This window comes from Hemitrygon akajei, chromosome 14 (assembly GCF_048418815.1).
Source record: "Hemitrygon akajei chromosome 14, sHemAka1.3, whole genome shotgun sequence".
Lineage (NCBI taxonomy): Eukaryota > Metazoa > Chordata > Chondrichthyes > Myliobatiformes > Dasyatidae > Hemitrygon > Hemitrygon akajei.
In genome coordinates, this window is record NC_133137.1 from 22,527,139 (window position 1) to 22,992,881 (window position 465,743).

At 42.0% G+C, this 465,743-nt stretch overlaps 4 protein-coding genes and 1 long non-coding RNA gene across 26 annotated transcripts in view; 2 read left to right on the top strand and 3 right to left on the bottom strand.

Moving 5' to 3' along the window:
- Positions 1 to 92,170, top strand: part of cux2b (cut-like homeobox 2b) — a 381,872-nt gene extending 289,702 nt beyond the window's left edge. For all 9 annotated transcript variants that reach the window (XM_073065643.1, XM_073065644.1, XM_073065649.1 and 6 more), the window contains 15 exons: positions 376 to 442; positions 17,403 to 17,451; positions 21,039 to 21,137; positions 24,190 to 24,381; positions 26,164 to 26,222; positions 27,905 to 27,953; positions 28,184 to 28,286; positions 46,335 to 47,003; positions 49,616 to 49,717; positions 51,403 to 52,169; positions 55,669 to 55,828; positions 59,127 to 59,402; positions 69,029 to 69,217; positions 73,463 to 73,736; positions 86,973 to 92,170. In XM_073065643.1, coding sequence (XP_072921744.1) covers positions 376 to 442; positions 17,403 to 17,451; positions 21,039 to 21,137; positions 24,190 to 24,381; positions 26,164 to 26,222; positions 27,905 to 27,953; positions 28,184 to 28,286; positions 46,335 to 47,003; positions 49,616 to 49,717; positions 51,403 to 52,169; positions 55,669 to 55,828; positions 59,127 to 59,402; positions 69,029 to 69,217; positions 73,463 to 73,736; positions 86,973 to 87,813 — 3,896 coding nt within the window. In that variant the 3' untranslated portion in view covers positions 87,814 to 92,170. The remainder of the gene's footprint in view (positions 1 to 375; positions 443 to 17,402; positions 17,452 to 21,038; positions 21,138 to 24,189; positions 24,382 to 26,163; positions 26,223 to 27,904; positions 27,954 to 28,183; positions 28,287 to 46,334; positions 47,004 to 49,615; positions 49,718 to 51,402; positions 52,170 to 55,668; positions 55,829 to 59,126; positions 59,403 to 69,028; positions 69,218 to 73,462; positions 73,737 to 86,972) is intronic.
- Positions 92,171 to 130,124: 37,954 nt separating this feature from the next.
- On the bottom strand, positions 130,125 to 140,309 carry pheta1 (PH domain containing endocytic trafficking adaptor 1). 2 transcript variants are annotated; one of them, XM_073065641.1, is made up of 3 exons: positions 140,172 to 140,309; positions 139,587 to 139,642; positions 130,125 to 136,124 (listed from the first exon to the last, which is right to left on the bottom strand). In XM_073065641.1, the coding sequence occupies exon 3, from the start codon at positions 136,112 to 136,114 to the stop codon at positions 135,230 to 135,232; it is 885 nt and encodes a 294-aa protein (XP_072921742.1). In that variant the 5' UTR covers positions 136,115 to 136,124; positions 139,587 to 139,642; positions 140,172 to 140,309; the 3' UTR covers positions 130,125 to 135,229. The 2 variants fall into 2 exon arrangements, with proteins under 2 accessions (XP_072921742.1, XP_072921743.1); XM_073065642.1 differs by lacking the exon at positions 140,172 to 140,309 and adding an exon at positions 139,763 to 139,850.
- An 11,291-nt stretch (positions 140,310 to 151,600) lies between these two features.
- On the bottom strand, positions 151,601 to 152,730 carry LOC140738405 (uncharacterized). The gene is made up of 2 exons (XR_012101370.1): positions 152,619 to 152,730; positions 151,601 to 152,429 (listed from the first exon to the last, which is right to left on the bottom strand). It is a non-coding gene; the product is annotated as an uncharacterized lncRNA (long non-coding RNA).
- Positions 152,180 to 331,097, top strand: sh2b3 (SH2B adaptor protein 3). 8 transcript variants are annotated; one of them, XM_073065654.1, is made up of 9 exons: positions 152,351 to 152,488; positions 156,049 to 156,169; positions 163,870 to 164,694; positions 285,870 to 285,971; positions 294,776 to 294,882; positions 306,071 to 306,165; positions 311,835 to 312,049; positions 312,882 to 313,053; positions 327,119 to 331,097. In XM_073065654.1, the coding sequence occupies exons 2-9, from the start codon at positions 156,158 to 156,160 to the stop codon at positions 327,409 to 327,411; spliced, it is 1,821 nt and encodes a 606-aa protein (XP_072921755.1). In that variant the 5' UTR covers positions 152,351 to 152,488; positions 156,049 to 156,157; the 3' UTR covers positions 327,412 to 331,097. The 8 variants fall into 8 exon arrangements, with proteins under 8 accessions (XP_072921754.1, XP_072921759.1, XP_072921755.1 ...); XM_073065657.1 differs by lacking the exon at positions 152,351 to 152,488 and adding an exon at positions 152,688 to 152,702; XM_073065655.1 differs by lacking the exon at positions 152,351 to 152,488 and adding an exon at positions 152,910 to 153,046.
- A 4,130-nt stretch (positions 331,098 to 335,227) lies between these two features.
- atxn2 (ataxin 2) lies at positions 335,228 to 461,091 on the bottom strand. Of its 6 annotated transcripts, none has more exons than XM_073065664.1 (25): positions 460,811 to 461,091; positions 432,363 to 432,399; positions 412,551 to 412,610; positions 405,548 to 405,619; positions 399,454 to 399,613; positions 392,846 to 392,860; positions 386,142 to 386,263; positions 380,575 to 380,666; positions 378,781 to 378,978; positions 377,487 to 377,665; positions 372,016 to 372,213; positions 364,487 to 364,663; positions 354,218 to 354,439; positions 353,672 to 353,770; positions 353,246 to 353,316; positions 352,110 to 352,426; positions 350,910 to 350,976; positions 346,995 to 347,147; positions 346,744 to 346,816; positions 341,809 to 341,996; positions 341,352 to 341,481; positions 339,786 to 339,934; positions 337,296 to 337,523; positions 336,324 to 336,495; positions 335,228 to 335,840 (listed from the first exon to the last, which is right to left on the bottom strand). In XM_073065664.1, exons 1-25 carry the CDS (start codon positions 460,897 to 460,899, stop codon positions 335,812 to 335,814), a joined length of 3,297 nt encoding a protein of 1,098 aa, XP_072921765.1. In that variant the 5' UTR covers positions 460,900 to 461,091; the 3' UTR covers positions 335,228 to 335,811. The 6 variants fall into 6 exon arrangements, with proteins under 6 accessions (XP_072921765.1, XP_072921764.1, XP_072921763.1 ...); XM_073065663.1 differs by having other exon boundaries at positions 346,750 to 346,816; positions 352,110 to 352,432; XM_073065662.1 differs by having other exon boundaries at positions 352,110 to 352,432.
- Between the last annotated feature and the right edge of the window lie 4,652 nt (positions 461,092 to 465,743).

Below are 465,743 nucleotides of genomic sequence, written 5' to 3' on the forward strand. Positions count from 1 at the left end.
GTGTGTGTGTGTGTGTGTGTGTGTGTGTGTGTGTGTGTGTGTGTGTGTGTGTGTGTGTGTGTGTGTGTGTGTGTGTGTGTGTGTGTGTGTGTGTGTGTGTGTGTGTGTGTGTGTGTGTGTGTGTGTGTGTGTGTGTGTGTGTGTGTGTGTGTGTGTGTGTGTGTGTGTGTGTGTGTGTGTGTGTGTGTGTGTGTGTGTGTGTGTCCGTCCCCATGCAGTCTAAATCTGATGCCACAGCAGACAATATATCCAGCCCCTTTAAATATGTAGAGGCATCTAATGAAATGAACTATGCAGCTTTCTATATGACAGTAATTGCAGATTTAAGTCATGTGATTCTTTACCATCATTTTGCTTCATTTATCTACTGTTCAGCTTTGAAGACAACACAAACAGAGCTCCTGGACCTGAAGTGTAAATATGATGAAGAGGCGGCAGTGAAGTAAGTAATCGCAACTCGTGCAATCTTTCCTTCCTAAAGCGTGCTCGCTCCGAGAGGAATTGAGGAATATTTCACCCAATAGTGGCTTCAAGAGAAGAATTATTAATTTAATCAGCCAAGCACAATGCTAATATTGCATTATTAAAAGTCATACAAGCTTCCTCTCTTTCCCATATTAATCAACTTCCAGAAATGTTGAGTAATTCATGTAATTGTAGAAGTATTGTAGCCACTAGATCAGCTCACATTCATGAGGAGGGAAGGGTCAAGATAGTTCGAAGACGAGCAACCTTATACTTGTCAAACTTTGATAAATGGGGAATAACATTCTTTGACATGCTGTTGGAATGCAAATTGCACTGTTCCCTCGGGTCTTCACTCAGGAGGGAGGGAAACGCTGCCCAGGTATTGCTTCGGGGCTTTGTGCTACTGTGGTCCAGAGTCGCATGAGCAAAGGTAATAGCTGCTACTCACAGTATATTTGCGTTTATTGCTCGTTTGCACTTCCTTTTGCCCCATTGTACCTGCTCTGTTTGGCTCTCTGAGTGGCATCAGTCAGAATTCCTCAGATCCCTCGTGGGTTACTTTGGGTATAATGGGAAAAGTTCTCTGTAACTTAGCTAAATGAGATCAGCTCTGACCCGGGACTCGAACTCTTTTTTTGGTGATTAGATAGTTTCGTTAAAAACTGAGGTATACCATTCACATTGGAAACAGCTGCCCGGAGGTTCTTTGACTTTGCTGTGACATGGGGCCATCATGAATTATGATTTGCATCTCATGTCACACTCAGCAGCTTTCTGTATCTGTACGCAATTCTGTCAGTATGGATCTTTACCTTACTGTCTGCCAATATAGCTTTTTATTAATGCCTTGATGTCAGACAGATTACACGAACGATATTGTGTTGGGTGGGCGTGAGGTTGACAGTGGCCTGCCTTCCAATGCAAGCTGTCCTCAGGACTGTGTTTATTAAATGACCCTGCCTCAGAAGTCAGACTCTCTCATGCTGTAAAAATACATTTTGGCATTCAGTCAACATTTTTTTTCTGTAGGTTTATTTTTAAACATGAGCCGGTGAAACTTGTCCCAAGTAGTAACTTTCTTTATTAAAGCACTTATTATTTAGGTTACATCTGACACGAAATAGCATTGTTGCTGAGTCTTGTTATTTCAACGGTGTTGGATCGGTTATGCCTCTATATCTGTTCTGACCGGTGTGAAGGTTAAAAGAAGCCCATGGGGCTTTAATAAAAGATCCCAAATAATTCATTCAGTCAAAAAAATGTGGTCCCTTTTTAATTCCTTTTTTAATTTCACAATTTCGTCTTCCTCAATTTACTTTGAAAGTTTGACTCTTTTTAATTCCAAGTGACATTTTATAAGCAGCTCCCTGTTTGCCAAAGACGTGCAGCTGCTTTAAATAACCACCAGCAGTCCGCTACAGAATGTTGACATGGACCAGAGAAAAGGAAGTGGGATGAACCCTCTTAATTGCAAAAGCCAGGAACACATGTTTCTGTAATCACACAAGTTTTTCCATCGTGAGCCTGCTGCCTTTAAACAGAGGACTTCATGCTTCACCATGAGGTACAGCACGGGAGCCAAATCCCACCCCCTTCCCTGGCAAAGCCATGATGGTGCTCTGCATCAAAATAGCCCGCTGCTAGTTTTCATCTTCCCTTCGTCTGGAAGCATTCCCTTCTGGCTAAAACCTCATAGAGAACCCCAGCACAGAAACAGGCCCTTCGGCCCATCTAGTCCGTGCTGAAACCATTTGAACAGCCTAGTCCCGTCGACCTGCCCTCCATACCGCTGCTATCCATGTACCTAGCCACACTTCTCTTACACATTAAAATCAAACTCACGTGCACCACTTGTGCTGGCAACTCCGTTCCACACTCTCACAACCCTCGGGGTGATGAAGTTTCCCCTCATGTTCCCCTTAAACTTCTCGCTTTTCACCCTTAACCCATGACCTCTGGCTGTAGTCCCGCTCAACCTCAGCGGGAGAAGTCTTGCATTTACCTCATCTATACCCTCATAATGGTGTTCACCTCTATCAACTCTTCCTCAATCTTCTACATTCTAAAGAATGCAGTCCGATCCTATTCAATCTCTCCTTATAGTCAGGTCCTCCACTGTCCACCTTGTGAATTTTCTGTCTACTCTTTCAACCTTGTTTGAATCTTTCCTGTGTGTAGGTGACCTACAGGAAAATGTCGTTACTTTAGCTGCAGTTAATGAGCCCTGTGATTTCAACCTTTTTGGCTGGATGTTCAGAATCACTCCTCTATGGGGTGGTTATTTCTCCAATGTCCACTGTCGAATGATGTGCTGTTAACAGACAATATATTAATAGCAGTATTAATATTATATTTATAACAATCCAAGAGAAAATATTTAAAAATCAGCAAAAATGGAAATTTCATAAAACAGGTCACGCCCAATTTTTGGGTGGTTCTCTGAGACTTCTTGAACCATTACAGAACTCTCTGTTACTATAGCTGAAATGGCCACTTAGAATCCGCTGTGAAATTAATGTGCTATGCTGTACTGTGTTCACTGTTGGTATCCTAACTTAGGTGGACATTTGCCTGTGGTTCCAAAAGTTCAGCACGTTGATTCTTCATCGTTTAATGGCCCAGGGTCCCTTTATTGAGTGAACTAAATGGATTTCATTACTCGATTTAAACTCTTGTCAGCCTCTTAAGGCAGGGCTTGAGGGACTGTTTTCCCATCTGGAGACCTGGGAGCCGGGGATGACTAGCCTCAAAATGGTTTAGGATTGAGATGAAAATGGTGGTGAATCCTTGGGAATTGAAATCCCAGGATCCTGTGCTTTGAGACCAGTGGATATTTGGATTCCAATGGGATCAGTTGATGTGGGTTTAGAGTTGGAAAGTGAAATAGAAGGTTAACTAGATGATTTTTGAGAGGTAGATCAGGCGTGAGAGACAGCAAAGCCCGACCTTATTCAGATTATTGTAACAGTAACCAGGAAAGCTACGTGACTGAATGAATGCTGGCGAGAGGTGTGACATATGTTCAAGATTTATTGCAGTGTAATTTCCTGTGACAAATCCTATATCTGTCTAAATGATTTGCTACCCAGTTAGCATTGTTGTACATATATTTTCGGTGGAAGGCAAGAGTGAATTGCATTGCAACTAACAAATTGAAAACAAAAGTGGGAGAAACAAAACTTAGTTCAAGGAGGACCTGATCGCCTTCAGTGTGTGTCTACTGCCCATCCTTTAGAGCGGGGTAAGACAGGTGTGGGGAGTGGAAGCTTAGGAGAGGCCAAGGATCCCAATGTACAGAACTACTTGGGCAATTTTTAAGCTGTATTTTCTTTTTGCCCTCAGCAAATTACCTGTTCTAATTAAGGAGCTGATTGGAAATTAGCAACTAACCTCAGGACGCGACATTCTGTGCGTTATAATTAAATGTCACTTATTAGTTTAATAAAATAAAGTCTATAGGGATATCAGATTTAACAGAAACAACAGGTCGGTGCTTCTTTCAATAATCAGAAGTCAGTGCCGCAGCTCTGTAGCCAGTTACAGGACTGGCCAGCATATCATATTACAAGTCTTTGCCTGGAGCACGCTGCCCGGTATGGTGGTAGAGGCAAGTACGTTAGAGGCTTTTAAGAGACATTTGGATAGGCACGAGGATGTGAGGAAGATAGAGGGATATGGACATTGTGTATGTAGGAGGGATACGGACATTGTGTATGTAGGAGGGATACGGACATTGCGTATGTAGGAGGGATACGGACATTGCGTATGTAGGAGGGATACGGACATTGTATGTAGGAGGGATACGGACATTGCGTATGTAGGAGGGATACGGACATTGCGTATGTAGGAGGGATACGGACATTGTATGTAGGAGGGATACGGACATTGTATGTAGGAGGGATACGGACATTGCGTATGTAGGAGGGATACGGACATTGCGTATGTAGGAGGGATACGGACATTGCGTATGTAGGAGGGATACGGACATTGCGTATGTAGGAGGGATACGGACATTGTATGTAGGAGGGATACGGACATTGGGTGTAGGAGGGATACGGACATTGCGTATGTAGGAGGGATACGGACATTGCGTATGTAGGAGGGATACGGACATTGCGTATGTAGGAGGGATACGGACATTGCGTATGTAGGAGGGATACGGACATTGTATGTAGGAGGGATACGGACATTGGGTGTAGGAGGGATACGGACATTGCGTATGTAGGAGGGATACGGACATTGCGTATGTAGGAGGGATACGGACATTGCGTATGTAGGAGGGATACGGACATTGCGTATGTAGGAGGGATACGGACATTGTATGTAGGAGGGATACGGACATTGCGTATGTAGGAGGGATACGGACATTGTATGTAGGAGGGATACGGACATTGTATGTAGGAGGGATACGGACATTGTATGTAGGAGGGATACGGACATTGTATGTAGGAGGGATACGGACATTGCGTATGTAGGAGGGATACAGACATTGTATGTAGGAGGGATACGGACATTGTATGTAGGAGGGATACGGACATTGTATGTAGGAGGGATACGGACATTGTATGTAGGAGGGATACGGACATTGGGTGTAGGAGGGATACGGACATTGCGTATGTAGGAGGGATACGGACATTGCGTATGTAGGAGGGATACGGACATTGCGTATGTAGGAGGGATACGGACATTGTATGTAGGAGGGATACGGACATTGGGTGTAGGAGGGATACGGACATTGCGTATGTAGGAGGGATACGGACATTGCGTATGTAGGAGGGATACGGACATTGCGTATGTAGGAGGGATACGGACATTGCGTATGTAGGAGGGATACGGACATTGTATGTAGGAGGGATACGGACATTGCGTATGTAGGAGGGATACGGACATTGCGTATGTAGGAGGGATACGGACATTGCGTATGTAGGAGGGATACGGACATTGCGTATGTAGGAGGGATACGGACATTGCGTATGTAGGAGGGATACGGACATTGCGTATGTAGGAGGGATACGGTCATTGCGTATGTAGGAGGGATACGGACATTGCGTATGTAGGAGGGATACGGACATTGCGTATGTAGGAGGGATACGGACATTGCGTATGTAGGAGGGATACGGACATTGTATGTAGGAGGGATACGGACATTGCGTATGTAGGAGGGATACGGACATTGCGTATGTAGGAGGGATACGGACATTGCGTATGTAGGAGGGATACGGACATTGTATGTAGGAGGGATACGGACATTGTGTATGTAGGAGGGATACGGACATTGTATGTAGGAGGGATACGGACATTGCGTATGTAGGAGGGATACGGACATTGCGTATGTAGGAGGGATACGGACATTGCGTATGTAGGAGGGATACGGACATTGTATGTAGGAGGGATACGGACATTGTATGTAGGAGGGATACGGACATTGTGTATGTAGGAGGGATACGGACATTGTATGTAGGAGGGATACGGACATTGTGTATGTAGGAGGGATACGGACATTGTATGTAGGAGGGATACGGACATTGCGTATGTAGGAGGGATACGGACATTGCGTATGTAGGAGGGATACGGTCATTGCGTATGTAGGAGGGATACGGTCATTGCGTATGTAGGAGGGATACGGACATTGTATGTAGGAGGGATACGGACATTGTATGTAGGAGGGATACGGACATTGTATGTAGGAGGGATACGGTCATTGCGTATGTAGGAGGGATACGGACATTGCGTATGTAGGAGGGATACGGTCATTGCGTATGTAGGAGGGATACGGACATTGTATGTAGGAGGGATACGGACATTGTGTATGTAGGAGGGATACGGACATTGCGTATGTAGGAGGGATACGGACATTGCGTATGTAGGAGGGATACGGACATTGTATGTAGGAGGGATACGGACATTGCGTATGTAGGAGGGATACGGACATTGCGTATGTAGGAGGGATACGGACATTGTATGTAGGAGGGATACGGACATTGCGTATGTAGGAGGGATACGGACATTGTGTATGTAGGAGGGATACGGACATTGCGTATGTAGGAGGGATACGGACATTGCGTATGTAGGAGGGATACGGACATTGCGTATGTAGGAGGGATACGGACATTGTATGTAGGAGGGATACGGACATTGCGTATGTAGGAGGGATACGGACATTGTATGTAGGAGGGATACGGTCATTGCGTATGTAGGAGGGATACGGTCATTGCGTATGTAGGAGGGATACGGACATTGCGTATGTAGGAGGGATACGGTCATTGCGTATGTAGGAGGGATACGGACATTGTATGTAGGAGGGATACGGACATTGTATGTAGGAGGGATACGGACATTGTATGTAGGAGGGATACGGACATTGTATGTAGGAGGGATACGGACATTGCGTATGTAGGAGGGATACGGACATTGTATGTAGGAGGGATACGGTCATTGTATGTAGGAGGGATACGGTCATTGTATGTAGGAGGGATACGGACATTGCGTATGTAGGAGGGATACGGACATTGTATGTAGGAGGGATACGGACATTGTATGTAGGAGGGATACGGACATTGCGTATGTAGGAGGGATACGGACATTGTATGTAGGAGGGATACGGACATTGTATGTAGGAGGGATACGGACATTGCGTATGTAGGAGGGATACGGACATTGTATGTAGGAGGTATACGGACATTGTATGTAGGAGGGATACGGACATTGTATGTAGGAGGGATACGGACATTGTATGTAGGAGGGATACGGACATTGTATGTAGGAGGGATACGGACATTGCGTATGTAGGAGGGATACGGACATTGCGTATGTAGGAGGGATACGGACATTGTATGTAGGAGGGATACGGACATTGTATGTAGGAGGGATACGGACATTGTATGTAGGAGGGATACGGACATTGTATGTAGGAGGGATACGGACATTGTATGTAGGAGGGATACGGACATTGTGTGTAGGAGGGATACGGACATTGGGTGTAGGAGGGATACGGACATTGCGTATGTAGGAGGGATACGGACATTGCGTATGTAGGAGGGATACGGACATTGCGTATGTAGGAGGGATACGGACATTGTATGTAGGAGGGATACGGACATTGTATGTAGGAGGGATACGGACATTGCGTATGTAGGAGGGATACGGACATTGCGTATGTAGGAGGGATACGGACATTGTATGTAGGAGGGATACGGACATTGTATGTAGGAGGGATACGGACATTGTATGTAGGAGGGATACGGACATTGCGTATGTAGGAGGGATACGGACATTGCGTATGTAGGAGGGATACGGTCATTGCGTATGTAGGAGGGATATGGACATTGCGTATGTAGGAGGGATACGGACATTGTATGTAGGAGGGATATGGACATTGTGTGTAGGAGGGATACGGACATTGCGTATGTAGGAGGGATACGGACATTGTATGTAGGAGGGATATGGACATTGTGTGTAGGAGGGATACGGACATTGTATGTAGGAGGGATACGGACATTGTATGTAGGAGGGATACGGTCATTGCGTATGTAGGAGGGATACGGACATTGTATGTAGGAGGGATACGGACATTGTATGTAGGAGGGATACGGACATTGCGTATGTAGGAGGGATACGGACATTGCGTATGTAGGAGGGATACGGACATTGCGTATGTAGGAGGGATACGGACATTGTATGTAGGAGGGATACGGACATTGTATGTAGGAGGGATACGGACATTGTATGTAGGAGGGATACGGACATTGCGTATGTAGGAGGGATACGGACATTGCGTATGTAGGAGGGATACGGACATTGCGTATGTAGGAGGGATACGGACATTGTATGTAGGAGGGATACGGACATTGCGTATGTAGGAGGGATACGGACATTGTATGTAGGAGGGATACGGACATTGTATGTAGGAGGGATACGGACATTGTATGTAGGAGGGATACGGACATTGTATGTAGGAGGGATACGGACATTGTATGTAGGAGGGATACGGACATTGCGTATGTAGGAGGGATACGGACATTGTATGTAGGAGGGATACGGACATTGTATGTAGGAGGGATACGGACATTGTATGTAGGAGGGATACGGACATTGCGTATGTAGGAGGGATACGGACATTGTATGTAGGAGGGATACGGACATTGTATGTAGGAGGGATACGGACATTGCGTATGTAGGAGGGATACGGACATTGTATGTAGGAGGGATACGGACATTGTATGTAGGAGGGATACGGACATTGTATGTAGGAGGGATACGGACATTGTATGTAGGAGGGATACGGACATTGCGTATGTAGGAGGGATACGGACATTGTATGTAGGAGGGATACGGACATTGTATGTAGGAGGGATACGGACATTGTATGTAGGAGGGATACGGACATTGTATGTAGGAGGGATACGGACATTGTATGTAGGAGGGATACGGACATTGCGTATGTAGGAGGGATACGGACATTGTATGTAGGAGGGATACGGACATTGCGTATGTAGGAGGGATACGGACATTGTATGTAGGAGGGATACGGACATTGTATGTAGGAGGGATACGGACATTGCGTATGTAGGAGGGATACGGACATTGCGTATGTAGGAGGGATACGGACATTGTATGTAGGAGGGATACGGACATTGCGTATGTAGGAGGGATACGGACATTGCGTATGTAGGAGGGATACGGACATTGTGTGTAGGAGGGATACGGACATTGTATGTAGGAGGGATACGGACATTGCGTATGTAGGAGGGATACGGACATTGCGTATGTAGGAGGGATACGGACATTGTATGTAGGAGGGATACGGACATTGTATGTAGGAGGGATACGGACATTGTATGTAGGAGGGATACGGACATTGTATGTAGGAGGGATACGGACATTGCGTATGTAGGAGGGATACGGACATTGTATGTAGGAGGGATACGGACATTGTATGTAGGAGGGATACGGACATTGTATGTAGGAGGGATACGGACATTGTATGTAGGAGGGATACGGACATTGTATGTAGGAGGGATACGGACATTGTATGTAGGAGGGATACGGACATTGCGTATGTAGGAGGGATACGGACATTGCGTATGTAGGAGGGATACGGACATTGTATGTAGGAGGGATACGGACATTGCGTATGTAGGAGGGATACGGACATTGCGTATGTAGGAGGGATACGGACATTGTGTGTAGGAGGGATACGGTCATTGCGTATGTAGGAGGGATACGGACATTGTATGTAGGAGGGATACGGACATTGTATGTAGGAGGGATACGGACATTGCGTATGTAGGAGGGATACGGACATTGCGTATGTAGGAGGGATACGGTCATTGCGTATGTAGGAGGGATACGGACATTGCGTATGTAGGAGGGATACGGACATTGCGTATGTAGGAGGGATACGGACATTGCGTATGTAGGAGGGATACGGACATTGTATGTAGGAGGGATACGGACATTGCGTATGTAGGAGGGATACGGACATTGTATGTAGGAGGGATACGGTCATTGTATGTAGGAGGGATACGGACATTGCGTATGTAGGAGGGATACGGACATTGTATGTAGGAGGGATACGGACATTGTATGTAGGAGGGATACGGACATTGCGTATGTAGGAGGGATACGGACATTGTATGTAGGAGGGATACGGTCATTGTATGTAGGAGGGATACGGTCATTGTATGTAGGAGGGATACGGACATTGCGTATGTAGGAGGGATACGGACATTGTATGTAGGAGGGATACGGACATTGTATGTAGGAGGGATACGGACATTGCGTATGTAGGAGGGATACGGACATTGTATGTAGGAGGGATACGGACATTGTATGTAGGAGGGATACGGACATTGCGTATGTAGGAGGGATACGGACATTGTATGTAGGAGGGATACGGACATTGTATGTAGGAGGGATACGGACATTGTATGTAGGAGGGATACGGACATTGTATGTAGGAGGGATACGGACATTGTATGTAGGAGGGATACGGACATTGCGTATGTAGGAGGGATACGGACATTGCGTATGTAGGAGGGATACGGACATTGTATGTAGGAGGGATACGGACATTGTATGTAGGAGGGATACGGACATTGTATGTAGGAGGGATACGGACATTGTATGTAGGAGGGATACGGACATTGTGTGTAGGAGGGATACGGACATTGGGTGTAGGAGGGATACGGACATTGCGTATGTAGGAGGGATACGGACATTGCGTATGTAGGAGGGATACGGACATTGCGTATGTAGGAGGGATACGGACATTGTATGTAGGAGGGATACGGACATTGTGTGTAGGAGGGATACGGACATTGGGTATGTAGGAGGGATACGGACATTGCGTATGTAGGAGGGATACGGACATTGCGTATGTAGGAGGGATACGGACATTGCGTATGTAGGAGGGATACGGACATTGTATGTAGGAGGGATACGGACATTGTATGTAGGAGGGATACGGACATTGCGTATGTAGGAGGGATACGGACATTGTATGTAGGAGGGATACGGACATTGTGTATGTAGGAGGGATACGGACATTGTATGTAGGAGGGATACGGACATTGTGTATGTAGGAGGGATTAGGGGTCTGGGAGTTTTTGATTTGGTTTTTAGCTGGTTTGGCAACAGCCTTGTGGGCAGAAGGGCCTGTTTCTGTGCTGAACTGTTCTATGTTCTATGCTGTCTACTAGACGGTCAGCTAATAGAGGTGCGTAACAATATATGAAGCTCTGTGGTGGTGTGGCCAGGTTTGATTGGAGTACAGTTGTGCAGCGCAGTTGGATCAGTAGGAGGGAACTCTGTGTTTAATAATCTTTGTGCTTGACTGCTGCAATATTTAGATCGGAACAAGGAGAAAAGGCGTTTAATATGTTGACCCCACATGCCTACAAGCGATCGCACTCAGCATGTTTTATTTCTGGTTGCGTCAGGAACATTGTAGTTTAGCTTTTGCAGAGCGAAATTAATTGGACAGAAAGCTGCAGGTGCTGGAAGCACTGCCTTAGCCAGATACACTGCCAGCGCGTGAGGCTAGTCTTGTAGGAGGATAGGGGTGAGACGACTAGCAGGGGAATGAAGATGAGATCACGCATTGAATGAGAGGCTGGCTTTGTAGCCTAAAGATGCTGATGTAAAATGAAAAAGGGAAGAGAAATGGTAGAAAAAAGAAGCTGATATTGAGGTGGGCAGGGAATTGTAAGAGACGTTGGGGTGTGTTTGTTGAAAGACGACTGGATGAAAATACAGGAAGTTTTCTGTCCTTTGAAAGTAGCTGCACTTTCACAAGGTATTAGTTTTCTGCTGCCGATGCATTTAGGAATTACTGAACAATGGAAATTGTCCAAACCTCCTGAACTAGTTTGGGTCTGGAGATTGTTCTCCTAATCCTCGAGTGCAGAGAATTAATGAGCATCTATTAACAAATGGGGCTGAAAATGCTAATGTGTGAAATTGGGCTGTAAAATAAAATATTTTAATTAACAGTTGCAGCACGGCTATAAATAGTGTAAGCATAACTGGAGATTTCTGTTTTCGATGTTTAGTTTTTAACTGTTAAACTGACCAGGAGTGAACTCCCGCCTTTTAGCGTCCAGGACACACAGATCTGGCTTTCCGTTGCAGAATTAACGGACTGGGTATGCAGGGTAGCGGCAGTTCATTTCCTCAAGCTCAGGCCCACTTAAGTAGTTATGCTGAGTTCCCTGTCCGAAGCTTTCGCTGCGAGTTGTGGGTAGGAATCGTGTGTCAGTGGTGGTCGTCTGTCGTGTCCGACGATGACAGAAACCGTGTTCGGGAGAGTTTTAAAGCGGAAGAGCCTTTGCACTTGGGCAGCTCCATTCTCTCGACCTCGGAAGTCCGGCTCCATAGGTACAAACAGGCGTCACCAACTGGGATCTTCCTCGGTTGCAGTCGACGCCCATCACACCTGCTCCGCTCTCCGCGTTCCTGGCCGTTGGATCTCACAGTAGATCTCATCTGCCCTGTCCGCCAGAGCTGACTTCGCGCGCTAGGACAGGCGTGTCCCCCGTCTCACCGGGGTCTGAGGCCCACCAGCTATCCTCACCTGGTTTAGCCCGCCTGTCCAAGCTGTGTACTGGGACATGGTTGTTGTCGCATTCAGACAGCTACGTGGAGCCACAGGTGAGAGCTGAGTGTCCGGTGGGGACCAAAGGTGAGTGAATGGACATGACAAGCCCCCTCACCAGAAGGGCTACCCCTCCCGGGACGTCCCATACACCCGAAGGTTCTACTATATGTCAATAACTCATTAAAAAAGCAAAGCAGGGTAAAATCTGAAGGATGTAAAGTTAGAGCGGTAAAACTAACTTGAAGTAAATCATAATTGATTTTTCTGCCTTTACCATGGTGATGTGGGGGTTGGGAGAAAGGATGTTGGCTTCAAAGCTTCCATCAGAGTCGAGGTCATTCAGAATAAAAGTGGAAGCAAAGGGTGGGGCAGATTCTAGTTTGGGGCTGGCCATGTGGAGGGGTTGCTGCAAGTGGTGAGAGAGGGAAGATTTTGCCCTGATTCAGAGGCCAAGACAAAGGTCCGGAGAGCGGGATGTCTGACAGGAGGGCTGGTGTGGCAACGGGCTCTGATCAATGGACAAAGCTTGGGGACGGGTGCCTGCAGAGGTGGCACTCCTGAAAGACCTTGCCAATTTCAGATTATCCAATAGCAGCACGTATCCTACAGGTAGCACGTGGCGAGAAAGCACCTGTTTATTTACAGGTTTCCCCCACTGTCCAAAGGTAGAGCGTTCCTGTGAAACCGTTTGTAAACCGAAATGTCGTAAAGCGAAGAAGCAATTACCATTAATTTATATGGGAAAAATTATTGAGCGTTCCCAGACCCAAAAAAATAACCTACCAAATCATACCAAATAACACATAAAACCTAAAATAACACTAACATATAGTAAAAGCAGGAATGATATGATAAATATACAGCCTATATAAAGTAGAAATATTGTATGTACGGTGTAGTTTCACTTATCAAAATCGGCAAGACAGCGAGCCAAAATCGATTTGGAGAAAAAAGATCGGCACGTACACGCATGCGCAAACAACTGCCCACACAAGGCTTCACGGTCATTGTAGTCTTTGTTGGGGTAAACACACGTATAAAGCAGGCGCCTTTTTTTCATAAAAGTGAAAATCCTCTTTGGTTGGCGAAAACAGGTTCTAATGTAGGTCTTTCATAACAGCGAGTTGTCGTAAAGCGAACGTTCGAAAAACGGGGACGCCTGTATTTATTGGGGTACAGTGCAGAGTAAGCCCTTCCGACCCTTCAACCCTCGCTGCCCAGCAATCTCCTGATTTAACCCTCGCCTAGCCACAGGACAACTTACAACTCCTTGGTCTGTGGGAAGAGACCTAGAGTACCCAGAGGAAACCCACTCGGTCACTAGGTGATGGTACAGACTCCTTACAGGCAGCAGCGGGAATCCTAGTTTTACGCTTCTTCCAGTGGTAGAGTGGCCACCCAAAATTGAACATGTATATCCAGTTTTGATTGGCATACCAGAAACCACAGGAAAGAATTGGGTTCAGGGTGGAATAATGTGGAAATCAAACAGGATTTTAAAAAATCCTGTATGCTGTCGAGATTCTTATGTAGTTGTTAGTGTTTGCATGCAGACTGTTGCTCATTCTATATAATCTCCTTGTGGAGCCACTTTTCAGTCTTCACCACTTCAGCCATGAACGTGCAGTTAGAGACCGAGCAAGACATCTCTGGAGATTCACAAGGTTAATTCCTGGGATGTCCGGACTGTCTTACGCAGAGAGGTTAGAGAGACTGGGCTTGTACACACTGGAATTCAGGAGATTGAGAGGGGATCTGATTGCAACATATAAGATTATTAAGGGATTGGACAAGATAGAGGCAGGAAATATGATCCAGATGCTGGGAGAGTCCAGTACCAGGGGGCATGGTTTGAGAATAAGAGAATAAGAGAATAAGAGAATAAGGGGTAGGTCATTTAGGACAGAGTCATTTAGGACTCTCCCAGAGAGTTGTGGGGGTCTGGAATGCACTGCCTCGGAAGGCAGTGGAGGCCAATTCTCTGGATGCTTTCAAGAAGGAGCTAGATAGGTATCTTATGGATAGGGGAATCAAGGGATATGGGGACAAGGCAGGAACCGGGTATTGATAGTAGATGATCAGCCATGATCTCAGAATGGCGGTGCAGGCTCAAAGGGCCGAATGGTCTACTTCTGCACCTATTGTCTATTGTCTATTAGAGCTGACCTGAATGGACGTTGGTCCTGAGCAGGTCATTGGTTGATCACTTACTTACTGCCCGTTAAGCCGCTGGCGTTTAGGGCAGCAATGAAGGTCCTCCATCTCTGGCAGTGTTCAGGTCTTCCTTCATCGTGTCAGAAGCTTCCTCTCAGTTTTCACTGCTGTCAGCCATGCAAGTCCCGGGTGGACAGTCAGGAATACTGCCATGCTCAGATTCTCCACAGCTCTTTCCATAACAGTTTTGTTTGACCAGCCCGGAGCTGAACCCCTTGAGCCTGAAGGGCCGGTGGACCACTCTTAGTCTGACTTCTACCCTTTGACCTGTTCGGCATGGGTGACCCCACCAAGAGCCAAAGCACAAAGCCCTGACTCCAGGCAACATTGCTCTCCGAGTCATTGAGGCACACAGGCCTCCAAACCCCTACGACAAGGTTGTGGCCCTCTTGGATGGCACTGGTTGATATTTTCACAGTAATTGCTCATAGATCATTGTCAGCTCTATCATCACTTTACAGTTCTGATGAAGATTCCTAAAACTAATAAGCTTCTTGGGAGTTGTTCTCAACAGAAAATAAACACAGCCCCAAGTCAAAAACAAGAGCAGAATAGAATAACTTTTAAAAAGATTAGCACAAATCCGGTTATTTGCAAAAGATCAGGAATGTTTCTCAATTGGTTTTACCAAATGCTACACTTGAGTTTGACATTTAGCAAATGCAGGTGAATTGATCAACTGTTTAGGAACTGTGAAATTTATACTATCAAACTAATGTGAAACAACTAATGTGGTTGACTTGTTTAGTTTAATGTTTTTCTTACATATGATAAATTATAGATAGAAGTAGGTTGTTAAAATCTTAACCATACACAGAAAGCAGGCAATTTTTATTTTTATTTTAGAGATGCAGCATGGTAACAAACCTTTATTTAGTTATCTATGTATTAATTATAGAGATAGTGCAGAATAGCCCCTTCCAGCTGTGTCCAGCAATCCCCCGATTTAATCCAAGTCCAATCATGGACAATTACAATGACCAATTAACCTGTGAACAGGGACGTCTTTGGACTGTGAGAGGAAACCGGAGCACCTGGAGGGAGATGTTAAAAACTCCTTACAGGCAGCGGCAGGAATTGAACCTGGGTCGCCTATACTGTAAAGCGTTGTGCTAGCCACTGCGCTACCGTGCTGCCCGACTTATGAAAGAAGGTAGGCTACGTACAGCCCAACGAGCCTGTGCGGCCCAAATACACCCTTGCGACCGATTAACCTACTAACCCGTACGCCTTTGAAACGTGAAGGGAAGCTGGAGCACCCGGAGGAAACCCACGCAGGCCCAGGGCGAACGTGCAAACTCCTTACAGACAATGGCAGGAATTGAACCCGCACCTTTGGCGGTGCAGTAGTGTATTGGCGTTGTGAAAGGTGCAGTCCTTAAATATAACACCGGCTGCTTGTGTTGAGTAAATATCCGAAATAGCAACTTGTCCGTTCACTGACGACATCGTTGATGCTAGCATTGACAGTTTCTGTTTCTCTGTTCAAACTTTAGTCATCAATTTAAGACTCTTGGGCCCCCTGGGTTTCAGTAATTAAGAAGGAAAACCACCTCACCTTTTAGGCTCTCCAAGTGCTGTTTTTGTTTCTTGATGGTGCTCAGTCAGAGTGTGGGGTAATGTAATGGTTGGAAACGTGTGTAATTCACGACCACCAATATTCACTTGGGGTTCACTTTAAGAGGCTGGTCTGACGTGATGACGTAATTAGGTGAAGTTTTTTTTACAGCGCTTTATGTTCTGTGTTTGGTTGGCAGTACAGGAGCTGTTACGGTCTCTCTTAAACTTAAGATGCCTCTGCCGTTTTATTCGTGAAAACCTACAGGAGCAGTTTTCTTGGTTTTGTTCTGGCCGAACAATTCGATAGCCCCAAGCATGGGGATCAGACGTGCATTCCGTTGGGGAAACCTCATACGGAATCAAATCTGCCAAGGGCTCGGGAATAATGGAATAGGTTTTCATGTGTAATTCAACTTGACCATCAGATAAACAGGAGAAGAAAATTGAATTGGGGTCCAGTTTCCTACTTGAAGCAATTCACTGTTTGTTGTAACACCAGATGATTTTGTATGCGTGTGTCAAAAATCTATAGTGATAACAGAGATTTGAATGTCCGTGTTTTCATTTAGTTATGATTTACAGTCTGCCGGGTATCATACGTAGCCACTTAATTATCTACAGCTTCATTTAACGTTGAGCAGAGTGTCATCAAAGGCAGAATACAAGTGAAGCCACTGCTTTGTGACTACTAAGCAATGTGACTACTAATATACACTGTAACACGATTCTCGGTGCTTTGGAGCGTAATATCGATACAATTGAAATTCCCAATGGTGCATAGCACATTACGTTTTTAAATTGCAATTCTCACAAAATGTACAACAACATGCAAGTTGATTTAACCATATTAAGATTTGTTCCTCGAAACTGAACTACATTTCCTAAAAATTTCTGGTACTTCAGTAGCCCGAGCAGTAATGTGTGCCTGGCCAGCAGTATTGCAAAGTGTAGCATCGTAGGTGTTGAATCAACTGCGGCAGTAAGTAATGAGTTGCTATTTTGCAGCCTATTCACATGATTGTAGGTTGTTTCCTGTCAAACTGACGTTTTGCATCTATTTTAGGGCAGATGAAGTTGGGATGATCATGACCAACTTAGAGAAAGCTAATCAGGTAAGAAGCAGAATCCAGCTTGTAGAGGGAAAAATATCAAGCGTGTAAGATTCTATTTTAAAAGGAATGCGCATAATAAATTCAAGAGATTCTGCAAATGCTGGAAGTCCAAGGTAATGCGCACACACACAAAATGCTGGAGGAATTCAGCAGATCAGACAGTCCCGATGAAGGGTCTCAGCCTGAAATCAGGAACGCAGAGTACGCAGGGCCCTTAGTATTATCAAGGATCCCGCCCATCCTTCCAGCATCCTCTTTGACTTTCTACCATCAGGCAGGAGACTCCGATGCATGAAGACAAGAACGGTCAGGATGGGAAACAGTTTCTTCCCTCAGGCCACTAGGCTCCTGAACACCCCACTGCATCACATTCGAAGTGGCACCGGTTAATCTGTTCTGTACCCTACAATATTTAATTTATGCACTTCAGTTTATTTATCTATGCTTAATTCATCTGTAGATTTTATCTTTGCTTTCCCAAATTATTGTGTCTTATATGTTTTGTGGTGCTTTGCACCCTAGTTTGGAGAAACATTGTCTCATTTGACAGTATACAAGAATATACTGTAGTTAAATGACAATAACCTTGACTAGAAACTTTCCATCAATGTTGCCTGACCTGCTGAGTTCCTCCAGAGTGTTTTGTGTGTATGTGTGTGTTAATCTGCATAGTAAAATGGTATAATTTATTGATTAATTAAATCTCATGGGTATTTGCATAATGCAGCTTTATGCATTAGTTTTGCATGTTTACAGTTGCTAACTGGTGTTATAACTATCAGGGGATTGCAATGTTGTGTATTACTGCACGGCGTGGAGGAGAGCGGCAGTATTTCTGTACTGTTGGAAATGGCCCTAATGAAATTGGAGATCGGCAATTAACTTGACATGAGGTTAAGTTGCTGTTCTTCAGAAATTATACCCTGCTTGTACTGAAGACCCAAGTTTACCTACAGCCATAAAAGAGCAGTAGAATCCATCATCAAATTGGTCCATCTGGTGGCAAAACAACAAATCACAACCGATATCTTTATTTGACACACGCACATCAAAACGTACTGTAAAACGCGTTGTTTGCGTCAGCGACCGACGCAGTCCGAGGGCGCGCTGGCAGCAGTCCACGCGTGTCTCCCCGCTCCCAGCGGCAGTGTGGCGTGCCCGCAACGTAACAAGCCTAACCTGTACACCTCTGGAATGTGGGAGGAGACCGTACAGATTCCTTCCAGACAGCGGCAGGAGTTGAACCCCGGTGGGTGGCCGGCACTGTAAAACTCTACACTGCTGAGGAGATGTCTGGGATACCACGCCCGGGGGAGTGGGGTGTGAAGGGAGTTTAGAGATTTGCGACCAGAAGTGTCCCACCAAGGATAAAGAGACTCCCCACAGGAAGCACCGTGGCTGGTGACACCAGACAGGTCTGTTTTTAGCTCTGAGGAGCTTTGGACCACGTGTCTAGCATCACCATGAGCACCTTTTTTTCCAGCAACCTGATACTTCCCAACGCTTGGGACTGAATACTCTTGAGCTGGCCAGCCTGCCAGCATCACGGGTTTCACCGGTTCTTTTCAACCAACGCCCTCCTGCCCTTTTGACTGACATCACTCCCATTTAAACAACGCATCAACTTGATGAATTTCGAATAATATCTCCTCGGCCATATCCCACCCACCACCTCCCCCCCCAGCAGTCTCCAGTCCTTAGATCGCACATACTCCTCCAATTCAGGTATTTGTTGATCCTCCCCCACTTTAAACATGCAATCTATGGCAACCACCCCCTTCAATTGTTAAGGCCCAAACTTTGGAATTCCTCTATGAGCCCTCTAAAATGGTCCTAAATATTGAATTATGTAGCTGCAGAGCTTTTACCATTAAAGTTGGCTTTTACTGCTCCTAACCAGGCCCCACCCACCAGCTTTACGAACGACAGGTCATTTGTTAAGGGCACCCCTGGCCTGCAGTGTGCCATGTGGGTTCCCAGCCTGAGGTCCATGGACCCCTTGCTTAATGGTATTGGTCCATGACACAAAAAAAAAGGCCGGGAACCCTTTTCGCTAGACAGTGAGCTTCAGGAAGCTCTTCAGTCTGACTTGTAGGATGCAAACTGTATATAAAGTCATGGAGGCTCTGTCAAATTGTCTCCCACCAGCAAACCTGCTTTTCCAGCCTCCCCCATTGATTTATCTGTCTGCCCTCCTGATGCCGTCTTTTCAACCTTCAGATGTTTTGCTTTACACACCTGGAATGTCTGGCAGAAATATTTGAAGAAACCTTTTTAAAAATAACTATTTCCAGCCCTTGAGATCGACCTTCAGCCCCTGGAAATTCTGGCAACCCTGAATTCACCGTGTGGCATCACAGTGAAATCCCTTAATTTTCAACTCTGAAGCCCCCTGATATAGTTCTGCCCAGCAGAGTTCACCTGGTGGTGACTGGAAGCAGAGAATACTGTCTAATATGTGTAATGTCATTAACACCAAGATTACCAAATCTCAGTAGACCTTGAGAGCCTCTGTATGGCTTTCAGTTGCGTTATTTTGATTTACTGAGACCGCTAAAGCTTTACTTTTTTTGGGGTGGGCCCACGACAAGAGACGCTCTTATAGTAAAAGTATGCAGCATTAATACTAATGGTTGCAACATATCTGTTAGTAAGCAGAACTGTGACTGAAGTAGAATTTTAACTGAATCGGAGAATTCAAAGATCGGTAACTGCTCTGAAGAGCTTGGTATTTCTACTGGGAGCTGGTTATTAAATCTCAACTGCATTCTAAGAATTTAGAAATAATCAAGACTTTAGGCTTACCCCAAGTTGCTCCATCTGAGGACTGGTTTGGATTGTTGTCCACTTCAATCATTTGCATGATTTGTATTTTTTTCTTTCTCTTGAGTATCGAGTGTTGATCTTTTTTCTCTTGTTTAATTGGGTTCTTTCGGGTTTCTTGCTTTGTGGATATCTACGAGCAAAAAAAAAAATCTCAAGCTTGTATAATTTATATATTCTTTGATAATAAAAGTACTTTGAACTTTAAATAATCCAGTTGGATAACTTTTCCCTGAGATGTAATATTTACGTGTTCCCAGTTAAGTAAAATATGTGAACGCACGTTGATAAAATACTTCTGCTGAGTTCTTGATTTCCACATTGAACCAAATTGAATAACTTTGCTCATTTACATTTATCATGATATTGCACTGCAGTATCTTCTATTTGATGGATGGTAGTGTGAAATTTTATCTAATTGTCATTTACTAAATGATAAATGTTTGCAATACAATGTACAAGCTTGTGCTTTGGTTTTGATCTTTCAAGTACCCCGAACCCTCAGTTGGTACTCCACATTAATGTGTATAATTAGCGCATCAAGAGAGGTATTTGAGCTTCTATTTGAACTTTCCTGAAGTATGAAATCCAATAGTTCAAAGCCCACTGCAAATTATGCACTAGATGGTTGTTTTCAGTTCTGGTCCAGAATTAATTTATAACTGAAGTCAATAAGCAAGCAAAATAAGAACAAAAATGAGAAGAATCACTGATGAACTGTGATGTTGGAATTCAGTTTTTTTTTAAATTTTTGTCTGTTTTAGAGGGCTGAAGCTGCTCAGAGGGAAGTGGAGAGTCTTCGGGAACAGTCTGTGAATTGCTCCATTCACTTGGCCTGTCGTTCTCCACGGATTGGTACAGTGGTAAGGATCTGGGAGCGAAGGAGAATTATTAGTGAATAACAGCCTGTGTGAATTCAGAGCACACGAAGACACTGCCCGACTGCCCAACTTGAGGAGATAAATTTTTGAAAAGCACAAAAGGCCAAAGTAAAATTTATTATCAGAGTGCATACACGTCTCCACATCCAGCCCTGGGAATCTTTTTCTGCCGGGCATACTTAGCAAAACCGTAACTGTAAGCTGGATCAATGGACGACAATCTGTGCAAATGCAAATATAAATAAACAGCATGAAATAATGAGGGCAGGAAATAAGATAAAGAGTCCTTAAAATTAGACCATCAGTTGTGGGAACACCAGAAGTAGAATGAGTGTAGTTATCTTCTTTTGTTCAAGAGCCTGATGGTTGAGGGGTAGTAACTGTTCTTGAACCTGGTGGTGCGAGTCCCGAGGCTCCTGTACCTTCTTCCTGATGGCAGCAGCGAGAAAAGAGCATGGCCTGGGTGGGGAGGATCTTTGACGATGGCGGCTGCTTTACCCCAGCAACGTTCCCGATAGATGTGCTCAGTGGTTGGGAGGGCTTTCAAAGTGTCTTGAGGCAGAACTGATAATTAAACTTTAAAGCAGTGGACTCTTGAATACTGAATGAAAGAGAATTTTTGCTCACTGAAAGAGGCAGGTACTTGTGAGATCGAGAGTCCTTGGAGTGGGTGTGCTCCAGTGTGCAGCTTGGGGTCAAGTACTCCTCTCACATGCATTGGAAGCTTAGCTTTAGAAAAGTAAAACTATTCGAAACAAAAAGTGTGTAAAGAATCTACAATACAGTACAATACTGCATACAAAAATTGTAAAAGGGTGTCGGGAGGGGTTTGAAGTATACAGCCCGCTCAACAACTCAACCTACTGCCAAAATCTTCAAACCCTACAAGCAGGTAAATGGCAGATTTAGAAATCTTCAATCCCTACAGGCAGGTAAGTGCCAGGTTTAGGGCTAAAACTCTTGTGGAAGGAAGCAGCCGATGTAGGAAATCAGTGTAGGTCAGCAGTAAAGATGGAAATCCAGAAATTACTTAAGAAACAATTAGATGACAAAATGGGGAGTGGGGAGGGGGCAACTGTAGGAAGCACGGATAAAATCGAATGACCTTGGTCATGCTGTCTCAGGCTTGATCTTGTCGGCCAGTACTGTTCTTCCAGATCATCTGTTTGATGGTAGATGTCAGAAGCTGGAACATGTTATCTGATATATCTGATTTGAGTTAAATAATGTGATTTGAAACACAATAGTAGCTTTTTCTTTTGTTGGGTCTTTGAACTTCCCATGTGCTTAAGGCGCTACAGCTGGATTTTTTTTCTCTCTATCATGTATCATTGCTTTTTTTGTGATGTTTGCAAGATGTTGTTCTAAATTTAAATGCTCAGTATTTTTGGGGGCATTTTTGTATCAGCACCAAAGCTTTATCAAAACATTTACAGAGAAATGGAAAACTGGCGTTGTGCAACTCATGAAAAGGAAATGCACACGATCGTGGTTAAGCTCTCCATTATCACAGATCCACAAAGTGGCCTGTCTTTTAAAAGCTGAGGCAATAATGTGGTGCTTTGGCTCTAAGTTACTTGCCAATGGTATTTTTTTCAAGACTAAATATCCAGCTGAAAACCAATGCAACTCTGTACATGTGCTCTAAATAATAGATTGCCTTACTGGGATTCATCATCAGGCCAAAAGAGGAAAAAAGTGCGAGTAACATATTCAGTTCAATTCGCGTTATTTTCCATGAGGAACTTTGTGCAGTGGTAAGGGCTACATCACAGAACTTAGATACACAACACCACACTGCATATAGTTAAACACGATATAAAAGACTCACAATGGATAATAAGTACTAAAAATTAATGCATGCAATTTAAAATACAAATACACATACTAAAACTGACTGTTTTTACTGTCAAAGGTGCTTTGCATACTATATATTCAAAACTGGGGGTTGAGAAGGTGACTGGAGGAAGGCACAAAACTGGATAAGGCTGTCCTGGTGCTGATGGGCCGGGACCTGTAGCGGCGTCCAGATGGCAAGAGAGTGTAGTGTATGCATAATGTCCTCTACTGTTCGTTGAGTTTCTTTCTTGTCCGTCTCTGATGGACGCTGCCGAGAGATTCTTGTTCCTGGCCAATGAGTTTGCCGTTTATTCTGACAATTCCGTTGAGTGGGCTGAGGTTGACAGTGCTCATTTGCTCTGAACCATGCCGTGATGTTGTAGTTTAATACTGAGTCAAAGAAGCATTTATAAAATGTCCGGAGAATCGACGGCTGGACCTGAAGTTTCTGCATCTTCCTAAGGAAAAATAGCCATTAAAATTCCAGTTAGCATGGCCCTGTAACTAAGCTGATTTTATTTACAGTATAAACTCTAAAACATCATGTTTGCAATATAATAGACTGTGGTATCAGTTTGGTATCAATGACCACATTTCATTCACATCAAAGCATCCTGTGGAATAAAAGCAAAAGCTGACTCTCAAAAAACGAAGCCTTTTTCTCTGGTGCTGAATTACCTAACACAATGCATGTCTGTTTGCTTTAACAATGAAATTCCTTGACTGGTGTTTCTAAACTTAACCCTGACATTCAATAAACCTACTACGTTGTTTCTTCATTAATTTCACTTACTTTTAAAAATCCAATTTTTTTTCCCTCTATAAACTTGCATTGCATAAGTATTCACCTTCATGGTAGTGAAATTAAACTTTAAGGAACAAGCACATGAGGAAGTCCGTAGGTGCTGGAAATCCAAAGCAAAACGCACAAAATGGTTGTGGAACTCAGCAGATCAGACAGCATCTCTGGAGATGAATAAACATTCGATGTTTCAGGCCGAGGCCTTTTTTCAGGACCCATGGTGAGGAGGGGAAGACGCCAGGATAAAAGGGAGGTGGGAGGGCTAGCTGGGTGGGTAGGAAAGATATGTAAGGTTACTCCTAGTTTGGATCTGCAGTTGTTCCATAGTTTTCCAATGAAGTCTGAGGAAAACACTGTATAAGGTGCTAAAGGATTCTTTCTTTTCCTATCCAGGATCAAGCAAATGTTCTGATGTGCCCTGGTTCGAGACTGGAAACAGCATTGGTTGCTAAAGACCGAGAGATTATCCGACTGCTGAAAGAGATTCAACACCTCCAGACTGCATTCCATGACCTCCAGGAGAGCTCAGCCAATCAGATTGCAGAGCTGGAGCAGCAGCTAGCTCTGAAAACCGAAGCTGTGGAGGTGATCGATTGACAAGTGCAAACCGTTGTATATTCTGACACAGCTTTCTAGCCTAAATGAAGTTCTCAGTCAGGGGTTCCCAACCTGCAGTCCATAGGTCCCTCAGTTAATGGTAGGGGTCCATGGCATTAAAAAAAAGGTTGAGAACCCCTGTTCTCAAAGAATGGCTGGAAAATATCTGTTCTTGTGAACGGCATCACTGGCTGCTGTGAACCAATGGGAAGCACGGTAGCGTAGTGGTTCAGCACTGTGCTGTACAGTACAGGCGAACCAGGTTCAATTCCCACCGTTGCCTGTAAGGAGTTTGTACGTTCTCCCTGTGACCGCGTGGGTTTCCTCCCACAGTCCCAACGGCCGTCTGGTTGGTAGGTTAATTGGTCATTGTAAATTGTCCCGTGATTAGGTTAGGATTAAATTGGGGGACTGCTGGGTGGTGTGGGTTGAAGGTTAATTGGCTGGTAGGTTACTTGTTAGGTTAGTTGGCCGTTGTAAATTGTCTCGTGATTAGGCTAGGATGAAATCAGGGGATTGCAGGGCGGCGCGACCGGAAGGGCCTACTCCATGCTATATCTCAATCAATAAGTAAATAAATTTGGGTGTTTATTTCAGTCTGAATGATTATCACCAGTGTATTTCCAGAACATGCAAGCAGTTGTTGAATGTGACGGACCTCATCTTTTGAGTTACCTCAGTGCTATCAATATATCCTGTATCATTTGAATCCATGAAACATAACATTGCAGTTTTTATGTATTTTAATACTTGAATCAATTGCAAGAAAAACTTAACCTCATGAGGAATTGGGCTGGACTTGTTTAACTTTCAGCCTCACAACACGGAAGGGCAAGGAGAGAGCTATTGTGAAATTGTAAATTTTATTTTGAAATAGCTGCTCCTATTAAATCTAGCAAAACATGGATCCGTACTTGAAATAAACCGACAGAATTGGTAGCTAGTAAGATGGCCACGGTGTGACGTAACACTATGTCGTGAGAGATGTTGAGGGCAAGCCTACCACGTCTGGGAAGGAAATAATGAGGGCAGCAAAGTCATTATAATGGAGTGAAATGCAAATTGTGGCTGGTCTTCATGGAAGAGTTAGGTGCTCAGAGGCTATTTCCTTAGGCTAGCAAGTGGTGGGACATATCTACAGAGTAAGGACCCCACCAAGTACAGGCTTTTCTCAAAGATTCATGAGCCTATGGAACCCTCCCCAGAAGGTTTGCAGGTGCTCAGGTGCTGAATCTCAAGGCCCAGGTTAATTTAGGTTTGTGTCACGGGAATAAAGGGAAAACAGGGGGTAGAAATTGGACTTGCAGTGGACAAGAGGAAGTGAAGCAGGTGTCTGTGGGTATGTGCCATTGGTGGGATTTGATGTCATTTTACTTTGCAGTGTGGCCAAGGGCCAGGAGGCTTAATAGCGTTTTTCTCCTCTTCCAAACCCAGAAACCAAGATGCCATCACTTCACAGAATGAAAGGGAAGGCTTGAGGGGTCATAAAGATGTCTTGTAGTTTTTTTTTGTCAACCACGATCCCACAACTCACTGAAGGGTTCAGGAAATGTTCTTTCTCCATCTCAATCAATATAATTTTTCTATAATCCTTTTTCTCATGTATCCTGTTCAGTTGATTGTTACAGTCAAGAAGCTCTTTTGCCATGTTCGCCTTTCTATCCATATTGCCACCTTAGCTTCTTTCTTTAGACTTCCAGAGGTTTGTAGCATGTGTTGATTGTTACCTACTGTATAAATTTTTAACTGCTACTCTCTCCTTTTCTCCAGAAGTTAGAAAAGAAATTGTGTGCGCAATTGGAACATGAAGAACATAAAACCGAATCAAGGTAAGTGTTTTCCAAACGGCCTGCTGTCCACAAAATTAATTAGAACCAAGATGGTAAGGTTTCAACAGAAACGTTGCAAGTTTTTAAACTCATGATTAAAACTGGGAGAAATGACAGCTTTTCTGGTTGAACCAATAAACGGAAGTGTGGCCTCGTGAACTAGTAGCTCACATTCTTGCTCACTTTATTGGGCCATACGTATTTAACAAAAATTAAATTTTTAAAAAAATGCCTAATGTGATTTTTGTCAGTGGACAGAGAATGCTGGAAGAACTCAGCAGGCCAGGCAGCATCTGTGGAAACAAATAGACAGTTGACCTTTTGGGGCAGCTGTCAACTTCAGGATGAAGAGGGTAGATGTCAGAATAAAAAGCTGGAGAGGAGGGGAGGGGAAGGAGGCTAGCGAAAAGGTGCTAGGTGAAGCCAAGTGGGTGAGGAAAGGTTAAATCTTGTTGATTTAAGATACTTTTGCATTTTGAATCCAATTTAATCCATAGAGACCAAATACGCAAAATATTCAGCATGTCAAGCAGCATCTGAGAAGAGAGAAACGGAGTCAGAGTTTCAGATCAGTGACCCCTTACCAACATTCGGAGCTTTTCATTATGTTTGTTTAAGAGAGGAATCATTTTCCTTTTGATAGTCAATGACATAACTTAACTTAACACTAAATCAATGCTAACTGAATCATTACACCTCAATGGTTACATAACTACAGAAAGACTCCAGATTCTTAAGTACAGATAAACTCTATATTCATTATGATTATATTTGATCCTTATAGTTTGGCCAGAACAAATATTCCTCTTTCTGCAAGGTTTGATAATCATTACTATGGTCTCCATATCAGAATCAGGTTTAATATCACTGGCATACATTGTGAAATCTGACTTTGTGGCAACTATACTTTGCAATATATAATAGAGAAAAAAAAGAACTGCAGTAAGTGTGTGTGTGTATATATATATATGTATATGTATATATATGTGTGTATATGTATATGTGTGTGTGTGTGTGTGTATGTATGTATGTATGTATATATATATATATATATATATATATATATATATACACACATACATTTTTAAATGGTCACATAAGCAGTGCAAAAATAGAAATAAAAAAGTAGTGGGACAGTTTTCGTGGGTTTTCCGAAATCAGATGGTATTGAGGAAGAAGCTGTTCCTGAATCACTGAGTGTGTGCCTTCATGCTTCTGTACCTCCTCCCTGATGGTTGCAATGAGAACAAGGCCTTTTTATTGTGACCTCTGTGAAAGTAATGCCTTCTTGCCTCAAAATTCGAGCACTAGCTACCTATTCTGTCGGGGTGATGGTTGACGATCAGCAATGCAAGCACGGCTCTTGATGGTTCCTTGTCCACCTGAAGGACGCTGGTCCTGAAATCCCAGCAGGTGATGCTGGTGTCCTGTCCTTAAAGCTTGCAAATGACCAACATCACTGCTGACCATCACAAAATAAGGTCACAGAACTCACCTGCAACGTGTAACAAATGTTAGTCATGGAAAATTAATGTACTCATCCAGTATTTGGTTTTGAACTTTGAGATTCTGTATATGGAAAGCTTAAAAAAAATGCTGTCAAATTAATTGTGAAAGATGCAGGCTCAGAACGTATTAGAATTGCAAGGGCCCATGAATTTAATTGTATATTCTCTTTACAGTGTTTTCAAATCTGTGAACCCAGTGTCTGCTGATGGCTGGACATCCCAGGTAACTATTCTCTTTTCTTGTGATTTACATCCTTTTACCTGATTAAACATAACATCAATATTAATGTTGAATCACCTGCCATCATTTCATTATAATTAGCCACTCAGTAAGAGTTGCCAGAATGCATTTCCCAAAGGAATTTTGTAATGGTATTCTATTGAAATCAGCTAAGCTCATTTGATGTGCAAAGTGATGACCAGATTGAAGAATAATTATTTCCTGCTTCCCAGGATAGGAAAAAAGATAACAAGAACTATCTGCCAGAAAAAGAGATGACCCTTGCACCCGAGAAGAGATGTTTACAAGAGAAACCAAATGCATATGCAGAGATGGGTAAGATTGCAGTCTGTTCTTTAGTTTAATATGTTCCATGCCAAATTGGATAAGGATGTATGGAAGTCCAAACATACTAAGTAAATTGTTCTCCTGAGTCAAGTGGGATAAGACAAGGTGGGCTAGTTTAATTCTTGTTCTGGATGTAATTGTCAAGGAACCCTTCTCCATTTCTAAGCATTTGGATGTTGTGAGATACTGAGTCATGGAGCAGAGAAGCAGGATGTTTGGCCCATTGAGTCTGTACTGACTGTCTATCGAGCTTCTCTTTGTACCAAACACAAGAAGTTCTGTAGATGCTGGAAATCCAAAGCAGCACACACAAAATCCTGGAGGAACTCAGCGGGTCAGGCACCATCCAAGGATGAACGGTCGCCGTTTCTTTATACTAACCCTTTCGTGACCCTATTATATTCTCCCCACGCTCCTTTCAACTCTCCCTACACATCTACAAATGCAAAGTAACATTTGGGTGGTTTTGACTGATGAGGAATGTTAATCAGAACAAGGCCAGCTCTTTTTTGATGTTCATGTTGACGCCTGTCCTACCAGAAGTAAAACAATCGTGAAGGTGCAATACCTCCTCATTACTGATTTTGTACCAAGTCTTAGGTGTAAGAGTTAAAAACAAGATTGGTTTCAATATATAGTTGGGCGGTCTTTCATAGATACTGTTATAATTATTATTTTTATAGATTTGTTGAGTATGCCCACGAAGTGAATCCCAGGAGTGCATGTATTTTGATAATAAAATTTACTTTGAACTTTAGGCAGTGCAGCATGGTTGTTAGGCCAGTGCTGTTACAGTGCCAGCAACATGGGTTCGATTCCCCCAGCTGCCTGTGAGGAGTTTGTACATTCTCCCTGCGACTTCGTGGGTTTCCTCTGGGTTCTTCATTCCAAAGGTGTACGGGGTTTAGTAGACCGCAAGTGCTTCATCTGCAAATTTGTTGTAGTTGTCTATTGTATCCGGTGCTCCCGATGTGGCCTCCTCTACATTGGTGAGACCCAAACGTAAGTTTGGGGACCGCTTTGTCGAGTACCTCCGCTCCATCCTCCAAAAGCAGAATTTCCCAGTGGCCAAACATTTTAACTCCTGTCCCCATTCCTATTCTGACATGTTGCTCCATGGCCTCCTCTTTTGCTTGATGAAGTCACTCTCAGGGTGGAGGAGCAACACCTCATATTCCATTTAGGTAGATCCAATCTGATGGCATGAACGTTGATTTTAACTTCAAGTTCTTCCCTCTCCCTTCCCTACTCTGGTGTCTGGTGTCTTCTCCTCCCCTGTCTATAACCTGCCCCTGGTGCCCCTTCTTCTTCCCTTTCTCCCATGCTCGGCACTCCCATCAGAATCCTTCTCCAGCCCTTTACTTTCCCCACCCACCTTCTAGCTATCCTCCTTCCCCTCCCCTCACATTTTTATACTAGCGTCATCCCCCTTCCCTTTCAGTCATGTAGATGCGTCTCGGCCCGAAATGTCAACTGTTCGTTGATTTCCCTAAATGCTGCCTGACCTGCCGAGTCCCTCCAGCGTTCAGTTCCTGTAATTTGAAAATTTGGTGTTTTTTACCTGAATGCCTCCTCTACTCTGTCTGACCTTTCTAGGCCTTCCACTATTTCCTTCATCTGACATTTTGTTTCTGTTTAACTTCATTATTTTGTTTCCATGTTAAAAATGCTCTCCATCACTTTATTGAGATACAGCGTGGAACAGGCCCTTTGAGCCGTGTCACCTAGCAACCCCTGATTTAACCCTAGCCTAATCATAGGACAATTTACAATGACCCATTAACCTACCAACTGGTATGTCTTTGGCCTGTGGGAGGAAACCCACACAGTCACGGGGAGGACATACAAACTCCTTACAGGCATCTGCCCCTCAAGCTCAATCCCTAAAATTGTCTGACAACTGTTGACTAATATCATGTGATTTTCATCTTCATTGAGAACCCCATTTCTTACGATATTATCAAGTGAAAGAACATCTTGGTACTGTGAATAGAGGGTATCAAAGAACTGAACATTCAAACGTGTCAGATCTCTGTTTAATTTCTGATCTTTGGGGTCCTTCCGGAAGTCAAAAATAGTGAGCAATCTTAACTCCAAACTTTCTGTTTATTTTCAAGTACAAACGAGCGTACAAATACTAAGTAAACTAAATAAACAACTGAGAAACAATGCTAACAGGGGAATTGATGCTAAAGGGTGTAATTCAAAGGAATAAAGACTTCTGAAAAATATATCACTTTTATAGATAAGGTAAAGAAAATTCCTTAGATGGTGATGAATTAATTATTAGTCTACATAACTAAAACAATTAAATCACGCGGGTAACGTGCTAATACTTAGCCAATGAAAAATGAGAAAGGTGATAAATCGTTAGTTTAGCTGCTATACCGTTTTCTGCCAGTGAGTGTGAAAAATACCTGAGTTTGTTAAAGTGTACAGATCTTATATAAGAAATATTATTTTAAAAAGTGAGTGGTTTCCAACATATGGAAATGTACAAGCATGCAGATGAATGAATTAGCGGTAAGTGAAGTGGGTTGCCTGGCTCAAATCAGCTCCACCATTTAACAAGATTATGCCTGATTGATTGCAACCTCAACTCTGCATTCTCTGCTTTAAAAGTTCACCCTCTTGTTTACTATCCATCTCAACTTGAATAAGAAGAAAGATATTTGTCCCTAGGACATCAAAACGTCTCCTAAAAACAGGAAATGGTGGAAACATTTGAAGATTAGCTTTATTAATCACGCGTACATTGAAGCATGCAGAGGAAAGTGTTGTTTGTGTCAAATCAGTGAGGATGGTGCAGGTGACGCCACGTTTCCAGCACCAACTCACTAACCGTAACCACGCGTCTCTGTGGCGTGGGAGGAACCCAGAGCACCTGGAGGAAACCCACATAGGTGGCAGTGCATGATGGTAATTGCTGCTGGAAAGCACCGGCGTTAATGGCGACGCTATCGTGCTACTCCTGCTTCGCTGTTTTGCCGCCCACGTCCGAGTGCTGCCTGTGTCTGTAAACATTGCAAGAAGTTAGATTTTAAATCCCCTTGGAATTAGAAATCGGGTTTGTTTCTAGTACCTGAAACTCAAAAAGAGACAGCAAGTAAGAAGGAAAAGCTGATGGAGTGTTGGTTTTATTACAAGAAGTATGGAAAATAGAAGTGGAGAAATTTTGATGCAAATTTACAGGGTCTAGTGCGACTGCATCTTGGGTACTTAGAACATAGCTGTATGGGCCCTTTGGTCCACAATGTTCTGCCAACCTGTCAACCCTTTAACCTACTTCAAAATCAATCTTCTGTTTCCCTCCCACATAGCTCTCCACTTTTCATTCATCTGTGTGCAGATCTTAGAGTCTCGGAAATGTTCCTAATGTGTCTGCTTCTACCACCAGCCCTGGCTAGTGTTCCACGTTCCCACCACTCTGTAAAAGAAAAAAGTGCCTCTGATGAGCCCCTTCTTCTCTCCTCCAATCGCCTGAAAATCATCTATCTAACTATGCCCCTTATCATCTCTTATCAAGTCACCCCTCCTGCACTACACTGTACTATGTGGAGTTTTGGTTTAATATTAAATGAAAGATGCACTAGCATAGGAGGCTGTGCAGAAAAGGTTCACTGGGTGACTAATTCCTGAGGTAAAACGTTGATGTACAGATTGGAGAAAGGTTGAGGAGGTTATTCATTGGATTACAGAACCATGAAAGAGAATCTCGCAGAAACAGGTGGGTTGAAAGGGTGAATACCGAGAGACTGTTTTTCCTGGAGGGAAACCTGGAAAAAGGAGCATTCTTTCAGAACAAGGGGATCATCTGTTGAAGAAGGTGACAACGAGTTGCAGGGGGGTGGGAACCAGAGTGCCAGGATAGTTGGTGGAGAGGTTGTGGAGACAGCTGCTGGTAAGACCTCAGAAAAAGTTAGAAATCAAAAGGTTGAGCAAGGTGTGACTAGTGCCCTGAGTTCAAAGTAAGATTTATTATCAGAGTACATGCATGTCACTACATACAGCCCTGAGATTCTTTTTCTGCAGGCTTACTTCGCAAATCTATAGAATCATAACTGTAAGCCTGATCAATGGACTACAAACTGTGCAAATGCAAATATAAATCAATAGCAATAAATAATGAGCATGTAATAACAAAACAGTCTTTAAAAAGTGAGACTATTGGTTGTGGGAACACCAGAATTAGAATGAGTGCAGTTATCCCCTTTTGTTCAAGAGCCTGACGGTTGAGGGGTTGAACTTTGTGGTGTGAGTCCTGAGGCTCTTGTACCTTCTACCTGATGGCAGCAGCGAGAAGAGAGCAAAGAGTATTTCTACATCAAAAGAGCTTCGTATGTTTCATGCAAGGTGTCGTAGAGAAGGCGGATGAAGATGAGGTAGCTGGTTTGCAAACAGAGACAATGTGTAGTGAGAAGAGGTTGTTGACAGTGCAGTCAGCAGGATGAGTTGCAATGTGAAAGGCGGACAAAATCAAGTCAAGTCAAGTCAACTTTTATTGTCATTTCGACCATAACTGCTGGTACAGTGCATAGTAAAAATGAGACAACGTTTTTCAGGACCATGGTGTTACATGACACAGTACAAAGACTAGACTGAGCTACGTAAAAAAAAAACACAGAGAAAGCTATACTAGACTATAGACCTACACTGGACTGCATAAAGTGCACAAAAACAGTGCAGGCATTACAATAAATAATAAACAGGACAGTAGGGCAAGGTGTCAGTCCAGGCTTCGGGTATTGAGGAGTCTGATAGCTTGGGGGAAGAAACTGTTACATAGTCTGGTCGTGAGAGCCCGAATGTTTCGGAGCCTTTTCCCAGATGGCAGGAGGGAGAAGAGATTGTATGAGGGGTGCATGGGGTCCTTCATAATGCTGTTTCCTTTGCGGATGCAGCGTGTAGTGTAAATGTCCGTGATGGCAGGAAGAGAGACCCCGATGATCTTCTCAGCTGACCTCACTATCCGCTGCAGGGTCTTGCGATCCGAGATGGTGCAATTTCCAAACCAGGCAGTGATGCAGCTGCTCAGGATGCTCTCAATACAACCCCTGTAGAATGTGATGAGGATGGGGGGTGGGAGATGGACTTCCCTCAGCCTTCACAAAAAGTAGAGATGCTGCTGGGCTTTCTTTGCTATGGAGCTGATGTTGAGGGACCAGGTGAAATTCTCCACCAGATGAACACCAAGAAATTTGGTGCTCTTTACGATCTCTACCGAGGAGCCGTCAATGTTTAGCGGGGAGTGGTCGCTCCGTGCCCTCCTGAAGTCAACAAACATCTCTTTTGTTTTGTTCACATTAAGAGACAGGTTGTTGGCCGCTGCACCTCCTCTCTGTAAGCTGACTCGTCGTTCTTGCTGATGAGACCCACCACGGTCATGTCATTGGCGAACTTGATGATATGGTTCGAGCTGTGTGTTGCAGCACAGTCGTGGGTCAGCAGAGTGAACAGCAGTGGACTGAGCACGCAGCCCTGGGGAGCCCCCCTGCTCAGAGTGATGGTGTTGGAGATGCTGCTCCCGATCCGGACTGACTGAGATCTCCCAGTCAGGAAGTCTAGGATCCAGTTGCAGAGGGAGGTGTTCAGGCCCAGTAGGCTCAGCTTTCCAATCAGTTTCTGAGGGATGATTGTGTTGAATGTTGAACTGAAGTCTATGAACAGCATCCGAACGTATGTGTCTTTTTTGTCCAGGTGAGTTAGGGCCAGGTGGAGGGTGGTGGCAATGGCGTCATCTGTTGAGCAGTTGGGACGGTATGCAAACTGCAGGGGGTCCAGTGAGGGGGGCAGCAGGGTCTTGATATGCCTCATGACGAGCCTCTCGAAACACTTCATGATGATGGATGTAAGTGCAACAGGACAGTAGTCATTGAGGCAGGACACTGAAGACTTCTTCGGCACGGGGACGATGGTGGCGGCCTTCAAGCACGTTGGAACGGTGGCGCTGCTCAGGGAGATGTTGAAGATGTCAGTGAGAACATCTGCTAGCTGGTCTGCACATCCTCTGAGCACTCTACCAGGGATGTTGTCTGGTCCAGCAGCCTTCCGTGGGTTGACCCTGCACAGGGTTCTTCTCACGTTGGCCACGGAGAGACACAGCACCTGGTCATTCGCAGGAGGGGTGGACTTCCTCACCGCCACGTCATTTTCTGCCTCAAACCGGGCGTAGAAGTTATTCAGCGCATTTGGGAGGGAGGCATCACCTGCACAGTCAGGTGATGTTGTCTTGTAATTGGTGATGTCCTGGATGCCCTTCCACATGCGCCACGTGTCGCCGCTGTCCTGGAAGTAACTGTGGATTAGCTGAGCGTGTGCACGCTTTGCCCCTCTAATGGCTCGGGACAGTTTGGCCCTTGCTGTTGTTAAAGCTGCCTTGTCGCCTGCTCTGAAGGCGGAGTCGCGGGACCTCAGCAGCGTACGCACCTCTGCGGTCATCCACGGCTTCTGGTTGGCACGTATAGTGATGGTCTTGGACAGAGTAACATCATCAATGCACTTGCTGATGTAGCTGGTCACTGATGCCGTGTACTCCTCTAAGTTGGTAGAGTCGCCATCGGTTGCAGCCTCCCTGAACATGTGCCAGTCAGTGTTCTCAAAGCAGTCTTGAAGAGCAGAGATGGCTCCTGCTGGCCAGGTTTTCACCGGCTTCTGAACTGGTCTGGAGTGCCTGACGAGCGGTCTGTATGCTGGGATTAGCATAACAGAGATGTGGTCTGAGTAACCGAGGTGGGGGCGGTGCTCTGCCCGGTACGTGTTGGGGATGTTTGTGTAAACCAGGTCCAATGCGTTCTCCCCCCTCGTTGCAAAGTCCACATACTGATGGAATTTGGGGAGCACTGACTTAAGGTTCGCGTGGTTAAAATCACCGGCGACAATAAATAGTCCATCAGGGTGTGCGTTCTGCAGTTCGCTAATAGCCCCGTACAGTTCACAGAGCACTTCCTTAGCATTAGCGCTGGGGGGAATGTAGACACCGAGTATAAGGACAGAGGTGAATTCCCGTGGCAAATAAAATGGTCTGCATCGAACAGCCACAAACTCCACCAACGATGAGCAGTGTCTGGAAACCAGCACAGAGTTCTTACACCATTCCGTGTTGATGTAAACACAGGTGAAGGGTGAATAGGCGATTGAAGTTATTGTATTTGAATGCACACACTGTAGGGAATAAGGTAGGTGAACTTGTAGCACAGTTGCAGATTGGTATGTATAGAAACATAGAAAACCTACAGCACAATATAGGCCCTTCGGCCCACTAAGTTGTGCCGAACGTGTCCTTTCCTGAGAAATTACCTATGGTTACCCATAGCCCCTATTTTTCTGAGCTCCAAATACCTGTCCAGGAGTCTCTTAAAAGACCCTATCGTATCTGCCTCCACCACCATTGTCAGCAGCCCATTCCACACACTCACCACTCTCTGTATTAAAAATAACTTACCCCTGACATCTCTGTACCTACTTCCAAGCACCTTAAAACTGCCCTCTTGTGCTAGCCATTTCAGCCCTGGGAAAAAGCCTCTGTTTATCCACATGATCAATGCCTCTCATCATCTTGTACACCTCTATCAGGTGTACCTCTCATCCTCCACTGCTCCAAGTAAATAAGGCTGAGTTCACTCAACCTATTCTCATAAGGCATGCTCGCCAATCCAGGCAGCATCCTTGTAAATCTCTGCACCCTTTCTATGGTTTCCACATCCTACTTGTAGTGAGGCGACCGGAACTGAATACAGTACTCCAAGTGGGGTCTGACCATGTATGATATAGACATCACTGAATCATGACTGAAAGAAGATTATATATGGGAGGTTATTGTCCAATGTACAATACATTGTATTGAAAGGACAGGCAAGAAGGCCGAGGGGGAGGCATTGTTCTGTTGGTAAACAATGAAATCAAATCATTAGAGGTGACGTAGGGTGGGAAGGTGTTGAATCATTGTGGTAGAGCTAAGGAACTGCAAGGGTAAAAGGACACTGATGGAAGTTGTATACTGACCCCAAAACAGTAGTAAGGATTTGGTCTACAAATTACAACAGGGGATAGAGAATGCATGCCAAAAGGGCAATGTTACAATAATCATGGGTATTTCAAAATGCAGGTAGATTGGGAAAATCAGGATGGTGCTGGATTCCAGGAGGGGGAATTTCTAGAGTGCCTACGAAATGACTTTTTATAACAGCTCATGGTTGAGCCCACTGGGGATCAACTATTCTGGACTGGGCTTTATGCAATGAACCAGAATTGATTAAAGAGCTTAAGGTAAAAGAACCCTCGGGGGAGAGTGATCATAATATGATCGAATTCACCCTGAAATTTGAGAAGGAGAAGGTAGAGTTAGATGGATCAGTACTACAGTAGAGTAAAGGCATGAGAGGGGAGTTTGGCCAAAATTGCTTGGAAAAGAACCCTGGCAGGAATGACGGCAGAGCAGCAATGGCTGGAATTTCTAGAAGCAATTCAGAAGGCACGGGATATATACATCCCAAAGAGAAAGAAGATTTCTCAAGGCAAGATGACACAACCGTGGCTAACAAGAGAAGTCAAAGCCAACATAAAAGCCAAAGAGAAGGCATAGAATAGAGCGAAAATTCGTGGGAGGTTGGGGGAATGGGAAGCTTTTTAAAACCAACAGAAGGCAACTAAAGAAGTCATTAAGAAGGTAAAGTTAGAATACAAAAGAAAGCTAGCTAATAATATTAAAGAGGATACCAAAAGTTTCTTCAGATACCTAAAGTGTAAAATAGAGGCAAGAGTGGATATTGGACTGCTGGAAAACAATGTTGAATAGGCAGTAATGGGGGACAATGAAATAGTAGATGAACTGAATAAGTATTTTACATCAGTCTTCTTTGTGGAAGCTCCTGGTGTCAGGGGTCATGAAGTGTGTGAAGTTACAATGGGAAATAGAAAATGTATGCCAAAAGGGCAATGTTACAATAGTCATGGGGTATTAGTCATGTGAGAGTAAGCGTTTGGCATGGACTAGAAGGGCCGAGATGGCCTGTTTCCGTGCTGTAATTGTTAGATGGTTATATAGTATTTCAAAATGCAGTTAGATTGGGAAAATAAAGTTGATGCTGGATTCCAAGAGGGAGAATCATTGTGGCTAGAGTTAAGGAACTAGTAGAGAGAAAGTTCTTGGGAAACTGAAAGGTCTGAAGGTAGATAAGTCACCTGGACCAGATGGTGTACACCCCAAGGTTCTGAAAGAGGTGGCTGAAGAGATTGTGGAGGCATTAGTAATGACCTTTCAAGAATCACTATATTCTGGAATGGTTCCAGAAGAAAGGAAACTATAGGCCTGTTAGTCTGACCTCAGTGCTTAAGATGATGATGGAGTCAATTATAAAGGATGAGTCTCAGGGCACTTGGAGGCAGATGATAAATTAAGCCACGGTGAGGAAAATCTCAAGGAAGATCTTTTGGAATTCTTTGAAGAAATAACAAGCAGGATAGACAAAGGAGAATCAGTTGATGTTGTGTACTTGGATTTGAGGCTACTTAACAAGCTACAAGCCCGTGGTATAACAGAATGATTCTAGCATGGAAAAAGCAGTGGCTGATCAGCAGGAGGCAAAGACTGGGAACAAAGGGAGCCTTTTCTGGTTGGCTGCCAGTGACCATGGGGATCAATGTTGGGACCAATTCTTTTAACATTATATGTCAGTGATTTGGGGATGGAATTGATGGCTTTGCTGCAAAGTTTGCAGGTGATATGAAGATAGGTGGCGTGATATGAAGATAGGTGGCGTGCAGTCTGGTTTGTGGAAATAGGGAGGCTACAGGAGAACAGTCAGATTAGGAGAATGGGCAAAGAAGTGGTAGGTGGAATACAGTGTGGGGAAGTATACAGTCATACACTTCGGTGGAAGAAATTAAAGGGTTGACTATTTTCTAAATGGAGAGTAAATACAAAAAAACTGAGGCGCAAAAGGACTTGGGTGTCCTTGTGTAGGATTTCCTAAAGGTTAATGTGTGGTGAGGAAGGCAAATGTGATGTTAGCATTCATTTCAAGAGGACTAGAGTATAAAAGCAAGAATGTTATGTTGAGACTTTATAAAGCACTGGTGAGGCCTCACTTGGAGTATTGTGAACTGTTTTGGGCCTCTTATCTTAGAAATAATGTGCTGAAATTGAAGAGGGTTCAAAGGAGGTTCATGAAAATTATTCCAGGGTTGAATGGCTTGTCATATAAAGAGCGTTTGATGGCTCTGTATTCACTAGAATTCAGAAGAATGGGGGGTGACCTAATTGAAGCCTATTGAATGGTGAAAGGATGATAGAGTGGATGTGGAAGGGATGTTGCTTATGGTGGGAGAGTCTAAGATCAGAGCACACAGCCTCAGAATAGAGGGGCATCATTTCAGAATGGTGATAAGGAGGAATTTCTTTAGCCAGATGGTGATAAATCTGTGGAACTCTATCACAGGCAGGCATCTGTGGTGGCCAAGTCTTTATGTATATTTAAGGCAGAGGTTGATAGATTCTTGATCGGTCGGGGCATGAAGGGATATGGGGAGAAAACAGGAGATTGGGTATGAGAAGAAAATTAGATCAGCCGCAATGAAATAGCGTAGCAGACACGTTGGGCCAGATGGCTTATTTCTGCTCCTATATCATATGGTCTTATGTGGAGGAATTTTTTCTGAGGTTGCGAATTTCTGAAATTCACAATCCCAGAATGCTGTGGAGGCAAAGCTATTAAATATATGCAAGGTTAATTGGATCAGGCATGATCTTATTGAATGGTTGGATCAGTAGCTAGAGAGGCTGAGTGGTCTACTGTTATTATGTTATTTATTATTTTAATTATTGTAGATAATGGACACATTCACCCTTTATAGTGACAGTTGCTCATACAAGCACTTTTTGTAACGTTACTATTTCCATCCAGTATGTTCTTTGACTATCTTCCTGCCCAACAGGCATTTGTAGTACATCAGATCTAGAGGAAAGCATTTACAAATCAAAATAATCTTCAAATGTAAAGTAAATCAAAACCTAATTAATATAACATGCAATTCATTATTTGAAACAGCATGTCTAATGTACAGAAAGGGCTGGCGTGTGTATCCAGCATTGAAATCTCCCATTTCAAACACATTAACCAGTTGGTTATTTTTCAAGACAGAGAGAGAGATATTTATGCAGTGGGAGTTTTACCACGAGCCATAAAGAAAATAAACAAATTAAGATGCTGAGGCTTAAGTGTACAACAGTAATAACTTCCATTCTAGGCTAATTTTTTTTTTGAAATCTGAGATGTATGGCAAGTAGTTTAGCAGAAAGAAGCAGCAGTGTGTGTCCAGGGATGTAGATATATGCTACTTTGGAATACAATTAATGTTTCAGTGATGTGAAGGAGTTTTTGATGTAATGGTATTCCTCCGGGAAGTTGCTTAATCATTTAAATCCAGAACTATGTTTCTTCTTTTATTAGTCGTGACACACACACGCACACACACACACACACAGACACATACACACAGACACACAGACACACACATACACACACACACACACACACACACACACACACACACACACAATACATGAAAGTGCAGATGATACAGAATCACTTAGATTCACTAAATTAGCCATCTAGCGTTTCACGTAAATATGATGTGAAGATTTTATATTTAGAAATCGGATCAATCTCTGTTTCCACCACTTTGCTTGGCACCCTTCATAAAGAGGCTACTGACAGAGAGAGGGTAACTTCACTCTGAACTGATTCTACAATCTACGGACTCACTTCCAATGAGTCCAACTCGTGTTCTCAATATTATTTATTATTATTAATATTTTTATTTTAGAATTTTTTGTTCTCAGATCAAGCTGGTAAAACCTGAGGTACAGGCATAGCCAAGCACGCTCGTTTCTCAATCGCTAGGAACTTTTGCACTATTCTAGTGGTGTTTAGTATTGTGGCTTTCTGGGGATTTACATAGATATTGTTGTGTATTATTAGTATTGTTGTTATTTTGTTTATCTTTTTGTATTTGCATAGTTTATCATCTTTTGCGCATTGGTTGTGTGTAGTTCTTCACGGATTCCATTGTGTTTCTTTGTATCTACTGTGAATGCCTACAAGAAAATGAGTCTCGGGGTAGCATATAAGTCGTCATCATCATTATGCGCCACGTCACGTGATCATGGTCCCACTTCTATGATCGTTCTCAGCAAATTTTTCTACAAAAGTGTTTTGCCATTGCCTCCTTCTAGCCAGTGTCTTGATGAGACAGGTGACCCCAGCCATTATCAATACACTTCAGAGATTGTCTGCCTGGCGTCAGTGGTCGCATAACCGGGACTTGTGATCTGCACCGGCTGCTCATACGACCATCCACCACCAGCTCCCATGGCTCATGTGACTGACTGGGGGGGCTAAGCAGATGCTACACCTTGCCCAAGCGTGACCTGCAGGCTAGCAGAGGGAAGGAGTACCTTACACCTCCTTTGGGTTTCTGCCATAAGTGGCTTCATGCTTTGTCCATGCGGAATCAACGCCAACAGATTTCAAAGCACAATTTTTGTCCCAAGGACATATATGTACTTTAATAATAAATTTACTTTGAACTTGGAGTGGAATTGTGCTTGGGTCTGTAATGAAAATAAATTTTTGCTGAAGTGTTTGTCTTTATTCTCCACGTTAACTTTGAAAACAAAATAGCTGTTCTCACATTTAAATTTATTGAAAACATTTTTGAAAGCCAAGTTGTTGAAGAAACTGTTCAGCAACTAGAAATATCAAAATAAATTTGCATTGATTAACATATCACTGTATATTTTAGTTCAGTTGCAGTTCTTTTTAATGATCCAAGAATCAAACAACACGATGGTTGGTACATCACTTTACAGATCAGGAGACCTGGGTTCGATTCCCACTGCTGCCTGTATGGAGTTTGTATGCTCCCCCTGTGACTGCGTGGGTTTCCTCCGGGTACTCCAGTTTCCTTCCACAGTCCAAAGACATACCCGTTGGTAGGTTAATTAGTCACTGTAAATTGTCCAGTGATTAGGCTAGGATTAAACTGGGGCTTGCTGGCAATGTTCCCTTTAAAGTGTACACATGCGCACACATCTTTTGCTACTAGCACACACAGGAATTTAAATTGCGCACAAAGGGTTGTCACCCTCTACCTCACTGGCATGTTAAGTATATTTCACGATCATACACGATAAGATTTCCTTTTCCGGTTTCAGATGCGGGCGGTGTTGACAACAAGGAGTTTGCGATGACTTGTCTGCAGATTTTAGAACTGGCTTATTTATACTGTTTTTATTGAAGAAATGTTATTGTCGCTGGGCCAAAAAACTGCACAGCACAAGATTTTTGCAAACATTGGTCATTACAAGGAACATTGGTTGCCTAGCAATTCGCCACATTTTCAGATTCATGTGTGATGAGTGATCTATTGCTTCTTAAAGACATCGCTGGATATCTTGAATGGGAGATAGCTCTGAGCTCCAAAAAGTGGTTGGAATTGCTTTTTTAAGAAATGTGTCACGGTGGAGGTTCTTCAAGCAGTTGCTGAATGCACAAACACTGACCGGTGGTGTTGCGGTATCTGCATCAAGCATTAGATTGACCTCTAGACAGGAGCTGAGAAAATAGCAAATGAAGGCTATTCTCCAGCAAGTGTAGGGGGTATGCCTAAAAGAAGATGGAAACTTCATATAAATTGTCAAGGTTAGTAACTGCTTCCATTAGTACCTTATCCTGTATCAGACAAGTACTGTGGCCACATCTGCTTGATGATCTACAATCGCTAACTTCACTTGCCTACCACTAACTACTATTACCCAGCTTTATATACTGATTTACTTCATCCTTTTGTATACAGCACAATTGCAAACCTCAGACTCTTAACTCTGATCTCATGCCACCTGACGTGCAGCATTTGTTGGTGCTATCCCTTTTCGTGCTAGGAGATAATGGTGCGTAACAGCAGGCTGCTCAAGAATTGGACAAACATGTTTAAACTCGCAGGAAAGGGATAACCCCACTGGGACTTCACTGAGCCTTTCCACGCAGGCTGCAATCGATGGGTCTGATCTTCCTTTCGTGCTCGTGCCTTGGTCTCTTGGTGAGAGGTTCCAATTGGTGTAAGGATGCTCCTTTCTTCCTCTCCTCAGCCCATGCAAGTCCCTGAGGCTCTTTCACATCAGATATCCAAGCTGTTCAGAAGAGGAGAAGGTTAATGAAGAAGCAGAGCCGAGTTTCTGACCTGTACATGTGAGACGTCAAGGACAGGAGATTGTTCTCACCTGGTGGTGTGAAAACAAGGTCCTGGGCAAGGAAGAGATTCACACAAGAACCTGCTCAAAGTTGCACACTCCTGCTGAGGATTTTGAAGTCAGGCAATAGAGAAGGTTAAAAATAAAAATAAACGAACTGGAGATGTTGGAAATTTTGGAATAAATACTGGAGATGTTCAGCAGTCAGACAGCATCTTGGAAAGAAAAGCCATCGTATCAATGAGTCTTCGTTAGAGTCGGCATAAGCCAATGCAGAGTTTTTGAACTGAGATATTAACCCAGCTCCTACACTCCTATTAGCAGGTCAGTGTGTGCATACACCCAAATGCTACTGCACCACAAAACCCAGCAGAAAATTAGCAGAGGCACGCAGGGCTTTGTGCAAACTCTCCCACCTACCTTCTCTTTCCACTTCCTCTTCCTCTGCCAGAGCTCTGGGTGGCGTTGCGTCTCGGTCGTGCTCAGATCTAGAGCCAGCTTGTACCTGGACAGACCTCCAGCATCCTGTGCAGGCACAAGCGAAGCAGATCCCAGAAGCTCCAGGAGAGCCAAAGGTAAAAGGACAAAGCACAGGGTAGTTGGTATGTTTGTTGAGTAATATGATTTAATACATAATTTCACATAAACTGCATTTCCTGATGCCATTTTGTGTCTACTAGAGAAAGAACAGTCTGATAATGAGGTCATTAGTACCACGTGGAATATAAGAAGGGTTAATGCTGGTGAATTTTGGGCAAGATCACTGTCCCTACTTGAATTATTTGTTTCTGACAGGAGCAGGAAGAAAGGAGATATCAGTTGCATTCTTTCTTTCCTTTTCTTCTTGATGTACCTGTTTCTCTTCCTTGGTTGTCTCTTCCTTTCCTTGGTTCACAGTGAATGTCTGCGATGGAGAGGATTTTGGGAGCTCCCTTAAGCAGCAATTCACTGCCACCTCTGAAGCACCTCATCGTCATCCGCCGCTCAGATGGAGCAAGGAATCCAAAGCATTAGCCATGGCTATTTTGACAGCCGGTGACAAGGGCCACACTGCCCTGCTTTGAGATCAGCAGATCTCAGAGTCAAAATCTTTGGTGAAGTCAATTTCAGGAGATGGTGCCTGAAAATATAGTATAGCACAGGAGCCAAACCTTTGGCCCATGGTGTCTATGCTGCCCATGATACTGATCAAAACTAAATCAATCTTCTACAAATCTACTATAACCCTCTATTCTCTGCCTGTTCTAGTGTTGGGACATCTGCACTTCAGTGATACATTCCAGAAATGCTGGGAATCCTTTCATCCCAATCTCCTCATCCTTCTTCCAGTAGCCCCATTTTCAGTATTATTCCATTTTGAGGCCGGCTGGGTCACCTGTATCTGGACAAACATTTGAACTAACAAAACAAAAAGTACTCTGGCACTAGTTATACAAGTCTGACCACTAAAACGTGAGACCGACAGAGGAGAGCTATACCAGTGGCTAGAAAAAAATAATCCCGTGTTTGAGGTGATGCAGTAGCGTTTTACAGTACAGGCGGCCCAGGTTCAATTCCCGCCACTGGCTGTAGGGAGGTTTGTACATTCTCCCCGTGACCACGTGGGTTTCCTCCCACATTCTGAAGACCTACCAGTTGGTAGGTTAATTAGGCATTGTAAATTGTCCCGTGATTAGCGTCCATTATTAAGGACCTCCAGCCCTTTTCTCACTGTTACCATCAGGTAGGAGATACAGAAGCCTGAAGGCACACACTCAACAGCTTCTTCCCCTCTGCCCCCATCCAATTCCTAAATGGACTTTGAACCCATGAACACTACCTCACTTTTTTTAAATATATATTGTTTCTGTTTTTTGCACGGCTTTTCATCCATTCAATGTATGTATACTGTAATTGATTTATTTATTTATTTATCATTATTATCTTTTTTCATCTTCTACATTATGTATTGCATTGAACTACCGCTGTTAAGTAAACAAATTTCACGACACATGCGGTGATAATAAACCTGATTCTAATTAGGCTAGGATTAAATCCAGGGGCTCCTGGGCAGTGTGGCTCCTGGGGCTGGAAAGGCCTGTTTCGCCCTGTTTTTCAATCAACCAATAAATTAATAAGTAGATTATATATTTTTAAAAACCTGTTGGTAGATCAAGATCCCTTCAGATGATGCTGGGAGGGAGCCTTCAGGCTCATGAATTGTGGAAGAGTAAGAAAGTTTGAAGTTCAAAAGTGACTTTATATTGTTGGAGCTGCATTGGATTCTGATCTTGTGTTTTGTTATGGCATGCAAGAAGGCCATTTGGCCTGTCAAATCTAGACTAACTCTTTGTGCATTCTCTTGTATCCCATTTACCCACTGCCAGTAGTCTGCTCCAAAAGGTTTAGGGTTGAGGGATTAGTTTTACTTGTCGAGTATGCATTGAAGCATTTGGTGAAGTGTGTCATTTACATCAATAAACGACAAAGTCCGAGGATGTGCTGGGGGCAGCCCGCAATTGTCGCCGTGCCTCTGGCACCAACATAACCTGCCCACAACTTACTAACCCGTATAGCTTTGAAGTATTGCGCTATCTGCCACGTTACTGTGCTGCCCTTCTACGCTTCCTTGACGCCAAAGTGACATCACGTGACTATTCCACTGGAAATGCTTGCGAGCAACTAGGAATTTTTTTTTGCCTTTCGGAGACTAATAATTGCTTAGGAAGATGGTGCCACAATGCAGCTTATCTCCTGATGACTTTAAAGGTACTGTAACTATTTGTTAGAATTTCTGCTTTATATCATCCCCACAAAATTCCTAGGCACCACTTGAGAATAAAGCAGCGTTTCTCTTCCCTGAGCTTCCAACGGGACCTCTATTTTTCACACCGTAGACAAGCGTCCGCAGCTGGAATCGGGTTGTACGTAGAACACTACAGCTTAGTACAGGCTGTTCAGCTCATGGTTTTTGTGCCAAGACCTTAACCTATTCTAAGATCAATCTAACCCTTTCTTCGCACATCGTCCTCCATTTTTCTTTCATCCATGTGCACATCTAGGATTCTCTTAAGTGTTCCTAATGTATCTGCCTTCACCACCACCCCAGACAGCACACTCTTTGCCCCATCACTCTCTGTCTAAGAAAAGAACCCATCCCCCAAACACCTTAAAGTTATACTTCCTTGTATTATCCATTTGCATCCTGGAAGAAAGTCTCTTGCTGTCCACTCTATTCATGCCACTTATTACCGTACCCCTCTAAACCTCTCCAATGAAAAAAGCCCCAGCTCGCTCGACCTTTCCCCATACGGTCTCGGCATTCTTGCAGGGATGGAGCAGTGATTTTAGCTGGTGGATTTTTGGGTTCCAATTCAAGTTGTAATAAAGACAATCGATCAGTATCATTTAGGATTTTCAGAGTTCTTCACAAAAGGGCCAGTACATTTTGAGTTTGCTCTTCTAGAAGGGAGCTCTTCCCATCAGCATGTCTCAGAGAGTTAGTCGTACCGAAATCTCCATTTTCTGGAGTTAAACGAGTGGAGTATTATGCCTGGCGTGTGCCAGAGTACCTGACCTGCTGCTGACAGACAAGCTCCTTTACCTGTAGTGGCAACACATGGGAGTTGCCCCAACAAGAGAACTTTCATTTGGAGATGTTTCCCGTTCCCGTGGTCTTGACCTGCTCCAAATCCAGCAGGCGATTCCATCTCTTATCGCCGTAGTTCCGACTGGATGATTTATGTGTGTGAGTGAAATGGTGCCTGTGAATGGAGGCTCTAACTGAAACCACTTCTTGTGTCCTGCAGATGAGGTGCAGCCTGAAGAAGATGCTATGAGAGACCCTCTGAGCAGAGTGAAGGATTCCTCAAGCGCTGAGCATTCTTCGCCGTCTCCTCAGCCCGTTCCACTTTGGTCCAGAGATGAGCAAGCCTCTCCGAAGGCCGTACCAGCACACGTGTCAAACCAAGGACCGGAGACATCTGGAGCATTTCCCCTCTCTCCAATCCCCTTAGTTAAAACAAATGAGAAGCCCTGTGCAGAGCCACTGCACCATAGGCCCTTAATGTCTCCTTTGTACTCAAAAGAGGCTGTAAATACGGTTGTTTATCCAACTGCGCTCTACTCTGCTAAGGGAGCTCTAATTGCAGGGAACAGTTCCAGTAACAGTGAAACTGTTCCTCCCAGTGACCAGTCAGAAGGCAGCAGTTCGAGTGCTGCCGATGAGGAATATCTGGAGACAGCTGACATTGCATTTCAGGTTAAAGACCAGCTGCTAAAGCACAACATTGGACAGCGAGTGTTTGGACACTACGTCCTGGGATTATCGCAAGGATCTGTTAGTGAGATTCTTGCCAGACCCAAACCTTGGCATAAGCTTACTGTTAAAGGGAAGGAGCCATTTATTAAGATGAAGCAGTTTTTATCTGACGAGCAAAATATCCTCGCCCTTCGAACTATTCAAGTGCGACAAAGAGGTACGTACACAGTCTAATGTCAGCTTTCTATGGGAGTGATACTTGGACTAGTAAAATTAGTGTTGCTTCCTAGCAGAGCACATTGCTAAAATGGAGTGGTAGAGCTTCAGAGTGACAAATTATGTAGAGAAGCTTAACACAAAAGAGATAAATAAACTAGGAGAGGGATGAGGCCCAGAATATAAGCAAAAAGTGCAAACACTCAACAAGCTGAGCAGCATCTGTAGAAAGAGAGGGAGAGTTAGCATGTCAATTTGAGACTTGTCAGTAGCAACTGATTGCCATTATTGTGAACAAAGCCACCAGCTAGTAGATATAAAAGTGTTTACTGGGGAAACACACAAGCTTTGAAGTCATTCGAGAGAGGAAGAGAGACTCCCTGACTCAACATTCCATTTTTATATGTTAAAGGACAAAGGTAACAGGACAATTTCTATGGTTACAATGCCTACATAATGCTTCTTTTGAGTGACGTGTAATTTTTCAAATACCTGGATCTGCCCACCAACATACTGAAAATGGGTGTTATTTACTGTGGTCTCTGAGTCATATTTGTGCATACACAGAATCTCAGGTCAATGGGATGCTGATTGCATTCATGCATATGCAGACATCTCAGTCAGGTGGGTGTTTCCTGGTCTGCAGTTTATTCTAAAATACAACAATGGAAGACCATTGTTCCAAGCTGCATTTTAAATTCAATCTACAATCCATATTCAATTCTAAAGACTGGTTGCTGTCGATATTCATATTTGCTCTATACCATAAACCCAGAATACGTCCTAACACTGATCCAGTTCAGTTATTGATCTTGTTTAAGGAAGCTTTCAAATTAATTTATATTGTGACTTGTAGCTTTAAAACCCGTCTAAATTTGTGGGAGAGCTTTGACCAGTTAAAGCCAAATTCACAACTAAGTCGGCACTCCATCATTACCTACAGACGTTCTATCTTACACTAAGCTATCACTCTTGGGCAAGTCATGGTGGATAGCTTTTGTTTTCTGGGTTTTCTCCACTATGCTAATATCCTTTATTTTCTAATATCCAGTTTAAAAATTCTTTTGGCATGTATGTAAATTAAAGTAGCGCCCAGTTGGCTGAGCAGTAGCCCTCTTCTACACGTAATACAGTACGTCTTCTTTCATAGTTCAAAGTACATTTATTATCAAAGTTTGTACACTTTATACAACCTTGAGATTTGTCTCCTTTCAAGCAGCCACAAAACAAAGAAACACAAAAGAATCCATTAAAAGAAAAGAAGACCGTTGAACACCCAATGTGCAAAGAGGGAAAAAAAGCAATTGTGCAAAAAATAAAAGTAAGCAAATAGCATTCAGAACTGAAGTTCACAAAAGTGAGTAGGGTTACAGGCCACAACCTGCAACTTGTAATCATTCACAGCGACTATTCAGATGGCACAGTTTACAGAGCAGGCTATCCCTCCAGATATGATTTACCAAATTATCTGAATTCATACCAGCACCATTTAGTATATGGGGGCGGGGGAGAAGAAAGCAAATTAAACATTCTAAAATTACACTTTGCTTGATGTTCCAGAAGCTGAAATCTCGCTGCAATTGGTTTATTTATGTCATGTACTGAGATACTGTGAAAACTTGTCTTGCATACAGTTAATACAGATCACATCATTACACCGTGCATTGAGGTAGAACAATAACAGTGCAGAATAAAGTGCAACAGCTGTACTGAAAGTGCAGTGCAAATGAACAAAATGCCAGGTCACAACAGAATCAATTGTGAAGTCAAAAGGCTGCCTTATGGTACTAGGGAACTATTTAGTCTAAAAACAGTGGGGTAGAAGCTGTCCTTGTGCGTAGTGGTTCGTGCTTTCAGGTTTTTATATCTCCTGCGGGAAAGGGAGAATATCTGGGGAGGGTGGCGTCTTTGATGATGCTGACTGCTTTACTGAGGCAGCGAGAAGCATAAACTGGGTCCACAGAGGAGAGGCCGGTTTCCATGATGTCCTGAGCTGAGTTTCTTGCAGTCGTTTGCAGCGTAGTTGCTGTACCGAGCTGCCATGCCTCCGGATAGGGTACTCCCTGTGGTCCATCGATACAAGTTGGTAAGGGTCGACAGTACAGGACAAGTTTCTCTAGTGTCCTGAGGGAGTAGAGGCACGGGTAAGCTCTCATGGCAGTGCTGTCTACATAGTTGGATCAGGCCAGGCTGTTAGTGATGTTTATTTCTTGGAACCTGAAGCCCTCAACCATCTCAACCTCAACATCGTTGATGCGGGCAGGAGCCTGTGTACTACCCACCTTCCTGAAGTTAATGGCAGCGGACGTTGGGGGAAAGGTTATTGTCATGATGCCCTGTTACCAAGCTCCATCTCCTTTCTGTACTCTAACTCATCAATATTTGAGGTATGTCCTACTACAATGGTCTCAAATACAAACTTGTAGATGAAGTTAGAGCAGAAATGGGCCACGCTGCCACGACCATATAGGTTGAGTGAAAAACAAAACTAAATTCTTGGGAGAATTAATTCCCGTCCAACGAAGATGGTAATGAAATCAAACCCTAATGTCTTCTAATTGACACAGCGAGAGAGCTTTCATGCATCATGCCTGTGATTTTTCTGTTTTGTAGGGAGTATAACTCCCAGGATTCGGACGCCAGAGACTGGATCAGATGATGCCATTAAAAGTATCCTGGAGCAGGCAAAGAAAGAGCTTCAGACTCAAAAATCTGGTGAGTAATTGCACAGGAGGTGGGGGGAGGGTGGAATAACTAATGCAAACTGTACTTAAGTTAATTTAAGATTGTCCCTTGGTCATGGAAGTCATTAAAGCTTAACCACATTAAGGCAAGTGAGATTTTCATGGAGAAGTTGATCAGTTAACACTCCTGTCAATCTAATCCAGGGTGAGGAAAGGCTGTTAATTGAACTTTGCGTCAGGGATGTATTCTTGGGACTAAGCTGGAACCAGGCAACAGTTTGGAAATAGCAAAGTCACCTGTCGATGCATTTTTGGAGGGCTTTGAGTTTCTGTATATACTTCATGTCCACAACTCCTTTGCATTTTGAAAAATAGTTTCTCTTTAAATTTTGCATGCTGGAATGGAACTTGCATTCATATTTGGAAAGAAAATGGTTATTAGCACTCGGAGGAAAGGAGAAAAAAGAAGCACTAACTGACTTACACAAAATGCTGGTGGAACACAGCAGGCCAGGCAGCGTCTATAGGGAGAAGCGCTGTCGACGTTTCGGGCCAAGACCCTTCGTCAGGACTAACCGAAAGGAAAGATAGTAAGAGAGTTGAAAGTAGTGGGGGGAGGGGGAAATGCGAAATGATAGAAGACCGGAAGGGGTGGGATGAAGCTAAGAGCTGGAAAGGTGATTGGCAAAAGTGATACAGAGCTGGAGAAGGGAAAGGATCATGGGATGGGAGGCCTAGGGAGAAAGAAAGCGGGGGGGGAGCACCAGAGGGAGATGGAGAACAGGCAAACAACTAAATATATCAGGGATGGGGTAAGACGGGGAGGAGGGGCATTAACGGAAGTTAGAGAAGTCAATGTTCATGCCGTCAGGTTGGAGGCTACCCAGCCGGTACATAAGGTGTTGTTCCTCCAACCTGAGTTTGGATTCATTTTGACAGTAGAGGAGGCTATGGATAGACATATCAGAATGGGAATGGGACGTGGAATTAAAATGTGTGGCCACTGGGAGATCCTGCTTTTTCTGGCGGACCGAGCGTAGGTGTTCAGCAAAACGGTCTCCCAGTCTGCGTCAGGTCTCACCAATATATAAAAGGCCACACCGGGAGCACTGGACGCAGTATACCACACCAGCCGACTCACAGGTGAAGTGTCGCCTCACCTGGAAGGACTGTCTGGGGCCCTGAATGGTGGTGAGGGAGGACGTGTGAGGGCAGGTGTAGCACTTGTTCCGTTTACAAGGATAAGTGCCAGGAGGGAGATCGGTGGGAAGGGATGGGGGGGATGAGTGGACAAGGGAGTCGCGTAGGGAGCGATCCCTGTGAAAAGCAGAAGGGGGGGGGAAATGTGTTTGGTCTCCATCTCCCCCCCTCCTTTCTTTCTTCCGAGGCCTCCCGTCCCATGATACTTTCCCTTCTCCAGCTTTGTATCACTTTCGCCAATCACCTTTCCAGCTCTTAGCTTCATCCCACCCCCTCCGGTCTTCTCCTATCATTTCACATTTCCCTCCTCCCCCCACTACTTTCAAATCCCTTACTATCTTTCCTTTCGGTCAGTCCTGACGAAGGGTCTCGGCCCGAAACGTTGACAGCGCTTCTCCCTATAGATGCTGCCTGGCCTGCTGTGTTCCACCAGCATTTTGTGTGTGTTGTTGTTTGAATTTCCAGCATCTGCAGATTTCCTCGTGTTTGCACTAACTGACTTTCTTTCTTTTTTAGTCGAATGCAAGAGCTCTCCCTTGCCTGTGTGCAGCACAAGTTCCAGCAATATTGCTGGTTCAGATGAGGCAATTCGATCCATTCTGGAGCAGGCCCGGCGAGAGATGCAGGCCCAGCAGCAAGTTCTGTTGGAGATGGAGACCAGTGGCAGCAACAGCAATGCCATGACAACCCCACACATCGAAACTTTACCAGCCACAAGCAAAGTCCCTCTTTCCTCTTCCATTAAACAAGAGGAAGGCATTGCAACCAAAAGTTCACAGACTCCTCTCAGTGTCGTCTCGCCTGCGGCCTTTGTGCAGAGCATAATACGAAAGGTGAAGTCGGAGATCGGTGACGCCGGATCGTACTTTGACCAGCACTGGGCCAATGACAGGAACGTGGCTCATCGGTTGTACGCTTCGGTGTCGCCCTCGCCGTCATCCTCTTCCTGTGGCTCGTCTGGGGCGGGAACCGTTCGACAGTGGCGAGGGGAGCCCAGTGAGAGCAGCAAAAATGGGAGCGGTGAGGAGCACTCAGCCGGGTTTGAAAGTACAAATAAACTCGTGGGCGTAAAATCTGAGGGCAGCCCAGACTCTCAAGGTATGGGACAACTTTCTGTCTTCCCTGCTTACGTCCCCCGGTCGCTGAAACCAACAGTACCTCCGCTGACTCCAGAACAGTACGAAATGTACATGTATCGGGAAGTGGACACTCTGGAATTGACCAGACAAGTTAAAGAGAAGCTAGCCAAAAATGGGATCTGCCAGAGGATCTTTGGTGAAAAGGTAAGAGTTGATATGGATTAATTTACAAGCTATTCCCCAGCCTTACCAAGTTTTAAAGAGCATGTGCGATGCTCCGTGAAGAGGAACAGTTCATGATTGTTTTTTTTTAATAAAATAGAACTGCAGAATGGACCTTTCTAGATCAACAGTCACTCATTCTGTCATTACTTACGTACAGCCCGTTACGCCACTGGTGTTTAGGGCAGCGATGAAGGTCCTCCATCTCTGCTGGTGTTCAGGGCTTCCTTCATCATGTCTGTTGCTTCCTCTCGGTTTTCACTACTGTCAGTCATGCAAATCGCGGGCGGAGACTCAGGAACACCGTCACACTCGGATGTAGAAGGATCCTTCATTGCTGTTTCCATAACGGTTTTGTTTTACCAGTCCGGGTGGTTAGCTGTCGTAGAACATAGAAAGTACAGCACAATTCAGGCCCTTCAGCCCACGATGTTGTGCCAATCTTTTAGCGTACTCCAAGATCAATCTAACTCTTCCCTCCATTTTATCACGTTGCCGGCTCTCTTATTGTGAGAGGGCAAGCTGAGGGTTGTGCAAGGATAGGTGTCCTGCAGTGCTACACAGTTACAAAGCAAAATCGTAAGAAACAGGAGAGGGCCTCAGCCTCTGATGCCTGCTTGGCCATTTTGTAAAACTGAGGCTGATCTTCCACCTCAGCTGAGCTGCAGTTTCTTGCACTAACCCCATATCCCTTTATTCAATTAATATCCAAATACTTATCGACCTCTTACTCCAATGTTCTCAGTGACTGGATCTCAAAGTGATTCAAAGTAAATTTGTTACCAAAGTGCAGACATGTCACCATATACAACCCTGAGATTCATTTTCCTGCGGGCATACTCAGCAAATCTATAGAATAGTAACTGTAAACAGGATCAATGAAAGATCAACCAGAGTGCAGAAGACAACAAACTGTGCAAATGCAAAAGTAAATAAATATCAAATAAATAACAAGAACACGAGATAACAAGATAATGAGTTCTTAAAGAGAGACCATTGATTGTGGGAACATCTCAATGGGTGGGCAAATGAGTGTCGTTATCCCCTTTTGCTCAAGAACCTGATGTTGTGAGGTAGTAATTGTTATTCAACCAGATGATGAGAGTCCTGAGGCTCTTTTACCTTCTACCTGATGGTAGCAGTGAGAAGAGAGCATGACCTGGGTGGTGGGGATCTCTGATGATGGATGCTGCTTTCCCACGACAGCATTTCATATAGATGTGCTCAATGGTTAGGAGTGCTTTACCCGTGACGTACTGGGCCAAATCCACTACCCTTTGTAAGATTTTCCATTTAAGGCCATTGGTGTTTCCATATCAGGCTGTGATGCAATCTGTCAATATACTCTACACATCTATAGAAGTTTGTCAAAGTTTTAGATGTCACACTCAGTCTCTTCAGACTCCTAAGGAAGTAGAGGCACTGCTGTGCTTTCTTCACAATTGCACTGCTCTGAAATAGTACCACACAGAAATTCCATAGCTCACTTCAATAAAGAATCCCAAAGATCTTGAGAGAGGACGTTTTCTTCTTCTCATCTCAGTGTTGAATATCTGACTCATTATTTGCTGGGACTGGTTTTTTTACACCCCACCCAGGAAAAGAGTAGTTCCTGGGCCTGTTCTGTCAAGCTCGGAGGAATTTTGTTTCTTCTAAGCTTGATGTTATAGGCCCAATTTGCTTAACTTCTCCCCCGAGGAAGGATAAACCCCTTGACCACCTATTTGGTGGGGAGACCAGAGGTACGCACTAATCCATGTGCAGTCCTGTGTTCTGTTTACCCCAGAGAGACATCTTTACTCTTCTGGTCACTTCCATTTGCTATGACATACCTGTGGTACCGGCCAGTAATGTCCATTTGTGTCCAAGAACACCTAGGACCCTATGAATGTCAGCATCTTTCCATCTTGCTCTTTATCATACATTTTTCTACCAAAGTGGATGACGTCATCTTTCCCACTTCATAGTTCATTTGCCCTGTCCCTCGTCCGTTCACGTGGGCTGTCTGTATCACTTTGAGCTGCCCAACCCAGGTCAGGTGCCACATATTGAAGCAGTGAGCCAGTGAACGTGTGGGAGTGGCTACATACCAGTGGGTAGTTATTCTCGGTGACTGTTACTGCAATCAACCGTGCAGCTCGAAGAGTTGGGGTTATGAACATAAGTCTGCTTCTGAACACCAGCCGGGAGAACCTGAGATATAAGGAAAGATTGAATAGCTTGGGACTTTATTCCCCAGAATGTAGAAGACTGAAGGGAGATTTGATAGAGGCATATAAATTCATGGGAGGTATAAATAGGGTAAGTGCAAGTAGGCTTTTTCCACTGAGGGGTGGAACGATAGCCAGAGGTTAAGGGTGGAAGGTGAGAAATTTAAAGGGAACATGAGGGGAAACTGCTTGACTCGGAGGGTCGTGAGAGTGTGGGACGAGCTACCAGTGTAAGTGGTGCATGTGAGCTCGAATTCAACGTTTAAGACAACGTTGCTCTCGGAGCCGGGCCCTGCCACTTTCAGGCCCAGGCCCCGCTGCCTTTCCAAGTCGGCTCAGCTCTCAAATCAAGCAGACCTTAGGTCTTTCCTCGCTCCACCTCGCCTCAGTTCTGCCGCATCGAACCGCCTCCCGTACACGGGCTCATTCCCCGCTCTCTGACCCGGACGTGCTGCAAGCGCCCTGCTCCTCCGAGGTTTGAAGAACAGCCGTTCCCCAACAGCAACTGATTACTCTGGCCTCCGGTGATTCTTTGTAATCCGCTCATTGGCGATTCTCAGTGCCACCGGTGCCCAGGTGCATAGCTGTGATGCAGACGTGAGATTACACTGCAGCTTGTAATCGCTGAAATATCGAACTGCGTGTCAGCTCTGCACGTGCGCGCAGAGAACTACAGTGACGGTGATCCATGCTCGGTGCCGACAGTGAGCTCGCCCCCCCCCCCATTGACCAGCCTGTACGCAGTCAGCTGGTCCCCGGTAAACTCCTTTACTCTCCAGCACAGTCGTGTCTTTTTCCCTCCCCTGAACCAGTTTCCAATCTAATTATGAGACCTGAGCTGAAGAAAAATGATTATTCCAATGCTGTATTGCCTTGAAAGCTACTGAGGTATAAAACAAATTTTTATGCTTCTGTTTCTCACTGGTCTCCTCAAAACAGCAACTAATAAACTTGTCCAAACCCATCGCTCTCAGTAATCTATCTTCACTGCAATGAAAAGCATGCTCACCTGATGCAAAACTGTGAAGAATATTCATTTGTCAGAAGCTAAACATCTATAAGTGGATTTCCTATAATACAGGAGTAATATGATGGGCAAGACTAAAAATCCATTTAAATACTGCAATAAAATCCACAGAGCGATGGGATTGTCATTCTCCTGTAAAGCAATCTGTCCCATATAACATATTCCCGTTTCAGTAAAGCTATTAACAGGATTGGATTGAAGGTTGGGAAATTATTTGCTTCCTCTCATCTTTCCTCTGTGTCAGGTGCTGGGCCTGTCCCAGGGCAGTGTGAGTGATATGCTGTCTAGGCCCAAGCCGTGGAGTAAGCTGACACAGAAAGGCCGCGAGCCTTTCATCCGCATGCAGCTGTGGCTTATCGACAAATTAGGCCAGAACGCGACGCACTCCGCACAACCTGTACAAGGTAAGATATTTTGTTGTTCATGCTGGTATTAATGAACATCTTATTCCATACTTAAACCTCTAACTTATCTTTATACAGTTCTTTACTCTTTATCGTTGTTGTTCATTGTTGCATGTCACGCCAGCACACCACAGTAGTTCCCTAACACACCACAGTAAATCCCTAACACACATAAAAGTCTGTGGTCACCCTCAATCCTTTTCTGTTAGGGACTCTGAAACCGTATAATGTAACTTGATTATTAACCAGATAAGGTAAACAAAGGTAAGTTTTGGGCCGAGACCCTTCTTCAGGCCTGAAGAAGGGTGTCGGCCCAAAACGCTGACTGTTTATTAATTTCCACTGATCTTGCCTGACCTGCTGAGTTCCTCTAGCATTTTGTGCATGTTGCTTTGCATTTCCAGCATCTGCCGACTTTCTCGTGTTTAAGCTAAGTATATAACAAGTTTTCTTCCTGATTTTCTATTTATCCATTCATTCACGTATCTATCTAATACAGTCAGTCCTCCGTATCCGCGGGTTCCGGATCTGCGGATTCAACTGACCGCGGATCAAAAATATACGGGGAAAAAAATTCCAGGAAGTTCCAAAAAGCAAAACTTGAATTTGCCGCACGCCGAGCACCACGCTGAATCCACACGAATGAAGTGATGTGTAGGCATACCCTGCTGTAGCCTCCCGCCATTTCACAGATCCTCAGTCTCTCTCCAGCACTCGTCATTTGAGCATTGTTCACCTTGCGTCTCGTTCGTTCGCTACTTGTGTTGTGAGCGAGGGGAAGGAGTTTAAGGCTAGTAAGGGACGGCTGGCTAGCTGTGTAAAGCGCTACAGCCTCAAGAACTTAAAGATCACGGGAGAATCGGGATTGGCTGATGCCGAGGCAGCATCAGCGTTCCCAGAAGAGCTACGATGGTTGCGTCTGTACTGAACATGTACAGACTTTTTTTCTTGTCATTATGCCCTAAACAATAGAGTATAACAACTATTTACATAGCATTTACATTGTATTAGGTATTATAAGTAATCTAGAGATGATTTAAAGTATACAGGGGGATGTGCATAAGTTATATGCAAATACTATACCATTTTATATAAGGCGTTTTTTGGTATCCGCGGGGGGGTCCCGGAACCAATCCCCCGCGGATACCGAGGGATGACGGTATATCTAATCTATTAAGATACAGCGCAGAACAGGCCCTTCCAGCCCTTCGAGACATGTTGCCCAGTAAGCCCCCTCCCCCCCCCGATTTAACCCTAGCCTAATCATGGGACAATTAACCTACCGACCGGTACATCTTTGGATTGTGGGAGGAAACGGAAGCACCTGGAGGAATCCCACACGGGAAGATCATACAACCTCCTACAGACAGCGGTGGGAATTGAACCCGGCTCGCCTGTATTGTAAAGCATTGTGCTAACCACTACGCTACTGATTCTTAAAACTTTCAAGAAACATCAGGTACTCTTGCAATTGTTTATGTGGGTTTTCCTTAGGGTATTAAGCACAGGGGAACACCACTGCCTGCAGACTCCCACCAAGTCACACGCATCCTGGCTTGGAAATATTTGGCTGGTTCTTTACAGTCATTGTATCTCCACCCTACCCTTCAGCCCTGTGGGAGCTCCTACCCCTGAAGGACTACAGAGGGTCAAGGAGACAGCTCACCAATCACTCAGGAGCTATTGAAGATGTGTGACAAGTGCTGGCATTGACAGTGACGTCCATGTCCTGCACAATGAATTTCAAATTCTCCATGGGAAATAGTGCAAGTAAATATCCGTTAACCACGTCTCAAAACGTTCACAATATAAGTGATGGTTTAAGTTCAAAGTACATTTATTATCAAAGTATGTATATACTGTACAACCTTGAGATTTGCCTCCACAAAGCAAAGCCACCCAAAAGAACCCATTTAAAAAAACAACACACACAAAATGCTGGTGGAACACAGCAGGCCTGGCAGCATTTATAGGAGAAGCACTGTCCAATTCCAACCTAACTGACAGTGCTTCTCCTATAGATGCTGCCTGGCCTACTGTGTTCCACCAGCATTTTGTGTGTGTTGTTGTTTGAATTTCCAGTATCTGCAGATTTCCTCGTGTTTGCCATTTAAAAAAAGACTGTCGCACGCCCAATGTGCAGAGCGGGGATAAAAACAAATCATGCAAACAATAAACACAAGTGTCATGATCTGAGGTCCACAGAGTCGGTCTACAGAATCTTCACTCAACACAGAGGTGGAAACTGGTCCATCCCCTGCCCCGGGCCCCAACACCCTGACCTTTTCAATCTGGCCCAAATTGTTGTCCAAATGTTGGGTCCAGTTGCTTTGATATGCTCAGGGGCTTGGATCCCGATGACTTTATTCATCCTGTACCCGGCCTAATATCTGAAAACTTTATATATATATTAAAAAAATGCCAGAAATACTCAGCAAGACAGACAGCATCTATGGAGAGAGAAATAAAATAAATATTTCAGGCCAGTGACTCCTCATCCATCAGAATCAGAATCAGACTTTAATCGCCAAGTACCTGTGCACATACAAGGAATTTACTTCCGGCAGATGATGTCTCTCTGCAGGAATTGGGTCTTGGATTGACTGTTAGCCAGGAGATCCATGTTTTCCACAGGAAACTGAAGTAGTGGAAGGAAGCTTGCTTCCACATCCCCTCGATGTTACAGTAACCAGAAGATGCTGAAGATACTCAGATCAGGCAGCATCTGCAGAAGGAGAAGCAACTAACGGTTCAGACCGAAAATCCTTCTTTTCTAAACTAAGAAATTAACTCCGTTGCTTTTTTCCATGGATGCTGCCCAACCTGCTGAATGTTTCCAGCATTTTCTATTTTTATTTTGGATTCCAGTTCTTTGATATTTTTTTAAAACTCTGTGCTTGCTGCAACGTTCCTGTGCCTCTCTTTCAGATCCCAGACTGCCTGATCCATTCACCTTCTCTGTACTGTCTCCTCTCTGATCTTGTGTTGCTCTTTGCAGTCCAGTCATGATGCTCTGCCAGCATGAAGGCCAAGAACAGGGGTCTTTTGGACTGCGGCATTTAAACGGAAGGGATATAGACTGGGCAGAAACAATTCTGCCCACCCTGCCCCCCCCCCCCCCCCCCCAAGTGCTCACATGCTGGCGTCCCTGAGATTCTCTGAGAGCTACTTTTGAAGTGTGTGGTTCGGTGCCAAACAGACTTTTGTTTTGCTAATTAATAAAATGCATTCAACTTCAAAAAGAAACATTTGCAAGATGCCTTTACAATTTTTTTCCTCTCCGACTTAATTAAAACAGCAAATAACGCCATTCAGGCCAGATATTCACCATCGCCTCCGTCTAGTCCTGCTGTCTGTGAGAAGGGCCAACAGGAACCAGTCACTACTGCTCTGGAAAGCACAAAAGAGAACCAGCAACCCGAGAGCCAATCATCTTCCCACTCGCTGTGCAGTAAGGGTCTGTCCAATGGCCAATCACCTACAGGCATTCAAGAAATGGTGGCCATGTCTTCTGAGCTGGACACTTACGCCATCACCAAAAAGGTTAAAGAAGTGCTAACGGACAACAATTTAGGTATTGTACATTTTCCAGTAACTTTCAGTGTGGCTTGTCTATCAAATTGCATTTTCTTAATACTGTTACGAACCCCGTAACTGGGTGTCTTACCAGCAAAGATAGGAGTATCTGTTGAAGTCTGATGATACTATTTTTAACAGTATTTATTAGTAAAAATACACAAAAATAATATCAGTGCAAATATACAGATAATATACGTCATCAATACTAAACCTAAAAGTGCGGGTATAATAATAATCAATAAGAAATAAGCTCTATCGTTGTCTAGGGGATAATGAATTGTCCAATGGAAATCTAAAGTTCAGTTCAGATCATACAGGCTGCAGTCGTTGTTGATCACTGTGTTGCAATTGTTGGAGAGAGAGAGAGAGAGAGAGGAAAACTTGCTGACTTTCCTTTTACGATCTTGATCCGTATCCGTCCGTGGAGGACTCGTCACCCAGGCAAGCCCCCACCGGTCTCGTAGCGTCTCTCCTGGTGCGTCTGAGGGGTGTTCCCCAGACCCTACTTTTATCCCCACTCACGGGGTCTCAGATGTCAATCAGGTTGGGATGATGCAATCCCTCAACCAGACCACTCTGGTTGCCCCCTGAGGGGTTTCAATGAATAGAACAGTACTCAATACACAATTCCTTCTCCAAGAGACAATAGCAGTAATCTCTCTCCTTGTCAATAGGAGACATTCCACCTTTGTGTATCCTTTCGTTGTCTCTCTCTCATTACTGACATGCTGTGTATCTCTCTCATTTCCTGGGTATCAGACCTGAAATAATAGCGATTTTGCGATTCTCCAAAAGGGGGGGGGGGCAGGCATTGGCGATTCTGTACCCTTCTGCCCATCAGAGTTGCTCCTCATTCGTAACAATACATTACTGATACATTTATGTATCTTGGGCTATTTTATTTAGCAATACAGCTTTCATCCTCTGAGATCCAGAAACAACACTGGTTTAGAGTAGATAGATTTTTTTCTGTCTCCTACCCTGATCCCCTGGACTTTCGGGGAAGTAATATTCCACTTGCACTGGAGACCCTATTGTACATGAATTCATGAAGCATTTGTAGTTTCTAGGAAGGTTTGCTGCTTTAAATGTAAAGCAGTGACGATTTGAAAGGGAAGAATCCAGGAAGCGATCAAAGTAAATTCAGGAAAAACAGAATGGGGCCTAGGCTGTCGCTCTCATGTTTAAATTGTGTTCCTCAATTGGATTTTGAAATTTGGTGTAAAAATGATCACGATCACAGGCACAAATGCGTTTTCAAGGCAGGAGAGCGTTAAGGTGGACTCCTGAGGGTGTAAATCTTGGAACTGGATTCTTCTGTTGGCTCTAGCACAATGATAACATTCTGACCTCAGTCGGGAGATCGTAGCAACAAGACCCCCGTAAAGATTTGAGCTTATCATGGAGGAAGGTGCTTCACTGTTGGAGGGACACCTTCAAAAGCCCCTTATGGGAAGCAATGCATTCATCTCTTTAATAAGGATGTAAATGCTTTGAAGGCATAAAAGAGAATTACTACAATTCTTCCAGAACTGAGGGGGAAACTACATTATTCCCTGAAGAATAAAGTCTATTAGAAGGTTTGATACATAATCAAATGCTATGGATCAGAAATAATCAAAATCTGGTTTAATATCACTGGCATACGTCATGAAATTTGTTGACTTTGTGGCAGCAGTACAATGCAATACATGATAATAGAAAAAAAAAGCTGTGTATCACGGTAAGTATTTAAATCGCAGCAAGAGGCGGAGAGGGAAGAGGTAAACGAAGCTCGGAGAGAAGCTGTTTTTTTTTAACTGATCGCGGCAAAGAGGCTAGACTGCGCAGGCGCGTGACGTAGCGCGCCAAAGGTTTAAAAAGAAAGAACGCCATATACAGCGGCCATCGTCGGAGTGGACTGAGGCAGAGTTGGACCGCTTGGCTAAATCAGGCTTCGGCGAGAACAGGCAGAGGCGAGGTTTGAACGGGGCACAACTGCGCAAGCGCGTGAAAGTCGGACCGTGAGGCAGTGGGAGAATTTGAATAGCGAGCAGAGGCTGAGTACGAGCTTCACTCCAGGTGAGGTAAGGCCGGGTAAGCTCCTTTAATTAATCTAATTAGCTTAGGAGTAGGTAATGGAGGCAGCAGTTAGGGCAGTTGAGTGCTCCGTTTGCAGTGTGTGGGAAGTCAGGGTGAGCACTGTTGTCCCTAATGACTACACCTGCAAAAGGTGCATCCAGCTGCAGCTCCTGACAAACCGTGTTAGGGAACTGGAGCTGGAGCTGAAGCTAGATGAACTTTGGATCATTCGGGAGGCAGAGGCAGAAATAGACAGGAGTTTCAGGGAGATAGTCACCCCTAGGAGTCAGGAGACAGGTAGTTGGGTGACTGTCAGGAGAGGGAAGGGGAATAGACAGGAAGAGCAGATCACCCCTGTGGCCGTTCCCATCAACAATAAGTATACCGTTTTGGATTCTGTTGGTGGGGACGACCTACCAGGGACAAGTTGCAGTGGTTGCGTCTCTGGCACCGAGACTGGACCCTCAGCTCAGAAGGGAAGGAGGGAAAAGAGGAGAGCAGTAGTGATAGGGGATTTGATAGTTAGGGGGACAGATAGGAGGTTCTGTGGAAGAGATCGAGAATCCCAGATGGTCTGTTGACTCCCTGGTGCCAGGATCCGCGATATCTCGGATCGAGTTCTCAGTATTCTCAAGAGGGAGGGTGAGCAGCTGGATGTCGTGGTCCATGTAGGGACCAATGACGTGGGTAGGAAGTGTGAGGAGGTCCTGAAAGGTGAGTTTAGGGAGCTAGGTGCCAAGTTAAAGGACAGGACCTCCAGGATAGCAATCTCAGGATTGCTTCCAGTGCCACGTGAGGGTGGGTTTAGAAATAGTAAGATAGTGCAGATCAACACATGGCTGAAGACATGGTGCAGGAGGGAGGGCTTCAGATTTATAGATAATTGGGCAATTTTCCAGGGAAGGTGGGACCTGTTCCGGTGGGACGGTTTACATCTGAACTGGAGGGGGACAAGTATTCTTGCAGGTAGGTTTGCTAGAGAGGCTCCAGTGGATTTAAACTAGATAGGAGGGGGGAGGGGAACCAGAGTGTAGGAACAGATGTATGGGAGAAGGAAGAAAAAGAAGACAGTAAAGTTCTTTGTACTGTTAGAGATAAACAGAGAGGAAGAAGTGGAGAATTTCTTAAATGCATTTATTTTAATGCTAGGAGCATTGTAAGAAAGGTGGATGAGCTTAGAGCATGGATTGATACCTGGAAATATGATGTTGTAGCTATTAGTGAAACATGGTTGCAGGAGGGGTGTGATTGGCAACTAAATACTCCTGGATTTCGTTGCTTCAGGTGTGATAAAATCGGAGGGACAAGAGGGGGAGGTGTTGCGTTGCTTGTCAGAGAAAATATTACAGCGGTGCTCTGGCAGGATAGATTAGAGGGCTCGTCTAGGGAGACTATTTGGGTGGAATTGAGGAATGGTAAAGGTGTAGTAACACTTATAGGGGTGTATTATAGACCACCTAATGGGGAGTGAGAATTGGAGGAGCAAATTTGCAAGGAGATAGCAGATATTTGTAGTAAGCACAGGATTGTGATTGTGGGAGATTTTAATTTTTCACACATAGACTGGGAAGCCCAAACTGTAAAAGGGATGGATGGTTTGGAGTTTGTAAAATGTGTGCAGGATAGTTTTTTGCAGCAATACATAGAGGTACCAACTAGAGAAGGGGCAGTGTTGGATCTTCTGTTAGTGAATGAAATAGGTCAGGTGATGGAGGTATGTGTTGGGGAGCACTTCGGGTCCAGTGATCACAATGCCATTAGTTTCAATATAATTATGGAGAAGGATAGGACTGGACCCAGGGTTGAGATTTTTGATTGGAGAAAGGCTAACTTTGAGGAGATGCGAAAGGATTTAGGAGTGGATTGGGACAATTTGTTTTATGGGAAGGATGTAATAGAGAAATTGAGGTCATTTAAAGGTGAAATTTTGAGGGTACAGAATCTTTATATGTTCCTGTTAGGTTGAAAAGAAAGGTTAAAAGTTTGAGAGAGCCATGGTTTTCAAGGGATATTGGAAACTTGGTTAGGAAAAAGAGAGATATCTACAATAAATATAGGCAGCATCAAGTAAATGAGGTGCTCAAGGAATATAAAGAATGTAAGAAGAATCTTAAGAAAGAAATAAGAAAAGCTAAAAGAAGATACGAGGTTGCTTTGGCAAGTAAGGTGAAAATAAATCCGAAGGGTTTCTACAGTTATATTAATAGCAAAAGGATAGTGAGGGATAAAATTGGTCCCTTAGAGAATCAGAGTGGACACCTATGTGTGGAGCCAAAAGAGATGGAGGAGATTTTGAACAATTTCTTTTCTTCGGTATTCACTAAGAAGAAGGATATTGAATTGTGTAAGGTAAGGGAAACAAGTAGGGAAGTTATGGAAACTATGACGATTAAAGAGGAGGAAGTACTGGCGCTTTTAAGGAATATAAAAGTGGATAAGTCTCCCGGTCCTGACAGAATATTCCCTAGGACCTTGAAGGAAGTTAGTGTAGAAATAGCAGGGGCTCTGACAGAAATATTTCAAATGTCATTAGAAACAGGGATGGTGCCGGAGGATTGGTGTATTGCTCATGTGGTTCCATTGTTTAAAAAGGGTTCTAAGAGTAAACCTAGCAATTATAGGCCTGTCAGTTTGACATCAGTGGTGGGTAAATTAATGGAAAGTATTCTTAGAGATGGTATATGTAATTATCTGGGTAGACAGGGTCTGATTAGGAACAGTCAACATGGATTTATGCGTGGAAGGTCATGTTTGACAAATCTTATTGAATTTTTTGAAGAGGTTACGAGGAAAGTTGACGAGGGTAAAGCAGTGGATGTTGTCAAAATGGACTTCAGTAAGGTCTTTGACAAGGTTCCGCACGGAAGGTTAGTTAGGAAGGTTCAATCGTTAGGTATTAATATTGAAGTAGTAAAATGGATTCAACAGTGACTGGATGGGAGATGCCAGAGAGTAGTGGTGGATAACTGTTTGTCAGGTTGGAGGCCGGTGACTAGTGGTGTGCCTCAGGGATCTGTACTGGGTCCAATGTTGTTTGTCATATACATTAATGATCTGGATGATGGGGTGGTAAATTGGATTAGTAAGTATGCAGATGATACTAAGATAGGTGGCGTTGTGGATGATGAAGTAGGTTTTCAAAGCTTGCAGAGAGATTTAGGCCAGTTAGAAGAGTGGGCTGAAAGATGGCAGATGGAGTTTAATGCTGATAAGTGTGAGGTGCTACATTTTGGTAGGAATAATCCAAATAGGACATACATGGTGAATGGTAGGGCATTGAAGAATGCAGTAGAACAGAGTGACCTAGGAATAATGGTGCATAGTTCCCTGAAGGTGGAATCTCATGTGGATAGGGTGGTGAAGAAAGCTTTTGGTATGTTGGCCTTAATAAATCAGAGCATTGAATATAGGAGTTGGGATGTAATGTTAAAATTGTACAAGGCATTGGTAAGGCCGAATTTGGAGTATTGTGTACAGTTCTGGTCACTGAATTATAGGAAAGATGTCAACAAAATAGAGAGTACAGAGAAGATCTACTAGAATATTTCCTGGGTTTCAGCACCTAAGTTACAGGGAAAGATTGAACAAGTTAAGTTTTTATTCTTTGGAGCATAGAAGGTTGAGGGGGGACTTGATAGAGGTATTTAAAATTATGAGGTAGATAGAGAGAGTTGACGTGGATAGGCTTTTTCCATTGAGAGCAGGGGAGATTCAAACAAGAGGACATGAGTTGAGAGTTAGGGGGCAAAAGTTTAAGGGTAACACGAGGGGGAATTTCTTTACTCAGAGAGTGGTAGCTGTGTGGAATGAGCTTCCAGAAGTGGTAGAGGCAGGTTTGGAATTGTCATTTAAAGTAAAATTGGATAGGTATATGGACAGGAAAGGAAAGGAGGGTTGTGGGCTGAGTGCAGGTAGGTGGGACGAGGTGAGAGTAAGCGTTCGGCATGAACTAGAAGAGCCAAGATGGCCTGTTTCCGTACTGTAATTGTTATATGGTTATATATTAAATAGTTAAATTAAGAAGTGCTAAAATAGAAATTTAAAAAGTCATGAGGTAGTGTTCATGGGTTCAATGTTCATTCAGAAATTGGATGGCAATGGGGAAAAAGCTCTTCCTGAATTGTTTTATGTGCTTCTATGCATCCTCTCTGATCAATGAGATCAAGGCATGACCTGGGTGGTGGGGGTCCTTAATGATGGACCTTTTGAGGCACCGCTCCTTGAAGATGTCCTGAATACTACAGAGGCTGGTGCCCACGATGGAGCTGGCTAAGTTTGCAACTCTCTGCAGCTTGCTTCGATCCTGTGCAGTAGCCGCCCCCCATACCAGACGGTGATGCAGCCAATTAGAATGCTCTCCATGGTACATCTGTAGAAATTTTTGGGTATATCTGGAGACACACCAACTCTTCCCAAACTCCTAATGAAACGTAAGCACTGCCATACCTTCTTTGCAGTTGCATCTCTATGTTGGAGCCAGGTTAGATCCTCAGAGATGTGGACACCCAGGAACTTGAAATTGTTCACTCTTTCCGCTCCTGATCCCTCTATGAGGACTGGTATGTGCTCCCTTGTCTTACCCTTTCTGATGTCCGCCATCATTTCTTTGATCTTTCTGATGTCGAGACCAATGTAACAACCACTCAATCTGCTGGGTATCTTTGCAGAGTTAACATTACAGAGCAAGGGTCGTACATCATTGACCTGAAGCATCAGTTTCCCACAGATGCTGCCTGACCTGCTGAGTATTTCAAGCCTGTATTGATTTGGTGGAGGTGTTTAGAATTGTGAAGGGTTTATACTAACTGTTGGTACAGAAGATGTTATTGAGTTACTGAAAGGGTCAGACACTGGTGGGGGGGGCGGGGGATGCTCAGGGTTAATGTATTCAGCAAAAGAAGCAGAGGCAGCAGAAAGTCATATTTTATGCAGCAGTTTGCTGAGATTCGGAATGCACAGCCTGAGTGCTCAGTAGGAGTAGATTCAGTAGGCTTTGAAATGGGGTCCGGTAAACCCTGGAGGAAGAACCTTGAGGAGAGTCGGCGAGTGGGCAAGGAAAAGGGATTAAATTCCGGCTCTTTGAAACATCACCATCCGTACCGTACAGTTCCATCTTCAGTGAATGCATGTGATCACACTACACTATTTAGGAAGAACAAAGAGATTTTTAGTGTCTTGGCCAATATTTACTTATCAAGTAAAATCTGTAAAATAGATCTGGTTGTTTTCTGTTGTTGTGTATAAACCTTGCTGTGCAAAACCCGGCAAAGAAAATATTTCAAAACACTTTATTATAGTCTGTGTACAACTTTGGGCCATCTGAAAGTGGTGCATAAATGCATTTTTGTATTCACTGAAAGCACTTGGGTAACAAACGAGTCTATGGATCTCTTCATTAGATCTCTGCTAACGATGGGTGGGTGGGGTACGGGAATCTGGTAAAACCCAAGTTTACCAGGCAGCAACGAGAAGAGAGCACGGCCTGAGTGGTTGGAAAGCTGCTCAGTTTGAGATTTTCAAATTGCGATTGGGAAGATTTAGAAGGTACCTAAATTGGGTTTCTGTTCCTACCGTTTTGCTAGCAGTCAATCCCATGGCCTCTCTTCTGAATCAGTATGACGATAATATAATCAGTGGAAGAATTCAGTGGGTCAAGAAACACATGTCAACATCTTCTGTTAAGATCCTGCATCCATGCTGAGTTCTTCCAGAATTCAGTTTGTTTTTTCCTTCCAGATGCCAGCATCTTATATTCTCCTTTGTCGTTGTTTCCCTTGTGTATGGCTTCATGTTTAACCTTTGCACTTTGACCTTCATATTTAAATTGTTCTGAGCAGTCGGAGATCCAGTTGTTGTTTTGGCATGAGTAATTTTGCAGATAACCTTATCATTTAAACAATAATTCTTCAGTTGCCAAGAAGATATAATGAATTAATGGGATTTAATGAATCTTATTGGCGTCTGTATGTGCATGTCTACGGGTTTCATGGCATTGGGCCATGTCTGAACATTATTCTTTGGCAAGAGCAAAAATAACCAATCATGAACATGGGGGGGGAAGCAAAATGGGTCGGATACTATCGATGCAAAGCAGTGAATGAACATTCAAAATGTTTGAAATAGCAACTCCTATCTCCCATTATACTCAGCATTTGCCGTTGCAAGTACGTTTGTAGGTTTTCCAGTAAAGTGAACCGGAAAAAGTTACTGTACAAGGAATTGAGATTGTGAGGTAATCCCTTGGAGGCCCATGCAGTTCTGGGGAATATTTATGATGAAGGCCACACACTTGGTTTGTACTTGTCTCTGTTTCACTGGCTGCTAAAACCTCCACTGAGCTGACTGCAAGAGGGTCTCCAGAACCATTGAAGTTTCTTTGTTGTGTGTGTGCACGAGTTATTAGAGCAAATCAGATACGAACTCTGACATTTACTGAGATAATGCGCCTGAAGAGAACAATTCGAGGCAGTGCCTTGTCTTTCATGTGTTGTTTCTGTTCCAAATGCAGCTTTCTGCTTTGAATTTTAGCCCCTTTAATCTCTTGTTTGGTGCTGTTTTCTAAATGCTTACAGAGGCTGTGCTTGTTTACATTAACATCAAAGTTAAAAAGCTGTTTATTGTACATAGTAGACTTCTGGGAAGAACTGTACCAACTTGAGAGAGTATTGAATAAAAGTTTAAAGATGATTAAATTGTGCAGCAAGCTCAGCGCCCAGGAGAGAAATAATTCATTTACAGAACAAACCCAAATTGTTTCAGTCGTTTGGTTTTCAGTATTTTATTGTGTGCATGTCATAAATCTCCATGCAGTAAACAGATGGCCTTTCTAAAGTTCATCTACACTTTTCAAAGATTTCTGTGGTATTTATTATTCATCTGCTAAGGAAAGCAATTTTGCTTATTTTCGAGAGGAAATAAAAAGCAGATACTGTAGCTTCTTTACATTTTTCAGTTGTAGATGGGGGCTGTCCACACCTGCATCCATCTTGTAGTAGCCTGGCATAAGGTGTGACCCGTGCACAGGGTAGCTTCAACACTGGCACTTGCTGCAACACTTTGCCCTCAGACCATTTTGATTTTTAAAAAAAACCCTATTACAAAATAACACGCGGCAGGCAATGTCACATGTAGATAAGTTTTAAAACCTGCCCGTTGGTTTGTAATTAATTTTCACTTAGGCGGAGATTTCTGAGTCAAACTTGTAAGAAAAGTAACCATTAGTTTTCTGATGGTTCAGGGAAGATTACCCAGTTGATAGAAAGTTCTCTCCTGTTGTTGTTGTTGTGCTTCCCATGAACCAAATACCATGTTTTAGTTGGTGTAATTCCTCTATCCATAAACAGTGCACCCAACCCAGCATGAACAGTGCCAAGGGAAATCAGATATTAATCAGCATGATCCACATGCTGAAGTGGTTCCAGTGATGGACGTGTCATGCCATGCACCCTTGGAGAAAGTTGTGTAACTCATTGCTGTTTTCAGACTTTAAAACATGAGTAATTTAATGTTATTTTCTCTTCTTCCCACCCCCCCGCACTCTGACACAACCACCCCTCCCAGGTCAAAGGTTATTTGGAGAGAGCATTTTAGGACTGACGCAAGGCTCTGTCTCGGACTTGCTGTCGCGACCCAAGCCCTGGCACAAGCTGAGCTTGAAGGGGAGGGAGCCGTTCGTGCGCATGCAGCTCTGGCTGAATGATCCCTTCAATGTGGAGAAGTTGCGGGACATGAAGAAGATGGAGAAGAAAGGTAACCTGTCTTCAGAGTGCACCGCCTGCTTTGTGCAGTGACGAGTAACTTCTGCGTTGTTCCCTCTTCTGCTAATTGTAGGTTTAGCTTTGAACTGATGAGACTAATGCAGGTGTATTTTGTTTGTCCGAGTCCTTCCAATTTCCCACGATATGGGTGTGCTATTCAGTCCCATTCCTAGTTGTGGTCTTATTCAAGTTGGATAAAGGTACTACTTCATAACACAATATACAGCCTATCTTCTCTCATCGATCAGACAACATGGTAGAATAGTGGTTAGCACAGCGCGTTACAGTACCAGCGACCCAGGTTCAATTCCCGCCTCTGCAGTTTGCACGTTCTCCCCGTTACTGTGTGGGTTTCTTCCAGGTGCTGTGGTTTCCTCCCACAGTCCAAAGGCAGACCGGTTGGATGTTTAATTGGTTATTGTAAATTGTCCGGTGATTAGGGTAGGATTAAATCAGGGGCGCTGTGGCTCGAAGAGCTGGGAGGGCCTGTTCTGCACTGTATCTCAATAAATAGATAATCTACTGAAAGCCTCTGCAGTCTACCTCCTCCAATTTACATCTGCTTTCGGTTCAAGAGTTATTTGATTGTCAGCAGAGTGAAGAGATTACTAGGTATGTTCTTTTTAAGAAGTGGTGGTGTGGAGATAAGTCCCTACCAAAGGAGGTATAGGGCGCTCCTTCCCTCTGCGAGCTTGCAGGCCACCCTCGAGCAAGGTGTAGAACCTGCTTAGACCCCGATCAGGGTCACGTGAAACCATGGGAACAGGTGGTGGATGGTCGCACGAGCAGCCGGTGCAGATCACAAGCCCTGGTTATGCGACCAGGCGGACAATCTCTGAATAATAGCTGGGGTCACCGCTTTGTAAAGACTCTGCCCAGAGGAAGGTCATGGCAGACCACTGCTGTAGGAAAAGCTTGTCAAGAACAGTCATGGTCAACAGGTGGAAGACCTTGATCGCCCACGTCATACGACAAGTTCATAGAACTTAAGTGGAAAATCCTAGCAACAGCTGACAGATCTGATCGCTTCAGCGGAAAAGAAACAGAGTTTATATTCTTCGTAAGAATGGGAAAAAGAAGAAGACGAGTTCTATGCCCAACCCTACCGCACTATATTCAGTCCTCACGGTGGGGTGAAGGTCGGGTGATTCCTCTGTGAAGCGTCTGTGTTCTGTCTGCCGGAGACAAACCTGAGTTTCCAATTTCTTGCCCCTTGAATTTTCCTTCCTGCTCCCTCTCCATACTGACCCTCTTTGTCCTAGAAAGGCGTAGTATGCGTAGGTTGGAAGTACAGTACCTTATCTTTCACCTGGATATGATGCAGTTTAGATGAAATTTTTTTTTAGATAAATCAAAAAAAGCCCCATAAAAGGGACAGGTGAGAAGAGTAACGATGAGAGATGCGCCAATTTGACCCCTGTGCCTGAGAGTTTTGGTCACTCTCTGACTCGAGAGAGAGCTCAGCTTAGTCAGGTGTAGAGAAGCAACACACACACGCAAACTGCTGGAGGAACTCAGCAGGCCAGGCAGCATCCATGGAAAAGAGTAAACAGTCGACGTTTCGGGCCGAAACCATTCATCAAGGCCTGTCATAGGTAGAGTGGATATTTCCTGTAGTGGGTGAGTCTAGGACCAGAGGGCATGGCCTCAGAATAATAGAGAGTTGTCTATTTAGAGCAGAGATGAGGAGGTAGAGGTACCTTAGGTAGAGGGTAGTGAATCTGTGGAATTCATTGCCACAGACAGCTGTGAAAGCCAAGTCATTGAGTATAATTAAAGCAGAGATTGATAGGCTCTTGATTAAGTAAGGGTGTCAAAGGTCACGGGGAGAAGACAGCAGAATGGGATTAAAGGGAATAATAAATCAGCCATGATGGAATGGTGTAACGGAATCAATGGGCCGAATGGCCTAATCCGTTCCTATGTCTCATGGTCTTGTGATGGGGACTAGGCTGCTCTTGGAGCAGGACAGTAGATTGACAAAAGTCACAATTAATACATTACAGAATCAACTTTGATTAAGTTACTGGTTTGAGTATCTGCATCAGCAGATCTTTGTGACCACTGTCATTAAGAAATGTGAACAGCCCCTCGCTAGACTCTGCCTTTTGGAGTCTGTGTGTCCACGTTTGTGAACGTGGTGACTGTAGGGCAGAGGCCGGCCAGTCTTGCTGGGGTGTGATCTGCCTCAATGGCTGACTGCTGCTTTGAAGCAGGATTGGGATTTATGATCACCGACGTATGATGTGAAATTAGTTGTTTTGCAGCAGCAGTGTAGTGCAAGGTCATAAAATTACTAAAGCAAGTAGTGCAATAAAAAGGAATGATGAGATATTAATCGTGGACTATTTGGAAATCTGATGGCTGAGGGGAGGAAGCTGCTTCAGAATCATTCTGTCTGCTGTACCTCCTCCCTGATGCTAGTAACGAGAAGAGGGCAAGTCCCGGATGGTGAGGGTCCTTGACTGAAAGGGATCCATGTTTACCCAGACTTCCCTATTATCACATGACTTCCATGATAACTGGACTATTGCCCCATAGTATTTTACTGCATATCGTTCCCTCCTTCTTGCCTTGGGCCTTTTCCATTCCCTTTGCACTGTCTCTTTCTATAACACCATGCTCTACGTTTTTGACATGAGCATGACAGAAGCTGCCCATTGCAAGATAACATTCGGATCATATTATCCCCAAGCTCCAAGTACTGATGGAGTTCCCATCAATGTCTGCCAGTTTTAGGGATTCAGTCAAAACGATAGAGACTGGGTGTTGGCAGGAGCAGAGTGCTAAGTCCTGTGGGGCTCATTTATCCCAAATGACCCAAGGAATACATCAAGCTACTGGTATTTGTCTCTCTGCCCCAAATTCTCCCTCTTGTCTCAAGGGCATTAAACTAGAACAGGGGTCTGCAGACCCCTTGCTTAATACTGTTGGTCCAAGGCATAAAAATCATGTTCCCTCTGTTTTTTTTTACTGCTGTGAGGACCAGCCACTGCTCTGAGCAGGAAAGTTCTGCACAGCCAGAAAACTACGCGGCATTTTAAATGTTTTTTTTGTAATATGCTTACTATGAATATTTAGAATGAAAATTGAAAAGTCACGTACTTTCAATTGTATTTATTAATTGAAGAGTATAATGAAATGCAGTGCAACAAAGCAAATCTTTCACATTTCTCAACCTTTTCCAGCTGCGTGGCGACGAAGGCTATGTGCGCGGGAGCATTTCTGTTATTGTGTGCCCTGCTCAGCTGAGAGGGAATGTAATCCCCAATTTTCTTTCAACAAAACAAAAGAGATAACTAATTGGTTTCGGCCCGAAACGTAGTCGCTACCTCCTCCCATAGATGCTGCCTGGCCTGCTGAGTTCTGCCAGTATTTTGTGTTTTTAGATAACTAATTATTTTATTTTCTTTGCAATCTTCTTTTTATTTATTTATTTTCTTTGCAATAATGGCGGCCACTACTACTGTGCTAAACGCAATTTATGATGGATGCAAAAGATGTTTCAGCAAGCCAATATGCATATCATTGTCTGCACAGAGGCTTTGCACATCATTTGTGTCTCTGTCCATCACAGGTGGAGTGTCAAGTTAAATTTCATATTTGGAAAGGTGTAATAACTCAGAATTGAAGGGTTACAAAATCGGTTAAGCAGCTATCAGCAATCTATCTTGGATTCCAACTGAAAACACTTGGTGTTGAATACAGTGATTTGAGTATTGCCCCTGATTGTTCATGAATTAAGAGTCATTTTGCGGGGGGGGGGATACGTTCCTCAGTCTGGAGTCACCTTTTAAACCAGACTCTCTAAGTGTGACATGTCTATCCTGCAAAGAGCATTCAATGAACTAGATGGGCTTCTGTGACAATCTGGTGATTTCATGGTCACTATTACTGAAATTAACTTTTTATTCCTGATTTATTTAATTAACTGAATTAAAATTTTCCAGATGCCATGATGGGATTTGAACCTAGCCACAGGTCATTAATCGTGATTACTGGTTCAGTAACTCTTTGCCGCTGTACCCCACAACAGTCTTCCAAAATGTTTCAATGTTTGCGAGGAGAGGAATTAAACTGCTCCAACATCAGGCGTGCTCCGCATCTCTCAGAGGGCCTGTGTCTGAGAGAAGCCTGGGACTCCAGTTTCAGGCAGGAGGGGGAGGAAGTGAATGGCAAAGAGTTGGGTGGTCTCAGCAATACGGTGCTAATTATTCTTATAAATTTTTTTCCTCAGCGTATCTGAAGCGTAGATATGGATTAATAAACACGGGATCTGACAGTGATTCTCCCAGCACCCGATCAGAATCGGCTAGCCCAAGCATTCCACACCAAGTATTCCATCATTACCAGGTGAAGAAGCCCAGGGTGGTGCTTGCTCCTGAGGAAAAGGAAGCACTGAAGAAAGCCTATCAGTTGGAGCCATACCCCTCCCAACAGACCATTGAGAGCCTTGCAGCTCAGCTCAACCGTAAGACAAGCACGGTCATCAATTGGTTCCACAATTACAGGTCAGTGCTCTGGTCAAAGGTTTATAAACAAAGCTTTGTTCTCTTTTTTTTTTGGCCTGTTTGGAAGACAGTGCATCGGAAACTGAAACAGCAGATTCTGGGGTTGAACCAAGCTTTAGATCAGAAACAGTAACTCCATTCCTCTCTCTCAACCTATTACTGGGTACAAGAACCTCCTCTCGTGCCCAGATGAGGCCACCCTCAGAGTGGGAGAGCAACACCTTATATTCCATCTGGGTACCCTCCAACCTGATGGCGTGAATATCAGTGTCTCCTTCTGGTGAACAAACTTCAACCTACCCCTCTCCCGGCCACCACCATCCAGCTTCCTCTGTTCCCACTCTGACCTTTCACTTCTCCCTGGGTCCCCTCCTCCTTCCCTTTCTCCTGTCATCCACTCTCCTCTCCTCTGAGATTCTTTCTTCTTCAACTCTTGACCTTTCCCACCATCACCTTCCAGCTAGCTTCCCTCTCCTCTTTTCTTATTCTGGCGTCTTCTCCCTTCTTTCTCAGCTCTGAGAAAGGTTGACTGTTTTACTCCTTTACAGAGAGAAGGGTGTCTGCTCGGAACGTCGACTGCACTTTTTTCCATTGATGCTGCCTGACCTGCTGAGTTCCTCCAGCGTTTTCTGTGTGTTACTTACCACACTTTTTGCTTCGGTTCTGATTTTTATTCTCTTTATTACTCTTCTTTTTTTATGACAACTAAAACTATTTTATAGCATTATGAATATTTTTAGCATTGTGAAAAACAAAATAGTTGTTGCCTTGAAATGAAGGCAAGACTAACATCTGTCAATTAAATTGAGTGCCTTCGTTTCAGTATATTTTAAGGCATATATCTTGTATTCACTTTAGTGAGGTATCGTTTTAATTGTAATTGTGCTTTCATAATTTTAATGGAATCTTCCACTGCTATTTTCAGGGAAGTGGTTTGTATTTGCCATTTGTGTCCAGTTTTCTGACCTTTCAACAGTTTACACTTTGGCTCCATCTTTCTATCTGAATATCTACCTAAAGGAAGTGAGGGAATTGGAATGAAATCTCAACCTGAGCCCCTGACTGAGGGCAAATCGGTTTGAACTGAAGGGAGTGGGATGTGGGAAGGTGCTTCCTCTGGACGGTCACCTCTCCTAACTGAGGAGGTGCTCTTCTTTCTGCCTGAGGCAGCCTGGTGCACACTGGATGAACTCCTCTCAGCCACCACCTGCTCTGATGCCTTCGCCGATGTTCCCGTGGCTGGCAATCATTGCAGTGATCATTCTATTTTTGTAGCGGGGATCTCGTATTGCAAAGCCTCAGGACTTTCCATATCCTTGGTTCGTTTATAAACTAACCAGTGCTGAACTCTATGCTGCCCTTCTTCTCCGGGCCCGGGATCCGAAGCTCAGTCTCTCCTGAGTCTATTGCCTTCGTGTATTAGAGCAAACAGTTCGGGCAGCCAAGCAAAGGAATTAGTCACTTGGGGGTTTCAAGATAAAAGGGTCAAGATTATTTATTGTCGTTCTTCATTACCTGAAGAACAAAATGATTGTTTGGATCTGAGGCAGCATAAAAGAACACAAAAAGCATAAAAACCACAAGAACTATACGTAGAAATGCAATCCTCTAAACCAGTCTGGGTTGCTGTTGTGCTGGAAGTTCAGCTGGGCTGTGATGTACCTGATGGTCAAGTAGCCTGTGGTCGTTAATGATCTGTTGTCACACATAAAATATCCTGTCAACCTGCGGGAAATACAGGAGGGTTCTGGAGCACAGATTGATAGGGCTGGAGTGAACTGAGAAAACCTGCGATGAGAACGACGCGCATCAAAGTTGAGGCAGCTTTAGCTACAAATGAGAGTTCTCCATTTTTGGTTACCACGGACCTAACATTGACACTAAACCACTGGAAGAAGGAATGTGGCACTCAGGAAAGAGTTTACATCCCTGCCAGTCCTCTTAACCTTAGACTGACTTCTGATCTGCAGGGGAGTCTATCTCGACGCCAAATATTGAACCCTCCTGTATTTCTCTCTGGTTGATAGGAAATATTATTTCATGTATCACAACAGACAAGGATTCAATAACAGGTTCCTCATAGTTCCTAGGGTTGACAATCCCAAAGGTTTATGACCCTCTTTTCACTGTTTTACTTTCTGCCTACTGAAGTCGATAGCCTCATCTACTCCAACTTCAGAAATTCTACCCACTCACTTAGCTTTGCTGTGCAGTCGGCCCTCCTTATCCGCGGGTTCTGCACGCGCGGATTCACCCAACCGCGGATCGGGAAAACCCGGAAGTTCTCTCGCCAGCACTCGCCGTTTGAGCATTGTTGGCCTCGCGTCTCGTGTACAGACTTTCTTTTCTTGTCATTATTCCCTAAACAATACAGTATAACAACTATATACATAGCATTTACATTGTATTAGGTATTATAAGTAATCTAGAGATGATTTAATGTATACAGGAGGATGTGCGTAGGTTATGTGCAAATACTACGCCATTTTATATAAGGGACTTGAGCTTCCGTGTTTTTTGGTATCAGCAGGGGGGTCCCAGAACCAATCCCCCACGGATAAGGAGGGCCGACTGTATATCTTTGCATCAATAGATAATCTCAGCCCCTTGAGTTCTTTGTAATAGTTGAGAACCCGGGACTGATCATACTGGACCTCATTAGTTACAGTTTGCTGACCTGTAAGTGATCCATTTATCCAGAACCTATTTTTTTTTCCAAGTCAAGTCAACTTTTATTGTCATTTCGACCATAACTGCTGGTACAGTGCATAGTAAAAACGAGACAACGTTTTTCAGGACTGTGGTGTTACATAACACAGTACAAAAAACTAGACTGAACTACGTAATAAAAAAAAAACACAGAGAAAGCTACACTAGACTACAGACCTACACCAGACTGCATAAAGTGCACAAAAACAGTGCAGGCATTACAATAAATAATAAACAGGACAGTAGGGCAAGGTGTCAGTCCAAGCTTCGGGTATTGAGGAGTCTGATAGCTTGGGGGAAGAAACTGTTACATAGTCTGGTTGTGAGAGCCCGAATGCTTCGGAGCCTTTTCCCAGACGGCAGGAGGGAGAAGAGATTGTATGAGGGGTGCTTGGGGTCCTTCATAATGCTGTTTCCTTTGCGGATGCAGCGTGTAGTGTAAATGTCCATGATGGTGGGAAGAGAGACCCCGATGATCTTCTCAGCTGATCTCACTATCCGCTGCAGGGTCTTGCGATCTGAGATGGTGCAATTTCCAAACCAGGCAGTGATGCAGCTGCTCAGGATGCTCTCAATACAACCTCTGTAGAACGTGATGAGGATGGGGGGTGGGAGATGGACTTCCCTCAGCCTTCGCAAAAATTAGAGACGCTGCTGGGATCTCTTTGCTATGGAGCTGATGTTGAGGGACCAGGTGAGATTCTCCGTCAGGTGAACACCAAGAAATTTGGTGCTCTTTACGATCTCTACCGAGGAGCCGTCAATGTTTAGCGGGGAGTGGTCCTCCTGAAGTCAACAACCATCTCTTTTTTGTTCACATTCAGAGACAGGTTATTGGCTCTGCACCAGTCCGTTAGCTGCTGCACCTCCTCTCTGTAAGCTGACTCGTCGTTCTTGCTGATGAGACCCACCATGGTCGTGTCATCGGCGAACTTGATGATATGGTTCGAGCTGTGTATTGCAGCACAGTCGTGGGTCAGCAGAGTGAACAACAGTGGACTGAGCACACAACCCTGGGGAGCCCCCGTGCTCAGTGTGATGGTGTTGGAGATGCTGCCTCCGATCCAGACTGACTGAGGTCTCCCAGTCAGGAAGTCTAGGATCCAGTTGCAGAGGGAGGTGTTCAGGCCCAGTATTTGTTAGCCGTTTTCTGTCTGTGTTAATATTATTTGTTATGTGCCATGTCTAATGACTTGGGCGATCATGGTTGATGATTGTTCTAGGCAAATTTTTCAGCAGAAAATCTTGTCTTCACAAGATTGGTGACCCCAGCCATTATCAATACTCTTCAGAGATTGTCTGCCTGGCATGAGTGGTCACGTAACCAGGACTTGTAATGTGCACCAGCTCCTCCCATAGCTTCACGTGACCCTGATCAGGGGGCTAAGCACCTTGCCCAAGGGTGATCTGTTAATATATAACCTGCAATACCAAGTGCACCCCTGCTGTAGTAACTTTCCATGTGGCATCTGATCACATATATGCCTTCTACAAATTCAGAAGTATTCTACAAATACATCCTCTGGTTCCTTTTATCCACACTACTTGTCACAGTTCTGAGGAGAGCTGCTGAACTGATTAAGGCTTTGATCTTTCAGTATGTGGGAAAGAGTTGTAGAAGAAAAACAACACCTTCTTCTGAATGTATTCTGTTACCACACCACTGTAGCTTGAGAAATGGACAATAGCTCAAGGATAACAATCTTTTAAAGATTAAGAAATTAAGATAAAGGTATCAAAAGGCTTCATTCAGGACTATAGCTTGCATTAAAAGGTGAAGAATCAAGCTGGTTTGTCCATGAAAGTACTTGGCCCTGAACTTTGGAGTCATTGGTGGCAATGTGGCTCTCATAAGCTGTCCACAGATATAAAGCTGCTCTCTCTTTCCCCTCCTCACTGTGACGTTGAATGTATCTGTATCTCAAAGGAGATTGTGGCATCCAATGATGGAAATAATCAAGAGGTGAGATCACTCATTCAGAATGAAGAACACTCTCAAATACATAAGAAGGTCAAAAGCACAGCTCATAACTTACTTCCTAATCGTTCTGTAGCAAGTGAAATCAAAGGCAAAAGGTGTAAAATACTCTGCTGAAGGAAAGCGAACCACAGTATTTTCTCAGGGCCAAACAAGTTGTTCAATGGTACTTGAGAATTAATATGCTCCTAATAACCAGGTTCTACTTAATTTAGGAAGGTTTAAAAACTAGTTTCCAATGCTAATACTTCTGGAGTTTGTGTTGACATTGTTACGGATTCAGGCAACAGTGAATATATGAGTTAGGCAGGGGTTTATATAACAAATAACATGTTTATTAAACACTGAAAACAAACCCCCCAAAAGTAAACAAACACTAACGTAACCGGAAATCAGCTGCTGTGCGGCAGCTTAAACAGTTCTTAAAGCGATGCAGCTCAAACAGTTCTTAAAGCAATGTTGCAGAAACAGTTCTTTAAAGTAGTATTGCCAAAAGTTCAAAATGCTCACAGTCCATTTAAGAGGAGAGACTTTTTAAGACTATTTAAATTCTCTTTCACGTCGTTTTGTTTCAGTTCCCAAAGTCGAACTCTTCCCACGAAGAATTTTACGAAACGAACCGGCTTAAAGGCACTGACCTTTCCTTTATCACACTGTCCTCAATCTTTTCTGGTATTTCCCAGAGATTAACATGAGAACAGTCAACGAAATCCTTCCAAATGAGGATCACACAAGGTCGAACCCGTTTCACCGTTGAAATCGATTCTCCTCGATCTTTAACTCCCGAACTCCGATCTTCACTCTCCACTGATTCTCAACTAGCAGTATTGTAAAGAAACTGCTGGCAATGACCTTTTAAACTTTAGGCATTAGATAAAACTTCATCTTTCAACTAAACTGCGTCATCACATTAAATCACGCAGTGGCATGAAGTCAACATGGCAAATCCAGCCAAGAACTGCCCCTCCTCACGGGGAGGGGTCCTCCTTTTATACCCTGTATATAAAAAAAAAACAAAAACCTGTCACATGATCTCTACTGGTGGGAAAATGACGTTACTCCACCATCACAAGACCATTACCTCAAGTCCAGTATAGCTTCAACCCCAGTCACGTGACAAGGGTACCACTGTCACGTGTCACGAGTACGTAACACCTCCCTCCAAAAAAACATTTTTGGTCTGACAAGAGCAAAAATTTTAACAATTACTTACAAGAAAAACAAATGTATAAATTTTATAACATACACAATATACAATACCATCATATAACAGCTTACAACTCACAATACAGTAGGAGTGTTACAATTGTAAAAAAAAACACTCCATAAAAAAAATTACATTGTACATTCAACATCAAGATAGACAATCAGCAACCACATTATCTTTACCTTTAATATGAGTTATCACAATATTGTACTCTTGTAACATCAAACTCCAATTTAATAATCTTCTGTTTCTGTTTTTCATCTTACTCAGAAAAACTAACGGATTATGATCAGTGTAAACAATAAGTGGTTTTTGAGTTATACCAACATATACCTCAAAATATTCCAAAGCTAAAACAAGAGATAACAATTCTTTCTCTATTGTGGAATAGTTACTTTGATGCTTATTAAATTTCTTAGAAAAGTAAGCTACTGGATGATCAACCTCATCACCCTCATTCCTTTGCATTAATACTGCTCCTGCAGCCTCATCACTCACATCTACAGCTAATGAAAAAGGTTTTTCAAAGTCAGGTGCATTAAGCACAGGTTGTTGACATATCATTGTTTTCAATTTTTCAAATGCTTCTTGACAAGGCACTGTCCACACAAACTTCACATTCTTCTGCAAAAGGTTAGTTAATGGAAGGGCAACATTAGCAAAATTCTTACAAAATTTTCGATAATATCCTACCATTCCCAAGAATCTTCTGAGAGTTTTTTCCCCCGTTGGAGTGGAAATCTCTAAAATTGCCCGAACTTTTGCCTGAACAGGAGCTACCTTACCTTGACCCACAACATAACCAAGGTAAGTCACAGTGGCATGTCCAAATTCACTCTTAGCTAAATTAATAGTTAAGTTGGCTTTTGAAAGCCTTTCAAACAATTTCTCCACCGCAATAATGTGTGCTTCCCAAGTATCATTTCCTGTCACTAAATCATCAATATAAGCATTAGTATCTTTCAATCCCTGAATCACAGAGTTAATCATCCTCTGGAAACTACCTGGGGCATTCTTCATCCCAAATGGAAGAACATTATATTCATATAACCCAGATGAAGTTACAAATGCAGAAATCTCTCTACCTCTGTCCGTTAATGGAACACACCAATACCCTTTCAATAAATCAACCTTTGTAAGGAACTTTGCTTTTCCAACTTTATCTACACAATCATCTACTCTAGGAATTGGATATGCATCTGTTTTCGTTACAGCATTCACCTTCCTATAGTCCGTACAAAACCTAATACTACCATCTGGTTTTGGCACCATAACACATGGTGAACTCCAATTCGAGTTAGAATGTCTAATAATATCATTCTCTAACATATATTCAATTTCTTAGCAAGTTCACATTTTTCTATGTTCATCCTATATGGGTGTTGTTTAATAGGTTTGCATCTCCAACATCTACATCATGTGAAGCTATAGTAGTCCTTCTAGGAACATCTGGAAACAAATCCTTATATTTAAAAATTAATTCCTTCATCTGCTGATTCTGCTCTAGCTGTAAATGTGCTAATCTCTCATCCATATTTTCCAGAATGGTTGAATTTGGTAACCTAACAGAAACAATGTTGGATTTAGAATGAAAGTCAGATGAATCATCTATCATGTTCCTAGTTAAATCAAACTCATTCTCACTAACCACAACAGTCACAGTATCAGATTGTTTCTCAAAATATGGTTTAATCATATTTATATGGCAAAGTTGTGTTGACCTTCTACGATCTGGAGTTTTTATTACGTAATCCACATCATTGATTTTAGACACAATTTCATAAGGACCATGAAATCTAGCTTGTAAAGGATTTGTCTGCACTGGGAAAAGAACCAACACCTTATCTCCAGGCTTAAACATCCTAATCCTAGCTTCCTTATCATACCAAGTTTTCATTTTCTCCTGAGCCAACTTTAAATTTTCCTTGGCTAAGCTACAAGCTTTATGTAACCTGTCCTTAAATTTCAAAACATAGTCCAACAAATTAGTGTGTATTTCATTACTAATCCACTGTTCTTTTAATAAAGCTAAAGGTCCTCTAACTCTATGCCCAAACACAAGTTCAAATGGACTAAAACCTAAAGATTCCTGTACCGATTCCCTTACTGCAAACAAAAGTAAGTTTATACCCTCATCCCAGTCACTTTCATTTTCCACACAATATGTCCTAATCATATTCTTGAGGGTAGAATGAAACCTCTCCAAGGCACCTTGCGATTCTGGATGGTATGCAGACGAAGTGATTTGCTTAGCTCCCAATTTATAAACTATCTGTTGAAACAATCCAGACATAAAATTACTGCCTTGATCAGTTTGTATTTCCTTAGGTAATCCAAAATAAGTAAAGAATTTTATAAGAGCCTTTGTCACAGTTTTAGCTTTTATATTCCTAAGTGGTACTGCCTCTGGAAACCTAGACGAAGTACACATGATAGTCAACAAATACTGATAACCAGTTTTTGCCTTTGGTAATGGACCAACACAATCTACAATAACTTTAGAAAATGGTTCACCAAATGCTGGAATAGGTTGTAATGGAGCTACTGGTGTAACTTGATTTGGTTTACCCACAATTTGACAAGTATGGCATGTTTTACAAAACATTGCCACATCTTTTCTTAGACCAGGCCAGTAAAAATGTTTTAAAATCTTGTCCACAGTTTTCCTTACCCCTTGATGTCCACCTAAAGGCAAAATCTCATTCCGATAAACTTTAGGGACAACTACCTGGTAAACAATATTCCATTCAGGAATTGTAGGTGAATCTCCACTTCCTCATCAACACTCCTTTTTCCAAGTAATATCCTACTGGCACCTTCTCAATTTCACTACCTAGTAAAGCTTGTTCCCTTAATTTTATAATCTCAGGGTCTCTATTCTGCTCTGCTATCATCTCCTTCCAAGACAGAGATAAATCTTCATATATGGTCAGACTTACTCCAAGAATCTTGTTCAAACAACGAAGGTAAGAAAGTCTCTGACACATCCTCAAAACTCGAATCCTGAGTTGAACAGTCCTGAGTAACAACCTCATTCTGCACATCAATCTTTTTAGCCATAGCTCTAGTCACAACACAGGAAGAATCTGTGTTAGAATTCACCTCTGGTTCCTCTGACTCCATTGTCAAATGCACTTCAGGGAAAACTTGTCCACCTGCCAAGTCATTACCTAACAATAAAGAAATACCCTTCACAGGTAAGCTATGCTGTAATCCTACTTTAACAAATCTTGTAACTAACCCTGACTTTAAATTTACTTTATGTAAATGTACAGGCATAAAATCACTCCCAACACCTCTTATGTAATTTACCTCACCAGTATCAGACTCCTCATTAAACTTCAACACACTGTCTAACATCAGTGATTGAGAAGCTCCAGTATCCTTAAGGACTTTTATTGGCACCAGAGTAGATCCTTCTTTCAAGGATACAAACCCTTCAGTTATAAAATGATCATATCCCTTTTTAACTTGGTCAGACTCTAACAAAACCTCATTGTGTTTATCGAACCCTGTAATTTTACAGGTGCTTCAGTATGTTGCACACAAGCATCTGGAACTGCTTCCTTCTCTTTCTTTTTCAATCTGAAACAGTTAGCTATTACATGGCCAGGTTTCTTAGAATAGTTACAAATAAGACCAAACTGTCTTTCCTTCACAGCTTTTCCTTCCTCCTTACCTTTCTCATTAACATCTGATTTAATTTCTGATTTACCTTGAGTCTCCATGTTATTTTTCCTCTTAAAAATTCTGCCCTGAGGAAATTTATTCTTATGGATTAAAACACTCATCAGCTAATCTAGCACAGTCCTGCAATTTATCAGTATCCCTCTCATTTAAGTAGGTCCTTACTTCAACAGGAATGCTTCTTTTAAATTCCTCCAGTAAAACCAGCTCCCTCAATGTATCATAGTCCCCATTTACATTTTTAGAAGAAACCCATCTCTCAAAACACACAGCTTTATCATAGGCAAATTCCACATAAGTCTTTTCCACAGACTTTTTCAAACTTCTGAATCTTTCTCTATACGCTTCTGGGACTAATTCGTATGCTTTTAGAATATGCATTTTCACAAAATCATAATCAAGTGCTTGCGCAGCAGTTAAAGCTGTGTAAACTTGCTGTGCTTTACCATTAATTACACTCTGTAACAACACTGACCATTTATCTCTCGGCCACTCTGACATCCGAGCAATAGTTTCAAAATGTTGAAAATATCTTTCCACTTCTGTTTCACTAAATGGAGGGACCAATTTAATTTCTTGACTAGCAACAAACGGCTTTCTAGAACCAGAAGACTGATTCCCAGACCTTAATTCCTCCATTGCATATTCAAACTCTCTTTTCTTCTGATCAGCCTCCAATTTACAACGCTCCAACTTCATTTGTTCGATTTGCAACTGCATCTCTAGATTACTTATAGGAAACGACTCTAAAATCGATTCATCAAAAACACCCAAATCCACAAAGTATGACGCGATTTTTCTCTGTATCACAGCCTTTGATGTAGTCTGCAAAATACCTTTAAGTTGCAATCTACTAGCTATCTCAGTCACCTCAGTTTTTTTCGCCTTCGCTAACAACTCCGCGCCTGGCGAAGCCAGAAACTCATCAATATTCATTGTTGCCGAATACCACACACAAGCCAATCAAACAAAAGAATCGAGTATTCCCCGTTTCCAAAACACTGATGCAAAATTCAACAAGCATTTAAACTCAAATGATCCAATCCGGACGCAGCCCCCATATTTATGTTACGGATTCAGGCAACAATGAATATATGAGTTAGGCAGGGGTTTATATAACAAATAACATGTTTATTAAACACTGAAAACAAACCCCCAAAAGTAAACAAACACTAACGTAACCGGAAATCAGCTGCTGTGCGGCAGCTTAAACAGTTCTTAAAGCGATGCAACTCAAACAGTTCTTAAAGCGATGTTGCAGAAACAGTTCTTTAAAGTAGTATTGCCAAAAGTTCAAAATGCTCACAGTCCATTTAAGAGGAGAGACTTTTTAAGACGATTTAAGTTCTCTTTCACGTCGTTTTGCTTCAGTTCCCAAAGTCGAACTCTTCCCACGAAGAATTTTATGAAACGAACCGGCTTAAAGGCACTGACCTTTCCTTTATCACACTGTCCTCAATCTTTTCTGGTATTTCTCAGAGATTAACATGAGAACAGTCAACGAAATCCTTCCAAATGAGGATCACACAAGGTCGAACCCGTTTCACGGTTGAAATCGATTCTCCTCGATCTTTAACTCCTGAACTCCGATCTTCACTCTCCACTGATTCTCAACCAACAGTATTGTAAAGAAACTGCTGGCAATGACCTTTTAAACTTTAAGCATTAGATAAAACTTCATCTTTCAACTAACTGCGTCATCACATTAAATCACGCAGTGGCATGAAGTCAACATGGCAAATCCAGCCACGAACTGCCCCTCCTCACGGGGAGGAGTCCTCCTTTTATACCCTGGAAAAAAAAACCTGTCACATGATCTCTACTGGTGGGAAAATGACGTTACTCCACCATCACAAGACCATTACCTGAAGTCCAGTATAGCTTCAACCCCAATCACGTGACAAGGGTACCACTGTCACATGTCACGCGTACGTAACAACATGAAATTCGAGAGGTCTCAGCTCCAGATTACTTCAAGTTCCTTGAAAGATTTCTGACTTTCAAAGTGAGGGAAAGTCACTTTCTGAGTTATCATCAGGTGAAATCCAGAAATGGTATCTCGCAAATCGCAATCCCATGTCTCCATTGCAACTTTTGACATGAATATCCCCCTGCCCAGTAACCCTAAACCATTGCGCCATGCAATTATGGTAAATGGATTGGGGCAAAAACATTGCTGAAAGATTGTTGATAACAGGGTGAGGCGAGGAGCGGGCTGGTTCATCTCGCTGCTCTGCAAGGTTTACTCGACTCTGTGCTGAACTGTTGCCGTGGCCGGCAACTAATAGGCTCCTGAATCAACTGCTGCAATGATCGGCTTCGTGTCTGTGGACTCACTTTCATGAACTTCAGTTCTGAATGCTATTTGCTTACTTCTACTGTCTGCACGAGTTGTTCTATTTTCATCTACGCATTGGGTGTTCGACAGTATTTTTTATGATTTCTATTGGGTTTCCTTGTTTCGTGGCAGCCTGTAAGGAGACAGATCTCAAGCTTGTATGAAGCGTGCATACTTTGATAATAAATGTATTTTGAAATTTGAATCTGTGCTAGTGTTTATTCTTCAATGGAGCTTCTTCCATGTCTCTTCATCTCCATCAAACATGTCCTTCTATTCACATCAGCCTGCATACACTCAATGGCCTCTTTACGGAGTACGTCCTGTACCTAGTGAAGTGGACACTGAGTGTATGTTTGTGGTCTTCTGCTGCTGTAGCCCGTCCATTTCAAAGTTCAGTGTTGTGCGTTCAGAGATGCTCTTCTGCACACCGCTGTTGTAACGTGTGCTTATTTGAGTCACTGCTGACTTTCTCTCAGCTTGAACCAATCTGGCCATTCTCCTCTGACCTCTCTCATTTTCACCAACAGAATTACCACTCACTGGATGTTTTTTCCGTTTTTATCACCATTTTCTTTAAACTTTAGGGACTTTTGTGCATGAAAATCCCAGGATATCAGCAGTTTCTGAGATACTCAAACCACCACATCTGGCACCAACAATCATTCCACCGTCAAAAGTCACTTAGGTGATACTTCTTACCCGTTCTCATGTTTTAGTCTTTGAACAACAATTGAACCTCTTGATCATGTCTGCATGCTTTAATGCATTGAGTTGCTGCCACGTGATTGGGCAATTAAATACTTGCACTGATTTTTTTTTAGTTCATTTACGGGATGTGGGCATCACCAGCTAAGCCAGCATTTATTGCCCATCTAGTTGCCCTTGAGAGGGTGGTGACGAGCTGCCTTCTCAAACCGCTGCAGTCCCTGAGGTGTAGGTATGCCCACAGTGCTGTTCGGAAGGGAATTCCATGATTTTGCCCCAGTCACAATGAAGAAATGGCGATATGTTTCCCAGTCAGGATGGTTTGTGACTTAGAGTGGGATTTCCAAATGATGGTTTTCCCAGGTATCGGCTGCTCTCGTCCTGGTAGTGGTCGTGGGTCTGGAAATGTATCTAATAAAGTGGCCACTGAGTATATTTTAAAATGGAAAGATGTTAATTAACTGAAAAGAATTCCTGCTAACATAAGTTTTTACTCCTAGTATTTTTAGTACTGGAAAAATATATATGGAACGGATTGATCTTTTCTCATTTTGAGCTTAGGATACCCTTATTGGTTTACTTAATGATCCTGTTTAATGGTGTCTGCAGGTCCCGTGTTCGAAGGGAAACACTTGTTGAGGACCTCCAGGAGAACGATACAGACCAGGAGCCAACCAGCTGCCAAGGGTATGCGCACCACAACAACTCTCTGAGTGGCGGCCAGCCGCAGAGTTCCGACTCGGAGCCCGAAGACAAGAAGGTTGTCTTTGCAGAAGTGAAGGGCAGGCCGCCGGTGACGCACGCGGAAGCTGGAACGGAGATTAAACAGGAATTCCGGGATCGCTGTGAAGAGGGGGATTATGACCACTGTGCTACCTGTTGCGTGGAAGAGGACGTAGGGAGTGCGGCTTCATCTGCGCACTTCCCTGTCGCTCTGAAGCAGGATCGAGCAGGTTGTAACCATGAGATCCATTCCTTAAAAACTACCACAGTCCTGCATATCCAGAATCCTCAGTGCTTGATCATTGGTACATCTAACTATGACAAGTTTCACGTTAATTCATCGGATCTCGCATCTCCAGACAAGTCTCCCAAGCCAGACGAGTACGTCTCGGCACCCAACATGGCAGAGAGCAACGGTTTTAAAGCAATTCCTGAGCTTGCGTGTGGCGGTGTGGAGGTGGCTCTGAATTCTCCCGCAGCCTCTTCACCGGGCCTCGTGCCAGCTTCACCAGTCCCTTCCTCCTCTGCTCCCATCTCTCCCTCACCTCCCAGTGCCCCACAGGGGCCGTGCTCGATTCCTGGGACTGACAACGTTCCTTTGCAGCCAAACTCGAAGCTAACGAAAAGCATCCAGAGACGCAATGCCAAGATGGCGAACCTGAATAACATCATTCACCGCCTTGAGAAGGCAGCCAATCGAGAGGAGCCCACAGACTGGGAATTCTAATGAGCGGTTTTATTCCGGGCAGTGAACTTGACACAAAACCACAAGAGGTGGCAATTGAACTCGTCAAGAGCAGAAAGAATTTTAGATGTTTAATTTAAGTTGAGACTTGGGAAAAGCCAAAACTGCGACAGTTTGTGCAGAAAACTTTGAACTTTTTGAATTCATTCTTCAATTAATCTTCCAGAATCACGTTTAGCATCTGAGGAAACAAATATTGACCACTATTTTAAACAAAAAAAATCAAACAACTTTTAGAAAAAGAAATATTTATTTGTACATGTCTTATATTAAGGACTGGTTGAAAACTCTGCTGTAGCAGTTTTCCTATTTGACATTAGCAACAGAATGAAAATAACGAACATTGATTTCAGTGCCATTAAATGCACACTTGAAGTCCTGTACTTTGCCACAGGAAGAGATTAAAGACTATAGTCTAAAGCCATTAAACAGCACTATGATCCAGAAGGCTGACCAAATTTGCTAGCTCATGGATAGAAATTGTTTTCTTAATTTTTGTCTTCAAGACAATTAATTCATAATTACCAGAAGTAAACTCTGATATAGTCAAGAAGACTCTAAAAATAGGAACCTCGACACCAGGAACTATGTTCTTAGTTTTGATCATGTGTTTTCAAACATTTGTAACACAGGGTGTTATGTGCAATTGTATATGTTGTAGAAATTTCTGCAATAGCCTTTCTTGAACAAGCTAAAGCATGGTACGTGATTAACTCTTCACTGCTGTTAGATATTCGCCTGTGGTGTTCTGAAGAATACCAATGTCCATTGAACAGAACGTTGCCCAGCAAAAAGAAGTAATTTTGGGAGTTTACATTTTGTGTTTGTAACTGACTATGGGACTATGAATCAAACTCAGTAAGGCAGAAGGGGCAGCTGACAAAAATCTCCGATGGAGGAGAATAAATTTCACTTCCCAAGTTGCCACGGCCGGGCGCTCAGCAACAGGACCCCGATCCTTGCGTGAGCATCTTCCAGTCCTAACAGTGCAGCTGGCCTCTTCAGATCAATCCTGATTTCTATCCACATTTTGAAGGGTTTCTTCCCCTTCCCCCCCCCCCCCACCACCCACCTTTTTAAGATGTAGTCGATGTGATGATGTTTGGTGTAATCTCACTGCTGAAGATTGATGTGGGTTTTGGCTCTTCAGGGTTTCCTGCAGCACTTGATTTTGTCTTGCAACAGATTTAAATCCTGTTTTGCTGAAGGCTACGGTAATGCACTTGATCAGATTCAACTGATCTTTTTTATCCCTGCGTTCATCTTACCTTATCTTTTGTATTTGTAAAACAAAAACATGAAGGCTGATCCTTATCTAGCCTTTGTAGTCTTTCTCAGCACTTAGCCACTAAATACAATATATTTCCGTTGGTATTGTGTAAGAGTTTTGACATACAGATTGATTTACTCTCTGATGCGGTGCCCCAAGTATAGTTCTTCGGGGCCGCTATTTTACATTAATTGCCTAAGATACTGCGGGCTGCAACCGTCCAAAAAGAAGGACAACTAAAGAGCAATTCAAAGGAAGGCAAGCCATGCGCAATGAGTTTATTCCTTTCGTGACATTGTTGGTACACGTTTGAATTTAAGTGGTGTTTTATAGTTAAATCTTTAAAAGATAGCGGATGAATTTTCATCCTCAATATAAGAAAAAGTCAGAACAGTTAACATTAGATACTAAGCGAGTCAGCCATTTTAAATGTGTCCCTTTTTAGGCCGAGATTCTGCAGTCTATTTGATCCGATCCTAAAATATGCATTTCGTTCCCATTATGCATGCAGGTTTACCCTGCAGATCAGTCTTGAGATGGCAACTGTATTAAACCAATTGTCAGAAAAATTCTGTGCAACTGTTGCTGAATTAAATGTGTGCAGGCTTCAATGTGACAGTTGAGCCAATACAATCAATGTTTAACAATCAATCTATCGAGCACGTTCAACGAGAAAGGTTGCCCTCACAAAACACTGTTTGAGGCCGGGAAATATGAACACACAGGCTAATATCACGCTTTGGATCCATAGCATTAGGTTGCTTAATGCTGGAAATCAATTTCTCTTTAAACATTCTCTACTTAGAGCTGTGGCTTGGACACAGTTCAGCAGAAGCGATGAGATTTCAATTAAATTTGTCTTTGTCACAGTCTACGATTGTTATTTACCTGTTGGTGAAGGACGAATACTCTGCCACTCAGCTGAGGACTGGAAGGGCCAAATTATTTCAGTCACGCAGATTTGGAACCCTCCTAAGTCTGCATTTTGACTCCAGTGGCTGGTAAGTACATCCTGATAAAGAAAACTGGGTATATACTCTGTAACTATACTCACAGTTTTTGCAATTAACAGCATATTGAATTCAATGTATAATCAATATTAAGCATATTGAATTGAGTGTAAAGTCATTCAACATAAAGTGAAGTGGAAAGGAAGAAAGATTTCATTGAAGGAGGCATTTTTAAAATAATCCAACTGTAAGCAAATTCTACAGAAACGATACTCCACACAGGTAGCAGTAAATATTCAGCTGCAGAGAGGTTATAATTAATTCTCAACACTGTTTAAAAATTCACAAGCCAACTACCCTTTCTGGCCTATTAAAAGAGTATCTCATGGTGAAGTACCACACATCCGTGTATTTTAAAATGTCAAATCCTGTCAAGATTCTGGCTTAACAGAACAACTCAGACAATTACTTCCTGATTCCTAAATTGAACTGTGTATCTGGTGACATTGGGACTTGCTGTCTAATTTAATTAAAAATAAATGAGTTCTGATGCTTTAATGTAACTGTACAATCCAAGCCAACAGGATTAACTAAGTACTGTCAGTGGTAGTTTATTTAATTCTTGCTCTTCCTCATCTAACTTGCTAATTCCAATTAGCAAGTAGTTTGTATTTCTAACTCTGGGTTTATTGGTAATCATTGTTATCTGCTATGCTTGGCGATACAAAGTCCACTTCACGTATCAAAGCATAATCTTTGCCTTAAAGCACAAATTCCACGCATTTAATTTTGTCAATGTGATGTCAATAATCTGGGGTTTAGTCCAAAACAAGAAGCTTCATTGTAATGGGTGTAAATTCCCTGCTGTAGTCCTCATGTAGCCTTGCATGTTCGTCTTCACCATAGGGATTGGAAACCCATCGGGGTAATATCAAGGGACCAAAAGTGAAGGCCCTCAAGCAATCTAAAGAAAAAAAACTGAGGCTAAGGAAGTAAGGTTCAAAACTGTTTAAGCAAGTATTTTGGTTATTAAGCTTGAAATAAACTGTCCAGTGCCCCAGCGATGTGGAACCATGCATCGTCGGATTTATTTGGCCCATCTTGTGTTTATCGGTTCTTTGAAAGAAATGTCCAACTTGTCCCACTCTCATCTTCGCTTGCCTTAGCCCTGCTATTCTTCGAGTGTACATTCCTGACAGGAGAAAGTCTTCAGCTGCTGGAAATCCAAAGCAACGCGCACGCTTAAAATGCTGGAGTAACTCTGCAGGCCCGGCAGCAGCTATGGAAGCGAATAAACAGTCAAAGTTTCGGGCCGAGACCCTTCCTCAGGTCTTGAGTTGCCTTTGAGCTCATGTCCGTGCATGTAGTGTGTTCAGCTCCTTGCTGAATAGTTGAATCCAGCAAGATGGACGATTGGCCTCGTCCTGTGCCGAATGATTTTACCTGGTTGGGACGTGAAATGAAATGAGTATAAATGATTCTCAGTGACTTCCTAGTTCTCCTGCAGATTAGCTGAAGGCTCTGGTCTCGAGTGATCATGCACAGTGGAAAGAGTTCTCCCAAGGTTCTGAAGAGCTCCAAGATCTCTTCTGCTCCCCAACCCTGTTACCTTTCTGACAAACCCTTCCGTTGTCCTTTTCAAAACCCTAACTTAATTGAAACTCATCCAAGGATAGTTATGTGAGAAGTCTCTTCAGTATTGGCATTTTTCTGCTCTGTGCTCGCATCCATTAGGAGCTAGTTCAAGCTCATTACACTGTGGATCATTATTAAATTAATCACTTTCTATTAAATCCCAGGACTCAGTTGTAAAAGGACAGTACTTCAATGCTGCTATAACAGCCTGTTCGCCTTATCAAGAGGCTTGTGAGCCATTATGGTTGAATGGACCTTCCAATGGTTCAATATTTTATAGAGGTTTGTTTTTAAAATTAATTTAAATGAGCAATAATCTTTATTGCCGATCCCATAAGTGGGTACTTTTTCATTTATTTTTAAACAATAAAATATTTTACTTGCTGTGTAACAGATAGAGTAGCACTATTAACAATTCTACAACAGCCACTAATTAAGGAATACTGTTCCATTGGAGCCCATTAAAAGGATGTGTTTTAATTAATTCATTTCATTGAGTTTTTATTTTCAGAGAAAAAGATCCTTCAAAATAATGTCGAAGAGAATATTATTTCACATAAGTACCCATTCTAAAATGGCCCTGTCCATGGAATGACATAGTATGAATGAGATCCTTACCGTGAAACTGTTGCTGGAGGTTGACTGACACGGCCGATGTACTTTGTAGAAATATGAAATTGTAAAAAAAAGGTTTAGCCTTAAGTATCCCAAAAGTTGATCTCCTTACACAGTCCTAATGTGCATTTAAAACAAGATGTCTTTCAAGCTCCTAGTTTTTAATTTCCTTGAAGACCCAGCAGCCTGGCCTAATAGTTACTCAGGACTTCTCACTCATTTGCTTAGGGAAGGTTTCAGGATTTGAACATTCTGCAGAGAAAATGAACTAGATGCAAGCCCCTGCACTAATCATGAGCCTAAACAAATCAAGAAAATAAGAAGAGGGGTGGAAAAGGACAAATCCAACTCAAAAATGGTTGACCTGGCAAAGAATTATAAAGAACGTACAGTGAATTGGCCCAGTCAACCCTTGCTGACAAATAAAATTCACTTGAACTTCCTTTCACTCTTCCTAATCTAATTCTGTCAGATAACCCTTCTCCTCATATCCATAACTGTTTCAGAATTAATCAACTCAGCCACTCCTTGTGCTGCCAGGACCAGTGATGCAAGTTAAAATGATGGCCAGAGCAAGAATACTCAAGTTCCAGGAGACCCTCCACGTTACGGGGGAGGACTACAGTCCCAGATACTCGTCCGTATTGCGATTTTCCGCACTGCAAAACGACACCAACCGCTCACGCACCGAGAAATGCAAGCTGAAAATAAAATAAAAATTTACACACAGATTCTGTGAGAGCGATATCTTTTTTTAAAAAAAACTCTTGACAGTTTTTGCTTGTGATTTGTGAATTCTGTAAGGGCGGATTTCCGTTACCCAAACTTCTTTAGAGCAGTGGTTGCTTGGGTAGCCTGTGGGCTGAATGCAGCCCTTAATGACCCACAATAATGCAGCCCATGAAACACAGTAACGCAGGACTTGCTTCCGTACTTTACACCTGCTGGTTTGTCCTGGCTAAGTGCTGCACAACTTGCTTCTGGGAAGGAACGATGTTAGCAAGTCCAAAGGAGTTTGAGATGGTTAACACTGCTGCTTTGGAAGGCATAATAGGAAATAAATAAATTTCTGTGAATTGACAAACACAGTTACGTATAGAGGGTGCTGCAGATTTAAATTTATGGATCATCATAGAAAAAATTTGGTGATTTCCTGGTCTGGACATTACAGTTGTGTGTTAAACAGGGAATTTGCCAGTTGTATAAGCTCAGTTTTTTTGTGTAACAAAATCCTGCAGTAATGTTAACTTATCAGGCAGTCAGGCAAATTATGGTTTAAAATGCTTGAAATTTTATAAATCAGGATGTACATCACCTAACTCGATTACAGATCATTCAATTATATTGGAATTGATTTAATTTATTTCCTATTGTTTTTAATAAAGCCTCATAGATGCATTTTACCTCTCAAGTCTTGAGCCAGTTCAGCAGCCGAAATGAGTTAATCCTTTGAACCTGTTCCAAATTGAATCCATCTGGTTTTGGGGGTGTGTTTCAATGGATTGCAGGGCTGTCGCTGCTGTATTGAGTGTGTTCATATTTTTAAACTTGCTTTCCCTGTCTCAAGCCACTGATTCCTTTCCTGTTTGTCTCTACCACTTTATTTACAGTCTTGCCCTTTGCAATCGTATCACGTCAAGTCCTCCCTAAACTTGCTTCTGGAAGGCAGCTGGTAAAGGCGGCAGACTTTTCGGGTGGACCACCATCCATTCCGTCGCCAAAACTGGTGGCCAAACATTCTGATTACAATTTCCATTCTGGTTCTGATACGTTGGCTCTCTTGTACCACAGCAAGGCCATCCGCAGGGTGGGGGAGAAACACCTTACATTCCGTCTGGGTAACCTCCAACCTGATGGCATGAATATCGATTTCGTCTTCTGGTAATTGTTTTCCTTCCCCCTCCCCTCTTCTTCTATTGCCCACTCTGGCCTCTTGCCTCCTCTCAACTGCCTATCACACCCCACTGGGACTCCACCTTTCTTTTCTCCTATGATCCACTCTCCTTTCCTATCAGAACCCTTCCTCTCCAGCCCTGTACCTTTCCTACTCACCTGGCTTCACTTATCACCTTCTAGCTCTCCTCCTTCCCCTCCCACTTTTTATTCTGGTGTCTCGTCTTCCCCCCCCCCCCCACTTTCCTTTCCAGTCCTGAAGAAGGGTCTCGGCCCAAAATGTTGGCTGTTCATTAATTTCCATAGATGCTGCCTGATCTGCTGAGTTCCTCCAACATTTTGTGTGTGTTGCTTTGGATTTCCAGCAACTGCAGAATTTCTTGCATTTAAGATGCACTTTGACAATCCTGGCTGTGTTTAACCATTGTTGGGTTAAAAGGCATGGTTTGAATTTGCAGAATCAATCCATTTTGCTCTCCAATTTATTTTTACTGCTGCTGCTTACTGGCACTTTCTTTGATTTATAACGCTGGGTGAAGAGTTAAATCCTATGCCGTAAGATCTTGTCTTTTGTTGTCATGGTTGCTTGCGTTTTGAGCCTTTCTGTCTTAGAAGATTTTCCAGATAATTATTCGCTCTTGCTTGAAACCTCCCAATCCCCTTTATGTTTATGTCGCCAATTCAGCCATTCTACCGTTTACATCATTATTGAACCAGGTCAATGACCTGTGCTGAATCTTCAGAAATCTGGGACCTCTAACTGCCTGTCATAAGGCTCCGCTTATTCCTTCATTTTGATGGACTTCTTGATTCAGCAGACGCTGTCACACGGGAGGCTTGCTTTAGACTCCATGAATGTGGGATTATACACTTCTTTATATATGGCCATCATACTGATTGCATTATTGGACTAATGATCTTGATGCCTGGTTATAAAACCCCAAGATAGATATTCAAACCCCAACCAAGTAGCTGGGGAATTTAGACAATAGACAATAGGTGCAGAAGTGGACCATTTGGCTCTTCGAGCCTGCACCACCATTTTGAGATCATGGCTGATCAATTCCTATCAATACCCGGTTCCTGCCTTGTCCCCATATCCCTTGATTCCCCTATCCATAAGATACCTATCTAGCTCCTTCTTGAAAGCATCCAGAGAATTGGCCTCCACTACCTTCCGAGGCAGTGCATTCCAGACCCCCACAACTCTCTGGGAGAAGAAGTTTTTCCTTAACTCTGTCCTAAATGACCTACCCCTTATTCTCAAACCATGCCCTCTGGTACTGGACTCTCCCAGCATCTGGAACATATTTCCTGCCTCTATCTTGTCCAATCCCTTAATAATATTATATGTTTCAATCAGATCCCCTCTCAATCTCCTTAATTCCAGCGTGTACAAGCCCAGTCTCTCTAACCTCTCTGCGTAAGACAGTCCAGATATCCCAGGAATTAACCTCGTGAATCTACGCTGCACTTCCTCTACAGCCAGGATGTCCTTCCTTAACCCTGGAGACCAAAACTGTACACAATACTCCAGGTGTGGTCTCACCAGGGCTCTGTACAAATGCAAGAGGATTTTCTTGCTCTTGTACTCAATTCCCTTTGTAATAAAGGCCAACATTCCATTAGCCTTCTTCACTGCCTGCTGCACTTGCTCATTCACCTTCAGTGACTGATGAACAAGGACTCCGAAATCTCTTTGTATTACTCCTTTACCCAACTCTACACCATTCAGATAAGAATCTGCCTTCCTGTTCTTACTCCCAAAGTGGATAACCTCACACTTATTCACATTAAACGCCATCTGCCAAGTATCTGCCCACTCACCCAGCCTATCCAAGTCACCTTGAATTCTCCTAACATCCTCATCACATGTCACACTGCCACCCAGCTTAGTATCATCAGCAAATTTGCTGATGTTATTTTCTATGCCTTCATCCAAATCGTTAACGTAAATGGTAAACAGCTGTGGTCCCAATACCGAGCCCTGTGGCACCCCACTAGTCACCACCTGCCATTCCGAGAAACACCCATTCACCGCTACCCTTTGCTTTCTATCTGCCAACCAGTTTTCTATCCATGTCAATGCCTTCCCCCCGATGCCCTGAGCTTTGATTTTACCCACCAATCTTCTATGTGGGACCTTATCAAATGCCTTCTGAAAATCGAGGTACACTACATCCACTGAATCTCCCCCGTCTAACTTCCTGGTTACATCCTCGAAAAACTCCAATAGATTGGTCAAGCATGATTTACCCTTGGTAAATCCATGCTGGCTCGGCCCAATCCTATCACTGCTATCTAGATATGCCACTATTTCATCCTTAATAATGGACTCTAGCATCTTTCCCACCACCGATGTCAGGCTGACAGGTCGATAGTTCTCTGTTTTCTCCCTCCCTCCTTCTTAAAAAGTGGGATAACATTAGCCATTCTCCAATCCTCAGGAACTGACCCTGAATCTAAGGAACATTGGAAAATGATTACCAATGCATCTGCAATTTCCAGGGCCACCTCCTTTAGTACCCTAGGGTGCAGACCATCTGGACCTGGGGATTTGTCAGCCTTCAGTCCCATCAGTCTTCTCATCACTGTTTCCTTCCGAATGTCAATCTGTTTCATTTCCTCTGTTACCCTATGTCCTTGGCCCATCCATACATCTGGGAGATTGCTTGTGTCTTCCTTAGTGAAAACAGATCTAAAGTACTCATTAAATTCTTCTGCCATTTCTCTGTTTTCCTTAACAATTTCACCCAATTCATTCTTCAAGGGCCCAACATTGTTCTTAACTATCTTCTTTCTCTTCACATACCTAAAAAAGCTTTTGCTATCTTCCTTTATATTCCTGGCTAGCTTGTGTTCGTACCTCATTTTTTCTCCCCGTATTGTCTTTTTAGTTAAGTTCTGTTGTTCCTTAAAAACTTCCCAATCATCAATTTAGCCTGTTAGCCAAAAATTATTTTTTTTAAGTAAATGCCACAGAACTATAACATGGCCATAAAATCCACTTCTTTCACCTGGTGTCCAATGGCGAAAGGACTCTTGTCCTCTTTTGTGACCACGTACCATCAGAGTTGACCGTTAGCTGCATCCTAAAAGCTACCAGGTTCAAGGTGGAATTGGGGATGGACAATGATACCATGTTAATCTGTAAAATGCTTTACTGAACAATTGTGTCTGAAATTGCAATAACCAGGAGTTTCCTTGATGGTATCCATGCAAAGATCCCGAGCCACACTGAAAATGATTGATGGTTGATCTGAAGTGGGGAGATTTTTTGACGCCTGTTAAATGTCAAGGTCCTAAATAGCTGGGAGCTGCACAGTTCATGTCAAGTGCATTATTCCAAACTAGAGATAATGGGAGTTGCAAACATCAAAACACCTATTCGAGAGACAATCTATTAAGTATCTGTTCACTGTCGTTATTTATAAGCACTCATTTAACATAAAAACTTACAGCATTAGAAATTTGCTGCAATATTCACTGTTGAAAAAATGCTTGTAGTTATTTTATTACTTTTTTAAAAATCTTTTTCAAGCAGGCGTTTTGCCCTCCACAAATACACGTAAACTCGATAACAAATTATACACTGGGGTTTACAAGTGTTGTGAAAATCAAAAGTTTGAATGATCAAATGTAGGAACCAATGAATTTAGTCGCCGGGATTCTTTGAAAGAAATGCAGAAGGAAGATATTTCCTAGCTGAGGGCAGTAGACAATTTTAAAACAAATATTTCACAGAAGGATGTAGCAGGAGAGAAATATTCTCAGGCAAGCAGGGTCCAATTTGCTGAATCTTTCCAGGGGGGTCTATATAGATTTTGTAAAATAGGACTTGAACCTTTCCCTTGTAAAGTAGAAAATTCAATAATAAAAGCTGTTTAAAAATGCTGGTAGATGTCCTGTCCTTATAATTATAGATAATCTCAAGCTTCTTGTGCAGGTTCTGATGTTTACTGCTTTTGATGACAAAGATTAAAACCTGGAAGCCCCTGCCTACAGTGGTCAATCCTGATTTTTCCCTATAGTTCATCTCCGATATGACGGAAGAAAACACTCCAATAAATAATTGGTATATTGACTACCAATGAACTTGTACATTGATTTAAAAGGTAGTTGTTGTTCTGCCAAAACCTTCGTTAATTGGCTCCTCCAGTTTTTTTTTACTGCTGTGTGGATGATTTATGGGAGACAACAGACAGTGATCCCAACATTTCAGCTTTTACAAGCAGCGTTATCTAATTATGTCAGTATTTAATACTGCCGTTGTCAAGTGTTAAACCCGTTTCGTTGCCAGTGTTATGTAAAGCTATCAGGTTCATAGCACTTGGGATACAGAGAGGGTCTGTGGTTTCTTTGATGAGACCCTATTGCTCCACAGTCCATAACATGAGTGAGTTGATTCAGCAAATATCTTACAACTTGCCCCAATACTGCTGGGTCCTGAATTTTTATTTACCCTTCCAAGTATGGGGTGGAAATATAGCAAAGTTTGGGTCATTCATTTATGGACAAACAACCCTAGTTCTGGGATTGTAATTCCTTTACCAATGCATTTATAGTTTAATTATAAGTCTTCCATATACTTTGGTTTTCTTAAGTGGTCTGCAGACTTTAATGGAGTAGGGGTTGTGCCTTTAAGGTGGTGGTTAGCCTCGATGGTCCTTGACATTGCGATCAGGAGGTCAGCGTGGTAGTAAGTGCTTTCTGCCCGAAGGAAGAGGGATGGGAGAGAATTGCCCAGGATGGGTGGTATTTTAGATTAGCATGCTGACTGCGTTGCTGAGGCTGTGAGAACCACAGGTAGAGTCCATAGAGGGGAGGCTGATTCCTGCGAGGTGCTAAGTAGTGCCCTGTCAAACCCTTATTGCATCCAGACAGAGTGCTTTCAACGGTGCGTTGATTAGAAATTGGCAAGAGTCGACAGGAACATGCTGAATTTCTTCATTCTCCTGAGGAATGAGAGGAGTTGCTGAGCTCTCTTGGCCAAGACATCAACATGGCTCGACCTGGATGGGCTGTTGGTGATTTGCGCACCTTGGAACCTGAACTTTGCTTTAGATGGGGCGCACCAGGTCAATCTACTGTAGGGCGAGATCCCTGATCATAGATTTAATTGAACACCGTGGGTAGAAGAGAGCAGGGGTTCCCAACCCTCTTTATGCCAGGGACCAATACCACTAAGCAAGGAGACCATGGGCCTAGAGCATAGGTCTGCATTCATCTGAACATATGCTGCCTAGCCCATAGCCCTTGCTGCATACATTACTCTCTTACTTACTGCCTGTTACGCCACTGGTGTTTTGAACAGCTATGAAGATCTTCCATCTCTGGTGGTGTTCAGGGCTTCCTTCATCGTGTCAGTAGCTTCCTCTCAGTTTTCACTACCATCAGCCATGTGAATCCCGGGTGGAGACTCAGGAATACCATTGCACTCAGATGTAGAAGGATTCTTCATTGCTGTTTCCATAATAGTTTTGTTTTACCAGTCAGGGTTGTTAGCCCTGAGCTGAACCGCCAACCCTGGAGGACCAGTGGACCACTCTTAGTCTGGCCTCTACCCTTTGACCTGTTTGGCATGGGTGACCCTACCAAGAGCCAAAGCACAAGGCCCTGACTCCAGCCAACACAGCTCTCTGGATCACTGAGGCACACAAGCCTCCAAACCCTATGACAAGGTTGTGGTCCTTTTGGAGAATGCATTGCTCTTGGTTGCTCCTTATGAAAATCAAACTGTCTGAATATTGGCCTCCATGTTGGCTAGGAAATTAGCAACCATGTTGAGGACATTGGGAGGAGATTGCCCACTTGGCTATGTTTGGCTGGAGTGCTTTCAAACGCCTGCCTTTTGATGGACACTGGCAGTTAAGGAGAGGCAAGTGGTGGAGATCTGCCTGGAGCTTCCTGCTCCTGATCATTTATTGTCTGCCATCATCCTAAACTAGATGTGGTAAGGTAAAAGACTGGTTGGTAAGTGTATGCTCAGTACTGTTGACATTTGCATTCTACCGTTCCTTCTCCACACTGCCCGGAAGCAGAGTCAACCTTCTGACTTGATGGTGATCAAGAAACAGATGTTGTGAATGAAATGATACCTTGCGCCATCGAAGCTAGTTTACAAATTGTGACGGCGCCCTGCTCTTGCTGGTTGCCTGCTGGGGCTATTGCACAAGCAAGAAGACTAATCTCAAAGTTGTATATACCATGGACATACTTGGATAATAAATGTACTTTGAACCTGGCTGTATATTTACTCTGCTCATAAAGAATATTGAAACGGAAAGGTGTTAACCAGGGCAGCCATTCCACCTGAAGTTTTGTGAATACTGCTCCCGTTCTCAGAGCCTGCTCGGCTTGCTGCTAGCGTTTGCCTATAGTGACTGTTCATACGGTGTGGTGCTCGAGTTATCCCCACAATGTGCCCATGCACAGAGTGTGGGTGTTGTGCTCCGCGAGACAGGGCACTCAGCAACGCTTTGATGCTCCCAGTAAGACCGTACAGCAACTGTCCGAGTGATCCCCCGCTGTGAGGAAGTTATCTATACTGACACGTATGTAATGTGGACTGGAATAATCAGAATCAGATTTAATATCACCAGCGTATGTCATGACTTTTGTTGTTTTGCAGCACCAGTACACTGTAATAAAAATGATATATTACAATAAGTGTATATTATAAATAAGGTGTGCAAAAAAATTCTTGAAATACGCTAATGGTATTAAACCTGATTCTGATTTTGAGTCCGACCCTGATTCTGAAAAAGGAGGCGAATAATACTGAGCAAATGTTCAGGGGTTCATTGACCATTCAGAAATCTGGAGAAGGGGAAATGGCTGCTCCTGAAATGTTGAGTGAGTGTCTTTAGGCTTCTGTACCCCCTCCTTGATGGTTCAGTTTAATATCAGAGGATGTATATAGTATACTGTACAACCCGAAATTCTTACTCTTCACAGACATCCACAAAACGGGGGGGGGGGGGGGGAACGCAAAGAATGAATGGCAGAAACGTTAGAACCCTAGTGACCCCCCCATGCCCAAACAGCAGGCAAAGCACTGACCCCCCCCACCACCACCCCACCATGCAAGCAAAGAGACCATGATCTTCTGTCCATCAAAAAAACTACTGCCCGTCATCAGGCCAGCATGGGAGAGAGAGATCACTCCTCCAAGAACCACGAGAGCAGAGACCGGCAGCTCGCTGTTTCGCATTTCCGAGGCCCCCGACTCAAGGACCGACAGGCTCCCACTCACCATCAGAGAGGGAGAGAGATCAGTGGATATAATGTAAACTTGCCATCTCTCAGTTGACTCATTCCTCCACACATCAAACAAGTCTAATTGTTTGCAACACTGGGCAATAACATTTGCTCTTTGCATGCCAAATAACTGCTGTCTGGAAATTTTTCTCTTGGGCAGTAGTAGTTGGAATGCACAGTTAGGGCTTAGCTCCATCGGGCCCATTTCTGTGCTGTACCTATAATTTTTTAACAAGATGTGTGGGTAATTGTACCCCTGCAATATGCCGAGATACAGCAGCATGTAACTGTGGTTGGGTTAAAATGGTTTTGTGTGCAAGAAGGATAAGGATTCTGTAAGTGCTTGTCTGCTTGAGGGAAGCACAGTGACATGGCCACTGGAACATCTGCCGCCCAGCCTCACCAACACTCCCTGTGCGCACTTTGCAACTTCTCCCAGTGACTGCAAACATCTGCCCGAGTTGTCCACAGCAGTGTGCAAACTGGTAGGTTAGTTGCCTGCTGTGAATTGCACCTGTGTATAATAGGAGAGTGGGTTTTCTTTGGAGCACGTGGAGAATAAAGGTTGGTGGCCAGCACAAATTTGGTGGGCCAAATGGCCCATTTCTAGGCTGTATCTATGACTTTTTAAAGAGATGTGTAGGTATTTTCTTTTCTGGTACATGGAACACCCTGCCAGAGCTGGTTCTAGAAGGTTCAGGAGCAGTTATTACCCAGCAGCCATCAGGCTCCTGAACAGCGCTCACCACTACTCTGAACTTTCAATGTCTCTTTACAACTCTTGTTCTCTTGTTATTTCCACAGTTTGCCTTCTTTCGCACATTGGTGTCCGTCGGTCCTTGTCTGTGTATTTATTCTTTCCTGCAAGTGCCTGCAGGAAAAGGAATCTCACTGTAGTATTTGGTAACATTTACATACTTCGATAATAAATTTACTTAGAATTTTTGAACTTTGGGCATGCAGGAGGGATATGGGCTATGTGCAGAGAGGTGCAGTTTAGTGTGAATTCATGGTTGGCACAGACACTGAGGGCTTAAAGACCTGTTACCTCAAAATAAACTCAAAGTAGTATATGGTGACAAATATATATTTCGATAGAAGGTTTTCTTTAACTTTGTTCCTGTGTTGTTCTTTTCAATGTTGATTAATTTTTTTCAAGATGTGGATGTAACTATTTAGTTATGTCCTTAAGATAAGAGTTCTTCCCAATATCAAAAGCAGTGCTGATGTCAGCATGTGGAGACTGCCCTTTGTATTAGCGTTGGCCCAGGACGGTTCCTGTGCAGCGTGGGAAGGGTGGACAATAGGTAGGCAGTTATAGAGGCAGCCAGTACAAAGCTGAGAATGGATGAAGCTTGCGGCAGGAAGGACTGAGCTAACTGGTTTGTGGGAGCAACTGAGGCTCCTTGTGAGATTTTATGCCACCCCTTCAAGCAGAAGACTTGATCCGGGGCGGGAGGGTAAACAATAAACTAGGGGATTAGCTGCACCAGGCAAGGAAAGTACACCTTGTCAAATCAATCTGAACCTAAGTTCCCCCTTCATGAAAGATTCTCTGGAAAAAGTGTATGATTGATGTCAAGGGAAGTAATCGCTCACCTCCAGAGCTTCTAGAAAGGTTACAGGACAGAGAGCAGTACAGCACAGTTAGGCCCTTTGGCCTACAATATTGTGTCAGCCCGTATAAACCTGGTCCATGATCAATCTAACCCTCGCCTTGTCTACAGCTCATAACCCTCCACTTTTCTTTCATGCATGTACTATCTGGGAGTCTCTGAACTCCCCTAATGTATCAGCCTCGACCACCACTCCCCCCAGTGCATTCCAGGAACTTGTCACTCACTGTGTGTGTAAAAACAACATGCTTACCTCTGACACATCATCCCTAAACTTTCCCTCCATTCACCTTAAAAGAAAATCCTCTGCTATTAGCCATTGTCCCAGGGTGGTGGAAATTGGTTGTTCACTCTGTCAATGCATTATGTGAGATAATGGCCTGGCTGCCGTATCTATTCCTCCTTAATGGGCATCAAATGTCAATAAATAACCCTCTGCACTCTCTTTAAGGGTTTCACAAACTCTTGAATTGAAAAAACTTAAAACGTTTGTACATTTTAAAAGTGATGTAAATACCAGGCCGTTCACAACAACTGTCTGGAGGAACTCTAAATATTCTTGCTGTTGGAAATATCTGTAAAGTTATGGTGACTTAGAGGAAGTCAAGATAAATAATGGCCCTTGTATGAGCTGTGTACAAGGCGAGGGTTAGATTGATCATGGACCAGGTTTACACAGGCAGACACAACATTGTGGGCCAATAAAGAGGAAGCCGTGGATTTGCTGGAGCTGTTTCCTGAGAATGGGAAATGGTACAGGACACATCTGCAACTATCAAACCCTTTAGTATGGTGATCCAAATGCAAACCCCTTCAAGCTCTGAGATACATAATCCTGAACAAATTCTTCTGATCGATCAAGGAAGGGAAAATATCCCTTCAAGACCTTGTGACTACAGTACTCCGGGATATATGGAGCTCAACGTAGCTGGAGGACATGTCATCTGTGAAAGTAAGGTTTGATCTCACATTTCAAGGCTGTTTCTCTCAAAGGGCTTGGAAGGGAAGTAATTCTAGGAATAAATGTTTCTTTATGGCTTCCAACATACCTACATAGGCACAGAGGCGTTTGTATAGTGAGCCTGCGCTCAATGAGTTGGGAGGGCCAAATGCTATGTGATGCCATCTATCTCATCCTTAAGAAAACTCAAACTATGGCATAAAACCCAATGATCCTTTTGCTCTTGTGCCAAACTATGACTCCCTGGAAAACGCATCAGTACTTGTTGACTGTGTGCCTGGATCGGACGTGATATTAGAAGACCACTCATGGTGGACTGAAATAAACCATAAAACTTTTAAGCACAGACCAGTCATTTTTTCCACATTAAAATTGCAGCTGCTAGAGCAGATGTTCTTCATGCTGCAGCTGATACGCCACAGCTACTGCTCTGGAGGAGAACGCTCTTCAGAGGGGCCTTTATACAATCTGCTTGTCCTGTGGATCCTTTGTAAAGAGTTGCGGTTAAGACAAACCCATATCTTCCACTGTACATCCTGAACTTTTCTTCATCCTGTTTAAATTATGTGGGAAATCCCATTGGAAATGGCCTGCTGTTCTTAGTCACTTCCTTCGCATGGGAACGAGAAGTGTCCAGATTTTACCTTGTAGCCCAATGACCAGCAAATTGCAAAGTTTTTTTTTAAATTTAAAAAGTCTTCCTGGAAAGCTCCTGCGAAAACTTCCTCAAGCTTCTGACCGTGAAGCACGTTCACAAGTTTCAGCTGTTGCTGACATCTCGTGTACCTCACTGAGGCCGTTCCAATCCCCACCGCTCCAGCCATCAACCCATTTGCGCCTGTGGGCAGATTAGCTAAAGTCTGCCTTGAGATAAGAGAAGTTAATGCCGGGTTAAGAGAAAACACCTGAGTTCCAGAAGCTACCGCTAGACGCGCCATTACAGTGAAAATGGCATTTGTTAGTTACCGCCTGTTATGCCACCAGTGTTTAACCCAGCACTGAAGGTCCTTGGTCTCTGCTCAGTTCTCTATTGCGTCCTACGTGTGGTTCAGGGTCCTCATTTCTGCCACTACGTCGCCAAGTTGTCCTTGGCCTCCCGTGTATGCTCCACCCTTCAGGGGTCCAGTGAAGTGCTGTCTTGCTGGTCGAGTTGGACTCTCTTCTCATCACGTGCCCAATCCCATCTCCAGAGTTTCCTCACAGTGATTGTGGCCACGTCCTCTCGGTTGACACTGAGTCGGGTGTGGTTGTCGCGTGAACAAAGTCCGTGGAGAGATGTAGCTGGTAGGTGTAAAAATAGTCTTTTTATTTGATACATACACTCATAAATAAGCTTTTGGAGCCACTTGAGAGAGAGAACCCCCCCCCCCCAACCTAACATTACAGCACACTTAAAGGACAAAGGTGACGGGAAAATTTTATAGCTACAATGCCTTCACAATACTTCCTTTGAGTTACATGTAACTTTTCAAATACCTGGATTTTCCCACCAACACACACAAAATAAGTGTTAATTACCATTGTATTCATGCAACGGGACGTTGATTGGATCACGCATATGCAGTTAAGTGCCTGTTTCCTGATCTGCACTTTACTGTTCTGAGCTGCAGTTTAAATTTAATCTACAATCCATATTCAGATCTGAAGATTGGTTGCTGAAGTCAATATTCTCTATACTGTATGTCCTAACCTCAAAAACACCCTAACAGGCCTGCCTCGAGGTTGAAGTGGTGGTGCTATTAAAAAGACAGCATCATAAAGGAGTAAGGTTCTATCCACTTTGCCAACATCTTTTACCTCAGCTGACCGTACTAAGGATTGTTCAGCACTGGTCAGATGTCTGTACAAGAGGGTGGAGTGAATGTCAGCTGACGTACCCACGCCTTTCGGAAATATTAGCTCCATCTCTGGTCTACATAAAATGCCACATTCTCACAGCTTTAGAAAGGAGCATGACTGAGTATGGAGAATCTGAGGAAATTTAGAAAAAAGAAAAATGATACCCCTTAAACAAGTTCTTTGTTTAATGAGATAAGTAATTATAATTAATACTTGATGTGATTACTCTAAGTGAAGCCATTATTAAGAGAAATTAAAATTATATGGCATATCACTAATCAGCAACATAAGAATAGGGACTAGTGATGAAATAACACCATCCTTCTACTGAAATACTGGTTAAGTTTCGCAGTTGACAGCTTTATTTTACAACCTTTTGTCATTTATCATTTAATGTGTGCAAGCTTCATGCAATGAGCCATTATATTATGCTTCAAAATGCTCAGCTTCTCAAGACTCAGTGAAATGCTTCATCAACTACCATTAGTTTTAAAATCCTAATGGTGTATTGTAATTACTCTAATAGAAGGAAAAAGTGAATGGCTGTAAAATGATTTCAGAGATACTACGTGAGAACCCTGGCAGCGACGAGGCAGTGAGCTGCCGAGATGGAACGACCGGGCAGTCCCCAGTCTGTTGTGGGCAAGACCAAAAGGCATTGGAGCAGAATTAGAACATGTGGTCCATAGGGTCTGCTCCGCCATTTAATCATGGCTCATTCTTTTTTCCTCTCCTCAACCCCATCTCCCTTTTTCCTTTGATGCCGTGTCCAATCAAAGAACCTATCAACCTCTGCCTTAAATACACCCAGCAACCTGGCCTCCACAGCTGCCTGTGGTAACAAATTCACCACCCTATAGCAAAAGAAATTTCTCCACATGTTTTAAATGGACGCCACTCGATCCTGAGGTTGTGCCCTCCATGGTAGACTCCCCCACCACGGGAAACATCTCTTCCACATCTACTCTGTCGAGGCCTTTCAACATTCAAAAGATTTCAATGAGATCCCCCCCTCATCTTTCTAAATTACAGTGAGTACAGACCCACAGACTAATTAATTCCTGGAATCATCCTTGTGAACTGCCCCTGGACCCTCTCCAATGCCAGCACACTTTTTCTTAGATGAGGAGCCCAAAACTGTTCACAATACTCGAGGTGAGGCCTCACCAGTTCCCTATAAAGCCTCAGCATCACATCCCTGCTCTTGTATTCAAGCCCTCTTGAAATGAATGCTTACATTGAATTTGCCTTCCTCACCGCCAGCTCAACCTGCACAAGCACTCCCAAGTCCCTTTGCATCTCAGATTTTTGGATTTTCTCCCTGTTTAGAAAATAGTCTGCTCATTTATTTCCATTATCAAAGTGCATGACTATGCATTTTCCAACATTGTATTTCATTTGCCACTTTCGGGCAAATTCTCCTAAACCAGGGGTGGCCAACTTATGGCACGTGAGCCAAAAGTGACGCATTGGATGATTAGAAGTGGCACATTGCACCTCAGTGATAAAAAAAAAGTAAGCCTCCTCATGCAAAAAGTATTAACCAAAAACCGATCTGTAGAGAAAAAATCTATAACAGGAATTCAGGTAGCTTAGGGTTAGAAATGGGTTTTACTGAGAATAAGTCTAAAACTTAGCAATTATTTTTAGCGATTTTATTATTTCGTGCACATCTTTTGGCAAATGTTATCTCCTTTCACATTAATCTGTTTTCAATTTAAAAAATGTTCAATGAGTCAGACGAGGAAAGAAGGACTTTTGTTCTGCAGTCGTTCCATAACTGTTCAATACACGTTTGATACTTGTTTGATCCTGAGGCGGCAGGTGTCTGCACCAGCGGTGTGTCGCAGGTTTTTGACAGTCAGTTTACAATTGACACTCGTGCACTACGGAGTTGTGCTTTGTTCTTCCTTTGTGAACATTTGCAGTTTTGTACTTCTTCGAAGATTAAGCCTTGTTTTTACATTCAGTTACCCATCACAGTGCAAAAGAAAATGAGCAAAAGAAAAGCAGAAAGTGATAGTAAGCGTGAATTCAATGAACAGTGGGGAAATTAGTTCTTATTTATAGCGGGTCCGTCAGGAAAACCGTTGTGCATTGTTTGTGAAAACACTTTCTCGCATAATAGAAGACATGATCTTAATACTATAAAACATCAGACTGAAATAGAAGGAAAACTGAAGCTAGTGCTTGGGTCTGAGTTACGGAAAGAATATGTGATTAAGAAAAAGGAAGAAATCAAAAGAAAAAATATATTTGTTAAAAGTCTCATTAAGTAATGTTTATCTTGTTTTTATATTAAATCAATATATCATGTAAAAATGCTAAATATGTCTATATTAATATATTTTTACAAGAATTGAATGGGGGTACAAGAGTTGTACGGCGCATCTGAACTCGTGCGTGAAAAAATTGACGCATGGAATGTAAAGGGTTGGCCACCCCTGTCCTAATCTGTCCAAGTCCTTCTGCAGCCTACCTGTTTCCTCAACGCTACCCACCACTCCATCAATCTTCGTGCCATCTGCAAACTTGGCAACAAAGCCATCTATTCCAGCATCTAAATCACTGATATACAGCATAAAAAGAAGAAGTTCCAACACCGACCCCTGCAGAACACCACTAGTCACTGGAAGCCAACCAGAAAAGGGTCCTTTGATTCCCACTCGCTGCCTCCTACCAATCAGCCAATACTCTAAACATGTTAGTAACGTTCCTGTAATAAAGGGCAAGCCAGGGTTGTGCTAGTGGTGCTGCATTTTCTTTCAAAGTCCTCGATTTGGTGGGTGGGTGGGATGGGAGGCGGTGGAATGGTTTACAAATCATTCCCATAGAGCCCTGTCTTAATAGAAACTCAATATGACGGATAAAAGCCATTGTACGCATTTTCATAGGGTCAGGGTTATTTTGGGTTGATTCTTAAGTGGGAGGGTGAGTCGCCAGAGGTTATGGTCCACTCCAGTACCAACAACATGGGTAGGAAGAGTGACGAGTTCAGGGAGTTAGGTGCTAAGTTAAAGGGCAGGACCTCCAGGGTTGTGATCTCAGGATTGCTACCCATACCACGTGCTAGTGAGGCCAGAAATAAGAAGGTAATACAGTGTAACCCCTTGCACCCTGGTGCAAGAGGGAGGACTTCGGACAGGACGGTTTGCACCTGGAACTGGAGAGGGACTAATACCCCGGTGAGAAGGCTTGCTAGTGCTGTACGGAGGGGTTTAAACCAGAGTTGCAGGGTGGGGTGGGGGTGGGAACCAGAGTCCTGGGGCAGATAGTGTAGTGGTCGTGGGGATAGTAGAAGTTAAGTTGACAAACAAAGACAGCAACTGAACGGTTGAGTATGGTGGGACTTACGTGGAGTTATAATGCCGTAACCATTGGTGAGAATTGGTTGCAGGAGGGGCTGTGCAATGCATCACAGAGGGGCAGGGATTAAAAAGTGGAAGGGTATCATTACTAGACAAGGAAAAAGTCAAGGCAGTGCTTAGACAGAACTTGCTGGAGAGCAGGTCTACATGGATGGAAATGAGGGAAAAGAGAGGGGCAACCACATTAATGGGATTATATTATAGACTACCCCATAGTAGGGTTTAGAGGAGCAGATTTGCAGAGGGATAGCAGACAGTTGCAAGAAAAGTAAGGTTGTAATAGTAGGTGATTTCATCTTTCCACATGCTGCCAGGGATCCCACACTGTGCAAGGACGGGACGGGATGGAGTTTGTCGAATGTGTTCAGGAAAGTTTCCTAGAACGTGGAGCACGTCCTTCCAGCCACACTACCCAGCAACCCACCCACTTACCCAGAACCTAATCACAGGACAATTTACAATGACCAATTAACCTGCTAAATGGTAGGTCTTTGGACTGTGGGAGGGAACCAGAGCACCCTGAGGAAACCCACGCGGTCACGGGGAGAACGTGCAAACTCCTCCCAGAGAGTGGCGGAATTGAACTCTGACCACCTGAGCTGTAATAGCATTGCATTATCCGATCTGAGGGAGGTGCAGAGAAGTTACGGAGAGCGAGGAACAAATTAGGTACTTGAGGAGTGTAGGAAATGCAAGAGAACGCTTAAGATAGAAGTCAGGAGGGCATGAGGTGAAGGAGAATCTCAAGGGTTTCTACAGATGTATTAAGTGCAAAGGATGAAGGTTGTCCTCTTGAAAACCAGCACGTCATCTATGCATTGAGCTGAAGGAGACAGGGGGGCATTAAATGGGATTTCTGCAGCTGTATTTACTTGGGAGACTGTCACGGAGTCTGTCGAAGTGAGGCCATGGACCCTCTGCAGATTTCAGAGGAGGAGGCGTTGGCTGTCGTGAGGTAAATTCGGGTGGATAGATTCCCCAGGGCCTGACAAGGTGTCCCCTCAGACCCTGCGGGAGATGGTGCAGAAATTGCAGGGGCTCCAGCAGACGGATTTAAACATCCTTAGCCACGGGTGAGCTGCCGGAGGATTGGAGAATAGACATTTTTCCATTACTCAAGAAAGGCTCTAAGAATAATCTGGGAAATGATAGGACGGTGAGCCTAACATTAGTAGTGGGTACATTATTGGATTGTATTCCAAGGGCCAGTTATACACAAGGTGGCTGCTTTATTGGATACAATAACTACTGGATGCAATATTGGATTGTTAATGCAAATATCTAATCAGACATTCATGTGGCAGCAACTCAATGCATTAAAGCAGTTCAGTTGTTGTTCAGACCAAACATCAGAATGGAGAAGAAGTGTGGCTTAAGTGACTTTGACCGTGGAATGATTGTTGGTGCCAGATGGGGTGATTTGAGTATCTCAGGAACTGCTGGTCTCCTGGGATTTCTACACGCAACGGTCTCTAGAGTTTACAGAGAATGGAGTGAAAAACAAAAAAACACATCCAGCGAGTGGCCGTTCTGTGGGTGAAAGCACCTCGTTAATGAGAGAGGTCAGAGGAGAACGGCCAGACTGGTTCAAGCTGTCAGGAAGGTGACAGTAACTCAAATAACCGCGCATTACAACAGTGGTGACCATCTCTGAACGCACAACTCATCGAACCTTAAGACGGATAAACTACAGCAGTAGAGGGCTATGATCATACACTCAGTGGCCACTTTTTTAGCTACAGGAGGCAGCTAACGAAGCAGCCACTGGGTGTAAGTGTAACTATTTGGATAAACGGGGCCTGATTAGAGGCTGTCAGTGTGGCTTTGTGCATGGTATCTAACCAATCTTATAGAGCTTTTTTGAGGATGTTACCAGGGAGGCTGATGAAGGAAAGGTGGTGGACGTGATCTATGTGGACTTGAGCAAGGCCTTTAACAAAATCCTGCATTGGAGATTGGTCATGAAGGTTCAGTTGTGTGGCATTCAGGAGTGGGCAGTAAATTGGACTTGACATTGGCTTAGCGGGAGAAGCTAGAGAGTGGCTCTGGACGGCAGCCTCTCTGGCTGGTGACTAGTGGTGTGCTGGGTCCGTCGTTGTCTTGTCATCGATACCAATGGCCAGGATTGTAGTGCGGTAAACTGGATGAGTGAACTTGCAGATGACACAAGAATGGGTGTGTGGCGGGCAGCGAGGAAGGCTCATCACACACAGCTTGCGGGGGGATCTGGACCAGCTGGAGAAACGTGCTGGAAAATGGCAGACGTGTGAGATGGCTGAAGGACCGGTTTCTGTGCTCTAAGACTCTATAACCTGCCTTTGCAATGCCCAGAAACCATCAGTTATATACATAAGCTTGCCCAGTGATAAACAAAAAGCAACACACACAAGATAGACACTGCAGGGACTCAGCAGGTTCAGGCAGCGTCAGTGATAAAGAATAGATGGTCAACGTTTCGGGCCATGACCCTTCTTCAGGACGGGAAAGGAAGGGGGGAAGGAGGATAACTAGAGGGTGACAGGTGAAGCCAGGTGGGTGGGAAAGGTCAAGGGTTGGAGAAGAAGGAATCTGATAGGAGAGGAGAGTGGACAATAGGAGAAAGGGAAGGAGGAAGGGTCCCAGAGGAGGTGATAAGCAGGTGAGAAGAGGTAAGAGGCCAGAGTGGGGAATAGAAGAAGAGGGGAGGGGGGGGTTTGTTTTTACCAGAAGGAGAGATCGATATTCTTGCCCTCAGTTTGGAGGCTACCCAGTTGGAATAGGAGGTGTTGTTCCTCCATCCTGAGGGTGGTCTCATCACGGCACAAGAGGAGGCCGTGGACCGACATGTCAGAATTGGAATCAGAATTAAACAGAACTGTGATGTAAGAATTCTTGTCAATTAAAGGAAGAGCCAGTAGCTGGATGAGATGCCTGGTGTCTGTCAATACTTTTGTGCTGCTGCTGTTCGCACGGGCAAATAAGAAATTTTAAACTACCAGTAAAACATTAAAGACTATCATGTCCACAACTAGCAGTAGTCCTGATGAAAGATCTCCAGCTGAAACATAGATTATTCCTTTGCCTCCACAAGTACTGCTTGACCTGCTGGTTTCCTCCTGCAGTTTGCCTCTTGCTCACAACTAACATTTCCCTTACGGAATTAATTTCAGATGGCAGAATCAATTTTTAATCAGCAGTATGTGACTTCTCACGTTATAAGAGGATGTTGACCAGCTACAAATTATGATGTGCATGTGTTTTAAATTTTAGTTCAACAAAAGAATTGAGATGGTTATCATATCTTACAATTTTTTTAACACGAGTTGGAGATGACTCTCTCCTGCAGTCCTCTGCTGCCACCTGGTGTTAGTATGGTGGTAACGATTAACCAATTACTCAAGGTGCCCATACAGGTGTCTCCTGCTTTACGATTACACCACTTCGCTTTTACAAAAGACCTACATTATTAACCTGTTTTCGCATTACAAAGAGGATTTTCGTTTTTATGAAAATTTTTCCCGTCTAAGTTAATGGTTCTTCGCTTTACGCCATTGCAGCTTCAGAAAGGTTTCATAGGAACGCTCTACCTTTGTAAGGGGGGGGGGGGGGAGACACCTGTATTCCTATTGAAACTGAAAACTGCCTTGATAATTTTTATCTTTTTGCTCTTGTTCTTGATTATTCTTCCTCCAGAGCACTAAGTATTTCTGGCAAAGGGGTCTGATCACTCTTCTCATCCTGATTTTAACTTTTCCCAGTGTGCAATTTCTTGTGCCCTTCCAGCCCTTCGAGGGGCACGGCCAAGCAGCTTCCGATTAACCCTGGCCTAATCGCGGGACAATTTCCAATGACTTATTAACCTACTTACGGAATTCTTTAGACTGAGGGAGCAAACCCACACATTCCACAGGCCCCTTACAGATGACACTGGCATTGAACTCGCAATATTGTTTGCTACAGCTTTGATGCTCCAATGCTGCCTCAAGAAAAAGCTACCCAAGTAATTTCAGTCATTATATACTATTCTGAACTAGCCTCCTCATAATTAACTAGATGTCATTCCCACATTTATCATTCCATTCGTCGTCCAGGTGGTGACTAGTGGGGTGCCACAGGGCTCGGTATTGGGACCACAGCTGTTTACCATTTACGTCAACAATTTAGATGAAGGCATAGAAAATAACATCAGCAAATTTGCTGATGATACTAAGCTGGGTGGCAGTGTGACATATGATGAGGATGTTAGAAGAATTCAGGGTGACTTGGATAGGCTGGGTGAGTGGGCAGATACTTGGCAGATGGCGTTTAATGTGAATAAGTGTGAGGTTATCCACTTTGGGAGTAAGAACAGGAAGGCAGATTATTATCTGAACGGTATCGAGTTGGGTAAGGGAGAAATACAAAGAGATCTAGGAGTCCTTGTTCATCAGTCACTGAAGGTGAATGAGCAAGTGCAGCAGGCAGTGAAGAAGGCTAAATGGAATGTTGGCCTTTATTACAAAGGGAATTGAGTACAAGAGCAAGGAAATCCTCATGCATTTGTACAGTGCCCTGGTGAGACCACACCTGGAGTATTGTGTACAGTTTTGCTCTCCAGGGTTAAGGAAGGACATCCTGGCTGTAGAGGAAGTGCAGCGTAGATTCACGAGGGTAATTCCTGGGATGTCTGGACTGTCTTACGCAGAGAGGTTAGAGAGACTGGGCTTGTACACGCTGGAATTAAGGAGATTGAGATGGGATCTGATTGCAACATATAAGATTATTAAGGGATTGGACAAGATAGAGGCAGGAAATATGTTCCAGATGCTGGGAGAGTCCAGTACCAGAGGGCATGGTTTGAGAATAAGGGGTAGGTCATTTAGGACAGAGTTAAGGAAAAACTTCTTCTCCCAGAGAGTTGTGGGGGTCTGGAATGCACTGCCTCGGAAGGTAGTGGAGGCCAATTCTCTGGATGCTTTCAAGAAGGAGCTAGATAGGTATCTTATGGATAGGGGAATCAAGGGATATGGGGACAAGGCAGGAACCGGGTATTGATAGGAATTGATCAGCCATGATCTCAAAATGGCGGTGCAGGCTCGAAGGGCCGAATGGTCTACTTCTGCACCTATTGTCTATTGTCTATTTTAATGAGATCACCCCTCCCATTATAATGCCTAAGAAATATAGGGCTAGCGTGCTCAATCTCTTCTCACAGACAAACGCCCCAGGCCAACAATCAGTCAAGTGAACCTTTGTTATATTCCGTACAAAACACATGCATTCGACCTGGGAAGGATTCAGTCCCACTTGCCAGAGCTTGCTTGTATCAGAGGGATGGTAAGGTTACAGGATTAGTATCGGAATTCTTGAGCCATTAGACTGACAGCATCGTCCTTTTAAGGGTTATCAAAAACATCCCAGCATCAGGCACACCCCAGCAAGTTGTTGAAGTGACTCTTTGTAACTATAGTCTCTTTGTGGGGGAAGTTTTAAACCAACACAGTGTTACGCAAAGCCTGTTGAATGAGCTTCTGTGCCTTGAGAATGAAGTGGCTGACTGGAACGAAGAAGCTTGAATTTGTGGGTCAGATTCAAACCCAGCTCTGAGGCAATTTATTTTAAAACTTCAATCAGCTGTTTAACATACTAGGATTTGCAATTGAGAATGTGTATGAATTGTATCCAGGATGTTTATGAAGACTACAATGTTGAGAACACGCACTAAGTACACTTGTGGTCGGGGAGATTCCCGCTGCTGAAATCCTGCTCAGACGTAAGAGTTATTTAATTTGTAAAAGTTTTAATTTTGTTTTTAAAAGCGTATTTACTGAGGATTAATAGAGAAGTAACATTGCTCCAAAAGGTAATCTTTAACAGCGTGTTTCAAGAACCACATCTTTTTCTCAGTTTTTGCTTCGTCGTTGGAACCTTACATTCACCCTATTGGCAGTAGGTGGCAGAATGAGAAAATATTGATCAGAAGTGGGGAAACAATGGTGACCTTTCCCCCTCTAGATCGAACTCGTGTTCATTGAAGGAACACGCGCACAAAAAATGTTGGAGGATCTCAGCAGGTCAGGCAGCATCTATGGAAATGAATAAGCGGTCGACATTTCTTGCTGAGATCCTTCTTCAGGAACAAAAAGGAAGGGGGAGGATGCCAGAAATAGAAAAAGGTGGTGGGGGGGAAGGAGGTTAGCTGGAAGGTGATGGGTGAAGCCAGGTGGGTGAGAAAGGTCAAGGGCTGGAGAAGAATAGGAGAGAAGAGTGGACAATTGGAGAAAGGGAACCCACAGAGAAGTGACAGCCAGTGTAGGGAATAGACGAAAAGGGGAGGGGGAGAGAAAAAAATTACTATAAGTTGAAATCAATATTCAGGCTTCAGGGTTGGAGTCTACTTCACTGATGTATGGCAGCCTCCTTCCCTGTCTTCCTTTCTCCGATGGTCCACTCTCCTCTCCTATCAGATTCCTTCCTCTCCAGCCCTTTAGCTTTCCCACCCACTTGGACAACGGAACCTCTTGTGCCCTGGCTCATCCTACCTGGGGAGAGAGGGAGAGAGGGAGAGAGGGAGAGAGGGAGAGAGGGAGAGAGGGAGAGAGAGAGAGAGAGAGAGGGGAGAGAGGGAGAGAGAGAGAGAGAGAGAGAGAGAGAGAGAGAGAGAGAGGAGAGAGAGAGAGAGGAGAGAGAGAGAGAGAGAGGGAGAGGGAGAGAGGGAGAGAGGGAGAGAGGGAGAGAGGGAGAGAGGGAGAGGAGAGAGAGAGAGAGAGAGAGAGAGAGAGAGAGATGAGAGAGAGAGAGAGAGAGAGAGAGAGAGAGTGTGTGTCAGTCCAAAGAACCAAAGGCAAATGGCTACCAGGAATGCTGTTGCCAGCAGGGTACCATAACGATCCAAGACTAGCCCCTTGCTTTATTCAGTGTATGTTAATGATACAGTGTGTTTGCTCACTGTGCAAAAATTGGCAATGTTGTTGAGCATGTGAAGGAAATCTTTAGAATGCAACAAGAATAGATGGTCTACTCCACTGGATAAAAGTATGGTAAATGGATTTCAATCCAGAGAAGTGCGAGGTGAATCCACTCGGAGAGGTGCAACAGGGGAGAATACAACAAATAGAACACCATTGTGAGCTACATGGGACCTAAAGAATCTGTTTGCAGAGCATTAAAAGGTGGTACGACAAATCAGATTAGTAGGATGTTTAGAAATGCACATGGGTGCCTATCTTTATTAGTTCGAATGTGGAATATAACAGCTTGGAGGCTGCAATAGAATTGTTACAACACTAGTTAGGCCATAGCTTGGGTATAGTGTACTCTTCTAATCACCATGTTTCAGGAAAGCTGTGAATACACTGGAAAGGGTTCAGAAAAAAATTGAGGATTATAACTAGCAAAAACTTAATAATCAGGAAAATTTGGATAAGCTTTTTTTCAGAAAGGAGCAACGTGAGGAGAGATTTGACTGCACTATAAAAAAAACTTAAGGGGCCTGGTGTAAATAAGAAGGACCTGTCCCTTATCCTCCAAGAGGACCACAAACTTGTGGTTTGGAGGCTTGCGCGCCTCAATGACCCAGAGAGCTACGTTGGCTGGAGTCAGGGCCTTGTGCTTTGCCTCTTGGCAGGAAACAGGTCAAAGGGTAGAGTACAGACTAAGAGTGGTCCACCGGTCCTCCAGGTTTGGGGGCACAGCTCAGGTTTTAACAACCCTAGATGGTAAAATGAAATTGTTATGGAAACAGCAATGAAGAATCCTTCTACATCCGAGTGTGACGGTATTCCCGAGTCTCCGCCCAGATTTGCATGGCCTACGGTAGTGAAAACCGAGAGGAAGCTACTGCCGTGATGAAGGAAGCCCTGAACACCACCAGTAATGGAAGACCTTCATTGCTGCCCTAAAGACCAGTGTCGTAACAGGCAGTAAGCATGTCCTTTATCAGAGCATCAAAAAACCAAAACGTGTAGATTTAAAATGTTTTCCACTAGAGGCTCGGATTCAGCAGAACAAGGAGGGGGATAGCCATCGTGTTTAGCAATTATCTTGATGCGTGCTGGAAGAGCTGTGACCTGGCGCTGGAAGGTGGAATGAGGGAAGGTCACTCTTTCAACTGGTAAAGGTTCAATTGGCTCAATGACCTTGTCAATTCGGATCCTCATGTACTCTGCCACACAATAGCCTTTGCTGTGGAGTGACAGCATTTTTCACTTGAAAATACTTAGCTAGCCTTGGATTCCTCGGAAGCCGAAATTCCCAACATCCAGAGTCAAAGTTTTAAGTACGCATTTCTAAAACATCTAAATTTATTAAGTGAATTGCGTTTTTTTTAAAACATGTTAAGTACTAACTAAGATTTCAACTTGAAGGCTTCAATCTTTCAAAATGTCCTATGCTGCATCTTGACACTTTTACCTGGAGTCTGGCATGTGTATTAGAAAGTTGGCTGTCATACTGGGGAAAAATGGTTTAACTACATAATGCCTCATAGGCCTGATTTTATTCTCACAAATCAATGAATCTGTTGTAAAAAAAAGAGATCACTCCCTACTTGTACATAGTTCTTTCCTTTTGCTTGTTTTTTCTTTCCACTCTTTTCTATGTGTATACCTCAGATAAATACTTTGTGGAGATTTGTGATATATATGATTATATGATCTATATGTACAATGTCTGAAATACATCTTATGGAAATGTTTGATGATGAACTTCAATAAAAAAATAAATTACAAAAAAAAGGAAAAAAAAGTTGGCTGTTCAGCTGGATTGTGTGGTCCAGCTAACTTCCAAGGATGTATCAATACAGCTGTTTTTAGTACATAATCTTGATTAACCATTCCCAAAACCTTTTCTTCCCTTTTCCAGATGAAATTATGCTTAGAAACAAATGTTTTTATGTATGCATGAGAGAATGTGAATAAAAAAACCTGCTGCAATATTTTTCTGTGATATTTTTTAATTTCAGAAAATCAGTTAAGTTTAGATATGAGCTATAAGTTTAAAAATCAGTAAATAGGGTAACTGAATTTCTCATGACATAGTATGTTACACCTAAGGTAGAGTCTCGAAGTACCAAAGCCCGTGAGAATGAAATCATATACACCAGTTAAGGTTTTCATATGTTTTCTGACTCACCTTGCTGTACAAAATTAAAATACAATGGAGCATTCCTTGGCCTAACTGGGCTGAGTTCATCTGTACCAGATTGTGTCTGTGCACAACTACATAGCGATTAAAATAAAAGCACGCATGCAGGAGGTGGCTTTAATTTGAGTATTCACATTACAGTGAGTGAGAGAGAGAGAGAGAGAGAGGGAGAACAATGCGCATGCACAGACAACAGATCAATACATAGTGCTAAGGAGGGGGTGGTCATTGGTATAAAAGAAATAGATCCATACATCATACAAGCGTTAACTTTCCGTTTATTTTGATGGATTCTGTCCAGTTTTTAATATTGGGAAATACAGGTAATCCCTGGGATACCCACATCCTTTCCTCTCTCAGCAAGAATCTATCAACCTCAACTTTAAATATACCAAATTACTTGGCCTCCACAGTCATCTGTGACAAAGAACTCACCACCCTCAGGCTGAATAAATGTCTCCTTATTTCTGTTCTACAGAGCCTTGGTGAGACCACACCTGGAGTACTGTGTACAGTTTTGGTCTCCAGGGTTAAGGAAGGACATCCTGGCTGTAGAGGAAGTGCAGCGTAGATTCATGAAGTTAATTCCTGGGATGTCTGGACTGTCTTACGCAGAGAGGTTAGAGAGACTGGGCTTGTACACGCTGGAATTAAGGAGATTGAGAGGGGATCTGATTGAAACATATAAGATTATTAAGGGATTGGACGAGATAGAGGCAGGAAATATGTTCCAGATGCTGGGAGAGTCCAGTACCAGAGGGCATGGTTTGAGAATAAGGGGTAGGTCATTTCGGGCAGAGTTAAGGAAAAACTTCTCCCAGAGAGTTGTGGGGTCTGGAATGCACTGCCTCAGAAGGTAGTGGAGGCCAATTCTCTGGATGCTTTCAAGAAGGAGCAAGATAGGTATCTTATGGATAGGGGAATCAAGGGATATGGGGACAAGGCAGGAACCGGGTATTGATAGTAATTGATCAGCCATGATCTCAAAACACTTCTGCACCTATTGTCTATTGTCTATTGATATCCTTCTATTCTGAGGCCTTACACTCTGGACCTAGACTCTTCTCCCCTCCCACATTGGAAACATCCTCCGGGTCCACTCTATCTCTGCTTTTTAGTATTTGTAGGTTTTAAGGAGATTCCACCCACCCCCCCCCCCCACAATCTTCTAAACTCCAATGAGCACAATCCCAGAGCCATCAAGTACTCCTCGTACATTAACCCTTTCATTCCTGGGATCATTCTCGTGTACCTCCTCTGGAGCCTCTCCAATGCTGGTGCATCCTTTCTCAGGTAAGGGGCCCAAAACTGCTCACAATGCTTCAAGTGTGGTCTGACCAATGTCTTATACATCCTTGGTATTACATTCTTGCCTTTTATTCTAGTGCTTTTGAAATGTATACTAACATTGTGTATTGGAAGTAAATCAGTATCTTTTTAATTCCTTCACGGGGTAGGTGCTACTAGCAATGCTGATATTTATTGCCCACCCTTAATTCTGCTGGATGGAGAAGACAGCTGAGAACCAACCAACCACATAATTGAACTGGATGGGTCTTATAACAAGCCAGTAACTTCACAGTTACTATTGCTAGGGCACATTTTCTTAATGTGCAATTGCAGCTTACCTCATTAAATTAAAATTCCCCAGCTGACATGATGGGTTTTGAACCCCTCATTCTGAATCAACCGACTAGAATGTTACAACCAGACTCTTACAACCACAGGAAAAATATTACTTACTTACTGCCTGTTACGCCACTGGTGTTTGGAGCAACAGAGAAGGTCCTCTGTCTCTGTCTGCATGGAAGGATTCCTCATTGCTGTTTCCGTAACAATCTGCAGTTTGGCCAGTCAGGGTTGTTAGTCCTGAGCTCACAAATGGAGGACCACAAATACTCTGGCCTTTGACCTGTTTGGCAAGGGTGACCCTATCGAGAGGCAAAGCATTAAGCCCTGATTCCAGCCAACATGGCTCTCCGGGTCATTGAGGCACACGAGTATCCAGACCCTATGACAAGGACGTGGTCCACTTGAAGAACATGAAAAATATAGCACAAGTTTAATGCACTGTATGTTTCCCCATTAAAAAACTACTTTAAATAAACAATGTATAAACTACCTTTAATGTCACAAAAGGTGTGGTCAAAAGTAAGCAGCTGGAGTGAGAATTTAAATTGGATGTGAACACTTGTCACAACATAGGGATGGGCTTGAAGACAGAAGCATAAGCTGGAGTGGTTTGAGGAGCAGAATCCAGATCCACGAAGCAAATGAGGGGACAAAGCAACAAGATTAGGAGGCAGTCACTTAGCACTTAGTTACAAAGGTTGGTAACTCTGGAATTCTCTACTCTGGAGAGTTGAGAAGGCGAGATCATTGTGGCTATGTGAAGACAATGCAGATAAATTTGTGAAAGAGCAGAGAATTGAGGCAAGAAAAGATCATGGGACTTGCACAGAGAAGAACTGGGACTAAACAGCCGTGTTCTAACACGAAGGCTGGGCAAGTTTGAGAGAGCAAGTGTCCTACTCTTGTTGCTTTCTGTTCTATGGTCCTTGAACCATCTTCTACTGAAAACACTGCTAGAATCAGTTGTATTTTTATATTTTTTGTAAGATATTTGCTGAATTAATGCAAGAGTAAAATCGTAGTTTCTTTTTTACTGGCATAATTTGTATTTCTAACAATTAGTATCTTTAACAGACTCATGTATGTTTCACAGTACATGGTGGTTCGTCTCCACTTACTGGCAGAAGGCGATATAGCAGTTACATATACCTTGTCATTTCTTAATTGGTTAAGTGTTGGCACGTTACCCACATGATGTGATCATGCAACCGTTAACTGGTTTATCTCTAGCTAAGGGAGTTCTGTTATCTTGAGTATAAAGGTGATCGTTCTAGCTAAACAGATCACAATCATGTGTACCTATTATCAAACCTTTTTTCAATCCCATTTACTTCAAGGAGAACACATCAATGTCCTGATGAAGGGTCTGGTGCCGAAATGTTGACTGTTTATATTCCTCCATAGTTGCTGCCTGACCTGCTGAGTTCCTCCAGCATTTTGTGTGTGTGTGTGTGTGTGTGTGTGTGTGTGTGTGTGTGTGTGTGTGTGTGTGTGTGTGTGTGTGTGTGTGTGTGTGTGTGTGTGTGTGTGTGTGTGTGTGTGTGTAAATAAATATCTTCCCCCTAACCTCCCTTGAACTAAATTAGGAACTGTTTTCTACACTTTCTTGAGGGTCTTTACATTCTTGTTAAACTGTGGTGACTAGGACAGGGTGTGATACACCAATTGTGACCTAACCAATATCTTCTGAACATTCAACATGCACTGGATTTTAGTAATATCGGTTTCAATGTGTTCCATCACATTCAAGTATTTATACATTTGTACAGTCTCTACTCTGTACATGCTTTGGAAAAATGCCCTTTTGTCATGGTTGTCAGTCTTCATACTTACTACCAAAATGCACAAGACCCAATCATACTTTAAATTTTATCTGCCACTTGTCTGCCCATTCTTCCAACCAATGTCTTCTTACAGTCCTCAACTCCATTTATCACACCAAGTTCTGTGTCACCTGCAATTTTCAAAGGTTTTCTTTGCACATGCACACTCAGGCCATTGAATCTCAGAAAAGCAATGTTTCAAATTGAATGTCACATATTTTAAGTAAACAGAAATTTACTTCTGCGCCCCACTTTCATGTTTGTTGGATAGCCAACAGAAACAAAGTAGCATTAATTTTGTTCCACCTGTAATCAAATATTGAGCAGAAAAACTTTCCATTAATCTATATATCAATGAGTACTTCTACCATTTTAATGTTTTGTTTGGAATAATTTAGCAGTTCTGAGCAGATACTAGTGGAGCATGGAACCTCCAGCCCAAATGTTCTATCATTGCCCCTCTGAAAGTCGGGATTCATAAGAGCCGAAGATATAGCAACAGAACTAGGCCAGTTGACCCATTGGCCCAAATTTCCTCTCAGCCCAAATCTCCTGCCTTCCTTCCTGTATCCCTTCATGCCCTGACCAATCAAGAGTCTAGTGGAGTGATGCTGCAGCAACAACATGACACTCAACGTCAGTAAGACGAAAGAGCTGATTGTGGATTTCCAGAAGGGTAAAATAAGAAGGAACACATACCAATCCTCACAGAGGGATCAGAAGTGGAGAGAGTGAGCAGTTTCAAGTTCCTGGGTGTCAAGATCTCTGAGGGTTTACTGGTCCCAACATATTGATGCAGTTATAAAGAAGGCAAGACAGCAGCTATACTTGATTAGGAGTTTGAAGAGATTTGGTATGTCAACAAATACACTCAAAAAGTTCTATAGATGTACCATGGAGAGTATCCTGACAGGCTGCATCACTGTCTGGTATGGGGGTGGGGGGGGGAGCTACTGTACAGGACTGAAAGAAGCTGCAGAGAATTGTAAATTTAGTTGGCTTCATCTTGGGTACTTCCCTACAAAGTACAGTACCCAGGACATGTTCAAGGAGTGATGTCTCAGAAAGGAAGGGTACATTATTAAGGACATCCAGCACCCAGGGCATGCCCTTTTCTCACTGTTGCCATCGGGTAGGGGGTACAGAAGCCTGAAGGCACACACTCAGCGATTCAGGAACAGCTTCTTCCCCTCTGCCATCCGATTCCTAAATGGACATTGAACCCTTGGACACCACCACTTTTTTAATATATAGTATTTCTGTTTTTTTGCACAATTTTTAATCTATTCAATATATGGATACTGTAATTGATTTAGTTAATTATGTATTATTATTTTATTTTGAGTTTTTTTCTTCTATATTATGTATTGCATTGAACTGCTGCTGCTGTTAACAAATTTCTTGTCACATGCCAGTGATAATAAACCTGATTCTGGTTCTGGTCTTAGACTGTCGCACCAATAGGAAACATCCTCTCTATATCCACTCTATTAAGGCCTTTCACCATTCAATAGACTTCAATGAGGTCACCCCTCATTCTTCTGAATTCTAGTGAACACAAACCCAGAGCCATCAAACAATCTTCATATGACAAGCCATTCAATCCTGGAATCATTTTCGTGAATCTCCTTTGAATCCTCTCTGGTTTCAGCACATCCTTTCTAAGACAGGAGGCCCAACACTGCTCACAATACTCCAAATGAGGCCTTACCAGTGCTTTATAAAGTCTCAACATTACATCCTTGCTTTTATATTCTAGTCTTCTTGAAATTAATGCTAACATTGCGTTTGCCTTCCTCACCACAGACTCAACCTGCAAATGAACCTTTAGACAATCCTGCACAAAGACTCCCAATTCCCTTTGCACCTCAGTTTTCTGTATTTTCTTTCCATTTATAATAATAGTCAACCCTTTCATTTCTTCTACCAGATCTGTTGACACTGTATTCCATCTGCCTTTTCTTTGTCCATTTTCCTAATCTAAGTCTTTCTGTAGCTCCTCTGCTTCCTCAAAGCTACCCTGCCTCTCCACCTATCTTCATATTGTCTGCAAACATAGCAACAAGGCCATCAATTCCATCACCCAAATCATTGACATATAATGTAAAAAGAATTGGCCTCAACACAGATCCCTGTCACTGGCAGCCAGTGAAAAAAGGCTTCCTTTATTCACATGTTTTGCCTCCTGCCAATCAGCCACTGCTTTTTCCATGCTAGAATCTTTCCTACAATAGTAGCTTGTTAAGCAGTCTCCTTTGTGGCAGCTTGTCAAAGGCCTTCTGAAAGTCCAAGTACACAATATCAACTGATTCTCCTTTGTCTATCCTGCTTGTATTTCTTCAAAGAATTCCAATAGATATGTCAGACAAGATCTTACCCTTGAGGAAACCATGCTGACCATGGCCTATTTTATCATGTGCCTCCAAGTACCCTAAGATCTCATCCTTAATAATTGGCTCCAACATCTTCCCAACCACTGAGGTCAGACTAACTAGCTTATAATTTCCTTTCTTCTGCCTCCCTTCCTTCCTGAAGAGTAGAGTGGCATTTGCAATTTTCCAGTCTTCTGAAACCATTTCAGAATCTAGTGATTATTGAAAGATCATTACAAATGCCTCCACGATCTCTTCAGCCACCTCTTTAAGAACTCTGGGGTGTGCACCATCTGGTCCAGGTGACTTACCTACCTTCAGACCTTTCAGTTTCCCAAGAACCTTCTCTCTAGTTATGGTAACTTCACACACTTCATACCCTCGACAACTGGAACTTCTACCACTTTACTAGTGTCTTCCACAGTGAAGACCAATGCAAAATACTTGTTCAGTTCATCCACTATTTCATTGTTCCCCAATACTACCTCTCCAGTGTTGTTTTCCAGTGGTGCAATATCCACTCTCGCCTCTCTTTTACAATTTAGGTATCTGAAGAAACTTTTGGTATCCTCTTTAATATTATTGGCTAACTTGCTTTTGTATTCCATCTTTACCCTCTTAATGACTTTTTAGTTGCCTTCTATTGATTTTTATAAGGTTCCCAAACTTCTAACTTCCCACTATTTTTTGCTCTATTATATGCCCTCTCTTTGGCTTTTATATTGGCTTTGACTTCACTTGTAAGTCATGGTTGTGTCATCTTTCCTTTAGAATATTTCTTCCTCTTTGGGATGTATATATCCTGTGCCTTCCAAATTGCTTCCAGAAATTCCAGCCATTGCTGCTTTGCTGTCATCCCTGTCAGTGTTTTTCTTCCAATCAGTTCTGGCCAACTCTTCTCTCATGGCTCTGTAATTCCCTTTATTCCACTGTAATACTAATACACCTGACTTTAGCTTCTCCTTGCCAAATTTCAGGGTGAATTAGATCATATCATGGTCACTTACCCCTAAAGGTTCTTTTACCTTAAGCTCTCTAACCAATTCTGGTTCATTGCACAACACTCAACCCAGAATAGTTGATCCTGCAGTGGGCTCAACCACGAACTGCTCTAAAAAGCCATCTCATAAGCACACTAGAAATTCCCCCTCCTGTAATCCAGCATCAACCTGATTTGCCTAATCTACCTGCATATTGAATTCCCCCATGACTATTGTAACATTGCCCTTTTGGCATGCATTTTCTATCTCCCGTTATAATTTGTAGGCCATATCCTTAATACTGTTTGGGGTCTGTATGCAACCCCATCAGGATCATTTTACCCTTGTAGTTCCTTAGCTCTATCCACAATGATTCAACATCTTCAGCTCAATGTCACCTCTTTCTAATTATATGATTTCACTTCTTTTTTAACCAACAGAGCAACACTGCCTATCCTTTCAATACAATGTGTATCCTTGGACATTATGCTCCCAGCTATACTCTTCTTTCAGCCACAATTCAGTGATGCCTACATCATACCTGCCAATCTGCAACTGTGCTGCAAGTTCATCTACCTTATTCTGTATACTGCACACATTTAGAAACAACACCTTCAGTCCTGTATTCACCCTTTTCAAATATATCTTCAATGTTTGTAGTGAGATGCTGAAGATGTTCTATAGGTCAGTTGTGGAGAGCGCCCTCTTCATTGTGGTGGCGTGTTGGGGAGGCAGCATTAAGAAGAGGGACGCCTCACGTCTTAATAAGCTGGTAAGGAAGGCGGGCTCTGTCGTGGGTAAAGTACTGGAGAGTATAACATCGGTAGCAGAGTGAAGGGCGCTGAGTAGGCTACGGTCAATTATGGAAAACCCTGAACATCCTCTACATAGCATCATCCAGAGACAGAGAAGCAGCTTCAGCGACAGGTTGCTATCGATGCAATGCTCCTCAGACAGGATGAAGAGATCAATACTCCCCAATGCCATTTGGCTTTACAATTCAACCGCCAGGAGTAAGATATGTTAAAGTGCCGGGGTTAGGACTCAATGTATTTAAGTAAACTACTTAAGAACTTTTTAAAAGCTATTATTAATGCTTTTTGAGAGGGTGATTTTAGATGCATATCATATTTTTACTGAGTTAAGTATTGTATGTAATTAGTTTTGCTATAATAAGTGTATGGGACATTGGAAAAAATGTTGAATTTCCCCATGGGGATGAATAAAGTATCTATCTATCTTTTATGTTACAACTCATCCTGTTGACTGCAATTTTGCCCTGTCAATAGCCTCTCCTCACTACACATTGCCTTTGTTTGTAAACCAGCTACCTCATCTTCAGCACCATTATTCACCTTTCCTATGATACTTGTATTTAAATATAGTCAGCTCAGGACACTAGTCACACCATGCTCAACCTTTGGATTCCTAACTTTGTCTGAAGTCTTACCAACATCTGCCTCCACAACCTCTCCACTAACTGTTCTGGCACTCTGGTTCCCATGCCCCTGCAACTCTAGTTTAAACCACACCATGCAGCATTAACAAACATTCCTGCTAGGATTGTAGTCCTCCTCCTGTTCATGATTCATGTAGCATTATTACAGATGTTGCACAACAAGATCAACCTTCAGGAATGAACTTGCCTGTTTTGGGAGAAGTTGGTAGTTTCTGTTAGTGTATTACAAATGTAACACAGAAATATTTTCCAATAGAGGTACTATATAATAAGATTAGAGCTTTCCAACAGCTTTCCCTTTCTCAGACTTCTAACCAGAGATGTCATACTTTTGTTTTCCATTTACCTTTCTTTCCTTTCTTCCTTGAATAATACTTCTACCTCTTTGTCCTCAGAACCTCCATCTTCCTCTCCCTACTTTCCCTGAGCACCTCAACCCTCCCTCCTCCTCTGATGCCACTAATTCTCCTTTCTCCCGCCGATCCCAGCTCTAATTCCTGCTGTGTCTTTACTATTCCCTCTGACCTTCTCTCTGAGGTGGAATGTTCTGTCCTCAGCAAGGACCTTACCTTTGTCCCCTTCCATGCCCACCACAACACCAAGCTCTTCTTCAATCACCCCCATCTCCGAGCCCACTTCTTAGGCAAGACTTCCCCACCCTATACTGATGACTCCTTCTCCAACCTCCGACCCGCCTCCTCATTTTGGACATCCCGTTCTGGTTCTCTTCATCTCAAATTCCAGATGAGACTTCAGCAGTCCTCTCTCCTCCTCAAACCTTATCCACTCTGAACGCACTGCCATCTACTCTCTCTACACCAATTCCAACCGTACCATCAAACCCGCAAAGGGGGTGCAGTTGTAGTGTAGTGGACTGAGGCCAGGCAACAACTCCCAGACACTTCCTCCTACCTGCCCCTTAAAAAGGACCCCCTCTTTGAACCATCATAAAATTGTCTCCAACACCATCGCCAATCTCGTCAACTTTGTGGAACTCCCATCCACTACCACAAAACTCATAGTTCCCTTACCCCACACTGCTTGTTTCTATGCCTTATCCAAGATCCACAAACCTGACTGTCTGGGTAGGCCCATTGTTTCTGCCTGCTGCTGCCCCACTGAACTCCTGCATATCTCAACTCTTATATCTCCCTTGGTTCAGTTTCTTCCTACCTACATCCATGACATTTCAAATGCTCTCAATCCCCTCAAAAATTTTCAATTCCCAGGCCCTGAGCACCTCATTTCACCATGGATGTCCAGTCCCTATACACTTCTATACTCCATCAAGAAGACCTTAAAACTCTCTGCTTCTTTCTCAACAAAAGATCTATCCAATTCTCCGCTATCACCACTGTCCTACATCTGGCAGATTTCTCCAAATCTCCCACTTCCTCCAAACTCAAGGGATAGCCACGGACACCTGCATGGGCCTCAGCTATGTCTGCCTTTTTATTAACTACGTGGAAGTCCATGTTCCAAGCCATCCCCGATAATGCTTCCCAACTCTTCCTGCCCTAAATTGACAACTGCATTGGTGTTTCATGCACCCATGTTGAGCTCATCAATTTCGTCAACTTTGCCCCTAACTTCCTTGAATTCGTTGGTCCATTTCTGACACCTCTTTCCCCTTTCTTGATCTCTCTGGAGACAAACTGTCTACTGACGTCTTTTATGAAACTACCAAATCCCACGACTATCTTGATTATACCTCTTCCCTACTCTGTCGCTTGTAAAAATGCCATTTCCTTTTCTTAGTTCCTTTGTCTCCACCACATCTGTCCCCAGTATGAGCCTTTCCTTTCCAGGACTTAAAGAGATGTCCTCCCTCTCCAAAAAACAGGGTTTCCCTTCCTCCACCATTGATACTGCTCTCACCTGCATCTCCTCCATTTCCTGGACATTGGCGTTCATCCCATCTTCCTGCTGCCACAACAGGGATACAGGTCCTCTTGTCCTTGTCTACCACCCCCATAAGCCTCAGCATCCAATATATCATTTTCTGTAACTTCCAACATCCTCAACAGGATGCTACCACCAAACCCAACTTTAACTCTGTCATTCTCCCTACACCCCCCCCCCCCCCCAACAATTCACTACTTTCTGTAGGGATCACTCCCTGTGTTTCCTTTGTCCATTTGTCCTTCCCAGCACACATCTCTGCAAGTGACAGAAATGCTGCACCTGCCCATTCACCTTCTCCCTTGCCTCCATTTAAGGCCCCAAACAGTCCTTCCAGGCGAGGCAACACTTCACCTGCAAATTTGTTGGGGTCGTCTGTTGTATCTGGTGCTCCTGATGCAGCCTCCTCTAGATGGGATAGACCCAGTGTAAATTAAGGAACCACTTTGTTGGGCACCCTCTGCTCCAACCACCAAAAGCAGAATTTCCCGGCAACTATTTTAATGCCTATCCCCATTCCTGTTCTGACATGTCAGTCCCAGCCTCCTCTCTTGTCACAATAAGGCCATCCTCAGGGTAGAGGAACCCCACCTCCTATTTCATCTAGGTAACTTGATGGCATGAACATCGATTTCTCCTTCCAGTAATTTTTCCCCTTCCTCTATTCCCCATTTTAGCCTCTCAACTCTTCTCCTCATCTCTCCCTCCTCCTTCCCTTCCTCCCATGGTCCACTCTCCTCTCCAGATTCCTTCTTCTCTAGCCCTTTACCTTTCCCATCAACAAGGCTTCACCCATCACTTTCTAGCTTGTCCTCCTTTCCCTCCACCCCCACCTTTCTACTCTGGCATCTTCCCCCTTCCTTTCCAGTCCGGATGAAGGGTCTTGACCCAAAACATCAACAGTTTATTCATTTCCATAAATGCTACCTGACCTGCTGAGTTTCTCCAGCATTTGGTTTGTGTTCCTCTGCATATCCAGCAGCTGCAGAATCTCGTTTAGTATTTCAAAACATGCTTCTAATTAAGAAGACAATCCAATGACATTTTTCAGGATCTTTCCATCCTGTTTCACTGGTAGATGGTAGGAGAGTGTTGCAAATTCTGTTCTCATTTACCTGCGATTGATGTACTAAGATCAATTCTTATCATTCTATGCATCGTCTTGCTAGCCATTTAAAAGGAACTAAGCAAAACATGCACTGCCATCCATTGTCATGCTTCTTCAAGGTAAAAAAAATCCTGTAACAGTTGCATTTTCACTGCAACAACTTTTCGCCCAAACCCTCAGATTATCAGCGAACAATTCATAAGCTTTGATTTTTAAAAATCTCATTATCAAACCCTTCCTTGTCTTGTGCTCCTTCCTATCACTTTCTCCAGCTATTCAATGAAAGTGTTCTAAAATTAGTAAATTTTTGATTAAACATCCATTAACTACCTATTAATGCATGTCTGTATGTACATATGACCTAAATAAATCGATTTGGGAATAGATTATTCCATATGCATGAAGCTAAACTGCAAATGCAAGGGGTTCACACATATTCTGTACTTTACAATTTAGTTTTATAACATCTCTAAAGCTGTTAATTTTGGACAAATAAAACACAAATGCATCCATTTCTCAGTTCATTTACTGTGGTATAAATGACCAGTAAACAGAGAATATTTGATTCTCAATACTATGAGCTAAAATATAGATTGATTGTTCATGCAATCATGCAGTAACCAATACATCCAGGTGATGAATATTCCATGCAAACTGAAAGTGTAATTAGAAAAATACATTTTTGATAAAATTGGGAAAAAAAATCTACATTAAAAGAATACTATCCATTTTGTAAAAAGTTAAGTAAAGTATCTTTACATTTTGGAAATGAATTCCAAATGTAAATAAGAGAACATAGTAATTCGGTAAAAAAGCATAAAACATTTGTATGGCACATTTATGCATGGACTTCCATGTTAAACAATCAGTATCATAAAAGATCTAATCTTTCAAAGGACCACTAACACTTCTAGGCCACTAAAAAAGTTCAACAAATACACTTAATTTTGATAGTTCCCACAAAAAACAAATATAGAAAATTAGGATGATATTTACATTATTAAATCAAGTAAAATGGCTGTTATTGATTTTGCTTTACATTTTTCCCACTACCATTGCAAGTGCGATGATCCACAAAGGCTTTATTCTAAAAGATGTAAGAGTAATTCTGTCAGACAGTATTACATTCAGGGATTTGATTTCCGAAAATAAAAAATATTAAAGTTTTTCCAGTCACTGACTGAAGCAACTCAAATTGAGATATTTACATTTACTAAAACTTCCCACAATATAGAGTACTTTTATTATAATGCTATATGAATTATGACTGTATGAAAGGAGTGTCTTATGCAAAAATGTTTGTATGTTTTAAGGTTATTGGAGTTTTGATTATAATGGTTGCACTTATTCATGGAGTTGTTTCCTTCAGGCACATTCAAAAGTACTTTTAAAACAAAGTACACAGGCAAACCCAGATTTGTACAAATAATTATACGGATCTAAACTGAAGTGCATTTATTAACATGTTAACACTGAATAGCTTGAATCTAATTGGGAATTCATTAGGTAAGTACGAATTTTAGAGAAAGACCATTATGTGATCTTGATGCTACTGGAGAGTAAGGAGCATGCAGATGCTGGAATCTGGAGCAAAAAGAGACAAACTGTTGGAGGAACTTAGTGGTTCGAGCAACATCTACGAAGGGAAAGGGCAAATCCGCTTATCACAAATTGACCCCTGCTCCTCTTCATAATGGTTAGCTTCTCTCTCCACTCTCAGTTCCAACCTCAAATGCAGACAATTTCTTTCCCTACTTAGATACTGTTCAACCTGCTGAGTTCCTCCAGCAGCAGTTTGATCTTCTCTTATGCTACTACTGGCTTGTCACATGATTGTGACACATCTTTTTGGTAATGTTGTAAGATGTGTATACCTCGATGAATATTCAATTTCTTTAGTTACATAGTGACAGTATACCTTTAGGAAATCACGATTTCCATTTCTCAGAGCAATCCTTTCAATCTCATTCCCTTTACTTCCAATGCAATCTATTCTTTCTCAAATACCAATCAACTCTGTCCAAATAGGGACAATTTACAATAATAGCCATTTAACCTACAAATCATCAAGAGATGTGAGGGGGAAAAACAAAGCACTTGGGGATACCCAAGATATCACAGGGAGAATGTGTCAACTCTTTATTTCTGGATTTAGATTTCCCTTTTGTGCAACCTGACTTTATACCATATAATGATATTGAATGCTCTCAGGGCAGAGAAAATACAGCAATCATCTTCACTACCCTGAGTGCGTACCTGCATTTTATATATACCCAGAGTGGCTTAAGTAATTATATATGACTAATATAACTAATGTTGCATCAATGCCGTTCGTAGTCAGCAATTGCTATTGGACAATATTATTTTAAGGCATATTCTATTTCACTGCAGTTGATTTTGTGTGCTTTGAATGCCCTAAACACAAGTGTTTATGGATGGCAATTAATTAATTAGTCCAAAATAATAGCTTCTGAAAATTAACTCATGCAATCAAAAATATTTTTAAAATTAGATAAGCAAATTAAATACTCTAACTTTAAAGTCTATTTGCTCATTTAAAAAATGATTTACTACATTAATGGATTAACTAGGAATGGCATATGTTAAAAATTTCCACAATAATCAAGAAACCAGGGTTAAGTTAAGTTCCCAAACTTAAACTTGTAAAATTGTTTTTTTTTTTAAATAACATAATGTAAAAATATTCTTGAAAATAATGTGATACTTGAAGCAACTACTGAAAGGATAATTGCAGTCTGGAGGGAAAGTGCCGCTGATAAAAGAAAAGCACCTTTTGTGTCCGCACTACAGCATTTAAAGGTAATGTTTTGCAACAAGAATAGTGTTCATTATTATTAATGAATACTTGAAGACATTCATATATTAGTGTTTCATATGCTATTGTTATCTGATGTGAAGTGAAGAGCATATGGAAGTCTACACTGAAAGACCGGAAAGTGCAATTACTAATTTTCCATTAATTCACTAACAGCTCCTGGCACATCTTTGTAATTACTTTCAGAATTATTACAAAAATGCTTCTTTTCTGCACAAAGATTTAGGAAAACAGTCCTGATCTTAAAAACTATGGTTAATCCTACAGAATGGCACCATTAAGCATCTTCCCTTTAGCTCTATCCGTTTTTCTTTATCATCACTTCACGGTCTAATGCAAAAAACACTAATTAAATGTCTTGGCATATTAGTAGATTCTGATTCTGTGTATGGCCACAGTAACACGCTCTCTCCTGAGCCTGATGTAGTTTATTTCAGATGCTAATCACAAAAGATTGCAGCATTAAAGTATTAGATTTGTAAAACTCTGCAAGCCAGAAATGAAGTAACAAGCAAACAGAAATGTGTCAACACAAGCTAAAATGAAAAATACTAAATACAATTGACAACACCCCCGATACTGTTACACAACTGATGACTCAGATACATTTTTGAAATCGTGAATTTTCAGTTAAAAGTACAGCATCTCATGGTTTTGTTCTGAAAACTAGCAAGGTAAGAAAGGAATGAAACATATAAACATCATGGATAATGCATTGATTTGTGGTTTCTGATAAGGGGAACTCATTTAAAATGATTATAAGCATCATAACTAAACTATATATGGGGTGGCACAGTAGCACAGCTGTTAGCACTTCACTTTACTGTGCCAGTGATTGGGGTTCAATTCCCACCACTGCCTGCAAGGAACTTGTATGTTCTTCCTGAGACAGTGTGGGCTTCCTCCCCCTTCCAAAGATGTACTGGTTAGGGTTAGTAAGTTGTAGGCATACGTTAGCGGGGAAGCACGGCAACACTTGCAGGCAATCCACACTGATTTGACTTGACACAAACAACACGTTTCACTTTGTTTTGATGTACGTGTGATAAATAAAACTAATCTTTAATGTTGAATTAACATTACATTAAAAGCATTAAATAGTGACTGCTTATGGGGTGGGGTTGATTTGACTCTAATGCTAGCTCATTTGAAATAGGAAGGGATTTCACTTGCCACATGCCAGATCTTGTGATGTTTGTATTCAATGGTATTGACTGTATTGTTACATCAAATAGTAAGAGAGTATTTTCTTGATTTTACTGTTCTTGCAGCTATAATCACACTTAATATTGCCATTCATCAAATCATAAGGGCACAAAGTTGTACTAGTGGCACTTCACATTTTAATTAAAGTTTACATTTCAAGTACCAATAATTATTTGTCCTTTGCATAATGTATCTTTACATAACCTGGCCTTATTGTCACAGCAATGTGAAAGATGCCTTTTAGGATGTTCAGTAACATCTCTCCTCATACTTACTCCAATATCTACTTAAACAATGCTTTAGGCAATATTAAGATTTAGTATTTTTCCCCTGGGCAGATGGGGCCAATAGATGTGAAAGTGATCAAGTTCAGTATAATTCTATTTTTGTCCAACAATCAGATTTCTAACCTCAATCATTAATTAAAATCTGAAGTTGGAAATTTTTCTCCCACTTCTCCTTATGCACAATTCCAATTTAGCTAAACTAAGCTCAGCTACAACTCAACTATAGACAGCACAACTAGAATTAACAACCCCAACTACAGAATTGGGTACTTCATGCACTATATTCATATACCTCCCCAAGTGTGCAGTTGCAGAAGGAAGCATTATTATTAAAGAAAATGAATTATTTTTCCAAGTACAATTTGTTTGTTTAGTGCAGTTTGGCTGGGACATATTTTCTCAGAATATAAAACAGCAAAGCATTCTCGTTGTTGAATTTTCGGAAATGAATAGTGTACGTTATATTTAGTGTTTGATAAGCTTGTAAACAGTCTTGTCACTACTTCAACTGGTCACACAGAACCCTTAATAGTGGCAATGCAAGTCATTGCACAAGCAGCATTACACTGATAAGCTGCTGGTTCTATGTTTAGAATGCATTCAATAAGCAAGGGTTGGGTTTGAGGGGGGAGTGGGGGATGGCTAATGGAACAGAACCTACAACAACTGGGAGCACAATGATGGAAAGGGAAGAAAGTCCTGAGTTTAGTGTCTCTTTCCACACCCCTCCTCACACCTAACATTTTTCTAATGCGGGTTTGTGAATATTGTCAAACTACCCAAATAAAAGTGGATAGCAAACTTAAAGATTTGTGCTTGCAAAAATCAATGTAAACTATAGAAGCTTGGTTGATTGCCAACTCCTACACTCTGTACCTGGTTATTTATCCTAACTTCCTGGTTGAAAGCAGCATTTACCATGTGCCAAGCTTAAATCTTCAGGTGCGCTTGATTTACCCCTGCATCACAGCTTATAAGCCCACTTAAAAAAAAGTTCTGATAGTAATTATTTTAATTTGTGTGCATTTCACTTCACTGCCATGGATGCTGAAGTTAAGAGGAGAAAAATAGCAAATGCTGTATGACAATGGCCAATGCACACTGAAATATATTAAGTACTTAATTTGCTGGATCCAGCCAGATTATAATACTAATTAAAACAGAGATGCAGAATACCATTACCATTTGTATATTTCTGGAAAGCACCAAATGCGTAGAACATGAATTCAAAGAGATTGAATTGAATTTGAAACTGTCCTTTTGAAGGAACTGTGCAAGACATATTCAGATCATCTGATCTGGCTGTGATCCACCATCGTTTCTTATCTTGTGCTCTTGCCATTGTCTTTGCAGCTGTATCACATCCCGGCCAAACCATTCGTGCAGTCTGCTAAAGTTGTAGGTTCCTGCTACTGATGAAGCATGATCATGGGTGGTCATCACACTACCACTGCCAGGCATTACCCCTCCTGTTGCTGACTTCCTCCTAGGGGGCAAAGGGGGTGGGAAGCGTTGGGTGTGTTGTGGTCTTTCAGGCGTCTGATCTAGGAAATATTTTGCAATGTCACTATTATCACTAACAGCATGAGCTTTGCCATTTAATTCCAGTTCAAGCATTTGATCTGTTGTAGTACTCCAGGGGGCATAGCCATTTTCTTTATAAGTACCATGAGGTACAGCGCAACTATTTGAGATTTGTGGTGAACCAGAAGGGTTGCTTTGGTGTTTTCGCAGAAGTGGTTTTCTCTGGCCCTTACGGTTGCTGGCTTTGTTTTGCTGCATCTCTTCCAATTGCTTTTCAAGTTCCCTCACAACTATTCTCATGTAGTCAAAGCTTGCACGGGATAAAGCTTTAACCCAAGCTTCCATTTCTGTTGGGCTCTCAGCAGCCATTTTATATGTCCTCAATTTAACACCATCAAACTTGATTGCAAAAGCATGCTCCTCTGAAGATTCGCACAATTCCACTGTGCATCCCTCCAGAATGATTACTCCAATTGGCTCTTTGCTCTCTTTATCTTCGAAGTAGAAAAACAGATTACCCTTCAAAACAAACCAACGCCTGTGATAAGCAGTGTTTCGTTCTCCCTTTTTATGCAAGTATCCAGTCTTATCAGTTGGAGAATCACAGGTGGCATAGTATGCCACACTTTTTTCATTCAACTTCATTCTGCAGTTTCTGTAATCAAAACAGATGACATCCAAAATTGGGAAAATAATTCTTTAAAGTATGCAGCATCATTCTAAAGAGCAAACCTCACCTTAAAATAGCTTACAAATTTGGTGGCATTTGAGTAGTTTGTTTTGACTTGCAGATATCAGGAAGATAGATAAATGCTCACATTTAATTGTCATTCAACCACACACAAAAATACAGCCAAATGAAACAGCATTCAGTTTCAGCGTTGTGAGTATACAGGTTCATGAATTAATATGTTGTGTCGCATTCACTAAAACCTGGCTGAGGTTAGGTTGATATACCCAGGATGTACAGTGGATTATGGTTAACTGGGCCATCAGTTAATCAGAGGAGCTACTTATTTGGGACAACTCTTAAAAGAATAAAAACTAATTGGGAAAATAGTTGGGATCCCCTTCATTTATTTGGGACACTATGCCACTTAATTCAGGCAGGAGACTGTTGCTGAACAGTTGCTAACTAGTGTCTAGTGCATGGACTTGCATGACTGTTGGACACCACACCATGCTTAGAGTGAACAGTTTTTACATAGTATCTATCAGTTGCGTGTGCTTGTGTTAAAAGAGCAGTGATTTTTGTCACTGAAAGTTGGTGAGAAATAATAGGTAAAACAATTCAGAACTGCTTTTCTCACTGCAGTTTCAAGCATTCTGGCTTGGAAACAACATTCCCTCTAATATTTTTTACAGCAGCACAGGCCAACCATTGCTCTGAGGTGAGCAGGAAATTTTTACATGGCCTGAAAACAGCGGCACTTCAAACGTTTATACAAAAGAAAGTTCCAACTGCGTGGCAATAAAGGCTACGTGCAAGGGAACTTTTAACTTACTATGGGGCCTTGCATCCATGCTGCTTGACAGAACAGTGCTTGGAGATGCCAGCAATGGCTGGGAGTGAAAAGGGAACAATTTCACTACTTCAGTAGATTAGGAACAACAAAGAAATTAAAGGTATCAATAATCATCTTGAATGTTACAATGAAAATAAAGATTTGGAGGATGCAATTGTCAAAATTTGATGAAGGCAATCCATTATCTACACTGGGTGTCTTTGCACATTTTGTTCATTTACAGTCAAGTGGAAATAAAGGGAATCCTGTGATGATAACTGCAGGGAACCAATACACAGTTTTATAGTAATGTGGTAGAATTGACAGTGTTCAAATTTGTTCTGTACTTCATTTAAATATATAATTTGTTATTCTGTTAAATGGTAGTTTGTCTTTTTTTAATACCTTTTAAACTATTTCCATGAAACTTTGGCTAATTTGGGCAGCTGCTTAAGTGGGCCAAAATGTACTGGTCCCAAAGTGCCCCAATTTACCAGAATCCACTGTATTATACAAAATAATGCAACATAGACTTAGACTATGTCTGGAGGAAATTATGAACAAAAAAAATGTGACGCACAAGTTTACAAATTAGACCTTTAAGACTGCTTCATTATTTAGCTGTACATCAGCTTATTCTCATACGTCTCAATTCCCCTGATAACAATCTATCACCCACAGCTGTGAATGCATATCACATCAGAACATCTACAATCTTCTATAGTAGAAAACAAGTATCACCATCATTAGAAATGTTCTCCTCATCTCAGTCGCAAATAGCCTTAATCATGGTTAATCATGGACTCAAAATTCTGGAGCCAAAGGACAGTAGTCTCTCAGCAACCACCAACGTCAACACTTCTCGATGTTGATTCTCTAGTAGAAAAACTCTATTCAATCTCCCTTTGTCGTACCGAGTCAATATCTGAACCAAGGTGGTTGCAATGAGTCAACCATGCGTGTGGCTCCGGATTCACCAAACGTAGTTGGGGAAAAAGGAGGCCACCAAATTACATTATTGAACTAGAAAGGTTTAAGTCATCTTGTGGTCAATATAGGTTTTTATTCCAGATTTTTTTAATTATGTAAATTTAAAATCCCCACTGGGTTTGGTGATATGCAAATTTTTATTTATCAAATTTAGATTAATGTTGAAGCTGCTTGAATACTGGTCTAGAAACAGTAACTGTAGCATCTACCTGAATGGCTAACTCCTATTGCCTTGTACAAAATGTGAATACTGTACAGTATTTGCTTTTCTCGTTCTACCTGTACCCATGTCAAGAATCCTACTTGTGCAGGATTCCCTTTATTTCCACTTAAATTATTAATCCTCTGCATTATCTTTCAACCTAATCCTTTCTAATCAATCTGATTATTAGATTTTACAATTATGGTTAACCACAGAAACTGTCAAAACTACTCTGATGCATTATGTATAATGAAGCAGCATAGTGGTTGAAAATTCTAAACCAATTTTCGTAGCTGTCAACTACAATCTTGTCAATAGCGAAAATGTGATTACTGTTCTTCGAATCAATACATTTAGTCCACTGGTATGACATTGTTATGGTGTCATTTTAAAAATTCTATTTATAACAAGAATTGACCAATGAACGCCCTTTTTCTTGTTTAAATTATTCCCTGATTTGACATTGACCTTCCTTCAGTTCCCACAGATCTTCCTCGGGAATCCAAAACTGTTTCTTGGTGATGGATCCTGAATAACACCAATGCCCAAAAATGTTCACAATCTATACATGTTCAGACTCTGTACCACACTAAAAGAAGTGGGCAATATGGTTCAAGGGGAAGACAGTTTGCCAGGAAGGATTTGGAGGTTGTGTGAAACATTCAGCTGGATGTAAAAATACTATTTGCTCCTTAATCTGCACAAGAGATTATGTTGAATGACTGAAAACATTATATCCCTTGACATTTAAAGCGTTTTAAAAAGATCAATTAATTTCAATCTCCTGTATCCTCACTTTTAAACTTTTAATATTAGCTTCACATACCTAGTCCTACCATAAATTTATAATATGTGTGGGGGGTGGAAAGAAATAAAATTACATATTACTACACAGAAAATTAAAATATTGACAGCAAAGTGGAACAAAGGAGGAAAGAAAAACAAATTAGTGGACGAATTTAGCAGGTCAGGTAGCATCTGTGGTGGCAAGAGTTTCAGGTCAAGAACGCAAGCAGTGACAGTGGTACATCTATGTTTTTTCAAAATCACATCATGATCAAGAATTTACTTTTCTTCAGGCAGCATTGAATTATACAAATACAGTCCTGGTAAACTTACGTGGAATTTGGTTAGTTCTTAGACTAGACTTGGTACTATACACATTTTTATGTGCAGATATAGGAGGTCCAGAAGTTATTCCCAAAGATGGTAGTTGAAATAGATATGCCAATCACAAATACATGAACATTTTGGGTCTCCATTTTTTTTGATCTTCTAAACATAAGGTTCTATAACATTCTTTAAAATGACCTAAGTTCTTATTAAGGAAGAAGTATCCCCACATTTAGGGAAATGCAAAACTCCAGGTGACTAACACGTGCGTCACTAAGAAACCACCAAATTAAAATAAAAATTTTACCTAGAAGTTGCGAGTTGCTGGAACTCATTAGAGGAAGTGGTCGTGGGAAGGAGAGGCTGTGGAAGTAAAGAAGGAAAGTCAGGTCGTGAGTTACGCCAGCACAGGCTTGTTTTAAATCTGACAGGACCATGCAATATTGGCGACAGAGTGAGCACGTCTCGTTCACTTGAACCTACAGAAAGCAAACATAGTTTGGAGAAGCCGTGGAGGGAAAGGTGGATTCACGGCTCCGCCGTCAGCTGTTTCCATTAAAGAGCAAATTTACACAAAGCAAGCGACGCGCATGCGCCCTGGACAACAGGAAACCCGGCGGAGAGGGGCGGTTATTTTCAAATAAAAATAAACAGGGGCGGGGTGCGGGGGCGATTTGTTTCCCGACCCCTTCCTTCTGCGATCCGACTAGTGGTGATTAAGAAGCTGGTGAAGCCCCTCGCTGCGGGCGGGCGGCTGACCCCGACTCCCAGGCCTCCGCCTCCCCGGGAGTGAGGGCGCCGACACTGGGCCGAGCGCGGCGCCGAGGCCAGACCGCGGTGTGTGTGTGAGAGAGAGTGTGTGCGCGAATAGCGGCTTTATTAATTTACTCACTCGCTAGTCTACCCAGCGGCCGCTCGCCCTCATCCTCCTTTTCCCCTTTCCCGTTCACTCCGCACCGCGTGACGTCACTGCCCGGCTCGTTCGAGTGGGGCAGTTCTCCTCTCCCTAATTCCTCCCTCAGGACGAATATTGCCTTGCCTATTATCCCCTTCTTAAAAAGGGGAGGGGAATCTGCTGGAGACAGGATTAAAATGTTCTACTGTTTGACTTTTCATCACTGAAACATTTGCCCCCCACTGTGTGAAAATGTGGCAAAGTTAAATTCCAGTTCAGACCCTGATCTCTCTCATTCTTCCCTAATAAAATGTAAAATTAAAAGTAGTACCCTAAAACGTACTGCAACCTTGGCAGTTTTATTATTTTTAGGAGCAGAAGTGCATCTTAAACCAATGAGGACACAGTCAAGTCTTCTACTGAGCAATCTGAACATCTGCTTGCAGGTTTGCACCTTTTGCTGAAATGCCACTGTACGGCTCACAAACAGGCCTGATCCTGGACAAGGACAGAAAGAAAGAGAAATACTTTCATTCACTGTGAGATATGACACGACCTTTGGATCTAATGTACCGGTAACCTTTTTCTGTTCCCGGTTAGACTTCCCTAGGTCACAGGCCAGTGGCCAGGTGAGAAAATTAGCATTTGATGCCATCATCACTGGCTGTTTAATCTTTCTTTTTTCCCCCACTTTTCAATGTTTTTCATTGTTCATGTTGATATCAAGTTTTGATAGTGAAACATGCCTGTCAACGCAGAAGTCACATCAGGCCAAAGTGCCAGTTCAAGTACCTCCGTAGCAGCTGCTCACAACTTTGCCTTCCCCTTCCCATCCTCAGTGCGGGCAACCCTCACGTTCCAGAAGGGGATTTACGTTCCTACACAACAGTCTATATATTGCCATTTGATGTAATGTGATGATGGTCATCCACCAAGAATTGAGTTGGGGAAAAACATTTTTATTTTAATTTTTATCCCACCTCCCTTCCTAAATTCTGTAAGAGCAAGCTTTATCCTGCCCCCCCCCTAAATTTTTGGGTAATGATTTGTAAATTCTACAAGGGTGAATTTTTATCCCCCCCCCCGAGAGACTGTAACACTGGGGTGGGTGACCGTCAATCTTCCCAGTCCCACACAACTGACCAACCCAACACCCCAATGCTCCGTTCAAACCTGCTCACCCTCTCACCACATCTCAGGAGTTTCCTCAGCTTTTGTAGCATTCCCTTACCAACTCACTTTTTTTTAAACACACACACACACACACCCATTCTGGGGGGGGGGGGGAACAGGTTTATACTGTGTTGACCAACCAAACTTGGAGACAAACACTGTGGAAACTAGGACACTGGAGCAGAGTCTAAAGATGTGCTACTTAAAAGTAATAACCTCTTGCACTTGAGGCATTTTTGCAGTGCAGTTTTGCATAAATGCAAATATTTCTAAATGTTTATGTTAAGTATCATTTCAACTGAAAAACGAGGAACCCTAATTTCAATCAACAGGGGTTGTGCCTGTTTCAGTGTTTATTCTGTGTTTAAATTAGGCCTCATTTCAATTTCAGCAGACTATGAACTCTGTAATTTGGGAAGGGAAATTAAGCCAAACCATCGTTAGACAGCTGTATTGTTTTATGCCCTGCCATTATGTGAGTTAAAAATTTTATTTTTACAAAAAATAGCTTTCAAACAATTTAAGCAAGCAGAACAACAGTTTTGCACCGAGGAAGAAAGCATTAAAGTTTATAATAAATGAATGTCAATTCAGAGGAGATACTTGGAAGGATATCCACAACCTTAATCAAAGTGAAGGGGTTGGGGGAAATTTGAGTTGGAAATACAGGCTCAGGAAGGGATTGTCCTGTTGCTCCAGCGACTAATAAGTTAATATCCCAAGCAAAAATCTTAAGTTTAGAAGCGTCATTTGTTTTTTGTTCATTCCTCTAAAACAGTTTTTTTTTGTTTGAAATAGCATTGGAAAAGGACTAAAAGGGATTTGATTTGTTGGGATCTTTGGCAGCAAGAAGCAATGTGACAAAATCTTCAGGAATGTGACTTGGTAGCATTAACAACCATGAGCAAATGTCAAATGTATTATGATTAAATTACATAAGATGCACATAACAGTACCAGAGGTCAAAGGATGAAGTTTGAAAAAACTGAAGCGTTAAAGTAAAGGGGATTATAGCAAGAAGTGGGCTGTGAAAATTGACATGAATGTGTTTAAAATAAAAATGCATTTTAAAAGGAGAGAAGATTACAGAGGAGAAGAATTGCAGCAAGGGATGGCGTAGGTTTCAGCTGTACTGTATTTTAAGTGATTTTCACTAGGAGAACAGGAATAAGGTTTTCAGTGTGGAATCGGGGAGAAAGCAGGAGAGTAGGGTTGAAAGAGATAGTAGATCAATCATGATGGAGTGGCAGAGCAGGGTCTGGGATGAATGGCCTGGTGGTGCTCCTATGTCTTGTGGACATTTAGTCCAATCAGTCTATGAAGTATCCATCTATACTACTCCCATCAACGATATTCTCCCTTTGTTCCCATCAACTTTCTCTGGATTCTACCATTCATCTACACACTGGGAATTTAAAGCTTGCAACTTACATATTTTGATTGAGTGCATTTGGCTGATACGTGAGCCAACGGCTTTTGAAAGCTCTGTATTCAGGACAAAGGTATAAATGTGTCAACACCAATGTAATAATTGACCTTTAATTAAAAACTGATTCCTTTTACTTCGGCTTGAAATTATTTCTGGTTAAGGACCAGCAGAACAATTTATTACACTATACAAATATGCTTTAGTTAATTTGATACAGTTTATTTCACTTAAAGTTGTATACCAGTTCAGAACTGTACACATCATCACCTTGTGGCTTTTTAAATACCAGTATATTACGTAAGGCTTTGTATTACAGCAGTCATCCATTTAGTAACAGAACTTGTGACTTGGTATGATCAAGTACGTACGTGACTTTGAGAACTTTAGCTCTCAGATGCCCCATCATATTTCTCCCAATAGATGGCACTTAACTTCCATCCTTCCAATTGTGTCTAATATTGACTTTGCTTCTTTTCAGTTGATCTGTTGCCTTTCAGCTATCTGCAAAATTACTCACTTCTGACATAATTTGTATCATTGTTACCTTCAGGAAGGAGGTACAGAAGCCTGAAGGCACACACTCAGCGATTCAGGAACAGCTTCTTCACCTCTGCCATCCGATTCCAAAATGGACATTGAACTCACGAACACTACCTCACTTTTTTTAAAAAATGTATATTATTTCTGTTTTGGCACTATTGTTAATCTATTAATATACATAGATATACTAACTGAAATTGATTTATTTATTTTTCTTTCTGTGTTATCATGTACAACATTGAACTGCTGCTGTTACTAAGTTAACAAATTTCACAACACATGCCAGTAATAATAAACCCAGTTCTGATTCATGTACCATGCAGATTGCAACCTTTGAATTTAGGGTGTGCACATAATTATGGCATTTTGAAGTAAGATGCAATTGAAATTGAATGCATCTCATTCAATTATTTTCCTTACCAGAATGTTTGCTTTCTAACACAAGTGGATAACAGTGCAGTCATTCGCAATGTGACAGCAGCAGTCTTTCATTCACAGTTCCAGTTTTATTCTGAATCAGCAAAAGATATCCAGCAGATGTTCATCAATGGGAAGAAACAGGACTCGCCCACATTAATTTGTGAAAATGTCTGTTAACATACGCACTCGCTGGCAAAGTGATGGCTTACACTCGATATGTCACTGCAAATCCACCTCGTTTGAAAGATATTTTAGAATATTGGCACAACATTTGAGAGATCAAAAGATCTGCTGGAGTCAGAAACTCAAGGCACCGCGGGGGAATGTGTAAGATAAAATTTTGGGAGTGAGGGGTAAGGATCCAGATGAGGATAGAGCAAGGGAAAAGATACAAAGAGTTGGAGGGGAATGACTTAAGGGGAAGAATAAATTCTACAGTTATATAACTCATTGATAACTGTTTGCATGTTAATATCCTGCTAAAGTGTAATAAATGTTTAATGATGCTATTTAATATGTTCCTGTACTGCAATAATGCTCCAATGAAGATACTCATAGTAAAGCAGTTCTGAATAAAGGTAAAATATATTTACTCTTTAATTTGTTACTGAAACAGATATTAAAATTTAAAAGTCAAAAGGAGGAGTAGGCTATTTATCCAGCAATACTGCCCAGCCATTCTATAAGATCAATGTTGATGCTGTGCATCAAGTCTATATCCTATATCTCATTATACTTACTACAAGGAAGCTACTTGGCCCACGTCAACTGCGAGGGAGCATTGCTTTTCTCGTTATTTCCCTGAGATCTGTAGCTTATTCTCATCTCAGGTATGCCTACCAACTCTCCTCTTAGTTCTTTTGACATTACCCCACAGTGGAGTCATTTACAATAGACAATAAATTTACATCATTGATATAATCCCTGTCGTATTCAAAAATCCTTATATTGGTCCTAAATATACAGAGGTAGAGCAATGGGATTTGCAATGCCTTGTAAGAAAGAAATTACTTGTCACCTCGATCAAAAGTGGCCAATCGCTCGACATCTACATCTCAATCCCTCTCAAAACTCATCTCCCCTGTCCTTTTTCTCCCTTGTCCTGATCCATCTAACTCCCCATCATCCTGTTTTTTCTTCCCTCATCTATCCACTCCATCTGCCCACCCTGTCTCCTGTTTGATTCCATGCTCCGCCTTCCTTTCCTGTCACCTGCAGCTCTTTGTCGCTTCCACCCATCCCCTCACTTCTTCTGTCACCATCCGCTCTCCTCTCCTGCATCAAACACCACTCGTCACCTGGATCCACAGTACTGTGTCTCTTGCCAGTTTATTTATTTAGAAATGGCCCTTCGACCCGCACCGTCCAGCGACCCCCCCCCCCCATTTAACCCTAACATAATCCACAGGGCAATTCGCAGTGACCAATTAACCTACCTGCTACGTCCTTGGACTGTGGGAGGCAGCCGGAGGACCCTCAGAAAACCCACACGTTCCACGGGGAGGAATACAGAGATTCCTTACGGAGGAGGCCAGGATAGAACGTGAGCTGTAATGGAGTCATGCCAACCACTGTAAGGCATCCACTGTAGCGCCCTTCCCCCTCACCCCTTTGTATCGGTTACCTCCCCTGTACCTTTCAGTCCTGATGAAGGGTCTTGACGTGAAACGTCAGCTGTCTGTTCCCCTCCACAGATGCTGCCTGACCTGCTATTCCTCCAGCATTTTGATTGTCGTTCCATACTGCAGTCTGTCTCCTCGCAAAATCCTGTTTCAATCAGATCACTTCTCATTCTTAACTCCTCTGAATGTCCGTCGATCCTATTTAATGGCAGAAGTCCCTAAGTGCACTTTTTGGGCCTCATGCTCAGCTAGGGTCCTTCTTACTCCGACTCAGGAATATCTCTACTTTGCTGATTCAGAAGTGAAATATCATGAATATCTCAAACACGTGTTCAGGTTCGGAGCACAAAGAATCTCTGGGCTCTGCTGTTGTCTGTGAAAATTACTCTTCATTTCAGGATTATTTCCACAACTAGGTGTCACTAAGAAACTTTCTTCTTTGCTCCTTTCACCCTCGCTTTCTGCAAGAACCGGAAGTTTTACTACTTCTTTCTCACTGAGCAAGTCCACTGTTTCTAATACATCCCCAAAAACCCGCTGCCCACCTGTCCAGGCTGCACCGTTGCAACCACTCCCTCCAGTGATTCAACTTCAGCTCCCCAGTATTCCTCCTGTTATTCACCAATAGCAGGTGTTCGAAAATATAACATCACGGAGAGCACCGTGAATGTACCATGGAGAGCATTCTAACCAGTGGCATCACTGTCGGGTATGGAAGGGCCCACACTGCACAGGATCCGAAACAGCTGCAGAGGGTGGCAAACTCAGCCAGCTCCATCACGGGTACTTGGCCTCTCCTGCATTGAGGACATCTTCAAAAGACAATGCTGTGAAAGGGCAGCATTCATCATTCAGGACCCCTGTCACCCTTTTCTCACTACTACTGTCAGGGATGAGGTACAGGAGTCTGATTGAACATTGGTCATTTGTCCGTCCCGATGGGTGCAGTCTTTCATTGATTCCATTGTGCTTCTTGAATTTACTGTGTATGCCTGCAAGAAAATCAATCTCACAGTTGTATATGGTGGCATAAATGTACTTTGATAAAAAACTTACTTTGAACATTGAAGACACACATTCAATGGTTAGGAACAGATTCTTCTCTGCTGTCAGGTTTCTGAATGGACAGTGAATCAACCCATGAACACTACCTCAGTATTTTGCTCTTTTTCACTACTTAAATATATATCTTCCTCATATTCCTGACCTTCCCTTCCCATCACCTTTTCTATTTTCTACAAATGTATATATATACAAATTTTTATTTATACACATTTTTATAAAACTAAATTACAATTTTATATATATAAAATTGTAATTTAGTTTTATTATGTATTGCACTGTACTGCTGACGCAAAACAACAAATTTCACGACATGTCAGTGATATTAAACCTGATTCTGAACACATCTGATGACAACGAGCTCAACTTTATCACTGCCTTTGTGTTAGACTGTTCGGCTAATCCCAGATGAGCTGGAATTAACTTCAGTAAAAGCTAAAGATGTTTTCTTTTAAAGTCTATCACGGCAAGAAGAAGATGGAAGTGGTAGGGAAAGAATAGACAATAGACAATAGGTGCAGAAGTAGACCATTTGGCCCTTCGAGCCTGCACCGCCATTTTGAGATCATGGCTGATCAACTACTATCAATACCCGGTTCCTGCCTTGTCCCCATATCCCTTGATTCCCCTATCCATAAGATACCTATCTAGCTCCTTCTTGAAAGCATCCAGAGAATTGGCCTCCACTACCTTCCGAGGCAGTGCATTCCAGACCCCCACAACTCTCTGGGAGAAGTTTTTCCTTAACTCTGTCCTAAATGACCTACCCCTTATTCTCAAACCATGCCCTCTGGTACTGGACTCTCCCAGCATCTGGAACATATTTCCTGCCTCTATCTTGTCCAATCCCTTAATAATCTTATATGTTTCAATCAGATCCCCTCTCAATCTCCTTAATTCCAGCGTGTACAAGCCCAGTCTCTCGAACCTCTCTGCGTAAGACAGTCCAGACATCCCAGGAATTAACCTCGTGAATCTACGCTGCACTTCCTCTACAGCCAGGATGTCCTTCCTCAATTCCCTTTGTAATAAAGGCCAACATTCCATTTAGCCTTCTTCACTGCGTTCGTACCTCATTTTTTCTCCCCGTATTGCCTTTTTAGTTAAGTTCTGTTGTTCCTTAAAAACTTCCCAATCATCTGTCCTCCCACTCACCTTAGCTCTGTCATACTTCCTTTTTTTTAATGCTATGCAATCTCTGACTTCCTTTGTCAACCACTGTGGCTCCTTTCCCCCCTTTGAATCCTTCCTTCTCTGGGGGATGAACTGATTTTGCACCTTGTGCATTATTCCCAAGAATACCTGCCATTGCTGTTCCACTGTCTTTTCTGCTAGGATATCCGTCCAGTTAACTTTGGCCAGCTCCTCCCTCATGGCTCCATAGTTTCCCCTGTTCAACTGCAACACTGACACCTCCGAGCTGCCCTTATCCTTCTCAAATTGCAGATAAAAACTTATCATATTATGATCACTACCTCCTAATGGCTCCTTTACTGCAAGATCGCTTATCAAATCCTGTTCATTACATAACACTAAATCCAGAATAGTCTTGTCCCTGGTCGGCTCTCGTACAAGCTGTTCCAAGAATGCATCCCGTAGGCACTCTACAAACTCCCTATCCTGGGGTCCAGCACCAACCTGATTCTCCCAGTTCACCTGCAGGTTGAAATCCCCCATAACTACTGCAACATTACCTTTGCCACATGCCAATGTTAACTCCCTATTCAACTTGCACCCAATATCCATGCTACTGTTTGGTGGCCTGTAGACAACACCCATTTGGGTCCTTTTGCCCTTACTGTTCCTCAGTTCTATCCACACAGACTCTACTTCTCCTGACCCTATGTCCCCCCTTGCAAAGGACTGAATCTCATTCCTCACCAACAGGGCCACCCCACCCCCTCTGCCCACATTTCTGTCCCTACGATAGCACGTATACCCTTGTACATTCATTTCCCAGGTCTGATCTCCCTGCAGCCATGTCTCCGTTATCCCAACAACATCATAGTTCCCCATTCGCACCTGGGCTTCAAGCTCATCCGCCTTATTTCTGACACTTCGTGCATTCAGATATAGAATTTTTAACCCATTTCTCCTCTCTCTGTTTGAATCGCTGCCTATTGTGCTTAACCCAGCTCCCTGAACTCCCATCGGGCTATACGCCCCTAGAATTTTGTTGTCCTTCCTAAATTTACTTATTCTTTCAACACATTTAACTTCATGTTCCGTCAGACCATCCCTCTGTACATGTGTCCTCCTTATTACTTGTTCCGCCTCACCTTTCTCTACTACACACAGGTGGTGGGAAGGGAGCATGAGGAGAATAGAATTCTCCAATTGAAATTCTACCTGAGGGATGAGTACCTGAAATATACTGCGTGAGAGAGTTGTGGTAGCAGAGTTGCTGACAACATTTAACAAGTATCTAGAAGTGAAGTATTTGAAATGCTAAACAATATGAGGCTATGGGCTAGATGCCAGAAGATGGGATTAGTACAGATGGGTGCTCAATAGTGGGTGTGGATGTGGTAGGTGGAATGGTCTCCTCCTTTGTTGTAAGCCTCTGTAAAATTCATTCTGTCTTTTCCTCTCCAGTTCTTCACCTCCCTGCAATTACTGTACCCGTTTCTCATTTAGAATACGTCCACTTCCCTCTCAGAGATCCCAGTCTTCCCCCTTTGCCCCTTCTTGTGATTCAGATTAATTTACTTATCACATGTACATCAAAACACACAAAAAAACTCTTCATTTACGCTAGCAACCAGCACAACCTGAGGATGTGTTGCGTGCAGCCTTTAAGTGTCACCAACATTACATGTCCACACTGTTCAGCAGAACAGCACCAACAGCAAAACAAGCCCTTTTCCTCCCTCCCACGCATACAGACAGGCCTCTAAACCCAGTACAGGTCACCTCCAGTCACTGGCTCGGACTTGCAGACATCAGGCCTCCCACTCCTTCCCTTTCCACCCTTCCCTCATCCCAATGCCTCCTTTCCCATTCTCTCGCCTATCCCTCTTTCATGCAACCATCTATTCTTTTTTTTTGCCTTCACCTCCCCTGCCTTCATTCTCCCCTTCATGCCCTTCCACACACTCTCCTTTCTGCTTCCCTCTTCTTTCTTCCCATCACCCTTCCCCCCCTCTGCTTCTAACCTGTCCCTCATTCTTCTCACCCTATGTTTCTCCCTTTCTTGCCTTTCCTCAGCCCAATCCCCCAGTCTCCGTCCCTTAACATCCATTCCACCCATTCTTCCTCCCACACCATCATTTTATTTCCCCTTTCCCACTACTTCCCTTTATCCACCACCTTCCTGTTTTCTCCAACCCTTCTCTTTCCTATTAGCCCCATCTCTTCCCCCCCCCCCCCCACCATTCCTCTCAGTCCAATCACTCATTCTCCTTGTAAAGTTTAATGGTGTTTGGCAGACCAGCATAAGGTGCATTATTGCCACCTACTGATTTGCAAAGAGCAAAGAGACAGGAAGTATACCCCCCAAAAAAAACCTCAAAATAATAACAAAAAGTCTAATGCTTCTCAGAAAGTCAAACATACACTTGTATATATTATGATGCCAGTGATTTCCTAACAAATTTTCTGCGTTAAACTGCCTGTCCCAAAGATCTCAATTTAGCAATTGAATCTTTCCTTTGTACCTGATAGGAAATGCATTTAAACAATATATAGTGCATCGTTTCTTGACAAGTGCACTCCCTACAAATGCACATTATCATATGTATTAATTCTGAACGAGGAATTATTCAACCTAGTAAGTAAACCTGTAAGTGTAACTTCTCCCCACCTTTTATACGCAGCTCCCAGTCGAATTCCCACTATCCTCTGAATTTTATATAAATGCTGTCCTTTTATTTTCCTTATCCCAACTTTGTTACTACAGTGATTGAACAGACTTCTTAAATTATGGCCTTCACCTCCCCTTTATGCGAAGTCAGCACGACATTTATATCCTTAATTTAAAGTGATTGCTTAGCTGGAGCGTCTGCCACCCCACCTCCACATGGGCAGGGACCCATAGAAACGCATGCAAACGCCTGGACCATGCTGCCTCGACTGATGTTGTCCAGTCTCAAAGGAAAATGGCCAACAGTTTGAAATAGCTGCTTTAGCAGATATCAAATCTGAGAATGAATCAGAGAATCACGGTGTACTTCGACCCATTCCGAGATTAAAATGATAGCAACCATCTCAGATGTGAATGCCGATAACGATGTCTAATAATCTTACCTTAATAGTCACCTGAAACTTTGGGTAATAAACTGAAACACCTGAATGACCGTCACTGGATCTTTTGAACTATCTGTGTCGATGTGTAAGAAGCCATGATATCTGCCTTGTTTATATTGCTGAACTTCCTCTCCACTGATATACAATCACTCCTCATTTTTCCTGAAGGCCCAGAAAAACACAGGCAAAGGGGAAGCACCATGGAGTGACATTAAGGGGTACATTGGGATCATATTCCACATTAAACAACCCAAGGTTTTGTGCCCATTAATCTCCCAAACCACCCAAAACTGAAGATCTTATGAATGCAGTGCTCCCAATACTTTACTGAAGTTGCCAATATTGGATGACCAATTTTATGTTCCCTTGCATAAATGTAAAGACACCTCACCCATTTACCAGTAATGCTGAAATTTGGGATGATTTAATAGCACCGCAACATCATCTTAATACAAGCTTGAACTTTATCTCGGATCTTTAAGACTGCTGGTGAGGCTGACCCCTAAGCGATACATCCATACTGCTCAGTCATTCTTCCCTATTCTTGTGCAGGTGCTCCTTCCCTCCACTCGCCTGCAGGTTACCCTTGGGCACCTGCTGCTCAACCCCACCCTTCCCCCGGTCAGGGTCACGTGAAGGCATGAGGGGGGGCAGGTCACAAGTCCTGGCCCACTGACGTCAGGCAGAGTCTCCGAAGAGTAATGATAACGTCTGGGGTCACCCCTCCTGTCAAGACACTGCCCGGAAGAAGGTGGCCCTCCGTAGAAAAAAATTTGCCAAGAACAATCGTGGTCATGGGGAGACCATGATCGGCCACGTCGTATGACATGGCATATAACGAACGAGTATTTACTTACGCTTAAAGTTCATTGTCAATGCCAATATAATTACATATATGCTTAACGTAAAGGAATAAATATAAAACTACTAACGTGCGCGTTATATTAATTATTTTATTAAACCGTTTAAAAAGTACAAATTTCCATTCAGGGTGATTCTGACATGATTATTAGCGATGTACAGTAGGTAACGATGTGCAGTAACCAACGACAGATGGAACACTTCAAAGGTCTCTCTGCTACTGCCTTCTCATGGTGCAACTTTTTTTTAAAAAAAGGGAAGTTTAACTTTCCATTGCTGGGAATGAAACTAAAACTTCAACGCGTCGAGCACATGTAAGTCGGCGTTTACCAGCGCTCGCAGGATAAGGAGCGTTTCTCAAAGGTAAATAATATTGGTGAAATTAAGACTTTGAAACTCGATAAGAAGTTGGTGTGTCGCATTAAAGTTCTTGGGGACTGCCCCGTTTTTGGACGCTTTAGATTAAACTGCAGATACCGTTGTGTTTAGTGTTTCGCTTTTAAAATAAAAGCGTGCAATCGGTTGATTCGCCTCTACAGTTTGGGGGCGAGGGTGTTTAATGAGAATCTGCCCTTTCAGGGGGCAGATGGTATTCTCTTATCAGTTAATTGTTTTTTTTACCTAGACGGAACTGCGTACAGAGGCCACTGTTGGCTAACAAATTGGGGTTTTAACTCTTGTTGAACTCGTCAGTTACGTAATTAGATGATTGGCCGTGCTGAGCCGAGCGGACTCCAATGAGTGATCGCCGGCCGCGAGAAGTGCAGAAGGTGAAAGATAAATGCGCCTGTTTTGTTGTCGCAGCTTAAATGTTGACGGAATCGACTCGAGCTCCATTCAACTGTCAATTTGTCAGCGGAAATGATGGGTCTAGCTTTTTTTTTCCGCGCTTGGATTTCCTTCCTGAAATAGCAAGGTTTAGACAACATGGGTGAGCAAGGTCGTGAAGAATTCTCCCGCAGGTAGCGACTGCGTGTTTTTTCTTCCCCCCTCTTCCCCCACCCTCCCCCGCGCGTCTGTGTTTGTTGGGAGAATCTCTTAACTGTTTACAAAGCTTTCTCCAGCGGGTTCCGGGGCAGGGTGCTCGCTTACCATTCCGTCTCTGGCTGCAGACTGGGATAGCGGTCGAAGGCTCCGCGCGCGTGGCGGTCTCGGTTCCCAGACACGTTTTGATGTGTAGGTTGAAGTTTACATATATATATATTTAAAAATCCTACGAGGGAGCCGCGCTGGCCAGTTGTAGTGTGGGCACGGTCCCGGGTAAAACGCGTGCCGTGTGCGAGGCTGGAGGCAGAGACTCACGCGGTCCGCGGCTGTGAAAGACCACATGGTGGTGTCAGAAATTGCTCGCCGCCGGCGCTGCCTCGCCACTCCGGGAGAGATCCCGGGACGGGGAGGACTTTCCACGCCGCGGGATGTCACTGCCCTGCCTTGAAGCCGGGCTGGCCAGCAGCGCGTGGACGATTTCCCACCGGTGAGGCTGCAAAAGTAGAGCTTGGTTTGTAGAGGCATTTGGTCAGGTGAGCGATTTTTTTTACGCACACACACACACGCGGGGGCTGATTGAAATTAAAAGGTTGAGCGCACGGGTGCGACATTTTAAATGAACTATTTAATATGCTGTCGAAGGGTGACTGTAACCGAATCATCACTCAAACGTAAACAGGTTTGATCTTCCCGAAAGATGCCTGATTCAACATTTTGTCGAAACTGTGATGATCGTCACGTGGAGCCAGCCCTTCTGAGGATGTTACTCGTGCCTGGAAGCCTGCTTTGGTACCTCGGAAACTGAGTTGTGAATTAGACGGCAAAGCTTTAGCAGTGTACTGCTGACCTTTGTCCAATTGTGCTGATCTACCGTTAGCGTGTTCATTGTAGTGGAAGAGATACAGGTTAAGCTACGTAAGCACTTTTTTTGTGTGTACTGTAAGTCAGTTTGCGGCTCATTGAAAACCGGCTAGCTAGGTAAGGTCTTCCGTCAACCGTCCTGCATCGCTCCTCAGTGAGGGTCAGGGTGGCGCTGAACACTGAGGACCCTGACAAGGGGCTTCTTCATCCCCTCAGACCCGGGCCAGTGGTGAGGCTCCAGTACAACCCAGGGACTAGGTACCACCAATCCATCACTGCCAGGGCGGGCTAACTCCGCGAAACCTCTATAGTCGACCCACCACACCCACCGTTTCCCCCAGACCGTGATGGTCACTTACTCAGTATCAGGTGACAAAACTTGTGAAACACGTTGCTTTGTGGCAGCAGTACAATGCAATACGTAAACTGCGCTGTAAGTTATAACAAGTCGTGTGTGTGTGTGTGTGTGTGTGTAGTGCAAAATAGAGAGGTAGTGTTCATGGGCTCATCGTCGGATCTGATGGCAGAGGAGCAGAAGCTCTTCCTGAAGCCTTGCTTGTGTGCCTTCATTCTCCTGTCTGGTAGTAACGAGAAGAGGGCATACCTTTGGTCTATCGCACCACCATTTCCTCCGTGCACCTCCAGGTCCCTCCTATGTAGACCAGGTGTAGATGGTGTGTGTGTGTCAGTGTCAGTACTTGACACCGACCGGGACCTAATGTTGTGGAAGGGACCCTAATATTGAGAATCTGTAAACTCAGCATCAGAGTTGGCCCTTCCAGATCATTAGAGGTTTAGTCAACCCAGACGTTCCTTGGAAAGTGGGTGGGTTGTACAGTTAACCAGGCAAATCGGATTTCAACAGAAAAATTCTAAGTACCATTTATGAGAATATATCTTAAGTTTGAAAACACAGTTTTTATCCAAATTTCTATTGTGACTCTTGCTAGCTAATGTGCCTTTATGAATACTGGTTGAAAACCCAATTTTGCCTTGATTATAATGGCTTGTGAGAATAAATCATCCAGTGACACTTGGTATCTTGATTCTTGAAAACTGGGGTATACTTAAATGGCCATTTTACCATTTTTTTTAAATATAAAAAGAGCAATGACTTTAGCTGTGGCTGCCAGTAAGATTCCATTATCACCTGCTCTGTCATAAATGGCTGCATGATCTTCATCATAGTTAATTTGTAATTGAAAAGTACTGGTATGCTTGAGTTTTTTTTTGCATTTGTAGAATTTGTTGTTGAAAGCATCCTAAATGGATGTGCTACAAGGCTTGTTAAACAGCTTAATCCAGTTACTTCTGTTAGGTGCCATCGGCTGGATAGAAAGTTCTGTATAGAAAACCATGCTTGTTAAGGAGCTGAGTCATCCGTGGGCTGTCGAGCCTGATAAAAGCATTTACGTAGGGGCCAGGGAAAGGGATATGGCGAAAATATTCGCAGGCAAACACGTCCACACCTAACTTTGCTGGAGATCAGTAGATGAAGTATTCCAGTATATGTGTATGTGTGTTGGGCTTTATGGTAACTTTTCCAGAGTGTTGGTAGATTCCCTCTTACAGAGGTTTCGTCAGATCATTTGCTAATGGATCACCCTTAATTAGTTTCGTTTTTGATCTGCAGTAGCTATAACTCAGAAAAGAGAAGTGTATTTAATGATCCGGTATTGTGTAATTCACGTGCGCAGCGGTCTTTCGTTGTAATACCTTCTTCCTCTTTCTTGCACAAGAGGAATTTCCCAGCATTGTAACCAAGTTGAATGGTTACACTGTGTTTCATTCAGGTATTTTTAGCAGTAAGGTCTGTGAATAAGCATGCATTTGATGGCCCATTTTATTGTATCCTAGAATCTTAGGAAATTTATAACACAACCCATCATGCATCTGTGAGTTCAGAAAGAGCTGTCCAGTTTGATCCCACCCTCCAGCACTTGTTCCACGGCCTGTCAGGTTGCAGCTGTTCAAGTTTACCTCCAAGGTTCTGTTTAAAATGTGATGAGGGTAAAGTCTCTGCCCCCCCCCCCCCATTGTTTGCTGACATAACCTTGATCAATCAAATGCCCTCTTTTATTATGAAATATGATCTTTTATTTTCGGCCCTGATGAGTTTAATTGGTTTATTTTCAGGTCTGTGGTAGGGCGTCCTGCAATAACATGGCATTCAAAGTAAATTTTATTATTATTTATCAACACACAAACCCGAGATTCACTTTCCTGTAGGCATACTCCGAAATCTCTAGAATATTAGCTGTAACAGGGTCAATGAAAGATCAAGTAGAATGCAGAAGACAACAGTCTGCAAATGTAAATAAATAGCAATAAATACCCAGAAAATGAAATATCAAGATAAAGAATCCTTCTAGTGAGATCGTTAGCTTTGGGGACATCTCAGTGGTTGGGCAAGTGAATGTAGCCATCCCCTTTTGTTCAAGACCCTGATGGCTGTGGGGAAGTAACTGTTATTGGACCTGGTGGTGCGAGTCCTGAGGCTCTTGTACCTGATGGCAGCAGCGAGAAAAGAGCATGGCCTGGGTGGTGAGGACCTCTGATGGCTGCTGCTTTCCTACGGCAGTGTTTCACCTGGCTGTGCTCAGTGATTGGGAGGGCTTTACTTGTGATGTACTGGGCCGAATCTGTTACCTTCAGTAGGATTGTCTGTTCACAGGTATTGGTGTTTTCGTACCAGACCGTGATACAGCCAGTTAATACACTCTCCACTACACTCCGCCTGAGATGAAGAACATCAGCAAACTGGGAATTGTTTGCATGTTGAGATGACTGTTCAGGTAACTTTAATGCCATTTTTGGGATGTCAATCAATATCCAATGAAATTAAATGTTAAAAAGTAGCAACTGTTGGGAATGCTTATCTAGCAACTTTCTGTTGGAAGATTCAGTAGCATGTAACATCATCAACATTGTAAACCAGTATCAACATTGAAACCTATTGACTGTTGAAAGGCCTCGACAGAGAGGGTGTTTCATGCGGTGGTGAAGTCTAGGACCAGAGGACACAGCCTCCGAAAAGAGGGATGTCCATTCAGAACGTAGATGTGGAGGAATTTCTTTAGCCAGAGAGTGGTGAATCTGTGGTGTTCATTGCCGCAGGGGGCTGTGGAAGCCAAGTCATTGGGTATGTTTAAGGCAGAGGTTGATAGATTCTTGATTAGTCAGGGCAAGGCAGGTTATGGGGAGAAGATTGGGACTGGATCAGCCATGATGACGTGGTGGAGCAGATTCAATGGGCCAAATGGCCTAATTCTGCTCCTGTGTCTTGTATACAGTGAACCTGTATTGGAAAGGTTGCATTCCTAGAAAACTGCCCAGATCAAGATTTGTTTTCCATTATGTCATCCTTTGTATAGATCGACAGAATTTGTTGTTTCTTTCACATTTTTAGTTTTTTGTTCTTGCATAAATTTAATAAAAGCAAATTGTTATTCTGTATCTCAACTTTTTTTTTGGTAGTGATTTGAGAATTTGGTAAAGATAAGTTTTCTTTACTTGAACTGTTCCTGATGTGTAAGTGCTCTGCTAACTTAACAGGCCAGATTTGAAAACGAAACCAGTTTTGTCCAACAATATTTAACACCAAATTATTAATATCAGAAGCCTTGTGTCAGATCTGTCACTTGAAATATTTGCACTAGAGTTTATTTGGTTGTGGTCCTTGTGCATCAGTAATGCTGTGTGTGTGTGTGTGTGTGAGTCCAGCATCAGGGGCTCCAGCAAGCAGTGGAAATGTGCAGTGGTAGGAAGGTTACAATGGTACAGATCAGTGATGTTTAAGTTGGAACCCACATATCAAATCTAGTATATGAATTAAGGGCAGCTCGTGCAGAGGCTCTGATGGGGAGTTGTAAAATTTGGTATCCAAGACACCTTCAAAGAGCAGTGCCTCAGAAAGGCGGTGTCCATCATTAAGGACCCCCACCACCCAGGACATGCCCTCTTCTCATTGCTACCATCAGGAAGGAGGTACAGAAGCTTGAAGGCACACACTCAGCGATTCAGGAACAGCTTCTTTCCCTCTGCCGTCTGATTTTCTGAATGGACTTTGAAACAATGGTCACTACCTCACGGTTTTTATTTCTATTTTTGTATTACTTAATTATTTGATTATGCATGTATACTTTAATTCAGTCTTGTCCCTATATTTTCATGCATTTCATTGTACTGCTGCCATAAAGTCCACAAATTTCACAACACATGCTGGTGACAGGCTCCATGGGCCGGATGGCCTACTCCTGCTCCTACTTCTTATGTTCTTATATTAAACCTGGCTCTTGATTGATACTGAGAATGAAGCTCTCATGCCATTTGTAGTGATTCTGGACAAAGCAGTGTATCCCTGTTTGAAAAGCAAACACGAGGAAATCTGCAGATGCTGGAAATTCGAGCAACACACACAAAACGCTGGTGGAACGCAGCAGGCCAGGCAGTATCTATAAGGAGAATCTATAAGGTTAGTCCTGACGAAGTGCCTTGGCCCGAAACGTCGACCGTACTTCTCCTTATAGATGCTGCCTGGCCTGCTGTGTTCCACCAGCTTTTTGTGTGTGTTGTATCCCTGTTTGGTATTGGTTGACTTGTGCAAGGGTGCTTGAGAGATCGCTGAGTATCAGGGTCTGCTCCAGTTAGTGTATGTTGAAGCAGGATTGTATTTGCTGACATTGAATAGAGTAATACACAGCCTCTCCCATATGTTTGAAGTAGCAAAGGGCAGCTGGTGCCCTTGGATCCTGAAATAATGTAAATAAATATTTTTACTTAAAAAAAAATACAAGTAAAAGCAGGAGAAATTCAAATTGCTCCTCAAGCCTGCTCTACCTTTTAAAGGCCTCAGTACTGTGAAGTGATGAAAATGGGGATGCTCTTTATTAAAAAGGTGGGCCTGGTGTTTCATTTGGTCTGATTCAGGTTACGTTTGACATTTCCAACCCACAGTTAAAGAGAGGAAGTAGTTGTCCTGATGGCTGATGCTGGCTCAGCTGTGGGGACTGAGTGGGGATTACCGAGTTGCTTGCCAAGATTTTCAGACTGTGTTGTATCTATAATTCTCAGGTCACATGCACATTGACACCAGTCGTTGCTTTCAAGGTGCAAGGCACTTGAGATTTAAGAACAAAACTGGTTAATTTAAAAAAAAAATTACTGAGATACAGCATGGCCTTTGGAGCCTCACTGCCCGGCAACCCCCAATTTAGCCCTAGCCTGATCATGGGGTCACCTATTAATCTACAAACCAGTGCGTCTTTATACTGCGGAAGGGGAAACTGGAGCGCCTGGAGATGACCTATGCATTCTACGGGGAGGATGTATAGACTCCTTGGGAATTGAACTCCAAACTATTCTACCGTGGCACCCAGTACTGACAGATATGTGGAAAATTGCATGCTTTGGCAGGTCACACAATTTACTTCTGTTGTCTTGAGAAGTTATGCTTCTAATATTATTGAATTTGAAACACAACCTATTTTTCCTGTAGTGACCTGTCTCCACTCATGTCATTTCAAGAGAGCTGGCTGGCTTTACATGAATTCCATTTCCTTCTGATGCTTTCTTTCATTAGTTTGAGAACATGATTAATGTTTGTTGGTATTTTTGCCTTTTTGTCAAATTTTACAGCCCCTCTTCAGACCTTGACCCTTAATTTGGGCCTATCCAGAATTTTAGTATAATCTTATGGTGATTTTACCCTCGGTTGGCTGTGAGGTGTTATGTGAAAAGTGCCACATTCATTTTCAATGTAAGGCTGTTGTTTTTGGTAGATATGCCTTTAAGATCAGGGAGATCTGCTGTTCTTTTAAGTTTGTTGCCCTGACGATAGCCTGTGTAATCTGATTTTTACTTTAGACCATTCTGCAAATATATAATCACTGCTGCGAAGGCGGTGCGGTAGCATAGTGATAAGAGAAGCTTTACTGTGCTGGTGACCTGGGTTCAATTCCCACCGTTGCCTGTAAGGAGTTTGTACATTCTGCCTGGGTTTCCTCCAGGTGCTTTGGTTTCCTCCCACAGACCAAAGGCTTACAGGTTCGTAGGTTCATTGGTCATTGTAAATTGTCCCGTGATTAGGCTAGGACTAAACTGGGGTGGGGGTGGTTGCTGGGCAGCATGGCTCGAGGAGCCAGAATGGGACTATTTTGTACCCCAATAAATAATGCAGCCTTCAAAAGTATTCACTAACTCCTGAATTTCAAGGTCATCAGCAGTCATTATATGGGTTTCTCAAATCATTAGAGTCTTTCCAAAGACAAACCACAGTCCAATATCATTTACTTCGGTCAAACCTTTGAGAGGTTGAGAGCTTTATCTATCTGCCAGTGATAAATGTGGGTGTAGCCTAAAGCGTAGGCAGGAGTCCTTTTGGAAAAAAAATGGGCAATGAATCCATGTGTACTAACTGGGCACAATTTATGGTAAACAAGTTCCTTACAAACACTCATTGTTTAATTCTGCAAGGACTGCAATAGCAATTTTTTTTAAACTTAAGTCATGAAGCCAAACTGGAATGTTTATAATTATCACAAGACTATTGTGAATCCAAAGAATTTTTTTTCTTTTGGTTTTGTGCACTATTTCTCCAGAAGGTTTCAAAGTCCACTTTCCTGTGACAAATGTGTAACGACTTGTGGTTGTGCATGTTTGTGTAATATTTAAAAGAAAATTCTGTAGGTCAGTACGGTTGCTCATCAGTCAAAACAATTGTATGAAGCCATATTCATAATAAGTCTTAAGTAATTGTTAGTATGGCTATTAGCATTTAATGTGGCACAGTTGCATCATGGTCAGTAGGATGCTTTGCTTTGGTTAGAGGCGACTTGGGTTCATTTCCCACCTCTGTCTTGTAAGGAGTTTCTACGGTTTCCCTGTGACCGGGTGGATTTCCACATGCTCCGGTTTTTCCCATGGTCCAAAGACTGTTAGTAGGTTAATTGGTCACTGCAAATTGTCCTGTGATTAGGCTAGGGTTAAATCGGGGGATTGCTTAAAGGGCTGGGAAAGCCTGTTCTGAGGTCTATCTCAATTAATAAATTTGCACCCACAGACTGGAATGCTAAAATGTGCAAGGATTCTGTGAGATTTTCAAAACATTGAGCTAATTAAGTTAAATAGCTGACAATAAAAGTTTTTTTTTTAAAAAAAGAGGTAAATATGTTAGGCATGCTGGCTGTCCTAACTGTGGGAGTGCTAGCAAAGTCTGAAATTCCTGGGGGAGCCCCAGCTCTGTAAATGAAACAACCCGTGGCAATTTCAAGCATTTACGGGGGTGGGAGTGTGGTGCATGTTTTACCGAGTGTGAACAAATGGGGCTTTCATTCAGTTAGTTTGGGAATTGATGCTCTGACACTAACAAGATGAGCAGAAAACATGCACTGTTGAATAGTGACATAAAGCTACAAAAATGACTCAGTGCTAACTAAGCAACACCCACAAAACGCTGGAGGAACTCGGCAGGCCAGGCAGCATCTATGGAAAAGAGTTAAGCAGTCAACGTTTCGGGCGGAGACTCTTCGTCAGGACTGGAAAGTAAAGGAAGTCAGAGCAAGAAGGTGGGAGGAAGAAGTACAAGGTGATGGGTAAAACCGGGAGAGGAGGAGCGGTGAAGTAAAGAGCTGGGAAGTTGATTGGTGAAAGGGATAAAGGGCTGGAGGAGGGGGAATCTGATAGGAGAGGACAGAAGTCCATGGAAGAAAGGGTAGGTGGAGTAGCACCAGACGGAGGTGATGGGCAGGTAAGGAGATAAGGTGAGAGAGGGAAATGAGAATGGGGAATGGTGAGGGAGGTGGAGGGCAATTACTGGAAGTTTGAGAAATCGATGTTCATGCTATCAGGTAGGAGGCTACCCAGGCGGAATACAGGGTGTTGTTCCTCCAACCTCATTGCGGCGGTAGAGGAGGCCATGGACTGGCGTGTGGGAATGAGAAAGGGAAGTAAAAATGGGTGGCCAGCGGGAGATCCTACTTTTTCTGGAGGATGGAGTGTGGTGCTCAGCGAAGCGGTCTCCCAGTCTATGTTGGGTCTCACTGATACGCAGGAGGCCAAGCCGGGAGCGCCGTTTGTGTCACTCTGCCAAGTGAAAATCCAGCAAAGTGTACTAGAAAATGTTGCATTCTCTTAGTTTTGTCCCCTGCAAATGCAGAACACATCCCCCACCTCTAAAGCTACCTTCCCCCCCCACAAAAACACAGATTTCTGCAAAAACAAAACCAAACAATTTGCTTCTTTGCAAGTTAGCGATTATGTTTTGAATTAACTATTGTTGTTTGAATTCCTTTGCGATGAATGATTCTCCTTTCACTGCTGATTTCAGACTCAGTGTTGTTCCCTGGAGGTGCAGGCAGCTGATTCAGTCACCTTGCTAATCATTTTATACAGATTTTATACCTCATCCCTGAATGAAATCACACGGACACACACACGGACTCTCTCTCTCTCTCTCTCTCTCTCTCTCTCTCTCTCTCTCTCTCTCTCTCTCTCTCTCTCTCCCTCTCCCTCTCCCTCTCCCTCTCCCTCTCCCTCTCCCTCTCCCTCTCCCTCTCCCTCTCCCTCTCCCTCTCCCTCTCCCTCTCCCTCTCCCTCTCCCTCTCCCTCTCCCTCTCCCTCTCCCTCTCCCTCTCCCTCTCCCTCTCCCTCTCCCTCTCCCTCTCCCTCTCCCTCTCCCTCTCCCTCTCCCCCCCCTCTCCCCCCCCTCTCCCCCCCCTCTCCCCCCCCTCTCCCCCCCCTCTCCCCCCCCTCTCCCCACCCTCTCCCCACCCTCTCCCCACCCTCTCCCCACCCTCTCCCCACCCTCTCCCCACCCTCTCCCCCACCCTCTCCCCCACCCTCTCCCCCCCTCCCCCCCCCCTCTTCCCCCCCTCTTCCCCCCCCTCTTCTCCCCCCCTCTTCCCCCCCTCTTCCCCCCCTCTCCCCCCCCTCTCCCCCCCCCTCTCTCCCCCCCCTCTCTCCCCCTCCCTCTCCCCCCTCTCTCTCCCTCCCGCATTGTTGGGTGTTTTGAATGTAATTTCTGGTAGTCAATTGTAGTGAATGTATTTCCTTTGAATTAATGGAGGTGATGGGGTCCAGGCCCAGAGCGTCTGGCTGGAGTGGGGCCTAGGTCCTAGTGCAGGGAACCGGTTGTTTGGGCATTATAAATGCCGACCCAGATAGACTGAAAAAGCAGGGTGTTGGGACCAGAGGTTCAGGCTGAATATACTCACCCTTCCACAACATTTTCTCCTCTCTCCGTGGCTGTGAGGCTGCCTTTCCCCCCCACCCCCCCCCCCACTTTCCAGTCCTGAACAAGGGCCTTGGTGCGAAACATCGACTGTTTATTCATTCCTGTAGATGCTGCTTGACCTGACCTGCTGAGTTCCTCCTGCATAGGGTGGTATGTTGTTTTCCATCCCCTGTTGCCTTTAATTAGGACTGAGGCCAAAAAGACTCAGTGACAGTTTGTAGGTTGAATCTTATCCTTCCAGTATCCATGGCCTGGTTCCACAACACTGCAGTATGTCTACCAACTAAGTCACTGGAAAAAGCCCAAGCTAATTCTCCAAGGCAGTGCTGACTTTCAGGAACAGACTTTGATTTGCGGGCATTATTCTCAAATGCTGTATAATGTACAAATAATAAGTGTAAAGCCAAATGAAGCATGTTTTGGATACTTACCTGTGAACTTTGATTTCTATCACTGAGTTTTATAGATCAACTTACCTACTGTCTGTTACGCCTCTGGCGTTTAGGGCAGCAATGAAGGTCCTCCATCTCTGGTGATGTTCAGGACTTCATCATGTCAGAAGCTTCCTATCAGTTTTCACTGCTGTCAGTCACACAAGTCCCAGGTGGAGACTCAGGAATACCGTTGCACTCAGATGTAGAAGGTTCCTTCGTTGCTGTTTCCATAACAATTTTGTTTTACCAGTTAGGGTTGTTGGCCCTGAGCTAAACCCCTGAACCTGGAGGTCTGGTGGACCACTCTTACTCTGGCCTCTACCTTTTGACCTGTTTCCTGCCAAGAGCCAAAGCATAAAGCCCCGACTCCAGCCAACGTAGCTCTCTGGGTCACTGAGGCACGCAACCCTACAAGAAGGCTGTGGTCTTCTTGGAGGTTGCAGATCATGTGAGCATCTCTTTGACTTAATTATATAAATTTATCTCTGAACTGAAATTTAACTTTACAAACATGATGACATATATTACATAATGTACTGGACTACTGTAAAAAGCTAATTTTCATGGCTTTTATACCCTGGATATGTATGTATGCCCTTGACAATCAATTTGAGCTTGAATGGTCTGTGTCCTTAGTTCTAACTCCAAAGATTTGTTTATTTTGCTGGTTGCTGTATAACTTTTAAGATTGCTTTCTTGAAGGGACAATCAGATGGAGGGATACCTTTGGCCCAGAGGCTTTTGCTATGATGGGTTTAACCTGCCGGTTTTTGGTTTTGTGCTTTTGCCTTTACAAAAGGACTAACGCAGCGTTTTGTTTCTTTTTCAGTATAATTCCGCAGTGCCAGATGTTGCAATGAATGGCGACACTGTAGAACAAGGGTCTCTGACACAGCCACGTAGCTGGAAGGAGTTCTGCGAGCTACATGCCTATGCTGCTGCTAAGGAACTTGCCAGGCAGTATTTGCTGTTTGCAAATGAAAATCCAAATCACGACTTGCAAGGGGCTGAAAACTTTTCTTCATATTTTACTGATCTCTTTCAGCAGTACTTCAGGAATGAGGTAAAAGAGGGATTTATTATGAACAGGTGTACTATCATGCCCTTTATGGGAGTACAGGATTACAGGGAGACGGGCAAGAAGAATCCTGATGGCTCCTCTGGTCTGGTTGTGCCCAAGATGGAAGCTGAGGTGAACAGTGCAGAGGCGTCTGAAAGGGGTTCTGACACGCAGCTTCTGTTTTCATCAAAAACTCGAAGCTCCGAAGATATTTCATCTTCTGCATGCCCCTCGCTCGAACGGCCAAAAGCATTGACGCAGTTTACGAAAACTGTGGGGGATAATATACGGGGTCTGTTCCGGAGAAAATCCACAGATTCTACAGTGGTCGAAAGAAAAGGAGGCGCTTCCTCGGTGGCCAACCAGTCTGAAAAGGAATGGCTGAAAAATCTGACTCACAGGTTCAGTCGTTCAAAAACCCTTTTGAAAGAAGAGGTTCACGACATCCGCAAGGAAGATATTTTAAATTATATGGTGGTGGATGACGTCAGCATGGATGTGGGGACGCGATGGCAAAAATGTAGGCTGCTGGTGAGAAGAGCAAAGTCAAACGAAGGCCGTGGATTCATCTTGGAGTTGTTTGATCCGCCGAAGGTAGGTGCAGTTTCAGAAGGGGGGGGGTAGTTCTCCTTTGTAACACAGCAATTGAAGGATTAATTTCAGGTTAAACGAAAGCTTGTGATGAAGGTTTTGATACAGCAGGAATGAAGTTGGCATCGTCCTACGCACGAGGCATCTGCTTAAGTCCGCAGGCCTGTAAGATAATGAACATTTGTCTGAGGTGTCTGACATCAGCATCTGTTTTCCCATTGGGTTTGGTCTCCTGCCAGCAGAGAGCAGGTGTTTCTAAATCCTTCATGATAAAGATGTGCCTTGTAACTTTTGACTGAGTAGGAATTTTGAGTTGCCATTCAGTGGTGGTTAGAAGTTCCACATATGAAATCTTTGTGGTAAGGTTTGTGCTGTATGTTACATGCTTTTAAACAGAGTTTAAACCATTAACTTGGCAGGAAATGTAGGTCCAATAGTAGTCAAGTTGCTCAGATCTCCCAGCTCCATGACTGATATTTCTTCTAGGCACACCATGGCCTTTGTTATGTTTGTTCTTAATAAAGAGAGACTTGGCGTGGGTAAATGCTAGAGCATTTTATTACAGAACACTTGAGGACATGACCAGGTCATCATCGAAGCTTCCAGTTCCGAGTGAACTGCCCGCATTGCCCGCTGGGAGCTGAAGTTCTTTATTAACTCCTCTTCCCCCTTTAAAGAGAAACAGACACAATGCTATGCCTTCATAAACCTGCAAGGAGCAATAATCCTTTCCAACAAAAGATATCTACATCCTGTAGCCAATCAAAGCTCCGGGTGAATTTGCCCACTGGGAACTGGCACACATAATAACACAGTCTCCTCTCTGTCCAGACATTGAGTAATTTGGGTAGTGTGGTTCTAGTCCACGACTTGCTTTCTTCAGTTAGATATAGGTATCACTTCTACTCATTATAGAGCCACGGGTCTCGTATACCAAGCCTTGGCCAATCTCACATGTTTCTGCCTTGTGTGGTCATTCTTCCTGGGGTGGGGGGAGTGGGGGAGTGCTAGTGAATCCTGCCAGTCCTTGTGAGTCAAATATTGTGGTTGTTGTTGACGCACCATGTCCAGTTCTTTTGCTTTTGCCGGTATTTTCACTTCTTCGATGCTTTTCATCCCTCCCCAGTAGCATTCGTGCCTTCGGAAACCCACAGATGCTCTCAGCTTACTATCACCCTGAACACAATTTGTTGAAAGGATAATGAATTATTTGTAGTCGTTTATCCAATTTCCATGTCTTTTTTTTTTATTATTTCCTCCCGTTTACAGTAAAGAATGAATCATTGGGATGGGTCCTATAACTGGTAATCTGAGTAGCCTCTGTATTCAACTTGGGTTGAATTGTGTAAACTGTGTCTCTCCCTGCTGCTTACAAAGCATGTACAATTTTAAAAAACCTATCTTTTTTTATGTACGTATTATTCTGGGTGCCCTAAACAGGGATTTTGAAGAACCTTTATTGCCCTTGTTAGTTAGTTACTGTTTGTTATGCTGCTGGAGTTTGGGGCAGCAATGAAGATTGGCTTCATTGCTGCTTCCATGATAGGTGTTTTTTGTTGTTGTTAGCCCTGAGCTGAACCTGGAGGACCGGTGGGCCATTCTTACTCTTACCCTTTGACCTGTTCGGCATGGGTGACCCTAACAAGAGTCAAAGCACTAGCCCCTGACTCCAGCCAACCCCGCTCTCTGAGCCATTGAGGCATGCAAGCCTCTGAACCCTATGACAAGGTTGTCATCCTCTTGGAGGTTATTACCCAGAACATTTGCCAGTGGACACAATTGCGTCTATTATTTGTGACAGCTGTATTTTGTATGAACGTTGGACTGTCGAACCAAAGTGTGATAGGCTTGTTGCTCGTATCTCTCTGCCTGAAGCATTTTTACAACTTAATGTGGCAAGGAGCTGTGCTTTAGTTTTTCAAGTGCTATACTGATCGGTCGGTGCCCCAGTCTGTACTTCGCGTTTTCAGATTTGTTCAGCCTTTTTGTATGATGGTGTAAAGATGACAACATTTCAAAAACAATAAATCTGGATAATTGTTCAAAGTAATTTTATTGTCAAAGTACATGTATGTCACCGTATACAATCCCGAGATTCATTTCCTTGCGGGCATACTCAATAATCCATAATGGAATCATAACCATTGTTCATTAAGGATGGCTCACTGTGGTACCGTAAGCCCTTTTTAAGTATCATTGTATGATGCTGAAAAATTAATTTTGCTATCTAAAATACTGTGCAATAAGTGAATATTCTTTTGAACTATTCAAATGCTGTATTATCTCTAATGGTTAATTTCTTTGGTTCAAACCATGTTGAATCGCCATTTAATGCATCAAGCTGGGGGGGGAATCCTGCTCTATTCTGTGAAGGAATTTAAAGCAGTTAAATGAAATGGCATACTCTTTACAAATCAATTCTTAATGTACCATTTCTTGCATGGATGGAAGCCAGTCATTTTCATCACATCTGTAGTTACTATCTGGATGGTTATCTCCTCCTTTCTTTAGTTTTAAAGACAATTGAAGGTTCTGAGGAGGTGTTGAGGCTTATTGCTTGATTTGTGTGTTCAAACAGAATTGTTCCCTAGCATCCTAGAAACAGCAGCATTAATATAGTTATACCCTTCTAAATGACACATAGATAATCATCCTGATTCCGAGTCACTGCGTTTTCAGGGAGTCCCCTTTTAACAGTTTTTTTCTCTTCCACCGTTCTTTTTCTAAAGGCTTGATGATAAATTTCTTACTCATCTCAAAAAAAAACATATTTGTCTCATTAACTGTAGTTAGACCAAAAGAAAAGTCAGCACCAAGCTGCTGAAATGACAAAGCAAAGAGAAGGAGGTGGGTCTTAAAGAGAGGTAGACAAAGAGGCAGGAAAATTTGGGGAAGGTTTCCTAAATTTCCGATTAAGATTGCTGAAGGTTTGTTCCCCTTCTCAGTATCATTTTCACAAGAGATTCTGCAGATGCTGGAAGTCCAGAGTAACCCACACATAATGCTGGAGGAGCTGATGAGAAACCAGTCTTAACAAAGGGCCTCGACCCGAAACATCAGCTCTTTATTCCTCTCCATAGACACTGCCCAATCTGCTGAGTTCCTCCAGCATCTTGTGTGTGTTTCCTTGATCATTTAAAAAAAAAAGTTATTGGGATACAATGTGGAGTAGGCCTTTCGTGCTGTACTGCCCAGCACCTCCTGATTTTACTATAGCCTAATTATGGGACAGTTTACAATGACCAATTAACCTACGAACTGGTACGTCTTTGGACTGTGGGAGGAAACCCCGGGGTCACAGGGAGAACATTCAAACTCCTCACAGGTCGTGGCAAGAATAAAGCCCGGGTCGCTGGTACTGTAAAGCGTTTTTCTCCTGTGCGACCTTTTGCAATGATAGTTACACTATTCAACCAGATAGGGATTGCAGTACACCATGCAGCGATGGAGCCTGACTTAAAGAAACTGTCTAGGGTCATTGGGCTGAAGGGTTTCCTATAATGGTATGTTATTTAACTCCTTTTTTCCTTTTAAACAATAAAAAGACGAACGTCTGATGAGAATGCAAGGTATAATCTTTTGTTTGGCATTGGTACACTTGTTGACACGGTGGTTTCATAACTACTGTACTGTCTGTTACGCCACTGGCCTTTAATGTAGCAGTGAAGGTCTTCCATCTCAGCCTGTCCAAGACCAATTTTGATCTTGGTCTTGGTGGTATTCAGGGCTTCCTTCCTCATGTCACTAGCCTCCTTTCAATTCTTTACTACTGTCAGCCATGCAAGTCAGTGGAGACTCAGGAATACCGTCACACTCAGATGCAGAAGGATACCTCGTTGCTGTTTCCATAACAGTTTTGTTTTACCAGTTGGGACTGTTGGCCATGAGCTGAGCTCCTGAACCTGGAGGACCACTCTTAGTCTGGCCTCTACCCTTTGACCTGCTTCCTACCAAGAGTCTAAAAGCGCAGGGCCCTGACTTCAGCCAGCAGAGCATTCTGGGTCATTGAGGCTTGCAAGCCTCCACACCCTCCGACAAGGTTGTGGTCCCATCACAACACAGGAGAAAATCTGCAGAAGCTGGAAATCCAAGCAAGGTGCACACAGTGCTGCAGGAACACAGCAGGCCAGGCGACATCTATGGGAAAGAGTACAGTCGACGTTTCGGGCCGAGACAGTTTATCAGAACTAGAGAGGGGAAAAAAAAGATGAGTCAGAGTTAAAGGTTGGGGGAGAGAGGAGGAAGAAACAGAAAGTGATAGGTGAAACCGGGAGGGGAGGGGTGAAGTAAAGAGCTGGGAAGTTGATTGGTGAGAGAGATACAGGCTAATTAGATAGAATATACAACCTGAGTGTGGCCTCCTCGTGGCAGTAGAGATTGTGGTCCTCTTGGGAGTGGTGCAATTATTATTGTGGGTAATAATAATTATTATTACCTTGTCTCCTCCCAATAGACTTTAAAAACCTTTGTCCTTCATGTAACACTCAGTGATTCAGTAAGTCATCTGATTTCTAAATGGACATTGAACCCTTGGAAAACTACTTGTTTTTTTAAATAGACAGCATTTCTGTTCTTTAATCTATTCAATATAGATATACTGTAACTGGTTTACTTTATTATTATTATTTTATTTATTTTTTTCTCTTCTATATTATGTATTGCATTCAACTTGCTGCTGCTACGTTAACAAATTTCACGTCCTATACTGGTGACAATAAACTGACGCTGTAAAGAAAATTCTGAGATTGAGATTTCAGAAAATTTTTTCTCTCTATTATCTGACTTGTTTAGTTGGTTTGATGATTTGCCATTCCTTTACCTTAAGTTTTGGTCGGGTTGAATGCCTGAGCTGGTTTTGAACTCCTGTGTCAGAAATCTGATTTATGCAGCCCGTGTAAAATCTGCTTTGCAAGCATTACATTCGCTTCTGGGCAGAGGATTTTTTTTTTAATAAAAAGGGCCATATGAAGTAAGTAAACAGCAAGAAAGCAGGCCTTGTAATTTTAGAGTATTTTTATGAATATTCTGGATGGAGTTAATGACGTTTTAAAATTTATGGAGACGTCTTTTGCAGTGAGCAGTCTCGAATGTCTGGGCAGGGTTGCTCCGTGATAACTTGGTTTAAATTCCACCGTGACTTTTGTGTTTGCACTGGGAGAAAGCTCACTTTTTATTCACAATTAATCAGCTGGCACGATACTGCTACAGCTCGGCGCGTCGGAGTTCAGTTCCGACATCATCTGTAAAGAGTCTGTTACACCCTCCCTGTGGAATGCGCGTGGGTTTCCTCCGGGCGCTCCGGTTTCCTCCCGCAGTCCGAAGACCTGCTGGTTAGTAGGTTAATTGGTCATTGTAAACTGCTCCACGGTTAGTCTAGTAAAAGGCCACAAGAACCTGTTCCACACTGTATCTCAAGAAGTGAAGGAGGCAGTCTTGCCAGACAAGCAGGATGAATTATGGTTGGATGTGAGGTTGAATTTTCAGGGTGGTTTGCACTATGTTTCCCAACCCCTAGTTATGCCATTAAGCAAGGGGTCCACGGATCCAATCCCAGGTTGGGAGCTCCTGCTTTGTGTGAAAGATTTTCAGAGATGTGAAAAAAAGACTGCTCTCTGTTTGAATCTCAAGGCTACTATGCAATAATGTTGGGTTCAAATGATCTTTCTTCCCAATTTAGAAGACCATGGAGATACAAGCCATTGATGTTTGGCTTGTATTAACTTGGGCTTCAAGATTATTCTTTCATGTTTTGTGGAAATATCCCCTTATGTATCTAAATTGTTTTGTCCTGATTGATGGTTTTGTTGTGAATATGTCCCAGAGTTGCAGTCATTTTCTTGCCATGCATGGTTTGGTCTGTGAACTCTAACAGGCTGATATGCTTAGATTTCCATGGGCAATGAATGCCCCGAATCTCAAACCTATTGTCTATGTGAAGCTCACTTTCATCCATTATATTGCTATCAAACACTGCATTACAAACAGAAAATGGTGGACAGAAGCAAAATTAACATTTCCTGTCAGTGGATTTGTACCACAGCTGAAAAACGGGTAGTGATTAGAAGGTTTTTAAGATGCAGAGAGACTGAGAAGGGAAGAGATGTGACTAGTGGAAGATGGGAGAGGTTAGCAAGATCAAAGATCAAGCAAAGTAAAAAGATTGAAGAGGAAATCCTTGCTGTTGTTGCTTATACATTTCCTGAATTCTTTGAGCCCTTGAAGCTGTGGTGTTCCCAATTGAAAATTGAGCTTGGTTTGAGTTTCATTCAGCCAAAATAGCATTTGAATTGAGAACCTGCTTTTTAACTGTGGCACTTCTATGTGGAACTAGGGTAGAGGATTCAACCCTTGTGAGATGGGGAATTGAAATGACGAGAAGCTTAGGAGTCACTGCTGTCCCTTGCTAAGTAGACACGTTCCTGGACTGGCCTTTCCTATGTTGAGGAGAATTAAATGTGATGAGTGCAGTATATTGTGGATTGGAACCAGCACTGGTGCACTGCTCTTTCACCCATTCAGGTACGTAAGATCTGGAAGGCAGGAAGGGAGGAGAGCTGGAAAATTCTGGAAAGGGAAAGGAAGATGTGTTTGAAGATAAACATTGCAATAACCTTAGCAGGTCTTGGGGAGCATCTCTGGATGTGAATAAACAGTCGATGTTTCAGGCCAAGATTCCTCTTCAGGACTGGAAAGGGAGGGGGAAGAGGACAGAATAAAAAGGTGGAGGGGGGGGAGGGTAAGGAGGACTGGCTAGAGGGTGATGGGTGAAACCAGGTGGGTGGGAAATGCAGAGGGCTAGAGAGGAAGGAATCTGATAAGGGGTGGAGATTGGACTGTAGGAGAAAGGGAATGATGCACCATCAATAACTCTCTCTGAGACGTGGTCGAGATATCGGCTTTTATTGACTGGAAGAAAGAACAAGCAGTAGTTGACCACCATACTACATCCTGGAGAATGAGGCCGGGCTCAGGCCTCAATCGCCTTTATACCGGGGTCTGTGGGAGGAGCCACAGGAGCAGTCAGCAGGGGGCGTATCCAGACAGGTATATGTAGTTCACCACAGGGAAGAAGGAGGGGGACCCAGGGGGAGGTGATAGGCAGGTGAGAAGAGGTAAGAGACCAGAGTGAGGAATGGAGAAAGGCGGGGGGGGGGGGGGGGGGAAGGGGGAATTTTTTTTCTGATGGATGTTGTCTTCTTGGCCCGAAATATTCCCATCCATCGATGGTGCCTGGCCTGCTGAGCTCCTCCAGCACAGTGATTGTATTGTTCTAGATTTCCAGCATCTGCAGTGCCTCTGGTGTCTGTGACATTGGAATGACCTGTTTCCCATTCAAGTATACAAGATCTGGAGAGGAGGAAAAGAGGAGAGCCAGAGTGTCAGAACATTCTGGAAAGGGAGATGTGTGACATTGGAACGGCCTAATTTCTGCTGGATAGTGTCATTTCTCTATTTTCACATTGATTAATTTTCATTTATTGATTTTTCAGGTGAACAATCAGTGGGGCTTCTCCTTATATTCTTCTGAAAAAACATCTCTTTTCCTTCCTTGGGAATTGGCATTTCTGGTTTAACCCCACTCCTCCTTTGCATTGCTTTGTTGTTCCAGAATTTCCTACACATTTTGTATCTCAGAAAGTAACGGTTGCATATACCTTTGTAGCTATTTTCTTCGAGGCACTCCTTGGAGGCACCAGCTTCCTCAATACGTGGGTTTAGGTCTTCATCTCTGAACTTCAGCACAGTTCCAGCCATTCTGAATGAGATCTTAACAGCATCTCCAATATCAGCGCTCATCAGCAACATCACTTGTAGTTGTGCAGTATTCTTTGCCATGTACAGTGAACCTCTGATCTATTGATATAGTACAATTTCTATGTGGTGCCTTTGCAAGGGAACAAAAGTGAAAACATTGGACAAAATTAAGGCTAAATGTTATGTTTTTTAACACTTCAGGCAAATGTAATTTGTCTTTAAGCTGTGTGTAGTGGTTTGTCTGGACTGCATGCAGCCTTTGACATTCAGATAAACATTTGATGTTTTCTGTTTCCTGTTTTATCCTGGAAATGTGTTTTTTTTTCCCCTTTATCTGGATTTTGCTTCTATTTTTGGTGCATCATTCTTTGCTCCCTGACAACAAATGGCAGCTTTACACAGAAGAAGTACAATCATTTAAGCAGCATTTAATTTATACTGTACTTCAAGTTATGAAATGGATTGGAGTGAGAATAAACAAAAAGCAGCTGTACACGAAAACCACAGCCCTGAAAGCTTCATATATCCCTCTGTTCTTTCCCTTCCCTATGCTTTAAAAGCACACTTGTTAGTTGGTAATCTCGCAGAATTTAACAGGAGTGCCTTCAAATATTAACCCACGGTGTTTCTCTTCTATATGTGAATGTAGAATATTTCTGATGGAAGGGTGAAATCATATTTGATTTTTGTGTGGCATCTCCATTTGCTGTTTCCTTTAATGTCACATCCATATTTTTTTTTTCTCTTTTTAGCCTTTTCCTAAAGATTCAAATTTTACTAACAACACCACGCTTGACAGGAGTTCTTATGGAATTGACCTGTTGTGACCAAAAGGTCAAACGCCTGCTAAGGACCAGACGTCTGCTCCCCCTCTGCTCACGCAAACCACTCGAACCCGTATTTCTCTTAAAGCGTATTCTTCCTGGGGTCACAGGTTAATCAGTTCGTCTATTGGGGGCTTAAGGCAGCAAACTGAGTGGTAAACTCTCTCACCAACTTTCCAGCCTGTTCCGTAAGGTTCTGCCTAAAATCCTGCAGCCAAAGAGCACAAGGTCAATTATAATAACCCTCCAAGCACCGAATTACAAGGGCAAATTTTCCTGTGCAGCTCCAGTGCATACAGGATAAGGTGCTTGTTAAATTTGTGCATGTTAAATTTGTCTGTATCTGCTCAGCTCCTGGGCCTATTTAAATATCTTCATTATTAAAGGCCTGCACAGTTGGTTCAGTTTTTAAAAAAAAATCTCAAATGGGATGACAAACTGCCACTTTCTGCTCTCCTGCTACCTTTCCACCCTCACCCTTACCAGCCCCCTCCTCCCCACCCCACCCCAACACCCTGTTTGTACCAGTGCAGAATAACACGTAAACAGTAAGAGAGTACAGAGAGTGTTGCTTTCCAGCTTTTGGTGAAATTCCGAGCTCTTGCAGTTGAATTTTTTTAAAATCAAGTTAAAATTTCGAATTATCTTTTGTATTAGATGTATTGCCTCTTGATGCATTACTGAACCTTCCATTGGCAATAGAATTCTAAACACTCGGGCCTGATATTAAATTTCCATTCTGTAACACTTTTTAAAAATCCAAGTAATTTCCTCCTTTGCTAAAGGCTTGTGGGGATTTCATTCCTAAAGCAGCAGGATCTCATCATCCATGTCACACTTTTCATTGTAAAATTAGTGGGTTGTTTGATTGTAGTGACATAACATTTGAACCTGATAACAGTACCTGCACTTCTGTAGTGGTCTTCGTGCAGTAATCCAGAGCAGAACCCTTTGGGTGTTTAGAACCTCTGGTAAAAGCGCTGCTTTTCCTGATTGTCCGATGACATTTATCAACTGTGATCAGATTTATTCGGAGGGTCACAGACACTTTTGAAGAAAGCTTATCTGATAATGTGATTTGAAAGAAATGTGGGAGATCCAGCAGACGGCTTGGAAATTTGCCTGTTCAATAAGTCTAAACAATGTGCATTCTTCATCTTTTGAACAAAAGCCTAATATGGATCAAGAGAAGAGAATGCTATTCAGACGCAGACAGGGCTTGAAGCCTTTCCATGTCTAAGAATCTTAGGAATTCCCATTATTTTGAATGGAACTTGGCTACTGATTTTGTACCGATTTGAAGGGATCAGTACATGATTATACTAAAATAAATTTGTCTTTTGCTCCAGTGATTTGCAATTACGGAAATTTCTTTTTCTTTCCAGAAAGTTTATTCATAAAAGCAGGTATCATTTAAAGAGAAATCAAGCTAGTCTCTGAGCAGTAAATAAAATGCTGAAGGAACTCAGTGGGTCAAGCAGTAGCTGCGGAGGTTGACGTTTTGGAAGGAGGCCCTTCATCTGGACTACCCAACTATCAACTTGGAATATTGACTGTCCATCTGTAAAGTAGCCAGCCGGCGGTGTAATGGTACCCTCACCAGACTTCGAGGTTCGAATCTAGCTGGCTTCTCGCACGCTCTCCATCCGTGCTGGGTTGAGCTGGCAACTCGGCCTCGCACAAAAAAAAAGATAAATTCTACGGAAGCGGCAAGGTTGCCACCTGACGATACCTCCGTCCCCTCCGTAAGGCACAGAGAGGAGCAGCAACAACATCTACAAAACGCTGCCTGACCCACTAAGTTCCTCCAGCATTTTGTGTGTGTTTTTTGACTTCCGATTTCAGCATCTGCAGTCTCTTGTGTTTCAGGGTAACGGTAGTTGGCTCTGAGCCTCTGCTAAGTGCCATTTGTAGCTCACAGTGGGGTCAAACAGGTGTTATGTCCATCGTTCTGTATCCCTCCTTGTGGCAAGATGTTTTACATACCATATGAGTAATGTAGGGTCACACGCCTACTGTGGTTCAGGACTCTGATGCACACGGAAGCAACAGTATCAGGCTGGCTTGACATACTTAGTTCTTGTACAGGGCAATGGTTTTCTTAAACACTGCACGAGAAGCACCAGATTTGTTACCCACATGTAAACCCCCTCAATTTCTTTGCAGGTTATTGTTCACAGCCGTCTTGTGCGGCTCGTGAAGCATCCAGGTTTGATGCAACAGGCCCAAAGAAGGCCGTCAGCCTTTAGAGTTTATCTGGCTCACACTAAGTCATGGTTAATCAGTACCCCCGACTCTCTTTTCCCATGTCAAACTCATGCCAATCAAAAACTTTTTGACCTTAATCTTAATTGACTGGGCAGGCTTAAGAAACTGGTTCCAATTTTTTATTAGTTTTGGCTTTAACAGTGCACAATGGTTCTGTCCTAATTGACTTAGCTTCAACTATAATATAAAGTATAATATGTCAAGCACTTATTTTATGCTGAACACCCCCCCCCAAAAAAAAACCCTGCTGGAGAAAGTAGTTAACAAATATAAGTTGTTTATGCAGTCTGTCCCCATTAAACTTTTAAAGCCTTGTTGTCATTCTGATAAAACTGTGTCCCTGAGGTTTGGTGCCCAATACGTTCATAACAACGTTGTTTCTTGTTGTGGTGAATATAGCAATAAAGAACCAAGGGTTCGCTTCTTTATTCATTATCAAATTATGTATGGAGTACGCGACTCTAAGATTCTTCTCCAGAGAGCCATGACACCAACAAAAAGCCATGGAAGTCAGTTCAGAGAGAAACAGCGACCCTGGCACAAAAAAGAGCAGCAACATGATCATCAACCCCTCCCCAACATGAAATGCAACAATAACACTGATCTCTCCCCCCCCCCCCGAAATGTTCCTCTCCCCGCACACAAAATTAACAAAAACACTGCAAGAACATCGACCCTCCCCAATCCCCTTCCCCTGCAGGAAAAAAACAAGAACGAAAGAATGGGTGAAGATAGATAGATAGATACTTTATTCATCCCCATGGGGAAATTCAACATTTTTTTCCAATGTCCCATACACTTGTTGTAGCAAAACTAATTACATACAATACTTAACTCAGTAAAAATATGATATGCATCTAAATCACCCTCTCAAAAAGCATTAATAATAGCTTTTAAAAAGTTCTTAAGTAGTTTACTTAAATACATTGAGTCCTAACCCCGGCACTTTAACATATCTTACTCCTGGCAGTTGAATTGTAAAGCCGAATGGCATTGGGGAGTAATGATCTCTTCATCCTGTCTGAGGAGCATTGCATCGATAGCAACCTGTCGCTGAAACTGCTTCTCTGTCTCTGGATGGTGCTATGTAGAGGATGTTCAGGGTTTTCCATAATTGACCGTAGCCTGCTCTGCTACCGATGTTATACTCTCCAGTACTTTGCCCACGACAGAGCCCGCCTTCCTTACCAGCTTATTAAGACGTGAGGCGTCCCTCTTCTTAATGCTGCCTCCCCAACACGCCACCACAAAGAAGAGGGCGCTCTCCACAACTGACCTATAGAACATCTTCAGCATCTCACTACAAACATTGAATGACGCCAACCTTCTAAGGAAGTACAGTCGACTCTGTGCCTTCCTGCACAAGGCATCTGTGTTGGCAGTCCAGTCTAGCTTCTCGTCTAACTGTACTCCCAGATACTTGTAGGTCTTAACCTGCTCCACACATTCTCCATTAATGATCACTGGCTCCATATGAGGCCTAGATCTCCTAAAGTCCACCACCATCTCCTTGGTCTTGGTGATATTGAGACGTAGGTAGTTTGAGTTGCACCATATCACAAAGTCCTGTATCAGTTTCCTATACTCCTCCTCCTGTCCATTCCTGACACATCCCACTATGGCCGTGTCATCAGCGAACTTCTGCACATGGCAGGACTCCGAGTTATATTGGAAGTCTGATGTGTACAGGGTGAACAGGACCGGAGAGAGCACGGTCCCCTGCGGCGCTCCTGTGCTGCTGACCACCATGTCAGACCTACAGTCTCCCAACCGCACATACTGAGGTCTATCTGTCAAGTAGTCCACTATCCAATCACTATTCTGTGAAGACACAGAATATAAAAACTATAAGACTGGGGGGGAAAAAAGTCTATAATCCATAGTCCAAATTCAAATCCATAGGCCATACGTTGAGTGATCCCACAAGGCAGGCAGCCAGCGCCCATCTTCTGCGCTTGCCTCTGTTTCAGTCTCCCGCATTGCTTTAATCGGAATCATCCCCTTTAATTTAATAATGCACACAATAGTGGGGGTGGGAGAATAAAGAAAAGAAAACATAGTATCTGTGAAATCATCGAACAGGCAGAAATACTCCGTGATGCTTTACTGACCATAGCATTCGAGAGCTAACTGCGTGGAGACGGGCTCTTTCATCCAACCCATTCATGATGACCAAACTGCCTGCCCGACAAGAGTTCCACTTGCCCGTGTTTGGACGAAATCCCTGTAAACCTTTCCTATCTATGTATGTACAACATCACGAAATCCTGGTTCTCCCTCCTTGTGGGATTATGGTGTTGCTGTCCCTGCTGGGCCTGTTGCTACCCTGCCTAGTTGACCAGTGCTCGCTGATTCTGCTATCGAGAAGAGATGCTTGGCTGACTGCGATGGAAGCTGCTGGTGTGCCTGTTCACCACTCCATCCTGTCAGAGGCAGTGGGTTGGGAAAGGAGTTTTAAAAAAAAAGAGGCAATTTTATTTTTAAATGTCGAAACTTCAGTGAAACAGTGTCCAGTGTTCATATTGAATGCATGAGCTGAACCTCTGACTACTAAGCACGCTGACCTATTTATTTACGCTCTTCCGCAATGCACAGTCAGATGATGGTGTGGCTGCGTAGTTGATAGAAGTACAGTTTGTCCCTGTTTGTATATAAGGTCACCTTCCCTCCCACCCCCACCCCCACTTCATCAAGTGCCTATGACCCTTTGACTACTAAAATATAAATCAAAGTCCCACATCTCCTGTTTCATAAACGAAAGCTATGCTTGTTGTCACATTTCTCAGAAAACAAGCAAAGTGTTTTCTCTGAAATGACTTACGAGGAAGCAGGTGTTGCAGATAGATTGCTGAAAGATTGTGACTCAATAGTCTGCTTAAATATGTTGTCAGCAAAAAAGTGTTTTTTTTTCGCAGGGGGATTGGCCTGCAACCCTGACAAGTTAAGAGGCCAGAGAACATTTGCTGATGTCCCTACTGCATTAATTGTATCTAATCCACTGTATAAACTCAGCTATTCAATCATGCAGAATATTGAACTTTTTTTTCTCAGCGTTTTCTAAGTAGGCGATAGGAGATCGTAAATGCCTTGTTTTCCCTAGTTTGCATTTAGTCACTACGTTCTTTATCTAGATGAGGTGTGGGACATTCTGAAACTGAAGAATCTTTCTGATTTGAGCACATAATCTAAGATAGCGCTTCAATGAAAAAGTGCTGTGTTGTCAGATGTCTCAAATTTTCAATCAGTTTAATATTTCATCTCCTTGCAGTCAACAGTGTCAAATTGTCAAAATGTGATTACATGGTCATTATTCACTTGCACTTGGTCTTGTTTTGTGTGAAGGGGCTGCACAACAGCTCTTCAGCTTTGAATAATGCTATTGATTAGGTAGACCTTTGGGGCACCTTGCGGGTGTAAGGTGCTATAAAAATGCAAATTTGTTCATAGAAGTACAACCTCAAATGTTTCCTGTCACAACTCTACATAATTTCAGCCTTTGCAAATTGCTGCTTTTATTTTTAAGGCAAGAAATGTGTTATCTACATTGTATAATATTTTGCTTTAAATATATCACAGGGACATTTTAGGCAGGTGATATTTTTGGTGGCTAAATCGTGTCACTACTGCATGAAGCAAGCTGAATAATCAAACTTGGTTGTAGTTATGCCCACAATATTCAATTTTGTGTTTGCTGCTGCCTAACTGATTATTTAGGATGTACAGATTTAGAAAAAAAATTCTAAGTTGTTGTGAGGGACTGCTTTCACAAATCTAAATTTGGACTTCAATAAAAACACAGGTAGTTGTAATACCTTCTTAGCAGTGAATCTGATATCAGGCGACTGCTTTTATATTTCGGTCCAGGGTGAATATAACATTTCTAGAAGCTGCCGAGTAAACATTGTTTGTTTATAATCACAATGTTGCTTTCCTAAATTTTGCGTGGAAAGTTGGGAGATTTCTGTGAGAACTTAGATGAGTCAAGGTGGTAGTTGCTTTTGGTGAAGAGTACAGGTGACACTGGTTTTATTGATTCATGTACCTTTTAATATTTGTGACTCTTTTAAGGCATCAGATGTGGAGGCAATTCAGATTTTAATGTCAGGCAATAACCCTTGTCTGTCAGATTTCCAATTTATTTTCAAATTAGCTTAAATTGACTAAATTTTGTTTGCTCAGACATACAGTATCAGTTGATATAAATTCATTCATAAGGTCTTGCCTACTTCCTCGTTAGTTTTTTTTTATCGAAAGAGTGCAGAGGAGATTTACAAAGATGTTGCCTGGATTGGAGAGTGTGCCTTATGAGAATGGGTGGAGTGAACTTTGGCCCTTTTCTCCTTGGAGCGATGGAGGATGAGAGGTGACCTGATAGAGGTGTATAAGATGATGAGAGGCATTGATCGTGTGGATAGCCAGAGGGCTTTTTTCCCAGGGCTGAAATGGCTAACATGAGGGGGCATAGTTTTAAGATGTTTGGAAAAAGGTACATGGGGGATGTCAAAGGTACGTTTTTCACACAGAGAGTGGTGGGTGTGTGGAATGCCCTGCCAGTAAGGTGGTGGAGGTGGATACATTTGGGTCTTTTTAGAGACTCTTAGATGGGTATATGGAGCTTAGAAAAATAGAAGGCTATGCTGTAGGGAATTCTGGGCTGTTTCTAGAGGAGGTTGCATGATTGGCACAACATTGTGGCCCGAAGAGCCTGTAATGTGCTGTATATTTCCATGTTCTATCAGCCATCATTACAATTTTGTATTATTAAAAATGGCCGTATGCTAACTTTTGCATGCTCAAGCCACTGTTTCTGTAAACTCCCTGGAAAAAGATGCATTAGTTCCAAAATGCAAGGTTTATCTAAAATCCTGTTTATCTTGTGTGTATATATTCTGTTTACTTGACAGGTTTCTGTGAATTTTAGCTGCACTCTGAAGTTTTTTGTGTATATGTGCCACTTATGAAATGATTAGAGAAGGGCCAGTGTTAGAGTAGTTTTTAAATAGTCTTAAAATGACTTGAGTAATTCTTCAGTTGTAAAGCTGAGCACTGTTATTTGTAGGAACTTCTGCAAAGGAATAATCAGTTTGCAGATTGTACCTAAACCTTCCAACATTTCAAAACAAGATATGAGCAATCTGTTTGCAGACCTGGCCATTCCACAGAGACAGCATGGGTAATATTTTGTACTTTCCCAAGTGTTTCTTTTATCGGAATGAGGGCAAAAACTAGTATACCCCCTTCATTTCTGGACATGGGCACCAGGATGGGCTGGCGTCTTCTCCCTCAAGTCCAGCAATGCGGCCTTGGCTACTTTATTTATGTTTCAATTTAAATTCCTATTCCTTGAGTTCAAAGTAAATTTATTATCCAAGTACACGTACGTCGCCACATACAACTTTGAGATTTGTTTTCTTGCAGGGATTCTCAGTAAATCCAAGAACGGTGATAGAATCAATGAAAGACTGCACCCGACAGGACGGACAAGCAACAGATGTTTGCAGTTTGTCTTGTGCACGTGCAAACCAGAAAAAAAGAAGTAATATCAAATAAAATAAGCAATAAATATTGAGAATATGCTATGCAGAGTACTTGAAAGCGAGTCCATAGGTTGTGGGAACAGATCAGTGAAGTTGAGTGACATTATCCACATGGTTGCGAGGTAATAACTGTTCCTAAACTTGCTGATGTGGGTCCTGAGGCTTCTGTGCCACCGTTCTGATGCAGCAGTGAGAAAAGGGCATGACTTTGGTGGTGGGAGTCCCTGCTTTCCTGTGACAACGCTCCATGTAGACGTGCTCGATGTGGGGAGGGCTTTACCTGCGATGGACTGGGCCATATTTACTATTTTTTCGGGTAGGATTTTCCGTTCAAGGGCATAAGTATTTTCATACCAGGCTGTGATGCAGCCAGTCAATACGCTCTCCACCGCACATCTACAGAAGTTTGTCAAAGTTTGAGATGTCATTGCTGAATCTGCTCAAACCTCAAAGGAACTGGAGGTTTGGCTCCACTTCCTTCATTATCGCAGTTGCATGCTGGGCCTAGGACAGGTCCTCTGAAATGATGACACGGGAATTTAAAGTTGCCGATCGTCTCCACCTTCAAACTCCCGATGAGGACTGGCTCACGAGCCTGTGGTTTCCTCCTCCTGAAGTCAATAATCAGCTCCTTGGTCTGAGAGAGAGGGATAGTTTGTGCTGTCACTCAGCCAGGCTTTCAACTCCTGCTGATTCGTCACCAACTTTGATTTAGCCAACGTCACTGGTGTCGCCAGCAAACTTAAATATGGCAATGGAGCTGTGCTGAAGTTTGCTGACGACACCACTATCGTTGCCCTCTTTGAGGAAGTGCTGGGAGACTGGCAGCCAGAGGAGCTTTTTCCATGGGGAACTTGCATTTGGGAAGTATTGGAATGGGGGGGGGGAGGGGGGTGGCAGGGAGGGAATAGCAACAAAGGACCAAGCTTTACTCTGGGGCTTGGAAGAACGCTTCCTATTGTCCTGTCACTCTGTGAAACCAGAGTCAGGTTTCTGTTCAGACCAAAGCTAAAAAGGCACACTGATCCTGACATCAGTAGAACATGACATGCTCTTGAAACAAAGGATATTGCCGTCCTTGGGCAGCTGTATCTTTCCCTTGAAAATCTAAATGATTTTAACTTCCTATCTGCACCAGGTCCGAATTCTGAGTAACCTAGGTTAAGGGTCTCAGCCCGAAACGTCAACTCTTCACTCTTTTTCCATAGATGCTGCCTGGCCTGCTGAGTTCCTCCAACATTTTGTGTGTGTGTGTGTTGCTTGGATTTCCAGCATCTGCAGGCTTTCTCTTGTTTGTGATTTTAAGCTAGGTTAATGTTAGGAGCTTCAATCGGTAAGGCAGGCCAAGGTCTGTGGTTAAAAATGTTGGCAGCGCGACATGCCGTTTACCCGCAGAAATTGGAAAGTCTGGGACTTGTGCACACCCTTATCTGGCCATCAGATCTCCAGCTATGATTTTCCTAGCTGGGGGAAATTCTGCCTTTAGACCTGACGTGGAATCCGTGAATTCAATCATTGAGAGAATTTGGGGAAAAGTAAACCTAAAACAAGTTAGTTAGATGTTTAATTGTTTTGAAGCTTCCATTTAAAAAAAAACTTTTCCTGAACATCAAGGGCACTTTGAGAAACCTTGCACCTAGACAGCTTTTAGAGGTGGCAAAGCTAGTGGCCAGACTTTACTGTCTGTCAGATGTTTTCCGAGAGATTTAATAGGCAGAGCTTGTTTTGCACGATCCTTGTCCCCTGATTTTTGTGCTGAGGCTGTACTGCTGCTCAGAGCCCTGATGAAGAAAATTGGGAACTCTTTCTGGTTTTGGGTTAAGAATGTTAATTTCCTTTTGTACGATTTATGCTGGGTGGGAACAGTTGGACCTAGTCTCTTCCCTGTGAACTGTAAATTCTGGATCAGGCTCCTGCCTCTGCAGGAAACAGGTTGCTGAATTCCTTCAAGCAACCTCAAAGTTGGAGTCAATTTATTATCAATGTACATTTATGTCACCATCTTGAGATTCATTCTTGCTGGGGGGAGATGCTGTCTCATCACCTTGGTAAAATCAGTGTTAAATTCTCAACTAGATTAGATCACCAAAGTGAATTCTAGGGAGTTTTTTTTCTCTCTAGGTTGTTTTCCCATTTGGAAACACACAAGAATCTGCAGATGCTGGAAATCCAGAGTAACAAAGGCAGGAGAAACTCGGCAGGCCAGGCAGCATCTGTGGAGAGGAATAAAGAGATGACATTTCAGGATTCTGCAGATGCTGGAAAGCCAGAGTAACACACACAGGCGCGTGCGGACATACATGCAGTGCTGGAGGAACTCGGCAGGTCAGGCAGCATTTATGGAGAAGAACCTAGCCGAGGTCTTTCCTCAGGATTCAGTGTTCCAGATGAAGGGACTTGGCCTGAAGCGATGACACCTTATTACTCTCCATAGATGCTGCCTGACCTGCTGAGTTCTTCCAGCACTTTGTGTGTGTGTGTGTTTCGCAAATGAAAATGTGTTTTATTTGTTTATTTTTACCTCTTCCAGGAATCGGGGGTGGGGGGGACTTTTTTTTTTTGAAGCGGGCTGTCTTTTTCCTGTGGCACTGTGTGTGTGAGGGGCTGGATGAGTAGCTGTATCATATAGTAACCATTACTTTGCTTTTCAAAATACCCGTGTCAATGTATGGGGAGGCACTATAAATAGTTTGAAAAGATTCCATAGAGTCATCCAGCTGTTATTTATTTGGCCAAACTTTGGCGTAGTTGCCAACTAACATTAGTTTTTATCTTGCTGCAGATTAATCCAGTATTGTGTATTATTTCTGGTTATGGGTTAAATATGTTAATCTCCTGTTTGCCAGGTTTTGTTCTGCCCTTTGACAACTGTTTGCTTTGGGGTCATCACTTTTGATGGCTTAAGTTGTAGTTTAGAGCCTTTTAACGGGGTAAAATCTTGCATTAAGCCACACTGCATTTAACTAACAGCGTTAAATAATGAAGTTCGTTCTTCCTGTGAAAGTACACCCCGCACTCCTGTAAACGAGACTGTGATCTGAGCTGGCATGAGTACAAAAACCCTCGTTTGAAGGTGCTATAGGGTTACAGCTTTTGGAATTTGTTTTCTAGAAAGTAGAAAATATGACTGAGGTTAATCCTTTTGTTACTTTCTACCTAGTTGTGTGGTTGATGACAAATCTTTACAGGATGCAGCTTGCACTCTTGGTATGTCTGTTCATCCCTTCGTGTATGGCTTGCTGTGCCTCAGATGAATGTGTATTTATACAATAAATAAGTATATTACAAAAGCAACAGATGGTGTATCGTTTGCTTTTTTTCCCTTCTCTCCTCTCCTTTCACGTATCATTAGCAAACTAAAAAGGCAGCCAGGTACTCTGTTCCAAGTTTCTTCTTGTGTTGATAAGAGACCGGTGTTTGAGTTACTTTTAAGTGTAATGACTTCAGCTTTTCGAAGGCACATTGGGTTGAGAAATTCTAGAAAATGGTCTGGGGCCCAATCTTCCAAAGCCCAGCAAATTTTTACGGAGTGTAATACCTGGAGCTGAGATTTCTGGGCGAAATTGTGAAGCAGCAATTACTGTTTCTAAACATTAGGGTGCTTTTCCTCTTTTCTAAACGGGGAGAAAAAATCAGAAATTGGAGGTGCCTTGGGAGTCCTCCTGCAGAATTCTCTGCAGGTTAACTTGCAGATCGAGTCTGTGGTAAGAAATGCTATATTGGCATTCATTTCGAGAGGTCTAGAATATGAAAGCAAGGATATAGTTCTAAGACTTTATAAGACATTAATCAGACCGCATGTTGAGTATTGTGAGCAGTTTTGGACCCTTTTTTTTAAAAAAAAGGCAGCAGGGAGGGTCCAGAAGTTCACAAGAATTATTCTGGGAATGAAAGGAAAAATGTGGAAGCTTGGGAAAGGGTACAGAGCAGATTTACCAGGATGCTGCCTGGTTTAGAGAGTGTGCATTATAATCAGAGATTAAGGGAGCTAGGACTTTACTCTCTGGAGAGGAGGAGGATGAGAGGAGACATGATAGAGGTATACAAAATTTTAAGAGGAATAGATAGAGTGGACAGCCAGTGCCTCTTCCCCAGGGCACCACTGCTCAGTACAAGAGGACATGGCTTTAAGGTAAGGGGTGGGAAGTTCAAGGGGGATATTAGAGGAAGGTTTTTCACTCAGAGAGTGGTTGGTGTGTGGAATGCACTGCCTGAGTCAGTGGTGGAGGCAGATACTCCAGTGAAATTTAAGAGACTACTAGACAGGTATACGGAGGAATTTAAGGTGGGGGTTTATATGGGAGGCAGGGTTTAAGGGTCGGCACAACATTGTGGGCCGATGGGCCTGTACTGTGCTGTACTATTCTATGTTCTATGTAACGTATGAGGAACATTTGATGGCTCTGAGCCTGTACTCCCTGGAGTTTAGAAGAATGAGTGAGGATCTCATTGAAACCTTTTGAAATTTGAAAGTCCACGATAGAATGGATGTTGAGAGGATAGTTCTGGAAGTGGGGGGAGTTTAGGATTTGGAGGAAACAGAGAGATATCCAATTAGAATAGAGATGAGGAGGAACTTCTTTAGCCAGAGGGTGGTGAAACTGGATTTCATGGCCAGAGATGGCTGTTGAGGCCACATCATTGGGTATATTTAAAGCAGAGGTTGATAGGTTCTTGATTAGTCAGGGAGTCAAAGGTTATGGGGGAAAAGCAGGAAAATGGGGCTGAGAGGGATAATAAACCAGGTATGATGGGATGGCAGAGTAGACTTGATGGGCTGAATGGCCTGATTCTGCTCCTATGTCTTATGGTCTTCAAACTATTTTTATTAATAGCAATGGCGAAACAATTATGATTAAAATCCTGATTTGCAAAAAGCATTACTGGAAGCTTAGTAGAATGCAATGGATCCTGTAACTTTGCACCTGTGCTAATGAGGTCAAGTTATACGTGTATAATTTCACACAGGGTAATTAAGTTTCCTCAAAAGTCACGTAATATTCATTTTGAATGTACAGTTGTCTGAGTGCAGCACTATCCTAGTATGGACTTGGAACACATGAAGTAGAGGATAAAGATTTTATAGCTCCCAAGAGGGTGTTTAGGGTTTTTGCTTGCTCTACTGTTATTAAGACAGGACATGCTTAGAATTCTTCCTCAGAAAATCTGGTGGAAGCAGGGTTCATAACAGCTTTTTGGAGTGGAAAAGGATAAATATTTAAAGAAAACTATAAGAAGTGGTTTTGAATGGAGTGGGGTCGTTCACTTAGAAAACTGGCATTAAAAAGTTGTTTCCAACTCTGTGGTGAAATGCCACGGAATTGAGACACAAGTGTTAGAAATCCCTGGCTGCTCGGGAGGAAAGGTGGGTTATCATTTTGAGCAGTGGTCGTAAAAGGTTACAGTGGTTCACCTTTTTAGATGTGTGATGTCATAGAAGAGTACAGCACAGAAGCAGGCCCTTCAGCCCATCTAGTCTGTGCCATCAGCAAGTTTTTGTTCTTTTTATTAATGTTCATACTGAGTTCTTGGACTACTGTATAGGCATTTAGAGCCATGAGACCGCAGGTGCTGGAATCTGCGGCAACACGAGAGGTGCTGGAGGTCAAGCAGCATCGATGGGGGTAAATGGATATTAGATGTTCCGGGTCCAGACCCTTCTCTGGACTGGAAAGAAAGGGAGAGAAGGATTGGAATAGGAGATTGCAGGTGGGGTTGTAATAGTTAGATAAGGGTGGAAATTAAGTCAGAAGCTGGGTGATGGGTGGAAGAGAGAAGGGCTGACAATGATTGAATATGATGTTCAATTGCCCCCATCACCCTGCATCTTTCTCCTTCACCTCCCTCTCCTCCGTCTGCTCATCACCTACACACTCCTCCCACCTGATCCCCTCCCCACCTCCGTCCCTTTATTCCTTGCACCGCCATTCCCTCCACTCATTCCTCATCTGCACCCGTCTACCACTTACTGACCCTCACTCCGCCCTTTCATATTGGCCATCTCCTGCCTCTTGGGTTACGTAGACGTCTGAGTGGCTTTGGATTCTGCATTATTAATTTTATCTTCTTTCCAGGAAGGTATGGGGGGGGAAAAAGTAGAAGTGGGGGGTGGTAGTTGAGAAGGAAATGGCAAGGCAATATTGCAAAATAATCACCTGAACAGGCCAAGTGAGGACTCTCTGAAAGTTATTGTGACTCATTTGTTGGATATGAACAAGTTTGATCATGAAATTCTCTTGGAGGCAGGGCACGGAATGAGATGACCTTTCCCCTTTTCGCAGGGCTGTGCTTGGTGCTCAGTTATTTACTTAGACACAACACGGGGTAAGGCCTAATGGCCTTTTGAGCCACGCTGCCCAGCAATCTCACCCCCCAGATTAATTTCACAGCACAGTTTGCAATGACCACCAGTACATCTTTGGACTGTGGGAGGAAACCGTGGGAAGAGCGTGCGAACTCCTGACAGGCAGCAGCAGGAATTGAACCTGGGTCTCTGGTCCTGTAACAATTTGTAGAGCACTCGCTAGAGTTTTGGGGTACAGTTCTCCAATGGGGAGTTTCCAGCACTTTCCTTTTCTAAACAGAGTAGTGTAGAATTTGCTCCCGGTTCCTGGTGGCAGGGGAAGGTAACGAGTATGGACTGAGGACAGACATTAGGCATCATTCCAAGAAACACAGGTCAGCATCAAGCTTGAGGTTCCTCTGTTAAGACTGATGTATCCAGGGAAAGAAGGTCGGAGGCTTTCAGAAATGCTACAGCACTTGTGCATGTTGCCGGACCAAGAGCTAGATAATTGACTGGGGGAAAAAGTTTAAATCTGTGCTGGAGGAGATAGAGTGGTGCTTTTTTTTTAAAAAAAAAATCTGTTTTCCTGATTGGCTTCAAAATTGAAGAACAGCTGGCACAGCTGCTGGTGGTAAGGAACACCTGCACTGAAGCCTACAAAGAAAATGTAAAAATATCTTTTGGCTGTGCTTTTACATAAAAGCAGTGAAAATCTCAGTGACGTCTTGTGTGGCTGTCTGCATGGAGTTAAGAGTTTTGAGGATGTGGGGTGAGTGAAGCTGGTGGTGCTGGGGTGGGTTCTTGTTTAGGGCTGTAAGGTGCAGAGGGAGAACTGTCCCATAAGGTTATGGAGGGCACTTTTATAGTGTGTTGCAAAAGGCTTTTTAAAAATGTGATGTAATTTTTAAACAGCATTAATGATAGGGGAGGTGGAATTGGGATTTATGGCTGCTCTTAAATAGTTCTGTGTTTTCAGCTGTCCTCTGGCACACAATAAGCTCTGGACGACATGCCATGAAACATAAAATTAAAATGTGAATTCAACATTTTTTAATTGCAGACTTAAGTACTAGAAACTGCAGAATAACTTTGAAAAGGCAGAACAAGTTGGCTGTGAAGATTGTTGTGACCTATTTGGGGACGTGAGCAAGTTTTGTCATGAAAACTACGAAAGGACACTCAGAGTTTTAAACCTCCATGCTACTTCAGTAGTGGATTTTTCAATTACAGCTTCACTTATTGGTAGAATTTAACCTGATTCTCAATTTCCAGCTAATTTTCAATTTTGACATAGATTTCTTTTATCAGCGGGTAAACTCCTTGTGTCATTTCCATAAATGTATTATCATTGCTGAGGTTTGAAGGTACAGAAAGCATTTTTACAAATTTCACTCTTGGCCACAAAGTTATCAGATCAAAGGCAGTTATAAAAACTAAGGTATAGATTTTTCTCAAAGTACTTGCAGATTAAATCCTGTCTGTAAATTTCAGCGTGTTAAACAAATCAGTTATTTTCTCTGTATATTTGCTTTGTAAAAATGTTTCAGAGTGAATCTACAGATACAGGCAAATAGAATCACTTTGTTTAGGCTCGACATGAGCAACAGTTGCTGATAGGTGTGTAATTATTTTTGAGGTGAACTGTGTTGAAGGGTGTTCCCTCTGACTCATTTCCATTGCAGGTCTCTGCTTCCTGTATGACCTTTAGAAAAGGGAAGAATAGACGTTTCAATTTCCACATCTACACCTAGTGTCACCATTATTTTAGTTAACAATCCATTCTTAAAAATGGTTAAACAATCCTTTTCTGCCTTCATATTGATAATCTCACCTAGCAGTGCCGACTTGATGCCAAAGGTGTTCTTGATGAAAGCTGGGTGTAAATTTCTAAACCTACTAAAATTGTTGACTGTTTTGAAGCATGGCGCTTGTCTGGGGAGCTACTGGCTTTTGCTGGTGTAGCAGTAAAGTGAGTGGCCAGGTCCACAAAGATGTATACAGTATACATTTGTACAAGCTTGGAAGAAAATGAATGTGGTGTATACGTAGCTTGCTTTGAGCTTGTGCAGCACTTCTGAAGATTCAAACGCCACGAACAGACGATTCAGGCCCTTAACCCTGATATGCCGGTCAATTATACTCCAACTGACCTGTGGCTTTATGACCTTGGCTAACAAAACTCTCTTATCAGTCCCAGTGCAAGCTTTGAATTGACCTAACCTGATCTGGGAAGGGGGGTGGGGGGAATTGCCAACCCAGATTGCTAACCTTTGCCACCCGATGGGTCGTTATCCAGAAATATTATTGTCCTTGTGCAAAATGAATATGAGATGATTTTATCTCGTCACTGGCCTTGCACGATGGTTCCTTCCTGCTCTGAGTACATTCACAGCATCTTAAAAGACCAACCACAAAGTGCAGCATTGAATCAGCAGGCAGGATAGCATTTCACTCAAACCGTGAGTGTTGCCATTCTGATGTGGACCTGAAGCAGACAATTCAAACCCACTTCTTACTCCTAGAGGCTTTTTGGTTAAATGTAGTCGTGCTGTACTGTTTGAACGGTGGTCAAGAGATGGATAACCAGATATTGAAATAATTCGGCATTACTGAGTCATGCCTGTAAAATATCCTCCGTTCTGTTGCCTGATCTTTCTCTTTTGGTTTGAGTTGTGTACCTAGCTTGAATGTTAATTGTTTGCATAGTAAAACAATCCCTATTTTCCAAGTGAACTCAGTACCCCATAAATTTTAACTGTCTGCCACTCCTTTTTAAAACCCACCTTTCAACATTTGCCAGTAATTTGGCTAATCATCTGTCAGTTATGACTACTGTAAATAGGGTGTGCAGCCTAGAATATAGTGCTCTGTATCCCTTTCAATAAGGAGATCTGGATGGACATTTTTTTTCAAAGACCAATAATTAAAAATAGGATTTCATATTTGGCCTTTACTGTGCAAAAAAGTGTGTGTGTGTGTGTGTGTGTGTGTGTGTGTGTGTGTGTGTGTGTGTGTGTGTGTGTGTGTGTGTGTGTGTGTGTGTGTGTGTGTGTGTGTGTGTGTGTGTGTGTGTGTGTGTGTGTGTGTGTTTATTCTGAGAAGGAGGTCAGGAAAGGAAATCATGGTTGAGAAAAGGGTGCGGGAAGGAGTGGGAAGCACTGGAGAGACATTCTGTAATGATCAACAAACCAATTGTTTGGAAATCAGATGGCCTTGCCCTGGAGTATCATGGCTGGGTGTGTCTGCACCCGCACCCCCCCCCCGGCCACCTGTCCTGCACCCCTCCCACGGCACTCAGCCCTCGCTATTTCTAACCTCCTTTGCTCCCACCAGATTTACAAACTTCCCTTCTGCTCCAGAATGACAAATACAGTACTGTATAAAAGTCTCAGGCATCCTAGCTATATATTACGTGTCCAAGACGTATACATTTTAAGTAGTAGTGCTGAGGTCGTTACTGGCTTTCTTTCTGTGTCTTTATATGAATTGCAACACTGATATTTTCCTGTTTTCTCTCGCTTCTTTCCTCGAGGAACTCATCTGTCTGGGATTTGGTTGAGAGTTGCTGTCTCCAAAATGCCCTTGCAATGTTGTCATTCTGCTTAAGGAATGCTTGTTGGGTCTAGTTAGAAACTTTCAGTTTGAAACGTGATGAATTTGGATCTTTTGAAACCGTAGACTCTGCCCCAGACCTTTTGAAGTCATTACGGAACCAGCAGCGTACGTTTCTCGAGGGTAGGCCCACACACACACAGAATGGGTTTATTCTCTCTGTTGCTTCTAGCAGTTCAGAGGCGTGTCTGCTTATCTCGTGGGCTGCACGCAGCATAGTTTTAACTGTAAGCCTGCACTTCCTGCTCCAGCGATTTTCTTTCTTTTTCGAGGACCTCCCGGCCAGTACAGGGATGGATTTCATTCGGGAGGCAAGGGTTAATTTTTAGTAAAGCAAATCTGCCTGGTGATTAGACATGTAACCATGATTTAGCAATGAGTACGGGAACACATGCATTTAGTTCCAGCACTTTGTTCTGCCATGGCTGTTCTGAGTTAGGATCCTTCTAATCCTTTCTATTTAATTGATTAACCCCATTAGGATGTTTTCAATGCGAGGAGTTATTTATAATGAATGACTTTCTCAGCTTGTTTCATTATTCTTAAAGACTGGGTGGAACAGCACTGCAATGCTGCTCGAGTGATCTGAGTTTGGTCTTGTCCTCTGCTTTTCTCCGCTCAGTACTGACCAAAAATCCTCCTTGACCCCATGGGTCTTCCTGGATGTTCCCGTTTTTTCCCATTGATTTGCTCGTGCAGTGGGCTAAATTACCAATTACCCCGAGTATAGCTGGGAGGCAGGAGAATTGGGGGGCGAGTTCATGGCCTGGGCAGGTTTTGAAGGCCTAGTGCTTCTGATTCCCATTCCCCTCCCGTGTAATGAAATGCTTCCTGATCTTACATTAACATGCCCCCTTCATCAGGGACTTGCCAGTCAGAAGAAATAATTCTCTCCCTTTCTGTCATTTGCCTTTGGCCGTGATCCCTGCAGTGTGGCAGGAGGCGATATAATCATGGCTTTGTCCCGGGGTGGGGGGGGGGTATCCCCAACCTTTTTTTGTGCCTGTGGTGAACTACATATACCTGTCTGGACTGCTCCTGTGGCTCCTCCCACTGACCCCTGCTGACTGCTCCTGTGGCTCCTCCCACAGACCCCTGCTGACTGCTCCTGTGGCTCCTCCCACAGACCCCTGCTGACTGCTCCTGTGGCTCCTCCCACAGACCCCTGCTGACTGCTCCTGTGGCTCCTCCCACAGACCCCTGCTGACTGCTCCTGTGGCTCCTCCCACAGACCCCCTGCTGACTGCTCCTGTGGCTCCTCCCACTGACCCCTGTCTAGACTGCTCCTGTGGCTCCTCCCACAGACCCCCCCCGCTGACTGCTCCTGTGGCTCCTCCCACAGACCCCCGCTGACTGCTCCTGTGGCTCCTCCCACAGACCCCTGCTGACTGCTCCTGTGGCTCCTCCCACAGACCCCCCCGCTGACTGCTCCTGTGGCTCCTACCACAGACCCCCCGCTGACAGCTCCTGTGGCTCCTCCCACAGACCCCCTGCTGACTGCTCCTGTGGCTCCTCCCACTGACCCCTGTCTAGACTGCTCCTGTGGCTCCTCCCACAGACCCCCCCCTGCTGACTGCTCCTGTGGCTCCTCCCACAGACCCCCGCTGACTGCTCCTGTGGCTCCTCCCACAGACCCCCGCTGACTGCTCCTGTGGCTCCTCCCACTGACCCCCCGCTGACTGCTCCTGTGGCTCCTCCCACAGACCCCTGCTGACTCCTCCTGTGGCTCCTCCCACTGACCCCTGTCTAGACTGCTCCTGTGGCTCCTCCCACAGACCCCCGCTGACTGCTCCTGTGGCTCCTCCCACTGACCCCCGCTGACTGCTCCTGTGGCTCCTCCCACAGACCCCCGCTGACTGCTCCTGTGGCTCCTCCCACAGACCCCCGCTGACTGCTCCTGTGGCTCCTCCCACAGACCCCCGCTGACTGCTCCTGTGGCTCCTCCCACAGACCCCCGCTGACTGCTCCTGTGGCTCCTCCCACAGACCCCCGCTGACTGCCCCTGTGGCTCCTCCCACAGACCCCCGCTGACTGCCCCTGTGGCTCCTCCCACAGACCCCCGCTGACTGCTCCTGTGGCTCCTCCCACAGACCCCCCGCTGACTGCTCCTGTGGCTCCTCCCACAGACCCCTGCTGACTGCTCCTGTGGCTCCTCCCACAGACCCCCGCTGACTGCTCCTGTGGCTCCTCCCACAGACCCCCGCTGACTGCTCCTGTGGCTCCTCCCACAGACCCCCGCTGACTGCTCCTGTGGCTCCTCCCACAGACCCCCGTCTAGACTGCTCCTGTGGCTCCTCCCACAGACCCCCGTCTAGACTGCTCCTGTGGCTCCTCCCACAGACCCCCGCTGACTGCTCCTGTGGCTCCTCCCACAGACCCCTGTCTAGACTGCTCCTGTGGCTCCTCCCACAGACCCCTGTCTAGACTGCTCCTGTGGCTCCTCCCACAGACCCCTGCTGACTGCTCCTGTGGCTCCTCCCACAGACCCCTGTCTAGACTGCTCCTGTGGCTCCTCCCACAGACCCCTGCTGACTGCTCCTGTGGCTCCTCCCACAGACCCCTGCTGACTGCTCCTGTGGCTCCTCCCACAGACCCCCGCTGACTGCTCCTGTGGCTCCTCCCACAGACCCCTGCTGACTCCTCCTGTCGCTCCTCCCACAGACCCCTGTCTAGACTGCTCCTGTGGCTCCTCCCACAGACCCCCGCTGACTGCTCCTGTGGCTCCTCCCACTGACCCCCGCTGACTGCTCCTGTGGCTCCTCCCACAGACCCCTGCTGACTGCTCCTGTGGCTCCTCCCACAGACCCTGTCTGACTGCTCCTGTGACTCCTCCCACAGACCCCCTGCTGACTGCTCCTGTGGCTCCTCCCACAGACCCCCCCTGCTGACTGCTCCTGTGGCTCCTCCCACAGACCCCCTGCTGACCGCTCCTGTGGCTCCTCCCACAGACCCCCCCTGCTGACTGCTCCTGTGGCTCCACCCACAGACCCCCGCTGACTGCTCCTGTGGCTCCTCCCACAGACCCCTGCTGGCTGCTCCTGTGGCTCCTCCCACAGACCCCCGCTGGCTGCTCCTGTGGCTCCTCCCACAGACCCCCGCTGGCTGCTCCTGTGGCTCCTCCCACAGACCCCTGTCTAGACTGCTCCTGTGGCTCCTCCCACAGACCCCTGTCTAGACTGCTCCTGTGGCTCCTCCCACTGACCCCCGCTGACTGCTCCTGTGGCTCCTCCCACAGACCCCCGCTGACTGCTCCTGTGACTCCTCCCACAGACCCACTGCTCCTGTGGCTCCTACCACAGACCCCTGTATAAAGGCGATTGAGGCCTGAGCCCGGCCTCATTCTCCAGGATGTAGTGTTGTTCATTCTTCCAGTCAATAAAAGCCGATATCTCGCTTCATTACGTCTCAGAGTGAGTTATTGATGGTGCATCAGTGCCATGGACTAAAACCGTCAAGCAAGGGGTCTCTGGACCCCAGGTGGGGAACTCCAGCTCTATCCTGACAATAATATTGCAGCCTTGTTCTGATCTGAACTTCGCTGCTGTTCTGCTGTAGGCCCCTAAAAGGACAAGATGATGGCACGGTGGTTAGTGTGACGCTGTAACCGCGCTGGCAACCCAGGGTCAATTCCCACCGCGGTCTGTAAGGAAATTGTACCGTTCCCCCGTGAAATGGGTGTTCCAGTTTCCTCCCACATTCCAAAGACATGCAGGTTGGGGTTAGTAAATTGTGGGCATGCTGACGCTCGTGGACTGTCGCCAGTGAGTTCTCGGGCTGCAGACATTGATGCAAGCGATGTATGTTTCGATGTACGTGTGAGAAATAAAGCTAATTTTTTTCCCCCCTCAATCTTAAGCACATCGCCTGGGGCCCGGGAGTGGTCATCCAAGGCTTCTGTTCAGGTGTTGGGTCTGCAGTAGAAAATCCCTGATTGTTTCTGTTACTCCACGTAACTGGTGTGAGTAATGATTATCATTTTAAAGCTCCCCTGGTTCACTGGCAAGAAAATATCCCCTACTTTTCAAAGGGGAATTGAGTAGGCACGAGACAGAATAATTTGCTGTGCTGTGGGGAAAGAGCAGGGGGAAATAGGACTGACAGGAATATTCTATTATGAATTTGCCACTGGACTGACGAACTGAATGGCTCTTGCTGGTCTCTGACGCATGACTGGAATGGTTTACTCTTAGTGCTTTACTGGGTCAGTTAAGAAAAATGGCCAAGTTCAAGGGACACTAAATGGTTGGGCAGGAAATGTTCTTCCCGAGTTGACCACTGTCCGTGCCTAAATTATTTAAAGCAAACGAGCGTTGCATGACCAAAAGGCGTAGTCAGTTGGAAATCATTGCTTTTGAAAGGGAAGTGCATCAGTACTTGAAAGAAGAAAAGATAACAGGGTTATGAGGAAAGTGTGGTGACGGGAGCCAGCTGCAATACTCTTCCAGCAAGTTAGCACAGACCAAATAGGCTCCTTCCTTATTGTTCCTGTCTGGTTGTTCAAAATTATATGGCTATTTACTCCAATAATGATGCACAATTTCTGAAATTCATTCCTTTACAAATTGTACAAAAACGATGTGGGCTCTCTGCAGACTTAATCAGGAGACTAATCTTGCTGTCCTTAGCATTCTGGAAAGTCCCAGCTGATCAGCTCAAATGTACATTTTAATGTCCTCTTTGAGATCATAAGTAAATGAAAAGCAAAGTTGTAGTTGAATTGAAGCAATTGAATTGAAACACTTTCTCTGGTTTCATATATTGTAAACTTGGCATCATAGCAAATGCATCTTGAGTTATTAAAGAAAAGCACTAAGATGCAGTAGCTAAGGTTCCATTCTTAACCACAGTATGATCTGGCTGACCTTGTTTAGTGTTTGGAAAGTCCCTGTTTGTAACTTGCCGTGAATGGTTTGTAAGTATATGCAACAGGTACCTTTTTACAGCACTGTTTCACCACCCCCCCCATTCACACAAAAAGAAACAAGATCCTTCAGCCACTTTATTCGAGGTTTTGCTCTCTCATGGATTCGAACTATGAGACATGCACGTGCTTTCAAAGAAACACTTAAGATCTTGGCTAACACCGACTGTTAGGGATTGTGCAGTAAGTCAGTTAACAAAAAGTAAAGAGAAAAGACCGGTTAGTGTTTTAAGATTTAAACCTGAGATGTTTAAAATTGTTTGTGTGCTGGGCCTGTCCAAGCACGCACAAGGCAATATGTAGCAGAAGTAACTTTGGCACTAGGTTTGTGGTGTAAAGGGGGTGCATTGCAGAATGGTCTCTGGGTACAAAGTCCTATATCTCACCTTCTCCAGTGGTATAACTGTTGTCACCTTGGGCCCAGCTTACTTTCAGGCCTTCCTGACACCCGTTCGAAATCTTGGAATTGAATCTTTTTTTTAAAAGTACATACAATTTTTTGCATTGGTTTTGGGTCCCTTTTACAATGTGCATGGACTAACTGGGCGTTGTGCAAGTTCCAGCTAGTTTTTTTTTCTCCCCCTAAGAACAGAGCGGCAGGGCAGTTGTAGGTTCACAGAAAATGCAGTGCAAGGTGTTTGCCGTTGGTTGACTTTAGTGAAGTGTGCAGCCCCAGTTTGCTTCCAGCTTGAAGTCGACGTGTGAATTTACAACACAAGCACCCTTCTGCACACTGGTCTTCGTCCTCGATTCCTTTTCGTTTGTCAAATGGAACCTATGTTCCCCGTTTGCCCATTTAAAAGCTGCCCCCCAGGTCTCCCTCTATACTAACTTCTCCTCCGACTCTCATTCCCACTCACCACACCACCGAATCTGCCGCTCTTCCTTGCCGTGCACCGCAGCTGCCCTGCCCATTTCCGAGCCAGAAATGACTACTGAAATCTGCTTTTGTGGGTGCTGGAGAATTCAAGCCACTTTGCCCAAGGGGGTCACAAGTAAGTCGGAACATGAGCAACAGCTGACCTTGTGATCAAGCTGCTGATTGCAGCCAATCCTAGCATCCAGGTACTCTCTTAGCAACAGCCACCTGCTAGCACTGGGGATCAGTAACTTGTTTTGTAAGTTCCCCCCCCCCCCCCATTATTTTGACTTCCCAATTTTGGTTACCAAAGTCTAGTATTCTGTACTGAGAGAGGAGGCAGCGGACTGGTTTCCCTTGACCCTCGCTGGAAAGCTCTTTGGGTAAGTTAATTTCTACGGTAGTAACAAACAACCTGCCGGAGGGAACTCCGAGTGAGGTAGACGGGTGGGGAAAGGGGTTGTTTTCGTTTTTGAGTGGAGGCTTTGCATCAGTCCAGATGCTGCCTGACCCACTGAGTTCCTCTGGCAGATCGTGTGTGGCTCCAGACTCCAGTACTGGCAGTCTCCCATTCGTGTGAGGGCCAGTGGTTGTCTCTTCGGTTACCTTAGTGGCTGAATAGCTGTGTGTAAATGGCGGTTTGTGTGAGTTCTTGAATGGGACAACGAGGAAAGGAGTTCAGAGATTGGGTGGAAGTGAATGGGTGCAAATGGTGTGTATATTTAAAAAATAAAACACTTCTAGGAGGATCGGTAGCCATGCAAAGACCCTTGGCAATGTTAACTTTGACAACAGATGACTGACTATATGTCCTATTTAGAAATAAATCAGTTGGCCTTGTGAGGATCATTGTGGTATTTTCAACCTGCACAGCGGGACACCTGACTGAAATGCAAGAGCTGAGCAGTTGAAAGGAAAGTGCCAGCCAAGGTTACCATGTGTGCTGTGTTATTGTGGTGGTGCGTGAGGAAGAATGAAGTCTGGCTTGTGATCTAGAATCATTGTCAGTTTTGTGGTTCTCTACACGACTCAAATCAAGCAAATGAAGGCAACAAAAAAAAAACCGAGACCCCCTACCCCCTTCCCCTTCTCCCCCAAAGCCCTGGTTCCAGCAACCGTGCTGCAGCCTCTGCCTCCCTCTCGTGTCTTTGTACTGGCCTCCTTCCCTTTGTGCTCCTGACCATTCCTTTCGCTGTTGCTTGACCTGTGGGGTTCCTGCAGCAGAGTACGGTACTTGTTGCTCCAGTCAGTGGAGAGGTGGCTCTCTCTGCAGACAAGAAGTAAGCAGCTGCGGGGGACTCGGTGGAATTCAAAGGAGGAATTGTGCTCGGCCGAATTGATTTTATTTGTATTGCATTGTAACAGGTAGTGGCAAGTTCCACGAAATAAAGTTTCAATGTCTGTCACTGATAGGTTTGAACTGCTGCAGTCACAGTGTGGTGAATGACTCTGCAGCTTGCTTGTTAAAACCAACTATGTGCAAGGAGTTTCAGTTTACCCCACCAAGAATTCAGTGATTTTTTTTAAATTATGGCTTCATCCTCTGCTGAATGAGTCTGAGTTTAAGTTTTTTTTTAAAATTTTGTCTGCTGCATCCCTCTCTCGTTTTTCTCCATTTCCTGAAAGACCATTAGACACAGGAGCAGAATTAGGCCATTTGGCCAATTGAACCTGCCCCATCTTTCCATCATGGCTGATTTAAAACCCCTCAACCCCATTCTCCTGCCTTCTCCCTGTAATCTTTGATATCCTTACTAATCAAGAACCCATCAACCTCCACTTTGAATATACCCAACCACTTGGCTCTGCTGCCATCTGTGGCAATGAATTCCACAGATTCACCACCCCTTGGCTAAAGAAATTATTCCTCGTCTCTATGCTAAAGGGACATCCTCCTATTCAGAGGCTGTTCCCAAAGAGTGATCAAATGATCCATTACTCACTACCTATACTTGCTATCCATTCTCTACAGGTCTCTAAGGATTCAGTTGCACAGATCACTCTTGAACATCCTTTCTCCTTCTTCAAGAGATTGTCTTGTCTCCCCTCTCCTGCTGTCTCTGTTCTAATTGGGTTTGGAATCTAGTACCTGAATATCACGGGCAGGAAGTTCTGCTGCTGAGGCCTCTGGTCAGAGTTGATCACGGGCAGGAAGTTCTGGTACACTGAAAAGGCACTCACAAGGTAGCAGTTGCATCCTGGTGGTCAAAAGCAATTTCTGCCCATGACCGTAACACTGAATACCACCCAGTCATTAGATCCAAGCTAGATGTGGTGGTTAAAATTACAGGCCATAGGCTTACTCAGGTTCTGAGTGCTGGATCAAAGATGAGGGTAGTGGGCATAAGGGATTGGAGGGATCCTGTGTGTTAGCTACTGGGGTCACCAGTGGAATATTTGTAAAGCGTACAAAGGTGATACTCATGAGTAAATGGAATTGACATATATAGATGTTGCAAAATTCATACCAAATGTAATTAAATATAAAGCCCATTGTCTTTAAATATCTGGCTAGGCCATTTTAAGAAAAGCGAAAGTTTAATTTGAAATTTAGCTAACTGACGTAAAACCTTTTGAACAATGCAGATAGAAACATTGAGCAGAATTTCAGGATTTCTGTTGTACTTCAGTCACCAATGTCTTGTGTGCGAATGGGGTGCTCGGTAGGCAGACCACAGTTGTACTACCTGCTGTGCACTGTTATAGAAATTTACAGGACTTGATCCAAAAAGTTATCCGGCTCTTGGTCAGTAACTTGGGATGTGACATATATGTACTTTGGCTATCCATCCCAGATAATTAGTCTTAGAGTTTTGATAGAAACAAATAAAGAATTTGTTTATTTCTCCTCCTTGACTACTTCTACCATTTACCTGTAATATATATTGCTCTTTTATTTTTTGGGGGGAGGGGTGTGGGAGTGGTTTCTATATTGTTCTTCTAAAGGAAGTAGCTCCTTTCTATCAACTTTACATATAGCATCTCAGAATTTTGCATGCCTCAATTAAATCTGCCCAGGTATGCTTGAAAACTAAGATGGTTCTGGATTTCATTTGAAAGTACTCTGATCCATTGGACAACAGTCTATAGAAAATTAGGTCTTTTTGCTGAGTCCATTAGAGTCACAGAAAAGTACAGCACAGAAACAGACCCTTTGGCCCTTCTAGTTTGTGCCAAACCGTTTAAACTGCCTACTCCTGTTGACCTGCACCAGGACCATAGTCCTCCATACCCCTACCATCCACGTATCTATCCAGACTTCTCTCATATGTTGAAATCAAGCTTGCATCATTTGTGTTGCCAGCTCATTCCACACCCTCACGACCCTCTGAGTGAAGAAGTTTCCCTCATGTTTTCCTTAAACTTTTCACTTCTCACCCTTAACCCATGACCTCCTGGTTGTAGTCCACCCAACCACAGGGTAAATGGAAGCAGGCTGTTTCCATACTTTTGAATACCTCTATCAAATCAACACATTAATATGAACGCGACCTGCTTGATCTCTTTGCTTTTTGGTTCGGCACTTAATCCCCGGCTTGTTCTTACTCCAGAGTAGATGGCAACTGATGCCCTTTCTATATATCAAAAAGAAACAGATGTGGATGTCTGCAGGACCCGGTGAAAGTGCAGCAATTTTAATTGTGGCTGTTCCCATAATCAGAGTGATCTGGTTTGCTCCCGTTGGTTTAGTTTGAGCTTTGTCATTGTCTAGTACATTACAAGCACAAGTCAGTGGCCAGACTCCAACTGATTAATCAGTTCATCACCGTCTTCTCAAGGGCAACTAGTGATGGGCAGTAAATGCTGGCTTAGCTGGTGAAGCCCACGTCCCGTAAGTGAATAAATTTAAAAAAATTTACAGTTGAATTTTATGGATTTTGTATCTGCTGTTTTTGGAGATGATATTTTAATCAAAGTAGAATCAGGTCAGTATGTTCCTCTCGTAAACACTGAAACAAGAAAATGATAAGGATTAAACAAAATTGGTTGGCTACCATTATATTCAAATGTTGAAAATTCTAATTTGCTGCATTGGACTGATGTCCTGAAAATGTATTAGCAGCGATTGTAATATTGGCTCTTTTTCACAACTGATATTTCAAACTGCCTCTTTAAGTTATAAAGGCATCATAAATATTTAATCCCAGAGAAGACAGTGAAAAGAAAATTGTAATGTGGTATTGGCTTTCCCTTGGTGAACCAAACTTACGAGTAGGCCAATTCTAACCCAGTTAGAGAAAAGACCGAGACAGGGATGTATGTCACTTCTATGTGATGAATCTAATAAAAGCTAATAAATTCAACAGTGTCCCATTGAGTGCGAATGAAATGGTGAAAACAGTTATAACTCTGTTGTGAAAGTTTGATTGCAGTTGTTGGGAAGAGGAAATGTGTAGGTGGATGTACACTATGGAACCCAGCTGCCAGTGCTGACTTGTTCATATGGCTGAGGTTTTCAGTTGAAGCCTCTTTATTTCTCAGTGTGATGATGTTATCAGAGATGTTTCCATGGCAGTCAGTGAGGTTTCTTAGAAATTAGTTGATTTCTGCCGACTGAAAAGGGCTTTTACCTGTTACTCTCTTACAACTGCTTCAGCTTTGCATTGTGACTTAATCTAGAGAGAAGTTTGTCGAAGAAAGCAAAATAACAGTCAAAATAAGCAATTAAAGTCAAAGTACATTTACTATCAAAGTGTGTAAAACAAAGGAGATGGTGATGGACTTTAGGAAGACTAAGCCTGCACTGCTCCCTGTTACTGTTGTTGGTGAGGGTATGGATGTGGAGAGGATGTGCTGAGGGTGTAGTGGATAACAGACTTGAGTGGAGCACCAACACAGAGGCTCTGTACGAGAAGGGTCAGAGTCGCCTCTACTTCCCAAGGAGACTGAGGTTCTTTGGAATATGCAAGCCTCTCCTGTACATGTTCTACCAGTCTGTTGTCACCAGTACAATCTTCTCTGCAGTGGTGTGCTGGGGCAATGGCATTAACAACAGGCTCAACAACCTGATTAGAAAGGCTGGCTCTGTTATAGGAGTCAAACTAGACACTGGAGGCTGTGGTAGAACAAGGGACCCTACAGAAAATTCTGGACAATGTTTCTCACCTGCTGCACGCCACCTTGGCCGAACAAAGGGGCACTTTTAGTAATAGGCTAAGACAACTGCTCTGCTCCAAAGAGCTCTATACCAGATCATTCTTGTCCTAGGCCATTAAGCTCTATAATGAGTCAACCTATAAACCGGGGAAGTGATGACTCCCTCCTGTAGACTGTTTGAGGTAACTTTTTTTTATTCTTTCTTACTTCCCTTCTAATATTTGTATATCTGTGCACTTGTAATGCTCAGCTGGAGGGCCGAAGAAGTGTTATAAGGATCAGATGAAGAATGCTTTAAGGACCTGAGGACCTGGAGGTTGTTGCTGCTGACCGTAACACTTGGCGACAGCTGTGTAGGGATGGGGTTCGTATTCTGGAGATGAAGAGAACAACCAGATGACGGCAGAAGAGAGCCAGGAAAAATGCAGCCATGGTTGCCATCACTACCACATATACATGTCCCAGCTGTAATAGAACTTGTGGGTCCAGGATAGGACTGTATAGTCAACAAAGATCTCACCATTAAAGGAGTGGACTGTCATCGGATTCCGATGGACAGCCGAAGAAGAATGCTACTGTGACACTGTAGTTTGCTTTGGGGTCAATATCTATCTATCCATGCTGTATATGACCTTGAAATTTGGCTTCTTGCAGGCAGCCACAAAACAAAGAGACACAATAGATACTGTTAAAAGAAAAACCCCACACAACAAGACCATCAAATACCCAATGTGTGAAAAAGAACAAACAGTGCAACAATAAAAAGTAAACCAGTAACATTAGCCACAGAGCCCCCGAGAGTGAGCCCTTAGTGGTTGCGGGCCACATTTGCCGAGCCAGTTCAGTGCTGACGCCCCTTGATCAAATTGCACAAATAGTGGAAAAGAAGTGAACGAAAACCCCAGTCCCTGAAAGTGAGTCCACAGCTGCCGAGCACCGTCAGTGCTGAGGCGAGCCCATCCGGAAGCCCGAAGACTGCAGGGTGCAGCTGCTCCAAAACCTGGCCCCATGGCACTAAAGACTCCAGCACCCTCTGCCCACCAGCAAGAAGAGACTGGTCCAACTCAGGCAGATGGCGCTGATCACCTGTTCGTTTTGGTTTTCTGCTCTTGTCCCTGACGATTTTAATTTTGCTCAGTGCTTTAATCAGTGCAGAGTAATGGAGTTGACCGCAGATTCACGTCCCACCATTGGGAATCGCCGCAGTATACACCCCCACGGTGACGGGCATAGCTGCACTCCCCCCCCCCCCCCCCCCCAATTCACGCCGAATCCCTCAGCAGGTTGCAGAAGTGCCAGATGATTTAGTCAGCTCAAAAACGCATTTGTGAAAGCAACTTTATAGGCTGCAATCAATGCCAGTTCAGAAAAGAAGTATCTAGTAGTTTTGTAAGCTGTCTGCAAGTCGTCGCTGTTGGTAGCTGGAGCTATGTTATCATTTTACCCAAAAGCAGTGCCTATGGTGTCGTTTGCTAATTGTTGAGGCTTTAAAAGAAGCTTGCTGAATACTGCACATAAAGCTGAACTGAAACCATGCTTCCAGTGTGCCCCCTCTAAATTCTCCGGAGAAATTGCTGACCAAGGACAGCAAAAGACTTAAAAATCTGGATGTTTCCAACGCTATGCATGCAGCAATCTTGAAGAGCGTCGATAAACATCTGAAGCAACTGTAACTAAATCAAGATGGTACAAGGCTATTGAGGCTCAGGGCCTCAAGGGTTCGGAGTTCACAATGTGTTTTGTTTATTGCACCATTCTCTGTAAACTCTAGAGACTGTTGTGTGTGAAAATCCCAGGGATCAGCAGTTTCTGAGATACTCAAACCACCCCATCTGCAACCAACAGTCATTCCACAGTCAAAGTCACTTGGGATCACATTTCTTCCCCATTTGGTCTGAACAGCATCTGAATCTCTTGACCATGTCTGCATGCTTTTGAGCATTGAGTTGCTGCCACATGATAGGCTGATTAGATATTTGCAATAATAAGCAAGCGTCCCTAATACAATAGCCTCTGACTGTTTACCACATTAATAGCTCTTAATAATTGATTTTTATGGAATCTTTTTATCATGCTCAGCAGAGATTAAAGAACATCATTCTCAGAACTTGCCAATCACTTGATCTCTCAAACATGATTAGGCTTTAAACCTGTGTTATGGCTGGGGATCTTTGAAGCATGTTTTTAAGAAAGGTTTGTAAAGAAGTTGATTAAATTTTTTTTTTCCCCTAACACTGTGAATCGCTGCAAGGCCAAAAATAGAGGACTCCAGTTATTTGAGATCTTAATGAAACAGCTTTCATGTTGCTTCTTCAAAGCCTGCAATAATTACAATTCAGTATGAAGATGTCACATCTATTGGCCTCTAAGCCTTTTTCACTCCCTGACTAATCAGTCTGGAATAAAATACTGTTCCTGCTGAAAGGGAAGGCTGGTTTGAGAAATCTCAGATAGACGACCTTTAAAATCCCACATTAAGTAATGTGTGCTGCCTTTTGCTTAATTTTTGCTCCCTTCAGTAACTCGGGTGACTTGCAGAAAGCTGCCAGCATCTGCAGATTTTCTTGCGTTTTGTGCCCTTAAAATCTAATTTAAATAAACATATGACAGTAGCCATAGTTGTGTACATACAGAGCTGCTGAACATCATTTTCACTGGCAAAGGTTGATAGTTCATTGGTCTTGGGTACGGAACTTCTGAAAGTCCAATGCCTGACTTTCACTGGGAGCTAGTCAACAATTCCTTCGAGGTGCCATGGAGCCTCACATCATTGATTGGAGAGGATTGGGCTATTTCAATTGACCCCACATGGAAAACTGGACGTTTCCTGTCTTGATTATTGTTTGGGTGGCGTAGGAGTGGAACATTGTTTTGCTCCTATGAATCCAGAAGTGCTTCATCATGCATTGCCATTAGATTAAAGTGATGTGTGATAATGTTACATTGCCTCTATCCAATGTGATATGATGAAAGCTTTTTGTCAGCCCACAGACCGGAAGCGGTGTTCAAGTTTATGGTCATGGGCATACATTACCCAGGGTTATAAATGCCATGATTAAAGATTGAAGGGATTCAAGGTACATTTATTATCAAAGAGTGTATAAATTACGCAACCTTGAGATTTGTCTGCTCACAGGCAGCCACAAAGTAAGAAACTCAAAAGAACCCAATTCAAAAAAATAAAGACCAGCACCCAATGCGCAGGGAAAGGGGGGGGGGGGGGGGGGGGGGAGACACAACTTATGCAAACAACAGTATTCCAAACCAAACTGAGTCCATGGACCTGGAGTAGGCCCAAGCCTTTGACTTAGTTCGTTAAATTAACAGGGTAATTGCTAGATTATGGTTATAAAACCTTTTCATCAGCCCTGTATGCATTGAAAGTTATGTAGCTGATTTGTCATCAATTCTTTGACATAAGTTAAGCTGGCCACCTTTTCCTCTGCCTGTCTTGGCTCAGAGCGATGATGCTGTGTTTCCAGTGCTAGTTTGGTATTGTTGCAAAGAGCCCTGCCCTGCCATTTGCCCTCTGTGGTATTAAGCCCTGAGGTGAACTGAAATACAAGCCCCTTCATTCTTCACTTGGATAATAGGTCAGATCCTGATTGCTGGAATGAACAAACTGATGGCCTCGTGCCTGTGAACTATAAAGCACTTGGCACCTTTGTAAATCGGCCCTGAGGCTGAATTTGATTCGTGAAATGGTCCAGGTTGGCCATCTCCGTCTGTGCACTGGAGAACTTTGAATTTGGTTACGTGTGCACGGCGGTGGCATGGCAGTGAGCTGGTGTCATTCGGACAACTGATCGAACATGATGGATTCCACGAGCGTGACTATTCACCGTTAGTTACTGCCTGTTACACCGCTGGCATTTAGGGCAGCAAGTGCTGTTTCCGTAACAATTATATTTGACCAGTCAAGAGTTGTTGGCCCTGGGCTGGAGGACTGGTAGACCATTCTTAGTCTGGCTTCTAACCTTTAACCTGTTTGACATGGGTGACCCTACCAAGAGCCAAAGCTTAAAGCCCTGACTCCACCCAACATAGCTCTCCGGGTCATTGAGGCATGCAAACCTCCAAACCCTACAACAAGGTCTTGACCCTCGTGGAGGGTGGCTATTCACAATTGCATTTATTTTAGGTTGTCTGACAATAATGTAATCTCACTTTAATGGAAGTGTGAGCCACAGCAGCTCACTTGGGACTGGCACATTGAAGCCTTTAAGTACTTGGTCCCATGTGTAATGTTGAGAGACCCTGTGAACACTGAATTGCTTTCAGCTTTCAAAACACATGAGCCTTTGTTTGCCCTAACATCTGCAAAGACCATGACTAGCACCGTGCATTTCTTCTGACTCTGAACCAAGTCTTAGAATAAATACAAACAAACAGAATGTTGTTTCAGCTCGGGTGCAGAAATCTATAAAGTAAAGCTTTCTGAACTTGGAGATAAATATATTCTTGTACTACAAATGCAGTGAAACGAGTTAATGTCCTGTCATTTCTTTGAGAATGCTTTCCTTTTCCTGTTTACTTGTGTCTTCCTGTGTTGATTTCAGGTATGTATTCAAGTCCAATATTTTTGGTTGTATTCTACACATCCGTTCCTGTCAAACCACAGTGGCTCAGTGTTGATGCAGACTGTCCTCTCCAGTTCTTTTGTCAGAGTGCAGACATTTTGTAAAGTGCAGCGGAAGCTTCTAAATGTTCTAAGAGTTTAAAGTTCCTTAATTTCATTCGTGCATCTGTAGATGGAAGAAATAATGAAACCAAATGCATTTTAATGAAATCATTCCTCCTTTCGATTTAAAAAAAAATATCAAGCTCCCTGTCAGTAGGTTTGTAATTACTTAACAGGCCCGTCTATCTTAATAAAGCTGGCACACTAGAAAATAGGCAGCAAGCAGCTTACTTTTATCAGTTGGTTCCACTTAAAATCAGAGAATGGATACAATATGCAACCAGAAGTTCTTACTCGCCTTGAAGAATGAATGGCAGAAGAAAAAAAATATAAGAACCCCAAAGCTCCTGTCCCCCTCCCACACACAAGCAGCAGCAACCTTTCTCCGCACCCCACTTAATTTAGTAGAAAGCATCAGCACACCCACCACCCACTGAGCAAGCAAAGTCCCAAAGAGAGACCATGGTCTACAGTCCGTCAGAAACTTCATGAAGCCTGGAGAAAACTCTGTGAGGTCTGGAGAAGTCTCATGAAGTGTAGTTACTACTCGCCCTTTCTTGCCTGAATGGCTGCCAACACGCAGGGCACAGTTCAAACTACCACAATTTTCAGTGTGACAGTGACCGGGTAATCAGCTCTGATGGTATTGATTGTGACCCAGGACTCCGCGAGTAATTCCTTGTTTCTTTAAGTTCATGGAATCCTTTTATGACCATCTGAGGTAGCAGACAGGAGCTTTTTTCACATCTCCTCTGTTGCCACGTACAGCTTGGTACTGCAGTAGACTATCAGCATAGGGTCCTGTGCTGAAGTTTGGAACAAGGCTTAAGCTCTGAGACAAGTGTTCTCACTTAGTCAATTATAGCTAACTGAGAGTTCTCACTTCTCACTTAGCCATAATTGACATGATACCGTAGTTCATCAGCTGGGGCTTTAAATAGTATTTCAATCAGCCCTGATTTACTCTTTTTCATAGATGCTGCCTGACCTGCCGAGTTCCTCCAGCATTTTGTGTGTGTGTGTGTTGCTTTGGATTTCCAGCGTCTGCAGATTTTCTCATGTTTGTGGATCTCATAATCAGTGTTGCTTTTGCATTGATGTTATTGCTGGCCGCATCCAAAAACTCAGGAACCTGACTGAATTCAGAATGTTGCATTGGGTATTGCAGTATCCAGTATGTACTTCCACTGTATTTTTAATATTGAAAATTACCTGATTTTTAGAGAAACAGCTTCTCTAAGCATTGCTGTTAGTGTGATGAAATAGTGCAGTGGTGTATTTTTAAAATGCAAGCTGCGGATGTGAATTTGTTTCTTGGCATTAATGACCCACTAAAAATGAAAATAGCACTCGCAAGCAGATAATACTGGGTCACACTGTTAATTTTTCTTTATTCGTAGACTACTCAGCCACGAGGGACCACAATAAAAATCTGTGAGATACAAATAATGACATTCAAATGAGAGTGTGCTGAAGATACCAGGTGTTAACTTACTGGGAACTAGAAGTGGGAAAAGTTTGATCTTGAGTAGTTACATTGCCAGTAGATTTGTAGAGTTGCTCATAAACAAGGTGATCTATAAAACTTGTTCCCCACTTTCAGCTTGAACAAATTTGTTTAGTGCAGAGTTGGAAATGTCACTGGTATGAGAGAGCTACTTCCTGCCACAAGTAATCTTCCATTTTTGTCCACCTTGAATCTTTATGCTTGCAAAGCACAGCTTGGGCAGCTTGTCTTGGTGGAATCTGCTAAATCTAGAAACCCAACACAATTCGTGTGTTTTTATATCAGATAAGAAGACCACAGTGAATGGGGACGGGCAATAGGTTCATCTAATCCATTTATTCAAACAGTCATATCTGCTGTTTCTGAATATTCAATATCTTCAGGTTTTCCAACCTTTTGCACGTTCATTTGATACGAGATATCCGGCCAGTGATGTAGTGGCATTGGCACCGGACTTTGAGGCAAACGTTCCCGAGTTCGAATCCGGCCAGCTCTTTGCACGCTTTCCATCTGTGCTGGGTTGAGTGTTGTGCTAGCAACTGGGCCTCATTTTATTTTAAAAAGAAAGTGAAGTTCTTGGAAAATGGCAAAAATGTTGCCTAATGCAAGGTGCAGAAAGGAACAGCGATGATTTGATATTTGAGTGCCATTTTTGTAAATATATTATGGAATGTGATTCTAAATGAGAATTCAGTAAGTCCTTTTTCCAAATCGTTCGTGCCACATGGTCAAAAGAGGTGTTATTCGAAGTACATTTATTATCAAAGAACGTATAAATTATCCAGCTTGAGATGTGTTTGCTTACAGGCAGTCAGAAAGCGAGAAACACAAATGACCCAATTTTAAAATAAAAAGGATCCTAACCACCTCAAACAGATTATCTTCAGTTGCAAATATGAAATTCTGCAAGGGTTTTTTCCCTTCTAAGTAGAATAAGTTTTTAAGCTCGTCTTGGAAGTCCTTTTTATGTAAGCTGACTTATGTAGTGAAAATAATTTCTATCCGAGCATGTGATACAACATAACACATAGTTTTATCTTCATCTTTATGGATTTGTATTGGGATTGAAATCTGTACAAGGAATTTTTCTTTTAACTGACTTCGATTTTGTTTGCACCTGGTTGCAATTGAGAACTGAGGAACTGTAAAGGGAAAACAAAAATGTGACTGTTGTGGCCATATTTTGAAGTAGTGAAGCTTACTGCATTTCATCATGGAACGGATTATAAAAACACAACCACATACTGTCATGTGTAACAGTTTTACTGCAATATTCATACTCGATAGTTAGCCGCCCTCTCTAGGCAGAGTTCAAGTTCAAGGTAAATTTATCATCAAAGTACATATATGTCACAATATACAGATTCGTTTTCTTGAGGGCATGCTCAATAAATCCATAATAGAATCAATGAAAGATCGCACCAACTTGGGTGTTGATCCAGTGTGCAAATGGCAGCACACTATGCAAATACAAAAAAATAAATAAGCAATAGTTATTGAACATGCGATGAAGAATTCTTGAAAGTAAGTCCATGGGTTCTGAGAACATTTCAGTGAGGGGGCAAGCGAACATAGAAATCTACAGACATTAATTTGAGTGAAGTTATCCCCTTTGGTTCAAGAGCCTGATGGTTGAAGAGTAATAACTGATCTTGAATCCAGTGGTGTGGGACCTGAGGCTCCTGTACCACCTTCCTGATGGCAGCAGTGAGAAGAAGAGCATGGCCTGGGTGGTGGGGGTCCCTGACGATGGATGTAGTTTTCCCTCAACAGCACTTTGCGTAGGTGTGCTCAGTGTGGAGGAGGGCTTCAGGAGGAGGAGAGTGGACTGATCAAACAGGAGAACCACACCCTGAAGTCTGGGTCTAGTGCGAGAAGTGTCCTTCCATTGACCGTATTGTAGTGAGGAAATGCCTGGGGGTTTAAGTGAGCAAGTTGAGCTACATGGAAAAAGGATTGTGTTGCAGGATGGTAGGTGGTGGGCGCAGAGAGAGAGCGAGCTTTGGTCATTATTAGTGTACGTACAGCATAGGAGCTGAGTGTTGTCCTGTACAGGCTGCTGACCTGCTTTTACTTATTAAAATGTCTTGTGCCATGAGTTTTGAAGGTGAATAAAGGGCTGCAGTGAACAGGTCTTTCCCTTGAATCATCAATTTCTGCACTCTAGCAGTGTGACAGAAAGTACAACTGAAACAAAACCTGGAAGTCAGTTACTCAACAAGAACTGGGGGATTCCCCCCTCCCCTTTGAGAAGCCCGTCTGCAATATTTTCCCCCTCTATTTTTTTTTCTTGTGAAGTCATTTCACCTGTCATCCGCTAATTTCAATGTCAGCTTCTTTCATGTTGTGTTTGTGTTTCAGCGCTTGTCTTTCGTGGCTGAAAGCTGTACAGTTCTGCTTTGAGTACATCCACGGTGGTGTACCGTGTCTTTGCTCGGTTTAAAGATGATCTCTGCTGCCTTGCCTCCATGTACTCGGTGTGGCTTACAAACATTTTTCTCTTCCTGTGGTTTAGCACATGTTTCTTTTAGCTTTTTTTTTTGATCTTCAGTAACTACTTGTACATATGAAAGCACAATTAACAGCAAAATGGGGTTCCATATGATTTTGTGCCTGACTGACTGAAAATATTGTCTTTGGAGGTGGGTGCGGGGGCAGGGTAGAGGAGATGGAATTCTGCAGAAAGCTGCAAAGTATGGAGAAATCATCAGATATCATGCTTTTTGTTGTTTTGCAAGCATTTAAACATGTGGCGAAGAGGTTTATCCAAAAGGAAGTGTTCTGGTCCACTGATAATTCCAGTGGTTTATGAAGCACTCTGGTGATATACTGTAAGCCATATAGTTTAAACAAATGGTAGAGAAATCCACTGTTTTGCAATTAGTTTGCTGCCACTTAACCACATTGTTGGCCCATCCATACTTCAAACCAGAAAGATGTAGGGAGCAGAATTAAGCCACAGGGTGAAATGATACAGTTCACTTAATGCTTGCAGAGTTTGTAGAACGTTTTGGGGTTAATTTGGAGTGGTAGTTCTGTTGTGTAAATTGGCAAGCAGCTCTTGTAATGAGAAGTATTTTCAGGGCAAGCAATTCCAATGCATGTCAGCCATTCTTTATGTTCTGTTTAAGGCCATAAGATATAGGAGCAGAATTTGTCCATTTGTCCCACTGAGTCTCCTCCACCAATTTGTCATAACTGATCCATTTCCCTCCTCCTCTCCATTCTAGATGCACGTTCCTCTACTCTGAGGCTGTATCCTCCGGTTTTTAAGACTTCCCTCCACCATAGGAAACATCCTTTCTAAAACTACTTTGTCAATGACTTTCAACATTTAATCAGTTCCCTGTTTTGAGTTTCCCTGTGTGTTCCATTTCTTTTAACTTGCTTTTCCCTCAAGGTTTTTTTTTGGTGACGCGATTCTTGTGCTTTTCCACAAATTGCCTATTGGTCCGAGAAATGCACGTGAGCGGGAATGACCAAGGAACGGAATTGAAACCAAGAATTTCTGCTACTACGCACGACGAAGCCCACAAGTCAGGTGGGGATTGAAGCAAAAAAAAAATTGATGAACAGCCAAAATAATTAAAATAGATTTTTTTTCTCTCCCTCTTCTCTGCACGATTACCCTTCCCGCATGTGCATGAATATTTTTTATATGTGCATGAGGGGGCATAATTTTTGGGTGATTGGTGGGAAGTATAGAAAGATGACAGAGGTGGGTTTATTTTTACACAGTATGGTGGGTGTGTGGACACTTTGCTAGAGGTGGTGGTAGAGATACTATCTATACATAGGGACATTTGAGAGATTCTTATCATGTGGGTGATAGAAAACTGATAGGCTATGTGGGAGAGAAGGTTTAAATTGTTCTTAGAAGAGGTTGAAAGGTTGGCACGACATCATGCCTGTACTGTTCTGTGCTCTAAGATTGATGGTGATTCTGCTTGAGTGGCTATTAATGGGGAGAGGAAGGCAAGTAATAATCACCACCACTTCCCCAGCTCGTAGGTGGTCTGATGTGTTGGGATATCTGCTTTCCCCATAGATTTGCTGTTGATTTCCCCGAACCCCATGGCCAGTCAGTGTGAAGTTTTAACTGTGGATCCCGGCTGCAATTTGGGAGGGAAGGTTATTCGGGCACCACGGTTATAGTGTGGCGCTGCGACTGCTCCGGGAATTCTGGAGTTCGGAGTTCAGTTCCGGCGCTGTTCTGTAAGGGGTCTCCGTGCGTCCTCCCGGTGGAATGCATGGGTTTTCTTCATGCCCTCCGGTTTCCTCCCACGGTCCAAAGACATGCCGGGTAGGTTAATTGGTCGTAAATCATCCCAGGATTGGGTCGGGGTTAATTGGGTTTGTCGCAGGTTGCCGGGGCGGCGTGGCCTGAGGGGCCAGTAGGACCTACACCGCACTGTATCGCTAAAATAAAAATAAAATTACTAGCCAGAGGGTGGTGAATCTGTGGAATTCTTTGCCACAGAGAGGAGGCCAAGTCACTGGGTATATTTAAAACGGAGTTTGATGGGTTCTTGATAGGTAAGGGAATCAAAGGTTAAGGGGAGAAGGCAGGAAAATGGGGATGAGAGAGATCATTAATCAGCTAAAATGGGATGGTGGATAAGACTTGATGGGCTGAATGGCTTAATTTTGCTTCTATGTCTTAGGTTAAGTACGAGACTGTAGTGTCTCAAAACTCAAGGAGGATAAAGGCAGCAGACAAATCTGTGGGAAAGAAATAGCTTCAGTCACATAAAGAGCAAATAGAAGCCATGTGATACGACTCCTCAATTCTTCTTTATCTCTTATCATGGCTGTTTCCCCTCCACTCCCCCAATAACTAACACACTGCCGCTTACTCCCCGCCGCTTACTCCCCTTCTAAATCACTTCCAGCGGCAGTGAAATGTATTGAAATCCAGTTCCTGCATTCTTGTCTTTCCCTTGTTCAACTTCAACAGGCTTTGTCAGTGCACATTATTTATACACCAGTTAGCCAAGCTAATTCCAAATTTTCTCTGCATTGTTTATGCTACCAAGTGGCTAAAAAGCACCAAGGGAGGCAGAATATAGCTTGGATGACGCTCTTGCGGTTGAAAAGCCTGCCTATGCTGCTTGTTTAGAAAGCATAGTCCGTTGAGGTTTAAGTAGGTTCATGTTCAGAAGGTACATGCATGGATTTGTAATTTAGCTAGAATGACATTCTTCAAGAAAGCAAGCTCCGGAGGCTGGGATGGCATGAATTGATAGCAGTATTTTGTGGTCTCACTCTCCTTGGGGACAAGAGCTTAGACAAACAATGCAGTCTTTATTTAACTGGGCAGCATCTGAAACATTAAAATGTTAAGTATTAGAATGTGTGCAGCTTTATTTGTGCAGTGGTTACGTAATAACAGTTTGGAATTGTTCAAGCAGCATGCCCAGTGCATTGGACAGTGTCCCTTTCTTCGAAGGATAGGTAGACCAAAACTAGTGTCCTGTTTTCCAGACCAACATCCCCAGCACCGAGACTCTAGCGTCGTCCATTTGCTCCAACAGGCAGGCCATATCATTCACGAGCCTATTGTGAGGCTCCTGAAATGGGGACTTCCTGTGACAGAGCTTGGAATAAAGATTCGAGGATGAGCTCAATGCTTCAGAAGTGTGCAACAGCCCAACTGAACTCCTGGTTGTCCCTGGGCTATGTCTGCTCAAAGGAGTATTGGTCTGGAGAACCTCAAGCATAATTTTTGGGTGATTGGTGGAAAGTATAGAAAGATGACAGAGGTGGGTTTATTTTTACACAGTATGGTGGGTGTGTGGAGACCTTGCTAGAGGTGGTGGTAGAGATACTATCGATACATAGGGACATTTGAGAGATTCTTATTATGTGAGTGATAGAAAACTGATTTAAAAGGTTTAAGGTTTAAAAAGCTGTTCTCGAATCACTTCAGGCTTCTGTACCTCCTTCCTGACGTTAATGGTGAGAAGAGGGCATCGCCTGGGTGATGGGGGTCCTTAATGATGGACCCCGCCTTTTTGAGGCGTCGCTCCTTGAAGATGTCCTGGATACTACAGAGGCTGGTGCCCAGGATGGAGCTGACTAAGTTTTCCACTCTCTGCAGTTTACTTTGATCCTGTGCAGTAGCCCCCCCCCACCCCCCCCCCCCCATACCAGACGGCGATGCAGCCAGTTAGAATGTTCTCCACGGTACATCTGTAGAAACTTCTGAGTAGATCGTAAGACCGTAGGATGTAGGAGCAGAATTGGGCAAGCCTTGGCCCATTGAGTCTGCTCTGCCATTTCATCATGGCTGATCCATTTTTTCTCCCAGCCCCAATCTCCTACCTTCTCCCCGCATCCCTTCATGCCCTGACCAGTCAAGAATCTATAAACCTCTGCCTTGAACTTGAGTCTGTGCGACAGTCACGCGGCAGCTATTTTAGTCTCGAGTGTAAGCACTGACGCTCAAAAGAACACTCAATATCCCTGCCTGTGCTGCTTTTTGCTGCAGCCGCTTCTCAGTATTGCATAGCATCATTGTCCAAACATTGATCACATTGATGACAGTGAATGGCGGTGCTGGCTAGAAGGGCCGAATGGCCTGCTCCTGCACCTACTGCAAATTCCATCTTGTGTCAATATGTGGAGTCTGGTGTTTATAGTTGTCCAGAAAACTTGTTGTAACATGGCCTAAATAGAGATACTTTGAACCAACCTCACTTTGTTCCCACAGTTGAATCCACTGAGTTGCTAAATTTCCAGTGAACAGTTATTATTCACTGAGTTACACAGGGATGCTAGGAAGTCCCAAAATGTGTGTGTTTTTTTTTAAACTCAGGAAGGAGATGATCGCTGGTTATGGTGGTGAGGCCAGATGAGAATTTGCTGAGTGCCTCGCGTGGTGATATTTAATGTCTTGGCCCATGGAACTGTTTTCTGTATTTCTCTCCTTGCTCAGTCTGTTGGCATCCAGTTTCACTGTTTCTTTGCTGTCTTCTGCCTCTGGCCTTGTCCATGGTGAGAAGATGTCCTTAATCACCTCCTTCATCCACCAGGACGGCTCTGCAGCTCTCCTGAATGGAAGACCACCTACTCCCAGTTTGCCACTAGCCTCTTTTGCCTTTGAGGGAAAAAAATCCTCTTTCACTGTTAGTGCCTCCAAGTAGACAAGATTGCAGCTGGAAGCCCTTGGCCACTAGCTACGTCTGTGAATATGTGGAATGTTCTCGGTCCTGATTCTGTGCCGGTTTCCTTTCTCCAGCTTATTAGTCAATTGCTCCACTGCCGATCAGCTGGGTAAAAGATTGAAGCTGAGAGGGACTAGACCTATTAGACTGTCGTGTCTTGGACCAGAAAATATGATCAGCTTGGATTTTGTAATCGGCAGCAAAGTGAAGTGTCGCTCCTTCCCCTTTGTTGCAAAGCCGTGCCAGAGTTTCACTTCTCCCAGACCCCTCGCTCAGAGCTTTCACTTGCTTTACTTTAAAATCACTGTCACACTTTCATCACCTCCTTCCCACTTAGTCCCATGCATTTCCTCTGGGCCAAGTATGGATTTGTTTTACAGTCAGTTTAATGTACCACAGTCACTACTTGTGACTCCGTTTTCCCCCCACCCCTGCATTTGCAAGATCGGCTGCAGATCAGATCCCTTTGTTGCCCACCCAATCTTGTGTGCGGTTCTAAACCAAGCTTCAGGTTACTTGCTGTTTTCTTCCTCATCCTGGTCTCCCATGCTGTTCCATTAAAGTAATGTAAACTCGAGAAACAGCACCTTTGAAGTTGGCCTTATCCGTGAAGGTTCGGAGGTGACTGGAAGGATGTTTTTTCTCTTCCTTTTTTCTTCTAATTTTATCCTCAAATGGACTGCCCAATCTTTTTTTTTTGTTCAATTTAGTTTAGTGGGTTTTTTCCCTTTTATATAAATAAAAATTTCCAATTTTTTTTAACGATTGGTTAAGAGGAGTTGTGGTTTTTGATTATATTGTATATATAACAGCGCAATATTATACCTATTTGATTTTAACAAGATATACTATTCTTTATTATTGTTTATATGTCTTTTGAATTACCTATTTGCTAAACTTCTTCTCTGATTTGTATTTTTTTTTACTGGAAATCAATAAAAAGATTGAAAAATGAAATGAAGTTGCTATTTCACAGGCTCCACCTCAAGTTCTTATTGCGCCCGTTGTACCTGCTGTCCCTGTTTTATTCTAAAATCATGGGTGTTTAATAATTCCACACCTCCCATTTGTGTTATCCCTGAGCTCTTCTTAAACAATTTCTGTTGCATTTTGTCTTGCAATAATGTCCTCTTTAACATTTACTCACGGCCTTCTACGGATAGGCAGTGGAGAGCTTCCTGACATGCTGCACGCCTGCATGCTGTGGAAACTGCACTGCGGCAGCAGACAGGAAGGCTTTACAACGGGTAGTCAAAACGGCCAATTGGATCGGCAGCACTACCATCAAGGGCAATATATACGGGAAGGTGTCAGGAAGAAGCCCGGCGATATCACGAAGCTCATGGACTGTTTCTCCCACTCCCATGTGTGAAGAGGTTGCGTAGCATCCATGCCAAGGCTACCAGATTCAAAGACAGTTTCTTTCCCCAAACAGTAAGGCTGAACAACACCTCCACCTAGTCACCCACCCCACCACCACTACTTTATCATTTTCTGTCAGTCACCCTGTGTACAGCTGCTCCTGTACCTAGCATCACTTATACACATCTATGTATGTAAGCTATCTTATGCATTTATAATCATTGTGCTTTTTTATTATCATGTTCTTTAACTTACTGTGATTTTTACATGCTGCATTGGATCCAGAGTGACAATTATTTAGTTCTCCTTTACACTTTTTTTAAAAAAACTTGAAATGATATTAAACAATCTTGAATCTTGAATTTGTAATCATCTGTGCCTTTGAAAATAAAACATTCATTTCCGTCTTCATTTCCTCTTCCCGTTTATGCATGTTATCTTGCACATTCAGATATAATATTCATTGGCTTGAAATGTTATGTTTGCTGTCTCAACGTACTTCCTGACTTGAGTATTTCCAGCATTTTGTTTGCAGCATTTTGCTTTCAAATAATGGCTGGTCAAGTGATGAAAATGACCTAGAAATAAAGGAGAGCACATTTTCTACACTGCTTGCAGTAGAGAGAGTACATAATAGTTTTACCACACTGTTCATACAGCTGATACTGTACCAATTCCAACAGCAGTCTATATAAGGAGTTGGATATTGATTTTTTTTTCATTGTTATCAATTGAAAGGCAGAATACAAGCAAGCAATATCCAAACTCTGTGAACTGTATCTTGGAGATGCAAATGTGTTTGAGGTTGTAAAAATTGGAAATCATACGAGCTTATAGACATTTTTGAATTTTTAACCTTCAGGTCCTAAAAGGATGCTATGAGCAAGATAGCTGGTCTGGTGCAAAGATTTCAGAAAGCCTGTTTTGAAACAAAACAGCCTCTTTTTAAAAGACACACGAGTGAATCTGCAGATGCTGGAAATAAATAAAAACACAAAATGCTGGCAGAACTTAGCAGGCCAGACAGCATCTATGGGAGGAGGTAGTGACGACGTTTCGGGCCGAAACCCTTCATCAGGAGTGAAGCCATTGGCCTTTTTAAAAGACTTTGTTAATTTATTGTTTTTGCAGCTACCATAATGATTTTAAGGAAAACCATCACAAGATAGTTTCACTCTTGCTATGGCTGCATCACTACTTTCGCTGACATGTATTAACAGTGGTTGAATCATCTTATCTCTCTAACATCCCCTTTCATTTCTCGTAAGCGTGTTATAATCTTTGTACAGGATTAGAATGTCCCTATGCAACAGATCGGATCTCCATATAATTCCATTTTCTGTTTCTGCCTGTTCTTGCAAAATAACTTAACTCCTTCATGCTCTGGAGGGCAAAAAATTGCACTCTATTCTTTCCCTATTCCACAGTGAACCTCCGTGCCAGTAGGTACTGACTTTTGATCAGATTGTAGTTGGGGTGGGAGAGCTTGCATGTTGTATCCCACTCAGCAAATCATTCTTCATCACGGACCTAAATTTTAGGTGATTCCTGATTGGCAGTAGCAGGTTTTTGGGGACCCTGATGTTCCAGTACATTTCCTTAAGGGAATGACACTGGCCTGGGAATGAACACACACAAAATTCTGGAGTCTTGCCGAAGGGTCTCAGCCTGAAACATCAACTGTACTGTTCTCCATAGATGCTGCCTGGCCTGCTGAGTTCCTCCAGCATTTTGTGTGTGTTGTTGTGGATTTCCAGCCCCTGAAGATTTTCTCTTGTTTCTGACTTGGGAAATTTTTTTATATCGGGAGGGAGAAACCACATAGATCAGCATTAAGTTGGCATTTGTAAGTGGACAGTGTGCTATAGAGCTGTTACTTTGGGATCCATTGAGCAGTAAAAGAGCTTCCATTTATGCACAAGTTTGTATGGAGTTAGAATGTCATGAGTTGTTCAATGTTTTATTTAAATTTGACATTACTTTGAAGCAACCTGAGGGGATTTTGGAGCAGATGACCAAAAACTGGGTGAAAGGTAGAGCTTTTGAGAGTCTTGAATGAAGAGAGGTGGTGAGGTTTAAAGTGGGGTTTTGGTATTTGAGGCTTATTCTGATGAAAGGTGAACAGCAGAGGTTTGAACAGCCAAGTTAACACGATAATATGAGGTGTGCACTGAAAATATGTCAGTAGCAATGACGTGGGTTGACTTCAGAAAAGCTGAGGCTGGGGTGGATGGTAGGGTTATGAATGCCAAAAGTCAACTGTGAACCAAATGTAATATTAGGCGTTGAATAGCTTGCTTTCAGCCAAGTTGCCAGCCTGTGAGATTGATATGATGGCTAGGAGAAGGAAATCGTGAGAGGATGGAAGGCAATATCTTCATGGATGCTTCCTAGATGAATTTGAATGGATGCACTCTTGAAAGTTTTGAGGTAACCAAAGACTTTGTGAACGAGCTGGACCTTGTGTTAATGGCAAATTGTAGGGGTGGAGTGGCAGGCACTAAAGCCTGGTCAGTGGTGACCTGGTTTACTGGCTGAATAAAGGGACAGGGGAATGCTCTGTTACGGAATGCTGTGTTTGGGGGAGGTGTTGAAGGACTGGAGTAAAAAAAAAATGGGGAAGGTGAGCCAGTGAAGAGAGATGAGCACCAGGAGGACAGTATTTACGTTGTTGATGTTGATAATCTCTGTGCCACTGCATGGCAGCCAGGACACTGGGATGAAGGATGGTCAACGATAGAGGGCATGGGCAATATAGGATATGGATGAGTTCGAACTATGAAAGGAGCAGTTTAGGAGGGTGACAGTAAAAACATTGTGCATTGAGATGAGGCTTTTTTGTTTGGAAGGTAGGCAGCTTTTGAGGTGAAAGAGGCATTCTTGAGACGTGGTCAAGGAGGAAGTTGGAGCTGATGGCTGGAGGTGAAGATGGAAATGGCAGAAAGGATGAGGATCATGAGGATGGGTCCAGGTTTCCGGCATTTAACTGGGAAAAAAATTCTAGCCCACCCCACTCCCCACTTAGCTTGCTTGAGGAAGAGAAGGGGCCCTCTAACTTCATGTTGTAATATAATTCTTTATAATTGTTACTTGTTACACATCACACCCTGGCCAATGCCCAGCAAATTCCCAATCCATATAAATGTGCATGGCCAATAAAGATGGTCCTTGTTGATGAATCCTGGGGATTGCAGAGATAAATATTATTGCTTATTTATTATTATTTCTTTATTTTTATATTTGCACAATTTGTGTCTTACACACTGGTTGAACGCCCAAGTTGGTACGGTCTTTCATTGATTCTATTATGGTTATTATTTCTATTATGGATTTATTGAATATGCTCACAAGAAAATGAATCTCAGGGTTGTATATGGTGACATTTATGTACTTTGATAATAAATTCACTTTTGAACCAGCAAGGGAAGCTATTATCAGAGATGCATTGGCCATGGTTGGATAGTTAAAGTAACCCAGTGAGTCTGGAAAGCAATTTAGTGTTGTTCAAGAATAGTACAAGCAATTATAGAAAAGATTGCAGAAAAGACATGTCAAAGGAAAAGGAATGATTCATTGTAAGTAAGTGTATTTGTGAATCTGACTAGAAGTGTTTCAGTGATATGCATATACCACTTTTTTTTAATCTATGCTCTAGCATGTGCCTCATATCAGCACAGAATATCTGCTCTAATAATGCAACCCACAACTTTAAAATCTCTCATGGTTGGTGTGAAACAACACAATGACTTCATGGTTCTGTGCTGGCTCTCAATGTTGGCAACTGCAACCGCAGACTTCGGGGAAGATAGTTGGCTGTGGATCAACTGATTGCTTTCAGGCTTGAAACTAGTGTAATAAGCTGATCCGTTTTATGAGGGTAATATTTTTCTCTTAATTGAATGTAACAGAAATAGGACTTTGTTGAAATCGGAGTGGGGTTGTTATGCAATTAAACAAGAGCATTATTTAGGAAGAGGGACAAATCGAGAGTTGCTTCTTGGGGGGGTGGGGGGGTAGCCCATCACATCTCGTGTGCTGAGCACCTCCATGGCCAACGGGCCCCTGGGCTGGCTCCACTTGCCTCAGCTCTGGACTGACTCTGCAGCCTGTGCATTCAGTTTCGGGCACTCTGCAGTTCACGTTCCACGTGTTACCTGTTTACTTTCCTCTTGTACTGTTTGCACGATTTCTCCTCCTTTCGCACCTTGGATGTGTGGTGGTCCTCGTTGTGTGTGGTTTATCATGGATTCTATTGTGTTTCTTTGTTTCGTGAGTGCCTGCTGAAAGACGGCTCTCAAGGTTGTATATGGTATGCGCACTTCGATAATAAACTTGAACTTTCAACTTTAGATTGCAGGTTGACTATTGAGGATGCAGTGGATTCTGGTTAACTGGGCCATCAGTTAATTGGAGCAGTCACTTGTTTGGAATAACTCTTAAAGAACAAATCCAATCAAGAAAAATAGCCAGTATTCTCTTTGCTTATTTGGGGACACTGTCCTGCTTAACTGGGACAGGAGACTGTTGTTGGTGACTTTCTAACTTCCTAACTTGTTTGCCCTGTGCACTTGTGTGTGGCACAATTACGTCCTGATCTGCAGATGCTGAATGAAGAATCCATGTGAACTGATGCTCGATCACATTTCATTTTGCTAACTGGTCAGATTACAGATCTCTGTGAAGGTCCATGTGTCATATAAATGGATTCAAATTTCCATCAGTGGTTCGCTCGAGCGAGAATCGCTGTCTGCACCTTTCAAGCAGTCATTGACATAAAGGAGCTGAAATGGCCACTTCCACGCTGGAGTGGTATTCTTAGTGGCTGTATCTTGAGATATTGATACAAGGGGCATTTGCTGGTGACTCTTCCAAATGCTGTTAATATTAGATCAGTGGATAAGGCTATTTCTATGTTAACCATATCAAAGTGAAGATCTTCCTCGCTCCTGTTGAGTCCTTTTCACTCATTTTTCTGCTTTTGTTGTTCTCTGCCTAGTTTCTTTGTGACCCTGTTTGATGGATGTCAGCCTTTGGATGGCTGGTGATATCTGAGATGGGAGCACAGGTCCCAAACATTTGTCTGCCTCAGTGCAGCCAGGCAAAATGCACTCATATTCTTGATTTAGTACTGAATGCCTCTGCATTGATTTTGCTATCGCAGTTGGTGTTGCAGGAAAAACATCCATAAATGACCCTAGGCTGGATATAGTGAGCATCTCGATAAGACAGCCTTGATGATGCTCCCTGTATTGTATTCCCCACCAGTGCTCCATGATAAAGGTTGTGTGCCAAGAAAATGGGCTGGTTCTACATCCCTGAGGTCACCATTGTGGACTTGAGTGCAAGAATGGCCACTGAGGCTTTGTCTTCAATAGCAAACATTAGTGGATTGCCTGGCAATAACTGGTAGAAACTTTTTAAAATTTAGCTTATAGTTTCAAATACTCCTTTTCTATCTGTGTATAGTTCTTTCTGTTTGCCACTGATGTGTATAAACTTTCTGTTGTTATTTCCTCCATTGTTATGGTTCATTTTATTTTTGCAACCACCAGAGGAGATTTGGGTGCAGAGGGAACTTGCCAGGATGCTGCCTGGGATTGGATGAGAGGTGAACTGATAAAGGTGCACAAGATGTTAAGAAGTATCGACAGAGTAAATAACCAGAGAATTTTTCCCAGGGCGCAAATCGCTAATATAAGGGGACATAATTTTAAGGTGATTCGAGGGAAGTATGGTGGGGGTGGGTGGGAATGTCAGAGGAAGGTTTTCTTTTACACAGTGGTGGGTGCTTGGAATGCCTAGTGGTAGAGACAGATACATTAGTGACATTGAAGAGACTTTAGGTAGACACATGGATGACAGGAAAGTGGAGGGCTATGTGGAAGGGCCTTGTCCTGGACCGTTACCTTGTTGTGGTGAGGGGGCTCATGTATCTCAGTGACACTATGAGCTCTACCATGTAGAGCTATTCAAGATGGGCAGAGAGGTCAAACCTAAATATGATCCACTGGAGAAGGAAATTGTAGCCCACTCCAGTAATTTGCCAAGAAAACCTTATGGATATGGTCCATGAGGTCACGAAGATTTGGACTCGACTTAATGACTGAACAACAGCAAACGAGGGAGGGAAGAGTTAGACTAATCTTAGAGTGGCTTAAAAGGTAGGTGCAATATTGTGGGCTGAAAGGCCTGTACTGTGCTGTTGTGTTCTATGTCCTTGGGCCAAGATAAACCATCTCTTTCTGCAATAGCATGCACATACTCTTGTTTGAACTTTTAATGTTTCAGGCAAGAAGTTCAACCTTATTTGAACTAAGATTTCTGATTATCTCTCCAATTCGTTGGAGAATTTCCTCCTTTGGGGTGGCTGTGTTGGAAAATGAGGGGGTTTTTTTTGGTCATCAAACAATAGTGCACCTAACACTGAAATTGTGAAATAATACACCAGACAAAGAAAAGTTGTGTTATAAAAAAATCCAGTGTAGAGTAGTCATCGATGGCAATTGTTGACACTTAAGGATAACATTGGGAAAGAGGAGCTAGTGTTGCCAGATAGTAGATGAGATCGATGTTGCCAAACAAGCTGAAAGTAAAGTTCTCAAAATCAGGTAGTAGTTGCATCTCAGCAAAAGTCTAATGAAGTCTGTGTTTCTGAGATTGCTGGGAACGATCGTTAACATATTCTTTTCACATTTACCAAAAACCAGATCCATAAAACCAAATCTGATTTCCAGACTCATTGAAGCTTGCTTGTTGGGAAAGGTATGTGTTACTTGAAACATGAGATTATAGTGGCCTGCGGCCAATTTTTTTTCCACTAGCTATTATGAATTTGCCAACCCATTGGAGACTCTGCTAGTTTCAGCTTTTAAACAATTGGTGGTATTGATAAATTGCCAAAGAGAAGTGATCTTGTAAAGTTCATATTCAGTTGAAGTTAGACGTCCTTCATTGCCTTAAGAAACCCCAGATAAATTTCTTTTTGCCTCCTCTGTGACCTTGCTCATTCTTTGCTGAACCTTTCTTGAACTTTGGAGGGGAAAAGCTGCAAGACACAACCAATTTTTTTTTCACAATCAGATCTCCCTTTCTGGTGGTCAGAAAACTGGTGCTGTGTTTATGTTTAGCATGTTTACTTTCGTTTTCTGAAAGTCAATTTGTTGAATGGGTCAGGCTGTCGAAATTCCTGATGGAAGCACTTTAAAGGAAGGACAGCTTCCAAATGGGTGGCTTTGATACCACAGAGCACAACAAAGGAGCCAGGTGCAGAAACTACAACACTCTTGGGCTAGACTGTGGTGGTGGCAGCAGCCATTACTTAACTAACCACTGAACAGTCTGTAAAATCTCAGTTTTCTTTTTTTGTTTTTTTTATTCTAGATGCCTAATTGTCGAGTGAGGATTAAGTGGCAGGGTTAGTGATTGCTTCATGCTTTTAAACTTTGTCTTTAGACAGCAAATTATTTGGCTATTTACAGCGCAAAGAAAAGCTGTTCATATTTGTCCAAGTGTTTGCAAGCTTTCATCAAAGTACTCGACTAAACCTATTCTGGCTCTTCTATTCTTATTCAGAATCAGGTTTAATATCACCGGCATATGTCGTGAAGTTTGTTGTCTTTGCAGCAGCAGTACAGTGCAATACATGGTACAGAAAGTGTATCAAACACTCTTAAGTGTTAGCATCAACAGCAAATAAGCTTGAGATGCATTCTATCCAGAATTCTTCTGCGCTTTCTGCATTAAATGCATAATGCGTGTGTGCGTGTGTGTGTGTGTGTGAGACGATGATACAAAATCGAATATGACTATGTTCCAACCAGTGGATGATTGCACCATGCTTTCCTGGTGTTAAAGGTGGGTACTGAGTAGAAGTTAGACAACCACCACACGGAGGGGTGAGGTGATATAATTAACAGATCTTCCTCTCTAGATATTGAAGTGTGAGAGGAAAATTCTGAGGAGCTTGCTCATATATTCCTATTGCTCTCAATAACAATGTGTTATTGAGGTGGGGTGGGGGGGGGGGATAGTGCCTTTGGGGAGGGAGAGGCCCAACTTGATGAAGAAAAAATTGCATAAAGTAGAGAAAGTAAATAAAATTGTAATGCAAAGTTGTCTTTTTTTGGCTAGTGAGGGCCAGAGATCAGTAAGCTACATTCTCAAATCACCACTGTCCTCCTGAAAGACTATAAGATATAGGAGCAGAACAAAGCCATTTGGCTCATTGAGTCTTCAATTTGGATTTTAATCATGACTGATCCATTTTCCTTCTCAGCCCCATTCTCCTTCCTTCTCCCAGTATCCCTTCATGCTCTGACTAATCAAGAATCTATCAGCCTCTGCCTTTAATATGCCCAATGACTTTGCCTCCACAGCGGCCTGTGGCAAAGAATTCCAGAGATTTGCCATGTTCTGGCTAAAGAAATTCCTCCTCACCTCCGTTCTTAGTGGACGTCCCTCTATTCTGAGGCTGTGTCCTCTGGTCTTAGACTCCACCATCATAGGAAACATCCTGTCCACATCCACACTATTGAGGCCTTCCACCATTTGGTAGGTTTCAATGAGATCCCCCGCCTCATTCTTCCGAATTCCAGCAAGTACAAGCCCAGAGCCATGAAACAGTTCTCATATGATAAGCCTTTCAATCCTGGAATCATTTTTGTATGATATCCACAATATTGTTAGGTCAGGAGCCCTAGGTTTTACTTTGTTAAAAGTTCCTTGAATGCTATATTTGTGTTAATTTCATATGAAATCCCAGACCTTTGTATTTTCCTACTGTATCAGCCCCCAAAACACAACAAAGTTCCAAAATGCCTTAAAATATGACGAAGACTGGGAGATTCTAAGCAAAAAGGAACAAAATTGGAAACCCGGCTGTGATGTGTGGTATCTGTACATGGTGTTAGCTAATCAGAAAGTGACTACTTGATGGGAATAGAAACTTCATTAACAATTACTTTATTGTTCCCTTTTTGAAAGGAACATTCTGGGGAGAAACATGGGTCTGGTTATCATAGTCTAGAATTAGAAGTTGGCCGATCTTATGAAATTGAATGTTGTTATTTCACACATAATAGACCATTTGTAAGCGTGAAGCTGGGATTATGCACCTTGTGGGAGAGATGGAGCTTCGAGAGCCAGCACAGTGGGGAGACCAGAAACAAGCCAATAACTGAAGTTGAGTGGGTGGAAGGCTGGAAAGAATTGCAGAAGGAAAATGTGGAGTTAAATGGTCTAAAATGACAGTTGCGTGGATCAGATAAAGGTGATGAAGGGACCTGCTGTAAGGAAAAAAAACTATATTGATGGAGAATGGTGCTCTTTTGGGGCTATTGTGCCTTGTTGACAAAGCTGTAGATTTAGGGTTTAGAGTATTGGTGGTACGAGGCCGGATGCAAGCAATCTGGGTGATTGGAAAGAAAGATCTTAGAGTGACAGCGGTGGTGGGATAGGGCGGGATCAGACTCTGACCTAAATTTCATAGACAACCCCAAACTTTTATTCCTTAAAGAGACCATTGAGTGTATATTAATTAGGTACACCTGCTCTTTAATACAAATATTCAATCAGCAGCTCAATACATGGTCAAGAGATTCCATTGCTTAGACTAAGCTTCAGCACGGGGAAGAAATGTGATCCAAGTGACTTTGACCATGGAAAGATTGTTGATGCCAGATGGGGTGGTTTGAGTTACTCAGAAACTGCTAATCTCCTGCGATTTTTCTCACACAACAGTCTCTAGAGTTTACAGAGAATTGTGTGAAAAACAGAAACACAGTGAGCGGCAGTTCTGTGGGTGGAGATAGTTGTTAATGAAAGAGTTTGGAGGAGAATGGCCAGACTGGTTCAAGCTGACAGGAAGATGACAGCAACTTAACAAACCACATGTTACAACGGTGGTGTGCAGAAGAATATCTCTGAACACATAACATGTCAAACTTTGAAGTGGATGGGCTACAGTAGCAGAAGAGCACGAACATGCTCTCAGTGGCCACTTTATTAGGTACCGGAGGTGCTACACAGTGGCCGCTGAATGTCTATGCTAATTAGTTTCCTTTGCATTTTCACTAGCTCATTCACAGGATGTGGTTGCTGAAAATAAATGTTAGCATTTGTTGAACATCTTTGTCCGTAAACTGAGAGTCTTGCAAGGCCATATCAGAAGGTAGCTTGGAGTCGACTGTCTTGTGGACTTGGAGAGGTGTGTAAACTAGACTGGTTGAAAGCATGCACTTTTAAACAAATTTAGTGCGGCAACCAGCCTCCCTTTCATTCCAGATTTATTTGAATTTAAATTTGCTAGCCCCTATGCTGATAGTCAAGTTCTACCACCAGGTGAATAGTCTACTTTTTTTTTCAATGTGTATGTGTCTGTACACAAAGCATGTCAAAGTTCTATGAAAGGTATTTGCTTTCTCCTCAAGTTTAAAAAAAAACCCTTAAAAACTGTTGCTCATTCCTGTGGAAACAAGTCTGTTTTCTTTCTCTCAAAGTCCAGCTTGTGGCTGTTTGACAAAGATAAGGGTTGCACTACTCAGGCGGGTCCCTGCATGTAGCCCAGTGTCAGACTGTGGGTGAGGCAAATTTGTGTGAGAGCTTGTACGCCATCTACCCATTCCGTCCTGTGCCAGCTTCTTGTTAACTTGAATGGGGAGGAGGAGCATTATTTATCATTCCTGGTACAGATTTTATATATGCTGAGAATGGAGATAAGGAGGAAGTGAATGATTTACTGATATGTTGCCCTATTCTCCCAGGGAGAAAAATGTACATTTCTAGTAAATAACATTCTTAGGATAGCACCCCCAAAGCCACAGTCTCTCTACCTCTTAAAAGGAAGCGGGCAGGAAGTGCAAAAGAACATCAGCAAATACATTCTTCCCCCCCCCCCACCCCCAAACTAACTTATAGTTACAAGACTGCGGAGAATCAGTTTGACGTCACTCATTGCATTAGTGGAACTTCATTTCAAAATTTATTCGTTTCCTAGTCAATTCTCATCTAAGGATTTGCATCATAACACTGACTTTGCTGTTGCAAGATTTAAAAATAAAACCTATTATTTCTTGACAATGTCACAATATAGCAATGGGTGGCACAACATAGTGGGGTGAAGGGCCTGTACTATAATGTTCTGATGACCTCTCTTTAGATTTTGGGCAGCACCTTCTTGCACTAGCCTCTATTTGTTGCTTTCTTCTGGACCGTATGAAATGCATTCAAAGCTGGTTTGAATAAATCAACATTTTGAAAAGTACCAGAATATAAAAGTAAAATTTACAGATGTACTAAGTACAGATGTAGTATGTTATCATGAGCTACCTTGAGTTTCATTATCTTGTAGGTAATTACAGGAAAATAAATGCATTAGAATCTACAAAAAAAAAACTATACATTAACAAAGACTTGACAAACAGCCAATGTGCAAAAGAAGATATTGTGCAAAAAAAATTACTGAGAACATCTCAATATTCTATGGACATGTTCAAAGTACATTTATTATCAAAGTTTTTATACTGTACAAAACCTTGAGATTCATCTTCTTGTAGGCAGTCATAAAACAAAGAACCATAATAGAACCCATTTAAAAAAAAAACTCTCACAACAAAGTCCATCAAACATCCAGTGTGCCGGGGTGGGGTGGGGGGGGGGGGGGGAGAGAGAGAGAGAGAACAAATCGTGCAAACAATTAAAAAAAAACAAATAACACAGAGGACATGAATTGCAGAGTCCACCGAGCCAGGTCAGCTCTGAGGTGTGAAGCTGGTCCCAGAACCCAATGAAGGCAAACCACAGCCACGGAGCCAGTTCAGCGCTCAGCTGAGTGCTGAAGGTTGCAGGCCATAGCTGCAGAGTCAGTTCAGTGCTGAAGCGAATAAGCCTCGACCTTGGTGCTTTGATCAAATCGCACAAATTGTGGTGGGGGGGGGGGGGCAGAGAGAATGCCAAAGACCCTGAAAGTGGGTCCTCAGCTGCAGAGCTCATTCTGAAAGTGAATGAAAGCATTTCAGGAGCCCGATGGCTGCAGAGCAATAACTACTCCTGAACCTGGCGGTGTGAAACCCCTAACTCCTGTACCTCCCACCGACAGTATTAGCGAGAAGAGGGGGAGACCAGTCAATCTCTGGCAGATGGCGCTGAACACCTTTTCATTTTCCACGCTTGTCCTCGACGATTTTAAGCTCACTCAACACTTTAATTGACGCAAAGTAATGGAGCCGACCGTGAGTTCCACCATCACAAACTTGACGAGCTGTCCACCCCGGCATTTGCTGCCCTGGCTGTATCTGCACTCTTGAGAGTCTAGTTCGCCAAGCACCCTAGGAGATCGTAGAAGTGCCTGATCCTGTAGTCAGTTCAAAAGGACACCTTTAAAAGCAAAATCGCAGGCTGCAGCTATCACAGTTCAAAAGAAGTAGTATATCTACTAGAGTATCTAGATAGATAGATAGATAGATACTTTATTCATCCCCATGGGGAAATTCAACTTTTTTTCCAATGTCCCATACACTTGTTGTAGCAAAACTAATTACATACAATACTTAACTCAGTAAAAAATATGATACGCATCTAAATCACTATCTCAAAAAGCATTAATAATAGCTTTTAAAAAGTTCTTAAGTCCTGGCGGTTGAATTGTAAAGCCTAATGGCATTGGGGAGTATTGACCTCTTCATCCTGTCTGAGGAGCATTGCATCGATAGTAACCTGTCGCTGAAACTGCTTCTCTGTCTCTGGATGGTGCTATGTAGAGGATGTTCAGAGTTATCTATAATTGACCGTAGCCTACTCTAGTATTGACATTGGTCATTGGCGCAGATTAACCTGTATAATTTCAGATTTACCCTTTTGAGAATAAAAGGCTTAATCATTTTGGATTACTAAAAGTCAAAACAAATACATGCCTGCCTTTTTAGACAACATAAGGAATAAGAGGTTTATTTTAGGAGATGTGTACTATGATAAGGGATTCAAATCAGATTATGCAGGAGTTGTAAAATGCATTTGGAGTTAAAAGAAATACAGCAAACATTGAAGAATTCAGAAAGAGTAAGTGTTGATAAGTGTCTTTGCATTGGCTAGATGTCACTGCCTTCTGCTGGGCTGTCTGTTCCTTTCCAATTGTGGAAGTGATTTTGGACCAAAAATTAGTCTTTTCTGCTTTTTGGCTGTGTCACATTAGGAGGAATGACAAACTGGGGTTAATAGGGCAACAAGCAACACACACAAAATGCTGGAGGAACTCAGCAGGCCAGGCAGCGTCTATGGAGAAGAGTACAGTCGGGTCGAGGCCCTTCATCAGGACTCAGATGAAGGGTCTTCGTCTGAAATGGTGTGTGTGTGTGTGTGTGTGTGTGTGTGTGTGTGTGTGTGTGTGTGTGTGTGTGTGTGTGTGTGTGTGTGTGTGTGTGTGTGTGTGTGTGTGTGTGTGTGTGTGTGTGTGTGTGTGTGTGTGTGTGTGTGTGTGTGTGTGTGTGTGTGTGTGTGTGTGTGTGTGTCTTCAATTTCCTGTATCTGCTGATACACAATGGATATCTAAATTCTTACTGGACAAGGCTATAGAATTAAAAATAAAATTTTTACTGATTTTTAAAAAATGTTTCTGCATTGATTCAGGTTAAAAAAAAACCCTGCCAATCAATATAATCTGTCAAAATCACAAGGACTCATGTATGGTTACATCCCTAATCCTTACTGTGTGAAAATCCATATGGAAATGGGCAGTTGTAAAGTGCATGAGTATTTCTATTTCTTCCATCTGTTCTGAAGAAGTGACAAAGCTTGCCAAGTAAATAAGTCAACTTTTCCTTAAACTAGAAGCATGAATTATCTCCAATCAACATTGATATTTCTATATCTGACAGGTGTGACTACAAAACAAAACTGCTGTTGTGTCTGATAACTAGATATGCACTGATCGTTTGGTTAATACCTGTTATGGTTCTTGATGTTGTCTCCATCTTCATTCAGGGTTTTGAAGTGACTCCTGGTTTTAAAAAAAATCAATTGTGGGATTTGAGTAAGGCGAGCATTCATAGGTGGTGGTGATGAGCCAGGAAATTGCATGTGATGAATCTATGCAAAGGTTTTGATCAGCAGCAGCGACAAAAACACAAGATTAGTTTCAAGTCAGGATGCTGTTTGACTTGGAGAGGGACTTTTGAGGTGTGTAATTATGGTTTACCTGCATAAAAATAACAAACTGTTGGAAGTACTCAGCAGTGCAGGCAGTATCTGTGGAGAGAGGAATAGTGTTGTTATTTCTGGTCATCCAAAATGCTAACAAAACTACATCATGGGTGTCTGTTCACTGTTCGTGGCCTCCTTATACAAATAGCACCAGAGCTGATCGCTATGATGTTCAGCTTGATAACCACATGCACCTTGCAGTGTTTTGTGGCCATTTGTAACATCATAAGATAGAGAAGAATTGTTAGGCTGTTCAGCCTTCAAGTCTGCTCTGCCATTCCATCATGGCTGATTTATCATCCCACTCAACCCCATCCGCCTTCCTCCTCCCTGTAGCTTTTGATGCCTGACTAATCAAGAGCCTCTCAGCCTCTGCTTTAAATAGACCTAATGGGTCGGCCTCCACGGGCGTCCTTGGCAATGAATTCCACAGATTCACCACCCTCTGGCCAAAGAAATTCCTCCTCATCTAAAGGGACGTCCTTGTACTCTAAGGCTCTGTGGTAAACTACATATACCTGTCTGGACACGCTCCTCTGCTTACTGCTCCTGTAGCTCCTCCCACAGACCCCTGGATAAAGGCCATTGGAAGCACTGCTCCCCCCCCCTCAGTCTCCGAGATGCTGTGCTCCGTTTTGCTGCTAATAAAAGCCTATCGTTCACCTCCCGTCTCCGAGAGTTATTGATGGTGCATCAGGCTGTGCCCTCTGGTCCAAGACACACCAGTGTAGGAAGCACCCTCTTCACGTCCACTGTTATCTAGGCCTTTCGATATTTGTTAGGTTTCAGTGGAACAACACTCCTCATTCATATGTTAACAGTTTCATTCCTGGGTTCATCCGGGGCTTAATAGGAGAACACCATTGCTTGAGGGGATCTCCCACCTAGCTTGGTCGCTTTTCCCAGCAAACTGCTTCCAGTGGGAAGCGCAAAGTTCCTGTTTTCACGTGGTGATTCCGCGAGTGCGACTTGCCTCGGCTCTGGTTGTGCTGTAGGGAGATCCTGTGGACGGTGACACCACACCTAACGTTCAATGTGCCAGCAGAGGTTAGAACCCAATTTCAAAGCAAACCTTCTCCATTCGGTATTGGTGAAGTTAAGGTGCAGATGGACTGCCACTTTCCCCAGATTTATTCTGACCCTCACTGTTACAGGATTTTGCTGGAATAGCAGTTGGAAACTAGTAGAAGATTGAAACCCACCAATCCACATCAAAAGCTTCATAGTTCAAAGCAAATTTATTATCAAAGTACATATGTCACCATATACAACCCTGAGATTAATTTTATTATGGGCATACTCAATAAATCCAAAATAGAATAATAACCATAACAGAATAAATGAAAGATCCAAAGTCAGGACTGAACAGGAGTGAGTAAAAGAGGTGTGGTGAACTACATATACCTGTCTGGACTGCTCCTGTGGCTCCTCCCACAGACCCCTGTATAAAGGCGATTGAGGCCTGAGCCCGGCCTCATTCTCCAGGATGTAGTGTTGTTCATTCTTCCAGTCAATAAAAGCCGATATCTCGTTTTTACGTCTCACAGTGAGTTATTGATGGTGCATCAAGAGGGAAAGCACACATTGTACCTGTCAATTGCAGACAGTGCATGCTGAATTTCAGTTACAAGATTGTAGGCTGCTGACAATTCACGTTGCTGTCGGGGAAGATTTGCAATCAGTATTGGCAGATCTTTTGCAGAAATTCAACTATATCTGCAGAAACTTGATTCGAAAGCACTTTCGACAGTCTTTTTAAAAGTGCTGCTGGAAAGGCCGGCACTTCACTTTTAAAAAAAAAAATATGTTGGTCTCCCGGCCCTGACATTAAAACTTATGAGCATATAAAGTTGCTGGTGATTCTGCGAGGCATAAATAAAAGCAGTGCTCTTTGTTGTCTCTTCCTCCTCCACAATCCCATTGTGGGGTTTGCTTTTATCATTTCGATGCAAAAAAAACACACAAGTGGTCAATTTAAAATGTCAGAAAGCTATCTATTGACCTTCACCATTGCAATTCAAGGAAATTGCTCTAAGTATGCAAACGAATGTTTTTGTTGTCTACTAAGTGCCAGTTAATATTGTTGCAATTATGTTGCTTGTGCCTATGTATTGTTAATTTAAAATCGGTGGTCTGGTGTTAGAAGAAATAAAGCCAAATCCTTAATTAGACTTGCCTCTGCACCAAGCCTGTAGATAATTTAGTATTCACCGACTATTTTTAGATAACCTTCCCAGAATTATTCAAATGTTAGCATATTTTCAAATTAACAACAAAATTGTATCATTCATTCTGCCTCATGCCAGTTGTGTGCAGAATGTTTTTTTAAAAAAAAATTTTCCTTGCCCTTAATTCCCTTGCCACCGATTTGCATATTTATTTTGCTTTTGATCTTGTGTTCTCTTCTCCCATTGTTTCATTCGCCACAGTCCCATTCTTCCTCTCTGCCCCTCTCCCCGAGGTGAAGTTCCCTTTTTTATTGGAGAGTTTAGGACTAGTTTCAAAATGAGGTGTCAGCCATTCCAAATGACTGAGGAGGGGTTTCTTTCTGAGGGCCAGGAATATTTGGGAACTTTTTTACTTCAGAGAGCACTGGTGGTGGGGGCATTCAAAGCTGAATTAGAATTGAGGGTTAAGGGAAACTGGGCAGAAAAGAGGAATTGAGTCCAAGGTCAGCTTGGCCACGATCTTGCTGAATTTGAGGGTTCCTCTGGCCCATACCCATTCCTGTGTTTCTGTTCAAATCATCTCTCTCTCATCATTCCTGCATCACTCCCATCCAAGAATGTTCTTGCCCTCTTTGGCTGCTTTGTCACACTTGTACTAAAGGCTGGTATTAATCTGCATTCCTAGTCGAAGGACTGATAGCATGGCGGGTGTGATCAGCAATCGCCCGTACGCCAACTTTCTCACCACCTGAGCATCCTTCGAGCCTTGCCCTCACTTTCTGCACTGCAGGGGCCTCGGAATCTTCCAACCTCCGTAAATGGTGATTCAGGCCCTGGGGAGATCTTGCTGAACCTCCGATCTAGGGAGGGGAGGCTACTCTGGTTGAGTGAGTGAGGCCTTGGAAGAAAGAGCACGTCTACTGCACTGTGGGACCTCTGGAATGGTGTGCAGAGGAAAGTGAAGTCAATGAATCAAAAGTACTTGCTTTAGTGATGACCAAACTTGGCTTTAAATAGTTTAAATTATTATTGAATTCCAACCACACACCTCCATCACCCCAACTATTCAGAATGACTACTGGGTTCTGTCCTGCATCTCAGATTTGGGGGGGGGGGGGTTTAAATCAATTTATTGTCAAAGTATGTTTATGTTCACTTTGCATTACCTTGCGGTCCCTTTTCTTGCAGGCATTTCACAGGAAAATAAAGAAGTACAATAGAATTTATGAAAATCTGTACATTGACAAGCATCTACTGTGCAGAAGAAGATATAGCAATTAAAAATAAATAATACTGAGAACATGAATGGAGAGCCCTTGAAAGTGAGTTTGTATGTTGTGGAATTAGTTCAGAGTTGAGTTGAGTGAGGTTATCTGACTTCAGGAGCCTGATGGTTGTAGATATTCTTGATGTTTACTATGCAGAGGCTGAGTAACAAGGCTAAGTTTTCCCCACCAATACCCGGGTTAGAAAATGGAACCTGAGTTTCCGGGTTAAAGGAAGTGGCATCAGCCCGTGACTGGCATCTATTTGCCAAAATGCTGGCGTGAACCGGGAGTGGTCCGAGTGAGGGTCTGAAAGGGGAGGCACGGTGCCTGCGAGTGGGAGCTGGGAGACCCAGCCTTCTGCGTCATCAGTTTAAAAACAAAACTATTTGCCCTTCTAAGTGAACTTTGGAGAAACAGTGCTGGGAAACTAGCAAAGAGGAAATGCAGGAGGCCCAAGAGGGTGAGGACACGGGAAGCTCAATGGCTGAGAATTCGGGTGTCGGCAGGGCTGCGGGCCCTGACGGAAGGTGGTGACGTGGGAAACAGAACAAGCAGGCCTCATTGGTGTTTGTCCTTTACACAACCAGATGCTCAGTGTATCAGCCTGTATCCTCAACCGACTGGTAATCATTTCTGAACTATTAACTTGCCTTTAACATTGTTACTGAGAATTAAAATCAGTCCATAACCTTTTCATTGCTTAAAATAGTTCCTTTGTCTGTCCAAGTTACAGTATTTAGTTTTGTTTCTGTGTTCTTTGTCCAGGCACTAAAAGTGGTCATTGTTTAATCTGGAAGAAACTTTTTTTTTTTATCTGCTCTAATCTACTGCTTTATCCCTACATCATTATCAAACCATCCTATAGTGTCTTCCAGAGATTCTGCTTCTCCTGTGCTTTCTTGGTTTCACTGGCTCCAGAGGTGCAATCCTTTGTTTGAGTGTCTAGTCTCTCTTGAGCTAGTAAACTGTAGGTTCAGTTTCCATACGAGTAGGGAAAGTGGGCTGCCACTCCAGTGTAATACCTGAGGGGTTGCTGCCTTTTTAATAAAGGCCAACTTGAGCAGAAATCAATGCATAATTGGAGTTTGTGTGGGGAGCATAAAAAATGGAAGATAGGACGGGATTTGTCGTGATTTGGAAGGTTGGTTGTCAGTGGGTACCTATTGCTATCGAGGTCTCGGAAGGCTAGATGTTCCAGTGTTTATCTATTGTACTGTACACACTTTTAAAGTTTAAGGTAATTCGAAGTACATGGAGTATACAGCCCCGAGATTAGTCTTTCCACAGGCTGCTACGAAACAAAGAAACACCATGGAACCCAATACGCTAAAAGAAAACAAGTTGCGCAAATTGCGCTAACAAGTGACAAAGAATATAAGACATCAAACCACAGAGTCATTGAAACAGTCTAGGAATGCTTAGTTCAGTTCAGTTTAGCACTGTCGTTCATTGGCTGCAGAGCCAGTCCTCCCAGTGAAAATCGCTCAAAATAGCAATACAATGAGTAACCGGAAGCACACATAACATCAATTACAAAGTCCAACCACAAACCACGTTAATTAAACCTTGCCTATGACCCAGAGCTCCGGCAGCAGGTGGGAACGAACACCCCCTCGCCTTCTGCTCGCGTCCTCGTCGATTTCAATCTTGCTCGACGTTTTGATCGGCAAGATCCATGAGAAAAGGAGTTGATCGTGGGCTTGAACCCCTGCCTCCAGGCCGCACACTCCTCTCAAAGCCTCGCCGAACTCTCTTGGATACACCAGAGCACTACATTGCTCAAATGGCCGAAAACACAACATCACAGGTCCCAAGCTTCATGGCAGGGTCATATTTGAAAGAAGTGGTAAAGGTAGTTTTGTGAATTCTCTGAAGGACGTTGTGTTGTTTGTTGGCATCACCTCCTCTTCCCACAAGGAAAGCCATTGGGTGTCCCTAAGCATTTCGATTATAACAGCTCTATAATATTTAGGAGGATTGCCTAGAAAGTAACTTTTAACAGCCTCTGGCTTTTCCCCCGCACTTTTAAAAAGGATGAAGTGTTTCTGTCATTCGCTTTTTTAAGTCTTACATGTTTCAATAATTAGATATTGTGTCCTGTTTTGGTGGAGCGATTTCGCATTTTTGTTGAGACCTGATGAAGGGTCTTGGCCTGAAACATCGACTGTTTGTTCCTCTCCATGGATTCTGCGTGATTTGCTCAGCTCCACAGGCGTTTTGTGTGTGTTACTCAGGACTTCCAGCATCAGCAGAATCTCTTGTGCTTATTACTTTTACTGTTTTTTCTTTTTTTCTCTCCCCCAGTTGTCAGAGTACAAGTATTCAGGCTGAGTGTATTTAATTTTACCTATTGTTCATCACATTATCTTGGTGTGTAAGGAATCGCACATACCAAGGTGACCAATATTTGGGTGGGGCGGTTCTGCCTTGGGGCTGCACTTCTTTTAAAATCCCAAACTCAGTTTACCTTGGCTGATTTATCAGCCCGTCATTACTATATCCTTTCTGAGACTTAAGAGGGATAGTGTCTCGCTATCAATGTTCTTGTCTTAAACACTCAGGATGCGCACCATGAGCGAGCAGCATTTCATTTCTCGACCTGCTTTCAAATTACAGAAGATGTTGCAGCAAATATTTCAGACTGGCTTTTATTTATTGCTGATTTAACTGTAATCCCCTGAATTGGATAAAGGACCTGGCTTGGAGCTCTTCCCCTAATGAGGCCGTAGCAAAGTCAAATTTGCTTTCATCCTCGGCGTTTGTCTTCATCTAGTGTTTCAGGGCAGATGTCGTGATTCGTGACTAATAGTGATGGATTTCTTTTACTAAGTTGTTTTGGAGGGCTTGCTGCATGTTGGAAGCAACTAGCAGAGTGAACCACCTGAAATGGGTCATATGTTTTTAAAGAAAAATGTTTTGCATCTTAAAGCTTAAAAAAAAAGAGACACTGATTCATGTCGTGTTTTGTCACTTCAAAAAATGAACTAATTCAAAGGAAGACACGGGAGTCCCAAATGTGAGTTTAACTTTGTGTTTACTTTAACTGAGGCACATGCATCATGTGGTAGCATGCTGAAGTATGCAGTTCATGTATTTTATACATTTAACCCGTGATGAATCATTTAAAGAAACAGGAATGCTTCATCAATGTTGCATTGGGTTGTGGCGACTTGCAGAAGGTTTTACAGTTCCACCTCACGGTTTTACATGTTCAAAGATTGTGACTTCTTCTGGGTACCTGAAATGGAAAATGACTCATTCCTCAGCATTTGGGTTGTGTCTTTGTCTTTGTCGCTTTGTCTTTACAACACAATAAACAATTCAACCTTGAAACCACACAATAGGTTATGGTTAACTGAAATTTTTTTTCTTAAAAGGGCTTCTTAAGTATCAGTCACATATAAAATTAGAATACCACTATTTCCCATAGGAAGATGGATATTAATTTCTTAAGAACTCAAATCAATAAAAAGATTTTAACCAAACTGTTGCATGATTATGAAATCCCATTGTTGTCCCAGTGTCGATCTGGCTGAATATTGAGATGAGGATTTGGAGAATGCTAACACTAAACATTTTGCAAATTATTCTGGCTTTTTTTTTTACAATGTTTCTCTGTACAATAAATAGCATTGTTCCACTCCTCCACAAAAGAAACACAAAGATTAATTTAAAGTTAATTTTAAAGTTTTGAATTTGTTCATCTTCCAGTAAGAAGGCAGTGCAGTCTGACATGGTGGCCTGTCGGGGTCCAGCCAGAGGTCTGATTGTTTGTCCTTTTGTCTTTTTCACAACTGCAAGATGCTCCTGGTTATCAAGGACATCAAGTACTGCAGGTCTTCCCCACTAGTGAGTTGCTGGATAGTGGTGGAGCTTAACTTGTTGCACACCATGTTACAGCCTGCTTCATCTGCCCAGGGAAGAAGAGGTCAGCAGTGGTGCGCATGAAATTGATTGTCTTGTGTGTGGGTTTTTTTGTATGATCACAAGACCCTGTTGGACATTGATAATGTAGAATACTGAGTGTCCAGTTCACTGTTGCATCGCTGGCAAGGAAGCTGCGTGGCTTCGGTTGTAGTGCAGACCCAGCCTCATTTGTGCCTCGAGGGTCGCCTGTTGCACCACCGAGGAAGGAAACCCCAGAGCCGGCTGTGGGCCGCTTGATTCTGCGCTGGGTCGTGGGCTGGCCCCTCCCATCAGTGCTGCCCTCCGATGTTCGCTCGGGGAGACCAGCTGGATTGCATTCAACTGCAGCTGCACTGCACAATTTGAGGAACTGCTGTGGGTTATCTTTGCAGGAACATAATTCATTACAGCATCCATGCACCAGCAATCTACAGGCCATGACACTCAAGGACTTGGGGTTACATTACTTTTTTTAATATTATATTTTTGTAACAGCATGTTTTTCTGTTATCATAATTGTACGTGCTCTCCGGGTTGTGTGTGACTGTGGTTCTGTGCTTTGCACCTTGGCTGTATTCATGTGTACATTTGAATGACAATTTTACCTTGTTTATTTAGAGCATTAAATCCTTGCTAAGGTACCAACAGGAAATGATGCACGGTAGTGTGCAGAACACCGAGAGTGCAGTCATCTCCTTCCACTTTTCATTCCCCTTTTTCCAAGTCTGCGTCTGCAAAGCCCAGCTCCAGGGGCTGAGGCCTGTCGGCAGTGCTCAAGCCAGCGTGCAGATCTTTGTGGTGTTGCCGAGGGCTTGCATGCATACACAGCTCCAGTTTCTTAGAAGTACACCATGTGGCAGACCATGGGTGGAAATCAGTCTACAGTGCTGAGCTGACACTAGAGCTTGCTCCAGAGAGTGTTGTGTCTTAACCTTTATGCAGGACCTGTGCTTAACTGGGGGAACAGATCCCTCCAACATTATTTAACATGAATCTATAAAATCAGTAGATAAGATGGATGTGCTCAGTCCTTATCCCAGGGTTTGTTCGTTATGTCCAATTTCATATTATGTGGGTGACCATGGTCTTTCTATGACCATAATTGTTCCTGGCAAATTTTTCTATACATGTTTTGCCTCTGCCACCTTCTGGGCAGTGTGTTTACAAGATGGGTGACCCCAAGCCATTATCAATACTCTTCAGAGATTGTCTGCCTGGTGTCAGTGGTCACATAACCAGGACTTGTGATGTGCACCGGCTGCTAATATGACCATTCACCACCTGCTCCCATAGCTTCACGTGACCCTGATCGGTGCCGGGGTGGGGGGGGGGGGGGGTTCTAAGCAGGTGCTACACTTACCCCAAGGGTAGCTGAGGGAAGCAGTGCCTTACACCTCCTTTGATAGAGACAGATCTCCACCCCACTACCCATTTCCAGGGTGTGGGAGTCTAAAACTAGGGGGAGCAGACATTTTCACAGAGAGGGTGGTGAGTACAAGTTGTAGACATGGTTACAGCTGCATTTTTTTTGAAAGACGTTTAGATATGTTCACAGGTAGAAAAGATTTAGAGAGAAATGGATCGAGCAAGGGCAATGGGATTATCTTGCGCAGACATTCTTGGTCGCATGGACACGTAGGGCAGCAGAGTTTGTTTCTATGCTGTTTGTTGCTGACGCCATGAAGAGGAGCGTTTTGGTTAGTTGGGTGATTTTGATCTTTACATATCAGTGTTGATGGGGGGCCTACTAGGCTCCTGCTTCCAGTGTGCCTCAGTCCTGGGTACAGTTGTGGGGGGGGGGGGGAGTTGGGGGTCCTTCTCAGTAACCAAACCAGTAGTGACCACATTCTCCCCAAGCGCTTGGCACCAATTCTTCACCTCCAACTCTACTGAGGAGCTTATTTGCTCTTGGGTGAGGATGACTTCATTGAAATCATGGTGTCCAGCTTGACCCTGATCTTCCCTGTACGACAACACAAAGGTCTCCTATTTCCATCTCTGTAACATCGCCTAATTCGGCCTTGGTTTGTCCTAGACTTTTCCAATGTATCGCCTATTGTTCCTTGGTCTGCCCTCCAGGAAATGGGAAAGGGTTGCATTTTTTTTTACTTGGCGACAGTTGAGCTGGTTCTTGTAACGGGTCCTGAAGAAGGGTCTCTGCCTGAAACTGACTGTTCACTCTTTTTCCATAGATGCTGCCTGACCTGCTGAGGTGTGTGTGTGTGTGTGTGTGTGTGTGTGTGTGTGTGTGTGTGTGTGTGTGTGTGTGTGTGTGTGTGTGTGTGTGTGTGTGTGTGTGTGTGTGTGTGTGTGTGTGTGTGTGTGTGTGTGTGTGTGTGTGTGTGTGTGTGTGTGTGTGTGTGTGTGTGTGTGTGTGTGTGTGTGTGTGTGTGTGTGTCTTGTTATGGGGATCTGTTTTATCTCTTTCCGGCCTGAATATCACATCTCATCCCTGTCTGCCATCCATTCTGCATTGTCATGGGTGCTGGCTGACAACGTTTCATTTTCTCTCTCGCTGGAGAGAAGCAGCAAGCAACAGTTGGAGGATTGTCCGCTTCTCATGGAGCTCTGATGAAACGTGCACTTTGAAAGCACTGCATGTCTGCTTCTACGTACTGAACAAAGACGCGTGTGCCTATACATAGTGTATTGTGCTGCAGATAGGCAGTGATGATTTCATTAACAGATGTGCGTTATATTAACCAGGCTCGAGTAACCATGAGTGATGTGACCTGTGACACTACTGTGGAACTCTGGAGCAGCAACCTTGTTTTAGCACAGAGCATCATGGATCAGGCTATTGGCATGCTGAAACCTATTTGCCCTCCATGGCCACTCTAAGTTATCGCCACTGCTTCAGGACTACAGTAGATCAGATTTGTCCCAGGCCACTCGGTGTACGGTCCTGATACCACATGGATACAGCTCAGCCTCCTGAGTGGCGAGCAGCTGTGTGAGAAGAGGAGAAAGGGATAGGATGGTCTAGATGGGCCCCTTTGTGGCCAGACTGCCCAACTCTGTGCCCAGGAAACACAAGTCCAGTTCAGAATTCTCCAGTTGTCTCATTATGTATCTTCCCTTCACTGCTTTTGCTCACCAATGCTTCTGACCAAATTGATATGTTAATAATTGCTACATACATTTGGATTGTCTGCCCGGCGTCATCATGGAAGGACAGGGTTACCAATGAGGAAGTGTTGCGAAAAGCCGGAATAAGAAGAGAGCTGATATCGTCAATTGGGAAACGGCCCCTGTACTTTCTGGGACGTGTACAGAGGAAAAAGAAGCTCGAACACCATGCAGTGACGGGAAAAACTGATGGAAGGAAAAGATCGCGGTCAGCAGCGCATAATATTTATGAGTTGCATCACGGGATGGACAGGCAAAAGTTTTGAAGAGTTTATTAGAAGTTCTCACATTAAAGACAGGTGGAAGACCGTGACTGCACTTGGCATACAGCACAGCACATGATGGTGGTGATATATTTAGAATTTGTCAGCTAATCACCCTGATGGATTTTATTTATTGCTGAACATTCCAACTGCCCTTGCCTCCCGAGGCCCTCTTACAAAGTGCTGTGGGGTACCCTGATGTTGAAACTATTAGGGTTATGCAGAAATGCATTTGGGCTTTATAGAACAGAATGTGTAAACCAGCATTAGGATTTAATAGATCAGTGTTTCCAAGGGTAATGAAGCCGACGCTGGTCTCTCCTGACATGTTGCAAATTCCACGCAGTTGTTGGCACGTAGTCCTGCGGGTCTGAAATTTTGCCACCTCGGTTCTCACCCCAGTGCTCAGCGCATGGTTCGCTGCTAGGGAAGGGAGTGTTGCTACTGAATGAATTGTGTGATGCTGGACATCGGCAGATGAGGGGGAATGGAGGGTGGGGTCAGGACGGTGGTGGGAAACATGGAACATTACAGCATAGTACAGGTCTTTCAGTCCACAGTGTTGTGCCGACGACTCAGGAACAGCTTCTTCCTCTCCGCCATCAGACTTCTGAATGGACATTGAACCAAAGAACACTACCTCACTCCTTTTCACCCGTCTTTTTGACCTACTTACTTAACTTTACTTTTTAAATGTATATATTTTTATTTATATAGAAATATGTATTTCTGTATATTGTACTTGTATTTTGCAGTATATCTTACTGTAAGTTAGTTTTTTAATGTAATGCAATGTACTGCTGCCACATAACAAATTTTGCAACATATGCCAGTGATATTAGACCTGGTTCTGACCTGTGCTTGAGGGAGGGTTCCCAAGGGTGGGGAACACTGCCATCAGGGCTACAACTCGGTGGTCCTGGTGGAGATTGCTGAGAGGTCTGTAAGGGCATGTGTGCTGTCAAGAAACATTTCCACTCTGTGGAAGCCTTCGTCGGGGGCAAGTGACTCTACCTGCTCCCTCACGATGAAGAAATGTCAGCTGAAGTCGATGCTAGGTAGTGGAGTAAAGACAGCCACACTTGACCAGTGATGAGTAGCAGACCATGTAACATGACCAAGATCAACAGCATTCGAGCCTCGAATGGCTGGGAAGCTGAGAATGACTGTGACCCTGATTTTCATGAACAAAGCATCCCAGGCAGCTGTGGACTGGTATCCGAGGACGTGGGAGACGCGAGACCTGAGTGAGTGCAATCTGAGTGCAGGCCCTTTCAATTTTGTGAGCGCAAGCTAATTGTTTCACTTGCCTTTTAGACCATGGGGGTCAAAAATCTCAGCGGTTATATCTTGCTCTGTGCACAGTTGGGATAGAGGAAGTTTTAAACTGAGGGCGGAGTGAAAGGGGCAGAGAGTTAACTTTTTTTTTAAAAAATTGAGAGTTGAATTTCCCAGCAGGTACGGAAACACCCCACAATATGCACAAAAATGTCAGAACCGATTCAGACGATTTTCAGTAGCACAACTCGGTTGTTTTTCATGTTGAGTGAGCAAAATTGCAGTCCCAAGGAGAATCCAAGTCCTTAGAGATTTGACTCCTCCTTCCCCCCCCCCCCCCCCCCGTGCTTGTCAGTCAAGGCCTGTTGGTCATCAATGGTCAAGTCACTGATCTCCTCCCACCTCTGCACCAGCACCTCCAGGAATGCCAGAGCAACATCTAAAAGGCCCAGTCTGCACTCTTCCAGACAGTGACATTCCCCACAAAATCTCAGCTTGGTTCCTGTGGTGGAACAATTGTTCCATTGTTATTATGCTCCCTTTTTGTTAACGGGCGTGAGCTGGCTTTATGTGGTACGGTCCTCTCGGCAAGTTGCCACCCATGCCAAGTTAGGCAGCTGCTGAACTTTGTGGTTAGAGCACAGAGTGAGCGCCCAGAGGAAGAGCCGGCGCAAGGCAATGGGTGCGGAGCAGTCACACACAGCGGTCTCTGGAATCACTCGACTTTGGTCAGCCTGAGCGCATCGGCAGATGCTGCCAAGTCCCCAAGTGAACTCTAAACAGTAGCAGGCTTTCTTCAGAAGACAGCCAAGCTCAGTATGGACTTCCAGAAGAGGTCGTTCAATGGCAGTAGTGACCTGAAATATTGGCTGACTTCTGCCACGATAACTTTGCCATGGTAACGAGCTCAACAGCCAGGAAATCTTCAGGATGTGTTGAACTGTGCAGCCAAGCAGAGGGACGGGAGGAGATGGCAGCTTCCCCTTGCATCCAGCAGAGTGATTTGAGAAGAGACTGAAGGATTTGGGGGGGTGTCTGTCAATAACTGGTCCTGGTGCTGACAATTGCCAGTGATGGCTCCCATTTGCTGTGCTGGGTGCAGCTTCCTACCCACCAAGCTGTTTGCCCTGGCCCTTGGGGGCTGCCTCTTCGCACAGAGCTAACTAGGGGTGATTCAGTGAGGGAGGACACCAGCGGAGGGTGAGAAATCGTGCCAGGTTCTTGATTTAGCTATGCGAGGGATTCCTTTAGAGCAAGTGTTCCCAACCCTTTTCATGCCATGGACCCCTACCATTAACCGATGAGTCTGTGGACCCCAGGTTGGAAACCCCTGTTTTAGAGTGCCAACCACTGTAACAAATCATGATTTTGTAGTATATTGCGTGCTTGGGGTGTTCATTGATGGTATAGGTATATATGCCTTGTTTCTGGTGAGCAGTCAGGATATCACAGTATTGTTGCCAGCAGACCTGTTGTCTCCTAGCTCCAGTGACCCTGTGATGGTTCCTGTGTGGAGTTTGACTTTCCTTTCCTGTGACCATGTAAATTTCCCAGTTTCTGCCCGCATGTTGCTGGATGCCAAGTTATTTGCCCACTAAATTTCTCCAGATGTGTAGATGAATGGGAGGATCTGACAGAATTGGTGGGAATGCAGGGAGGTTAAAATGGCATCGGTACAAAATTAGTATGTGTGCTTTCTTTTTGGTTTTTATAGGTGGAACGGCTGTTTCTGTGCCGGAGGACTGAGCTCTGTACTCGGAGCTGGTTAATTTATAAAGGGACCTGGTTCTGTCCCCGCAGTTCCTCCTAGTGACTTGTGAACACAATTTTTAATGTTATGTTTTATAATGTATAAACTTATGTTTTAGTATACTGATGTCTATTAATCCAGGAAGGCTTATTCAAAGTTTAAACGGAGATTTTTCCTCCATGATTTAGCGTAACAATTCTTGGATTGTGCTCCTTTTTTTTCCTTTCATCCATTCAAGTTAACGGCAGGATGTAAACTTCAGCTGTCGCGTTTTAGCAGGAGAAGGGTGTCGTTGATGCAGATTAAACTTCTCATCCTGCTGCCTAAAAAGCTCTCACTGGTGATTCTGTGGGCACGTTCAGGTAGATTTCCCTTTGTGGCTTGATTCTGCTCCTAGAGGCCCTTATTCCCAGCTTCCTCCTTTTCTAATATACCTTTTATAATAAATTGAAAGTCAGAAAGAGAAAGCTTCATCCTTTTTTTTTAAAAAAAAAGCCATGATGTGCTCAGAACATCACAAGAAAATATTTTGTTTCCCATTTAGTAATTTCAATCTCTCACCTAATTGGATTGTGGTGCAATAACTTAGCAGAAAATTGCAAGACAGCAATATGTTCTTGCACTCCCCGAATATGTTTGTTGTTTTTTTTTTGACCCTGTGTGTGGTTCACAACAATGCCTGAATGATGGTGGAAAAATTGAAGCTCAACATTCTCTGAAATTGCCTAACCTTAATTGCATGATAAATCAAATGAATGTAATCAAATTACCACAAATAAATCAAATTAATGAAATACTACTGCCACTTTGGGTATTAGTTGAATAGAAAATCATAAATCATTCTGACCAATACGGATATCTCTTTACTGCAGTGACTGAGTTTTAAGAAAAGTAAATTTGATTTGTTTTGAAGCAACTTGCCATATGGCATTTTCTCCTGGGAAGCTAAATTTTTTTTAAAAAAGATATTTGAAGAGGAGGAAGATACATTTTTAAAGATTGTGGAATTGAGGGCCACGTGGAACTGAAAGGATTGCAGCCTGGAACACGTAGTCACATTGAATAGGGAGGCAGATTTGTGGGGCCAAGTGGCCAACTCCAGCTGGTGTTTTCTTATACCCTTGTTTTGTGGTTGTCTCCCTTCCCTCATCCAGCATTGTATTTCAGGAGTGGATTCGAGGTCAGAGAAATAGCAAGTTTTTAGTCCTTAATACTGAGCTCCAACCATCCACATATTATTTTAAAATCCATGTTATACCTATGCTGAATAGTTTGGAAACCCTGAATCGGGGGTGGGGGGGGGGGGTTGATCTGCTGCTTGTGGGGAGGGAGGGGTGTTTCGTGGATGTCTGTGAAGAGTAAGAATTTCAGGTTGTATACTGTATACATCCTCTGATATTAAAACAAACCTTCGAATAATGTAAATTTACCTTGTTCAGAGAGCCAGTGAAAATAGTTGAAAAGCTGCAAAACTGCTTGACTCATAAATATTTATGGATCACTGTTCTTGTTTTTAATAATATAAAATGTATTTGCCAGGTCCTTGTGGTTTACCAAAAACAAAACCACCAAGTATTGGTGAGAACATAATTCAGAGTTAAAGGAGTTGGTTCTAATCATATTTTTATGTAAGACAGCAATTCTACTGTATTTTTGGACTGTTTTGGTTCTAGCAAAAGTTTACTGAGTCTTTAAGCTTTTTCCATTTGGTGTCATGACCACTATATTCTTCAGGGATTTCACGGAATGGGATTCTTTTGCATAGAATTTGAATGAGGGTGGTATAACCTTAAAGTGAGTCCATTGTGTCTAGAGGGTAGCAATAGTTATTATAGAACCTTGATGTCTCGAAGAATGTGTACTGTAATTTCAGCTTCCAATATTTAGTGAGGAAGAGAGACTGGAAGCTGTTTGAAGGTAGATTACCCGAAGATGGAGCAAATAGGTGAGAAAAATCAGCTGGAGGACCAAGAGAAGTCATTGGCAGCAACTGCTCCAGAAGTGGGACCTCAGTGTGTGAAACACTAGGCAGGAGCACTAACCAATAGAGCCCTGTGAGGACGTGTCAAGTAATAGCAGAGGTGAAGTCATCAAGGTTAGTTTAAAACAGGGGTTCCTGACCAGCAGTCCACAGACCTCTTGGTTAATGGTAGGGGGTCAATGGCATAAAAAAAAAGGTTGGGAGCTCCTGGTTTAAAATTTGAGGAATTTAAGTGCGGAACTAAGCATGTCATGGCAAACTAGTCTTAGAGTAACGGAGTACAAACGGGAAACGATTGTTAGACTTAGGACATTTATAATCTAAAATGGAGAGGGGATCAGTATTTACTGAAGAGGCTTAAAAAAACACAAATCAAAGGCAGTTCAGACCAGCGATTACTTTTGTCATTGAGGCCAAAGTCTGGCCATTACACAGCTTGTTTTGAATTGTCAGGTGAAGCCTCTTAGCTATTTCTCCCCACCACCTTCAGTGATTCTCAGAAACTCCTTCTTGGGGAGAAAAGCACGTCACTATCTTTCAATCCTTTTGAGAGATCATCAACAAGCCAGCTGGGACGAAAGCCTTCATGATAAGGCAGACCAAGTCCCACCCATAAGAAACACTATCCCTTATTTCTTTGGAAACACAAAGTTGACACTTCCATTGTGCTATGGTATGGATTGGAGGCACTTCTACTTAACCATAGAGATTTGTACAAAAATGTTCCTTATGGCACAGAGCTTTTCCCAGCTTGGTCTGGGACCAAGGTGAATTTGCTGATGCCAACAGTGCCTTGTATAAGGCACACACCTCCTTCTAACATTGTGTCATCAGTGCAAACATCGCAGCAAATGTTTGGGATTCCCTGTCGTACTCTTGCATGCAAGAACCAAATACAGTTTTAAATAGCCCTGTGCTATTGACCTTGGCAGCAAGAATATCCAACTTCGAGGCACGGCTGGAAAAGGGGAAAAATCCAACTTGTGAACTTTTGATTCAAGTGTTGACCTGTATTGCTATGTTTGAAGCATGGGCTTGTTCTTGAAGCTCTCCTCTTGGAAGGCTTCTCTTTGTTTTTTTAATTTGGAAGCATTGTAACACTGGCATTATGTCAGATATTCTTTTAACACTGTGCATGAATGTTGGGGATTAGCATCAGTGAGATTTAAGTTTGAAGGAATATCTGTTTTAAACACATGGATATGAGGCTCTTGACTGGTTTTCCAAGCATACAATTTAGGACATCTTTCAGGAGTAATGGAATTAAGGAGTCAGCTGTTCTCATTTGAATTTGAAAGTTCACACTAAATTTATTAGCAAAGTATATATATGTCACTGTATACTACCCCGAGATTCATTTTCTTGCAGGCATTCACAGCAGAACAAAGAAACACAATAGAATCAATGAACAACTACACAGAAAGACTGACAAACAACCAATGTGCAAAAGAGGCAATCTGTGCAAATAAAAAAAGGAACTAATAAACAAATAAGGAATAAATAATACTGACAACATGGAATACTGTAGTACAGCACAGAAACAGTCCCTTCAGTCCACAATGTTGTGTCGAACGGCTTAAACTAGTAACGAAATGTCTAACTAAACTCATCTCTTCTGCCCACATAATGCCCATATCCTTCCATTTTCCTCCTCTTCATGTGCCTATCTAAACATCGCTTAAAAGTCTAATGTTTCTGCCTCTACCACCACCCCAGGTAGCGCATTCCAGGCACCCACTACTCTGTTAATGTATATTTAATTTAAAAAATTGCCCCTCACAATTCCTTTTGAAATTACCCCTTCTAACCTTAAATGCATGCTCTTTGGTATTAGACCTTTCTACCCTGGGAAACGGATGCTCCCTGTCTACTCTATCTATGCCTCTCATAATCTTATTAACTATCAGATCTCCAATCTTCAGTCTCCAATGCTCCAGAGAAAGCAACCCAAGTTTGTCCAAACTCTTGTTATGGTACATGCCCTCTGATCCAGGCAGAGACCTGGTAAACCTCTTCGGCACCCTCCCCAAAGCCTCAATATCCTTCCTATAATGGGTTAACCAGAACTGTATGCAATACTCTAGATGCAGCCTAACTAGAATTTGATAGAATTGCAACATAACTTCCCAACTTTTGAACTCAGTTGCCTCAACTAATAAAGGCAAGCACGCCATGTGTCGTCTTAATCACCCTATCAACCTGTGTAGCCACTTTCAGAGAGCTATGAACTTGGAACCCAAGATCACTCTGCTCATTTAAGGCGGAGGTGGATGGGTTGTTGATTAATCAGGGTGTCAGAGTTTATGGGGAGAAGGCAGGAGAATGGAGTTGAGAGGGACAATAAATCAGCCACAATGGAACGGTGGAACAGACTTGGGAGGCCGAATGGCTTATGGTTTTAAAAAGTATATAAAGTATCACTGCTATTACCATCAGGCAGGAGGTACAGAAGCCTTAGGTCCCACATCACCACGCTCAGGAACAGTTATTACCCTGCAAACATCAGTCACCTCGGCCAGCGTGGATAACTTCACTCACTTCAATGCTGCGCTGATCCACGATCTGTTGGCTCACTCCGAAGGGTCTATAACTCATGTTCTCAGTATTATTTATTTACTTTTTATTATTGTCTCCTTTTGCACATTGATTGTCTGCCTTTATTACTTACAGTCTTTCATAATTCTGTTGTCTTACTTATCCTGAAAATGAAACTCAAGGTAGTTTTGGTCACGCATACATACTTTCATAAGTTACTGTGGACTTTGTACTGCAGTGTATTGGGAGAGGAGGGGGAATAGCTTCTCCAGAAGACTTGCTTTGATGACTTTTTACATTTACCAGTCATAATTACAACAATGACCTTTCCCCAATTTATCTTCGTTGCGGGCAATCAGAAAGTTCAAGTTTATTGGCCTACTTACCACCCTGTTTGCCCAGTGTAGCCACGTTGCCATCCACCTCAAGCACAGTTCTGTGACAGAGTATGAAACAACTTGAGTGCAGGCATAAGTTTGGATTCGTTTTGGAAATGGAGCATGAAGTTGTTACTTGAATGTTGTACTTTCACTTGGGCTCTTTGTATTATACCTTCTGAGAGAACAATAGTCACCATGTAAATATTCACAGGGACCTTGTATGGAATGCCTTCAATGTCAATGCACTACAATTATCTTGAGATCCAAGGCTGCAATGTAAAAGTAAATGTTGACGCAGCAAAAATCATCCAAGTCCTTTTGGATAGACTCCACCCTTGACGGCAGATGTGAGGTGCAGACTTAGCGAACTTCTATTCTGTTGTCAGATTTATTTTTAATAGCTGGCATTCATTGTGAATCAAAAGCGGTTATTTTTTTTGTTTTGCTTTGTGCCTGTTCTTAAAAAGAAAGCTCACTCCATTTTGCAAATGATTCATTAGTAAAGGATGTTGATGTCTTGTGAAACAAGTTCCATCTTCTGCCTTGCTGCGGACAAGCAACAATGAAAGAGGAATTACAGTGTCTTTATTATGAGCAACATTGGAAATTTTGCATCAGGTTTTCAGCATGTGATTCATTGAATAGTTCTGAAACTACCACCTTTGTAATATTGCAGTAGTCAAAGTGAAACTGCATTTGGATATGAAATCTTACAAAGTATTGAGTTTCCTTCATGTGGTCTCACCTATCTTACTACTTTACACTTTGACTGTGGCATTTTAATGGATATACCATTGCTGACATTGATGCAGTTAACAAAATCGACGTCTGTGGTTTCATTCTATGGATTGTAAAATGTGAATGTGATTGCTCATACTGTAAACCAAAGCAGGAAGATTTCTCATCTTTGCTGGATAGGAAACTAGTATTATATCCGAAGAACTTTCGGTCAAATTTATCATACCTACTGCCTGTTATGCCGCTGGTGTTTGGGGCAGCAATGGAGGTCCCCCATCTGGCGGTGTTGAGGGTTTCCTTCATCGTATCAGTAGCTCGGTTTTCACTACTGTCAGTCACACGAGTCCCGGGTGGAGACTCAGGAATACCGTCACACACAGATGTAGAAGGATTCTCCATTGCTGTTTCTGTAACAGTCAGGGTTGTTAGCTCTGAGCTGAACCCTCGAACCTGGAGGGACCATTCTCAGTCTGGCTTCTACCCTTTGACCTGTTTGGCATGGATGACCCTAACAAAAGCCAAAGCATATGGCCCTGACTCCAGCCAGCATAGCTCTCAAGGCCATTGAGCCACACAAGCCTCCAAACCCCGACAAGATTGTTGTCCTCTTGGAGGAAATTTTAGCATAATCCCAGGACAAATTCAGTGAATTCTAAGTGGTATGTTATTGTGTACCTTTTCTGGAAAATGCACAAGGTCAAGGACAAAATCTTGGGTCCTTTCCCAGATATTGCTTTAAAATACATTTTGCATGGTGCCTTTAGCTGAGCCAATCTCGCAGCATTTTGAATAAAGTCGTATGAGCAATTGGATAGTTGGACACTGGAAGTGGAATAGTTAGGTGTTTAGGATCGAAGGAAAATTAATCATGAAGCCATGGGAGCAGATGGTGGATGGTCGTACGAGCAGCTGGTGCATATCACAAGTCCTGGTTATGCGACCACTGACGCCAGACAGACAATCTCTGAAGAGTGTTGCTAATGGCTGGGGTCACCCGTCTTGTACAGACACTGCCCAGGAGAAGGCAGTGGCAAACCACTTCTGTAGAAAGGCTTGCCAAGGATAATCATGGTCATGGAAATGTTTGCACACGTCATACGACAGGACTCCTAATGAACGAATGGGTGAGAGAAAATGTGTTACAGGAGGAGAGGAAATGAGAGATCTGCATTAATACTGGTGTCATGAGAGCTGGCAAAGACTTGCTTGTCATCTTCCCACTGCCAGTCTCCCATACAACCCCACCCAGGCTTGTGCCCTGGAAACTTTCCAAGGTGCAAATCCATGGTCTCTCGAGACTAACAGATGCCTTTGTTGTAAAGAAATACAATTCGGTGAAAAGGGCTAGAGGTTGGAGAACATTGTGATTGAAATGGTTTCAAGATTGACTTTTGGTTTAAAAAAAAATATGGTTGATGATATGTAGAATCAGAATTGGGTTCATTATCACTGTGTCATGAAATTTGTTATTTCACGGCAGCAGTACAGTGCAATGCATTAAACAATCACCGTAAATTACAATAAGAAATATTAAAATGGAATGCCAGAAGAGGGGGTGGTGTTCATGGTCTGTTCAGAAATCCAATGGTAGGTGGGAAAGAGGCTGTACATACAACGTTGGGTGTGTGTCTTCAGGGTCCTATGTGATGGTAGCAGTGAGAAAAGGGCACTTGGTTGGTGAGGATCCCTCAATATTCTTGAGGCACTGCCTGTTGAAGATGTGCTCGGTAGGGAGGCTCGCCCCCATGGTGGAGCTGGCTGAATCTACAACCCTCTGCAGCCTTTTCTGATCCCGTTTATTGGTGCCTCCGCACCAAGCTGGTGATGCAATCAGTCAGCATGCTATCCGTGGTACATCCGTAGAAAATTCCTGCATCCTGCAGTCTTTGATGGTGTGCTGAATATCCTCGAACTCCTAATGGAATACAGCTGCTGGTGTGCCGCCTTTGGAGTTGCCTCAATACGCTGGGCTCAGGATGGATCCTCGGAGACGTTGACACCTGCTTGCCCTTTCCACAGCCGACCCCTGGGCGAGGACCGGTGTGTGTCCTCTTGACTGCCCCTTCCCGAGGTCCACAATCAGTTCCTTGGTCTTACTGATGCTGAGTGCAAGGCGGTGGTTGTGGCATCACTCTACCAGCCAATCAATGAGTTTATAAACAAGGAAAGGGATTTGCCTTTATTGCTATTTCTATCTTACCCAGCAACAAGTGTTACCAAGCCTAATGATAGGAGAGATTCTATGACTTTTTTCCCTCTACCAGCAACCCAGATTGTAAGATGAGGCATTTTGGCATTGAGTTTTGGATTTGATTCAAGTTTTCTTTTCATAAAGATGCTGAAGGGTGGTTTCTTTTGTTCTCCGGTTGCCAAACCTGCCTTTGAAATTGGCAAATAAAAACACTTTTAAATTTGCTACCATGAATCTGTCTTTGGACTGTAGGTGGAAAAATGAAACTGACCATTTTGGTAAAGGATTGGTGGCCATTTGTAAATGATCAAAATGTACATTTGTATCAAGTTTATTGTCACTCAGCATTACACATGTAGACCGTCAAACGAGACGAGGTTCCTCCGGACCAATGTGCACCTTACAGTGCATATTACTTTGTTATATATGTGAGTATTATTACTGCAATTAATTCAAATAATGTGCATATATGATACAAATTAAAAAGTAAACAGGACAATGTTACTGGCGCTTCATGCATGGTGAGACCTGGGTGGAGGCTGGGAGTTCAATAGCCTCATGGCCTGGGGGAAGAAGCTCTTTCCCATCCTTATCCTAATGCTACAGTCCCTCTTGCCTGATGATAAGGGTTCAAAGAAATTATCGGGTGGATGGGAGGGATCACTGACAATACTAAGGGCCCTGCGTACACAGCTACCTCTAATGGGTGGAAGAGAGACACCAACCCTCCTCTCAGGAATCCTTGCAATCCTTTGTCAGGACTTGTGGTCAGATGCAATTCCCATGCCGGACAGTCACGCAGCTGGTCGAGGCACACTTGATGGTTAAAAAAAGTGGGGAGGGTAGGAGCCCTACTTGCCTCAATCTCCTCAGGAGGTGGAGGCGCTGCTGTGCTTCCGTGACCAAAGAGGAGATGTTGAGGGACCAGGTGAAATTACATTAGGCATTTTTTTTGTTTTGGAAGTTCTTAATTGGTTACGGGCAAAGGTTTGATGAAAGGCTGGTTATGCACAGTAGCTGTGTTGTTCCGGAAAACGTTGTCACCAGCATAGTACAGCAGTTGTTCATTCTGAGTGGGGGTTACACTAATTGTTCCACAGGCTGGGCTTAACAGTTCCAGATTTTGTCTGAAAATATTTTTCAAAATGAATTTCAGGAAGGGAGTATTCTGTATATGAGAAAGTGTGGTATAATGAGAGCATTTTTCTTTGCTGTAGTGCTTGACTTGTGTCTTTTTGGTTTAAATCTGAATGATTTGATGGAGTTTCTGTTATTTGTATTCGTGTGTTTGCCCATGGTTTCTAAAATTTACATTTTTATGAGATTTATATTCAATGTTGGTTTTAAAAACAAAATTTCACAAACAAGAGAAAATCTGCAGTTGCTGGAAATCCAAGCAACACGCACAAAATGCTGGAGGAACTCAGCAGGCCAGTCAGCATCCATGGAGAAGAGTAAACAGCTGATGTTTCAGGCTAAGTCCCTTCTAAAGGACTCGTTCCTCGTTTCTTAAAAAATCAATTCTTTTTCTCATTTGCAGTTATAACCATGCATCTAAATGAAATGACTTCCTATTCACTGCAAAGTATGATGCAGATACTAAAATGTTTAATTCACTGTTTAGTTATATATCTGTGTGTAGTATTTCTTCAAGTTCCATTGCAAAGATAATGTTTTCCCCAGAAAAATCTTGTTAAGCTTTGTGCTTTGAGTCTATCAGTTGAGACACAGCAAGAATCCCAGTTTTAAAGTGATGAGACTTTCCACAGCGCATCACAGAGAAGTTTATTGAACAAACACTGACACTGAGCTCAAATGAGCTGTTAGGACAGATGACCCAAAGACCTGTCAGAGAACACAAGTCTATAGATTAAGGATTTGGTAGTTAAAGGCATATCACCTGTGGTGGAGCTTTTAAATCTGGGGATAGCCGAAATTAGAATGCAAACATATTAAGAAAGGTCATGTTGTTTGTGTTTGGAGTGGGGCAGGCAGATGAAGAAATGGAGTGATTTTAAAAATGCTATTTTTTCCTCTTGAGTTGCAGTATTGCTTAAGAAACAGCTACTGTAACCGATGCAGGAATGTATGTGTTATGTGTCTCATATCTGTGCCTAAGCCTAATTCTGTATTGGCCTGATGATCAAAGTCAGTGGATAGCAATCTGAATTTTAAAAAATTATGACTTATTTTACCAAAAAAAATCTGAGCCCTCCGTTGGTCGGGATGAATGTTGCATCCTAGCTGTGTAGATACACAAGCCAGGGCAGTACGATACAGAGAGCAAACTGCTGCCCATGTAGCAAGCTCCCCCCCCTCCACGCATCTGATGAACCCAAAGGAACGGCAGAGACCGATACAGTTTGGTACCAGCAACGTCGCTGGAGTTACCAGTCAAGGTTGAACTGAACGTAGGGCTGCCTTATGGACTCTAGCTCCAGATTTTTCCCTCCTGGTTTATTTAGGAAGCCTTCCTCAGAAGTGGGTATAGTCACAAGGCATCGGAGGTTTTAGATAAAGGTTTTCCGTCTCCTAGATGAGCTACCAACCACGGCTGATGAGCCCCATCTGCCCGAAACGACTGGCTTTAAGGTGCCAGTAACCTTTGCCATTTCTCCTGTCAGTAGAAATGGTTCCAAGCTCAGTAGCTAAGCCACATGTGAAGACCAGGAGCTGGACTTGGTTGTTAGAGGCTATTGGAGGCACATGCCATTGGGAGCATTTGTTAGATAGTGAGAGCTTGCCCCCATTACCACCCCACAACCTTAAGGAACCCCAAAATATACTATATTTGAAAATGAGCTGTAGTAGAATATTGCACCTTTATAATGTTTCACTAGTGTTAGGTTTGACAAATTGTTGTTTGGCCAATCTCCACATGGTCCAGTGACGAGAACCCTGCACAGTGGCCTTTCCCAGCATCACCTATCAGATGGTTGTACTAAGTTTCAGTTCAAGCCACAGCACATGGGTTTGCATTGTTTGGAGTGTGCCTCGAGGCAACAATTATTTGCAGTCACCAACCCCCCCCCCCCCCCCCCCTTTGCACTGGAACACGAACGGGATCCGGATCAGATCCTGTTCTGTGCAGCTGCCCAGGATAAATCTTCACAAAGACTAGTGCATCCCCGTCCAAACTTTCTTGGCAAGCACACACTCCCTGCTTTCAGGCTTCCCCACCACAATTCAGTGGATCGTAAATGTAAGTCATGGTGTCTCATGTTTTTCGTCAGTAAGCTTGATTTCAACTCCTGTTCTTTAAAATAAAGAGAACTGGGTAGGCAATTATAGGATGACTTTGGCTTTACTGGCCAGATATGACCCCCTTTTTGCTATTCTGAGCATGTTACTGTTAACGGGCATAATTGGAGGGGAGAGCATGAAACAAAACTTCTGGAGACTGTCTTACAAAGCCAAAGAACTCTGTTGTATATCTGACATCTGAACATGAAGGGCTGTGGGCAGAGAAATGGTGAAGTGCTCAGATAAAGCATCAATTCTACTTTCCTTGCTACAGATGCTGCCCGACTGGTAACTATTTTCTACTTTCATTTTTCTCTTCCTCTTTGTTTGATCTTGGGAGGGGAGGGGCAAATGCAGATGCGGAAGTATTCCTCATTTGGGTGTAAATTGAGTTGTGGGGGGGGGGATTAGTTGTTTTGTGGGAAAGTTTTTAGTTAAAAGCTTTTTCACTGTGGATCTGGACCTGTGAATTGGCAGTGCGTGATGTGGTGTTATTAGAAAGTTTGGATGTTACTAGTAGAAGTGTTGGTAAAATAGACTACTGAATTGAGAAGCTGAAATTGTGCTGTTCTGGGGCAGTGTAACAACAGCCATTAGTTTGGGTGGTCTGTTGAGACTGAAGGTGAGTTTCTCCGCTCTGGTTTTGTGGGTTTGTCTGAGACTGGTGAGACCATTGTTGACACTTCCACAGATAGAAAAGGAGGGGCAAGGGGCCCAGTCTGTAAGGTGGGGTGGTGTGCTCCAGCCCCACAAGGTTTCCCTGTGCCTCCAGAGCATGGGCTCAAAGTTCTCAATACCATCCTGAACACTCCTTCTTCACTTTGTGCATTTATGGGGAAGAGACCCCCCCCCCCAAGAGTTGAAGGGATGTGGGGCAGCACAGTAGTGTAGTGGTTAGCGCAGTCGCTTACTGGCGCCGGTGATCACTGACTGGTGCTCGATATCTGCCTTTCGTCAGTTCTCCCCATCACTCTGTGAGTTTCCTCCCAGAATCCAAAGACGTACAATTAAGGGTGATTTATACTTTTGCGTTTGGGCTACGCCGTAGCTTACACCATAGGCCTGATTTATAATTTTGCGTAGGTTCTACGCCGTAGCGAGCATGCGTTGGTGTGCGCCAAAATGCTAGTTGGTGGTGGGGTTTCTATGCCACTGTGAGTTTCTTCGTGAGAAACATGGACGAGGAAATGCATTTCAAACATTTTCACACGTCGGCAGGTAGATTTGACGATTTGGTTCATCTATTTTGCATCGGTGTACAGACATGGTGGAGAAGAAGCAACCGGAAATGCGATGCTACCAAGTGGGCCAGTCGGTTGTTGCAGTCTGCGTCGCTGCAATGCGTGAGTTACTTTTTTGGGGAGGGTGCACATCACCCTACGGCATAGGGTACGGTGTAGGTACGGCGTAGGGTACGCGGTACCTAAGGTGTAGATGCGGCGCAGAAGTATAAATCGGCCTTTAGGGTTAGCGAGTTGTGGGCAAGCTGTGTCCGTGCTGGACACATGGTGACACTTGCCGGCTGCGCCCAGCAAATCCTTGAACTGCGTCGGTCTTTTTCTCAACACATTTCACTATGTTTAGATGTACACGTGACAAATAAAGCTGTCACTTCAGATTTTTTTTTTTTCTTTTTCAAGAAATCTTTGACAACGTCCTTGAATCTCTGGATTGAGCATAGAGTGTGTTTTCAAGAGACTGGTATTGGGGATAAAAATTATTAATATACTCCTTTGCTAAAGAAGCAAAGGGTGATCTCCTTTTCTGGATGGGTTTCCCTGTTATCCATTGATCTTTTCATCTGTCTGTTGGCACTGGAACTCCACATCATTGCTAACTTCCTTCACGCACAGCAGAAGTACAAACTAAGCAATTTGCCATCAGTATCTCCACCGGGTTTGAGAGCTCTGTCAGTTCACGTTTCCGGATTGGGGGGGGGGGGAGGGGAAGCGACTTAGGTTCCTGGGGCAACACTGGTGCTTTGAACAGAATGGCGAGGCAAGCACGCACCTGCATCTTATCCATGGATCCTGTGGATGCTGGTGTGTTAAAGCAAAAACTTGGAAATAAAACAAATGTCCTTTTAACTTAGAAAGAAGTGGTCCACAGTCCTAATTCCAAAGCAAGCATTGTGCTGCGTGCTGAATGAAATAGCCTGCAGCCATCGGAGTCAATGGGTCCTTTTTCAGACATCGACACAAAGCTGACTTCTGGTTGACTCAAAAATAGTAAAGATTCGAACTGATGTGCTTTCCTTGACTGAGCTGAGAATTGTCGCTGCATCTGTTCAGCCAAAAGTATCTTTTCATAAACTGTGAATCATAAACCATTATAACGAGTTAATGGTCCCAAAGTTACACAGCACAGCAACAGTCAGATATTGTCTCAGAATTTGGCAACAGGATTTGTACAGATTCATGTGGGCAATTTTTTTTCCACTGATATTTCTAAACATGGACACAGTTGTCCTGATTAACTCACTATTCTACATTCCAGGCACTCAAGGAACACTTAGAAAGAGTCACAAGTGCTTCCATTGGAGGGTGACAGCTGGGTGCATGGCATGTAAATTTATTTCTGGTTCCTGATGAGAGTGCGAAGCTTGAGGGGAAATTGTACTCGAGGGTGGATAGGATTTTAAGGTGTAGAGCATATGCTGCAGTCGATTTGAGTTTTTAACTTGCACCTGAGAGCAAGATAGAATCAGAAAGATCCATGTGGTGTGTAAGGCCCAGAATAAACCAGTTGAGCCATACTTGTTATATTTAACCATGTAGTATAAAAAGAAAAAAATAATTCCATTAGATTTTAAATCTGTTTTTATTTCCCTTATGTTCCCACATTGGAGACATTAATTCCAGCGTGTGCTGCTGTCTGGCTCACATACACACTTAAATGATATTTGCAGAAATTAGAATGATATTGCTTTTTTTTCTTGGTTGGCATGCTTGTACCTTGCTCCTTTTTTTTTGGTCAGGGAGCAACTAGAGCTTGATCTAAAGCAGTAATGCACGATATTGGCGATGGAACCTGTGGAGAGTCCTCTTTCTGTTATTGCCGGAGCTCCTTTTGCAGAACTCTACCCCAAAGGACTCTTTCTTTTCCACGGACGACATCACTAAAAGTCATTGCACAGATGCAATACTGTACAAGAGTCTCGGGCACATGTTTAAAAAAAAAACCCCGTAAAGCGAAGATGCTTTTGAAAATAATAATGGAAAGTTTCTAAATGTCAATAAAATTACTATGAAGAACGGTGAACAATTTAAAAAGAAAACTGAATCAAATCAATATTTGGTGTGGCCTCCCTTTGCCTTTTAAAACTCCATCAATTCGCTCAGGTACCCTGTCGTACAGTTTTATCAGAAAATCGACTGGTAGGTTGTTCCAAGCATCTTGGAGAACTTGCCACAGTTCTTCTACAGACTTTGGCTGCCTTGCTTGCTCCATCTCTCCAGGTAATCCCAGACAGCCTCTGATGATGCTGAGATCAGGGTTCTGTGGAGGCCATGCTATCTGAAACAATATATTTAGGAAAAAAAATCTAGCATGCCTGAGACTTTTGCACCGTACTGTACAGGAACTGAGTTTTTCTTAAGAGCTTTGGACAGGGAAGGAAGGGAGTTTTACATATGAGGACTTGGCCTATTGCCATCTCACCTCGAAGGTAAATTAAGAATGGTTCAAGGACTAATTGGAAAAGCAAAAATCTGCTGATAATGGAAGTCGGACATAAAAAGAGAAATTGCTTACAAGAGAAGATCTGCAGATGCTGGAAATCCAAGCAACACACACACAAAATGCTGGAGGCACTCAGCAAGCCAGGCAGCATCCATGGGGGAGAAAAGCACAGTCAACATTTTGGGCCGAGGCCCTGCGGTAGGACTGGAGGGAAAAAAAGATGGAGTAGATTTTAAAGGTGGGGGGAGTGGAGAGAGAAACACAAGGTGATAGGTGAAACTGGGAGGGAGAGGAATGAAGTAAAGAGCTGGCAAGTTGATTGGTGGGAGGGACACAGGGCTGGAGAAGGGGAGTCTGATAGGAGAGAACAGAAGGCCGTGGAAGAAAAGGTGGTGGAGGAGCACCCGAGGGAGGCGATGGGCAGGTAAGGAGAGAAGGGGAGGGGATGGTTTTCAGCTGATGAGGCAGCATCTGTGGTGAAAGAAATGGTTAATGTTTGCCAACAGCTCTTCATCACAACTAGTAAAGTGAGGAAACCAGGCAGGTTTTAAGTTGCAAAGTGGGTGTGGGAGCAGAGAGAACAGAAAGAATATCTGTGATAGGATGGAAGAAAGAAAATAAACCTCAGGGTTGTATAAGGTGACAGCAGTGTACTTATATAATAAACTTGCTTTGAACTAAAGTAGTTAATCATAGCTGATGTATTGGGAAGAGTACAAGTAGGGAATTGTTACATAGAAACAAATGATAACATGCCGGAATTATCAGATATTGAGCACAGCAGTGGCTGAATATCTGAAGTTTTTTTTTAAAAAAAGGAATGCTGGAACTAACCAGCAAATCAGGCAGCAACTATGTAGAGAGGAAATACTAAGCTAATGTTCGGGTACATGACCAGGCATCAAAACAGGCCAGTTTGCAAATCTTGCTCAAGGAGCACAAAGTTCTATAAAGAATGAAGCACACCTTTGCCAGAGGGTCAAAACTTGACAAGAATGCTATATTGTTCAGCTGTATCTATGTCTGATTTGAATGATAATTAAGCTTGATTTGATTTTGATTGATTTGATTTAAAGTTGTTTTTTTAATGCTTCATTTTTGTAGAAAGGAAAGTGAAAGGAAGATCATCCTGGAAATCATTTTTGGTCAATCTTCTAAAGGGTTTGCATCTCTTTCGTTTTATGAAGTTTCTTCATAATCCCCTTGCTCTTTCACTCCTGTAAAAAACCAGGATCTCCACGTTCTCAATGTGACTATCCTTATACCCTTTAGAATTATGTCCTTGAGTTTATTTGTCTCAGCACATTCTTCCTACTGAAGTTAAATAATTTGCATTTCCCAGCATTAATTTTTATCTGCCACCAATCTACCCAATATGTCTTTATTTCCTTTAAGTTTCTTATTCACCTCCTCTTCACTGACTAACATGTTTTATCTGCAGCTTCCTATTTTTAGCCAGGTCTTTGTCATTGCCATGACATGTTAATCCCATGCCTCACCAACAGCTTTGTTTTCTGAGGGTATCTTAGATTCTCAGTCTGATCTAACCCTGTTCAGCTACTGATGTCATCCGCTGATTGACCACCAATTCCTCCCCCCCCCCCACCCCCCAGCCCCATCCTTCCTGGTGATTCCCCTCCTCAAACTTGTTCAAGCCATTATCTGTGCAAGGAAGATCAAGAACAAAGTGCTGATTTTGCTGCACAGTATCCCTTGTACACTGTAATGCAGTAGATCCCGATTAATTGGACCATTGGTTAATTGGGACAGCTGCTTATTTATGGCGATTCTTAAAGAACCAAAAACTAATCGGGACAATAGCTGGGATTCCCTTTGTTTACTTGCAACACGATGTAGGAGGAGAGACTGTTGCTGAATAGTTTCTAACCAGTGTCAGTCACGTGCACTTGCATGGCCGTTGGACACTATATCAAGCTTAGAGAGATCATTTTTTAAATAGCATCAGTTGCGTGTTCTAAAAGCAATGATTTTTGTCACTGATAGTTGGTGAGAAATAAGCAGCGAGACAATTCAAAGCTGTTTTGCTCACTGTGTTTTCAAGCATTCAGGCTTGGAGGTGCCAGAAAGGGCCCGGAGTGAAAATGAAACGATTTCTCTACTTCATGTTAGGAACTATGAAGAATTTGAAGGTATTGGCAATAATCTTGAATGTTACAATGGAGGAGGAAATCATCAAAATCATTGTATGGAGGCAATCCATTATCTGCATTTTGCTGTCTGTACTGATTTTGTTCCCTTACAGTTAATGTATCAATTCCTCTTGTTGATAACTAGTAGGAACTAATGTATAGTACTGTAGTAGTACCATTGTTACTCTCCACACATTGGGGCGCAACCTTCTTTGGCATTTTTTTTTACGAGACAGAGTTGCTAGCTTGATGCTCTACCCAGCATGGATGGAAAGTGTGCTAGCACTGGCTGGGTTCGATCCCAGGACCACTGGCCTCAAAAGTCAGGTGTAGATGCCACTACACCACTGACTGGCTGTAGTGGTATTGACAGTGTTCCAATTTGTTCTGTTTACATTTAACTACATAACTTGCTACTCAGTTATACAGTTGTTTGTCTTTTTAATACCTTTTAAACTATTTCTGTGAAACTTCAGCTAATCGGGGCAGTCGATTAATTGGACCAAAACATACCGGTTCAGTGTGTCTCTAACTGTAATCCACTGTATACAGTATTGAAGCCTTGCAGAATGATCTCCTTCAGAGTGGAGCTGAAAGTTGCTGCTGGCAATTATTTGTTCAGCTGAATCCAGAACAAATTTTCAGGACTAAATGTCCACCCCTATACATGCTGAGAGAGCTGGGGCATTGGTGGTGCATGGAATCTATTTTCTTGAGTGTAGCCAATGTCTTAAAAGTTGACCCACATTTCTGGTGGATTTAGTTTTTTCGTTGATTGCACGAGTTTTCCAATGGATACTGGAGCAGATTTGCCAGAAGTATCTGTGAGTAAAATCAGGAAAAAAAAAAGATGCATTCTTAATTTTAAAAGAGACTTTCTTTATCGAAAAAAAATCTGTTTTCAGAATACGCAGAAATAACTGGATGACTGTGCTGTGTGACCACAGCTGGCGTTCTTGTAAAAATAGGTTTTGCTCTGATCTATTTGCATTGTGGTGTCTTCATGATTTAAAACTGCTAAGTGGAATAGCAATCAGACTATCCCTAAAGTCGCCATACTTTAGCCCTTATGTGAGATACGAATTGTAACTCCAGTACTTTTTTAAAAAACTATCACATTAAATTCTATTGCAAGTTATTCTTGCTGCAAATTTTTGGCACACGGTGAGAAATCCACCAGAATAGAACTTTGATGATGGATTGAAGTACAATACCCGTAAACTATCGCGCTTCAAAGTCACACAAAGCTATGAATAGCACAGGTTCAGACAGTCCGTGCTTTGCAATGGTGATGTGAATTGCAGCTGTTCCCCGTTTAGTGCTCAGAATGTCTTCCTAGGAATGAGAGCACTAATAGAATCAGGACTAAAGGTTTATGAGCCCATGAGTTCTACCTCACTATTTGACTCTGTTTTTGCACAACTTTATTTGCTTTATTGAACTCAATAGTATTTCTCTACGGATTATACAGTCGGCCCTCCTTATCCGCGGGTTCCGCACGCGCGGATTCACCCAACTGCGGATTGGGAAAACCTGGAAGTTCTCTCGCCAGCACTCGTTGTTTGAGCATTGTACAGACTTTTTTCTTGTCATTATTCCCTAAACAATACAGTATAACAACTATTTACATAGTATTTACATTGTATTGGTATTATAAGTAATCTAGAAATGACTTAAAAGTACAGGCAGTCCCCGGGTTATGAACGAGTTCCATTCCTGAGTCCATCTTTAAGTCGGATTTGAAGTTGGAACGGGTACATCCGGTACTATTTAACGTCAGTTAGTCAAATGTTTTTCTTAGTATATAGTATATATTTTACCTTTCTATGCATATAAAACACTTAAGAAACATACGTATTTCAATAATTAAACCACTGCGTTGCTTAGTAATAATTGTAACTTTCATCGGGGCAGGGCCTTTCACATGCTCCATTAAAATTGTTCCGATCATTGACCAACTGTAGCCTAACACTTTTCCAATGCAATGACCGATGGCATTTCATCTCTTTCCGATCGCTTTATTACTTCCACCTTATTTTCAATCGTGATCGTGATTACTTTTGTGAACAGAAACACTGCGGATTCAGAGCTGTGCCAGGCCCTAAAGTCCACCGCATTAATTCAGGTTAGATAAGGTCTGGGGTTCCGCTGGGTCCTAAAGACCACTGCACTGAGACAGGCTAAATAAGGGACTTGAGCATCCGCGTTTTTTGGTATCCGCGGGGGTCTCAGAACCAATCCCCCGTGGATAAGGAGGGCCCGATTGTTCTTGTATTGCTTCCGCAAAACAAATTTCCCCATTTTGTCAGTGATGATAAAACTGATTCTCAAGAAGGTGTATTTATAGTGTCGCATTAGTGACAGTGTTACTGAGCTGGGGACCTGGTGTGGGGATTTTTGCAGGAACTCTTGCCTGCACTTTTGCGGTGATGAATTTGTCTGGGGCTTGCTGTGGAGAGACTGCCTGGTGAGGCTGGTGCTGGTCGAGTTCGAACAAGCAGGGAGGCTGCCCGGTGCGGAGAAGTGGTGCTCAGGGCTGCACCCTGGAGTGATGAGAGGAGGCCTTTGTTGCTCCCCATGTCCTGTAGTCTCACCTGTCAGATGTGTTGGAAGGCTTAATATGAAACCCCCCCCCCCCCACCCCCGTAATTAGCATTCTCATGTCATGGAAGGTATCCTTGGTGCCGAGTAACATGATTCAGGTTCAGATTTATGTTGGCATACAGTAAAATGCATTGTTTTTGTTGGCAACTAACATACTGAAGGATGTGCTAGGGACAGCTGGCAAGTGTCACCACACGTCCCAGTGCCAACGTAGCGTGCCCACAATATTCAGCAGGACAACACAAGCAGGAGTGACAACAAACCAGAACACCAAGCCAAGCCCACCACCCCCCCACCCTTCATGTACGCACACCTCCAACCCCACGACAGAGCCTTGAGTCTCTGACCTCGGACTCGCAGGTATGTGGCTTCTGTCTCTGGGCTGGCCAAGCTCTGAGTGTCGCGCTCTCTCCAGTCATGGGTTTGACCTTTGGGCCTTGTAAACCAGGGCTCACTGATTGCGGGTTTGACCTTTGGGCCTTGTAAACCAGGACTCACTGATTGCGGGTTTGACCTTTGGGCCTTGTAAACCAGGACTCACTGATTGCGGGTTTGACCTTTGGGCCTCGTAAACCAGGGCTCACCGATTGCGGGTTTGGCCTTCGGGCCTTGACCTGCTGGCTGGCGCGAACCTCGGACTCCCGGTGACTTGGGGACTGCTGCCATGCAAGCAAATGCTCTGGGTCCTGGGCGACCTAGGGATGGCCTATCTGTGTGTGTGGGGAGGGGGGGGAGTCACTGGTCTCCTCAGAACCTGCAGACTCTACCTTCAGAGTGCCTTCTCACATGGGCTGCTTTGAGCTGGACTCACCTGGGCCGTTGAGAGGATTTCGGCACACTCTAAGTATAAAGTGCATGGACTGTACTTCAGATCAGCCAGACAGCGTAGATCAAAGCTGTTCCATGCCCAGTGACCCTCCACGGAATTTGTTAACCTACAGGCTGGGGAGAGCCCTCCGGGCAAACATAGAGGGAAAGACACACACAAAATGCTGGGGGGACTCAGCAGGTCATGCAGCATCTATGGAGAGCAATAAAGGGTTAACATCTCAGCCCTAAATCTTGACTCATTATTCCTCTTCATAGATGCTGCCAAACCTGCAGAGTTCCTCCAGTATTTTGTCTGTTGCTCTGGGTTTCCAGCATCTGCAGAATCTCTGTTTATAGAGATGGAGACAGTGCCTTCTATCACATCCAGAGTCTAACACATCCCAATGAAAGGTTAATAATAATAATAAGTACTTTATTGATCCTGAGTGGGTAGTTCTTTTGTTACAGCAGCAACATTTAAAAACCACACTTAGCAGTGTGCAGACTTGACGAATGAGCCTCGGATATATTTGCCCTTAATTCGTACTTTTAAGGTGCCATTGTAATCTATTACTGTGTTGCGTGAGATCCAAATGATATCATCTACATACCACCACTTCCATATGAAATAAATGCGGCCTCTAATTCTGGGTGTATTAAAGGCAGTGGTGTGTAACATATCTAGGCAATGTGCCTAAAAGTGATTTGGACAAAGCATACCATGTTGCCTGGGTATTAAAGTATTTTCATATGTTACACTCGATGTGGTAATGTTTTACTGCATAGTAATAAGGGCAGTTAATTCCCACTGTAAAAACTCAAGGATACATATTGTGATAACAGTATTATTAAGTGCAAAGCATGCTGTGATATCCACAGAAACTAAACGTAATATCTGGGAGAGCATGAAATGTTGATACGTTGCCCACATTCAGCCTCTGCAGTTTAACGTCGCCACTATAATAGACTGTGTTAATGTCACCATTAATAACAGACTGGCTCATGGTCAAATATGTAGCTAGACTGTGTTAGGAGTGGGTCGCTGAAATAACTGCTAAATACATACAGATGGTGCCTTTCCAAAGTGAAGGGAAGATCGTGGTGGCCATTGCTCCTGCTGCCCCAAAACAAAGCCAGTAATGCCGATAAACCCAATGCCTTGCAGCTCGGGAAATTCCTCCTCTGTATATGTTTTCCTGTCATTGGAAAGATCAATTTGCTCTTGATACGAAGTGTAATGCCCTGGTTCATATTTTTACTGTTATGCTGTATCTATTTCATTTTGGCAGATCTGTAAGAGCAGCTTGTTTTCAGCTTGTATGGGTTATTGAGATAAGAGAGGAGAAATGTGCGCCATCCCATTGGGATGGTCAAATTAGAGGGAGATTTCTCTGGTGAGGGACACTAAGGTTGGGCTGGGGTCTCTTGTTTGGCGGGAGAGGAAGCAAGATGACGCTGGCGAGAACCGGTCGCAGCGTACGATCCGGCGGGAGACCCGTTTGTTTGAGATGGATTGCGAGCGACGTTCGGGAGGTGGTGTGAGCTTTCACGTTGACCAAGGGCCCAGCGCGTGAGTGACAGAGAAGTTCAAGATGAACTCCGACTGGTGCACTTTTGACTGTTTAATTAGAATGGGCCCTTTTCTTCTTGTTATTCTTTACTAACCCTTTAAGTTAAGATTCATAAATATAATTCCTTTGCAGTGTATTGTTGGTTCGTTCATGGCACTAAATTGTAACAGGATAGCAAATTATACAGCATTCGCACAAACTGGGGTTTGGGGTGGGATCGAGCTGTCTCAATCTCACGAGTTTGGTGGAGCTGTTCTGAAGTAAAGCCTGTAATAGGAAATCTCAGGTGATAGGAAAGAGGTCATGAATGTTGCAACCTACCTGATTTGAAGATATGATGTCAATGGAAACAGATGGCTGATATGCTATCAGATCCACACCTCAAAACAACAAAATTTGTACCTCAGTACTGGTATTGAGGTTCATCAGAAGGCCACATCATTTTCTTTCTTCCAATTCATGTTTAATGAAGTTGTTCTGGAATTCAGACAGATTTTACAAGCTTCACTTAATTACAGCACCTGCAATTTGAAGATGCAAATCCACGTGCGTGAGAAAATTTAAATAGTTGGAGAAGTTGCTTTGTTATCGACCGCGTGAAAGTACAATGTGATAGTGATTTTGGTAGTTATATTGGATGATGTTTGGTTTATGTTGCCCAATTGGACATCCCCAGGTTGCACGAAAGATCTTTGAACTGATAAATTAGCAGCCACACTGGGATATGCCTTTGACAAACTTTATAGATGGATGGTGAAGCGTGTATTGACTGTTGCATCACAGCCTACTATGGAAGCACTAATGCCCTTGAATGAAAAATCCCACAAAAAGCAGTGGATACGGCCCAGTCCATCGCGGGAACCATTGAGCACATCTACATGAAGCACTGTCGCAGGAAAGCAATTTCTATCATCTGGGACCCCACCACCCAGGTCATGCCCTCCTCTCACTGCTGCCATTAGGAAGAAGATATAGAAGCCTCAGGACTCACATCACCAGGTCCAGGAACCCTCAACCATCGGGCTCTTGAATCAAAGGGGATAACTTCACTCAACTTCACTTGCCCTGTCTTGGAAAAGTTTCCAAAACCTATGAACTCACTTTCAGGGACTCTTCAGCTCATATCCTCTATTTATTGCTTATTTATTCTTATTATTATTGGCGGTAGTAGTATTTTTTTCTCCTTTGTACACAGTTTGCACATTGGTAGCTTGCCCTTACTGTTGGGTTCAGTCTTTCAGTGGTTCTGTTACAGTTCTTGGATTTACTGATTATGCCCACAAGATGACGAATCTCAAGGTTGTATATGGTGACGTATATGTACTTGGATAATAAATTTACTTTGTAATAGATGTTCACTTGACAACTGCAAGATGGTGTTTTGTTGCAAAGTGTTGACTGTTTATTCATTCCCATAGATGCTGCCTGACCTGCTGAGTTCCTCCAGCATTCTGTGTGTGTTACTCCAATACTTGCAGAATCTATTGTGTTTAAGATATTTACAGTGTCACTTTAATTGGTCATATTTGGTCACTGATAAAATGCCATCTGATCTCATATTACAAGAGTAAAATGAGTCTGCAAAATGCCAAACAAAATACCAAGGAACATTTAAAAAGAAAACATTCAGAAATATCACTGCAGTTGATATATTTTTGTTTAAAATCCTGGTTGTCACGACTTGTGTTATTGTTTTTTGTTTCTCATTGGACCAGCAATATGCTCAGAAGCTTCAAAGGTAATATTCATTTGTAATTCAATGTTATGTATAATTGAAATTTTCAAACAAACAACATCCCTTAATTTGAGTGATGCTTCCTGGTAGCTTATTCGATTGTCAATGCAAAGATGTAGAATATAGATATTTTTACTGTTTCCTGACTGATCTGCAAATTTTGTCAGTCTCAGCAGGTGGATGTAAGTGTGCATGCTTTCTCATTGCTGGCCCCATTTTCTTTTATTTATTTACACTCTCAAACAGTTGTTACTAAAGGACTAGAAAGAATTTTTGGAGTAGAATGAATCTATCTGAATATCAGGCAGGTTCCTTGAGGAAAATAAACAAGAGTAAACTTGATAAATTTCCTCTGTTAGAATCTGCCCAAGTTCTAAATGATATATAACAATTTATCTAGAAATATATCTACTCTCTTATGGTCTTGTAGGATGACGTTAAAGGAAGCTGCTTTATCACCTATTCAAAACCCACTGCCTTCCTCGTAGACGGGTAATTTTTCTTCTTCCCTCAGTCCTGATGCGGGGTCCTAACCTGAAAGATTGCTTTACACTTTCTGCTTTCCCTGATGTTGTTCTTCCAGTAGTTGAGTTGTAGAGAAGTACAGCACAGAAACAGGCCCTTCAGCCCATCTATTCCATGCCAAAACCCAGACTGCCTACTCCCATTGGTCTGCACTGGGGCCATAGCCCTCCACCCACTCCTATCCATGTACCTCACAAGCACCACTTGTGCTAGCAACTCATTCCACATTCTCACAACCCTCTGGGTGAAGAAGTTTCCCCTTGTGTTCCCCTTAAACTTCTCACCCTTACTTTACTTTTTTACTTTATTGTTGCCAAATAATTGATACTAGAGTCTACAATCATCACAGCGATATTAGATTCTGCGCTTTGTGCTCCCTGGAGTACAGATTGATAGGAAATACAATAAAATTTAAATTATAAATCATTAATAGAAAATAGAAAAGGGAAAGTAAGGTAGTGCAAAAAAACCGAGAGTCAGGTCTGGATATTTGGAAGGTACGGCCCAGATCCGGGTCAGGATCCGTTCAGCAGTCTTATCACAGTTGGAGAGAAGCTGTTCCCAAATCTGGCCGTACGAGTCTTCAAGCTCCTGAACCTTCTCCCGGAGGGAAGAGGGATAAAAAGTGTGTTGGCTGGGTGGGTCGTGTCCTTGATTATCCTGGCAGCACTGCTCCGACTGCGTGCGGTGTAAAGTAAGTCCAAGGATGGAAGATTGGTTTGTGTGATGTATTGGGCTGTGTTCACGATCTTCTGCAGCTTCTTCCGGTCTTGGACAGGACAACTTCCATACCAGGCTGTGATGCACCCTAGAAGAATGCTTTCTACGGTGCACCTATAAAAATTAGTGAGGGTTTTAGGGGACAGGCCAAATTTCTTCAGCTTTCTCAGGAAGTAAAGGCACTGGTGGGCCTTCTTGGCAGTGGACTGTGCTTGGTTAGACCAAGTCAGGTCATTTGTGATATTCACCCCGAGGAACTTAAAGCTTTTGACCTGTTCCACCTGCGCACCACCGATGTAGATGGGATCGTGCGGTCCACTACTCCTTCTGAAGTCAACAACCAATTCCTTCGTCTTGCTGACGTTGAGGGATAGGTTATTGTCTTCGCACCATGCCACCAGGTTCTTAATTTCCTCTCTGTACTCAAACTCATCATTACCGGAGATGTGGCCCACAATTGTGGTGTCATCAGCAAACTTTTTTTTTAATGGAAACTTGGCTACACAATCATGGGTGTACAGTGAGTACAGCAGGGGGCTGAGTACACAGCCTTGTGGGGCACTGGTGCTCAGAGTGATTGTAGAGGAGAGCATGTCCCTTATTTTTACAGCCTGAGTCCCGTCTGTGAGGAAATTGAAGATCCAGCCGCAGATCTGAGCGCCAAGATTCAGATTCCGGAGCTTAGGAATCAGTTTATTTGGAATGATGGTATTAAAGGCAGAGCTGTAGTCAATGAAAAGAAGCCTTACATATGTGTCTTTATTCTCCAGGTGTTCTAAGGAGGAATGTAGTGCCAGAGAGATGGCATCTGCCATTGACCTGTTGCTCCGGTAGGTGAATTGCAAAGTGCAGAGGTTGACCGGTAGGTTATGGTTGATGTGTGCCATAACCAATCGCTCGAAGCACTTCATAGCAATTGATGTTAAAGCCACAGGTCGATAGTCATTCAGGCATGCCACCTTGCTTTTCTTCGGCACAGGGATTGTCATTGCCTTCTTAAAACACGAGGGGATCTTAGACTGAAGCAGGGAGCAGTTGAAGATGTCAGCAAACACTCCAGCTAGCTCGCTTGCACAGGCCCGAAGAACCCTTAGCCCATGACTTCGTGTTGAAGTCCCACCCAACCTCAGTGGAAAAAGTCCACTTGTAGTTACCCCGTCTATACCCCTCATAATTTTGTCTTTTCTTCTCATAGAGGCCATTTTGAACCTTGAAACATTAGAAAGATTGATAGTATATAAGATGGAAACGAATTTGAAGAGAACTAATTAGATGGAAAACCAGGAATAGTGCTCCACAGTGAATCACTTTAGCTAAGTGGCAGCAGTGGCACATCGGCCCCAAAAAAGCCTTCTATGTACCAAATTATGTGCTTGAAAGGGAAGGTGTGTCTCAAGCTGGAGACACAAACACACGTTGAGGAGTCAGCTGTTCTGGTCAGAGGTGAGAATGATTTCCCTCTCTCAGAAGATATTGAAACTTTGGAATTGTCAATCCAAGTAATGCACCATCAATAACTCTCGGAGACGTGAGGCGAGATATAGGCTTTTATTGGCTGGAAGAAAGAACAAGCAGCAAATGACCACCACACTACATCCTGGAGACTGAGGCCGGGGCTGTGTCTCCAATCGCCTTTATACCGGGGTCCGTGGGAGGAGCCACGGTCCGTGGGAGGAGCCACAGGAGCAGTCAGCGGGGCGGGGGGGGGGGCGTGTCCAGACAGGTATATGTAGTTCACCACACCAAGAGTTTCACTTGTTTATATTTGAGATTAATATTGAGATATTGTAAGGAATTGAGCTCAGTGGTAATGTGGTCTGGAGATGTTTCTCAAACAAAATACCTGTTACTTATCACTGAACAAACAGACCTGCCTGGCATTGATATGTTTACATAGTGCTGGAAATATGATCAGAAAGCTGTTTGGGTTTGTGTGTAAAATCAAAACCAGCAGTCATACAGGAAGACGGACAAGGCTAATGGGAATTAACTACTTGTACCGTTACACTTCTTAAATCATCCTGGTGTGGTATTTGCTCAGATCATATTCTCCTATTGAAATCGGGCGCACCTGTATTCTAATTCTTTTCTCATACCTTTGTGATTCTCTATTTGATCGTAGCTCGTTCCTGGAGGGAACTCTGTTGTCCCAGTGGTCACTATGGTTGTGTTGTTGACAGAGGTGGGCGGCATGGTAGCATAGTGATTAGATTAATGCTATTACAGCAGCTGCGGTCACTGATTGCAGTGAGATTCCTGCCGATGTCTGTAAGTACGTTCTTCCTTTGACCACGTGGGTTTCCTCAGGTTGCTCCAGTTTCTCCCTCTTAATCCAAAGTCCGATGGGTTAGGGTTAGTAAGTTGTGGGCGTGCTGTATTGGTGCTGGAAGCGTGGTGTCACTTGTCGGCTGTCCAGCACAGTCTTCACTGATATGATTTGACACAAATGACACATTTGCCTGTGTTTTGATGTAATAAAGCTGATCTTTTAATCTCTTTTAACACAACATCTACGTGTTTAGATGACGAAAAGTCATCTTTTGGTCGTTGTCATCATTATGTGCTGTGTCGTATACCATCGGCGATCACGGTCTCCTGACCATGACTGTTCTTGGCAAATATTTCTACAGAAGTGGTTTGCCATTGCCGCCTTCTGGGCAGCGTCTTAACAAGACAGGTGACCCCAGCCATTCTTAATACCCTTCAGAGCACGTCTTACCTGGCGTCAGTGGGTGCATAACCAGGTCTAGTGATGTGCACCAGCTGCTCATGTGATTGTCCACCACGGCTTCACGTGACCCTGATCGAGGGGCGAAGCAGATACTACACCTTGCCCGAGGGTGACCTGCAGGCTAGCGGAGGGAAGGAGTGCTTTACACCTCCTTTGGTAGAGACGTATCACCACGTTCGGTAGAGATCTTTCAGTAGTGGGCTGCATTAAGCAGCCTTGAATCATTCTAAATCAGATAGATGGCACCTTTATACCTCCTGGCCAATAATCACCTTATTGGGCTAAAAATAACACTGTTACTAATTAATCTACAAATGAACATTTTTTGTCAGTATTTGCATTTTGTTACAAATAGTCATAAACAATGTTTTATCCTAATGGTGATTCTTAGGATAAAACTAGGAAGAAGGCCTCTCTTCCTAGTGAATTCATTGACTATTGCAAGTGCATTTGATAGGCCACTCGGGTTACAGTGTACCGATATTCAGCTTTGGGAACATTCAGACTGGAAAGTGTCTTGGCCATTAATTCATAGCACCGGGCACCTTGTTCAAAACCCAATGGCTTTGTTTGCTGTTTCCCAGTAATTCCTAGTCCTAAGCAAGATGCACCCTCCTGCAGTTATCCCGGTCTGTGCATCCAATCTCATGGTGTCGAGCAGCCAGGTTGCCAGGAGACAGATTAATGGTCATGGTGCCAGCCTTGACTCTTGGTCTAATTGTTTCCTGGTGGCTTTTTGTCAGATCAAAGTGCAGAAATCTGCTGAGGACTGGATTGAGGTCCGATGTTCATCAAGAACTGATTTATATCTGCCAGTTCAACTTGTGTACGAGAAATTGGCAATTGGCTTTGAATGCTTTCCTTTGATAAACTGAATCTAAACTTGGCAATGAAACAAAAAACAGCAATAAATGCTTTATAAAAACTCTGATTTGCACCTATTTTATACATTAAACTTTAGTTACCAAAATATATTGCTGAGCAGAAGTATTTTTTTTAAAGAAAATGAAGTTCAGTGCAATCATAGACCTGAGATACTTGGCCAATGTTGTATGAGATTTGGCCTGCTGCCTTGCTTGCCATTGGCAGAGTTTATCCAACCACTGCTACCAGGAATTGGTCCGGAGGATTGTCTGAGCTGACCTTTTGCACCAGTGACGCATTTTGCAAACTGGATTAGACCTTGAGCTTCACTTTGGGGCAGATTGCAAGGCTCTGATATTATAACACCACACCACTCTCCAAGGCCCGTGAGGTATTTTCAGTCTTTCAGGTCAGCAGAGAAATGTAAAGCCACTTTTAATAGGCTCAAATAAATCTGAAAAATAAATAAAACCTGAAATTCTTGGTATTAATCATATAAAAAGATCCCCAGTGTACTGTAGAGGGTGGGATTCACTTCTGTCATCAAATAATCCACAGGCCGTACTGGAACTAAGAGACAAACTTGACCATGGAGAGGAAATGGCTGACATCAGCATGAAATTGCTGGCTGTGCGTGTGATCTGGGCTGTGAACTTCTTCTCAGATGCTGCTTGATGTACCATGTACTTCTGCTTTTTCAAACTTACAGTACTTGGACTTTATTTTCTCTAATTAGAAGTAAAAGGAAAATGGTCCATTTCTCCCACCCCCACACTCTCCAGATTTCTAGGATCTGCAGAAAACATGTACACTGATGTTTCTGCAGTTCTTTTCCAGAGCAGGATGCAGTGTTTCGATTGACCATTGACCTTTTTGTGCTTTAATAGACACGACTCAATGCGACCAATTAGTCCGCCCACGTCGGATGTAACAGCCGTGCAGAAAGAATCCTCTTGCTGCGTGGTCAGTCTACCCTCCATCGATAAAGTGAGAGTTTCAACGACAACATTGTCAAGTGGCATTTATGCACCAATAACTCACTCACTAGTGCCCGGTTTGGGTTTTGCCAGGGTCACTGGCTCCAGTTCTTATGATGTCTGTTGTTTTAACAAGTGGATGAAAGCTGTATTCTAGAGTGGGAATGATTGCCTGTGACTCCAAGACTGCATTTCAGTGAGTCGAGGAATGCATCAAAAAGTCCAAGCAATAAAATTTTGGTGGGCAATCAAAAAAAACCCCCACTGAAGGTGATTGTGTAAGGCCAAGTTTATAAGTCTCACACCATAATTGCAAGAATTAATTTGCTTCCTTCATTCCTATTACAACACGCAAAGGAGTAAATTGTTGTCTGTCATGTCAGCGCTAGCATCCGATAGGGCAAAGGAAAGTTAGATGGTCTAAGACTCTTCCCCAAGGCAGGAGTGCCCAGAGGGGCACAAATTTCAGATGAAGGGGCGGGAGATTTGTATGAAGTAATAAGCAGACGATGTTTCTTTTTCCGGATGGAATCTGGAATACTGTCTGAGTGGGTGGTAGAGTGGGAGACCCACGATGTTTGAGATGTATCTGGAGTCGCCTTCTCATGGATCAGACGCTGGTAATTGATGCTGATGTAGAAGGACTTGGTGGACTGAAGGACGTGACTCTGACGTTCCGGGATGAAGTAGTTCTAACCACTGTTCAAAACCTGGAACTCCCAGCCCAACAGCACCGAAGGGGCTGTGCCTTCTCCTTCAGAAGGAATCCAACTCTTAAAGATGGCGCCTTACCAGCTTGCTAGGGGGCTTTCTCTTTGGAGCGTGGGAAATAAGGGGCATCTTGAAGTGTACACGATGATGAGAGACGTGGATTGAGTGGATAGCCAGAGAGCTTTTCCCAATGTGGAAGTGCCTGTTACCAGGGTGCATAACTTTAAGGTGATTGGAGCAAAGTATAGGGATTTGTCAGAGGTACACTTTTTATGCAGAGAATAGTAGGTGCAGGAATAGCCTCTGCCAGGGGCAGTGGTAGAAGCTGAGTCATTAGGGACATTTAAGAAACTCTTAGATAAGGACTTGGAGGATAGAAAAATAGAGGGTTATGTAGAAGGGAAGGGTTAGATTTGATTTTAGAATAGGTTAAAGTATTGGTACGGCATCTTGGGCCAAAGGGCGTGCACTGCACCGAAGTGCCCGATGTTTTAGTGTGCAGCAATTGTTCATTCTTTCCAATGAAAGGAATTCCCTTTGTCAAGGCTAGGCATTGTACCATGCTCAGTGTTCGCAAGGGCAGTTAATACTGGGTTTGTCCCTGATGTCCAGGTCATGAAAACAAATTTTTTTAAAAAATGCCCACCAGGAAATCTCATCCGATTGCCTTAATTTAAATAGAGCTCACATCTGTCTTCATTTTTGAGATGTTGTTTTCTGTTCCCCTGGCCGTGGCCTCACTCTACCCAAAGCTAATTCAAAAGAAAACATTTCAAGTGCAGGTAGGTGGTGGAAGAGTATGTAATGCTCTATTAAAAAATTTAAAATTAACATAAATTGCTCAAAATATAAAGAGTTTTATCTTTTTATAAAAGCGTAGTGTATTGTTCCATAGATTTCAATCGGACTGCATTGACATAATAAGAACAAACAGGACTGGAAACTGTACTACTTCAGATTTTTAGCATTCACAGTTTTACTTCTGTGCCTTAGTGTCAACGTTCAGAAACAAAAACATGTAGCCGTGCCATCAAAATTTCATTCAGCCCTTGCCAAAATCTGTCTGGTGAGTGAATTTTAAAGATAAGACCATAAGATGTAGGAGCAGAATTAGGCCATCCAGCTCATCGAGTCTTCTCTGCCATTCCATCATGGCTGACCTCAGATCCCACTCAACCCCACACACCTGCCTTCTTGCCAAATCCTTTGATGCCCCGACCAATCAGGAAGCTATCAACTTCCACCTTAAATATACCCACCGACTTGGCCTCCACCACAGTCTGTGGCAGAGCATTCCACAGATTCACTATTCTCTGGCTAAAAAAAAATCCTCCTTACCTCTGTTCTAAAAGGTCACTCCTCAATTCTGAGGCTGTGCCCTCTAGTTCTAGATACCCCCACCATAGGAAACATCCTCTCCACATCCACCTTATCTAGTCCTTTCAACATTCGGTAGGTTTCAATGAGACCACCCCCCCCCCCCCCCGCATTCTTCTAAATTCCAGTGAGTACAGGCCCAAAGCTACCAAACACTCATATGTTAACCCTTTCATTCCCAGAATCATCCTCGTGAACCTCCTCTGGACTCTATTCAATGACAGCACATCCTTTCTGGAATATGGGGCCCAAAATTGTTGACAATACTCCAATTTCGGCCTGACTAGAGTCTTATAAAGCCTTCACATTATCTCCGTGCTTTTATATTCTACTCCCCTTGAAATAAATGCCAACATTGCATTTGCCACCTTTACCACTGACTGGACCTGTGAATTAACCTTCTCGGAGTCTTGCACGAGAACTCCTAAGTCCCTCCGCACCTCTGATGTTTGAACCTTCTCTCTATTTAGATAGAAGTCTGGACTGTTGTTTCTTTTACCAAAATGCATTATCATGCATTTCCCAACACTGTATTGCATCTGCCACTTATTTCCCCATTCTTCCAATTTGTCTAAGTCCTGCTGCAATCACATTGCTTCCTCAGCACTACTTACCCGTCCGCCTATCTCCGTATCATCCGCAGACTCAACACCAGCTCCGTAGCAAAGAAAGCCCAGCAGCGTCTCTACTTTTTGCGAAGGCTGAGGGAAGTCCATCTCCCACCACCCATCTGTGTCATGTAACATCAATGTTGTCACGTTTTTTCTATGCACTGTACCAGCAGTTATGGTCAAAATGACAATGAAGTGACTTGACTTGAGACTTTGCCACAAAGCCATCATTTCCATGATCCAAGTCATTGACAAACAATGTGAAAAGTAGTGGTCCCAAGACTCATGTAAAGCACGGTCCCAAAGATTGAGGTCTGAAATGAGCTGCAAGACAATGCAGTTGTTCCCATTATGACTTTCATCAGGGTGGAGTTAAATGCAGACATATAGGTTGGAGATCCCTCTACCCACACTCTGATGTTCAGATAAAACTGCAAATAAGCAGTTATTTATTGGGTCGTACATTGCCATGAAATGCAAGTTAATACAGGGTGTGGTAATTTTGCAAGTGAAGCCATATCTTCCCACCCTTTCCCCCCCCGGTTGTTCCTCAGCTAAGTACAGCAGTTAGGCGTCATGTTAATGTAGTGGCTAGTGTGACAGTACTACAGCTCGTGGTGTCGGAGTTCAGTGTCGCCTGTAAAGAGTCTGTACGTCCTCCCCGTGGTATGCAGGGCTTTTCTCCTGATCTCCCGGTTTCTCCCAGGGTCCGAAGACCAGAAGGGCTTATTCCATGCTTTACCTCTGGATAAATAAATTGCTCTCATTTCGATGTTTGCTACACAGTAAATATTCATCACCTGCCATCACTGGCGCACGCTCTTAGATTAGTTTTTATTTGGCATAAGTAAACCAAAACGTACGTCGTAATGAGCCATTGGCATCATCGTTTGCAATGAGCTAGGGTCAGCCCACAAGTTGTCGGCAAGCTTCCGGCGCCAACAGAACGTGTCCACAACTTAATCCGTGCCAAACATCTTTGGGAGGAAACCAGAGCACTTGGCGGAAAGCCACACGGTCCCAGGGAGAATGTATGAACTCTTTACAGACAGCAATGGGAATTGAACCCTGATCTGTGGTGGTTGTAAAGCAATTTAGTAACTACTGTGCCAACCTCGTGGAAGGAACTAAGAGTGTCGTAGAAGCAGCCATAGGAAGGGTTTTACTAAGTGTCTAAGCAGGCACTTGAATTGCCATGGCTTAGAAGCATGTGGGCAGTGCAGTGGAAGATGGAATTAATTTTGGATGAGTGCAACAATTAGTGTGAACTAGGCGGGGTAAGTGGCCTGATTCCACATTGTCTGGCTTTTTAACTATCGCCCTATTATAGAAGGAAAGTTTTTTAAAAACGGTATTTAAGTTAGTGTGCTGGATTTTATTCCCGTGTTATTCTTACTCAAACATTGAAAAAGAGGAATTTCTCAGGGGAAATTAAGACTGACAAGCACTTCAAGATTAAAGATTGTTTATTGTCATTATTCAGTACATGAGTAAAGGAGAACGAAATTATTGTTACTCTGGATCCAACACAATGTTTTTAAAAAAAACCACTAAGTATAAAGAATGCAATAAAAATAAATTTGAGTACAGAGTTTGAGTACAGAGAGGAAATTAAGAACCTGGTGGCATGGTGCGAAGACAATAACCTATCCCTCAACATCAGCAAGACGAAGGAATTGGTTGTTAACTTCAGAAGGAGTAGTGGACTGCACGACCCCATCTACATCGGTGGTGCGCAGGTAGAACAGGTCAAAAGCTTTAAGTTCCTCGGGGTCAATATCACAAATGACCTGACTTGGTCTAATCAAGCAGAGTCCACTGCCAAGAAGGCCCACCAGTGCCTTTACTTCCTGAGAAAGCTGAAGAAATTTGGCCTGTCCCCTAAAACCCTCACTAATTTTTATAGATGCACTGTAGAAAGCATTCTTCTAGGGTGCATCACAACCTGGTATGGAAGTTGTCCTGTCCAAGACCGGAAGAAGCTGCAGAAGATTGTGAGCACAGCCCAGCACATCACACAAACCAATCTTCTGTCCTTGGACTCACTTTACACCGCACGCTGTCGGAGCAGTGCTGCCAGGATAATCAAGGACACGACCCACCCAGCCAACACACTTTTTATCCCTCTTCCCTCCGGGACAAGGTTCAGGAGCTTGAAGACTCGTACGGCCAGATTTGGGAACAGCTTCTTTCCAACTGTGATAAGACTGCTGAATGGATCCTGACCCGGATCTGGGCCGTACCTTCCAAATATCCGGACCTGACTCTTGGTTTCTTTTTGCACCACCTTACTTCCCCTTTTCTATTTTCTATTTATGATTTATAAATTAAATTTTTATTATATTTACTATCGATTTGCACTCCAGGGAGCGCGAAGCACAGAATCAAATATCGCTGTGATGATTGTACGCTCTAGTATCAATTGTTTGGCAACAATAAAGTAATGAAGTAAATATGAAAGCAGTACTATAAAACACAAATTACTAGTAACTGTATTTACCTAAGTTGTTTGTATGTACATTAAGTGATTGCTGATGTGCATGCAGTGGTGGTGGGGTAGGTTAATGGGTGGAGATGTTGATCAGTCTTATGGCTTAGGGGGAAGTAAGTTATTATTATTAATTTGGACTGGGTTTCACTACTGTCACTGATTTAGCATTTTGTGAAATATTATAAAGGAAAAAGGAACTCTGTACTTCTCGGACCTGTTGCCTGAGTTTTATGTCCAAATGTTATGCAAGTAAACAAACCACTTCTTGCATTACAAGAGCCCGTGAGGTCAATGTAAAGCTTAATTTAATTTTATCGGTGGTGTTGAGGGAAGGATGTGGGTTGGGAAACCGGGAAAGCTTGTTTTGTGCCGTGGGAACTTAGTGTTGGCCATCGCAATGTGGTTAGCACTTTTCACAACAATTGAGCAATGAAATCCAGGCTTCAGTTCACTGGTGGAGTGAAGGAGTGGAGGTGCCTACATTCACATGCGGTCTTTCAGGTGGGAAGAAAAGGTGACACCACCTTTTCCAGGGCGAGCTGGGGAATGATCACCGTTGTCCAGACGAAATGTACCCGCAGTTAACATAGATAGATAGATAGACAGATACTTTATTCATCCCCATGGGGAAATTCAACTTTTTTTCCAATGTCCCATACACTTGTTGTAGCAAAACTAATTACATACAATACTTAACTCAGTAAAAAATATGATATGCATCTAAATCACTATCTCAAAAAGCATTAATAATAGCTTTTAATAATAGACATAGGTTATCTGAATGTTATAATTGTATAAATTGGCTGCAGTTTTACTGCACATCTGAAGTACTTACTCCTGAAGAAGGCTCTTGGCCCCAAACGTCGCCCATTCATTCTTTTCCACAGACGCTGCCTGACCTGCTGAGTTCCTCCAGCGTGTTGTGTGTGTTGCTTTGGATTTCCAGCACCTGCAGACTTTCTAGTGTTTGTGATTGGATATAAGTGTTTGGGATGTCATGAATTGTTGCTTTCTTTTTCCGCTTGAACCGCGGGAAGAAACGTGCTCATTTTCAAGTCTCTGCAGCAGAGCAGACTTTTAGAATTTTCTGTACATTATATTCTCACCTCCTGTATCATAGGAACTGCATTTTTTTTGTAACCCAGAGTCCCGCAAAAAGAATAATTGAGTGTGAGCATCTCCTAAAGCAAATCCTGCATAAAAGTGAGCTCAACTGTAAACTGGAAGATTTGTACAATGATGTCAAGCCCTATTATAAATCCCCAGATCTTGTAGTAAACATTAAATTTGACGTCTTCAGTCATTGTAATACATTTATTCTGATCCTTGTATCATGAAATAAAAACTGGAGACAGTTTGCAGTTCAAGCAGCCTCAGAGTAGAGAAGAAACATTCTGGATCAATGACCTTTTGTCAATTGACCTACTTTCACAAGTATTTTCTACAACAATATCTCGGTTGAATTTACTTCTGAAAGTGTATAAATTCTTAATTGCTGAATTCTTTAGTGCTTTCAAAAGATAGAATTTGGTTTAAAGAAAACTTAATTCCCAGTTTCAACGGAGCATTTTAAAATAAAGCACATGTGATATATAAACTTCAAAATAAGAAGAGGGTATAGCTTTTCTATTCTTTAAACATAATGGAGACTAAATGTCCGTGCAGATATTAAAAATTATTTAAGTTTCAAAGGGTGCAATTTGCATTGCTGTGGTTTACTGATGCAGTTGTTTGATCTAGCGCAGGGGATTACAACGTTTTTTTATGCCGTGGGCCAATGCCATTAAGCCAAGGGGTCCGAAAACCCAGGTTCCACTGATCCAGTTTGCATGATGGAGCTAGCAGAGTTTCGTTGGGCCAACTGGTCTCTGGCCATTCTGCCACATGCTTTCATTGTTGCAGATATATGACAAACCCACCACTGTGTAACTTTTCAGAGATGCACCTTTTGCCCTTAATCTGGGTGACAGGGAATCCAGAAGCATAGGAGAATAAGGAAAAGTTTGATAGCGGTGTACAAAATTATGAAGGGTAGCCTCCAGATATTCAGTGAAAATTATTTAATTTATGTTGACCCAGTAGTAAGTATTCCATAAGACAAAGGAGCAGAATTCGGCCATTCGGCCCATCGAGTCTGCCCTGCCATTTCATCATGAGCTGATCCAACCTCCCCTTTAGTCCCACTCCCCCACCTTCTCACCATAACCTCTGATGCCCTGGCGACTCAGATACCTATCAATCTCTGCCTTAAATACGCCCAATGACTTGGCCTCCACTGCCGCCTGTGGCAACAAATTCCATAGATTCACCACCCTCTGGATTCATCAGTTTTATACTTGGGAGTTGCTAGATTCTGAGAGTTCTAAATCCACAGGTTCTTGTACTAATTCATACAATGGATAAAGCAATAAATGTGGTCTAGTGATGTTTGCACTGGGCTTTGAGTTGACTGGTCCCAGGTTTGAATCCGGCTGGCTCCTTACATGTTTTCCACCCGTACTGGGTTGAGCATTGAGTTAGCAACTCAGCTTCGTTAAAAAGAAATCGACAGAAGTGCTGAAGAAACAATGAGGTCCCCGCCCGATGTGCCACGAGGCAGGGAGAAGAAGAACAGCAAAAGTAATTAATGCTTCTTAGCTAGTTGTGCTATCATGTGGCTTTCAGCAGGGTAGGGTATAAACTCAAACAGGCTTTTTCCATTCTAATCTCACATTAGAACTAGAAGTCGTAAATTAAGGGTGAAAGGTGAAATATTTAAGGGAGTGTGAGGGGAACTTTACTCAGACGGCGGTGCAAGTGTGGAATAGGCTGCCAGTGGAAGTGATGGAGGGGTATAGAGGGCTACGGTCCAGGTGCAGGTCGATGGTACTAGGCAGAATAACAGTTTGGCATTGATTAGATGGGCCAAAGGGCCGGCTTTGGCTTTGTACTGCTGTATGATTCTAAGAGATGCTGTCAAAGCAGCTTTGCAACCTTATTCTTCCTGGGCAATACCTTGTGATTGTGAATGAATGACTTGTTTCACTCTGGGTCTTTGTGGCTGATGAGGCCAGTACGATACCTGCAGACTGCCACGGATGGGGCGGGAGATGGTCGAGCTGTAAATATGCTGAGCTTGAATACTCTCAATAAACAGTCTAGCTTCTCACTACCAGCACAGATGTTCCTCCCCTGCTTTGAAAGGTCATGACCGAGGAATCCTATGAATTAGTGGGTTATGTCAGATGTTGGCTGCTTTTCAAGGAAGCTTTGAGAACTTTTTGAACTATTTTCTTTCCTCGAAGGAATTCAGAATAGAAGGCCGCGGCGAGGATTTCTAAGTGATTTGACAGTATGTTACAGGTACACATCACTCTCTGCATGTGTATACTACCTCTGACATTTCCCCTACTCTTTCCTCCACTCACTTTTTAAGCTGAATCCCTCTGGTTTTTGGCCATTGCTGTCACAGGGAAAAATGTGATGTCCGCCCACTCTATATCTGCCTCTCCTAATCTTAAACACTTCTATTTTGTATGCCTCTGATCCTACCTTGCTCTAAAGAGAAAAGCCTTACTTTGCTCACTCTTTCCCTGTAAACCAGCGGTTCTCAGCCTGGGCTCTGTGGACTCCTCGTTTAATGATGGGTGTCCGTGGCATTCAAAAGTTTGAGAACCCCTGTCGTAACTATGTGCTCCAACCCTGGCAGAACTTTCATAAATTGGAGTGTGAAAGGCCACTCCTTTTGTTTTATTAGTTCAACTTCAAGCAATTGTTTGATCTTGTAAATAATTCGCACCTAATCTATATTAACAAATGTGCATATAGTTATTTATAGTTATTTCAAAAATGGTCTCGTATAGATACTACAGATTGACTTCAGTGGCAGGGTATTTCTTGCAAATTTGGCCATATTTGGATCCACTCCACTGGTTCTTTGTGACGAGGATGATCGATGGACCATTTTCTCACACTTCATTGGTAATAGTTTGCCTTTTGGAATCAATCAGATTTATTCTGCAGTTTTTTTTGCAGACAATATCTGTAAATGGCCTGTGCAGGTTTTGTTAGTGTTAATCTATATACCAAGCAACAGTTCCGCTAAATTGATTTTAACAGCTGTGCACATTATCTATTCCTCTGAGCAAGAAAATTTTTACATGGCTTGAAAACTCTGTGGCACTTTATATTTTTTTATATATATAATGTTCTTTTGTGGCGACCCACTTCCTAGCGCACTCGAACCAGCTCACAAATAGCCAGCGCGCCGGCACAAAGGCCAGTCCCAAAAGGGCGGCAGGTCTGCTTCACCAACAAAGGGAAAAGCCCGCGGGCGACTGTGAGTACGTGCCCTCTACAGCATCCGTGCCCGGGGAGGGCAGGATCAGGGAGGCTTTAAAGCGAGGCTGTGAAGTTCGAATAAAATCTTCTTTAACTGCAGTTTACCGACTCCGTGTCGTTATTTTAGCGCTGCGTGTAGCACACCGCTACACTTTGTTGAAGGATTACTTATCGAGAAAGTCAGACTATTGAGCCTTTAACATCAAACACAAACCACAGCTCACAACACAAGTAAAGAATGTCAGGTAGTCAAAACAAGAGACAGGCACAATGGCATAAGTAAAATGTTTTGACTAGATGGCGTTGGCATTCAGCGGGCCAGCAAGTTTATTAACAATGAGCCACCGACTTCCATTCTGAGTTTATTGTTACAATTTGTAACAGTGTTGCAGCTTGAAGTATATTGAAGCTCTAAAATATTTCAAAATAAAGGTGGTTGTATGTTTGTTATTTAGAAAATTCATGAATTTATAGTATGTTAACATAATTTCAGGGCATTTCACAATTATGTAGATTTCAGAATTATATTAACATTATATAAAAGAAGTCCCAGCTGTGCAGCAATGAAGGCTATGTGCATGGAAATATTTCAGTTATTGTGCGGCTGTGCACCCGTGCAGCGCAGGGGGAACGGTGATAGCTAGCAACTCTGAATAGCTCCTTAATCTTGTTGCTGTGCACTCCGTCCTCTGGTGTACTTACTGCTTAGCCCGCTGTGGCATATTAAACAAAAATATATTCTCTATCTCTGACTACTGTCAGAACTATGAACTGATGAATTATAATTGTATTACAGTACAACTAAAACTTGAGAGCACTTTGTAGAATGTGCCAGGTGCTTCAAGAACCATTAACCTGATTCACGGCAGGTGAAGTCAGAAGTTCTGTCGTCAAAGATCTGAAGGGGTTTTGTAAAATAGTGGTCTCCTGAATCCTCCTCTGTTAACAATCAATCTCTGTATGATCAACAGCTAAAGGTTTTTATTTGAAGTGTACTATATACAGACTGTACACAATTGCTTGAGTAGGCATTATAAATTAATGAGTGGCTTTAAGTTGCTTGATGCAACCAGTCAACTTGTACCTGTTAACTACTAACCAGCTGGATGATTTGTGCGCTAGAGCGTGGCTAAATAGTTTCCATGGTGATGATGTGTTTAAGATGCAGTTATCTTTCTGTGGCCTCTCTTAATTACGGGAATGACAGTCATTTCTGGCAGGAAAGGCTTGTAGTGTTTTTCAGCTGGATCCCGAAAGGATTCCCGGCCTGCCAGATGGAAATCAGGAAATGCGTGTCAGCAAATCATGACTCGTGAAGATTCTGAGCGTGCATTCTCCTTATCTGCTGTTATTAATGTGGTAACAGCTGACTGGGACTTCCACTACGTTGTACTCACGAGATGGCTACGGGCAAAGTGAGCAGTTGAACCCTGGCCAAATTGTCTCGAGGCGCACTTTCGGATCCGACTTCTAGCTTGTGGGCAAGTGATAGACTAATCCAGAAACCCGCTGGTGTGCAGAATCCTCTTCGGTGCTGTCCTCTTCGGTTCATTTCATGTCGTTTTGAGCTATTCTCGTGGTAGCGATAAGAATCGCGTCATTAACCAGGGAACCACTTCCAGACAGTTTATATCATTTGTTGGTCCAAAACCTGGCTCCAATTCATCATGAAACCATGCATCAGTTAAATCTCCGTACACATTGAACTGTCTTCTTATCAAGTGAGTTCCTTTGGCCGCAGTCGTGTGTTCCTTTATGTTGACCTCAGTGGTTGGTGTATTGGACTTGAATATTAAAGCTCAAAGAAAATTTTACTGTCAGTATACATATATGGCACCATATACAACCCGGAGATTCACTTCTTTGTGGGCATCCTCAGCAAGCCTGTAGAATAGTAATTATAACAGGATCAACGGAAGAGCAACCAGCAGACACCAAACTGTGCAAATAGAAATAAATAGCAATGGATAATGAGAACATGAGATAACAAGATAGAGTCCTTCATGTGAGATTTTTGGTTGTGGATGGGCAGTTATCCCCTTTTGTTTGTGACCCTGATGATTGAGGGGTAGTAACTGTTCTTGAAACTGGCGGTGCGAGTCCTGAGGCTCCTGTGCCTTCTACCTGACGACAGCAGTGAGAAAGGGGCACGGCCCGGGTGGTGGGAATCTCTAATGGATACTGCTGTCCTGCGGCAGCGTTTAATGAAGATGTGCTCAATGATTGCGAGGGCTTTACCCGTGAAGTACTGGGAATGTTACTGCTGTCGTGTTGCGAGGGAGAACAGGAATCACTGAAACCTTAAGCAGCATCAAAGTGAAATAGATTGCAATAATGGGAAGAGTAAATCTCGCAGCAATGTGTATTTATATTTTTCTGTCTTGTTTCTTTTTTTTATATAGTGTTCTAAACCGAAGCACAGCACTCCTTGTTCTGCAATTACGGAAATCAGAGCATGCACTCAACTGGAAACTCCAGACAAACTGTATACATTTGTACTTAAGGTGAGTGGCATTAGATAGCTAGTGGCTAGGTGAAGTGACAGAACATTAAGCATCGTTAATAATACCTTAATTAGTTTCTTAATAGTGCCTTAAGCAGTTTCATTCTATGAAATTGCCCTGGTTTGACAGTTTTGAATGAATGAATTTCCTGCATCATTGGAACTGTGATGACTGTGATAGAGAACTCAACGGGAGTCCAACATTTGGCAGAGGGACCCGTCAATGATAAAGTCTTAGTGATAGTATCAGTTGATTATAAAAGTACTGTGTTGAGGACATTGGTTTCTGATTATCTCTTGGCTTGTGTTGTAGTCTATTGTCTTCAAGCCACAAATATTTCACGGTCACAGCAAAATAACACCACAACCTACCAATCTGAAATCTTTTATTTTTGTGACAAGTACTCTCATTGAAATGCAATAGTACCTGAGTTTGTACTGGATCTTTGGGGGGGGGGGGGGGGGGTGTTTCGTTAAAGTTCAGTTCAGAATCCCCCAGCTGCTTTATCATGATGTACAGTATGAAATTTTTCTGCCAGGCATCTCCAGTTTCAAGACTTTATAGACACCTGTCTCTCTGTAAGGGCAACACAGTCAGCAGATCCCGGTTCATATCCAAAGAAGGGAAGATTGTTGCCTAGAATGAAGGATTTAGAATATGCTATTAAACTGATACCTTGAATAGACGTAGAAGCCTAGAAAACCTCCAGCACAATTAATTCAGGTTTGTGTGTCGGCCTTTGGTCTGTGATAGTTATCACCTCTACAGAATAAGGAACATTTGAGGATCAGCGGCTGTGTAATTATGGGAGTGAATGGGTGAAGTAACCTGGTCTCATTGACTGCCATTACGGTAACATTATGGGAGCCCAAGATGAACAATTAAAAATACAAATAAAAGGAATAAACAGGACACTTCAGGCTGGGAGGCTTTGATGCGTTAAATGTAAGTGTTGTACGCTCTAGGTGTTTTATGCAACAGCACCACGAAGAGGTTCCTTCAGCCATCGACCCTGAAGGATGTTGCATCCGAGCTGTCTAGATGCACCAGCCTGGGCAGTACGATACGGAGAGCAAGCTGTTGCCCGTGTAGCAAGCTCCCCCTCTCCACACATCCGAGGAGCCCAAAGGGACGGCAGCAGCATTGTCGCAGGAGTTGCCAGTCAGCGTTGAACTCGATGTAGTTCTGCCTTAGGGACTCCCAGCTCCGGATCTTTCCCTTTGGGGTTTACTCCCAACGCCTTCCCCCATGAGTGGGTATAGTTGCAAGGAGGCAGAGGTTTGAGATTGGAGTTTTCCTCCTTGTGGATCAGCCGCCACCCACAGCTGACAAGCCCCACCTCCTCGAAGCAACTGTTTTTTAAGGCTTCAATAACCCCCTTTTCCCCGTCCCCTGTTAGTAGAAACGAGTCCACCGGGCTTAGTAGCTAACCCACACGTGAAGGCCAGGAGCTGGGCTTGGCTGTCAGAGGCTACTTGAGGTGCACGACATTCAATACGTTGTGGGAGCTTGTCTCCACTACCACTCCCAGCTAGAACAACCTTAAGGAGTCCATAATACCTTGTGTTTAAAAAGCCGTATTAGATAAAGAATTTCCTGCACTAAGTTAAGTTTATTGTCATTTCATGTACACCATCAAACGAGACTATGTTTCTCAGAACCAGGGAGCAAAGCACAGTAGTACACATAATGCACAATAACTTAGGTAAGTAAGAATTAAATCTACTAATGAATTATGATTAAATAAACAAAATAAAGTGCATAAATTAAATGTTGTAGGTTATAGAACGCATTAACAAGTAACACTTGGAATACGATGAGGCAGGGAGTTCAGAAACCTAATGGCCAGAGGGAAGAATGCAGAGTGAGCCCAAGCTGCAGAGCGTCTCTGGAGAGCTGGCATTGCTGTGCACAGTATACTCTCATTATCTGATCATAATGAAGATGTACAGGGCATGGGCGAACTATTCCATCCAGAGACTGAGTGGTCACTGCATCTGAATGGGCCGCTGTCTTTATACCATGCCGTGACGTGACCCTCTGTCATTTATATATCCAGTATTTATTTTCCAATGAGAGGCGGTGATGAAATCCCGGGGGCCCTGAACTTTCAGGGTAATATAGCATGGTACCCCCTTGAGATTTCGGTTGCGAGAATCTGATAATCTCATCAATGAGTATGAAGCCCAAGGCTGTCCTCCCCTAGAATCTCCACAATCCACCATGGAGGAGCCCTCTCCGTGTTAAATGCTAGAAAAATTATGCAGGTGCATATAATTTAACAGGATGCTGTGCCTAGCAAGCTTTTTTCCAAATTTCTGGAAGACAGTGCAAAGGAATTTGATTTTTTTGAATATTCTGCTTTTATTTAGAATCATAGCATTCGACTTCTCTAATTGCTTACATTATTTAGTGTATATCTTTTTAATATTACAGTAACTCAGTCATCACGCAGCCAGGATGGGCCACTAAGGCATGAGTGAAATTTAGATACTTTATTGATCCCAAAGGAAATTACAGTGTCACAGTATCATTACAAGTACACAGAAATACAAATATTAGCAGAAAAGTAAGAAAGAATGGGGGGAAAAAAGTTTCTTCAAACAGTCTAATAGGAGGGGGTCATCACTTCCCCGGCTATAGGTTGACTCATAATAAATTCTAATGGCCAAGGGTACGAATGATCTCCCTTAGTGTTCTTTGGAGCAGCGTAGTTAGTCTTAATTATTACTAAACGTGCTCCTCTGTTCAGCCAAGGTGGCATGCAGAGGGTGAGAAACATTGTCCAGAATTGCCAGGATTTTCCGTAGTGTCCTTCATTCTACCACAGCCTCCAGTGTGTCCAGTTTGAGCCTGTTGGCATCACCCGTGTTGATGCCATTGCCCCAGCACACCACTGCGTAAAAGATTGTACTGGTGACAACAGACTGGTAGAACATGCGAAGGAGAAGCCTGTATACTTCAAAGGACCTCAGTCACCATAGGAAGTAGAGGTGTCCCTGGCCCTTGGACACAGCCTCTGTGTTGGTGCTCCACTCAAGTCTCATCCAGGTGCACCCCCAGGTACTTGTAGGCCCTCACCACATCCACATCCTCACCATCAGTGGTAACAGGGGGCAGTGCAGGCTTAACCTTCCTAAAGTTCATCACCATCTCCTTTATCTTAGTGATGTTGAGCTGCAGATGATTCAGTTTGAACCATTTGACAAAGTCCCCCACTAGGGCCCTGCATTCATCCTCCTGCCCTCCCCTGATACACCCAACTATTGCTGAGTCATCAGAGAATGGCACGACTCAGTGTTGTATCTAAAGTCCGAGGTATACAGGGTAAAGAGGAAGAGAACGATACAGTCCCTCGTGGGGCCCCAGTGCTGCTTATAGCCACATCTGACACACGGCTCTGAAACCGCACAGACTGTGGTCTGCCAGTCAGGTCGTCCAGGAAGTGCCAACCTGCATTGAATGGAGCTTCCCCCAGCAATGAGGGTTGTACGGTATTGAAGGCACTTGAGAAATCAAAAACCACGATCGTCACAGAGCTGCCCTGCTTATCCAAATGGGAGTAGTCTCTGTTCAGAAGATAAATGACAGCCTCATCAACTCCGATGTGCTCCTGGTAGGCAAACTGCAGGGGATCGAGGGCTGATCTGACCAGGGGTTGGAGGTAAGCCAGGGTCAGCCTCTCTAGGGTCTTCATGACGTGTAAGGTCAGGGCCACTGGATGGAAGTCATTCAAAACTTTTGGTTGGCCCTTCTTGGGTACCAGGACCACACATGATGTTAGTTTAGATGTCGCATTTTGGAGCCATTTTTCTCTGGAGATAATAGGGGGAGGGGAGAGAAGGAAGCCAATTTTTTAAAAAACTGCCCATATTAGATGGAAAGTGTTTTGTATAACCTTCATGTGTCACAGTTTTTGATCGAAGCTGTCAGTCAGCCAACATGTTAAGTGGAGGAAAAGCCAATGTCAGCATTTGCCTGCCACGCTGTAATCAAAGGCCACCTGGTGGAGCTGTTGCAACATAGCCACTCTTTTGGTAGCTTTAGGAGTTGCCCTAAGTCCCTCCCTGCCTGCACAAAGTCTTCCAAATCCAGTGGCAGAGTAGGTGCAGTAATGTTACCGAACTCAATCAGGCCGACGGCCTAGCAAAGATGCCCTGATAACATGCAGCCAGCTCTGGTGTGTGGACCTCACTGCTCACAGGAAATAGAGGAGCTGATTTGTCCTGCCATTCAACAAGGCCATGGCTGATCTAATCTTGGCCTCAGTACCACTTTACCACCTTTCCTGTAGCTTATAGTATGTCTACAAGTCCCTGCCTTAAACAAAGAGGCCAGGACTGAGATTTTCCAACATTTATCTTCTGCTTGCCAATTTGCCCACTCACTTCACCTGCAGAGGAATACAGTTAAGGTCTTTTATCCTTCTCACAATTTGCTAACTCGCTTAATTTTGTATTGATATCAAATGGTGACAGTGTAGTTGGTCTCATCTTCCAAAATATTAATACAGATTGAGTTGTCGAGGCCCCAGCACTGATCCCTGTGGCACCCCCCACGAGTTACTAATTGCCTGTGACCCATTCATCCTAACTCTAGTTGGCCATTGCTCTATATTATCCTGAGCCCAGCACACTCCAGCTGACTCTGGGCCATTTTTGTCAGAACAAGATGTGTTATGAAGAAGTGAGAAACCATTTCCACGGGTGTGCCCGAGGAATCCTTGGGTGGGGTGAGGAGGTACGTGCAAGGGGAAGAAATCCACTCTGTCTCACGGGAGTGCATTTGGGAAATGCCCGAGCATCTTGCCAGCCAGCGTCTGTAGCTGCTCAGCACAAACATGAACAGCAGAGCAGCAGCACATCGCCACCCGCTGACTTGCCCATCCAGTCGAGCCTTGAGGTCCCATTGGGCTGTTCAACCAGGGGCTGCCTGGGGAACTTAATGCTACAAATTAGAATTCAAAAAAATGTCAAGGGACCCTTCTAAGTACTCTTGATTGTCAGACCCTGCCCGTACTCTCAGTACTCTTGATTGTCAGACCCTGCCCGTACTCTTTAGACCCCAGTTTCATTTCCCCAGCTCTGACCCTCTGACAGGCACAGCCAACATGCTGTGACATACACGTAAAAATAACAGAAAAGCACGCCCACCAGAAAACCACAAAAATCCCTCGATGCTCAATATTCAAACAAACTGGGCAGCGTTTGAAACTGAAAAGCGAAAAAAAAACTGCAGATGATGGAAATCTGAAGAAAACATTTCTAGAAATGCTCAGCAAGTCTGACAACTTCCTGAGTGAGAGAGCGAAAAAACAGAGCTCTTGCCCAAGAGTAATTGTTGTGTATGTTTCCTTCTGCTACAAAAGCTGAAATGTTGGGGAAAAGACAAACAAGTTGAACAGCATCTGTGGAAAGGGAGACTAGTCAGTGTTTAAGGGCGGAGACACACCCTCCATTCCATTTGTATAGCTGAGTTCTTTCAGTAATTCTGTGTTTTTGCAGATCTTTTTTAAAAAAAATTTTATTATTTTTTCAAAACATTTTACAAAATTAAAAACACCAAATCCCAATGAGGAGCATTAATACAGTGCAAGATTAAGCATACAATAATAATATGCTACAAAGGAAGAGAATTTAACAAAAAAGCACCTAAATTAAAGACAAGTGAGCTTAGTGTCTTCCCCAAGCCCCACAACACAAGAAAAAAACAACAACAACTCCAGACCAACCACCACACAGTATAAAGAGTATAAGTCCGGACAGTCAAACTCCCAGACTGTGAATACACTTAGCAACAGAGGATAATAATGCCTTCTACCAGAAAAAAAAGGGAGCTGAAAGCAAGGGACCGAAAAGAAGAAAAAAAAAGAAAAAAAAACCCTAGTCAAGAGGAAGGTTATGAAAGTACTCGATAAAAGGTCCCCAGACCTTATGGAACTTTAGATCCGAATTAAGAACTGAATAATGAATTTTTTCGAGGTCCAAGCAGGCCATAATGTCGTTAAGCCATTGCGCATGAGTGGGCGGGGCAACATCTCTCCATCTAAGGAGGATCAAGCGTCTAGCCAGGAGAGAGGCAAAGGATAGTATTCGGCATTTGGTCGGACCCAGACATAAATCTGTCTCGCCCCAAAAACCGAACAGAGCAATTAAGGGGTTAGGTTCTAGGTGCTGATTCAGAATACCCGATAATGTAGTGAAGACATCTTTCCAGAATTTCTCCAAGCTAGGACAGAACCAGTACATATGGATGAGAGAGGCCACGCCCCTCTTGCATTTATCACAGAGCGGACTAATGCCAGGGTAGAATCGAGATAGTTTAGATTTAGACATATGGGCTCTATGAACAATCTTAAACTGTAAAAGGCAATGGCGAGCACAAAGGGAGGTTGAGTTAACCGATTTGAGAACTGAGTCCCAGCTCTCCTCGGATAAGGAGATATTTAAATCCTGCTCCCAGGCCATTTTAATTTTATCCACAGGGGCCCGTCGTAAGGCTGCTAGTTTATCTCGGATAATTGAAATTAAACCTTTACCTAGTGGATTAATGGAAAGAAATAGGTCCATATCATTTTTCGCAGGCATTTCAGGAAAGTTAGGAATTAAAGGAGCAGTAAAGTGTCGGATTTGGAGATATCTGAAAAAGTGAGCGTTAGGCAGTTTGAACTTAACGGAGAGCTGCTGAAAAGAAGCGAAGCGATTATCAATGAAGAGATCTTCAAAATGTCTAATGCTCTTCCTGTACCAAACATGGAATGCTGAATCATACGTAGTAGGTAAAAAAAAGGTGATTATGTGCGACAGGGCTAGAAACGGAAAACCCCTGGAAACCATAGCATTTCCTGAACTGAGCCCATTTATGCAAAGTGTGTCTAACCAGAGGATTAGCTATTGATCTGGGCAGACTACTAGGGAGTGCAGAGCCAAGAAGTGCAGAGATAGATAATTCTTTAGTGGAGCTCAACTCCATTGCCACCCAGTTAGGGCACTCGGGTTGACCGTGGAAGAAAGACCAGAAGGCAGCACAACGTATATTAGCTGCCCAGTAATATAAGCGAAAGTTAGGTAAAGCCATGCCACCCTCTTTTTTAGATTTTTGGAGGTGGATTTTATTAATTCTAGAGCGCTTATTCATTTTTGCAGATCTTAACATCTAGTTTTTTTTTCTGTCATCTTTTTTATTGCAACTTTGGTCCATACCCCCATCCCAGGTATTTTCTGTCCCCTCAGTTCCACGGTCTTCTCACTATTTCAACTCTGTTGAAGGGGTCCTTGACCCAAACACACTAATTATTTTTCCTCTACATTCATTCAGGATTCCCACCCTTTCTATTTAATACCATGGGCCCCTACCATTAACTGAGGGTCTTTGTGGCAATCGCCTCAGCTGTCCTGTGTGCAGCATTTCCGTCTGAAGGTTTGAACAGCAGTACTGAATGGGGTGTGGGTGAGCAGAGTCCAGACTGCCTCGGGGAAACGGACTCTGCTTGGTCTCCTTTTTAGTTCACTTTGGCACCTGACTCCCAGTTCAGGACTGATGGTCATATTAGCATCACAATCCTAACCCTTTCTCCGCTCCTCACCTGTACTCGCCCTGCTCTTGAGCCCACGTGGTTTCATCTTCCCCGCTCCTCAATGGCCCCTCATTAAGAGCCTTGAGGCTCTGACAGTCGGTGTGCGTGCGTGCATGTGTGTGTGCGCGTGCGCGTGCGTGTGCGTGCGTGCGTGCGTGCGTGCGTGTGTGTGTGTGTGTGACACTGCAAGGGTTAACACAAACTTGTCAGTGCAGATAAATCTTCACCCCTGTAAATATGCAGAGACAATTGCTAAGATGAGCAGAATTGATTAAGTCATAAATATTGAAGGTATTCAGGAAGTCAGGCAGCAGCTGTGGAGTCAGAGTGGAATTTAACATTAATGACTTCTCACGATCACTTTTTCCCCCTCTCTGTAGGTGCTGCCTGATTTGCTGCATATTGCCACCATTTTCTGTTTTGCATTTCATTTTAATTTCCAGCAATTGCAGAAATTTACATTTTTGCTAACAAACTCAACTTGCGTAGCTCCCCTGACAATACCAGCACTGAATAAAACAGTGTATCACAACACGTTTGTTTTGTGATCCATGGCATGTGTCCACATTTGTGTTGACCCATCTTATGAATGTAAACTTTAATAAAAATCTTTTGAGAGATTTTCTCCTGACACAGGAAGAGACTTCCTATTCCTACATCATTTGAACCCAGCCTCTCAAAGAACTCAGCCTCTTCACTTCTACTGTCAACAAGTGATTGATGTTATATTTCCAGCCCCTTGGGTGTGGTGCTGCTTTGAACGCAGGGATATGGACTCTGGGTATAGATGCTGTTGTTTGATGGTGATCCATTTCATCAGGGAATGGTAATGCGAGGAGGTCAGTTGAGTTGGCAGAGTCAGAGGAAGAGTTGCGACTGATATGGTGGAGTTGAACTCAGTTCTTTCTAGAACAGTATTGAGTGGAGATCTCAGCTTATCTGGCTGCTCTCCTGAATGAAGCAATACATCTCCCCTGTGAGATACCTTATATGGCTATACTTAGAAGGAGAAGTGGGCAAAGTGTTTTTCAGGGTATGGTAATGTTATGTATTGTGCCGATTGCCTAAGTCATTTTCATAGAACAGGAAAAAGGGGCAATAACACAAAAACAACAATTCTCAGAAAGGATGTTGAAATGAGCTTGAGGTGAAATGGAATCTTCAGCCTCTGTTGGGCAATAAATGTTTTTTCAAATTTGCTTCTAGAAATTTCTCTCTTCGATTTCAGATTCTGCAGACTCAGGTCAAAAGTCACTTGGAGGTGATTTTTGAGGCCGTCAATGATCAGCAGTTGAATCTGTGGACAACAAATATCAGAGAATGCATGAATCCGTGGTAAGGCTGAACATGTATTTGTTGTTTTCTTGTAGCCTATTTCAAATGACCTTCCCATGGTATCAGAAAGCTGCTGGGTCTCCACCCTTATTTCCCTCTGGTGCACTCTGCGCACTTTAGCCAGCTCTCTGAACTTATTGATTTTAGAGGTATGGCGCAGAACAAGCTCTTCCGGTCCAACAATCCGCAACACCAGTGGCCCATTTAACCCTAGCCTAATCACAGGACAACTTCCAATGACCCAATTCGCCTCCCAACCAGCAAGTCTTCGGACTGTGGGAGGAAACCGGAACACCCAGTCACGGGGAGAACGTGCATGCTGTGATGGAGTTGAACTCTGAACTCCGGAGTGGCTCGAGGTGTAATCGCGTCGAGCTAACCGCGGTTGTAACGTGCTACACGGACCCAAAGGATGAACTTGGAGAGAATGGTGAATTGGTAACTCAATCAGACATTGAGCGAGGAAACTCGAATGGCACACTGATCGGTGGCAAGGATTTTCACTTAACGCTGAAGTAGGACTTGTGAAGGGACACAGGATATGCCACAGGTCAATACCCCAGCTTTGTTTCCAACGTGGTATCTAGTTTGTCCTAAGAGATAAGGAAGGGAGAAAGAATTTACCTTGAAGCAGTTTTAGAATTGGAAGTATAAAACTGTCTGTAAATGTGTATTCAGGATCAGAGGGGGGAAATAAAGCAAGGAGAATTGTTTATAGAGCTTCTGGTCCCAAAGTTCCCTCTTTTAGGAAATTAAAAAACGACTAGCAAAAAAAAATTAACATAGAAAAATGTTGGTATAAAATTATACTTTAGTTTTCATTTTTAAGGCTACTTACAAACCAAGCTCTTTCTGCCCCATTGATCGAAAGCCAGTGTCACTATTTTGTAAATTAATTGCATGTTACTGTTCACAGATGTGTTACAACATGACTTTCAGTTTTCTATAAACATCACATGGATAGACGGCGCAGATTAGAGCGTTTCAAATGTCAATAAAATTGTTTTGGTTTATTGAGACATAAATATGTTTGGGCTTTGGATCACCCCTAAAATTCGAGCACGGAATCCTGACTAAAGTGGCGTTGTGGAATAGATGTTGGGTTACCTGCTGCCTGGACTGTCACCCATGCTTTGTGACCTCCAAACCTGACCTATCGAATCCCCACCCTGCTGACCTCCCATCTCTCAGCTTACAGAGAGGAGATGCAGCAGCTAACGGACTGGTGCAGAGCCAACAACCTGTCTCTTAATGTGAACAAAACAAAAGAGATGGTTGTTGACTTCAGGAGGGCACGGAGCGACCACTCCCCGCTGAACATAGACGGCTCCTCGGTGGAGATCGTAAAGAGCACCAAATTTCTTGGTGTTCAGCTGACGGAGAATCTCACCTGGTCCCTCAACACCAGCTCCATAGCAAAGAAAGCCCAGCAGCGTCTCTACTTTCTGAGAAGGCTGAGGAAAGTCCATCTCCCACCCCCCATCCTCATCACATTCTACAGAGGTTGTATTGAGAGCATCCTGAGCAGCTGCATCACTGCCCGATTCAGAAATTGCACCATCTCGGATCGCAAGTCCCTGCAGCGGATAGTGAGGTCAGCTGAGAAGATCATCAGGGTCTCTCTTCCTGCCATCACGGACATTTACACTACACGCTGCATCCACAAAGGAAACAGCATTATGAAGGACCCCATGCACCCGTCATACAATCTCTTCTCCCTCCTGCCGTCTGGGAAAAGGCTCCGAAGCATTTGGGCTCTCACGACCAGACTATGTAACAGTTTCTTCCCCCAAGCTATCAGACTCCTCAATACCCGAAGCCTGGACTGACACCTTACTGCCCTACTGTCCTGTTTATTATTTATTGTAATGCACTGTTTTTATGCACTTTATGTATTCCTGTGTAGGTCTGTAGTCTAGTGTAGCTTTCTCTGTGTTGTTTTTTTTACGTAGTTCAGTCTAGTTTTTGTACTGTGTCATGTAACACCACGGTCCTGAAAAAAGTCTCATTTTTACTATGCACTGTACCAGCAGTTATGGTCAAAATGACAATAAAAGTGACTTGACTCTCCCTTCGTATTCCTGGGCCTGCCCAATGTCACAATGCTTCTGTCCAGTGTCTCTGTGAGTTTACCCTTCTTTAACATCTCCAACCCGTTAGAGTTCTGGGTCTAACACATCCTGACCTGTGGTGTCCATATTGGCACCTGTCCCTCTGTCAAATAAATGATGTTAATTAAATACAGATCAGCATATCCGGACGTAGACCTCTCCACCCATTTGCAACAGCAAGAGCACCAAGCCCCTGCAACCCTGCACCATGCAAGCAACAGCAAAGCTCCCGAAGAGACTTTGATCCATCAAAAACTACAGACCATCTCAACACTTCAGTGTCTCAGACAGGCTCTGTCTCTCTCCCTAGCCAGAGAGAGAGAGAGAGAGAGAGAGATCACTCCTGCAACACTTGAGAGTGGGAGACCAGCATCTTGCAGTTTCGATGTTGCCGTCTTTCACGTTCCCCCCCCCCCCCCCCCCCCACTCTAGGACCGACAGGCTGTCACTTGCCGTCAAAAGAGAAAGAGAGGATCGCTCGACTACGGGGGCCCTTCTCCCGGCAGCAGCGCCCACCGCCTGTTGTCTCAACGCTTCAGTCTCCCGTGGCGCTCCCGCCGGCAGGGAGCCGGCTCGTACATGGGGCTGCACCCCGAAGGCACACACCTTCCAGGACGCACCTGGGGCTATCAGAACGCCCGGCTGCGCGGCGAGTCCGAGAACCCGCCGCTCGTGGAGAACCGCAGTTTGCGCCGCAGCTGTAGATCACGGACTCTGACAGGACCCCAGCCACCTTGGGAAGAAAAGAAAGGCCAGGGAAGAGTAAGCTGTTTGGTGGATGAACTGGGAGAAGTTGATTGAGTCTGCAAAGACCTCTGGAGCCATCTGGGAGGGAAGTGGAGAACTTGTGTGGTCTCAGGTGAATGTGCAAACTCCACAAAGCGCCTGAGAGAAGGAGAAACTACACTACCCTCAACTCCATCGTTCCACCCCCTTTCTTAAATTCAAAGACCTTTTGGCACTGGGTGCCACCAGTACTATTGGGTGCACCATGCAGGGTCCTAATGCTCTCTCTAGTTCTGCTTCTGATCTGAAGTTGCTGGCGTTTTACTGGGATGGGAATCACCAAGGCTTGCTTTACTTTGGCCTGACAGCCAACAAGGAGGCCCAATTGGTGTATTTTTTTTTTTTGAAAATAGATCAGACAAACCAATGAGGGGAAAACCACAGCATTAATCAGTGACAAAAGTTGCAACCACAACATTAGTTATGTGACAAATGTTTCAGTCGCATATTTCATCTTTCTAACTTTCTCACAAAACCCAGGACTGTATTAATCTGCTGAATCCCAAGCCACGTCCCGCAGGAATTAGCCTTCCAGTCGTGCGAGACACCGAAACAGAAGTGGGAAAGGTGCTTGGAGAGGAACAGCTGGTGAATAGGCCATGGCCTGGTGTTGGGGTGGTACTGCACGTAAAACTGGGTCAACTGCTGAAGATATTACTGAAATAGATTCACTTACTTAGCTGCATTTTTTTCCCTTCCCCGTCTGAATTCAGTGACGTGAGCTTTGGCACCCACAGCCTCTGCTATCTTGCCAAATAACCAATGGTGAGATGGTACAGTACATTCTGTGGCTTTTTAAACATGTAAAAAGGTCACAGCTAAACCAATCCTCTTATCTGATGTGCTTCATTCAGGGAAGAGCCAGCACCAAGCCAATGGCCGACATCTTCCCAAGGCCTTTATTTCCCCCTCCCACTTGAAATGAGTGCATTAAGAATCAGTCCAGGGCATTTGTGGTGAACAGTAGGGAGCTCAATTTGCATTCTACTTCTGAATTTGCTAATGTGTTAATAATAATATTAAATGCCTCAGGAAGGCGTGTTCATCACTAATAGCCTCCATCACCCAGGACATGTCCACTTCTCATGGTTTCCGTCAGGAGGGAGGTACAGGAGCCTGAAGACACACACTCAGTGATTCAGGAATAACTACTTCCCTTCTGCCATCTGATTTCTAAATGGACATTGAACCCATGAATGCTACATCGCTCTTTTTTAATTAATTCTGTTTGTGCATCCTGTTAATTCAACCAATAAATATGTATACTGTAATTGATTTACTTATTTACTTTTCTATATTATCATTCTGCTGCTGCTAAGTTAACAAATTTCTCGACATTTGCCAGTGATATTGAACCTGATTCTGATAAAAGAGGCAGAGGCGTTTTAAGTTTAAGAGAAATCTTAACAACTCCTCTACTGTCCTTCAACACAGAACATAAAGCGCTGTGAAAAAAAACTTCACACCATTACGTCATCACGCCAGACCACCCTCTTTAACTTGGTGGTTGTGCTTTGTGTATGTTTCCACCCATTGTATTTCCCTACAAAATGAACTGAATAAATGATTGACACAGTTGATGACCTATTTAAAAGCACAGGGGCTCCTTGGATAGCAGATCACTTGATTTGCAGAAATAATGGCTTCATCCAAATTCTTCCCTACGATATAATGATATGTCTTACGATATTCATTAATGTTTGATACAGCACGTATTCTCTTTGTTTAATTAAAGGTCACGTCAGGGTGAATTATAACACACAAATTTGGATCAATGTGATCCGGGTAGCTGTCAGAAAACAGATGTGGAGAAATCAGCCCTGAGGAGTGGAGCCCTTGTGTAAGTGGGGGATTTCCTGTTCTAGTTTGCCACAATACCGGGAAAGGATAATGCTGTCCAGCCTCCAAGTTACCAAAGTGCTGATTTATTGTCAAATTGGGCCTGAGATTGTCTGGCGGAAATTTGGAGTGGAGATGAGGCAGGTTTCCACCAATGATTGTTCTCAGTAACAGAAGGGGTTGAGGAATAATGAGAATATAGAATCGGAATCAGGTTTATTATCACTGGCATGGGTCGTGAAATTTGTTAACAGCAGCAGTTCAATGTAATACATAATATCGCAGAAAAAAATAAATAAAATAAATCAATTACATTATACATATATTGAATAGATTAAAAATTGTGCAAAAGCATAAATAACATATATTAAAAACAAAAGGACATTTTTTTAAAAAAGTAGGCCATTCATCCCACTGCTATTCAGTTAGATTGTGATTGATTCTTTATTTCTGTGTCACTTTCCTGTACGAATCCCTACTTCACCCAGGTTAGATTTTCACACTGGCTTCAAAGTTCAAAGTACATTTATTATCGAAGTATGTACACACCATACAATCTTGAGATTTGTCCCCTAACAGGCAGCCACGGAACAGAGAAACCCAAAAGGACCCATAGAAAAAAGGCCATCAAACACCCTGTGTGCAGAAAGAAAACCAAATCTTGCAAACAGTGAACACAAGCAAATGGTGTTCTGAACTGAACTCCACAGAGAGTCCGTTCCCAGACTCTTAATTCAGCACGGAGTTGAGTAAACATCACAGGGCAGTGAGCTGAACAGGCCCTTCCCTTGCTCCGGGCCTTGACGCTCAGCCTTGTCAATCTGGCCTGGCACTTGAATCATCATCCAAGCAATGGGTTCATTTGTTTTGATACGCTGTGGGGCCTGGACCCGACCGTCTCGATTGGGCTTGTACCTGCTCTTTCTGAATCGTCCCGATGCTTAAATCTTTGTCCAAGCATTGGGCTCAGTCACTTCGGTGAACGTTGAGAATGGCTTGATTGCAATGTGCTTTAACGCATTGAAGGTTGCTCTTGTGCTGGGAGCAACGAGGACTAAGGACAATGATTAAGTTAAGATTGGCAAGTAACAAGGATATCTCTGGTTTGATCCCTACTGATGGGGTGACTAGAGCCAGTCACAATGTCTGTTTCATTGCTTATGAACTGTGGAGCCTCTGTGAATATGAATGAAGATACTCGGGGTTAGTAGAGAATGGTGGTAAGTCCTAGCTGAGTAACAATGTACTAGTTTCTAGCAGTGCGTGAGCTCAGCTCGTTCCGATCTCTGGAGCAATGTACTGGATGGGCTGGGCTAAAAGAGGCTGCAAGTGAATTGCACTCTGTGTTTAGCAGGCATCCCACCTCTCCCGGAAGTTCCGGGAGTCTCCCGCATATTGATGGTGCTACCTCCCTGAAGTAAGTTTTTGGAGGGTGGGATGTCTGGTTTTGGCAAAATGCCGAGCAAAAGAATAACTCCAATGGAATGATCTTGCAGAGTACCAACTTGTTGTTTCAATCACAGTTTCAGCAACCAAGTATATTTACACAGAAATATTGGGTAGCAGCCAGGCCTGTCGTCGGAAAGGATGCTTGGCCCGTGCTCTCTTGGTAACTTGTGAGGTCATGAGCGTCTTTGCCTGCATCAAGCAAAGCTCTGCACTGTAGTGTGTACCAAGGAAGATGCTGTTTTGTCGAATTCAGGCAAAGGCTGATGATATGAAACTGGATAGGTTAAACCTCACATCTATTCTTCCTGTTCATAACGATCCCCCAGCATGATCAACTGGACTCTTGACTTCACAATCTACCGTGTTATGGCTATGCACTGTATCGTCCGCCCCGCGCTATTCTCCCAGGTAAACTTTATTCTGCAGTCTGTTAGTGTTTTCCCTCGTCCTACCTCAGTGCACTGTGGCAATGGAATGATCATCTGCTGAGCAATCTTTTCACCGTAGCTTCATACATCTGACAATAATGACCCAGTTTACCAATTTATCCTGATAAGGGATCGTAAGAAAAGCTGACAACACTTAAATTACCAGTGTCCAGGCGTGAGGAATCCTGGGTCACCGAGGGGAGCAATGGTAGGAATCACTGAGACAGTATTCATTACCTTCCAAGCATTATGGCACCAAGTCCAATGAGACACTCTGTCACTGTTCTCCACACTTCTCATTCTGGCTTCTTCCCCCTTCCTTTCCATTCCTGAGGAAGGGTCTCAGCCCGAAACGTCGACTGTTTATTAATTTCAGTAGATGCTGCCCAACCTGCCGAGTGTTCCTCCAGCATTTTGTGTTTGTGGCCCCCTACTACTTCCTTGGGCTGAGAATTCCAGATTTCTTGCTCTTGGGGGGTGGGGGGGGGGAACAGTTCCTCCTCTTCCCTATCCTAAGTCTACACACCCATGCATGATAGCGTAGCGGTTAGTGTAATGTGAGTCCAGTGGCCAGCGACCCGAGTTCAGTTCTGACCCGAGACAGCCTGCACGTTCTCCCCATGACTTATGGCTGCTCCAGATCTCTCCAGCATTTAGTGTGTGTTGCTCTGGATCTGCAGAATCTCTTGTGTTTATGGTACAGAGGTGATGGATAAGCTCCAAACATTATAAATTTCTCCCAAAGGGGTGGCGATAGATGCCCCTTTGAAGGGGCAATGCCAGAGGGTAAGTTCTTCACACTGAGTGGTGGGCGCATAGAACCTGTTGGTAGAGGCAGATGCACTGGGGCATTTGAAACCACCCTTAGGTAGGCACATGGATGTTAGAAAAGTTGAGGGTTATGTAGGAGGGAAGGGTTAAATTGACATGGAGTAGGTTAAAAGGTTGGCACAACGTTGTGAACTGATGGGCCTGTACTGTGCTGTAATGTTCTTTGACAAGAGAGGCCAGTAGTTTTCAACATGGTGCGGGGAGACATTTGGAAATATTGGAAGGAGACAAAATTTACAGTCGCGTGGACAAACATTCATTACAGAGGAAAGGCCAGCACACACCTTTTAAAGGCAAATTGCCTACAACGAACGTGCTGTTCTTTAGGTGAAGTAATGGAGAAATGAAGCTGATGTGGGTTTTCAAAAGCCATTTGAACAGGATGGGTTGGTGAGTGTGTGTGTAAAAAGTGAGTTGGTAAGGGAATACTACAAAAGCTGAGGAAACTCCTGAGATGTGGTGAGAGGGTGAGCAGGTTTGAACAGAGCATTGGGGTGTTGGGTTGGTCAGTTGTGTGGGACTGGGAAGATTGACGGTCACCCACCCCAGTGTTACAGTCTCTCGAGGGGGGGGAATAAAAATTCACCCTTGTAGAATTTACAAATCATTACCCAAAAATTTAGGGGGGGAGAAGACAGGATAAAGCTTGCTCTTACAGAATTTAGGAAGGGAGGTGGGATAAAAATAAAAATAAAAATGTTTTTCCCCAACTCAATTCTTGGCGGATGACCATCATCACATTACATCAAATGGGAATATATAGACTGTTGTGTAGGAACGTAAATCCCCTTCTGTAACGTGAGGGTTGCCCGCACTGAGGATGGGAAGGGGAAGGCAAAGTTGTGAGCAGCTGCTACGGAGGTACTTGAACTGGCACTTTGGCCTGATGTGACTTCTGCGTTGACAGGCATGTTTCACTATCAAAACTTGATATCAACATGTGGTTCCTGTAGCATTTTGAGCTCCTGTTCAGACTGTATTTGAGTCTGATGTAGCGTGTGCCTTTGAGAGTGAGGCTTCTGCCCATTATCTCAAATAGTTTATCCACAGGTCGGTGTACTTCCAAATACTCTGAATTCGGAATCCAAATCAGGTTTAGTGTCATTGGCATATGTCATGAAATTTGTTCAGAAATCTGGTGGGTGTTCCTGAATCATTGAGTGTGTGCCTTCAGGCTCACACTCAAACTTAAGTTCTTAACCCCGAAGTTTATTACCATGGGGCAGTATAAATATCGCGATTAATTTGAAATATTCTTGGATATTGAGATTTATTGTAATTTTATTTAAAACTGCAAATTTTTGGACTTGCTCTGAATCTGTCTATTAAAATAACATTCAGTTTTGGGTAGACTTATGCAATGCAGATTTGCCACTGGTAATGATTGATTTGCACGCAGCTCTCCATTTGGATCTGGGGAGAGTCTCAGTCAGCATTGAAATGTTAGCAAGAGAGAAATCTGGAGCTGAAGGTTAGAAGAGAAGGGAAGGATTAGCAACAATAAAAGATTTGGTTTGGAGTCGCCTCCATTGATTGTGACAATTGCTGCTTCTAGTGCAGGAAACTCAGGAAGCACATGTTGGTCTGTTAGGCTTGTACATTATCTGGGCCTCCTGATTGCTTCGGTGAGAGGTTTTTCCTGTTATTCAAATACCAAGAATTGTGTCAGCAATTAATCTTGGTCTCATTTACAGAACTTCACACTTAGTTTTCTTGCAGCTGCTTTCCTTGTTTCCATGAATTAGATGCACGTTTCCTGACCGTCTCTGTGAAAGCTAATGCTAACTTGGCTTGGCCCCGATCTTACTGACGCACAGATTGTCTCGAACCCATATCCTGAACTCTTTACTCCTTTTTTTTTCTCCGAGCCTCATTTCACATGCTCATGGTGTATAGACAGCAGCCTTCAAAGGTGACGTTAGTCGGCAAAATTCGGTGTTTATTCTGGCAGCAGAACACTGCGGTGCAGTAATAATTCGGGCATCTTCCTGGTAATGAGGGACAGAAATAGCCTTTCATATATTGGCTCATCAGTAATGAGTGGAATGCTTTGATTTCACTTAAATGGAAAAGTCTGCATGATTTTCTGTTTTCGGCTGCAAGCTTGGCACCATAAGTATGATCGTTCTGGTGTGAGGGGTGGGAATGCAGCTGCATTTCCATGTTCTGCTTTCTTCCTCTGCCAGTGAGACACTTAATTCAATCCTGTCTATAAACTAGTAAAATCCACCCCCCCCCCCACACTTATTAAAAATATCCTTTTCCCCCTACGTTACTAATCACCTGAATGTTGTTCCAAGCCAGGAACCTAAGGAGGGGTCTAGCTCGTGATGTACTCTGTGGACAAGAAGCTCCTGCCTGCGAGTTACAAGCTAATGAGCGTGCTGTTGCCATCCACTGTGCCTGCGCTGAACTGCCAGCAGCTCTGGCTGTAGTAGCAGAGATGCACTGGTGGGTCAGGGAGTGGGATCGGTGCCTCCTCGCACATAGCTGCTGCCCATACTATCCATTAGTTTGCTTGGATGCAAGTTCATGCCCTGATGAAGGGTCTTGGCCTGAAATGCCAACTGTCTATTCCCCTCCATAGATGCTGCCTGACCTGCTGAGTTCCTCCAGCATTTTGTGTCAAGTTGACCAGGGAAGCCTTTTCCTGTTCTCAACACTATACCTAGAAAATTCTGGTGCGGTGGGATCCATGGCGCTTGCTTCCAGTTACGCTGCTGGTGATTAGGGCAGCAATGAAGGTCCTCCATCTCCAGCAGTGTTCAGGGCTTCCTTCATTGTGTCAGTAGCTTCCTCTTGGTTTTCACTACCGTCAGTCATGCAAGTCCCGGGTGGAGACTCAGGAATACCGTCACACTCAGATGTAGAAGGATTCTTCATAGCTGTTTCCATAACGATTTTGCTTCACCAGTCAGGATTGTTAGCCTCGAGATGAACCCCTGAGGACCAGTGGACCACTCTTAGTCTGGCCGTTCCCCTTTGACCTGTTTGGTATGAGTGACCCTACCAACAAGCCCTGACTCTATCTCTGGGTTAAAACCATCCGACAGGGTTGTGGTCCTCTTGGAGGGTGAAGATGGCAGGGGCCAGAGGGTACAGTCCTGGCACGTTTCTACAATAGAAAGCAAAGGCAGAGGTAATATTACTAGGGCAAGGACCTGATGCTTTTATAAAGCCCATATCTAGCTGCTGATGTCACCCTGGTTTTGCTGGGAAAGTAGCGGGAGGAATTTGAATGTACAAAGATGCGAGCTTCATGTTTATCGGTTTGTCTGATGGTGTCTGTGTCAGAGGCCCTGGAATGCCAGTTCCCGTGGTTGGATGCCAATAAATGTGTCAGGGTGGCAGTTGAATGATGATGTGTCGGAAGAGAAAATTAGCAACGGGGAACCAGTAAGGGAAATTCATTGACATTCTAGTCATTTTCACACTAAAACTGTGCAGATTCAGTGATTACACTCTGATAAAGTTTTTACATTTCAGATACAAATTAAACTCTTGAGTAATTAGCTCTGAATGAAAATGCGCCAAAGCCTGGGAGATATTGTCACTCGAGTCTGTTATTGTGTACGGGAGATTAGGAATAAGTAAAATCTTGTTTTTTCAAAGGTATAAGAATGGGGATTTATACTTTTCAGACACCAGCTTTTGTTTGATGCCACTTTCCATTTGCTGTGAAGGGCCGTTTGCAGGAAGCCTTCACGTGACTGATGTGAAACGTTTTGTCTTGTTTGTGTGCAGGTCAGAGAGAAGCGAGGTGGAGCTGCTCCCTACTCCTCGCCCTGGCTCCGTGCAGACGGGCACTGTTGACTGTGCCCCGGATTCAGTTCACCAGGGTAAGTGATTGGCACTTTCCTTTCATTACTCATTATCTGTTTGTACCGCAGTCTGACTCTGGGGCGTTTCTGAAACATCAGAGGGATTCCTGTGAGTACCACACCAAATACCTTCCTCGCCTGGCGAGGCCTCACCAGCCCAATGATACTTCAGACAGCTGAGTAGGTGGAAGCAACCATCTATCACTCAGCAACAGTTGTGTGATGCCTTTATTAGTTCCTTTTGATCCTTGTGTCATAATCACTAATTGTCTCTTTTCTCTGTGAATGGTGTGGGTGTTGTGCTGAAGCATGCTCCATTTGTCTTTGATTTTTTTTCTTCCTCCTCCTAAATATACACATCAAAAAAGTTCCTGGAGGGCTGGGTGGGTGTCTGGAGTTGCACCCTGCTTGGCTGGTTTGGTGTGTGTGTGTGTGTGTGTGTAAGTGATGGGACGAGGCTGGAACCAGCAAAATACCTTGGCTTTTCATTAATCGTCATGTCAGACACCATTAAACAGCCTCAACGGGCCATTCTCCTGCTCCCAGGGTTGAGACTGCCTGCAAGCAAGCGGAGTGAATGCGTACCTCCAGAGAGATGGTTTACTTTAGACCGTCTTTAGACAAGTCTTCAGCTTGTTGCACGCAATTTATTTATTTTTGTAAATGTTTCTAAAAGCTACCATGGAGCTTTAGAAATAAAATTCAAAAGTAACAAACATCCTGCCTGACTCCAGCTGTGGTTAACCCTTCATTGCCTTGCTTAATCCTCTAGATGCCTTGCTTAATCCTCTAGATCCAGTCCTGTAACAAACCAGCCAACTGCAAACAGCAAGAACTGATGATGCCACCAGGTTGCACACTGTGTAATATTTATTTCAGTCTTGTCCTTTAACATGAGGGGGTCGATATTCACCTGGATTCTACTTTGCAGCAAAAGAGCCAGTGCTTTGTGCAGCTGTGATTGAGACCCATATCCAGTCTGTCATCTACACTTCAAACGCAACCCGATACTATGAATATCGATCCCTCCTTGCGATGAACAAAACTTCCCTCTCTTCCCCACTCAGACAATCCACTTCTTCTCACCTGCCTATTCCCCCCGCCTCCCCCCCCCGTCCCCTCCTCCTTCCCATCAGATTCCTCCTTCTCCAGCCCTTGACCTTTCCCACTCACCTGACTTCACCAATCACTTTCCAGCTAGCCTCCTTCCCGTCTCCCCACCTTTTCATTCAGGCACCCCGCCCCCCCCCCCCACCCCATTCTGAAGAAGGGTCTCGGCCTGAAACGTCGACTCTTTATTCATTTCCATGGACGCTGCCTGACCTGCTGAGCTCCTCCAGCATCTTGCTCGTTGCCCCAGATTCCAGCATCTGCAGTTTCCTAGTCACACAAAATGCTGGAGGAGCACGGCAGGTCAGGTAGCGTCTAAGGAGGGAAGTAAACAGTCGCTGTGTCGGGCCGAGATCCTTCATCTGGATTCACATCGGGGCTGCGCCTCACTTGATGCTCTATAACAGAGGGTGCCCAGCCTGGAATATATCGATCTTGAGGGACATGGTTATGGAAAATGTGTCATGTGGTGCCATTTCCCCCTACATGGCTCCTTATCCCAAAGCTCCTGCCTTTGCTGAAGTACTTAGACACAAAGTTTGCATCGATTTCCCCAACACCCACCCCACTTTGCTGTATTCCATTTCCCATTTCTATATCCCCCTGTAGCTAAAGCAGATAGCCAGCACAGGAGAGCCAGTCCTGCTGCCTCCTCAGTGTCGGAGCTCTGTTGAGTTCTCTTGGGCATGTTACTGCCTCTGTTGCACCCAGGTGAGCGTTGAAGGTATAAAATCCCTGGAAGCTATACAAAGCAGGAGACAAATGCATACACTCTGACAATCATAGAGTACGGTGACTTTAACTTGCAGATTTGGTAGGTGCCAGGAGAAGTGGGAGCAGTAGATATGACAGCAGTGTTATGCAAACACATTAACAGAGGTGGGATATGGACAGTGTGCAGGCAGATGGGGAAGTTTAAATCAGCACAGATGTCATGGGTTGGAGTGCCTGTTTCTGTGCTATAAACCTGCCCAATCAATTAATTTATGTTTGTAAATCTAATGAGGTTAATTGAACAAAAGAACCTAGCAACGTTGTGTACCCATGCACAGCAGAAATGGACTTTTACCTCCCCCCCCATACTGAAACAGAATAACACACATCCATCTTAGGGGAGATAATATCCATGAAGTATCTAACACCACAACATAATGACACTTTATCCGGGGTCCACGGCCATAAGAAAAAGTTCAATCTCATGCCACACAGTTGCCTCATTTTTGTGGTGTGCATATGCACCTGCAACTGGTGTCTAAAGTTCTATGAGTTGGCTGCAAGAATCTTAATTACATACCAAATAGCAACTTGCAGTGGGTTCCACATTGGAAAAAGGGAAATAGAAAGCAGCGGTTTTTCTAAACTTATGGAAAATTTTGAATGGAATCGTTTCCGTTGTTACTGAACAGGCCTGGATAACATGGTATGAGGTCAAAGTGATTAGGTCGTTGTCTTTAATTCTGAACAATGACTTGAGAACCTCTGGTTGTTCAGTGAAACTTGTTGATGGCAGCTGCTGAATTCTGCCAATTCTGCCTCGGTGCTTTTTGGTTAGGATACCAAAGTAGTAATTCTCTGAATTGTCACAGGGTTGAGAATACACTGGAAAATGTAATACAGATAAAGTACAGCGCTTAACTAGGTCACGTCAGAATTGGGTTTAATATCACCGGCATATGTCATGAAATTTGTTGTTTTGTGGCAGAAGTACATAATAAAAAACTAAATTACAGTGAGTATATATACATTATGTGTGTTAAATTAAATAAGTTGTGCAAAAAGAGGGGGGAGAATGTAGTGAGTTGGTGTTCACGGGTTCAATGTCCATTTAGAAATCAGATGGCAGAGAGGAAGAAGCTGTTCCCGAATCATTGAGTGTGTGTCTTTCAGGCTCCTGTACCTCCTCTCTGGTGGTAGCAATGAGAAGAGGGATGTCCTCGGTGATGGGGGTCCTTAATGATGGATGCGGCCTTTTTTAGAATGGTACTTCTGTAGAAATCTGCAAGTGTCTTTGGTCACATGCCAAACCTCCTTGAACTCCTAAAGAAATGTGCTGTAGCTGCCGTTGTGCCTTCTCTGTAATTGCATCAATATATTGGGTCCAGGATAGATCCTGAGAGATACTGATGCCCAGGAACTTGAAACTGCTCATTTTCCACTTCTCAGCCCTCTACGAGGACTCATTGCTAAAAATCCAACCCCAGAAAGACGATAGGAAAGCACTGTGAAGCCAGAAGTAACCCTCTTCTCTGCTCCCCCCACCACTGAGGCAGTGTGCATATTTAATCTGGCTGAACATCTGGTAACATGTCTCTCAGAAGCCAGTGCGGTGGTGGGTCACACAATTGCAGGCACTGGGAAAACTGCTAATTGAAGGCTGCTCTATCAATTTTCCTGACTTCACAATAACTTTTATGGGTTTTCTTTTTTAACTACTCCCTTTGGTTAGCCTCTGCAGAAGGAACATGCCTATTATTCATCTGACCTACTTAGTTCAGACTGTGTTTAATCAGGAGAAATGTGCTTTGGGGTTACTTGAGTGTGTTATTGAGCTTTTCTCTGGCAGTCAGCAGATGAGTAGGCAGACTCCCTTTTCGGTCAAATTTCCTTCCAGGTATTTTTCTGAAATTGACCATTATTTTGTGCCTTCCATTGACCAAAAATCTGCCGTCATTCCCTGCCACCAGCTTCCTTCTTGAGGGGGTCACTGGTACAGGAATGAAGCAGGGAAATGCCAAGTTTGCAGAAGCATTTTATTTTGTACAGTGTGGAACAGGCCCTCCCAGCCTAGCAGGCCACACCACAACCCACCTATTTAACCCTGGCCCAATCACAGGACAATTTACAATGGCCAACTAGACTGCAGGGGGAAATGGGAGCACCCAGAGGGAGCTCACGAGAAGGGCGTACAAACCTCTTACAGAGGACGGCAGAATCGAACTCCAGACTCTGACATCCCAAGCTGCAGTGGTGTTGTGCTTGCAGCCACGCCACCATGGCACCCTACGTCATTGTGTTGACACTTTGGGAGCCAGAGGGAACACGTCGTGAGCAGGGACTCGCTTTGTATTCCATTTTAAGTCCGGAAATGATTGTTTACAGATTTGCTCCATCTTGCCGTACACTAAACATGAAGGCTGAGTGGGTTTTGGGTAATTCGCAACCCCGTCAAAAATGTTCATGTGATTCTTGATCTGGTTGCACCTTTACTCGCTGCCTCACTTCTTAATATATCAGTCCTCCACTAAAAAAGTTCTGTTGATTTCTCTTACCCCTGGGTGTGTGAAACTTTCACCAGACCTCATAACCTAACTGCAGTGACTTTTTAATTGAATTCAACTCAATCTGTCTATCCCATTCAAAGTGAACTTCCATTTTTGTTAGATCAGGGGTTCCCAGTTTTTATTTTTAATGCCATGGATCAATGCCATTAAGCAAGGGGTCCATGGACCCCAGGTTGGGAACCACTGACCTCGATGTTATCTAGAAGGCAGTGAAAATCTCTTGGTGATCAGACATTTCAAATTGCAGCCGCAGTGAAGTGTCTATCCCCAAAATAAACCTCTGCAGTATTTTCCATTCTCAATTCCATTGATGGCTTCGAACCAGTGGGGTTTTTTTTTGACTCACAGCCCTCTTGAGGTTCCTTGTTCCCATTAGATCGACTGTATCCACAATGAACTGTAACCTGTGTACAGATCTGAATGAGTTGAATTATTTTCATTGGTCAGTGGCTTCTCCCAATTTGGTGCAATCTGCAAACTTACTTAATGGAAGGTCAGGCAGTCATTAAAAATAACAAGGTCCCTTGGTGCAAGCCTGGAATACAATGCCCCAGCAGTAACCTCTTAGCAGTATGAACATTCTCATCTTAGCTGCTTGTATACCAGTATTTCAATGATGCAGTTTATTTGTTCACCGATAGCATTTTAATCAGATGTAGGACTTTGTCAGAACAATTCTAAGATGGTGTGCGTGTCTGTGTCTGTTGCTCTGCATTTCCAGCATCTGGTAGAATCTCTTGTGTTCATTGTTTCATCGCCGCTTTTTCAGTGTCATCAACTTCAATGAAAAGCTGCTTCAGCTTGGCTAAATACAACCACCCTAACATGAATTTGTGTTGACTGACCTGTAACAAGCTCAGCTTTTCCAAGTATTTCTTCACTTTAATTGTCGTCGTTCCTTTCCGCGTCTTGTGGCGCATCAGGTGGCAACCGTGCCATTTCTTTATCATTTTTGTCTTTTTTTTTTTTTACGAGGCCGAGTTGCTAGCTCGAACCTCAACCCAACACGGTGGAAAGCGTGCAAGGATTTGAACCCGCAACCACTCCCCTCAAAGTCTGGCGCAGATGCCACTACACCACATTAGTTCGGTTGTAAGTTAATTAATGAAGCGTATTCAGTTCACACATTGAAACATTGTCATTTTGGTAATTTTAGTAGATGGTCTGTTGAAAGAAACAATGCAATCTTGAACTGAGTTTCTGCAAAAACTATTGACCAGAATTCTACTCCCATTAAAACTTTCTCATCTTCCAAAGCAATTTCTGGATTTAAAGAAAAATTATTTTTGTTGTCAGGAGCCGCACATCACTGCGCGTCAGAACAGCCCTACCACAAGACGGACCAGCTCTTCTCATCCTATGCCTGGTTTCATGGTCCAATCTCTCGATTCAAGGCAGCTCAGCTGGTACAGATTCCAGGAACTGAGGGTCACGGGGTCTTCCTTGTGCGGCAGAGTGAAACACAGCGAGGAGAATATGTCCTCACATTCAACTACCAGGGGAGAGCAAAGGTACAATACAAGAATCAATTTACCTTGCGCACATTAACATATTCATCGTCTGTGTGCAGCAAATACACATGCATTTGTGGCATTGCATTAATAAATAGGAAGTATAGATAAAAGTAAGAATGAATTGCAATGTGCACTTGGTCTTTGATTTCAAATGTTTCCCAATATCCTTTAAAACTAGGAGAAACAGATTCTGACTGCTGAGTTATCTTGGAAAATATGGTTTATGACCAAAAGTGGGGGAGAGGGGATGGGACTAATAGGATTGCTTCCATTGATGGGCTGAATGGCTATTTTCTGTACTGTATTGAAGAAAACAAATCTTTCTTGCTGTGACAAAGCTGAGACACAATATTGATCCCCAGATATCACCACTTATCACAAACTAGTTCAGCCAGAAGTAGCCAACTGTCCATGAATCCCTGGTGCCTTGATTTCCTGCTTGCCCAGGTGTTCACACACTGAGCTTCTAAAAGATTCCCATAACTTCAACTATTGTTAACCTAGTAACTTCATCTTTTGTATTAAATAATCGAGGGGCATTTATGATTGAAAGGCTCCATCCTGAGAATAAAGAACTTTGGAGGGGAAGAAATTGCTGAGGCCAAGAGATTGTACTTCAGAGCTGTTGGTATTGATGTTTTCCACCTGTTCAGGTCTGTGAGCTCGATTAAAAACAGATCTAAATGGCCATTGGAAGCAAAACAGAAGATTTTTTTTCTTCAGCCTTCACTGTTCTTATTTGTTAAGATACACAAACTAGTCACTGTTCAATAAGTGATGTGCAGTAATTTTGTCCAGCAATTGACAAATTTTGTTTTAACTTTTCAAGCACCTACGACTGCTTGTGACCGAAACTGGGAAGTGCCTCGTCCAACACTTCCGTTTCCACTCTGTCACAGAAATGCTGAACTATTTTGGAACATTTGCAATTCCCTTGGAGTGTGGTACATCTCGAGAAGTCAAACTATCTAGTTATGTGGTGGCAATTCCTTCACAGCAAGGTAAGACCAGATTTACATCTTAAGTGCAGACGTAAGATTTACATTGTAACAGCTGAAATAAAGACCTTGTGTCTTTATGGATGATGGCATTTCTGAAACTTAGTTCAAGCTTCATATTTGACAATTCCTAGTTTGTGGCAGGCCTAGCAAAAGGTCCAGAGTTGATACAGTCTATGGTTGTGCATGGACACACGCTTTTGATCTCTCACTTAAGTTCAGGTAATCACCTTAGGATTCTTTGATCCGGTACCCAGGAATGTTGACCAGTTTTTGCACATCGCGTGGAATCAACCAGTATATTACCAGTAAAATGGAACCTCCAGTTTTATAACGGAGACGCAAGACTCTGCAGATGTTGGAATCTGCGGAAGGAAAGGACTTGTCAATGTTTTGGGTTGAAACTCATCATTAGAATCCTCTGGCTAAGTTAATCTATTACAGAGGTGCATGACCTTTTATTAAATGCCATGGACCCATCGTGCATGGACCCTAGGCTGGGAACCCCTGTTCTGTTAGATAGTTTGTTGCTCCAGTTTTATGAGTCTGTTTTCAAGAACCCATGCAGAAGGAATGAATGTTACTACAACTTGTCTGAATAGATGTTATAATTTAGCTGTTGGATCATTGGAATTAATCGGAGCCTAATCTCTGAATTTAGGATTCTAAGGCAGTGGTAGCAGGTTGGGCTGTGATTAGAAAAAGGGGCAATTCATGAGAACCAACTGGATCTTTGTTAAAAGTTTTGATGGGATTCTGAAGGTTTTGATTGAAAATCGGAGGACTGTAACACATTGTCCATACTAAATTGGGGGATTTGCAAACTGCCTCCAACCAGAACTAGCTTCCCAGCCTTGGTGTCCACAAGTTCAAATCCCCAGAGCAGCCAAATGCTTGGTCTGCCTGCCACAGCTGGGATGAGTTGTCATTTCCGACCAGGCTTTCTCTGTCTGTACTGCTTTATGATAAAGCTTTCCATCTGTTACTGAGTGAAATCTGGCTGTTCAGTTCACCCAGTACAAACAAGCTTCCTTCCTGTTACCGGAACACTGAATGGTACTGGCAGCGATCCTAGAGTGGCCCGCAGTTCTGGTCACCTCGCCCCCAGCTGCAATCACTACTATGATGGTAAAACCACGGAGAGAGAGAGAGAGAGAGTCATAGTTGAAATCCAGCCCTTGTCCTGTACCAAACTGTTAGCATTTCAAACACTAAAGACCCCTCTGTACGTTACTGAGTCCAGTGTGAATAGTTTCGTATCAATATACTTAAAATTTGAGAAATTAAATCTGATTAACATTAGAGGCATGGGGTTGCATGTTGTTCGGGGGGAGGGGGGTTTAAAAATACATACGAGGCAAATGCAAAGGGCAAAGAAATCCAAGAGCAGAGTGTCTCTGATGGTGGATATTAGGGGCAGAGGTGGGCTTGAAGGCTGAAAGGGGAATATGTCCGAAATTTGGAAAGAAGCAGGGCTATGGGCAGAGAACAAAAAAGAAAATAAGTAGATCATATAATTCTACGTTTTGCAAAATGAAAGTTCTTTTCCAAAATATTCTTCCCAAAACCAGTTGTTCTTTACAGATAATATAAATGTCTGCTATCTCTTTGAGCTCTTTCTCCAGCAGCATTGTGTATTTATTGTTGGCAAATGACGGGTTGTTTTTTAGTTTAGGTGGGTTTCACTTGCTCCCCTCTTATGTTACTGTAAGTTAGCGAGAGATTATAACAGATTTATGCAAGTGACTATTATTTTTCTCTTGTGTAATGAATGAAATTCTGATCGTTTTTTTAAAAAGAAAAATACATTTCCATTAGCAGTTAGAAACAAGATATGCCCGTGTACAGCTCCTTTCAACACATTTTTGAGATGTTCCAAAGCATTTTATTTCTTCCCTTTTTTGTAAAGTTGGAAAAGTGATTTACCATAGCAAGTTCTCACAAATAACAGTATGATGTTAATGAGCAAGTAATATTATTTGAGTAAGGGCAGGTGAAGGGTAAATATTGCAATGACCAGATTTTGCTTCCCTACTCTTCAAAATAGTGCCATGGTATCTTTTCTTTCTATGTGATGGAGCACAGGGCATTAATTTAACAGAGTATTTGAAAGGTGTGTATCATTGATGTAATTCATCATCACTCTCAGTGCATCTGCGTGGCCACTGGCCCTTTGAGGAGAAGAATGCTTGAAGCTCAAGACTTGGTAGAGTGCACTTGGGTCTCTCAGTCAGCAGAGATCACTGCTGACATGAGGTCTGCCCACAGATGTCAACTCAAGATACTAAAGAGACGCCAGTGATGCTATTTCTGCAAAATTTCTCCAAATCCACCAGAAAGACAAGGGAACCATAAACCTTAAGTAGACTCATTTGGCTGCATTGAACATCATTCAGTCATAAGCCTGACACCAGACTCTTTATCAAAAAGAGTTGGTTCTAATCCCTATTACAGTAGGAGATCAGATGGAAGAAACAGTTCAGGGATGTGGTGAAAGCTTTGGGCTTTCAACATTCTTATGGGAATCTCTGGCCAAAACCACTTGAAGTGGGCAGGAGCATACAGGATAATACAAACCATCTCAAGTCATTCTCCAGGAACACCTCACAAACTTACCACCCACACCTCCCTTCTATCATTATCGCTTCATCTGTGAGAGAGTCTGAGTTTCCCACGTTGACCTTGTGTATCCAGAGTGGAAGCGAATCATCCTTCGTTCTGAGCGACAGCCTGACAAGGTACTGCATCTCATGTAGGTTTGTGTTGCAGGAATTGGATTTGAATTGGAGTGCTACCAACTAAGCTGACATAAATCATGGTTTAAAAGCAAGATATTCTGGATGCTGGAAACTTCTGTACAAAATTCTGGAACATTAAACAGGTTGGGCAATGAGAGTAGAACAGACTGCACATTCCAATCACTGACCCACTGGGGGAAAAGTTAGAAATGAAACAAGCTGTAAGTTGCAGCAAAAGGTGTAGGAGGAAAGAGGACAGGTTCGCTGGAATGTGAAGAGAACAAGTAGAGAAAATGTGGTGGAAACTTGCAGAGATTCCAAATTGTGATTTATTGTAACGATGTTTCTTCATACCAACCAACTTGCTCTGCACTTTTAGCTCTTTGACTTTGGCATGTATGCTTTGATAATTTTCCTTTTTGAAAAAGCCCTGTTCATTTCAGCAGAACTGGCTTTGTCAGAATGTGAATAGTTTCTTTGGTTGTAGCCTGGGAATCTAAGTGGCAAATGTTATGATGGAGGACATTTTTGGTGCTAAATCCCAGTGAGGTCAGTAACTCCGTTCCATCGGCAGAGGCTGTACTGTGGACTGATGGGATTTGACCAGACTGAAGTCCCAAACTTGACTAAAGGTGAGAAGTGTATGCTGATAATGACATTACAGTATATAGATACTTAAAACTACTCACACATTTATTACAACACAAAGACGAGGCTACGTGCCAGCTCCAAACTGAGCAATCCTCTGAGCCTCATTCACACTTCTCCTTTATCTTCCTCCACTAGAAAGTGAAAGGAAACATTAATAAATTTTTGTGCAGTTAGTTACAGAAACAGTTAGTGATTCAGATTGCTGATCTTTCTTTCGATCTGATGAATATTAATCCGAAGTCCAAAGAAATGCTCCCAGCTCTTTATGCGAAGTCACATCATCGTTTGCATCTACCTGCTCATCATTGTGTATGTATGTCACCAACTTGAAATGTCATCTCTGCTTCTGTGGCCTCAGACAATGCCTGACTTGCTGAGCATTGCAGCATTTTCTGCATTTATTTCAGACTTCTAGCATCAGCAGCTTTTGGCTATTACATGAATTTAGCTTATATCTTTCTTGGCTACTTGTTGTTTTTGTGGTCAGTCAGCTCTCCTGGGAATGGCAAGAGTAATGAGAGGAAGAATTGATGATAATGAAATGGTGAGACCGCTTGGTCTTTGTGTAAAATGTACCACGAAAAACTACAGGTTTGTGTAGATCAAGAGTACTTTACAAAGTTTTGAAAGTGTGACGAGTGTATCAGTTTTTTCTGAAAGAGACTGTTTTTGAAACCTACTTTCACAATTTAAAATCTTGCTGTCTGAATATATTAATTGTAGACTTCTTGAAACAATCAAGAGTAGATAGAGAAATTATAACAGTTACACTCTGTGGTTTATAAAGTAACAAATACTTTTCAGAAAGTGAGATGTCAGTTTTGCAAGGAATTCAATAAAAGGCAATAATCACAAACATTTGATAACATAAAAGCAACTGAACACTTTATATCAAATCTTAGTGTAATGTTCATTGACTCTTGTGATTGTAACACAATGTATTTACTTGATAATGAAAAAGCATTTCCTGCTACAAATGTCAATGAATTGCAGTGTTCATGATTAAACCAGTGACATCAGTTTTAATGATGGGTGACCATTTTTCTCTTTTATTTGGTGTGGATAGAATTTGGCCATTGCAGCCATCCCACATTCAGCTCCATTGAAGTGAATTAACCAATTGGATTGTTGCTAAAAATTACTTCCTATTTCAGCACAATGTTGTTTCATTTGCTGTAACCCATGCCCTCAAATATCTTTTACTGTCAGAATTCCATTTTCCCAACTACATTTCTGCATGTGAAATTCTTCTTTATATTAAAAAATAATTTAAACACACTGTCCTTAGAAATACCGATTTCTGTTTTTGCACATTTGTGCAATCATTGAATATTTTAGTTAGTTTACATCATGATTAAGAAATATTTAAATAGCTTAATATAGGATATCTGCATTTTAAAAATCTCCTTCCAGTTCTATGCAGCAATCCGTGTGCCCCACAATGATTTGGCCCTTATTGGACAGAGAACCCAGTGCTGCTGTCACTGATTTGACAAAACTTCAGTTTTAAGATCGCTTTTTAAAAAAAATCATTTTTTGGTAGTTTCCTCTTAGATAACTATTTTTGCTTTAAGACAGACACACTTATATATGCAAGGACAATGTGTTAATAGATTAATATTATGGAATTCCCTACTTAACGAAACATTTCCCTCTTTGATGTTCTGAATTATGTTTAATCACAAACAAGAGAAAGTCTGCAGATGCTAGAAATCCAAGCAACACACACACAATGCTGGTGGAACGCAACAGGCCAGGCAGCATCTATGGAAAAGAGTAAGCAGTCGACATTTCAGGCTGAGACCCTTCCTCAGGACTATGTTTAGCTTATGAATTGTGTTTAGTGTTTTTGGATAGGGCAGAACAAGGGCCTTTTGTTGTGAGGACTGATCCCACAGGAACTGGACAAAAAGAATCACCAGAGTACTGACTTAACAAAAGTCTCTACTACCGTGAAAATGTTTGCAATGTGTTCAAAGTAGATTTATTATCAAAGTACATATGTTACCATACACTACCTTGAGCTTCATTTCCTTGCAAGCATTTATGAGGGGAAATAGAATTTATGAAAGACTACATAGACTAAGACTGACAACCATTAGAAAAAGACAAACTTATGCAAATTTTAAAAAAAACAATTCTGAGGACAAGTGTTACAGAGTCCTTGAAAGTGAGTCAGCAGGTCATAGAATCAGTTCAGTGTGGTGGTGGTTGAAGTTATTCATGCCAGTTTAAGAGACTGATGGTTGTAGGGTAGTAACTGTTCCTAAACCTGGACATGTCGGACCTGGATAGTGGGGGGGGGGGGGGGGGGTCTTTGATGGATGCCGCTTTCTTGTGGTAGCTCTCCATGTGAATGTATCAATAGTGGAGATGCCTGTGATGGACTGACCTGTAACCACCAATTTCAGTTCCCGGGCACTGTTTCCATACCAGAAAATGATGCAACTAATTAGGAAACTCTCCACTGTGCATCTATAAAAGTCTGTCAGAATTTATGGTGGCATGCTGACTCTATGCAAACTTCTAAAAATAAAAAGCAGAGATGCTGTCATTCCACCTTTGTGAGGAAATTTGCATGCTGGTGCCTGGACAGATCCCAACACCAAGGAATTTAAAGCTACTGACCCTCTCCACTGCTGTTTACCTAATGAGAACTGGCTCATGAATCTCCAGCTTCTACCTCCTGTAGCTCTTTGGTTTTACTGACATTGAGCACGAGGTTATTGTTGTGGCACCACTCAACCAGATTTTCAGTCTTCTCTCCTATGTCAATTTGTCACCAAGTTTGATTTGGTCAACAAATATGGCATTGGAGCTAAACTTAGCCACACTATCATAAGCATAAAGTGAGTAGAGCAGGTGCCTAAGCACACTGTGCTGATGGTGAGTATGGAGATGTTGTTGTCAATCCATATTAATTGGGGTCTGCCACTGAGGAAGTAGAAAATCCGGCTGCACAGGGATGTACTTGGTGTATGTATTGTCTCTGGAGGTGAGTGCAATACTGGAGCAGCTACCTTGATATCAAATGTGGCTGACTGTATCTTGAAGTCTTTGCAATGGATTAGCAGGGTTGGGTTGTGACAAGGATTGGAGGGTGGTGGTGGGTTAATGAATGGGGGTCCCAGCAGGGGGAAGAAGGGGACAATGGATCAGTAGGCTGGAGAAGAGGAGTGGATCAGGGGTAGGTTCAGCTAGAAGAAATGGACGGAAATATGCTAAACACTTCAATTAGGTAGGAGTTGCCCAACACAAAGCCAGCATCCATCGTAAATGGTCAGTATTTGTCAATGGGCAACTCCAAACAGCATTCCTGTGTTAGTGATGACTGGTGCCTGCAGATGCTTCAATGTTGTAATATCTCACCAGTGGCAATAAAATACATGGTTGTTTTTGTGTATGGTTAAAATGTAGGCAGCTAAAAATAATTGTCTCACTGCAATCTGGCACCCACACTGTGCATTCCTGGCCATATTACTGTTCTCCACCTAGTGTGTTTATAATACTTGGTTTAGAAGATACCTCTAGACTAGAGATTGAGGTGTTTACATACATACTGCTTTTACAAAAACAGTGGATCTGCTTACAGGACACTTTTGATTCCACCGCACTCTTGGAAAAATCTGTTCTGCCCCATCCTGGTGCCTTGACACAGTGTGCAGGTTTGAACAACTTGCTGATGTCTGGATGTAGCACGACTGCCTTTAAATGTTTTCATTATGTATGGAAATGAGAACTTGCCTCAGCCCATCTGGCAGGTTCTTTCCACTGGAAATGCAGCCCAGAATTTTACTTGAGTCTGATCATGTTCAGATTTTCTGATGAGCTTGAATTGAAACCCCTTTCGTTATTACTGCGGTGATGTGTTCTGCTTGCTGATTAGTAAATTCACAATGATAGGCTTAATCTGCATGTTAACAGGAAGGTCCGGAATGGAATGCTGAGTGGGTCTAGTGTGGGCTCTGTCCCATTGTGTGAGAATTTGTATCGTTGAGGTAACAAAACATCACTAGTTTCTTTTGTAGTGATTTCTCTCATTTTATCTGATGTTACCAGCAATCCTCTAAAGTTTATTGAAAGGAAACTATTGTAAGTTGAGTAACACAAGTTGGATCAGCGTGTTAAATCTAGTAATTTCAAACATATGCAACAATTATCCCAAATCTTTGTATGGGCTATGTACTTGGTGAATCTGATAATACATGACTGTTCAGTTTCTAAGCTTTCTGACAATTGCTACTGCAGTCAGTGATGCATTGTTTTACATTGTATGATTCAACAATATCTGGCGTTTATAGGTTGGTGACAGGAAATGGCTTTGTAGTTTCGGGAATAGATGAAACTTTCTCAGCTCTTTCCTCTTCCAAATTCGGTAACTGTGGCGTCATAACAAGAACATCTTACCATAACCACTTGCCACAAGCTCAGTTTTAGTGTGACTTTGATGTACTGTGCAAATTTAATCTCTGACAGAGCATTGCTTCCTTGATCTAGTTTATTAAACGTACATAATGTATACTATATATCTACTAAATAAACCATTGCTAGCTGACTTGGTCTTAACTCATGGCTGTTAGGTCATGAATAATTTTCAGATCCCTGTATATCACTAACAGTAGTGAAGATACACACAGGACACCAGGAGCACGGGCCTATCCCACCATTCCGTGTGATCTTTAGCTGATCTGCTCCAGGCATCAATTCCTCTTCTGTAGCCGTCAATTTCCCAAGCTTACAAAAATTAAACCACTTTTTTAAATAAATGCTTCCAGTAAATCAGCTCCACTTCCCTCTGGGGTATAGAACTTTGGAACTTACCTTTATGAGGAGAAATTCCTATGCAGCTTGGGTTAAATTACTGTTCCCTCCTAATAAATAAACTGGTTTACTATCGTTGCCTGTGAAAAGCTTGTCTTGCATATCCTTCAATTCATTAAATGCCGTGTTGAGATGGTAGAAGGTAAAATAATGCAGCAAGTGTTAACAGCTACAAAGTGCACTGCAGGTAGACAAGGTGCAAGGTCAGGTAAATCGTGAAGAAGATTTAACAGAACATTGCTAGTAATTCTTAGACATAGAATATAGGTGTAAAAGAGTAGAACGAATAGAAGTAATGAGTGGATCACCATGCTTCAGTACCATGTATCTTGTTCAAGACTCTCCTAATAACGTAATCTGTACTTTGTTTTGCCTCTTTAAGAGTTTTTTTTAAATGTTTCAGTAAGATCACTCCCCATTCTTTCTAATGCCAAAGAAAGAAGTAAGTCTTTAATATGAAGTAGAAAGCAAAAACACTGTCACTAAAATCCAGTATCTTTGCTGCAGTGAGGTCTGTATTTAAAAAGGGAGAAAAGTGCTATTATGGTAAAGAATCCATATTCTAGTATTATTAAGAAATCTGACTTTTAATATAATATAAAATTATATGGAGCAGACTCAATGAGCCAGATGGTCTAATTCTGCTATTGTATCTTAAAAGGGTTCAGGAGCAAGTTAAAGACTAATGTAATTCTTGAGTGATATTGCCACCTGCAGGAGGCTTGAAGAATGCACCCTGCCACTTGCAGGAATTTTCTTTGAGGCCGATCACTGCATAATCATAAAAAAGCCCTTTTAACAAACTTAGTCGTTTTAAGACGGTGAAGCTACACATTTATACAGAATACCCAGTGTAGTAACCTGCAGTGCCTTCAGTAAAAATTATAAAAACTGAAGTAATTTATGGAGAAACCCCTTCTGTTAAAGGTCTTGAATGAATGTTGTACATTAAAATTAATGTTAGGATTTCCATAACCTTATGTGCATTTTAAGAGAATTTAACGAGCAGCTTTGAGTAGCTTTAGGGCAGTGGTTCCCAACCTTTTTTTGGCCATGCCCCACCTAATCACCTCTAAAATCCTGATGCCCCCTGTGGTGATATATAATTCTTATTATTCAAAAAGTGAACTCCTATTCACCTGGAGGAAGCCTAAAAGACCATTAACTTGGTTTAAACAAGCTTCCAAAGAACATGGCATTCATGAAAGAGAAAAATAAAAGAACCAAAGGACTGTTAAAGTTCTGAGGAAGAAATTACTAAGAAATTGTAAAAAAAAGAACATTAAGTGATATTAAAATAATAATAAATAAATAAAACAATACCGATTCGTTTCTACAGCATACAAAGACAGATACACCGTTTAAAAGAGATGACGCAATGTACACACCTTCACACCACCAAGAACTGAAAGCTACTGCAAAAAGCAGCATTGGCACGACCTCGTACGAGTTTCTTACGCGTTTGGACTTGTTCATTCGTTCCTTCCTACATCAGTCAATTCATTAATTTAATTATGAAAGCCATTTGATGGTTGTAATGATGGTGATACACTATATATACAGTACACACGCAATTACACATGTACATACACACAAGTATTTTTATGTATGCATACTGTATATACACATATGTATTAACTCGCACACACACTCATACTTACACAGACTTACTAGAAAAAATTCACTGTTAATAACTCATTCTTGAATTGCCCCCCTTAATAATCAAATTGCCCCACGTTGGGAACCACTGCTTTAAGGGGATGAGATGTTACAACATTGTAATGATTGTGCTGAAAGTCCAAAATAGAGGAAGATGGGAGGAAGGACTTCAGCAGGGACCATGGATAATCAAAGGCTTTGTCACTTAAGAGGCTTGAAGCCTCTTCCTCACCATTAATCCATGCAGCTTTCAGATTTTCCAGATTATTGAAAGTTGCCCATATTAATAATCATACACACTTTGATTTCATCTTTAACATGTTGCATAGCCTATCCCCAGTTTGGATCACCAGCTCCAGTTTGGCTACACGTTCCACATCACATTTCAGACTAATGCAGTAGAACAGTGAACTGTTGGGATTTCCAAACAGTCAAATACTAGATTATCTACAGGCAGTTTCAGTTCAACAATGTTTATGGCACCTAAAGTAACAAATTATCACAGAGCAGTGATGAACTTCTTAGTTCTACTAATTTACAAATTACTTCCTTCTGTGGTAACCATCTAAAGTGTCATAGAAAATCTGGTTCTAAATTGTTCTCCAGCCATTACTAAGCAAATGGGACTAGCCTAGTTGACTGAAGGGCCTGTTTCTGTACATGGGTTGCTCAATGACTCTTTGGTGTGGTAGACAAATCCTTTTGTGTATCAGCTTGAAGTAGAATGCTGAGAGTGTAAGTGGAACTTTATTTTGCAACCGGCTTCACTCCACTTTATCTGGGGTATGATAGCTGTCTGAGCTAGGAATGTTTCTAACCTACCCACCAGTGTAGTGTCCCATAGAAACTTGTAGAAGATGGTGGACATCAGTTTACATTACCTGATGTAAAACTTAGCAAGACCATAAAAATATAGCAGAATTGGGTCACACGGCCCAACCAGCCATCATGGCTGGTTTATTTTCTCCCTCGACCCCATTCTCCTGCCTTCTCCCCACCCTCTGGTCCTAGACTCATCCAGTATAGGAAATATCCTCTCCATATCCACTCTATTTCAGCCTTTCAATATTCAATAGGTTTCAATAAGATCCTTCTAAATTTAGTGAGTACAGGCTCAGAGCCATCAAGAATCATTCTCACTAACCTACTCTGGACCCTCTCCGATGCCAGCACATCTTTTCTGAGAAAGGGTCAAAAACTGCTCACAATACTCCGAGTGGTGTGACCAATGGCTGATAAAGCCTCAGCAATGTCAGGCTAATGCAATGTTCTCATTAACATGTTTTGGAGGTTCAGAGGTAGCATAGACATAGTGGGCTGAAAGGCCCGTTTCTGTGCTATTCAACTCTAACTCTATGATATAACATGGGTTATAGGATCTGAGAACATTGTGGTTGTAATACTGAAGATATACTTGTCAGAAACTGGCCATGCTTTTAACCAGGTTGTTTTGGTACAGTGACATCATTGTAAATACCAATGATGTAAAAATGTTGAAGATATGTCTTGCCCTCAAAAAGCAGTAGTCGCCCAATCTGGCTAATAATCACCTAATGCCATAACTTGCTCATCAGCAAAGTGCTGCTTATGAGCTGAAGCAAACTGGTGAGAGTGTAAAGGGAGCTTTACACCAGGGAACTCTACACAGTAGTGGGTAGGTCGTCATGACAGGCTGGTGTGGTTGAAGCAAACAGCTGCTTGAGAATAATTTGGAGTTGTCCATAAATGCTGAGGCCTTGTTAGTAATGCATATGTAAACTGATAATAAAGACAGGTGCCTGCTGTATTCAGCTAATGGAGTGTGGGGTGATGGGGAAAAAGCTAATTTTAGGTAACCATTGTAATCTTTCCCTGAAAGGTAGTAATATATCTTGTTAAAATGCTAAACTTGAGTTTGGTTCCAATATGAATTGGGGCACTTTGTGTCTTGAGCTCTTTCATCTTTTATTCTAAGTAAATTGTGTTGGTAATTTCTCAGTGAAGATCCAAGGGGAAACAGACAATATTGGCATAAGGCGACAGAAAAATAAGCTTGTGGTTGAATATTCTTATTCTCTGTTCCCGTCATGTTAATTTTGCTGGCTTGATCTTGTCACTCTCTTGTTAATAACGGTTGTATTGCAATTCTCTTTGAAACATGAGTGGGGGAGAAAGCCTCCTTGCCAGATCCTGTCTTATGTGGAGTGAAAAGTAATCTAAATAACTTGGGTATAGACCTACACCTGAACTCAGTCATTTCATCTAACTCTCAATACCCAATGGAATAACCTTTAATTGACGAGCACATTTCTTAACTAAAACAAAAGATCATGAAGCAGAAAATAATTTACATTCTTTTAAGCTAAATATAAAAATTCCAAAAACTAGCTAAGTTGGTTGTATAATGAGCTTTAATAGATGCTTCATAGTACTTGAATCTGGAAATAGACAAAGATATTTCTTCATTATGACTAAACCATGTAAAATGCAATAGCTGGAAGGTTCTTCTATGCAGTATATAACAGTACAATGGAATATTAATAGAAAAATTGACAGGATGGTGTTTGAAATACAAGTGCCACAAAAAAGCATAGGGTTGTAATGTATGTAATAGTCAGATATAAAACAATGCTCCAATTAATAATTTTGTCACAAACTATGTGCTAGCATTCAAGAGACTCCAGAGATTTATGAGAATTATCCTGGGAACGAAAGGGAAAGCGTTTGATGGCTCTGCTGGAGTTTGAAAGATTGAGGGAGGGGGATCAAATTGAAATCTATCAGCTAGTGAAAGGCCTGGATCAGGTGGACGTCCAGAGAACATTCTGGTAAGTGGGAGAGTCTAGGACCAGAGGGTGGTGAATCTATGGAATTCATTGCCTCAGACTGCTGTGGGGGGCCATGTCATTGGGTACAGGAATGTCTTGTGGTCTTATTAAAGTGTTGGTTGGCTGATTCTTGATTAGTCAGGGTGTCAAAGGCTGCAAGAAGGCAGGAGAATGTGGTTGAGGGAGCATAAATCAGGCATGACTAAATGGCTGGCTGAGCAGACTTGATGGGCTGAATAGCTTAATTCTGCTCCTGTTTTATTATATCTTGTACTCATTGTTCTTAATGTCTTCATTTCACAAGTACTAGCCTGAGTTCATGAAGGGAAATGTTATAAATACTTTATCTGACATTAAGCCTATGATTTCCATAAACCAAGCTACCTTAAAGCAAAACGCTAATACTCAAAGAGTAAAAGTTAGAAAAATCTAGGAAATATTAAGGTGATTAACGGCATGAAAAGAGAAGCAGAGGTTTTGGGGTCAGCATAAATGAACAAACAAAAGGATCACTCTACAAGCAAGGAATATTGGAAGTGTTTTTGAAGTTTTGGAGAAGGAGCAGTGGTATCCAGGTGCTATCCAGGTACAACTATTTCAGATAGGAATGTTCCCTCAGAAGAAGTGCTGGAGAAGTTCTGGCTGTTCTTTAAGAAAGAAACCAAAGTTCCTTTAGCTGCTGAGTTGGTAATGTAAGTGTCCAACGATCGAGATTCCACCATGAAGGTGCTCTTCAACCAGGAAACGTTTCTACTTGTTTTAACTTTCAGAGTGACAGGTGATAGAGTACGGCAAAGTTTGAAATAATGTTCTGAATTTGAACTTTCACTTGCCATTGTACAACTGAAGGATGTCAATTGGATGAGTTCCCATAATTTTTAATAGGTGAGTTAAGTGAGCCTGTAACCCTCTCCCTCTGGTATTATTTGAATATGACTAAAGGTATAATATCTATATATCAGTAAGACAAATCCAGAAAGTGCTAGGAAAGTACCTAATGTCAAATACTGATTGTTAGTATCAATGGCATTTCTGATTTTGACAGTTGGCATGTTTCTCACACACTCAAATGGCTGTTCACTTGTAGTGAAGGTAAAAGTGTTCAAAATGTGAGAGTTTAAATGTACTGGGAATTGAAACAACGCAACAGATTTTTCTGTAAGTATTCAGATTAGTTTTTCTTGAAAAAGCGATGAACCCAGTGAATGTGTTATGTATAAATGGTGGTGTAGTTTCTGGTTTGGCAAAGGTAATGGTGCCTTCACTGGTTATGAAGCCATTGTTTATCATTCAATTACATCCAATTCTCTAAGTGAAATACCATTGCAATTATGAGAATGCTTGTAAAATCTCATCAGGGATTCCTAACATTTATTTTTTTTCTTTTCAAAGGATCCTTTTCACCGCGCAGTGCATTGGTGTTGCCATTTTCTGTTCATCGCTCAAATTCTGAACCCAACCTTGCCCACGTGAGTCCTTCTGGCTGCAATGTATCAGAAACTACTCAAGCTGGACCAGAACAGGTGTTGCACACAGTGCCCCCTGCTGAGGAATCTTTCAGTGGCCTGCGACGCAGTGGTTCAGTGGTTGTGCCAACTAGGCACCAACGAGACTCAGACTATGACATGGAATCAGCTGCCAGGGGTCATTCACGGGCCATTGACAATAAGTACATGTTCCTTTGAACAGGTCTTGTAGACATATTTGATAAATCAACACTGAAAATGGTTTCAGGTTTTCTCTGAAAACATGAATGTATTTTTCTGTTTCAGGGTTGAGCAGAAGGCAAAGGTGAGAAACCTTCAGACCAAATCCTTGTTTACTCTGAAATGTATTCTTTCTATTAGGCCTGTTGAAGGGTCTGTTTACAGCATTAATTTTTGTAGCTTTGCTCATTTTTTTTCTTAACATATGTTTAACTATGTCCCCACTGGACACCTCAATGATTGTCTTGTACAATTTGTACATATGTATTAAATAAAAAGTTTAAAGTACTTCTTTATATAATGTTATTTCCATTAACCATACTAAAATGTAGTAAAAGTTCATGATTTTACAATACAAGCACTTGCAGCATTTAAAGGCTAATTTGCAGCAATTTTGTTCAGTTTACACGTTCTTTCTAGTTTAATGTCTGTAATTAAGAATGCCTCACTTGTCTGTGCTTTTGGAGAAGGTTTAACTGACAGTTCAGGATTGTAAACACTAAGGTGATGTAATTTCTGGAATGTTTTGCAAACTACAGGTGGAACTGGGCATCCCTTCCCTATTATGGCTACTACAAAATTTACAATGAGCGGTTGGGTACATAGCTTTGGTTATATTTAATGACACGCAGAAAATCTGTGGTTTTTTTTTGAAGGATGAAAACAAGTAGTGTCTCTGAGGTACAGTATAAAGAATAGTGGATTTAATTTAGTCAACATGCAGACCAGTTAAATGGAAAATGCAAATACTGGGGTAGCCTTAATGAGAAGCGAGGAAAGCAAAAGACAAGTTAAAGACCTTTCCAAAAAAAATTAATAAATTTGACTTGCTTTAGCATGACTAGGTCAGTGAATAATTTGTAGACATTCTGGATCTGATGTACTGGGTGACAGTAATTTTGGCTTGCAAGTTTGGGGAATGGGAATGTTGAGCAGATAAGCATAAGAATATTGAGTTTTTAAAAACTGAGTTTGCTACATTAAGTTAATGCTTTCCAATTGCTTTAAGTATTGTGTTATCCTGTATTCTTCAAAGTGCAGAAGCAGGACAGAAAACAATCATGCCCTTGGCCGTAAGACTAGCAGAACTGTAAAAATGGTTCCTGTGTGGGTGTCACAAAAGCCAAAGTAACTTAAGACAATCTCCATCTAACATTAATTGGCTTATTTAGGATTTGTTGTCCTTGAAGTGTGCAGAATACATCAGAGGGCAGAATCCCTCTTAAGGTTCAGGTGCACCCTCTTACCTGGAACAGCAACTTGGTCCCCAAAGATAGCTGTGCACAGTACAGCATCTTGTAGCTTGCCATTTAAACTCCAGTGACTATAGGGCTAACCAGCTAAACTGGCTTTGTCAACCTCTTCATTCCAGGAATGAAACAGTGACTTTTCTGCACAGCCTGTAATACAAATATATCCTTAAATATATTTAAGGAGAAAAAACTGCATCAGCACCCTGTAAAGGAGCAGCAAAGTTTTCTGCTTTGTTTCGAATTGTTAATCTGGCTGCCTCTACAAAAACTGCACTTGTTGCTGATTATTCTTCTGATTTGTCTGCAGCATAATGATGGTGTGTATCTATTGGTCTCTTTTTTTAAGAAAAAGGATAAGCAGTTCATAAATTGCCACATTTATAAGAAGCTATCTCAAGCTTAAATTAAAAACTTATTTCTTATCCAGAACACATTTCAAAATAAAACCTTTTATCCAGTAATTTAATGATTAAATTTCAATTCTAGTCAAAAATACCATCTGTCAAGATATAACAGATTGTCTGCAATCAGAGTTGAATTTGCAAAGAGGTAAAGACTGAAAATTAAGGTTTCAAAAGCTCTAAATGTTGCAATCCATTGAACAGCATTGAAACCAACCTTGAGATAACTAAAAGCATGTTTTATTTAAAATTGGCATAAATACATTAGTGTTTTTCCCCCCAAATATTCATGTTTCACATTGCACATTTGAATCAGTAATAATTATATTTGGAGGTAATCTATTTGAACTGTTATTTGATAGATCTTTGTTGGAATGACATATGCACATAGAAGAAAACTTTATTCAAATTCTGCTCCTGGAAAAATGCAGATACTGTGGGAAGGTGAGCCACAACAGACTTCCCACATGGTCTAAAGGTCTATCATAAGACATAGGATCAGAACAAGGCTGTTCAGGCCATTGAGCTAATGGCATTAGTGCTCCTCTGTCTTAGAATCTAAACTTTCACAAATATCGTTCTGGGTTTTGCAGCAGCAGCAATGGATCTTAGGAGTCACTCTACTGAGTTTTACTTAATTCCTCTACAAATTCTGGTCCATGTCAGGCTGATTGCTGAACAAACTATCCAGCAACCTGGGTGGAGGAAGATGCACTATAAATAACCAATGACCATCAAACTTGCATTTAATTAGTAACAATAACAGCAATAATAATGCAATCAATTTTTGTGCACCAGGTAATGTGAGCTCATTCCTTTACTTAAGGTTTTATTTAAACAATCTGGAGCAGCTATTGGACCAGCAATCTACATTTCTGAACCAGTGCCAAGTTCAAATGCCACAAAAGCACTTTGCTATCCAAGTTCAGCTAATTAAACAAATTATGGAATTTTAAAAGTACATCAACAATGATAATCAGGAAAGTACCTGACTTGACCCTCCTCGGCTTATACCTCATATGGCCAACAGAGATTCCAGTCTTTCGGTGCAATGTGATTCTTGACTTCCATCTGAAATAGTTAACTGCAGGTTCAATTCAAGGAGAATTCTGAATGAACATTAAATGTTAGCATTGGCAGCACTGCCCACATCCCAAAAATAAAATAATTATGGACAATATTATATCTATGACAAGTGTTCCAGTCAGGGGGGGAAAAGCTTTATTTGCCTTTGATGCTCCAATAACAGTTGAAGAAATTCTAAGCTCCTGTTATGGAATTTATAGTAATTCAGGAAACACTATTTTTATTATAAAATATCTTTTGTATGAACTGTGCCTTCAGTTTTAAAGTACTAGATGCTCTTTCATTTCCAATCATTTCACCAATGAAGCCCGGTCTCAATTTGAATTTCAGTGAACTGTAGATTTGGTTTTCTAAGCATAGAAATTGTGCACTGATATGATACACTACAGGTATCCGTGATTATTTTGAAATTTCAATGTAAAGAATGCAAGCATTAAATGAAATTTGGTAGTCAAATGGTTATTTGAATAAAAGAATTATAATTGTATAATTTTAGTCAGTTATTTGGTTGCCAATGTTTTTAGCAAGGAGAAAGTGTAACGGAATGCGGCAAGATTAAAAATTAAAATGTATCAATACCAAATTTCATTTAGTGGCTGCTGTATACAATTGAAAAGTGCACTTGGACTTTATTAAAATTAGGGGATTACATCATGAAAATGCATGTTGAAGATTCTATCAGATTGTTCGCTCTCTAGATTAAATTTATACGGTGCAGTCATTGTTTAGAAATGCTCATCTCAGTTACCAAGCAGTGTTAACAAATGTTCAGATTATTTTACATGATGACTGCTATGCTGTATTTTTGTCAATTAATAAAACTGTCCAAATTATTGTTATTGGCAATTCTCTTTAGTTGATTCTACTGGAATCAATTGTACATTGTATTTGGAGAATAAAACCAGCTGCTGCATTATTAAATCTTTGACTGCATTTGCAGAAACTTGTTTTCTTTTTGCTGATACTTTTAAATTTAGCAAAAATATTCATTCTGCCAATTTGTGCAGTACAACTTACAGGATTCTGGCAAAACAAAACAATATTTGCAAATGGGTAATAATATTTTAGTTGGCCTCAATGTGGATGAAATATTTCAGAGCAGGAGTTAGAGAAGATTTATTTCAATTTATTGCAGTTAGTTAAATGTGCACTATCATTAGTTGCTGAAGCCTTCAAAACCAAATTAATACACAGATGTTATTTTGATTTGGTCTTGCAGAATACTGCTCAGTAATCTGTACATCTGACAGGAAGCTACAATACTGTATAACTGAGCACTAATATTCACAGACAACTTTGCTGCACACTTTTTTAAGTGACCATAATCATGGCATTAATTTATCTCTATTGGAATTATTTGAGGAAATAACAAGCAGAATAAACAAATGAGTCAGTATATGTTGCTTCTGGGATTTTCAGAAGACATTTGACAAGCTGCCACAATGAGGATGCTTAACAAGATAAAAGCCCATGGTATTACAGGAAAGATACTAGCATGGACAGAAGATTGGCTGACTGGCAGGAGACAAAGTGGGAATAAAGGCAGCCGTTTTGGGTTGGCATCTGGTGAATAGTGGTGTTCTGCAGTGTTGGGACAGCTTCTTTAAACATTATAAGTCAATGATTTGGATGACTGAATTGTTGGCTTTGTAGCCAAGTTTGCAAATGATATGAAGATAGATGGAGGGGCAGGTAGTGTTCAGGAAGCAGAGAATTTGCTTAGACAAGTAAGGAGAATGGGCTAAGAAGAGTCAATGGAATATAGTGCAGGGAAGTGTATAATTATGCACTTTGGTAGACAATAAAGGTGCAGAAAAACGGGCAGAAATCAGAATTGCAAAGGGACTTGGGAGTCCTTGTGCAGGATTCCCTAAAGGTTAACTTGCAGGTCCAGTTGGTGGTGAGGAAGGCAAATGCAGTTTTTCTACTGGGTTTACCTTAGTTCTGGTTGTAGCTTGTGCAAAACTCACTGACCAGAGGTTAAAACCTGGACACTTTGTCTCTGCTCAGTGCCTGAATGATCTTGCATCTGAGATTGCTCCATAGCAAGGTTTCATTTTACACTCACAGTACTTAGACAGAATCATCTTGTGTATATTAATGAGAAAAATGGTTGGTAAAGTATTTTGAAGTGTACAGACTTATTGCAACATCTGTAGGTCAAGAAGTTTACTGCAAGAAGAGTAGAAATACAACCAACATAAAGGAGCAAAATTCCTAAAAGCAATGTCAATTAACCAGATTACAGTGTCAATTTCATAGCAAAGGGCCATTTGAATTTTGTATACAATAAGTCCCATATAAATCACTTCATTCATTCTGTAATACTTGGTTTACTTTCTCCCTCATCCACAAATTTAGTATGCATTTTTCTCTCAATCTTCCAATTGTGTTCATTTTTGTATTTTAGAGTTAGAGCACAGTAACATGCCCTTCCCGGCCTCATGAGCCAGTGCCGGTCTATTATACCCAATGTAACCAATTAACCTAACTGGTCTGTCTTTGGAACGTGGGAGGAAACCAGAACATCCAGAGGAAACACACACACTCTTTACAGACGGCAGTGGATTTGAACCCAAGTCACTGGCGCTTTATTAGTGATACACTAATCGCTAAGCTACTGTGCCACCCCTGCCTATTTCATAAGGAGCACTTTCAAAGAAATGATTGAAACCTTCATAACAGTTTCTGACCTTGCACTAAATGATTGCTTCCTGGACATTAGAAACATAATAACAATATTGCTGGCAAAGCATAAATAATGATGCAAGAACAACCACCTTAGCAAGGCTGGAAAAATCAGAAGGGTAGGGACTGGGGAGAAGGCAATATCAGAATTTTGTGTTGCGTGCATAAATATTGAAAAAGATTATTGTAATGCTGTGTTTTTATTTGAGAAGCAGAGTATAAAGAGGTATAAATGATCCTGAAGCTATACAAAATCCTGTCTGAATCATACCTGTGACTTTAAAGGGAGAGCAGCACAAATCAAAATGGTAACTGGACTCCAAGGCCTAAATTCCAAGAAAATGCTGTATATTTTTTGACAAGTATTGAGGTCACTCTGTTTACAACCACACAATTAGCTCTCCTATCATCAAGACTGCAACCTTGGAATATGCATATTGCCTCATTTCAAGTATTGAACTGATCCATTCATTTGAAACTTTAAAACATTCTGAAATTTGCCTTTTTCCATTCTGCCCACAATCGCAAGACCAAAATCACTTCCAACACAATTGCTGGAAAATAACAGACCTTCTTGTGCAACATTCACAAATACCTCCTAGTCTTTTGGATTTATTTGTGGCACAATAGAATTCACCTTTTTCTTTTATGTTAAATAATATGCGGATTTCCAAGTATCTTCACAAAACTGCCAGACAGATTCATTTAATAAAATTACATAGACTGACACAGATAACAGTCAATTAAAGTAAAACAAGTACATCCCTTTTAATGCAGACGAACACAGAGTGATAGAGGACTACAGTGCTGAAACAAGCCCTTCAGCTGATCTAGTCTGCCTGGACCATGGTCCTCCATCTATGTACTTATTCAAACTTCTCTTACATGTTGAAATCAAACCCACATTCACCACTTGGTCAATGCCATCTTGGACAATGACTCCCATCCACTCCATAATGTACTGGTTAGACACAGGAGTATATTCAGCCAGAGACTCATTCCACCGAGATGTAACACTGAGCGTCATAGGAAGTCATTCCTGCCTGTGGCCATCAAACTTTACAACTCCTCCCTCGGAGTGTCAGACACCCTGAGCCAATAGTCTGGTCCTGGACTTATTTTCACTTGGCATGATTAACTTATTATTTAATTATTTATGGTTTTATATTGCTAGATTTCTACACTATTCTTGGTTGGTGCGGCTGTAACGATACCCAATTTCCCTCGGGATCAATAAAGTATGTCTGTCTGTCTGTCACTGCTGCTGGCAGCTCATTTCATACTGTCCCCACCTTCTGAGTGAAAAATGTTCCCATTAAACATTTAAAAAGATTAAGTTTTGAAAAACTATCTAAAGCTTCCCTGATGCACCAAATAGAAAACCGTAACATGTATAATTGCAGACACCTATAACTGTCTTCTTCACAAGAAAGACAAATGCAAAGCAGAAGATGAAGTCAAAGAATCAGACAGGGAAACTGTTGCAGGTTCAACTTCCTTCCACCCCAACCAAGTAATAAACTTGCACTGACTATGTAATTGTTTCAATTACTGTTGTTCATTGCTTTGTTTTATTTCCCAAAAATCTACAGCTTAATAATAAGGCAGCTACTTACATCGGGTAATGTTGCTTAACATCAGCCTTCATCTTTGAAAGAAATTAGCACTTTAAAAAGTATCACTTCAAACATCAAGAATTTATTTGAAATAATTACTTGCTCTATTCATTGATATAAGCTCTATTTATTATCAGATGCTCACGCCGCATATTGTATTACATATTATACTTACCAATTTTGGGCAAAGCCAGGCCTTCAAACCGTTTCAATGAGCTGCTTACAAACTTAAAGTTGGATTGCCTTGATGATTACATTTAGTAACTGCTTATGATCTGGCCAAGCAATGCTAATAAGCAGGTTGGCCAAATCAATACCATTAGCTGCAAGCAGTGGATTATACAGATTTGGATCACCAAAAACATCTCTGGAACAAATATCACACTATCAAACCCAGATTTAATCGACAAATTATAACGTTAAGATTCATAATTTAGCAAAAGGAATAAAGGAGAAATGTCAGTGCTATCTCATAGAAGGTTAATTTTTGGCTAGCTGCTTATTAGAAAATTTAAACATAACAAAAATTATAAAGATGAAAATTATTAGGCAATGAATACTCAATTCTTATTTCTCCAGTTTCATTATGAATCTTCTTCATACAGCTGTAAAGGAGAAAAATGAGTGACAATTGTCGCAAAGAGAACTGTATGTGCTCTCTTCACGGAGTCAAAACAGCCTTTATAACCTAATGTTTTTCTTCAAAGTTATGTACCATTAAAGTTGTAAAAAAAAGTTGCAATATATCACATTGTCAGTTTTTAAAACTTTTTATTTTTTTGTTTTTTTATGTTTTTTTTATATTATCTACAAAGTAAAAGTTTTTAACTTAAAAGTTACACCACTGTCTGGTGACAGCACTCTTCTCCAGCAACCTCAATTCATAAATAATCCACCAGTTCACAATCGGATTTTGTTATAGATGGAGTTCAAGTTTGGTTAGAAGCAGAGGATTCTGGTTTCCCAAATCAGAATGGCTTGCAGCAGGAACAAACAACTTTATTAGTTCTTTTCACCATGGGAAGTTCATAACTTAGAAGGGTCAGGCAAAATAAATACATTCCAGTTATTGGAAAGCAGATTTTGGGCATTCTGTAGGTCTGTTGACAGGACACACTGATTCCAGAATATCTGTAATTCTCATTTATTTCTCTCCAGTCCACTTCTTCAGAACAGCAGCCATTGAATCAATTGATTACAACTGGAAGTATGTGTGAGCACGTTCGTTTAGCATGAGAGAACAATTTTAATACTCTGTGCTTCTGATTCCAGGTTTTAGGGTGGGGAGGATAAGTGGCTTCAACTGGCCAGCCTGTTGCTTAGTGTAGAACAGGACTACAACTGCTGCTGATGATGGGCTTGCACTATTGAGAGATGAAAAGAAAGTTGTAAGTTAGTGTTTCCTCTTGCAAGTACTATCAAACATACATTATTTAATTTGACCTGTCCATTAACTCCCTTCTTAGCTATTGTTCAGGGCCAAAACTAATCCATAATTATATCAAGCCATGCACTCAAGAGGAGCTAGACAAAACCTGTGTAGCAGTGTACACATGGGAGGAAAGAGCGAACGATATCCTTACAAACAGAATTAGGTGATGGCCGCTCAACCTTAGCTGTTGTGTGGATCGAGATGAAAGATAATATGCACAGACAATCCAAATCCTTTTTTGCATTTAATATTTTCATCCGTAGTAAGGCTGTAGGTTTACAAATTCATAAATAAGCAACCAAATTCCCTATTAATTTGCTTAAAAGAGTCATGCTGTAAAACCTTACAGTCAAACCTTTGCTACAACCTGTGAAAACAATCATCAACTTCAACTCTTAGTTCTGCGAGTACTCACCCTGTTGGTGTGCAATGTAGGAGAAGTGTGTAGTTGAGGAAACTGGAATGGGTGGCAGTGCACTCTGAGGAATAGCACCTTGACCACCAGGTGGTTGTGCTGGCATCAGCATCATATGAGGATGGGTAGTGGCAGGATGGTGTGGAGGGCCCATTCCAGACTGTACATGGGCCTACAATGAAAAAACAGAACACTCCTTCAAATAAATGATTTGCAGCAACTATACAAAGTGTTACATTAAAAGTACTGTTTCATTTCATGTTAACAATTTAACTTGTAATCACAAAACTATCTTTGCTCTGTTTTTAGTCTAATTGTTAACATACCAATATGTGACCTAGCATGGGTCACAAATACCTGCCCACACTCACATAATAATGCATTAAGTATTGGATACAATGCTACCTCATCTGCCATCAAACGTGATGTGACAGTAACAAAAAGAAATCGCAAGGCATAGTGTTTTGAACATTTGTGATCCCAAGCAAACCTAAAACAGAAACACTGCAAGTACACTGGGTTCAATTTCACTCAAGCTGGCATCCCATAATGCAAGACTTCCCTATAAACTCAGATTTCCCAAACAGTCAGATATTATTAACTCTGCTTTTTAAATAATCCAAAGAAATAGTTTATATTTTGCTTAGTAAATTAAGAGAAAAAATGCCAATATGATTTTGATCAACCTGTACTCAACTTCTCAGGTTCATCTCATTATTATAGATCTTTTATTTGACTTTGTAATCATTCAATTAAAGCAACCTTGCAGCAAAAGTTGTATCTGATTTCTTTGTGAAAATACCGCATACTACCAATCTGAAAACTCTGAATATTCTCCCATTAACTCAATCCTCGTCTTTGAAGCCTCCAAACAAATTGTTCAACAAATTATTAACATTTAGCAATTTATATTAAAAAAAATTGCACTTAAAGGCTTACATGAGTTCTTGGCTCAAGAGTTAGCTTCCTTACCTGAGGTACATGTGCCATATGTGGGGGATTTGAATATCCATGCTGAACCTGCTGAGGATGAAGAGCATAGACAGTCTGCTGTGCTGATGGGAAGTTGGTCTGAGGAGACTGTGGATTGGGACCTTGGGTCATCGAGGGTGGAGTTGGTGTAAGAGTTGTGTGATAAATTGCTTGTTGCTGCTGAGGGTTGCCCAAATGAAGGGTCTGAGGAGCCTGATGTTGAGGATGCTGTATTTTATATATATTTTAAAAAAATCACATGAAACATATGAATTCATACACATTCTTCTAGAAAACTACACTACAAAATCAGTGTGGCCCCAAAGGACTACTCCTTTCCTCAGTAATACAAAGCTCTGAAGACACATTGCAACAACTAAGCTCATTATTTGTTACTCTAGCATCTTCTATCCACAGACTGACTGCAAAAGACTTTTAACATTGTTGATCACCATCTTCTGTCTCTTGTTCATACCATTTCTTCACAATGAATGTGGAAAAAACTGGCCTTGGCCTATTCTGTGACAATGATCTTCTCAAATAAATGTATCTGTCACCCTTTTCATGCAGAGAGTAATCTGGAAGATTTATGTAATGCTTTTTCTGGATTATGGAGACAATATAAAATAGTGAAACAATCGAGTAAATTCCTTAATGCAAAACAAACTCTCCTGCCATTTCCTACAATGGAGAAAAAAGCCTTGAAGTTCTGTGACTCAGTGGTTCATTTTGGTAGGTCAAATATGATGGCAGAATATAGCATTAATGGTAAGACTCTTGGCAGTGTGGAGGATCAGAGGAATCTTGAGGGCCAAGTCCAAAGCAGCTGCGCAGGTTGACTCTGTGGTTAAGAAGGCATATGGTATATTGGCCTTCATCAGTCGTGGAATTTAATTTGGGAGCCGAGAGGTAATGTTGCAGCTATATAGGACCCTGGTCTGACCCCACTTGGGAGTACTGTGCTCTGTTCTGGTTGCCTCACTACAGGAAGGATGTGGAAGCCATAGAGAGGGTGCAGAGGAGATTTACAAGGATGTTGCCTGGATTGGGGAGCATGCCTTATGAAAACAGGTTGAGTGAACTCAGCCTTTTCTCCTCGGAGCGAAGGAGGATGAGAGGTGACCTGATAGAGGTGTACAAGATGATGAGAGGTATTGATCGTGTGGATAGTCAGAGGCTTTTTCCCAGGGCTGAAATGGTTGCTACAAGAGGACACAGGTTTAAGGTGCTGGGGAGTAGGTAGAGGAGATGTCAGGGGTAAGTTTTTTTACTCAGAGTGGTGAGTGCATGGAATGGGCTGCCGGCAACAGTGGTGGAGGCAAATACAGTAGGGTCTTTTAAGAGGCTTTTAGATGGTACATGGAGCTTAGTAAAATAGAGGGCTATAGGTAAGCTTAGTAATTTCTAAGGTGGGGGGACATGTTCGGCACAACTTTGTGGGCTGAAGGGCCTGTACTGTGCTGTAGGTTTTCTATGTTTCTAGGTTTCTTGCAAATATTCCTATTGTACAGCATAGTCACCCAGTTCAGATTCTAAAGCCTGCTAGGAAAGGAACAGTCACAAAGTCAGAGAACTACAGCATGGATCAGGCCATTTAGCCCACTGAGTTGGGATCTATTATTAACAACACCATCTATATACTACTAAAACTCTCATGCTCTGTCAGTGACCTCCAATTAGAGTAAACGGTGCATTAAAGCAACTTTTTTTGGCTGAATCGACTTAAAATGCAAGCAAAGTTCAGGGTTATATATTCGTATAAAATTGCTCATTTGCCAAAATCAACAGCCCCGCTTTCACCCGAGAGCCGATCCACCATCATGGAAATCGAGACGCAACACCATGACGCATGCGCAAGGCCAGCCTCAGCAGCGACACCAACTGGAGCAAAAGGGCAGGGCAGGGCAGGGCAGCTCTATTTCGATTCTGTCAAAGGGTGCCCCAATGGGTCACCCTGTTGTCTAGTTTATATTAATCCTAAATTATTCACAATTTTTTCCCTCGCCATGTCCTCATCAACTTCCCATTGATTTCTACCATTTGCTGGCAGACTAGGAACAATTTACAGTGGTTAGTTAACCTATCAACCTGTACACCTTTGGGCTGAGATGAGAAACCAGAACACTTGGAGGAAACTCATGTGGTCACAAAATTGCAACCTTCAGAGAGAGAACACACAAGATCAGAATTGAACCTAGGTTTCTGGCGCTGTGAGGCAGCACTCCACTAGCTGAAAATTAATCTCAGGGATGTATATGGTGACTGATACATATTTTCAACTTGGAATGGTATTCCTCTTGAATAAGCCATCAAGAATACACAGCTCAATCCAGCATAGAAAAAGCACACAATTATCAGTGCAAAATATCATTTTTATCTTCTATATTATAAAAATTGAATTTAGCATAAAATTGATGGCTAGATTTTGTGTTTCCTATTAAAAAAACACACTGGGAAGTAAATTAACTGGATGAAGGTGGAGTTCCTTACCTGGACTGGACTTTGTGCTGGATGACTTCCCGCATGCTGTCCCTGTTGCTGTCCAGTGGGAGTAGCAGATTGCTGTGGATGTGGAGGATGTGGATGTAAGGTAGCAGTTGGGTGCGGTGCATACTGCTGATGGATCGGGCCAGGGGAAACTAGTGAGAAAGCAAAATTCTTAGCCAGTGTTCTAATCATAAATCTCACTCATTTATTAATCACTTCAAAATAGCATGCAAAAACTTATTTTTCATAAATTAAGAATATTGTAACATTCACTTTTAATAAAAATGTTAAGTATAGCTAATTTGAAACAGTCAAACTAACCAATATTTGAAAAGAACAAACTGTTAGAACATTGCAAACAGGAGGCTGATCAGTTTCTTCTGCCAATAAGATCATGGCTGATCCAATGCACCAAGTAACTTCTCTTTCCTCCCTCCTTTCCCATACTTTTTGGTACTTGTGCTCAAATATCTATTGTTCTCTGCTTTATACCTATGCAGTTATTCCCCCTCCACAAATTTCTGGGATAGAGTGTTCCGAAAGATACACAACCCTTTGGAAGGAGTAGTTCTATATCTCCATCTTAAATGTAGAACTCCTTATTCTGGGGTAATTAAGAATGCCCAGTTCTACATTACTGGTGTCAGAATTGATCTCTCAATATCTACCCAGTCAACTATCCTATAAGTTTTAATAAGATCATCTCCAATTAGGGACAATTGCTCCTCAAAAATTCAGCCTTGCGAAATTTAATCAATGCAAGTACATCATTAATGCACTCTTCATGGGTTGGGGATAGGACAAGAGTAACAAAACTTTTCTCTAATTACTGTACATAGAGGCCTTGTACATTATAGCACTGACATATAATTAGTTTTAGAGCAAGGGTTCCCAATCCTTTTTATGCCACGGAACCATAGCAGGTTGGGAATCCCTGCTCTACAGTAATATTCAAGATCAAATGCTGCAGTAATTATGCAGATAAATTTCCTGCATGTCAAGTTCAACAATGTTTTACAGGAAAAGGCAGGAGATTGGGGCTGAGAGGGAAATTGAATCAGCTGTGATGAAATGGCAGAGCAGACTTGATGTGCTAAATGGTCTAATTCTGCTCCTATATCTTATTGTCTAATGTTTTATTTAATGAATTAATGGACTTTTAAACATTTTTTTAAAAAAAACTAAATCTTAAATCTCTTGTACCCTTAAGATACTGTAGTGAGCTAAAACTTGCCCTCTTTAATGTCACTTGAGGCAAAAGCAAAAATATTCCATTAGTTAACTGAACTTGACCACTATGGTATAAACAGCATTGTTGAACTTCATTTCATTCTAAAAATCTTAACTGCATTTTTTTTTTGAGGGCAATGCATATTTTATAAAGTATCGCAACAAAAACCAAAAGCAGTATTTGAGCAAGGATCTGACAACAAACTCAGTCTCACTTAAGGCAGAGAGCATCATTCTAAAGTCCCATGTTATTCTAGTGCCAGCGATCCTTGTATCATGTAGGATAACCAATTAATGGTTTGAACCAATTCTTCAAAACAGTATCTGGCATTAACTTACCATACATAGCATGCGTCTGTTCAGCAGTAGGAAACTGAGCTGTGGATGAAGGGACCATTCCTGGCTGTCCATGGCCAGGTGGCGCCATCATGCGAGCATTACTTTGCATTACTTGGCTGTACATTTGAGGCTGCAGGGGTAAAAATGTCATTAATAACAAAATACAGAGATGAGGTAATGAGACTTTATCTTACTCTGGGGTCAGGTTTAGTAATGTTTATAATACTTTAATACTAGTTCAAATAATGGAAATTTCAGTAATTTGACAAAATCCATGATATCCAAAAGAATAATGATTTTTAAAAAAGTGGATAAGGCACTGATTTAACATTTAAATGGAACATAATGTTTGCTGCTTATAGTCTTGTCTAAGTGCTTTAAAATCTGTCATCTTTGCAACTGTTATTCCAATTTAGCAAAAATTTATTCAAATATTGAAGCAGTCTTGACAATTTACCTGTGACTGATAATGTGCTACAGACTGTACTATGGGCTGGTTAGCAAACTGCTGAGGGCTATAAGCAACATATTGCGAATAAGCTGGAGCAGTGGAAACAATCTGGCCAGCTGCACTAACTGGATGCATCATAGTTGGTGTGCCTTGAGGATGGTGCTGATCTGGTCGCTGCTGTGGCATGGTTGGTACTGAAAAACAAAAGAATAAATTACTCAATGACTCAGTGTACAAGATAATCTAAGACAGGCAGGACAAGGTATGTCAAATGTTGATATGGCTGGATAAACATTCCTTTACATACAATAGCAGCAAATTTCCAATAAAAGCACTACAGAAAGCATTTAAATAACTGACATAGCAAAGCCATTACGGTCTGGGGGAGGTGGCCATGTGAACTTCTATTTTATTTTGTGTCTCCACTTACCGTCTTAGAGATCATGGGAGGCTGCCAACATTGAAGAAATCAATGTTGAAGAAATAGCAAATAACATTTTTAATTCACTTAAAGGAAAAAGGAGTCATTTACAGCAGTACCATTATTGATGGGAAAATAATGCCAGTAATTTGAGCAATTCAATAAATTAATCATGCCTTGTTACTTGCTGCAGTTACTGGGGGGATAATCGTCTTTTCTAAATCACAAATTGCTCAGTTGGCACTAATGTACATAAATGAATATTTGGGCACTGATGAAAGCACTGCAATCAGCTTATCAGGCACAGGCAACATTCCTGCACTTATTTTGTTCAGTGAACTTTTCAGCTTAAATTGAGAAGTTTAGCTATTATTTTCTAACCAACAACAATGTTAAAGTTCAAAGGAACTGAAGTGCTAAGCTATACTCAAAGGATTTCATGGTAGTTCATTATTATAACCTATTATAAAAACACGAGATAGCAGTACGGCAAACACAGCTCCACAGGCCTGTTCTGCTATTCAGTTAAATCTTATATACAGTGGATTTCAGTCAATTGGGACACATCAGAACCAGTACATTTTGGCCCAATTAAGTGACTGCCCTAATTAGCCAAGATTTCATGGAAGTACCGGTAGTTAAAAAGGTATTTTAAAAAAAAGGCTAACTTCAGCTTAACTGAGTACAAATTATGCATTCAAATGAAATACAGAACAAATTAGAACACTACTAATACTACAGTACTTTAAAACTGTGTATTAGTTCCTGATGGAGAAATTGATTCAACTGCAAATGGAAAAAATAATGAGCACAGACACCCAGTGTAGATAATGGACTGCCTTCAAGCAATACTTTCAATGATTGCAGATATCTTCAAATTTTTTGTTCAAGTACTTGTTGAAGTAATGAAATCATTTCATTTTTACTCTCAACTGTTTCTGGCATCTTGAGGTCTAAATGCTTGAAACCACAGTGAGCAAAACGGTTCTGAATTGTCTTACTGTTTATTTTTCCACCAACTATCAGTAACAAAAATAATTCCTTTTTGAACACAAACACACACAACTGACACTATTTGAAAATTGTTCATTCTAAAGCATGAATGATGCACACAAGTGTGCCCACCGTGCACACGACTAATGCTAGTTAAGAAACTGTTTGGCAGCAATCTCCTGCCCAAATTAAGTGGCATAGAGTCCCAGATGGACAAAGGGAATCCTGGTTATTTTCCTCAATTACCGTAGTTTTTATTCTTTAAGAGTCGTCCCAAATAAGCAGTTGCCCCAATTAACCAGAATCTGCTGTATTTTACTTTAAATCCACATTCCAGCTCTATCCACACATTCCTTGATTACTTTTATGCCAAGAAAATTGATTATCGTTCTACATTCTTATTATTACTAAATTAGGTAATTTCCTACATTATATGCCAACTGCCACTTTGTCTGCTCTTTTAACCTTACAACAGTGCCTAACAAACGTACTTTAAAAAAAAACCTGCACAGCTTTTTTAAAAAATCAGAATCAGGTTTATTATCACTGACATGTCATGAAGTTTGTTTTTCGTGTGCAGTACATAAAACATACTATAAATTACTATAAATATACTCTTTATAATACTATAATTTTCCTACCCTGCCTATTATGACATTAACAAACGTGGATACAGTATTTTATCAGAATCAGGTTTAATATCACTGGCATATGTCATGAAATTTGTTTTACAGCAGTAGTGCATTGCAATACTGAGCACATAAAAAATAAATTACAATAAGCATGTATAAAATATTAAATTAAAACAAGTAGTACTAAAAGAGAACAACACAAATAAAATGCAAGGTAGCATGCATGGTTCATTGTCCATTCAGAAATCTGCTGTTCCAGATCCACCAAGTGTGTCTTCAGGCTCCTGTACCTCTTCCTTGATGGCAGCAATGAGAAGGCACGCCCTGGGTGATGGGGGTCCTTCATGATGGATGCTACATTCTTGAGGCATTTGCCTTTTGAAAGTGCCCTGAATACTGGGGAGGCTAGTGCCCATGTTCGAACTGGCTGAGTTTACAACTTTCAACAGCCTTTTCCGATCCTGTGCAGTGGCCTCTTCATACCAGACAGTGACAGAACTAGTTAGAATGCTCTCCACAGTATACTTACAAGAGTATTTTGTGACATACCAAGTCTTTTCAAATTCCAACTGAATATAGCTGCTGTCATATCTTCTTTGTAATCACATCAATACGCTGGGCCCAGGTTAGACCCTCAGAGATGCTGACACCCAAGAAATTAAAACTGCTCAGCCTTTCCACTGCTGATCCCTTCATGTACGTGTTCCCTCGTCTACCCCTTCCTGAAGTCCACAATCAATTCCATCGTCTTAATGACACTGAGTGCAAAGTTGTTATTGCGACACCTCATCACCATCTGAAATTCTGCCAACAATAGTTGTATGGTCAACAAATTGTGCCTAGCCACAAAGTCATGGGTGTAGAGAGAGTAGAACAGTGGGCCAATCACACATCCCTGAGGAGAGCCAGTGTTGATTGTTCAGTAATTTCCGATACGCTCTGACTGTAATCTCCTAGTGAGGGAAATCAAGGATCCAGTAGCTGAGGGAGGTATTGAGGCATGATTGTGTTTAACACTGAGCTGTAATTAATAAACAGCAGCTTAAGGTAGGTATTGCTATCGTCCAGGTGATCAAAGATCAAGTGGAGAGCCAGTGAAATTGTATTCGCTGTAGACTCATCTTAGCATTAGGCCAACTGCTTAGGCAGGAGTTAATTGTGGCCATTACAAATTTCTCAAAGCAGTTCATTACAGAAGACTTGAGTGCAACTGGGCTTCCGGTCTTCTTGGGCTCTGTTATGATTGTTGCCCTTTTGAAGCAGGTAGGAACTCCAGGATGCAGCAGTGAGAGATTGAAGATGTCCTTGAACACTCCCACTAGTTGGTTGGTACAGGTTTACAGTGCCCTACCAGGCACACCAACAAGGCCTGATGCCTTGCGAGGGTTCAGCCATTTGAAAGATGCACTGACATCGGCCTCTGAGACAGGAATCACAGGGTCACCAGAAGCTGTAGGGAGTCTGCATCAAATCTGCATCTACGCAAATCATTGATAAGACTCGTAAATTGCTGAGTCACAAGCAATGACTGTCAGGATATTCCACTGCTTGCAATATGCCAACTGACTAACACCAAATGTTTACTCTCATATTCTGTCCAGTGACCATACTCAATCCAAGCTAAAACACATCTCATTCCAATGATCACTTACCTTGAGTAATAATCTTGTGTACCTTTTGAAGATTTAAATACACTGCCTTGAATAGTACCACTTGCAGCTATCATGCTAATAACACTAAAACTTAGGATTTTTCAAATTATACTTCACGTGTATTATGATTTTACAAGATGCAATTATTACATCCCGATCAATCGTCTGGCAGTTTCTTTACTTTTGATGTCAGTTGAGCTGATTGGTCAAGGGTGTCCTCCGGTTTCTCCCTCTCTTTCTTGAAAAAACAGCACTGTAACATGTTATCTTCCATCAAAAGAGACAGTTCCGCAATACGGTGCCTCAGCTGATTCTCTCACACAGTTCCACCCCAGCTTTGATTCTTTTGCTATGTAGGTACGTGAAGAAATGATTTAAAGCAGGCAATTGACATGAGATGTAGGACTGTCCTGAAGCATCCAATGAAAATCCACATGTAATAGGGAGAATGTGCAAAGTCAATGCAAACAGCACCTGAGGTCAGGATTGGACCTAGAGTTCTGAGGCAGAAGTGCGCTTCCTTCAGCTCATGTATATTCTCAACATTAGTATTTAGCTATAATCAAACCACTTTTCCTACAAAGAACTTCCTATTAGAGAACATGGAATTTATAAATTATCTCTTAAAAATACTTAGCATTATTTTCCTTCACATTTTAACCTAATTTCCAATTAACTTTAGCCAATTTACTCCTTATACATACCTACCTTAGTTCAAATATAATTCCAACATGCGAATTTAGCCACCACATCCATCATAAATTTACATGGAATATTTTAGAACCATGCACAAACAGCCCAGAACGATTCTTCAATATACAATTACTTTATTAATGTTGTTATGTGCAATGTTTAAAATATCCTGTCCTTACTTGGTTCCTTACTTTTTAACTACTGTTTGTAATAAGTTAAGTCAGTTGACAATAACTTTGCCAATATGAGCCACATGAATTATCATTAACTATAAAGAAAGAATCCTTATGCAACTTTGGAGCTGATCCATGAGGTAACAAAAGGTTAGTTTTCAAATACACAAGAATGATTTACACGGGAATGCATGAAACATGCATTCTGGTTTGCTCATACCAACTTTCAAAATATGATATAAACACAAGATACTTCAAAATTTATTAAAGTCAAAATGAAGTACACCATTTACCATTGAAAACCAGTTCAGAATTAGTCTGCACAATTCCATCAAAACAAAAGTCTGCATTTGACAAGACAAACCACATAATCTCACCTTTACCTGCTCTATATGACTTGGCTTGGTTGATGGGCATGGGAGTCATTGGGACATGGTACATATGTGTAGTCTAAAGTTAAAGGAAACAGAGGAAGTAGTCTCATCATTCCAAATTTAGCAACGACAGAAACTGTCACATGTAAATATACAACTAATTAACATTATCATCAAAATGGTCTGTGGGGTAATTTAAAAATTGTCAATTAGACAAAAATGAAAACAGGAAAACAAGATTTCATATAGATTACCTGCACTCCTGGACTGACTGGAACTGGGTACACCATGTTCTGTGTAAAACACATTGGCTGATTGTACACTGCAGGGGGATGTTGTTGTACCACAATCGATGGACTAGGCTGGGCTTGAGGACGTGGTGGCGTTGGTGTAGTTGTTGGTTTAGGCTATTAAATTTTAAGAAGAGCAATTCAAGTCTCAATTTGCAGAAATTCACAAAAAAATTTCATTGAAAAACAATAAGAAAATTGTGGCACATATTATCCTGTTATTTCAATGTAAACAGAAAATAAGATTATATAGAGATTTGAGATTTTTTGTCTAGCCTCAACTTAGTAGTTTCTCAAAACACTGATGTTTTCAGTTGAGACAAAAGACAAAGTGACAGTGAAAATGCTCAAATGCAAGAGAAGAAACTCAGTAAAGCTCACCAAACTCAGAAATGCAGTTAAAAATTTAGATATCTAATTATATACCTCCAAAGCAATGATTTTGCTTCACAATTCAAATTAGCATTTCAACTGCAAACCTTAAAAGTCACTCAAAAGGAATGTACTAATAAATAGATTGTTACAAGAACCAATCTAATTGGGACCATTGTCCCAGTGACAGTATTGGTAACTTAGGGATGCAAGTCACTAAAAGTCTAAATTCTAGATGGCTGTGAACTAATACAAAAGATAAGAAATTTCAAAATAGAACAAAAAAATGAAAAGCATTGCATCTAGATTTTGCAAAGTAACAAACGACATACTAAATATTAAGAGGAATGAATGAAAATAATTCAGAAAATCCCCTTTCTTTACACCATACTATTGATTTTATTGCCTAAATTATTGAACAAGTTACTCTCCCTTACCATATGGGATGAAATATAGATTGTCAGTAGTAATAATAAAGCTCAAGTACTTCTCATTGGTGAGCTTCAAAGAGCAAGAGCCTCTACAAGCATGTAAAAATGGAACACGGGCAAAGGCAGATACAAGTCCTACATACAAAGATGGAAGAACTTACAATGAGGAATAAATGCATGGTAAAAGAACTTAATTACTTCACAGAACAAAAATACTTGCTAGAGAACTGAGGATCCAGTGCAAAACAGGAATCAAAATAAACCAGTATTAATAATGAAAAAGGCAAAAACTGACCAATTCCTAGAACCTGAACTACATCCAATTCCTTTAAAAGATGTGGCTATATTGAAAGGTAATGTGCTGATTATCATCTGGCAAAACTTAATGATTCTGGAATGATTCCTGCAGATTGGAGGGTAACAAATATGAACCTACTATATAAAGGGGGAGAGAAAACAAGAAATCATCAACTTGTAAGCTTAATATATCAGAAGATGATATTGGAAAATGCTGGAATTTTTAACAAAGGATGTTACATTAAATCACAGAAAATAAATGGAGTAGAGTCAACATAGATTTATGTTATGGAAAATTATCTTTGCCAAATCTACTGGAGTTCTTTGAGGATACATCTAGTAGAATGGATAGAACTAGTGGATGTTGTCGATTTGTACTTCAGAAGACTTTCAATGAGGTCCCACACAGGAGGAACAAGGTTAATCAACTGGAATTAACAGCAACCCAACATGAATTGAGAAGTAACAGATAGAAAACAATAGAAATAAACAGGTCAAGTTGACAAATGAGACTAGTGGGGTTCCTCAAGGAGTTGCCCTAGGGTAACTATTCACCATTAATGTCTCCTCAACTACTGTTTGCAGAATTTCAGATTGTGACATGGAGGCATACTGGAGTGAGATAGGGTGTTGCAATGACAATCTTGCACTCAACGTCAGTAAAACCAAGGAATTGATCATAGACTTCAAGAAAAAAAAAATCGAGGGAACTGACACCATCGGAGGATCAGAAGTGAAAAGGGTGAGCAGTTTCAATTTCCTGGGTGTCAACATCTCTGAGGGTCTATCCTGGGCCCAACATATTGATGCAATTACAAAGAAAGCATGATAGCAGCTACATTTCATTAGGAGCTTGAGGAGAATTGGTATGTCACCAAAGACACATACCAATTAACGTGCATGGATTGGCAAGCAAGCCTTATGACAATAGGTTGGGTGAACTTGGCCTTTTCTCCTTGGAGCGACGCAAGATGAGAGGTGACCTGATAGAGGCTTATAAAAAGAGGAAAGGCATTGATCATATGGATAGTTAGAGGCTTTTTCCCAGGGCTAAAATGGCTAACACAAAAGGACACAGTTTTAAGGTGCTTGGAAGTAGGTACAGAGAAGATGTTGGGTAAGTTTTTTTTTTAAATTTAGAGTGGTGAGTGCGTGGAATGGGCTGCCAGAGACAGTAGTGGAGGCAGATACAATAGGGTCTTTTAAGAGGCTCCTGGATAGGTACATGGAGGTTAGAAAAGTAGGTAAGCCTAGGTAATTTCTAAGGTAAGAACATGTTCAGCACAGCATTGTGGGCTGAAGGGCCTGTATCATGCTATGTTTCTACACTCGCAATTTTCTACAGAAGTACTGTGGAGAGCATTCAAACTGGTTCCATCACCATCTGGTATGGACTGGCCACTGCACAGGTCTGGATAACACCGCACAAAGCTGTAAACTCAGCCAGCTCCATCATAAGCACTGGCCTCCCCAGCATCCAGGCCACTTTAAAAGGCGATATCCATTATGAAGGACCCCCATCACCCAGCATATTTCCTCTTCTCATTGCTACCACTGAGGTGGTACAGGAGCCTGAAGACACAATCATCATTCCAGGAACAGATTCTTCCCCTCAGCCATCAGATTTCTGAATTGACAATGACCCATGGACATTACTTCAGTATTTTCTCCCTCAATTTTGCACCACTTACTTATTTTTAAAAAAAATATATACTCCTTACACTGTAATTTATTGTTTTATTATGTATTGCAATGTACTGCTGCTGCAAAGCAAGAAATTTCATGACATATGCTGGTGATATTAAACCTGATTCTGATTCACTTTCTGGTCGATGGGATTGAATGTAAGATTTCCAAGCTTAATGATGAAGCTAAGTGGGAATATGAGTCACCAATAAAAGCTAAAAGGCAGACTGAAAAACATGGTATGCTGCCCTTATTGCAAGAAATTTAAGCACGTGGAAGGATATTGTGCAACAATTAGATTGGGTATCAATGGGGCCATATCTAAAGCAGCATCCACAATTTTAGTCTCTCCTCTTTAGAATGAGAAGCGATCTTACTACAGTTCAGGCTCTTTTCAGGCTTCAACAGTACAGATGCATGGGGCTATCTTCTCTGAACAAGATTTTGGAACAAACAGGCTAAAGGGATATGCCATTTAGGACTCTGTTGAGAAGTAACACCTTCATTTAAAGTATAGCAAATCTTCAGAGTTGTCTACCCTAGAAGTCTTGCATTCAAACAGAGATCAATAGATTTCTTGACATTAAATATGAGGAGATGGCAGGGAAAAGGTGTTTGAGGCAGAAGACTAGCTACGATTTTGTTAAATGGCAGGGTAGATCAAATGGGAATACTTTTACTCCCATTTCTTATGATTTTAGCAAATGAAACCCCAACAGTTCAAACAAATGCCCCAGCAACATCATTGTTTCTTTGTGTCAGGCAGCTTATGAATTTCTTCAAGAGTAACCTTTTGACCTTATTTTGCAAATAGACAGCAGTTCACGTGATTCTCTGGCTATCAGGTAGAGATTCCTTTCTTGCCCTCTAATGTTTTCAAACAGGCAACTCTGAAATGTAGAGACACATTTCTAAAATAAATGACACCAGAAAGTTTTAGAAAGAACGAAGAACCTGTTCAAGATTAAAGCAAAGATAAATAGATAAGAATATTTTTTCATTTCATTTGGGAGCCTGTAGAATCTGCCCTTTTAATATAAAGAGGTGTGGGGGGGGGGGAGTGAGGGGGTAAAAAATAAGTGGAATCACTTACAGGAGTATAGAAAGCCTTGGGATTGAACTCTTTAGCATTGGGATTCAATGTAGACTTTCTGACTTGTCTGAAATAAAATAAATAAATATTAAGTATACTTGTACAAATATTCCTTGTGCATGTAATATTTGTTGGAAATGCATTGAACACCTTCAACATTATTTTTCCAGTCGCAGCAATTACATTCATGTTCTACATGTAAAAATAAACTATTTATATAATATTTTGAATCTGTAATATTTCCAGGAATGTACAAGAGCAACAAACTTAAATCAATTGAATAGATACGTAATCAGTGTTTAAAAGCAAAATAATGATGCAGAAGCATGCATAAAAATTTAGTTAAAAATTTACAAACAAATTTACATTTTAATTTGTTTTCAAACATGTCTCCATCACAGAGCTAAAGCACTTAAGAAATAAATTCTTACGTATTTGTTAGAACAACTCTTGTTTCTACATTAAGATCACAGAAAACTGGAGTGCTTGATATTTTGCTGCATCAAATCTATAACAATGATCATTCAAGCCATCAGATTGCCACTGTCCCTTCCACTGCAGCTATCTCAACTTGATTTTTCAAGTGCACAAGAGATTCTGCAGATGCTGGAAATCTTTAGCAACATTTTATGTGTATATATTTACTTTCATTGCTTTTGAACCATAATCCAAACTACTTTTAATGCCACAACAGTATCTCTCATCTCAACTTGGTAGAAAGGCATATTTTGTCCAACCAGTCACAAGGGGACAAAAAACCTTCAGAGCATTTCCTCATAACCCTTGAGAAAAGCAGCTTTGCCACTCTAATAACTCAAAGTAGCTGTATCCAATACTGAACATTACAGTTACAAAATCCTTGTGTTTCAAATCACAGCAGTCATATCTAGTGTATATTACTTTAGAAAGTAAAAGTACTTACAATACAAACCACAGATTTCCTCACTGCAGAAAGCTTTGACTTTGGCAAGGGATTTTTAAGATTAAGGCCCTATGCTAATTCATGAACCTGTTGTTGTAGACCAACATCAGAAACTACGCTTCCCATCTTTCACTAACTTCATTGGAGATGAAGGAGATTTTGTATTCAACAGATGTACTTGCAGAATGCCGAAGTGGAAAACCTGTCTTTGAAAATCAAGTTTGTAGCTTGCACCAAATGTGCAATTTAAGGATGTTATTTCTGGTGTGCATACGTACTCTGGTGTACCTTCCTTTTTATCCTCCTTTTCCTCTTTCTCTGCCTTGGTATTTGGACCAGTGGTCTGGACAGCTTGGGATGTCACATCAGGCCCTCTCTTCTGCTCAGAGGTGATGATATTTGGAGTAGTGCTGGGACTGCTTGGCTTACTACTACCATTGCTGGTGTTGGCATTGGAGCTGCTGTCACTAGCGGATTCTTTGCTGCTTGGCTCAATCACTGTTACTTTTTCTTTGACCGAATCCTTGGGCTGATTATCTACACCCTCTCTTGGCTTACTGAACTGCTCCACAACTGGATCCGGGGTTGATGTAGTCTGTAACTGGAAATAACAAAAAAAGTTAACTTTAAATACACATATTAACTTGTCAGCATTAGTCAAAACAAGCAAGCACAAGTATCTTAGGAAACATTAATACTAATTGGTCTAATATTAACTATATTCAACAATGAGCATCATATATTACATCAGTATTATTTCACCTACAAATGATATTGTAAGCCTAACTATATTTTTATTTATTACTCATTCAGCGATAGAGCTCAGTAATGGGCCCTTCCAGCTCACAAACCTGCGCCACCCAATTACACCCACGTGACCAACTAACCTACTAACTATACATCTTTGGGATGTGGGAATAAACCAAAGTACCAGGAGAAAACCTACGCAGTCACAGGGAAGAATGTACAAACTCTTCAGAGATAGCGGGGGGAATTGAGCTCATCGCGCTAACAGCAACGCTCTTGTGCTGACCGAAAAAAATTTAACAGAGGTAAATGAAGCAAGAAATGCCTCACACACTATGGTTAAAAGTAACTTTTTTTAATTGACAAGAAAGAAAGAGGAAAAACCACTTTAGAAATGGCATGGAACACACCAGCATTCTGAAAAATATAGCAGTGGCAAATTCTCAAAGTGCACTGCGACCATCAAATAAACCACAGAGATTAGACTGTTTAAAATGATGCAGGAGGGATTAGATGAATGAGAATTGAGTTAATGAGAAGCATTACACTTGTAATATAAAGACAAACTGAATTCCAGACATTAACATATAAAACAAGATATAAAGAAATTTACAAAATCTATCTTTTGTTCCACAGTGCACGTGCGCTGCTCTGAAAAAGTACTCACCCTAAAATCTTCTCTAAATTTCTTTAAATCTGCTATCTGTTTTTCATGATCTGAAGTCATTGGAGATGTAGCTGGAAAAAGAATGGAAGCTCTCAAAAATCAACTGACAAATGTTTGTGCACCATCCTATTGATAATCAATGTATATAACAACATAATACTTAAACTTGGAACATAATCAAAACAAGTAATTTGCAAAAGATACAGTTAATTTAATTAATCTGATTAGATTGTCTTTTGCAGTAAAGTATTGAAGCCTAATAAAAGTTAGAAGATTGTGAATGGACTTCTGTTGCTCATGAGATTGAACGTTGGCAACTATATTTGATAATTAGAATAGTTTTTGCAACTAAATGGCACAAGTTTAAACTGGAGAAAATTCAACGGATGAAGTGGCTGGCTGTATATACACATATGCATCACTAACCCTTGATTCCTGCTTTGGTTAGGTTGGGGGAAGTCTTGGGAGTCTCTTTCTTTGCAGAGGGTGAACCCTGCTTTTGCTCTTGAAGCCTTGTATCCTTAGCTATAAACACGTAAATAACCAGAAATAAAATAAAAGTTTACTCATTAAAGCACAGGATAGGTATTTGTATTCCATGTGAATACTTAACAGTAAAACCAGTTTTCCGTACCCCAAAAATCCACAAACCCGTTTTTGTCTTCAGCACGTCAACTATTATTACGGCAACTTTAGCCATAGAACCATTAACACATAAAATGGGGACAATAATAAGGAATAGTAGTGAAGCAAAGACCCATTGTGAGAGTCAGCAACAAGGCATAGCTTAAAAATAGCTACTGTGATGAAAAGCAGATGGTTTTCAGTTGTAGGAAAGAGAATCAATGTTAATTAGGATAGTGTTTCAGAAAATATAAATTAAAGTATCCACTTTCATTGTCATATCATTATTTTTAACATTCAATACTGTGCAGATGTGTCTGTAGAAGGCGGCGAAAATAAATTGCTTACCTTCAGCTGATGGAGTAACTGCTCTATTGGTAGCTGGACTGGCTGGTGTAGGAGATACTGTTGTAGCAGGTATGGCTAAAGGTTCAGCTGGGACACTGCCAGGTTGGGGAGAAGGTAGGATCATTCCACTTGGTGCATTTCCAGGGTTATACTGAGATGGCTGGTTACCGTGTCTGGGAGATCGCGGTCTGTGTGTTTTGGGAGATAAACGGGTACTTGAACCTAAAGATTAAATAAAATACAATGTCAAGGAACATAATTAATGCAATGCATCAATATTATACAGAATTATTTCAGGTGAGATTAATGGGCATTCAGCTACACACTTTCAAAATGGTAACCCAAGAGCAAAAATAATGAAAATACACAGCAATCAGCATTGATGAAGAAAGAGAATTACAATTTCAGATTACTATCTTTTCCATTAGAATGTCGAATCTTTGTGGGTGGCGTTAAGAAACCGAAAGGGTAAAAAAAAACATTATGAGAATCATATATAGACCTCCAAATAGTAGCCAAGATGTGGGGTTGAGATTACAAAAGGGAGCTGGAAAAGGCATGTAATAAGGGTAATGTCACAATTGTAATGGGGAACTTCAATATGCAAGGGGATTGGGAAAATCAGTTTGGTGTTGGATTGCAAGAGAGGGAATTTGTTGAATGCCTACAAGTTGGCTTTTTAGAGCAGCTTTTGCTTGGGCCTACTCAAGGAAAGGCTATCTGAGTTTGGGTATTGTGTAATAATCTAGATCTTATTAGGGAGCTTAAAGTAAAGGAACCCTTAGGAAGCAGTGATCATATTATAATTGAATTCATACTGCAAACTGAGAGGAAGTTGCACAAGTCACATGTATCAGCTTCACAATGGAATAAAGGGAATTCGAGAAGCATAAGAGAGGAGCTTGTCCAGGTGGGTTGGAGGAGGATACTGGTGGGGGTGATGGCAAAGCAGAGATGGCTGAAGTCTCTGGGTCACAAGGTGCAGGATAGATATGTCCCACAGAAGCAGTAGTTCTCAAATGGCAGGGGTAAGCAATCATGGGAAGTTAAGGACTGCCAAGGAAAGGGCATATATGGTAGCTAAAGTGAGTGGGAATTTGGATGATTGGGAAGCTTTTAAAATCCAACAAAATACAACTAAAAAAGCTATAAGAAGGGAAAAGATGAAATATGAGGGCAAGCTGGCCAATAATATAAAGCATGATACTAAAGGATTTTCAGTGTATATAAAGAGTAAAAAGGGAGGTGAGAGTTGATATTGGATCACAGGAAAATTATGCCGGTGAGGTAGCAATGAGGGATAAAGTAATGACAGATGAACTTAATGGGTACTTTGTATCAGTCTTCACTGTGGAAGACACTAGTAGTGGTTCCAGAGGGCCATGAGTGTCAGAGAGCAGGATTGAGTGCCATTGCTATTACAAACTCAAAGGTCTTAAGGTGGATAAGTCACCTGGATCAGATGGACTACAGCCCAGAGTTCTGAGAGACGTTGCTGAAAAGACAACGGATGCATTGGTCATGATCTTTCAAGAATTACATGATTCTGGCATGGACCTGAAGGACTGGAAGATTGCAAATGTCACTCCACTCTTTAACAAGGGAGAAAGGCAAAAGAAAGGAAATTATAGGCCAGTTAGCCTAACCTCAGTGGCTGGGAAAGTGCTGGGAGTTTATTATTAAGGATGAGTTTTCAGGGTACTTGGAGATTAATGATAAAGTAAGTTAAAGTCAACATGGTTTCTGTAAAGGGAAATCTTACCTGACAAATCTGTTAAAAGTTCTTCGAGAAAGTAAAGTAACAAATAGGGTGGACAAAGGAGAGGCAGTGGATATCATTTACATGAATTTTCAGCAGGCCTTTAATAAGGTGCCACACATGAGGCTGCTTAACAAGATAAAATCCTATAGCATTACAGGAAAGATACTGTCATGGATAGAAGACGGTTGACAGGCAGGAGGCACTGAGTGGGAATAAAGGGGGCCTTCTCTGGTTGGCTGCCAGTGACTAGTGGTGTTCCTCAGGACTCAGTATTGAGGTCACTACTTTTCACATTATTTGTCAATGATTTGGATCATGGAATTGATGGCTTTGTGGCAAAGATTGTGGATGGTACAAAGGTAGGTACGTAGCAGGACTTAGACAAATTGGAAGAATGGGAAAAAGTGGCAGATGCAATACAGTGTTGGGAAATGTATGATAATGCATTTCGGTAAAAGAGATAATGGTGCGAACTTCTATCTGAATGCGGAGAAGGTTCAAACATCAGAGGTATAGAGGGACTTAGGAGTCCTATGCAAGATTCCCAGAAGGTTAATTAATAGGTGGAGAAGACAAATGCAACGTTAACATTTAAGGGGAATGGAATATAAAAGCAAGGAGATGGCCTAATTTTCTCCTTTGTCTTAAGGTTTTAGTAGTCCCTGCTTGACTCCCACACTCCCTTCCTTCCTCCCTCCTCCAATTATTCATAATCAAATTCATTGTTAATTCAGCATGTAGACCGCCAAACGAGGCAACGTTCCTCCACACTGAGGTGCACAACATAGTACATATCACTCACACACAACACAAAGTAAGATAACCTCAAATAAATTAACAAATATTCAAGTTAAAAAGTAAACAGTATAATGCAACTAGTGTTTCACACATGAGGAGACCTGGGTGGTGGCAGGTAGTTCAGCAGTCTTAAGGCCCAAGGAAAGAAGCTGTTTCGTATCCTCACAGTTCTTGTCCTAATGTTACGTTACCTCCAGTCTGATGGTAGGGGGTCAAAGAGATTGTTGAACGGATGGGAGGGTTCACTGAAAACGCTAAAGCAGAAATAGCTCAAAAATAAAACCTCTTTTTAGGTCATACCTTCAACTGTAATGAGCATACCAAACTATTTATTCACTTATGCAAAGTCTTTCATTTCACTGTGCATTTCTGTGGAACCTGCCCTCAACTGATTACAGCCCAATTATCAATCAGAGCCAATGCATCTTCAGAAATTCTTTTTTCTTCTGACCTTACATTTTCTCTAAAGAGTTAACTCTTTCCCCCCTAAACTCCATACCAGCTGCTGCCCTTTCTCCCAGCAAACTATAGTTCCTTGCTACCTCCAAGTTCTTATCTACATGTTTTTGCTGATGGCATTTATTTATCGACATGGAGTCAGCTTCCATGTAAATGCTCATACCATCTCTTATCTACCCAACACTCTTAATTTTTTTTTATTCCAATCCCCATTCTGACATATTGGTCCATGGTCTCCTCTACTGCCACAATGAGGCTACTCTCAGGTGTGGAACACCACCTCATATTCTGTCTGGGTAGTCTCCAACCTGATGGCATGAACATTGATTTTTTGCAACTTCTGGCAACCATTCCCCCTCCCGGCCCCCCATCTTACCTCTTCCCTTCTACTTACCTGCCTATCAGCACCCATGGTGTCCTTCCCTTTCTCTGATGGTCCAGTCTCCTCTCCTATCAGATTCCTTCCTCTCCAGTGCTTTACCTTTTCCACTTATCGCCTTCCAGCTTTACTTCATCCCCCTCTTAACCCACCCACCTGACTTCACCCCTCATCTTTAGCTCCCCCTCTCCATCTTCTTATTCTGGTTTTTTCCCCTTCCTTTTCCAGTCCTGAAGACCTCTGCCTGAAACATTGACTGGTTCCCAATTTCCATAGATGCTGCCCGACCCGCCGAGTGCCTCCAGCATTTTGTGTGTAGCCTCTATTTCTCCTTGGGCTGAGAATTCCACATTCACTACACTCAGGGAAAAACAGTTTCTCCTCATCCCTATCCTAAATCTACACACCATGTATAGCACAGCAGTCTGTGTGATGCAGTAATGTAATGCCACAACCCAAGTTCAATTCCACTGCTGTCTGCAAGGAGTTTGCATGCTTTCTCCGTGGGCACGTGTTTCCTCCAGATGCTCTGGTTTCCTCCCACATTCCAAAGATGTACAGATTCATAGGCTGATTGTCAAATGGATGTAATTGGGCAGCATGGGCTCATTGGGCCAGAAGGCATGTTACAATGCAATTCTCTTAAATAAAAAAAATCGTGAGGTTATGTCACCTTGCTATAGTCTCACTTACCAGTAGAAACGACTTTCCTAACTAACTTATCCCTTTCATAGTTTTGTTTCTATAAAAATCACCTCTATATTCTGTATGGTGATATGATGAGTGAAAGATGACACATATTGTTCATAATAGAAACAGTTCTAAATAATTCACAAACAGTGTCATCGAGTGGTTGAGTTCATATTAAGAGGTGGTGTTTGATGTAATGATGTCAGTAGAAGGCGATTGCTTTTGGTTTGTTCATACTGGAAGTAAAGGATTGCAGCTTTTGTTAAGCACATAAAATGATTCTTGCACGTTTCATTCACAAAATCCTACACTGATGACTCCAACAGCATCAAACGATTCCAGAATTATTCTACAACATGTCAACCTACGGGGTCACTTTGAAGCTGCCAGAGTTTTGGGAGCAGCATGCTATCGTGTGGTTTGCACAGGCAGAAGCCCAGTTCGCGTTGCGGCGAATCACATAGCAATGCTACGACTCAGTAAATAGACAATAGGTGCAGGAGTAGGCCATTCGGCCCTTCTAGCCAGCACCGCCATTCACTGTGATCATGGCTGATCATACACAATCAGTACCCTGTTCCTGCCCTCTCCCCATATCCCTTGACCCCGCTATCTATAAGAGCTCTATCTAACTCTCTCTTGAATGCATCCAGAGACTTGGCCTCCACTGACTTCTGGGGCAGAGCATTCCACATATCCACCACTCTCTGGGTGAAAAAGTTTTTCCTCATCTCTGTTCTAAATGGCCTACCCCTTATTCTTAAACTATGGCCTCTAGTTCTGGACTCACCCATCAGCGGGAACATGCTTCCTGCCTCCAGTGTGTCCAATCCCTTAATAAACTTATATGTTTCAATCAGATCCCCTCTCATCCTTCTAAATTCCAGTGTATACAAGCCCAATCGCTCCAATCTTTCAACATATGACAGTCCCGCCATTCTGGGAATTAACCTTGTGAACCTATGCTGCACTCCCTCAATAGCAAGAATGTCCTTCCTCAAATTTGGAGACCAAAACGGCACACAATATTCCAGGTGGGGTCTCACCAGGGCCCTGTACAGCTGCAGAAGGACCTCTTTACTCCTATACTCAATTCCTCTTGTTATAAAAGCCAGCATGCCATTAGCTTTCTTCACTGCCTACTGTACCTGCATGCTTGCTTTCATTGACTGATGTACAAGAACACCTAGATCTCGTTGTACTTCCCCTTTTCCTAACTTGACTCCATTTAGATAGTAATCTGCCTTCCTGTTCTTGCCACCAAAGTGGATAACCTCACATTTATCCACATTAAACTGCATCTGCCATACATTTGCCCACTCACCCAAACTGTCCAAGTCACCCTGCACTCTCATAACATCCTCCTGACATTTCACACTGCCACCCAGCTTTGTGTCATCAGCAAATTTGCTAATGTTACTTTTAATCCCTTCATCTAAATCATTAATGTATATTGTAAACAGTTGCGGTCCCAGCACCGAATCTTGCGGTACCCCACTGGTCACAGCCTGCCATTCTGAAAGGGACCCGTCAATCACTTTGACAACACCAAATTTTACTAAGTTGTAGCATCTCTACATAGTTCCACTGCAGCCAGAGTGGTGAGTCTACCAGAAGACCCGCCCACACGGGATAAATATTTCACTCTGAAAACTCACATATTACAGACTTTTAGACTGTTTGAGTCTGAGCACACCAAACAGTTGTTCTTACTCAGCCTGCGTGACACTAGGCCTTCAAAACTAATGGAGCCCACACTATCTCTCCTGGGCAATCAACATTCTTGTTTTATTTTAAAGGAACTCCTTATGCAACAAATACCTGATCAAGTTTGCACAGCCCTTGCTAATACACCGGTGAAGAACTATAGGGAGCTAGCTGAAATGGCCAGTTTTCTACACTCAGCCAGGCAGAAATGCATCCTTCCTCCTCACTTCCATCAGCAGATTCTCCAGCAGACTCAGGCATACTGCTCCAACCAGTCGACAACATTGGATCTATACTTTTAATTATTCATGCTTTGGCACAAACGCCAATAGGTGACGACACCGTGCAACTTAAACAGCACCAGCACATCAGGGTATTGGAGATCTGTGAACACCATGGACTCCAGCTGCCAGGGGCATCTATTCTTCATTACGGACACACTTTGAGCGTGACACTTCCTGTGTTACACAGCCACTCAAGTGAGTGTGCTGCCAGCATTGCCCTTTGAATACAAGGCAGACAGCAACAAACCCTTGCTGAAAGCCATCAATTACAGCAGAATCCGGACTTATGGGACATGACACATGATGCTCTGTTTCAGTGGGTGATGCTGCACACAGAACTTTGTCTTGGCTAAAGTTGCTAGACCTCTGCTCGACACAGATTTCCTTTTGCCAAAGGACTGCTGGCTTGTGGATGCAAAGGACTTTGGGTTGTTTGCCTTGTACCCCCAGTAATTTCACCACGACAACTCTGTCTAGCGCATGCACCACCACATGTGAATTCAGTCGCCTGCTGGGCGAATTCCCAAACCTGACCAAGCCCACATTTTTTACAATAGCCACAAAGCATGGAGTGGAGCACCACATTTCCACAACTGGCGCGCTAGTCAAAGCCCACGTGTGTGGACACGACTCAGAAAAGCTGGCCAGCCTGAAGGCTGAGCTTGATAACATGGAACTGCTTGGCTTTGTATACAGGTCGAATAGCTCTTTGGCTTCACCACTGCACATGGTACTTAAGCCTGGTGGCTGCCATCCATGTGGCGATTACCACAGCCTTAATAAGGCCTCCACCTCTGTTCACTACCCAGTCCCACATATTCAAGATCTACATTTTTTTTTTCTAAAGTGGACTTAGTCAGGGGCTACCATCAGGTGCCTGTGTGCACTGAGAATGGTTTCAAAACTTCCCATAACCCCATTTGGCCTATTTGACTTTCTACACATGATGTTTGGGCTGAAAAAAATGCAATATACACTTTCCAGCGACTAAAGGACTCTGTTATAAAAGAATGCATGAGGAAATCTGCAGATGCTGGAAATTCAAGCAACACACACAAAATGCTGGTGGAACACAGCAGGCCTGGCAGCATCTATAAGGAGAAGCACTGTCGACATTTCCGGCCGAGACCCTTCGTCAGGACTAACTGAAAGGAAAGATAGTAAGAGATTTGAAAGTAGGAAGGGAAGGGGAAAATGAGAAATGATAGAAGACCAGAGGGGGTGAGGTGAAGCTGAGAGCCAGAAAGGTGATTGGCAAAAGGTCTGTGGACATGACCAGAGCATTTGAAGTCACAATGGCCCTTCCATACGTGACCCTACTGATGCACGCACTCCACAATGCACCAATAGCCATCACTACTGATGTTTCAGGCCGTGGATGCTGTGCACAAAAAGCTGGTTGGAAGCATGAGCTCGCTTTCTACAGCTGACAGCTCCGTCCAACCCCCCTCCTGACAAAAGTGAGCTTCTCAGTCTCTGGCTGTCTGCCATTTCCATTTTCTATTGGAGGGTTGGCATTTCAGTGTTCATTCATCACAAACCACTCATGCCTGCAAAGGCCAAAGCATTTGACCCCTGGTCTGCAGACAGCAATGCCACCTGGCCTATATTTCAGTATTCACTACTGATATACAGCACATCAAAGGGAAAGTTAACACTGTGGTTGATTGCCTCTCATGGCCTGCCGTCGATGCCACACACATATCAAGAATGATGGTGTGACAGCCAACCAAGCTACTGACCCAGAGGTGCAGGCTCACAGTACAGCAATCACAGGCCTGCAGTTGGACGTGCAGGTGTTCCACTCCTGTGTAATGTCTCAGATGATCACTCTCGCCCCATGGTGTCCAGAAGCATACTGTTCACAGCCTCTCACATCCAGGCAGGATGGCTTTGCAGAAACTGGAGTGCAGTCTGTGCTGTTTGTCAGCGGCCGAAAGTTAATGATCATGTTCAGGTACCATCAGAACCTTTCAAGGTCCCTGAGTGACGGTTTGACCAGGTCAATGTGGACCAGGTTGATCCTCTCGCCCGGTAACACCATATGGCCAGGGGGTTGTTCCTCTAGCGTCGACAATGGCTGCGGACATGGCTCGGATGTTCATCAACTCCTGGGTCACTCAGTTCAGTGGTTCCCAATTCATGTCTTTCTTCTGGGCCACAATGACCCTGAACTTCAGCATTAAATTGTATCATACCACAGTATATTACCCAATGGCCTGTGCAAGTGATTTCACTGTTCCCTAAAGGCTGCCCTTAGGGCCTCCCTGATCAGATAAGTGTTGGCACGATCATCTCCAGTAGGTCCTGCTAGGGCCCAGAGCAGCTGCAGTCCTCCGCAGCTGAGTTGGTGTACAGGCAGCTGCTATGGGTACCGGGTGATTTTATCCCTGATGCCACAACCCCCTGGTTGGTGTCCAGCAGCATTCCACCCTCCTCAGTTAACTCAATTCTTTTTCATCTATTCCTACCTCTCATCATGGTGAACAACATTCTTGGGTTCCAGTTGATCTATGTTCTACCTCGTTCATTTTTGTCCACCATGATGCACGCTGAAGGGGGCACCTTAAGCACCCTTACGATAGCCCATTCCACATCTTGGAACAGGCAAAAAGATTTTTATTATAAACAGGAAGGGTAAACCTAAATGTATTTCTGTAGATCACTTTAAACTGCCTCACCAAGACCTGGATAGTTCCACAACCATATCCCCCCGCGTCACTACATGATCGCGTGCGTGTGTCAGCACACCCATGAACAAGGTAAAGGCACCTCCTGTTACCCCAAACAAGGCACATAGGAGCCAAGCTGCAAGCAGACTCAATGCCTGTTTTGGGGAATTCTTGGGGGGCAGGGGAGACCTGTGTAGGGTGATGTAATGGGTGACACATGACACATATTGTTCATAATAGAAATTGTTCTAAATAATTCACAAACAGCATCAATGTGTTGTTGTGTTCACTTTAAGAGATGGTGTTTGACATAATGATGTCAATAAAGGGCCGTGTCTTAACACACAAAACAACTCACAGGTCTTATTCACAAAATCCTACAATTCCAGTGAGTATAGTCCCAGGCAACTCACTCTTTTTCTCATAGGTCAACTCCCCTCATCTACCTAGTAAACCACTTGTGCACTGCCTCGAAAGTTAGTATAGTGGATTTCAGTTAATTGGGCCATTGGTTAATAGGGGCAGCCGTTTAATTAGGACACTATTCAACTAGTAAGTGTCTGGAGTTGTGAAATTTTAACATTTTCACTGAGGAGACCTTTCCATATCTGTATGAAATTTGCAAATTCTCTCTGGGACCCTACTAATTTCTCTGGGTGCTCCAGTTTCCTTCCTTGACCACTGCGAGAATTTTTTTTAAATAATTACTGTAGAGTGAGTATTAATTGATGCTTGAATGCCAGTATAGACTCAATGAGCCAAAGGACTATGAATCTATATCACCAGAGCGATGCTAAGATTGGTCTCCTACTTTGCCCCTCATTTCTCCATTTTTCCACATCTTCTGCACCCTCCGCTAACAAACTCTTTATCAAAACCTATGTTCATAGCCTATGACCAAGTCTGGCATTCAAAATTATTCCCATCAAGCACTAATTTATTTCTATGAAATTCTCTCTCATTCGTCTGAATTCTAGTGGATAGAGTCCCAGGTGACTCAATCTCTCCTCATTGGCTAACCCTCTCGTCTCTGGCATCAACCTGGTGGCCCTCCTTAGTATCATCTCCAAAACCAGTATACCTTTTTTCTCCATACAAGGAGACCAGAAATGCATGCAGTAGTCGCCAGTACTCTATACAGTTGCAGCATAATTCCGTCCACAGAATATAATCCTGCCTTTCCTTTTACTCTGAACTCTTCCTGTTCTCAGGTCAACCAAACACCCTTACCTTCTCAAATTACTATTTCCATTCTTCTCTCTCTGAACTAACTGCCTTTGATCAAAGGGAACTGCCTCTCTGTACCTGGTCTCCCTTACTCACAAGGAAAACATCTTTAGATCTAGACCACTCTATCATATCTTGAAATATCTGTGTATTTATCAGCATCCACGCTCATAATTATTCTTTGGGACATTTGTAATATTGAAGGATTTTGCCTAAATACAAGCTGCTTCTTTTAAACATTCTTAATGAACTTGAATACCTGACTTTATTGGACACCTTAAGACGACTTACCACCACTAACTACAGATGACCAAGTTCCTCCTGAAGAACTGTTACGAGGTACAGGAGCAGAAATTTCTCCAGATACACTGTGGGGTATATAATCCAAACTTGAAGACATTCCAGCTCTACCAGAGGGGCCTCTATGTCGAGGATGGCGTTGGGCCTTTGGAGACATTCGCGGAGGACCTTGATGATACAACAAAGCATGATAAATAGAAGCATACATTGCAGTGAGCAAGTAAAATAGAGAAGCTGACGAAGTTAGATGATACAGTCCTATAAATCTAAGGTGTAATTTCAGCAAATCAGATTGCTGGTTCATAAAACAATAGGCCTTTTTTTTAAAAAAGGAACTATTCTGTGCATTTAATTAACTGTCCGTTATATCAGAGGGCTTAAAATCACGATCTATATAATTAAACTTAAACCACTCAAGAATTGGTATCACAAACTATGAAATAATGGCATGTTTTCCTTTGCTCAAATATTCACAGACAAGTAAAGACAAGTAACATTTTTCACTGAATGCTCACAGCTGACCATTTTCATTTTGAGTGTACGTGTGTGTGTGTGTGTGTGTACACACACACACACACACACACACACACACACACACCTCATGCTGAACCAAAAGTAAACCAAGGAATCTGAAAAAAATAAGAATTTCATAATATTTCCTTATTTCACATAATGTTGCATGGTACTTCGGGCGTTTTAAAAAAAAAACGTAATTCCCAATTACTTCCCAGCTCCAACATAAGCCCATCATGTAAGCAGGTCCATACTGTTGTTAATCTATAATTTCCCCCTCTCTATATTTACCTAGCTGTCTGTGGGGAGTAAAGTGAACCTTGCTATGAGAGAAAAGAGAGGTAGCAGATTAATTTTTTATATACTGTAAAGACCTAAATGGCGAATCAAGCTGGACAGATTTTAAAAGCATTCATGTTATATTTTAGAAGTTTATAAACACTAATGGCCATTTTTCTGATATGCAATTACTCTGTAATATTACACTTTGTAAGACATCCCAAGGTAGGGTGACAACTTCTACAACATAAAATTCAAGTTGTTTTTAAAATGACAAACAACTCATTTTAACATAATTGTGAACAAGGTGAAAACCTAAAAGCTAAATGATAATTTTTCCCGACATTGAATGTGAATTTAATTTAAAAATAGAAATTGCAGTTAATTAACCCATTTGCTGACTAAACAGCTTTATGCTGAAAAATGAACCCGAGACCTTCAAGACAATACAGCTAAAACCTGGGGGAAAGGTCAGGATATTCACTTAAAATATTGTAACTCTTCTGAAACAATAGATGACAAAATAAACAAATTCTTTTGTGACATTCTTCAGAAGGCTTGTGATATAACATGAGATATATAACACATGTGAATAACACCTCATGCAGGAATTAAAAGTGGCTGAGGATTTAGTCATACATCACAAGTAGTCAACATTATTCCAGCACATCCACTTCCTAAGAAGGTTGAAGCAGGCGAGCTTCCCCCTCCCCCCCACTGCCCCATTTTTCAGGAACATCATTGTGAGCATCCTGACAGGCTGCATCTCCATCTGGTATGGGAGCAGTCAAGCACTGGACTAAAAGCCCCTACAAAGGACTGTGAGAATAGCTGAGAGGATCAGAGGGTCTCTCTACCATCCATTGCAGACATTTATCAGGAGCGCTGAGCACGCAGGACCCTCATCAAGAATCCCACCCATCTATTCAGTATCTTCATTGGCTTTCTCCCATCAGGCAGGAGCCTCCACTGCATAAAGACAACAACGGTCAGGATGAGAAACAGCTTCTTCTCAGGCTATTAGGCTTCTGAACCCTTTGCCATATCACATTTGAAGTGTCACTGGTTAATCTGTTCCGTACCTGACAAAATTTAATTTATGCACTTTGTTTATTTATGAGTAATTCATCTATAGATTTTATCTCTGTTTTCCTAAGTTATTGCATGTTATATGTGTTTTATGTGTTCTACTGTGCTTTATACCCTGGTTCGGAGAAATATTGTCTTGTTTCACGATATACATGTATATAGTTAAGTGACAATACACTTGTCTTTTATCTGGAGCAACTACTGCCCACTTAGAATATTCACTAATACACACTTTATGTCCTCTCTCTTTGACACTGTGTTTGTACATATACTTGAGAAACAGTCAAATGTGTAAGAGTGCACTAAATACAGCTACCAGATCCTTGTTAAATTCAATAAATTAAGCATTCATATAAATTAATATTTGTATAATTTACATGTCAGTAAGATACTATAAAGGTAATGTAATGTTAAGGGCAGTTTTAGGTGGGCATTTGATACTGGCATGAGAGCGACATTTGCATTCTGAAAAATGAATAGAGTGGATTCTGGTTAATGGGCAATCAGTTAATCGGGCAGCAACTTATTTGAGACAATTCTTAAAGAACAACAACTAATCAAGAAAATACCTGGGCTTTCCTTCATTTATTTGGGACACTATGCCGCTTAATTGGAATAAGAGGCCGTTGCCGAACAGTTTCAAACTAGCGACAGTCGCGTGCACTTGCGGTGGAAATAACCGTAAATGCGTAGCTCAGGTGGACGATGATTGGATTGAGTTGTTCTCCAATCTTGGCAATCTGTTTGCAAATGTTGTGTCACCATATGAGTATGCTGTTCACTTGTGGTGCCTAGCGCCTGGTGGACACACAAGTGAATAGTGCACTGATGATGTTACCTTGTATGGTGATGAAACATTTACAATTGGATTGGGAAGACTGGAGAACAATTCAACCCAGCCACATGAATGGCTGTGAAACACTACACAGAGCTTCAAGTGAACAGTTTTTAAACAGTGTCAGTTACATGTGGTTGTATTCAAATAGCAGTGATTTTTGTCACTGATCGTTGATGAGAAATAAGCAGCAAAACGCTCAAAACTTTTGCTCACTGCAGTTTTAAGCATTCAGGCTTGGAGGTGCCAGTAAAGGCTGGGAGCGAAAATTAAACAGATTCACTACTTCGGCTTGTTAGGAACTACAAAGAATTTAAAGGTATCAGAATCATCTTGAATGTTACAATGAAAATGAAGATTTGGAGATTGCAAACAAAAAATTTCTAACTAGTGTTAGTTGAGTACAGTTGTGTGGCCATTAGACACTACACAACTCTTAGAGCGAACTGTTTTAAATAATGTCAGTTGCGTATGCTTGTGTTATGTTATTCATTTGGGCCAACTGACACCAAATTTAAAAGCAGTGATTTTTTGACATTTTCGGGAAGGCAATGAAGGCAGTTTATTATCTCCACTAGGTTCTGCACTGATTTTGCTCACTTACAATGAATCAAAAGAACACGGCAGCAATTAACCGTCACAAAGAATTATCAGTTAACCAATTAATTGGAACCTAGTGAGGAAATTAGGGAAATAATTATTGGGACAATTTTACAGTTTTCATTAGTTATATTATGTATGGAGGAAATTAAGTACATAAAAACATAATATACTGCACTCCATAAACCACACAAAAGAGGCATTTGGAACAAAAGAATCCAGGCTAGAGGATTTTGCATCTTTCTCTCACTTGATAACAAAATAAATACTGCTTTAACTGGGGAAATGTTTCTAGTTTGTCAGATGTTAAAAATAAATTCACCAGTGACAATATACTTGGCAAGAGCAAACCAGAGAATACATGAAAATGGTAAGCTACCAAGTGCAAGCATAGCAAGTGCATCCAGAAAGGCTTTAAACTCATACAAATGACCAAAGTGTTTACAGCATACCTGCCAAAAGCAGACTTATAAATCAGATGCCATTTTAAACATAGAAATCATCTCAGCAACCTGCACACCACCCACTATCAGCTTTGTCTATTCCTTGTCTCCCCCATTCTCTGCAACTTAAAACTAACTTTTCTCAGCTACAATTTTAGTCTTCAATCTTTAATATTAACTCAGTTTCTCAATCTAAAGACCTTGCATGGCCCTGAAAATGGTTCCTGTAATTTTTACTTTCATTTTCAGGCATGATGAAACTGTCTAAATGGCTAGAATCCTGCGTAAACTTCTGATCTTCTACAAAATGGATGTTGTTGTTCTAAAAAGGGTTTAGAAGACATTGAAGGAGCTTAAGAATTTTAATGCATTTCTTTGGGACAAAAGGTTGAAGAAATATTTAACAGATCGATAAAGTCATAAAGGGCCTATTTAGGGTTAACAGAACTCATTTTTCTTAGCAGAGCTAAAAAAAATACATAGAGTATGAATTTAAGATTGTAGAGTTGAGATAAATTTGATAGGAAAAAATGTAAGAGAAAGCTGTTCAACCCCTCAACCCATTCCACCATTCAACAACAGCATGGCCAATCTTTTACCTCAAACATCATTTTCCAGCCCTATCCACCATAATTCATTAATATCCTGATATCTATCCATGTCTTTTAAAAACAATAACCACGTGTACAAAAGCCACAGGAGAAGAAACTCCCAAAGATTTGTTACTATTTTCAACAAAGATATTTTTCATTTGTCCTAAAATGGCTACTCCCTCATCTTCAGGTGGTAATACTTTGTTCCAGGGATTTTAGCTAAAGGAAACATATGTCCACTATCTAACTGCTCATTCTTCTAACATCTCGAGAACAGAGACACAGTCTGCTCATGTTCAAGACATATTAGTCAATGCCAGAAGGTCAGGTGAATCCTTGCTGCACTCCATCTACACCACATATATGGTTACTTAGAAATGGAGATCAAATCTACACATAATGCGCAAGGTATCACTAAGGACTAATATAGTTGTAGCTATATATGCTTACTCTTGCATTTAATTACAATATATGACAAAGTACCATTTACCTTCTCAACAGTTTGCTGTACCTGCATGTTAGTTTTCAGTCACGTGTACGTAAGTTCCTTTGAACATCGATACTTCCCAATCTCTCACTAGTTAAAAACTCACAACTGCTGTATTTCCTCCTCAGAAGATAACTACACACTTTTTAAATTGTACTCAATTTGCCAAGTTGTTATTCACTCACTTACTTTGTCTAAGTGATTGGTTACAGCGTAATAGATTACAAGGATAAGGGGAGTGGGACTGAGAAGGGAGAAAAGGACCTTGGGAGAGCAGACTTGATGAGCCAAATAGCCCAATTCTGCTTTGTCTTGTGGTCTATATCCGCTTGATCCTTCTCTGCGTCCTCATCTCTATTCCCATTCACACTTTGTTTTACATAATTTAAAAACTTAGAAATGCTACATTTCACCTACTCAATTCATGAAACAGACTTGACTGTTGAGACTAAGCATCAATCACTATGGTATGGGGGTACCTCAGCTCACTGTACATCAGGCTCTTGTTTTTTAATCTGTTAACTAACTCTCAAACCAAGGTAGAGATAACTGCAAGTTTCTGCAAGGTTTCCTTTCCTGAAAATTGTCCGTATCATATCATTGTACACTCGCTATAAATCTTTCATTTCATTGAATATTCATCCTAACACCACCCAGTTAATCTAATGGAATATATACGGCATCCAATCATTAATGAAACATTTTATTATTAGCAGCTTGAAATGCTTTAGAAATTAATGGGAAAACTTGACCAAAGTCAGATTTCCATTCATCAGCTACCTCATAATCCAGGGAGCTCCTGTATATTAAACCTAATTCCAAGTGCTCTAGATTTGTTCACACATTTCTTGTAATGGATTTCATCAAAAGCCTTCTTTAGTACCAAATATATCAGTGGTTTCTCTCATATATTCTACTCGATATATCGTCAAACAACATCAACTGATTGGTGAAACATAGTTTTCTTTTCATAAATCTCAGCTGACTTTGCTCACCAAATCATTATTCTATTAAGTGTCACAATGATTGGTGAACTCACTGCTTAAAGAAAGGAGTTGAGGCAGAAACCCATTACACATTTAATAGTACTTGGGTAAGAAACAAAATTGTTACAATTTGCATACTATGATTCTGTTCTGGAAGACAGAATAAACCTAAATGGCTCTTTTATGATTGGATTAGGTGTAACTGGTCAAATGGCTTCTTATGCCAGAAATCCATGGTTTTCTCCCAAAACTAACAGTTCATTCTCATAGTCTCACAATCTCACAAATGGCAGAAGCCTTTACTACCTCATTCAGTTTCCCCCATGTAAAATAACAGTGAGCATCTGCCTGATTGAGCAGGATCATTACATTTCTATCTTGTGTCTCCTGGGCTCTGTTCACTTGTATCATTAATATCTGTATCACAGGGATCTGCTAATACAAACTGTAATATAGCAGGGACTTTGTGTAGAACAGAGTGAATTTATTCATCAGACATTGAAAATATCATTGACCAACTCTTACACACAAGGGAATATATTAATGATTTAAATAATCTAAGGGCACATTTTATCATTATATTTATTCTCAGCAATATGAGAAGCACATGGCTTCATAGTTCACATAAGTTCACATAGATTTTTCCAATACTGCAACTTCATATCTGCATGCTCTACTTCTCTTTAAAATACGCAAATTAACCATTTTCAGATGTTCATCGTTCAAAATAAAGCACCATTTTCTGAAAGTTAGTTGTTTCAAAAAACAACTCCAACATTTAAATGTGTCAACTTGAAATACATGCAGTGAACTTGTCATACAAACCATCTTGCCACACATTTAGAGTTAAGTGCAGAGCTAGTTTTAAATACGAAAACATCAAGTAATATACTGGAAGGTATTAGTCCTAAATTTGACATCATTCAAATTCTTATGGAATTACAATATGGCTAATTATAACAAAAGTACACTTTCTCATATTTTGCACTTATCCCACAAGCCAACTTTTTAAACTCTATTTCCACTGTATTTTGCTTTCATGTTTCAGTCAATATCCATAAGCCTGCCTAAAAAATAAACAGTGTGACAATAGGAATCTGAACAAGTATCTCTGTCAAATTCTACACACATCAGTTATAGCATTTCATAATTAAACCAATGTATTGCATCAAGAAACATGATATAAACTTCCCATTTACATTCTTTTTTAAAAAAAAACTCTACCCTACATAGATGATTGTACCTTTAAATGATCCCTTTGAAAGTATCTGTGCTGTTTTATTTCCAATCCATAAAGACTCTCTGACCTTTTACCACTTTTAACTGTGGATAATATTTAAGATCTAGTCTTCTTCCTTAATCCCAACCTACCAAAAATCGAATCCACAAATATACTATCAATGATACTTTAATAAGCTCAAATCAACACCTCTGTGGTATCCTTCTGGAAATTAATTATTTCTTCAAGTCATTTTTTTGTGTAATCATGTACTATTAAGCATGCAAGCTCATCATAACAATCCATGCAGCCATTCATATATGACAATATTAAACATAAATTTCAAGAAAAGTCAGGTTTAATACAATGCAACCATCTAGTTAGATGGATTAAATATTTAATTTTAAAACAGGTTAAAATATAAACCAAGTAAAAGAAATCAAACAAATATGCAGAAACAAAACTATCTATGGTACCTTCTGAAGAAATGCGTTTAGGCATAGTAGAGACAGGAGCTGGAGAACCATGAGTGGAGGGGTGAGATGGAGGCCTTGAAGGCCGCGAGGGGGGTCTGGTAGGAGAGGCTGCCTGAAGTGGAAGAGAGTTGGGTACTGATGGGTAGCGAGAAGGTGGGCGAGAGGAAGGAGATGGGCAAGGCGATGGCCAGGGAACACCTGACAGGACAAATGATATGAAGGAAAGTAAAAACTAAGGAAAATTATGATAACATAAGCAACAGAAAATTATATTATATAGAAATTACAAAATAGCATATATTGACAAAAAAGTTACATTAAGATTTCCCACAAACAAAACTTAAAACTTGACCATCTGTTACAGATATTAAATATAATATTCAGCATTTTGTAAAAACCAATGTAGTTTATTTAGGAATTTCCAAAAACCTGAATTATGATATATTACAAATGGAATTAAGATAAACGGAAATAAGTATCGATCCTGTACTTTAAATATGAGAAATTCTGCAGATGCTGAAAATCCAAAGCAACACACACAAAATGCTGGAGGAACTCAGCAGATCAGGCAGCATCTATGGAAATGAACTGATAGTTGACATTTTGGGTCGAGACCTTTCTTTAGTAACCACCTATCTATTCATTTCCACAGACACTGCCTGACCTGCTGAGTTCCTCCAGCATTTTGTGTGTGTTGCATTTAATAAAATGATCAGGACATCAAGGTGCTTAAAATGGTATCCCACCATCATTTATTTCAATTTGAATTAAATATCCGAAATGCTGCATTAGAAGTTATCGGCACAAAACATTAAGTGTAAGCAAATAAAAATAATACATTTCTCATTAGTGAAAATATCTAATGGCTCTGATAGCCGATAAAATCCCAGGAATAGTTAATTTGCATCTCAGATAACTAAAAGGAGGTTGCTGTGGAACAGTGACTATACAGGTTATCACTTTTCAGAATTCAACATGTTATAGAACACTTCCTGCAGATTGGACGGTAGAAAATGTAACTACTCTATTTCAAAGGGGAGGGAGAGAGAGATAGGGAACTAGAGACCAGCCAGCCTAATGTTAGAGGTAGGAATTTTCTAGAGGCAAGACAGCTGAGTTAACAGACATTTGAAAAATGTAATACTTGAGAATGTAACCAGTAGAATAGACCATGGAAACCCAGTGGAAGATGAATCATGATTTTTAGAAAGCCTTTGATAAAGTGCCACAAACAGCTAGTCTGTAAAATTAAATTGCACGATATTGGAAGCAATATATTGACATGAATTGACAGGCAACAGTAGGAACAATTGAGTTTTTTTTAAATGAAAGGCAAGGATAATTATTTGCACCTCAACAATTTAAAAAACAGAGTATTTGGATCATAAGCTAAAGAAAATCTGCAGATACTAAAAATCCAAGTGATACACACAAATGCTGTAGAAATTCAGCAGGCCAGGCAGCATGTATGGAAAAGAGTACAGTCGATGTTTCGGGCTGAAACCTTTCAGCAGGACAACGAACAATATTTGGATGTTCATTGATGACACTATAGTGGATGGGATTGTGAATTGCAAGGAATGTGCACAAAGATTCCAAAGTGACTTCAAATGAGCATGTTGGTAAAAGCGTGCGCAAATATTAAATCATCTACTTTGTTAGCCTGATCTCAGTGGTTGGGAAGATATTGGAGTCGATTGTTAAGGATGAAGTCTCAGGATAGATGGAGACATATGACTCATAAGCCAAAGTCAGCATGGTTTCCATAGGAAACATCTCACCTGACAAATCTGTTGGAATTCTTTGAGGAAATAACAGGCAGGATAGACAACACAGAATCAGTCTATCTGTGTACTGGGATTTTCAGAAGGCCTTTAACAAGGTGCCACACCTGAGGAAACATACCTTCATAAGGCTTAGGAAGAGTCCATGGCATTTCAGGAAAGATGGATAGAGCATTGGCTGATTGGAAGGAGGCAAAGAGTAGTAATAAAGGAGCCTCATCTGATTGGCTGTCGGTGACTAGTGGTGTTCTGCAGGGGTCGGTGTTGGAACTGCTTTTTTTTTTAAACGTTAAATGTCAATGGTTTGGATTATGAAATTGATGGCTTTATGACCAAGTTTGTGGAAGATACAAAGATAGGTGGATGGGCAGGTAATGCTGAGGAAGCAGAGAGGCTGCAGAAGGACTTAGGCTGATTAGAAGAATGGGCAAATGGAATACAGTGTCAGGAAATGTATGATCATACACATTGGTAAAAGAAACAAAAGTGTAGACCATCTTCTTAACTGGGAAAAAATTCAAAAATCTGAAGTGCAAAGAGACTTGGGAACCCTCATGTAGGATTCCCTAAATGTTAACTTGCAGGTTGAGCTGTTGATGAGGAAGGCAAATGCAATGTTAGCATTCATTTCGAGAGGCCTAGAATATTAAAGCAAGGATGCAATGCTGAGGTTTTATAAGACATCTGTCAAACCACACTTGGAGTACTGTGAGCAGTTTTGGGCCCCTTAACTAAGAAAGGATGTGCTGACATTAGAGGTGGTTTAAGCGAATGATTCCAAGAATGAACGAGGTATTATATGAAGAATGTCTGATAACACTTGCTGGAATTTAGAAGAATGAGGGTGGGTCTCATTGAAAGGCCTAGATAGAGTGGATGTGGAGAGGATATTTCCTATAGTGAAGGTTTCTAGCACCTTCATAGCCTCCAGTATAGAGGGACATCCATTTAGAATGGAGTTGAGGGAGAATCTCTTTAGCCAGAGTGGGGTAAATATATGGAGTTCAATGCCACTGGCAGGTATAGATGGGGGTATTTAAGGCAGTTGTTGATAGGCTCAATTAGTTAGAGCATGAAAGACTATTGGGAGAAGACAGAAGAATGGGGTTGAGAGGGAAAATGGATCAGCTATGATAACATGGCAGTGCAGACACAAAGGACGGAATGGCCTAATTTTGCTCCTATCTCTTAGGGTCTGATGATAGGACCACTGAATGAGGAAGGATTACTTTGACTAGGTTTATCTACTAGAATTAAAAAATGCAAGGAAATTTAATTGTAAGTTCAGAAAATTCTGACAGGGCTAGACAATGAATGCAGGAATGCTATTTTCCCTAACTGAAGAGGCTGGAATAATAGGTCATAGTCACAAGCCACATGACAAGAGGTTTGGGTCTAAGGTGAGGAAAACTCAGACAATGGTGAACCTATGGAATTTACTACTAGAGATGACTGTAAAAGCCGAAGGATTGTTGAATATATTTAAGACAGATACATTTCTAAATGTGAAAGGTGTCAATGGAATATAGAGAGATGGGAAGACAGATGTACATCTATAATCATACTGAATTGCTGAAAGCCTATTCTTGCTATGTTCTACTTTCATGCTTATATCCTTTTGGTCTGATTGGCAAATTAAATTCCTGAGTCATGAGTATTTTGAACTACATTGACCAGCCTTCCAGCAAAAGACAATGAATTATTTTTGTTTAAGGGCCTGGATAGCCTGCTCCTACTCCTCACTCATATAGAACATCAATCAGTATGCATAGTGCTAAAACAAATCCAGCGGGGCTCATTTCAATTAAATCTTAACACGGGAATTAAAATTATACTCCCTCAATATATGCAGCATTTTTAAATACAGAAGCTAAGTTATCACAAACACTAAATGAGGAAGAAAATAAATCCACTATCTTTTTTAAAAATTCTTTATAGTCAAATATTTAGAAATTTCAATATGTAACTGTTTAAAGAACTATTCTTGTTATCTACAATGTTAATGACATTTCCCAAGGAATTCCTGAGAAATTCAAGTCTAGTTATAACTAAATTTTATTAGAAAAAGTTAGCCTGCACTTGTGATTCAGTTATACAAAGTTACACTCAAGATTGCTCTCCTGCTGGGAAGTATCAATACTAATGGCTAGGAAGACAATGCTGCTAGCCACTAAATCCATCAGGTCTATTAAGGTACACATCGTTGTAAAACCCAGCCAATCCATGCTGAGGATGGACACTGGATGGAGAAGGCAATCAACCCCAAGCTCCAAATCCCACTTCTGAGAAACACCACGCCCTCAATACTGAAGAAACGGTGCAGCCAAAATCAAGATTATTCAGATCTACCAAGCCTGTTAGGTAATAACTTCAATTCCAAGGCACTTGCACAAATGGAATGCTTAATAACCCAGATATTTATTATGACATATTCATAGCATATTACAACAGAGGATTTTATGTCAGCATTTATAGCAAAACAAAGACTTCTGTGGTTTATAATTTGAAGCAGATTTGAAGACAAGTTTTACAGAAGGGAAGGAAGGGGAGGGAAGAATCTATTTATAAAAGTATTAGTATCAGGGCATGTAATATTCCATAGATCAGGGTAGCATGAATATTATTGGTTCCTGAAGATTGTTATAGCCAGGGGTGATAATGGGGACAAACAACCAATACCTATTAAATACTCTCAATGGTGTATGCCTCAAATGGCCTCAGACAACCAAGTCCAGCTCCCAAGTCACGTGTGGCTTAGCTACTAAGCCCGACAGAACAGTTTCTACTGACAGAAGAAGGGGCAAAGGCGGATTACTAGCAAAACCAGTCACTTTGGGCAGATGGGGCTCATCTGCCATGGTTGGGAGCTCATTTTGGAGAAGGAAAACTTTGATCTAAAACCTCTACTGCCTTGCTGCTATACCCCCTCATGGGGAAGAATATGGGAGTAAACCCGAGGGAAAAATCTGAATCCAGGGTCCTTAAGGCAGTCCTATGTTGAGTTCAACGCTGACTGGCAACTCCTGCGATGTTGCTGAAACCAAACTGCATTGGTCCCTGCAGTCCCTGTTTGGGTTCATCAGAAGCGTGGAGAGGGGGAGCTTGCTCTCCATATCGTACTGCCCAGGCTTGCATATCTAGACAGCTGGGACGTAGCATCCATGGTTGACCCTAACTGACAGAGACCTCGCAAATATTATAACAAAAACAATCGAATAAAAGTTGGAGAGTTTTCAACTGCGAACAATAAACAAAACATCTTTAAACAAAAACTGAACATCAAATAGTACTTGGATACATATAGCTAGCTAAAAGCTTTGTATTCTACAATGCCGACACTTTCCACCTCACGGGGATGCTTGTCAATCTACTTACTGTATGTCAACCAATGAAAAGTATTATTCTGAGGCCATTAATGAAAAACGAATAAGCCTTTTCTATTCAAATAAACTATTTTTAACCATGTACAACTGTCACAAAAAAGTAAATGTCTATGATGTATCAATATGGATTTAATAACAAAATTTCACTAATACTACATTACACAAAATAAAAGAATACAGATAATTGTTAGAACCCACCAATGAACTTGCTGCCTGATTACTAACATTGTAGGTCTTATTGACTGTATTTGCAAATGTTTATACATATTATTGTCGTCTTCTTATATAAAATATGAATACTTGCCTCCATTCACAACTCTTTGGTCTGTTCCAGAATTAGGGCTGTAATCTGATGTATGAGATCCAGCCCGAGAAGGTGGTGGGCCTGAACCAGTCTGCCCAATTCTTGGTGAGTGCTGTCGTGTACTTCCCCAAGACATTCCATCCCTATTCCTTTGCCCTGGTGGAATATATTTATTTTCTCTAGTAGAAGGAAGTGGGGTGAAGTAGGGTAGGGGAGAAGGGCAGAGATAAAAGAATATATTTTATCTTTGGATCAAATAACACACACACACTCACACACACAAATGGCATCTACAGGTATGAATGTCCGACTTACGAACAACTCGTACTTACGAACCGAGGAAGGAGAATGCCGTCCGCCATTTTAAGTCGGATTGCGACACTGTCTGCCATTTTAAGTCATTGCCATTGACACTGTGTTGAGTGTGTAACTTTGTATTTGGCTTAAATTTTTATTAGCAAGATTCACCCTGACCCTGCCTGGGCCCCCTTTTCCGGTCCACTGGTGGCGCAGTGAGATCAGCACTGGGCTCGAGAATTAAAGTTCCCGAGTTCGATCCAGTGACAAACCACTTCCAAGCGCCATCTCCATCCGTGCAGGGTTGATGGCGAGCTCGCAACTCGACCTTGTAAAAAAAAACACTGCCACCTCCAGTTTAAATTTCCATGCGGAATATTGTGGAGGATCAAATACCCAAACCCAGCACAGCCCCCACTTGTCCCATTTAACCTGTCTCAGTGCGGTAGACTTTAGGACCCGGGGAATTCAGTGCGGTGGTCTTTAGGACACGGCGGAGCTCGGGACCTGCCACCCACAGTTTTTCTGTTCCGTTGACGGGAAGCGATAGCAGTTTAAAATAAAGTGGAAATAATAAAGCGTTCGGAAAGAGGTAAACGTCATCGGTCATTGGAAAAGCATTAGGCTACAGTCGGTCAACAACTGGAACAATTTTAAAGGATAAAGTGAGAATAATGGAGCATGCAAAAAGCCCCACTCCGATGAAAGCTACAATTATTACTAAGCAACATGGTGGTTTAATTATTGGAATACATACATTTCTTAAGTATTTTATATGCATAGAAAGGTAAAACATATACTATATACTAAGACAAATGCTTGACTAATTGACACTAAATAATACCGAATGTACTTGTTCTGACTTGTGTACAAATCCGACTTAAAGACGGACTCAGGAACAGAACTCGTTCGTAAACCGGGGACTGCCTGTACTCCAATTTCTTTTTACAACTGACGTTGTACAATACAGACATTCTGGTTTTGAACTTGACAATACCTAGAGTTGGCACCATGGCTCTCGCGTTCATTGGAAGATCTTTGGACAGCTGTAAATTTCTCCTCTTCTGTCCTTTCATCATTTTCTAATGCAGCTCTTGCCTTATACTGGGCACTTGATTCAATTTCTTCAGCAAGTTGAGCTGCTCTAGCTTCGCGCCGTAAAAATTCTTCAGAATTATCCCTTTCTAATGGTACCCTGTAAGAAACAACAGGAGAAATGTCAGATGAATGAAAGACAAGATCAGTGCAAATACTGAGGACAAGTACATTCCTCAGAGCATAAGTGTTAAGGAATGTTAAGAAATCTGTAAACAAAACAACCAATAGGAGCAGAATCAAGGTACCTGGCCCTTCAAGCCTGCCCTGCCATTAAATATGACATTAGCTGGTTTAAAGCAGACCTCAACTCTTCACTTGCACCAGTTCCCTGCAGCCCTCAATCCCCTTAACTTTCAAATAAAATTATGTATCTCCACTTCTAATGAGATAGAATCACCCAGAGAGCACCATCCAGGCCATGCTCTCTTCTCGCTGCTACCATCAGGAAGGATGAACAGGAACCTCCGGATTCACACCACCAGGTTCAGGAACAGTTATTGCCCCTCAATCATCAGGCTTTTGAACCAGACAGGATAACTTTACTTAATTTCACTTGCCCCTTCACTGAACTGTGGACTAACTTTTAAGGACTCTTCATCTCATATTCTCAATATATATATTTTTTTTAAATTTCTTTCTTCTTGAAAAACCACACCAAAGGGTGGTCTGTTGTCCGCCCTTTTGGTGTGGTCTTCCATTGATTCTACTGTGATTGTTGAATTTACTGAGTATGCCCACAAGAAAATGAATCTCAGGGCTGTATATGGTGAGATATATGTACTTTGAACTTTTGAGCTAACCTTCACGATTCTTTGGAGTAAAGAATTCCAGAGATTCACTTCTACTTGCAAGAAGAAATTTCTATGATCTGTTTTTAAATGACTGATCCCTTAACACCTTGAAACCTTGTCTCTCATTTGAGTGTCTCCCACTATTAAAAACATTTCAACAATCTCTCCTGTCACACTCGTTTAGTTCAAACTCAAAGGAACACAGATCTAAACCATTTATCTTCCCATGACAGGTCAATTCTGTCATCCTATGGATTCACCTCGATAATTTCTTTTGGAATGCCTCCAATGCTGCTATATTCTTTTGTGAGTAAAGGGATTAAAACTGTGCCCATTAAATGTGGTCTCACAACATTCTGTATAGTTGTTACAGAAAGAATCCCCATTTCTAAGTTTAGTGCCTTTGGAATAAAGGTCAAGTGCCAGTAACTCTCTTGCAGATTGAATCATCCTGTATTTCATATAATCTATTTCCATTTAGATGATAGTCTGCTACATGACTATTTTCAATTTATTACAAAATTTTATTTGACAGTGAGGCAAAGTAGATTTGTACTTTAAAACACAGCAGTCTAACATGGCAAAAAAATCCAAAGGAAGCAACTTCCATCACTTTAAGTTGCAATAAAGCTTTGTGCATCCCTGTACAAAGATACTAGAACTCTATCTTTGGTATAAATAAAAAAAGCTAAGCAAATAAAGAAACAAAGGAATAATGTACTATTTTGGTTCCGCTTTTAGAAGAGAACACAGACATCATTAAAGAATATAAATTTACTACCAATTTTCCAAAAACATTTGATAACAGTTTGATATTTTGATAACAATTAATATGAATAGAAGGCTTTACAAACATTACAGCTTAGACAAAAAATTAGGTTTATTGAAATTTGTGTACTCACGTATATGAAGACAAACTGCTGTCATAGGTTGATCTTACTCCATAAGTTTCCTCATTAAATCTAAACATGTCATTGGGATCCCAACCATTAGACTGAGGACAAAAAAAAAGACATTTCTGTTTTAAAAAAATCCTATTTTTAAATCTTCCATTAGACTTAAATTTTCAAGTACAACTGATGAAGGCATTTCTTAAAATAATTATTAACTAAATGCTAATCAGTTTATTAGCTTTCATGATACCTACTGAAGCCAAATCTGATCACCATAAAACAATAGGTTTGCCACTCTGTTAATCCCATTGAATAGAATAGCTACAAAAGAAAATGCAGCATTAAGGTGATTGAATGTTAAATCATGCTCAATTACTAATGTCAATACTTATGTTATCTTCATATTATAGAGGAAGAGGTCACTCAGTCCATTAGGTCTGCATCTGCTCTCAGCTGTCGTAGGAAAGCACCAACCATCATCAAAGATCCTCACCACTTTTTTCGTGCTACTGCCATCAGATAGAAGGTATAAGAGTCTCAGGACTCACACCACCAGGTTCAAGAACAGTTACTACCCCTCAACCATCAGGCTCTTGAACAAAAGAGGATAACTACACTCATCTACTGAGATGGTCCCACAACCAGTGATCTTACTTGGTGGACTCTATCTTGTTATTTCATGCTCTCGTTATTTATATTTGCATTTGCACAGTCTGTTGCCTTCTATGCACTTGCTCTTTCATTATTCCTGTTTACAGTTACTATTCTTTATATTTGCTGAGTACGCCTGCAGGAAAAAGAATCTCAGGGTTCTATATGGTGACATGTACGTAGTCTAATAATAAATCTGGTCAGTTCCATTCCTCCACTAATTTCACTAGAGTCCATTTTCTGTTATATGCCCTTTATTTAATTCCCCCAGATTTTCTTAACACCAATGTTTACTAAGATCTAGGACAATTTACAACAGTAATTTAGCTACCAACACTTCATTAGGACATGGAAGGAAGCTACAGTATTCAGCAAAACACGTGCAGTCACAGGGAAAATGTGCATACACAGCACTCAAGATCAACGTCAAACTAGGTCACCAGAACTGTGCAGCACCAACATATTCTGCTGCATCAATGTACCATTGCAATGTTGTGGATGTCATAGTGAAATTGTCAGCTTTATTCTGTGAAATGGACAACTTCTAGAGTATAAACACTTGCAACGAATTGTGGAAATTAGTGAACCTTAAAAGATTTCATGCCTTCTCCAGAAAAATAAATTAATAAAATAACCGAGGTATTTAAATAAAATACTCTTCAAATGTCATGCTTTGTTGAGATGTGCAAGTTATTAAATGTCAAGATTAAATCATAGTCACAGCCTAGTCACAAAAACAGATTATTTTATATGGACTGCAGAACATAGAACAGTACAGGGCGGGAACAGACCATGTCAAATTAAACACCTAATTAATCCTTTCTGTTTAGGCAATGGCCATATCCCTCCATTCTCTGCATATTTATGTGCCTACATAAGAGGCTTTTAAATGCTTTGATTGTATGTGTTTCTACTATCACTCCTGGCAGCTCATTCCAGGCAACCAACACTGAGTGGGGAAGAAACTTATCCCTCATCTCCTTAAATACATGCATTTTAGTAAACACTGTGACTCTGGGAAAAAGGTACTATCTATGCTTCTCATGAGCTTACAAACTTCTATCATGTCCCTCTTCAGCCTCTGCCACTCCAGAGAAAACATCCCAAGTTTGTCCAACCTCTCCTTGTAATACATGCCTTCTAATCCAGGTAGCATCCTGGTAAACCTATTTTGAACCCTTCCCAGAAGTGGCCTGACAAATTTTTTTATAAAACTGCAACATTCGCTCAATGGCTGCCTGATTAGGTATGCCTGCTTATTAATCCAAATATTTAATCAGCGAATCATGTGGCAGCAACTCAATGCATAAAAGCATACAGGCATGGCCAAGAGGGTCAGTTGTTCTGACCAAACATCAGAATGGGAAAGAAATGTGATTTATGTGGCATTGACTGTGGAAAGATTGTTTGTGCCAGTTGGAGTGGTTTGAGTAGCTCAGAAACTGCTGACCTCTTGATCACAACAATCTATTTTAGAGTTTATAGCAAATGGTGTAAAAAGCAAAGAACATCCAGTGAGTAGTAGTTCAGTAGGTGAAAATACTTATTAATGAGAGAACTCAAGGAGAATGGCCAGACTGGTTCAAACTGACAGGAATGCAACAGTATGCATAACGACAGTGGTGTGAAAGAGAGCATGTCTGACCACACATGATGAACCTTGAAGTGAATGGGCCTCAGCAGCTAAAGACCACGGACATCGGCTCAAGAGGTACCTAGTACCAGGCGGCTAAGTGCATAAAACAAAGGGTCTCGACCCGAAACATCGACAGTGCTTCTCCTTATAGATGCTGCCTGGCCTGCTGTGTTCCACCAGCATTTTGTGTGTGATTGAGTGTATAAAATCCTGGTTAGACCACACTTGGAATACTGTATTAAGTTCTGGTCACCTCATTATTGGAAGGATGTAGATGCTTTAGAGAGGGTGCTAAGATTTACCAGAGTTCTGCCTACACTATAGGGATTGTCTTATGGGGATAGGTTGAGTGAGCTAGGGCTTTTCTTTTTGGCATGAAGAAGGGTGAAAGAGAACTTGATAGAGGTATACAATATAATAGGTGTACAAGATAAGGGGCACAGATTGAGTGGATAGCCAGAGACTTTTCCCTAGGGCTCAACCTATCGAATCTTGAATTGGATGGGATACAGCAGTAGCCATTTAATTAGGAGCCATTAAATGTAACTTTCTCATTCTCGAACTCAATGCCTTGACTAATAAAGTATGCCATACATCTTATTTACTACCCTATTAACCTGCGCAGCCACTTTCAGGGAGCTATGGGCTTTGGACCCCCACCCCCCTCCCCCAGATCCCTCGGTATATCCTGCGATTTCTCCATCCATATCTGCAATTGCCATATTTCTTGTGATAATCTGCAAACTTACCAACTCACCCATGGAGGTTTCATCCAAGTTTTACTGGGGTGGGTGGGTGGGTGGGTGCATGTGTTTGTGTGTGCGTGTGTGTATATATATATCTTTTAATCATATAGTCATATATCATTTACTCCAGATCACAAACAGCGCAGATCCCTACAGAATACCACCAGTAACTAGTAATGTCTCAAACCAAAACAAATTTTGCAAAATATTTTCATGACATTTTAACTTCAACATTAATCTGATGTGCATGCCTTCAGCATTCTGGAGAAGTATCAGATAATTCAGAGCAGTTTACTGCATAGAGCTCTTGTTCACACAGTCCTACTCTTCCATTTGGACTCAATCCCCTGGAGACCTCCTGACTCTAAACTACAATCTTTTCTGGTACCCTTCCTATCACTCAATGATCCCAGTCTAACTCCTTAACTTAACATGGCACTCATCCTGACAACTTCACAGTATCCATCCTCCCATTCCCAAAGACCAAAATTGACTGCCAAACCCTCTCTTTCCCCACATCTCCCAGTACCTAACTAAACTTTCCTTCATGTCCCCTGCAATAGTGAATATATTTTTAAAAAATGTATCAGAGCCTTTCAATAGCACCCCTGTGAAGTATGAAACCCAATTCAAAACATTGGCTGATACTCTACATCATGATCTTTTAGCACCTTTTCCCCAGCTGTCAATGAGTTTTGAGTTTCTAGGCCTCTGTTGCCACTGTAAAAAGCCAAAAGTTGCTTTCTCTAAATATGAAGAGTAACACTGTGGTAGAAGAAATTGTCCAGTTCAATATTGAGTTGAGAATTGGCTAAGCTGTTTCTATAGCTTAGTAACTTAACAGTCCTGCCAAAGGGTCTCAGCCCAAAATGTCGACTGTACTCTTTTCCTTAGATGCTGCCTAGCCTGCTGAATTCCTCCAGCATTTTGTGTGTGTTGCTCGGATTTCCAGCATCAGCAGATTTTCTCTTATTTGTGATTGGATAACTTAACAGTGATGAAGTTTCTGGAATTCTCGCTAAAAGCTACAAACATAAACCCACACTAAAGAGAATGGTGGTCAAATTTATTGCCATCTGCTGAAAGAAGATAGAAAAAATCTGAAAAATCAAGAAAAAATAGCCGTATCTCAGGAATCAACAGCAGAAGTTGAACAAAATTGGAATATTAAGAATGGAAACATCAGGGAAGTGGAAAAAATGCAACAAAAAAGAAAAACTATGCTGATAAATTAGATTATTAAATTAACTATTAATAAAGTGAACTTTATCCTGAAAAGCAAGTCATCCTCAGTCCTGAGGGACCTCCTAGATAGAAATGACACTTGTCTGTTATCAGCATTGAAGATAAGGCTAAATACAGATATATAAGCATGGTGTGGGGGTGGGGGGGTGCATGTTGCTATAAGATGACAGTTGATCAATTTTCTGTTTTTAAATGACCCAGTGATATTTAAATGCTAATGATGCAAGGGTCAAAAAAAGGAAGTAAGTTTATAGTACACCATGACACACTGATTTGCCCAAGAAATAAGATTTATGTATTGTTACTAAAAGGAATAGATCAGAATGTTTTGAATTGAATAGCTAAATTATTCTCAGGTTTTAACTTTTAAAAGGTTGGTCTAAAAGTGTTACTGAAAAGAGATGTGTTCTAGTAAAAACTATTTATAAAGAACCAGAATTCAGGTATTAATAAACATCATTTAGATTTGTTACTAGACCACAGTGATCATTATAAAATAGTTCAATCCTTCTGATTAAGATCTATGTAATTTTTTTATTACATCAAGATTTATACTTGCACATTGAAATGATAATTTCAGCTCTCAATTTTGTGGGTTACAAAATATTAATTAAATCTAGTAGAAGCAAAAGTAGCTAATCAGGTTATTCAATATCCAGTCAGATAATGGAGTCACACCAACAAGGCGTGCTTTACTTAATCAACAATCTAGGTTTATATACAACTTACATGATAGATGTCAGACTACCTTACAAGGAAAATTAAACTTTCATCACCAACATGTATTTAATTGAATTACTCAGTAAACGCAGACTACGTACCTCAATAGCCTTCATAAAATTATTTATTTTAATTAAATTATTTTGGTTCCAACTTCAAAGGAACAGTTATTTGATTATTTTGCAATAAAAAAATACATTTTACCAGATGCCAGTTGGCTTTGCAATCAAACAATATTTGATTTAAACTGAAAAATTCATATTTTCTCTAGATGGTATAACAAAACCATCTTTTGCTTCAAAATACCCTCTTCATATGCAATATTCTGCATCACACTACATGTCATATCACGTGACTGTGAAGGAGATACAGGCAAGATTGCAACCTCACCTGATCCCCATAAAAGCTTAACATCACAGTGAAGAACTATGCAAGTAAACTAAATGCGGCAATTGTATAATTGTTACTGCTTTTGAGGAAATGTACAGTGTAATGTCATGTACCCAATGGAATAATTTAACTTACATTTGGCTATTTTTTGTCTTTCCTTTAAAGGATTAAACCATAAAAATATTTACCACATCTGATTCCAGAGCTTCTAAATCTTCATTAGTACTATCACCACCATCCCATGGTTCTAGATCTTTATCTTTGTGCTCACCATTTAGTCTCGAGCCAATGGCAGCATCAGTAAAGGCATCTGAAACAGAAATAAAATTTATAGTTTGTTTTTTAAAAAGACAACACGTTACCCTACTGTATGCAATAATTCAAAGTACCACCTGCAGATACTAACGGAATTAGTGACTTTTTATTCAGCTGTATTGATACCGTGGCTGGGGACCACAGACATACCAAATAAAGCAGGAATATGTATGTGTAAATGTAGGTATTAAATGTTTATTTAAATAATTATGCACTAAACTATTTAAAGTATAAGGAATTGTATTATGCTTTATACGAGTACAGAGAAGATTTACTAGAATGTTACCTGGGTTTCAGCACCTAAGTTACAGAGAAAGGTTGAACAAGTTAGGTCTTTATTCTTTGGAGCATAGAAGGTTGAGGGGGGACTTGATAGAGGTAGTTAAAATTATGAGAGGGATAGATAGAATTGACATGGATAGGCTTTTTCCATTGAGAGTAGGGGAGATTCAAACAAGAGGACATGAGTTGAGAGTTAGGGGACAAAAGCTTAGGGGTAACACAAGGGGGAGCTTCTTTTCTCAGTGTGGTAGCTGTGTGGAACGAGCTTCCAGTAGAAGTGGTAAAGGCAGGTTTGATATTGTCATTTAAAGTAAAACTGGATAGGTATATGGACAGGAAAGGAAAGGAGATTGTGGGCTGTGCAGATTGGTGGGACTAGGTGAGAGTAAGCATTCGGCACAGACTAGAAGGGTCAAGATGGCCTGTTTCCGTGCTGTAATTGTTATATGGTTTATTATATGTTACACTGGGGCACAATGTGTATACACAATGATAATTCTACTGAAAAAATGTGATTAGAAATTTGCAGACTAAATACATAAACAAAAATATCCTGTTTGTAATTATATGATAGATGATTCACTTCATTTAAGTGATAAACCTGGTGGACAAGAGGAAGTTTCTATTCAATATAATAAAAACAGTGTAAGCGTTTAAGAATTGACAGTTACATTTGTAATCTTCATCCATGAGAATAAGGTCATTTGCAAAGAGGATTCAAAGATATTGTAGAGATAGCACATCGAATATTGAATGCTCACAGATCACAGATGCTATGTGCCTGCGATGCTGCTGCAAGTTTTTCATTGCACATGTGCATACAACAATAAAACTGACTTTGAAATATACTTTTAAATGAAAAGATACAGGTTTTGGCCTCATCTCCAAGTTCTCTAAGGCAAGCAGAAACCACGGCAGCCCATGCAATCATGTGACTATACTTCTTTGGGAGTTTGAGATTTAGAATGTCGCCAATGACACTAGGAAATTTCTACAGATGGAGAGTGGAGAGCATTCTGACCACCTGCTGTACAGCTCCAATTTAGAGGATTCAAAGAGGTTGCAGAGGGTTCTTGACTCAGCCAGCTCCATCACACGCACAAGCCCCAACACCCCCCTGCCAAACCATCAAGGACATCTTCAAAAGGGAGTGCCTCAAGAAGGCCGCATGCATCATTAAGGATCCCCCCACCACTCTCTTCTCATTACTACCACTGGGGGAAGGTACAGGAGCTTATAGACCCACATCACATTCAACAGTTTAGGAACAGCTTTTTCTCCTCTGCCATCAGACTTCTGAATGGTCCATGAACGCCACCTTGCTGTTCCTCTTTGCACTATATTTATTCATTGTAACTTATAATTACATCTATACTGCTGCCACAAGACAACAAATTTCACAACATATGCCAGTGTTAATAAACCTGGTCCGGATGTGAGGTCATAGATCGATTGATTGAAAGTAGGGGTAATCCTTGCTGCAATCATACACCTCCCAGATGTTAATCAAAAGTTGGAAGGAAAGTGAAACTAGATGACAATCTGAGAATTATAGGATAGTACAGAATGGAGAAGTTCAGGTACACTCGCCATGCCAACCCATGGACGCCCTTCTATATTAATCCCATCACCCAGCATGTGATCTGTAGCCTCTATGCCAAAGCAATTCAATGCTCATCTACAGACTTAAGTGATGTTTCAACCACTCTCAGTGCACTCCAGGTATTTGCCACTCTCAGGGTTAAGAGGGTCTCCCCCGCATATCTCCTCTAAATCTCTTGCCTGTTACCCTAAAGTCATGTTCCCTAGATGTATCTATCTCTAACATAGTGGAAAAATTTGCTATGGTCCACCCTATCAATATTCAACTTTATGCATCATCATATCACATTTTAACCTCCTCTGCTCCAGGGTAAACAGACCAAGCTTCTCCAGTCTCAATAACTGAACTGTTATGAACTGAACTCCCTGACAACACAATGATGAATCTTCTCTGCACCTTCTCAAATCCTAACATATCCTTCCTATACCTTGGTGAACAGAACTACATGCATTGCACTGTCTGAGGTCTCTGACTACGTAGTCAATCCATGCCTCTTATCATCTTATACACATTTATCCAGTCGACTCTCATCCTCCTTCACGCCAAAGAGAATAGCCTTTGCTCCCTCAAACCATCCTCATAAGAAATGCTCTCTAATCCAGGCAGCAACCTAGTAAAGCTCTTCTGCACCCTTTCTAAAGCTTTGATATCCTTCCTATAATGAGGCGAACAGAACGAAACACTTAAGACTGTAAATGGAAAAATACAGTGCACTTTTGTGCACTTTATACAGTCCTGGGTAGGTCTGTAGTCTAGTGTAGTTTATTTTTCTCTGTGTTGTTTTTTTGCGTAGTTCAGTCTAGTTTTTGTACTGTATCATGTAACACCATGGTCCTGAAAAAATGGTGTCTCATTTTTACTAAGTACTGTACACCAGCAGTTATGGTCGAAATGACAATAAAAGTGACTTGACTTGACAGACGTTGCTCACTGATGCAGAACGTAATTAAGAAATCCGAACATTGAGTAGAACAAATCACACATGCAAGATACAACATCCAGTTGTGATCAAAGCAGTTTTTTTCTGTAGTTTGGACTATGTATAGTTTTGAGGAAAAATGCATTTTTGTACTCCGTGGACAGGTTGAATTTTGCTTCCTTTTTACAGTGCTAGGTGCAAGGGTGCTTTTTTCAACAAAAAAAAAACACATGACTGGACAAAAGAAATTGAGAGAGGATGAGTGATTTGGATTGAGGATTTTTCAGGTACATAGATTGGTGTGGAATTGTAAACAAAATAGCAATAAACTTTAACTGGTCCGGAATGCTGTGATGAACCAGTACCAAGCTGAATGCCCCAGTATTTGGAAAATTATGTCCTAATTTCATTTAACTGAAATCAGACAATTCGAGTTTTCAGATGTCCAATACATACCACCAGTCTTGGGTCTCATTGGCAAACAGAAAGGAGAAAGGAGATCAGCAAAAGTAATTTTATGGTCACAGTCTAAGACCCATGCTGTAAACTCTATACCTGTGACCCTCAGGAAAGGGCAACCTTGGACTGCAACTGGTCAAATAAACTTAACATTCAGCAGTCAAAAAGTGTGAAAAATAACCAAAGCTCCAACAAAAGGGCAACTTAAGAATCAGTACCTTGAGAATTTGAGGATAAATTTGGCAGGAAACTAAACTTGATATGATTTGTAAAAACGGTAATAAGAAATTTGCCAAAGCTCAAAATGAAAAACCTAAACCTAAAACAATGAAAAAGTCAATGACTGAAAATGAAGATTTAAGGGGATCAGACATGAACAATTTCAGCAAATTATCTTAGTGAAATTATCCAACAAGGAATACTTCACCACTCCTGAACTCTCAATGACCAGACCTCATTTTCAATTTATACCCATGGTCACGCCAGTTTTACCCTATCAGAAAATCAGAATCAGTTTAAAAGAACCTTTCCTTCCCAATTTTGACTAAAGCCATTAACCTGAAATAGCAAGTGTTTCTCTTCCCATACACAAAGCCAAAAATGCCAGAGTCTACAGTTTACTGATTTTCAAAATATTAAACCAGCTCCAATTTTAAACAACATTTAAATATGATCTACACCATGACGACCTTTCAGCAACCAGGCCTGGGTAGTAATCTAAAGGATTCCCTAATTCTGAAGGAGATAGATTTGAGCTTCATCCCAGTGGATCTTGCTGATTCCCTTAATCCTTTTTATTTCATACTCTTAGCTCACTGAATGCAAGCATCTGCTGTAAATGAAATGTGTTTTGATAGTTTGGAGACATTGTGGTGCAGCCAATTTCTTCCAACAAAGTAATGGAAATGGGCCATATTGAGAAATCTCATGATGAAAACTCATTACTTCATCATTTGGAAGGAGAAAAAAGGAGAACAGGCTGCCAAAATTTTGATCCTGCTGAGGTTAACAGCTACATCATAGTCCCAGAGGCTCAGATTTGATCCTGTGATACTGTGCATGTATATTTATATGTTCCACATACATTCACATAGATAAACAGTGAAGTTTGCCCCATGTCTGCCACATGTGATGACTGAAAACTTGTCCCTACTGTAAATGAGTCAGATGGGAACTCATGTACAGTTGATGCAGATGAGAGGCAACAGGTTACCAATAAATAGATAGGGTAATGGGATTGCTCTGAAGCCTGACTGGACTGGAAGTGCCAAATTACTTCCTCCGGTGTCATAATGGATAGGATAATAATAATAATGATGATAATAATAATAATAATAATAATAATAATAATAATAATAATAATAATAATAATAATAATAATAATAATAATAATAATAATAATAATAATAATAATAATAATAATAATAAAATGAAAAAACTGCAAGTTGTTGAGAACTTGGGGCTAATTGGTGGGCAGCTGTCATTTCAGGTAAGGAAACTATGGGAACGAGCTGCTTTTTAAAAAGATCAGAAATGTATAATTGGAGCTGCATCTGCTTTAAGTTGGCAAATTACAAATCCTAAGCAATCACTCTGCTGATTACAATTGAAAGCATGTGTCATGTCCCAAAAGCAGCCAAGCCTCGGTGATACAATAATTCACTGTCAGTTCCAAAGAATTATTTTAGTTATTTTCAAGAATGCTTCCCTTCCACCTGAATACATTCTGCCAATCCAATAATCTCAGATACAAACCAATACAATAACCTAAGTACGTTGCCAATGTTTTACTAAATCTGGTACAGTAAATTATTTGCTAGTCAACTACTTTCTAATTCACTAAAATGTGATCCTTATAAAGTGCTGTTTTGTATACTTATCACAACCCATCTACATCAACCCACTTCCACGACATCTTAGATATCAAAATACAATAGATGCTTTGCTTGCCTCAACATTTGGTTTCCTGTCAGCACTTTCAACCCATATAACAGCTCTCTGAGAGCAATCTAGTCTGTTCCATTCCCAGTTTTCCAATAACCCTCACTTGAGTATCAATGAATTCTTCTTTCCAGTAAAATACAAGTTTAAAATTTCATAGATGATAGATAAAAATATAACCAGCCCTGAAAGTATTTCTAGTATGCAAATACAAATAATTTTATCAGTGCGCAGCAACAATAAATTCAAGGATCACCATGAGATGGAACCATAAGCAACGAAGGATATTAGACAAAATCCATACTCTAATTCTGTTGAACTGTGCAAGTGTCAGAATTTTTTGGCTTGGTCATGACAATGAAAATGTTACAATTTCTTACTTTAAGGAAACTCAACACAAATTTTATTTCCTCAGAAAGTAGCCAAAATTCAGAATCTGCAATTAAAGAAAACATACAAATATTATATACTGCTCCCTTTTAAAAAAAGCCCTTTGGAAAGCCCACAGAAGTGCATTGCAGAATAACTAAATGCATTGGGGCAAATGTTTTCTTGGTTTACTGTAGCCAAATCAGTGCCAAACAAGTAGCTGTATAAATACACGTAATTCTCCATTCTTTTTACAACAATTTGTGGAGTATTTAATAAGGCACATCTTTTGCCAAATGCAACACGTTATTCCACGAAGAAACTAAAGACTGGTCAAAATGGAAATAAAGGTTCTGCTCTCTTGCCAATTTTAATGCTCACAATTTTACCAGGTGATGTAGTAACCTTTTTTGAAGTCCAACATAACTTGGCGAAACCATACTCATCCTTCTCCCATCTTAACAGAACCACTGTCCAAGCAAGATTTCCTTTAAGTCTAGCTAATTCATCAAAGTACTGAATCTAGTGATTTAAACAACTGAAAAATTTAAGATGTCAAGTACAAAGAGCTGTTATACAAAGTACAAAGAGAGTTATTTTATACCATCACCTTGAATTCTGCCATTGAAATCAATCCCTTTTGTACAATTACATAATTTTAGATAAGTACTCTTGACTTTCATTGAGGTTATTTAACACATGCAAAGAGGTATTCATAAATTTTCCAGTTTCTGTTCACCAAGTTGTTGATATCTTTGCAGAATGTGTTTAAGTAAAAAAAAGTCACAAATAATTCAGAGTAAAAATCAAGAGAATTTTTCCTAGAGCAGTTATGATTTTGTTTTAGTAGTTTGAGGGTCACTTGAATTGAACATGCAATGCTTTCTAAGATTTATGCCACTTTAAAGCAGCGTATAAGCAAAAGTTAAGCTCAGAATCAGTTTGAAACCAAAAGGGACAGCGTAAACATATGCACATTATAAACAAACAATAAACAGAATTACCTGTTTCAGATGGAACTACAGAGACCAGAAAGAGAGGGTGGAAAAAAGAAAAAATAATCAGTAAACCAAATATGTATTAAGGATCAAGATGATCAATCAGCTGTCAGTTTAATGAACAGCAACATTTGCTTATTAAAAATATTGTGCATTGTGTACTCAAAATGGGAGATGACCATGAATGGAGTAATTTAATACCCTCTTTACAATGAAGGTATAGCAGTTAACACAGTAACTAGAAAACAGCACCTATTTCTTGATAGCAGTTTGCAATGCAAAAAATAAGGGGAGTGTGTTTCTAATTTGACAGGATGTAGCTGAATGCATGCTCACATCATGTGCTTGACCAAAGATTCCAATACAATGCTTGCATCCTTTTTGAATATGCTAGAGGATCATCCATTTTTTTGCATAAATTAAACCAAAATTCAGGAGAGATCATTAGGTCTTGTTCCTGAATTGATCTATACAAAATCCTTCATGGCAATATTAAATTCTCATCAATAGGTTTTCATATACAATTTTAAATGGTCAAATAAACAGAATAAAGCCATCAGTTTACAAAAACTAATTCCAAAACTTGGCCAACAAGTTTCATGATGCCCTACAGATTTTCAGTCAAACTGAGACTTCTGTAGTATTGATAAATGGCCATGGTTCAGAATAGAACCATCAGTACCTATTTGTTTTATTTACTTTATTTGTTTAAATGTCAGCAAAGTTCAAAACTTCTGCAAATTCACAGAGAAATGTGGAAGCCTCAAACTTACTCTGAAGTAATGAATATCATATCTGTCAAGAAGCATCATTACTGAGATTTTAAGGTCATTACAATTGGGAAATCCAGCAAAAGGTTTGACCAGGCACAGGATCCATGACTACACTGACTTTAATGGAGATTAAAGAACTACAGGAAAAAAATGGAAATGTTCCTTTTTAAATAAATATTTATACAGGAGTTTATTTATCATGTTGCTGTTGGAGAAAGGAAAGATAACTGTGCATGTCTAAGCCATTTCACTGTGATCTTTAACATTTGCCAACAGGTTCAATTATTTTTAAAAAACAGATTACTGCTGAAATACATTTTAGGATTCTACTTCTAACAACTATGTCCCTAAAATAAATATATTTTAATGCCAGGTCAATAGATTCAATATCTAATTATTCTTAGCCACCTCACCAATGGTCTCTCTTCTGTCTAAGTTATTTAGTGCATTGCTCAGCTAGGGTTGCATTTCTACAGATAATGTCTGCTTACAGTTAATGCCTGTGAGCATAATTCTACATCAATCCCCAGGCTTGAGCTGCTAGCTATTAAGTAGTGCCATACAAGAGTCAATAAATATCCACTTCCAATGGGAGAAAGAATAAGTACCAATCATTGCAATGGCACTTCCACTATCAAATTCTCATCATTACCATTCTGAAAAAATACGCTTCCATTTGCCTAGCTAGATGTATTTGCAATTTTAGTTCTCAACACCATACAGATAATATATCTGTTTGAATGGCACCAGGCCTTTTTAACACATTCTCACTCCATCACTGATGATTTGTTGTTGATGTCTGCCTATTGGATAGAGTTCAGAAAGTTTTCAGAAACTCTTCACAAACCATATTGGACTCCTGCCCATCAAATGAAATTGAGCATAAATTCGTGGATAAAAATAGTGTTAAATGAATCTGACTGGCTTAAAATAACACAATGGTTTGTTTTTTTAAAATCACAAAATATTTGATTTGTATTTAACATTTAAGCTCAAAAGCATTCTGCAAAGTTTTTCAGTATACTCGATGACTAACCAAAAAAATAAAACTTGATCAGACTTGTAATATTTCTACACTGTAAAGAATGTAAAGAATCAAACTTTTGACAGAAGCATTATCTTCTGATTCTGCTGGTGCCTAATTATTTTTTAAAAATCCTAAGTTTTAACTGCATAACAAACCAAGACAAACCACTATTAACAAGATTTTCTATGAACCGGTCTGTGGATTGAGTTTATCCTAAACCACAACTTTGCCAAGCATCCAAGATCAAATAGTTTCAAAGGTATAAAAGTGAGGCATACAACAAATAAACTGCCCTTTAAAATAATCTTGGTGTTCTACAATTATGTGCTTAATATCTGATACTTTCTCTGTAAGAACTTTGATCAAAAGAAATAATTCATTCTTTTAACTGGTCATTTTGTTTATTAATTAGACTAGTCTAAACTTTAAATGAGCATTTATATAGCAAAAATATATCAGGATATATGAATATTTGTGGGCTAGGAAATAGAACAGGGCCTGAAGCTCAATGTCTGTGCTGACCACTATACTAATTTAAACTATACATGGTTTATCTGTCTACATCTAGTTTATATCCCTCAATTTCTACCTGTCCATGTGCCAATTTAAATGCTTCTTGAACATTTTGTTTTTGCTTCAACCACTCCCCTGCAGTACATTCAGGTACTTGTCACACACATAAATGACTGGTTTTTAAAAATTGCTTCGTAGATCTATGTTCAATTCTTCCCTTTTTGCCTTAACCTATGACCTCTAGTATTTGACATTTCCATCTCAACTATCTACTCTTTCCAAGCCTCTCAGAATTTTATAGATTTCATACACCCCTAGCCTCTAATACTCCAGAGAAAATAATGCCAGTTTGTTGTCTTAGGACTAATACTCTCTACGCCAGGCAACATCCTTGCGAACCTCTCTGCATCCACCCACAAACCTCCACATCCTTCCTGCAATAGGTCATATCAGAACTGCACACAATACACAAAGTCGTGTCTAACAAATGTTTCATATAACTAAAGCATGACTTCCAACTTTTTTACTCAACACCCTGACTGATGAAGGCACGCATGCCTTCTTTACGACCCTATCCACTTGCATTAACGTTTTCATGGAACTTGGATTTGCACCCCAAGATCCCTCTGTACATTAGTGCTGTTAAGAGTCAATCCATTTACCATTATCATCTGGATTAAACTCCACTTGCAATTTCTCTGTAATTATTTCCATTGATTCATGTTCTGCTCAATCTTTTGACAACCATACTCACTATCTACAATTCTGTTCATTTTTACATCATCTGCAAATTTACTAACCAGCCGTACTACAGTACATTGTTTATTTATCAAAAATAGTGGTCCTAGCATTGACTCTTGCAGAACACCACTATTCACTGACCTCTACCACTACCCTGTCTTCTTGGGCCAAGTCTACGACGTTAGAAGCCCATGTGTCTTAATCTCCTGGATAAGCCTACCATAAGAGTCCTTGATGAAAATGTTACCAAAGACCATGTCATGTAAACAACAACCACTGTCCAACCCTCATCAATCATCTTCGGCTCCTTCTCAAAAAACTCAAGTAAGTTTGTGAGACTTGCTCAAAGCCATGCTTGACTGTCCTTAATATGTCTATGCTTTTCCAAATACAAATAGATCCTATCTTAAGGGACTTTTTCAATTTATGAACTTTATTTGGACACATTTTTATTAGAATGAGTATAATCCAATAGGCATTCAAACTATAAAAAAAATTGATCATTGTTGTATCTCTGAACACCAAGTTTTTAGAACTGTACCTATATTGCACTGCATTCTATTAAAATGTAAACAATTGATATAACATTAATGCAAAATTGGTTACTATTGTTGACAGCACATTCCTGCAAAAGTATTTTTAAAAGGTTTCGTTGGGGGTGTTATGTTGCTATATTAGAGATACACGAGTGGTTCATCGCACCAAATTTAGGTAGCAATCCTTTCCAAAGTATTAACATAATATTATTGTTCAACCAGATCTGTGACTAACCTGGCCCATTTTGCTGTTGAACACTTTCCCACCTCTAACAAAAGATTCTTTCAGTCTAAATTATTTCCAATAGGAAACCAATTAGCAAAACTATAAACCGCAGACACAAAAAACTGCAGGTACCAGAATCTAGAATGACAGTCTGTTGGAGTTTCCTCCACTGATGCAGCTTTATTCGATGAATACCTCCAACAGATTGTTTGTTGCAACAAAACTGTAAACCAGTATACCTTTCTAACTAGATATGCCAAAACTGTAGGGTGGATAACGGTTCTTGAACAGATGCCTTTTCTTTTTATTGCCTCTCCTTATAATAATAAAATGGAGAATAAACATGCGCAGTGCTATTTATCTTTTGGTTGCTACAAGGATAGAAAAGTTTGAAAACAAGGAGAAGTATGAAAAAGTACTAAAACAAGGAGAAAATATGCCAAAAGACTAAGAGATAGGCCAAGTTAAATTCCTACCATCTGCCACAGTTCAGGTGGCAAAACACCAATGCCCAGTCAAATATTCCAACAATACAATTATTTATGTCATTGTAATTCTTTAGAATTACTAACACTGGGAATACAAGACCAGCATAAAATACATCGCACACATGTCAGTACAGCTTTTGCATTCAACTATTAAACATTTCCAGTGCAGTATCGATATTTAACTTCTCAGGCCTGCCTCCCAAAACTGCATTATGACATATTCCTTGAAAAGTATTCTTTCTGCTGGTTACTCTTGTTTTAGGATTTCAAGCAGAAGTTATTTCAGGTTAAATAACCACTGCATTCACAGAATCAACATAGAAAAATATTGAGGTTCATTAATGACATCTAGGTATACTGCATAGACCAAGAGGGCAAGAGAATTTAAGTGTTAGTTAAGAGACCAGAAGAATAACTTCTGTATTAAGCCTGGTTTATCTCTAATCTCTTCCAATTCTAATCAAACCAAAATACAAACTGCTTTTCTCTCCACATATTTGCTTAAGTACACTAAATATTGCAAACATTTCATTCAAATCGGCCTTTTTTAAATATCTCATCCAGAAGATAACGCTAACAACAGGGCACAGGAATAGGTGCTCAAATTTTGCTATCAAATTTTTGAAACAAACTATGAACCCACAACCTCCTAATTCAGACAGTAGTATCCCCTAGCCAAGATATGCAGTGAATATTAAGCAAGATTAAATAGAATTGGTGAATTCAAAAATAAATGAGAACTAATATTTCAATCAGACATGACATTGAATCATTCAAACCTAAATATATAATGAAAACATATCCAGATCTGAACAAAAAACCATTTCATCTTTCCACAGTTCTTGTATGCTGCATTCTCCCCTAAAGTGCCATTTCTAAGCCTAACATTTCAGCATATGTCACACTCTATATGTTCATGAAATAAGTGTTAAAACTGCATTTGGCATTTCATACAAGATGCTGTATGTGTGTAGATTATCAAGGCATAGTTCCAGATTGAACTTTAATATTTCAGATACAACTTCAAAGGAAAAGAAAATGAAAGGAAAAGCATAATGAAACTAGCAGCAACGTCCATCCATATAGAACCTTTAACTTTAAAATATTCCTAGCCAAATTCAAATAAAAAGCACATAGGGCAAAGTTTGATTTAAAGGGGGGGGGGGGTGTATTAAGACACTCCTTAAAAGTAGGGGGAACTAGAGAGGTACAGAGCAATACCAGAGCTTTGTGTATTAGCAACTTCAGGCATGTTCTTTAATGCTACAATAATTATTTCTGTGGCTGAGCACAAGGCCAAAATCTGAGGATGACAGAAATCTTGAAAGGATATAGAGCTGAAAATAATTATAGGAGGACAGAGAGTCAGAAAAATTAAGACATATGAAAATAGAGAATTTTAACACTGACCCATTATCTAATGAGAAGTCAATGTATATTACCAACCATGGGTCAAAGGGCTGACAAAAGTGGGACAAAATATTCAATGTTTTGATTATAAAGGATAATGAAAGCATGAATAAGAGTCTAAACAACAGTTACGATGTAATATAGAACTTTGGTGTTCATATGGAAGCGGTGGCATAATTATGTAGCAGTAAGTTCATTTTGGGAAACCACTCCCAAAAAGACTGATTTTACTCAAGGTGATTCACAGTGAGTTATGGCCAAGGAACAAAACTTGTCACAAGTTATACAGCTGGAGGTACTTTAGCATAAACTACTGGCTATCAGGCAAAAGAAAAAAAAGGCAATTTAGAGTTCAAGTCAGGGTGAAATAAAGCTCTAAGAGTCATTATAGGTGAGACAAGTGACAATGTGCTTTCAGATTATATCAAGAGGCAACCAAAAAGATGAGAAAAATAGAAAAAGCCAATAAGCGATCGTTAGGAGACAGTAGAGGTTAGGACTTGCATGCAAAAAGAAACCACTGCTGGTCATTATCTAGCTGTAATTGAATAGGTGAGAATAGAACTGAACAAGTACATTCCTACCCAGGTAGACTTGAACTCATGCTTCTGAAATTCTGTCAATTCGGTATGTTTGTACTTCAGCTATGCTTGAAGGGAAATACTATTTTATTTTTAATATTTGAATTATTTTATAATTTTATTACTTGGGGTCTTGGCAGATTGCAGAGAACACATTTCCTCATGATGGTGGGACTCAGGTTTTGTAACTAAATTACTGTAACACATGATATTTCCATTTTAACCTTTTCCATCAACTTAATTTAACATTTTGTTAATCAAATCTTAACCATTATTAGATGAAATTCACATTGGTTAAAGTAGTTTAAAATGTCAATACCTCTTCTTGCATAATTTAAATCTACATCTTTAAAATGCAGCATTACAACATCTGCAGATTTAAAAATGATACTTTCAACAATATCTTCACGTTTTGGGCCCAGTTCTCGCGAGCTGGATTCTGAGTTTTTTCGGTGAGCAGCATCAAGCACCAAGTCACACTGGAAGAAAAACATTTGAAATCTATAGCAATGTTCATTTCTCAAATTAAAAACATTTCAGAAAACAAAAACTTCCCATAATTAAATGAACACAAATGCAAACTATGTAGAGTATGTACAAGTCTACTGTTGCATAAATATATTCATCCAGAGCAGGGGTTTCCAACTTTTTTTTTAATGCCATGGACCCCTACCATTAACCGAGGGGTCCATGGGCTCAGGTTGAGAACCCCTGATCCAAACAATTCCCAATGTAACTTTCAACTTAAATGATTCCTTTTTTTTGCTTCCTCTACTCTCTTGGGATTTCCTGATAGCTGCCTGATTAAACAATCCAGGACAGAAACTCTACTTGATGCAATAACCCTGTCCTTTAAACATTGCAAACGGTCAGCATTTCTCACCCACTCAGTAGTCACAAACTGTGATTTAGGTTACGGGTTGCACCAACACTCTTTAAATTGAACAAGCTGATAGCAGGAAGGCTTTCTAGCCTGTTGTTATTTTAGTCACTGGAAGCCACTCACCCTGCAATCATAGCTAATGGAGAAATATCGACAAACCTGCCAAAATCTCAACTAAGTTCAGGAGGGCAAGCCCATGGTGTATTCTCCTTCAGTGTTTGTGAAAAGACAAATGTCTGTCTTTCCACCCACAAATGGCCTCCATTTTCAGATATTTGACCTAGAAGGCCGGGTGATATTTGTTAGCCATGTTCTTTTTTGAAGGTGGAAGTTGGGGGAGTGGCCACACATGCTAAATTAGATGACCAGGAAACAATGCAATGCCTGCCATGCCAATCATCTGTGATGAAGAAGGAATCTGAATTTATTCATTAAATCAAAATATAGCTGCCATAGGAAGGAGAGGGGTCAGCAAGCCAGGCTGAAACACAGAGGGATGAAGCCCCTTCTACCCAGCATTTTGTTGGCAAATGAATGTGTAGTTGCTGGAGAACAGAATTGAGGACCTGAGAGCAAGATTGTTGTATTGGAGAGAAACGAGAGACTGTTGTGTTCTATGTTTGACCGAGACATTGCTTTCTCCTAGCACATCAGCTACAGTGGTCAAACCAGAAGGCTTCTCAGTTTACCGGAAGGACCGAACTGCTGAATTAGAAAAGGCAAAAGGTGGAGGTGTGTTTCTTGGTGGTGCTCTAATGTGGCTGTTTTGGCAGACTCGCACTCCCCCAACCTGGAACACCTAACAATCAAATGCTGTCCATTCTCATCTGTGATCCTCACCGGAATTTACATACTACCAGCGGCTGACTATAATCAAGTGCATGCAATACTGCATGATGCCATCTCCAAACAAGAAAAAGTCCATCCCAACGCATTTCAAATCATAGTTGGAGACTTTAACCAGACTTGTTTGAGAAGAAAACCCTGCCCAATTACCATCAGCGTATAACCTGTAATACCAGAGGTCCCAACACACCTATTATTACACTCAGATAAGGAATCCCTACTGTTCCAGGCCCAGGCTGCATTTCGGTAAATCAGAAGACTTGGCTATTCTTCTACCTGGATAAATGCAGAGGCTAAACAGCAAAGCTCCAGAGATTAGCACTACAAAGAAGTGGTCGCAGCTAGAGCATTGCTTCAAGTCTGTAGACTGGGCCATGTTCAAGGACTCCTCTGTGGATCTGAATGAATGCACCATGGTGTAACGGACTTTATTAAAATGTCTGTAGACAAGTGCGCTCCCACAAAATTATTCAGTCTTCCTCAATCAGAAGCCCTGGATGAACCATGAGATCTGGAATCAACTGAGAGCCAGTGAAAAGGCATTGAAGTCTGGTGATCAAGAAAGTTACAAAGGTCCAAGTAAGATCTCTGGAAAGCCATCTCACAGGCTAAGTGGCAATTCCAGAAAAAAACTGAATCAATTAAGATTGATTGACAGTTGTGGCAGGGCTTGAATACCAACCCCTCTTATAAAGTTAAATCAAGCAACATGGGTGACAGCAGGGCAATGCTTCCAATGATTTCAATGCTTGCTATGCTCACTTAACCATCAAAATATGAAGGAAATACCACGAATTCCCACATCCCCCAATGATCCTATGATGTCGGTCTCTGAAGCTGACGTGCAAGCAGCCTTTAGGAGGGTGAAAGCACAAAAAGCATCCGGCCCAGATGGGATACCTGACCGAGAACTGAAGACCTGTGCTGATCAGTTAGCTGGTGCGTTTGCTGAGATCTTTAACCTCTCATTTCAGCAGCATGTGTGCCCACTACTTCAAGCAGACTTCAATTATACCAGTGCCCAAGAAAAGTGTGATAAACTGCCTCAATGACTATCATCCGGTAGCACTTACATCCACAGCGCTGAAATGTTTCAAGAGGTCAGTGATGAAACATATCAACTCTTGCCTGAGAAGTGACTTGGATCCACTCCAATTTGCCTAAAGGAGCAACAGGTCCACAGCAGGTGCCATCTCACTGGCTCTTCACTTAACCCTGGAACATCTGGACAGCAAAGATGCAACAGTGCCAATAAAAAGTATTCACCCTCCCTTGGAAGTTTTCATGTTTTATTATTTTACACCATTGAATCACAGTGGATTTAATTTGGCTTTTATTGTCACTGAACAACAGAAAGACTCTTTCATGTCAAAGTGAGAACAGAGCTCTACAATGTAATTACAAATATAAATCACAAAATAACTGAATGCATAAATATTCACCCCTTCAAGTCAGCATTTCATAGATGCACCTTCGTAGCAATTACAGCCTTGAGTCTGTGTAGATAGTTCTCTATCAGCTCTGCACATCTGGACACTGCAATTTTCCCCATTCTTCTTTACCAAACTGCTCAAGCTTTGTCAGATTGCATGGGGGTCATGAGTAAACAGCCCTTTTCAAGTCCACCCACAAATTCTGGACTCTGACTTGGCCACTCCAGGATATTAACTTTGTTGTTTTTAAGCTCCTGTGTAGCTTTAGCTTAATGCTTGGGGTCACTGTCTTGCTGGAAAACAAATCTCCCACGTCGCAGTGCTCTTGCAGACTGCATCAGGTATTCCTCCTGGATTTCCCTGTATTTTGCTGCATTCATTTTACCATCTACAAGCCTTCCAGGGCCTGCTGCAGTGAAGCATGCCCACAGCATGATGCAGCCACCACCATGCTTCGGATGGTGTGTTTTTGACGATGTGCAGTGTTTGGCTTATGCCATACACACTGTTTAGTCTGATGGCCAAAAAGCTCAAGTTTGGTCTTGATCACCCATAGAACCTTCTACCAGCTGACTTCAGAGTCTCCCTCATGCCTTCTGGCCAACTCTAGCTGAGATTTCATGTGAGTTTTTTCCAACAGTGTCTTTCTCATTGCTACTCTCTCATAAAGCTGCGACTGGTGAAGCGCCCGGGCAACAGTTGCCATATGTGCAGTCTCTCCCATCTCAGCCACTGAAGCTTGTAACTCCTCCAGAGTGGTCATGGGTCTCTTGGTGGCCTCACTCACTAGTCCACTTCTTGCACAGTCACTCAGTTTTTGAGGACAGCCTGCTTTAGGCAGATTTATAGCATCCCGTATTCTTTCCATTTCTTGATGATTGACTTAACTATACTCCAAGGGATATTCAGTCACTTGGAAATTTTCTTGTATCAATCTCTTGACTTGTGTTTTTCAATAACCTTTTGCAAAGTTGCTTAGAGTGTTCTTATGTCTTCATGGTGTAGTTTTAGCCAGAATACTAACTCACAGCTAAGTTGAACCTTCCGGATACAGGTGTATTTTTCTACAATTAATTGAAATACCTTGACTGCACACCATGATGTCCATTTAATTATGTGACTCGTAAACCCAAATACCTGAGCCAGTGATGATTTAGTATGTCATATTAAAGGGGGTAACGTTTATGCAATCAATTATTTTGTGTTTTAGATTTGTAATTAATTTAGATCACCTTGTAGCGATGTGTTCTCACTTTTCGGTTGATCAGTGTCAAAAAAAAGCCAAATTAAATCTACCGTGATTCAATATCGTAAAACAAAAAACTGAAAATTTACGAGGGGGAGGGGAGAGAGGAAGTGAATACATTTTATAGGCATTGTACGTCAGGATACTCTTTATTGACTAATGCTCAGCATTCAATATCAACATTCCCTCAAAACTAATCAATAAGCTCCAAGACCTTGGCCTCAATACCTCCTTGTGCAATTCGATTCTCGATTTCCTCACTTGCAGACACTGGTCAGTTTAGATTGGCAACACCTCATCAACAACCTCCATTAGCACAGGTACATCACAAGGCTGTGTGCTTAGTCCTCTGCTCTGCTCACTTTACACTTCTGACTGTGTGGCTAAGCACAGCTCTAATGCCATATTCAAGTTTGCTGATGACACCACTGTCATAGGCTAAATCATAGGTGATGATGAATCATGTAGAAGTGAGTTTGAAAACTTGGCAGAGGTGTCATAACAACAACTTCTTACCCTAGGTCAGGAAGACCAAGGAGCTGATTATAGACTTCAGGAGAGGTTCATGAGCCAATCCTCATTAGAGAATCAGAAGTGGAGAGGGTCAACAACTTTAAATTCCGAAGTGTTATTATTTCGGAGGTCCTGTCCTGGGCCTTCTAAGTGCAATTACGAAGAAACCATGGCAGCACCTGAACTTCCTTAGGAGTTTGTGGAGATTTGGCATGACTAACTTCTATAGATGAGTAGTGCAGAGTGTACTGATCGGCTGCATCACAGCCTGGTATGGAAACACCACTACCGATGAATGGAAAATCCTACAAAACGTAGTGGATGCAACCTAGTACATCACGTGTAAAGCCTTTGAGAACATCTACATGAAACGCTGTCATGTTAAATTTATTATATAGATTTATTGAGTATACCCACAAGAAGATGAATCTCAGAGCTGTAAACGGTGACATTTATGTACTTTGATAATAAAATTTACTTTGAACCTGATTGGTTGGTATTTCAAGCAAACAATTATACCAGCATACAATATTTATAAAATACACTTCCCAGTATTATCACAGAGACTCTCCTGAAACAGATCAATATCTCATTAAACTGCAACCTTCCCTAACAAAAACGGGCAGGAATGCCTCCCAACTCAAATGACAAAAAAATTTCACACTTTAGCAATGTGGTAAGGAACTAAACTCAAACAAATGGATGTCAGAAACTGACCAGTTGGATGAACATCAAACCGCTCTGTTAATCTAGCTCCTGTCCCACTCTCGGTTCCTGCAGTAAATGCAGGTTGGTGCTTAAACACAAGAAAAATCTAATTGTTCCTACAATAAAAATTTTAGAGAAATCCAATTTCCCCAATGATTAATTGCAGCTTTAAAAAACTGCTACTATGATTAAGCTGATAAAGAGAAAAGAAAATAGACCCTGATTATCAGAAATCTTTTACATTTAAATACTCACTTTTCAGATCATATTACTTACTAAAAAAGTATGGCAACTGCATGAAACTGCTTATTTCACTGTCACAAAAAGTGGACTATACCACTCTCAAACAAACAGAAATCACAATATTTTTAGTAGATGGAAGCAAAAAAAAACATTTTTAAATAGCACTACTATTTATAATTGAGAATGCAATGCCCTACCATTTGCAGAATTTCAAATTAAGTATTCCCTCAAAATAATTAATAGATGTTAGCAATACAAGATGGTTTGTTACAAGTTTGACGCAAAAGTGAATTTCACAAGAATTTAGTTTGCTGCAACAGTAAATAAACTACTATAAATAAACACTGCAATACTGTTCTAATATCTGATTATCACTGACTGTGCAAATTCTCCAATGCAATCAGGCTATTACTAGAAACATTGAACACCACAGCTTAAAATGCCACAGTTTATAATCACGAATGGGAAACATTAAATACATTATATGATAAAATAGCTTATTTTGCCTGTTGTTTAAACACAAAGTTGGTATCATGCTTACCTTAGGGCTATAAGTTTTAAACACTCCTTCATACATTCCACCATTTTTCACTTTTAGTTCACATTTTGCACCCTGTAAATGCAAACAGTAAATCTGCTATTAACTTAGAAACACAAATAGCCCCTTAACCAATGTTAGTCTTGATACATTACGATACCATAGTCAAAGCTCTGCAGTTCAGTACTAATTTCAAAACTGAATTTGAAATGTCCTTGGCAATTTTGAATTTGCAGTTTTGTACAACCTGATTATGCCACATTTCTGAAATAAAATTAACCCACCCCAGCACCATTGTTAACTGTACTATTTTGACAAGCTGGTTACCAGTCAGATGTGTGAGTATTAGCAGTCTGAAATAACACCACATATTCCATCAGGGTAGACTCCAACCTGATGGCATGAAAACTAATTTCTTTAACTTTCAGTAATTTCTTCCCTTCCCTCTTTTGCCATTCCCCATTCAAAATCCCCTCTCACTCCTCTTCTGCTCACTTATGCATCTCATCTCTCTGGGACCCCTTCTCCTTCCTTTTATTCTATGGTCCACTGTCCTCTCCTATTACATTCCTCCTCCTTCACTCCCTTAACTCTTCCACCTATCACCTGCCAGATTCATACTTCATCCCCCTTCCTCCCTTGCCTAGTCTAACCTATCACTTGCCAGCTTGTGTTCCTTCTCCTTCCCCTACACTTGTTCTGGCTTCTGCCCCCTTCTTTTCCTGCCCATAAAGGGACTAACCCAAAAAAAACTATTCCTCTCCATATGTGCTGTCTCAATTGCTGAGTTCCTCCAGCATTATGTGTGTTGCTGATGATTTCCATTTCCAGCATCTGCAGAATCTTTTGTGTTTGTGCTTTTTTTTAAAAAAAAACAGGTTTTCCTGAAGCAAATCGCATTTGGGTTAAATGTTGCCCCAAGTAGACTCCTTACTTCAGTTAGAGATAGTTAAATGAAGAGAGAATCTGACATTAGCATGGAAATGTGAGTAACAAAGTAGAGTCAAGAATTAAGCCAAGAAATTGGACAGCATCTGCATGTAGAAATTGCATCACGTTAATAATATGGGTAACCCAATCAAGTTATTCAAATTTAATCTCAGATCACTGACACACAGCAGGTTACTAAAAGCAAATGAATAAAATAAAGGGGCAGTACAGTGGTGTAGCTACTGGAACAGTCGCCGCCCAACTCCTATGACTTGATTCAAATCAGATCTCCAGTGCAGTCGGTATGGAGAATGACAGAGCACATTTCCCTTGGTCAGGGGTGGTGCATGCAAATATTTTGTCGCTACATGGCAAGCAGTACTACCCATCAATTCTTTAAACCATATTCATAATAAAAAGCTACACTATTATTATCTGGGTCTGTTATTGTTTGTCATCTATATCAACAATCTGGATGATAATACAGTTAACTGGATCGTCAAATTTGCACTAGACACTAAGATTGGGGGTGTAGTAGACAGCAAGGAAGGCTATCAGAGCTTGCAGCGGGACCTGGACCAGATGGCAAAATGGGCTGGAAAAATGGAATTTAATGCTGACAAGTGCGAGGTGTTGCATTTCAGTAGGACCTACCAGGGTAGATCTTACATAGTGATCAGTAATGCACTGAAGAGTGCAGTAGAACAAAGGGATCTGGGAATCAGGTCCGTAACACACTGAAAGTGGTGGCACAGACAGATAGGCTCATAAAAATCCTGTGACACACTGGCCTTCATAAATCAAAGTACTGAGTACAGGAGACAGGATGTTATGTTGAAGCTGTACAAGACATTGGTGAGGCCTAATTGGGAGTATTGTGTGCAAATTTGGTCACCCACCTATAGGAAAGATGTAAATAAGGTTGAAAGTGTGTAGAGAAAATTTACAATGTTGCCAAAACTGGAGGAACTGAATTATAAATGAAATATTGAATAGGTTAGGACTTTATTCCTTGGAATGTAGAATTTTGAGGGGAGATTTGAAAGCTTTTCCACTGATGTTGGCTGGGGCTACAATTAGAAGTCATGAGTTAATGATGAAAGGTGAAAAGTTTAAGGGGAACATGAGGGGAAGTTTCTTCACTTAGAGGGCTGTGAGTGTGTGGAGCAAGCTGTCATCACAAGTGGCGCATGCGAGTTCGATTTCAACGTTTAAGAGAAGTCCGGGTAGGTACATGGATGGTACGGGTATGGAGGAGTACAGAAGGCTATGGTCCGGGTGCAGGTCGATGGGACTAGGCAGCTTAAATGCTCTGGCAAAGACTAGATGGGCTGAAGGGTCTGTTTCTGTGCTGTATTGTTCTATGACTCTCTGATCTTTACTGCCAAATGAAGCAGTAAATGATTTTTTCAACCCGAGAGCAGTGAGTTGTTTTCACAGTAAACATCTCACACCGGCCTAGAGCCAACTGGACAGCTATGACAACACATGATGTTGGATGATATGTCATAGACTTGTTTTACACATTAGTATTTGAATAGTAAATGTTGGGCCAGTAGGCATTAGCTTCACTCTATTCATATTTTTTTCTTCTGTTTGGGTGAACACCAGACATTCAGTTACAGCAATGGTAAATATTGTGTATAGTTTGGCACCTTTGTGAAGATTTATTTTTTCCCCCAATAAGGTACCTTATTTTATTAGAAAAATTACATTAAGTTTAAAACTTAAAGTTTTAAGTTTAACTAGGTTAAACTTAATTTTAAGTTAAGTTTACCCTTTACAGCTTTTGCACAATATCAGATACAGCAGCAAAGAAACAAAATGGATCAAATAATGAGGTAAAGCAGAAGATTCATGGAGTGGGGGATTTGGCAAGATGAAAAGGGGCAATAAAGCATAATGCATCTTTATGTTCTGAAGCACTGGACTTCCTCTGTAATGTAGCATTATAAAACCGTTCATAGGAATTGCAAAAAAAAAAGAACAAAAAAAAACATTCACCAAAAAAATTGCAGTCAAATATTTTGAAAACATTCTTTTCAGGTAGTTTCAACTTAGGTGCTGCAAGTTTGAGGTTTCAAAGATTACTGCTCAACATGGAAAACCACTCTGTGATGGGGAATAAACATCAATTTCTTGAACTTATGGTAAATGTCCCCATCCTCTTCACCTTTCCCCATTCCTCTTTCCCTCTCACACCTTCACTTCTTAGCTGTCCATCACCACCCACCCCTTTCCTTTTATTCCATGCTCTTCTGTGCTCTATCAGATTCTCTCTTCTCCAGCCCTTTATCTCCTTTACCAATCAACTTCCCAGCTCTTTACTTTACCCCTCCCCCTCTCCCAGTTTCCCCCATCACCTGCCAACTTGCACTTCTTCCTCCCCTCAATCTTCTTATTCTGACTTCTTCCCCCTTCCTTTCCAGTCCTGATGAAGGGTCTCAGCCCAAAACATTGACTATTTACTCTTTTCCATAAATGCTGTGTTCCTCCAGCATTCTGTTCATGTTACTCTGGATTTCCAGCATCTGCAGATGTTCTCGTATTAATGAATTAATGATCTCAATCTGTTCTTAACATTGTTAGCTGAAGGAAAATACAGGGATGGATTTTCTTTCAATGGTGTCAATGATTTGTTTACAATCAACCAGATCTACAGTACAGAGCCGCAGATTAATCTCATTTTAATGTAAATATTTTTAGTAATGCAATAATCATGCAAATCTCCACTGAAGTGCCAATGTTGATTAACAAATTCAAGTCAGAAACAAAGCAACACTGCACAATATCATTCTGGAAAAGAGTGGTACCACCAATTCCAAGTCAACACAATGGATATGTGGTGCCACTGTATGGCAAATCAATTTCAGGACAGCAAAGATTCATGGGAATAATGAAAGGGGAGCTCATTATTTGTTCAATCTGAACTTATAAAATATGGAGAAACAATAAGACACAAATTTTGACATTGTTTGAAACAGAATTCATTTGAGTATTTGAAAAGAGCCAATGAAAATAGTTACAGAATGATTTTCAATTGGAAAGCTCCAACTGAGGATTTCAGAATGAGACATGAAAGCAAAACAGTCCCTTCTTCATTGAATACTCTATTATTCAAAGCAACTAATTTCAAGATGCACCCTATCCTCGTTAAATGCGTCTTCAGACTATGCAGATTCAGTTATGCAAGGAACCTAATTCTACCAACGACTCCTTTTATGCATCCGAAACTCTCAGTTATGCGAGGAGCACTGCTTTCCAACCAATATGTCACGTGCGCGCCTCACAGTCTCACTCCCGCCAGTCTCGCATTGGCTTTGGCAAGGTGTGGATGTGCAATCTTGCGCTCTTAAACTTTTGTTGGCTTTACCTACGGTGCAGTGATTTTGCGCTTGAAATTTTTAACAATGCCTCTTAAGCGGCCGATGTCACATCCTGGGCCATCAGCCGAGCGGCAGAGAACTGCTTTAACACTTGAAAAAATGTTGGAAATTATAAACAGTGCGGCATCAGCTGAAGGTAACACAGCTCTGGGGTGCTACTACTGGGAACAGAATCTTGCCTTTAAAGTTCTTTTGTTGCTTGACAATGCGCCAGCCCATCCTAAACATTCGGACAGCATTCATCCTAACAGTGCATTTCCTGCCGCCTAACACAACATCGCTGATTCAGCCACTCGATTAAGCTGTGATCCATATTCCAGGCATATTTGTTTGTTTTTTTTTACGGTGAACTATCAGATGCTGCAAGCAACAGATGATTTTGAAAATCCTGGGAGTTTATCAATGGTGAGGGAATGGTGGAAGTTGGAACACTTGGCAGAAATGGCGATGGACATGGCCCCAAGTTTAGAACGGAGTCAGCATTTCAGTCATTCCCTGCCATCAACCCTTCTTCCCTACAAGCAAACTTATGCTGAAAAAAAAAGGCTGCCAAGCAAACAACCCTCACCACTTTCTTCAAACAGGTGTCATCTCCTACTGCCAGCAGTTCTAAGAGTTCTGTGAGTCTTCCTTCACCCCTTGCTGTGCTTGACATGATCCCAACACCACAACACCCATTCATCTCCCAGAGCGAACACACCTGCCACTGTTGGTGAATACTGTACACCCTAATATGTTAACTTTCTATGATTTATTACATTGAATATTACCTTAAATTGATGAAATATAATACAAATGTTGCCTTGTGGTACTACTTTGGTGTTGTATAGGTATGGAAATGTGAATAAATTATAGATAAAACATATTTAGGAAGCCCTCTGGAACACATCCCTATTTTCTCCATTTAAATAATTATTCACATTATGCGTCAACTGCAAAGGTACGTATCCCCCGCATATAACGAGGATAGGGTGCACTGCAATCATTCTCATGAGTAATGTACAATTTGAGTTATGTCAATAAAAGAAGAAATTTATGCTCTGGTGCAAGACCCTGAAGAACGTTAGATCATTCATGTCAGTTTGAGAACATGCATTCACTTTCAAGACAGTACTAAGTCTTAAGGTTAAATTATGAAAATAATTTCCATAAACATGCTCTGCATGCATTGAGAGGATTAACTAAAAAGTTATTTCTTTTGTTCAAGAAATCAAGAACAAGGTGACATAAAGTAAGATCAAGGCCATTCAGGAATGAAGATAGGAAGTTCATTTTCCACACAAAGATAAAATACTTCTGTGTAGCCCCCCTCAAAAAGCTTTTGTGTCTGCCAGGACAATTGAAGCTTTCAAATCTGAGGTCCACAGACTTTCTTATCAAGCAAGGGTACCAAGAGAAAGTATTAGTAAAGGCAAAGAAACACTGGTTGCAAATGAGTCATGTTCTAACTAAATGTCAAATGCATAATGCTCCTCATAAAGCATCAACAGAAAAGATCATCTTTATGGTGATACAACCAAAATGCAATTTCTTCCTAAATGCAGAATTCCAAAAAAAATTCTAGATGTAATTTGTGAATGCTAAACTAGAATGTTGGTTTCCTAGCATTCATGCAAATTTTGTTTCATGTGTAGATCTGCTCTCAGGAAAAGATATCTATCACATTATTTAAAGCAGAAAGGTCACGTCTGATATTGAAGCCGTTTTGTCACTGTCACTCCTCTCATTCTCTTTCATCTGAAATGCTGACCTGACAATGGTAATCAAAAGGATGTGCAAGTTTCTACAATTTACGTAAGTTTAATCTTATCACAATCTTTTTTTAAATGGAGGTAAATATTCTTATTTCTAAAGTAAGCAATGACAGTGAAAAAGGTGGCAAATATTATCCACAATTGTATTATGAAAATATTAGATAATTTGAGACCAGAAGACTCTTGGCTACAAACATTTTTTTCTTTATTTGCCCCTCAAGTACTGTAATAGGATCTGAAGCAATTACTTTCAGTCTCCCCACAAATACCTCCTACTAATAAACCCAAGTGCAGCCACAATATAGCCCATTTTTCAACCCCATATGTGTATACCCAAAACATATACAAATAAAAACTAAGAACCCCAGACCAAGCATCGTGTTTTGCTAATTGCAACAGTAAAGGTATCCTTTTCAAATTTAAGCACCCAATGATGCTGACTTCTGTGGAGGATGGAAAAAGTCAAGATCTCTGTTCACAGAAAGCTTAATGTTAAAGTGTTTGTGGTTATTCTTGTAATTTGGATCATATACTGTTGAAAGAGCCTAACCAAGGTGCATGGAGGGGGGCAGAATTCAAACAGTATCATCTTTCTTCCTATAGATGCTGCCTGGCCTGCTGTGTTCCACCAGCATTTTGTGTGTGTTGCTTGAGTATCATTTAAGCTTAATTTAGGGTAATAATGTTATTCACTCTATAGTAGTAAATTATGAAGGACCAACATAAATCAGGAAAAAGTCTATTTTAAACAGGTAATCCTTTAACAAAATGAAAACTGTTCCTGTATTGTATTTAGCATTCACCATCTTCCATGATTACAAAAGTTGTTAAAATTAAAACTACCCAAAGCTCACTTTTTGTAATAAATTTCAAAACTAAAACTAAAAAAAACTTCAGAATTAAATATATTAAAAATGATTTAAATGTTATACTTACTACAACTGATGTAAGAATATGAACCATACGCATATTTGCATATATTCCATCGTACTGAATCTGAGAAAGAAAACATTTTTAAGACATTCACTTTTTTGAAAATATTAATAATTTAAGTACACATGCTCAACCAAGTACAGTAATCACAATCATATCTTCCTGGCATTTTGTTTAATATAGAGCCCTTAAATAGATTGGCAAGTTCAAAAGACAGCAATAATTTCAATTATTACTAGTAGATATAGATTACAACTATAAACTTGTACTCACGCTAACAATAAATATTAAATTTGTTTGTATGTAATCTTTTTGGAACAGAATAATCTTCAAATTTTAACAGCACTTCATAAATTCCTTCAATTCCCTTCAAACGTAGCCTATGGTATCTAAACTATAGGCCAGGGGTTTCCAACCTGGAGTCCACGGACATCTTGATTAATGGTAGGGGCTTATGGGATTTAAAAAAACCCTTTTTCCATTCCGATTGTCAGAACATGAACCCAAAAAGCAAGCAGTACACTTTCCCAAAAACATGCTCAGAAACAACAGATTCTTGTCCAGGTTTGTTACCATATAATACAAACATTTGTAGAATGCTTAAGTTTTCCTTTGGACAAAATACATCAGGCTCTTTTTTTGTGCATTATAATAAGAACTGTATACAGATCTTGATTCAAATTTCTCAAAACTTTGAATTTCTGAATTTATAATTGCAGGGCTTTTACAAACATAAGTACAATGGACTCTGGTTAATTGGACAATTTTGGACCTGTACTTTTGATCCAATTAAATGGTTGTCAAAATTAGCTGAAGCTTCATGGAAACAGTTAACAAGGTAGAAAGATGATAAACTACTGGTTAACAGAGTAACAAATTATGTCTTGAAATGAAAAAATGGAACAAATTTGAACACTATTAATACTACAATACTATAAAACTGTGTATCCGTTCCTAATAGTTATCAATGGAGAAACTCATCCAGTGCAGTCTGATGCCTTCTTTTAATTAACTGTAAATGAACAAAATCAGCACAGACACCTAGTGCAATTATGGACTGCCTTCAGCCAGTGCTTTCAACGAATGCATTTTTGAAATCTTCATTTTCACTGTAACCTTAAGAGGTCAGCAGAAATGAGGTTGTTGCACTGGGCTAATGTGCGCTTTTAATAAAAAGGTTTTTGACTCCCAATACTGACAATCTTGCTGGCAAACGTACGGTCTCTGTTAAATGAAACTGAAGATCTCAGAGCTAGGGTGCTGTATCAATGGGACATTTAGACAATTTGCATATTTTATTTCACTGAATCTTGGTTAACCACTTCCATTCCAGATGCAATTCAGATTGATGGGTTTACAATACACCACCAAGACAGGACTACAGAATCCTTTAAAGCTAAAGGGGCAGTTGGATTTGTTTCATGATCAATTCCGCATGTTGTACAAACATGGCAATGCTGTCCCAGTTCTGTTTGCCAGACCTGGAACACCTCGCAGTCAAGTGCCATTCATTGTATCTGCCATGGGAGATTTCAGTGATCATTTTGGTAGTGGTGTACATGCTACCACAGGATGATGTCAAACAGGCTCTAGACGATCTGAGCAACATGATCATCAGGCATGAAACAGCACTTTCTGACATCTTCCCCATCATTCTGGGGGATTTTAACCAAGCCAGTTTGGAAAAATCTGTAAATAATTATTAACAACAAATCACTTGTCACATCGGGGAACCAACACACTGGACCACTGTTACCATCAAGAGCATTTATCATGCTACTCCATGCCCACAGTTTGGAAAGTCTGATCACCTGTCTGTGCTTCTTCTCCCTGAGAATAGGCAGAGACTGAAGACTGCACCACCAGTAGTGAGGACCAAGAAGGCATGGACAAGGGAAGCACAGGAGCTCTTACAGGACTGCTTTGAATCAGTGAACTGGACTATATTCAGAGATTCATCTTTGAATCTGAATGAATACACCACAGATATCACCGACTTCATTAAAATTTGTGTAGATGCATGTGTGCTTACAAGAACATACCACACATACTCAAATCAAAAGTCCTGGATGAACCAGGAAGTTTATAGTCTGCTGAGGGCTAGATCCCTGGCATTTAAGTCCGGTGACCCAGGTCCGTACAAGAAAACCAAGCACATCTTCAAGAGCTAAGAAACAATTCCAAGCAAGGTTGGAAGAAACATCAGATGCACGTCAACTCTGGCAGGGTTTTCCAGGTATTACTTCTTGAAAAGCAAAACCCAATGTAATGAATGGCAGTGATGCTTCACTACCAGATGAGCTCAATGCCTTTTATTCTCCCTTTGAAAGGGAAAATAAAACTACATCTATGAAGATTCCTGAAGCAGCTGGTGACTCTGTGATCAGTCTCAGAAGCTAATTTCAAGCTGTTTTTCAGGAAGGTGAGCCCTCACAAGACTGCAGGCCCCAATGGAGTACCCGGTAAGGCTATGAAAACTTGTGCCAACCAACTGGTGGGAGTGTTCAAAAACATTTTCAAGCTCTCACTGCTACAGTCAGAAGATCCCACCTGCGTCAAAAAACAATTATATACCAGTGCCCAAGAGCAGTCTGAGCTGCCTTAACGACTACCACTCTACGGCAGGGCTTCAAAACCGGAGTTCCATGAGAGGTCGATAGGGGCTGCATGAGAGATCATGATTTTTAAAAAATCACACCGGTTTTCGAACTTCGCACAATGCCCAATGCTAACACCCGCAGTGGTGGGCAGTGACTGAACAGCCCCATTAGCAATCTTGTTAGAGGTCTTTCAGCCCAGTAAGGCAGTGTGCAGTAGGACAGTATTTATTTCCTTGAGTCCATTCTCAGTTTTTGGCACAAGATAGGGGAAGCCATGATATTGGTGAGTGCTGTATTGCATGGAGGGGAGGACAGTAGTTTGATAATTGGCAAGTGCTGTATTGCACGAAGGGAGGACAGAAGCTGTTGATTGGTGAGTGCTGTATTGCACGGAGAGGATGATGGAGGGCTGTTGAGGAGCATGGTGTGCTTTGAATAGACTTGCCCGACTTGGGCTGTGACATCAGCCTCTCCCTCCTGAATTACCTCCCCCAACTTCCCCTTGCTCGCCACCGATTAACCTATGGAAGCAAACAAACTATTGGTGTAGTAGAAAATTGGAGGGAAATTTTCATTCTAAAGATGGTCCAGTGTGGTGAATTTTGCAGAGTAAGTGTGAGACGGAATAGGAGGATTCTAGGCCTAGGCCTGCAGACAATTCTGATAAGGTTAAAGCTGAAGAATTACAATCTTCTCAGTCATTTCACTGCACTAATGCAACAAGTTTTTAATAAAACTGCAAAAGTTTATTTATACAACAAATAGACAAAGTACAAATATCAAGTTTTACAAGACAGTGAACAATTTCAAATTATTACCATTTATAAAACAGTCAATTCCCTGGGGGCGGGGGTGGTCCGCCACTCCCAGAAACCCTCACTCTACCCATTGTAATCACATGCTCCCTCTCCAAGGTCAGGCTGGCATGAATGTAACCTCAGAAGAGGGGAAAGCAGTCGGCCCTGGGAGAGCCCTCGACTTTCCACTACCTAGACCCGTGAATGGCCATCTTGGGCAGGCCAGGAGCAAGCCCACCAGTAGATCCTCCTTGCAAACCGTCCCTCTCCGTACTGGGTGTCCGTAGACAAGGAGCGCGGGACTGAAGTACAACCAGAACCTGAGCGACATCCTCTTCAGATATTCAAACAGGGGCTGTAACCTCTCACACTTTATATAAGCATGGTACACTGACTGCTCATGGCCACAGAATGGACAAGGTGTCAGTGAACCTGCTTAAAAACCTATTGCAGGGTACTACCCTATGCAACACCTTCCAAAGTCTCCGAAGTACATGGGAAGGACCACTGAATAAAGAGATTTTCATTGGGGACTCCTTCACTGCCAGCTGGAAAGACATATTGCCAAGGAGAGTCTGGTCTGCAGATGAAGGCAAGGAAGTGAAAGGTGTGCAAGAACAGCCCGTACAAGAAACGCTTTGAAGCACCACAGAAGGGCATGGTGGGCATTCCCACGAGACAGCTCACATTTTGAGGGAACCTCTCCTCTTCCCTAAGCCCCCTCCACACTTACCATGATGGGATGGGGGGGGGGGGGGTAGCACAGTCCCCCACAGGTACAGGAGTACCCTGTCTGGATGAGACTAGACCCCATATTCTCAACAGCTCTTAGTAGAAGCCAGGCAGCTCCCTCAAAGCAGCACGGCTGATGCTGTCCACTGGAAGCCACGTGTCCTCCTGTAGGCAGTGCCCCGGCACAGAAAGTGTGTCGCCAGCACCTGCCATCTCCGAGGGTGGTCATTGAACAGGCATCTCTACAGGGTCCTGAGGCGGAGAGCCGCCTGTTGGGTGCGCACACACACTCTGACTGACTGCCCTCTGTGTCTGGAAGACTCAGGACCGCAGGAGAGACCCAATTCCTCTTGTTGCCCCAGAAGAGGACAGATTCTGGAAAGGTGTAATAATAACAAGGTTGTCGTGGTGGGAGATTTTAATTTCCCGAATATCAATCGGCATGTCCCTACAGCGAGGGGTTAGATGGGGTGGAGTGTGTTCAGGAAGGTTTCTTGACACAATATGTAGATAAGCCTACAAGAATAGAGGCTGTACTTGACCTGGTATTGGGAAATGAACCTGGTCAGGTGTCAGGTCTCTCAGTAGGAGAGCATTTTGGAGATAGTAATCACAATGCTATCTCCTTTACCATAGCATTGGAGGGATAGGAACAGACACATTAGTAAAGTGTTTAATTGGAGTAAGGGGAAATATAAGGCTATCAGGCAGGATCTTGGAAGCATAAATTGAGAACAGATGTTCTCAGGGAAATGTACGGAAGAAATGTGGCAAACGTTCAGGGGATATTGGCGTGGAGTTCTGAATAGGTACGTTCCAATGAGACAGGGAAAGGATGGTAGGGTACAGGAACCATGGTGTACAAAGGCTGTTGTAAATTTAGCCAAGAAGAAAAGCTTATGAAAGGTTCAATAAACTAGGTAATAATAGAAATCTAGACGATTTTAAGGCTAGCAGGAAAGAGCTTAAGAATGAAATTAGGAGAGCCAGAAGGGGCCATGAGAAGGCCTTGGCAGACAGGATTAAGGAAAACCACAAGGCATTCTACAAGTATGTGGAGAGCAAGAGGATAAGATGTGAGAGAATGGGACCATTCAAGTGTGACAGTGGAAAAGTGTGTATGGAACCGGAAGAGATAGCAGAGGTACTTAAGTATTTTGATTCAGTATTCACTGCAGAAAAGGATCTTGGTGATTGTAGGGATGACGTACAGCAGACTGAAAAGCTTGAGCATGTAGATATTAAGAAAGAGGATATGCTGGAGCTTTTGGAAAGCATCAAGTTGGATAAGTCACTAGGACCGGACGAGATGTACCCCAGACTACTGTGGGAGGCAAGGGAGGAGATTGCTGAGCCTCTGGCGATGATCTTTGCATCATCAATGGGGACGGGTGAGGTTCCAGATGATTGGAGGGTTGCAGATGTTGTTCCTTCATTCAAGAAAGGGAGTAGAGAGAGCCCAGGAAATTATAGACCAGCGAGTCTTTCTTCAGTGGTTGGTTAATTGTTGGAAAAGATCCTGAGAGGCAGAATTTATGAACATTTGGAGAGGCATACTATGATTAGGAATAGTCAGCATTGCTTTGTGAAAGGCAGGTAGTGCCTTATGAGCCTGATTGAAATTTTTGAGGATGTGACTAAAAACATTGATGGAGGTACAGCAGTAGATGTAGTGTATATGGATTTCAGCAGGGCATTTGATAAGGTACCCCATATGCAAGGCTTATTGAGAAAGTAAGGAGGTATGGAATCCAAGGGGACATTGCTCTGTGGATCCAGAACTGGCTTGCCCACAGAAGGGAAAGAGTGGTTGTAGACAGGTCATATTCTGCTTGGAGGTCGGTGACCAGTGGTGTGCATCAGGGATCTGTTCTGAGACCCTTACTCTTCGTGATTTTTATAAATGACCTGGATGAGAAAGTGGAGGGATGGTTTAATAAATTTGCTGCTGACACAAAGTTTGGGGGTGCTGTGGATAGTATGGAAGGCTGTCAGAAGTTACAGTGGGACATTGATAGGATGCAAAACTGGGCTGAGAAGCGGCAAATGGAGTTCAACCCAAATAAGTATGAGGTGGTTCATTTTGGTAGGTCAAATATGATAGCAGAATATAGTATTAATGGTAAAACTCTTGGCAGTGTGGAAGATCAAGGGATCTTGGGGTCTGAGTCCATAGGATACTCAAAGCTGCTGCGCAGGTTGACTCTGTGGTTAAGAAGGCATAAGACATATAGATCATTGGCCTTCTTCAATCGTGGGATTAAGTTTAGGAACCAAGCAGTAATGTTGCAGCTATATAGGACCCTGGCCAGACCCCACTTGGAGTACTGTGCTCAGTTCTGGCCGCCTCACTATAGGAAGGATGTCGAAACCACAGAAAGGGTGCAGAGGAGATTTACAAGGATGTTGCCTGGATTGGCGAGCATGCCTTATGAGAATAAGTTGAGTAAACTCAGCCTTTTCACCTTGGAGTGGTGGAGGATGAGAGGTGACCTGATCGAGGTGTACAAGGTAACAAGAGGCATTAATCGTGTGGATAGTCAGAGGCTTTTTCCCAGGCCTGAAATGGCTAGCACGAAAAAGCAGTTTTAAGGTGTTTGGAAGTAGGTACAGAGGAGATGTCATGGGTAAGTTGTTGCTTTTTTTTAATATAAACGCAGAGAGTGGTGAGTGTGTGGAATGGGCTGCTGGCGAAGGTGGTGGAGGCAGATACGATAGGGTCTTTTAAGAGACTCCTGGATAGGTGCATGGAGCTTAGAAAAATTGAGGGCTATGGGTAACGCTAGGTAATTTCTAAGGTAAGGGCAAATTCAGCACAGCTTTGTGGGCCAATGGGCCTTTATTGTGCTGTAGGTTTTCTATGTTTCTAGTAAGTCCACCAGCCTCTCCCGAGTCCTGGAGACAAAAGCAGTGAGCGGGACTAAAGTAATGAGCCGATAGCATATTTTTACAATGAAAGCTACTTATCAACGGGTTTCACACGGACTGGTGAACCAAGTTGTCCTATTCCATTGTGCCTAGTCCCTAGCAAACAACTTACTAATGTAGCAATGGCTCCAGTAAAGCTGAAAAGACAGTTAACTACAAAGCACAGCCATATGACATATATAAGTGATTACTTTAAATAGCTATTGGAATCTCAAAACAAACAGATTAAAGCTTTTGAAAATAAAGTCACAGTTAAAAAAAACTCAAGCATCAAGTTATTTAGTAGCTTTAAAAAAATCTGGACAAAGAGCACACCAATCTCCTGCTACATTTCGACATACAGTGGCTTAGCATAGGAAGAATTCTCAACAGAGTGTTTGAGCTGAAAAGTGAAATGCAGGAATACTTTTCAAGAAAATAGTGGATCAGATTTGGCTAAGCACCTTGAAGATGAAGAATAGCTGCAGTAACCAGCCACTTAAAGAGACATTTCTTGTCACATGAACCAGTTGAACAAGTCTCTGCAAGGCCCTGAAAAAAACGTTCTGATTTCAAGTGACAAGATACTTGGATTTAAAAGGGAACTGAATTTTTGGAAAAATCATGCTGTAAAAGGAAATCCTGAAATATTTCCACTGCTGCTTGGGCTTGAGATGTGAGGAAGGATATCAGAAAGCCTCCAGTCTTATTGAAAATCCACCTGGAAGAACTGCAAAACAAAGTTGAACAATATTTTTCCTCCCTTTCAACACAAGTGTATGAGTGGGTGAGTGACCCTTTCTCTGAATCTTCTGCTCAGCCTAAGAACTTAACTTTGAGAGAAAATCAAGAACTTGGTGAGATGCACTCTGATCTTGCACCAAAGATGAGATTTACTGACTTGCACCTGGACAAGTTCTGGATTTCTGTGAAAGAAGAGTATTCATTGGAAAGCAACAGACTTTTGATGCAGTTTTCAACTTCTTACATGTATAAGCAAGCTTTTTTTTTGTTTAACAAGCATCAAGAGCAAGGTCAGAAATCGTCTCATTCCAGCTGAAGGTGAAATCCGTGTGTGCTTATCTCAAGTTAAATGTAAATGAAGCTTAACTATGTTTATCAAGAAAGTTTGGCTGAAAATACATTCTCTACTCAAAAGAGCATTGACAATTATTTTGGATTATTCTATCTACAACTTACTGATCAACGCTAACATTGTGAGCTCTAGATATAATAATTTTTATACAAGGGTTCCCTGAGATCTGAAAATAATTTCAAGGGTTCCCCCAAGGCAACAAGGTTAGGAAAGGCTGCTCTATGGTGATGAAATGCTTTGAGAGGTTGGTCACGGCTAGAATCAACTCCTGCCTCAGTAAGGACATGGACCCATTGCAATTTGTCTAGTGTCACAATAGATCTATGACGGACGTGATCTCATTAGCTCTCCACGCTGCCTTGGATTGCCAGGACAATACAAATACCCATGTCAGGATGCTATTTATTGACTATAGCTCAGTGTTTAACCCATCATTCCAACAGTCCTAATCAAAAAGCTATAGAACCTGCGCCTCCTGTACCTCCTTCTGCAACTGGATCCTTAACTTCCTAACTGGAAGACCACAATCACTGCAGATTAATAACAACATCTCCACTTTGCTGACAATCAACACTGGCACACCTCGGGGATATATGCATAGCCCACTGCACTACTCTCTCTACACCCATGACTGTATGGCTAGGCACAGCTCAAATGCCATTCATAAATTTGCTGATAATACAACCATTGTGGCAGAATCACAAATGGTGACGAGAGGGCGTACAGGAGCAAGATGTATCAGCTAGTTGAGTGGTGTCGCAACAACAACCTTGGACTCAATGTCAGTAAGATGAAAGAGCCGATTGTGGACCTTAGGAAGGATAAGACAAAAGAACACACATCAATCCTTATAGAGGAAGCAATTTCAAGTAACTGGGTCAATATCTCTGAGGACCTAACCTGGTCCCAGCATAATGATGCAACTACCAAGAAGGCAAGACATCAACTATATTTCATTAGGAGCTTGAGGAGATTACGTATGTCACCAAAAACACTCAAAAGTTCTATAGATGTACCGTGGAGAGCATTCTGACTCGCTGTATCACTGTCTGGTATGGTTTGGGGGGGGTGGGGGTGTGCGGGCTACTGCACAGAATCAAAGTAAGCTGCTGAGAGTGGTAAAATTAATCAGCTCCATCATTGGTACTAGGTTCCATACTATCCAAGACATTTTTAAGGAACAGTGCCTCAAAAAGCCAGTGTCCATCATTAAGGACCCCCACTACCCAGGACATGCCCTCTTCTCATTACTACCAACAGGAAAGAGGTACAGAAGCCTGAAGGCACACTCAGAGATTCAGTACCAGCTTCTTCCCCTCTGACAACAAATTTCTGAATGGACACTGAAACCATGAACACTACCTCACTACTTTTTTGTATGGATACTTGGACAGATGGAACAGACAGAAAGAGATGTGCATACTTAGTGTAATTCAGTTTTCTCCCTAAATTATCATGTAGTGCACTGTACCGCTGCCACAAACTTAACAAATTTCATGACAGATGCCAGAGATATTAAACCTGGTTTTGATTCTGATTCATTCAAGGTGATGTCGATATCTTCAAAATTTCACAGTTCTTAGTTTCATTTTCACTTCTGACCATTTCCTGCATCTCCAAGCCTGAATGCTTGAAACCACATTGAGCAAAACAGTGCTGAATTGTCTTACTGCTCATTGCTCACCAACATATTTTGTGACAAAAATCACTGCTTTTTCCAACACAAATACGTGCAACTGAAGCTATTTAAAAATTGTTCATGCAAAACAATGTAGTGTCTAATGGCACATGAATGATGCTAGTTAGAAACTGTTCAGCATTGTTCAGTCTCAGACTGTTCAGTCTCCTGTCCTATCTAAATGAAAGAATGCCCCAAATAAACGAAGGGAATCAAAGTTCCTACTTAGCAAATCTAGCTTCTTAGCAAATAGTAAATCCTGACTATCTTCCCACTGCACTGATTAACCAATGTCCAAATTAACAGGAATCCATTACATATAAGAAAACTATTAGGCTATTAAGCTCAATCAACCATATAGCTTCAATAATTGTTTCAGAAAGCTATTGAAGCTGGCAATTTTTTTTGTATTTCAGTGTAGCTTTTACCACAAAAATAGTACAGGATATTACAACATCCAACAAATTGTCAAATATGACTCAATGGATCAAAATAATAGTGGTTATCCAACCCAGTGAATTTAATTAGCAGCAAGAGTACAGAGGCAAGCAAGTGATGGTGGAAAAAACTCACTTTTTTCTGTCCCGCAGTTATTAACTTTAAATCCTTATCTCTACCTGTTTATCAGCTGATTCAGCCTTAGACATGATTAAATCTGATGAATTCTTTGTAATAGCTTGGTTACAGAGTTTGGTATGTACATTGAAACTGAGCACTGATGTCCCTCCCACACTTTTTCACTGCTATATCAACTGGTGTTGCTTCCTGCACTCATGCCACCAACTTCCTGAAGTTCATGTGGACCATTTCTGCATCTCCTTTCCTGGATCCCTCTCCCCCCATCTGAGAAGACAGACTATTTACTAATCTCTGCTACAAACTTCTGGATTCCCTTACCACATCTGTTCCCTTCCTGGATACTGTAAGGGTGTCATCCTTTTTCCCTTTCAGCTTTTTTTTTTATCTCTGATGCATCTACTTTCAAGATGAGGCTCTCCTCTCTAGGACTTCTGAAGTCCTCCTTTAGCAAATACAGCTTCCTTCCTGCTGTCGTCAATGGTCCTTTGCATACATTCTCCATTTCCCATGCATTTGCTCTCACTACCTTTTATCCACAGAGAGAATTGAGATATAATTTTTCTGGTCTTCAGCTTACAGAAATTCATACTTCGCCACTTCCACCAACGGGAACAAGATTTCACAAACAGCCACATCTTCCTCTACTTCTCCCTTTCTGCAGGGACCAATCTCTCCATGACTTTGTGGACCGCTCATCCCTCCCTCACTCCCCTCCCGTTCCCTGGCACTTTCCCCTGCATCTTTCACCTCCTCCCTCATCATCATCTAGGGACCTAAGCAGCCTCACTTGTGTGCCTACGCTATCCTGGCAAAAACAAGCATAGTTTACATAACCATCTTACAGAGCACTTTCACTCTGTCTGCAACAGCCATCTTGTGCTTTAAGTTGCGTGTCATTTCAACTCCCCATGGATTTCCATACTGCCCTGTATGTCCTTGGCCATCTCCACTGCCACGATGGGGCAATACACAAACTAGAATAGTGTCGAATATTCAACCCAAGTAGTTTACAATAGCATGAGCATCTTAGGTAGCACACTCTCCCAGTGTTCCTTTCCCATTCCCATCCGTCTACCCAGAGACTATTCCTTTCTCTACCTTTTCCATCCATCCCTCCCCCTCTCATCAACTTCATCACCACGTTCCATCTGCCTATCTGATGGAGAAACTCACTGGGTAAGCACCATGCAGAAAGGACAGAAATGTCAAAGGTTTGGGCCAAAAGCTTGCATCATGTCCTGATACAGCTTCAACATGAAACAGTTACAATTTTGTTCCTCCTACAGATGTTGCTTGACCTGCTGAGTTTCTCAGCAGTTTATTTGTTACTACAGATTCCAGCATGTGCCATCTTGTGTACCTCCATTCTTCTTCCATGCTTTGCCTTTCCTATCCCCTCTCCTGTCTGGCTCCATCTGACCATCATCCTTCCCCTTAACTGGTTCTAACTATCCTCTACCAGTTTCTATCTTACCGCTCCCTCTCACTTCTATATATAGGCCATCTTCTCTCTGCTCTGTCTTGATAGCCAGAAGGTCAACCATCTCTTTGCCTCCACAGATACTGTTTAACCCAATGAGTTCTTCTAGCAGGTTATATTTGGTGTAAAGGCTGATGTATACTTGTGCGTACCGGCTACGCTGCAGCCTACGACGTGACCCTGATTTTCACTTCTGCGTAGCTCTACGCCATAGCGAGCATGCATTGGTGTGCGCCAAAACGCTAGTTGGCGGTGGGGTTTCTATGCCACTGTGTTGACTTTCTTCGTGAAAGACAAGGACAAGGAAATGCATTTCAAACATTTTCACATGCTGGCAGGTAGATTTGACAATTTGGTTCATCTATTTCACATCGGTGTACGCACAGCCTACAGACATGGCGGAGAAGCAACCAGAAATGCGTAGAAGGAAATGCGATGCTACCAAGCAGACCAGTCACAGATGTTACAGTCTGTGTCGCCGTGACGCTTGAGTAACTCTCCTGGAGAGGTGCATGTTACCCTAAGGCGTAGGGTACGGCATATGTGTGGCACAGGGTATGCACTACCCACTGCATCGATGCAACACACAAGTATAAATCAGCCTTTAGATTCCAGCATCTGCAATCTCTTGTGCCTTGATACAAAACAAAACACTCTGACAGCTTATCAACACAGCTGGTGAAAATAAACTTTCAATGGTAGGAATCAAAAATAAAATATTAGAAACAATCAGGTCACACAGCATGTGTATAAAGATAAACAGAGTTAACCTTTCAGAATGTCAGAATAAAGGTCTTCACCCTGAAACAATAACTCTGTTTCAATAACTGTTTTACTTTCCCCAGATGTTGCCTCACCAGTTGAGTGTTCTCTGTATTTTCCACCTTTACTGCATTGTGCCAAGAAGTAAGGACGATCCACTTTAGAGGACACACACAGCTCCCTATGATTTCCTCCCTCGGATATCTCAATAGACTACAGCATTTTAAAACCACTTATTTGACACAGACATGAAAATCTAACCCCTAGTGGACCGTTTCAACCCTGTCATTAGTATGATCAACTTTTCCCCAGTTCTTAATTTGTATATTTGGACATCAACCCATTTTTATAAATTATCTCCCCTCTTGCTTTTCCCTCGACAAATTCTCAATTTTGTAATGCAACTCAAAGTAATGAGTTATTACTCTGTATTCTGTGTAATTTTCTGACACAGAACTAAACCTTCCCCAGCAAGCCCATCTTCCACATTCTTACAACTAAGAGGCTTTTCTCTAAAATGCCACAAAAACAAATTATTCCAATCTGTAGAAATACCTCCAGCTCAGTCATTAAGTTGAATTTGGGAGCTGGATCCACACAGTCATTAAGCTGAATTTGGGAGTTGGGTACACTCTGTCATACAGGACTGAGGGAGGAGTTAGATGGAATCAGAGCTGTACGGCACAGGAAAAGGCCCTATAGCCTATACGTGTCCCTGTTGACCAAGACATATATTCAAGTTAATCCCATACAGCACTGTACAAAAATCTCAGGAGCCAATGTATATTAGGATGCCTTAGACTTTTGCACAACACTTAATATTGATTAAAATAGGAAGGTGGTTGGAAACAGAAATAAGAGTACTTAGTTTGGTAACTGTTAAGACAATTTACAGTCTGTCCTCAACCCCCTCTATTATCTATACACTTATTAATATGTGGCTAGATTCTACCCTAACTCCAGTTTGCAGATTCTATCTCAAATAACAGTGAGTCAAGAGTACAGGAAGTTGATAGAAAGCCTAGTGACAGTGTCATGACAACAAATAACAAATTACAAATAAAAGAGACTTGGTAATTTTCTAGGAATGTAATTTCTCTTCTCTTCCCCCCCCCCCCCCAATAATGTGGGGATTACCTGCACCTAGCTTCAGTTTTTAACCAGGAGATTAAACAGTGGTCACGACATCAGATGCTGAGATGCATAACAAAACATGTTTTTAACAGAAAAGAATAGGGATATATTAAATAAACTAATGAAGCAATGAAAACTTAAATCCAAATAGACTGCAACATAAAGGAATGTAGAGAAGAGATAAAGTAGAGGTGTTACTACATAGTCATTTGTTAGAAGAAAATATAATATCAGACAGTTAACACAACCTCATGTAAAGGCAGTCAGACTAACAGTGTCAATAAAAATCCATTAAACTGGCAAGTTCAGGGGTTTGGTGGGGCCCTGCTTTAAGGTTTCCAAACTATTGGATATTATGTTTTACATTTTTAAAATCACTTTTTTTGATTATACATTTTGGTATAACTTTTCCAGTGAACAGAGCAAATTTCACAGCAGCATGGGCACTGGAGCTCCAGTGCATTTAAAGTGAGTACAGAAGCAGTGAGCCAGATGCCAATTCATTATGATATGCAAACAACTGAACAGTATTTTACATGTTAGTGCATTAAAAAGTAGTGAAATCTTCACTAAAAGGTCAGCAGGAAGAATTCCCAGTTTGCTTAAAGATGTAAAATTGATATAAAAAGCTGTTTCATAACTTGCACTAATAATTGGAACCAAGAACATAATTTCTAAATTTGAAGATGACAGAAATTTAATGAAATAAGCAACATAGGGGAGAATTGCAACAAATTATTAAACCTACAATAATAGCAACAATATACCCACAAATTGGATAAATACATAGGTTATTTATTATTTGGAAGGTGCAAATATAGATGAGGAACAAAGATATCTTGGAGTATTAACACAACAGTGAATAAACAGTGCATTATAACTATGCAAACCAAGGATAAGAGTTTATTTCTAGAGTGACAGAATTGTAAAGTAGGGGAGTTATGGAAACTCAATATCAAGCTTGTTATATTATGAAAACAATAAAGTAGTAACTGAGGGAGCAGAGAAGATTTACAATGACAATACAGGAAATGTGAAGACATACATACAAGAAAAGATGAACAGGCTATGTCTTTAATCCTAAGAAAAGAAGAAGACATCAGAGTTAAGTCACCAAGAAATCAGGAGTTCAGATGAACCTCCTCTGCATGAAGAATTGTGATACTGTGGAATACACAGCCATAGAGTGTGGTTAAAGCAAATAAAATACATGAATTTAAGGGAAGCTGGAAAGTGCATGAGGATAAAGTGAACAAAACGATAAAGAATATAAATAAGGAAAAATTACGACTGGAGTATCTACTACTGCATGGACGTGCTGGGCTGAATAGCTTCTGTGTAATATTTCCCACATAATCTGGTCGGTACCTATTTTAGAGAGCAAAATTACAATAGGAACTTCATCTTCAACCTAAGCAATTTACCTCACTTTAAACCAACACACTGACAGTTTTAAATTGCAAATAAGGAATGAAAAGGTTTCATGAAAGCCAATGACACAAACTGCAGCTCAAGTATTCATCCATTTACAACTATTGTCGGTAGAATTTCAAATGGTGATGAGAAGGGTGTACAGAGGTGAGATAAATCAGCTGGTTAAGTAGTGTCACAACAACAAACGCACTCAACATCAGCAAGATCACGGAATTGATTGTGAACTTCAGGAAGGAGCAGTTGAGGAAACACACACCAGTCCTCCCATTAAGGGATCAGCAGTGGATAGAATGAGCAGTTTCAAGTTTCTGGGTGTCAACATTTCTGGAGATCTATCCTAAGCCCAACATATTGATGCAATGATAAAGGCTCAATAATGGCTATGCTTCAATAGGAGTTAGAGAAGAACTAGATTGTCACCAATGACTCTTGCAAATTTCTATAGGTGTACCATGGAGAGCATTCAGATTGGCTGAATCACCATCTGGTATGAAGAAGCCACTGCACAGGGTCTGAAAGGGCTGCAAAAACTCAGTCAGCTCTATCCTAGGCACTAGCCTCCCCAGCATTGAGAACACTTTCAAAAGGCGATGCCTCAAAAAGGTGGCATCCATCATTAAGGACCTCCATCACTGAAGACATGCGCTCTTCTCACTGCTACCATCAAGGAGGTTGTACAGGAGCATAAAGACACACGCTCAATGTTTCAGGAGCAGCTTCTTCCTCTCTACCATGAGATTTCTGAATGGTCAATGAACCCATGTACACTATTTTTGCATGCGTGCATGTGTTTTTTATACATATATAACACTATAAATTACAATTTTATATAAATAGTTGTAATTTACAGTGGTTTTTAAATTATGTTTTGCAATCTACTGCAACCACAAACCTAGGAAATCTGATTTATTTGCCTACTAGAACTTTTGAGTAAAAACAGTGCTCCCATTCCACTCCGTGTTGCTAAGCATGTACGAGTTTTGTTTCCAATTTCAATTTGAATCATGTGCAAACATACAGCTTAAGCAGAGGTAAGCAATACAATTGCTGATTCTTTATAAGCTTTGTTATGCGATCAACCGAAAAATCCCAACTGACCACTATACAGAAAAACGACCCATTTTATGAAACGGTGGCCACTTCTGACTTGCCCTCTACTTACATTCTACTGACGTTCTGGTTTTGTTCAAATAATAGTTACTGCATGGTCACCTTTTGCATTAGGTACATAGTGCAGTACTGAAATATAGTTGCAAGAAAAAGTTTGTAAACCCTTTGAAATAACCCAATTTTCTGCATTGCTCATAAAATGTGGTCTGATCTACATCCAATTCGCAATAATAGACAAACGCAATCTGCCCAAACTAATAACACACAAACAATTGTACCTTTCATGTCTTTATTGAACACATTGTTTAATCATTCACCGCCCAGGCTGGAAAAAATAGGTGAACCCTTTTACTTAATAACTGGTAAAACCTCCTTTAGCAGCAATTACCTCCACCATTTCCTGCAGCTGCTGATCAGACTTGCACAACAGTGAGAAGGAATTTTAGACTATTCCTCCATACAAACCGTTTCAATTCACCAAAACTTCGAGGATAACTCTGATTTGGATTCCAAAACACAAATTTTCTTCTTTTTAAACCATTATGTTTTTTATTTACTCTTGTGCTTCGGATCAATGTCTTGTTGTACAAGTGTCCCCCGTTTTTCGAACGTTCGCTTTACGACAACTCGCTGTTATGAAAGACCTACATTAGTACCTGCTTTTGCTAACCAAAGAGGATTTTCGCTTTTACGAAAAAAGGCGCCTGCTTTATACGTGTCTTTACCCCGAGAAAGACTACGACCGTGAAGCCTTGTGCGAGCAGTTGTTTGCGCATGTGTGTACGTGCATACGCATGTGCGTACGTATGCGTGTACGTGCGTAGGCGTGTACATGCCGTTTTTTTCCTCCAAATCGATTTTGGCTCGCTGTCTTTCTGAGTTTGATAAGTGAAACTACACCGCACATACAATATTTCTACTTTATATAGGCTGTAAATTTATCATATCATTCCTGCTTTTACTATATGTTAGTGTTATTTTAGGTTTTGTGTGTTACTTGCTTTGGTTTGGTAGGTTATTTTTTTGGGTCTGGGAACGCTCAAAAAATTTTCCCATATAAATTAATGGTAATTGTTTCTTCGCTTTACGACATTTGGGTTTACAAACAGTTTCACAGGAACGCTCTACCTTCGGATTGCAGGGGGAAACCTGTATTATCCAATTTCTATTAAGCTTTAAGTAATGGACAGCTACCCTGACATTCTCCTGTAAAATGTCTTGATACAATTTTGAATTCATTGTTCACTCAACGATTGAAAGCTGTCCAGGCCCTGAGGCAGCAAAGCAGCCCCAAACATTGAAGCGCCTTCCGCCATGCTTCACAGTTGGGATAGCGTTTTGATGTTGGTGTGCAGTGCCCTTTCTCCTCCAAACATAGCAATGTGTATTTCTGCCAAAAGGTCAAACTTTTGTCTCATCTGTCTACAGAACATTGTTCCAGAAGAATTGTTGAACATCCAGGTGGTCTTTTGCAAATGTAAGACGTGCAACAATTTTTTTTTTTGAAGAGCAGTGGTGCACATAAGCAGATCTTTCTTGAGAAAAGCAGGCTTTGTCAGTAACCTGACTCTGTGTCTTATTTATAAGGCAGGACACCTCTACAACCCACACCTCCAATCTCATCTCATTGATTGGAACACCTGACTCCAAATAGCTTTTGCAGAAGGCATTTCCTCAGAGGTTTGCATACATTTTTGAACATAGACTGTGAATGGTGTAAATGGTGTACTCGGTATTGATGAGAAGCACAAATTTTGTGTGTTATTGTTTCTTAAACGGAAGATCAGACCACATTTTATGAGTAATTAATACAGCAAGCCTGGTAATTGCAAAGGGTTCACAAACTTTTTCTTGCAACTGTATGTATTAGGCCCAAATAGTCTTTGTTAGGATGTGTGCTTCACAGAGATCTCCTACAGAAAAATATTATTACCAGTGCCTTCCATTTCTTTTCCCCTCATATGTGCTTATGTAGCTTCTGCTTAAATACACTAATGCTCTTCACAACTAATAGTAGTGCTTTCAAAATGACAACCTATTGAGTTTACTTGTTACTTTCTTCAATTTCTACTTAGTTTTACAGCCCCTCCCTCTCCCCTACATTTTCCCTTTGGACTAGGGTTTATTCTATCATAAACCTTTAAAAAAAACCTCTAATGAGTTACCACAAATCTCTTTTCATAAATACTTCTGCAATGTCTGTATATTCCTACTAATGCCTTTCAAATGCTCTCTTTTACAAATTATCAATACATTTGCTTAGCTGTCAGAGCAGTACACGTTATGTATAATTTCAGAGTGAACTTGGCTGCTTATATTTTCTACAAATAGTACAAATTTTTGGCAATATAGTTGCTTTACCTTACTTGCAATAATAAAAATTTCAGGAAACATTAAACAGTCCATGGTGCTCTCTCTAATGTTCACTTCTAGTTATGTTATTAACTGCATGAAATTTCACGTGCTAACTATAAGACATTCCAGTATCATAAATCTGAGAGACTGTTGTACAAAATTAAACATCAAAACTAATCTGTACACAAATGTGGCAAACATACATTGTTTTAGCATGTTAGCAATCTTATTGTGCTATATTCATCTTCCAACACTTCACAGCAACACCAATTTCTGGGCATCACAGAAGGTGCTGTTGCTTCTGGAGTACCACCCTGCAGTACTGGTACTTTACCCAGAAATAAAACACGTACAGAGAGCATAGAGAGAGGAGGAAAATATTACAAACTAGGACTTCAAGGTGGTAGCAATATTGATCCTAATTTCGCTGAGCAACTTCAGCTGGAAGCACATATCAAGGCTGCATATTTAGCTTGTCATCAATCATTGTCTAAACTCTCAATCTTTTCTGAACAAGAAACAAAATAGGAATGGCTTTTAATGTTTATTCTGCCAATTAAAAATCCAAAATTTTTAATGTTCATCAGTTACAAAATAAATTGCAATTATTATTTGTCACTAATTTATGGCAGGGTAATATTACCTTGTGTCGTGTGTGAAAATTATATGTACTGTGCTGTGTACCGTAGTCTGGAGGATCATTTTTTTGTTTGGTCGTATACATGTGTACAGTTGAATGACAATAAACCAAACTTGAACTTGAATTTGAATTGGATGATTTTTACATTTTTCTTGGGAATTTCTTGGCTCTTTCTAAACCAGAAAGCCAGAAACAATCTTTGCAAAATGAATAACCTCTGCAAGAGCCTAGACTTGCCACTGCACAGAAGTTTGGAACAGTACTGGAAACAATAACACCTAGCTTTAAAGTTCACACTTTTGATTTAAACTAGCTAAGCAAAACACTTATTTGCTGGAAACAAGGGAACCCATTTAGCATGCCAAAAATGTCATTATACCAATATGCAAAATCGATAACAATCAAATTAGTTAATTTTACCTGCTCATATAACTCATTAAAGTTTAACTATATTTAGTGGATACCCAAAAAAACATTAAATCATAAAATATTAACAAAACACTATACTTACTGTAGGCTGTGGAGTTCCTTTTCCACTGCTGCGTCCTCTGAAACAACATTATTAGATTCACGTTAGGATCAGAAGCAATAGTAAAGTTGTATGATAATTATCTAAAATACCTTCAAACTTGAATTGAACAATGTTCAAATATCTCTCCTTTCTTTTCATAATAAAGACTGCCTGAACTACACTTCAATAACCTTCTTAAATTACATCATATGCTACAAAAGCAGTTCTTCAAAGTGTTTAGTCCTTTGCTAACAAAACAAAAAGTCATTGAACTAGAATCTACACACGTGTGCAAATACCACCAATTTAGTAGTGAAATTTATAAGGAATTTTAAAAAGCTAGTCATCAGTAAAGGTAATTATGCATCTAGTGAACAGTTTTAACATCCCATCTGATTCAATGATGAGCTCAGGAAGAGAAGGAAATCTGTCACCCTTCTGACCCATATGCAACTCTGCACCACACAACATCAACTAAACAAAAAATATTAAAGGTTATGATCAACGTTGTAAGAAATTTTCAATGTCAAGGACACTCTCAGACTTTCAAATAACACTGATATTCTTGCTAGCTACCAAGCCTTATTGTACATAGGTTGTCAAAGCAATTCTGGGGGCAGCTAAACATTTACATTTTATAAATAATCCAAACCACTACAGTGGCCCCCGCTTTCCAAACGACCGCTTTACGACAACTCACTGTTACGAAAGACTTAGATTAGCACCTGTTTTCACTAACCAAATAAGATTTTCGCTTTTATGAAAAAAAGACACTCACTTTATACGTGTGTTTACCCCGAGAAAGACTATAATGACCATGAAGCCTTGTGCCGGCAGTTGTTTGCGCATGCGTGTACGTTCGTATACATGTCATGCGCATGAATGTGCATACGTATGCGTGTAAGTGCCAATTTTTTCCCCTCCAAATCGATTTTGGCTCACTGCCTTCCCGAGTTTGATAAGTGAAACTACACCGTACCTATAATATTTCTACTTTATATAGGGTGTAAATTTATCATATAATTCCTGCTTTTACTATATGTTAGTGTTATTTTAGGTTTTATGTGTTACTTGCTTTGACTTGGTAGGTTATTTTTGGGTCTGGGATCACTCAAAAATTTTTCCCATATAAATTAATGGTAATTGCTTCTTCGCTTTGCAACATTTTGGATTACAAACGGTTTCATAGGAACGCTCTACCTTCGGATTGCGAGGGAAACCTGTATTTAAAATAAAATTCCTTGCATTTACAAAGCAATCACTTGAAAACTCAGGTGGTGGACAAAATTCATAAAGGAATACTAAAACTATATTATCAGCACTGTAACATCCAGATTCCTGCTCACTTGTTACCATCAATTAACTTCTACCTCATGTTGTTACATTTCAGAACAAGTAAAGGCAGGAGCCTAAAATTTCATAACTTGAATATTAAAGGAAATCCATGTCCTCCATTCATTCAGGTAGTGAACAGCACATGAGCAACTGCAGTTAAGTGTGGGTAAGTGAGCAGTGAGCATATATGGCTTGTAACTCACTGGGTCATATGTTGTGCACCAAAGCTTTAGCCCTGTGCCATTGAGAACTGCAACCAAGGTTACCGCAATATACAGGGAGTAGAGTGGCCACTGAGTGTATGAAATCTTGGTTACACCACACTGCACAATCACATGGTTTTCCAGCAGGAACATGAGTTTCTTCCCATTTTCCAAAGATGTATTAGTAGGTTAATGGCAAAAAAATTAAAGGGAGTTGATGCTTGAGAAAGAAAAAGTTGCTGGCATAAAAGAAAATGAGTGGGGGGATGGCGTTTTGGGAGCCAATGCAGACCCAATGTGCCAAACAGACTCTTGTCATCTCATAAATTTGCAAAGGAAGAAATAAAACAGGCCATTAGGTTTTTTTGGGGGGTTATTATTCTTTCATTAGGCATAATGTAAAAGAGCATCATATTTTTGCTTCTTTCAATACTACTTGATATGATGATTAATCTCCAGAAGAGCTTCAGAACAGAATCATTGGTCATAGAACTAGAACAAAGACATACTACTACAATGGGATTTAAAAAGTCAATTTAAAAATGAGTAGACTTAAGCACCTGAAGGGATCAGAATTTGTGCACATAGCTGCACAGTCATAGAAGATTTGAGTTTTTTTATATATAGTAGAAAGTATACTGACTGGCTACATCATGGCCTGTATGGAAACACAAATGCCCTTGAATGGAAAAGCCTACAAAAAGTAGTGGATACAGCCCAGTCCATCACAGGTCAAGTCCTCCCCACCATCGAGCACATCTACAAAGAGCGCTGTTGCAGGAAACCAGCCCCTCCATCCATACCATGGTTTTTTTCTCATTGTTGCCACCAGGAAGACTCAGGTCCCACATCACCAGCTTCAGGAACAGTTACTATTACTTAACCATCAGGCTCTTGAACCAGATGAGACAACTACACTCAAACACTAAACTGATCAAACAACCTATGGACTCACTTCCAATGACTCTTCATTCCGTGCTCCTGATATTTATTGCTTATGTATTAATTATTTTGTTTGCTTTTATTTGTATTTTCACAGTTTGTTGTTTGCCTGAATTTGTTATGTGTGGTTTTTCATTGACTCTATTGTGTTACTTTATATTTTCTATGAATGCCTGCAAGAAAATAAATCTCTATATGGTGGCATACATGTATTCTGATAATAAATTTTTACTTTGCACTTTTTATATAGTTAGATATTACAGTGGACAATGCTCAAAGGTCTGCTGGGTTACATTCTAATAGACCTCAGGGTTCAGAAGAGAATTTCCAAGTTATTTTAGTGCTATAAGTTAGCTTAGGTATTTTTGTCTCCCCTACCAAATCAGATAATCATTGTGTACATGTTGCATCATGATGACATGCATCATGATTAAATTACCTCATTCAATAAATTATCTCCATTTCCAATTGCAAGAAAAAGTTTGTGAACCCTTTGCAATTACCTGATTTTCTGCATTAATTACTCATAAAATGTGGTCTGATCTTCGTCCAACTCACAAGAATAGACAAACACAATCAGTCTAAACTAATAACACAAATACAATTGTACTTTTCATGTCTTTATTGAACATTTATTCACAGCCCAGGCTGGAAAAAGTAAGTGAATTCTTTTACTTAATAACTGCTAGAACCTCCTTTAGCAGCAATAACTTCCACCATTTCCAGCAGCTGCTGATCAGATTTGCACGACAGCGAGAAGAAATTTTAGATGATTCCTCCATACAAAATTGTTTCAGTTCATCAGTATTTCTGGGATAACTTGAGCAACAGCTCTCTTCAGGTCATGCATCTCCATTGGGTTAAGGTCTGGACTCTGACTTGACCAGCCAAAACACAAATTTTCTTCTTTTTAAACCATTCTGTCGTTTTACTCGTGTTTTGGATCATTGTCTTATTGCATCATCTAACTTTTATTAAGCTTCAGGCAACGGTCTGCTACCCGGACATTCTTCTGTAAAATGTCTTGATACAATTTTGAATTCATTGTTCACTCAATGACTGCAAGCTGTCCAGGCCCTGAGGCAGCAAAGTAGCCTCAAACCACTAGCATGCTTCACAGTTGGGATGAGGTTTTGGTGTTGGTGTGCAGTGCCCTTTTCCCTCTAAACATAAGTGTGTATTTTTGCCAAAAAGTTCAACTTTTGTCTCATCTATTCACAGAACATTATCCTGGAAGTGTTGTGGAAATCCAGGTGGTCTTTTGCAAACTTGAGACGTGCAGCAATGTCTGTTTTTTGGAGAGCAGAGATTCCCCACCCCCACGCTGTCCTTCCATGAATACCATTCTTGTTCAGTGTTTTTCTTATAGTGGACACATGAACAGAGACTTCAGCAAGTTCTAGAGATTTCTGCAGGTCTTTTGTTGTTACCCTTGGGTACTCTTTCACCTCCTTCAGCATTGTACATTGTGCTCTTGGTGCGATCTTTGCAGGATGCCCACTCCTACGGAGAGTGGCAATCAGCTTCCTCATTGTGGACTGATGAACACTCGGGTCTTTAGAAATGCCTTTGTAGCTTTTTCCAGCTTCATGCATCTCTACAATTCTTCCTCTATGGTCCTCTGAAAGTTGTTTTTAATCAAGACATACTGCACATAAACATATCTTCTTTCGAAAAGTGTAGTCCGTCAGTAACCAGACTGTGTGCCTTTGTTTATATAGGGTAGGGCACCTCTACAATAACACCTCCAATCTCATCTCATTGATTGGAACACCTGACAGCAAATAGCTTTTGTAGAAGGCATTACCCCAGAGGTTCACTTACTTTTTTTGAATCTAGACTTAAATGGTGTGCTCAGTATTAAACAGAAGTAAAATTGTTTGTGTGTTATAAGTTTAGGCAGATTGTTTGTCTATTATTGTGACTTAGATGAAGATCAGACTGCATTTTATGAGCAATTTATGCAGAATATCAGATAATTGCAAAAGGTTCACCAACTTTTTCTTGCAGATGTATATACAAATTGCTGATTGATAATACTGTTACGGCCTTGCTTCCTTATGGAGATCAGTTCCATCAGATACTACCTTGTTAACAGAGCAAAAATTGGTCTTTAAATTTCATTGAAGAATTGAAAACAATATATAATCCCAAGAAAAATGCTCAAGTAGTTAATAAAATTAAGACCCAAAAGTGCATTATGTATTCACTTTCATCAGAAGCTCTAATTGTTCTCTATGCAAGATACTGAGCTGCATTACACCACACTGCCAATTTATAAATTGCTAATTAAAATGTACATTTATATGTAAACTATAATTGAAAGGATGTAGACTTTTCTAACATGAAATCCTTGGATTGAGGGTCGGGGGGGATCTTTGGTTCAGTTTGTTATATTTTTGCAAAATGTACATGAATTTTAAAAGCATAATACTTTATTTTGTAAGTCATGAAGAGTACAAAGATATTTCTTAAATAAGCAGGGGTTCCTGGCCACTGTCACAATGATCAGGGTACAAATTATACGCTTATTAACACAGCTGAAAATTAGTTTAATTGTCAAAAGAATATTTTAATTAATGTCTAGTTCACCTCCTGCAAAGGTCTGTGTAAATTCCCCATGGTTATTATTTTGATATGGAGCTGAAAAACTCTGCTAGTTGGGATTTACAGTGGTATGCAAAAGTTCGGGCATCCCTGGTCAAAATTTCTGTTACTGTGAATAGTTAAGTGAGTAGAAGATGAACTGATCTCCAAAAGTCATAAAGTTAAAAGATAAAACATTCTTTTCAACATTTCAAGCAAGATTAGTGTATTATTTTTGTTCTGTACAATTCTAGAGTGAAAAAAGGAAAGCAGCATCATGCAAAAGTTTAGACATCCCAAGAGATTTGAGCTCTCAGATAACTTTAATTATCTCATCCTCTCAGATAACAAGCTAATTAAGGTCTCAGACCTTAATTAGCTTGTTAGGGCTATGGTTTGTTCACAGTCATCGCTAGGAAAGGCTAGGTGATGCAAATTTCAAAACTTTATAAATACCCTGACTCCTCAAACCTTGTCCCAACAATCAGCAGCCATGGGCTCCTCTAAGCAGCTGCCTAGCACTCTGAAAATTAAAATAAATGATGCCCACAAAGCAGAAGGCTATAAGAAAATAGCAAAGAGTTTTCAGATAGCCATTTCCTCAGTTCAAAATGTAATTAAGAAATGGCAGTTAACAGGAATGGTGGAGGTCAAGTTGAGGTCTGGAAGACCAAGAAAACTTTCCGAGAGAACCGCTCATAGGATTGCTAGAAAGGCAAATCAAAATCCCCGTTTGACTGCAAAAGACCTTCAGGAAGATTTAGCAAATTCTGGAGTGGTGGTGCACTGTTCTAGTGTGCAGCGACACCTACACAAATATGACCTTCATGGAAGAGTCATCAGAAGAAAACCTTTCCTGTGCCCTCAACACAAAATTCAGTGTCAGAAGTTTGCAAAAGAAGCCTGATGCATTTTGGAAACAAGTCATATGGACTGATGAAGTTAAAATAGAACTTTTAGGCCGCAATGAGCAAAGGCATGTTTGCAGAAAAAAGGGTGCAGAATTTCATGAAAAGAACACCTCTCCAACTGTTAAGCACAGTTTTGGGCTTTGGGCTTGTGTTGAAGCCAGTGGCACGGGGAACATTTCACTAGTAGAGGGAAGAATGAATTCAATTAAATACCAACAAATTCTGGATGCAAACATCACACCATCTGTAAAACAGCTGAAGAGAGGATGGCTTCTTCAACAGAATAATGACCCTAAACACACCTCAAAGTCCACAATGGACTACCTCAAGAGGTGCAAGCTGAAGGTTTTGCCATGGCCCTCACAGCCAGCCCCCCGACCTAAACATCATTGAAAATCTGTGGATAGACCTCAAAAGAGCAGTGTATGCAAGACGGCCCAAGAATCTCACATAACTAAAAGCCTTATGCAAGGAAGAATGGGCAAAAATCCCCAAAACACGAATTGAAAGACTCTTAACTGGCTACAAAAAGCGTTTACAAGCTGTGATACTTGCCAAAGAGGGTGTTACTAAGTACTGACCATGCAGGGTACCCAAACTTTTGCTTCGGGCCCTTTTCCTTTTTTGTTATTTTGAAACTGTAAAAGATGGAAATAAAAAAAGTAATCTTGCTTAAAATATTAAAGAATTGTGTCATCTTTATGTCTTTTGGAAATCAGGTCATCTTTTACTCGCTTAGCTATTCACAGTAACAGAAATTTTGACCAGAGGTGCCCAAACTTTTGCATACCACTGTATACCCAAAATTCCTTAACCTTTACTTGTGCCAAAAGCCATTGGTCCAACCCAGAGCAAGATAGCTCCACTGAAAACCATAACAGGCGAGACTATCAAAGACAAAGGCAAGCAGATGGAGAGATGGGTGGAGCATTACACTGAACTCTTCTCCAGAGAAAACAGTATCTCGGACAGCGTGCTGGATGCTGTGGAATGCCTGCCTGTCATGGAGGAACTGGATGCTTTGCCGACTGCCGAAGAGCTGAGTAAAGCCATCGACAGCCTGCCCACTGGGAAGGCACCAAGATTGGATGGCATTTCACCAGAGGCCATCAAGTCCGCAAAGGGCATCCTGCTAAACCCAAAGTACACTGCAGATGCTAGGGTCAAAGCAACACATACAACACACTGGAGGAACTCAGCAGGTCGGGCAGTATCCGTGGAAATGAACAGTCAATGTTTCGAACCGAGATCCTTCGTCAGGAGGATGTCCAGCTGCTTATCACCCCTCTCATGATTCCACCTTCTTCTACTACCCATCGTGCTTTCCCCTTACATTCTTTCTTCACCTTTCCTGCCTATCCCCTCCCCCACTCCTTGATCTTTCCCCTTACTGGTTTTTCACCTGGCACCTACCAGCCTTCTCCTTCCCACCCTCCCCCCACCACCTTTATAGGGCCCCTGCCCCCTCCCTCTTCAGTCCTGATGAAAGGTCTTGGCCCGAAACGTTGACTGTTTGTTTCCATGGATGCTGCCCGACCTCCTGTGCCAGTGCTGGGTAGAGGGAGCAGTGTCGCAAGACATGAGAGACCGTAACATTGTCACCCTTTATAAGAACATCCATGGCAGTGTGAAGCAAGGCTGCGTGCTTGCCCCCACCCTGTTCGGCATCTTCTTCGGAGCCATGCTGAAGCATGCCTTTGGAACCACAACTGATGGTGTCTACCTCCACACTAGATCGGACGGGAGGCTGCTCAGTCTGTCCCAGCTAAGGGCAAAAACCAAGGCTCGTGAAGTACTCATCAGGGACAAGTTGTTTGCAGACGACGCAGCACTGGCAACACACTCTGAAGAACAACTGCAACCCCTCAAAGACAGCTTCTCACGAGCCCGTCAGGACTTCATTTTGAATATCACCCTGAAGACCAACGGGTTGGGCCAAGACGCTGAGCACCCCCCTGCCATTACTATCAACAAATACGAGCTGGAAGTAGTTCACGAGTTTATATACCTTAGCTCCACCATCACGGACAATCTCTCCCTAGACCCACAAGATCAACAGACGGATCAGACGAGCAGCCTCAACATTTGCCAGGCTGACAAAGAGAGTCTGGGAGAACAGAAAGCTGATGATGCACACCAAGATTGCAATCTACAGGTCCTGCATCCTCAGCACACTGCTTTACAGCAGCGAGACCTGGAGCCTCTACTTCAGACAAGAGCGGCGACTCAACGTTTTCCACCTTCGCAGCCTGAGGCACATCCTGGATATCAAGTGGACTGACTGAGTCACCAACAATGTGGTCCTGGCCCGTGCCCAGATACCAAGCCTCTTCACCCTGTTCCAACAACACCGTCTCTGCTGGCTGGGCTATGTACACCACATGTCAGACGGGAGGATCCCGAAAGACCTGCTATACAGGGAACTGGCCTCCGGCAAGAGAGCACAAGGGCTACCCCATCTTCATTTCAAAGATGTCTGCAACAGAGACATGAAGTCACTGAACATGAATGTCGAGAGGTGGGAGGACATTGCAAGCGATCGCTCTTGCTGGAGGCTGGAACTACGCATAGGTCTATAAAGAAAAGAGAAGCTAAGGTTTGTTGCTGAAGAAAAGCGCACTCGCTGAAAAAAACAGCACCAAGACAACACCAGAGGACAGTGCCTTCAAGTGCAGTTGCTACACCCAAGACTGTCACTCCCCTGTGGACCTCCACAGCCACAAGAGACATTGCTCTACCAACACTGAAGCATGACTTTCCAGGCGCAGATCCATGGTCTCGAGAGACTAACGGATGCCATCATCATCCAACTTGTGCCTGTTTGACCCATTTCAGCCAACCTACTGAAAATCCATAGCACAGTCTTCCCTGAAGACTTATTTTACATAATAAAGATTTAAGAAAGCCTAGAACAGTGCTATCTACTGGAGTTGAGAGGATTAGGATACAGAGCAAAAGAAATATTTAATTTGATTTGCACTCAGGTTTGTTCAAAAGTTACTGCTTACAACTAAAAGCCACACTTTAAACTCTAATAAGGAATTTCTAGAGTAAATTGCTTGTTACTTCCTCAAAAAACTAAGAGTTTTGTCAGGGAAGATCTCCCTTTACAAAAACCATGCTGACTTTGATTTATTTTAGTCTCCAAGTACCTTAAAACCTCATCCTTAATAATAGACTCCAACACTTTCCCAACCACTGAGGTTGGGCTAACTGGCCTATAATTTCCTTTCTTTTGCCTTCCTCTCTTCTTGAAGAGTGGAGTGACATTTGCAATCTTCCAGTCCTCTGGGACCATGCCAGAATTGAGAGATTCTTGAAAGATCATGACCAATGCATCCATTATCTCTTCAGTGACCTCTCTCAGGACTCTGGGATGTAGTCCATCTGACCTAGGTGACTTATCCACCATAAAACCTTTGAGTTTGCCTAACACTTTTTCCTTTGTAATAGCAATGGCACTCACTCTTACTCCAACACTCACATACCTCTGGCACAGTGCTAGTGTCCTCCACAGTGAAGACAGATGCGAAGTACACATTAAGTTCATCTGCCTAAGGAGATGTCAGGGGTAACTTTTATTTTATATGCAGAGAGTGGTGAGTGCGTGGAATGGGCTGCTTGCAACAGTGATGGAGGCAGATACGAGTCTTTTAAGAGACTCCTGGATAGGAACATGGAGCTTAGAAAAATAGAGGGCTACGGGTAACCCCAGGTAATTTCTAATGTACATGTTCGGCACAGCATTATGGGCTGAAGGGCCTGTATTGTGCTGTAGGTTTTCCCTGTTTCTTTGTAAACTGAAACTAGAACTGAAAATTACATAAATAGTATTTTTTTAAATCTATTAATTTTAAACAAACATAAATGAAACATGAATACAGCGAGTTTGAAAGTACATAATTAATAGGTTAAGTATACATTCATATAAATGATAATCCATATATAACCTCCCAAACTCATAATAATTACGAAAAAAGGGAGTAAATAAGAAAAAAAATCCCCAAAAAAGTAAAGAGAAAAAAAACCTAACCAACATGAGCCATTGCATTATGTCAAGTATACACAGTAGCGTCAATAACTCCGCACCTCCATCCAAATAATTAAGGATAATAGAAGCAAGGTTTAGGAAAAGTCAGTTTAACTGATATGAAAATGTTGGATAAATGGTCTCCAAGTTTCTTCAAATTTAACTGAAGAATCAAAGACAACACTTCTAATTTTTTCTAAGCTCAAACAAGAGATAGTTTGAGAAAACCACTGAAATATAGTTGGAGGATTAATTTCTTTCCAGTTCAATAGGATAGATCTTCTAGCCATTAATGTGACAAATGCAATCATCCGTCGAGCTGAGGGGGGATAAACAAATATTATCCACCACTGGTAAACCGAAAATTGCAGTAATAGGATGTGGTTGCAATTTGATATTCAGAACTGTTGAAATAATACCGAAAATATCTTTCCAATAATTTTGCAAACAAGGGCAAGACCAAAACATGTGGGTCAATGAAGCGACTTCAGAATGACAGCTGTCACAGGTTGGATTAACATGAGAGTAAAATCGAGCAAGTTTATCCTTGGACATTTGAGCCCTATGTACAACCTTAAATTGTATTAGGACATGTTTAGCACAAATAGAAGAGGAAATGACTAACTGTAAAATTTTCTCCCACTGCTCAGTGGGTATAAGACAATGAAGTTCTTTTTCCCATTCCTTCTTAATTTTTTCTGATACTTCTGGCTGTATTTTCATGATCATATTATAAATGGTGGCTACTAAACCCTTCTGGCAAGGATTCAGAGCTAAAAAAATTTCCGTAATGTCCAACACAAATAGTATTTAGTAAAGAAAATGTTATAAATGAAATGGCAACCTTAACGGAAAAGAATGAAATCAGAAGTTTCTGCACATCATGCCAGAGAACAATCTAGGGAAGCAACTTAGCCAAATATACAAGTTGCCTGAAAAGATCTATTTCCAGTCCCATCCCGAACATGACCTCCAAAAGGCACTGCTTCTCTTTACAAAATACAGATATGCGTTACTTAACGTCCACAATACATTCTGTGAAATCGGACGTCATGTGATTTGGACGTAGTGCAAACACCATATTATATACTTAGCAATTTCTCCATATCCGATATAGATCCCTCTCGCATTTTCATAAGCCCTGTAGTTTTCAGTGAAGCTGATCCTTTAACAGCTTCGAGAATTTTTTCTTTGTTTTTCAGGATCGTCATATCGTCGAGTGCAACATGCCTAAATCCCGAGCAATAGCATTCACTGGTTTTCCAGCTTCATATTGTTTAATAACCTCTTGTTTCACTTCCAAATCAATACTTTACCTTTGCCTCTTGCTGCTGCTATCACTAGGAGTGATTTTGCTGCGTTTGGAAGCCATGATGCACTTTATGGTAATATTTTCGAAAGAATATTAAACAGAGAGATAACGCTACTACACTCAAGAGTTGTGCGATACAGAGATTGGTTACGTCCACTACGTCATGTTCTCAGATCGGGACTATGGACGTATATGTGATCGGACGTTGTCCAATTGGGCACTAAGTGGCACCACCTGTATACACTACTTTCAAACTTGAGTGTTATATGAAAGGTAAGCATTCTGCTGATTCCATTATCACCTCCTTAGACCCATCTTGTGTAGGTTTGCAAGGCTGATAATGTAATCATCACACTAACTGCTGTGCCAATATGCCACTCTTCTCTATTACCAAGCCTTCTCCTTGATTAACACTAACATCAAATTTATCTTCAAATTCCCCTCATGTTCCCTTTTCCCCCAGCCTCCTTTCTCTGCAAATCAAAACTTAATGTCTACATTTGACAAGTTATTCACAAGGGAACTATTGACAAAATGCTTTCTACAGATCAAGCCATTCATAAACTTAGTATTACAGCCAGGAAGAAGGAAATGGACTTTCTGCACTACTACTGGATTGATCACTGAGAAAAAGACTGTACTGGGCAGTCCCAAGGGTCTGAATGCCTTGTCTCTCCATGCCATCCACAGCAAGTTATCAAGCACAGACCCATTCATTTGAAGTGAAGGGTAATGTATTGTAGCGATGTGCTACACACAGCGCTGAAATAACGATACGCAGTCGGTAAGTCGTTTCGAGACTAGTTTATTCAAACTTCGCGGCGCTGGCATTTAATCCCTAACACCCGCCCTCTCTGGGCGGAAATGACGTCAGAGGTGCATTACCAAAGTCTCCCCCCGCGAGCTGGCTGTTAGTGAGCCGGATCGCCTGCGCAGAAAGTGGGTCACCACATACCCCCCCCCCCCCAGAACCGGCGATACACCCCCCAATGTCCAGAGTCTGGATCAGCCTCTGTTTGGGAGGTCTGCCTCTGCGCTGCGGTGCCTGAAACTCGACTGGCTGCGCCAAGTCCACATGGGCTGGTTTGAGTCTGTCCACCGTGAAAACCTCCTCTCTCCCCCCAATGTCCAGGATGTATGTGGACCCGTTGTTGTTGATCACCCTGAACGGCCCCTCGTACAGCCACTGTATCGGTGCCCGGTGTCCGCCCCTTCGTACAAATACAAACTTACAGTTCTGCAGGTCTTTGGGTACATGGGTCGGGGTCCGTCCGTGCTGTGAAGTTGGTACCAGGGCCAGGTTGCCGAGCCTTTCGCAAAGCCTGTCCAGGACTGCTGCGGGTTCTTCCTCTTGCCCCCTTGGGGCTGGTATGAACTCTCCTGGGACTGCCAGGGGCGCGCCATACACCAACTCGGCCGACGAGGCGTGCAGATCCTCTTTGGGCGCTGTACAAATTCCAAGCAGGACCCAGGGAAGCTCGTCCATCCAGTTAGGTCCACACAGACGGGCCATGAGAGCTGACTTCAAGTGACGGTGGAAGCGTTCCACCAGTCCATTTGACTGTGGGTGGTAGGCAGTTGTGTGGTGTAGCTGCGTTCCCAACAGGCTGGCCACAACCGACAACAGACTGGAGGTGAATTGGGCACTTCTGTCGGAGGTAATGTGGGCCGGTACCACAAAACGTGCTACCCAGGTTGCAATCAGTGCTCGGGTGCAGGAATCAGCAGATGTGTCGGTGAGCAGGACCACCTCTGGCCACCTCGTGAACTGGTCTACCATAGTTAGGAGGTACTGCGCTCCTCGGGACACTGGTAGGGGGCCCACGATATCCACATGAATGTGGTCGAACCTCCGACGGGTGGGTTCAAACTGCTGCAGCGGGGCTTTAGTGTGCCGCTGCACCTTGGCTGTTTGGCACTGCGCGCACGTTCCGGCCCATTCACTGACCTGCTTGTGAAGTCCATGCCACGCAAACTTGCTGGAGACCAGCCGGACGGTTGTCCTGATAGATGGGTGTGCCAAACCATGTATGGAGTCGAAAACTCGCCGCCTCCAGGCTGCCGGGACGATGGGGCGAGGTTGGCTGGTAGCCACGTCGCACAGGAGGGTCCTATCACCTGGGCCTACGAGAAAGTCCTGCAGCTGCAAACCCGAGACTGCGGTCCTGTAGCTGGGCATCTCATCGTCTGCCTGCTGCACTTCCGCCAGTGCTGCATAGTCCACCCCCAGGGACAGGGCCTGGACAGCTGGTCTGGAGAGTGCGTCCGCCATGACGTTGCCCTTTCCCGAGACACGTTGGATGTCCGTCGTGTACTCAGAGATGTAGGACAGATGTCGCCGCTGGCAAGCCGACCAGGGATCTGACACCCTCGTGAACGCGAAGGTCAAGGGTTTGTGGTCCGTGAACGCGGTGAATGGCCTGCCTTCTAAGAAGTACCTGAAATGCCGGATTGCCAGATACAGTGCCAACAGCTCCCGGTCGAAAGCACTGTACTTGAGTTCGGGTGGTCGTTGGTGCTTGCTGAAGAATGCCAGGGGTTGCCAGCACCCCTCGATGAGCTGCTCCAGCACCCCACCGACTGCTGTGTCAGATGCGTCCACCGTGAGGGCGGTCGGAACATCTGTTCTGGGGTGCACCAGCATCGCAGCATCTGCCAAGGCTTCCTTGGCTTTAACGAAAGTGGCCGCGGCCTCCTCGCCCCAAGTAATGTCCTTGCCTTTACCCGACATCAGGGTGTACAAAGGGCGCATGATATGGGCTGCTGAGGGGAGGAAACGGTGGTAGAAGTTCACCATACCAACGAATTCCTGCAGGCCTTTGACTGTGTTGGGCCGGGCAAAGTGGCGGATCGCGTCTACCTTGGCGGGCAGAGGTGTTGCCCCATCTTTGGTAATCCTGTGGCCCAGGAAGTCGATGGTATCGAGACTGAACTGGCATTTGGCCGGGTTGATCGTGAGGCCGAAATCACTCAGGCAGGAGTAGAGCTGGCGGAGGTGGGACAGATGCTCCTGACGACAACTGCTGGCTATAAGGATGTCGTCCAAATAGATGAACGCAAAGTCCAGGTCGCGTCCCACCGCATCCATTAGCCGCTGGAACATCTGTGCGGCATTCTTCAGGCTGAACAGCATTCGGAGGAACTCGAACAGGCCAAACGGGGTGATAAGTGCTGTTTTGGGGATGTCTTCAGGGTGCACCGGGATTTGATGGTATCCCCAGACGAGGTCTACTTTGGAAAAGATTCTCGCCCCATGCAGGTTTGCTGCAAAGTCCTGTATGTGCGGCACGGGGTAGCGGTCTGGAGTGGTAGCCTCGTTCAGTCTGCGGTAGTCGCCGCATGGTCTCCAACCCCCGGCTGCTTTGGGCACCATGTGCAGGGGGGAGGCCCATGGGCTGTCGGACCTCCATACAATCCCCAATTCCTCCATCCTCTTGAACAACTCCTTCGCCAGGCGGAGCTTTTCCGGGGGGAGCCTTCGTGCGTGGGCGTGGAGGGGTGGTCCCTGGGTCGGAATGTGGTGCTGTACCCCGTGTCTGGGCATGGCTGCCGTGAACTGCGGTGCCAGAATCTATGGAAAGTCCGCCAGGATTCTGGTGAATTCGTTGTCTGACAGCGTGATGGAGTCCAGGTGTGGGGCCGGCAACTTGGCTTCACCCAGGGAGAACATCTGGAAAGTCTCGGCATGTACCAGTCTTTTCTCTTGCAAGTCAACCAGCAGGCTGTGAACTCGCAAGAAGTCCGCCCCCAGGAGTGGTTGGGCCACCGTGGCCAGTGTGAAGTCCCACGTGAACTGGCTAGCGCCGAACTGCAGCTGCACTGTGCGGGTGCCGTAGGTCCATATCGTGCTGCCGTTTGCGGCCCTCAGGGTGGGTCCTGGCTTTCTGTTGCGGGTGTCGTACCCCATTGGGGGCAAGACGCTGATCTCCGCTCCGGTGTCGACCAAGAAGCGGCGTCCCGACTGTTTGTCCCAGACGTACAAGAGGCTGTCCTGGTGGCCAGCCGCCATAGTCATTAGTGGCTGCTGGCCCTGGCCCTTGCAGGGCGGGCGACAACGGCGGGCTTTTGTGCCCCACCACTGGTGGTAGAAACACCACTGTTCACTGGCCTCCTCACTCCTGCCTCTGTGTTGCGTGCGCCCCCCTGCCGGGCCTGGTCTGGTCTGTTGTTGGGCGCATGGCCTGGTAATCTGACCGACCAACGCCACGCTCTCCCTCTTGGCTTTCCACAGTACGTCTGCCCGGGCCGCCACCTTCCAGGGGTCGCTAAAATCTGTGTCGACCAGCAGCAGATGTATGTCCTCGGGCAGTCGCTCTAGGAACGCTTGCTTGATCATGAGGCAGGGCTTGTGTCTGTCAGTCAGGGCCAGCATTTCGTTCAACAATGCTGACGGCAGTCTGTCTCCCAAACCATCCAGGTGAAGCAGGCGGGCACCTCGCTCACGCCATGAGAGGCCAAAGGTCTCAATGAGCAGCGCTTTGAATGCTTCATATTTGCCTTCTTCCGGGGGCGACTGTATGAAATCTGCAACCTGGGCGGCTGTCTCCTGGTCAAGGGCGCTCACCACGTGGTAGTAACGCGTGGAATCAGAGGATATCTGCCAAATCTGGAATTGGGCTTCTGCTTGGCTAAACCACACGCGTGGTCGTAGTGTCCAAAAAGTCGGCAGTTTTAGCGAAACTGCATGAACAGATGAAGATGAAAATCCCATTTGGACCGTCGGGGTCACCAATGTAGCGATGTGCTACACACAGCGCTGAAATAACGACACGTAGTCGGTAAGTCATTTCGAGACTAGTTTATTCAAACTTCGCGACACTGGCATTTAATCCCTAGCGCCCACCCTCCCCGGGCGGAAATGATGTCAGAGGTGCATTACCAAAGTCTCCCCCCGCACGCTGGCTACTTGTGAGCCGGTTCGCCTGCGCAGAAAGTGGGTCGCCACAGTATTTTAATTTACAGTAGTTTAACTACTTTTGACGGAAATACAATCAAGTGTGATGCTGATAATCTAAGACTGAGACAGTTAGTTGAAAAGGTCTTTGAGGGTGTAAATCATCAGAAGGCCAGAATGGTAATCCAGAAGTGAACCCGGAGGCTACATCCACACTAGACCGGATAATTTTGAAAACGCCAGTTTTGCATATAAACGATCGGCATCCACACTATGTATTTTTTAAAACATCTCTGTCTACATTGAAACAGACATTTCAGCGAATCTTCTCCTACTGCGCATGCACAGGACACATCTACCGAAAACAAGCGACATGTTTGGTGTCAAATCTCGCTGTGAAAGTGCACGTTTGTGCAGTTACAGACTAGAAACACTTAAATGACAGGCAGCTGTTGGCTCTCGCACAGGACTTAAAGTAAAAAAAACAAATATAGGAGCGTATGGAGGCAACCGACAGGGAGTTCACGGACAGTATGAACTGGCTAACGATGAACATTGAAAAACTGACTAACTCTGTTGCATTAATAAAACACCTTGTTAAATGTGTAAAACATGTCTGCATCAGTATTATCTTGTATTTCCACACAATGTTACATTAGGCTGTCTATTGTCAGAGAAGTACTTGCATAAATAGGTAAACCACCTTCATACAAGCAAGGACAGAAAACAGGGCAAAGTGAGTATACTTATTTATTCAGCAAGTTATGGGTCAAAGTATTTGGTGAGTACATTTCTAACTCTTCTGGCTTCAGTCTCATTGCCGTCTGTTCTGAAATTGTTAGATTGTGTGGGGGATTACGTTCAGAAAAACAATGAAATAGCACGCTGCCGTCTAACACTGATCTGCCGAAGCGGCGTTTTCAAAATTACACACCCTGGACAGCATTTCTGAAATTCTCCAGTTTCGGGGGTTGAAAACGCCGTTTTAGTGTGGACAGAGGGCAAAAACGAAGAGAAAAAGCTTCGGTTACAGATTTATCCGGTGTACTATGGACGTAGTCTTAGGCTTTTGTCACTTCAGGTCTAATTGCAAATCATGGACTATTTGAGGATATTCTCAGAAGTGAAGTACTGCAGTTTAATTCCACCAAGAATCATTTCACATACAATGCAGCAAGATATGCCTCTAACACCTAATTGTAATGAGCTGAAACAAAAGACTAAATTAATTTGGCTGTGCCCAGAAGTTCCAGAGGAAGCTGCTCATGGTCAATTATTTTCACGCATGTTCCAAACTTATTGACCCATGAACATATCAAACTACTCCATCTGTCACACCATTCCTTCTAGCAAAAGCTCAACTCATGAGACTCTGCAATCCGTCCATCAGTTTGGTGGGGGGGGGGGGGGTAATTGTTTTATGTTAGTTCAATACTCTCATTAATTTGCATTGTTACTTTTTATTTACTATTTACTTAATGTTGTTGTTTTCAAATATTACTGAATAGCTAAAACAAAGACATCCCAGTCTAATATAACATAATCACAAGTAGTTCTGCAGATGCTGGAAATCCAAAGCAAAATACAAAACACCGGAGGAACTCAGCAGGTCAGGCAGCCAATCAACCAATGGATGACATTTTGGGCCAAGACCCTTCTTCAGGATAATCCAGCATTTTGTGTGACATTACAATGTTTTCAACCTAGTTTTGCCTCAAAGACTTTCATGGCATTCTCCAGCTGAGATATGCAATCAGAGGCCTACATCTTGCAGAGGCTCCACTGAGGAGGGTCACTGTTGTATATGACTAAGACTGGGCCACAAGAGTTGTAATGGGGAAACTTAAAAGCCTTTATTCACATAGTAAATCTTCAGGACAGAATCTAACTCTCCCGATTCAATGCTATTTACTTCTTCAACACAAATATAACAATAAATTATTAACTATAGTTCCAATTGCTATCATCTACTTAACGCTTACATTCTGAATATAGTCAGAAACTTTACAGAATTACCTACTTACAATGGTAGCACAATCCTACTAGCAGAACTTCTTTGAACATTTAACACTGGGGCCTGTTCCAAAAACTGCTGAGTTCTAACTCCTGACACCCAAAAAAACCCTTTGTTATAGTGTTGAAGACACTATGAATATAAAACTAACTACAATGTTAAGTAACAAAAAACAGGATTGCCCTGAATTTTGCATCAAGTAACCTTTAACAATATGCTAATAGCAAGAACATCCATCTATCGTCTTCCCCCATGTAGTTTCAATGGGACAGTATCAAACTGTCCCACAAAGTATCAGTTGAAAGTTAAATTGTGTACAGGTTTTATTTCCATAATTTTATAACTCCAGAACAGTCACTGAAGTCAGGGATCTAGTTCTGGCATGAGTACGTACTGCTGACCAGGACCAACTAGAACCACAGACTAAGAGGTAAATTCACCACAAACTGGCCCATAACCTTATTTTGCATCACTCTAATAAATATTGTTGTACTTGCAACTTTTCTGGTCTATAATTCATAAGGTTATCAAATGCATAGCAGATTTCTGTAATATAGCAAACCCTGATTGTATATGATAGAAAATCAAAAGGCAACCTGGTATGCTGTGAATAGTCATCAGTGATGTCTTAATACGACAATGGAAAAAATACACTCAAATATGACCATCAAACCTAAAATGTATAAAACAATATGCAAGATAATTAATATGCATAATTGGTAATTAGATGGTCAGGGATCAAGTCTAGCTTTAAGATTCAAGACAACAGAAAAAGAGAATTCAATGTCTCTTCATTTCTGCCCAAAGATTTGACAAGTCCACTGTTTTGCCAGCACTTCATTTCCATCCCCCACCCCCCCCCCCAAATGCAATCCATTCCTAAGTAGGCAATATTCACTTCCAGTCACCTCCATCCCCTAAGTTTAAAGTTCATATATGTAAGCACTTTAGATTTACAAGCAGTTTTAATAAAGAAAAACTCTCATTGATGATACCTTTCATAATCTCAAGTCACTGGAAGATGCTTTATAGTTAATGAAAACCTTTCTAGACGCAAGTCTTTGACTTCAGAATGTTTCTTTTTTTTCCACAGATGCTGTCTGACCTGCTGAGAACTTACAGTATTTTCTGATTTTGTAACAATTAATGAAATTACTTTTAAGGTCAAAAAACTGCACTTTCACTGCCATTGGGATTCAAAATCAAACTCAATAATTTTGAATAATCAGCATTTCTATTCCAACATTGCTCCTTAATTGTTTTCATAATTTCATGTCATCATTCTGCATTTTCATCTAACCTCGGCATTTATTACTTAGTACTAAGTACTTTTTATTATTTAATGACTCCTCTTCCACCAATCTCTACATCTTAGAACTCATGTTTTCTCTATTTCCTCCATTCAAATTAAATAAATAATGCTTATTTTCATACAAGAATCCTGATCTAATTTCCAGCAGTTTCTGAGTTTTATTTTTAATGGGCATATCAAAGGGTGCTTTGACAACTGCACGCTACTGGCAGGATATCTTGAGGATCCAACAGTCACCAAGTTCTGGCTCACCAATGCAACTCAGCAATGTGTTGATTCCCAAACTCAACTGGCAGGAGAAAAAGGTCCATTGCTCTAGCGCATACAATTCTTCCTGTAACATGCAGCTGGAACTCGTCTTATCAAGTATCTGTTAACATTTCTGAAGATCTAACCTGAGTCCAACATTTTGATGCAACTACAAAGACACACACACCAGCAGCTATATTTCATTCGAAGTTTACAGAGATTTGATATGTCGCCAAAGACTCTAGCAAGCTTCTACAAATGTACTGTGGAGAACATTCTAATAGGTTGCATCGTCATTTAATATGGAGGGACCACTGCACAGGATCAAAAAAGCTGCAGAAAGTTACAAACTCAGCCAGCTCCATCATGGGCACTGGACTCCCTATGTTTGAGGACATCTTCAAAAGGCAATGCCTCAAAAAGGCAGCATCCATCATTAAGGACTCCATCACCCATGCCCTCTTCTCAATGCCACCAAAGAGGTGTCAGAGAAGCATGAGGACACATACTCAGCATTTTAGGAACAGCTTCTTCCCCTCCATTATCAGATTTTTGAATGAACAATGAAATGCATGTATACTACCTCACTATTTTTCCCACTCTCTTTTTGCACTTATTTAATTTACTTTTCATATATATGTTAATTGGGGCAGCCATTTATTTGGGACATTATGCTGCTTACCTGGGGCAGGAGTTGGTCAGTCACATGCACTTCTGTGATGACTGTTAGACATTACACTGTGTTTAGAGCAAATAGGTACATCAGTTGCACAGGCTTGTGTTATGTTGTTCATTCAAGCTGATGGACACTGATTCAAAAAGCAGTGATCTGATCATTTAGTATTTTTTAAATTCTGACTTAAATTTTTTTTTTTGAGACCCTTGCCATGAAAAAACTTGATTCTAGCCGAAAAAATACCAGACTCAACTAAATTAAAAGCCATCTGCCTAACACCATTCATCTTCAGCTGGTATATATAAGTGGAGTGCCAGAATTTACAATTACACACTTGATACATCAGCAAGATCAACTGTGAGAAGTATGGGCATTACTCAGGGACAAGGAATACCCAAAAAAGAAAGCACGATTGTAGGGATCCAGAAGTCGAAGAGGATCTCAATCAATGGTTTTCCATTGTAACTGGACAGGGTGTACATGTCAGTGGAACAATGTTTTAAAAAAAGTCAGAGGAGCTAGCTAAGAAGATGGTCATGAAGATTTTAAAGCAACAGATGGTTGGTTGTCTCGATGGAAATGTAGGCACCACATTAAGTTGAAGAAAGCACATGGCAAGAAAAGTAGTTCTGATGCTACAAGTGCTGATACATGGAAATCTACAAAACTCCCTAATTTGCTTCTAAAGTTTTGTGCAGATATCTACAATGCCAATACAACAGGGCTTTTATTTATTGTGCCATACCGGACGGTTACCTTTGCTATAAACACGTAATACTATCTGGTTCAAAGAAAGCAATGGATTACATTAATTGTTGTGTTGTGCAAATATGTCAGAAACTGATATAAAAATAAATTGTTGGTTATTGTAAAAAGTGTTAAACTGTGATGCCTCAAGGGGATAAGAATCAATAGTTCACTAATCGAGTACTATGCCAGCCCACACTTGAGGATTCCTTTCCTCCATTGGTAACTATTATGAACTAAAACACAGTTTTGTAGTACTGTAGCAATATTGGTAGCTTTCTAATTTGTTCTGTATTTCATTTAACAACATAACGTGTTACTCGGTTAAACAGTACTTTATGTTTTTATACCTTTTTAACTATTTCCATAAAACTTTGGATAACTGGGGTAGCCGTTTAATTGGGACAAAACATACTAGTCCCAATGTGTCACAATTAACTGAAATCTTTTAATATATTTAACTTATAGTTTTTATGTATTGCACTGTACTGCTCCCTCAAAGTAACAAATTTCACAATATATGCCAGCAATATAAAACCTGCTTCTGATTCTTCAATACAAATACTCAGTGTCAAGATGTTGTTTATTGAGTATAGCACAGCGCTTAACACCATCATTCCTATGGTTCTGATCAGAAAGCTCCAGAACCTGGGCCTCTGCGCCTCCCTCTGCAACTGGATCCTGTACTTCCTAACCCGAAGATCACAGTTTGGGCGGATTGGAAATAACATCTCCAGCTCACTGATAATCAACACTGGCACATTCAGGGATGTGTGCTTAGCCCACTGCTCAACTCCCTCTACACCCATTGGCTCCATGACTACACTCAGCTCAAATGCCAACTATAAATTTGTTGACAACACAACTACTGTTGGCAGAATTTCAGATGGTGACAAGAGGGCATACAGGAGTGAGATACACCAGCTAGTTAAGTGGTGTCGCAGCAACAACCTTGCACTCAACATCAGTAAAACTAAACAACTGACTTCAGATTTTAGAAAGGGCAAGACAAGGGAAGACACACCAGTCCTCTTAGAGGGATCAGAAGCAGAAAGAGTAAGCAATTTCAAGTTCCTCAGTGTCAATACCACTGAGGACTTAACCTGGACCCAACGTATTGATGCAGCTGCAAAGAAGGCATGACAGTGGCTATATTTCATTAGTAGTTTGAGGAAATTTCATATGTCACCAAAAACACTCAGGAATTTATACAGATGTACCGTGGAGAGCATTCTAACTGGCTGCATCACTGTCTGGTATGGAAGGGGAGAGCTACTGCACAGCATTGAAGCAAGCTGCAGAGATTTGTAAAAATTACTCAGTTCCATCATGGTCAATAGCTTCTGCAGTACCCAGGACATCTTCAAGGAGCAAAAGAGTGGTATTTCCCCCCCCCCATTATTATGTACTGCACTACTGTCACAAAGTTAACAAATTTCATGACATATGCTGGTGACATAAAACATGATTCTGTCTTAAGTATTCCACTACCATTCGGAAGCTTCAAAGACTCACAATCCTCAGAAAAACCTGCCTTCAACTTAAATGGGTGATTCCTTTCTCTTAAAGAGTGATCTAATGTAGAACCTCACACAAGAGGACATACTCACCAAAAGTCCCCTCCATCTCCTAAACTAGCCCATCCAGTATTCCACAAAAGAAAACTGATTACTGTCAATTGCAAATAATTGGGACAACACAACATTTAGATAGGGAACAAAAGTGAATTACCACTCTGCCCTTTCACACATTTTAACTTTTGTTTGGGGAATGAGAATTTAACCCTGCTTTTTAAGATAAGAACTCATTTTCACACAATGTACTGTAATATGATTAAAGTAATGAGTAAAATACATTAAACATTTTATTTTGTGCTATTTTGTGCATTGTAAATTGAACTTTTACCTGCATGTGCTATACCTGAACAATGAAACAAAAACTAAAGAATTGACCAACTTAGCTCCAATGATACTACTCTCACTCCACAGTCAGCAAATACAAGTACAAAAAAAATTCAACACAAAGAATTTGACAATATAGGCACACACTCTGGTGCTGCATCAGTAGATTGCTATATGTCAAATATCAAACTGAACTGATTGCTTTCTCAAAGTGGATGTAAAAGAATCCATTATATGAAGATGAGCAGGAATGTACTTTCAATATCCTGAAGAGGAGTGAGTCTTGGCCCGAAAGGTTGACAGTTTATTCATTTCCATATATGCTGCCTGACCTGCTGAGTTCCTCCAGCATTTTTTGTGTGTTGCTTCAATATCCCAGCCATGTTAAACAACTGATAATACTAAAACACATTAACTAGTTATGCCCCATTGCTTTAAATGTTCAGTGAACAGACTGGCTGCCTCAGTGACTCATGAATTGGGGACACTTGTATGCAAATATTGTATGTTATTGCCTGTAAAGTGGTCTGGGACACAGATTCTTTCAAGCACTAAATATACAAGTTTCTCTTAACTGCTCTTGGCCTGCAAATCCACAGCCTTACCAAATATTTACGCAATACATCCAACTTAAATAAAAGTCAACGTTTTAAGTCATCTCAGCCATTACAATGCCCCACTGAAGATCAAACAAATTCCTGAAACCTTAAATTATACACTGGTGTCAAATTAGGGTCTCTGATTTTACAGCTAATCAATAATAAACTGCATACACATAGAAGGGAAACTACTGATCTTGTAACAGTACAAGGTCCACCTCCGTTAAAGGCCCTATGATTTAAATTCAGACTTAAGTTTTCTGTAGCTAATAGCTGGCATGCAACCGTAAATTCATTACCCCTAACAAAAATTAGTCATCATGTTCATGAAAGTAATGAATGAATTTTCACCCCTGCTAAATATCATTCATTGCAAGTCACAAATGACAGCTTATGTGACAAGATTAATTTATGCCCCTCTAGTTTTCTCAACCTTTTGACCCAGTTAATCACAACTCCAAATGGCTCTTTATGCATAATGCAGCTGGTGGAATTGCACCGACTCAGCGCCATTCTAATATATTCTACCACAGACAGAAATCAACTTCATTGGATTCTTCCAACCTCTTCACAATCCATCAGTATGTACCCTGCTAAACCCCACCTCCCTCTCAAAAATTTACCTCAGGTGCCCCCCATCCTAATTATCAGTTGCTCCTTGTCAGCAACATCATCCAGAAAGTGTCAGATTCCAACAGCTGACATTGAGTTCCACCTCCCCGCTATCTATTGATTGCTTCATTACCCCAGCTAACTTGCTGCTCATCCAATCTAAAGAACAGTTTTCCTCCAACTAAATATCGAGAAGACCAATGTCAGCAAACTCATCCCTGTCACAAATTGATAACTATAAATGCTATGCCCCTCCAGACGTTCACCTCAATAAATTCTGAATACACAACTTGTTAGATCTGATCCCAAAATAAACTTTGCAACCACATTGTATTGATCTATTTCCACTCTGTAATACTGTTCAATTATATCTCAGCTCATGTGCAGTGTAAACACTCTTCTATATCTTGTTACATTTGGTCTTCATGATAACAATGCACTTGTGGCCTGCCACATCATACCCTAAATAAATATTATTCAGAACTCTGAAATCCATGTGTTTGCTTCTACTAACTCTCATCTACCTATTGCTTTTGCCTCAGGCCTAGTACGGTATTGAATAGAAAGTCCCATCACAAACACAAGAAAATCTGCAAATGCTGGAAATTCAAAGCAGCACACACAAAATGCTGGAGAAACTCAGCAGCTCAGGCTGCATCCGTGGAAATTAATAAACAGTCGACGTTTTAGGCTGAGATTCTTCATCAGGAATAGAAAGGAAGGACAGACATCAGAAAAAGGTGGGGGAGGGGAGGAAGTAGTACAAGATGGCAGGTAATAGGTGAAACCGGGAGAGGGGGTGGGGGTGAAGCAAAGAGCTGGGAAGTTAATTGGTGAAACAGGCTGGAGAAAGGAGAATCTGAGAGGAGGACAGAAGATGATGGAAAAAAGGAATAGGAAGGAGCATCAGAGGGAGCTGATGGTCAGGTAAGAATAGGTGTGAAGGGAAACAAGAATGAGGAATTATGAAGGGGAGTGGGGAGCAATTACCAGAAGTTCAAGAAATAGATGCTCATCCAGGTTGGAGACCACCCAAATGGAATACAAGATATTGCTTCTTCAACCTGAGTGTGGCCCATCGTGGCAGAAGAGTTGATGGACTGATATGTCGGAACAGGAATGGGAAATAGAATTGAAATGGATGGCCACCGGGAAATCCTGCTTTTTGTGGCGGACGGAGCAAAGATGCTTGAAGAAGCGGTCTCCCAATCTACACGCGCAAAGACCTGCTACCTTTTAAAAACAGCCCTGAAAACTTAAATATTTGTCAACATTATGGTAAATTACCATGGAATGATTCACCACACAAAAAAAGTTTTATAAACTGTTGTTGAATGGTCACAACACAGTTCCAAGAACCAAAAACATGAGCCCATAAGTAAGGAATCATAACATTGTGTTTAAAAGTATCAAGTCTAATCTAACATTTCCAACAGTATATTTGAGATAGGATACACATCACTCCAGAAAACATAGATAGAATAACATTGATACCCCCAATTTATCTTTTTAACCTTTCATATCAAACCATTTTAAAGTACTTAACGCAATACTTATGTTGATGCATTCAGGCCAATGTGCTCTGTGAAAGTAAATGAAATTTAAGAGACGTGTTTCCCTATCACAGCTGTGACATTTCAAAAAGCATTAGCTATTACATGTTTTGGGATTACCTGAGATTGTAAACAAGGCTCTTTCTCTTTCAAAGTTAATTTTAAACCCAATTACTTACTACAGACACAAATAAAGATTCACAGATTGAAATGGCAAATTAGTAACTACCACAAAATAAAAGACAAGAGAAAATCTGCAGTTGCTGGAAATCCAAAGCAATACATACAAAATGCTGGAGGAACTCAGCAGGTCAGACAGCATCTTATGGAAAAGAGTAAACAGTCGCCATTTCAGCCTGAGACCCTTCATCAGAATTGGAGAAAAAAAGCTGAGAAATCAGAGTAAGATGGGGGGAGGAGGAAGTACAAGGTAGTGGGTGATAGGTAAAACCGGGAAGGGTGAGGGAGTGAAGTAAAGAGCTGGGAAGAGATAAAGGACGGAAGAAGGAGGAATCTGATGGGAGAGGACAGAAGGCCATGCAAGAAAGGGAAGGGAGAGGGGCACCAGAGGGAGGTGATGCGCAGGTAAGGAGATAAGGTTAGAAGGGGAAACAGGAATGGGGAATGGTAGGGGAAACATTACTGGAAGTTCAAGAAATCGATATTCATGCGGTCAAGGTTGCCACCCCACCAGGGACATGGTCCCTCTTGTCCTCACCTACCACCTCACCAAACTGTGTCCAGCACATAATCCTCCATTCTGCCATGTCCAAAAGGATCCCACCACCAAGCACCTTCCCCCCCTCACTTTCAACAGGGATCACTCCCTGCTTGACTCCCTTGTCCACTCGCCCCTCCCCAATGAGCTTCCTACCGGTACTTATCCTTCACATGCCCCTGGACCTCCTCCCTCACTATCATTCAGGGCCGCAAAGAGACCTTCCAGGTGAGACGACACTTCACCTGTGAATCTGTTGGGGTTGTCTACAGTACCCGGTGCAGCCTCCTGTATATCGGTCAGACCCGGCGTAGATTGGGAGACAGCTTTGCCAAGCAGCTGCACTCCATCCACCAGAAAGAGCGGGATCTCCCTCTGGCCACCCATTTTAATTCCACTTCCCATTCTGACATGTTAGTCCTTGGCCACCTCTATTGCCACGATGAGGCCACACTCAGGTTGCAGCAGCGACACCTTATATTCCATCTGGGTAGCCTCCTACCTGATGGCATGAATATAGATTTCTTGAGATTCCAGAAATGCCCCCACCCTACTATTCCCAATACCCGCTTCACCTTATCTCGTTACCTGCCCATCACCTCCCTCTGGTTTTCCTTCCCTTTCTACCATGGCCTTCTGTCCTCTCCCATCAGATTCCCCCTTTTCCAGCCATAGAACATTACAGCACAGAAACAGGCCTTTTGGCCCTTCTTGGCTGTGCCGAACCATTTTTCTGCCTAGTCCCACTGACCTGCACCTGGACCATATCCCTCCATACACCTCTCATCCATATACCTGTCCAAGTTTTTCTTAAATGTTAAAAGTGAGCCCGCATTTACCACTTCATCTGACAGCTCATTCCACACTCCCAACACGCTCTGTGAAGAAGCCCCCCTTAATGTTCCCTTTAAACTTTTCCCCCTTCACCCTTAACCCATTCACTCTATCTATACCCATCATAATTTTATATACCTCTATCAAATCTCCCCTCATTCTTTACTTCACCCCTCCTCTCTCACCCATCACCTACTACCTTTTATTTCTTCCTCCCCTACCTTCTTACTCTGACCTACATTTTTTCTCCAGCATTTTGTGTGTTACCACAAAATAAAACCTTACATTTACCTAAGCTTTTTTCCCCAATAAAGAGTATAATGATAACTATCAACGCAGATTGCACAATATTTTGGAAAAGGTAATCACGTACCTCATTATGAAAGTATACATGTATCATTTTAAGCTAGAATGAAAGTTTTGCATCTTTGCTCTCACTGATCAATAAACTATGACACTACCAATTTTGATCATTCCATTATGCATTAAAGCTACAAGATTGTTCTGATTTGAATGTCATGTTTCAGTACTATCATTATACAGCAGCCCACTTAAATACCTATTCTTACTTTTTAAATTAAATAAGGTTAACCCTTAAAATGCCATCTTGCGTTTTTCGGCAAATATTTTGCCTATAACTTTACACTATTTAGAAAACATCGCTTACTTTTTAAATAGCTTTTCTGAGATGAACGGAGATCTAAAATAATTTAGAAACTTTGAACAGTGGCGGCTGACGGTGTGTTCCTTAATGGCCCTTTACCTTAAGGAGTCACACCTCTGTATTTTTAAAAATCTGGGTCTTTAATCAGCTAACTTCAAAAAGTCGCCTGCGGACAACGGCTTCGGCAGCCTGTGCCAGCTCCACGATTGGTGGTAGGCCGCTAGGCATCAGAAGGTTAGGCCCGAACACTAGGCCCGAGCAAAGTTTCTGCGTGTCCGCTTCACGCCGGCCCGGCACGTTGAAGGGCAACGCGGGGCCTGGCGACGCTAGGCCAGCAAGAAAGGGGTGTGTATTACCTGCCGCCGGACTGCCTGCTTCCTCCTCCGGATCCACCAGCGCCCAGGCCACCGCCGGGCTTTCGGCTGTTGGCCTGCTTCATGGACATGATGAGGACGCCGCTCGACTCGCTTCAGATCCTCCCTCTATCACACGCCGCGCTCCGGCATCCACGACTGCGGGTAAATCCGGAGGGCAGATCGGCACGTGACGGCGTGCGGGGCAAGTGAGCCTGGCCTCGAGCTGCGAGCCACGACCCGCCCTGGCTGTCCCGGGTGGGTGGGTGGGTGGACGGACGAGCGGGCCCGTTCAGTCAGCGCCGTTGCTATCGCAAAGCTTCAGCCGCCACCAAAACACAGCGGGCGGGAGAGGCGGGGGGAAGGGGGAGGGGGAGGAGGGGAAAACAGGATCCGGGCCGGCCTGCGCGCGCACGTCCCGGCGCAGCGACACCAACCCCGGAGAGAGTGAAAGGCTGGTCCTCCTTCCCCGTGCGCATGCGCGCATAAAGTGCCGCCCCTCCCCCCCCCACTTATATGCAGCCTTTCCCTGCTTGCAATACCAGATGTGATATATATTTCTTGTTATAATTACCAGGCCTTGGCCTCCTTTATTTATTCACCTTTGACCTCACCGTCAGCAGCGGAGATTGATTTTTCTGGGGGGTGGGGGGTGGGTTGTGGGTTGCGGTGGTCGCCCGCGGCACCTGAGGGAAGGTGGATGGCTAACACGGCTGTCGAAGCCGGGACTTAAACACTTAGCTGCTTATAACGTCAGGAAGCAAGTGTGTTGCAATATATACCCCGACACTTTCTCACTAAGACCAGCCCTGGTGAAGGGGCTCGACCTAAAACGTTCGCCATCCCTCTGCTTCCACAGATGTAACTCGACCTGCTGAGGTCTTCCGCAGCTTTCTTTTTCTCCCCTTTCCTAGATTCCATCTTCTGAAGGATCTTGTGTCTCTTAAACTGCCAACTAAATTTAGTTCATTAATAGTAGAATGTTACCATTTTATTTTATTCATTTACAGTATGTGTAGTGTACCGGTAAGGCTACTCATTAATTGAGAAAGTGGTAGGAAATTTGCCTTCGAGTGCAATCCTTATGGGAAGGTACTTCTGTTTAGGGAATCTAGAATTTAGATCCAGAACAACTGAAGAATTTTGATATAATTCTAAGATAGGGTCATGTGTGATACGGAGGGTGTGCTTGAAGGGTCTCAGCCTCAAATGTCTCTCAGCTGTTTATTCATTTCCATAGATGCTGCCTGACCTGCTGAGTTCTTCCAGCAGTTGCTTTGGATTTCCAGCATCTGCAGATTTTCTTTGGTGCTTGCAGCTGATGGTATTACACCTTTGGATAGTAAAGACCATTAATTTGGAAAGAAGCTTTGGTAAATCACTGCACTCTATTTTGTCAGCTATATATTGTAGTAACTGAGGTGAGAGGGGGGAAAAGAGTTTAAAGAAGAGTCAAGTGCCAGTTACTTGGACTGCTTTGTCTTGAATGCTGTTGAAATTCTTGAGTGATTTTGGAGCTACATTTATCCAAGTATATGAGGAGATCACACTTTTAATATCACTCTTGGTATGTCTTATGTGTGACAGAAATATTTTGGAGAGCCAGAAGGTAACTTACCACAGATAGCTGACTTCTGGATTACTCTTGTGTCTGTAACATTTAATGTGTCTGAGCCTATTGAGTTTCTGTTGAACAAATACACCCAGAGTATTGATTGTATTAGACTTGATGTTCAGACCATTTGGAGGTGGTTAGACTCTCGCCTAATACTTGCAGCACAGATGTTACTTGTTTCTTATCGTTAACATTCTCATTTGCATGCGTTGTGACTTTAGTCAGTCATAAGTATTCTTAATTTCCATTAACTTAAATTTTATTAAGGCTGCTTGATGTAAAGGGCAGTCACTGGAACCTATGGAATTCAGGAGTTTTGCTAATACTATTAAGAGATCGACATCTGTGTTTCAGGGCGAGTCTACGGTGAATCTTCGTGAGCAGGCTATTGGTGAATGTGTCACTTTCAGCAGCATTTTCAACCAGTTTGTTGATATTTGAGGGAAGATGTGGCTGGAAGGGATTTGTCTTGTTTTTAAGGAAAGGGTATCCTTCCATATTGTTGAGTGGATGCCACTTTTCTGTAGTAACTCCCCTCCCTTCATAGAAAGCTTCTTTGGGCTTCAGGATGACTTCTAGCCAGGTTTCGTGGATAATGCAATGGCTAATAAGGCCATTGTGGGTTCTAATGTTAGTTCCACAAAGAGGTAGATGGTGGCTAGATAGCTTACCTGTGAGGTAATCTACTGCTTATGTAGGACCTCTGAGCTCCCAGTGCATGGGGATGGGGTTCTCAATTTCATCCTGAATGTCCCTTCTCCCCTTTGAGCAATCATGGGCCAGAGTCAATTGGAGATGCTACATTTTTTTCAAGGTTTTGTATACATCTTTGCCTCATCCCTGTACCTGGCGTTGAAGTGGATCAGTTGGTCTTTTTGGAGGTGTACCAGAGTGTTTGTCAAGGTCCAAGTAGAAATCTCCTTTGGCATAATCATAAACTTAAAATGGAGCATATGCACTGATGACCACAGTGCTGGTTCCTTTCAAAGTGTGTTAAAATATAATGCCTTTTTCAGTTCACAGGAAGAATTGCTAAGACTGCGCACTAGTTTGTTTTGTATGAAAAGATGATAATGTTCATATCAAGGTGTCTGAGTTCACAAGCTATGATGACAAGGCTGTGTTCCGGTCTCCCTCTGGTAGAATTGTCCATCAGGATCCTGATATCCCACATCTCAAACTACTTTTTGTGGTGTTCCTTTTCAGCTTGCTTCACATTAGTCATCACAGGGTCTTCACAGAGCAGGTTGCCAAGATTGGAGATTAGGGCCTGCTGCATGGGGTTAATACCTGCAAGTTCACTGTCACTTCAAGTTTATCATTCAACCATACATGAATATAGCCAAATGTAATAGGTTCCTCCGGGGCTAAGGTGCAAAACATAATACCAATAGGACCATGATTTCAGAAAAACGTGTCACAAAAAATAATATAGCCCAAGTCCTTGAGTTGCATGACTGCAGATTTATGGTAAGTTGTCCTAGCCCAGCTTGTTTCTTCACTGACTGAGCACTAGAGGGCAGCACCAATAGGAGGGGCCAGCCACGAACCCAATATGGATTCCAGCACACCCCACAGATGCAGTCCCACTCTGCCTTGGCATCGCCCCTCCTGGTCAGCTGCAACAGGCGACCCTGCAGTGTGGGCCTGGTCCTCGCCACAACCATGGCAAAGCAACACCCCCACTGCCAGTCTCGCCAATGAACCAGTGAACTGGACTTGCAGAATTCTGCATTACCAATGTCCACCAGGGTCTTGCGATCCCAATAAAAACATCCAAGACAATTACTTGCTTCATTTGGTAGATTGCACACCTCGGCACAATAGTACGGAACAAGTCCAGGCGACTAAACAACTGTATGCAATAAATCTAACTTAATCGCTATCAAGTAATTCACTGATGGGATAGACTTGCACTACATGATGATCGTGGTATCCAGCAGTGACTTGCAAATAAAAAAGATAGTATGAACAAGCGCATCTCTGATTGGTCCCGAAGTGGCCACTGCACTCAAGCGTGCTGCCACCTTCCTGGAGTTACCCCATCTTACCAGACTTGCTTATACACATGCCTGCCTTCTCACCCAATTGTTAGCTAAGCACTAGGCCCGAGCTCCCGAACCCTGTCAATGTCTGGTACCTTCCCAGAGACTCCAATCGTGCGCTTAATCACAATCCCAGCCTCCAGCTGCAGTTGGCTGTACACATAACTTTATTTCAAACCATTTGATCTAGCTATGCATCCAACTACACCATGTGCAGTAACTATAAATGTAGGAAGAACTTAGCCAGAAGTGTAGCTAGTTCTGAAAATTATCTTCAGCACTACTTCCTGACTGTTATTGGATGAATTACTGATTTCATTAGTAATATGAGGAAGTATTGAGTGAATTAGACCTGATTAATCATGGTAAAATTAAATTATTAAAAACTATGGATGTTGGAAATCTGAAACAAGAATAGAAAATGCTAGAAATACTTAGTATGAATATAGCACCTATGGAGAAATAGAAACCTGAACTATTTCTGGCCAATTAAACTTTATCAGAACAAAGTATTTTTTGGTTAGTTGGTGCAAATGGTCTGAACAAGTCTAACCGATTTCCTAATGACTATCATTTCCATTGAGCTTTTCGTATTTTTCTTGGCCAAGTTGGGATAAAACAATTACTGTGGCTGAGTAGCATTGCGTTGTGCACTCAGTAACACTGAAGTTCTTGTGACATTAGAATAATTTGTTTGATTATGCAAATGTGTATTTTTTTCAAATATTTTACAAGTTGCAAGAAACTCAATCCACTTAAAATCAACCAGTCAAGTTGGTCCATTTAAATTAAATATTGTTCTCAGGATTTGAATAATGCTGATTGGTCAATAAAACTTGAATGGCTTCCATGGCCACTGCAAGAGACAATAAAGAGAAACTATGATATTTTGGTTGAAATATAGGCCAGGTGGAGTAGATGACTGGATCATCCCAGGATGATATGATTTACCACCATTTATGTTATTGCTACAATCACATAGCTATTGTATGTTTTCCTTACAGTAACCATTACAGCTTCATGCAATTTTTACATTTGATAAGGAGTGATTTGCTGCTGTAGAGCTTCTATTGAAACATGAACACAAACAGAACACCTTTTCAACTTCTGTTAACAATATTTTTCTTAATCAATGGACTAAAGTTAGTGATAAATTTTCAACTAATTACATACGGTAAATGTGAAACTATTCATTTGTTCAAACCTACTCTGGAATTTGCAATTGGAATTCAGTACATACAACATTGCTGTGGTATTATTCATTCAGCTTCCATTC

What these genes read in the sequence shown, in the direction of transcription:
- atxn2 (XM_073065662.1), bottom strand. Translation starts at nt 460,899, where the DNA reads ATGTCCATGAAGCAGGCCAACAGCCGAAAGCCCGGCGGTGGCCTGGGC. An exon ending in AGCAGGCAGTCCGGCGGCAG is followed by an intron (nt 432,400 to 460,810) that starts GTAATACACACC and finishes ATGTTGTTTCAG; the next exon opens with AGGACGCAGCAGTGGAAAAG. An exon ending in CAGCACAAAGTCCAGTCCAG is followed by an intron (nt 337,524 to 339,785) that starts GTAAGGAACTCC and finishes TATAAAATACAG; the next exon opens with CATCCTCAACATCAGGCTCC.
- sh2b3 (XM_073065653.1), top strand. Translation starts at nt 152,264, where the DNA reads ATGAGTGATCGCCGGCCGCGAGAAGTGCAGAAG. An exon ending in AGAGAATGCATGAATCCGTG is followed by an intron (nt 294,883 to 306,070) that starts GTAAGGCTGAAC and finishes GTTTGTGTGCAG; the next exon opens with GTCAGAGAGAAGCGAGGTGG. An exon ending in CCCGGATTCAGTTCACCAGG is followed by an intron (nt 306,166 to 311,834) that starts GTAAGTGATTGG and finishes TTTTGTTGTCAG; the next exon opens with GAGCCGCACATCACTGCGCG.
- pheta1 (XM_073065641.1), bottom strand. Translation starts at nt 136,114, where the DNA reads ATGAAGTTGAATGAAAAAAGTGTGGCATACTATGCCACCTGTGATTCT.